The sequence below is a fragment of the Hemiscyllium ocellatum genome, chromosome 2 (genome assembly GCF_020745735.1).
Source record: "Hemiscyllium ocellatum isolate sHemOce1 chromosome 2, sHemOce1.pat.X.cur, whole genome shotgun sequence".
NCBI classification, from domain to species: domain Eukaryota; kingdom Metazoa; phylum Chordata; class Chondrichthyes; order Orectolobiformes; family Hemiscylliidae; genus Hemiscyllium; species Hemiscyllium ocellatum.
In genome coordinates, this window is record NC_083402.1 from 25,134,318 (window position 1) to 25,711,033 (window position 576,716).

Here is a 576,716-nt window from a genome sequence, read left to right on the forward strand (position 1 = left end):
CAAAGTCATACAACGGTTACAGCACAAAAATAAATTATCTGGCTTGTCATCTCTGCACCAACTGAACAATTCACCTAGTGCCAAGCTCCTTCTTTCCTTTACCAAACTTCCTTTTCCAAAGAAATTCCAATTCCCTTTCAAATGAATCAAATGACCCTGTCTTTTTTTTTCTCAATCTGTTACCATCATTGAATTAAGTACATCAGGGTGACAGAACAGAATGCAAAATATAATGTAACAGCTGCAGAGAAGGTGTTGAGTAAGACCAATTTTAACATATGAGGGGTCCATTCTTAAGTCTGATAACCAATCTTATTCTCCACCCCTTGAAATAAGGGCCAATATGTTAGCATTCCTGATTACTTAGAATCTGTTAGCATTCCTGATTACTTCCTGCAGCTGTGTACTAATTTTCTGTGTTTTGTGCAAAAGAACCCCAAGTCCCTCTATCTTAGAGCTTTCATATAGTTTTTCTCTGTTTAATAAATACTCTTCCAAAATGAACAATGTCACATTTTGTCGCATGGTATTCATTTGCCAACATTTTGCCCACTTCACCCAGCAATATCTATTTGTAAAATCTTTGTTTCCCTTTCACAACCTGCCTTTCCAACTATTTTTGTCATCTGAAAATTTGGCAACAGAACATTCACTTCCTTCCTCTAAGTCATTAATATGTTGTGAACTGTTGCAGTCCCTGCACGGATCCCTGTGGAATGCTACTGGTCGCCAACCTGATAAATAACTCCATATCCTCACTTGTTGTTTCCTGGTCTTGGTGGCTATCCATGCCAATGTGCTACCTTCAACACCGTTGATGCTTATTTCATGATGAAACGTTTTGAGATACCTTGTTGAATGCCTTCTGGAAGTCCAGATAGAAGCATCTACTGGTTCCCCTCTATCAACTCGAGTTGAGACTTCCTTGAAAAAAACTCAATAATGGAGTCAGACAAGGTTTCCCTTTCATGAAGCCAAGGTGACTCTGCTTGATTGTAAAATGATTTTCTAAACGCACTGCTATTATTTCCTTAAATTTAATACTTTTCCAGCAATTATTTTCAAAGGTTTTTTTTTGCAGAAAGCAATTTTTTGATATGCCTTTCTTTATTTGCCCAAACTCTGAAATTCACGCCTAAACACTTTGTCTATTTATCATACTCTTTTCATTGAGTCTTTCTGTAGAGAAGACTTCTTAACTGTGCCATTGGGTCGCTACCTTAATACCTTCTTATGCAGCTTACTGTCAAATTTTATTTGATATTCTATTCTAAAGCTTTGAGCTGTTTGACTACGATAAAGGAGCTATCTGAATAGAAGTTGTTGTTGGAATGGTAAGCAGACTTTCAAAGATCTTGGAGTCAGATTGTGTGCATATTTTATACCTGTATTTGTATGTGTCCCTTGCTCTATTTTAAACACAGCATCTGGATATTTTAAAATATGATATGCATAATGTATGCAAATTTAAGCAGACTGCTTAACATAAACGATGAATGTGTAACTGGAGGAGGTGAGCAAATATTTAACAAACTTCGAACAATGAAATAAATGAGTACTTCTCCATATTCTGGATATGTTGAACAGAAAAGTTGAAGTTAAGAGGAAAATGCAAGGGATGCTAGAAATTTCAACAGAACAAAAATGAAAGGATATACTTAGGAAGTCTTATGAATTTATTGCCGAGAAAACAGTTAACACTTCATGTCCTATCATTCTTTTTTCAAAATTACTGGACATTATTTTTTTTTTTAAACATGAAGGGTGTAAATGTAGGGTCTTTTGAAAAGTATAGATGTGCCTCTGAGGTGTGCTGTGACATAACAGTAACATCTCATCGTGTGGGAGGGACTCTGCGAGGAGGTTCGAACATGGGAAGTGGAATAGGCCATTCAGTTCTCAAGCCTATTTAGTTAATTCCTGGCTGGTCTGTGGCCTAACTCTACATACCTACCTTTGGCCTATTTGACATAAACTTTTGTTAAGCAAAGGTATTATCTATCAAGGATTAGAAATTAACAAATGATCCCACATCCACTAACATTTGTTGAAGAGAGTTCCAAACATCCACCATCGTTTGTGTCAAGTGCTTCCTTAAATTTCTCCTGAATGGTCTAGCCCTAATTTTCAGTCTTAGGTTCGAGATTCTAAAACTAGCGCAAAAGTCTAAGATTGAGTTTATCTTTACTGACACTTTCTTATCATTTTTGATCTTTTGAAGACTTTGATCAGATCACTCCTTAACTTCCTAAATTCTACAGAAAGACCTGACATCCAAGTAACATTCCTGTAAACCTACATTATACACCCTCCTCGGCCAAAATATCCTTCCTTCAGATGGAGTGCCCACATCTGCTCACATTGCTCCTAATGGAGTCTAGACCGGGTTTTTTTAATAACTGAAGCATAACATCTGTGCCTTTTATAGTCCACTCATCTAGATATAAAGCCAGCATTCCAATAGTTTCTTGATTATGATCTGAACCTGTCTGGGTCATTTTAAACATTCATATGCTTGAATCCCAAAGTCTCTTTGGATAACCACTGTATTTACTTTCATACATCCAGAAAGTATTGTGATCTATTCTTTGTCGGTCCAAAGTGAGTAATGTCACACTCGTTTAAATTGAACTCCATCTGCCACACATTTGCCCATTCACTTTGCATAATATTGCAAAGGGATATTGATAGACTATCACTTACAGTTTTTACAATGCCACCTAATATTGCTCCACCACTACATTTGGATGTACATTGTGGCTAAAATACACATGCTTGTGGGATACCAGTACTTGCATTCTGCTAATAAACACCCATTATCTCTAATTTCTGTCACTTGACACTAAACCAATTTCCTGGCCAAGTCATTAATTTGCCTTTAATTCCAAAGGATTCTACCCTAGTTAATCACTTTAATGAGGGAGTTTATCAAATGCTTTCTGGAAATCCATATAAGTATTATCCATGGAGAGTCACCTTTTCACTATCTTAAACACCTCTTCAAAATATTCAGTGAGGTTTCTCAGATTCATAACAGGTAGGTCATATCTATGTTGGCTCTCCCTGATTAACTGAATTTTCAAAGCTGTTCAGTTACCCCACTCGGCTTTAAGCAAAACAGAACTTATTTAAATGCCAGACTTGAAATACAAACAAAAAAGATGGAATTTAGAACAATTTGACTATTGGAAAACTTAACTGACCAATATAGCAACTCAACTAAGGAGCAGTTTCAATCCAGTAACTTCCCACAAACACACCCACTTGGCAAAAAAGGTAAATTAAAACACAGATTCTTGCAGGCAGGCAACAGTTTCCAAAGATATTTCGGAGAGAAAGTCAGTCAGGAATCATTTGCTGAAGCTTGCAACTGTTTCCTGGACTCCAACATCTTGTAACTGCTGCAAGCAACTCAAATTAGAAAAACTAACTGACCACTCTCCTGCCATTGTTAAACTAGGCTCTTTATGGACCCTCCTGCACCTCTGTCTTTGAGGTGCAGAGGGATCTATAACGAACCTAGTTTTAAAAAACACAAGGACAAAATAACCTTGTTAAAGTGACAACATTGTCACACCATTGACGAGCAGAGGTGAATGTTAAAGATGGAACAATGGAAGCTTTGGTCCAAACAGGCAAGTTTGGCACTGAGTTGAAAAGTAAGAGGTCAGAAGTCCCATGACACCAGATTATAGTCCAACCAGTTTATCTGAAATCACCCTGTCAGACAATTTTGATCACCTGCCGTTACTTGTCACCACTCCACTCGCACCATTTGTATGATCTTTTGACATCTCTTCCTGTAACTTCTGGGCCTCCTCTTCACTTCACCTGATGAAGGAGCAGTGCTTTGAAAGCTCGTGATTTCAAATAAGTCTCTTTTTAAAAATGCATTCATGGACTGTGGGCATTTTTGGCTAGGCCAGCATTTATTGCCTGCCCCTAATTGCCCAGAGGGCAGTTAAGTGTCAACCAAATTGCTGTGGGTCTGGAGTCACATGTAGGCCAGACCAGGTAAGGATGGCAGTTTTCCTTCTTAAAGGACATATTGGACCAGAACTTGGTGTCATGTGACCTCTGACCTTGGTCCCCCCCACCCAGTCCAACGCCAGCACCTCCACGTTTTGAAAAGGATGCTTCATTTTGCTGGTGCTGTCTTGATTAGATAAGCACATTTGTCTTCCTGAAAAATCTCAAGATACAGTCTCCTTCCATTGAAATAAAATGAAGTCATACTCTTAATACAGAACAATTAAATTAATCAGTTGAAGGCAACAGATTAGGACAGTTTGCCCACTTGCTTACACAGTTCTCAAATGACCATTTTAAATATGGTCAAAACACAGAAGAAACAGTTCCCAAAATCTATTTAATACCTCGCTGCTCAAACTATTGAGATTCCCTGCTTCCTCAAAGAAATGGACTGTTTTATTTTATTCAGAAGAATTTCAGTTCCTCTTTCTAATGTGAAATAATGGTCTAGACAATTTCTCAACAAAGGTCTCCTCAGATTTCATGATAATTATTATGTGTCAATTTATTGAATGTAGAAGATGGCATAACAGGAGCAGAAATTATTCATATAATAATGGAGACTCTACAATGTAATTGCTTTGTTAACAAAAAAGTAAATTGACATTACTTTAGCCCTCAGCATGTCCTCTTCAATTTTGCATTAACACATTTTTTTTGTAGCCCATTGGAAATATGTGAAGAGAAGCTCAGACTTTGTGTTCCTGGCCAGCTGTGACTGATAGCTCAGCATGTGCAATTATGTTCTCTCATTCAGTCTCCAAACAGGTAATGGGCCTAATGGGCCTTGGCAACATCTGTTTACAGACTCTGTTCTTATTGACTCTAATTCAGCACCTGTACACTGAAGTTAAACAATGGTTTTAACAGTGAGCAGAATGGGGCATTGAAAATAGAGCAACTGTTCACACATCATCTTTTTGACTTGATAAGGAATAATTGTTTCTCAAGCTCTCTTAGCCGATCTAGTGACTCAGAATTCACCTTTCTGAATTGGGTGAACTGCTGTCACTTGTGATGCCTGCTGAGATAGATCGACCAAAACTAAGGAGGATATCAAATCTGGAGCAACAGCTGGAGGTGGAGCCATTGCCAAAAACTCCCTTGTCAATATTGCCTTGCCTGAGATCAGCCCTAGACTATCAAAGTAAGTAAACCAGGCAGCTTGCCTGTGGTACGAATGGAAACTCATCATCTTCAGATTAAAAGCACCTGGAAACATAGAAGGAAAACCAGAGATCTGGTGAAAAGTAAACTTGTAGCCAAATCCGGGTCCAGTGATAGAACAATGCTATCTAATGGATAGAGCCTGGTGATTACATGAATGCTAGTTTTGACCTGGGCATACCACAGTGACTGTTGTAACATCTCCAACAGTCAACTGGAACATTGAATCATAGACTCATAGAATAATTATAGCACAAAAGGAGGCCATTTTGCCATTCATGTACTGGCTCTCTACAAGAGCAATTCACTTTGTTCCCCCACCCTCCTTTTCCCATCAAACAAGAACTTCCTTCTCTTGGATATTTGGATTGTGTAGCACAGGCAGATTCAATCAGATGCCAACTGCTCACCATGTAAAACAATTTCTTCTCATGTTGAACACATGAACAGGAACAGGAGTAGGCCATTTAGTCCTTTGGGTCTGCTTCATTACTGAAGATCATTGTAACCTCAAATATATGCATATACTGAATTTTCCAATCCTTTATTTGATAAGAGTCCACCACACACTGCTTTTAAAAACGTTCAAGGATATTTCTTCCTCCAGTATAACTTGACATAAATCATCCCGTCATTCTGCTTTATTGATACTCCTAGGATGATTGGCTTTTTTCTTCTCCTAAATCCCCTGTCAGAGTCATAGAGGCATGCATATCTATGGCACAGTAAATGCCCTTTGGCCTGTTGAGTCTGTGCCAGTCAAAAATAACCACTAAACTATTTTAATCCCATTCTCCAGCACTTTGCCCATAGCCCTGCACACCATTACATTGCAAGTGTGTATTTGAAATAATTCTGAAATGTGATGAGGATATCTATCTCTACCATTCATATAATCAGTGAGTTCCAGATTTCCATCACCCTCAGTAGGTGAAAAAAATGTTTTTTCATATTCCTTCTAAATCTCCTGTCCCATTCCCTGTTGGTCACTGATCCCTCCAATGAGGGGAAAAGTCTATCCTGTCTATCCTGTATATGTCCCAATTTTATACATCTCAACCTATTCCTCCATATAAAAAACAAGAAGCTTGTGGTTTTACTCCAAATAACATTCTGTAAACTGCCATTATATCAGATGTATTTCACACTTTAGCTCTTTGATTCATCTGCTCATTCTTTGCCTCACATATAATGCCAAATATTGAGAAATCTACACAATTTGTTGAATTACCAAAAGGTTTTTAATGTTGAATGTGTGTAGCTGCTTTCATAGAAATTCTGGTCATGGTAATAACACTTCACTTTTATATATAAAGGTGGAAGTAATTTGGTATGTTGTCACATCCTTGATACAAATCATAAGATCCATCTTTTGTAAGAGCATTATAATTCTGTGGGTCGCATGCAAAGCATTTCAATCGGTTTGTAAAAAATATTCTTGCATCTATTCATATTATCATATTGTGAATACAGAAAATTTCAGCAAACACTTAAGTAAAACATAAATGATTCACAAGATTCAGATATGTGTTTAATACATCAATTTTTTTTAAAAAATCAAAACCACTTATTGCATTGATTTTTAACTGGAAAAAAACTCAGGTGGTTGAGACAGTTACCATTATAAGGTTGTCTTTGGATTTAATCAAGAGAAATGAAAATGAAATTAGTCTGACAGTTACCAGGTTGTTAAGCAGCCAGCCTTTCTCAAGAAACTCATGCAGAATTAATATTGTGTGAAATTATGCAATAATTTTTCAAGAATGCATCATTTCCTGAACCCTTAATGTTATATGGATCCTGCCTCACTCAGGACATACACATACCCTGCCTTTTGACAGAGTTAACTTCTCAGACTCAACATACTGTATGCATACATTATTGTAACTCTGTTGAGCATCTAGTCTGTTGTCGGTCTATAAGCTGTGTCCAAACCATTTGATATTGTACTTGTAATGTGTTTTAATGTTTTCAACAAAATAACCCATTGAGTCAGTCACTGATGAGCAAATGATTCTTTGACTGTTACATTTAACTTCTTGACCATGTGCAATGTAGACCTGGGTCTGATTGGTGAGGGGAAGTGGAAGGGTGGGAGAGTGAACATCCTGCCATCTATAAATTACTGATGGCTCTATGCAACGAATCAATTTGTGCTGCCTACCTCCTACCTCCATGCCTCAGTCCACAATGAGAAAATCTCTCCATGGTAAGATAGTGGTCGGAAATTATATATCAATGTCGATTCCACACTATTTCACCTCCGTTTCCATACCCTCTCCTCAGCCAGCCCACTTGGTTCCCATCAGCTGTGGGAAGTAAAAGTTAGCCGAAAGAAAGAGAGCAGCCTGCACTACCACCGACAGAAGGTGCGTGTTTGCCTGTGCTGAAATCATAATGCAGCTGATTCCATGGGAATTATCCAGGAAAGTGAAGCTTTCCTTGAGGCAGATATCCTTTCTCTTGAATATCCCAAACAGGCCCTTTTAAAGGGGGAGACTGCATAGGTTTCTGATTCTCAAGCTTAATTGTTCCTCCAGAACATTTTGAAGATTTAAAACTCTTGGTAACTGTTAATCTGAACCCCAACTCATCACTAACTGTCTTCCCCTACACCTCTGATACACCAACTTTTAACACTTGAGACCTACAGTCCTCACACTCCAACCTTGTCCCTTATGCTCTCCCCCACCTGTCAGCCTTACCACCAACACATCCCTCTTCCACCCCCAACCTCCACAATTATCTCATACACGTACTTTCTCTCAGGACCTTTAGAAAAATGGCACAAAGACTTTTAAAATTGACAGATTTTATTTGAACTCATCCATGGGATGAGGTCATCATGAGCTCGTTCATCATTTATTTCCCATTCCTAATTGCTCAGATAACAATTCCAAGTCAACTATATTGATGTGGGTCTGGAAGGTCAGACCAAGTAATAATAGCAGATTTCCTTCCCTAAAGGACATTACTGAACCAGATAGGGTTTTCTGACAATCAGCAGTGGATTCATGGTATTCATGGTCATCAGTTAGACTTGGAATTCCAGATTCCAGATGTGGGCGGCACGGTGGCACAGTGGTTAGCACTGCTGCCTCACAGCGCCTGAGACCTGGGTTCAATTCCCGACTCAGGCGACAGACTGTGTGGAGTTTGCACGTTCTCCCCGTGTCTGCGTGGGTTTCTCCGGGTGCTCCGGTTTCCTCCCACAGTCACAAAGATGTGCGGGTCAGGTGAATTGGCTATGCTAAATTGCCCGTAGTGTTAGGTAAGGGGTAAATGTAGGGGTATGGGTGGGTTGCGCTTCGACGGGTCGGTGTGGACTTGTTGGGCCGAAGGGCCTGTTTACACACTGTAAGTAATCTAATCTAATCTAATCTAATTTTTTAAAAAAATCAAATTCCACCATGTAGAAACTTGTAATCAGAGCATTCCCTTTGACTCTGACTCTGTATTAACAGTGTGGTGATAATACCAATGGAACATTGTCTTCCCATAATTCACTTTGCTTGAAATTTGTCATGATTTCTAATCCGTTCCACTCTGTTTCTGTTCTTGTGGATTACTCTAAGACTTCTTCAGGAGTGAAGACTCCTGATTAAGAAATTCCAGAGAAGAACTCGTCAAAAGGTGAGTGTGAATATTTTGTCCCACTGAAATTAGAAAATATGATCAAAAAACCTGGGCTATTACTATGAAACTATATAAAACACTGATCAGGTGCAATAAATTGTTCAACATTGCACACGTTATGAAGGATCTTCCAGACTTGGAAAAGGTGCGGGGGAGATTTCTTAGAATTACACTCAGAATGAAGATCCAGAGAGCGTGGAGAGGCTGGTTTGGTTTCCTCAAAGCAGAGAAGGTTAAGAACAAACGTGGTTGAGGTGTTCATAATAATGATTTTTTTTTTGATGGAGCAAATTAAAAGAAACTGTTTATAACAGCAGGACAATTAATAACTGCAGGGCACAGATTTTAAATGACTTTAAATTGTAAAGTTAAACAATGATGCGAAGAAGGAGGCTAAATAAAATGAAAACTATAGGCAATGGTGTGCAAATCCAGCATATCAATGCAATAGATAGTGCTGAGGCATTTGCAACCATCTTCAGCCAGAGATGCTGGGTAATCTATACCAGTCTCATACTGAGTAGCAGAAATAGAAGCCGAAATAGACTATTCATTGTTACATGATTCACCAGGTTCAATCATGGCTGATCTTTTACCTCAATGGCACACCAACTTAGCTCCAGATTCCTTGTCTTTCATTCCAAATAAAACTCCCCAACAACTTTGGTGCTGGTCTTCAGACAATTAGTACAACATGAGGTAAATTTCTTTGCTAATTTAAACCTGACACACAGTAAAGATTCACCCTAAGTTGTAATCTGCAAAAATTTGAGAGGGCAACAAACGATTCCAAAAGTCACTACTTAAAGTAAAAATTAGCAACTTTAATTTTTAAAAATCCACTGGCGAATAATTAGAGTCATAGAGATGTACAGCATGGAAACAGTCCAGCCTGTCCATGCCGACCAGATATCCCTAACCAATCTAGTCCCACCTGCCAGAACCTGGCCCATATCCCTCCAAACCCTTCTTATTCATATACCTATCCAAATGCCTCTTAAATGTTGCAATTGTACCAGTCTCCACCATATCCTCTGGCAGCTCATTCCATACATGTACCACCCTCTGCGTGAAAAAGTTGTCTCTTAGGTCTCTTTTATATCTTTTCCCTCTCACCCTAAACCTATGCCCTCTCGTTCTGAGCTCCCCGACCTCAGGGAAAAGACTTTGCCTATTTATCCTATCCATACCCCTCATAATTTTGTAAACCTCTATAAGGTCACCCCTCAGCCTCTGAAGCTCCAGGGAAAACAGCCCCAGCCTGTTCAGCCTCTCCCTGTAGCTCAGATCCTCCAACCCTGGCAACATCCTTGTAAATCTTTTCTGAACCCTTTCAAGTTTCACAACATCTTTCCGATAGGAAGGAGACCAGAATTGCATGCAATATTCCAGCAGTGGCCTAACCAATGTCCTGTACAGGTGCAACATGACCTCCCAACTCCTGTACTCAATACTCTGATCAATAAAGGAAAGCATACCAAACGCCACCCTCACTGTCCTATCTACCTGCAACTCCAAGGTCTCTTTGTTCAGCAACACTTCCTAGGACCTGACCATGAAGTGTATAAGTCCTGCTAAGATTTGCTTTCCCAAAATGCAGCACCTCACATTTATCTGAATTAAACTCCATCTGCCACTTCTCAGCTGATAGGATCTGGACCAGATGGGCCAGTTGTAATCTGAGGCAACCCTCTTCACTGTTCACTACACCTCCAATTTTGGTGTCATCTGCAAACTCACTAACTGTACCTCTTATGCTCACATCTAAATCATTTATGTAAATGACAAAAAGTGGAGGGTCCAGCACTGATCCTTTTAACTAACAGCTGTTTGTAACTCATTTATCTCAACCTATCTTTTGCTTTCCCCTCTACAATATTGGTCCAATAAAAACCCCCGATTTATTAAGAGCTTTCAAGTCTTTTAAAAGTCCAGGACCCCTTACACCTTCATGACACAATTCAATTCACACCACTTGATATCATGAAATAACAGTAAGTACATGACACTGAGTGAAAAAACTATCGAGCCCTGTCAACATTCTGGCTGTACTACTGAAGACAAATGCTTCAGAGTGGTCTGCAGCCCCAGCCAATGTATTTCGGTACTGGGATTACATAGCCACAGTAATTGGGTGGAGGTAACACAGGAGCAGTATGTTGCAACTATATTATGTGGGACCAAGTGTATAGACCAGGACCGCATCTGTAGTAAATATTGGCTACTTGAGGACCTTCAGCTCAGAGTTGTTGAGCTGGACACTGAGCTGTGGATACTGTGACATATCAGGGAGGGGGAGTGTTACCTTAACACTATTTCAGAGAATCTTTAGAATAATTACATTAAATTTGGTCCACAGTCCAGTTCAAGTAGTGTGACTATAGGTGACACACATATTAGGATCCAATATTCAGGGGTGCCTGGGCCAGTACTCTTGTCCAATAGGTCCGAAACATGATTCTCAGATTGGACAAAAGCACAGACTGCAGGAAGGATGAGTGAAATGGCCAAAGCACCACCGTACAGAGTGTGATTCATGTGGTGGAGAGAAAAGAGAAAAATCATCGCAATAAAGGATGGCACAGCTAGGGGGATAGACGGTATTCTCTGCATCAAAAACAGGAAAATCGTGACAGGAAAAGTAAAGGATAATGAGCAGGTCAGGGTTAAATTAAAAAGCAGAACCACAAATGTAATAATCTCAGGATCAGAACCTGAGGCATGTCAACATTTGCACAGGGTTAATAATGTTGGAGATGTAAATGCATGACTCGCAGATTTGAGTGGGAGAACTGGGTTCCAATTCATGGAACACTGACACTAGTACTGGAAAGAGATTTGTTCCATTGGGATGGGCTTCATTTAAATCATGCTGGGACCATTGTCCTGTTGAATTGCGGAACTAGATTTGAAGCTACGGCTTTAAACTAGTTAGGAGATTCCAGCTGAAGGGAAGTCTTAAAAAAATCCAAAAAAAAAGCAGAGGCATAGGATAGTGAAGAGGTGAATGAAGGGTTCAGCAGAAATTAGAATGAAAATCAACAGTAATGTGAAAAAAAATCAAAGCTTGACACTTTTTTTTTAACCTGAATGCACACATGATTTACAACAAGTTAGATGAGTTAATAGCACAAAACTAATAAATGAATATGACCAATTCTGATTGCAGAGATATGGTTACACGGTGACAGGGACTCAGCTCCTATTCAATGGTATTTGAAATTCTGCAAAAAATGGGCAAACCGATAAGGAGGTGGAAAAGAATTGTTAATAAAGAAGTATTAATGCAGTGGCAAATAGTGATATAGTTATAATAGATCATGATGTGGAATGGGGTAGAGGAAAGCAATGGCAAGAGGAAGAAGTGACAGGTGGAAAAATGTCCATAGGCTACTGAAGAATAAGAATCATAGAATCACCACAGTATAGGAAGAGACTATTTGGGCATTTGAGTCTGTACCAACACTCTGAAGTGCATCCCACCCAGACCAAGGTATAAAGTAGAAAAATAAAGAAATAAGATTCTAAGGTTTATAGAAGGGTACTACAATTGTCATAGGTGATTTTAATCTGCATGTTGCCTGGACAAATCAGATGGCAAGGGTACTTCAGAAGATGATTTTTCCATCAATGCCCTCATCTAAATGAAAGAAAGTTATGATAGGAAGAGCTGCTTTTTTACACCAATAGTTATTTTCTTACTTAATGGAGATGGTCATTGCCTCGTACTTCTGTGGTGCAAATATCAGATTTCACTGCATCTGGAGATGGACTGCTTCAATATCTGAACAGTTGCAAATAGTGCTCAACGTTGTACAATCATCAGGGAGTATCTCACATTGGAGGGAAGGTGATTGATGAGGCAGATCAAGATAGTTAAGCCTAAGATACGATTTCCAACAAAAAGGTAATTCAATTTGGCAGAACTTTCCCATCACCATTTTGCCTACCTTTTTACAGTTTCATGTTCGTTCAGTTCTCTATGATTTTACCTCTAGTAAGAATGTTCCACAAGAATAGATTTTTTTTTTTCTTATTTCTTTTCATAAGATGAAAGCATCACCGGCAAGATCAGCATTTGGAACTGGGCTCTCATCACTGCCAATGCCGTCCAAGCTCACGATAAGAGACAAGTAAAGGTATAGAAAGAAAAAAAAACATGCAAAGGAAGGTTTTAAAAAAAAGTAGAAAAGAAAAGCAGTTGGAGCTGACAAGCTCCAGTTCAGAAGCGCTACACTGACGCCATCTTGTTTGAGCAGAATGGTCCACATTGCTTCAGTGTGAAATCTTTCAGAGGCTAGATGAGGTAAGGACAGCAGACTTCCTTGCTGAAAGGGCTTTAGTCAGCCAGATTAGTTTTCACAACATTCAATAATATTTTCGTCTTCACCATTACTGAAACAAATTTTGTATTTCAAACCTGATTTAGTAATTTTACTTTTGAACCAATGTCTCTGAAGCATTAACTCAGGCCTCTGAGTTATTAGTCCAGTGACATGAATGCTACTCTCTCCAACCGTCAATCTGATTAGTTTGTAGTTTGCTAGGTCAGTTTTGCTACAGAAAAGATGAAAATACTTTAAGTCTTTTTAAAGCAAGACATGTAAGAAAAATATATTAGCATTCAGGTTCCTTCACATCACCTGGTTTAAGCAGATTTTCTTGCATTAGGAAGTTACTATTTCCATACAGTTCTGAGATGTATGCTGGAAGGGATCAAAGAGGATTAGCTTTATCCTACACTGAGAGCCACTGATAATATTATTACCTGTTTTGCTTTACAAATGCAGGGTTACTGTGAATAAAATACTGAAACAGACTAAAATATTGTGGACAAAGCAACAACATGCAGAAGTAATATGTATGCACAAGATTAGATAGATAGTTACCTACGGTAAAGTCCACTCCTAAAATTGAAGACACTGATTTTGAATTATTGTCAACTTCATTGACAAGATAATTTTATCCAGAAATAATGAATGCTTCAGCATGTTTTATAATGGAAGGGGGACAAAGAGCTAACAAACGCATGAGGTAAAGCTGAGTGTTTTCATTAGCCTGGGCACCATATTTTGGCACTGCATGATCGTGGAAATTCATTACATACCCAAAATAAATAGATTGCATTTTAAGATTAATTTTAGTCACCCTAAATCTGAGTTCCGTGAAACACAATGAGTAAGCTCTCTGTTGAAATGATCACACAGAATCGTAAAATAATTCCAGAACAAAATGCCCTTTGACCCATCATGGAAAAGCTATCCACTTGCCCTTCTTGCATGGTCTCTTCTTAGAGTGCAGTATTTTATGTTGCCTTTGTGTATTTATGAATTACATTTTATAATTTATTATTACATCTGTTCTCCATGTAGGTCATTGCATTCCCCATCATGAAACAATGACGAAACTGTTTTCTCATATCATCCATTTATGTTCTTTGTGCTTTGGATGCAGGCATCAATGGAGAGGTGAGCATTTGTTGCCCTTGAGAAGGTGGTGATGAATTGCCACTTTCAGCTACTACAGTCTGTGGCAAGAGTACGTTCTCTGTGCTTATAGAATTTGATCTATTAGCAGGAATTAATGGCACTGTAGTTCCCAGGTAGAGTGCTGAGTCACTTGGGAGGGAACTTACAGGTGATGGCATTCATGCGTGTCTGCTACCACTGTACTTCTAGTTGCTAATGGTTGCAAGTTTGGAAGGTCCTGAGGAAGGACCCTAGTTTTGATGTTGCAGTGCACACATATTAGACATAATTCAGAGCTCCTTCATTTTCAAAATCCTGGCTCTCCTTCCCTAAAGAAACAATGTTTCATGCAGATAGCAAGATCAATTAGGGGCAGGAGTAAGCAGAGATAAAGAATTATAATTTTTCTTAATAATACTGTAACATTTCTGTCACGTGACAATCTATCTCACCATGTGGCATTCAGGATATAAGAAACTTCATAACTTTACAGCTTATACATACTGTATAATGTGACAGTTTACTTTGTGAAGTCGCCACACTAGCTCAAAGACTAGGTCATAGTCATAGAGTCATTGAGTTATATGGCACAGAAAAGGTCCTTCAGCTCAACAAATCTGCAGCAAGCAGTCTACACTTATCCATTTTACATCACTTGGCCCCATTGTCTTGAAAGTTCAGACATTTTCAGTGCTCATCCACATACGTTTTAATGGATTTAAGGTTTTCCTCTACTGCCCTCCAGTGCATTTCAGATTTCCACTACCCTCCGGGTGAACCTTCTTTCTGCAAATGGCATTTCTTAAGTGTGCTGAAAATGGCTTATGCTGACACATGCAGTTGCTTGTCTAACATATTTTTGTATTCTTATTTCTTCATGCTGACTAGGCCAGCATTTATGTCAATCTCTAAGTTCCTTGGAGAAGGTGTTAGTGGGCCACATTCTGCAATTCCTGCAATCCATGTATTGTAGTTACACTACAGTGATGTTCGGAACGGAGTTCCAAGATTTGACCCAATGACAGTGAAAGAATGGCAAAACAATTCTATATCAGGATAATCAGTAGCTTTGAGGGGAACTTAACTTGTCTTCACTGTTACTGTTGTCCTTCTCGGTGATAGAAGTTGCAACATGAGAATAGATGCTGACAAAGGCGCCTTGGTGAACATTTTGCAATGTATTTCATCGAGGGAAAACACTGCTGCTACTGAGAGCCAGAGATGGATGAAGTGAATGTTCAATTTGTGGGTGGGATACCAGTCAACAGGCAACTTTGTCCTGGATGGTATCAAGTTTAATGACTCTTGTTGGAGATGTACTTATCCAGTATTCCATCACCCTTCTCTGACATGTGCCTTTCAAATGTGCCTTCCAGACTTTCAGAGTCAGAAGATTGAAAATAATATTTGAATATTACAAAATAATTCTGTCAAGTTTTAACTTGTTTCCAAGCTTCCTTTCCCCTTGAAAAGCAAAATTGGAATAATTATCATAATTTCCAGGAAACTCCTGATTGTTGATGGAACCAATTTAAGAATTGGTTGTCAGTCACAGGTAATCAGAGTTCAATTCATGACATTTAACATGAATAATGCTAGATAATTTGCCAAACCATTATTGTTCATAAGAGTAACTGTTATGGGTTGCTTTTGAGGTTGTTAATCTTTTGTAATGTCACCAAACAGAAAAAGGGTAGAATCTTACAGGGGCTTGGTGAGATGCATAAGGTTTGTGGCAGAGTCAGACGAGAAGTCAAGCTTATCTCAACGTTAGGAACGTCTTGTTGCATCTGGTGTGGGGAAAGGCAAGTTTCTAGTTAGCTAATAGCAAGTTGCTAATAAAAGGGATTATAATTTGTTAAATGCCTTATTAATAGCTAATTCAATATTTAGCTGCCCATCTTACCAAATGAGCCAAACTAGTTCGACATTAAGAATACTTGACATGGTGGATAATCAGTGACATGAGCTCACTGCTTTCTGTGAAGGATCTCGAAGTTGCTTATTAGGCACTAACATCTCGGGGCATGCACCATCAGCATTAGCATCCAATATGTGACAGCCTCTAAAACTCCTAATGGCCTATCTGTGATCTACTTACAGGATAATTCTGCTCTTCAATGATATGCCACAGACTGCTAACATTCTAACACTGCTGCAAGGATGTTATGTGCTCAGGAATACACATGTGGATTGTCAGACTGCATCTCTAGGCTGTTTCTTACTGTTACAGTGCTCAGTCACTCTGAGTCTATCTGGATGCTCACCACATTCTTCCTTGTATCGTCTTACTTTGTCCTTTCGGTCAGAGATACCAAGCTCATTTCACTTTTTTGTCTTGCTGTGCCATTCAGGGCAGACACATTCAGGCCAGGAAGTTTGTCATGTTTGGCAGCAATCCTCCGTCCTCTCCAGGATGATAGCCTTCACTTTGGTGATCCTGGCTCAGTAAGTCAAGGCTACCTCTGATGTCAGCCCAGGAGCTTGGTCATAGTCGGTCAGCTGCTCAGGCTGGTCCAAGTCGGTGTGCTGTCCATATAAGGGGTCAGGAGTGGAGTATTGGGTAGTCCACGACCTGGCTTGCATCTCTCTGCCCCATTGTGGGCTGCTTTCCTCCTAGAATTGGAGAGAGGCATGTATGACAGGAGATACAAGTGCTGGCACAGCTGTTACTTTTGGTATGGTAGGTGAGCTGTCCCAAGCAAGTGAGTGGGCAGTGCAGAGGGTGTGCAATATCATAGCAGTTGTGGCTCAGGATGGGTGAGAATGAGTGAGTGAAAAAAATGTTGCAGGCAACAGTGAGTGGTGGAGCATGAGCCCTGGGTGGGAGGTGTGTCTGGCTACAAATAGACTGAGATGTATCTGAGAAGAGAGGGTTTCACTTACATTGGCAGATTCTAGAAGCTTTCTCTCTTTCACTGCTGAAGGTTGAAACAGCATTGACTCAGGTAGCACCTTCAGGATAGGTTGGCATTGCCTGATATTATGGCTTCTGCTGCTGCTTCTGGGGGAGATGACACCACCAACACCATTGCCTCTTCCTGTCTAGCAGGACCTTTGGCGCATCAAGCCTTCTGTGCCATATCCAGGACAAATATTAAGAATAGTGCATGCCTGGACTGACGGTACATGTCTGATTGCAAAATGGGTTTTTAAAAGTGGCATGGGCACCAGGAATGCCAGTCTATTGGAAGATAACCAATGAGTAGTGACTTATTTCTGAAATGACACTTGGTATGCTGTGGATGGAATCGGACAAGTGGGACACCGTATGTGTGAGATTGGGAGTAAAAAGGCAGGTTTGATCAAATACAGCAGAAAAATTCACCAAAAGTCCAAACATGTGCAGGTTAGGTGGATTGGCCATGCTAAATTGCCCAGTGTGTTCAGGGATGTGTACACTCGGTGCATTAATCAGGGGAAATGTCGAGCAAAACTGTAGGGAAATGGGTCCAGCTGGGGAACTCTCTCTTTTTGGAGGGTCGATGTGGACTTGTGGGGCCCAATGGCCAGTTTCCACATTATAGGGAATCAATGATTTTATGAAAATTCAGCATGACTTGCCAAAAAAAGGTGAGATTCAACGCAGTGATTTTAACATTAATTTTAACAGATGGATGATTCGAGGACCCACAGGTAGTTAATGCCTTAATGTTTTCTCTACAAAGCATGCTCTCATGTTTTAACACTAAATGCAATGAGATAACTGGTCAGCACACTGGGTTGCAAAAGGTTTGTTTCACCTCTGGGACAGATTGTTACATCAATTTGCATTGATTTCCAAAATACTCTCTGATGGCTGTAAACTTGTCAAACTCAATGAGTTTGTGGCTGTCTAATTACTGGTAAAAATATGTTGCAGCACAAATCTGCCTATTTACTCAAAACTACTTGGTAATTCAATAATAGCTTCACTATATTACTCAAGGATGGCAGCATAGGAAATTAAACTTGAAGTGAGGATTGTTCTTTCTTAGTTGAAATTAAGATATTTGTGACATTGTGAAAAGCAGCTCTACTCTGCATCTGAATTACACTCTACCTATGGGACCACATCCTTCCTTTCCATAATTATAGTGCAAATCTCGACATCAGTCCCAAGCAGGGTTTCCTATTTCATCCTTCCAGTGACATTTTTTATAATATTCTCAGCGGTCTTAATTTGAAGCATATTTGGGCATGCTGAGTCTTGGATAACTGGGGTTTAATAAGCAAAACTTAGTCCATGGAGAGTCATGCCATGTTTCCTCCTGCTGATGCTTACTGGAGTGAAGATCTGTCTAACCCCTGCAACCTGGCTACCCAGGGCATTCAGAAAATTCAATCCATTGAATACTGGAGAACAAATCTTTCATGATCTTGGCCTGTGCAAATTTCAAGCATAATTTTCACTTAGAGAACATAATGACAATGTAACCTTTAACAGTTTACATTGCCTGCCTCTTTTCCTCTCCAGAAAGAAAGTTGTTAAAAAGTACAAGTTTGGTTGATAGACAACGTTTTGCAACCTCAGGACATTCCACAATTCTTCACAGCCAACAAAGTCCTTTTTGAGGTGTTGTCATCGCTGGGAAACAGTGTCTCATCTTGATGGAATTGTTCAGCGTGGAAGGAAAATTACAAATTTTCGCATGTGAGAATAGACAATAAAAATTAACTGTGTTTTCGTGGATTAAGATAGCCGAAGACTGAATCCATTCTTATACCAAGTGCGCACAAAAGATGTGGTGTAGAAAGCTACTTAATTTTTTTTCTTCTTGAGTTCAAATTTTAATACTCTTGCCACCTCTGCATCGTAAATTTGACTTCCAATCATTGTGAGTTGGTGTTGCATCCCATGTTGTATTCAAAGATTGCAAAAAAAATTCTTACAAAGTTATTGCCTTTTTTTCTTCATAAATGGTTCACGAAAATAGTCGTGCTGCAATTAAATGATATGTTAATATTGCTTGAAGACTGGAGACACACTGTCAGACAGCTATTAAAATAATTACTTGGGATGAGTGGCCAGCTTCACATCAAATCCTAACCAAAGCCTGCCAAATCCCATCTGCTAAAATTGCTCTTCTCTTTCAAATTAATAATCAGGTGAAAAATTGACTCAGATTCAAATGTTAATGAAATTATTTTAAAATGACTAGCTGGAGCAGGATAGATAGTGTAAAATTGTTTCCAGGGATTGAGAAGTATAAGACTAGAAATGACATAAAGTCAAATAACACAATTGACAGCTCACCTGCCATTTCCATATAAAGTCTTCAGGTTATTGAGCTTGTCTACAATTCACGATGCACTTCATGTCAGCAAGTGGGTGAACGGGTGAGTCTGCTTCATTGAAAAAGTGGGTCATCTTTCGGGGTTGTCCTGTGTACCTCTACCCAAGGTATACCCACTTGGTCACTCCCTTTTATTGGCCTTCAGAACACACATGCATCCCAGTGTTCACAATACATTGTGACTGTGGAGAGACGGTTTTTAAAAAATTCAGCCCTGTGTTGAGCTGCCTTCCTGAATGGATTCAGTCTTTAGGATGCAGGAGCACCCACAATGCTGCTGAGAAGAACGTTCCTGGTTTTGACAGCAGTGACAGTGAAGGAATAGCGAGTGGCTAAGAGGAGAAAGTTCGGGTAGGAGTGTTCCTCTGCATCTGCTGTCTTTGTCATTCTCAGTGGGAGGGTGCAAGAATTTGGAAGTTACTGTTAAAGTATATTTGCTGAATTACAGCAGTAAATCTTGTCAATGATACACATTATTAGGAGTGAATATTGAAGATAGTGTTCAAAGTTTGTGAGAAGATTTGTAGCTCGGGTGCTCATTGTTGTGGTTCTGTACGCCGTGCTGGGAATTTGTGTTGCAGACATTTCGTCCCCTGTCTTGGTGACCTCCTTGATGCTTGGGAGCCTCCTGTGAAGTGCTTCTGTGATGTTTCCTGTGGCATTTTATAGTGGTTTGTCTCTGCTGCTTCTGCTTGTCAGTTCCAGCTGTCCGCTGCAGTGGCCGGTATATTGGGTCAACAATATACAATATAAATGCCGGAGGAAACATCACAGAAGTGTTTCATAGGAGGCTCCCAAGCACTGAGGATGTCAGCTAGACAAGGGACAAAACATCTGCAACACATAGCGCGGTGAACAGAACCATTGAAGATAGGAGATGAGGTCCCAAAAAAGTGGGCTGTTTTGTGCTAGATGGTGTCAAGCTTTTTGACTGTTATTGAAGATGTGTCCATGTAGGGAGTATTCCATCACATTCCTGGAATTGAGGTGGATATGCTTTATTGAAGAATAAAATGGATTATTCACTGAAGAATTCCTGTGTTTGGTCTCTCAAACAGGATGGAAAGGCATGCAACAAAACTCCCCACAACTAAAAATCCACCCCACACTTTCCCATTAGAGCTCAAGATTGATGCAAAGACCGGGGCTAGATTATACATTGAAAGTGGGGGACCCCAATTTAAATCTTCAAGTTCTGGATTCAGGAATCTAGATGATGGATGGTTCCTGCTTCCTCTGGGTGTCTTCAAGAAGTTGGCCAGACTCTGTACAGATTGAATTTGTAACTGGGTGTGAGAAGGCAAGGTTTACTACATGTACTCTTATTCTGCACTGCTGAGCGATATAAGCACCGGAAATGATTGTGGGAATTATGGAATCAGGGCTTGCACTCTAGCACTGTGAAAATCTGACCTTGTGATTTCAAATCTCATTACAGCTGGTTCATAAACTTGAATTCAATTTTAAAAAGTGGTTCTTCATTCCTTTGGGCTTTTGCTGAAGCAGAAGCCAGCAGCACAGTGCCACATCAGGACCAGTAGCCATAGCCAGAGTAAAAGGAGGTCTGGGAGAAAGGCAACAATGATGCCCAGAATCTCACCAGGGCCAGGGTAGCAGGACCAAATGTGGGCCATGTTGGACAGAACAGTGCAGGAGGTTGAATAGAAACAGGCAGAACTGTGGTGGGTTGTCTCTGATTGACAAGGAAGGAGGCACACCATTTGATTGAATAAAGCAAATGGGCAGGTTGGTTCTGTTACTGAATATTTGTAGCTGCATTATTTATGCGTGTATTTGTCTGTGTGATTAAATGTCTATGACTATTCTATCAGGGCTAATACACTAACAATGATGTTTTCTTTCACAGTTCATATTTGATTGTGCTTTTGTCAGTAATAATTTCACATTACCTACATTTACAAGAGATTTTAAACAACTAGCATTTTGAAATTGATCCTAAAATTTCCAGGGAGTCTTGAATGAATGTAACTGAGCTTTGTGTTCACTGTGTTTACAGTGAATGGTGATTGTGCTGATTATAAAGTACCAGCAAGCACATTATTTCATTTTAATGGAGGATACCAAAGCTTCTAAATTGCTTTTTGAAAATTGAAATGTTTATGTAGATGGGTGCAAAGCACCTAACATAATGCAAGTTGCATTTCGTAGTGAAAACATGTTTTTAATCAATAGATTTGTTAGTCATGCAGTGGTGATGAATTTAAGTATTGTTGAAAAGACACATCGGCATCACCGTCCACACACTCTTCAGCTAGATTGTCTGTCTGCCAAATTTCAAAGGGATCAACAACTCAAAAAATTGGTGTAAATGTAGATGAGTCAACTCTGATTGTTCAAAGTCTTGTCCCACTCCCACCTGTTTCATCTAAAGTTGATCAAACCAATTGCATTTTCTGTAGGTGCCAAAAGTGAGTCAGACCTCTCTCACACTGCAAATATGGGACTGGGCATCCCTGCTAAACTTCCAGGTAAATTTCAGCAAATTAGGAAGCTATTTAGTTTTTTTTTTGAGGAAATAAAAGCTGGAATTTATCTTTCTTTATGCAGCTTGAATGTGCAGAAAAACAAATTACTCACTATCTTCCAAACGCCTATCTGTTTTTTTTTTGGCATAAAATTCACTTTTTTTGTCAGCATTTTCAGATACTGGTGGAGTTCCAGTTGGGGTTAGTTGCTGCTTCAGTAGCTTGGCCTCTGGCTTTTGCTGGAGCTGATTTTTCCCTGAGTTCCTCCAATCGCCCGAGCTTTTTCATATGGGTTCAACAACCACAAACCTTCATTCATCGTGCCTTACCATAACAGCCTCACATTGCTCATTCCTTTCAGTGATGCTGAGTGCCTATTATGAGGTCTTCACCTCCCCCTCTTCTCTCCTTAGCCTGGAATCTCCTTCTGATAGTACTGGATGTGTACCTGCACCCCATGGACATGAAGGATTCAAGAGGTGACTCATCACCACCTTCTCAAGGCAATTGTGTTGGACATTAAATGCTGGCCTGGCATGCATCACCCACTCCTGGGAAGTGGGAAAGAAAATCAAAATAATGAAATGCAGTGTTCTATCAGCTCAGGTCGGAGCCGTAAAAGAAAGACGTGCATTTATACCACAAGTTTTATGATTCCAAATGCTCCCAAAGTGCTTTCCCGCAATGATTTTCATTTTTGTAGTGCGATCAGAGTAATAGAAAATGCATTAGCCAGTTTGAGCAAAAAAGCAACAATGAGGTTATGACTGGATAACTTGTTCTCTTTAAACTGCTGTTGGTTAAAGGCTAAGTATTGTCCGGGACATCATGGGTGAGAAAAAAGGCCATTGGCAAACAGCACAGAGGAGAGAGGAGGTGCAGCCTTAAAAAGCTCTACGTGACTCCAGTACTGCATGGACAAAAGAAATCATTGACAGGCAGTAAATAACTGGATCAATACAGAGCTGCTAGTTACAGCTCCCAAACAGCATTATGAATGGGCACACTCGGACTTACATTCTATCTCTTGTTTAAAATGGACATTACAGCAGTCCCTCAATGTTCAGGCATTAACTATACTTTATAGCGTCATCAGTCATTCATTTTGGGGGTGTAGGTGAACTAGGTTCACCACTTCAGGATCTTCAGGGCTGCACTAAAGCATAAGTGTCAAACAAAATATTGTCTAAAAGCTCTCAAGTGATCTTTGAATCAAAAATGAATGTTCTGTGCAGCCCAATCAATTTAAGCTAAAATAAATCCAGGGTATGTAAGTGCCATTTAAACGATCCTGCCTCAAAATAACACCTTCCAATAGAGTTAACATCTAAAACGATTTTGATTTACCATAATCTGACTTGTAGAACCTGAGAACCTGTATAGGTCAGCATACAGTATTTACTGTTGTCTGCTTCTATCTGCATATCCTTTGGGGTTCTTTAGGCGCTTAGTCCAGCGTATGTGAAGATAGCCACCCTTCTGGTATAACCAGAAGAGTAAACCATATGTAGTTTATTACTTCTCTACAAGTACTTGCAGTTTATGAACATGGGCTTGTTATGGCAGCAAAGTAGTTTATTGAAATGGCAAGCAACAATCATTGTTATCCAGAGAGCTGTCATCTAGTCAGTACTTGGTCTCTTCAGTCCTTTTTGGCATTATCAAAATAATAGTGGGGAAACCACCCAAATACTCAGATTCTAATGGAAGTCAACATTGAGAACAGGTTACCCTTGTTGCTTCAATCATTATAAAATTTTTACAAAGGATATGATTCAGACCAATGTGTCTGCAGTAGCTCTTTGAATATTTTAACTTAACGGCAATCTCCTGCCATTTCTCTGTCATCATTTTTATCAAGATAATCACTCAATGCCATGAACTGAACTTGCCGGCAACACAGTTCCAGGTCGTGCATTCCATCCCCTGAATTGTCACATGTGTAAAAGTGTTAAAACTTTAAACTAACTTTATCAGATGATTAAGGATCATCATACTATTGGTCTAATTAGTTGGAGTGCTCTGTCCTTCTGTAAGTGTGACTTTGAAGTCCTTCTATTTTCAACGAACAACACATCATTATTGCAGTTATCCTAATAGAAGCTGCTGAGTAGCCTTATGTCTGCACACAGTTTTTATCTTTAATATTTATAAATTTATACAAATACTGAAAACTTTTACAGCACAGAAACGGGCAATTTGACCCAAAATGTGCACTCAATGTTTACATTGCACGTGAGTATCTGGTCTTTCAAACAAGTGTCTGAAATGTTAAGAAAATGGATAGGGAGTAGAACTTGCTATGATAAGGAGCAGTTGAAGCAACTAAACAAAGAAGAAACTTTGTTTAGTTGCTTCAACTGCTCCTTATCATAGCAAGTTCTACTCCCTATCCATTTTCTTAACATTTCAGACATTTGTTTGAAAGACAGATATTTCTGCAGGATTCACTTTGGATTGATTTAAGGACTATCTACTATTTATGGTCTCTACTGCAGGTCCTCCAGCCAGATGAAAATCTCATCCCTGCATGTAACTTATCAATTTCATAATCCTAAAGGCCTCTGTCACTCCTCATCTTCCCTTTTCTTGGTTGTTCATGAATTTGATTGAAGAGGGAGGCATTGATATCAAGGCAGCTTATTATCGATGAGACTTATTGTCAGAAGTAGATCTATTCAACCTTGTAAACTATTCAAGCTGAGCATCAATCCACTTGATTTCCTTGTGTCTTTTGAAAATGCATTTTAGGTCGATGGCTTTAAATGTTAATTTCACAGCTGCCTCTCGAGTATTTTAAGAATGGGCTTTGGAATTATGATCAACAGATCAATAATATTAACATATTGAAATTTTATTACTGTTATGTCATTAGAACTATTTTAACTATTTTCAAAACTATTATAGTGAAAATCTTTGTTTGATGCTGCATCCAGTTTTCAGAATGATAATACCTAATAATTCAGCATTACTTTGGAGCATATATGGTTTATGACAGCTGAGCTGTTCTCCATCAGTGCTTTGTTTCTGCTAGCTCATTGCATCTCCCCTCTCAGCATTAACACAAAAGGAAACATGACTGTCACTTAAGAAGCTTTCAAAGTGCGTCTAAAATATTAAGGAATGATGTGAGATCACCTTTTACAATCCAAGCAGAAGGGCACTGTGTAATCCAAATAAATATGAATAAATGGAAGGTTGAATCAAAGCCTTCAGAATTTTTTTTCCATAAGAACATTATCTTTGACATACTATTTTGATTTTATTATTTTTCCTCTGAAATCAAACTTTATTTCAGGGTTTTTTTTTGGTTTGCACAAATAATTAATGATTAATATTAATCATTGTTAGATTAAAGATATTTTTGTTGCCATATCTGCTACTATGGGAAGTGGATGAAGATTTTTTTAACCAAAAATATGCATGAGGATAAGCAATTAAATTTGTCACTTTCCAGCATCACTGTGCCCAGAAACCTAGAGAATTAATTGTCACACAGAGATTAATGAACCCAATAAACAGTAAACTATGGGCTCACAACTTTGTTGAGTCTCAAGGTTTATTTTTCATTTATAATGCTTTTATTAGGGCCCTAAAGATAAACAGGGAAGCAAATGACATTATGTTTGCATTCTGTCAATAAGAAGTAACCTGTACAATGCTGTTGGATATGTACAAGCAGAAGTACCTGTCAAAGGAGGAGAAGCAGTCTTGAAGGTAATCCAAAGGCTGTGGTCAAATGCTTACCAAGCTTGATGGTGTCACATTAAAAGCGCTCCCAGCAGCACAAGGAATCGCCTTACCATACACTTTAGTTTTCCCAGATGTTCAAATAGTTTTTCTCTTAGAAACCTTCAGACAATGAATAATGCATCAAGCGTATGGTGGTTGCAGTTCTGGTTCTCGAGGGAGCAATTAAGACTTTTTTAAAAAGTGGAAAAAAATTTGATTCCTTCTTGGAATAGCATCATATTCGGCATGTGATTAAATCTTAGTAACAGAACGTTATTCTAACTTGACAGAGTCCCTCACCCATCTATTATTCGGACAGAAACAATAGTTTATATACAAGCTGTGTGTTATGAAATTTGAGTTATTGGTAATGATCACAATCCAAAGCTCATGCCTTCTGTAAAAACTGAGGCACAACTCAACCCAGAAATGACAAAAGAGTAATATTTAACAATCCTGGAAGGAAGACTCCAAAATATTCAGGCTTCAGCTATATCATTCTCTGAGCTGATGAAGAATTATTACTCAATATGTTTTGACCTATTTCCATAATCATAGCTGGGAGGAATTTCAAAGTTATAAAGAGATGCAATTGAAGCTCGATTTTAATTCAGATACTCATTGCAGTTCCTGCTAACAACAAAAAAAATAAATATTTGATAATATATAATCTTTTAACATTGCATGACATTTCCTTTGTAGAGAAGATAAACTGTTCAGAAAACTTATTGGTAACAATACTTATTAGGTGGTCCACAAAACGGCTGAATATTTTATTGGGCTACTTAAAAAATGGATGTCACACTAGAAATCACTCTGGCTACGACTACAGTAAGAATACACCTTAAATTAAAGTATTATAAAGACTAGCGATCTGAGAGGTCACTTCTGGAATCCTTATATTGGAAGGATGTTACTAAACTTGGTCTCCCTGATTTAAGAATGTTAAATATGTTGTTTAACTTGGAAGGGTTCAGAAAAAGACTTATAAGGATGTTGGCTGGGTAGGAGGGTTTGAACGAAAGTGGGAAGCTCAGTAGACTGGGGCTATTTTCCCTAGAGCATCGGAGGCTGAGAGGTGACCTTACAGAAGTTTAGTCATGAAGGACATTTTTAGGATGAAAGGCCAAGGTCTTTTTTCCCAGGGTAGGGGAATCCAAAGCTAGAGGGCATAGGTTGATGGTGAGAAGGGAAAGATTTAAAAGTGACCGAAGGGGCAACTTTTTCTTGCAGCAGGTGGTGCGTGTACGGAGCGAGAGGAAATGTTGGAGACTCGTAAAATGACAACATTTAAAAGATCTCAGGATGGTTACATGAAAAGAAAGGGTTTAGGGGGATATGGACCAAACGTTGGCAAATGGGACTAGATCAGTTTAGGATGTCTGGTTAGCATAAGCAAGTTAGACCGGAGGGTCTGTTTCCATGTTGTATAACTCCATGACTTGAAATAAAAACAAAGTGCAGGGGGAACCCAGCAAGTCTGGCAAGGATAGTCAAAGAAGAGTTATATAGGACTTGTAACTTGAGGGGATGCGGAGAAGAAATTTCCATTAGTAGGAAAGATTAGGACCCAAAGGCATTGCCTCAGTATGAAGGGATGGTTCTTCAGAACTGAGATAAGGAGAAATTTCTTCAGCCTGTGGAACACATTGACTTGACCTCCACAGCCCTCTGTGGCAATGAGTAGATTTAAAACAATGATACATTCTTGAAGGGAATAAAGGGTTGCTGGGACAAGGCTGGGGAATGGGGTTGAGAAACACACCAGCCATGACTGAATGATGGAGCAGACTCCAAGGTGAATAATCTAATTTTGCTCCTATGTCTCACGGTCTGATAAAATGACTAATCGGAGTCGATCTCTCAATTAATTGTCTGTTATATCATTAATATTCCTGCTTAACAGAAATTGATCAGTCTTTTCAGGCTGTCAAAGTCCTAAGAGTGCATGGTGATGTCATTGATATATATTTGTAATTTATGATTGATGTGTAATTGACAAGATATAATTGATCAAAGGTTAATTTTATAATCATGTTGAAATCTTGTAAATTTTCTCGCCAACTATTAATTCAGGTTTTTTGAATTTAAAAAAAATCCTCTGCACTTTGTCAAAATCCACAAGATGAGTTCAAATTTTAGGAATGTTTCCAATTATAGCTGCAAACGCATTTTGACATTCCATTACACCAAATCCTAAAAACGCTGTAAAATCGTAGAAGCAGCAAAAAATGGTATGTCTGAACTATGACATTGAGGTGCAAAGTTAAAGACCATTGAACCAATTTTGAAGAGTTAATAGGATTACATATTCTTCCAAAATTAATAATTGATAAAGCTTAACAATTTTTCCATTTGTTACAAATTTTCTTTTCACCTGTGCAATGTTTTAAATGTTGCTGAAAACTGATTTGTGTTGCCGTTGGTTTCTCTGCATTCAAAGAGGAATAATGATTCCTTCATTATACTAAAATTCTGAGAATGGAGATTCAAAAAGGAAGATAAAAATGGTACCTGTAAAAGTATTCTACATGACAGTAGAATCCTATTGAGTTGAATCCCAGGGGATCCTCCCACCAATTCATGTAAAGCCAAGTTTCAATGATACTTGAAGAAGCCTCAATGTGTAGCCCAAGTTGTCTACAACCAGGCTCTGTGTCAGAAAAATGCCAAATGTAAACACAGTAAAGTGAATGTTTGAAACATGCCTTTATTTAAATTATTCACACCTGGTAATGCCCAGACCTTCTAAAAAAGGCAATGAATAATGTTTGGAACTCTGGAAAAACTTAGGAAACTTTCTCGGCTGAGCCTGCTGTCTTCAGATACTGTTGCTCATGATATCAATGCAATCAAACATGTTTTTGGAGTATTTGTGCTGCAGTGTAAAATCCCAGAGCATCTCTACAGCTTTTGTCACAACGGTTGCACTCTTAGTGCTTACCACTAGGAAGATGGATGCTATGTCTAGTCTTGAATCAGTCTGGCCATCCTCCAGTGCAGATGAGTTGTATGTGGTCCAGTCTCTTTTCCTGAGTGATTCACCTTTCCTGCAGTGCTGGACTGGGCTGTCTCAAGATATCATCAGCAGAGTTTCTGCAGTCTTGGGCTATTAACCTCGAACTGGCTGGGGAAGACATCTGCTTGTCAACCTGTTCCATGGTGTTTGCCTTGAGGCTTCAGAATGGTTGACAAACTGATGGTGTCAGCATCCACTCATTCATGATGTCTGCTTTCTGCTTCACACCATGGTTTTCCATTTACTGTATCAATCTCACCTTTTCTCCAATCAACATCACTTTTAACTTCCAATTTCCTCACAGGGTTAGCCATCCCTCCAGGCTTAGTGAAAGAATGCACAGAAAGAACTCCATGTCAAATGATGGCTAACCCAGTGCCGCATGATCTTGTATTCTGATTGGTCAGCACCGTTTTATATCAAGCTTTCATAAATACAGCAAATCGGGAGTTAACAGTTTAGATTTTCAGCTTATCAGGAGCATCCTTCCAGTGGATTTGTTCGTCAGTTGGCATGAATGGGTGACAAGTTGGACACAACTGGAGCATCAGGTCATCTGAATTTGAATCATTACAATTTCAATGTATTTTATGTTTTCTGAAGTCTACTTAAAGTTTCAAATATTTAAAAGACCAATTGACTTAACTTTAGATGTTTAATCAAACTCTTCATTTGTGATTAGTCCTGTATTTAAATAATTACTGTCTCAGAATTCAGAAGACTGCAGTTGAACTACTATCAGTGCTATCAGTACTTGTTCTATGTGTTGAATGAAAGTCTACCAGTTGAGATGAAAATTCAAAGACTAGCAATGAACTGCAAGTAAGGATTAGTGAATGCATTCTCCAAGGTCTTGTCTCTATCATTAGGAGTTTATTTTCCAGCCAATCAGTCCTCTTCTCTCTTGCAGTTGTTTTATTTTTCCCTTGAATTGCCATTCTTGTGAAATGTCTTCATGAGTGCAGGATGATATGCTTAGAAGTTGTCATCTATCAGGAATACGCATATCCTTAAAATCTTAAAACACTGCCATAGGTTGTGTCAGAGCTGCTTGGGTGCTTTATCTAAGATAGCTCTATGGGGTCCAAGTAAATCAGAGAATTTGCTTTACTCATTGCTTTGATGCTCAGTCACATATTGTTTGGGTTATGAGGTTACATCAGTCATGGAAGTGATTTGATGTTTGTATGCCATGTATATCAGTAAGCTAAATTAATCTTACAGCATTGATGTGGTTTAAATTCAAAATTTCTAGCAGATGGGTATGTAAGACAGATAAGATTTTTTTTACTGAATTAAGACATTTTAAGGAGCTAGAATTACTGTAAATTCTGACATTTTAAGGTTTGCACATTTTTATTTGATCACTTCATTTAATATTCTCATTGTTTCCTGACCAGTATGTAAAGCAGCAAGCAAGTCCTAAGCATATTCAGTATTTTCTTCCAAGAATGATTCACTTGTTTGTTGCTGTAATTATGTTCACCACCCGAGTACTAATGAAAGAGGTTGAAATTTAACTACCTTACACTAGCAGTGCTGAGAAAATATATATGGATTTAGAAGAGAATTGGATTGTAGATTACAACGGATGAGTCTTCATGTGGGATTTTGGAGCTATACAGGGAAAGGAATTTCAATAATACCTCACAAAGTCCAAAAGTGCTTCAAAGATTTGTACTTTAGAACTGCAATTATTCTGCACAAATGCAGTTGCTAACTTCTATTCATTGTCTCCTTTCTTTAACCCTTCCTTCTTTGAGATATATCATCAAAACTCTCCTCTGTATCATTGACTATGTTGAGGTTGATATACTCACGATACCTGTTTTTATTGACCTGTCTTGGCTTCTGGATGACCCTTTCTATCCTTAAAATTCTTCTCTTCCTTATTTTTCTCTTCTCTTTTTAGACTGTCTCTTTAATTAGCAGTTCCGTCTTGATATCCTTCTTTGACTTATGTGTACATCTTTGGTCTGATTACACTTAGATGTACCTTGGGATGATATTTTATTTTATAATATAGGTGCTACAGTAATGCGAAATTCTTGCATTCTCTGGTTAAAGTCAAGAAAGTTGCTTGAGCATACATTGGACTTCACATGCTTTGGCTACACTAATTATATACCTCTATTCTCAGAATATTAATAAACAGCTGTGTTTCTACTGGGAAAGAATGCACTCACTATCAGGCAAGAGGAAATTTGGACATGTTTCTGGGCTGATTTTTGCTGTTTTAATTTGAAGGTCACCAAAAAGGAGGAGGTGATCCTGTACCAGTGTGTTTATAGACCCAGGGAGCCTGACTGGCCAAGAGACAGCAAGCTGTTCCAAGAACTGCTAGCCCAATCAGGTGGAACTGAGAACAATCAAGCTGACATGGAGTAAGTCCTTCTCAACAAAGGCAAACTGCCTACAGAGATGATACATAACCTTTTAATGGGCGTCTTAAATGATAGAATTGGCCAACTGGTGGGGAGCTGAGCTACCACCTTTCTCACCAATGTATCAGATTGCAGGCAATGTTTAAGATGGATGATCCATCTCAGCATCCTCCAGAGGTCCTGAACATCAAAGGTGCTAGTCTTCATCCAATTTGATTCACTTCACATGTTATCAGAAAACAGTGGAAGATGCTGAATGTTGCAAAGGTTACAGGTCCTGGTAACATCTTTGCCCCATAATTTGTTGTGCCCCTCACCAAGTTTTTCCAATACAGCTGCAACCCTGGCACCGACCCAACAATGTGGAAGATTGCCCAGGTACGTCGTGTGCACCAGAAGCAGGACCAATCCAACCTGGCCAATTGCAGTCCCATCAGTCTACTCTCGAGCATTAGTAGGTGATGGAAGATATCATCAACAATGCTGTCAAGCAGCTCTTCATTGGCAATAATCTGCTCACTGATACCCAGTTTTGGCTCTGGCAGGTTCACTCTGCTTGCAGCTGGACTATCTGGATGAGCTGACAGCAAACTGAACACCATGCCCAGATTCCTGATGGAAATGATAAAAGGCACCAAGCTGGAAAGGTCTACAGCACTCTGTAGAAAGCCTGGGCATGGTCAGATTGGAATCCTTGGGAATCAGAGAAGACTCTCCACTGGTTGGAGCCATACCTTGCAGAAAGAAAGATGGTTGTAGTTGTTGAAGGTCAGTCACTTCAGCTCTAGCAAATCTCTGCATGAATTCCTCAGGATGGTGATCTTTGGACTCAGTACATAGGAATACCACAAGCCCAATATTCCTCTCCAAGTTGTACACCATCCTGACTTTGAACTATATTGCTGTTCCTTCACTGTTGCTGGATCAAAATGCTCAAACCAACACTCATGTCATTATGGGTCTAACTGTAATAAATGGACTGCATCAACTTAAGAAAGTAGTCACCACTACCTTGTAAATGATAAATGGGCCATAAAGGCTATCCCAGCCAGTGATGACCACATCCCATTCAGTAATTCTCTCGGTCTTCCCTGTCATCGTGCCAGCCCTTCCACATTTCATCCAATCTCCAATGGTTCCAGAAAATTTAACCTGATGCTTCTCAGTTGAGAGATTCAATTGCACAATTGATTTCAACATATATCAGATATTGAACTGACATATTAAACTCTTACCTTCTGAATTTTGAATTCCTCTTTTAAAAAAAATGTAATGAGGTTTTGGGCTAATACAAATTGTAGTTGCCCTTGAGGAGATGGTGGTGGAATGACTTTTTCAAGCCCTGCAATTCATACACTCCCATTGTTAGTTGTGTGAGGCAGATCGTATGTGAGAGGGTTAACTTATTCATCAGTATGTAAGGGACTGTTCTGGGCTCTAGTGGTATAGTGTCCCGACCACTTAATCAGGTTTTATTAGAAAATATCAGAAAACAACAGCAAAACGTATCATTATTTAAATGGTGAAAAATTGCAGCATGCTGCTGTGCAGAGGGAGTTGGGTGTTCTTGTGCATGAATCACAAATGGTTGGTTTGCAGGTGCAACAGGTAATTAGGAAGACAAATTAAATATTGTCCTTCATTTTAGAGAGTTGGAGTTTAAAAATAGGGAAGTTATGCTACAGCTGCATAGGGTGCTGATGAGGCTGCACCAGGAGTACTATGAAGAGATTTATCTACCATCCCACCAGCATCCACATCCAGAAGGTGATCAGTCACTATTTCTGCCACTCTGGTGAGATGTCACCATCAGACACGTACTTGCCTCCCTTCCCTTGTCTGCCTTGTGCAGGGACTGTTGCCTCCGGACACTCTGGTCCACTCTTCCTTCACTCCAACACCACCCACCCCCTTCACCAAGAGCCCTATGGCACCTTCCCCTGCAACTGCCAAAGATGTAACACCTGCCCAATTACCTCCCCCATCCTCAATAAACAAAGGCCCAAATATATCTTCCACTTTACTTGCACTCCTCAAAATCTAATCTACCGTACTTGCTGCTCACAATGTGGTCTCCTCTACATTGGGGAAATGAAGCGTAAACTGGGTGACCACTTTGCAGAATATCTACGTTCTGCCTGCAAAAAAAGACCCTGAGCTTCCAATTGCCTGCCATTTTAATACCCCACCCTGCTCCCTGGCAACATCTCTGTCTCAGGCTTGCTGTGGTGCTCCAGCGAAGCTCAACAAGCATGAATAACACCACCTCATTTTCCACTCGGGGATCCTTCAACCCTCCAGATTCAATATCAAGTTCAATAATGTTAGAACCTGAACTCTCCCAAACCAACACACCAGGCCATTTTATCACATAGTCTGCCATTACACACTCCCTATTCTAAGCCACTAACAGTCTCCATTAACAGGTATTCACCCTCCCAGCCAGATTATTATCCACTCCGTTGTCTGTCCAACTAATTCTTCTCTCTCTTTTGGCTCTACCCCACATATCGTTTATTCCTTATACCCTCCCCCACCCTATCTTCTGCATATACATCAACATTTTCCTAGCTACCATCAATTCTGAGGAAGGGTCACTGGACCCAAAATGTTAACTCTGATTTCTCCTCACAGATGCTGCCAGATCTTCTGAGTTTTTCTTGCAACCTCTGTTTTTGCTCCTTCAAGTACATTTTTGGTCCCTTCTTTGAGAAAGAATGTACTGGCAGTGGATAGGGTCAGAGGATGGTTGCTAGGTTGACTCTGGAGTTGAGAGAGAGTAGACTTGAATTATAGTAATTGGAATTGAGAAGAATGAGGGGAACCTTAAAAACATAGATAATTATGAAGAAAATAGATAAGGTAGAAAAAGGACGGTTGTTTCCACTGAAACTTTAACAAGGGGCATATCCTCAAAATTAGGTGGAGTAAATTTAGGACTGAGTTGGGGAAGAACTTCTTCACCCAGAGGGTTGTAAATCTATGGAATTCCCTGTCCATGAAGCAGTTGAAGCTGCCTAGTTGAGTGTTTGTAAAGCAAAGATAGATTTTTGCACGCTGAAGCAACTAGGGGTAATGGTGAGCAGGTGGGTAAGTGGGGCTGAGTTTATGAAAAGATCAGCCATGATCTTATTGAATGAGAAAGCAGGCTTGAAACACCAGATGGCCTACTCCTGCTCCTATTTCTTATGGTTTTTAAAAATAATTCTTGGGAGTTGCAGCCCGTACACGTGTTGCAGTTTTGGTTTTAGTCATTAAGATCAGGTGAACTGGCCATGCTAAATTGCCCATAGTGTTAGGTAAGGGGTAAATGCAGGGGTATGGGCGGGTTGCGCTTCGGCGGGTCAGTATGGACTTGTTGGGCCGAAGGGCCTGTTTCCACACTGTAAGTAATCTAATCTAATCTAATCTTTGCAGGCAAATGATACTGTGTATTTCTTTTTAAGTCCATTCCGATAGCTTACAACAGGCTATCAAACAACTAATTGTCACAAAATGGTCCCTGCTTCTAAAATATGTTCCTTTTCTCAAGGATACTGTGTCCTTAGTTTTTTTTTAGAGGGCTCCTAAACAGGCTGGCCTCTGAAAGGGCTGGGTTTGGTACAGAAATGAAAGGCCTTTTTACATACATTAAACACATGAGTCTTTAGGCTAAAGTTCTTACATTTTTAAAAGTCAAGGGGACGTGGCCAACTCTCCAGCTGGGCAGTTCAGTCAGAACTAGTTAAGGGGTTCAGCTGTCAGCTGTGTGGAAGCAGGCTGCTAGACTTTCTCTCCTTCTGCCCTTCTAACTTCAACCTGTAAGCCTTTGTTTCATTTTTACTGTGTTTAAGGGGGTTTGCTTAATGAGACTGTTGTGTAGATTCGGAACAGCATAATTAAGTTTAGTGTGGATCGACTGAGTTCTGTCGGGGTTCTTTATTCTGACCTTTGTCTTTCTTTGTGTAATTTTGTGAATTTTTTTTTCTGTTTTAAAACCTGGTATTTAACCTAGCTAACTTACTCCAGATAATTTACTGAAACAAATTGCAAAGTTATAGTCTGGGCTGCCTACTTAAGAATGTTTTAAGTGGTCTGGCCTAGTCCATAAAAGGTTGGCACAGTGTATATTATGTTAAGTACTGTGGAATAAATGTATTGTGTTTATCCAAATGGAGCCTAACTTCTGCTGAAGGCTTTGTATAGGCACCCTTCCCCATTTGGTATCAGTAATTTGTTCTAATGCCAGTAAAAAGGATTTGTGGGATGTTTCTGGTGGATGCAATCATGATATGCTCCATGCCCCAGTGGTGTGGAATTTGTCATTATTACCAATGTTGAAGATAAGTTTCAAAATATTAATCCAGCATCACTGGATGAAAGTGATATGCAGTGGTCCCCAATTTATGAATTCTGTACTTAGCAACTGTGTACTTATGAATGTGATCCCATCCAGGGGTGCAATCTTATAATCTGACGTACAAACATTTTTCCTGCTTACAAATAGCTATTTTTGATTGCCATGAAGTGTGTTCTGACTTGCATACAAATCAACTTGCACACAGACTCAGGAACAGAACTCATTCACATACTGGGGACCAGCTGAAAGGCTGAGAGGTGGATGTGGAAATGCTGGTGTTCCTATAGACTATTTTTTCCCTTGTCTTTTGAATTAACAGAGGTAAGGGGAGAAGCTGTTCAAGGATCTTTTGGCAAGTTCCCACAGGGTACCTTGCAGACAATACAACTGCAGTCAAAGTGTCTTGGTATTGAGGTACTGGAAGATCTGCGGGTTACAATGTTCTCAATGCTATTGTGGTTCTAGAGCATTGTTGGAACGGCATCAATCCAAGTTAGCAGAAATTACTTCCTCACATCCCTGACTTGTGTGTAGATAGAGGAGAATAATTTGGGAGTCAGCAGGTGTGTCAATCAATGAAGAAATTTGAGGCTTTGGGTCTTCATGTTTTGCATGAATCTTTATCCACCAGTACAGTGTATGGTGCCAAGGTAAATGTTTGCTTTGTTGTTTGTCACAGTAACAAATGGACTTAATTGTGGCAAAACAAATCATTTAATTGTAGCACTTACTGGCATTTTGTTTTTGTTTACTGAGAAAGAACCAATGCGGCTCAAACCATTCTTTAAATTGCTCCAAATAATCTGCTCCAAGCTAATGAAGAAAATCTGAAATCAAACATTCTGCCTAAAATGAATGCTGTTCCTGATAGGGCATTAATTTTTGGTTGTGGGTGTAGTATATCTGTTTGGTCAACTGACTCTAATCCAATTTGTCAGCAAGCACTGATTATTTCTTTTAGTACTACTTTTGATTGTCAATTGTAACTTGTCATAAAACAAACTTCATAAATTGCAATAAAATCCAAAGATTTTCATCACAGCATAAAACATTTCCTCTTCTCTTAGCAGTAGGAAGATTAGCATCTAACTGCATCTCATTTCTTACCCTCATAATAGTAACTATTAGGCATTTTTGATCTGAGTGGATAGCATGGTGGCACAATGGATAGTACTGCTATCTCACCGCTTGAAGGACTGCATTCAATTCTAGCCTTCAGTGACTGTGTGGAGTTTGCATGGGGTGCTCTGATTTCTTCCCGCAATCCAGATGAGCAAGTTAGGTGGATCGGTCATGGTAAAAGCAGGTTTCTGTTGATGGAATGGGTCTGAATGTGATGCTCTTTAGAAGGTCAGTGCAGATTCAATGGGTTGAATGGCCTCTTTCCACATTGCCGGAGATCTGTGAGGGGTTAGAAACACAGAAAATTGAACTTTTTCCAATTGTTCCTTGAGGCACTAGGACCAGAAATATTTAAACAATTTAGAAAAATGAGCCTGCTGACTGTCAGTCATCATTGAGTTGGTGCATTCTCCATGGCAATAATTCAACCAATCTGAGTCCAACTGCCAACCAATTAACACTTTTCTCTTATGGAGTATAACGCATTATCTTCACCTCTCCATTTCAAGAGGAAAAAACAAAATACAGAAATACTGTGAAATGAACTTTCTGATTACACTGGCTCTCTGTTTTGAAGTACACAAGATGAATCTGACCAACACGTGCTATTCAATAGTTTTACTGATTCTTCCCTCTGGTTGGTATTCTTGCAAAATGTCCTGAAAAGCTTGAAAAGAAGGTGTCTTTTTTCATTCATTTTTTGTCCTGTTTTGTGGATTTTGGGGAAAAGGTAGAAGTGGGCTGTAGGGGGTTAGAAACCATGAGTTTGGAGGCAGTAGAGGAGGCATTTCCAGATGAGATGAAGTTGATGACAATCATGGACACAACAGCCTGATGCTCGATGGTACGGTCACGGTCCAGGGGTATATAGGAAGAAATATCCAAGACCTGATACTTAGTCTCTGGACTGTAGAGGTTAATATGTGAAGCAACATCATTTGACCACCATCGTCAGTAGGCTTGATAAAGTCATGATTGGATCTGAAAGAACGAACTGCAGTCAGTTGAGGAGGGAATATGTCTGAATGGGTAAGGGGGGGAGGGGTGCAAAGAAATGAAGACAACTAATTTGGCACCACTAATTCTCAATGCACAGGTTGATTGCAGGTAGCAGGCCAGAAGCAGGGGTCCAGGGAGAGGGAGTGTTGGAGATGGGTGAAGGAGTCAGCGAGATAGCAAAAGGACTCTTGTCCGAAGAAATGGTCACAGAGGTGACGAAAGATGAGTTCAACATCATGTGTGTCTGAAATTCACTGAGCACAGAAAGTTCAGCATCAAAGGGTGGAAGGCCAGAAGGGATTTGTAATTAACTGCAAATGATGGAAGAACTGGGAAGTTTTTTAGTGTGTTTTTTTATTCACTTATGGGACGTGGGCATTCCTGTCTGGCCAGCATTTCTTGCCTGTCTCTAGATGCCCTTGAGAAGGTGGTGGTGAGCCAAAGCACACATGCTGTAGGTTGATCTATAATGCTGTGAGGAAGAGAATTCCAGGATTTTGAGCCAACAACAGTGAAGGGATTTTGATATATTTGCAAGTCAGGAAGGTGAGTGGTGTGGATGGAAAATTGAAGGTATCGGCTTCCATTGTCCTTCTAAATAGAAGTGGTCATGGGTTTGGAAAGTGTTATCTAAAAGTCTTTGGTGAAGTACTGAGTGTCGGTGGTGGAGTGTATGGATGTTTGTGGGTGTATTGCCACTCAAGTGGGCTATTTTTTCTGGATGGTGTCAAGCACCCATCCATGTGAGTTGGGAGTATTCCATCACACTCCTGACTTGTGCCTTGGAGGTGATGGACAGACTTTGGGGAGTTAGGAGGTAAGTTACTTGCCACAGTATTCCTAATCTCCGACTTGCTCTTGTAGCCACTGATTATGTGGCTAGTCCAGTTGAGCTTCTAGTCAATGCTAACTTGTAGGATGTTCACAGTGGTGGATTCAGTAATGATAACACCATAGACTGTCAAGGGACAGCAATTATATTGTTTCTTATTGGAGATGGTCATTTCTTGGCATTTGTGTGGCACAAATGTTACTTACCAGTTGTCAGTCCAAGCCTGTACATTGTACAGATCTTGGTGCATTTGAATATGGACTGCTTCAGTATCTGAGGCATTGCAGATGATGTGAAACATTGTGCAATTTTCTGTGAATATCCTCACTTCTGACTTTATGATAGAGGGAAGGTCGTTTGATGAAGTAGCTGCAAATGAGATGTGTATGTTCAGTTAGGGTGATTGAAAGTTACAAGTTGGCCAGGAAGGACCTAAAGAAAGAGCTAAGAAGAGCCAGGAGGGGACATGAGAAGTCTTTGGCAGATAGGAAAACCCTAAAGCTTTCTGTAGGTATGTCAGAAATAAAAGAATGACCAGAGTAAGACTAAGGTCAGTCAAGGAGAGTAGTGGGAAGTTTTGAGTGGAGTCCGACGAGATGGGAGAGGTGCCAAATGAATATTTTTCATCAGTATTCACACTAGAAAAAGATAATGTTGTTGAGGAGAATACTGAGACACAGGCTATGAGACTAGATGGGAGTGAAGTTCATAAGAAGGAGGTGTTAGCAATTCTGGAAAGTGTGAAAATTGATAAGTCCCCCCAGGGCCAGATGGGATTTATCCTAGGATTCTCTGGGAAGCTAGGGAGGAGATTGCAGGACCCTTGGCTTTGATCTTTATGTCGTCATTGTCTACAGGAATGGTACCAGAAGACTGGAAGATAGCAAATGTTGTTCCCTTGTTCAAGAAGAGGAGTAGAGACAACCCTGTTAACTTTAGACAGTGAGCCTTACTTCAGTTGTTGGTAAAGTGTTGGAAAGGATCATAAGAGATAGGATTTATAATCATCCTGAAAGAAATAATTTGATTAGGGCCAGTCAACACGGTTTTGTGAAGGGTAGGTCATAGATAAAAACAATGACTGCAGATGCTGGAAACCAGGTTCTGGATTAGTGGTGCTGGAAAAGCACAGCAGTTCAGGCAGCATCGGAGGAGCAGTAAAATCGATGTTTCGGGCAAAGAGGTAGTGCCTCACAAACCTTATTGAGTTCTTTGAGATGATCAAACAGGTGGATGAGGGTAACGTGGTTGATGTGATCTATATGGATTTAAGTGAAGCATTTGATGAGGTTTTCCACACTAAGCTATTGCAGAAAATATAGAGACATGGGATTGAGGATGATTCAGTGGTTTGGAACAGTAATTGGCAATCTGAAAGAAGACAGAGGGTGGTGGTTGATGGGAAATGTTAATCATGGAGTTCAGTTACAGGTGGGCTACTGTTCTAGGGCCACTGTTCATCATTTTTGTAAATGACCTGGATGAGGGCGTAGAAGGATGGGTTAATAAATTTGCAGATGACGTTAAGGTCGGTGGAGTTGTGAACAAGTGTGGAAGGATGTTACAGGTTACAGAGGGAAATAGATAAGCTGCAGAGTGGGCTGAGAGGTGGCAAATGGAGTTTAATGTGGAAAAGCATGAGGTGATTCACTTTGGAAGGAGTAACAGGAATACGGATTACTGGACTAATGGTAAGATTCTTGGTAGTGTAGATGAGCAGAGAGATCTCGGTGTCCATGTAAATTGATCCCTGAAAGTTGCCACCCAAGTTGATAGGTTTGTTAAGAAGACATCCAATGTGTTAGGTTTCATTGGTAGAGGAATGAGTTTCGGAGACATGAGGTCATGCTGCAGATGTTTCAATCTCTGGTTTTAGATCAGATTAGATTACATACATTGTGGAAACAAGTCCTTCGGCCCAACAAGTCCACACGGACCCTCCGAAGCGCAACCCACCCATACCCCTAACCTAACGCTACAGGCAATTTAGCATGGCCAATTCACCTGCTCCGCACATCTTTGGACTGTGGGAGGAAACTGGAGCACTCAGAGGAAACCCATGCAGAACATGCAAACTCCACACAGTCAGTCGCCTGAGGCGGGAATTGAACCTGGGTCTCTGGCGCTGTGAGGTAGCAGTGCTAACCACTGTGCCACCATGCTACACTGATGTGGCTGCACTTGGAGTATTGTGTACAGTTTTGATCGCCACATTACAGGAAGGATGCAGAAGCATTGGAAGGGGTGCAGAGGAAATTTACCAGGAAGTTGCCTGGTATGAAGGAAAGGTTTTATGAGGAAAGGCTGAGGGACTTGAAGCTGTTTTCGTTCGAGAGAAGAATGTTGAGAGGTCACTTAATAGAGACATACAAGATGACCAGAGGATTAGATAGGATGGACAGTGAGAGCTTTTTCCTCAAATGGTGATGGCTAGCACGAGGGGACGTAGCTTCAAATTGAGGGGTGATTGATACAGGACAGATGTCAGAGGTAGCTGAAAATGTGTTGCTGGGAAAGTAGAGCAGGTCAGAGGTTGGCTCTTTACTCAGAGAGTAGTAGGGGCGTGGAATGCGCTGCTTGCAACAGTTGTAGACTCGCCAATTTTAAAACCATTTAAAATGGTCATTGGATAAACATATGGATAATAATGGAATTGTGTAGATTAGATGGGCTTCAGATTGGTTTCACAGGTCAGTGTAACATCGAGGGCCAAAGGCCCTGTACTGCGCTGTTATGTTCTATGCTCTAGATTGTTGGGCCTAGGACACTACCCTGAGGAAATCCTACAGAGATGTCCTGAAGCTGAGATGACTGACCTCCAACAACCACAACCATCTTCCGATCTGCCAGGTATGACTCCAACCAGCAGAGAGTTTACCCCTGATACCAGAGATTCCAGTTTTGCCTGGGCTTCTTGATACAACACTCAGTTGAATACGCCCATGATGTCAAAGGGTTGTCCCTCTCACCTCACCTGAGAAAACTGAGATTATGAAAAATTGTGATAGACTGTATAACAGATTGTCAAGTAGAAATTGTTTGGTCTATCCTCCCATTTAACACCTTTTTTCTTCACATTTTCTAAAGGACACAATTTTGTCAAAAGCACATCTACGCTACTATATCAATAAAATTATATCCCGTTCATCTCCATTATGTTCCTTCAGTTGCTGTTCAGACCAGTTGCTTTTTGAGTGCAGTTTATCCTCTTTACATTTGTCACATGGTCATAGAGCTTGGCAGCATTCAGCTTATCTTGCCTGGTATTATTAATTATGTATGCCTAATCTGAAATAGAACTTTAGATAATGGTTGCTTGGCCAATTGAAACACAAGTTTGCTTGTGCAGAACACGTGATGGCCTTCCACCTGATAGGACAATAGCTTGTGTGGTCAGGTTAACTTTGTATCACGTATCACTTGTGTGGCTCAACAGCTCAAGTACAGGTCTTTGCACATTAGCTGAAGATGAAGGGAGTGGTCTGAGAAGGTGTGGGATTCACTAACACTGTTTCGCTGGACTCTCTTCTTGCTGAGCTTTTCTCATTTCTGCACACCCTGTCCAGTCAGCCACCAAAGGTCACAGCCATCAATGAGTATTTCCCAGTTGCTAGTGTCGGTGCCCACAATGATGATATCACACTTTCAATTTACTTTGCAGTGGAGGTATGGACAGCTAAAAGGTGTAACATAATAGCTAGTCAGTAGGCAGTTGACTGTAGAGTCAAGATTAGAGTAGTGCTGGAAAAGCACAGCAGGTCAGGCAGCATCCGCGGAGCAGGAAAATCGATGTTTTGGGCAAAAGCCCTTCATTCGGCTTTTTTCCTGATGAATTATATTTCCTGCTCCTCAGATGCTGCTTGACCTACTGTGCTTTTCCAGCACTACTCTAATCTTGACTCTCATCTCCAGCATCTGCAGTACCCACTTTCGCCCAGTTGACTATAGAGTAAATTTTTGGGAGTATGACTGTCATTTGTTCAGATATCATTGGCTTAGCAATGAGTAACCTAACAGAAGTGAAATGTTTCAGACTCTGTCTTTTCCTGCCAAGAAATGCTAAATATGGGCCTGAGACAAAATTGTTCAATTCAGCTATTTTCCCTGGAGCATCAGAGGCTGTGGGATGACCTTATAGAAGTTCATAAAATCATGAGGGGCAGGGATAGGGTGAATAGCTAAGGACTATTTCCTGGAGTAACCCTGTCCAAAAGTAGAGAGCATAGGTTTAAGGCGAGAGGCCAAAGGTTTAAAAAGGACCTAAGGGGCAACTTTTTCACAGAGATGATGGAATGTGTATGGACTGGGCTGCCAGAGGAAGTGGTGAAGACTAGCACAATGACAACATTTAAGAGGCATCTGGATGGGTATGTGATAAGACAGGGTTTTTGATAAATATGGGCCAAGTGCTAGCAAATGGGACTAGATTAATTTCGGATATCTGGTCGGCATGGACGAGTATGATGGAAGGGTCAGTTTTATGACTCTGTCTTCTCATACCAACCAAGCATATGCCATTGGTAGTTGGGTGAGAAGTGGTGAACTGGTCCAAGAATGGAAGCTTGTCATGATGAATAAAAGGGAGGCTGAGAGCTTCCTCTTGGTGGCAGCAGGAACACTCCTATTTCTCTTGGTTCATGAGATATGCTATAAAATTTTTCTTGAGTCAACAGGTCCCACCTCCAGTTTCCTGAGTTGTGGAAAATCTGCACAGTAACCCATTTGAAAAATAGTATCAGCTTCACAATTCCATCGAAGCAACCTGATTTATTGCTGAAGGGCCCCTTCCCTCCTAAATAAGACTTGCATATAGCATATGATCCAATGGTTAAGAGGCTACAGGTGTACAGATTCAAATTGAGATTGCTTTTTCAAAGATTTTAACATCCCTCTAACTTTTGCAGATAGGAAGAGGATGGAGGGAGAGTGTTAAAATTAAAACTAAAATATTTCAGACAGCATTTCACCTTGTGTTCCCTGAAAATCTCAATCCCTCCTTTTCACTTCCTGGCAAAGCAGTTTTTCATCTTTACGTCTACAGTAATTTCAACTTTGGGTCTTCCAGTTTATATTCTTGAAGGATTTTTATGACATTGCCCTGACAATTGAGCTTCCTTGCTCTTCCAAAAATAAAGAAAGGAATTTTATGGCACTTGTCAAACGTTGCAATGTCCCGAAGTGCTTTGCAGATAACGAAGCCCTTTTTAATTACAGTTACAAATGCCAAGAAGGAAACATTTGTGTCAATTTTGTGCACAGCAATATCTTTGACACAAGCTATGTGGTAACAACTGCATTGTATGTTTTAATGAGTGTGTGTGTGTGTGTGTGTGTGTGTGTGTGTGTGTGTGTGTGTGTGTGTGTGTGTGTGATCTATTGACCAGGATACTGGGGAAAACTACCCTGCTCTTTGACGAAACAGTGCCACAGGATATTTTACAAGAGGATGGTTGGGCTCAAGTAGATATACAAAGTTCTGAGGGGAAAAGTCAGGTTAGATAGGAAGAAACCTTTTCCCTTACTCCTTTTCCCTTACTGAAGGGGTCAACAACTTGGAAAAGCAGTTTTAAGGTGATGAGCAAGATGTTAAGAGGGGATTTGAGTGAACACATTTTTACGTAGAGGGTTGTCGGCATCTGGCGGTGGTCTAAAATGGTAGTAGAGGAAGGAACCCTTTTAAAAAAAAAACTGCATGGCAGGATGGCTCAGTGGTTAGCACTGCTGCCTCACAGCTCCAGGGACACAAGTTCAATTCTGCCTTCAGTCAGTGCCTGTATGGAGTTTGCACATTCTCCCCACGTCTGCATGGGTTTTTTTCAGGTGCTCCAGTTTCCACCCGCAGTTCAAAGATGTGCAGGTTAGATGGATTGGTCATGCTATAGTGTCCAAGAATGAGCAGGCTAGGTGGGTTAGCCATGGCAACAGCAGGGTAGTAGGTGGGCTGGGACTGTGTGGGATGGTCTTCAGAGGGTCGCTGTGACTCAATGGGTGAAATACTCTGTTTTTCTACTGTAGGGATTCTATGACATTTTAAAAACAATTTTGATGAAAATTTGAAATGCCATTGCACAGGAAGCTCCAAGTTAAATTCTGGAAAATGGCATTATAATAGATGTATGTTTGATGACCAGCACAGACACTGCCTCACAAAACCTCTTGTCTTTATCTGTAAAGACTTGATGACTCCAACTCTGTATGACGTCTTATCCAATAGACAGTACCTCTCCTTGAACACACAATTTTCTGATCAAGACATCTGGTTCAAGGAGAGTCATGGTTGATACCCTTGATGAAAATTGCACAGATGCAGAAGATAAAATACCAGAAGCTTTGAATAAGAAAATTCCACACATTATTCCAGCCCTTCTAATATTTGAAAGATATTTTTGTTGACCATGCTTTAAGGAATAATGAAATAATATCAGGGACAAAGGAGTTAGTGACTAGCTTTTAGTAAGCTGACTAATTTTTACTCAGCTGCATTTCTACAAATGTATGGCATGTCTACATTACACAATCTCTACTACATAACAAAAAATGTTGGAATTAATCACTAGATCAGATCGTCTCTGTAGATAGAAGACAGGAGTTAACTGGAATCATGACACATTCAATGACGGAATGTCTCAAACATTGCCTGCCCAACGTCTATCCAGATCTGTAATGGGAGGAATAATTCTATTTACTGTGAAGGAAATCATAACCAAAAGAGATGAGAACTGTGATGCTGATCCTTCATTGTCATTTCACCCTGAGACAAATGGAAAATTGCCGGTAAAATAAAGCTGAGAGCTGCAGATTTTGAAAGCCTAAGGCAAAAACAGAAACTGCTGGAGAAACTCTGCAGGTCTGGCAGCATCTGTGCAGAGAAAACAGAGTCAGAAGTCACATGACCCCCGGTTATTGTCCGACAGGCTTATTTGAAATCAATAGCTTTTGGAGCGTTGCTCCTTCATCACCTGACGAAGGAGCATCATTCTGAAAGCTTGTGATTTTAAATAAACCTGCTGGACCATAAACTGGGGTCGTGTGACTTCTGGATTTGTTCACCCCAGTCCGACACCGGCAGCTCCACATCAGAGAAAACAGGGTTCATGTTTCACGTGCAGTGACCCTTCGTCTTTCGAAGACCTTTCTAAATAAGGGTCACGAGGCTTGAACATGAACTCTGCTTTCCTTCCACAGTTTCTGCCTGATGTATTGAATTTCTCCAGCAATTTCTGTTTTTATTTCAAAGCAACCCCTACTGGTTTAGAACAAATTCATAATTGCCATAAACACGCCTGTAATGTTCTGCTCACAGTAAGCAACACTTTGATTCATTATCTCCTGACACTCCTCGCTTATTTACTTATCTTTATATTCCCTGTAATTCCAATCCTCATTATCTCTCTCCTCAAATATCATCACCATTAGCATGATTGTTATCATCATCTATTTTTCTGATTTATTTTTAATATCAGTCAGTGACGGTTGTGTGAAGTGAGGCTGTGGAATGCTGGAATTATTTTGTTGACCTGACCTGTGGGAATACAATGGTTGGGATTTGTGGCCCTTTTTGAGGATAATAATAATTAACAAGTCTTGATGAAGCAAATTGCCAAAGCCACAATATTATTTCGAATGTGCACACTGCTTCACTTTGTCAGCAAACATATAATCAGGATTTAATTGGCACGATGTAAGTTAAGGTCATTGAGAACTCCTGAATTAACAGGATTGCATAATGGAGATCGAGAGGTGAATGCTGGAAATCTAATAAAATCAGGCAATGCTAAAACTGTAAAACGGTCAATGAGTCACTGAAAATATAAACGGCAATCAATTTCTCTTCTATTTTCAAATGATTAAGGGCTTATGCAGTGTTTTCAGCCATTTCTGTTTTTAAACTGGAGTAAATTAATGATGTTAAGAATTATGCATTAATCCTGTGTCATGTTTAAAAGTATCTTTTGCAAATTAATGAATTAGGCTGTCAAGATGATCTCAAGGACTGTTTTGATTAACATGAATTTTCCAGTGTTTTTTTTTCACCTTGTTGTTCTTTTGTTTGCACGAGTTTTCCTTCCAGAGATTACATGGTGAGGGGAGAATGGGGCAAGAGGCAGGAGAAAATATGATACTCGTGAGCTGAAGGGCAGGTTTGATGAACCAACATTTTTGAAGAAACTCAAATTTGTAAACTCAAGCATCAACGCATTTAGTTACTTCCCATTAAAACCGTGGGGAAAGCCAAGCATTTCTGAGTGGGGAAATTAATAAATATATCAACACAAGGGACCTTAAGTCAGTTCATCTTTCTAATTTTCTTTGTCTACACATAAAGGACTGTTCCAGTGTAACATGATTTGAAAATTATGCCTTAGCATTGCTAAAGGGACTGATTATTCTGGTTTAGTATTTAGTGAAGTGCTATTGGTGAGCAGGTGGATTATTAGAGATATACGCTTCTCATTATCTCTGCCAACTTGCAGTTCTATAAGAAGTGCAGCCAAAACTGAACAGAATTGGAATAATTATTACATTATACAGATTTACTAAATTAGAATGCTGCACACAGATCATTCATACAAACCAACTCCAACTCAAATAAATATGCTAGCAATTAACAATGAGATTATAAGAATATATCATGAGAAAAGAGTTTTTGACGGGCATTTTTTATCTTTGCTTTTCCATCTTCTTGCATTTTTCTCTAGATGGTAATCATTATTGAGGGGTTTGTTTTATAATTGCTAGATAGCATCCAGTAGCTCACCTCATTCCCCATATACATGTATCTGATTTGACACTGAATGTCAGGAGCCTGTTTGGTTATATGGGACCATTGTAGTAAACCCAAACTGTTTGCTTCTCTTATTTTTTCTCTCAGTTCCCCTCTGAACCTTTTATATCCAGTCTAGTTCTCCATTATATTATACACCTGAATTTGTCATAAAAGCAGATTTTTAAAATTTTTGCTTCATCTTAATCTCTATCTCTTCTGTCATCGAGGAACTGCTGGATTTGTTTGCTCTATTTTCTCCTTTTGTGGGAATATGCCTTGACTATAATTGAACCACCTCATTTCCAAAAACTTTGCTTAGTCACAGTTTTGCTTCCTAATCTTTAATTCCAATTAATCTGAGCCTTCTCCATTCTTGGCGCACTGAGATTAGCTTTGCCCCAGTTAATTATTCTTAAACTGGGTTGCTTAGTGTCATTTTTGTTTCTTCTCTTGCACTGAACCCATCAATAACTTTCTATTTCCTAATCTAGTACCGCAATGGTTGTCTATCACAATTTTCTTTGCACCTTGGTATCCCTCTCCAGTTTTAACTTTTTGTTCCCACACCCCTACCACATTAAATTAATCCCTTCCAATCGCACTAGCAAATTGCCCTGCAATTTCAGCTATGTTTAGGTGCACCCTCTCCAGTCTGTATATGTCCCAATATCATTGAGGTATAGATAGTATGTTTGTGGGTGACACCAAAATTGGTGGCACAGTAGACAGTGAAGAAGGTTATCTGATCTTGATCAGTTGGGTCAATGGGCTGAGCTGTGGCAGATGGAGATTTAATTTGAATAAATGCAACAAATTTCATTTTGGTAAAACACACAAAGGCACGTCTTATACAATTAATGACAGAGCCTGAGAGAGTGTTGTAGAACAGAGAGATTTGGGGATCAGGTACATAGTTGTTTGAATTTGTGTCACATACAGACAGGGTAGTTCAGAAGGAGCTGACCTCAACGTGCCTTCATTGCTCGGACCTTTAAGTATTGGAGTTACAAAATCATGTTGAGGTTGTGCAGGACATTGGTGCTTCTGGAGTACTTTGTGCAGTTCTAGGAGCAGCTGTAGGCTATTCAGCCCTTTAAGCCTGCTCCACAATTCAGTGTGATCTTGGCTAATCATAATGTGGTCTTAACTCCAGTACCTCATATCTCTTCACTGATTTCTAGGTGAAAAGTTTAATCTGTCTTGAACATATTCAATAACACAACCACCACTATACTTCGAGAAAAGCAGTTTGAGAGTCTAATGACCCTCTAGGAGAAGAAATCCCTCCAAATCTCCATCTTAGAATCATTGAGACATAGAGATGTACAGCACAGAGACAGACCCTTCAGTCCACCTCATCCACGCCGACCAGATATCCCAACCTAATCTAGTTCCATTTGCCAGCACCCAGACCATATCCCTCCAAACCCTTCCTATTCATATACCCATCCACATGCTTTTTAAATGTTGCAATTGTACCAGCCTCCACCACTTCCTCTGGCAACTCACTCCATACACGCACCACCCTCTGTGTGAAAAAGTTGCCTCTTAGGTCTCTTTAGTAAGTTTCCCCTCTCACCCTAAACCTATGCTGTCTAGTTCTGGACTCCCCCACCCCAGGGAAAACAATCTTGTCTATTTATCCTATCCATGCTCTTCATGATTTTATAAATCTCTATAAGGTCACCCCTCAGCCTCCAAAGCTCCAGGGAAAACAGCACCAGCCTGTTCAGCCTCTCCCTATAGCTCAAATCCTCTAACCCTGGCAACATACTTGTAAATCTTTTCTGAACCGTTTCAAGTTTTACAAAGGAGACCAGAATTACACACAATATTTCAAAAGTGGCCTAACCAACATCCTGTGCAGTTGCAACATGACCTCCCACTTCCTATACTCAATACTCTGACCAATAAAGAAAACATACCAAACACCACCTTCACTATCCGATCTGCATGTGACTCGACTTTCAAGGAGCTATGAGCCTGCACTCCAAGGTTTCTTTGTTCATCAACACTCCCTCTGACCTTACTCCTGCTAAGATTTGCTTTCCCAAAATGTAACACCTTGTATTTATCTAAACTGCACTAAACATTTATCCATCTGCCTCTCCTCAGCCCATTGGCTCATTTGATCAAGTTCCAATGTAATCTGTGGTAACCTTCTTTGCTGTCCATTACACCACCTATTTTGGTTGTCATCTGCAAACTTACTAACTGTACCTCCTATGTTCACATCCAAATCATTTATATAAATGACAAAGTAGTGGACCCAGCACCGATCCTTGTGGCACTCACCTGGTCACAAGCCTCCAGTCTGAAAAAATTAAACCACTTTCTATTTCTCAGCTCTACATGAGGGGAAACATTGTCTCAGGAAATATTCTGTCAAGCCAATCAGAACCTTAAATAAGGTAACATCTCATTCTTCAAAACTGGCCTAACTTGCTCAACCTTTCCTTGTTAGACAATCATTTCATCAACCTACTGAACTTTTTCCAGTCGGAATTTATATCCCTCCTTGAATAAATTGATCAAAACCCAGCACAACTTCTCTACTTTTATTTTCCATCCCCCTTACGTTCCATTTGTCTCCCAATTATTTACTGTACCTGCTTATTAATACAGTAGACAAATGCTCAGATCTCTCTGTACCAAAGCATTCTTCATGTCCTGCCTTTCAATTTTCCTACCAAAGATCAAAGCCTCACATTTTCTCACATTGTGCTTCATGTTGTCAAACGTTAATCCACTCGCCTAGCCTACCCATATCCTTTGCATTTTATTTCTGTGCTCTGCTTACAATTTGCTTTCCAGGCTCTTGTTGTTAGCAGAGTGGAAAAGTGAGGTGCTGGAAAAGCACAGCAAGAGAGGCAGTATCCAAGGAGCAGGAGAATCGACATTCCTGATGAAGGGCTTATGCCAAAAACGTAGATTCGCCTGCTCCTCGGATGCTGCCTGACCTGCTGTGCTTTTCCAGCACCACACTTTTCGACTCTGATCTCCAGCATCTGCAGTCCTCACTTTCTCCTTCTTGTTATCAACAAATTTAGCTACACTAAGTCTTCTTCAGACTTCTCTTTATATAAGCACGTTTCAGAGTGATCAGATGCTTCAAAGCACTCTACAGCCAAAGAAGCACTTTTGAAGCATTGCCACTGTCGTTGTGTAGGAAGTGCTGCAGTTAATTTGCATTGAGCAAACTCTCACAATAAAGACCAAGGAAAATCTGTTTTGTCATATTGATTGCGTTAAATATTAGCCAGAATTGGGGGTAACTTCTCTGTTGTTTCAAATGGCATCATGGGACCTTTTCATTCACCTTTAGCAGGCACTTTGCCCCTTAGTTTAATTTTACATCTGAAAAAAGTCACCTTTGACAGGGCAGCACCTCCCCAGAGCACTGGAGTGAAAGCTGAGGTTTTTGAGCACAATTTCTGAATTTATACCTAAAGCCATTTGCCCAACATGTTGAAAGTGTGAGGTGCTTTCTTAATCCTTCTGAAGATTTTGCGAACTTTGCCCGTGCATTTTAATTGTTTGCATTTCTTTGGAAGATGCTGACTGTAAAAATGTCACCCCTCTCTCGCGCGCGCGCTCCCTGTAAGCTCTGGGCTAAGAGAAGATGTTCAGTCAGGGCATTCACTGCTGATTGTTGCCGATTGACCCCCGATGGCCAGTGAAAAAGAATCCTAAGCTACCTCTATTTGAATAGCCTGCCCACGGTGAATGTCTCGGCTTACAGATCCCTCACTGTGAAGTGATAAAGAGCAGAACACCTGCTATTTGTGTACAAAATCTAGTATTTATTCTACACAAGAGGGCGATTTACACAAAGAATATAAACAGTTTGTTCTAATCAACTGGCAATCATTGACAAAAGAAACTGCTGTAATGACAGATTGTCACAGAATTATTCCGGAAGGAGGCCAGTCGGCCCATCATCTGCGCTTGCTCTCCCAATAAGCATGTGCAGGGCGGCTGGGAAAGGGTGCCAAGAGTTGCACTTATATTTAAACTAGCAGTTAATGGCTTCTTAAATGCTTCATTTTTGACCTGCCTCCTCCAGGATTCCAGGCAGTGTTTTACATTGTCTCTATGTTTCGGGAATTTGCTTCTCTGTCCCGCTATTTTCAACAGTTCTCAATATTCTGCATTCAACACGTACAAATAAAATGGGCAGGCTGTCCTCCGCGCAAAAGGTTTGACACAACGCCGCGGATTTAAACGCATACAGCAAAAAAAGAGGTTTTCTGTGTGCAGAGCAAGAACTGACAAAAAAGGGGAGAAATGTTTCTGTTGTCACCGGAGAAATTGGGGGGGATTAATTACCCCGTAACACAAAGTCCACATGGAGTTGGGAAAATATCTTTTCTGCAGTTGGGTCAAACTGGACTCAATGCAGTGCTTCTGTTAACGCTTTATAAATACACGCACCCTTTCCCTTTCCACGCGTTTACAGACAAGAATAAAGTTGAACGGAGTTGAGAAATGACTGTGGCAAAGCTAACTCTTGGTGCATTTTACAGGAGTGAGTGAGTGGGTGGGTGGGAGTGAGAGATCTGGGCGAAAGCGAACTGGCAGTAGGGCCAGCCTTCAGCACCTCCTTTGCACTGGGCAAAACGCTCGGTGGAAATATTGGCAGAGGAGAAGCGTTCTCTCTATAGGCTTCCGCGTCCTCTTCTGGGCAGAAAAATGCATTGCAACAAGCTTTCAGAGATAACCACTGAGCAAAAAGATAAAGCTTCTCTTACCCTCCATCCTCCCTCCCCAATCTCCCTTGCTGAGCAAACGCCTTGACTAAATAATGAACTCTTCTACCTGCCCTTCTGCAGAACACACAATTACAGGGAGAGTTGCAGCAGAATTTCATATATATATAAACATACAGAATGTCTGCTTCAAGGAGCTCGGGAGGCTTTTATTTTGACAGATGCCAGTGAGTCCCTGGATTTGAATCCCACCACAACAGGAGCGCCAAGTCAGGCTCGGGGCTGGGAAAGCAGGAGAAGATGTTTATTTCCTGCCCAGTTGTTGACAGCAACATCTGTCAGTGTGGCTTTTTGGGTTTTTTTAAGGTGTGCGTGAGGTAGGGGGCGGTGTCTTCATTAACTCTTACCACCTTGTTGCAGCTCCAACCACTTTGCTTAGTGTTATTTGGTGACAAGGCGAAGACACTTTTTTTTTTGGCTTTTTCTCCCCTTCCCGGCTATCGGCGTCGTGGTCTCTCTGCCTTTCACTGGCAGCTTTGCCCTCTCTAAGCTGCTCACAGCGACCGGAGATCCTCCTGCAGGCTGCTCCCGTTCTCGCAGCGTTGGTTGCGTGGAGCGTTCAACAGAGCGAGCCCCAGAGAGCTGGTGGCTGTTTCGCTGGGGGTAAGTCACACGTTTATTTTGTGTCATCTCTCCATACAACCACCTCAAGAGGTCCCACCATAAAACTGATGACAGGTCTTCCCACTGTCAGAATGGACTGAATATCGCACCTCTCTTTTCTGCCTTGTTTTTGAACGCACTTGGATTCCAATCAGCTTCCTGACAAAGTAGATTTCATCGTGTACTCCTAAAATTAAAAGGGGTACGCTCCATCACAACCACCCCCAACCATTTTCAACCATCTTCCTCGAACTAATCTCCATTAATGAACAATTTATGAGTGTACTGATTTTTATAGCAGTTTCTTTGAAGTGATACTATCTCAATACAAGTCTCAATACAATGACAGCAGATTTACTGAGGGACAAGTCTACTGTCATAGATGGTGACATGGTTTGAACGGATTGTTTAAAAATAATAATTCCAGATCCAGGTTAATAACTATTCAAAGTCTCAGGTAAAATAGTACGAGGGTTTTCATTATCCATCTGAAACCTGGCTTTTCAAAAACGTTGACAGCTCATTTTCACGACTTACTTTACATTTTAAAGACACAAGAACAGAAATTACTGGAAAAGCTCAGCAAGTCTGGCAGCATCTGTGGAGAGAAAGCAACGTTAATGTTACAGGTCCAGTGAATGTTGGTGGCAAAAAAAAGGATGGTATCTGTGCTGAAGATGTGATGGTTTCCTCTGCTTTCTCTGCTGGACCTGCTGGAATTTTCCAGTAATTTCTGTTTTTGTTTCAGATTTTCAGCATCCACCGCTGATTTTACTTTAGTATTTTAAAGGATACTTATTAAACTGACATTATTTCTGTATTGGTATGAAAGTTGTTATGTTTGTGCCATTGTGTGATATTCTGAACATTGCCTCTGAGTGACTTGACATGCATCAAAAGAAGCCTTCAGTCTCTTTTACTTGTCATATTGGAACATCTTCCAATTAACTGTGCAGGTAGAAAAAGTTTGGCTGGGATTTGACATCTTCTGGAAATATGTACCTTGTAGTGTTGTCATTTGACAGGATGTATGTTATTGAACTGTGGGGATGTATAAAGTGTATAAAATTGACCAGTCCATACCTTCAATAGGCTAAAGTTTGCGCATGATAAGTAGACTAATGAAAGGGCAGACCACTGCACACATGCAAGACTTCTTTTCCCCTGAGTGTTTTAGAAACTGGAACAGTAAAGGAGTGAAGTTCCTTGTGATTAACAGAAGCTGAATTGGAATGTACAAGTGAAGTTTGTTTCTGTTATGCTAAGTGGCTCAGTTGCATTGCTGGAGTGGCATTTTGTCTCATTGTAAGAAGCATAGGCAGAATGGAGGAATGAAATTTCTTATGATTAGAGACAAAAATTGACTGCATTCTGAGTTCATTTTTATTGTGACCGTACAAGATGACAGGAGGGAAGAATTAAATGTTAAACAAAGTATTTTTTAAAAAATGTATTGACAAATCCAACTGTTTCACCAGTCATGGTAGGACTATGAGCAGGAGGCTGTCAGCAGCTCTCAACTGTATCTCTCCAAACTGCTTTGCATCTTTTAAAAAAACAACCTAAAAGATGAGGTTGCTTAGATGTATTGTGGGAGACTGATAAACCAGAATACTGGTAACCCTTAATTGTTAAATAAATAGACAACCTTTAAAAAGCTATGATATTTGGGCCAAGGAATTTCTTGGGCATAGAGATGGGATCAGCAGGAGTGAACTCAAACAGTTTGCCAATGTAATTTCCTTTCTGAATGTGTTTTGATTTTGTTGCTTTTTTTTGTGTAGCACATAAAAATGTAAGAGATCACCTACTTTCCAATTCCTTTACACTCACTGATAAATCAAGAGAAAATATGGACTTGAACAGTTTCCATCTCCATCTGAGTATCTCATGATCTTGACAAATTTATTTACTTGGGTGATTAAGGAGAATGTTGTAGCATAAATGAAGATAAAGCATAAATTGTGTTTCTATTCGGCTATGTGGTATCTCACTGTACGTAATAAACACAAATAGTCTCCTTGTGTAATCTAAGGGATGAATCCCCACAATCCCAGAGCAACCAAAGTCTCCCCCTCTCAATTCCCATTTCAGAGTTCATCTAATTGCAGGATGGAGGCCTCCTCATGTCTTATCTGACATGTCTATTCCTTGCTGTCCTCATCCATCCCTTGGAATAATGTAATGTGACCTTTCCATCTTTTTCTCTGTCTCTCCCTTCTTCTCTGTTCTGTTCTTAGCTACAGTGCCATTTAATTTCTCTCACTGCAGTATGTAAAAGAAAACTAAGCTATGCTATGTGGCAGCTCGTGATTGAAGTGAACTGGGGCACCTTCGAATATTGTTTCTGTTCTGAAACTATCTCTGTTCCCTCAAGTGAGTGCTATTAGCTGCAAGTCTTCTTCAACTATTGCAACTACTGAACAGCATCAGAGTTTACTCGTATTACTCTTTTGGCCTGCTCCAACTTATGAATAAAGTCCATACACATTTAATAAATTACAGAATGCTGCAATACAGAAGGAGGCCATCAAGACTGGGCCAGCTCTTTGACGGAACAATGCAATTAATATATCCCAGGCAATATTATTGCTAGGGAAGTCAGATCCCAGACTGGAGCCTGGCTTGATTGATAATATTTTGCTTTGTTATGGTTTTAACAAAATTATCTCTCACTAAGACACTGCACACAATACTACAACTTTTGCTTCAGCTTTAAAAAGGAAAGATATATGAATAAAATTAATGAAATAGAATAAATCAAACCATCTATTTATCATTCAAATTTAAAGATACTCAATCACACCAAAAAGATGATTCCATTAATCTCAAAACACTCCCTTATAAATTAAAAAGGAACAAAATTTTTGCGTTGTACCCAAAACAGGCTTCTGGTACAATACTCAAAACACCACACGTACAATACAAAGAACACCAGAGTCCCTGTATGTCACACATAGATAAGTTAAAATCAACTGTGACCTCTGGAGCTGCAGATAGCTTCTTCCTGGAGATATTATATACCTGAGGTTCAACATATGCAGCTTCTACAGGGTTTATCCCTTCATTTCTGGAAGGACTGACACTAACCCCTCACTCTAAGACAATCTAGTTCACAATATACCATTATTTTGAGTGAGTATGCAGCCATCCTATTCCAAGGACCTTACACGACTACCCCACTAAAAGTCAGAAGTAAAACCTAAAAGTCTCCCTTGCTAAGTTACAGCTCTCTTGAGACAAAAAGAACATATTCCAGAAATCTCGACCAAATCTCGAGGCTCCATTATTTACCTGATTGGTTTGCAAAAACAAAGAAAATTAAAAACAAAGTGTAGAGAATGCTGGATGACTAGAGAAGTTAAGTTTTGGTTAAGAAACAGAAGGAAACATATGTCAGGTATAGACAGGAGAGATCGAGTGAATCCTTCGGGTATAAATGCAGTAGGAGTATACTGAAGAGGGAAATCAGGAGGGCAAAAAGGGGACATGAGATAGCTGTGACAAATAGACTTAAGTAGAATCCAAAGGAATTTTATAAATCCATTAAGGACAAAAGGGTAACTAGGTATAGAATAGGGCCCTTCAAATATCAGCAAGGCAGCCGATGTGTGGAGTCACAGGAGATGGGGGAGATACTCAATGAGTATTTTGCATCAGTGTTTATTGTGGAGAAGGACATGGAAGATGAAGAATGTGGGGAAATAGATGGTGACATCTTGAAAAATGTCGATATTACAGAGGAGGAGGTGCTGGATGTCTTGAAATGCATAAAAGTGGATAAATCCCTAGAATTCTGTGGGAAGCTGGGAACATGATCATGGGGCCCCTTGCTGAGATTATTGCATCACTGATAGTCACAGGTAGGTGCCGGAAGACTGGAGGTTAGCTAACATGGTGCCACCAGAAAAGAAGGGTGGTAAGGAAAAGCCAGGGAACTAAACACCAGTGAGCCTGACATCAGTGGTGAGCAAGTGGTTGGAGGGAATCCGGAGGGACAGGATTTATATGTATTTGGAAAAGCCATGACTGATTAGATATCGACAGTATAGTTCTGTGTGTGGAAAATCTCATCTCACAAGCTTGATTGAGTTTTTTTGAAGAAGTAACAAAGAGTTTGGATGAGGGCAGAGTGGTAGATGTGATCCTCATGATTATCAAGGTTAGATCTCATGGAATACAGGGAGAACTAGCCATGTGGATGCAGGACTAGCTCAAAGGTAGAATACAGAGAGAGGTAGTGGAGGGTTGCTTATCAGGCTGGAGGTCTGTGACCAGTGGTGTGCCACAAGGATCACTACCTTTTGTCATTTGTATAAGTGATTTGGATGGGAACATAGGAGGTCTAGTTAGTAAGTTTGCAGATGACACCAAAATTGGAAGTGTTGTGGACAGCAAAGAAGGAGTACAATGGGATCTTGATCAGATGGGCCAATGGCTGAGGAGTCGTAGATGGAGTTTAGATAAATGCGAGGTATTGCATTTGAAAATCAAATCAGGGCAGGACTTATACACTTAAAGTTCTGGGGAGTGTTGCTGAACAAAGAGACTTGAGTGTGCAGGTTCAGTGTTCCTTGAAAGTAGAATCACAGGTAGATAGTATAGTGAATAAGATGTTTGGTAAGCTTTCCTCTATTGTGTATTGTGTATAGGACTTGGGAGGTCATGTTGTGACTGGATAGGACATTGGTTAGGCCACTTTTGGAATATTGCATGCAATTCTGGTCTCCTTCCTATTGGAAGGATGTTGTGGAACTTGAAAGGGTTCAGAAAAACTTTACAAGGATGTTGCTTGGGTTGGAGGATTTGAGCTATTGGGAGATTGGCTGTTTTCCCTAGAGTGTCAGAGGCTGAGGGGTTTGGGGAGGGGGGGTGGTGGGGTGGTGACCTTACAGAGGTTTATAAGATCATGATGGGCATGGATAAGATAAATAGACAAGGTCTTATCCAGGGACTGGTGGAGTCCTGAATGAGGGAGCATAGGTTTAAGGTGAGAGGGGAAATATTTAAAAGGGACGTAAGGGGCATCTTTTTCACACACAGGATAATGCGTGCATGGAATGAGATGCCAGAGGAAGTGGTGGAGGCTGGTCCAATTACAACATTTAAAAGGCATCCAGTGGCTAGAGGAATAGAAAGGGTTTCGAGGGGAATGGGCCAAGTGCTGGCAAACGTGACTAGAATAGGTTAGGATATTTGGCCGACATGGATGAGTTTGACCGAAGGATCTATTTCTGTGCTTTACATCTCTATGGCTCTATGATACACAAAATCCATTCACATTAAAACCAGGTCTCAAAAACTGTTTTAAAAGAAATCACTATGCTAAACAAATGCATACAAATTAATTATTAGCTTCAGGTGCACAGAAAACACAATGGTTATGAACACGAAAACCAGAAACCCAAATACACAACAAACTATATTAAAATACATTGATTCCCCCAGTTTGCATCATTAATTTCATTTCATCCTTTGCCAATGTAAAATTTCAATATTTTTCCTTTTCAGGTAAATATCTAATTCTCCTTCTGAAAGTCATCATTGAATAAAATTCCAACACCATTTCAGGCAATGTATTCTTGCTGATCACAACATGCAAATCTTCTCATGTTTCCTCTGGTAATTTTGCTGATTCAAATTTGTGAGAAGATTTGCAGCTCGGGTGCTCATAGTTGTGGTTCTGTTCGCCGAGCTGGAAATTTGTGTTGCAGACGTTTCGTCCCCTGTCTAGGTGACATAGACAGGGGACGAAACGTCTGCAACACAAATTCCCAGCTCAGCGAACAGACCCACAACAATTTTGCTGATTATCTCAAGACTGTTTTCTCTGGTTACTCTACCTGTACCCTTAATGATATTGAACACCTCAGTAAATTCTCTTGTTAAACCTTCCTGAAGGAAATTATTGCTATTTCTTTGGTGTCTAAGTAACTGAAACTCCCTTGTTAGAAATTAGTGCTGTGACATGCTTTTCAAAATGTGTTTGGTTAGATATTGTATATTGTGCAGTGATTGTTTGTTCCCATTGGCCAGTTTGCATGATTGTGTCCCTGTCTCAACAAGGAAATATTACCATGATAGTGGTGAATGTGATGTAAGTGGCTGGTTGTGTGGAATTTCCAACAAGGGAAGCTGGGCAGAGGAAAAAGATGTGTATCATGTTTCTCCAACAGATGCTTCAGATGTGTCTGCCAACATTCCTTTACATAATGTGGTTAAATGTTCAGGCTAGCATGCAATGTAGTTCGTTTTTCCACCTCTTTGCCTGAACAGACTGCCAGGGAATGGATGCAAACTGTCTATCTGCCTGGACACCCTGCAGTGGGTGGCCAGTGATTCATTTTGTACCTCTTGTATCTAGCTGTCCAGCTGGGACAACTCTGAGATGTAATTTTGGAATTCATTCTGCTGAATACTTTTCCTCTGCTTGTTGATCAGCAAACTATAGATTATTTTTCTCAGCTCAAAATTCTCTTGACTGGTCACTGTGTTGATGAGAATGTAGCAATAACATTGAGGAGTCCTATCTACCAACTCTCAAGTCATGCAGAGCATTTTGTTTTAGCATCATTTAACCTATTTTACTCCCATTCCATTGCAAATCTGCTGAAACTCACGGGAGTGTGGAGCACATGTTTCCCCTTGTGGTGTAGTCTGGATTGAGAGGTCACAGTTGTCGGGAAACATGTGGCAGCTTTAAAACAGTTGAGGAGGAGTTATTTCTCTCAAAAGATTGTGAAATTGTTGAACTCGCTCTTCCAGAGTGTAGTGTATGCTGGGACACAATAAATTTATAGAGGAGATGGGATTTTTATGAGTAATTAGTTAAATGGTTATGGGGGCAAGAAATGGAATTGAGATCAGCCCTGACTGTCTGAAGTAGCAGAGCAGGCTCAAAGGGCTGGATTGCTTACTCCTACTCCCAGCTCTTACGTTCTTATAAGACAGTGATCAACACTGACATGGATCATAACGGTTATTTTTGTTTGATATAGTCAGAACTTTGGACTTTACTCCCCTTTTTGCACCATGTTATAATTATAGATCATGACTACAATAAGACATCCATTGTCAGAGTGCTAATAAGCTACAGAAAGGAGATTTAAACTTGTTTCAAGCAGATCTCCAGTTCAGAATTAGTGCATGAGGTGAGAAATGTATTTTCCATCTCTGAGGAGAGTGTCTGAATGAAGTAGAGACTTTTCATTTCCCAATGATCATAATCTATCAATTCTCAATATTAACAACCTGCATTTTTCCATTGAAATTCTATTGATCCAGCACATTCTATTAGATGCTTGAAAGTTGAGCATTTTTTGCTTCCTTTGCAAATGATCTGACTTGTTGAGTGTTTCCATTATTGTGGGTTTTGATTTTCTTTGTTTTAATTGCTTGTATCCTTTTGTGTAGTCAAGATTTGATGCAGATTTTTTTCTCGTCCTCCATTCATCGACATTTGAAAGTCATTGTGCTGCTCTTGAAACCTATAGTTCATCTTTCAGAAGGCACCTTGGATGTGTGAAGAGCTGCCTGAGACATGTGTTCTCAATCAGACAACGTTCTGTTGCTATGACATCTTTTCTTAACATTTTCTGGGCCAATTTGTAAAAATGTATGAACCGTACTCAGAGGCACTTACCATTTGGTAAGTGTACTTTCACTCGATCCCTTCTATAGGTCAGAAACTGGGAGGCTGAAGACTGCCATTTCTGTGAAGTGGCAACCCACTGAGCTAGCTCTTTTGAAACCTGACGCTGCATTCTAAGCAATGCAGCAAGCAAACATGAACATTTTGGTTTTATCTAAAATTTCCAAGTTCAGGCAAAATGATTAATTTCTCCACAATCTTTAGCTCTATCATGCAATTAGCAAATGGAGATAGCTGCTCAGGTGTCTTGATTTTTAAGCAACAGAATTATACTACCTCCTGGTAAGAGAGGTTATTTCTTGTTCTGAATTTTCCTCCTTTCACTCAGTTTTAGCCACTGACTGAAAGCTGAAACATGGGATAACTTACTAGATGGATTTTCAGAGAAGCATGAAATTTTTATTGCACAACAGGAGCCATTCAGTCCATTGTTTTGATGCTGGCCCTTTGAACGATGACCAATTAGTCCCACTCACGACTGCTCTCCCCATTTACAAGGAAGATAGTGACTTGTGACCAGGGTCAGCAGTGTCTCAGCCTGAGATTGCTTCCTGCCAAGTTATGAAAACAAACTCAACAAGTTCAATCTTGTTTCAACAAATCAACTTGGCCTCATGCTGCTAGAATCTTTGCAATGAAGATATACATGACATATATTTGAAAAACCCTGTTGATTTTTCAAAAAAAAAGTTGTAGTTGTTGTGACTCGAGCAGTGTATTTACAGTTAAAATTGTTAAGAACAAAATTGTTTGTTGTATTTCTGGCAAAGAGCTATACTTTATGATCTAAAAGCAAACTCCACAGACAGTTGCCCGAGGCTGGAATCGAACCTGGGTCCCTGGTGCTGTGAGGCAGCAGTGCTCACCACTGAGCCACCATGCTGCCCCATGGCACATTGAGTTAACATTACTTCATGTGTAACAATTAATATATCCTCTCTTCTTTGCAAATTCAAGGAACCCTGGTTAAATTGGCTCCATTTACAACAGAAGATACTTTGGATCTGGTGAAAGGTATCCACAAGGGAAGATCTCCTTGTTGAATTAGTCTTGCTGCAACCAACTGAGGGGATGAGTGGATTATGAAGGGGTCGCAGTCGCTCCTCCCCTGAGGAACTTGACACTTTGGGATATCCCATCTAGGACCATAATGAATTGTCCAGGGTCTGGATGCAACAGGTTGTTGGGAAATGAATTGCATAGGGTAGAGCTTTGTCAGGAATAAGGCAGGGTGGGGAGAAAAACCTGAGGAGACCAGACTTTGGTAGGTTTGCAAAATGGGCCCCATGTGGATAATTGCCTTTTCACCATCTGAAGGCTAAGTAAAGAAGCCTGCCAGACTTCATCCAATGTCCATGCTATCCAACTAACCTAACTATTGTGAGCAGTCCTTAAAAGGCCACTTACATGCCTCAATCAGAATTAGATCAGGCAACCAGCCCAAAGCCATGCCCGCATCCTGGAAAACAGCTGTCAGAGCTCTGAATCAGTTTGCATGAGTTTCCTCCAGGTGCTCCGGTTTCCTCCAAAGATGTGCAGGTCAGGTGAATTGGCCATGATAAATTGCCCATAGTGTTAGGTACATTAGTGAGAGGGAAATGGGTCTGGATGGGTTACTCTTCGGAGGGTCGGTGTGGACTTGTTGGGCCGAATGGCCTGTTTCCACATTGTAGGGAATCTAACATGCAAATGCACACATTAGTAGTCTCGACAGGGCAGCAAAGAAGCTTGGGAAAGTTCATCTGTGGATAAAGATGCTGTCTCAATTAATGGTTTTGCAAGCATGTTGCACATTTTGGTTGTGTTCTAAATCTTCACTTGTAATTTTAGGCATATAAGCAAAACAGAAAAAGAGCAGTCTAAATCCAGCATTTTGTGGTGGTTTTATAGGCAAATGTTGAACGTACAATAGAGACTTCCTACACTACTCCCAGCATGCTTGTTGGTCAAATATTATTCTGCCTATCTACTCTAACCCCTTTGCGGAAAAAGAACAAATCTATCACAGCTGGCAACAGCTTACACTGGACAGCCTGGCCTTGGAAATTAAATGGTAATCCATACTGTCCGCAATTTGAGACTTTGCATTCTGTCCATGCTCCTGCCTACCTTCCAGTCATCTCTGTCTCGTTCTCTATCCTGGTCCATATTTTGCGATATAAATGCAATATCTACAAGAGCAGGTCAGAGGTCAATTTGAGATTGAATTGTGGACTTTGCCAGCAGCACTCATATTCCAAGACTGGGTGTACAAGATGCAGAATGGTCTTGACAAGGTCGACATGGATAAGGTGAATCCAGTACTGATATATTATTTTACAGTTACAGATCACCCTTTCAGAACAGAGATTATTAGAAACCCTTTTTCTTCTCTGAAAGGGTTGTATGTCTTTAGAACTCTCTGCCTCAGAAGACAATAGAGGTGGGGGCATTGATTATTTTTAAGGTTGAGGTAAATTGTCTCTTGTCAAACAGGAGAATCAAAGGTTATTGGGGTACATGGGAAGATGGAATTCAAAACTCAAACAAATCAGCTGTGATCTACTGATGATAAAGGAGGCTTGAGGTCTCATAGTTCACATGCTTGTATGTAGTCTTCTTGTAAACTGAACTGAATAAGTGGTGAATCTTATTTCGGTATTTGAAAAGGATGTAGAGTGAGAGTTGAGTGTTCACTAGTAGCCCATTACATTTGTTATAAAGATGTGGGTATACTTTGAGAGTTAAAAGCAGCAGAATTACCTGACACAGCACCAAGTGTTCTCAATAAGGTAACAATGTAACACTTGGTCAAACAGCTCGATTAGCTTGGTTGCCTGGAGACAAAAACAAATTTGAATTCAGCCAATCAGTTTAAATTATACCCCAAAAAATACCAAACTCCAAACCAGTTTGAATTTAGTATAGTGACAATCTTTAAAGCCAATGACACAATCCGATGCTTTGGGGTATAAGACCGGGGAAAATGGAACAGTTGGGAGGAGAACTGCCAAGCCCCAGTGGGTAAAAGACTGCCTGAAAAACAGTTCTCTTAAAAGTACCTTTTCGATCAGTAATCTGTGAAGCAGAATTCCTAAGAAAAAGAAAATAGGACACAGGAAGATCCAAATAGAAGAACGAAAGCTGCCTGGTTTTGACATAATAAGTCAAATTATATAATTTTATAAATCCTAATTGGGAGTTTTATCGGACTAGTATTATAGAAGGAAGGTAAAAGATAGGTTAGAGTAAGGACTTATGTATAGTTGTTAGTTAAAGCAAAAAATTAATCACCTTATTTCTTAAAATAGTTCTTGGCAACTCAATTTTTTACAGATTACTGCACAGGATAAATCTTTTTTGTGTTACTGGTTTTAAGTTAAGCAGGAGAGTTTACCCCATTTGAATAAATTGACTGAATCTCCGTGTTTTCTTTTGTAAGCTTTCTTTACAGAATTTTTTTTCCAATTTCAATTGTGATGGAATTCCAACGTGAAGTGGAAGACATGAATCTGGATTGGAAACTGAGATCAGAAACCCCACTTGCAATCCTGATCAGATATAAAAGTTTAGATTACTTTTGTGCTGGAGCTTCCTGGTCAGGGACCTTCTGTTATGAATCTGTCCAGGAATCCTCAAATCCAGGATCACAGAAAATCATTGGAGAACCCACAGCCCCTTCTACAATACTGAATGCCATATTGACCAGACATTGAGACAACTATTGTGAAAGAGTAATAACGTAAGCTAGGGGATAATGTGGGAGGGGAAGGATTTGGAGTGTGTCAGTGATATTGGAGACTAGTGTATGAGCCAATAGAGTGCCAGGTGAGTGAGGTGCATCTGGTCAAGAGCATGGTGCTGGAAAAGCACAGCAGGCCAGGCAGCATCTGAGGAGCAGGAGATTTGACGTTTCTGGCAAGAACCCTTCATCAGGAATGAGGCATTTGGTGCCAAGTGAAATAGGGAGTTATGTTGAAAAATGGTTAAAGTGAGGACAGTACCAGGGAAATTAATGAGTGCTTAGGTGTAGATTGGGATGATTGGTGTTGGGGAAGGATGTGTAGTAAAGAATCTGGCAGAGGAGCATGGTGTTGAGTCGGCTAGGATATGTGTCAATTTTGGGGTTGTAGTATAGGCTTCTTCAGAAGGGGTTAAGATTGGATCATGGGATGTTGTGACAGTCTCGAATGTATGCCTTGAGTTCGCTTTGGGTGTTATTAGATGAGGTTGGTGGAAAATATTTTTGGATCAGGTCAGGGTGGGGGAGGTGGTGCGGTGTTAGGACAAATCAGGAGTGTTGTAAGATCAAATTATGACTGATGGCACCATGTTGGCCTGGCGAAGGTGGTGTTTCAGTTCAGGGGCAAGGAGGGGGTCAGTGAGAGGGCATTTTTGAGGTGGGTGAGGTTGAGGATGATATGGTCTCGGTCAAGTTGTGTTTTCTGATAGGCAGTGTTGTGTTGGATTGGGGATTGGAGTGTATCAGATTAGGAGTATTAGGCTGAGACATAGGGGAGAGACGTCTCAGGTCAGAGTAGAGGTTGGGTCACAGGATTGTTAGGCCCACAGGTGTTAGGGGTTTTAGTGGTGTAGTTGGGTCTTAGGTTCAGTGGTGAATTGGGGTTTCAATGCAGTTATTACGTAGCTTCATATTCTTCCAATAAATAGCTACAAAGCTTCAAGTGAGTTGGAACCCTGCAAATTCTTTGACTTTACATGACTTTTTTTTAATGGAGCAATCAAGCAACGGGGAAACTGCCAATTGAAAATTTGATTTCTTGAGCAAATTTCTTGGGAGTTTGCTGTATGCGTAAATCCCCATGAACCCAACAATCATCTCCAGTCTACACTGCTCCAATGACTATCCAGGTCTTAGAATTGGGTTTCTGAATGCTTTCTATGCCATTTTAACCAGGGTATAAAAGGAAACGAGTGGCACGAGTACTCTCCCTTGTCTATTGGTTCTTGAACACAACCAAAAACAGAGGCTCTGATGAACATATGGAGTTGCAGAAAGGCTAAGTTGTTGGAACAAAATTCCCAAGGAACGGTGCACTCCCAGGGAAATTGATATTACAACAACATATCCAGTCTAATTGATTGTGCTGTAAGTGTGTAATTGGAAGTTCTTTTTTTTAATCCTTTGTGGTATAATTGGTGTGGATTTTGTAGATATAAACTGTCAATGATATCATTGGTTCCAAATGAGGGACTTTAGTAACAAAAGGAACGACTTTTTTTTTATGTTTTTCATAGCTTTCACAACGTGATTGTTGATTTATGCATGGCAAGGTCCCATAAACAACATTGTGAAAATGATCAGCTAACCTGTTGTAATTATGGTCAATGGAGAAAGTATGACCAGGGCAGTAGAGAAAATTCCCCTTTATTCTCTGAAATAGAGAGATCTTTTATGCCAACTTGAGAGGACAAATCGAGCTTTTGATTAATGGCTCATCCAAAAAAATAGTGGATTGAAACTTCTGATTTTGTCAGGTATCAGCATTGCATGAAATGTGCTGACACATTTATGTCCACACTTAAGAGGAAGGCCCATTGGATCTTGTATCCATCAGGCACTTAATAGAATGCTTGTGGGTAGGCCTTCTTGCCAACTGATGACCCAGGATTCCCAACCAGAAGTCATAGCTACAACACTTAGTAGCAACGTAGAGGTGGCCTTGGCTGCTGCTGGTAGAGTATCTCCTCAATTTCTAGGATTCCTGTTCTTCAGAAAACTCCCACATAATTTAGAATTTATGAGGTCTCATACTCTTCTGCATCATGAACGTTAAATCGCAACTTTGTAAATTGTTTGAGATGCCCGGACTCTTGTGGCATCTGGAATATTATGATCTGGCTTGAGTTTGCTGAAATATTTTCTTGAGTATGGTAGCAATCTTGGTTTACTGCTTCCCTTTTGAGGGAAAGTTAGACCATACTTCAGACCTATTTACGATCTTGATGATTTTAATTCCTGAACGTGAAGTTAAACATTAACTTCTGAAAAGTATGCTTGATCTGGGTTGGTTCCAAAGAAGCTGATATTATAATTTGCCACATCCTCGGTCAGGCACTGAAGTGTCAGATCTGATGATGGTGTTCAGGTCCTGGAGCGGGACTTCAATCCATCATTTTCTATCTGGGTTTGAATTATTGGGAGAGCCTGGATATGCTGGGACTTTATTTCCTGTAGGGTAGGAGGTTGAGGGGAAACCTTGTAGAGATTTACAATATCAATAGGGGCATAGATAAGGTGAATTGCCAAGGTCTTTTTCCAAGAGCATGGGAGTCCAAAACTAGAGGGCATAGGTGAGATGGGAAAGATTTAAAAGGGAAGTGAAGGACTGCTTTTTCATGCAGAGGCTGGTGCTTGTATGGAATGAGCTGCCAGAGGAAGTGGTGGAGGTGGGTACAATTGTAACATTTCAAAGACATTTGGACAGATCCATGAATAGGAAAGGTTTAGAAGGATATGGACTAAATGGAGGCGAATGGAACTAGTTCGGTTTGGGATACCTGGTCTGACATGTCGGAGTTGGACTGGAGAATCTATTCCTGTGCTGTATGACTCTATAACAGTGTCTGCCGAAGTCATAGCTGACACCTAGAAGATATTAGATAGATGAATTAGTCAGTGGAAATTGGAGAATTTCCATTGCCGGAGTTTTTCTGGTATGCAGCGTACTGTGTGAAAGAATGAATAAAAACATCTGAAACTTCCAAAGGCAATTGGATATATACCTGAAGCAATAAAGTTTGCTATGGCAAAGGAGTGATGCAATGGCACTAATTGGATTGCTCTTTCAAAGAGCCACAACGAACATATTGGGCCAAATGACCTCCTCCCCTGCTGTATGCTTCTGTGTAGAAAGATTACTGAATATGTTTCCCAAACATAGCAGAATGACTTTTACCAGTGTTGGGCACACTGTCAGGTAGAGCAGATTCAGCCAACAAATTATTCAGAAGAGTAAGTGCCAACTGGTTTATTAACTGTTGCCATCATTAGATTTGTTATTGTTCACAACTTTCAAACTTGGATCTAATTCTGGAATTTTGTGACATTCAGAATTGTGCAAGATGTCAGAAATTCTAGTGTCTAATTAAGTCTTACACTCGATGGCAATTACATGAGAGCGCAAAGCCCAAGGCAATTTCATCAATACCCAGCCTTTCCTCATCTCCAACAAATCTGCAGCAATTCCCCAGCACCTTTTTATAGAACAGAGTGATTCTGATTGATAGGCATGAAGAAATTCCAAATACAGGATCATGATGAGGGCATTCAGACCGTTAAGTGGCCTTTTCTTGTCCTTGTATTTTAATGAGATTGTGAGGGTGCATATATGTCAAATTTTGACAGCCCAAGTAATCTTTTATTATCTCGGTTTTTCTTATTTTCATCAGTCTAGAATTTGTTCTACTTCCCTTAGCAAGGGCTATTCCCAAATATTTGAAAACATAAAAAGAGATAAATAACTCCATGTCAAATATGCAAGAACAGAAATCTCTGTAAAAGATTTATTTCGAAATGTTAGTACTGTTATATGAAATTGTATGCTCTGAAGTTGTCATGCATATTTAAAATAAATGATCAGTTACATATTTATTAAACTATTGGACAATAGAATATCACATGAATGTATGCCAAGAACACAACACAATTACTCTAACATTATAAATCATATCATTCACACTACCCCGCTTCATTCCTTGGATATTTTCTGCCTGGCTGAGACTATGAAAACAATCAGCTGGAAAATACTTGCCAATTTTGGCTGGTGGAAATTTGAGTCATCTGGCAGTCCTCCATCTGTCTTTTCAACTCCAGTGTTAAAACCATTTTAAATAAGCAGGTTCATGTCTTTGCTAATTTAATGGGCAGGGAAGATGAAGCATTCTAAACATTGATTCACTAGTATAAGCAATGGCAGTTTCTATCTTGTGTTCCATGGATTATAGCAATGGAGCTGCCACCACAACTGACATGGGCCGGGTAAGTGTTTGATTATGTGGGGGAGTGGCTTCAATTTCAAATGATGTGAAGCCCCTCAACGAGCAGTACCACAACATTAACACCTGAAAAATAAAGCTGGAATGCACTTGCCAGCTGCACATGCTGTGAAACTGCTGTATGAACTTACTTTGTGCACTCCAAAGTCCTGGCTCCAAGCATAATTGACCACCTCATACAACATTACGAGTCAACCACACTAATGGCTGTGTTGCACAAGCAATGTTTTGAGGCCTGGAAAGATTATCCTAATTTCAATCACCTGCCAAATCCCTGTTTGCTGTAATGTAGTACATGAACTGCCCACTTCAGCTTTTCTGGTGCTAAGGATGACAAGAATAACGAACACACATTTACAAATGTGATCATATGTTTACTGTGTGTCCCAAAGACGTACCCCCTGCCCAGTAGTTTGTGTGCAGTCCCAGGTTGTGCAGGGAGAGTATAGGTACCCTGTCCTATGGTGCTGCCTGTTGGCCTTAGAGTTTTGGTCAAGTAACCAAGGGGTTTTTGTTTCCAGAGAAGCCAGATATGCTGAGTGTACCCTATCCAGAGGTTTAACATATCACAGGACTGACAATAACATGTAGGATGGAGATGGAAGGCCTGACCACCTCTGGAGTGCCCTGGATGGAGTGTACCTGGATCCTCCTCTTGCTGAGTATCCAGTGGCACTGCCCTATCTCCTCCAAAGGAAGAAGCTCCAGGAGTGAGGTCAAGATCGCTTGATTCTGCCTGCCACAGACTCTTGGTGTTGAGCATTCCTGACTTTTGTGATGGATTGAAGGTCTATGTGACAATCAGGCAGACAAGGCTGTCCATTGGCAGCTGCCAAGCTTTTGCTAAAGGCAGCCTGGCAGTCACATGCCTGAGGCAGCCAGGTCCAAATAGCATTGCTGTCCTCTAGCCTTTATGTCAGTTTGACTGGTACCCCTGGCCAACATGTCTGCAGACCCACTGGATGCTTTGGCATGGCAGTGAAGTCACGGGTTGCTGACATCGCGGTTCTGCCCTGCCTTGGGCTGAGCAGGTACCTGGATTCTGAGAGCAAGTTACCTGGGGCAGGAAGTGCTCCTGACTCGATCTAAAGTACAGATTGAGGCTTTGATATCTGAGTGGGTGAGGGTGTGGGATGCAGCCTTGTTGGTTCATTCTCAGAAGACATCTGTGCTCTCTTCTTCAAAGGTGGACGAAGTCTTATGATACCAGTCTCTCTTGCCGAGAGACAATGTTAAAGCCATTCACCCCTGCGGGAGGCAAAATAGAGAAAGCATTGTGAATAACCGGCAGAGGTTGTGACTTGTTAAGAATGTGTTTACAATGGGGTTAAAGGGGAGTAGGGCAGAAATGAAAAATAGTGCCTATTTGGTTGCTGAGAGATGGATGTTTCTGCATATCCATGGATCAGAGCTAGTCCTGACAGGCGAAGGTCAAGATCATGTTTTCAGAAGGGGTATGGAGTTGAATGTAAGTCTCCCCATCACACATCCTGGCTTTTCCAGCCTCTTTGGAAGGAGAGAAAGGGAGTAATTAAGTGAGGTTAAAATGATTGCCGCTGCTGTTAGTACTGATGTTGATGGATGAAAAGTGGTGAAGAGTTCCGCGTGAGCGAGGAGGCTGTGCAGAAGCCATTCTGGAGAAGTAGAATGGGCCTATAAAGTGGGTGAGAGTGAGTGAGAGGGGATGTTGCATGTAATAGTGAGAGTGGTAGAGCATGTGCCTTGGTGGGAGATGGGTGCAGCAGCAGAGATAGAATGAGTGTGAGGTAGCGGAGAGAAGGTGGTAACAGTTACCCTGACAAGCAGAGAATGTTATTGACCTCCTTTCTACACGATCGAGACCTCACTGACCCAGGTGGCACCTCAAACCAGATGGGCAGAGCCTAGTATCATGGCTTCCTCTGCTGAGAATCTCAGGAGTCAAGTAAATAACACAAAGTTTGTTCTATTTCTGCAAATGTTACACAGATTACATGTTTGCCTCTCTCTCTCTCTCTCTCTCTCTCTCTCTCGCTCCCTCTGTCAACTGTCTCAGACCACACTCTGACCATACAGCAACTGGTGCTAATCGCACTCTTTGGACCCATATATAAAGTCTCCTTCTAATTCTTTGTCTCAATTAATGTTGTTTCTGTAAAGAGATCCTTTTATATTTAAATTTACGTTCTGGCCCATCTCACATGTTGTTTTTTTTAATTTAAAAACTCTTTCCAAATGTATTTATCTTTTTGACTGAGAGGAATGATAGACTTTCCCGTACTATTCAGTTCTTGACTTGAATGATCTTACTGTGGGTCAGATGTTTCCTGTTCCTGTTGGATTTCAAGTTCAACATTTGTTTCATCTCACTCTGTCTCAAGCAGATGTCTTTGACGTACTGAAGATTCCTTCCATTTCACCTTTTTGAACCTTATCCTCTGCATAGCATGTAAGATTTTCATTACTCTGAGTGATCACACCTTCTCTGTTTTGGTCATGTATCCCTAACTTTGACCTTTCCAACTGACAAATTCTTTAATGTTATATGTCTCATTAAAACTTTTGCCTTGTTGCTTCCTGTAATACTCCACTTTTTCTTGAACTCTCTCATAATCTTTAGACTATAATCTTGGAAATAATTGCTGATATAGAATAATAAGTTGAGATTTAAGGGTTTTTTTACATCAATAATTCAGCAGGTGTCAGCCTACATTATGGTGGAGCGGATCTGTAATTCAGCGGCACTGTTTGAAACTTTTTCTTTTGTTTTCAAAGATTCAACCTTTGATTCGTCTTCACCCTTGAACTTGGCAAACTGGAAATATGATCAAATTTATAACTTTCTGAAATAATACTTGAAGTATTCACTTGTAGAGTGCATGTGTTGTCAGAAGCAAGCTTATTTGGACTTCTAGGAGTTGCAGAAATCACTTTCAATGTTCTGAGCGTAATTTCTGTCATGGTTGTATCCAAATGTTTAATTTCAATCCATCTTGAAAACTGTTTTGTGATTTTTTTGATGAAGACAACTTATTACCAAATTCTTGCCATTACCATCCTTTCCCATTACCCGGTTTAGAATTAGTTGGAATGGATGGGTTTGACTGAAGGGTCTGTTTCCATGCTGTACCTCTCTATGACTCTATGACTCTAAATGGTTTGCTTTGTTCGAGTTGGTACACACTGAGGAGCTATTTCTCCAATATCCTTTGAAATCTCTATTGATGGTTGGAATGTCCAAGAAATCTTGAAGGAACTTTTCTAACATATCTTCTTTGAGTGAAGTTCGAATCACTGTGTCATGTCATAGGTTGAGGGAATGGTGAGAATGGTGGGTATTTTCTGTGTTCAGAGTTTTCATGGCAAAGACACTAAGGCATTGATTTGGTCAACCCTCTGGATAGTAAGAATGGATTTTCTTTTGCATTTCTAGCCCTATGATTGATCCAGATGAATTTGTTTGTGTCTATGCTGACTTAGTGATCATTGTGCTGTGGTGGACTGAGTGAATGGCTTGATTTCTTCAATAAAATGAATATCTAATTAGGTATTGTCACTTGCTGAAGAGAGTGCAACTGTTATAGAGTCATTGAATCTTAGAGATGTACAGCATGGAAACAAACTCTTTGGTCCAGCCCATCCATGCCGACTAGACTCAAACTAGTCCCACCTGCCAGCACCCACCCATATCCCTCCAAACCCTTCCTATTCATATACCCACCCAAATGTCTTTTAAATGTTGCAATTGTACCAGCCTCCACCACTTCCTCTGGCAGATCATTCCATACATGTACCACCCTCTCGGTGAAAACGTTGCCCCATAGGTCTCTTCTATCTGTTTCTCCTCTTGCCCTAAACCTATGCCCACAAGTTCTACACTCCCTGAAGACTTTGTCTATTTATTCTATCCATGCCCCTCATAATTTTGTAAACCTCTATAAGGTCACCCCTTAGCCTCTGACACTCCAGGGAAAACAATCCCAGACTGAAGTTCAGCCTCTCCCTATAGCTCAAATCCTCTAACCCTGGCAACATCCTTGTAAATCTTTTCTGAACCATTTCAAGTTTCACAACATCTTTCCAATAGGAAGGAGACCAGAACATGCCATATTCCAACAGTGGCCTAAACAATGTCCTGTACAGCCGCAACATGATCTCCCAACTCCTGTACTCAATACTCCGACCAATAAAAGAAGGCATACCAAACGCCTTCTTCACTATCCTATCTACCTGCAACTCTACTTTCAAGGAGCTATGAACCTGCACTCCAAAGTCTCTTTGTTCAGCTAGGACCTGAGCATTAACCGTATAAGTCCTGCTAAGATTTGCTAAGATTTGCTTTCTCAAAATGCAGCACCTCGCATTCATTTGAATTAAACTCCATCTGACACTTCTCAGCCCATTGGCCTTACAAGATCCTGTTGTAAGCTGAGGTAACCTTCTTTTGGTGTCCTCTGCAAACTTACTGACTGAACCTCTTATGCTCACATCCAAATCATTTATGTAAATTACAAAAAGTAGAGGGCCCAGCACCGATCCTTGTGGCACCCCAGAGGTCATAGGCCTCCAGTCTGAAAAACAACCCTCCACCATCACCCTCTGTCTTCTACCTTTGAGCCAGTTCTGTATCCAAATGGCTAGATCCCCCTATCTTCCATGAGATCTAACCTTGCTAATCAGACCTCCATGGGGAACCTTGTTGAACGCCTTTCTTAAGTCCATATAGATCACATCTACCACTCTGCACTCATCAATCCTCTTTGTTACATCCACAAAAAACTCAATCAAGTTTGTGAGATGTGATTTCCCAAGCACAAAGCCATGTTAACTATCCCTAATCACTCCTGACCTTTCCGACATGTACATCCTGTCCCTCAGGATTCCCTCCAACAACTTGTCCACTGCCGACATCAGGCTCATTTTCTATAGTTCCCTGGCTTGTCCTTATCACCCTTCTTTAACAGTAGCACCACATTAGCCAACCTCCAGTCATCCGGCACCTCACTTGCGACTATCGATGATGCAAATATCTTAGCAAGAGGCCCAGCAATCACTTCTCGAGCTTCCCACAGAGTTCTAGGGTACACCTGATCAGGTCCTTGGGATTTATCCAGCTTTATGTGTTTCAAGACATCCAGCACTTCCTCCTCTGCAATATGGATGTTTTGCAAGGTGTCACCGTCTATTTCTCTACTTTCTATATCTTCCATATCCTTTTCCACAGTAAATATTAATGCAAAATACTCATTTAGTATCTCCCCCATTGTCTGTGGCTCCACACAAAGGCAGTCTTGCTGTTCTTTGAGGGACCCTATTCACTCCCTAGTTACCCTTTTGTCCTTAATGTATTTGTAAAAACCCTTTGGATTCTCCTTAATTTTATTTGCCAAAGCTATCTCGTATCCCCTTTTTGTCCTCCTGATTTCCCTCTTAAGTATACTCCTACTGCCTTTCTATTCTTTTAAGGATTCACTCGGTCTGTCCTATCTATACCTTCTATCTGCTTCCTTCTTTTTCTTAACCAAATCCTCAATTTCTTTAGATATCCAGCATTCCCTATATCTACCAGCCTTTTCTTTCACCCTAACAGGGATATACTTCCTCTGGATTCTCGTTATCTCATCTCTGAAGGCTTCTCATTTTCCAGCCATCCATTTACCTGCGAACATCTGCCCCCCAATCAACTTTCGAAACGTTTTGCAGAGTACCATCAAAATTGGCCTTTCTCCAATTTAGAATGTCAACTTTTAGATCTGGTCTATCATTATTTTAAATTTAATAGAATTATGGTCGCTGGCCCCAAAGTGCTCCCCCACTGACACCTCAGTCACCTTCCCTGTGTTATTTCCCAAGAGTAGGTCAGGTTTTGCACCTTTTCTAGTAGGTACATCCACAAGCTGAATCGGAAAATTGTCTTTTACACACTTAACAAATTCCACTCCACCTAAACCCTTAACACCATGGCAGTCCCAGTCTATGTTTGGAAAGTTAAAATCACTGACCATAACTGCTTCACATTTAACATGGTCTTGGAGAGTGAAAGGAGCAGTTACCGAAGGAAGATATTTAATTGGGGAATCGGAAATTGTGACGCTATCAGACAGGAGTTGGGAAGTACAGACAGAGAGCAATCGTTCCATAGAAAGGGCACAGCAGATATGTGGAGACGAGTTAAGGAGCAGTTGTTGTGAGTGATGCACAAATTTGTTCCTCTGAGACAGGTAAGAAGTAGTAAGATTAAGGAACCTTGGATGACGAGAACAGAGGAACTTCTCATCAGAAGGAAGAAGGCAGCGTACGTAAGGTGGAGGAAGCAAGGGTCTAGCCCAGCTTTAGAGGATTACAGGCTAGCTAGAAAGGAGCTCAGAAATGGACTGAGGAGAGCCAGAAGGGGGCACGAAAAAGGCTTGGCAAGAAGGATTAGGGAGAACCCAAAGGCATTTTACTCATACGTGAGGAAGAAGAGAATGATCAGAGAGAAGGTAGGGCTGATCAGGGATAGCATAGCGTGTGCGTGGAGTCTGAGCAGACAGGGGAAGCCCTAAATGAGTTTTTTGCTTCGGTTTTCACCAAGGAAAGGGAACCTGTTGTAAATGAAAACTCAGAGGAGCTGGGATACAATCTTGACCAGATCAAGATTGATAAAGTTGATGTGCTGGAAATTTTGGAAAACATAAGTTTCCAGAGCCAGATCAGATTTATCCTAGGCTGCTCCAGGAAGTAATAAAGGAGGTTGCTAAGCCGCTGGCGAGGATGTTTGCCTCCTCACTCTCCACAGGAGTCATACCAGAGGATTGGAAGGAGACAAATGTTGTTCCTCTTTTCAAGAAGGGTAATAGGGAAATCCCTGGCAATTCTGCCTGGAGGACAGTGTTGAGTGGGGTCCCGCAGGACTCTGTTCTTGGGGCTCTGCTCTTTGTCGTTTTTATAAATGACTTGGATGAGGGTAGGTTAGTAAATTTGGGGTAGGTTAGTAAATTTGCAGATGACACAAAGGTTGGAGGTGTCATCGATAGTTTCGAGGGCTACTGCAGGCTGCAGCGCGACATAGACAGGATGCAAAGCTGGGTTGAGAAATGGAATTCAACCTTGGCAGAGTGGAGGAACCGAGGGATCTGCGTGTGCAAGTACATAGATCCCTCAAAGTTTCCACCCAAGTGGATAGGGTTGTTAAGAAAGCATATGGTGTTTTGGCTTTCATTAACAAGGGTATCGAGTTTAAGAGCTGTGAGGTTTTGCTGCAGCTCTACAAGTCCCTGGTGAGACCACACTTGGAATATTGTGTCCAGCTATGGTTGCCCTAGTATCGGAAGGATACAGAGGCTTTGGACAGGATGCAAAGAAGGTTTACCAGGTTGCTGCCTGGATTGGAGGGCTTGTCTTATGAAGAAAGGTTGAATAAGCTCGGACTTTTCTCCTTGGAGAGAAGGACGAAGAGAGGAGACCTGATCGAGGTGTACAAAATTATGAGAGAAATAGATAGAGTCAACAGCCAAAGATTTTTCCCCAGGGCAGGATTGACTGGTACCGAGAAGTCATAGTTTGAAGATATTAGGAGGAAGGTATAAAGGAGACGTCAGAGGTAGGTTATTTTCGCAGAGAGTTGTGAATGCATGGAATGCGTTGCCAGCTGTGGTGGTGGAAGCAGAGTCATTGGGGACATTTAAGCGACTGTTGGACATGCACATGGATAGCAGTGAGTTGAGGAGTGCGTAGGTTAAGTTACTATATTTTACATTAGGATTAAATCTCGTGGGTCAAAGGGCTTGTTCTGTGCTATACTTTTCTATGTTCTATTTTCATAACCACCCTATTATTCTTACAGATAGCTGAGATCTCGTTACAAGTTTGTTTCTCAGTTTTTCTCTGACTATTAGGGGGTTTATGATACAATCTCAATAAGGTGATCATCCCTTTCTTATTTCTCAGTTCCACCCAAATAACTTCCCTGGATGTATTTCCAGGATATCCTCCCTCAGCACAGCTGTAATGCTCTCCGTTATCAAAAACGCGACTCCCCCTCCTCTCGTGCCTCCCATTCTATCCTTCCTGTAGCATTAGTGTCCTGGTACATTAAACTGCCAGTCCTGCCCACCCCTGAGCCATTTTTCTGTAATTGCTATGAAAACCCAGTCCCATGTTCCTAACCATGCTCTGAGTTCCTCGGCCTTCCCAATTAGGCCCCTTGCATTGAAATAAATGCAGTTTAATTTATTAGTCCTACTTTGTCTCTGCCTGCCCTGACTGTTTAGCTTGCTTCTGTTCTCTTTCCTCACTATCTCCCTGGGTACTACCACCCCACCTGACTAGATCCTCCCGAGCATCTTGAGCAAATCTCCCTGCCAGTATATTAGTCCCCTTCCAAGTTAGGTGCAAACCGAGCTTCTTGTCCAGGTCAGTGCTACCCCAAAAGAGATGCCAATGATCCAAAATTGTGAATCCTTCTCCCATACACCAGCTCCTCAGCCATGCATTCATCTATCTATCCTCCTATTCCTGCCCTCACTAGCTCGTAGCACCAGGAGTCATTCAGATATTACTAATCTCGAGGACCTCCTTTTAAAATTCCTGCCTTAACTCTCTGTAATCTCCTTTCAGAATCTCAACCTTTCCCTTCCTATGTCATTGGTTCCAATGTGAACAATGACCACTTGCTGGCCCCTCTCTCCTGTGAGAACATTCTGCACCCTCTCTGCAACATCCTTGATCCTGGTTCCGGGGAAGCAACACACCATTCTGCTTTTTCGCTGCTGGCCACAGAAACGTCTGTCTGTATCTCAGACTAGAGAATCGCCTACCACAATTGATCTCTTGGAAGCCAACGTACCCCTCATTGCATCAGAGCCAGTCTCAATACCAGAAACTTGGCTGTTCATGCTACATTCCCCTGAGAATCCATCACCCCCTACATTTTCCAACAGAAGCCACAGAAGACTCCTGCATTGGCTGCTTACATCTCTTAACTTTCCCTGAGTTAACCCATCTATAAGACTGTATCTGAGAATTTTCCACCCTTCCTATAACTGCCATCCATTACATACTGTTGCTGTTACAAATTCCTCATAGCTTTGAACTGTCTCTCCAACAGATCCATTCGCTCTGATAAGATTCGCAACCAACAGCATTTATGGCTGTAATCCTTTAACTCTCTTTAAACTCACACATCTGACAAGAAGCACATATCAGTCTACTAAAGGCCATTTTTGCTCCTTCACAATCTACAGACCCAGAAAATAACACCATCTTATTCCTCTACAAATCACTGCCCCAGATTAACTTCATAGTTATGGCTTATATTTTAAATTATATCAAGAGACATATCTCAAAAAACATATAATCAAGAAAGAACCGCTCTACTCACTACTGCAGACTTTCTGTCGGCCACACTTAAAACAACAATTCACTTATCTGATTCTGCGCTGTGAACTTTGCCCAAACAGTTCCTCCATGATCAGTTGTGAATTTCACTGTTTGTTAATTTTCCCAGACGTACTCCGATGTCCAGCAACATATGAATTCAAACAGCAAAGGCAGTAACTGTGCAGGTTCACTGTGGTGTAAGTTTCTTTCTTTCTCTTTCTCTCTCTCTCTCTCTCTCTCTCCTGCACTGACCTCACCATGTTGTTGTTTACAATGTGGAGTCTAAGCATAGTTTGGATAATAATGGAAAATATGCAAGCTGATTGACTTATTGTCACAATTTTGCATTTAATTTATGATACATGACATTCATTCCAATGTTACTAACGTAAGGAGATAGTACTTTTTAGTCTTGATTCTGTCATGATCTTGTATAACCCCGGAAAACTATCTATTAACTTGACCTTCACTCTCATAATCTTCTGTTGATTGACTTCTTTGAAATGAGATCTTTAAAACACTGAAGTAATTTGAAGTGGTGAATAGTGGGATGCAATTTTCTCTCAGAATGAGAGGAGCTAATTTTAAATTTTGACCACGTGGGCCTAATTTTAGGTCATTTAGTGGGGAATTAAGAATGCACTTTTACACACGGTAGTGATTGTAAAGAGGTCATCCAGCTGTACCTCACAGGATATGAGTTCCCTGATTGAGGCTGTTAATCTCATTCAATCAGGGAACCCTGGCTAACATATTGAAGAGAGTTGTTATTCTGGCACTATGGTAGTTGACTCTCAAGCAGCAATGCTAAAGTCAAGGCCTGCTGTGTAAGTAAAGGGTGACTTGGTGACAGGATAGCGGCCTCTGTGGAGTTATTTTAGCACAATGTTTAATACGAACCTGGATTTTTTATCTAAAAGGCTGTGGCTGAGTGAAGAATTGAAACATTCATGACAGAGATTGCTCAATTTTTGTTGACTATTAGAAATATCGATTAGAGCTGGATAAATGATTATTTCAGATTTCCAACATCCAAAGTATTTTGCTTTTGCATTAGTGGATAAATAGAGTTGAGTTTACATCAGAATGATCTAATTGATTGGGTTAGGTTCAACCAATGAATTATCCAATTATGAACACAAAATACAGAAGGCTTTATCAGTCATGCATTGACTGTTAAGTTGCTGCACCCAAATTTGCAGCAGAATTTGCCTGAACTGGAAGTGGTTGCCTGAATATAATAAGTATTCCCTTTAGCAGTACTAAGATCCATCACCTTCAAAACAGCAATTCTGAAAAATAAATCAATACCACTTCTAATTCGCCATGATTAAAATCAGGGGAGATTTGTCAGTAAAAATAAAAACAAAAGCAAATTTTTATAGTGGTTTGCCAGTGCAGTTTTTCAATGCAGCCTTAATATTGGCAGCATGTCTGTTGTAGCTATTTACAATAGGATTTGGTGCCTTGTCAATCATCCATGTTGCCACTGTCTGGGGCTTGCACTAGAAGCAGTCCCATCATCGCTGAGACATTATGGATCTTCCAATAAATCTGTCTCCAGAAGAACTGAAAATAGAAAAATAAATTGCTTTGGTCACACTGTTATGAGTTGCTTGATCACATTTGGTGTTATAAAGTGTGAGCCGCATGATCTGCAGTGTGACTGGTCATCAGCCTGTGTGGTTTTATCAGTTGTATATGTTATGGCTTCTCTTGCCTCAGGTATTCCTCTTTTTGTTTTTCACCTCCTGATAAACTTGTACAGACACACTGGTTGCAAACTCACAGACCTGCAACACCTAATTGCCATGTATGTTATTTTAAATAATCCAAACGTTCGAATTTAAACCCTTCAGATTTTTTTACCTGTGCTGTCTGAGGGCCACTTCCCACCAGGACCATTAGCAAATACAGCAACTCGGGTTCTGACATGGTTTGCTATATTGGCTGTAATCTGGAAATTATTGCTGAAGTTTAGGTTTCTATGTCTAAATATTACAGGTCAGAATTTATAAACAGAAAACAGGTTTGCAAAGTGAATTTAAGGAGTGTTGATTATTGTAGTTCTATTCTGGAATCATATTCAAAATATAATACTTGTGTCTGCATAATAAATTTCATAGCAACATTTTTCATGAGCACTTTACACAACAAATTAGTTTTGGGACCATATACTGGAATGTCAAAAGCAACCTTGTAAGTAATTGCATGGACATACTTTAACAAGAATTGTGACAAGCAATTGTGACAATTACTTGCTATTTGTGTTTTCGACTTGAATGAATATTATCCACAAAATGTAGTAATTTTGTGGATAATATGAAAATGGTTGTTTGGTAAGTAGTAAGCGGGATGGTCTTAAATTGCAGGAGGTTATAGAAGGTCAGATAGGCTGCTCAGTGGCAAATGGAATTCAATGCAAATAAATGTGAATGGATGCACTTGGGCAGGACAAACAAGATGAACAGTGGGATCCTTTGGAACACTGGGATCAGAGGGACCATTTAATGTGAATGTCTTTCAGTCCATGACGGTAGCGGGGACAGGTGTATAAAGTGGGGTTAAGAAAGCATATGGAACACTTGCCTTTGTTAGTTGAGGAGTGGAGTTTAAGACCAGGGAGGTTGTGCTGAAGCTGTACAAACATTTCAATTAAGCCCCTTCAGAATTGTCTTTATCAGTGCAATCATCTCTTATTCTTCCAAACCCCTGCAAGTTTGTGCCAAAATTATTCAGTTTCTCATTACTGGGCAACCTCTCATCCCTCAAACCAATTTAGACAACCTACATCCGACTGTCCTTCCTAAAATCTGGAAAGCTGAACTGCACATAGTCCAAGTACGGACTCACAAAGGTGTAAATCTGGCATGGCTTCATGATCCTTGTACTCCAATTGCCATTTAACAAATATCCCACTTTCTCCTGGGCAACAAGACTCGACCACAGGCCCCAGTCCTTAAAACAGACTCGACCACCAGCCCCGGTCCATCAACAAGTCTCTACCACTGGCCCCAGTCCTTAAAACAGACTCGACCACTAGCCCCAGTCCATCAATAGGGCTCTACCTCTGGCCCCAATCCATCACAATCTCTTTTGCTCCAACTCAAGTAGAGAGTCGCTGCTTTCTCTGAGTTTTCTCATGATGTTATTTTCCTCCTGGATGAGAGAATTGCATGTGAAAATCTGTGTCTGAATTTGCCTTTTTGCCAAGGGATGTGTTTATGAGCTGCTACTAAATTGGAATAGTGAATTAGTAATGTTTCTGTTATATATTATTTGGATATTTTTTCCTATAGTCGAGTTATTCTAAATTCCTCTTCCTTTTGTTTGTATTTTTACAAAAGTGTTTGAATTGCATCTGAAACAAAGCACTTCACATCTGCCTTTAAAATAAGAAGTTAGGGTCTCGGCTACCTTCTTGAATTTTTTTTTAGTGGGGCTGGTCCATAACAGTTCTTGTGAATTGTCATTTTAACCTGAAACTATTTTGTGCTCTGGCTGAATAACTTTTTGAATATTTCCAACAGTTTTTATCATTTTGGATTTCCAGCATTTTACATTTTGTATTGGACATCAGTAGGGAAAACAAAATTTATGGAACTGACCGACATTGTACCAGAATTGCAACTGATGTCAAAATCCAACACGAATCTACCAATAAGCAAATCATTCCAGTGCAACATAACTAAATTACTTTTGCAGCGATAGAACAAAGAATTGTAAACCAAACTTATCATTGCCAAAATTCTACCCTCTAGGCTGTATTTCCTGAAGTGTTTGATTGGCTATAAATCACTTTGTGATGTTATAGAGCCATGTAGAACTCAAAATAAATGCAAGGTGCTGCTGGCTTTCTCTCTTCTGTTTGTATATCTGTATTATAGATATAGATTGCATCATTCAGGAGCATTGATTAAGTTGTATTGTTTTAACAGAATAAATCCCTGCCAAATCCTGTCACAGGGGACAGCAATATATTCAGCAAATGATCCACAGAACCCTAATTTTATGTTGTGCCCTTATTACATTTTACTCACATCTTTTATTGCAATCATCAAAGCACTCAATTGGAGTCAGAGGTTCCACAATGCCAATACCCTGTTGAGCTATTTCCCAACGTGAGCCCAGAATGTATTCGCGATAGTGTAGTTTCGGCTCGCTCCACAGTAGTCATATAATGAATAATGACTCCCTTTCCCAGAGTGTTTAATTCTTATAACTGTTTTTTGAATGGAGTGGAATCTGCTCAGTTATTAGCTCTGCAACTACAGAGGATCTGTGAAGCTTTTATATCTACTTAGGGAATATCATGTGACAGCTATTTTAAACCAACCCAGAAGAATGGGGAACAAAGACCCAGAAAGAATAATGTCAATTCTCAAGTACAATTAATCCATCTGAAAATGGAAGGGTTAATGTTTTATGGCAGATTCTCCCTTCAAATATTGTATTAAATGTACCTTAAATCAGTTTCTGAGGCTTGTAAATAAGATTCAAACAGTTTAGGCATGACCAAAATTATAGTAACAGCAAACTGTTTTTAAGCTTTTCATTTTCTTTCATCTCGATGGAAATGTATGCAATCTTTCAGCATGTTGAAAAGAATAGGGAGTGTGAGAAGATTAAAATAAAATAAGTTGTAGGTGGTATAAGTGTTTGAAAAAGGTTGGATTTACAAAATTACTGGGAGATTCAGAGCTGGCCACACTTCAGCCACATAACAAGCTGGCCAGGTAGAATTTATTTCTGATCCAGTCTAAATGGAGTCATAGTCTGAATTGAATGGCATAACCAGTTTGAGAGACTGATGTGGCTTACTCCTAGCCTTACATCCTGAAATCATTCTGTCAAAGTCAATTATCCAGTTGTTCAGAACTTTGAACCCACTGCTCCTTCAGTGCCAAGTTGAGTTGTTGCATGTATTTAAAACAATAACTTGATGTGGAATTCAATACATCAGGGAGAAAAGGGTTAAACTTGTCAGTCAATATAGGCAGCCTAGCAGTTCAGCGTATTCACTGAAGCTCTTTCTCTCTAATCCCTTCTGCCTGTGATCGCAGATATATATTATTCTGCACCTTTGATTCTGTGAGCAAGATTGATCTGTAGTGCATTGCTTTCCTGCTGTGAAAAAGGCTGTGTTAGATTTTCCCAGAGAAATTCCCATTGAATGAGAGGATGTCACTTGATCAGAGCAAACAATCTGAGACCCAACCCAACTTGAGGCATGGTCCAAACTGTTAGCAAACGGTTTATGTTTTTGAAGTGATTTGCTAACTGGTTGAGTTGGGATGTTCTAAAGTTTGACCACCAAGGTCAGTTGGTAAGGGGTGATGGCCCCAAAAAAGATCTGTCACCAGGGGTGCATTACATTTGGGGAGTTTTCCTCCAAACCTGACAATGTGTATTTATAAATATTTGTTTGCCATATTTTTTGAGCAGCCTGCAAAATGCCCTTTCGTAAGTGCTGGTTAAACCCTTTCATGCTGCATATTATTGGAGGTAGGTACCCTATCCCTAATGATTTCAGAATTGCTGGGACCCAATTTATCGTTAGAGGATTTCAGTTCGCTCAGGCGAGTGAAGGTTCCACCTGTTTCCATGGAACATTTTGTCTTCCATTCTAAGGCCTTCATAAAAATAGAAATGCAGCGATGAATTGTACTACCGATCCTTTCCCAGGCAATTGAAAATTGGCCGTGCTATGTGTTGTAAACTGTCATTGGCAAAATTGCCTTTGAAAAGGTTTAGTCTGTAAGAGACATCAAAGGTCATTCAGTAATTTAATACTGAGCAAGTAATGAAGAATGAGTTTGGAAATATGACATTTAATTGAATACCTGAAGGAATTGACATACAAGGAAACAGACTAAGTGGTATTCAAGTGTAATTACAAGTGGTAAATTAATTCAAAAGTTCAGACAACACTGAGGGCTGTGAGAATAAATCACAAGTAGTTAATGCCCTGATTATATATTTCATAAATATAGAACAATAAATTTCAAATTGCGATGAAAAGTCTTGCCACGGTTTGTGATGGGAAATCCTAGCTTGTTTTTACCTTTACCTGGAGCACAAGTTGAGCCTGCAGGTGGGTACTATATAAAAAAAGGACTGTAATAATGATCGGAACAGAATTAATCAATCAATCTCTCACTGTGCTGAGTTTATCCTTTTTTGATAATTTATTCCTTCATAAATTACAAGCACAGGATGTGTTTCCTGCTTTCATTCCTCACTGGCTGGTCTGAAAGTTTCATTATTGTGGATTTGCACAGCAAAGGAGAAATGATTCATTTATTTCTAATTTATTGAATCTCTTGCCCATTTAATTGCCTCAACTAGATGGCATTTTGGATAAGTAAGAACAAAGAAAATTTACAGCCCAGGAACCTTTACGGCCCTCCAAGCCTGAGCTGATCCAAATGTACTGTCTAAACCTGTTGGTCAATTCCTAAGCATCTGTATCCCTCTGCTCCCCACCTACTCATGCATCTGTCCAGATGCATCTTAAATTAATCTACCATGCCTGCCTCTACCACCACTGCTGGTAACGCATTCCAGATGCCCATTACCCTCTGTGTGAAGTATTTGCCATGTGTATTTTTCACCCTGGGAAAAAGCTTGTCTCTATCCACCCTGTCTCTACCCTTCATGATTTTGTACACCTCAATCAGGTCCTCCTCAAAATCATTTTTTCTAGTGAAAATAAACCTAACCTACTCAACCTCTCTTCATAGCTAGCACCTTCCATACTAGGCAACAACCTCGTAAACCTTCTCTGCACTCTCTCCAAAGCGTCCACATCCTTTTGGTAATGTGGCGACCAGAACGAATGCAAACCAACCAACCCATTGAAACTTGTCCTTGCAATTTAATCCTTTAAACCCTAGTGTAATCCTGGTGAATCTGAGCTGTTCCTCTCCTGAGCCAATGTATCTTATCTGTTGACTGACAAGTTCCCTTCTGATACACATCGTTCTCGAGTTTTAAAGCAGGAGGCTATTGATAAACTAGTGCTTATTTTGGTAGGGTGGATATGAAAATGATATTTGCTGTTGTGGTTGAGTTTAGAATGGGAGGGCATTGTTTTAAGCTTTGACCTTCCCCTTTAAGGATAGAGGTGAGGAGAATTTATTCTCCCTGAGATCTATGCAAATTTGGAAATCTTTGCCTCAGGAAGTGCTTGAGATGCAGTCATTGAATATTTTTCAAAAAAAAGGTGGATAGATTTTTGCCAGGCAAGAATTCAAAAGGGTAATTTTGCTGCATTGTAGCCTTTTTATTAAAGTGCTGCTTTCCTGATTCTTTTTATTTAAGTTAAAAGTAAAGAACAAAAAGCAAAGCCTGGTTTTCTTTTCCTTAAGTTGAGGGTCATTTAGTAAGAGGATTTATTTTAGCTTATGATTCTCTCATGGAATTTGCAACAAAACTTTTATCTTGAGAAGCCTTGAGATTGTGAAATGAACAAAATGGGTAAGAACTACTTCACCCTGGTCTTTCACAATGATGGGCTGGACTCTCTCATCATTGAGGATGGCGATATGTGCTGAACCTCCTCCTCCTGTTAGTTGTCGAATTGTCCACCATCATTCACAATTTGATGTGGAAATTAGAAATTAGATCTGATCTGTTGGCCTTTGAATCACCTCAGTGTGTCATTTGCTGCTCACCATGCAGGCACACACAAGTGTTGTAGTTTCACCCATGTGGAACCTCATTTTTAGTATGTCAGATGTTCCTGGCATGTCATCCTGCACTCTTAATTGTACAAGCATTGATCCCCTAGCTTGTTCGTAATAGTAGAATGGGTAGCATGTTAGGTGACAAAACACCTTGTGGATGCCTGGTCTTGAGTTGCTAGATTTGTTCAAAATCAATCCTATTTCCCATGATGGTAGTGCCACAAAACATGATGGAGGGTGTCCTCATTGTGAAAAAGGAATTTCAGCTCCACAAGGATTGATCTATTCCTACCAATACAGTCACAGGCAGCTGCAAACGGCAGATTGATGACAATGAGGTCAAGTATGCTGTTTTCCTCTTGCCGATTCCCCCATCACCTGTTGCAGACCCAATCTTGCTAAACTGGGGCACCACCTCTTCCAAATCATCTTGCAGGCCGCACAATATCCAGACTCGGAAATATATCACCATCACTTTCTCAATGATATTCAATGATTGTACGACAAGCATTGACCAAGAATGCTTCCCTCCTCAGAAAGAATAAGAAAGAAATGGTATTGCACGTTTCATTATATGGGACCTTATCAATTAATCATACTGGCCAACACACACGGCTTTTTAATACTTAACACCTCAAATTACTGCACTAAATACAGGCTAAAACTGATTTAGCATTAATCTTTTCAGAGGGAAGGTCTGATGGCATCATGCTTAGTATACTTTACAGTTAATTAGGGATCTGAACTTGCAAATTGCTGTTTGAAAAGCTTTATTTCTCTTTTTTTAAAGAGAACAACTTGCTTCGCTGGAAGTATTTGTCATATTATTTTAAAAGTAGCAATGATTGAAGGGTTGAAATGAAATACCATAAATATATCTGATTCCTTTAACTTAGCACAGTCTTAGCCTCCAAACAGGTCTGGCCTATTTCAAAATCAGTAACAAGAATATCATCAAAAAGAAACACAATACATTGGCTAGAATTCATTAGATCATTGAATGGTTACAGTCACAAAGTGACCATTTGGTCCATTGTGTGCTTGTTGCTTTCTACAAGAACAACTTACCCAGTGCCACTTGCCTACTTTTTCCTATAGACTGAATTTTCTTTGGCTTCAGATAATTAGTCATTGTTTTATTGAAGACCTTAATTGAATCTGCCTTGACCACACTCTCAAAATATTGTATGAGAGAACCTAACCACTTGTTGCATAAAGAAAGCTTTTCCTCATGGCACCATTGCTTTGCTTGCCACTTTCCATCAGTTTCCTAATTTTAATCCTTCTGCCAATAGGAAAGCTCTCTCCCTATCTAGTCTGTCTGGGCCATTCAAGACTTTGAATGCCTTCATCAAGTCTTCTCTTAATTTTCTCTTCTAAGGGAACAAGCACAACTTCAACAAAATATCTATGGAGCTGCTTCTAAGGATGGCCTATTTAATTCTTGCAGATTTTTTATGCATCCTCTTTAATACTTTCATATCTTTCGTACATTGTGGTGCCCATAATTGGACGCAATACTCCATTTGTGACAAAACCAGTATTTTATACAGGCTTATTATAACTTGTTTTATACCTAGTCCCCAATTCATAAAGGAGGAAGTCAGGACTGTAGATGCTTAAAATCTGATTGAAGATTTGTAGCTCGGGTATCCGTTGTTGTGGTTCTGCTCGCTGAGCTGGATGTTTTTGCTGCAAATGTTTCGTTCCCTGGCTAGGGAACATCATCAGTGCTGTTGGAGCCTCGTGTGAAGCACTGCTTTGATGTTTCTTCCGGTATTTATATTGGTTTGTTCTTGCCGCTTCCGGGTGTCAGTTTCAGCTGCAGTGATTTGTATGTGGGGTCCAGGTCGATGTGTCTGTTGATGGATGTTCTTGCCGTTTCCGAGTGTCAGTTTCAGCTGTAGTGGTTTGTATATGGTGTCCAGGTCAATGTGTCTGTTGATGGAGTTTGGGGATGAATGCCATGCTTCTAGGAATTCTCTGGCTGTTCTCTGTCTGGCTTGTCCTATGATAGTGGTGTTTTCCCAGTCAAATTCATGTTGCTGGTTGTCTGAGTGTATGGCTACTAGAGATAGCTGGTCGATACCCACGCAACTTTATCACCAGATGCCTAAGAGATAGACCGAGGAACGAGGACATGCCACAACCAAAAGGACTAGCCACTCTACCATACGTCAGGAGCGTCTCAGAACTGACAGCCAGACTACTGCGACCCTTAGGACTCATAACAGCACACAAGCCAACATCCACGCTCAGACAACAACTCACTAGAACAAAGGACCCAATACCCAGCATGAGCCAAACTAACGTAGTTTACAAAATACCATGCAAGGACTGCACAAAACACTATATAGGACAAACAGGAAGACAGCTAACAATCCGCATCCATGAACATCAGCTAGCCACAAAACGACACGACCAGCTATCTCTAGTAGCCATACACTCAGACAACCAGCAACATGAATTTGACTGGGAAAACACCACTATCATAGGACAAGCCAGACAGAGAACAGCCAGAGAATTCCTAGAAGCATGGCATTCATCCCCAAACTCCATCAACAGACACATTGACCTGGACACCATATACAAACCACTACAGCTGAAACTGACACCCGGAAACGGCAAGAACATCCATCAACAGACACATCGACCTAGACTCCACATACAAATCACTGCAGCTGAAACTGACACCCGGAAGCGGCAAGAACAAACCAATATAAATACCAGAAGAAACATCAAAGCAGCGCTTCACACGAGGCTCCAACAGCACTGATGATGTTCCCTAGCCAGGGAACGAAACGTTTGCAGCAAAAACTTCCAGCTCGGCGAGCAGAACCACAACAACTGTAGATGCTGGAGATCAGAGTCGAAGAGCTGGAAAAGCACATAGGCGGTTAGGCAGCATCCGAGGAGCAGGAGAATTGATGAAGGGCTTATGTCTGAAACTTCGATTCTCCTGACTGGCTGTGCTTTTCCAATACCACACTCTTCGAGTCCAATTCATAAAGCCCAGGATAATGTGTGCTTCCTTAACTGCTTTCTCAATCTTCCCTGCCATATTCAATAATTTACACATATACACATTCAGGAAGGTCCCTTTAGTTCCGCAGCCCTTGTATCCTTGAATTTCATATTGCCTCTCCTTGTTGTTCCCAGCAAAACAAATAATTTCATATTTCTCTGCATCAAATGTCATGAGCCATTTGTCTGCCTCATTCACCAGTCTGTCCACATCTTTTTGAACATGCTTATGTCTCAAAATACTTTGAAGTATTGTTTCCTTCTCACAGTTTTCATTTGTGACCTGTACAATCAAGTCTAGCTTTTTGGTCGTTATCAAGAAAAACTGTGGTCCTAACAGTGACTCCTGGAGAACCCCACATTTCTTCAATCTCACTAAAACAATTCACAACTACCATCTGTTTCCTGTTATCCAAACCATTTATGTCCATGTTCCTGTTGTCACTTTAATTCCATGAGCTCTAACTTTTGTGACAATACCATTGCTTTAAGAGGTGTATTTTTGTCCTGTTTTTTTTTCTGCAAAGAGGTTTTAAGGCAGAGGTGAGAGCTGTCTGTTGAAAGCCCACAGAGTAAATAACTTGTGTGGCCTTGATTTTTTTTAAAGTAAGTACAACAGAAGCAGCCTGAACAGGTGGGGCAAGCTCCCACAGAACCAGGATTTTTAGTGTTAGTTTATTATTAGCAGTTGCTGGGATCTTGAAGCTAGCTCTGGAAGCTGTTACTCCTTGCCTACTTACAGCTCAAAGCTGGGTGTGTGTGTGTGTGTGTGTGTGTGTGTGTGTGTGTGTGTGTGGTGGGGGGGTGGCTGGGGGGGAGGGGGGTGTTGTCTTCCTACTGCTTGAATTGCATGAGAGACAATCTATTTTACTGCATTTGTCATTTGTTAAGGGCGTGTTCATGGATCGGAAAATATTATAACGGTTACTGTTTAGTAGTTAAATAATCTACTGGAAAACCTAACGTAATAATAGAGTTTAGTTATTCCGATTGCTTCATTCTTTTATTGTATTTTAACTACAGTATCTGAATAAAGAGTGCTTTGCTTAATGTCGTGTAGTTTGACCAATCGAATGCATCTGGAATGCACCCTTTAAAATAAGAAAAAGGTTGCGTCCACACTATCTTCTGAATATATTTTGTGGGAGTTTGGTCTGGTCCATAACTCTTCATTCATTTAATGGATGTTGGCACTGCTGGCTGAGGCAGCATTTATTACCCAATCCTCATTGCCCTTGAGAAAGTGCCATTTTGAACCACTGCAGTCCATTTGGTGTAAGTAGACCCATAACGCTGTCAAAGAGTGAACATATTGACCCAGCAACAGTGAGGATACAGCAATATACTTGGAGGGGAACTTGCAGAAAGTGGTGTTGCCATGTTTCTGCTGCCTTTCTTTCTGGATGGTAGTGGATGTGAGTTTGGGACAGTGCCGTCTTTGTTAGGTTTTTTTCACAAGTGGCACTTTATCACTTGCCTTTTGGAAGGCTTCTTACAACAGATCAACTTCATTACCCTGGTCAATTCTCTTTGTTATCTTATCAAAAATGCAAATAACTGAGTTAAACATGATCTTCTCTTTTTAAGTTTGTGCTGATGTGGAAGAGCCAGTATTAGACTGGGATGGACAAAGTTAAAAATCACACAGCACCAGATTATATTCCAACAGGTTTATTTGGAAGCACTAGCTTTCAGGGCACTGCTCCTTCATCAGGTAACTAGTGGGTAGAATCATAACACATAGAATTTATAGCAAAAGATCACAGTATCATGCAATTAAAATAATATATTGAACAAACTTAGACTGCTGTTAAATCTTTCATCTTTTAGAATGAGTTGCAGGTTTTGGTTCATTAATATGTAAATTCCAGAACTTCTGTTAAGTCACATTTGTGCTGGCATTCCATAATTAGTCCATACTTGTCCAACCGATTGTAAAGTTTGTCCTGGGTTGTTCATCTTTTGTCTGGTCCACTTACCTGCAGGTTCAATGTTTTCTTTTGCTCTCTGTTCCCTTGTTTTCCACTCCCCAACCTATGCTTATTCCTTTCAAAGAGGTTCTCATTTGACTCGGGTACTCAGTAACCTTGGGACAAAAAACTGACCAGAGTAGGGAAAGTCCAAACCTAAGACCGTAGGCCATAAGAGCAGAAGTAGACTATTTGCATTTAGTGGGGAGGTGGTGGTGTGATGGTATTATCACTGGACTACTAATCCATACAACTTGGATAATGTCCAGGGGACATGGGTTTGACCCCCACATCACGGACAATAATGAAGTTTCAATTCAATAAAAATCTGGAATTAAAAGCTAGTCCAATGGCAACTGTGTACTTATTGTCAGTTGTCGTAAAGACCTATCTGGTTCACTAATGTCCTTCAAGAAAGCAAATCTGCCTTCCTCACTTGGTCTCTCACACATATGAGACCAGGTCCACAGCAATATGTCATAGTCATACGGCATAGGACCAGGCTGTTCAGCCCACTATATCTATGCAGACCAAGAAAAACTAAATTGCACTATTCCCATTTACCTACCCTCGGTCCCTAGCCTCTGATGTCCTCATTTTAAGTGCTCATCCAGATGTTGCTTAAATGTTGTGAGAAAACCTGCCTCCACCACCCTCTCAGGCCAAGTGTTCCATAATTCAACCACTCTCTGGCAATATAATGTTACGGACTAGACCAAACCCCCTTCAAATGTATTAAGGAAATAGCCTAGACCCTAACTTTTATCTTATTTAAAAACAAGTGTAAAGTGCTGTGTTCCAGATGTAATTTGATTGATGACACTACTCAGCTTTAAGCAAAACACACTTTATTTGTGCGCTACTGTTGAAATAGAAACAAATGAAAGAGGAACTGATCTAACTTTCACTCTATTGGAAAATTTAAGAGAACAATAAATGATTTAACTACTGGACAGTAACTCTTCCAGTATAGTAACATTGCATAAATGTACCCTTGTCAAAGGCAAAATCAGTAAAATGGATTGTGTCACATGCAATTCTAGAAACGGGAAGAGAATGCAAGCTTTTAACTGTAACAGAGAGAGAGTTGTAGTAGCTTCCACAACCTGCTTCAAAACCCCAGAAATTACCGAAGGCTAAACTAAAACCCTGGATCTGTGTGAGCCTGACCCCACCCATTCATACTGCTCTTATTGTTCAAACTTTTAATTTTAAAAAAACACCCAAGGCTTCACAAGTTGTTTACTTTATTGGCTTTGAGTAGACAGTTTGCGGTCTCTGGCACAAAACCTCACTTCATAAAAAGACAGGACAAAATGTTGTTAACATCATCGTATTGTCACAATAATCATATCAGCCTAACCAGAGAATTTTATTGTGACATTTGTGAGCAAGTCATTGAGTGACTGAAGTGAGATTCTGTCCCTCTGTGTGCATGTGGGGTTATGAACCACATGGTTAAAGAAATGATATAAAAGCTGAGACCTACACATCACTCAATTACCTTGGACAGTAAGTTAATGATTTGTCAGGTGTTGTAATGCAAATGAAAACCTGAGTTGGCTTATATTGCTAATCCCATGTTGGATTCAGAGGTGGCACAGATAGAGTTATACAGCATGGAAACAGACCCTTCGGTCCAACTCATGGCATCATGGAATCCCTACTGTGTGGAAGCAAGCTACACCGGCCCTCCAAAGAGCATCCCACCCAGACCCACCATCCTATTCCTGCAACCCTCCATTTTCCATAGCCAATCCACCTTCTCTGCACACCTTTGGACTGTGGGAGGAAACTGGAGCACCTGCAGGAAACCAATGTAAATTCCACGCAGGCAGTCACCCAAGGGTGGGATCAAACCTGGGTCCTTTTTGTTGTGAGACGATAGTGTTAACCGCTGAGCCACCATGCTATTCCCAAACTAAACAAATCCTACATGCCTGCCTTTGGCCCATATCCTCCTGCACCTTTCCTATGCAAACGTTTTTTAAATGTGTGACTGCACCTGCATCTATCGCTTCGTCTGACAGGTCATTCTCCATATGAACCACCCTCTGTGCGAAAAGAAAATTGCCCCTCAGGTGCCTTTTATTTATTCTCTTCTTACCTTAAAAATATACCCCACAATTTTGAAATCACCCACCCCCTGGCAAAGACCTTTGCTGTTTATCTTATCTATGCCCCTTGTGATTTTACAAACCTCTGTGAGGTCAACTCTCAACCTGCTATGCTCCAGTGAAAAAGTATGTGAAAATGGAGGAGCTATTGACTCATATCTACATAGTCAAGCCTTAATTTAAATGAACAGAGTCAATGGTAGCAATGTGTGTAATCTTTTTCATTTTGTCACCAACTCAAAGTGAAATGAGGAAAATGCTGGGGTAAACTCTGTTTTGATAAAACGACTGAAATCTAGTGGGGAAAACTGGTGCATTTGAACAAACTGGAGTTTACTTACAATTGGAAAGGGTGAGGGAGAGATAAGTGTAAGTCGGCCGTGTAGACTCGGAAGGCTGTAGGAGCTTCAGGGATTGAGTAGCATCACTTTGCACAGAAGCAATACTGACCTTGCACTGGCTCATCAATGTGAGCAAGCTTCAGTGTACACATGTTCACAAGTTCTTATGCACATGGGAAGCTGTTCCTGGCCACGTGGATGTGTGTCCGGAGTTCCAGGAAAAATGAACATTAATTCTGTTGCTTCTCCAACAGGAAATGTTGTCACTTGGTTGATGTGTCAGTCTTGTTCCCTCCACACAATTGTTATTCTTTGAAGCTAGCATGTGTGGTATCACAAAGTCTCTGGCATACTTGTACGATACAACCCATGCAATTTGTCAGAGTGACAGAAGCTATACAATAACTAAGTTTTGCCAAGAGTAACTGTACAGCTGCTAAAACTCTGGACTTGTTTAGAAGGCACTAAGTCACAGTTAAAAGATGTGGTGATACAGTCTCCACTGAACCATATGAGCACAATCATGGTTTGACCAGAAACAAGCGATTGGGGAATTTGAAGCCCATGAGTTATGTAAAAAACAACTTAAGTTTATGTTTTCCACAATCTTTCCCTCTGGTTCAAGACTCAATTTGCTTGGATCAGATCAACCCGTGAAACTGGCCAAATCCCAGGTCAGAGTGTGAGACTTTTTGATCGATGTTCTGATTCAGGAAGACTCATCAAATCGTGCTCATCTTCATGAACACAAATTTAGGGATATTTTAAAATTAGTTTGACAAGAAAATACATGCAAATTATTAAGAAATTTGTGTACACAAGTGAAATTATTTGATGGTTCAGTAGAGGCTGACTCTTAACAGCCCTCTGGACAATTAAGCATGAGCCATAAATGCTGACACATGCAGCAATGCCCAATCCCAAGAATGAATTAAAAAAGAGAAATCTGACACATGACCGATCATGGTCTTTTAAAATTAGAAAGCTTTGATAGAGCAGACAGAGAATACATTTTCAACTGTGGGGTAGAATTAACTTGGGACTACCAATACAAGATAATGTTCCTTCAGTGTTTCTGGGTTAAAATCCTGAATACTCTCACTAACGGCATTGTGGGTCTGCCCATACCAAATCGGCTGCAGTGATTGGATGAAAGCAGCTCACCACTGTCTCTGAAATGCAACTGGGGATGAGCAAAAAAAGCTGACTCACCCAACGAAACCCACGACAAAAAAAAGATAAAAATCAGTGGAGAAAGAAGGTTATTTTAAAAATTCCCTCAGTGAGCTGTGAAAATTTGGAATTTATTACTGCACAAAAGCATTTGCAGCAAATAGTTCAATGTCTTGAGTACTGAGATCAGCTGAGATATTAAAAGATCATCCTGAGATGTGAAAAATAAGTATAGAATTATTTAAAGAGTTACACAAGGTTTCTCACATACAATGTAAACATCAGCTTGGATTGACTGTTCTGTTTCTGTGCTATGTTTTGCTAGTGAATCTGTTCAGAAATTTTATTACACACCTCTGGAACAGGCAGGACTCGAACCCATACCTTCTGATTCAGACATAGAGACATCATGAACACATTGTAAGAACCTTTTGTTTCAGTGCTGTCTACTCTGTGCAACTTCATGTAAGATATTAGGTAGATTATTAATTTGTTATTACCTGCCATCCACAAATTCAAAATGAAGACTCCCAACCCCTCCACAACTGTGTTCAATACTTCCGGAATATGACTTCAGATAATATATGTAACATTACCTGTCTTGAACATCCATCAGCCTGGATGAAATGATCTACTTCAGAATGTCATGAAATATATGTGTGTTTCTGTGGCCTATTCTCACTCAGTACTTCTCTCAAAGCTTATAAAGTGCCTAAGAATGTGGAAATTTCCAATTGTTCTGTGGGAAAACTGCAATAAGAGTATTCACAAGGCTATTACCATTATTCGCTGAACATAATTTCAGATACATTGCTGGCACTGATTATTCTTGAAGAGTTATCTGCATTTGTCAAAAACAAGTCAAAAATGTGCATATTGCAGCAACTTAGGTGACTGATTTCCTTTGTTGGTTTGAAATGTTTTGCTTACAGTGTCAAAATGACATAGGTCATGGAATTTTAAGATGAAATATGAAACCTCCTGTCAAACCCAAAGCAAAACCGATGAAAAGAGCACAGTTCTAATTATCTATGTTGATTCTTGCATGCAGTATTTGCTTTCAACACTGTTGAAATGGAGCTGCGTAGCACTGAGCTGCAAGAAGAGTGAGTGTTTTGAATCCTCTGGAACCATACTAGTATCAAAAACATGATGTGGAGGAGTCGGTATTGGACTGGGTTGGACAAAGTTAAAAACCACACAACACCTGGTTATAGTCCAATAGGTTTAATTGGAAGCACTAGCTTTTGGAATGCCGCTGCTTCATCAGGTGGTTATGAAGCAGGACCATAAGACACAGAATTTATAGCAAAAGATTACAGTGATATGCAAGTAAAATGATATGTTGAACAAACTTAGATTATTGTTAAGTCCTTCATCATTTAGAACAGGTTACAGGTTTCAGTTTATTAACATGTGAATCCCAGAACTTCTTTTCAGTCACATTCTCAAGATAACCGAAGGATTTATAAAGTGATATCTCAACTCAGACAATGTATTGAAGGTGTGAGACCAGAGTCTGTCTGTATCCCAAAGTGAAATTTGCAAAATATTATTGGATTGACTGTGAGCATTGACTGCCTACAGGTTGTGCATTTTTTGAGCAAAATAGAGTGTATCTGCAAATATAATTCTGCAAATACAAATTCACCCCATAGACTTATATGTGTACGTGCGTGCAGGGGGAGAGAGAGAGAGCGCGCGAGAGAGTGTGAGTATGAGTGCACGTGAGAAAGTGTATCTTTGTGTGTGTGCAAGCTTGGTAAAGTGTGTGTGTGAGTGTGATGGGGTATAAACCTGTGAGAGAGAGAGTGAGTGAGTGTGTGTGTGTGTGAATGTGTGTATGTGAGAGAGAGTGTGTAGTGTAGTGAGGATGAGGATGGCCTCAACCGGGACCTTGAGTTCATGTCACACTACAGGTGACCCCACTACACTATACATTTTCTCTCTCTCTCTCTCTCTCTGTGAAAAGGAGTTTCTCCTCAGCTCTGTTTTAAATTCGCTACCCCTTATCCTAAGACGATGACCTCTCGTCCTAGAATGCCCCACAAGAGGAAGCATCTGTTCCACATATATTTTATCCACACTTTTTATCATCTAGCAACCCTCAATTTGATCTCCCCTCATTCTTCTAAATTCCAGAGAGTGTAGGCCTAAACTGCCCAATCTCCAGTTTCCAGCTGACTTTCAGGCTACTTTCAGCTGTGATGGTGGAGTCAGGTGGATTTGTAATTCCCATTTGACGTTTTGTGAGATCAGGCCATTTCAACACCTAGTTCGACATCTTTGCATACCACAGGGCATTTCCCTGTCTGAAACCAGAGAGATAAATGTCAGGACCGACAGGCAAGAGCAGAGACCGGGCTAGCTGGGTGTCTAATGACACAAGAATTCCAAGCGAGTGTTTTTCAGTATCAAATTGGCAGTCTGCAGTGTATTAGGTAGCTGACACTACATTAGGTGTGTTATTTCTCCTCGTTGCATCCCAAATGTTTTAAATTATCACACTTTTCGGCTTACTAAATTTAGAGCTCTTTGTCTTCAATCCAATTCATCAAGCTGACTAGACAGGAGATAGCTTAGACTGTTCTTAGACTGTCCTGAATCAATCTGTTCAAATTTAATTACGTGCCACTGGAGGAGTTGAACCAAGCCTGCCAGGTCAGCGGAGGGATAGTACAACTGTGATTCAAGTGGTCTTACTTGTATGTTCCACAGACCCGATTCTCCAGTGCAGCTGTAAGCATAGACTAATGGAACACCTACATATACAACTGGTTCCTGGCTAGTTAGTTCTAGCTCTTCCTTGATTGCACAATATATGAAACAAAATTACTGGAGAACGTTTCGCGTCCAGTGACTCTTCATCAGAACTGATTGCAGCTTGGAAAAGGTGGTTGACAAAGAACAATTTCTGTCTGTAAAAATGACTCCAAGCTTCCAGTCGCCTGCCATTTTAACACACCACATAAATATTTCTGTCTCAAGTTAGCTGCAGTGCTCCAATGAGCCTCAGTGCAACTTTGAAGAACACCATCTCCTCTTTCACTTTGGAACCTTATGCCTCTTGAATTCAATATTGAATTCAACAGCTATAAGCCTGATTATGTCCTTCCATGTTTTTCAAATCCTCCCACACCTGGTCCTGTCATTGACTTTTAGCACAGTCAACCAATTCTCACCCACAATTTGTCCAATTAGTGTCATAGAGATGTACAGCACGGAAACAGATCCTTCGGTCCAACTTGTCCATGCTGACCAGTTATCCTAAATAAGTTTAGTCTCATTTGTCAGCATTTGGACCACATTCCTCTGGACCCTCCCTATTCATATACCCATCCAGATGCCTTTTAAATGTTGTAATTGTATCAGCCTCCACCACTTCGTCTGGCAGGTCATATACATGCACCACCCTCTACATGAAAACGTTGCCCCTTAGGTCCCTTTTAGATCTTTCTCCTCTCACCCTAAACCTATGCCCTACAGTTTTAGACTTCCCCACCCTGGGGAAAAGACCCTGACTATTTACCCTATCCATGTCCCTCATGATTTTATTGATAAAGTCATGCCTCAGCCTCTGACACTCCACAGAAAATTGCCCTCATAGCTCAGACCCTTTAACCCTGGCAACATCCTTGTAAATCTTTTCTGAACCCTTTCAATTTTGACGACATCCTTTCGATAAGAGAAAGAGAGAGCAGAATTGCACGCAATATTCCAAGAGTGGCCAAACCAATGTCCTGCACACCTGCAACATGACCTCCAACTCCTACATTCAATGCTTTGACCAATAGAGGCAAGCATACAAATCTCCTTCTTCACTGTCCTGTCTCCCTGTGACTCAACTTTCAAGGAGCTGTGAACCTGCACTCCAAGGTTTCTTTGTTCAGCAACACTGCCCATGACCTTACCATCAAGTGTATAAGTCCTGCCCTGATTTGCCTTTCCAAAATGCAGCATCTCACATTTATCTAAACTAAACTTCAGCTGCCACTCCTTGGCCCATTAGCCCATTTTATTAAGATTCCCTGGTACTCTGAGGAAACCTTCTGGATTGTCCACTGCACCAGCAATTTTGGTGTCATCTGCAAACCTACTAACTGTACATCCTACATTCACATCCAAATCATGTATATAAATGATGAAAAGCAGTGCACCCAGCACCAATCCTCGTGGCACACAGGTGGTCACAAGTCTCCAGTCTGAAGAACAACCCTCCACCACCACCCTCTGTCTTCTACCTTCAAGCCAGTTCTGCTTCCAAATAGCTAATTCTCCCTCTACTGTGTATGATCTAACCTTGCTAGCCAGTCTACTATGAGGAACTTTGTCGAACACCTTACTGACGTCCATATAGATCACCAAGCCTATATTATCAGATGCCATAAGTTGTTTGCAATATCGCATACCCTTTCTCTGCACCTCTTCACTCACATGATCAGCTTGCATTCTGTCCTGGCCTAACTATGTATAATTGCCTATTGAATCCTTTCATATTTCTCTCTCTGTCCCTGCCTCTCTCTCTCTCTCTCTCTCTCTCCGTGGACCCCATCTTCATGTGTCCAGTTACTTCTCTATAACACCTCCCCTCATCTGGCCATCCTGTTTTCAGTATAAAGACGACATTTTCTTTGCTGTGATCAGTTCTGAAGATGAGTCATCAATCTTGAAATGTTAATTTTGTTTTCTTCCCCTCGATGCTGCCAAGTCTGCTGAATTTCTCCAAGAATTTCAGTTTTTGGATCATGTTATTCCTTTTTGTTTTGCAGATCTTTGTTTTTTTTTACCACAAGTGCACAGTTTAACCCATCTGCTGGTGAATACATTCGGTTGCCTACAGCTCTTAGAAGCTCAGTTTTTTTTCTCTTGTGTTGTTTTACCGCATCAACCATGTTATCTTTATTTGGATTAACTGCAGCCTAGTAATTTAAGTAGACTGAGTCTTTTATTTTACTCATGGGATGTAGCAATCACCGACTGGGACAGTATTTATTGCCTGTCCCTACTTGCCCTTGAGAGCTGCTTCCTTGAACCACCACAACCTATGTGCTGTAGTTTGGTCCACAGTACCATTAGGGAAGGAATTCCAGAATATTGACCAAGCGACAGTGAAGGAACGGTGATATATTTCCAAGTCAGGATGATGTGACTGAAACGCGCACTTCAAGGTGGCGGTGTTTCCATGTATTCGCTGTCCTTGTCCTTTGAGCTGGAAGTGGCCATGGATTTGGAAGGTGCTGTCTCAAGATTTTTGGTGAATTTCTGCAGTACTGCTTGTGATAATGCAGGCTGTTGCTACTGAATGTGGGTGGTGGAGGGAGTGAAGGTTTGTTGATATAGTGCCAATCAAGCAAATTACTTTGTCCTAAATGGTATCAAGCTTCTTGAGTATTGGTAGAGCTGCACTCATCCTCATGAGTAGGGGGTACTCCATCATACCCCTGACTTGTGTCTTATAGATGGTGAACAATCTTTGAGGAATCAGGAATTTAAGTTACTAATTGCAGAATACCGAGCCTCCACCCTGCCACTGTCGACACTGTTTTTATGTGGTATATCTAGCTGAGTCTCTGGTTAATAGTAAGCCTCAGGATGTTGACAGTTGGAGATTCAGTGGTGGTAACTCCATTGAATGTCAAGAGGAGGTGGTTGGGTTGTCTCTATTGGAGATCATCTTAGCCTGGCATTTGTGTGGTACGAATGTTACTTGCCACTTGTCAGCCCAGGCTTGGATATTATCCAGGTCTCCAATATTCAAGGAGCTTTGAATGGTGTTGAACATTGTGCCTGCTCATTTCTCCATGTGCTTAGATAGTGGCACCAGCCTGTGATATTACAAATTTGTTTTTTCCAGTTAGTGTTCTGTACTTCAGAATTGAAAATTCATTGACTTCTCGGCTGATCATCTGTTCCCTTGAACTTAGGTTTTCTGACTACAGCTTGTAATTTTATGACAAGGTTGTCAATAAGCTTACTTAACTCCTGTTTATATTGAAATCCTGTTAAGTCTTGAAATTCATCGAGTCGATCTAATGATTTGACATTGGTTCGAGAAAGGTGCTCAATGTTCCAAAACATTATTTTTCCCTGGGTTTCTGCTATCTTCTCCAGCAAGCACCCAGCTGTTAAATAAATTAAATCCTTGTCTCCTGTCCAAACAAGGATATAGTTGACTCTCTCTTCATTGCTCGTATCTTTTGTAAACTAGTGAATTTCAATTTAGAGTCACAGAGTCACAGAGATGTTCTGCACGGAAACAGAACCTTCAGTCCAACTTGACCATGCCGACCAGATATCCTAACCCAATCTAGTCCCACCTGACTGTGCCAGGCCCATATCCCTCCAAACTTTTCCTATTCATATACCCATCCAGATGCCTTTTACATGTTGCAATTGTACCAGCCCCCACCACTTCCTCTAGTAGCTCATTCCATTTGTGTACCACCCTCTGCATGAAAATGTTGCCACTTAGGTCTCTTTTACATCTTTCCCCTCTCACCCTAAACCTATGCCCTCCAATTTGCTGGTTAATCTTACCAAATGGTTCTGTGTGGGTATCAGATACCCAATTCCTCATCATGGTCTGTTACTGTGCATTCACTGTTATGCCATTATGCCAGTAGACATTGTATCTTCCATTTTCACATGAGACATTCTGTTTCTGTTTCTCTCTCTCTCTTCCCCTCTCTCTAGCATTAATTTGAGTTGACTTTTACTGATCAACATTAAATTATTTTAAAATGTTTTAGGTGTACATATCTGCTTCCATGTAATGTTTCTTATTGTATTACTTTTCCCAGATGTTAATTGCAATTGAGACTTTGTCTATGACCAGTTTGCCATTCTGCTTGACTAGGGGACTGCTCAGGCAGATGTGTTGCATTGTTCCTGTCTGTCCGGTGCAGCTGCGAATATTGCCCACTGAAGCACACATGCAATTGGTTTCTGGAAGATCAGTTCATATGTCTTCACAGAAAAGTAAACAATAGGTCAAAAAAGTAAGAGAGACAAGGCTAGAACTGGGGGAAGAAATTGAGCAAGACCGCTACTCACACTGCCTTACAGAAATCCTGTATCTCTTAATGTCTTGACACTCCCTGATTTTTCTGAGATAGCGACTCCAACTGCCTCCTCCCCTGTCATGGTTTTGATGGTGCACTTCAAACCTGGTGAGCCTCACAAATCCCATTGCTATGGTGACAGTTCCCAACCTTTTCAAGTGAGACACTGAAGTTTCAACACGTTGCCAATTGACTCAGTTTTGCAGTGCAGTTTGGGGCTGCACAGCCTGTTAAAATGCACTCATTTCTGAGCTGATTTTTTTTTTGCTTTGGTGGGCTGCACCAAACCTAAGCCAACATATGACAAGGGCTTATTAAAAAAGCCCCTGGCGATTCTGCTGGAAGCCAATTCTTTTCCCTTCCAGTACCACACAGTTTTCCACAAACCACTCCCACCAGGCATGGTGAGACGTTGTTGGATTATGAGGCAAATATCTCCAGGACCTCTACCTATACAGGAAGTGCCTCAGTGACTCCACAAGATTTATTATTTCACTAACCCTTTCCAGGTGACAACATCAGATGATTAATATCTATCCATGACAAATATCTTTCACCCCATCCCTTATTAGAGTCAATCAAACAGCTTGACTCCTCAAGACACCATTAGGCGACATAGTTAGAAGCTGGAAAGAGACCTTTTTTTTAACCAGTTATTTCTGCCTCATGAATATTTTGTGTTTTCCAAAGAGGATGACCAAGGCAGAGACCATTGCACCTTTCAAGGGAACTTTGCTTAAAACTTTGAAATTAAGGAAGGTAAAGGGCTTTGGTCAAACAGTGGGTTGAGGAATTAAATTTGAGTTGTTCCAGTGAAGAACTGACACAAATAAAACCACCTAATCACCACCATCTGTGTTGTAAACTTTAATGGCCTTACTCTCTTTTAACTTAGAGCATCCTCTAAGCAAAAAAAACACAATGCTTTTGAAGAAGAAATCACAAGTTGATCAGATATTGTTGTGTCAGCATGATTCAACTGGTAATACACTCACCTCTGAGTCACAGAGATTCAGTTTTAGTTCTCACACTAGTGCTTGAACACAGAATCCAAGGCTGACTCTTTCTTGAGTACAGTATTGAAGGATACTGTACAGTCAGGGCCTCTGCCTTCTGCATAGCTCATTAGGTTGAAGACGTGCCTCCTCCCTCTATTGGAGGTGGAGTTGAAAGATTCCAGGAAGAAATAGAGGGCTAAGTAGGTTTAGAGAGTTCACAGATGATGGACGTTGCAGATTGTAGCTTCCCTATGCACCTACTGCTATTGCTGTTGAGGGAGCTTTGGCAAGATGTTCTCATGCATCTACTCAATGCTACACACTGCAACCACAGGAGACCAGTGATGGATGGACTGAAAGTATTCAAGAGTTAGATGGGGTGAACAGAGTCATTGATCTGATCTCACTACCTTGTGTGAATCTGAATTTAGTCAGATTTGTGGTGCACTGATTGTTTTTCTCCCCTATTTTTCCCTCTTGTTGAATGGTTGAGTTCAATTGTTTGATCATAGGCAATTGAGATTTACATCAGGAAAGGAAGTCATTCAGCCTAATGTGTCCACAATGAAGTTTCCTAATTCTGGTTTATAGTTTGTGGTCAGTAAATTTAACACTCAAGTTTAAAAAAATGCTGTTTCTTAAATTACACAGCAACTATATAATGGTATTCTGTGGCATTTCTGTACACTTAATTCTGTACTGATAGAAGATTAAGATAAATGGTTTGTTTATTATGTGGTGCCATGGCAACAAGTAATTTGTACAGCTTAGATCTCAATAGCAAGCGACATTTCCTAATGCAGGCCTGTAATGTGATGTTTAGGTAGTGGAGTCCATCAAGCTGACATGGGATCTCTTGTGGTGCCAAGTTTGAACACGCGATAGATTGCTGTGATAAACTTGAGCACAGGTGGGTGAATTGTTAGAAATGTGCTTCATGCAGTTGCTGCCATAATAGATTGTCTATCTTTTGTAAAAGCTTCGGGTAATGCATTGTGGGTCGTATATGTTCCATATTTTACGTTCAACCATTTGGTTCTTTTATATGTCATAGAGTCATGGAACGTGGGAAATAGAACAGTCCACGATGCTGTGCACGCATTTATCTTAATCTAAGAGCAACTAACCTAAACAGCCTTCAATCTACTACCATCCATGTGCTTGTCCAGCAGACACTTAATTGTCCCTAATGTCTCTGACTCTACTGCCACTGCTGGCAGTGCATTCCATGCACCCACCACTCTGCATTAAGAGAGTCATCTTTAATGCAATGAATCTATGACTCCTCAGGCCCTAGCTATCAACATTTTCAAAAACCAAACATCTGACCCCGCTCCTTTTGAAGTACAGTTCTCAGCTATTATCATCAACATTGACTAACTTATGAAGTATTGATAAGCTGGTGAAGTAGTTTGTCTTCACAGCTTATTCTGCTCAAATAGAGCATGTATATTAGGCACTGATATTCTAAAATAGTAAATATAGGCTGTGGTGACATTTACTTCTCCTGAGACTGTTGATTTTCTGAGGACAGCTGTACGGGGAAGCAATTTCAACTGAATATTGTCATGAATTGCACTTGGCGAGGGAATTAGACTCAATTTTGTATCAAGCCACCCACCCCACGTATATCATTTATCCAGCATTATTGTCAATTTGTATGTACTAACAAATGTTTGTGGACTAATGGGCATCATTTTTCAATCTGTTCCCTTGCTCTGCTTGTAATAAGAAACATGAGATATCATGAACCTTGCCAAAAAAAAAGACAATTAGAACAGCGATGCTGTATTTGCATTACAGTAAAACAAATTTTACCACCATATTCCAATCTTCAGCAACTACAGTGTTGGAAAGAAAGGCTTTAAATGGCTTTCAATGTCATTTTTTATGACTCCTGACAGCCTATTTAGACAAAATGGCTTCACACTGAAAAAACTGAATGGAAATATATAGATTGTAGTATGGGATTCGCACTGAATTATGATTCAATACAAGCAGATTAAAGAAGGTTAATGAGTTCCAGTTGCACACAAGTTCAACACAACCACCATGTTCCCTGGCCAATATCTCTGTCTCGAGATTACTGCAATGCTCCAATGAGGCTCTGTACAAGCTTGAAGCACAGCATCTCATTTTCTACTTGGGGGACTGATCTGGCAACCTTCAGGACTCAATATTGAGTTCAATAATTTGAACCAGAGCACCCCATTCTATTTTCTTTACCCAACGCGACAACCGTGTCATCACATGAGCAGCTTTTAGCACTGCCAATCCACTTTCACCTACTTGGGATCGCCATTAACAGTTCACCATTGTTGATTCCTTTCTGCTTCTTCCTCTGGACTCCATATCCAACCGTGCACTTACTCCTCTGCCCCACCCCACCCCTTCCTTCCACTGACTCCCAAAACCTCTGTCTTCATCATTTATACCATTTTTTCTGAGCTACTGTCAGGTCTGAAGAAAGGTTCCCCAACTTGAAATGTTAACTCTGGTTGCGCTCCAGAGACTCTACCAGACCCTGCAATTTCTGTTTTATTTTAGATTAGAGAAGGATTGGGGAACTTGAAAAGGTTGAAACAAATCCCTTTCACCTCTTGGATCCCAGAATTGAATCACACCCCAATTGAAATGAGCTCTTGTTGCAAAAGAGCCAATACACATTTGTCTCAGCAGTGCAGTTCTCAATACATGGCAATTTGATGTATCATATTGACCACAACTTCATTTTGTGTTGGGACACTTGTGCTGAAAGCCCACAGAAGACTTTACTGTTGTGATTAAGGTTAAGCCTCACCTTTTGACATATTAAGAGGGAGGTTGATCATCTGGGTTCACCTTGACTTCGTGCAATAGTATAAAACTAAGAATCGCACAACATCAGGTTATAGTCCAACAAGTTTATTTGGAAGTACAAGCTTTCAGAGTGCTGTTCCTTCATCAGAGAGCTAGTGGGGCAAGATCATAGGACTCAGAAATTACAGTAAAAGATCAGAGTGTCATCCATAAAACTATTCATAGAAGGTGGACATGGAACACATTTTCACATTTTTGCTTTATTTATTTCCAAAATCAATCCAAGAGCAAAAAAGATCAGATGGTAGAGGAACAGAATTAGGCCACTGAGCCCATGGATTTGCTCTGCCATTTGATCATTGGCTGATACGTTTCTCAACCCCAGTCTCCCACCTTTTCCCCATAACCCTCGATCCCCTTATCAATCAGAACCCATCGATCTCTGTCTTAACTACACTCATTAGCTTGGCCTCCACAGCCCTCGGCAGCTTTGAGTTTCCCAGATTAAACACCTCTGCGTGAAGAAATTCCTCCTCCTGTCAGTTTTAAGGGGTTGTCCTTCCCCTCTGAGGCTCTGCCCTTGGGTCCTAGTGTCTCCTACCAGTGGAACCATCTTCTCTATTTCCACTCCATCCAGGCTTCACAGTATTCTGTAAGTTTCAATCAGATCATCCTTCACCCTTTTAAACTCCAGTGAGTATAGACCCAGAGTCCTCAACATTCCTAATATGACAAGCTCTTTATCCCCAGGATCATTATTGTAAACTTCCTCTGGTCTGCCTCCAGCACCAGCACATCCTTAATGTGATACGGGGCTTAAAACTGCTCTCAATATTCCAAACAGTCTGACCAGATTCTGACACAGAATTCATGAGTATTAGAATACATAAGTTTGTGTAAAAGTGACTGTTTTTAAATTGCAGTCAGATTTATGTGTGACTCCAGAAGGTAAATGTTAACATTGAATTTGCCTTCCTAACTACCAAATGAACCTGCATATTAACCTTCGGCGAATCCTGTACTAGGACTCCATAATGCCTTCATGCTTCAGACTGTTCAAGCTTTCCTGATTTAGAAATTAGTCTGCACCTCTTTCTTCCTATTAAAGTGCATAACCTCATGCTTTCCCATGTTGTATTTTCATCTGCCATGACTTTGCACACTGTGTTAGACTGTCCAAGTTATTCTGCAGCCTCCCATTAGTTGTGAGCCTGTTACTGACCCCAAGAAATTTCACTAGCCACCGGCTGCCATCCTGAAAAAGACTTCTTTATCCCTATGTTCTGCCTTCTGTCAACCAAACAATCCTCCACTCATGCCAGTACCTTGCCCCCAACACCATGGGCTCATACCTCATTTAGCAGTTCCCTGTGCAGCACCTTATCAAATGCCTTCTGGAAATCCAAATAGATCAAATGCACTGGCTCCCCATTGTCCAGTTTACTCGTTACCTTCTCAAACAATTCCAATAGTTTTGTTAAGCATGACCTCCCCTTGACAAAATCCATACTGGCTCAGCCCTATTTTATATCAGAGTATTTTCCAAATACTCTGCAGTCTCATCCTTCAGAATGGACTTTAAAATCTTACCAATGACTGAGGTCAGGCTAACTCACCTATAATTTTATGTCTTCTGTCTTCCTCCCTGCTTAAACAAGGATGTTACATGAGTCATTTTGCAGTACTCTTGGACCCTTCCTCACTTCAGTGATTGCTGAAAGATCACTCCCATTGCCTCTAGTCTCCTCAACTGTCTCCTGAATGAAGGCACCAATGTCATTCATACCATTAAGTACAAAGGTTGAGCATACTTAAACAAATCATCATATGGGAAGGAGAAAGTGAGGACTGCAGATACTGGAGATCAGAGCTGAGAGTGTGGTGCTAGAAAAGCACAGCAGGTCAGGCAGCATCCAAGGAGCTGGAGAATCAACATTTTGGGCATAAGCCCTTCATCAGGAGTATTCATCAGTTCCTTGGATTCTGTTGTGCTTTTCCAGCAAATCACCATACACTATGATTGTGATGGTTAAGCTAGGGAGCTTGGTTCCATTGATTTTTTTTTGTCTGAGTCAGAATATTTTTGATTAAAGCTTCAAGGCAAAGCTTGAGCTTATGGCCTTTGCCGATATTTTTGTCTATGCTTTGGATGCTTTGACCAGCTGCTGTATTAAAAACACTTCCCCTGTTGTCAGTGAGGCAGGCAAAGGGACACATAATTCGGTTTGTGGTTCAACTCAATTTTATTAACAAGATACTCCTTACTAAAACACGATGTGAACATTTCCTAAATTCCCACAATATTTACTCTGTGGCGAGCTCTATCTGTCTGAGAAAAGATATTACCCACGATAATCCACATGTTTAAGCTGGACCATTGGAATCTCCTTCCTCTCCAACAGAGAGTGGGATCTCTTCCACAATGGTGGATCTTGCCGGGATCAGGACAGATCTACTCTTACTCTCTCTCTCTCTCTCTCTCTCTCTCTCTTTCTCTTTCTCTCTCTGTCTTTCTCCAACTGACTCCACTGCTAGGTCAGACTCCACTGCTAAGTCTTTGCTGAGGGGATAATGTCCAGCTGTGTGTTCTGATCATCTCTCACTTTCCAGAATATTCTGTGTACGTTGGCCAAGGGGGTCATGAGCTGAATTCTAATCATCCAAAGAGCTTGCACTGACATTTTTTATTGTTGCCACAGAAAGTATAAAGTGTACATGCTCAGGCTGTAAAGTTGCCAGAAAGTCTGATTGATACTCCTTGGGTTGGTTGCAGCTGGTTCCCCCTGAATCTTTGTGACCTCTTGATATTGGTTTTTACTGTCTCAGGAACCATCAGATGCTTTTTATTTCAGACCTAATTTCTCTGGCTGTGGGTCAATATTGAATGCCAGTTTTGGACCGGAGCTCACTTGTCCACATGTCTATGCAATATTTAGGAAATATTGAATTGCTGGAGGTGCTGTGTTCTGGATGCTTTCCAAGGTGAGCACTACTTGGAAAAGAAGTTTGTCTTTTGACACTTGTGACTATGCTGCTCCTTTGACAAGGTTATTCCAACCTTGTTTTTTTTGTGAGGGGTCTTAAATGCATAGGTTCTAATGTATCCAGTTTGTATGGGTTTTAGGGCCAATTTGATTATAGCTAGCAGATACAGCCCCAGGAAAAGGACTTTCAAGTTTTTTATAAAATGTTGTATAATGAAAGGGGATGGTCAGTTCTCCCAGGTCAGCTTTTCTCTGGTTTGGCTTGGTTTTAGCAGTCTTGCTGTTTTAAATTAGATTCCCTACCGTGTAGAAACAGGCCCTTTGACCCAACAAGTCCACACCGACCCTCCGAAGAGCAACCCACCCAGCCCCATTCCCCTACACCTAACACTACAGGCAATTTAGCATGGCCAATTCGAATTGTGAGAGGAAACCGGAGCACCTAGATGAAACCCATGCAGACACGGGGAGAATGTGCAAACTCCACACAGGCAGGAATTGAACACAGGTTCCTGCTGCTGTGATGTAGCAGTGCTAACCACTGAGCCACTGTGCCACCCTTAAAACTAAGATTAGATTCCCTACAGTGTGGAAACAAGCTCTTCAGCCCAACAAGTCCACACCAACCGTCCGAAGAGTAACCCACCCAGACCCATTTCCCTCTGACTAATGCACCTAACACTATGTGCAATTTAGCATGGTCAATTCACCTAACCTGCACATTTTTGGACTGTGGGAGGAAACCCACACAGACACGGGGAGAACGTGCAAGCTCCACATAGACAGTCATCCAAGGTTGGAATCGAACCTGGGACTCTGGCGCTTTGAGGAAGCAGTGCTAACCACTGAGCCACCATGCCAGCCCTAAAGCCACCATGCCAGCTCTGTTTGCAGCCATGGGTCAAGCCTGAGCTAAGAACCCAGAGAAGGTGCTGGACCCAAAGAACAGCTCCATGCTGATGTCTCTCTCTCTCTCTCTCTCTGACATCTCTCATGTAAGAACCTGTATTTGCTTTTACTGATATTGCCAAGGGGTGTTTATGGGGATGTTGCAAGTATTTGGAACAGCATTATTAAGTTGCGATAGAGGCGATTGGGTTCTTAAGTAGTTACATTGTTCTAAATTCAGTTTACTTTTGTTCGTGTATAAATAAGTTGTGTTTTGTTTAAAACTGGTTGGTGTGGTTCTGTTCGCCGAGCAGGAAGTTTTTGCTGCAAACGTTTCGTTCCCTGGCTAGGGAACATCATCAGTGCTATTGGAGCCTCCAATAGAGGCTCCAATAGCACTGATGATGTTCCCTAGCCAGGGAACGAAACGTTTGCAGCAAAAACTTCCAGCTCGGCAAACAGAACCACAACAACGGACACCCGAGCTACAAATCTTCAACCAGACTTTAAAAACTGGTTGGGCCATCTGCATCACACCTGGAATATCCACTATACACCTGCATAAAACACAGAGAAAGGTCTGAGCTATCTTCTTGAAATAATATGAGAGGATCTGGCTCAGTCCATAATGCACACTTGACTGAAAGCAAAGAATTCTGATCAAGGTTCCTACATCAGCAAATAAGACATATATAAGTATTAACGAGTGAATCAACTCAATTCCTGTCTCTGGGACTGTGCAAACTTGTGTAAAAGTGACCGTTTTCAGATTGCAGTCAGTAATATGTGTGACACCATAAAGTTTTAAGGACTTGACATGATGCATAAAATAAAAGGATGTTCTATTCTGAGCAGTTATTTTAGCTCTTAAACCCAATGTTTGCACTTCTATTTTCCAACATAATCATGGACATGTGCCACGTTATCTTTATTCCATGGTTGTGGTAAAACCAATCATTGAGTACAGTCTTCTCATGTGAATTTGCATAATTTATTCAAATAAAGGGTCAGGGTTACTTTGCTCCACTCAGTCATTGAAACTGCCTCAATCCAGCTCTGAGAAAGGTATATATTAATAATCTGTCATAGGGTCAGTTTTAACTGCAATATTCATCATTCATTGGCATTCTACGGATTACAAGAATTTAATTATGTTTTTAAAACATCAGCAGGGTTAGGGAGTGAACTTTGGCTGCCCCAGTGACAATTGTTTAATGGTAAGGCTGCACACTCATGCTGTGAAAAGTGTATTCATGTTCTTATGCTATGTAAATGCCAATGAGTCGTGAAAGACAAGGTTTAAATTGATGCTTGATTGTCAAGTAGTGGCTCAAAGTGGATCCGACATATATGCCATCTCTATTTCACCAAAAACCTTAGCAGTTGCAGTCAATTGAGAGCAAGCTGCTCATTCTCAGGATTCATCCACAGTCATCTCCTGAGAAATCCTCTCCATCCATATTCTAAAATACGCTAACTACAATGTTGCTGTGTGCTCCTTCCCCCGACTACTTCAACAAATGCTAATGTTTTAGTCATTTAGAGATATACAGCACAGAAACAGACCCTTTGGTCCAACACGTCCATACCAATCATAGGAAGGGAAAGGATGAGATTATGAAGGGAAAATAGAGAAAGCTAAGGAGGAATTTAAAAATAAGGTCCTCATGGGTGGTAATATTGGAATTATTCCCTGTGCTATGAGTTAGTGAGGGTAGGAATAGAAGGATAGAGCAGATGAATGCATGGCTGAGGAGCTGCTGCTCAGGAGAACGGTTCACATTTTTGGATCATTGGAATCTCTACTGAGATAGAAGTGACCTGTACAAGAAGGATGGATTGTACATGAATTGGAAGGGGACTAATATACTGGCAGGGGGATTTGCTCGAGCGGCTCAGGAGAATTTCAACTGGTTAGGAGTGGGGGTGGGACCCAGGGAGATACGAAGGAAAGTGATCAATCAGGTACAGTTGGGAAAGGGAGCAAGTCAAACAGTCATGACAGGCAGGAAAAACAGCAGAGAACAAGGTAGGACTGATAAACTAAACTGCATTTACTTCAATGAAAGAGGCCTAACAGAGAAGACAGATGAACTCAGGGCATGGTGAACAATGTGGGACTGGGATATCATAGCAATTACGGAAACATGGTTCAGGGATGGGCAGGACTGGCAGTTTAATGTTCCAGGATACAATTGCTACAGGAAGGATAGAAAGGGGGGCAGGAGAGGAGGGTGAGTGGTGTTTTTAATACGGGATAGCATTATGGCTTTACTTAGGGAGGATATTCCTGGGAATAGATCCAAGGACATTATTTGGGTGGAACTGAGACATGAGAAAGGGGTGATCACCTTATTGGAATTGTATTATAGACCCCCTAGTAGTCAGTGGGCAATTGAGAAACAGCTATACCCTTGAACTCTGTGGGAAGCTTGAGAAGTGATTGCTGGGCCTCTTGCTGAGATATTTGTATCATCGATAGTCACAGGTGAAGTGCCAAAAGACTGGAGGTTGGCTAACGTGGTGCCACTATTTTTAAAAAATGGTAGGGAAAAGCCAGGCAATTATAGACCAGTGAGCCTGACATCAGTTGTGGGCAAGTTGTTGGAGGGAATCTTGACCAACATGATTTATATGTATTTGGAAAGGCAAGGACTGATGAGGGATAATCAACATGGCTTTGTGCTTGGGAAATCATGCCTCACAAACTTGATTGAGTTTTCTGAAGAGGTAACAAAGAGGATTAATGAGGGCAGAGTGGTAGATGTGATCTATATAGACTTCAGTAATGCATTGGACAAGGCTCCTAATGGGAGACTGGTTAGCAAGGTTGTATGACATGGCATACAGGGAGAACCAGCAATTTGGGTAAAGAACTGGCTCGATGGTAGAAGTCAGAGGTGGTGGAGGGATGTTTTTCAGACTGAAGGCCTGTGACCAGTGGAGTGCCACAAGGATCGGTACTGGGCCCTCTACTTTTTGTCATTTACATAAATGATTTGGATGCGAGCATAAGAGGTACAGTTAGTAAGTTTGCAGATGACACCAAAATTGGAGGTGCAGTGTACAGCGGAGAAGGTTACCTCAGAGTACAATGGGATCTTGACCTGATGGGCCAATGGCCTGAGAAGTGGCAGTGGCAGATGGAGTTTAATTCAGATAAATGCGAGGTGTTGCATTTTGGGAAAGCAAATCTTAGCAGGACTTATACACTTAATGGTAAGGTCCTAGGGAGTGTTGCTGAACAAAGAAACATTGGAGTGCAGGTTCATAGCTCCTTGAAAGTGGAGTCGCAGGTATTTAGGATAGTGAAGAGGACATTTGGTATACTTTCATTTATTGGTCAGAGTATTGAGTACAGGAGTTGGGAGGTCTTGTTGTGGCTGTACAGGACATTGGTTCGGCTACTGTTGGAATGTTGCGTGCAATTCTGGTCTCCTTCCTATCGGAAAGATGTGAAACTTGAAAGGGTTCAGAAAAGATTTACAAGGATGTTGCCAGGGTTGGAGGATTTGAGTCTTAGGGAGAGGCTGAACTTTGGCTGGGGCTGTTTTCCCTGGAGCATCGGAGGCTGAGGGGTGACCTTATAGAGGTTTACAAAATTATGAGGGGCATGGATAGGATAAATGGGCAAAGTCTTTTCCCTGGGATCGGGGAGTGCATAGGTTTAGGTTGAGAGGGGAAAGACATAAAACAGACCCACGGGGCAACTTTTTCACACAGAGAGTGGTATGTGTATGGAATGAGCTGCCAGCTGAAGTGGTGGAGGCTGGTACAATTACAGCTTTTAAATGGCATCCGGATGGGTTTATGAGTGGGAAGGGTTTGGAGGGATTTGAGCCGTGTTGGCAAATGGGATTAGATTAGTTTTGGATATCTGGTCGGCATGGACGAGTCGGACTGAAGGGTCTGTTTCCATCCTGTACATCTCTATGATTCTAAATCATTCTTTTCTGAGCATTTCCTTTAATTGTTGATGATACAACCCCCTCCACCTTCCCCAACATCAGTGATTGCAACTCACTGTAACTTGTTGTGTATGACGTTTTTGGGATAATTGTGGGATGTGCCAGGAAGCTGTACAAATACTTGATAAATGCAATGTGTACAATTATGAATGTCAGAGTCGAGAGCGTGGTGCTGCACAAGTACAGCAGGTCAGGCAATGTCCAAGGAGCAGGGGAATTGGCGTTTCGGACATAAGCCCTTTATCAGGAATTGAAGTAAAGGACTGCATTAAAGACACACGTCAGTCAAATAGACAATCACAATGATCAGCATGATTATGGGTTAAGAATGGCAGATGAGAGCGTGGTTAGGGAGTTGAGCAATGAGGGTGGTTGGATGGCAGGTGAGTGAGAGAGTAATGGTGTGGAAAGAACGTACCATGTGTTGCCAGGTGGGTTAGGGCATGGAATGTCTGGGAGGTGAGAGGGTTGGTGGTTGAGTCGGATAGGCAATAGGGTGCCAGGTGGGGAGGGCTTTAAAGTAGATGGTGGGTGAGGCTGGCAGGGTGTTGTGAATAAGTGTGCCAGGTGGGTTGGGGAATAGGTGAGGTACAGAAGAAGACGATTGAAGTGGGTAGGCTATCGGGTTCTAAATAGGTAGATTAACAGATGGTACATGGGTGAGCGTGACAGTTAGAATGTGGGTAACTGGTGCCAGTTGGATTGGTGGGGTAGGGTTGAAAATATGTTGCTGGTTAAAGCACAGCAGGTCAGGTGGCATCCAAGGAACAGGAAGTTCGACGTTTCGGGCCAGAGCCCTTCATCAGGAATGTATTCAGATAAATGCGAGATGTTGCATTTTGGGAAAGCAAATCTTAGCAGGACTTATACACTTAATGTATTCCCTTTGATTCCTGATGAAGGGCTTTGGCCCGAAACGTCGAACTTCCTGTTCCTTGGATGCTGCCTGACCTGCTGTGCTTTAACCAGCAACACATTTTCAGCTCTGATCTCCAGCATCTGCAGACCTCACTTTTTACTTGGTGGGGTAGGGTGACAGGTAGAATCAGGTTTTGCCAGTTTCAGTACAGACATGACAGGTAGGGTATCAGTTTTGGTGGTGGCGTGTCTGTGGGGTGGTGGAGGTGCTGGGGCAGGATGTGCTGTCAGGCTTAAGGCATGTCGCATCTGGGGAGTTGACGACTGGTTGTTGGGTCCATTGGGGATGGGTAAGTATAGTTGGAGTCAGTGGTGAATCAGGGGATTATTTTTATAGATACCCAGGGGTTGGAGCAGTTTGAAATTCTCAAACTTTTCCTGGGTAAGTATTAAGTTTTCATCAGATGAAACGATCTGAATCTAACTCAGAGTCAGGAAATTTAATGGAGGATTTCAGATGCCAGATAATTGCCCCAAAGAAATTTGTAGTTCCTGTGTACTTCTTGGAAAGTCAGTTACACTGGTATTTCCACAAGGATCTGATATCCAACTCCTGTCTAAGTTGTTGCTACAACCATCTCCCCATTGGAGCTTTGAGTCTACCTGCGTGGTGTAACTCACATCACTGTAGCTTGACTGAGCTGTGCTGGACGAAACAGGTTGGTCCATTTCTGTAAATGAATAATCCCTAAGCTATCTCCGACATTGGTAAAGGTGCAAAGGGGCATTTTAAGCTGTTTGTGTTTGGAAACAAAGAAAACAGTGTGTAATTGTTGTCCCATTTGCCAGATATCATTGGCCTGAATGTGCTCATTAAAGAGAAGGCTTTTAAAATTCATTTGCAGGTGTTACTGACTAGCTGGCATTTATTGCCTGGCCCTTGTTGCCCTTGAGAAGTTGGTGGTGAGCTGCATTCTTGAATGGCTGCAGTCCACCTGCTGTGCATTGATCCATAGCGCTATGTTCTCAAGCCTCCCTTCTCGGAATCTTCCTGAGGACCACTTTCCATCATACAGCATTTCAAAATCAACTGTTCTACCACAGTATTTGCTTCAGGGTGGCCAATGGGCACTCACTGGTCTGAACCAAATGAAGCCCAAGGTCCATTGTTGGGCATACGCTGTGCCTCTCACTGCCAATGCTTTTGTGAGGGTTTGGGGCCCCTCTGCCTTTGAGTTATGTGTTTTATGTATTTATACTCCAGAACAATTTACCATCAGCATTCTGTGTGCAGCTAACAGGGTGAATAGGACAAAAAATGAGAGCAGGAAAAAGAAAATCAATATTTAATGATTAATGTGTGATTTTATTCTGCACTGTCAACATGGCCAATGTGTCATCTATGTTTGCTACTCAGTTGGAGTTGCACCTTTTTTATATTTCAACACCTTGTTGCACAAGGTTGATGAATGTGAAAAAGAAAATGCTAAAAATGTGAGTTCAGTCCACATGAACTCTCCGTTGGAATTATCCTGTCAGATGTTTGCATGTACAATGTGTCCTGTCCACTGTATTCCCTTTGATGCATTTCAGGAGAAGCTGAATTCTATTTGTTGACCAGAACCTGCCTAGTTCCTGTTTGAAACATTTTCTATGTTTCTATGATCTAGAACCTGCCTAGTTCCTGTTTGAAATCTTTGATGGTTTAGCTTTCCCGAAGACAGCGTAATCTTGTCATTGGGACAAGGGAATTGTCCATGCGTGAGAGATTGAATCAAGAGGTTTACGTGCACTGGAGTTTAGAACACAGAGAGCTGTTCTAATTGAAACTTATAAAATACTGAAGAAGCTTGACAGGATAGATGCTGAAAGGCGACATCTCCAGCTGTAGAAATGTGAGCCATCAATTCATTTTGGACAGAAATTAATACATATTTCTTCATGCAAGGGACTGTAAATCTTTGGAATTTGTGACTCTAGAGAGCTGAAGATGCTCATCATGGAGTATATTCAAGACAGATATTGACATCTTTTTGAGTACTCAGGAATGTGTGATATTTAACAAAACATTAGATCTGTTTTTTTTTGCATTTGTTCACAATTAATTTCATCTCTCTGTTCAATTCCTGAGTGGACTCAAAACCTTCAGTAACTTTGTAATTCCTTCAGGTGATGGAGGCATCACTGGTTGGGCCATTTATTGTCCATCCCAAGTTGCCCTAAAGAAAACGGTTTTTTTAATGGTACAGTCCTTTGAGTGGGGGATTCTCACAATGCTGCCAGGAAGGAACTTCCAGATTTTGACCCAGCAACACTGAAGGAACTTAGGCTAAGGTTTGTGACCTACATATTCACTCGCTCTGCATTATCTGTAAATTTAGCCTCAGTGTCTACGTCATTTTGAACTTGGATATGGGCCAAATGCTGGCAAATGGGACTGGATTTATTTATGATATCTAGCTGGCATGGACAGGTTGGACCGAAATGTTTGTTTCCATGCTGTATATCTCTTTGGGTCTATGATTCTATGCAATTTTGGCCACGTGTGAAGGTATTAAATGAGTAATCCTGAAGCATATACCTCTGGAATGTGAGAATGAGGAAACCGAAGTAGGTCTTTCAATCCCTCAAATCTATTCCACCATTAAACAAATTCTCTAAATAAGGGGTGGCATGCTGGCTCAATGGCTGGCACTGCTGTGTCACACGGCAGCAACCTGGGTTCGATTCCAGCCTTGGGCTACTGTGTGTGTAGAGTTTGCACATTCAGCCCATGTCTGTGTGAGTTTCCTCCAGTTGCTCCGGTTTTCTCCCACAATCCAAATATGTGCAGGTTAGGTGAATTGGCCATGCTAAATTGCCCATAGTGTTCAGGAATGTGTGGGTTAGATGCCTTAGTCAGAGGTAAATGTAAGATAATGGGGTAGGGGAGCGGGTCTGGGTGGTTACTCTTCAGAGAGTTGGTGTGGACTTACTAGGCTGAAGGACCTGTTCCCACATTGCAGGGATTCTATGATTCTCTGTCGACCATTTGTGTGGAGTTTGTACATTCACCCTGTAACTGGTTTTCCTCTAGGTACTCCCAGTTTCCTCCACAGTCCAAAGATTGCAGGTTAGATGGATTGGCCATGCTATATTGCCCATTGTGTCCAGGGATGTGAAGGGTAGGTGGGTTAGCCATGGGAAATGCAGGGTTATTGGGAGAGGGTGGAGAGGTGGGTCTGTATGGTTGCTCTTTGGAGGGTAGGTGTGGACTCAATGTCTGAGTAGAGATTCTATGACTAAATAAGTTCACAACTGATCTATACCTTAACTTCATCCAATTACGTTGAATGCCTATACTATTACAAAACTTTGTCTCCCAAAAAGTCCACTGAGAATAGAATGTGCAAGAGTGTGACAAAGCACGGCTGAGTCAGCATAGCTTCATCAAGGGGAGGTCGTGCCTGATAGAATTCTTCGAGGAGCTAGTGAGCAAGGAGGACAAAGGAGAGCCAGTGAAATTGATTTGTCTGAATTTCTAGGAGGCCTTTGACAGGCTGCACAGGAGGTTCCAAAATAAGAGCCCATAATGTTAGGGTCAAGGCAGAGATAGAGGATTGGCTGACTGGCAGAAGGCAGAGGAAGAAAAAGGGGTCTTTGTCAGGATGGCAGCCTGTGACTAGTGGAGCTCTGCATGGATTTGCGTTGGGACAACAACTATTCATATGACATATTAATGATGTGGATGGAGGAACTAAGAACATTTATGCTAATTTTGCAGATGACACAAAGATAGCTGGAGGGGCTAACAATGTTGAGTCTGAGTTGCAGATTCTGTTAACGATAACATGCAGATTCAGTTGGCAAGTAGGAAGGCAAATGCAATGTTAGTATTTATTTCAAGAGGGCTAGAATACAAGAGCAGAGGTGTACTGCTGGGACTGTATAAGGTTCTGGTCAGATCGTATTTGGAATATTGTGAGCAGTCTTGGGACCTGTATCTAAGGACGAATGTGCTAGAATTGGAGGGGATACCCAGGAGGTATTCAAGAATGATCCTGGGGATGAAGGTTTTGGATGTAGGTTTACTTGCTGAGCTTGACGGTTCTTTTCAGATGTTTCAGCACCATACTAGATAACATCATCAGTGAGCCGCTGGATGAGGCGCTGATGGCATGGCCTGCTTTCTATTTATGTGTTTAGGTTTCCTTGGGTTGGTGATGTCATTTCCTGTAGCAATGTCATTTCCCATTATTTTTGTTGGTGGTGGTAAATGGGATCCAAGTCAATGTGTTTGTTGATAGAGTTCCAATTGGAATGCCATGCCTCTCGGAATTCTCATGCATGTGGCTGTTTGGCTTGTCCTAGGTTGGATGTGTTGTCCCCGTCAAAGTGATGTCCTTCCTCATCCATATGCAAGGATACTAGTGAGAGTGGGTCATGTCGTTTTGTGGCTAGTATATCATATGAAGGGTTTATCATATGAGGAGCAGTTGATGATTCTGGCTGTGTAGTCGATGGATTTTAGAAGCACGAAGGGGAATCTGATTGAACTGAAAGAGCACTGAGAGACCGAGATGGAGTGGACATGGAGAAGGTGTTTCCAATCGTAGAAGAGACGAGGATCTGAGGGCACAGCCTCCGAGTGAAAAAACTACCCTTCAGAATGGAAGTGAAGTCGAATTTCTTCAGCCAAAGGGTGGTAAATCCATGAAACTCATTGCTGCAGAAGGCTGTGGAGGCCAAGTTAAAGTTAAAAAAGTTCCTGATGAAGGGTTTATGCCTGAAATTTCAATTCTCCTGCTCCTCAGATGCTGCCTGACCTGTTGTACTTTTTCAGCACCACACATTTCAACTCTGATCTCCAGCATCTGTAGTCCTCACTGTCTTTAAGTCAAAGCTAAACTCTGGAATTCACTATTATGAATAGTTTGTGAGGCAAATTACAGGGATATATTTAAGAGGCAGCTAGAGAATCATATGAAGGAGAAAGGAGGAAAGGAAAGGGTATAGCATAGGCTTCATTTTAGAAGGGCATAAGGAAACTGTAATATGTTGAGCAGAAGCTATTTCAGTGCTGTGAATTTGAAATTCTGCTATCAGTATATATGTTAGAAAGATTTCATTGTCATCGGGAAGGCAATGGCTGACTGATATTATCGTAGACTATTAATGCAGAAACTCAGCTAATGTTCTGGGTTCACATCCTACCCTGGCAGATGGTGGAATGTAAATTCAATAAAGAATCTGGAATTAAGAGACTAATGATGACCATGAAGCCATTGTTAATTGTCAGGAACAACCCATGCGGTTCACTAATGTCCTTTAGAAAAGTTCAATTTATCTGTACCTGGTCTGGCTGACATGACTCCAGACTCACTTTGTTGACTCTGAACTGCACTCTGGTCAATTAAGGATGGGCAATAAAATACATAAGTGAACTAAAACAAATTGGGAATAGTAACATTAATGTGACATGAAAGCTGATGAGAAACAAAGGATTGAAAAAAGATGATTACTGACCTATGTATAATAACAAATACAAAAATGATTCAATAAGTGACATGTTTTATTTTATTGACCAATATCTTTTAGTATTAGTTATAAGTTTCTTAACTGCACTCTTTTTGCAAAAGTGTTTTTAGTGGATGGTGAGATTGGTTGGAATATATACACAAATATAAGTGGACCCTTCTCCTTCTCATCGTGACTCTTGCATCCAGAAGTTTCGACAAACATAGCAGGCTCTTTAATTTAATTCCTCCTCATAACTGGTTAGTTACAAAGTCTATTTTCTGAAGAGCCATGACAAACTGTTTGCTTTGTGACAGTTCCATACTTGCAGCTGTCTGTGACTGGAAACTCATTACGTTTACTGCAGGCTATAGTGTTGCCTTCTTTAGAAACCTGCCTCGAGATCAAATAAAAGTCAGGAATTTCTGGTTTGCAAGGTTTAAATTACTTTCTCTCCTAACAGTTTCATCATTGCTGCAGCCAATTTAGTAGTAACAATCATGACAAAAGAAGCAACATGACCGCAAATAATCTTTTGTCGAGTATACTTTTGGTCTGTCTTGAATGATATTTATGTGAAAAAGTTTCAACTCAAAACTTTGCATCCACTGATGTCCTGCCATGGTGGCTGGGCAACATAAGGCACACTTCACAAAAGGCATACCTCAATGCCTCCTTATCCCATTCTTGCCACTGGCATCTCATTTAACATACTGTTCTCTAGTTTGTGAGTAGCTTCTAATCAAGAAGCCTTGGCTTCACTGACTTCTCAGCACATGATTTGAGTTACCAACTTTGGAACAAGGTGTTTTGGCACTGCCAAGAATTGCACTTCATTTCCTGGACATTGCTGAAGGCAAACTGAGAATCTTCAAATAAATATTGTTTATACTTTGGAAAGTATGCTATTTGAACATTTTCATTCATTAGTTTGAAAAATATTGGCGATCGAGGTGCTTCGGAAGGTGTGTTTGTGCAACGTTGTCAACCCGAGGAATGAAGGATTCTCTGCCATTTTCAAGGCAGACAAGAGAATTCTCTTTTTTTTGAATGCCATGGCAGGAACCTGATGGCATTCTTGAGGGAATAGTGGGCGTATTGAATCAGCAATTGGTTAATCATATATCTAATCCACTACCTTCACTTAAATGACAGTTCTAAGTATTGATCTAACTTCTGTATGAAACAATACAGGCACAAATTTCAAAATGTAAGTGATTATCAATGATCAAATGTAAAAGCACTCAGCTGCAGTTTGATCAAGGTCAGCCTAGAGTGCTTATTGATCTGCATACAGTATGAATCTATACTTTTATTGTCAACTGCATGAATCCATATTCTTGTTGTTGAGGAGATTTATTCAATGCCATTCGACCTTCACACTTCTCATTATAGTTGCCTGAACTTCGTAGACTCTGACTCAGAAAGACAAACTTCCAAATGTTGTAGTTTGATTTGCTTTTCATTATCGTCGTGCACAAGCGTTTCATTATTTTCTTTGAGACAGGTATGAAAATACTTCATAAAAATAAGAAAAATAGTCACTTTCCTGATGTAATGCCATCAATATTATCCCAGCATGCTTCGCTCACTCTGTTCAGTACTGGGCTGTGAATTACCTCGTTGTGCATTTTCACTGCTTTTGGCCATGGCATCACATCCATTCCCTTACAGTGCCCCCCACTACCCCATTTGAATTCTGGTTCCTAACTTTCATATCTGTTAATGTACCATGTATTTCCACATCACAAGCCCACAGTAGTTACTTCTTTGTCTAACTGTCCTCTGTCCATTCTTTCTTCAGGTAAAGTCATCATAGTCCCAGAAGGATACAAGTTTGTTCTCTCATTAATGAGGGGAGACATTTGTGGCTTAACCTGAGGGTCACCATTCCTCAGGCAAGGTTCAGTGTTGAGAAAGTGGTACTTTCAGCCAGTACACTATTTGAACCCAAACTGTTAGCCTTATTCGGCATTGCAGACCAGCCATCTGAGCTAGCGGATCCCCAGGATCTCTTCAATAGGCCATGGACTTTATAAAGTAACAATTGAAAGTTCGTAGAAGGTGCTGAAGATCTGGCATAATGGGAGCAGAACATGAACTTTTTTTTCCACGTCCACACATAGTACTAGACCAGCTGTGCTTCTCTGGCACTCTTGGGAAAAAAAATTCAGATCTCCTGCATTCACAATTCTTTGCTTTTATACCAACATTTTCCATACGCTTTTGTTTGGTATGCCCACCAAAGCTACACATAATTTGCTATATTTTTCGCTTGGGAAAATTTGCTGATCACTGAGCCCTACAGTTATCTCAAACTCCTGGAGGACTTCTTCCTTATGCATTCTGCTTTATACAACAGCCATTTTTGGAATTTTTGAGCTGCGCTGTTAAATGTAATCCACAGTGTGTTTGTCAGATAGGGGTCAGCAAGAGCCACAAGGATTGGTGTTGGGTCCACTGCTTTTCGTCATTCTTGTAAACGATTTGGATGTGAACACAGGAGGTACAGTGAGTAGCTTTTCAGATAACCCCAAAATTGGAGGTGCAGTGGTCAGCAAAGAAGGTTACCTCAGATTGTAATGGGATCTTGATCAGATGGGCCAATGGGCTGAGAAGTGGCAGATGGAGTTTAATGTAGAGAAATGTGAGGTGCTGCATTTTGGAAAGGCAAATCAGAGCAGAATATACACTGAATGGTAAGGTCCTGGGGAGTGTTGCTGAACAAAGAGACCTTGGAGTACAGGTTCATAATTTGTTGAAAGTAGAGTAACAGGTAGATAGGATAGTGAAGAAGGCATTTGGTATGATTTCTTTTATTGGTTAGTGCATTGAGTATAAGAGTTAGGATGTCCTGCTGCAACAGTACAGGACATTGGTTAGGCCACTTTTGGAATATTTTGTACAATTCCTGTCATGTTGGACTGAGGGGGCTGCTTCCATGCTATATATGTCTATGACTTTAAGATTGGATAAAAATTTGCAGAGAGCCATAAATGAATTAAGTCAATGAGAAAACCTATCAGTTAGAATTCATTGTGGGGAATGTGAGGTCATCTGCTCCAGGCTCCAAAAAGTTAAGCTGTAGCATTTTAAATTGGTGAGAATATTGGAAATAGAAGAATGAAGAGTTTTGGAAGTCAAACTAAATAAATCATTAAAAACTTTATGAAGAAAAATGTACATTTGAAATTCTTCGGGAGATGGATAAGAACAAAGAAGGAAATTATTATTTAAACATATATAATTTTGATCAGATTGGATCTGGAGTATTCCTTTCTTTTCTGGGCACATCAGGATATATTCAAGAGTCTTCAAATAGGATTTACCAGATGATGTCAACACTTGAGGATAAAATCATGAAGATTGGTGGAGGTATTTAAGATGATTAAAGGGTTTGGGAGAGCAGATGAAGAGAGACAATTTCCTCTGTTATTCAAGAATGACAAAGCACAACAGCTAAACCTTACAGGAGCAAAAGACAGGAAGCACTTTTCGCAAAGAGAGTCATGGAATTCAAGAAGTCATTCTCCTCCTCCCATTGCCTCCTGATTATAACACCCACCTGAGAAGACTTAAATCCTGGGTAATTTGGAGTTTCCAAGAGGGAAGCAAGAATAAATTTAATTTTGTCCAGGAAGTGTACAATTGGATTTGGAACAAACTTAGGGAATAATTTAGTTACCAGTCAGTCTTTGTTCAATGGAATGATGAAGCAGAATCAAGGGGTTGAATGGACTTAATCCTGCTGCTACACTCACCACCTGACAATGCTTTTCCTCTTGCTGTCCCATCCTTATTGTCTTGTGGTACTCCACCAATGTCATAGGCTTGATTAGCAAATGCATTGAGGACTGTGTACCAACAAAGTCAATCCGAGTTTTCCCCAACCGTTAACCTTGGATGAAGCAGGAAATCCACTCCCTGCTGGAACATCAGGCATGGAGCATTCAAGTTGGATCACCAAGACCAATACAGAAAATCCAATTATGACCTTCACAAAGCCATCAGCGATGCCAACAGACTGTACCAGACCAAGTTAGAGACCCAAACTTACCAGACTGACTTCCACTGCCCACGGCAGGGCCTGGACAACATAACAGGATACAAAATGAAGCAGAAAGCAGACAAAGACACATCCCTCCCTGCCGTTCTCTGTGCTTTCTATGATCAGTTTGAGCAGACTGCCAGCGACACAAAGACTCCTGCCCCAACAGCCCTGGATACATCTGTTCCCTTGGTCCCTACTGCAGACGTCTGATTGATCTTCCCTGCCTCATTCCTGATGAAGGGATACTGTACAAAACATTGATTCTCCTGTTCCTCGGATGTTGCTTGACCAGCTGTACTGTTCCAGCACCACGCTGGTCGACTTCCCAGGAGCTAACACAAGGAAAGAGATAGGCCTGGATGGTGTACCCAACCAAGCGCTAAGATCCTGTGCAGACCAACTGGCAGAGGTATTCACTGACAGCTTCAACCTCTCCCTCCTACAAGCCAAAGTCCCACCTGTTTCAAGAGGAGCACCATCATTCCCTTACCTAAAGAAGCACATGCAGTGTGCCTTAATGACTATCACCCAGATTCTCTGACCTCCATAATCATGAAGTGCTTCAAGAGGCTGGTCATGGCCCACATCAGCTGCATTCTCTCAGCCTGCCTCAATCCCCTGCATTGTGCCTACGATGTGTCAGGTCCAGAGTGGATGCCATTTCCCTAGCCCTGTTCTCATCCCTAGAATATCTGGACACCAAGGACACATGCATCAAACTCCTGTTCACTGACTACAGCTCCATCTTCAACACCATTATCCCGTCCAGGCCGATTTCAAAGCTCCGTGACCTTGGTTTCAGCTCGACCCTCTACAACTGGATCCTCAACTTTCTGACCCACAAACTGCAATCAGTGAAGATAGGTAAATGCACCTCCTCCACGATAACCCTCAACACTGGAGCCTCCCCAATGATGTGTCCTTAGCCCCCTACTGTACTCACTGTACACCCATGACTGTGAAGCCAAATTCCAAATGAACCCCATCTGTGACATTAGTGTAATAAGATGGATATCTAACAATGATGAGTCAAAATACAGTAGGGAGATAGCAAGCTTAGAGATATGGTGCAATGAGAACAATCTCACTCAATGTTAGCAAAACTGAAGAACTGATCATTGACTTCAGAAAGAGAGGATGAAAACACACCCCCATCTACCTCAATGGAGCAGAGATTGAGAGGGTGGAGAGTGTCATATTCCTCAAAGCGACAAGAACTAACAATCTGTCCTGGACTTCCCACATAGATGCGACAGTCAAGAAGGCACAACAACACCTCTTCTTCCTCAGGTGGCTCAGGAAATTTGGCATGTCTACAAAGACCCTCACCAACCTTTACAGATGCACCATTGAAAACATACTATTCGGGTGCATAACAGCCTGGTATGGCAACTGCTCTGCACAGGACCTTAAGACACTGCAGAAGGTTGTGTGCACAGCCCAGACTGTCACAGGATTCAATCTCCCATCCATGGACTCCATTTACATGACTTGCTGCCATGGAAAGGCTACCAACATCATCAAAGACCCATGGCACCCCAGTAGTGCTTTCCTGCAGCCTCCTCCATCAAGATGAAGACACAGAAGCCTGAACACGTGCACAAGCAGCTTCTTTCTGGCCATTCTTAGACTGATGAATGGACTCTCTACCCTCAAATAATGCTGATCTTGCTTACATTGATTTATGACTTCTGCACGCCCTGTGCAATGTAACCTGTATGCCACTGTCAAAGTTTTTTTACAACCTTGGATCTGCACATCCTTGCTTTCTACGATCTTCCTGTATTAGAGTCATAGAGTCATAGAGATGTACAGCGTGGAAACAGACCCTGCGGTCCTACCCGTCCATGCCGAACAGATATCCCAACCCAATCTAGTCCCACCTGCCAGCACCCGGCCCATATCCCTCCAAACCCTTCCTATTCATACACCCATCCAAATGCGTCTTAAATGTTGCAACTGTACCAGCCTCCACCACATCCTCTGGCAGCTCATTCCATATGCATGCATGAAAAAGTTGCCCCTTAGGTCTCTTTTATATCTTTTCCTTCTCACTCTAAACCTATGCCCACTCGTTCTGGACTCCCCCACCCCAGGGAAAATACTTTGTCCATTTATCCTATCCATGGCCCTCATAATTTTGTAAACCTCTATAAGGTCACCCCTCAGCCTCCGATGCTCCAGGGAAAACAGCCCAAGCCTGTTCAGCCTCTCCCTATAGCTAAAATCCTCCAAATCTGGCAACATCCTTGTAAACCTTTTCTGAATCTTTTCAAGTTTCACGACATCTTTCCGATAGTTGCAACATTCCAACAGCGGCCTAACCAATGTCCTGTACAGCCGCAACATGACAACCCAGCTCCCAGAGTACTCAATACTCTGACCAATAAAGGAAAGCATACCAAACACCTTCTTCTCTATCCTATCTACCTGTGGCTCCACTTTCAAGGAGCTATGAACCTGCACTCCAAGGTCTCTTTGTTCAGCAACACTCCCTTGGACCTTACCATTAAGTGTATAAGTCTTGCTCAGATTTGTTTTCCCAAAATGCAGCACCTTGTATTTCTCTGAATTAAACTCCATCTGCCATTTCTCAGTCCATTGGCCCATCTGGTCCAGACCCTGTTGTAATCTGAGGTAACCCTCTTCGCTGTCCACTACACCTCCAATTTTGATGTCATTTGCAAACTTACTAACTGTACCTCTTATGCTCGCATCCAAATCATTTATGTAAATGACAAAAAGTAGAGGACCCAGCATTGATCCTTGCAGCACTCCACTGGTCACAGGCCTACTGCTCATAAACAAAGCTTTTCACTGTACTTTCATACACGTATTAATAAATCAATCAATCTATCCAGAATGTCTTTGCGTTTATTTCCAACCACCCATTTGTTACGGGCCTCTCTGCTAATTCAAGTAAATACTAATAGTCCTTTTCTGACTTCTGCTGGTGTGATCCCTCAATGGTTGGGTTCAATATGTTCTCTTACAGTTCTGCAAGTGTTAGTGTTATGACATGGGGATCCCCCTGCCCTCCGCTAATTTAAACCAACAACACAAAATTGATTTAGTCTGTGCTGTAATGTTAAAATTCAAGAGGCAAAGAGCTATCTCAAAAGTCACTATTTAAAGGAAATATTAACAACGTTAATTGTTTAAAGTTTAACAGAGAATAATTAACAAACAACTATTTACAATTCATTTATCTCAACCTATCTTTTATCTTCCCCTCTACAACACTGGTCTGATAAACCCCCCGATCACAATTTATAATTGTAATTGTAATTCCTGACTACAATTATGATGATTTTTTCCTGTGCAAATGTCTTTTCCAGACAAATGTTTCTAAGAGTTCTTACTAGCAGCCTACATCTGTTGATCTTTGGCAGTTCTCCTCCAACTATTCAATTTTTCATGGTTTTATACCCCAAATCATCAGATTATTTCATTAATTTTAAGATTGTCAAAATACCAATTTCAAACTTGATTGGAGTTTTGTATCTAGGGGCATAATTTAAACTGATTGGCTGAATTTGAATTTGTTCTTTGTCAACCCAGGTACTGTTAGCTGCTGAAGCAAATGTTACATTGTAAATTTTCCAGCACTCTGTGTTCTTGCTAAATCCTTCAATTCTCTTAAAGGTACAGTACTCTTTACACCTTCATAACATTAGACACAGCACTCCAGGTGACCAATAAAAAATAGTTAAGGAAATTAAGAGTGAAGAGACTCTAGCGCAGTATTTTGTATCTCCCCAATTGCCAAGCAACAATGCCACACATACAGAAGCATCCTCTGTGCGACCAAAGCATTAAATCACATTCATAAATATCTGCTGCTCATTTTTCATTTCCTGACCAAAGTTGCAATTTGACAACTTTTGGATTCCCAAACAGTTGCATCTGGTTTGTGGCTAATAGGTTATAGAACACTTTGAAAACAGAAAATTGACCAGGATATTGCTTTGTAAAGTTTAGCCAAGAGACACAGGTGTTGATTAAAATTTGGCATGTGCATGTTGTAAAATCTTTGGTCATGTCTGTAATCTGGATGTAAGTGGAATTAATTTCATTCTTGAAGCTGATTGCCTGAAGAAAATATCTTAAAAGATGAGGAAGGGAAAATGGTTTCAACAGCAAGCTATATCGCATTCATGGAATATCAGTGGAGACATTTGTAGTTAGAATAGACTTTGAACGTGGTGGAAACCTTTCATATTGGTTAACAAGGAATGATTTTGAGCTCAAGACTGAACAACTTTATTGGAAATTCAGTAGAAGTGTCCTGATGATAGTGATAAATCCAAGCTGCTAAAATATCCAGTAGCAGCGAAGAGCACAGCAATAATTGGCTGTGGTTGAACCTTTCTAGCTTGGATGTGTCCAATTTGGCAATCAACAGGGGAGGATTTGCTGATTCATGGAATTTACAACAGAACCGCTCACTGCTGTTTCAGTGTCTGTCGTCATCTGGGAAAGTCCCTGCTGAGAAAGTGATCCTGAAGTAATAAAGACAGTGTCCAAATAGGAAATCAATCCAAATAAAACAAACGAGAGAAAATATTATTATGTTGGCTGCCTGGGTGAGTCCTTTGAATGAAAAAATATCTAATCCTTCCTCCACATTGGTGTCATACTGGAACGAGGGTAGGTCCAATCAAGGACAGTAGTGGGAGACTGTGTATTGAGTTGGAAGAGATAGGAGAGGTTTTGAATGAATACTTTTCTTCAGTATTTACAAATGAGAGGGACCATATTGTTGAAGAGGAGAGTATGAAATGGACTGGTAAGCTAGAGGAGATACTTGTTAGGAAGGAATATGTGTGGGCATTTTGAAAAACTTGAGGATAGACAAGTCCCCCGGGCCTGACGGGATATATCCGAGGATTATGTGGGAAGCAAGAGAAGAAATTGCAGGACCGTTGGCAATGATCTTTTCATCTTCACTGTCAATGGGGGTGGTGCCAGGAGACTGGAGAGTGGCGAATGTTGTGCCCCTGTTCAAAAAAGGGAATAGGGATAACCTCGGGAATTACAGGCCAGTTAGTCTTATTTTGGTGGTAGGCAAAGTAATGGAAAGGGCACTGAGGGATAGGTTTTATGAGTATCTGGAAAGACACTGCTTGATTAGGGACAGTCAGCACGGATTTGTGAGGGGTAGATCTTGCCTTACAAGTCTTATTGAATTCTTTGAGGATGTGACCAAGCATGTGGATGAGGGTAGAGCAGTGGATGTAGTGTACATGGATTTTAGTAAGGCATTTGATAAGGTTCCCCATGGTAGGCTTATGCGGAAAGTCAGGAGGCATGGGATAGTGGGAAATTTGGCCAGTTGGATAGAGAGCAGGCTAACCAGTCGAAGTCAGAGAGTGGTGGTAGATGGTAAATATTCAGCCTGGAGCCCAGTTACAAGTGGAGTTCCGCAGGGATCAGTTCTGGGTCCTCTGCTGTTTGTAATTTTTATTAATGACTTGGAAGAGGGAGTCGAAGGGTGGGTCATTAAATTTGCAGACGATACGAAGATTGGTGGAGTTGTGGATAGTGAGGAGGGCTGTTGTCGGCTGCAAAGGGACTTAGATATGATGCAGAGCTGGGCTGAGGAGTGGCAGATGGAGTTCAACGCTGTCAAGTGTGAGGTTGTCCATTTTGGAAGGACAAATAAGAATGCGGAATACAGGGTTAACGGTAGGGTTCTTAGTAAGGTGGAGGAGCAGAGGGATCTTGGGGTCTATGTTCATAGATCTTTGAAAGTTGCCACTCAGGTGGATAGAGCTTGTAAGAAGGTCAATGGTGTATTAGCGTTCTTTAGCAGAGGGATTGAATTCAAGAGTCGTGAGGTGATGTTGCAGCTGTATAGGACCTTGGTAAGGCCACATTTGGAGTACTGTGTGCAGTTCTGGTCGCCTCATTTTAGGAAAGATGTGGAAGCTTTGGAGAGGGTGCAGAGGAGATTTACCAGAGTGTTGCCTGGAATGGAGAAGAGGTTGTAGGAGGATAGGTTGAGAGTGCTAGGCCTTTTCTCATTGGAACGGTGAAGGATGAGGGGTGACTTGATAGAGGTTTATAAGATGATCAGGGGGAATAGATAGACAGTCAGAGACTTTTTCCCCGGGTACAACAGAGTGTTACAAGGGGACATAAATTTAAGGTGAAGGATGGAAAGTATAGGGGTGATATCAGGGGTAGATTCTTTATCCAGAGAGTGGTGGGGCATGGAATGCGCTGCCTGTGGGAGTGGCAGAGTCAGAATCATTGGTGACCTTTAAGCGGCAATTGAGTAGGTACATGGATAGGTGCTTAAGCTAGGAGAAATGTTCAGCACAACATTGTGGGCCAAAGGGCCTGTTCTGTGCTGTATTGTTCTATGTTCTAAATATTTTTCTGAACTTGTATGTCCCTCTGCAAAGAAAACATTGGTATTTTACCAAAGATAAAGGAAGTTGAGCGTATGATGCTGGAAAAGCACAATGGGTCAGGCAGCATCTAAGGAATAGGAGAATCAATATTTTGGACATAAGCCATTCATCAGGAATGAAGCTTGTGGTCTGGGGGCTGGTGGGGGTGGGGACTTGCTGGGGGAAGGTAGCTGAGATTGCAATAGGTAGATGAGGGAGAAGTATTATTGCATTTCCAGCTACCTTCCCCCCAGCACCACCCCCCCCAACCATCCCCCAGCCCACAAGCCTCATTCCTGACGAAGAGCATAAGCTTGAAATGTCGAATTTCCTGCTCCTCGGATGCTGCCTGACCCGCTGTGTTTTTCCAGCATCACACTCTCGACTCTGATCTCCAGCATCTGCAGTCCTCACTTTGTCCCAGAGATGAAGGTAGAAACATTTGAAATTGTTAGAGGTTGGGAAAGAGTAGGTAGTGAGGAACTATTCCCATTGGAGGGTTGAGAACCAGACAAATAGATTTTTAAGTGGTTGGCATAAGAGTCAAAGATCATGAAATATTCTGCATAAGAGGATAGTAGAAACATACTTGTCATAAGGAATCAGGGATTTGGTGGTGGGGTCGGGGGGAGGTGAGATTGTAGGGCTATGGGGAAATGGTGGTGAACTGGAACAAGCAAAATGCAAAAAGCTTACACAGGTGCTAATGGGTTAAATGACCACATGCTGTGATGTACCGATTTTGTAGTTCTATTCTATGACAATTTTGCCAGCAGGTATTCCTGGTGAGCAGAAGGAATTATCACAACATATGATGTGTACTTATAGTTATATGCTACAAAGCATTATACTGTATGCAATGTATTTTCTGCAGCTGTTTTTATCACCACACAACTAAGCTGCAGTCATTGTATTTTTGAACTCTGAGTTGAATCACTTCAGTTTGGCTTATTGAAACATTCAAGGCTGAACATTATACTTGCACTAGCTTCTCATGAAAAGCTGTGGATGGAATATGTGAAGTAGCTACAGTCCTGATGAAGGGCTTTTGCCCAAAACATCGATTTTACTGATGCTGCCTAAACGGCTGTGCTCTTCCAGCACCACTAATCCAGAATCTGGTTTTCAGCATCTGCAGTCATTGTTTTTACACAGTTCTTGAAGGGCTAAGTGTTGAAAGAGAATAAATTAAGCAGAGCCTGCAAAGTGACCGGTGTTGGATAATGGAACAAAGGCAACAATAAGCACCCAGTCTTTTCGGGTGCAGCTTTGGAGCTGCTGTGTCATGAACAAAAGCGGAATTCTTTTTAGCATTCTCTTACCCACAAGACCTATACCCATCTCCCTCTCTCTCACTCGTGCACGTGTAGACACATACACACACACACACACACACACACACACACACACACACACACACACACACACGTGAGCAGACTGCAGGCTCGATAACTGAAAAAGTATCAAGGTGGTCACAAACGTCCAAAGGGACTGAGAAGAAATGTTAAAATTGATTCACTGACCTGAATCTCACTAACCTCTCACTCAGCTACTAACACAGTAGTAAGGGAAGACATTAACCTGGATAATTTGGAATCTGTATAGGTGGAGCTGGGGAGCATCAAAGGGAGAAAGATATTAGGAATTGTCTGCCGATCACCAAACAGTAGTTGTGAGGTTGGAGATTATATCAAATTTGAAACTAGAGATCCGTGCAGTAGGGTATAGCAGTTATTATGGGTGACTTTAATTGATGTATTGATTGGACTAATCAAACTGGTAACAAAGTGATGGAGGAGGATTTCCTGGACTGTGTGATGGATGGTTTTCCCGACCAGTATGTCACGGAACCAATGAGAGAACAAGCCACCTGAGACTGGCTATTGTGCAATGAGAGTTGAAAATGTGTTGCTGGTTAAAGCACAGCAGGTCAGGCAATGAGAGACTATTAACGATCAACTGTGTGGTGCAAAATCTTTTAGGGAAGAGTGACCATAAAATGGTAGAATTCTTTATTAGATGGAGAGTGACACAGTTTAACCTGAGAGTAGGATTCTGAACTTAAAGAACATTAACTTCTATGGTGTGAGGCATGCATTGAGTCAGATAAGCTGGCCAAGGATTCTTGAAGGTTTGACAGTGGATGAGCAGTAGCAGACAGTTAAAGAACATATGGATGAACTTCAACAATTGAACATTTCTGTCTATCGCAGTAAAACAGGGAAGGTGGGTCAACCATGTTTAATAAGTGAAATCAGAGATAGTGTTAAAGCCAAAGAGGAAGCATATCAATTGGCCAGAAAAAAACAGCAAACCTGAGGACTTGGAGAAATTTAAAATTCAGCAGAGGAGGATTAAGGGTTTAATTCAGAAGGGAAAAATAGAATTGCTTGCAGAAAACATAAAAACTGACTGCAAAGGCTTCTACAGATATCATAGAATCATAGAATTCATGCAGTGTGGAATCAGGCTATTCCACCCATCAAGTCCACACCAACTGTCTGAAGAGCATCCTACCCAAACCCATTCCCTGCCCTATCTTTGTAACCTTGCATTCCCTACGGCTAATCCACCTAACTACTGCGAAGAGAAAAAGGCTGCTGAAGACAAATGTAGGCCCCTTGCAGTTAGAATCAGGTGAATTTATAATGGACAACAAAGAGATGGCAGGCCAGTTAAACAAATCTTTTGGATCTGTCTTCATTAAGGAGGACACCAATAACCTTCGGGAAATACTAGGAAACAGAGGGTCAAGCATGAAGGAGGAATTGAAGGAAATCCTTATGAGTCGGGAAAGCTATTGGGGAAATTCATGGGATGAAAGCTAGATATAGGCCGCTTAGCCTGACATTGATGGTGGGGAAAATGCTGGAGCCAGTTATGAAGGATGTAAAAACTGAGCATTTGGAAAGCACTGTCAGAATCGGTCCAAGTCATCATGGATACTCTAAAGGGAAATCATGCTTCACAACTCCTCTGGAATTTTTGAGGATGTTACCAGTAGAGTGAACAAAGGTGAATCAGGAGATTTTGTGTATCTGCACTTTCAAAAGGCTTTTGACATAGTTCCACATAAGAGATCAGTGAGCAAAATTAAATCTCATGGTCTTGGAGGTAATGTACTGATGTGGATGGAGAACTATTTGACAGACAAGAAGCAGAGAGTTGGAAAAAACAGGTCCTCTTCAGAGTGGCAGGCAGTGCCGAGTTGGATACTGTCGGGTTCAGTGCTGAGTTCCCAGCTGTTTGCAATGCACGTAAAAATTTGGATGAAAGAATTGAAAGCAATATCTCCCAAGTTGCAGATGACACTAAGTTGGGTGGCCGTGTGTGCTGTGAGGAGGATGCTAAGAAGCTGCAGGGTGACTTCGACAGGCTGGCTCAGTGGGCAAATACTTGACAAACACAAAAAAATGTGGGGTTATTCACTTTGGTGCAAAACACAAAGGCAGATAATTATCCAAATGGTGGCAGTTTAAGAATGGAAGAGGAGCAATGAGACTTGGGTGTCATGGTGGAACAGTTGCTGAAGGTTGGCATGCAGGTGCAGCAGACAGTGAGGAAAGCTAATGGCATGCTGGCCTTTACTGCGAGAGGATTTGAGTAGAGGAGGAGGGATATCTTGCTGCAATTATACAGGGCCTTGGTGAGGCCACACCTTGAGAATTGGCCTCATGGTTTGCGGAAGCACATTCTTGCTTTTGTGGGAATCCAGCAAAACTTTACCAGACTGATTCCTAGGATGGCAGGACTGACATGTCAAGGAGGACTTGATCAACTGGGCTTCTTCTCACTGGAATTTAGAAGAATAAGGGGGGAGTTTCATAGAAACATATAAAATCCTAATTAGACTGAACAGGCTAAATGCAAGAAGAATGCTCACAAAGTTGGAGAAGTCCAGAACCAGGGGTCACAGTCTAAGAATAAGGGGTAAGCCATTCAGGACTGAGATGAGGAAAAAATTGTTAACCCTGTGAGTTATGAAGCTATGAAATTCCCTCCCACAGAAAGCTGTCATGTCCAGTTTGTTAGATATATTCAAGAGGGAGCTGGACTTGGCGCTTGCAGCTAAAGGCTTGCAGGAGTATGGAGAGAAAACTGCAATGGGATACTGTAATTGCATGATCAGCCATGATCATATTGTCTGTGGGGCAGGCTCGAAGGGCTGAATGGCCTACTACTGCACCGATTTTCTTTGTTTCATCGCACCTGAGTGGTGATACTATGCATGGCACAAAAGTGTATATTTGCAACAAAGTTCCACAGTCATATGCAGAACACTGACCCTTTCAGGACTGTCCTTGCACTGCCAAGGAATCCTTGGCATTGCAATATAACCTTACATTCAGTCATCCTTATGTTGTTCCCAGAGGTAAATACTTGTAAGACTGTCTGGTAACCTGTACGGTGAGGTCCTGAGAAATCAGAAGGTTGCTGTTTTTTTTTATCGGCCCTGGTGGGACGAGCCTGCTGTGCATTCTCGATTTGAATAATGAGTAATTCTATGAGTGTTCAAGGAAAATCAATTTGGTGAAACGAGGAAGTGTACATAAGTACCAATGGGCATTTTGGGTTGGTTGAAACTGTCAACCAGAAAGTGAAATCCATGCCAATGTAAGCATAAATTATTGAAATAGATTGCAGCTGGAATTTTTAAACTCTGATGCCTGTGACTAGAAAATCTACTTTGCATCACTTTGCAGCCTTCTGCATTCTTTGAATTCCCAGAACCATGGAGTAGTTACAGTATCCTTTTGCTTTCTCTGTGTCAACACTTCAATCATTCAGAATCAACTTGCCAAACAATCTGTGTACCCCTTTTCGCCTATTGTATAAATTGTTGTGGATGTTGGAAACTGAGCATCCTTGTATTTCTTCCTGATGAGTACATGATGCAAAGTGTCTTTTCAGTATCAGTTACATGAGTTTCTGAAAGGCCTTTAGCCTGTGTTTGTCAACAGTGATTCATTGAATGAATAATGATAGGTCAGTGGTAGGTGTGAAGTGGTAGTTAATGTGCTGAAATTAAAATTATAACAACACATCATCCTGCAAACTGACTGCAAAATATACAGCCCAAGGCAGTCTGAGTTTAAAACTTTTATTCTGATTTTATGACATACATTTTAGTGGAATCTTGTTGGAATTGTATTCTGATTCCCTCAGGCAGTTGCTGTTATTTACAAGACAGGCATGTGCACTTTATATATCAAAAGAAGTAGCTACCCTGAGCTCCTCAGTTTCAGCTGCAGATCTGAGCTCAGCGATCCGTGCATGGCACCATTTTGTTTCCACCTATGCCCCCTTCTGGGCATTTTTCAGAGTTTCCTCCATTTCAAACTCTCACCTTGCTTTCTGTGTTGTATTCTCCCATAATTGGACGTACCCCTGAGCTTATTTGTTAATCGAACAAATCCTTGATTGCTGCCAATTTCCCATGTTATATAACATTGAAGTTTTAAGTTATCTGTAGACTATGTTTTTGATCACTGATTTATTTATTTTATTTAAACTGACATTCTGTAATTAAACCAAAGATCTTGCCAACTGACCACACTGTGTGGTGGTCCTCTCTAGCAGAATCTGGTCCATAGAAACATGAAGCACAGAGATCATTCGGCCCATTATACCTGTGCTGTGCAATCAGTGTTTCTCCTCTGCTTTTGACCTGAAGCCCTGAAAAGTAATCCCTGCACCTTCGCAGCTCCACCAATTAAAGGGATCAATGCCAACATTTTTTTCTTTAATTCTCAATTAATATAATGAAGATTGAAAATGAAGTTATAAAAGTTTGCATGAAGGCATTCACACAATTCAAACATTAGCTAATCTCATTTTACACATCTTTAAGGCTAATGTTGCAACAGTAGTACACGGGAAAATGCAAACCATACAGTGCAGTTGTAAAAGGTGCCTTTTTCAAAATTATTTCATGGGATATGGGCGTCACTGACGTGGCCATCAATTCTTGCCCTCCTCTATTTACTCTTAAACTGAGTGGCATGTTGAGCTATTTCAGAAAGCAATTAAGAATTAAGCCCACTACTGTCAATGTGGACTTGCGTGTTGGTCAGATTATATGAGCACAGAAATTTCCTTCCTTAATGGACTTCAGTCAGTCAGTCATGTCATTTCACAACAAGTAGTGGTAGTTTCATGGTCACCATTATTGAGCCTAGTTCTCCATGCTAGATTATATTAATTGAATTCAAATTCTACTGGCTGCTGTGATGGAACTTGAACCCACACCCCTAGACCATCAGTTTGGGTCTCTGGAATATTACTCAAGTGACATGCTGTGCATTTTCACCATTCTTCAACAACGCTAAAGGTATAGCGAATATGCAACCTAAATCCACGGACTGACTCAACTAAATGCGGAAAGCGACTGTTCACTTCTCTTACAAATCATTTGGAACCTAACCAATGGAGTTGCACATTGCAAGAAAGAAACCTTTTTGAACTATAGGCCAAAGAGCAAGGAGATGTAAATATAAGAGTGCCAGTTCTAATTACAACAATTTGTAAATGCTGTCCAAAACGCATATGGACAATGTGAACATTTTAGATGTGGAACATCTTCATTTTAAAGATAGACAGATTTGTGTACACAAAGATAAAGGTGACAACAGAAGTGTTTGGAAAACATGATAACAGGAAGTAAGATTGTGTAGGCAGGAAGTGCTAAAAGGTGTTAGATTTTAATATAGATCTGCACAATCTCTGATCTGAAATATCTCATTTTTCTTATTGATTTAGACCTGGACATCCTTTTTATTAGGTTCTCATTTTTTGAAGCTTATTATAGCAGACATATTTTCAATGAAATATATATTGCATTTCAGTAACAGTTTATTAACATAGTGAAATCACTGTATCTTTACAGCTTCTGCAGATGAAAACATTACAGGCGTGCTGAACAGATTTAATTAAAGTTTGCACTCTCTCGAGTTAAAGTAATACCTGTCTGAACTTTAACATTTTACCTTTTTTTTAATGTGCATACGTAAGTCTCACCTGCATAAAATTTGAAGATAACAGGTCTCAAGAGGTACTTAAGATGATATTGCTTTACGCAGTTTTATTTCATTTGGAGAATTTTAATAACTGTATTAACATGAAAAGAAATTACTGTATTAACATGAAAAGAAAACTCTCCTGTGTCTCTGATTGAGTTTTTTGAAGAAGTAACAAAGAGGAATGATGAGGGCAGAGCAGTAGATGTGATCTATATGGACTTCAGTAAGGTGTTTGACAAGGATCCCCATGGGAGACTGATTAGCAAGGTTAGATCTCACGGAATACAGGGAGAACTAGCTATTGGGATACAGAACTGGCTCAAAGGTAGAAGACAGAGGGTGGTGGTGGAGGGTTGTTTTTCAGACTGGAGGCCTGTGACTAATGGAGTGCCAGAAGGGTCCACTACTTTTCATGATTTATATAAATAATTAGGATGTGAGCATAAGAGGTATAGTTAGTAAATTTGCTGATGACACCAAAATTGGAGGTGTAGTAGACAGCAAAGAAGGTTACCTCAGATTAAAACGGGATCTTGGTCAGATGGGTCAATGGGCTGAGAAGTGGCAGATGGAGTTTAATTTAGGTAAATGTGAGTTGCTGCATTTTGGAAAAGCAAATCTTAGAAACATTTATACACTGAATGGTAAGGTCCTAGAGAGTGTTGCTGAACAAAGAAAACTTGGAGTGCAGGTTCATAGCTCCTTGAAAGTGGAGCCACAGGTAGATAGGATAGTGAAGAAGACGTTTGGTATGTTCTCGTTTATTGGTCAGAGTATTGAGTACAGGAGTTGGGAGGTCATGTTGCGGCTGTACAGGACATTGGTTAGGCTACTTTTGGAATATTGCGCGCAATTCTGGTCTCCTTCCTATCTGAAAGATGTTGTGAAACTTGAAAGGGTTCAGAAAAGCTTTACAAGAATGTTGCCAGGGTTGGAGGATTTCAGCGATAGGGAGAGGTTAGATAGGTTGGGGCTGTTTTCCCTGGAGCATTGGAGGCTGAGGGGTGTCCTTATAGAGGTTTATAAAATCATGAGGGGTATGGATAGGATAAATTGACAAAGTCTTTTCCCTGGGGTGGGAGAGTCCAGAACTAAGGGCATAGGTTTAGGGTGAGAGAGGAAAGATATAAAAGAGATCCAAGGGGCAACTGTTTCACTCAGAGGGTGGTACGTGTATGGAGTGAGTTGCCAAAGGAAGTGGTGGAGGCTAGTACAATTGCAACATTTAAAAATCATCTGGATGGGTCTATGAATAGGAAGGGTTTGGAGTGATATGGGCCAGGTACTGGCAGGTGGGACTAGGTTGACTTGGAATATCTGGTTGGCATGAGTGAGTTGGACTGCTGTACACCTCTATGACTATGAATCTGATGCCCGCTGCAATTTCACCCTTAAATAGTCTAAAAGAAAGTTGAATTGACATTGCATTCGTGTGTACATCCTAACCGTACTGCTCACTTTGGAAATATTATAATTGACAAAAAATAATGGTTATTTAGTGGTTTGTTGGAAGGCACAATGCATTATTCAATGAGTAGTTAAGCCAAAAGGAATGAGTTTAATCTCTGGTCTTCACTTGTGTGAATTGACTACAACAGGGTTCTTGTTAAGACTACTTTATTAACATTCTAAGATCAAACAAGGTTCACATTGGCTGCTGTTTATTGTGTCCATATGTATCCTTTAGAGAGAAATGTGGTACAATAAGTTCAGAGAACCCTGAGTGTCTGAGACAACTCAGGACTGGATGAGAAAGAAAAGTAGGGTTTTGAGCAAGTCCAAAGGGAGCAATTCAGCTGCAGCCCGAGAGGAATATAGGAAGTGCAGGAGGGAACTTAAGAAAGTAATTCGGAACACCAAAAGGGAACATGGAAAAGGGCTTGCGAACAGGATTACAGAAAATCCTAAGATATTTTCTAAATTCTTTAAATGGAAAAAGTTAACCAGAGAAACAGTAGGAGAAATTGCTGAAAAACTCAACAGGTCTGGCAGCATTTGTGAAGGGAATTCAGAGTTAATTTTTTGGGTTGAGTGACCTTCCTCAGAACTGTTAACCTGAAACGTTAACTCTGATTTCTGTTCACAGATGCTGCCAGTCCTGCTGAGCTTTTCCTGCAATTTCTGGTTTTGTTTCTTATTTACAGCATTCGCAGTCCTTTCATTTTGTTTTAAAGAGTAGGCCCATGAGAGGCCAAGGGCGCAACCTGAGTGTGAAGTCGCAGGATATTGGAAGGGTGATAATTGAATACTTCTGTTTGGTCTTCAAGCTGGGAAAGGAGAATATAGATACAGAATTCAGGAAACGGGACTGTGTGGAACCTCCATACTTTCACATAGGAAATGGGGAGTTACCAGAGTCTTTGACGGGCTTAAAAACCGACAAATCCACTGTCCCAGATAAATTGCATCCCTGGCTGCTTTGGAAGGCAAGGCAGGAGATTGCAAAGATTCTGACACAAATCTTTAATTCCTCTCTCACCATGCGGAAACAGCCAGAGGACTGGAGGATGGCTGCTGTGGTTCTACTTTTCAAGCACTATGGGAGAGATGTACCAGGAAATTACAGACTGGAGAGACACTCTTGAGTGAGAGGGAAACTGTTGGAGAAAATTCTGAAGGAGTAAGTTCATACCCACTTGGAAAGGCAAGGTTTAGTTTGGGATAGTCAGCATGGCTTTGTCAGAGAGACAATGCTTCTGCTCAAAACGTCAACTTTCCTGCTCCTTGGATGCTGCCTGACTGGCTGCACTTTTCCAGCAACCCATTTTTGACTCTGATCTCCAGCATCTGCAGTCCTCATTTTCTCCTTTGTCAGATGGACATCATGCCTCACAAATTTGTTAGAATGTTTTGAGAATGTAATCACATGTGTGGATGATGGAAGTTCAGTTGATGTAGTTTATACAGATTTTAGCAAAGCCTTTGACAAGGTCTTACATGAGAGACTGATTGAGAAGATAAAGTACATGGAATTGAGGGAAACTTGGTGAGATGGTTCAAAAACTGGCTTAGTAATTGGACACAAAGGGTAGTGGTTAAAGGCTGCTTACGGAACTGGAGGCCAGTGCCCAATATTGTACAACAAGGATCAGTACTGGGACCTTTATTGTTTATTCTATATGTAAATGATATCGATGAAAATGTGGGGGCAGTGTTGAGCATTTTTCCAGATGTCTTTAAGACAGATAGTGGTTCATAGTGAAGAAGGTAGTTATAGGTTACAGGAAGCTATAGATGGGTTGATCAGATGGATAGCTTAGAGGAGCAGAGGGATTTTGAAATAATTATTAATGGTCCCTGAAGTCAGCAGACTACATGAATAGGATAGTTAAAAGGAACATTGGGACACTTGCTTTCATCAGTTGTGGCATAGAGTACAAGAGCAAAATAATGTTGGAGTTATACAGAGCATTGGTCAGGCCACAACCAAAGTACTGTACGCAGTTCTGGTCACCTCACTGCAGGAAGGCTGTGATAGCAGTAGAGTGCATACAGAGGAGGTTCACCGGGACATTGCCTGAGATAGAGAAATTGATCTTAGCGAGCTTTGAGAAGATTTGTAGCTCAGGTTGAGATTTTAGGATATAAGTTTGCACGCTTAGCTGGAAGGTTCATTTTCAGACACCATACTAGGTAATATCATCAGTGAGCGTCTGGTGAAGCACTGGTGCATGTTCATGTCTCCTGGTGGCTAGTTTTCTACCTGTTTGTCCAGTATAGTGTTTGTTACAATTCTTGAAAGATATTTTGTAAATGACATTAATTTTGCTTGTTGTCTGTGTAGGGTCTTTCAAGTTCATGAGCTGCTGTTTTAGTGTGTTGGTGGGTTTGTGGGCTACTTGATGCCAAGAGGTCTGAATAGTCTTGTAGTCATTTCTGAGATGTCTTTGATGTAGGGGAGAGTGGCTAGGGTTTCTGGATGCCTTTTGTTTCCTTGTTTGGGTTTGTTGCTGAGAAATTGGCTGACTATGTTCATAGGTACCCGTTCTTTTTGAATACACAGTATAGATGATTTTCCTCTGCTCTTCTTAGTTCCTCTGTGCTGCTGAGTGTGGTGGCTCTTTGAAATAATGTTCTAATGCAGCTCCATTTGTTAATGTTGGGATGATTCCTTCTATAGTTCAGTACTTGGTCCGTATGTGTTGTTTTCCTGTGGATGCTGGTTTGAAGTTGCCCATTGGCTGTTCATCCTACTGTGACATCTAGGAATGGCAGTTTGTTGTTGTTTTCCTCCTCTTTAGTGAATTTTATGCCAAAAAGGGTATTATTGATGGACTTGGAGGTTCCCTCTAATTTGTTTCATTTTGTGATGACAAAGGTGTCATCCACATACCAGATTCAATGTTTGGATTGGATGTTTGGCGTTTCGATCATAAGCCATGGATCATCTGACAAAGCCATGCTGGCTATCCCTATTTAATCCAAATTACGTGGGCATCAACTAGCCACAAAAAGACATGACCAATTCTCACTAGTATTTTTACGTACAGATGAGGAAGGACACCACTTTGACTGGGACAACACATCCATCCTAGGGCAATTCCAACAGAGACACATGCGAGAATTCCTAGAAGCATGGCATTCCAACCAGACATCTATCAATAGTCACATTTACCTGGATCCCATTTACCACCCCCGATGAAAAAGAACAGGAAATTACATCACCACAGGAAATGACATCATCAAGTCAAGGAAACCGAAACACATAAATAAAAAGTGGGCCATGCCACCAGTGCTTCACTGGAGGCTCACTGATGACGTATGGTGATGAAACGTCTGAAAACGAACATTCCAGCTCAGTGAGCAAACTTACATCCAGATCTGTTAGAAGGGACTAAATAGGCTTGGATTGTTTCATTTAGAGCAGAGAAGACTGAAAGCGGAAATGATTGAGGTGAATAAGATTATGAAGGGTGAATAGAGAGCACTTGTTCCCCTTGGTTATAGGGTCAATCCCAATGGGGAATAGATTTAGAGTCAGAAGTAGGAGATTCGGGGGTGTTTGGGGGAAAAAAAGTGTTTTTGCTCAGAGGATGGTGGGAATCTGGAATGCACTGCCTGGGAAGGTAGTGGAGGTGTAAACCTTTCAATCCTTAAAAAAAATTTAGTTGAGTACTTGAAATATAACAACATTCAAGCATATGGAACAAGTGTAAGAAATTGAGATTAGCACACCTTTAAGTGGTAGTTATTGTTGGTGCAGACTCAATGGGCTGAAGGGCCAAATCTGCACTGTCTGAAACTATATAAGAATTGGATGAGGAAAGAATTTGACTTGGCTTTTATGTTCTCCACAGTCAAAGATCTTGCTAACAGCAGCAGTGCAAGTGTGAATGAATTTTTAAGAAGAAGATTTGCCCATCCTTAATTGCCCTTGAACTGAGTGGCTTTCTCAGCTATTTCAGAGGGCATGTAAGAGTTAACCATGTTCCTGAGCATCTGTAGCTAACGGTGGCAGACTTCGACCTGCAAAAGACATTGCAACACTTCGTAAAAGTTGATGTGGTCAATGTGCGACACATTTTTAATTCTAGATTTGTTCATTGAACTTAAAACCTGTGACTGTGTAGGAAGGTTTTGATGGGTCCCAGAGTTGCTGCATTACTAGGGCAGTACTTTCTAACTGTTGCCGCCTCTCTTCAATTGTCATCTGGGATGCCACGCAAGGGGTCTACTTGATGTTCTGAATAAATATCGAGTCAACTTCAGACTCACTTATCCTGACACTCTGCCATTTTGGGGGTTTTTAGTTGTAAAACCAGTTTATTTAGAATAACAAAGTTCTAAATTCTTAATTCCAAATCATAGCACTAGAGTGCTCAGTTTGGCTTGATCTAAAAAGGGATGAAGAGGCAGAATTTAAGAATTAACTTGATTTTATTGAGCAATATTTTATAAATAATTAGCAAAAAATAGAATTGACCGTAATATTGAAAGCAACATTGGGTGTTTATTGAATAATGATGATGTACAGGGATATGGGGAGAAGGCAGAATATTGTCACTCGGTAATAGAGTGAGACTGGATAATAAAGTCAGCTTTGGCATGATGGGCCAAATGGCCCTCCTTCTGTACTGTCATAATAATTCTGTGATTCTGTGAACACAGAAGTTTTTTATCGACCAAAGCCCAAGATCTTTTCTGTTCTGAAGAGAGGTCACTGGGCTCAAAACTTCAACACTGCTTTCTGTTCACAAATACTGCTAGATCTTCTGAGTTTTTCTAGCAATTTCTGTTTTTTGTATCCTTGCATGTTTCCAGCAGAGACATTATAAGTCTTCTCCAAAGCAATGTTATATGAAACTGTCTCACACAAGAATTAGAATTCAAAAGCCATGCTTATCTTTTTAACTTTATTCTCACTTTTCTAACTTATACTATGAACAACTATATATTTTTTTCCTTTCTTTTCCACCTTTATTTCTGCATTTTGTATCTAAGATCTGTACCTAGGTACTTTGTACCTAAGATGGGGCAACATTGTGAACTTTTTTCTGTACTCCAGTCCTTCCATATTTGAGTATGCGAGACAATAAAGGTTATGCTAATTAAAACTGTGTCACAAAACACTCTTGAGTTTCTCACTGTTATTCCTAATTCTAAGTGTGAGATGATGCAAGTGAACTCTTTACATTCGTTTAAAATGAAGGTCATGATGTTCGCCCTGGTTCAACAAATATCCATCTCTCATTCCCAAGGCACCAGGATTAACATTTTATTGTGTGAACAAGTGACTCATACTTTAAAATACAAGAAAGTTATCTAAACAATGTAACATTCTCTTGTCAATAATACTAATTAGCATAAGCCATTATCCAAACAGCCGAAGGAATGGTGAAGTGTTTAAGAACAACATTTCCAGTGGAGAATCAGGATATCATTGAAACACGTGTTGATAGTTCTTCTATAACATTAGGTTTTTTTTGTAATCTTCAAAGAAATAAATAAAAGCTTTGAAACTTGCTTGAAACTGACACCTACAATCAACCAAGAATTATGGAGTATCAGCATGTTTTATTTCATTAAGTGACTTAGTCAATTAACTGGACCTGCCAAACAAAATAACGACAGGTCATTCTGCTATAATGTGCGCTTCGTTAAAACTAATTCGCTGTAATGCGATTGACAAATTGGGGATACTGTTTCGAAAGTGAGAACTTTTAAAACATGCTGCAACACAATTACATCGTCAATACTTTCAGCGCTGTTTCTAAAGCGCGATTTTTCTATAACACAGGGTTGCACAAGAGTGCAACCATCATGTTTTATTAGATTGGATTGGATTCCCTACAGTGTGGAAACAGGCCCTTCGGCCCAACCATTCCACACCGATCCTCCAAAGGGTAACCCACCCAGACCCATTTCTCTCTGACTAATGCACTTGCATTATGGGCAATTTCGCATGGCCAATTCACCTGACCTGCACATCTTTGGATTATGGGAGGAAACCGGAGCACCCAGAGGAAACCCATGCAGACATTCTCCCGTGTCTGCGAGGGTTTCCTCTGGGGTGCTCCGGTTTCCACCCACAGTCAGAGGGACATGGGTCTGAGAGGATTGCCTTTTTGGAGGGTCAGTGTGGAATGGTTGGGCCGAAGGGCCTGTTTCCACACTGTAGGGAATCTAATCTAATAAAACACGATGGTTGCATTCTTGTTCAACCCTGTGTTATAGAGAAATCACACTTTAGAAACAGCGCTGAAAGTGTTGGTGATGTAATTGTGTTGTAGCATGTTTTAAAGGTTCTTGCTTTAGAAACAGTATCCCCAATTTGTCAATCGCATTACAGCGAATTAGTGTTAACGAAACGCACTTTATAGCAGAATGACCTGTCGTTATTTTGTTCTGCAGAGACAGTTAATTGACTAAGTCAGTTAATGAAATAAAACATGCTGATAATCCATAATTCTTGGTTGAATGTAGGTGTCATTTTCAAGCATGTTTCAAAGCTTTTATTTATTTCTTTAAAGATTACAAACAAACCTTGAGTTACATTTTGGGTACTTAAGACAGCATTAAGCAATTGTTTCTGTTTTTTTCAGTTATGTTTCAGACTTTCAAAGCCAGTATGACCTGCCCGTTACAAGTAGCTGTCCTGCTCATTGTCTTACTGTTAGAGATCCAAACTAACACAATTTGATAAGGTAGCTAAGCAAAATTTATAAAGTGTTACTTCAAACCAATATAATGCCAAACAATTAGCAGTATTATCAACGTCTTACAACTCCCCCCTCTGATTTGTAAGTTGAGATGTTAAGCACCATCACAGACGTGAGGTACATAGTGTGGGGCATCTGTATAGTGGTGAGGGAATATTGCTGTCTTTCAGATGAGGATGTTAAACAAGAAGTCCTCCCTACTTGCCCAGGTGATCAGAAAAAACCCATCCATTCTCCAAGTCCAACAAACAGCAAGCAATATTTTAGCCAATGTTTGTCTTCCAAGCAACAACTGAGAAAACACAAATAAATTAATGGTCCTGAATTGAAATTGACCTGCAAATGACTGCAAACCAAAACACTTCAAAAGTAATTGGATGTGAAACACCCTGCAACAACCTGATGAAGTTATAAGAAGCCTTACTCCGCTTTCGGGTCTTTTGACCATTCTCTTCAGAAAGGTTTTGACAAAATCGCAGAGCTCCCTTTAAAATGTAATGAAGCGTATGAGTAGTTTTCTCCTGCTGGCTGACAAACAGGTGTTTGGCTGCAAATGTGTTGCTGGTCAAAGCACAGCAGGCCAGGCAGCATCTCAGGAATAGAGAATTTGACGTTTCGAGCATAAGCCCTTCATCAGGAATGAGAGAGAGTAGCCAAGCAGGCTAAGATAAAAGGTAGGGAGGAGGGACTTGGGGGAGGGGCGATGGAGGTGGGATAGGTGGAAGGAGGTCAAGGTGAGGGTGATAGGCCGGAGTGGGGTGGGGGCGGAGAGGTCAGGAAGAGGATTTCAGGTTAGGAAGGCGGTGCTGAGTTGAGGGAACCGACTGAGACAAGGTGGGGGGAGGGGAAATGAGGAAACTGGAGAAATCTGAATTCATACCTTGTGGTTGGAGGGTTCCCAGGCGGAAGATGAGGCGCTCCTCCTCCAGCCGTCGTGTTGTTATGTTCTGCCGGTGGAGGAGTCCAAGGACCTGCATGTCCTCGGTGGAGTGGGAGGGAGAGTTAAAGTGTTGAGCCACGGGGTGATTGGGTTGGTTGGTCCGGGCGGCCCGGAGGTGTTCTCTGAAGCGTTCCGCAAGTAAGCGGCCTGTCTCACCAATATAGAGGAGGCCACATCGGGTGCAGCGGATGCAATAGATGATGTGTGTGGAGGTACAGGTGAACTTGTGGCGGATATGGAAGGATCCCTTGGGGCCTTGGAGGGAAGTGAGTGTGGAGGTGTGGGCGCAAGTTTTACATTTCCTGCGGTTGCAGGGGAAGGTGCCGGGGGTGGAGGTTGGGTTGGTGGGGGGTGTGGATCTGACGAGGGAGTCACGAAAGGAGTGGTCCTTGCAGAATGCTGATAGGGGAGGGGAGGGAAATATATCCTTGGTGGTGGGGTCCGTTTGGAGGTGGCGGAAATGGCGGCGGATGATACGTTGTATGCGGAGGTTGGTGGGATGGTAGGTGAGAACCAGTGGGGTTCTGTCTTCGTGGCGGTTGGAGGAGCGGGGCTCAAGGGCGGAGGAGCGGGAAGTGGAGGAGATGCAGTGGAGGGCATCGTCGATCACGTCTGGCGGGAATCTGCGGTCCTTGAAGAAGGAGGCTATCTGGGCTGTGCGGTGTTGGAACTGGTCCTCCTGGGAGCAGATGCGGCGGAGACGAAGGAATTGGGAATATGGGATGGCGTTTTTACAGAGGGCAGGGTGGGAGGAGGTGTAGTCCAGGTAGCTGTGGGAGTCAGTCGGTTTATAATAGATGTCTGTGTTGAGTCGGTCGCCCGAGATAGAGATGGAAAGGTCTAGGAAGGGGAGGGAGGAGTCTGAGACAGTCCAGGTGAATTTCAGGTCGGGATGGAAGGTGTTAGTAAAGTTGATGAACTGTTCAACCTCCTTGTGGGAGCACGAGGCAGCGCCGATACAGTCATCGATGTAGCGGAGGAAAAGGTGGGCGGTGGTGCCAGTGTAGTTGCGGAAGATGGACTGTTCCACATATCCTACGAAGAGGCAGGCATAGCTGGGGCCCATGCGGGTGCCCATGGCAACTCCTTTAGTTTGGAGGAAGTGGGAGGATTGAAAAGAGAAGTTATTCAGGGTGAGGACCAGTTCAGTCAGTCGAAGGAGGGTGTCAGTGGAAGGGTACTGGTTGGTGCGGCGGGAAAGGAAGAAGCGGAGGGCTTTGAGTCCTTCGTGATGGGGGATGGAGGTGTACAGGGACTTGCGCCCACACCTCCACACTCACTTCCCTCCAAGGCCCCAAGGGATCCTTCCATATCCGCCACAAGTTCACCTGTACCTCCACACACATCATCTATTGCATCCGCTGCACCCGATGTGGCCTCCTCTATATTGGTGAGACAGGCCGCTTACTTGCGGAATGCTTCAGAGAACACCTCCAGGCCGCCCGGACCAACCAACCCAATCACCCCGTGGCTCAACACTTTAACTCTCCCTCCCACTCCACCGAGGACATGCAGGTCCTTGGACTCCTCCACCGGCAGAACATAACAACACGACGGCTGGAGGAGGAGCGCCTCATCTTCCGCCTGGGAACCCTCCAACCACAAGGTATGAATTCAGATTTCTCCAGTTTCCTCATTTCCCCTCCCCCCACCTTGTCTCAGTCAGTTCCCTCAACTCAGCACCGCCCTCCTAACCTGCAATCCTCTTCCTGACCTCTCCGCCCCCACCCCACTCCGGCCTATCACCCTCACCTTGACCTCCTTCCACCTATCCCACCTCCATCGCCCCTCCCCCAAGTCCCTCCTCCCTACCTTTTATCTTAGCCTGCTTGGCTACTCTCTCTCATTCCTGATGAAGGGCTTATGCTCGAAACGTCGAATTCTCTATTCCTGAGATGCTGCCTGGCCTGCTGTGCTTTGACCAGCAACACATTTGCAGCTGTGATCTCCAGCATCTGCAGACCTCATTTTTTACTAAACAGGTGTTTGGCTCAGCATGGTGCCCAAAGACAAGTCATTACAGTTTTCATGTGTGCCTGCAAATTGTTACTCCTTTTCCAGTTGGAATCTGCTTAAACATGTAATTTAGACCATGAATCAGATGGAACCATACATAGTTGCACCAGGTCTATCTGATTGCCCTGAGAGAGACCAATAAAAGCCACTTTAAAAAGGAAACTGTGGAAAATGTTTAATTTTTACTAATCTTGAGGGACGGCATGGTGGCTCTGGTTAGCACTGCTGCCTGACAGTGCTAGGGATCGATTCCAATCTCAGCCGACTATCTGTGTGGTGTTTGATCATTCTCACAATATCTGCATAGGTTTTTTCTGGATACTCTAGTTTCCTCCCACAATCCAAAGATGTGCAGATTAGATGAATTGGCCATGCTAAATTGTTTATAATGAAGGTTAGGTGCATGAGTCAGGGGAAATGTAAAGTAATAGGGTAGAAGAATGGGTTTGGATAGTATACTCTTCAGAGGGTCGGTGTGGACTTGTTGGGCTAAATGGACTGTTTCCACACTGTAGCGATTCTATGATTCAAAACCAAGAGCAGCCCCTATAGGAAGTCTTATCTTGTAAAATTCTTCTGCTTTTCTCCATCTGATGATTGGATTGAAGACCACACTAATGTCCAACTAAAGAAGACCCCAGGCATCTCCTGAAGGTTTGTTGAAGCGAGCGCAATCAGTTCTCCCCAAATCAGTACATCATTTTTTGCAATGCTTGTTTTTTTCTCAGCTAGGCAAAAGTGAGGACTGCAGATACTGGAAACCAAAGTCTAGATTAGAGTGGTGGTGGAAAAACACAGCAGGTCAGGCAGCATCCAAGGAGCAGGAAATTTGACATTTTGGGCAAAAGCCCTTCATCAGGAATGGAGGCAGGGAGCCTCAAGGGTGGACAGATAACACCAGGGCATCAATGTGGACTTCACCAGTTTCCTCATTTCCCCTCCCCCGCACCTCACCCAGTTCCAACCTTCCACCTCAGCACTATCCTCATGACCTGTCCTACCTGCCAATCTCCCTTCTCACCTATCTGCTCCAGCCTGCTCTCTGACCTATCACTTCCATCCCCACCCCCATTCACCTATTGTACACTTTGCTACCTTCTCCCCACCCTCTTCTCTGACCTATCACCTCCATCCCCACCCCCATTCACCTATTGTACTCTATGCTACCTTCTCCCCAACTCCCCCCCCCCCCCTCGCCCACACCACCACCACTACCACCACTTATCACTCCACCCTGGCAGCTCCCTGCCTCCATTCCTGATGAAGGGCTTTTGCCTGAAACATTGGTTTTCCTGCTCCTTGGATGCTGCCTGACTCGCTGTGCTCTTCCAGCACCACTCTAATCTCGACTTTGTTTTCTTTTCGTTCAGAAGGGATGAGCATTTTTGGTTCAATGTTATTACCAGGAAATTCCCGAGTGATGTAGGAAGAAGGAAGCGAAAGGTATAGTGCCAAATTTGGAACACTTAATAACCTCCAAAGAAAATCAACCCCAACATGTTTGCTCTAGCATAGCATGAATAGAATACTCCTGTGCTACAGTGTGGAAGCAGGCCATACAGCCCATCCTGACCCTCCAAAGAGCATCTGACCTAGACCCACCTCCCCCACAACCCTGCATTTCCCACAGATAATCTGTCTAACCTAAATATCTCTGGACACTATGGGTAATTGAGATTTGTCAATCCACCCAAACTGTACATCTTTGGACAGTGGGAAGAAACCAGAGCACCCGGAGGTAACCCATGCAAATATGGGAGAATGTGCAAACCCCACATAGATATTCACCTGAGGATAGAATCGAACCTGGGTCCCTGGTGCTGTGAGGCAGCAGTGCTGACCACTGAGTCATCATGTCTCACATGCCATGTTTAATCATCAAAGTTCACATGCAATCTCACAATCCCTGTCACGTGGACTTGTGCAGAAAAGCTATAAACTCTGATGCAACAGAGCTCCACGGTGCGGGCCCTTTGCCCTGCACACTGCTGGCCTTGCCACACTAATGCTGGGAGGAAGTGGTATGCTGTGTCTTGAAAAAAATTGTACATGAATTTTGTGCCTGTCTGCAAACTCCTCACCATCTGGTTTTGCAAAGGCCATTCAATATTGGCGTATGCCCTGGAAGTGGTGGAGCTCAAGCTGTTTTCTGTAGTTCCTATGAGCAAATTAAAACTATCATTGACACAGCAAGGTGAAGTTGTGTAGATATAAGAAGCAGATGCGATGTATTTCTAACCACTGTCAGGATGGTGTGTGAAGAACGGACTTACTCCCAGCAAATGGGAAGTGCTGCAAAGTTGACTTCGGAACATGTTTCTGATGTTGGGCTGCGATCTTTTGCCATCAGGTCTAAGCTACAGTTGTCTTATTTTCAAGAAAATGATCACGATTCAATACCAAGATATTTCATATGTCTCGAACTTGTGACCTTCCTGCCCTGACACACGTAAGGGTATCATTTCATGTTCACATACTATTTTCCAGTCATTTTCACAAGCAGCCAGCCCATCTTTGAGAGTCAGCTGAGTATGCAGTAGCAGACTGTTCAACTGCAGAGCGAGGATGGGAGCAAAGGATTGAAAGCTTTTTTCTGACCTTGTATCCTCACATGCACTTTACACCAGTACTCATGAGATGGACAATGGGAATTCGAACATGGTTGCTTTTCTCTTATTGCCTGGGGCTGTTGAGTCCACCTTCCTCCTGAGTCCACCTGAACTCCTCTCAGACTGTTCCAGCTTACATTATCTGACTGATCTATACTGCTCTGAATGTGGGTCTGTTTTTGTTCTGTGTTGTTCAGTTCCACACTGTTTGCTACATTTACCAATTGAATCAAACACTTATTGAAAAGGTTTACAACTGCAGGATTCTGATAGGAGAGGCAGGTCCATATTTCCCAGACATCACACCAAAATGGAAGCATTGCAAAGTCAGGTTAATCTCCTTCAGGTCTCCCTTTGTTTTGTTTTTGATCCTCAAGTTCTGGTTCCAGTTTTGGGAGCTTCTTACTCCATCTCTTTACAGTTTGGGGTAATTTGAAGATTAGGTTAAACACACCTTCAAAGATTCCTCACATTTGGCTTTGCTGACATTACTCCATGACAGTTTTACAAATTGAATTGCATACAACTTTGTCAATAGTCTATTTCAAATCTTAAAATGGTCAAATTCTTCTGGATTGGAAGGCTGAAGTGTTAGCTGGGCATGATTAAAAATCACACAACACCAGGGTTAGAGTCCAACAGGTTTATTTGGAGGCACTAGCTTTCAAAGCACTGCTTCTTCATCAGGTGGTTGTGTCATCAATTCCTGATGAAGGACTTTTGCCCGAAACATGATACCTCCTGCTGCCTGATCTGCTGTGCTTTTCCAGTACCACTCAACTCTAATCTCCAGCATTTGCAGTCCTCGCTTTCCTCTATAACCTGGTGTTGTCTGATTTTTAATTTTGTCCACCCCAGTCCAATACCAGCTCTTTCAAATCATAGTGGGCATTGACATCCTGCATCTTCAGGCCTGTATCTAGTTTCTTTGAGGTTGTTTTTAATATTATTTTCCATTTTTCCTTTTTCAAATAAATTGCTGATTTAAAATCACCTCAATTGTCAAAGCAGCTGTTTTATCCTTAACATCAACTCTTATCTCAGGAATATATATCATCCCAGTCAGCCTTCAATAGTTAGAAGCAATAGCAATACCTTTTGAACTTGTCTAAGCATCCCACCATGCTCTCTTGAACAGTCAAGATGAACAAGTCTGTATTCTGTCCTTTGTTGTTCATGCTTTGTAACAAACTGTGCCCTTTTGGCAAATTAATCCAGAGCTTTAGCTGCATCCATTTTAATTTTCCTTAAAACTGGTTTTAAAAATTCATCTTGAAGTGTTTAAAGCCCCTTCAATATTTTGCAATCTACAATGATTGAATCATATTCCTGTTGTCCTTGTCACTGTTATTGTTCCTGGATCTAATTCTGATAAGCAGAGTCCTGCTGAGCTGTGAAGAATAGCAAAGTGGCAAATCACACTGCTTTTAATTCACTTGAGAATTCGAATTCCAATCCTCTTCATTGATTTTGCATTCCGGACATTCATTTTGCAGTTGCTGAAGCCTTCTTATATTTATGAGCAAATTTTGGGTGTTTTCATACATGTACTTCTTTCCAATCGACCTAGTCAGGACAGCTTTTTGAAAATGTACAGGTATTGCATTGCTTTTGACCTGCATTCTGTCTAACATCAGCATTTCCATGTACTTCCAGGTACTTGACAAAGTTTGCTGCGGTATGCATTTTTATGAACCTGCTAAAGTTAAAATCTGGTCTGAAAGAGGCAGTTTCTTTATGAGCTGTTACCTTCCAAATGTTTTCTTAAGAGGCAGAAAGATCCCAGAACAACCAATCTTCATGATGATGTGTAGATAACGGGCAGAATGCTCAGCTTCCACCAATGGTTAGTTAATGATGGGAAATGTGGGTAAACCTGGCATAAGTGAGGAAATGAAAATCACATCATCAAGAATTTATTTTGCCACTTTTTTATTGTCATTGTTTGAAATGCAATTCCCACTAAAGATGATACGGTAGAAATGTGTACAGTTACCAGATTTAAAAGCCATTTGGATGTGTACATAAACAGTCAAGGTTGAGAGGGATATGGGCCCAATGCAGGCAAATAGGACTAGTTCAGTTTCGAAAATCTGGTTGACATGGATGACTTGGGCTAAGGGCAGGTTTCTGTGATCTATGATTCTATGGCTGTATGTAATCCTATAGCAGGGCAACTTGAACTGTCTGCAGTATTCCAATGTAGCCTTACCAATTTTGTATAGCTGTAACATGATGTCCTAACATCTGTACTTCATGCAAGGTTTATGAAGGTTTGTAGATCAGGTTGAGGATTAGGGTGTAGGTTTTCTCACTGAACTGAAGGTTTGATATCCCGACATTTCATTACCTGGCTAGGTAACATCATCAATGGTGACTTCCAAGTGAAGTGAAGCTGTTGTCTCCTACTTTCTATTCATATGTTTGAACTGGATAGGATTCCTGGGGCATGTGGTGATGTCATTTCCTGTTAGTTTTCTGAGGGGTTGATAGATGGCATCTAGATCTATGTGATTGTTTATGGCGTTGTAGTTGGAGTGCCAGGCCTATAGGAATTCTCTGGCATGCCTTTGCTCAGTTTGTCCCAGGATAGATGTGTTGTCCCAGTCGACATGGTATTTTTTTTCATCCGTGTGTAGGGCTATGAGGGAGAGAGAGTTGTGTCTTTTTGTGACTAGCTGGTGTCCGTGTATTCTGGTGGCTAACTTTCTTCCTGTTTGTCCTACATAGTGTTTGTGGCAGTTCTTGCATGGAATTTTGTAGATGACATTGGTTTTGTCCATGGATTGGACTGGGTCTTTTAAGTTTGTTAGTTTTTGTTTGAGAGTGTTGGTGAGTTTCTGTGCTACTAGGATTCCGAAGGGTCTTAGTAGTCTGGCTGTCATTCCTGAGACTTCTTTGATGTATGGTAAAGTGGTTAGGGTTTCTGGCTGTGTTTGGTCTGCTTGTCGTGATTTGTTCCTGAGGAATTTGCGGACTGTATTTCTTGAGTATCCGTTCTTCTTGAATACGTTGTAAGGTGGTTCCCCTCTGTTTTCCAAAATTCGTCTGTGCTGCAGTGTGTGGTGGCTCGTTGGAATAGTGTTCTGATACAGCTTTGTTTGTGTGTGTTGGGATGGTTGCTGGTGTAGTTAAGTATTTGGTCAGTGTTTGTTAGTTTTCTGTATTGGCAGGTTTGTAGTTCTCCATTATCCTTTCTTTCGACTGTGACGTCCAGGAATGTGAGTTTGTTGTCAGTTTCTTCCTCCTTGGTGAACTTTATGCCTGTGAGGGTGTTGTTGATGATGTTAAATGTCTCTTCTACCTTGTTTCGTTTTGTGATGACAAAGGTGTCATCTACGTAGCAGACCCAGATTTTTGGTTTGATGGTTGGTAGGGCTGTTTGTTCTAGTCTTTGCATTACCGTTTCTGCTATGAATCCTGATAGCGGAGATCCCGTGGGTGTGCTGTTGGTTTGTTTGTCGACTATGTTGTTGAAGGTGAAGTGGGTGGTGAGGCACAGGTCCACTAGCTTCATGATATTTTCGTTGGTCATGTGATTGATGGTGGTTGGTGTGTGTGTGATGGACTTCTTTCTAAACGGTGAGAAAATTCGTAAAGCCAAAGTACAAAGGGATCTGGGAGTGCTAGTCGAGGATTCTCTGAAGGTAAACATGCAGGTTGAGTCTGTGATTAAGAAAGCGAATGCAATGTTGTCATTTATCTCAAGAGGGTTGGAATATAAAAGTACTGTTATGCTACTGAGACTTTATAAAGCTCTGGTTAGACCCCATTTGGAGCACTGTGTCCAGTTTTGGTCCCCAGACCTCAGGAAGGACATACTGGCACTGGAGCGTGTCCAGTGGAGATTCACACGGATGATCCCTGGAATGGTAGGTCTAATATATGAGGAACAGCTGAGGATCCTGGGATTGTATTCATTGGAGTTTAGAAGATTAAGGGGAGATCTAATAGAAACTTACAAGATAATACATGGCTTGAAAAGGATGGACGCAAGGAAATTGTTTCCATTAGGCGAGGAGACTAGGACTTGTGGACACAGCCTTAGAATTAGAGGGGGTAAATTCAGAACAGAAATGCGGAGACATTTCTTCAGCCAGAGAGTGGTGGGCCTGTGGAATTCATTGCCGCAGGGTGCAGTGGAGGCCAGGACGCTAAATGTCTTTAAGGCAAAGATTGATAGATTCTTGTTGTCTCGAGGAATTAAGGGCTACGGGGAGAATACGGGTAAGTGGAGTTAAAATGCCCATCAGCCATGATTGAATAGCGTAGTGGATTCGATGGGCCGAATGGCCTTACTTCCACTCCTATGTCTTTTGGTCTTATGGTCTTAAAGGTTTGCAAGGTTGGTGTTGATGGAGGTGAACAGTGCTGTTAGGTTGAATGAGATCATTGTTTCATCTTGCTCTATTTTGGTGTTTTTGATGATTTTTAGGAATTCCTGGGTGGAGTTGATGGAGTGCTGTGACTCTTCTTGCCAGATATCCCTTTACCCTTGAGCATCTTCCCTCCAATCAACATTTGAAAGTTCCTAATACAATCAAAACTGGCTTTAAGAAATTTAACTTGTGGACCAGACCAATCCTCTTCCATAACTATTTTAAAAGTAATTGAATTATGGTCACTGGTCCCAAAGTGCTCTCCCACGAACACCTGTCATTTACCCTGCCTTATTTCCAAGAGCAGGTTGAGTTTTATCCTTCTCTTATCACACCACTTGTATATTTATTACATTTTCCTGAGTACATTTCACAAATTCCTCCCCCATCCAAGCCCTTAACACGATGGCAGTCCCAGTCTAATACAGACCCATTCAAACCAATCTTTCCTTTTAATTTCCTTTTGGGAAATCTACCCTTCTAGATTACTAATTAGTCAGTGAAGACAAAATTCTGCCTCAAAATCTCTTAAAAATTTTCAATTGATAATGCTCCTGTGGAACATTTTACTGTTGTATATCAACTATTTAAATTCAAGTTATTGCTAATCAAATTCCTACCTGTATCAATTACAGTCCATCACAAAATATTCAAGAGACAATTTTGGTAAGAGATCTCCCAGAGTTTAATGTTTCACTGAATGGACAGTACCACAGCTGGACTGTTAACCTAAATTTCATGCTTAAGTCTCTTTAAGCTTACAATCTTCTGTCTCAGATGAAAGTGTGCTACCACTGAGCTACTATCAGCACCTATTTGCTGCAACACAAACTAAATGGATCTGCCTGTGAATCCTTGAGTCCAGGATGTAGAACTGGTTAGGAATAATACGGCAACTTTCTGTCTTAGCAATGTTTGTTCACAAATCACAAGTCAGACTGATGATGGAATACTCTAGTTCCATGGATGGTTGCACCTCCAACAACTCTCAAGAAGCTTGACATCTTCCAGGAGAAAGCATGCCATCTGATTGGCACTAAACTCACTCCTTTCATATTGACACACTGTGGCTTCAGTGTATACCATCTCCACAGTGCACTGCAGTAATTCATCAAGTGTTACAGCACTTTCCAAACCCATGCCCTGCCACTCAAAGAAGCAAGCCCAGTAGATGAATGTGAGCACCACCTATTCAAATCAACTCTGTTTTACCAGGTACTGTTGTTTGATGCACGTAATTGCATCAGTTTGGAGCTCAACCCAGAATTCCTCCTTACTGAATTGATCCATTGGTAGGTTTTTGCTGACATTGCACTGATGAAAAGCAGTGACAGAATTCAGGAAGCAGGAACTAGCCATTTTAGATGGATGATATTATGGCCACATCATGGATTATTGAGGTAAAAGACAATAAAAATTGTTGGAAAGAGTGCAATGAGAAACAAAGACAGTTGAGCCCTGGGAATGATAAAGATACAGCAGAAAAAGATACAAATAGGAAGTGCTGAGGAACTTGAAGGACCGGGAAAGCAATATAACAGGAATGTATTTTGAGATGCAGATGCTGAATGAAAGTGATTGAATAAGGAAAGAGAGGGATAATCAAGAAATGTGGAAGTTTGTGGATTGTTATGCAAAAAGTGCCAAACTCTGTTGAACAATTGCAGACCTTTAGTTCAGCAGTCCCTTTGTCAAGGGAATAGGGAAGAACGGTTAATTTAGGAAAGGAGAGGTATAAAAGACCAACAAAAAGAAAGAAGAAAGATCCCCTTGGGGGGATTAGCAGTTTTGCAAGAGCAGAAGACCTTCGGAAAGGAGCTAGAGACAATGTAGTGTGTCCTGGTGCAAAGAAGAGCAATTAAAATTTTTTTGTGACTCATGATCTTCATATTAAGCCAAGGTGAGGTCCTGAAAGAATGGAAATAAAGGTAGTAGAATTTTTGATTCTGTTATGAACAAAAAGGGTGACTGTCACAAGAAAATGTAATATCTGACACTATGAGTGATATATGTTAAAATCTTGATTCAAGTCCAACAATTTGCATGATTATGAAACATTTGGCCTCTCCAGACAGACAGAAAAACTTTCCAATTTGCATTAATTGTGAAGTTAACAACCTTTGCGTTTTAAACCTCTCGTATCTGAAGACTCCCTACACGTCTCGGAAATTTATCTGAATATCAGTGCTTTGTATCTTGACTAAATCTGCAAGTTGATAATTTTCTTAGTTTTTTTAGGTTTTACATGTAACAGGGCCTCCAGCAGCTTGTGTCAATGATAATGGAGGACACTGAGCAGGGGAGCTCGATAATATTTGGGGACTGTGTCTGGAGAATTAGTGTCTTTGTAAGGCAGAGGCCTTGTGGGGAGGGAGAGAGACAGACAGACAGACAAGGCAAAGAATTCTTCAAATAAGATGATTACTATGAGTTTATCCTTTCTGTAATGTTTGATGGAATAAAAAATCCTTGCTTCGTGATCTTCAGTTCATCCACATTCTTAAACATCCTCTAACATAAGAATTCAATTTTGACATGGTGTTCTTGAAAACAAATTGGATAAATTAATTTTAAAATTAGTCAGTCAAAAATGGTGAAATTGGACCTTGTCTGGGTGAAGCAGTGAGATGTTAAATATTTTCTGATGTTAAATAAAAGTGTAGTGATATGCATAATATTTTGCAATTCTTAATCCTGAACTTGGCTTATCTATATCTGAGGAAATGATGTGATGTAATGGTGCAGATAAACATTGAGGGTCGTGAAGCATGTTTGCAGGTAATAGACTCACTTCTCCTTCTTCCTAATGCTGGAATTGAAATTTGCTGCAGTTGATCACAAGCAAACCCAGTCTTAAATTGCAGTGTAAATACCCAGAGTTGATTTTTACCCTTGGCCGGTTCAAATTCTGTAACCAGGTTTAGTGGGGGGAGGGGTGAGTAGTTCTCAATAATTCAAAAAATTGTTGGGGTGCTATTATGGGAAAAAAATAATTTGCATTCAGGGATCATTGTGGGATTCAGCACAGATTTTTTAGAAAAGAATATCATGCTGTCTTGACGTATTAGAGTGTGTTGGTGAAGTCAAATGAGAAGATAGTGTGATATTTGTGGGTAAAGAAATGCAACCACCTTTTTGTCTTTACTTGAGCAAGGCTAAAGGCTGAGTTAGATTATAGTGATAGATTAATCACCACAAAGAAGTTGGAACAAGAAAGGGCTCTCGTTTGAATCAAATGTCTTTATTGTATGACAGCAATTTACAAGATGTTGCCAGGGTTGGAGGATTTTAAGGAGAGGTTGAATAGGCTGGGGCTGTTTTCTCTGGAGCATAGGAGGCTGAACAGATGACCTTGCCGAGGTTTATAAAATCATGAGGGGCACGGATAGGGTAAATAGACAAGGTTTTATCCAGGGAATGACTCTAATTAGGTAGTTGTTGCAGTAGCAAGTTTGACATGGTTACTAAAACTATTGGGAGATCAAAATGGCACATGTGTTCCCTCCCAGGTACAGACCTGTTGTGCTGATTTCCCCACTCAGAGCTGTAGGACATCATCAGATTGTCTGGAATTTAACACAGTCTACAACATTAACCCTTCCACATCCATTACCTTGTTACGACACGGTGGTGAACCTTTCTGTTAATTAAACCGAATACCCAAAAAACCTCACCTCACCCCATAATCTGTTAAAGTATGAGTGATAAACAACTCCCAAATTGCATGATTTAAAGAAAAATATCAGTGTATTCTTTAACTCTAAAAATGAACATTGAACAACAACTATTTACAACTCTAAGCCTCCTCTCTCTTAAATGTTTGTTATCTACCTCCCACTCGATAACAATATACTATACTGATAGAAACCTGTATTGAATTACATCAGCTTAATTTCAAACCACACAGCGGCTGTCACGTCACTGTCTGTCTTCCTTTGGCTATGGATCTCCTTGGATCATCTTCGGTCTTTTGCTGCAAAGATGTTTCATGAGAGAAAGATACCTTTGATAGAGAGTGTATTGCTGGCAGATACTCTGGAAATGGCAATTGGTCTCTCCAGACGGCAGTTTACTCTCAAGCTGCCTGCTTCTTTATATCCCAAACGTCGGATCATCTCATTGGTTCGAGGTTGCCAAAAACAATAAATTCAAATGCGATTGGGTTTTAGTAACCTGGGGCATAATTTAAACTGATTGACTAAATTCAAATGGCTATCAAAACAGCAAACAAACCTGAGATATTTGTTTCATAGCCAAATGTTACATATTTTCAATTTTCCAGAACATTCTGAGACTTCTAGTTAGTCATATGACAAGTGCCTCCAAGCTCACAGTGTAAACCAGCTTTACTCTCTCTTAAAGTCACAGTACGTGCCTTCAACTTCATAATGACCTGATACAACAGGTGGAAGGGTTGATGTTCTGAGGAAGTGTCACTCGACCCAAAACATTGTTCTGATTTAACTTCACAGATGCTGCCCAACTTGCTGAGCCTTTTCCAGCAATTTCTGTTTTTGTTTCTGATTTACAGCATCCACAGTCCTTTAAGTTTTTGCTCAGCATGTTTGACATCATACATATGGACTCTATAAAGGCTTGTCATAAAGTTTGATATAAGAGACTTTGAAGACAAATTGAAGCTCTTGGGATTTAAGGGTATGTAACTGTGTGGATAAGAAATTTGCTCAGAAATAGAAAACAGAAAGGAGTGGTGAATAAGTCAAAAATGCTATTTTGGCAACTCAGGGCTCTGAGATGTCGAATAGTCATGAAAGTTGTGATGTTAAAGAAAGTGTTCTTTATCATTGATTTTGCAAATCATACAAATGTATATAATGCCGTTTAGTGGGGTTTGATTTTATAGATTTCTGTTTTATATACATATTAATGAGCTTGCCTAGCATATGCAGAACATAATTTTAAAGTTTTCAAATGAGAATAACCATTGAAATGTACTGATCAAATTATACTCCCAGGGGAGATAACAGAAGCAGATCACAAGGCATTTAGACAGGCATAAGAACAAGCAGGGAATAGAGGAATGCAAAACATATGCAGGCAGGTGGAAGGAGCTTAGAATGGCATCACGATCGTTGGACATGGTTGGCTGAAGGGACTGTTCCTCTGCTGTACAGCTTATACACTACGTTAAAGACAAAGGATAGTGATTGACTTTAGAAGAATGTGAGAAAACTGGGAAAATGTGAAAACATACTGGGGATGAAAGTTAACACAGGAATGTAAATGGTATATTTTGGTGTGAGGTTTGTGGTGAAGCAAGACAAACTAAAGAGTATAATCTTAAAAGTAGTGCAGTAACATAGAGATATTGGAGCATGCATACACATTAAAGTTAGGGTGTATTCTGAGACTGTTATAAAGGCAAGTGGAGAACTCGGTAGATTGAGACTCACAATATCAAATCTAGGAAGCCATGCCAAACTTTCGAAAAAAAAACCCCATTGGGTCCGAACTGAATTATTGTATTCAGTTGTGAAACTCAAATTTTAAGGAACTCAAGGCCATGGAGTGCATGTGGAAGAGATTGACGAGAATGAAAACAGAGTGGTTGCCTTCAGTTCTGTGGAGAAAACCATAGACAAGAGAAAAGTAAGAAGTGGTTTGATCAGGGTGTATAAATCATGTTCATAAATAAGGTCAAACTACTTTCAGTGGTAGAATGGTTGATAATCAGAGGACACAAAGTTGTTTTGACTGGCAGAGGATCAAGGAATGACCAGAGAAAACACAGTGAATTGTTATGATCTGAATGCATTGCCTGAAAATGTGGAAAATGTGGTCATCCTAGACACCAATTTTCAGCAAATTCGATTCACTCCACGTGATATCAAGGAACAGTTGGAGACATTGCATACTGCAAAGGTGATGTGTCCTGACAACATTCCAGCAATAGTACTGAAGGCTTGTGCTCCAGAACTTGCTGCATTTCATGCCACCCTGTTCCAGTACACCTCTAACTATCATTGACCTGCATTGTGGAAAATTGCTCAAGTATGTCCTGTACAAAATTACTGTCCCATCAGTCTACTCCTGATCATCAGTAACGTGATGGAAGATGTCATCAACAGTGTTATCAAGCAGCACTACTCAGCAATAACCTGCTGAATGACGCCCAGTTTGGATTCCACCAGTTCTACTCAGCTCCTGATTGCATAACAGCCTTAGTTCGAACATGGAAAAAAGATCTGAATTCCAGAAGCAAGTTCAGAGTGATTGGCCCTGACATCAAGGCTGAATTTGACCAAGTGTGGAATCAAGGAACCCCAGCAAAACTGCAGACATTGAGAATCAGTTGGAAAACTCTCCACTGGTTGAAGTATAATGAGTAGAAACGAAGATGGTTATGGGTTTTTGACGTCAGTCAACTCAGCTTCAGGACATCTCTGCAGGAGTTCCTCAGGGTAATGACTTAGGCCCAATAATCTTCAGATGCTTCATCAATGACCTTTCTTCCATTGTAAGGTCAAAAATGGAGATATTCACCAATGGCTACACAATGTTCAGCACCTTTCAACAGTCCTCAGATACTGAAGGAGTCCATGTTCAAATGCAACAAGATCTGGACAATGTCCAGAGTTGGGCTAGTAAGTAGCAAGTAACATTTGTGTTGCACAAATGCCAGGAAATTAGCATCTCCAACTAGAGATGATGTAACGTTGTCACTTGACATTCAATGGAATTAGTATCACTGATTCTTCCACTGTCAACATCCTGGAGATGGGAGTAAGATGCCATTGATCAGAAACTCGACTCACCAAATAAATACAGTTGCTATGAGATTTCCAGAGGCTCAGAATACTGCAGCAAGGAACACATCTGTTGACTTCCCAAAGCCTGCCCTCAACCTGCATGCACAAATCAGGAGTGAGATGAAATAGCCCTTACTTGCCTGGATGGGTACAGCTCCAACAACACTCAACAAGCTGGAGACAATCCAGGACAAAACAGCCTTCTTGACTTGCACCATATCCACAAAAATCCACTCCCTCCACCACCGACGCTCAGTAGCTGCAGTATGTACTGGTTCCATAGGTTCTGCACAAGACAACACCTTCCAAACCCACAACTTCAACCATCTGGAAGGACATAGGCAGCAAATATGTGGGATCACCATCAACTTCAACAGCTCCTCCAAGCCACTCACTATCCTGACTTGGAAATATATTGTTGTTTCTTCAATGTCATTTGGTCAAAATCCCGAATCTGCCTGCAGCACCACCTTCTCAAGGGCAGCTGGGGGAAGGTAATAAATGCATCGCCGCATCCCACAAGGGAAATTTTTTTTTAAAAGCTGCTTAGAAAAAGTTGCCACAGCTGTACTGGACCGAATGGTCTCCTTCCATATTATATCACATTGAGATTCATTTCATGAGAGGAAGAAACTTCTTTACGTGAAGAATTTGGAATATATTACTCTAAGTATGGATCTTAGCAGGAGTGTAAATGCATTAAAAGGAAAGCTAGATAATTGCAAGGATGAGAGGATGAGGACACCCTTAAAAACATAGTTTAGTCAGCATGGGGAAAGGCTTGATCGGACTACACGTGGTGACTGATTGTCTGAATGGCCTGCTCCTTTACTGCACATTCTATATAATTCTGTTCTGCTACCTTATGATATTTAATGTTGGTTTAGTTGACCCTCAACAAGTGATTCCAAAACAGCTCTTCATTCAGTGCCTCCTGGAACTAAGTTCAGTGTCAGGAAATTTGCTGACATACAAAAACTATTTCCAATTAAATCTACCATACTTGGGAAAAAGATGTTTTAAACACACACTGGAGAGCAAGTTATGTAAATTCAAACTGACACAAGAGGGAACTGAGGTTAATATTTTCTGTTAAGTGTACTATACTGTTATTACAATGTCAGAACCTTCAGGAAATGTTTAATACCTTACAACACTTAAAATATTTTGTTCCTTTGATGTTTATGTTCATGCAGTTTTGCTCATTGCCCTGTTGTATGTCAGTTGCTCGTGTGACATGATGCAGAGTTCCACTGTTGACTGTGCACTGCTTTCCAACCATATTATGCTTTCCAACAAATTGAGCAGATCCCAAATGCAGTTTAACATTTTCATATAGGGAATAAGCCAGCCATGCAGACAATTCTCTTAAATAAAAATCTCAAAATATAATTTTGAAATAAAGGGGGAATCATTGGCTCACATGTGCAGCTGCACATTAATTCCCCAGGGGCAGGCAGCACTGTTGGTCAGAGCTTGGATATCTGACACTGGTATTTTCTTTTAATGGTTGGTCCAGACATGAAAGACCCAATGTTCTCCCCCTGCACCATGACACATGTGATTTGGTGATTATCCCATGGTGTTGGCTGTCCCCAGGAAATTGACACTGTGCAAAGAAATATCTCCCCTCTACTGTTTCATGAAAAACCACTTGAGTGCATTGTACTGCCAGTATGGTGACTACGTTGCATGATCGGGGGTAGGGTGGGGGATTGGACGTGCCTAGATTGTTCTACAGAGCACATGTGTCAATGGGCTGAATGGTCTCCTTCTGTTGGTGACTGGCTTGAGAAGACTTGTTGTTTTGTCTGATATTCAGCGGAGAAGAAGCCTGTTAGGAAGAGTTGCCCAGCTATTCCCTCCTATTTCTGAAATAAACATCTTCTGATTGACTTCAGGGTGAAAACAATTCCTTCTTCTAGAAATTCTAAATATTGCTTTTCTTGAGCAAGATGTGTCTGCAACGACTCAAAAACCAAGCCAGTGTGATCACTATCTTGACTACATGTGTCAGATGGTCAGATCAACAGACTTTGCAGCATCCTATACTTAACTACTTGGACTTCAAGAATAAACAATTGAACAAGTATAATATATATTTTTCCAAAATATCTCTGCAGAAAAACATATTCTTCCTGAAGTTTGTATGTGTGTGGGTGTGTATGCGCATGTGGGTGTATATATGTATATATGTGTGTATGCATATATTTTGGAGATATTTAGGGTGAGAAGCATTTATATTTCTTTATTACCAACTGTATATGGTAACTAATTAATATATCATGATTGGATATGTTTTACTTTGATAATAAATCAATAATCACGTTTATTACAAAACCATATTTTTTTCTCTAAAACTTGATCAGGATTTCAAGGGATACATTTGAGATAGTTTCTAATGGACAACACATTCTGGAATCATGGTGAGAACAGGTTATATTAGACTTGGTATTGTGTAATTTGACAGGATTAATTAATGACCTCAAAATAAAGATACCCCTAGGTAGCAGCAACTACAATGTGAAGGAACCTGTAATTTCAATGTGAAAGGGAAAAGTGCAGATTGAAGACTAAGATTTTAAATTTAATTATAAGCAACTACGAATGCTCAGCTAACTGAGGTGAACTGAGATTCTGAGCTAGGGGATTGATAAATAGAGAAGCAGTAGCAGACATTTGAGGGGATATTTTATAACATTCATAATGAGAATATTTCTACTCCAAAGAAGCATACTCAGGAGATCGACCCATCATTGGTGGTTAAATGAAAGAGAGCATTTTTTTCATGAAAAAACAAAAATTATGCAATGGTGATTGGAAGGTCAGATAACTTGTTCAAATAGTTTTAAAACAATGGAATTTTGAACAGATTCTATCAAGCAAAATGAAAACAGCAGAATCTGGACAAAAATGTAAAAATGGATAGCAAGACGATCTCCAAGCATTTTAAAAGGTAAAGAATAAGTAATGTGTGTGTTGGTTTTCTAAAGGATGAGAATTGGAGTTAACATTAGATAGTAAGGAACTGATGAATGCAATGAGCAATTACTTTGCTTGGATTTCTTTCTAGAGTATACAAAAATCATCCCAATAATAGAGATCAGGAAGCAGAGGTGGGAGAGGAAAGTATTGAAGTTATAATCACTGAAGAAGCAATGCTGCCCAAACTGAAGGAAGTGATGAGTCCCTGAGGTCTGAATAGATGTCCTCCTCGAGACTTTGTGGTTTATGTGTCAGTCGATGTTTTGGTCTAAATTTTCCAAAAATAATTTGATTCTGGAAAGATGCTGCTGGAGGAGAGATGAGCAATTATGAAACTGAAAACTATATGTAAGTTAGCTTGATATCTGTTGTGGGTGAGGCATTGGAATGAATAAAAGTGGAATTATAGGGAATAACTCAAGGAAGAGTCAGTGTGGTTTTGTGAAAGGGAAACCATGTTGAACCAATTTATTGGAGCTCTTTCAAGGAGTAATATATACTGTGGACATAGGGGAACCAGTAAACTTATTGTAAATGGATTTCCAGAAGGCATTTGGCAAAATGCTGCTTTAAAAAATTATTTCACAAAGCAAGGGCTCCCTGTGTTGGGTTTCGTAAAAGTTTGGATAGCTTAGCTGGCTGGCAGTTAACATAGAATATGCATAAATTATTGTTTTCTCTCTAATGGACAGGTTTTATGAGTGGAGTCCCATAATTATAGGATTTCAGCTCTTTACAACTTATGTCAATGACTTGGATGAGGAGTGGTGATGTGGAGATGGACTGGAGGGACAAGGTCAAAAGTCAAATGGTACCAGGTTGTAGTCTAACAAGTTTATTTGAAATTGCAAGCTTTCGCAGCTTAGCTCCTTCCCTAGGTTGGGTATGATAGTTGCCTTTGTTGAATCCTTTAATCGGGTAGGAGGTAGACTGCTGATTAAAATGCAAAATCCAGATTCCTTTCAAGTCTTTGTCCGTAGATAACTAAAGGCTTTTTGAGTGTACAAGATGTGACATCTTAGGTTAGACAATATACTTTTGATGTGGAGAGTGAAGGCATTGTAGCCAAGTTTGCAATTGACACAAGGGTAGGTTGGAAAGTATATTGGAAGGAGGAGATTAAGAAGGTTGTAGGTTAAGTGATGGGCAAAATATGGAAAATAGCAGATAATGTGTGGAAATGTAAACTTGTTCACTTTGACAGGAAGAGTGAAAAAGCAGAATATTATTTAAATGGAGAATAATTGCGAAACTCTTAGGTGTGGGTGAAGGAGTGTTGGTTTAAATGTTCTAGTTAAAGTGTTCTAGGTACAAGAAAGTGAGTTACAAGAAGCTCGTATGGAAGTATATCAAATAATTAAAGATAATGATATGCTATCCTTCATCACAATAGGCACTGAACAGAAAAGCAAGAAGGTTACATCTCAGTTCTACAGGGCTGGGGAAGGCCACATCTTGATTACTGTGTGTAGCTTTCATCTTGTTATTTATGAAAGATGTAAGTGTATTGCCGGTGGTGCAGAGGAGCATTGTGAGATTGAAACATGGAATGAGTGAGTTTTTCTTCTGATGAAAGGGGAAATAAATTGGACTTGTTTTGACCCTGATCAGCATCTGCGGTGCTCAGAAGAGTAAGAGGCGATGTGATTGAAGTGTAAAAGATCTTGAATGGACTTGTAAAGGTGGTCATGGAAAGATCCATGTTAGACCAAGATAAAGAATGTTTATCTTGTGTGTGAGTCCAAAACTAAGGAATACTATTTTAAAGTTAGGTCACTGATGAGAGTTTTTTTTTAATCTGAAGTTTGTGGGACTGGCAGAAGGGACTGAATATTTTTTTAAGATGGAGGTGAATAACTTCTTGTTAGGCAAGGGAATCTCAGATTATTGTGAGTATATGTGAATTTAAAACACAGAAGTGTCAGCCATAATTTTACTGAATGGCAGAGCAGGCTTGAGGATCTGATGATCTACTTTCACTCTCACTTTGTACTTTTGCATGTTTGTTTCATATCGGCCAAAGCATTCACTTGGTCACGTGACTGGATTTTGTTTTGATTTCATATTGTAAAATATGGAGGACTGGGATTAGAATAAAGAGGTTATTCACAGAGTCACACAAGTGCTGAGTGCAAAAGGAGGACATTTGGCCCATCACGCCTGCATCATTTAATTAAATTGGCAATTACCAATCTCCTACTTTTGCACCATACCCTTGCACATTTTTCATTAAAATAATCATCCAATGCCCTCTTGAATCTGTCAATTGTTAAACTGTTTCCATCATTCTTCCAGGCACAGTTTCAAGGATTAAGAGTCTCTGATCTGGGATTGGAGTTAAGTCTTTGTTTTTTTTAATGGAATTAGGTACTTGAGAGGACTTAAATGTTTTGAATAGGCATTCATAATTGGGAATTTTTTACAGTGGGATGTGGATGTCGCTGGCTGGCCAATATGTTATTTCCCATCTGTTTTGCCCATGAGAAGGTGATGGTGAGCTGCCTTCTTGAACTGCTGCAGTCCACGTTCTGTAGGTGGACCCACAACACCCTTGGTGAGAGAATTCTAGGATTTTAACCTAGCAACAGTGAAGAAACGGCAACATATTTCCAAGTCAGGATGGTGAGTGGCTTGGTGGGGAACTTTCCGGTTCTTGTTCCCGTGTATCTACTGACCTTTTCCTTCGATTTGGAAGCAGACATGGGTTTGGAAAGTGTTCCAGTAAATTAAATTTAGTCCTTTATTTTACTTTATGACCACTTGGCTACTGAGGTCTGCCAATAGCAGACACTGTGTAAGTTGAAATTGACAGTGTAAAGGCAAAAATCAGTGGGCAGACTTACATGAATTTATGTTGAGTAGGTCTGAGGTTCTAAGGAGCCTTCAATGGCTGGGAGCATGGATTGGCATGGTCTAATGTTAAGTTGGCATCAGACTTTTAAGAAGTGGGAGAAGTGGCATGGGTAGGCATGATTTGGCAAGGATATTGCATGGGAAGTGGATGAGATGATATGAAGGGGCTTGTTGGGTGAGACTAGAGGTTCTAAAACTAGGTGGCGCAGTGGCTCAGTGGTTAGCACTGCTGCCTCACAGCTCCAGGAACCTGGGTTTGATTCCAGCTTCAGGTGACTGTGTGGTATTTGCACATTGCCCCTGTGTCTGTGTGGGTTTCCTCCAAGTGCTCTGGTTTCCTCCCACAATCCAAAGATGTGCAGGTTAGGTGAATTGGCCATGCTCAATTACCCGTAGTGTTCAGGGATGTGTAGATTAGGTGCCTATGTTTGGGGTAAATGTGGAGTAGTAGGGGAATGGGTCTGGGTCTAGTGGTATTATCGTTGGACTATTAATCCAGATACCCAGGTAACCTTCTGGGGCCCCAGGTTTGCATGCCACTATGGCAGATGATATTATTTGAATTTTTTTATAAAAGTCTGGAATTAGGAGTCTAATGATGACCATGAAACCATTGTCAATTGTCAGTCAAAACCCATCTGGTTCACTAATGCCCTTTAGAGAATGAAACTGCCACCCTCAACTGGTCTGCCCCGCACGTGACTCTAGACCCACAGCAACGTGGTTGACTCTTAACTGCCTTCTGGGCGATAAATACTGGCCAAGCCAGCAATGCCACGCGAATGAATTTTTAAAAAGCTGCTGCTTTAAGCAAATTCCTGGTTGATGTACCCTTCAACATTTTTGACCGAGATCTCTCTGACCCTGTAGAAGTTGGCTTCCTATTCATCCCTCAATATTAGCAACATCATTTGTATTACCTTCTTAAGCAGGAGCGTTCCTGCAAAACAGATTTTGTTTAATTCCAAATAAGTTTCATACCTTCCAGATCTGATGGTCTACTTTCACTCTCACTTTGTACTTTTGTATATTTGTTTCGTATCGGCCGAAGCATTCACTTGGTCACGTCACTGGATTTTTGGTCCAAATCTCTGAGGTCACCTGTTTACATTGGCCCTTGGGCCTTTAAACAATAACTTAGAAAATCAAATTGCTAAATAATTTAGTCTTTTCTCACTCTGTAATCATTTTTCTGAATATATCAGTGAATCAAATGAACATTTTTTAAGATCTACAACAAAGGGACATGACACTGTATGGTGATTGCTTATTCAAAGCTCTGCATAAAATATTGTCCACACTTGATCAATGTTAAAATCTCTTGATTTGTCAATTGTAAATTAAATAAATATGTAAAATCTCAGGGGCGCTGGACCCAGAGAAAACTGGCATAGATGTTTACAGGATTATATTCAGTTCTCCAAGCTGTAGCATTAATTGGGTTTTTGTTATTTTTAAGATGAAAGAACAAGAATATGTTTGGAAAGTGGAATCAATCAGTAATAATCCATCATAGAGCCCATAAAGGAGAAAAGCACCTGGCAAGCTCTGTCGAGGTCACTGATCATTGGCAACAACACTTTACATTTACATAGCATCCTCTGATGGATGAACACATGCTGCAACTCTTCACATTATGAAACAGAGCCCATTTTTGTGGAGAACTAGCTGAAGCGACAAAGCAGAAAGGAGTAGAAAGATCTGGTGAGGTCATTTAAAACAGAAAATTTGGAAGGACTGAAATACATGTATGCCATTGCTGAGACAAAGGTTCAACTACTGTGTTGTATATTCTCTATAATTCCTCTTATATCATCATGTCTACAGTTATATTTTAGCCAGGCAAATGATGTTAAAATGTAGTATTTTCATACATTTTAATTGGTTTGAACAAGACATTTTAACATGGTCAAAATGATAGTCAGCCAAATCTAGTAAGTAATGTCCTTGCCATGACAGTTTATTGGTTGCAAGGCATTATTGTCAGAGTACCACATGCACCCATACTGTGATGTACACAAGATGTTAGGCAGGTTTGCAACTGTGTTTATATACATACATAATGCTTGAATGTGAGGAAACATTGTCCCTAATTTCACTGGAAAAATAGTGAAACCTCTACAATGTACATTGTTGTACAAATGAATCTGCAACTTGTAACCAGGAAACAATAGTTTTCGAATTGCAAATCACAAAATTTACTGATTGGTTTGGGTCATTAGTCTCTCAACAAAAAAAAATCTGCAAATATCCTTAAATGAATGTAATTAATTGATGATAATAGCCAATCAACTTGTCTTGCCAAAAAGGTGATCAGCAAAAAGTGCAACCGGTTTATTTGAAATCACAAGCTTTTGGAGTATAGCCCCTTCTTCAGGTCAAATGAAAAGGCTACACTCTAAAAGCTAGTGTTTCCAAATAAACCTGTTGGACTATAACCTGGTGTCGTATGATTTTCAACTTTGTCCACCCCAGTCCAACACCGACACCTCCACAGCAAAAGTGTGACACCTCATTCATTCCTGTTGTGAATTGTTGTTAAAGATTTTAAAAATGGCATGTTTTGTTTTCTTCCTTTTTTGTCCCTGTCTTTCTTCATCATTTCTTCCCCTCTCAATATGTCCTTCACTATGTCTAATCTGATTTTGAATTCACCTACACTAATTCACCCTCCTTGTCAGTCTATTTTCTCATCAGTTAAATCACATTATTGGTTCACTTATTGACCAAAGTCCAAAATATCCTATTGTCTTTGTTGTGTCTAGCCAGCGGAGCTTAAAAGTTTCTGTGATACCAAACTGCAGATCTAACTCAACTGCCATTGTGCAAGGTGACCTAATCCAGCAAAAACAGTGAACATTTAATGGCACTGCACTGATAGGGAAATGTAGGAATATACATTGTTTCAGAGTGAGAAGTTAATGCAAAACATTACTTTCAGAAAATATGAACAGATGAACTTGTAGAGTAATTTGAATTGTTACAGCAACAAGGATTGCCACAAGGAGGAGCTATTTATATATAGTTATATACTTTATATTTATATACGTAGAGCAGACTAATGGCCTCTTGTGTAATAAATTCGAGCACTACAGACTTACAATGAATGATGAATCTTTCAGAAAGACTGAAGATTCAAATGCTTGGATGCTTTCAGGAAACTGACTCCTACCTATACATAATTAAGGTGTCTTATTAAAATAATATAAATATACTATATTGTGCACACAGTATCCTCAGCTTTATTAATAGGGGCATAGAGTATAAGAGTGAAAACGTGATGTTGAACTTGTTGAAGATACTTGTTAGACCTCACCCGTCCTGTTCTGGGTGCGACATGGTAGAAATGATGTGAACACAGTGGGGAGAGAGTAGAGATGGCATCCAAAAATGGTTCAAGGGATGAGGAACTTGAGTAATGAGGATGGATTGATGAAGTTGGGACTGTTCTCCTTGGAGAGATCAAGGATAAGAGGAGAGGTGATAGAGATTTTCAATCATGAATTGGCTGGACAGAGTAGATGGTGAGAAACTGTTCCCGCTTTTAAAGGAACATGAACAAAAGCGTATGCATGGATTTAAAGTGACCTGCAATAGAAGCAAGGATGAAATGAGAAAAACCTTTTAAACTCAGCAAATAGTGAGTATGGAATGTGATGCCTGTAAGTGTGGTGGAGACAGATTCAATTAGATGCATTTGACAGAACATTGGATGGTTATTTGGATGGAATTAATGTGCACAGATTTAGGGGAAAATCAGGACATTGGCACTAGGTTATGATATTCAGTTGAAGAGTCGGTGCACGCATGAGGGGTCACATGACCCCTTTGTGCACAGTAACAGTTCAGTGATTCTATGACTCTGCACTGGAAATGATTGAGCATGTCATGTGCTGAACAGAGATTACCTGTGATAAAGGGAATTATCTTGTTGAAAGAAAAAAGAGGTGCCTTGAGTTCTGTGGCACAAGCCTCCTGATCAGATCTTGATGGGCCTTTCACAAGTCTGCTAGGAATTGCTCCAAAGTGTGATATTTCTGGTGCACACAGGAAAGCAAAAAAAAATACACTGGAGAAGAGGCCGAGAACTTTCAGCGCCTGATGAAGCAGAAATTCACAAAGGTGAACCCGTTATCCTTGTATTTGACTTTACTGCTGTTCTGTGCTCTGCCAGTCCATTCAGAAGTCTTGGAATGGAATGTTTAATGTGGAATAGGGCAGATCATTTGTTTGGGAACTTGACCATCCCTAAATAATCAGTTGCTTTAGCTCAGCAAAACTTTAGGGGTTCTTTAGGGAATTCACTGCTTCTTTACAAAAGAAGAGGAAATGGCACAACAGTGGACAGCTCCAGGGATGAAACAGGACAAGAGACAAAGCTGGTTAACCTTCTGCCTCTGTTTATGCAAGGTCATACCCTGACATTTAACTGTTAATGGTTTACTTAATACAAATACTGGACATACCAGATTCTTTCTTTGTGGGGCAAAGCCCTCCTAAACTGCCAAGGTGACACAGTCCTGCACTTCCACCTCTTTTCATGTCATCCTGACTACATCTTACTAAGATAGCTCCCCTGTTAACATAAAAAAGGATGTCCTTCTCCTGACATGATCTTCAAGTGTCTGTCATGGATTGCACTGATGACTTCTACCCTGACAATTGCTTGGTGGTTGCTGAGGTGAAGTTGTGGAATAAAAAGAAGCTTTTTCCATTACAATAAGCACTGCATAATCCTTCGCTATGACAGATGTATGTTCAACCTCTGCACAAGATAACCTGTCTTTCCTTGACCTCCATACAAAGTAAGCCTGTGCGAGGAACATAGAAGAAATGCAATTCCAGGTCCACAAGGATCGATAAAGTGGTGCAGTGTAACGTAGCTGCCACCAGATGTCTTTATAACACTTTGCAAATCTTCTAAATGTTAATATCGATGTCTAAGATGATTCAGTCAGTCGGAATGTTTCAGGGGGTTCAGATGAACTCATGTACTGCAAGATCAAAGCACAAACAATTTATAAACATTTCCAACCCTTAGAGAACACTCTAGACAATGTTTTATGTACAGACAAAACATTGCTTTTAAGCTACTCATTAATTGCTGCTCAGATCCTTGACAAAAGTGTGCACTGAACAGAAATGTACTGTGTGATCAGAACATTCACTGATATCAGGATTTTCTTTGCCACAAAGCAACTGAGTGCCTGATAACATTTGGATTATTTCAGGACATTTAAGATTTGATTTTAATTCAATTTAAATTGAGTTAAGTATTGGTTGTTTACTTCCATTGAATTAGTTCAAATGTTACTTTTTAAATTCTCTAAATATCATACACCCTCAAAATTGATAGTAATGCTATATTCAACACTCATGAGCCATATGGTCAGTTTATTCGTGACCTCTACTTTGGTCCTCAATATCGATTCTTTCATGGTAATCAGAAAAATGAAGGAGACATTTTAGATATTTTCTGTGTCCCAAGATGTGTACCTTAATGGCCTTCCATCCAAACTGCATTAATTGACCTCAGTGACATCCATTGTCACCTCCACAATTTCTCACAGTGTTATCAATTATGCTTTAAGCTTTATTTAATTAAAATAAGTCAGATGGATTGTCAGTGTGTCAGTCACATTTAGGAGTTCACAAGCTGAAGTTTCATATTCAGGGGTTCTTTTTGCACTCAAAAAAGTATAATTCCCACCCTGAATCGCCACATCATCTGCACATCAGATGCTTAAACAAAAAAAAAGTCTTCTGGATTAAACCTTCATTTTTATATCCTTACAATTCAGGAAAGACTACACAGATTTTATGGAGCAAATTAAAAGATCAAGCTGAATCAAAAGGCAGTTTTCATATTTTGTTCATTTTAGGATTATCCGGAAGGCGAATGAAAATGACAAGGTCTGCATAAAGGGTAAAATGGATCGAGTTTAATGCATAACTGCTGTTCTAGGTTATGTTTTTCAATCGGAAGCAAGCATAAGTTTTCAGTTAGATAGCAACAGAGGCAGAGCAACTGTGTTATCTCAACTTTTGTTGATGTTTTAAATCATAAAATGATTTATTCAAATAATTTGTTAATTCTTGGTTTATAATTTGTTAGGCGCCACTTGATCTTGAGAATTAAAATATGTGTTAGCAGATGATGTATATTTTGGATGCCAATTTTGGATTTTTCTATCAGATTATGGTTATATTATAGAAAGTTTGGAGGCAGAAATCACTGTACAGTCGCAATATACTTGAGTAGAGCAATGAAGGATATCAGTTGGCCCATCATAACTCTCCTTTTGACATTCAGTTGAGGCCTCACCTTACCAATCAGGTCATCACAGATTCATAGAATCCTGAAAGTGTTTCAGCCCATTAAGTCCATACTGACCCTCCGAACAGCATCTCACTCAGACCCATTCTCCTGACCTTGCCCAGTAACCCTGCATTTCCGATGCACATCACGGGCAATTTAGCGTGACCAATCTACTGAAACTGCACATCTTTGGACTATGGGAGAAAACCAGAGTTCCTGGTGGAAACCCTCACAGAAACAAGGTGAAAGTTCAGACTCTACACAGACAGTTGCCCCAGGGTGGAATCCCAGGTAGCTGCTGCTGTGAGGCAGCAGTGCTAACCACTGAGCCTCACTGTGCCCCCATTCCAGATGGCTGTAAAACATCCCATGGCATAATTTTGAAGAACAGGAGAATTGTCTGTAGAGTCTTAGCCAACATAAATTCCAAAGTCAACATCACAAGAATAGATTATCTGCCCATTTCTGTTGTGGACACACTTTGATTTCATGAGTGTCACTGGCAACATCTATTGCTGATCCCTAATTGACCTTCAGCTGAGCGGCATACTAGATCATTAACAGCTAACCACATTGAACAAATAACATAGAACAGTACAGCAAAGGAACAGGCCTTTTAGCGTACAAAATTGTGCCAAACATGATGCCAAATAAAACAAATTCCTTCTGTCTCCCATTGGTCCATATCCCTCCATTCCTTGCAGATTCATGTGATTATCCAAAATTCTCTTAAATGTCCCTATCATATCTGCTTCCACCGCCACCTCTGGCAGCATGTCCCAGACTCCTACCACTCTTTGTATTAAAAAAACCTGCCCCTCAAATCTCTTTTGAACTTTCCTCCTCTCACCTTAAACCCCTAATATTCAACATTTCAATTCTGGGAAAAAGATTTTGACTGTCAATGCTGAAGTGGGAGATGGCACGGGGCAGGGTGACACTAGGCACACAGACACACGAGATGGCCACTGAGCCATTAGTTGGCCACCTGAGACACAAGATGGCCGCCGGCCACACTATGGAGAGAGACAGCAGAGCAAACAGAGATACTGCCTGGGGCCACCAGAATGCCAGCACAATACACTCACAACCTAGTTGATTAGTTTAAGGCAGGTGTGGGAGAGAATACACGTGAGTAGCATATCGCGCCCAATGAAGTGTCTGGGTCCAGCCAACACCTTTGACAGAAATGCTGTTTGATACGGGCTAAATGCAAAGTGCTAATAGCCAGGACTGCAGTAATTGTCCTTCTCAGGAAGGGTGATTAGTGCCCATTACTACAGCAATGGACTTCCGTGCAGACATTGAAACTAACAATGTCTGTGCTGAAACTGAAAACGACCGAGCTGAAATTTACAAAGGCTGTGCTGGAACTGACAATGACTGCAACAAAACTATCAATGATTCTGCAATGTTTACAACAAACAATGTTACAGCAACAATAACCTCATCACTGACCTATTATATCACCAAATGTATAAAAATATCTTGACACATGCTCCAGGTTGAGAGAAGGCTCACAGCTGACCACTGTGCTGTTGGTGTCTTTCTCTCCCCAGAGCTGCAGTAGTTCCTTGCACAACAAACTCTGTCATTGAACCCCGGCTCTGACTCCAAGGCTGGTGATTTTTCCCACAACAACCCCAACTATCCATTTCATAACTTTATAGACTTCTATCAAGTCACCCCTCAGCCTTCGCCACTCCAGAGAAAACAACCTGAGTTTTTCTAGCCTCTCCTTATAGCTTATGTCCTCTAATCCAGACAGCATCCTTCCTGTTCTGTAGCAACCAGAATTGAATGCAATACTCTCAGTGTGGCCTAACCAAAGTTTTGTAAAGCTGCAACATGACATCCTGACTCTTGTACTCAATTCCCTGACCAATGAAAGCAAATGTGCCATATACCTTCTTTACTACTCTGTCTACTTGCATGGCCACATTCAGGGAGCTATAGTCTTGAACTCCAAGGTCCTTCTGTACATCAATGACGTTCAGAGTCCTGCCATTAACTGTATTCTTTTCCTTAACATTTGATCTCCCAAAGTGCAGCACCTCACACTTACTCGGATTAAACTCCATCTGCCATTTCTCCACACATATCTGCAACCAATCTATGTCCTGCTGTATCCTTTGACGACCTTCTACATAGTCCACAGCTCCACTGATCTTTGTATCATCTGCAAATTTACTGTGCAACTGGAGTCATATGTAAACCGAATGTCCTTAGACAAGAGTTTGTGAGCCAGATATGTTTTTACAACAATTCTTCGTGGGTTTCATGAGTAGCCTTTAATTCCATACCTTATCAATTGAATTTGAATTTCATCAGCTGCTATGTTTGGTTATGAACTTGCATCCTCAGAGCATTAGACCTGATTATGGCTTATCTGACATTTTACTACTGTCTCCCTCAGGTACTGCTGTGTCATGTTCACAGCAGTAACTGCATGTCTGCTTTGGTTGAATGGCTCTTTGAGATTTCCATGAGGTTGTGGAATTGAAAATGACCCCTGCACAGAACCCTTCCAGTATTGTGCTTAACCAGTTTATCACCTCAGCCTCTATTTTGGAATGAACCCAAAGTCAAGTGGACAACATGACCGGGTCTCTGTGACTCAATTGAGTCTGAAGTAATAAACTTTATGCACATGGATCAGGTTAGCAAACAAGTAAGCAGAGTTCTACTGGGCAACCAAGATATATTTCATACAGTTCACTCCACATTGAGACCATCAGGACTATCAACTTGATATAAGGCAGGCACTGGGATTTCCAGAGTAAATTGAATTAAAATAAATCACCATATTATTTGTCTGTATCATAAGAAATATCTATATCCAGCAACCTCTGTGTGCCTCCTTTTAATTAGTCGAATTATTGTTATGCAAATGAGTCACCGATGGGAGGAGAAGAGTTGGTACCTGAAGTGATATTTGAAATTTAATATCTCAAACAAAGATTAAAATAATGACATGGTGCAGTCATGCATTATATAGAATGTGACATTTAATTAGATTGCACATTTGGAGCACCCACCTAATATTTTACCCTTAGGGTATTTAAGAGTGACATTTGGTGACTTGTCAATGAGAACATTTCTTCTGATCGTAAAGAATTAACTCTTCCCTAAACTGGCTATAAAAAGCCGTATTTCAAGGAATGGTAACTTCATAGAGGATGATGAAACAAATCTCATAATGCAAGTTGGCAAAGTGTGAGAAATGGCCACATAAGACTTCTTTTCATTCTTTCTCTGGATGTGAATATCATAAGCAAGAGCACTGTTTGGTACTCATCTGTAACTGCCCTTCAGTGTGTGGTTTGCCAGGAGACCATTTCAGTGGTCAGTTCACTGTTAACCACATTGCTACAGGTTTGAGCTCACAGTTGTGAGGATGGCAGATTTCCTTTTCTTATAGACTTTGGAGAATCAGTGCTTTTAATAACTCTTGATGGTGGTTTAACGACTAACTTTGAATTCTAATTTATTGATTAATTTTAAATTCCATGAACTACCGTAGTGGTGGTTGAGGCCAAGTTGACAGTGTGTTAGCCTGGAGTTTTCTGAATTACTGGTCCAGTGACAAGACTACTATAGCACCATCTCCCCACCGCGCCCCCCCGCCACCCCCAAGTAATCGCTTACTTTCCACAAATTCAACAAATGGCTTTCACAAGGTAGATCCTGCAGAGTTCGCGATGAATCTCTCATTGTCTCAAGCTGACCCTAGATGAGTCTGGCATTTGGAAGCACGCAGAATCATAAATTATAAAGGCCTTGAACGATTTCACACAGAGTGACAAGTTAGCATTAAAGACAACACTTGTGATGTAGTTAAGCCTGTATTTATTATCTCCGATTTGGTCTGAGGTGGCCTACTCCTCGAATGACTGTGCCTGTGCTATGATGAGTGTGGCCAGCATTAGTCCTTTGATGGCACTTCTATTTGTTTTCCTGTCTGCTTTTCTTTTGCTCCTTTAAAAGTTGCTGATCCTTTCTGTAATTGGCCATCCAAGCAGTTCATCCACCACCCACTCCTCTCATGTGAACTTTCATGTCGGAAAACCTATGCGTGATTTATAACAAAGTTTACTCTTGCATTTATCTGATATTTTTCCTAATAAAAATTTGAATTCTGATTTTTTTTGGTTTAAGTTTCTCTTTTTTTCCCAAAGTCAGGAGCGCAAAGGTCAATTATAGTGCTCTGAATGTTGGTGATTATTTAATTTTGTATAGGAATTAAATCTGAGACTGGACTGTTCAATGTGGTTGAGTTCAGTGGCCATTCTAACCTGAACCATCATTGACACTATTTGCTCCTTCCTGTGCATTTGTTTCCTCTCCTTTCATTTTGAAATATCAATGCAACTTGCATCCTGCAAGGTAACAAACGACAATGTTTGAGTCCGCTGTTAGTATGAGGTATCTCTGTCAGCCAACTCGTCTATAAATATGCACGCTGCTCAGGACATTTATTCAAGATTGCATCCTGTCAGAATAGTACACCAGGTGGAAAAAATGAAACCCTGTTGGCTCATTGCAACTTTGCTGACTCTTTGAAAGAGCTTTATAATTTATCCCAATCCTCTGCCCTTTCCTCACAGCTTTATAAATATTTCACTTTCCAAGCATGTATTTCATTCCCCTTTGAATGCTGCTATTGAATCAGCCATCAAGAGAAAAGAGAAATTTGTTGTGGGAATGAGGAGATGTAAGTTATTTTTCTAAAATATCAAAAAACATTATTTGTTTTTGCAGTTTCCCAAAGGGAAAGTAAAATTTGGCTCAAACGAACAAAACTACTACAATAAAAAAATCATCAATATATATTGAATCCCAGAATGTATGAATGATGTGAGCAACATGGAAGAAGGGATTTGTTTTAGAGACTTAAAACAATAAGATCAAACTATCAACATGTTCTGCTTTGTGGAGACAAGGCCATTCTTTCTTGCTTTCATTTTAAACCCATAGGAATGTGTAGCTTTAAAGCAAGGTATTCCTGATGGTAACACATTAGGAGACATGAAATTTGCAAAATGCCTGATCATGTAGCATTTAAAATGAGCTTTTAAAATTCCTCAGGTAGTTACTGAGCAAAAGAAAAACTATTTATTCATTTAACATTGTTACCTCACAGCACCAGGGACCTGGCTTTGATTCCAGCCTTGGTGACTCTCTGTATGGAGTTTGTACCTTAACCCTTTGTCTGTATGGCTTTCCTTCAGGTGCTCCGGTTTCTTCCCACAATTCAAAGATGTGCAGGTGAGGTGGATTGGCCATGCTAAATCACCCATGGTGTCTAGGATGTGCAGGTTAGGTGGATTAACCATGATAAATACACAATTGTAGGGATTGGATGGGGAATCTGTGCAGACTCAATGTTTCAAATGGCCTCTATCTCTACGTAGGGATTCTATGATAATCCAGCTGTGGAGTTTGCAGTTTTAGGAAAAAGTGTATTCCTATGAAGTTTGAAAAATTAACATTACTGACTGAGCTGCAAATAGGTCAGTCACCTGTGTTTTGAAGAAAACATAATAGACAGTTGCTGAGAACACCTCCCCTCCTTCCAAAGACTGGAACTGAAGTAGTGACATATGTCAAAAATAAATCATGTCGAGAGAATATGTGTGCAAACTATTTGAAAGATCTAGACAAAAGTTTCAGTGACTTAAAGAATATGGCACAAGTGAGGCATTCACATGACTCAAAAGTAGGCATCACACCATAAGGACAGAAAGGAAAGTTGTGGATGTGTTTAAGATTGATGCCTTGAATCGTCTGGCAGTGCATGACATGTTGAAGGGGCTGGAGCAAGTGAAGTATTAAACAAGAAAATAACTCATTTTTTTTAAGTTAATTCCATCAATGCTGGTAAAGAGAGCCCATTTCCCAATGTTTTTATTTTAGAGGGCGACCTGGCATACACCAGGAGAGAGCAGTGCAAAACAAGTGACAGCATCTATTACTGAATGTTAACTTCGATAATTACTTCGGCAATGCTTTGACGTCTCCCTTTTCAAGCCTTAGCTCTGACCTAGAATAAAATACACTGCATATGTTTTTCATTAATGACCTTAATATCAGCCTATTAAAGTGTACTACCAAAGTTGCACTGCGTACTATTCAAATCTAGTTCTAAGGCAAAATTGACAAAGACAGGAAGATTAACCCAGATAGATTTGTGATCTCCTCTCAAGTCTACACTAGTTCTTTTGTGGAGAAAGATTACGAAACAGTACCTTCCACTCTGTTCAAAACCTCCTCGTCCTTTTTTTTTCCTTTCCTTTTAAAATATACAGTAAATTTTAATTAATTCTAACATTGCAATAATAATTAATTCTAGCAGTATTACAAGGGGTCTAAGTATCTCGGGTTTTCCGGCAGGGTAGGGGCTAGAGGGGTGCAGTGACTGTTTTGCTAGACGCAGCATTACTTCAGACACACAGATCACATTCAAAGTAAAGTCTTATAACATTCAGTGAATGTCCGAGAGCCACTGGTTATAGAAGCTGTACCATTCAGCACACTGGCATATGTGGGCATAATTTAAGTGTCTGGATTTGGATTAAGACTGGGAGTATGGAAGATTTAATATTGAATATTTTAATCTCAAAACTGAATTGCACATCTCCAGGAATCAGCATTTCCTAACCTACCCCACATCCATTTTTCCTTCCTATAGGATCTTCTGGCTTTCTTGAATGAGGGAGGTATCCTGAACACACCCCAACCCTTTGGAACACATTGAACTCCCCACTTCAGAACTCTGGCAGGGTCAACAGCATAGGCCCCCTGTGAATGCTCCATGAGTAACTGCATCAGCATTAGTTCTATTCAGGAGCCAATGTTTCTGTCACATTCTTTCTTCTGTCATTCCCTTCCCTCTGTAACATCAGAACCCAGCAAGACCCCTAGGCACATTACTACATAAAAACTGAAACAACTGTGGATTTGGTAAATCAGAAACAAAAATAAAAATTGCTGGAAATGCTCAGCTGGTCTGGCAGTATCTATGGACAAGAATCAGAGTTAACGTTTCAGGTTACATTCTGAGGAAGGGTCAGTTGACCCAAAACATTAATTTGATTTCTCTCCACAGATGCTGCCAGACATTACTACATTATGTTCACTTCACCTGACCTTCACGTTTTCACATTCACGTTAAAACCTGTCGCTCCATCTACATTTTATTCTCTGGTGTTTTCACCCATTTCGACCAAGTTCCTCTAATTACTGTTGTTTTGAAGAAAGCTTAAGGATGCCCCAAATGTGTTTAGGAGACAATTTATAGACAACTGTCCCCACCCTTCACCACAATACATAATCCTGTTGAGGCAGAGACAGTCATGGTGGTTTGAACAATTGGTCCTATCTGTCACATCTGTTTCCAGCGGTGCAACTGACAAATGATGACACAATAAGACATTACTAGATTCATTAAAAAAAAGAATTTAAATTCTGAATGGAGACACAGAAGTGTAGGAAATAAGAGGAAAGGTGTGCCGACCAGACCTTCAAGTTTGCTCGGTCCATCAGTATGATCACGGCTGATGATTCAACTTGGTCCCCTGTTCCTGCTTTCTCCACCTCGATCCATTTGGCCCTAAGAACTACATCTATCTCCTCCCTGAAAACATTTGGCCTCAACTGCTGTCTGTGGCAAAGAGTTGCACAGGCTCGCCACACTCTGGGTGAAGAAATTTCTCCTCATCTCAATCCTAAATGACCCACACTGTAGCCCTAGACTGTGACAAATTTTACCTATCTCACAAAATAATTCTGAATAAGAAGCAATAAAAATATTTAAAAATATTTTGAGGCTAGAATTTTTGTTTCATGTGCCATTGCTCATTTCAGCCTACATCAAGCCTTTTTGATCTTGATTTTGTCTTCAAACACAGTTGAACATCAGCAGACCCAAAGTCTATCTGCAAGCTAGCACTATTGGGCAATCTTAAAAAAACATTACCCTTCAAATTTAAATATTTAATAGTACATCTTGAAACAGATAAAAACAGCTGTGTTTTTAAAATCTCGTACTTTTAATCACAATAAATTACTGAAATCCATACATAAAACAAAAATTATTCTCCAGTAATGCAAGGGTTTGTTCATTTGTTCCCTTGTACATTAGATCAAAATTCAATTTGAAGACGTACCTGTTAGTTTCCTGGTGCTCAAATAACCAGTTTAATTTGAAAAGATTCCCAGATAAAGCCTGGAGATGAGCACAATTAGCAGAAACTCCCAGTTGTGATGAATCCATCCTGCAGGTGTGGCCTACTTTGTAGGTGGAACAAGCTCTGAGAGCGGTTTTTAAAATGAGTACAATTGGATTTGCACTGAGTGCGAACTGCGGTGAAAGCGTGGTGACGGTTCGGCCTATTTTGGCTGAGTTGCACTAGTGCTGTTTCGGGGAAACTCCAAGCCGTACCTTAGGGAATACTGAGCAAAGTAGAGATAATTGGAGAAAAAAAGTACCGTGAAAGGAAGACATCTCATCTGATGTTTGCAAACCCATTAAATAATACAATAAAACAGCAAGAAAGCAAAATTTTAAACTGAGGCACAAATGTTCACAAAACAGTAAGCAGGAATCAGAGGAAGGACTTCTTTGGGTCAACTTACTCAAACTTGTTTTTCCAGGGATATTATACATCTGTACAAGATGATACCTAGTACCTGAAGATGAACAATGTGGGAGGGTGACCTTTCTCCAGTCAAACAAAAACAGGAAAATTTCATGACATGGAGATGTCTTACAGGGCTGATATTTCACATGTGTCTTTTGCATTGAGTTTAGGAGTTGCAGCTGTGCAGTACATTGGTTAGGCCACTGTTGGAGTACTGTGTTCAATTCTGATCTCCCAACTACAGGAAAAGGTGCTGTGAACCTGGAACGGGTTCAGGGAAGATTGGCAAGGATGTTGCTAGGGTTGGAGGGTTTATAAAATCATGAGGGGCGTGGACACAGTAAATGGACAAAGGTTTTTAGCCAGGGTGGAGGAGTCCAAAACTAGAGGGCACAGATTTAAGGTGAGAGGGGAAAGATTTAAAAGGGACTGAAGGGGCAACTTTTTCATGCAGAGGGTGGTGTGTGTCTGGAATGAGCTGCCAGAGGGCGTGTTGGAGACTGGTACAATTGCAACATTTAAAAGGCATATGGAAGGGATGAATATGAATAGGGAGGGATTAGAGGGATATGGACCAAATGCAACTAGATTTATTTAGGATATCTGGGTGGCATGCACAAGTTGGACCAAAGGGTGTGTTTCCATGCTGTATGTCTCTATGAAAGCGTTTGGTGAGCTACAGCACATTAGGCTACTTAATAAGGTAAGGTCCCATGGTATTGGATGTGATGTATCATCATGGCTAAATAGAAGGCAAAGAGTTGAGATAAGGGTTGGTTTGAGGGAGGGGTACATGTTCAGAATGTCAATCTGAATGTAGAATGTCACAGAAATCAGTGCTGGGTCACAATTACTTACAATTGGTGAGCAAAGTGAATGTATTCAAGCCAAGCTCTTAAATTGGCACAAAATCAGTTGGAAAAGCAAGCGGTGAGGATAACACAAAGAGACACTAAGTGATAATGTAAAGGGAAAGTTACCATAGTCCCAGCAGATCATTGGACTACACTCTCGAGTGAGTGAGTGAGTGTGTGTGTGTGTGTGTGTGTGTGTGTGTGAGAGAGAGAGAGAGCGCCTGTGGTTTAACCTGAGGGACTTCATGACCAGGTAAAGGGTGAGGTTGAGAAGGAGGGACTTTCATGGTAAATTCAGCCATGGTAGAAATTGAACCCATGCTGTTGACATCATTCTGATTCACAAACCTGCCTTGGAGGGATATGGGCACTTTGCATGAGTGAGATAAACCCTGGAATATGGTGTGGAAAAATGTGAAAATGTAAGATTACAAATTTGGAAAGAAAGAAATGCTGAATAATATTTGAATGGAGAAGGACAGCAGAGAGCTACACCACAGAGGAATTTAGGAGGTCTCATGCATAAATCACAAGAAGCCAGCTTACATGTTCAGCAGGTAATAAGGAAGGTAAATGGATGTTGTTCTTTGTTTCAAAGGGATTGGAATATAATTGATGTTTTGCCTAAATTACACAAGGTACTGGTCAGACCACAGCAAGAATGCTGTGAACAGTTTTGCACTGATTATCTCAGGAAAGGTCTCTTGCCATTAGAGGTAGTTTAGAGAAGGTTCAGCGTGGCTGATCCTGCGTCTGGAGGGTGTGTTCTGTCAAGAGAGGTTTAATAGGTTGCACCTCATTTGAATTGAGAAGAATGAAGTGCATCGTCATTGAAAAATACAAGATTCTTAGAACTTGACAGGGTCACTGTGGAAAGTTTTTTTTATTCTCTAGGATTAGAGGACATAACCGCAGAATAAGGTGTCACCCAATTAAGACAGACTTGAGGAGGAATTTCTTCGGTCATGGGGGAGTGAACATATGGAATTCTTTATCTCAGAGCGCTGCTGATGCTGGAACATTAAGTACATTCAAGGCTGTGATAGACAAAGGTTTAATCTATATGAAAATCAAGAAAAAGATAAGAAAGTGGAGTTGAGGATGATCAGATCAGCTGTGATCTCATTGAGTAGCAGAGCAAACTCAAAGGGCTGAATGGTCAACTTCTACTCCTGTATCTTATGATCTAAGGTATATTTAGATCAGATTAGATTCCCTACAGTGTGGAAACAGGCCATTCAGCCCAATGAGTCCACACCAACCCTCCGAAGACCAACCCACCCAGACCCTACATTTACCCCGGACTAATGCACCTAACACTACGGTCAATTTAGCATGGCCAATTCACCTAGCCTGCACATCTTTGGACTGTGGGAGGAAACCAAAGCACTCGGAAGAAACCTATGCAGACACGGGGAGAATGTGCAAACTCTACACAGACAGTCGCCTGACCCTGGTGTCGTGAGGCAGCAGTGCTAACCACTGAGCCACCGTGCCGCCCATAGTCTTATAGTCTTAATATTTATTTCATTCGTGTAAAGCTCAGTGCTCAAAACACTAGGTTGGAAAACCTGCTTCAATGTGACTGGGTTTTACGTGTAAATATTTTATGCAATACCACTGCTACTTTAAACTGTTAAAGATTAAACAAGATATATGGCTCAGATAAAAACCACCAGCTGTGCAGTGTCTATCCCCTGCTTCAACTCTTTCCCATCCTTTCTCATCTAAAGCAGCCATCATAACGTTCTATCCTCTTCACTCTCATATATTTGGCTATCATCTCTTAAACATATGAATATTAATAGCTTCAATCCTCATTGAGGTTCCTGTCACTCTTTGCATCCAGACATTTCTTTTGAATTCTTGACTCGATTTTTTAGTGACAGTCTGACATTGATTTTAGCATCAGCACATTGTCAAATGAACCTGTTGCATGGAATTTGCTGTAGAGAACTGGGCTGTTTGTCCGACTATTCAGTTATGATGTTTACAGATCATGCAAGTGTCCTCCTGTCTCTTTGCGTTTAGTCCTATCCATACCTTCTGTTAATTTATCCCTTTTCCTTCTCAACTTCTTCTTACTAACATCCATGGTTTTTGCAAAATTGTAGCAGTCAATCACTCTCCCGGTAAAGAGAGTACTGTGAGTAGACCTGGGCATCACACCTTAGGGAGGATATATTGGCCTTGGAGAGAGTACGACTTAAGATTATATGAATCATACCTGGACTTCAGGGGTTAATTCCGAGGAGATAATACACACATTAGGGCTGTTTTCTCAAGAATCAGAAAATTATGAGATGATCTGATCAAAGTCTTCAAGATGTTAACAGGAAAAGACAGGGTAGATAAAGAGAAACTATTTCCACTGGATGGAGGTTCTAGAAATAGGGTCATTCCGCAAAGACCGTTCCCTCTGTGACTACCTGGTCAGGTCCAAGACCCCCCCCCCCCCCTCCCCCCACAACCCACCCTCTCATCCTGGCACCTTCCTCTGCCACCGCAGGAAATGCAAAAGCTGCGCCCACACCTCCTCCCTCACCTCCATCCAAGGCCCTAAAGGAGCCTTCCACATCCATCAAAGTTTTACCTGCACATCCACTGATATCATTTACTGTATCCGTTGCTCCCGATACGGTCTCCTCTACATTGGGGAGACTGGACGCCTCCTAGCAGAGCGCTTTAGGGAACATCTCTGGGACACCCGCACCAATCAACCACACTGCCCTGTGGCCCAACATTTCAACTCCCCCTCCTACTCTGCCGAGGACATGGAGGTCCTGGGCCTCCTTCACCGCCGCTCCCTCACCACCAGACGCCTGGAGGAAGAACGCCTCATCTTCTGCCTTGGAACACTTCAACCCCAGGGCATCAATGTGGACATCAACAGTTTCCTCATTTCACCTTCCTCCACCTCACCCTAGTTCCAAACTTCCAGCCCAGCACTGTCCCCATGACTTGTCCTACCTGCCTATCTTCTTTTCCACCTATCCACTCCACCCACCTCCCTGACCTTCATTCCCTCCCCCACACACCTATTGTACTCTGTGCTACTTTCTTCCCAACCCCCACCCCCCTCCTCTAGCTTATCTCCCCACCCTTCAGGCTCTCTGCCTTTATTCCTGATGAAGGGCTTTTGCCCGAAACGTCGATTTTGCTGCTCCTTGGATGCTGCCTGAACTGCTGTGCTCCTCCAGCACCACTAATCCAGAATCTGGTTTCCAGCATCTGCAGTCATTGTTTTTATCTACAAATTAGGGCTAGACCATTCAGGAGTGATGTTAGGAAGCACATCATACTTCTATGGAGAGTTGTATACATTTGGGAAACATAGTAGTTGCTGATGCTAAGTTAGTTGTTAATCTTAAATCTCAGATCGATATATTTTGTTCAGCGATGGTGTTAAGGATATGGAGTTAGGCCACAGACCTTATGAACTCATTGAATGGCAGAACAAACTGAAGGGAGAGAATGGTCTAATCCTGTTCCATATTCCTATCTCCGAGCAGATCTTTTTTTTTATTGTTTTCATTAACTCGATTATGATGACATAATAGTACAATTGAGATTCATGATATTCAGTGACATGGATGGCTTGAAGTAGCCATGGTTGTTCTCAGAGAAGGAGAAGATTGAGATGATATGTTCTTGAATTGTTCAAAATCATGATGGATCCAGAAAGGGTAAACGAAGAGAAAATGGTCACACTAGCAGAGAGGCCGTGAATTAGTGGATGCATTGATTTCCAAAAAGATGAAACGAGGCAAAACAATTTGAGGTCATAAGTGGCAAGAATGTGGCGTGTTCACCTTGAGAGGCTGGTGCCTGCAGCTTGAACAATAGGTTTCAAAATGGAATTGGATAGACAGCTGACAGGAAGAATTTTCATGGCTACAAGGTAAAAGACGAAGGAGCTAAATAAGTGAAATTGCTCTTACACAGAGCCAGCATGGCCTTCACTCGCCAAATGATTCCCTTCTGTGCTGCAACTTTCAGGAATCAATGCCCACTAAACTTGGATTCTGCCACACATGGAAACATTTTCTTACCCAGAACTACCTTGCAGTTTGAGTTACCTCTCTCATGTTATTCCCTAAGACCTCATTACAGAGTGCTGAAAAATAGATTACATAAAGGGAATGGCATCGGGACATGATCACTAAGTGGGTGGAGTTTTATTGACTCCATCTCCCAGATATTCAACTCATAAAAATGCAAGCTCATGGCATTGGAAGAATTCAAACAACATAGATATCAAGGATTATAATGCACTCATTTTCAGACTTAATCGGATACTTTGCGCAGCTGCTTTCAACAAATGAGTTGTGATGATTTCAAAATTTGCTTTCATTCATAGCCTTGAAAGAAGGTGCCTTTTCATGTTCCAAACTTTGGTATTTTTTTCTGAGAAATTTGTTGTTTGAATTTTGGACCACTTTTCAACTGTTTCATCTCCTACAATGTTTATTGTTTGGTTAACCAATGGACAAAGTGAGCAATTTGGTGGATCATCTAACAGATCCATTCCAAGTCGAGTGCTTTTGCATAAATCTGGAATAAGTAACTGGATCTGGCTGTTTGTCATTGTGTATGTAATTCATTGCACACTGGTAATGGTAATTTGCTTTAAATTTTTAAATCTTTATTTGTCTAATTTGTTCAAATGAAGACAGATTTTTCTTGAATGTCAATGTTACCTTCTTGGGAAAATACTCCTGTTGAATAATGTCGTGAACTGAACTTAACTCATTGCATGACTTAAATTGGACAGTAATATGAGCACTCGATATGCAGGGTTGCAAAAGGCACCATGAGGTCGGGTTAAAATTTCCCACACTGTTGGAAACTGCACGCTTGGATTAGTCAAAGAGTGATTCTTGATGAGGGCAGTCTGTTTTGTTGGCTATATTTTCCAGAAGATGTGGTATCAAAAAGTTTGCCACCCCTTCTGCTTGTTCATTCTTTAGGATGCAATAATGGGCAGATGTTCCTTGAGGAGTTATAATTTGTAAATTTCCTTTCCCCTTGAAATGAATGGGAAGAAGTGGGGAATTTTCCTTAGCTTGTATTTTAGCAGGAGTAGCATCTGCAATGAGAGGCATTTTGAAGGGTTTAAAGGACAATTTGTTTCACCTCGGTGATTTATGTCAGCAATTCCAGACCAGCTCCGGTCACACACAACTGCTTTGAAATCTTAAAATAAATGGACATCTCCGGGAGGAACCACCTGTTGATGTGTGAATCAGCTTTATTAGTATGCGTTGACATCATAAATGCCTTTACGCAAAACGTATCTGGGATTTGCAATGTTCCATGAACTCCCCTGAGGTAGTTGTGAAAAAGGTCACAGGTACACAGTATTGTTAAACTCGAAACGAAAGAAGCAAAAGGTCATTTGATTTCAGGTATAAACTTAGCATCAGGAAGAACAAGCATCTTTTCAAAGCTAACTTGCCACCTGTAATGAGAGGTGGCAATTCTGTCAAACTTTTGCTCAGCCACCTTTCAACAATTTTCTACTGAGGTGAGAAAACTCAGCTGAAATTCAGTAGTGCAACCCAAGTGTATTTCATTTGTTAAGGAAAATCTCCTGGAAAGAGTGAGGACTGAGAATTGATAAGGACTGTGCATTCCTGACCAGATGGGGAGTGAAATTGATTTCCCTGGTTCTGAACTGAACAAAGAACCCACACCGTGGCTTTAAAATAAGTTTGTCAGGAGGGAATTTGTACAGCATTAATGGCCACTGGTGTTATTGAACAAAGCAGATAGCATTATCAAAGAAAGGGCAACAGCAGGCAGGAGAAGCTGAATACTGAACATGATTGAATTCAGGCCTCTGCTGCGTAGGGCAGTAATTCCCATCCCATTGCTCGATTGTGAAACAAACTGCAAGATTTCTGAGCTGGTAAACATGTCATTGGTAGGGAGTTTGGAGGTAATTTTAACATTCATTGTGAGGTGCAAAGTGAATGTTATTGAGTTAATTGTCAGCATGAGGGAAGAAACAGAAATCAGGTCAGATATGCAAAAACAAATACTGATTCACTGCCGCTCATTTGCTTTCATTCAAATTACCTCCACTAAGATGGATTTATTAATGAAAATAAACAATGCAACAGGAGCTGGAAGTGTGTCGATATACACAACAAATACAGAAGTAACTATAATAAGAAACATCAGGACTTAATGGTGCATACAGACTGTATCATAATATTGATTTTTAGTGGATTACCTGCAGGAATCCCACGTAGAACATCGAACATAGGACAATACAGTACAGTACAGGCCCTTCGGCCCATGATGTTATGCCAAGCACATATTTTAATCTAAGATCAGTTTACCTTACACATCCCTCAATTTACTGCCATCGATGCGCTTGTCCAGCAGTCACTAAAATGTTCTTCATGTCTCTGACTCTACTACCACTGCTAGCAGTGCATTGCACACACCCACCACTCTCTGTGTAAAGATTCTACCTCTGACATCTCCCCATACCTTCAATCATCTTAAACTTATTACCCCTCGTGATAGCCATTTCTGTCCTACAGAAACGTCTCTGGCTATCTACTCTATCTATTGCCTCGATAGTCACAGGTGAGGTGCCGGAAGACTGGAGGTTGGCAAACGTGGTGCCATATTTAAGAAGAGTGGTAAGGACAAGCCAGGGAACTATAGACCAGTGATGAAAATGTGTTGCTGAAAAAGCGCAGCAGGTCAAGCAGCATCCAAGGAGCAGGAGAATCGATGTTTCGGGCATGAGCTCTTCTTCAGGAATGAGGAAACTGTACCAAGCAGGCTAAGATAAAAGGTAGGGAGGAGGGACTTGGGGGAGGGGCGTTGGAAATGCGATAGGTGGAAGGAGGTTAAGGTGAGGTGATAAGGTAAGGGTGATAGGCCGGAGTGGGGGTGGGGGCGGAGAGGTCAGGAAGAAGATTACAGGTTAGGAAGGTGGTACTAAGTTCGAGAGTTGGGACTGAGACAAGGTGGATGGAGGGGAAATGAAGAAACTGGAGAAATCTGAGTTCATCCCTTGTGGTTGGAGGGTTCCCAGGCGGAAGATGAGGCGCTCTTCCTTCAGCCGTTGTGTTGCTATGGTCTGGCGATGGAGGAGTCCAAGAACCTGCATGTCCTTAGTGGAGTGGGAGGGGGAGTTGAAGTGTTGAGCCACAGGGTGATTGGGTTGGTTGGTCCGGGTGTCCCAGAGGTGTTCACTGAAACGTTCCGCAAGTAGGCGGCCTGTCTCCCCAATATAGAGGAGGCCACATCGGGTGCAGCAAATGCAGTAAATGATGTGTGTGGAGATGCAGGTGAATTTGTGGCAGATATGGAAGGATCCCTCGGGGCTTAAGAGGGAAGTAAGGGGGAAGGTGTGGGCGCAAGTTTTGCATTTCTTGCGGTTGCAGCGAAAGGTGCCAGGAGTGGAGGTTGGGTTGGTGGGGGGTGTGGACCTGACGAGGCAGTCAAGGAGGGAGTGGTCTTTTCGGAATGCTGATAGGGGAGGGGAGGGAAATATATCCCTGGTGGTGGGGTCCGTTTGGAGGTGGCGGAAATGACGACGGATAATATGATGTACATGGAGGTTGGTGGTGTGGTAGGTGAGGACCAGTGGGGTTCTGTCCTGGTGGCGATTGGAGGGGCAGGGCTCAAGGGCGGAGGAGCGGGAAGTTGAGGAAATGCGGTGGAGGGCATCTCTGGGGGGAAATTGCGATGTTTGAAGAAAGAGGCCATCTGGTTTTTTCGGTATTGGAACTGGTCCTCCTGGGAGTAGATGCAGTGGAGACAAAGGAATTGGAAATATGGGATGGCGTTTTTACAGGGGGCAGGGTTGGAGGAGGTGTAGTCTAAGCAGCTGTGGGAGTCGGTTGTTTATTGTAAATGTCCATGTTGACTCGGTCGCCTGAGATAGAAATGGAGAAGTCTAGGAAGGGGAGGGAGGAGTCTGAGACGGTCCAGGTAAATTTGACATCGGGGTGGAAGGTGTTGGTAAAGTGGATGAACTGTTCAACCTTCTCATGGGAGCACGAGACAGCACCGATACAGTCATCGATATAGCGGAGGAAAAGGTGGGGTGTGGTGCCAGTGTCGCTGCAGAAGATGGACTGTTCCACATATCCTACAAAGAGGCAGGCATAGCTGGGGCTCATGCGGGTGCTCATGGCTACTCCTTTGGTGCCACCCCCCAGCTTTTCCTCCGCTATATCGATGACTGTATCGGCACTGCTTAGTGCTCCCACGAGGAGGTTGAACAGTTCATCCACTTTACTAACACCCTCCACCCCGACCTCAAATTTACCTGGACCGTCTCAGACTCCTCCCTCCCCTTCCTAGACCTCTCCATTTCTATCTCGGACGACCAAATCAACATGGACATTTACTATAAACTGACCGATTCCCACAGCTGCCTAGACTACACCTCCTCCCACCCTGCCCCCTGTAATAATGCCATCCCACCGCATCTCCTCCACTTCCCGCTCCTCCGCCCTTGAGCCCCATCCCTCCAATTGCCACCAGGACAGAACCCCACTGGTCCTCACCCACCACCCCACCAACCCCCATATACATCGTATCATCCGTCGTCATTTCCGCCACCTCCAAACGGTGATAGGTTAAATAGGCAAAGTCTTTTCCCTGGGGTGGGAGAGTCCAGAACTAAAGGGCATAGGTTTAGGGTGAGAGGGGAAAGAAATAAAAGAGACCTACGGGGCAACGTTTGTACACAGAGGGTGTGGACTGAGCTGTCAGAGGAATTGGTGGAGGCTGCTACAATTGCAACATCTAAGAGGCATTTGGATGGGTAAATGGATAGAAAGGGTTTAGAGGGATATGTGCCGCGTGCTGGCAGGTGGGACTAGATTGGGTTGGAATATCTGGTCGGCATGGATGGATTGTCCGAAAGGTCTATGACTCTATGAGTGAACCCCTAGTTATTTTTCCAGGGTAAGTACAGGACCTGGCATCAAAACCAATGGCTACTACATTGCCGTAGGTGATGCCAGTGAGATAAGCCCAGCAGCAAAATATGGTGCGTGAGGATCGGACCTTTGTTGCCACAGAAAGCTGTGGTGGCCAGATCTTTGAATGTATTTAATACTGAGATAGATAGGTTCTTGATTGTCAAGGGGATCAAGGGTTACAGGGAGAAAACAGGAGAATGGGGTTGAGAAACTCATCAGCCATGATTGAATGGCAGAGCAGACTCAATGAATGGCCTAACTTCTGTTCCTATATCTTATGGTCTTATGGTCTGGAACTGGAGGTGCTGAAATGGTGGCGGAAGCATATCATAGCTTGAGGTGGGCCCAATGGCATGAGATGTGAATCTGGCATTGGTTGATTCTGTGCAGGTGGCGGTGAGGCAATGGCATAGGAGAACTGGCCTAGTGGTGAAAGATGGTGCCTGATGATTGGCATCTTCAGTGTTGGTTGGCTCTGGTGTAGATAGCGCTGTAGTGGTTGAGGAAGGATGTCATGAATGATGAGCTGGCCCTGGAATGATGGACTCCCCCTTAAGTTATAATTTTCTTTTTTCTCGTATTCTTAAAATGTTCAAATGGCTCCAGATCGTGGCTTTTCACTGTATTTTACTCTTTATCTCACTGTAAGATACAGGTGACAATAAAATCATTCATTTATTCATTCAGACCCTTTAACTATTGCTTTGAGTTTATCGAAGTGCTCAGTTATAACCTCAATTACAATGATCGATTCCAACCTTGCCACAACAGACATCAAGCACAAGCCTGTAGTTTCTCATTTTTTGCTTCTCTCCATTCTTAATTAGATGGGCTATATTTACTGCTTTTCAGTCCATTGGCATTTTTCCGAAAATAGCAAATTTTGAAAAATTAACCAAAATGTATCTATTACCTCATTAGTCACTTCATTTCAGATCTGAAGATATAGCCCATGACCACCTGGAGACTTATAAAATCATATCTCCATTGATTTGCCCAAAATTGCTTCTTTTGTGATTATAATTTCACTAATAGGGAGGTGACGGCCTACTGGTAGTATGATTGGGCTGTTATTTCAGAGACCCCTGGTAACATTCTAAATACCCAGGTTAAAATCCTGCTATGGCAGACAGTGGAATTTAAATTCAATAAAAATCTGGAATAAAGAATCTGATGATGATCATTTTCAGTTATCAGAGAAAAACCATCTGGTTCACTAATGTATTCAGGGAAGGAAACTGCCATCCTTCCCTAGTTTGGCCATGTGACTCTCGACTGACTCATAACCGAGAAATTTGGGCTATAAATGCTGGTCTAGCCAGTGATGTCCTCATCCCATGAATTAATTTAAAAAAGCTTCTTCCTTGTTCAACTTTGTTCTTCTTTGCAGGTATTAGAGGGATATTTTTGTATCCTTTACAATAAAGGCAGTAGCAAAATAATTTTTTCTCACATCTGCCATTTGTTATTAATGTACTGTTCCCGGAGGGAAAGTCATTGTCACTACTCAGGAAGTAGAGTAATAAACAAGCCCCTCTATTTGCCAAGCTGTCACACAATCTGTTACTGCCTAGGTAATTCACTAAGGTGCTGAAAATGTGTTGCTGGAAAAGAGCAGCAGGTCAGGCAGCATCCAAGGAACAGGAGATTCGACGTTTCGGGCATAAGCCCTTCTTCAGGGCTTATAGCTTGAGGTCCATTCCTGCGCTTTTCCAGCAACACATTTTCAGCTCTGATCTCCAGCATCTGCAGACCTCACTTTCTCCTCGAAGAATTCACTAAGGTGATCAATTTAAAATCAAAATATTGTAGATGCTGTAAATCTGAAATAAAGAAAATCAACATCTTCCCACAAATGCTGCCAGACCTGTTGAATTTCTGTGGTATATTTAGCTTTTTCTTAAAGTTTACCAATTTCCTTGACTGATTTCTATTCAGGGCAGAAGTAATTCACATTAGGGCTTATCATCAACAGGAAAACACTGATATTTATTGTCAGCTAACGTATTCATTAAAAATGAGCCAAAATAGATTGCAAATTTATTACTATATAACTTAAAGTGTGTTCCTTTAAAACTTCAAACACACATACATGTGTGTCAACAGATATCCAGATGTTAAGGTGATGTGAAAAAAAAGGGCCCCCAATATACCTTAATATCTGATTATTTGGATTGGGCAATGTCAATGAGTACATTAACCACTGGAAGAAGTACTCTCAAAACATCTGAACATTTTGTCAATACTGTCATTTACCTTTTTCAGAACAAAATCCAGTTATGCGTCATTCCATTTTAAACAAAGTTAAGTCATCTCTGTGACGTGACGTTGATAATCTATCTTAAACTTACAAATCAAAGATTCCCAACTCCAGCATACAGAACAACTCGCTTCATGCTTCTTTTGGAAAGTCATGAACTACTCGTTTTGCAAATGCCTGCCTAAAACTATCAATGCAGGAATTTGAAATATTCTTTCTCTCTTCCACTTGCCTCCAACCTCCCCATCCGCCCATCCCCACACCGCCATGCATTCAGCATGCTCGTTATCTCCACCTTTGTCCTTGGACCACAATAATTCCACAAAACAGGGGTGTTGGCAGTCACCTTGAAAATGGATCCCTCTCACCATTTTAAAATCTTTCCACTTTCATTCTGACTTTACTTCCATTGTAGTCCATGCAGTCAATGAATTATTCGGAATTGAGAGGGTTGGAGAGATTGATAAGACTGGGACTGTACTCATTGGAATTTAGAAGAATGAAAGGGGATCTTATAGAAACCTCTAAAATTATGAAGGTAATGGATAAAATAGAAGCACGGAGATTGTTTCCACTGGCGAATGAAATGAGAAATAGGGGCCATTGCCTCAAAGTAAAGCGGAGCAGATTTTGGACTGAGCTGAGGAGGAACTTCTTCACCTGAAGAAAAGAGTTGTGAATCTGTGGAATTCCCTGCTCAGTGAAGCAGTTGAGGCTACCTTGTTCAATGTTTAAAAGGCAAAGATAGATTTTTGAACAGTAAAGGGATGAAGGGTGATGGTGAGCAAGTGGGGAAGTGGAACTGAGTCCACAAAAAGGTCAGCCATAATCTTATTGAATGGTGGAGCTGGCTTGATGGGCCACATGGCTATTCCTGCTCTGATTTCCTCTGTTCCTATGTACTCGATGATGAAATAATGGGTGCAATGTTATGCTGTCCATGACATTGAATGGGGGGTAGTCCACTCTGCTGCACGGAGCAATCCTATATAACACAGATTTCATTCTGATTCCCAAGATTCCATCTGGAACAATGGCAAAGACCTCAATACAGGTCGAAACCCCTGATGCCAAATGAAATTAGTGAAGTGAATGAATAGCAGTATCATGTGGCTGTTTCAATTGGAATTTAAATATTTCTCCACTGTAATTTCATGTTAACATTACTGTGCTTTTGACAGCTGGTCTGAAAACAATAGGATTTCCCTCTGATAGTCACAGTGGTCCCAATCCTTCTTATTTGACATAGTAATTATGAAAAATAACAGCGTAGTACTGTGCCGGCACAATCAGCACACTGCATTCAGAGTGGAGTTATTGCAAATACCTTTTTACTGGTGGAACAGTCGGATTCACTTTCTGTTTATCTATATGTATATTTTAATGTAAAATATGTAAATACACTGCTGTCACTTTACCCAGTGGTGCCTTTTTACATTTCATCAACACTGAATAGCAATATAAAATCTTTGTACAGATTGCAAGAAAACTCAAGCTGGTGTAGAGTTTCACAGGAAGCAGGACTTGAAGGTACGACAGCACTTAGACCAAGTTGCCATTCTTCCCTTTAAGTAAATGCCGTGGAATGAGAATGCTGTTTGAGTAGGATCCACAGAAATGCAATGTGACTTTTTCACAGATTAAACACCAAGGACTGCTTTTATTCATCTGTCTCGCTCAAAGCTGGGGGTGTTTGAGGGTGAAGTGGGAGGGAGATGTAGCACCGAGAGCAGGGAAGAAGAGTCCAGATGCATGTGGACCTGGAAGTTGGAAACCTAGCTTGACACAGATGACAGGTTCTCTGACCAAATTGAGATGAATGGGAAACTTAAGCAAGCTTAAAATGGTGCAGTGTGTCAGTGGCATGGGAAGGCATTTGGCTGCTCAAAATAGTGGGGTGTGATTAGGGGCTTGGAAGACCTGGCAGACGAGTTAAAGCTGAGAAGACTGAATAAGACATGAACCTCACTGCCTCCTTATTGCACTCAACTTACTAAGTAGCTTCCTTTGAATGGATTATCTTCCCACCTTTGTCCTCAATTAAAGCTGTAGAGTCATAGTCATCATTATAGTTATACAGCACGGAAACAGACCTTGTCGTCCAACAAGTTCATGCCAAACATGATCCCTAATTAAACTAGTTCCACCTGCCTGCTCTTGGCCCATATCCCTCCAAACTCTTCCTATTCATGTACTTATCCAAATGTCTTTTAAGCTTTGTAATTGTACCTACATTCATCACTTCCTCAGGAGGTTCATTCCACACACGAACCACCCCATGTGTAAAGTATTTACCCCATGCCTTTTTTAAATCTCTCTCCTCTCGCCTTCAAAAAATGTCACGAATCTCAAATAACCCCGTCTTTGGGAAAAGGCAATGACCATTAACTCTATCGATACCCCTCATTATTTTTCGATAAGGTCACCTCTCAACCTCCTGTGCTCCAGTGAAAAAAAAGTCACAGCCTATCAAATATCTCTTTATATTTCAAACCTTCCATACCCGGCAACATACCAGTAAATCTCATCTGAACGCCCTCCAGCTTCATAATATCCTTCTGATAACTGGGCGATCAGAACTAAACACAATATTCCAGAAGAAGCCTCACCAATATCCTGTATAACTTCAACATGACTTCCCAACTACAGTACACCAAGGACTGAACAATGAAGGCAAGCATACCAAATGCCTTTTTAACCACCCTGTCTCTATGCAGTGCAAACTTTAAAGAATTATGCACCTGAACCCCTACGTCCCTCTGTTCCACAATACTACCGAAAGTCCTACCATCAGTTCCATAAGCTCTGCCTGTGTTGTTGAACCAAAATACCATACCTCAAGTTTATCTAGATTGAACTCTGTTCGCCACTTCTCAGCCCATTGACCCATTTAATCAAGTTGCCTTTGGAATCTTAAAAAACCTTCATGGTCAACTGTGCCACCAATTTTGATGTTGTCCACAAACTTACTAGCCATGTCTTCTATATTCTCATCCAAATCATTTAATGACAAAAGAGGAACCGATCCCTGTGGAACACCACTGGTCACAGGCCTCCAGTCCGGAAAAGCAACTCTCCACTACCACTATCTGGCTCCTGCAGTGAAGTCAATTTTGTATCCAATCAGCAAGCTCACCCTGAATCTCATGTGACCTAATTTTATTAATGAGTCTACAATGCTGAACCCTGTCAAAGGCTTTCCTAAAGTTCAAGTAAGCAACATCTTCTGCTTTGTCTCCATCAACCTTTTTAGTAACTTCCTCAAAAAACTCAATCAAGTTTGTGAGACATGATTTTCCTTGCAAAACAACTGTGTTGATTATCCCTGATCAATTTTTGCCCCTCTATTAAATGGATTAGAAATGGATTTACTCTGAAGAATTTAAACTCTTCTCCACCCATTCCTTCCCTGATCCAAGCCAAAGCTACCTCGGTTTTGGGGTTCGTGTTATTTCTGAGGCAAATTGTGGTGTTGCAGCTGGCTGAGCTCATTCAACAGAGGACACTGATAAATGTAAGACTTCTTTTGCAAGATTCAGCAGTTTTCAACAGAGGTATCATTGAATTGTTAGAGGAAGCCATAAATATTTTACTAGACAATATTTAGACACCCCCAATACACATTCTGCAATCATAAATCAAAGCCAGGAAAGTCCATCTTAGTGTGACTATCCAGAGACATTCTAATATTCCCCAATTACAGTTTGTATAATCTAGAAATTATTATGTATTATGTTAATTATTCTTGAGTTTCTGCTTCCAAAACAATTTCTTCCATATGTCTGCAATCCTTTATATCGAAAAGAATTTCTTGTAATTCCTGATGGGATGTATCCTATTAAGGATTTATTAAGGAAGTAGCTACAGAGATCTTGAACACACTGGCAATAATCTTCCAAGAAAACGTAGGTTCTGGAAAAGTCCCAGAGAATTAGAAAATTCCCAGTGGAATTTAGAAAGGGATGGGGTCAAAAAATAAGTAACTATAGGCTTAATGTCTGTTATCGGAAAACATTAGCCAAACCTACAAAAATGTAATAGGAGACCATAATATGATCAAGCAGAGTCAGTATGGCTTCATAAAAAAGAAATCACATCTGCTAATTTATAAGAATTCTTTATGGAGCTGTACAGAGAAAAGTTGAAGCAGTGAATGTGATACAATTAGATTTTTGAAAAAAGTTTAAGTTACTTCACATTCAGTTACTTAATAAGATAGCAGTCAATGATGTTGGAGGCAGTATAGCAGCATGGATAGAAGATTGGCTAATAAATAGAGGACAGGGAGTTGGGGTAAGTGGGTATTTTCAGGATACCAATGTGTAACTAGTGGTGTGCCACAGGGAGCAGTGTTGAGGCCACAGTTATTTACGACATAAGTTAATGCCTTGGATGAGGAAAGTGAATTTAGCCAAGTCTTCAGATGACACACAAATAGGTGGAAAGACAACCAGTGATTAGATTACTTGCAGTGTAGGCCCTTTGGCCCAACAAATCCACACTGACCCACCAAAGCGTAACCCACCCAGACCCATTCCCTACATTTACCCCTTCACCTAGCACTACCAGCAATTTAGCATGGCCAATTCACCTAACCTGCACATTTTTGGATTGTGGGAGGAAACTAGAGCACCCGGAGAAAACCCACGCCAATACGGGGAGAACGTGCAAACTCCACACAGGCAGTTGCTTGAGGTGGGAATTGAACCCTGGACTCTGGTGCTGTGAGGTGGCAGTGCTAACCACTGTGCCACCATGCTGCCCCCTGGTGCCGATAGTGAATCTGCAGATGGATATGGACAGGCTAAGCAAGTTGGAACTCGTGAAATACAATGTGGGAAAGTGAGGAAGTGTACTTCAGTAGCAAGAAGAGGAGCTGAATGTTATTTAAATGAAGAAAGACTGCAGACATTTACAGAACAGAGGGATTTGGGACTCATCATGCATGAATCACAAACAGTTATCAAAAGTGAAGAAAAAAACAAAGAGAAATTGCATTTTCTTCCGAGAACAGACAGGGACTTCTTGCCTATTGATGAACTATGATTGAATGATCACTGCAGACAGCTCACATCTGTCAGAACTGAGGCCAATCACTGCAGTCTGGCTTGTCGTGGCTCTGTCATGCTCAAAGTGATGTAATCCTGCTTAATGTCCTCGTTCTCCAGAAGACTGTCTCTGCTTTTCTAGTTTCTTCAGCATTTATCAGTATCACCCCTTTGCCTGCTGCAGCTGTGAAGGGCGCAGCATGCTCAGATGACATTCAGACTGTATGGCGAGACCATCTCCAGACTACTTGAAGCATCAGAAGCTTATCTTCAGCAGGGTGATTGTGTGCTCCACTTTGGCCCTGATTGAAGAATAATCTGCATTTTACTTATGCTGAGTCAGGGCTGTTTTGTCACGGAGTCATCAGCCACAGCCGCAGAGATTAGCCCTTGTCTCCCAGTCGCCAGGGATTTAAGAGCTCTCAGTGATAAAGGCATCATGGCAACTCCCTGTGCAGACTTCAGAGATGTGGTACCAGTGACGGGGCGACTTGCACAATGATGAAATAGAATATTTTGTCTTATTGAAGTCTGGTCACAATATGATTTCTGTGCAGCCAATGGCACCCTGTACCTAGAGGTAGCCAGCTGTGTTGGTAACTACCTAGGACATTGCTTCAACTCATTTCCATGTAATTACTGTGATCTGGCCTAAACTCCATTGGTCACAGCCTTGATACACTTGGGGGTTGTGGGTTGTGGTTTGTGAGACCCCAATATAGGTCTCCAGTGGGAAGTAGTCACTTTTGTAAACAAATTAGTGCACCTGTAACCTGGCATAGGGTAGTCTCCTACTCCTTCAGTTCATAAGTCTTGCTTCAGCAGTTGGCGTAGTTTCTTGATAGTGTCCCAGAACATCTGCAGTCTGCAGTGATGCCATACCTCAGTCCTTTGGAGGAAATAACACTGAGAAAGATAGAATTCGGGTGTGCTGTACCTCCTCCCCATCCTGAGGGGACCTTGAGCTGCAAATTCCTCATGCAGAGGTTTCTCCACAGCCGCCTGCTGGTCCTCTTGCTCCTCAATTTCTTTGGGCTTCATAACACCACAGTCACAGCAGCAATGACCCCTGCTGTGGACTAAATCCATTGGTCAAAGTTTCAATGAGTCTGTGTGCCAAATATGAGAAACAGAACATGTACAACCACATTCTCAATCTCATGCAATATTTGAGCATCATGGCTTGTGCCGCCTCTCTCAGAATAATGACACTGCTGTCAAATGTCTATGTCAAGACTTTGCATGGTTGCCTGTGTGAGAATCCTCCATATCCAGCGAGATGCTAAACTGTCATTTGGATGTGATGTGACTGCTGAGTGCCCACATCACCAAGGCACAAATGCGCATCAGAACCAAAAGCAAAGTCCAGTGGCTGCAGGCATGAAGACATTGCAACTGAAGATACCCTCAGGATCTGGTGTGTGGATGGCATTAGGCCATCATTGCTCCTGGTGTGTGCCTTGAAATGTTGGTGACTGTTGTCCAAGATGGAGGCCAAGAAGAGAAAGCAGACAGGCTACCGCTCTGAATTCCATTTGAGGATCCTCAAAACCTATCCAGGGGTGGGAGTTTGGGAAACTGCAAATGGAAGAGGTGAAATTAGGCACTAATTACATGAAAATTCATTCAGTTAGACCTGTTGCTTTTCACTAGCAAGATTCTCATGTTGTCATTGAAGATTTTGTTGCAGGAACAGACTTTTAATTGTCAGCATTGAGAGTCTCATTAAGGTCATTCTCGTCACACTTTTCCTACTAATATGCCATTGCCCAGATTATTCATTGGCTGGGAGGATTCTGGCCCATGTGTTAATTCCTGTGTCTCCTCAACCTTCTCTGTCTAGAATTTCAGAGGGAGGTTTTCCTCAGAAAGTATAGGATTATAAAGGGAAGATGTTCCCGTTGGTGGAAGAATTGAGGACTGATCAGTTGTTGGCAAAATAAGCAACATGACCTGAGGGAAGGCCTTTGTCTGCTGCAAGTTTTTGGGATCTGGAAAGCAGTGCTTGAGTGTGTGATGAAGGTAGGATCTCAAGAGGGGATTACTTATTATTTGAAAAGCATAAACAGGCAGTGAAGAAGGTCAGGAAAGGATACTTGAGGAGTTGGTCCTTCAATAAGCCATTGCAAATGCAACAAGCCAAATAGCCTCCTTCTACGTTGCCACCATTCTGTGCTTCTGTAATTCAGAGCCAACCTCAAGCCAATGTCCCAGCATTCAGCAGATAGTTTGGCCTCTGTTCTTTGCTCATTAGCATGTAGGAAAGAGATTGGACTCTCCTTGGCACTTCCTCAAACAGGGGAGCCTGGCTGCAAGGTGGCTCAGTGGTTAGCACTGCTAACCAGGGACCCAGGTTTGATTTTAGCCTTGGGTGACTGTTTGTGTGGAGGTTGTAAGTTCTCCCTGTGTCTGCATGAGTTTTCTCCAGGTGGCCTGCTTTCCTCCCACAGCCCAAAGATGTGCAGATTAGCTATATTAGCCATGCTAAGTTGTTTGTAATGCCCAGGATTGTGCAGGTAAGGTGAATTGGCTGTGGCAAATATGGGGTTCTGGGAATGGGTATGAGCTGGTTCTGCATGGGATGCTGTTTGGTGGGTCAGTGTTGAATTGTTGGGCTGAATGGCCTCTTTCCACACTGTTGGGGTTTGATGAAATGTCTGGAGCATGGTCTTCATATTTACAGAGCAAAGAAAGTTGATCCGTGCTATCTTAATACATGTTAGAGGTACATATAAACTCCATTCCCAATCATCATCTGACATTGAATATATCCTTATTTTGAAACATTCACAAATCTGTGCCTGCCTGCTAGGTCCATTTTTCACAGAATGTTGTACAGAGTCAGACCCAACAATACACACCTGACCTTGACCAATTATTGCAGAAGAGTCATACAGAGAGATTATGACGTGTCCATATCTCCAAGGAATATTGTCTCTGTTTTGCTTGATTGTAATCTGTTTATAAAGAATGCATCCACATATCCTGCAATATACATTGGCAAAGAAACAATTTCCTCACCCCTCAGTCTTTTGGACAATGAGTGTCTTTAGAGAAAAGTCTGCTTGATCAAGAACTTGTGAACAAGGTAATAAATCATTTCCACTCTCAGAGTATGTCTGCTTTAAAACATCTGAAAGCGCTACTGGAGGAAGGAATTTTGATCATTTTCGGGGGCTGACAAATCATCGCTATGTTTGAACACTGAACAAATCTTTCAGTTCCTGAAGTGGTGTTTCTATCTCTCTCACACAACTTGTCCACAAATTTCCAATGATTGATGGTTTCCAGTGAAGTCAGCAATGCACAAAATCAAAGAATATTACTCAATTTGTACTGTTTGTGGATTTAACGAGAGCAAATATTGGCCTTGTAATTACACTGTGGGAGAAGCTCATTGGAACGCTTATCCATTAATCTGAGCTTCCTTTGTCTGCTAATTTAGTAGATCTGCCACACCATTTATTTTAAGTGGGTTAATTCCTGCAGTGAATTATTAGAGAGCGAAATTAGGTATTTGTACATGATTATCCTTCAACACAGTTTCAAGCCATGGTTTCATTATCGTGTGCTATAATCTCAATTCTCCAAAAAATTGGCTTCCTAACCAGCAAATAAAAGCATGATTATAATTGGGCTGTAAATTGGATGACTATGTTTTACAGAGGTTATGGTTCCCAAGTCTTTGGACAGGATTTGGGGATGTATTTAAAAGGTGGAGGAGCCGTGGAAACACTTGCTAGGATGGCTCTCTAACCTAGTCCTGCCACTATGCCAACCTTTCATCCACTGAACAGAAGTGGGCAATGGTTGAATGAGAGGGAGGCCACAGCTTCATAAAAGCAGTTCCCCTGCAGCCTTGTTGAGGGGGCCACTGGGCCAAGAGGTCAAACAGGCAGCCGCAACCAAGGATGTTAAACTTTTCACTTGGCTCTCTGTGGCTTCCCTTCAGAGGAGTTGCCCAGAGAAGTTTTACTGCTGCCGATCCCGGGATTGGCCCTTCCTTATCTGCATCATGGTGAGACTGCAGCCAACCAAGTGGGAGATAATCTCAGAGGAGATTGCTCAGCTGGTCACACTGGCTACAAAAGTGGGCTCAGAACTCCTTTTACTGTCTGGCCCTGAGGTCAGGGTCCTGAGATAAAAACAATGACTACAAATGCTGGAAACCAGATTCTGGATTAGTGGTGCTGGAAAAGCACAGCAGTTCAGGCAGCATCCGAGGACCAGGAAAATCGACAGGAATATGATGAAGGGCATTCTGATGAAGGGCTTTTGCCCAAAACGTCAATTTTCCTGCTCCTCGGATGCTGACTGAACTGCTGTGCTTTTCCAGCATCACTAATCCAGAGTCAGGGTCCTGAGGCTTATGGTAAAATCCAGCCAATCATTTCAGAAGGACGAAGGCTCCCAAACAAAAGAAACATTTGAATTGATAGAGGAGCTTATTACATCTTCACATTATCCCAAGCTGTTTTCCATTCAATTAATATTGCTTCTGTAATTTGTAGATCAAATAGAATTTCTGCCGTTTTGCATTTTAATAGGATGAAAAAAAACGAGCCAGGTGATTGTTTGTGGCTATTTCGTATTTGAAGCTAAATGATAAACAGTGTTTTGCAAGCATGTTTAGGAATGAACCACAAATAGGCATGCAGAATGAACGTCAGCATGATCCCAGTGTTCTTCTCAATTCTGATTCAGAAGGTTGTAGTTTGACCATCTTTCCGAGACTCGAGTGAGTAATCAGAACTGCTACATTATTATGGTTCTGAGAGGATACCAGGATCAAGGCAAGAATGGAAAATTGCAAATAAGATCACAAGTGTATGACCAGGAGAAAAGAATGCTGATTGATTGATAAGTCTAGGTAAAAACAATGACTGCAGATGCGGAAACCAGAGTCTAGATTAGAGTGGTGCTGGAAAAGCACAGCAGTTCAGGCAGCATCTGAGGAGCAGTAAAATCAACGTTTCGGGCAAAAGCCCTTCATCAGGAATGCAGGAATATGGTTGATAAGTCTGTTATAATTGGTTGAAACATAGCTGTGGAAAACCCAGTGGGATCTATACCACCAACCCGAACCCCATGGAGAAAGTGAGGACTGCAGATGCTGGAGATCAGAGTCAAAGAGTGTGTTGCTGGAAAAGCATAGCTGGTCAGGCAGCATCCGAGGAGCAGACGAGTTGATGTTTCAAGCATTAGGTCTTCATCAGGAATAGGGGGGTTGCCCAGAGTGCTGAGACAAAATGGGAGGGGGTTGGGGCTAGGATAGGGGGCAAAGGTAGCTTGAAATGTGATAGGTAGATGAAGGTGAAGCTGATAGGACAGAGATGAGGGTGGAGCAGATAGGTGGGAAGGAAGATGGATAGGTAGGACAGTTTAAGAGGGCGGCACCGAGTTGGAAGGTTGGATCGAGGATAAGGACACCTTCCTCCACTGCCAAACTCTAGCCACTCTCCTTCCCTGTCAAACTCCAGCCATACTCCTCCACGGCAAAACTCCAGCCCTCCTCCTGCATGGCCAAACTCTAGCCACCCGACACCTGGACTAAGAATGCCTCATCTTTCTCCTTGGGACCCTCCGATCACATGGAATCAATGTGGATTTACCAGTTTCCCCATGTCCCCTCCCCCCACCTTATCCTAGATCCAATCCTCCAACTTGGGACTGCTCTCCTGAGCTGTCCTACCTGTCCATCTTCCTTCCCATTTATCTGCTCCACCCTCCTCTCTGACCTATCACCCTTACCACCACCTTCATCTCCCTATCTCATTCCAAGCTGCCTTACCCCCAGTCCAACCCCCTCCCATTTATTTCTCACTTCCCTTGGGCTACCTCTCCATTCCTGATGAAGAGATTATGGGTGAAACGTTGACTCTACTGCTCCTCAGATACTGCCTGACTGGCTGTGCTTTTCCAGCACTACAACCCCTACCCGCTAAGTTTTGTTTGTAGAGAATAGGACACCACATATTAATGTATGGCAGTTCTGTCAGCGCAAATGAGATATGCCATCTGCATGACTACTTATTTTAAATTTTTTGTTGTTGTAGTTATTATTGCACACGGGATTACTCAGCAAGCACTGATTTGAGTTTTGCAAAAGCAGGCTGTTTGAGTACAGTCTATACTCTGCTGAATTCTAACACGTAAAAGAACATGTTGTTTGACTCAATCAGGCAAACATTGGGACATATGGCCAAGGCGACTGGTCATAGAGTCATACAGCACAGAAACAGATCCTTCAGTCCAACTCGTCCCTTCTGACCAGTTATCCCAAACTTACCTTTGGAATGCTGTTTATGAAGTTTTGAGATGTAACCATAGAGTCATAGAGATGTACAGCACGGAAACAGACTATTTGGTCCAACTGGTCCATGCTGACTGGATAACCTAAACAGATGAAGGGCTTTTGCCTGAAACGTCGATTTCGCTGCTCGTTGGATGCTGCCTGAACTGCTGTGCTCTTCCAGCACCACTGATCCAGAATAAACTAATCTAGTCCCATTTGCCAGCTCTTGGTCCATATCCCTCTCAACCCTTCCTGTACATATACCCATCCAGATGCCTTTTAAATGTTATAATTGTACCCACTTCCACCATTTCCTCTGGCAGCTCATTCCATACATACACCTCTTCTGTATGATAAAGTTGCCACTTGGGTCCCTTTTAAATGTTTCCCTTCTCACCCTAAACCTATGCCCTCTAATTCTGGACTTGCCCACACCAGGGAAAAGACCATCGGCAGCAGAGGTCTGTTTGGTTTTCCATTGATCTTATCAACATTGAATCACCTTGAAAATGTTTGATGTAACTGAGTAACTTATTTGAACCATGTCTGAAAATCATTCTGACACAAGCACATGAACTGAAGTCATACAGAGAAAGGCAGAATTCCTTCCCTTAAGGGTGCTATTTTCAGTGCTGTTTTGAGCTAGAGCATTGCACTGAAGCCTGTTCAAAATAACAAGAGTTGCTGGTTAAGAATTAATGATTTGATTTGGAAAGAAATTTGAGCATTAAAATATTAAAATGCTATATAAATGTAATCGCTTCTTTCTTCCCCCTGAACTTTGGCTCAAAAATAGGTTAAATATGTGGTAGGATTATGATTTTTTAATATTGAATTATGTCCTGATTGTGTGGCTTAATTAATCTAGTGTATAATTTGCTTAATATTTTAATGTTGGTGTTCCAGAAGCAGTTTGATAAGATATCAAGTATCAGGTTGCTTAATAAGATAAAAGCCCATGGTGTTGGAGGGAGTACAGGATAGAGGATTGTCTGGCTAATAGAAGAAAGAGAGGTCAGATAAGGGCAGGATGTGGGCAGTGGCAGGGTAAGAGGGCAGGATTTTCAGGATAGCAATATGTAACTAGTGGACGACCACAGAGATCAGTGCTGCGGCCACAATTATTTGCAATATATATTAATTTCTTAGATGAGGGAAGTGAATGTATGACAGCCAAGTTTGTGGATGACACAAGAGTGGATTGAAAAGCCAGTGTGAAGGCTGACACAAAGAGTCTAGAGGGAGAGATAGAGAAAGTCAGTGGGCAAAATCTTGGCCATTTGAACACAGAAAATGCAAGCTTATGCCCTTTGGCAGGGGGAAGAGAGGAGCTGAATATTATTTGGACAGAAAAAAAACGACAGCACAGAGGAGTTTGAGACTCTTTGTACAAATGTCAGATAAAATCTAACACACATGTTCAGCAGGTAATGGGGAAAACAAATGAACTGTTGACCTTTATTTCAAAAGAGATGGAGTGTGAAAATAGGCCAAAATTACAAAGGATACTTGTTACACCACACCAAGAAGGTTGTCATAGAGTTATAGAGATGGAAACAGACCCTTCGGTCTGACTCGTCCATGTCGACCAGATATCCCAAATTAATCTAGTCCCACCTGCCAGTACCTGGCCCATATCTCTCCAAACCCTTCCTGTTCATATACCCACACAAATGCCTTTTAAATGTTGCAATTGTACCAGCCTCCATGACTTCCTCTGGCAGCTCATTCCATACATGCACTGCCGTCTGCATGAAAAAGTTGCTCCTTAGGTCTCTTTCATGTCTTTCCCCTCTCACCCTAAACCTATGACCTCTAGTTCTGGACTCCCCCAGTCCAGGCAAAAGACTTTGTCTATTCATCCTATCCCTGCCCTTCATGATTTTATAAACCTCTATAAGGTCGCCCCTTAGCCACCGGTGCTCCAGGGAAAACAGCCCAACCTATTCAACCTCTCCCTATAGCTCAAATCCTCCAACCCTGGCAACATCCTTATAAATATTTTCTGAACCCTTTTGAGTTTCACAACATCTTTCTGATGGGAAGGAGACCAGAATTGCACACAATATTCCAAAAGTGGCCTAACCAATGTCCTGTACAGCCGCAACATGATCTCCCAACTCCTGTACTCCATATTCTGACCAATAAAGGAAAGTTTACCAAACGCCTTCTAAGGAGCTATGAATCTGCACTCCAAGGATTCTTTGTTCAGCAGCACTCTCCAGGACCTGACCATTAAGTATTTAGGTCCTGTTGATATTTGCTTTCACAAAATGCAGCACCTTACATTTATCTAAATTAAACTCCATCTGCCACTTCTCAACCCATTAGCCCATCTGGTCAAGATCCTGTTGTAATCTGAGGTAACCTTCTTCGCTGTCCCCTACACTTGAAATTTTGGTGTCATCTGCAAACTTATTCACACATCTCTTGTGCGCACATCCAAATCATTTATCTACACACCGATCCTTGTGGCAGTCCACTGTTCACAGGCCTCAAAACCAACAAAGTGCAAACAATTTTGGTCTCCTTATTTAAAGAAAGGCAGACTAGTCTTGGGGCAGTGTGTAGAAAAATCACTTGATAAATCCTGGGTATGGAAGTATTTCCTTGGGAAGAGAGGTTGAGTAATTTGGGCCTGCACTCACTGGATTTTAGAATAAAGAGAAGTGAGCTTGTTGAAACAAAGAAAATATTTCGGGAGCTTGACAAAGTAGATGCATGGAGGTTGTTTCCCCTTGTAGTGAGTCTCGGACTTGAGGGCATAATTCTAGAGTAATAGGTTGCCCATGAAATACAGAGATGAGGAGGATTTGTTTTTCTTTCTGAGGGTAATGCATCTGTGCATTTTTTTAACTGCAGAAGCTTATGGGGGCTGTGTCATTAAGTATATTCAAGACTGAGATAAACAGAGTTTTAATCAGTGAAGGAATCAAAGATTATTGTGAAAAGGCAAGAAAGTGGACTTGAAGATTGTCAGATCATTCATGATCTCATTGAATGATAGAGTAGGCTTGTTCTGAATACTTCTGCTCCTGCATCTTATTGTTGTCTTGTCTCTCCTGAAAACAAGTTAGACAATTCCCAGTGGAATGTTATGAATGTATTTGCCCAGGTGTCCCACAATACCAAAGTGCTCAAATCACTACAAACACCAGCAGGTGCCAATGCAAAACAGTCTCAACTTTATTTGGAACAAAGTGGCAATAACCTGTAATATGAAACATACAATCTCTTATCCTATTTGTCCCCTTAAGGTTGCAATACTTCCTGAGTCTCTTTAAGATTTATGCAGTCCCTCTCTCTGTAGCTCTGTCTCTGGATCTGTGAAGCCACTTTCTTCTCTCTCTCTCTCTCTGGATGGTCAGCCAGTCTCTGCCTTTGCCAATGCTGGTCACCTTAGATGGTCCAAAAGAGGTTCCAAGAGAGATTTCTTCAAGTGAACCCCTGTTTCTATAATCTTTAGATCATTTTTTTGGAGCTTTCTATAGTTCTGGCCAATCAGGGAGACAAGTTTCATGATTTCAAACATTGTCAATCATTAGGATGGCATGCTGCTGTTAGTTTCTTTGGGTAGCAGCACCCAGTGTCTTTCTATCTGGGCCCTCCTTTGTTTAGTGGATAAGTTGTTGGGTGCATGTCTGTCCAGGATAACTGTTGTCTTTTATATTATGCTCATATCACAAGCACCTGACTGCTATGTTTGCACTGTGTCTGGTGTGTGAGTTTTATGATGTCAGGGTTTTACATGGCCAATGTACCCAGCATCCCTTGCTGCTTGGCCATGTTATTGATCTTTGTGTTTTAGGAGCCTGGAGTCTGCTACATTATGCTCTCAAAAGATCTCAAAACCTCAGTCTTCTTACTAAATCCGGTCCCTAAGTGAGGGTCCCCAATTTATGATTCCAGCTGAGAGACCCGTAAACCAGAATACTCCCACGAGAGGACCAAAGAACTGGCTCCCATTTTTAATGCAACCCTGCCCCTTACCTCAGTTGTGCACAACCAGGTTAACTTGGCACAAAGGATCCCTTCTTTCCTAGTTCCAGTTATATTTATTCTTTCAAAGGAGCCATTTTAATCAAGCTTACTTGGGTTAAAGAAAGCGTTTATTAGCTCATAAAGCACAATGAACAATAATAAAGCACATGGCACATGCACACAGACTAGAAATGAGAAATGAGGGCATACATAATGGTAAGGTACATGATATTTGAATCAGTTTTAACATTTCCTTGAGGAATAGAGGCTGGCCGCTAAGTTAGGTGGTTCTGATTGTGTTGGCCTCAGAAGTTAAAAAGTTTCTGTAGATTCTTTGTTTTGTAAGTTAACTGAAGAGAATTGTCCTGTTTCCATTTTGATGGTGACTTTGTGAGCTTTCAATTTGCTTCCAGCAATCAGTGAGAGATCTGTTCTTTTACCGACACACACTGTTGTGCTGAGTAGATGTTCTTCAGCTCTGATCTTCACACCAGCCCTGTCGAGCCACAACATGTGATTATCCATGGAGAGCCAGGATGTGGATTTTTTTAAACCGCTTGTCTTGTGTATTTTGCCCAGAACTGCTTTCTTTTAGATCATTGATGATGCTCACACTCAAGGATTTAACTCACAGGAAATAGTTTCTGCTGAGGAAGTAATTGGCTTTCATTATCTCTGCATCCTCAGGAAATCCAGTTCAGTTCGGCATTTCATCTATCTGAAGTTTCTTGACAGCCCCCAAGTCCAACATTCCACAGCCTCTCTCCTGACTGAATAGAAGCCATATCCAGGAGTTCGTCTGATCGTCTGGATTCTGATATATTGTCATGACAGTGTAAAATGCTGTGTTCCATCGAATCTAAAGCACAGTAATGGGCCATTTAACAAAGATGCTCTCAACTTATAGTCCACATGTACCATCATCTCACCTCATTACTTGTTCCCATCTTGCCCCTTTACACATCTGTTCCCTTCTGACTAAGATTTCTTTAGAACATAGAAAAGTAAAGCACAGAACAGGTCCTTTGGCCAACGATGTTGTGCTGAGGATTGATCCTAATGTAAAATAAAATAACCTAACCCCTCAATTCACTGCTGTCCATGTACATGTCCAGGAGACGCTTACAAGTCCCTAATGCCTCTGCTTCTACGACCACCACAGGCAATGCATTTTATACATTCACAACTCTCTGCATAAAGAACCTACCTCTGATGTCTTCTCTATACCTTTCTCCTAATATCTTACAACTATGACCCCTCATGCCAGTCAATCCTGTCCTGGGGAAAAAGTGTCTGGCTATTGACTCTATCCATGCCTCTCATTACCTTGTATACCTCAATCAGATCTCCTCTCTTCCTTCTTCTCGTCAGAGAGAAAAGTTCCAGGTTAGTCAACCTCTCTTCATAAGGCAAGCCGTCCAGTCCAGGCAGCATCCAGGTAAACCTTCTTTGCACCCTCTCCACAGCCTCTGTATCTTTCCTAAAGTAGGACGACCAGAACTAGATACAATATCCAAGTGTGGTCTCACCAGGCACTTGTAGAGCTGTAGCAAAACCTCACAACTTTAAACTCGATCCCCCGTTAATGAAAGCCAAAATACCATGTGCTTTCTTAAAAACCCCATCCACTTGGGTGGCAACTTGGAGTGATCTATGTACTTGAACACCAAGATCCCTCTGTTTCTCCACACTGCCAAGAATCCTGTCTTTAATCCTATGTTCAACATTTGAGTTCGACCTTCCAAAATGCATCACTTCACATTTAACCAGGTTGAACTCCATTTGCTGTTTTTCAGCCCAGCTCTGCATCCTGTCTATGTCATACTGCAGCCTGCAGTAGCCCTCTATACTATCAACGGCACCTCCAATCTTTGTGTCATCTACAAATTTACAAACCCACCCCTCAACCTCCTCCTCCAAGTCATTTATGAAAACAGCAAAAAGCAAAGGCCTAAGAACAGAGCCCTGCGGGACCCCACTCAACGCTAACCTCTAGGCAGAATACGTTCCATCTACAACCACTCTTTGTCTTCTGTCAGCCAACCAATTCTGAATCCAGATAGTCAAATCTCCCATATCTCCTGACTTTATGAATGAGCCTACCATGGGAAACCTTCTCAAATGCCTTGCTGAAGTCCATATACACCACATACACTGCTCGACTTTTATCGACTTGTCTTGTCACCTCCTCAAAGAACTCAATGAGATTAGTGAGGCATAACCTGCCCCTCACAAAGCCATGCTGATTGCCTTTAATCGTGCTATGCTTTTCCAAATAGTCTTAAATCCTATCCCTCAGAATTCTTTCCAAAACCTTGCTGACCACAGACGTAAGACTGACTGGTCTGTAATTGCCAGGGATTTCCCTAATGTCCTTCTTGAAAAGAGGAACAACATTCACCTCCTTCCAATCCTCTGGTATGACTCCCATGGAGAGTGAGGAGGCAAATATCTTCATCAGTGGCTTAGCAACCTCCTTTCTTGCTTCCCAGAACAGCCTAAGATAAATCTGGTCTGACCTAGGGGACTTATCAATCTTAATGTTTTCCAAACTTTCCAGCACATCAACTTCATCAATCTTGATCTCTTCAAGTCTGTATCCCAGCTCCTCAAAGTTCTCATTTACAACAAGGTTTCTTTCCTTAGTGAAAACTGAAGCAAAAAACTCATTTAGGGCATCCCCTATCTGCTCAGACTCCATGCACACGTTCCTTACACTACCTCTGTTGGCCCTACCTTCTCCCTGATCATTCTCCTATTCCTCACGTATGAGTAAAATGCCTTTGGATTCTCTCTAACCCTTCCTGCCAAGCCTTTCTCGTGCCACATCCTGGCTCTCCTCAGTCCATTTCTGAGCTCCTTTCTAGCTAGCCTGTAATCATCCAAAGCTATGCTAGATCCTTGCTTCCTCCACGTTACATACGCTGCCTTCTTCCTTTTGATGAGAATCTTCTGTTCTCATCATCCAAGGCTCCTTAATCTTACTCCTTCTTACCTGTCTCAGAGGAACAAATTTGTGCATCATTCGCAACAACTGCTCCTTAAACAGTTTCCACATGTCTGTTGTGCCCTTTCGATGGAACAATTACTCCCAGTCTGTGCTTCCCAACTCCTGCCTGATAGCATCATAATTTCCATTTCCCCAATTAAATATCCTCCCATGATAACTGCTCCTTTTCCCTTTCCAAGGCTAAGGTAAATGTGAGGCAGTTGTGGTCATGGTCACCAACTTGTTATCCCACTGCAAGACCTGACACCTGTCCTGGCTCATATCCTCTCCCATCGTCAGCCTGTCTACATACTGAGTAAGGAAACCCTCCTGAAAACGCCTGACAAGAATGACTCCATCCAAACCATCTGCACTAAGGAGATCCAGTCCATATTGGGAAAGTCTAAATCACCCATAAGAACAACCCTGCTACATAGAGTCATAGAGTCATAGAGATGTACAGCATGGAAACACACCACTCGATCCAACCCGTACATGCCAACCAGCTATCCCAACCCAATCTAGTCCCACCTGCCAGCACCCGGCCCATATTCCTCCAAACCATCATATTCATTGCCCATCCAAATGCCTCTTAAATGTTGCAATTGTACCAACCTCCATCATGTCTTCTGGCAGCTCATTCCATACACATACCAAACTCTGCGTAAAAAAGTTGCCCCTTAGGTCTCTTTTATATCTTTTGCCTCTCACCCTAAACCTGTGCCCTCTGGTTCCAGACTCTCCGACCCCAGGGAAAAGACTTTGCCTCCTATCCATGCCCCTCATCTACAAAGATACCCCTCAGCCTCCAAAGCTCCAGGGAAAACAGCCCCAGCCTGTTCAGCCTCTCCCTGTAGCTCAAATCCTCCAACCCTGGCAACATCCTTGTAAATCTTTTCTGAACACTTTCAAGTTTCACAACATCTTTCCAGTAAGAAGGAGACCAGAATTGCATGCAATGTTCCAACAATGGCCTAACCAACATCCTGTACAGCCACAACATGGCCTCCCAACTCCTGTACTCAATACTCTGACCAATAAAGGAAAGCATACCAAACGCCTTCTTCACTATCCTATCTAACTGCGACTCTACTTTCAAGGAGCTATGAACCTGCGCTCGAAGGTCTCTTCGTTCAGCAACACATCCGAGGATCTCACGATTAAGTATGTAAGTCCTGCTAAGATATGCTTTTCCAAAATGCTGCAACTCGCATTTATCTGAATTAAACTCCATCTGCCACTCCTCAACTCATTGGCCTATCTGGTCAAGATCCTGTTATAATCTGAGGTAACCCCCTTTTCTGTCCACTACACCTCCAATTTTGGTGCCATCTGCAATCTTACTAACTGTACCTCTTATGCTTGCATCCAAATCATTTATGTAAATGACAAAAAGTAGAGGACCCAGCACCGATCCTTGTGGCACTCCATTGGTCACAGGTCTCCAGTCTGAAAAACAACCCTCCACCACCACCCTTTGTATCCTACCTTTGAGCCAGTTCTGTATCCAAATTGCTAGTTCTCCCTGTATTCCATCAGATCTAACCTTGCTAATCAGTCTCCCATGGGGAACCTTGTCGAACGCTTTACTGAAGTCCATATAGATCACATCTACTGCTCTACCCTCATCAATCCTCTTTGTTACTTCTTCAAAAAACTCAATCAAGTTTTGTGAGACATGATTTCCCACGCACAAAGCCATGTTGGCTATTCCTAATCAGTCCTTGCCTTTCCAAATACATGTACATCCTGTCCCTCAAGATTCCCTCCAACAACTTGCCCATCACTGAGGTCAGGCTCACCGGTCTATAGTTCCCTGGCTTGTCTTTACTGCCCTTCTTAAACAATGGCACATTTGCTCACCTCCAGTCTTCCGGCACCTCACCTGTGACTATCAATGAAACAAATATCTCAGCAAGAGGCCCAGCAATCACTTCTCTAGCTTCCCACAGAGTTCTGAGATACACCTGATAAGATCCTGGAGATTTATTCACGTTTACCCATTTCAAGACATCCAGCACTTCCTCCTCTGTAATCTGAACATTTTTCAAGATGTCACCATCTATTTCCCTACAGTTGAGATCTTTCATATTCTTTTCCACAGTAAATACTGATGCAAAATACTCATTTAGTATCTCCCCCATTTCTGCAGTTCCACACAAAGGCCACCTTGCTGATCTTTGAGGGGCCCTATTCTCTCCCTAGTTACCCTTTTTTCCTTAATGTATTTGTAAAAATCCTTTGCATTCTCCTTGATTCTATTTGCCAAAATTATCTCATGTCCCCTTTTTTGCCCTCCTGGTTTCCCTCTTAAGTATACTTCTACTGCCTTTATACTCTTCAAAGGATTCACTCGATCTATCCTGTCTATACCTTATAAATGTTTCCTTCTTTTTCTTAACCAAACCCTCAATTTATTTCATCAAATAGCATTCCCTATACCTACCAGCCTTCCCATTCATCTTGACAGGAGTATACTTTCTCTGAATTCTTGTTGTCTCATTTGTGAAGGCTTCCTATTTTCCAGCCGTCTCTTTTCCTGCGAACATCTGCCTCCAATTAGCTTTCGAAAGCTCTTGCCTAATACCATCAAAATTGGCCTTTCGCCAATTTAGAACTTCAACTTTTAGATCTGGTCTATCCTTTTGCATCACTATTTTGAAACTAATCGAATTATGGTCGCTGGCCCCAAAGTGCTCCCCCACTGACACCTCAGTTATCTGCCCTGCCTTATTTTCCAAGGGTAGGTCAAGTTTTGCATCTTCTGTAGTCAGTACATCCACATTTTGAATCAGAAAATTTTCTTGTACACACTTAACAAATTCCTTTCCATCTACACCTTTAACACTGTGGCAGTCCCAGTCTATGTTTGGAAAGTTAAAATCCCCTACCATAACCACCCTATTATTCTTACAGATGACTGAGATCTCCTTACAAGTTTGTTTCTCAATTTCCTTTTGACTATTAGGGTATCTATAATACAATCCCAATAAGATGATCATTCCTTTCTTATTTCTCAGTTCCACCCAAATAACTTCCCTGGATGTATTTCTGGGAATATCCTCCCTCAGTACAGCTGTAATACTATCCCTCACCAACAATATCACTCCCTCTCCTCTGTTGCCCCCCCTTTCTATCCTTCCTGTAGCATTTGTATCCTGGAACATTAAGCTGCCAGTCCTGCCCATCCCTGAGACACGTTTCTGTAATTGCAATGATATCCCAGTCCCATGTTTCTAACCATGCCCTGAGTCCATCTACCTTCCCTGTTAGGCCCCTTGCATTGAAATAAATGCAGTTTAATTCATTAATCCTACCTTGTCCCTGCCTGCCCTGACTGTTTGACTTGCTTCTGTTCTCAAGTGTACCTGTCTCAGATTGATCTCTTTCCTCACTATCTCCCTAGGTCCCACCCCCTCCCCCCCCCGACCCCTTACCTTTCCTGGAGTTAACCCATCTATGTGACTGTATCTGAGACTTTCCCCCCTTCTTATAACTGCCATCCATCACATACTGTTGCTGTTGCAAATTTCTCATTGCTTCTAACTGTCTCTCCAACCAATCCACTCGATCTGATAAAATTCGCATCCAACAGCAATTATGGCAGATATAATCTGCAGTAACCCTTAAACTCTCTTTAAACTCTCACACCTGACAAGAAGTACATATCACTCTCCTAAAGGCCATTTTTGCTCCTTCACAATCTACAGACCCAGACAATCACAGTCTTATTCCTCTACAAAACACTGCTCCAGGTTAAATAATTGTTCTGGCTGATACTTTAAGTTTAATCAAGAGACATATCTCCAAAAACATATAATCAAGAAAGATCCCACTCTACTCATTACTGCAGCCTTTCTATTGGACACATTTAAAACAACGATTAATTTATCTGATTCTGTGTTGTGAACTTTGCCCAAACAGGTTCCTCCAAGATTAGTTGTGAAATTCACTATTTGTTAATTTTCCCAGATGCACTCCGATGTCCAGCGATATATGAATTCAAAACTGCAAAGGTAGTAACTGTGCAGGTTCATTCTCTCTCTCTCTCTCCTGCACTGTCCTCACCATTTGTCTGTTTTTCTCCCTTTTAAAACTACTGTTGTTTTGATATTTTTTTCCAAAGTTCCAAAACAATGCAACAGCATATAAGAAAGTAATTGCTGTTCCTGGAATTCAAAGAAATCACTTCCAGCACCTAAAATACCACAAATAAAAGGAGCAGCTGTTACAGCCAAACCTTTTTGCCATCCTCCATCTTGGATTACCCAGAATACCAAGCATTTTTCCAAAATCTGCCAGCCTTTGAGTTCTTCAATCTCTCTACTGATATTAGGGGTCTGTAGAAAACCCCCAAAGAGCTGGCTGCTCCCTTGCTATTCCTAACTTCCACCCATACTGACTCAGTAGACAAACCTTTGTTTCTGTAGCTGTGATGCGTTCTGTGATTAGCAATGTTACACGTCCTCCTTTTTTTCCACCCTCCCTGTTCTTTTCAAATGTTCTAAACCCTGGAACATTGCTCGATGGCCCCAACATCATCATCCCAAGTACCGAACATTGGTCGAAGTTCGTCACTCTTATTTTGGACACTCCTTGCATTAAAGCAGACTCATTTTAACCCATTCCTTTGTTTCTTCACGTGAGAAACCTTCCCGATAGATTCACTAAATCCTGTCACTGCCTCATCTCCAATTACGCCCCTCTCAGGTATGTAGCTCTGTTTCCCACCCCCTTGCCAAACTAGTTTAAACCCTCCCGGACCACACGAGCAAATCTCCCACCTAGGATATTTCAGCCCCTCCAGTTCAGGTGCAACCCGTCCTTCATATACAGGTCCCACATTCCCCAGAAGGTAATTTAGATAATTAATTTCGGTAATTATCTTCAGGTAATTATTTTCCTGAGAAACCGAAAGTTCTATCACAATGCATGATAGCAAATTTCAGCCATTCTTTCTGTCAGTGCCATCACCAAAGAGGATATGTGGCAGGCAGGTGGGACCCTTTGCTGTCTTTATTTTCTATGTGATTTAATTGGAACACAAGCATTTTGGCTGGCAAGTGCAGTCCTGATGTCAACAGGCTTTCTACTGCAATTGAACAATGATGACCAGCGTTCTGTCAGTTCTTGGATTATCCTCAATTTAAATGTCTTATTTCACTGGTTCCTCGATTTATTGTTCCACTATATCTACGCCCCAGTTTCTCAGGGCCAGCACGTACACAATGCTGATAATGGTAGTTCTGTGTTAGAGATGTAAGTGTAAGATTTATTGACCTTGGGAAAAAAAAGCCTGAACAGATTCAGCACAATTATGACAAAGTAGTGCAAAGATATGCATGTTCTGTTGATCTATTCATCATAATCAGCTATCGTTCGACATGCTGGGGGTACTTTTCACACAGGCAGTAATTCTTTATTCTTGCCTGTTATTTATGTGGGAAGTTCTCATTAGGATTCACAAAAACAAGTTTTACAAATCAGCTCCAATGGGATCATGTTTATTTAAAACATGCCTCGAATGTGCGAGGAAAGCGATGAGTAAAATGATTGAAACTAACTGGTAATACTGTGCGGTCAATTTTTTCCTTTATCCTTTCTGCTTTTATAGATAGATGGACAAGACATAAAAAAAACATAGCCAGTTCTCATGAAGATAGAAATAGAATAATTACAGCAAGCACTTAGCCAGATGGGCTAAAGAATAATAACATTTTATAAATAAAATGACCCTGGAGTCTTGAATCTGTGAACTTTAATTCAACCTAAATGGCATGTGGCTAAATTAACACTAATCATTTATACTGGTTTAATTTACTTATAATCTGTTCAGTCCATTGGTTTATGAAAAGAAAAGCTGACTGATCAGTTGGGTCACTTCTGTATCTGTGTTTTCTGAGGTGAGGGGTGTGAATTTGAGAGTGTACTACAGTTGATGAAATGTTGTCTTTGGATGAAGCATTAAACTAAAGACTCCTCTGCTCCACCATTTCATGGTCACTTGTATTTTGGCAATATTTATTACCAAACTGACATTACTACAAGCATTGATTATCTCCTCATTTTTACCTTGATAATGGTGGGATCATGCTATACGTAAATTATTTCGTGTGTATCCCACATTTGAAGCAAATAATGTGTTCCCACATGGAATCATTGCATTCCCCAAAGTGTAGAAGTAGGCTATTCGGCCCATTGAATTCACACTGACCCTCCAAAGAGTGTCACACCCAGACCCACTCCCTTACCCTATCCCTGCATTTCCCATGGCTTTCACACTTAGCCTGCAAATCCTTAAGCACTCTGGGCAATTTACCGTGGCCAACCCACCGAGCCTGCACATTTTTGGACTGTGGGAGGAAACCGAAGCACCCAAAAAACCCAAGTATATGGCGGGGGGGGGGGCAGGTGTGTAAACTCCACACAGACAGTCGCCTGAGGGGTAGAATCGAACCCATATCCCTGGCACTGAGAGGCCACTGTGCTACCCTTAAGTTCATGTCAAATGTACTTAACTGCGGAGATTAGATTAGATTTACAGTGTGGAAACAGGCCCTTCGGCCCAACAAGTCCACACCGACCCGCCGAAGCGAAACCCACCCATACCCCTACATTTACCCCTTACCTAACACTAAGGGCAATTTAGCATGGCCAATTCACCTGACCCGCACATCTTTGGACTGTGGGAGGAAACCGGAGCACCCGGAGGAAACCCACGCTGACACGGGGAGAACGTGCAAACTCCACACAGTCAGTCGCCTGAGTCGGGAATTGAACCCGGGTCTTCAGGCGCTGTGAGGCAGCAGTGCTAACCACTGTGCCACCGTGCCGCCCACGAATGTACTTAACTGCGGAGATTCTTGGTGTTTTCTGAAGTTGTGGGAGGGACGATAAAATGATTGTTCATTGACTAGAAAATCAAACACGTGTTTCCTTTATATGACAATACAAGATTTTGGTTGTGGTTGGGAATGCTGGATATCAGTGAAGAAGTGACAGCTGAGTTGGGGACTCCTGGTTATCAGTGAGGCAGTGACGGCAGCGGAGCTGGGGACTTCTACTTATGGGGCAAGCATGGGTGTGGCTTGGAGCCCAGCATTGGCAGCCCATCAGCAGGGTGGGCCCAGTGACGAAGGGATAGCACCTGAAGAATGGTGACTCCAACATCGCTATGCCTGGCACACACAGCAAAAGGGTTGCAACACAGATGTCGCTGGTCAGTGGCTCAGAGTTCAAGGCTCATGGTGAAGTAGCTGGGGTAAAGGTGTGCTCCCTTTCAGCTGTATTTGTTTGTTCTTAAACTGTTTAAAATGGCACCTGATTGTGGTGACAGTTGAAACTTTTCACTGTATTTTACTGTCTTGTTCATTGTGGATAAAGGCAAATGAATCATCATTCATTTATTGCTCAGTCCTTCATTCATTCAAGTGTTGAACACCCATACACTTTGAAGTGTAACAGTTTTAGTTTGAAGCCACAATTAGAAGCCTCAAATTGATTTGCTTTCTAACTTCATATGTTTAAGAACTAAGGGCTATTTTCTTCGAAGTATGTCACAGGCTAGTACATATAATGTTTATAGCATTTTTGGAATGAAGTTGTAGTTTATTGCAGTGATAGGGTTTGATTTCTGGTAATGTCGTGTGGTGTAATGGGAGTTAGTTCTGGAGAACAAAGAAAGTGGTTTTGTCATGGAACTGTTCCAGATAGCAGTAGCTACTGTGAAATCACATGTTGACATGTGGTTCCTTCAACTAAAATACATTGACAGGCTTCTTAACTCTCCAGAACACTTAGACAAATCAATTAGACACACGCAGACACTAAATTGTCATGTGGAGCCTCATTATCTTAGTGGAGAGCGATAAAGTTGGTAGACTGAAGTAAAAAAGCTAATATGAAATGATAGTTCCAAAAATGATTGATCAAATCAAACAGTAACAGAAAAGGACTGAACCTTTGGATGTGCATGTTGAAGTGATCACAAGCTTCGCAGTAAAAGTTAGATCTGCCCTTAAACCAATATATAACCCAAAATTCCATAAAACATAGAAATTAAACATTTTAGGATGGCTGCTGGATGTGTGGAAAGGAAGATGGGCAGGTAGGACAGGTCATGGGTACGGTGCTGAGCTGGAAGGTTGGAACTGGGGTGAGGTGGGGGAAGGGTAAATGAGGAAACTGTTGAAGTCCACATTGAAGTCCACATTGAAGCCCTGGGAAGTGTTCTGAGGCAGAAGATGAGGCATTCTTCCTCCAGGCATCGGATGGTGAGGGAGTGGTGATGGAGAAGGCCAAGGGCTTGCATATCCTCAGCAGAGTGGGAGGGGGTGTTGAAATGTTGGGCCACAGGGCGGGGGGATCAGTGCTGGGTCCACTTCTTTTTGTTACTTACATAAATGATTTGGATATGGACATAGAAGATATGGTTAGGAAATTTGCAGATGACACCAAAATTGGAGGTGTTTTGGACAGTGAAGAGTACAACAGGATCTTGATCAGATGGGCCGATGGGAAGAGGAGTGGCAGATGGAGTTTAATTTAGATAAATGTAAAGTGCTGCATTTTGGAAATCACGGCAGGACTTATGTACTTGATGGTAGTTTCCTGGGGAGTGTTGCTGAACAAAGAGACCTTGGAGTGCAGGTTCTTAGTTCCTTGAAAGTGGAGTCACAGGGAGATAAGATAGTGAAGAAGGCATTTGGGCATGCTTGCCCTTAGTGGTCAGTGTATTGAGAGGAATTATATGGTCATGTTGCAGCTGTACGTTACATTGGTTCGGACACATTTGGAATGCTGCATACAATTCTTGTCTCCCTGCGAAAGAAAGGATGTTGTGAAACTTGAAAGGATTCAGAAAGGATTTATAAGGATGTTGCCAGTGTTGAAAGTTTTGAGCTGCAATGAGAGGCTGAATAGGCTGGGGATATTTTCCTTGGAGCATTGGAGGCTGAAGGGTGACCTTATAAAGGTTTATAAAATCAGACACGGCATGGATAGGGTGAATAGACAAGGTCCTTTCCCCAGGTGGGGGAAAACTAGAGGGTAGAGATAAGGTGAGAGGGACCAAAGGACCAACTTTTTCATGCAGACGCATAGAATGAGCTGCCACAAGTGGTGGAGGGTGGTACAGTTTAAACATTTGGATTACATCTGGATGGGTACATGAATAAGAAGAGTTTAGAGAGATATGGGCCAAATGCTGGCTCTATGGCTCTAAATTCTATCAGTTTGTAAAAATTTTTTTGAACTCAAACTTTTTTTTTGTTAAATCCATGATTTTAAGTATGCAATTGTTGTTAAATTATTCTTTGAATGTGATTGTTAAAGAAAGATATATGAAGCACATTAAAAGAATTTTTTTGTTCCTGATATCACACAACAATTGAAATATTCTCTTGGAACATGACTCACTATCATATCTATAAGCTAAAAACAAAGACATGTGACACTTTATTGAATTGCATCTATTTTACATTTTTTTGTCAACCTCCTACCTGGTCACTGCATGAAAAGTCACTCTACATTTCAAAGTCTACATCAAACACGTAGTGTTCTGATGAAAAACAGAAACCTGAACTTCAAAATGTGCAATGGTCCTTTAATCATGCTACAGAAGTTTACTCTTTAATGTAAATATTACCCAGTTTCTTCGAAAATCCATTTGTCAGCCTACAAAGTGAAACTATGACACCAGTGCAGCAAAGTCAAACTTGAACAGTATATTCTCTTTATTGCTCAACAAAAGTGACATCAAAAAATTTAAAGGGATATTGATCTGTGTTTGATGCTTTTGGTTGCGCTTAGGGATTTCTAGTGTCTGTCACAGTGAGGATTGCAGGCCAGTTCTGACTGAAATCACACTATCTCACTGGAGCATTCGCCACTGTGGCATGTTTACCATCAACCAATCTATGCATGATCCCATGTGCTGGAAAATATTGCACAAGCCCTTAATTTGAAGGAATAAAGGACCCTTGAAGAACAGTAAGGAGTGGGATACAAAACACAAAATGCTGGCAATGCTCAACAAGTTTAAGGGTATTTGGAAAGACTGCTAAAGTTTTTGACAAATGACATTGCATCGGAATTGGAAAAAACATGGATCTATTAGAAATTAGAGGTGGGCAAGATTTTAGCATTTAGGTGCCCCTTTGCCATTCTTAAAGATCCAGGAAAGTTTGAGCCAAGGAGTCAGTACAACTTCACAAAGATGGAAAATTCTTGATATGATGCATAAAAGGATTTGCTTTGCTGAACTGTGTTGCAAGTTTGCAGAGAAGAAAGGTCAGTGAGAATTGTCCTTGAGAAGTTAATTCTCAATGTATTAGAGGGATGCGTTTTTCAGTTGATGAAAATGTTGTCCTCCAGTCAGCAATGGCCTTTCAGTTGAGCGAATGAGTTGGGTGATTGTGAGAGTGTCGTGTCATTAGTACATAGAACATAGAACATTACAGCACAGTACAGGCTCTTCCGCCCTTGATGTTGCGGCGCCCTGTCATACTAATCTGAAGCCCATCCCACCCACATTATTCCATGTACGTCCATATGCCTGTCCAATGACAACTTAAATGCACTTAAACTTGGTGAATCTACTAACGTACATACATTTTGTCCAAATTCATATATTTCGCAAAATAGTGTTTGTGTCACAAAATATTGTTATTCAAATTACTTTCCTTCTGTTAATATTTTATCTCAATTGCACAATATACTGAGGTTTTAACAGCCTTATTCCCCAGAGCCTTCCATATGTCACTATTCTACATCTGTTCTTAGTTTTTTTCTCCGGAAACTCCCCAGCGGCCCTCTCTTAAAAAAGAAATCTACTTTCTCTTGATATGTAAGGCTTGTCTAATAAGACAAAATAAAAGGTCTTTCCAAACTTTTTGGCAAGTTACATCAAAGATTAACACATCTCCCAGTCATTACAATTTGATTCGTATCTCTGGAGACTTGTGTTGAAATTATGAAGATGTTGTTCCAATTCTCCCTTATTTTAATTTTCTAGGATTTCAAATCTATGAAACCTCTCACCTTTCTTGGGCTTCTACACTGCAAGCTAACTGAAAATAAGTCTTATTCCTCAGATTAGCCACTGATGTATCCCAAAATGTCCCCTATCCTTTTCAACTTTTGATTTGAAGATGCCGGTGTTGGACTGGGGTGTACAAAGTTAAAAGTCACACAACACCAGGTTATAGTCCAACAGGTTTAATTGGAAGCACACTAGCTTTCGGAGTGACACTCCTTCATCAGGTGATAGTGGAGGGACCAAGTTAATGCTTTGATTAAAAAAAAATGTAAATGTGGTCCATGGTGTAGTATGATAAATAAGATGAAAAGTTAAAAATCACACAACACCAGGTTATAGTCCAACAGGTTTAATTGGAACTATCCTCTGTAACTATGGTGACCTGAGCTGATTCTTTGGTAATTCATATCAATGCACCAGGATTCAGAACAAAATGTAGCTTACTTGGAAAACGTGGCTTATATAATAAGATGCTGTTTTTGATCTATTATGATCAAATGATGAAGTAGCGTCGCTCCGAAAGCTAGAATGCTTCCAATTAAACGTTTTGGACTATAACCTGGTGTTGTGTGATTTTTAACTTTTCAGCTTATTTATCATACTACACCATGGATCTCACTTACATTTTGTTTAATCAAAGCATCAACTTGGTCCCTCCACTAATACCATCAATTGTGATTCAGAAAATTATGGATTGCAAATCCAGGAATTGAGCATTTAATTCACGTTTAGTACTTTGGTGCAGCCCTGATAGTTTTATGATATGGTTAGAGATGGATCTTGTGAGTGAGAAGTGAAACTGAGGCTTCACTTGTCTGTGTCGGCAGAGCTAGGAAGATCCAGAGAAAATGAAGGAATTTCTCCTGGTATTTTAGTCAAAATGTCTCCAACAATCAGCACCATGAATGTAAGTAAGATGCTATGCAATATGTGGCATCTTGTTGTGTAAATCCAGCTTAATTGTTCACCTACACAGCAATTGTGACTGCACTTCAACAAAACAAGCTTGCTTGTAAAAGGCACTGTGCACCTTTTGATTTTTTTTTGCAAATGCTTGGGCAATAACATTCATAGCTTTCATTTCATAAATGTAAAATGCTAATCTAATAAATTGATAAATTGTCATGTCTGATATACAGCTGCTACCCTGACCAACGGTGATCGGGCAGCTGGACGGCTGGTTTGCAATGTGGCGTGAGATCACCAATGTCAATCAGTTCCTTTATAGGCTGAGGTTATCACAAAGGTCCCACCTTCTCAACCTCTCCTGAGGTATGGTAACCCTCAGTTTAAACTCACCACCAGTCACCTCGCTCCTTAATGAGAGAGCAGCCCTAATATCCTCTGTAACTATGGTGACCTGAGCTGATTCTTTGGTAATTCATTTGAATGCACCAGGATTCTGAACAAAATGTAGCTTACTTGGAAAACCTGGCTTATATGATAAGATGTTGTTTTTGCTTTATTATGATCAGAGGTTTTGGTCTTGCTTAAGAATTTTAAAATGCAGTACTGAGTTGGAGTCAAGAAAAACTATGAGTGAAATGTTCAGGGGTTATTTTATATTAATTGGGGGTTAGGGTGGAGGTGATCAACTCATTTGGTTAGATGGCAAGCCTATGGTCCAGAATAGAGTAATAGGAGAGGGGAATAGGTCTGGGTGGGTTTCTCTTTGAAGGGTTGGTGTGGACTTATTGGGCCAAATGGTCTATTACCACACTGTAGGGATTCTATGATGCTATAACTACAGAAGATCATGTCACTTACCTCAGAATCTAGAGTTCTAGATCAATGTTTTGGGCACATGGTTTCAACATCTACTATTAGTGAAATTTGAATTCAATGAAACTTTAAAACATCTAACCTTTGTCAATTGCTTTAAATGCCCATCTGGTTCACAAACGTCCTTGAAGGAAGAAAATCTGCCATCATTACCTGGTCTGAGCCACTCCAGACACGTTGCCTTCTGCACAATCAGGAATGGGCAATAAATGCTCATCTAGCCAGAAACACCCACATTACACAAATGAACGGAAAAAAAAATACATCATCATTGACATAATTACTGTTCCAGGTCATGCCGGCTTTGGATCTATCTACTCACTCTGTCCCTGACAGTGGAACATGTGGTAAATCACCACTGTCAACAGCTGTAAGGAAAAATGTTCAGGGTAAAGCCACAGCAAGCAATGCAGAGAGATCCTACTTTCAGGCAGGGTACAGATGAGTAAGTTATGCAATTTGTATTAATGAGCAATAGTGGAGAACTGAAATAAGTTTGAGAATTAATTAGAATTCGTCCATTATAAGCAATATATGTGATTCACGCCCTTTCAATTTCCCTTCTCATTATATTGCCAGTTCTCTTGTTATCTTTTTTCTCTTTTGTAGCTTAATGTCACACTATATGTTTGAGACTGTGACAGACTGGTCATGGAAAAAGCAATGTCAATGGCAATGCCAAGCTTACACTTCAAATTAACATTAGCTATTTGACATTTCATCCGAAATGCTTTGATGCATAGATATGTCAGGGTCTGATTTTAGATTAGCTAAGATTAACTATGTTGGCGAAAGACTAATCTGCCTTCCTTGTGTGTTCATCTGTATGTGCTCTCACAACTCATAATGATTGAACTGGCTGTTTGACAAATGACCAGTGGTGACCCATGTTGAGCTCTCTCTGTGTCTTGGGGAAAATCTATGGGCTACCCTCAATCCTTACCAAATAGGCCTATCCTAGTTTGTGACTTGATTCTTATGCAGATAGCAACCGTCAAAACTCCCATTGGCAACCTTTCACCACCACCACCCACCTACCCTGACCTTCTTAGGGCTCCATAACTAAGCAAATAATTTTAAATCCACTCTCATGCCCTTCATCAATTGTATCCTTTTGTTCTGCAGGTTCTGAAACCATCATTGTGAAGCTGACATCAGCCACCCCGGAATAGTAATTGTAAAGGTAACACACATCAGTGAATTCCAACTAATAATTCCTTTTCATGTCTAATGGTGAATGATATTGTGATGTTGTGGTCATGAAAGTTATACCAAGTACTGATGGCAATCTGAGACCTGCCCTCCATGGGGTTGGTTCCTGTGATGTGAATTGTTGTGAATGTACTGACTGATCAACATGCAATGTATCTGTTTAATGCAAAACCAAAGGAGAAGATGTACTCAGAAGATCAGATCAGTCCTTCGGCTAATTTAGTTTAAATGTCCAAGAGGAAGTTAAACTTCAAAATTCATTTAACTAGATTGTATGAAAGCCTTATAACTTCAGCTAGAAAAAATTCAAATTTTTATCTTGATTATACGCATTAAGTCCTGAGTATTGTCATAAACCATTCTCAGACTGGATTATTAGATTATGTTCTAATGGCCTATAAAGTGTAGCGGTCACCTTTTCTACACTATTCTAGATATTCTCCTAACTACTCTGTTTGGCAATATTGTCACACTCCTTTGAAGCAGTTAACTTGCTTCCTGGTATCGCAACAAGGATACTACCCTCCACCACAAGAGCCCTTGTAAATTTTGTAACATGTCTGTGACTTCATAAATTCTCTATTCACGTCCCATACATGAAGGATGGAAATTGTTGTTTTCTGTCCTTGTCATTGTTGACCATTCCTCAGTTTTGAGGATAACATCAGATCAGGCATGTGTGCACCTGCCATTTGGCGACATGCGACTGAATAGACCAATATCTGACAGAGGTTTTGGGGCATCCAGGCTAGGGCACTCCACAAGAGAATAAGATCTGGAATTCAAGGTTTGTTTCTTTTGTTTTCTTTCTCTGCCATCGTTCTGCCTCATCATTAAGACTTTGCAACTTAGTGATGCAGCTTGTTGGCCAAGGCATTACCATTCTGAAAGATTGACAGCTAGCTTCTTCTAGTCATTAATGTCAATCTTCTGTCATAGAGTCATACAGCATAGAATCAAATCCTCCATGCTGACCCCATTACCCAAACTAAACCAATCCAAGATGCCTGAGTTTGGCCCATAACCCTCCAAGGAGGAAGTAGCCTTTCATACGTAATTTCCAGATGACTTTCATGAAATTGCAGTGTTTGTCCATGAATTGCTCATTAAATTCTACCACAGAATGTTAAGCCACAAAATTAACACAGCACATTCATTGTTAACGACTTCCTGATGAAGGGCTTATGCCCAAACATCGATTCTCCTGCTCTTCGGATGCTGCCTGATCTGCTCTACTTTTCCAGCGCCACACTCTTGACAATAACCCTCTAAGCCTTTCCTATTCATGTACTGTCCAAATTACATAGTCATAGAATCATACAGCATGGAAACAGACTCTTTGGTCCAACTCATCCATGCCGACTGATATGCTAAACTTGATCTAATTCCATTTGCCAGCAATTGACCCATATCCCTCCAAACCCTTCTTATTCAGACACCTTTTAAATTTTGTAATTGTATCAGCCTCTATCACTTCCTCTGGCAGCTCATTCCATACACACACCACCTTCTGTGTGATAGAGTTGCTTTCAGGCCCCTTCTATATCTTTCCCCTCTCATCTTAAACCAATATCTTCTAATTTTGGACTCCTTTGCCCCAAGAAAAAGACCTTGAGTATTCACCTTGTTCATGCCCCTCCTGACTTTATAAACCTGTATGAGGTCCAGTCCAGCAATGTTGGCCATTTGAGAACTGGAGAAAGCAGGAGTGTTTTCAGCTGTCCGGACAGTTTCCGGTCTAGCTGAGTTGGTTTTGCATGAGTTTTCTTTGAATGCTTGGATAATTGATTTCAAGAGTGTATTTGCATTTGCTGAACAGTCTTCTCATTGAATTTAGAGATTTTGCTGATGGAGTTTCTCTCGTGCTCCAATGTAGTGTTTATGCATTGTGCAGGTCTCACTCAATACAAGAGTGTATTGACAAGAACTGTTTTGGTCAACAACAACTTTTGTTAATTATGAATGGATCAGAGTTATCTTTTTCCCAGCTGTAATTGCTGCATTGTAAAGGTCAAATGTTAGTCAGCAACCTGTATTTAAGTCTCATATGCAACAGCTGTAATACTGGGTGTTTCTTTTGTGCGAGCATCATCAAAGAGTCTTGAGTTCGCATGCATCGCGATTTTGTTTTGACTCCATACTGTTCAGTTTGTGAAGCCAGCAAAGACAGCATCATCCAATAGCATAAATGAACTGAGAAGCTGGACTTGGGCCAGGATCCCACGCGATATCAGCATGCCACACAAGTAAAGATAAAAGGGATGCACAAGACAAGTTTTAAATTTGTTTTCAATAACACAGTACAAATTTCAAAGAAACAAAGAAGAGAAGACTGAATGGTAACTTGATGGAGGTCTTTAAAATCATGAAGGTGGTTTGACAAGATTGATCGAGTAAATTGTGGTGATTGGATGAGAGTCCAAAACCTCAGGGGCACCAGATTCAAAAATACGAGATTGTCACTCATAATTCAACAGAAGGAAGTCTTTCATCAGCCATAACCCTAACACTAATCTTTTTGCATATGGTCGTCTAAGGAGTGGTTGAGACTCCTAGCATGGTTGCATTTCAAGTGGAATTGGTTACATACCTACAGGAGAAAGGGAGGGAAGGATGTATGTTGATGAAAGAGGTATGAGACGCCTCACATTGACCATAACCTCCAGCAAAGGCCTGTTAGACCTGTTGTACCTAGATATAAATTTTTTGTAACTGTAACTTTTGGCTTCGTGGCATCTTGATTTCTACATTTCAGGATTAGGGCTGAGAAACCGGCATTCTCATTCCAATAGTCTGCACTTTTGACTGCCATTTTGTTAGTCTGCAACATCTATGTATCAAGAAAGAAATAGAAGCCACCCTGTCTTCCACTTAGGTTTATTCATTATGCACAGTGCAGCATAAGTACAGAATATCTCTCCCTCCTACAGACCAGCCCATTCTCCTGTGAAATCTATTTTTTGAAAAGGTTAATTTGAAGACAGCAGTAAGCTTAACCCAATTTTAAAAATGTCATGCAGGCATCTTTAGGGATAAGACAGAATTGTTGGATCTATTGGAGTGCAGACACATAGCCACAGGTCTCTTCACTGTCTCAGTGATAATATTTGTGTAACAGATGTATTTTCTGCCTAATTGTTATAATTCAATAACTTTATCTTGTTTTACACAAGAGCCTTTTGTTAATATTTATTCATATTTTCTTCTCTACCACTGTAAACTAAATAGGCTCTCAGACTTCATCAAGAAATTGTACTGGTGGCAGAATTCTACTGAAAAATACCACACATCTGATTCATAATCCTCATCTCTCCAAAATTCTCTGTAGTTCCCCGTATTGTCATGTGTAAATTTTGGATAAATTATAGAATTATGCCTCCATCATCCCACATTAACAATTTCCGGAACTATTTTCTGATTTTAAATAGCTCACTTGGTATGAAAATCCATTTTAATGGAGCCTACATTCAAACACTTGCTCTCGTTTGAAATATGTTTTATCATCTGTTGTCTTACAAATTGAATATCCTTGTCATTGTGAAAGCCATTTATTTTGACCCAGTTTCAAGTGCGTTTTGAATATTGTTTTCAAATAAAGCAAGCCTATATGAGCAGACGTTTTAAACATAAACTTGTGAAAAATAAATTTAGATAAACTATCAAAGGAACTTCTTCACGCAAAGGCAAATAACTATCCGATGGGATTTGAGGCAAAGCTGAAGAGGCATACATGTTGTTTGAAATCGAGTTAAATTCTAGGCTTAGGAGAGGTTTGATTTGAGAAATGGATTTCAGTTGTCAAGTTGCCATTGTTAGGTTTTTTGATGCTTTTGCATTTTCCTTTTCCAGTATTATTAGAAGATGAAAAGAATATGACAAGATATGTGTCTCTCATGGATCAGAAATTATATATTTTCATTTGATATGGTTTCTAATATCAGTTTGATTATGGTGTAGCTTTTAAGAAGGATCGTTCTGTGGCATATGACATGGTAACAATGGGAATTAGAGAATCCTGTTGCATAATTTCAATCTTCTATTATTTCAGTGTCTGGAAGGTAATGGTGAGTATTTAAGCATTGCAATTAGGATTGTAAGCTTGAGTGAGGAAGTCAGAATGCATTCAAATCTATTTTACTTGGATGATTATCATGATGATCATGACATCTGTTTTCTCGCTTCTGAAACAATCATTTATCTTGGCAATCAGGAAAGATGAATGGAAAATAATAAGGGGGAGGCTATTATGTAAACTATTAATAGTGAAAAAAGCCCTCACAGCCACAGGCATTTCCGTTTCACTTGCATGTAAATCATTCATGAGGAATACAAACACTGTGTTGGATCCAATCTTGTTTTCTTATATAAGCCTGCTTCTTAATAATGTTTGTCGAGGATATCATTTGTACTGTCATGTGGTTTAGTGCTGTGAGATGTATTAATGTTCAGGCATTGTGTGGTTTTCCAATGCCCAGCTCACATATCCGAGTGCTCATTACAACAATGAATTATTTCAATGTGATAGGAAACAATGTGCAAAGCAGATGTTAAAAGGACACAGCGATCAGTGATGAAATTACTTCATGCCGGTCTCCAGAAATGTATATTTTACTTTCACATCTTTCGTTCACAAAGAGCAGAAACAAAGAGGCAGAGAAAGGTTGCAAGACAAGTTTTTAACCTCAGCAAGTCCACTGTCCTTGTGAACTTTGTATATTTTACAACTAAGCAAATGGTATTTTGAAACATTCCATTGACACAGGCTTGTACTTGAACTCTTACTTTCCTAGACTATTTTAGAGAGACTTCTCACACTATTTCTTGAAGCAAATAGACACTCTCATTATTAAATCTCGTTAATGTGTACAAACAGTTATCTCACTGGGACCTACTTCATCATTTAACCAAACCAGGCCGATCTAAACCTCAACTTTATTTTCCCACCTTTGCTCTTGATGTCTTGCTTTCCTCACTAAACAAAATTGACTCAGTCTTGAAGTTCAAGTTGTTCCATCATTCACAGTTTTTTTGGTGGTGACGGTTTCCAATTTCATCTCCCCTTTGTATTCTCCCTTTTCAGTTCTGCATTGCTCAGCTTTAAATTTCAAATATGTCTCCTTTTAAAACATATTGATTGTTTGATCATCTGATTTTTATTCCTTTATTAGAAAAAATGGTTTCTCCTCACAGAAACATGGGATCACATCAGTATAAAAGAGCTTCTGTGATAAAGACTGCTCTGAATCTGCATTGGTCCCAGCTTACAGCCTTGAATGTTATGACAATTCAAGTGCTCATCCAAATAATTATTTTTAAATGTTGTGACACTGCACACTTCATCGACCTTCCAAGTCAGGGCATACCAGATTCCCCCACCTTCTAGGTGAAAAGAAATTCCTCAAATCTCCTGCGTTTCACCTTAAAAGTTAATTAATTCACTCACCATGTTCCTGACTCTCCAACTAAGGGGAACAGTCATTTGCTATCCACCCTGTCCATCCTCCTTATACTCTCATCTCTACCCTACTAAATAGATTTCAGGTTTTAAATGCAAAGGGCATTTTCCACACTCTAGGGACTACAGGCTAAGTAAATATATTATGCACTATATCCTTGTTATGTAACTCACGAAAGGTTAAAGAGGAGACACAAACCTTTTTGTGAGGCCTGTTTACTTCTTGACCTCACTTCATTTGTCATTTCCTGTCAGAAGTGTATGAATTGTGATGAGATACAAATGATTCTGTTGCATATTCTAATGTCACAAGCAATACTATCTTCCCATCAGAATCCTGTACATGGATATTTTGTTGAAGTTCTGTCAGAACAGCTCAGCTCCAGATGTCATCAAAGCCAGAGTTGAAAGCTGAGAGCGCTAAATGCTAAAAAATGACCCTCAACAACAAGGTAGCATTTAATTGAGTACAGCTTCAAAGGACCCAAATTAAACTGAAGTCAATTGGAGTCAAAGGACTAACTTCACATTTGAACAATCATCATTGATCCAAAAGAGATTGATTTGCGCACCAATGTCAAAGGCCTGGGATATCACTATGGTATTTCTTGGGGAAGATATTTTTAATCAACCTGTTCAGTGATGTCATCACATACTTAAGGAGCAGGTGGGCTGTATCCTGGACCTTCTGGCTCAGAGATAGGGTCACAACCACTGTGCCACAAGACCCAGTAATCACTTTTAAAGCAAAGGAATTAAGAGAGATGGTGAAAATGTGGGTAAGTAGAGCTGAGTCTACAAAAAGATTAGCCATGATCTTACTGAGTGGCAGAGCAGGCTCGAAAGTCCAAACGGCCTACTCCCGTTCCTAGTTCTTATGTTCTTATGTGAGGGCGAAGTACTGTATGAATCTCTCTTCAAAGCATGAGGACTTCCAGTGAGAGTAAATTGCTGCCATGTAGGTTTATTATCAATATCTAGAAATCATAGAATCTTGAATCCCTACAGTGTGGGAGCAGGCCATTTGGCCAATTGAGTCCAAACTGACCTTCTGAAGAACATCCCACCAGACTCCCCTCAATCCCTGTAACCACCTATCCTGCAAATGCTTGGATATTATGCAGCAATTTAGAATGGCCAATCCACTAAACTTGCTCATCTTTGGACTGTAGGAGGAAAATGCAGCACCCAGAGGAAACTCACGCAGACACGGGGAAAATGTGCAAACTTTACACAGACAATCACCTGAGTCTGGAATTGAACCTGGGTCCCTGGTGCTGTGAGGCAAAGTGCTAACCACTGAGCCATCCTGCTGCCCCTTGGCAAAATCTTAGCAAGCTGTTTTACATTTAATCATCACAGACTTTACAGCATTAACAGTGCATTCTGCAAGACCGTTCAAGTGAAGGCAGTTAGGAAAAAAATGACAATGTTGACCACCCCATTTTCCCTCTTGAGAGGATACACCAGAGTGAAGTGGACCATTGTCAGACACAATGTGTCAAGAAACACTGAACGTACCGAATATGGCAATCATTATGACCACAACCATTGCTTCAGTAATATCTTTGATTGGATTGATTATACCAAATACAATATGGCTGCTGTGCAGATGATGTCTGCAACAGGCCTATTCACAAGAAATGAGCATGCACGGTGTTCTGTGCTCAGCAAGGTCATGACTAGTGCATGTACTGCTGATGAGAGGTTGAAAAGATGAGCCTGTGCTCGGGCCCCAGAGTTCAAAGGGGACAAAAGTTGGCACTGGGAGTAGGAGTGAGAGTGAGTGCAAGGCCAGGAGCATGAGCTGGAGTGAAGGAGGTGGCAGTATGGATGCTGGGATTGGTTGGGGAAGCGGGCAGGAAGAAAGCGAGGAACAGACAGCTGTTACTTTGCCTCTCCATTGGCTGCTGTCTCAACATTTGCCCAAGGCAAGGGAATGTACTCAGAGCAGAGCACTCAGCCCCCAACATTCACATTTGTCTCCGTTACTCACCACTCCTTTGAGTTGCATCTGTGACATTGGATTATGTTGGAAAGCCCTTTGTGCCACCTGGTACTTATAATAAATGTTAAGCAATTTGGGTCCCGTTGACTGGACTCTCAGGCTTCTTTGAGAGCCAGATAGCCATTATTATACATACAACTGTAGCCACAGGATTCATTCAATCTTGGGAGTGAATGGTAGGTAAAGAGATATAGAAGTAAAAAGTGAGGTCTGCAGATGCTGGAGATCAGAGCTGAAAATGTGTTGCTGGTTAAAGCACAGCAAGTCAGGCAGCATCCAAGGAACAGGAAATTCGACGTTCCTGATGAAGGGCTCCGGCCCGAAACGTCGAATTTCCTGTTCCTTGGATGCTGCCTGACCTGCTGTGCTTTAACCAGCAATACATTTTCAGAAAGAGATATGGAAGTAGTATACCTGGGCATGGAAGGCATGAGGCATCATGGTTGTTCTTTGACAGGTGAATAACTTAGCATGGGAAATAAGGAGTCAGAGGGAGGCAGAAAGTAATGCATTACTTTGGATACAGAGGCAGAAGGAGCAGACATTGCACTGGTGATAATGACCAAATAAATTGTTCAATCCTTCAAGTTCAACCAGAAGGGTAACCATGAAGAAAGAAATAATTACATGGAAGCCAAGTGAATAAACCAAAAACAAGTTGCTTTAGAGGGGTTGAGAACCAAAGTTTATAAAATGAAATGGACAGCAGAGTTGGCAAGCAATGATGCAGAATAGAAATGCAAAGCATGTAAATCAGAGTTCAACTGAAAAGTACATTTCACTGACAAGAAAGAATGCACTAAATGCTGCTGAGATTCTATGTATAGTGCAGCATGGTGGCTTAGTGGTTATCACTGCTGCTTCTTAGCACCAGGGAACTGGATTCAATTCTGCCTTCGGATGACTGTCTGTGTGGAGTTTACACATTTTCCCAGTGTCTGTGTGAGTTTCTTCTGGATGCTCCAGTTTCCTCTCACAGTCCAAAGATGTGCAGCTTCGGTGGATTAAACATGTTAAATTGCTCACAGTGTGCAGGGATGAGCAGACAAGGTAGATTACTCATTGGTGATGCAGTGCTCTGTGGATATGGTAGAGGGATGACTTAGAATGGGATGCTGTTCGGAGGGCCAGTGTAAAGTCGATGGGCCAAATGGCCTGCTTTTGCACATTCTATGAATGGAGATGAAAAGGAACAGTTGAGAGTTCAGAAAGAGAACTGTCAAATGTGCACACTGCAGATCAATGCATGACAAGGGAGAATATGAAGAGGTGGGGAGAGAGGTCAAGAAACAATTAGGAAGCTAAGAAGAGCATAAAACAAAGGTCCTTTAACAGCTACATCAATAATGGTACTGACCGTAATTAGATCATTCGGGGCAGACAGGATAGGTGAATGATTTGAGCCATGGTGAAAAATGTGGAAGAAATCATGTGAGATGTCAAGCTGGGCTTTTTCACCATTGAGACTGACAAGATAGATTTTCCATCCAAGTCCTGGGTGTTGAGATGAGACTCTCACCATTAAGCAGCAAGAAGCCTCCTGATGGGGATTATTACTCTTTATCATCTTCATTATTACTCATGCTTATCTCCTTAATATGAGTTCTCCAATTCGTTCTGGAGCAGACCGTTAACTACTGTGGGAATACAGCTGCCAGGACATTTTTCATGTAGGGTCAGGCACCCAGCTCATGGACTGGACCAGACTGCATCTCAGGGCTGTTTGCTTACTCTCTTGGATCTCACTGAATTTGCACACACCAAAATTCTCACAGCATTCCTGCCTTGCCTTACCTTGTATTTCATTGCTTTGCCCCTTAAAAGCTTACAGTACCCCTGTATTGCTTTCCAGTTTAGTGGTAACACGTAACCAGACAGCTGGTCATGCTCTTCAGCATTCATTGATCTACAGGATGGACATATTACTGCAGTGCTTTGCTAATTTCCCATCTCCACCATGTGCCAACAGTGTGTGGGCTTGAGGAATACAGCCATGTGTCAAAGTCTAAGGGGAGTAGTCCGCAATCAAGTCAAGGGAGACACCTGTCAGCCAATCATTCCTTGTACAGTAAGTCAAGGGCAGTATCAATCCAAGGAGCATGGAGCTGGAGCATGGTCAGTCAGCCACTCAGAGTGTGGCCTGGTTGATGTCCCCACTTTGTAATGGGAAGAAGTTGAATATCAGGCACCCTGCTACCCCTCTTGACTTGCTTTGCCTTATTGTTCATTGTATTTACCACAGAGATGGAAAACAACATTAAAAGTTAGGGTGAAAGATAAGATAATAGTATTCAAAAATGTTCTGAGTGAACTAAACAAAACTTAAGAATGTAAAAAGATAGGACCCTATAGTGCAGAAGCAGGCCATTCAGCCCATTGAGTCCATACTGACCCTCTGAAGAATATCCCACCCAGACCCTCCACCACCTTCACACCCCCACCCCATCCCTGTCACCCAATATTTCCCATGGCTAATCCACCTAGCCTGCATATCCCTGAATGCTGTGGACAATCTAGCATAGCCAATCCATTTAATCTTTTCACCTTGGATTGTGGATGGAAACGAGAGGACTCAGAGGAAGTCCACACATATTCAGGGACAATATGCAAACTCCACACAGTCACCTGAGGCTAGATTTGAACCCAGGTCCCTAGTGCTGTGAGGCAGCAATGCTAACCACTGAACCAACATGTAAGGAAGAGGAGCAGGAGTAGGCCATCTAGCCTGTTGAGCCTGCTTCACCATTCAATAAGGTAGAAGACAGAGGGTGGTGGTGGAGGTTTGTTTTTCAGACTGGAGGCCTATGACCAGTGGAGTGCCACAAGAATCAGTGCTGGGTCCACTACTTTTCGTCATTTATATAAATGATTTGGATATGAACATAGGAGGTATAGTTAGTAAGTTTGTAGATGACACCAAAATTGGAGGTGTAGTGGACAGCGAGGAAAGTTACCTCCAATTACAACGAGATCTTGATCAGATGGGCCAATGGGCTGAGGAGTGATCGATGGAGTTTAATTGAGATAAATGCGAGGTGCTGCATTTTGGGAAAGCAAATCCTAGCAGGATTTATTCATTTAATGGTAAGGTCCCAAGGAGTGTTGCTAAACGTAGAGACCTTAGAGTGCAGGTTCATAGCTCTTTGAAATTAGAGTCGCAGATTGATAGGTTAGTAAAGAAGGTGTTTGGTATGCTTTCTTTATTGGTCAGAGCATTGAGTACAGGAGTTGGCAGGTCATGTTGCAGCTGCACAGGACATTGGTTAGGCCACTGTTGGAATATTGCATACAATTCTGGTCTACTTCCTGTTGGAAGGATGTTGTGAAACTTAAAAGGGTTCAGAAAAGATTTATATGGATGTTGCCAGGGTTGGAGGATTTGAGTTATAGAGAGAGTCTGAATAGGCTGGGGCTGTTTTCCCTGGAGCGTAGAAGGCTGAGGGGTGACCTCATATAGGTTTATAAAATCATGAGGGGCCGTAGATAGGATGACTAGACAAACTGGGGTTTGGGAGTCCAGAACTAGAGGGCATTGGTTTCAGGTGAGAGGGGAAAGATATAAAAGGGGCAACATTTTCATGTAGAGGGTGGTACTTTATATGGAATGAGTTCCCAGAGGAAATGTGATGGAAGCTGGTACAATTGCAACATTTAAAATGTAACTGGGTAGGGGTAGAATAGAAAGGGTTTAGAGGGATATGGGCCAAGTGCTGACAAATGGGAAGAGATTGGGTTAGGGTATCTGTTCGGCGTGGACAAGTTCGACCGACGGGTCTGTTTCTGTGCTGTTCATCTCTATGACTCTGTGACTCGAAAAAGATCATAGCTGACCTTTTTGTGGATTTAGCTCCACTTACCCACCTGCTCATCATAACCCTCAATTCCTTTGAGGTTCGAAAATATATCTGTCTTTGCCTTAAAAACATTTAACGAGGTAGTCTAAACTGCTTCACTGGACAGGGAATTCCACAGATTCACAACCTTTTGGGTGAAGACGTTCCTCCTCCACTCAGTCCAAAATATGTTGCTTCTTATTCTGAAGCTATGCCTCCCTTGTTCTAGTTTCACCCATCAATGGAAACAGCCTCCCTGCTTCTATCTTGCCTATCCCTTTCATAATTTTAAATGTTTCTCTAAGTTGCACCCCCCCCCCCCCCCCACCACTCTTCTAAATTCCAATGAATATAGTCCCAGTCTACTCAATCTCTTCTCGTAAGCCAACACTGTCAACTCCAGAATCAACCTGGTGAACCTTCTGTGCACCGCCTGCAGTGCCATGACATCATTTCTCATGTAAGGAGACCAAAACAGTGCACAGGTATGGCCTCAACAGCACCCTGCACAGCTGCAGGATAACCTCCCTATTGTTGACAGCAAAATTCTGTAGCAATGAAGGACAATATTCCATTTGTCTTCTTAACTAGCTGCTGCACCTGCAAACCAACGTTTTGTGATTCATGCACAAGGACACCTTGGTCCCTCTGCATAGCAGCATGCTGCAATTTTTCTCCATTTAAATAATCATCCATTTTCCTGTTATTCCTACCAAATGGATGACCTTGCATTTACCAACATTGTACTCCATTGTGAGACCATTGCTCACTGACTTAACTATCTGTTTCCCTCTGCAGACTTTCAGTGTTCTCTCCACACCTTGCTCCAGCACTTGACAATGAAGTCCTTCGTGTCACTGGATTAGACCCATATATTTCAAAATAATCTGTGTAAAATATAATAGAAACATTGATGCATATATTTAATTATTTGTTAATGATTCACATGTAATTCATTGATGCTTTAATACAGACATTTAATAATTCATTAGAAAACTGATGTTGTACAAGAGGACTAATGTGTTTCTTATATTCAGAAAGGGCCAAGGAATTACAGACGAGACAGCTCAACATCAGTGGTGAGATAAATAACGGAATCCCAACTAATTTAGGGAAGGATATTTAGAAACATATATAAAAAAAGTCATCAAGAGAAAGTCTTGCTTGAACAACCTGATTGAATTTTTTTTAGGAAAAGGGAACAACAGCAGTTCAATGGAAGTAATGTATCTAGACTTTCCAAAGATCTGGGATTAAGTGCTATATTAATGACTCATGAACAAGGTCGGAGGATTTGGAATTAGGTAACAAGTAGAAGGGATTGCCAGTTGACTTCAAGCCAGAAAGAGGAAAGCGAGAATAACAAGTAATTGGACAATGTAGCAGAAGGTGTGAAGCAGTGTTCAACAAAAATCATGCTGGCACCACTGCTGTTGACAATTTCCATCAATGATATGGACTTCAGAAGAATTAAACACACAATTTCTAAATTTTCAGATGGCACCTATTTGGGGGTATCATCAATACTGAGGAGAACTGCAACAAAGCACAAGACACCATTAATAAACTTGACAAAATGGACAAATGACAGACAAATACATTTCACCACAGGTAAACGTAGGATAGTGCATTATGGTAGAAGGAATGGAAGAGTATTTATTGCCAAGTCCAGGAAGGGTGGATGAACATATGGATCGCAGAGTACAAATACACCAATTATTGGAAGTTATTTCTTAAGTCAGTTTGGCCACTCAAAAAAGCCAAAACATAAGGCCTTCTTTGTAGAGGGATTGAAAATATCATAGAATCTCTACAGTTTGGAACCAGGCCATTTGGCCCAACAAGTCCAAACCAACCCTCCAAGGAGTAATCCCAACCAGACCCCTACCCTATCACTCTACATTTTCCCTGACTAAAGCACCAAACATACACATCCCCGAATGCTATGGGCAATTTACCTAACCTGCACACCTTTGGATTGTGGGAGAAAACCAAAGCATCCAGAGGTAATCCACACACACACACAGGGAAAATGAGCAAATGTCACATACACCGTCACCAGAATTGAACCCAGCTCTCTGGTGCTGTGATGTAGTAGTGCGAAGCACTGCGCCACCATGCTGCAGTATGAAAGTTGGAAGTTAGAGTAAATGTGCATGAAACCTGTATTAATCCATACTGCTTACAGTTCTTGTTGCCTTGTTGTGTAAAAATATAGAGGTACTGCAGAGGGTGTAGAAAAAATTGACAAAGATGACACAAAAAGTGAAGGTACATATCAGGTAGGACTTGACAGACTGGATCTCCATTCTTTTGAAGAAGGAGGGATACCTTAATACAGCAATTTCAAAATATTAGAAGTTCTGATACAGTGGAAAAGGAGAGAAGGTTTACTCTTGTGAGGAACAGCGTAGCTGGAGGCAGTTGTTATGAGATTGAAATGTAATGGAAATTCAGAACAAGCTTCTTTCTCCAGTGCATGGTGAAACATTAAAATAGGTTTATGGTTATTTTAACAGTGGGGAAGTTGCTCAGTTGTGCATGATAGAAAGCCTGGGTATAAAAAGAATAAACATCTAAAGCAGACCCAGTCGTAGCATCGTAGTGGTAACATCTCTTCCTCTGAGCCAGGAGGCCTGGGTTAGAGTTTCACCTGCTCCAGAGGCGAGTAATAACGTCTCTGAACATGTTGATTAGAAAATTCACAATGAAGCAAATCTGGTTTTCCCTCACCTTTGATGGTTTACATTGCTCATAATAGGCCTTGCATATAAATGCCTAATTGGCTATATAGGTGACTTACTGCTGGTGATTTGTAGTTAAAAACAAAAATAAGTCATGATAATGTGGTGGTGGAAAAGCCATTTGGATGTGTGTAAGAACACCTCCAGATATGTGTAAAGAAGATGAGAAAACAAATAAAGCAGACTTGATTGCATTGCTCTTAATGGACTTGCTATGTAAATATTCAATTGGCTGAACAGGTGATTTACTGCTAATAGTCAGTGGTTTAAAACAAAAAAAAGACAGTGCTTTAGTGATGGGAAGAAAAAATTTTCAGCTGTGTGTAAGAGCATTTCTGGATATAATTCTTCTTAAAAGAAATTTTTCAAAAAGCAGAACCCAGGGCTAGTTAGTTCAGTTGGCTGAATTCCGAGCTTGTAAACAGCACAGGCTCAATTCCTACACAGGCTGAGGTTACGATGAAAGACTCCTCTTTTCAACCTCTCCCCTTGCCTGAGGCGTGGTGAGCCTCAGGTTGAAACACCACCATTGTCTCTCTCAAATTAGAGAGCAGCCCTATGGTCTTGTAAGAGTATCACGGCTTTACCTAACCTGGGAGCCAATATACATTCTCAATGAATGGTCTACCACGGCCTTTGCAGGTAGAGAATTACAATGATTCACTATGCTATGACTGAAGAAATTCATCCCTATCTCAACTCAGTGGTTTGCTCTTTATTTAATAAAATGAGAAAAATAAAAATAAAACAGACTCAGCAGATCTGTCTGTCCTGGGCCGGGGATAGTCAATGACTGTCAATGACCATGAGGAATGACTGTATTTTGGTGTTCAGCAATGAATGAAGTTCTTTTCTATTCGGGCTTCCTGAGTTATTACAGGAATAAACATAGATTGAAAGAACTGGAGTGTAGAGTTAAAGGTCGTTTCTTAGATTGATTTGGAATTGAGTAGTTATTTGTAACAAAGAGATTTACATGTTCGGGTTCATAAGTCATTAAAACGACTACTTTGAGTTCATGAAGCCATTAATGAACAAATAATGGAAGACTGGGATGAGTGGCAAATACCACAGAATATAAATTTTGAGATGTTTTATTAATTATGTCTAAAACCTTAGTGGGACTACAGTTGATTATTGAGTCCCAATTTGAGGCAGAAGAATGTTGAGCTAACAGGTATGACTATTATACAGCTTTTATAGGATACTTCTTAGTATGAAGAGCATAAAAAATGGCTAAATGAAACCTTAAGAGACAGGAATAAAGAGGGATGCAATCAAGGCAAATCAGGCAAGATAGAAACAAGAGATGAAATTGGAATTCAACGTGGGGAAAAATATAAGACCTTGGAGCAAACACAAGCTATTCAGTACATCAAGTTTGCTATGGATTTCAATCAGATCATGGCTGATCAGTAATCCTTAAATCTATTTTCATGTTTTTTCCCCATAACACTCGATGCCTTTACTGGTCAATAGTTTATCTGTCTCAGCCTTGAATATGCTTAAAGCTTAACCTCAACAGCTCTCTGTGGTAAAGAATTCCACAGATCTACAACCCTCTGAAAGAACAAATGTCTCCTCATCTCTGTCTTAATCAGGCAGCCCCTTATTCTGAGATTATGCACTCTGGTTCTACCTCTCTATCCTGTCAAGTCCTCTTAGAAACTTGTATGTTTCAATCAGCTCACCCGCATTCTTCTATGTTCCAACATGTACAGGCCCAACCTACTCAATCTTTCCATATAAGACAGTCCTTCCATACCTGGGGTCAGTTGAATGAGTCTTCTCGAGACGGCTTCAATCCTAGTACATCTTTCCTCAGATGAAGGGTCCAAGTCTGTTCACAGTATTCTGTCTGCTGTCTGGCATGTATCATTTTGCAAAACATCCTTCCTTCTGTAGTTTGTGCCCTTTGAAATAAAGGACTACATTAAAATTCTAGATTTTCCACATTGCATTTTCAACTCAATTAGCCTCCAGGGTGAGGTGTGAACCCATATCCTTTGACTATAAACCCAGGCCTCTGGATTGCTAATCCAGTGGCATTATCACTATACCATCATCCCCTCAAAGACAAGGTAATGTCATTGTATGTCACAGAGTGAGGGTTAAATTCTTATTTGGTGTAGGTGGTCATTTCCTGTCACTTAAGTAGCAGAAATGTTACTTGCCACTTATCAGCTCAAACCTGGATATTATCCAAGTCTTGCTGCCTTTGGACACAGACTGTTTCATTACTTGAGAAGTGGTGCTGAATGTTGTGCAATCATCACAGAACATCACTTCTTCTGACCTTAGGATGGAGAAAAGGTCATTAATGAAGCAGTTGAAGATTGTTGGGCCTCAGTCATTATTCTGAGGAACTCCAGCAGAGATATTCTGCAGCTGAGATCAAAGGATTGATGAAATCAGGAAGTACAGAAGAGGCCTATCAATCCATCAAGTCTGTATCACCAAAAAGACTGCTATTTACACTAGCCGCACTTTCCCTTGTGAGACCCATAGCCTTGATTGCTATGACACAACACACACTCATCCAAATACTTTTTAAATATTGTGAGGTTTCTGTCTCAGCTACCCTCCCAGGCAGTGCAATCCGGACCCGCAACATTGTCTGGATAAAGACATTTTTCCACAAATCGCCTCGAAACCTTCTGCCGTTCACTTTAAAATTATTCCCCTTATCATTGATCCTTCAGCTGGGGGACACAGTGGCTTTGTATTCACCCTGTACACATCCCTTGTAATCACATATTCCTCAATCAGGTACCCTTCTGTGCTCCAAAGAAAACAACCCGAGCTGTTTTCATAGCTGAGATGCTCCATCCCAGACAATATCTTCGTGAATCTCCTCTGCACACCCTCCAATGCAGTCACATCCTTCCTGTAGCACAGTGACCAGAGCTGCACACAATACTTCAGCTGTGACCTAACCAAATTTCTGTACCGCTCCAATATGACCTCCTTGCTCTTATAATCTGTGCCATAAGTGACAAAGGTAAGTGTCCTGTATGCCTTCTTAACTGCACTATTAACCTGCCCTGCCACCTTCAGGGATTTGTGGACAAGAATCCCCAAGATCTGTCTGTGCCTTTGAACTTCCTAATGCCCTGCGATTTATCAAATTTTCCCCTGTCTTGTCCTTTCTGCTGAAGTGCATCACCTCACACTCTTGAGAGTTAACTCCAATTGCTACTGATCTGCCTATCTGACCAATCCATTATATCATCTTGTAGCGCAAAACCTTCCCCCTCACTATTAACCACCAGGTTAATTTACATATCATTGGGCTCCAGTCTCTCAATCTTCCAGCACCACCTTGTTTAAAATCACACAACACCAGGTTATAGTCCAACAGGTTTAATTGGAAGCACTAGCTTTCGGAGCGCCGATCCTTCATCAGGTGGTTGTGGAGGACACAATTGTCAGACACAGAATTTATAGCAAAAATTTACAGTGTGATGTAACTGACATTATACATTGAATAAAACTTTAATTGTTTGTTGAGGCTTTCATCTGTTAGAATACTATGATAGTTTCACTTCTTTCATGTGTAAATCACAAAACCCTTTTTTAAAAAGTTGCATTCTCAGGTTAACTGTAACAACTGGTGTTAGCTAGACAATATGTTGAAGGTGTTGGCCCCCTGTGTTCTCTGTCTGTGCCATAATGTTTAAACTGATTGTAAACTAAAAAGTGAGGTCACAGAGTATTACGTGAATTCATGCAGTTTTTGAGCAAAGTGCAATGTAACTCTGCAAGTCCAAATTCACCCCACAAACGTATATGTATATGCGTGTGCGTGTCTGTCTGTCTGGGTTGGGGAGTTGTGAGTGAGTGAGAGAGTGTATTTGTGTGTGTATGTGAGTGTAAAGTGTCTTAAGTCTGTGAGGGGGTACATGTGTGAGTGTGGGAGTGTGTGTCTGTAGGAGTGTGTGAGAGTCTACATGCGTGTCTGTGTATATGTGTGTCCATGTGTATGTGTGTGTATAGGAGTGCCTGTGTGTGTGTGTGTGCAGGAGTGTCTGTGTGTGTGTGTATAGTACAATGGCGGTCACCTCCAAATCATTCCAGCACCACCCTCTGTCTTTGTTATAAAGTCAACTTCACAACCAAGCTGCCAAGTTATCCTGGGACTGATCTCCAAGCTGTGACACCAACCAGAGAAGGCAACTAAAACACAATAGCTAGTTACTCACCACATTGCTGTTTGTAGGGTCTTGTTGTGTGTAATTGACTTATCTGCTTCCAAAATAACAGTGACTACATTCCAGAAGCATGTACATAAAAAGCTTTGGAAGATCTTGAAAATAGAACAGCACTCAGCAGATGCTCAAACTTTTTAAAGCAGGTGAAAATAAATTGAATCTTGCTTATCTGCTTGTTCTTACCTTAAATTCTTCTTGGGCTATTTTGAGTAACGATTCACACAAATGGTACATAGCTACATCCTCTCATGTTCAGAATTATTTGAAAACACTGGCCATTTCATCAATTTCACTGATGACAGCATAGAGAAATGCACTGCCGATGACATACTATTGCAAAAGGACACTGTTCTCCTAGTAGGCAGTGATTTTTCCTTTTTCATTAAATGTTATATGAGTGTGAGCTTTTGTTGAGATTGTGGCCAATTTATCAATCCAGCAGATGGCTCCTCATTCCTCATACAATGGGGTATACAGTGAGTACATTGCACAGTCCAACATCAAAAATCTTATTAAGTAAGAAGAAGTCATTCAATTGCACAATAATATTTGGATGCAGATTATTAAAAGATGCCAATAATGGACTACAGAGAATGTTTTGATGCTGGTTACACCATTCAGCCTCTACTTTGAATTCTTCTTCATTATGGTATGTGCATTGGCAGGTTTCAAGCCCACTTCATAAAGTCATTAAGTCATAAAGATGTACAGAACGGAAACAGACCCTTTGGTCCAACCCATCCATGTCGACCAGATATTACACCCCAATCTAGTCCCACCTGCCAGCACCTGTCCCCTATCCCTCGAAACCCTTCCTATTCATATTCCCTTCCAGATGCCTTTTAAATGTTGCAATTGTACTAGCCTCCAGTACTTCCACTGGCAGCTCATTCCATATATGTACCACCCTCTGCATGAAAATGTTGCCCCTTGGGTCTCTTTTATATCTTTCCCCTCTCACTCTAAACCTATGCCCTCTAGTTCTGGACTCCCCGACCCCAGGGAAACCTTCAGGTGTTCTTAGTAATGGTGAAATGAACGATCGTCAAGATTAAAAAAAGCAAGAACATGTTTAAGATATTTTAGAAAGCTGGTGTCATGGGACATTTGAGAATAATTTATTCCTGAAACAGCCAGACATATTTTACTTGGACAACGATATGTGTTTCAGATCACATGTTGTGTGCTTCACTGATTTGCTTTCCATTTCACTTTTACCATTGTTATTGCTCTGCGAACTTTCAATGGGGAATTAGGTAAATATGAGAAACTTGCAGGACTTTTTGCAAACGTTGGGCAATGGTGCATTGGCAGAAATGGTTATGTTGGAAGTGATGGCTGTTCTCTTAAGGATAGCTCTTTTAAAAAGCCAGTTCAGGCTCAATAGCCTAATTGCCTACTTTTGTATTCAAGAATCTTGAATCTGCTGTGCTAAAGTTGCTTAAACATCATCTTTTCTAACTCTGAAGTCTCAAAGCAGCATGATGTAGCTGAATGATGAAGCTGAAATTCTACCTCTCACTACAGTGCAGAAATATGTTATACTAAGGTTATTTTAACACCCTCCAACTGTCTCAGTAGAATTCTTATTTCGTTCAATAGAGAAATGCTCAATCTCATGATCAAGGAAGTCACATTGAATTCCAGCCTACTCCATGCTTTTGACTGTTCATTTATTTACTCCTTGGTTGCTACCTAAATGCAAATCCATACATTATGATTCATTCCAAGTTGAACTTTCATCCTCATATCAGTTGCATTAGTGTTTTCCTTACCCACTCTCAGATTAATACTCTCTGTCACAATTCAACCCAGTCCCAGATTCTGGTGCAGCAGTCAAACATCCCACTTTTAGAATGGACAATGAGAAACGCATGTCCAACTTTGCATAGTTTCACTTCAGGAGGTCTTGTGGCACAGTGGTAGCATCCCTAACTCTGGGCAAGAAGCTCCAGTTTAAAGCCGCATCTCAGGAATCGATGACCTTGGAAGTGTATGACCTGTCCTCAAGCAGGTTATCAATCTGTAAATTCATCCAATATGTCTATGGCAGATGGTAAGAGCAGGAGAGTTTCCTGTTCAGCTTGAACCGTGTGGTATCTACAAAGCACAGCCTCCCCATTTTACTCTCAAGCACGTTCTTGTCATGAGCAAGGATTCTCTCTCCCTCTCCACCCTTCTCCTCTGTCTCTCTCTCACACACACACACACACACACACACACACACACACACACACACACACACACACACACACACACACACACACAGTTTCCATATTCACTTTTCACAGGTGAAAATCTGAATTGTTAGATGCATATTGTGATGAACCGGATCCTTTAACAAGGTTAGATTGTCCTTTTTTTTCAGAGAGGTTGTAAATGACACAGGTTCCAATAAGTGTGAGGTTGGATGGATTTTAGAGACAATTTGTTTACAAGGAACACCCACCTCCTTCCGCTTTCCGCAAAGACTGTTCTCTCCGTGACTACCTGGTCAGGTCCACGACCCCAACAACCCACCCTCCCGTCCTGGCACCTTCACCTGCCACTGCAGGAATTGCAAAACCTGTGTCCACATCTCCTCCCTCACCTCTATCCAAGGCCCAAAGGAGCCTTCCACATCCTTCAAAGTTTTACCTGCACATCCATTAATTTCATTTATTGTATCCATTGCTCCCGATGCGGTCTCCTCTACACTGGGGAGACTGGACGCCTTCTTGCAGAGCGTTTCAGGGAACATCTCTGGGACACCCGTACCAATCAACTCCATCGCCCTGTGGCCCAATATTTCAACTCCCCTTCCCACTCTGCCAAGGACATGCAGGTCCTGGGCCTCCTCCACCGCCGCTCCCTTACCACCTGATGCCTGGAGGAAAAACGTCTCATCTTCTGCCTCGGAACACTTCAACCCCAGGGCATCAATGTGAACTTCACCAGTTTCCTCATTTCCCCTTCTCCACCTCACCCCAGCTCCAACCTTCCAGCTCAGCACAGTCCCCATGACCTGTCCTACTTGCCTCTCTTCCTTTCCATCTATCCACTCCACCCTCCTCTCTGACCTATCACCTTCATCCCTACCCCCATTCACCCTTTGTACATTTTGTTGTCTTCCCCCACCCTCCTCTCTGACCAATCAGCTCCATCCCCACCCCCATTGACCTATTGTACTCTAAGCTACTTTCTCCCCATACCCACACCCCTCTCATTTATCTCTCCACCCTGGAGGCTCCCGGCTCTATTCCTGATGAAGGGCTTTTGCCCGAAACGTCGATTTTCCTGCACCTCTGATGCTGCCTGAACTGCTGTGCTTTTCCAGCATCACTCTGATCTAAACTCTGGTTTCCAGCATCTGCAGTCCTCGTTTTTACCTACAATGAACAGATACTGTCTCAGGCAGAAGGCTTTTGGGTTTTTTTGAGGGAAAAGAAACTTGTATAATGATAAGGGACTGGCCAGTTCTGGTAGTTCAACTATTCTTTGGTTTGGTTTTAATGCAACGGTGTGTGCAGAAACGCTGCTGGACCCTCTCTCTATCTGACTTCATTCTTGTAAGAACTTATGTTTCATTGTTCCTTTTGTGCCAAGGAGTGTTTATAGGGATTGTTATAAGTATTTTGGTACAGCATCATTAAATTGGGATTTCGGATAGGATAAGTTATTTGGTATTCTGTTTTCTGTTCTTTGTGTTTCATTCAGTAATCTTATAAATCAGTTCTGTTTTGTTGAACTAGTTAGTTTGACCAGCTGATTCGCTCCTGGAATATCCACTGTACACCTGATTAAAACAAAATGCAATGTTAGAGTTCGGGCAGTTTTCTTGAAATGTTTTGAGGGGTGTGGCCTGGTCCATAACAACATGCAGACCTGGCTTGAAGCCTATTTGCTGCAAAAAACATTGGACTCAAGAAAGGACTGGATTCAAGGAGAGGGAAATGATATGCAAGAGTAGGAGACAAGATGTTATAATGATAGAGTGCAGTCAGTATGACAAATTAAAAGGAAATGGGAGGGTAGTGAGAGGAATGCATTGCAATTGGAAACTTAATTGTGAAGGGCTTGTTGATGGCAATGAAAGAAGGAAGGAGCTAAATGGAAAAACAATGGGAAATCAGTGGTATTGAAATGGAAGATAAATAGATGACAATAGAATAAAGGCAGAACAGATTATAAGCAAAGTAAAAACAATGACTGCAGATGCTGGAAACCAAAGTCTAGATTAGTGTGGTGCTGGAAAATCACAGCAGTTCAGGCTGCATCCGAGGAGCAGTAAAATCATTTTGTAGAGAGAGGACGAAAACTTCTTCAAGGCAGGCATCCTTGCAAGAGGATTCGCAGTAGGGTTAAAATCAATAGGCAAGGCAAGAGGGAAAAGGCAATCAGCTTTTGGCATTACATATGACAGCACAATACGTATAGTACTGAGGATGCCAGTAAATTGTTCTCATTATCCTTGATACAGGCATACAGAAAGAAAGTTTAATGCAGAGCACCTGAAAGGCCTCTGGTTCTCATGAAAAAAGAAACAGACAAAATCTCAGTCCATAAAAATAGCTAGAAATGCATTTTCAAAAGCTGTTTTCAGTACTCATATATTCTCATGAGCTTGTTTTTCAAATTGTTTTTATCCCTTCCAGTTGTTAACTTGTCCTGTTTTTTTAGTCAAAAACAAGTTGAACAGTTCCTCATTAATTGTAATAGAGTCTGATTCTAAAAACAAATCCTTTCCCCTTTGACAAAAAACATTTTTTTATTTTCCCACTTGAGCCTTAGGATAGTTAAAGCTCTTGTTTGTTACAATTCCATTTCTATAAAATCTGTCAATTGCTATTAAATCTCATGCAGTTTTCCTTCTGACTGTTCAATGGGAAGACCAAAGTCCTAATAGAGGATGAGAAGGAAATGGACTGGCAACACCAGATATAGAGATTGACGTATCAGTCAGAAAATGAAACATCAGCTCGGCACCATCTGAAAAATATTATGCAAGATCACACCTAAGTTAGTTTCCAGCTGGAAAAAATGTTTTCAGAGATTTTGCTGGATTGACTATCAATGAAAAGGCTCCAGGCTTGGGTGAATATAGACAAGAAAGCAATCTATGTTGCATTGAGTTTCTCCAAAAAAGTCATTAATATAAACTAGAAGTTGTGTGGTCTTGACTTTCCTGTAACAATATCCTCCAATAACCTTGATATAACCAATTAAAACTAATGATTAATACGTTTTGCCTTTCATCCTATTTGTAATCTAGTCTCAAGTTCAACCCCATAAATTTTAATCAATAGCCAATTGTCATTTAAAAAATGATATTTTGGTGCACATAGTATATACCGTTCCGTGGTCTAGTTCGAACAATGCTTCCTCAAAAATGCCAAAAACTTCACATTTTCACATTTATTACTCTATTGTTGGGTTTGCTTTGATGTGTCTTCCACAGATTACTTCTGGAGGAATATGGCACAAATGTAATTATGGATTAAAAGATCATGAATTAAATGGTGTCAAAAAAATAATCAAGCTTTAAATGTTTGGCATATGCTGCCTTGGGACCCTATGGTATCATGTGGTATTCCCTTGTAATATAGACTGGCTGATATATTTTCCGAATTTAAAATCATACTGTTGATGACTTGTAGTGTTGGAGTATGATATGACTTGCTAGTCAACAGGAACAAGTCCTGCACTCTCGCAAGTGGGCAATCGGTGTGAGTTGTTAGCAGCTGAAATTTGAAGTAACTATATTTTGCCACCTGTTGTTTATTAAACTGTTAGTTATTGATCTTGCCATTAATATTAGCTGCAATACCATAGGTTATACGAAGACTGCATGAATCTCAAATTCTCAGATGTTTCAGGGCTCTCTTGAGGCAAATAATGTAAAAGCCAATGTTAATTCTGCAATGTGAGAATTGAATTTATGCTAATTCTATTAAAAGAATGCCTTTTAGGGTGCCTTCCTCTTTTGCACAATGTATACAAATATTTAGAATACCTGACAATTTGTGGAATATTGTCAGTAAATCTATGGTTTCATTCTCAAGAATTTTTTTCTTTAGCACTAATCATTCTAAATGCTTCCTGTTCTTCGTTACTCCTTCATTGACCCCACTTACTTCTCTAGCTCTCATCCATTTTCAGTTCTGAAAGCTCTATCTTGTGACCTGCAATACAACTGGAATTAAAGATCAAATTTGGTTTCCAAAGTGCTGCCTTAAGTAGCACAGTTAACAGAAGCACTGTCTAATGTGGAGTCTCTGTCTTCAAGTAATTGTAACCTTTCAACCCCTTTTCTTAGACCCTTGAACTGTCCTGAGTGACCTATTGAAAGCCGTGAGTTGTGGCACTCAGCTATTACTGGACAAATTGAATGACCATCTCACAACTCTTTGATCTGTCCCCTACCATAAAAATCATAGCTTGCAGTTTGTTCCCACATTAAGTAGATACCAATACAGGATTCCATCATAAAAGATCGGAACCATCAAAAGGTTCAGAATGTATTTGGAGAACTTTTCCAAGAGTCCTGGGCAGTGTGGGAATTGTCCAAATTTCCCAAGCAACTCCCACAGAGGTCAATGCAGTACAATGTCCAAGGGGTCCAATTATACATCTTGGGTGGTAAACCCAGCCTCCAACAATCCAGAGGTTGCAAAATCTGTACCATAATCCATGGCTTTTTTCTTGAATAACCTGTGGAAAAGAGTTTTACAAAGTCAAAAGTGATCAGAAAAACAGATGCTAAATCAGAATGTAAAAATATTATCAGAATATCTGTAGGAAAAATTGCCATCAATCTGTTTTTATTATTTATGATGCACCTACAGCAGCTAAAAGTTGTTGTTCACTAAAATGGAAAACAGATAGTATTCTTCTTTTGCACAATTAAAAATTTATCAATGCAAAATCAAAGTATATTAGCTTGTCTTTGATGTTCTTAAATTATTTAATTCTGTTCATGGTTCTTTCAGAAGTTGTTTACTTTTATTATATAAATGAAATTAACAATATTCCAACTCATTTGATTGTACTACACATTCAAATGCAAGATGTTTAAAGATATATTGCTCTGACCAGTAATTAAGTGTCTTCAAAAATAGTGTTATGAGTATCTCTAGTTTATAGGGAGAAAGACGAAAGCAATTGGACTGAAGCAATGATAGCACGGTTCCCAGACTCTCAAATCCAATACATTTATGCTGATGTTACCAATAAACAGTCACATAGGGTGGAATTTAATCTGGGTCTGTCCCGACCACTGGAGAGTAAGTAGGAGCTCCACCTGACCTCTGAGGGAACGCTCACCATAATATGTGGTAATGAAGCAGTTTTGTGGTCAGCTTTGCATCTTCCCCATAATTTGGAAATTGGGCCAGAGTTGGGGAGGGGATGATGGGGATGAATGTTGGAAATCTTGCCCTCCATAAGCTTCTTATTGCTCTCACCACTACGCGTGCATGTAGTGCAAGCAGAAACATGTTTCAATGTGGGGTCAAATGTAGTGAAATGGTGGATCTCAGGATATTTGTGGTCAGCACTGGAGGAAATGATAAACTTTAAGGGAGGGGGTGGTTTATTGGCAGTGCCCAGCACCAAGGTGTGGTAAAGAAGGTGTGTAGAGAATCAATGCAACATCAATGTGTAATGTCAGAGATTGAGTTTGATAAGATATGACAAGAGATCAGTGTCAAGAGTGTGGTGCTGTAAAAGCATAGCCAGTCACACAGCATCTGAAGAGCGGGATAAGCCCTTCATCAGAAATTAGGCTAGTTGGGTGAGGGGCTGAGAGATAAATTGGAGGGGGGTGGGTTGGGGGGAAAGATAGCTGAGAGTGCAATAAGTAGATGGAGGTCAGGGTGAAGGTGATAGGTCAGAGAGGAGGGTGGATGTGGATAGGCAGGAAGGCAGGTGGACAGATAGGACAGGTCAAGAGGGTGGTGGTGAGATGGAAGCTTAGATCTTGGATAAGGTAGGGAGAGGGGAAATGAGGGAACTGTGAGATCCATATTGATCCCAAGTGGTTGGAGGGCCCCAAGTTTTAAGATTAGATGTTCTTCCTCCAGTAGGCAGGTCGTAAGGGTTTGGAGATGGAGGAGGCCCAGGACCTGCACATCCTTGGGGGAATGGGAAGGGAAGTTAAAGTGTTCAGCCATCGGGCAGTGGGGTTGCTGGGCTGCACAATAAAGAACCCTGAAATAAAACTCACTATAGCTAATAATCACTTAGCCAAAAAAAAAGTAAGATTCAACTCAAAATTTCTAATAATTGGACATTCCGTGGAAAATAACAGATGTGTTCTGATGTGCTGATAATGCTAAAGTGCAGCTTATGCATGTTTATCTCAATGACTCCAAAGGTCATGTCATGACATTTATGGATTCATTCTAATGTAACCAATGAAGTGCTTATTTGTAGGAATTCCTTATCATGTTGAAGCATTTGGAGAACCTCAAAGTGCCCATCATTGGCCGATGGAGCAAAATGAATAAGACATGACGAGATGATATGAAATATAAAAGGAGAAAGTGAGGACTACAGATGTTGAAGATTAGAGTCAGGATTAGAGTGGTGCTTGAAAAGTACAGCAGGTCAGGCAGCATCCAAGGAGCAGGAAAATCGACATTTCGGGCAGGAGCCCTTCATCAGGAACGTCGATTTTCTGCTCCTCGGATGCTGCCTGACCTGCTGCGCTTTTCTAGTACTACTCTAATCCTGATGTATGTATAGAAGTCACCTCAGGGACGCCCGGACCAACCAACCCAACCACCCCGTGGCTCAAAACTTTAACTCTCCCTCCCACTCCACCGAGGACATGCAGGTCCTTGGACTCCTCCACCGGCATAACATAACAACACGACGGTTGGAGGAAGAGCGCCTCATCTTCCGCCTGGGAACCCTCCAACCACAAGGGATGAACTCAGATTTCTCCAGTTTCCTCATTTCCCCTCCCCCCACCTTGTCTCAGTCGGTTCCCTCAACTCAGCACCGTCCTCCCAACCTGCAATCTTCTTCCTAACCTCTTCGCCCCCACCCCACTCCGGCCTATCACCCTCACCTTGACCTCCTTCCACCTATCACATCACCATCGCCCCTCCCCCAAGTCCCTCCTCCCTACCTTTTATCTTAGCCTGCCTGGCACTCTCTCCTCATTCCTGAAGAAGGGCTTATGCCCGAAACGTCGAATTTCCTATTCCTTGGATGCTGCCTGACCTGCTGTGCTTTAACCAGCAATACATTTTCAACTGTGATCTCCAGCATTTGCAGACCTCATTTTTTACCCGTATAGAAGTCAGTCTATTTTCAAGTATTCAACACAGACCTATCCCGTTTAAAGAATCTTCTGATTACATGTTTTTTCAATACCTTTGCAGATTATTTTTCCATGGATAATTTGGAAAGCAGGTTTGTTTGAATGTGTATTCTCATGGCTGTCCTCTGTGTTAGAAGAGTCACGGAGCACTTCCACTGTGGGTTTATCAGTGATTACCAGGCTTATGCAATTAGACATGACATATCAGTCGAAGCTCGTGGTAAGATCTTCAGGTTTTGAAGTAAGAGGCTTACAAAATGAGAATAAATGTCACCATCATGTAACCTGCAGCATGGCACTCCCAGCATTTTCCAGTTTAAAGTTAATCCTCAGCTTCTTGGTAAAGTTCAGAAAATATGTGCTTGGATATCAGAAATCTCTGGAAAAAACAATTGCTTGTGAGGTGTGAACGCAACACCCATTTCAATTTGGTTTGAAACATACAAAATTATATTCACTGTAAGCATTGTGTCTGTCTGCATTTTTTGCAGCATATAAATTGTGAAACATATTTTGTGCGCAGGCATCTTTATATTATCAAGGGTAAAACAGATGCTGTATTTCCTGATTAGAATATCTTATTCACAACACTATTTGCTGCCTCAAAGGCTGCATCCCAGCTCTTTGGAATAACGTGTATTATAAAGGTTTGTGTATGCATTTGTTTTAAACATTTCTGGATATGAGTGCTGCTGGCATGGCCAATATCTGTTGCCTCTCACTGCACCACATGAGGGACCTTTTTTTAGTTTAACTTATTTTTCTAATCAACCTGTTCAGAGATGTTATTACACATCTCTGGAGCAGGTGGGACTTGAACTCCGGGTTCTCGACTCTGGGGTCGGGACACTATCACCGCATTCTTTGTACGATAATCCCTATGGGAATGACTAATTCATCTCCTGTGGAGCTCATTGAACATGAGTTGTCTTGGTAACAGGCAATGACCAGCTCATCACAAAAGAATAAAGCAGACCCACTGCCTTCCTTCCCTCCTCACCTTTGATGGTTTGTATTGTCCCTAACGGGCTTCCCATGCAATTATTTAATTGGCTGCATGGGGAGATCTCTGGTGGTAGTTAGTGATTTATACAAGAAAAACAGTCACGGTGATGGCGGTGGGAATGTCACCCAGTTCTGCGACATAACACTTCTGGTAGAAGTGAAAAAAAGAATGCAGACCTAGTAGGCTCTTGGAACACAGTGATAGTATCCCTAGCTTTGAGCCAGATGGCCTGGGTTCAAGTCTCATCTCCTCCTGAGGTGTATAATGACATCTCTGAATAAGTTGATTAGGGGAGAAAAGAAAACACACCCAGTGTGAGAGATGATTGTGCTCTGTTTCTCCCTCTAAATCCATTTTGATTTAGCTCCCTCCCTCACTTTTGATGGTTGGCCGTGCCTGGAATGGACTTTACATGTGGATATCCAGTTGGCTGCATGAGTGACTTACTGCTGGCAGTTAATAGTAAAGAATAATGTCATGGTGCTTAGGTGGTGGGAATGTCATTCAGTTGTGTGTAAGAGCACTTCCGGATATATGAAAAAAAAACAGACCCTGGGATGTGTCTCAGAACTGTCTGACCCATGCTGTGTACACCACGGGTAGTGGCTCTATTTTGGTCTTCAACAATAAATCAAGTTGGAGTTCTTGAACTTTTATACTCTTGTATTATGGCTCAACTGTTGAATATCATCATAGCAGATATTAGAATTTAAATTTATCAAAAATCTGAATTAAGTCTAATGGTGGCCACAAATCCATTGTCAATTGTTGGAAAAATTCATCTGATTCATTCAAGTCCTTTAGGAAGGAAATTGCAATCTTTACCTGATCTGGTCTATATGTGACTCCAGACCCACTGCAATGTGGTTAACTCTTCCCTGCTCTTAGGCAATTAGGGATCGGCAACAAATGCTGGCTTAGCCAGTGATGCATTCATCCCATGTGTAGATAAAAAGAAAATTGAACCATTCATGGGTAACATCAGGAAGTATCGGTGCTCTGAAAGCTAATGCTTCCAAATAAACCTGCTGGACTATAACCTGGTGTTGTGTGATTTTTAATTTTGTCCACCCCAATCCAACACCGGCACCTCCAAGTCATCAGGAAGCATGTCATCAAAGGACAGAAGAATGATAGAATCAGCTTCCAGAAAAATGTTGATGACAGGTATAACTTTCCATGTAGGTCAGAAAGCATGGAAATCAAGGAAGACTTTGTAATGGTTGCAATATGTCAAACTCAATGAAATGTGGAATGTTTAATGCCCACCTGTTTTTCTTATCAGTTCCTTCACATCAGAAGGAAAAGCCTCTTGTACTTTGCATTACAATGTCCTAGATTTACTTCTCCAGTCCTTTACCTGCGAAGTAGTGAGATTTGAAGTAACTTGCTCATAAAACATCAGCATGGAAATAGACTTGCCCGACCCAGAGCCTTTGTTCACAATACAGCTTGATTCACATGATGATTGAGGACCTCGTTTCAACAAATTTTCAATTACACTGCCCAATATAAAGCAGATGTTACACTACTTCTGAAAAATAAAATCCATAAAATGCCCTAAAAATTCTGCCTTTCAATGCTGGCCTGCCCATAACATTTCCAATGTGATGAGCAGAAATCTCATACTAATCAATAAAGGCTAAAACATTAATAAGCAGGGCTCACTACAAGGAACAAGTGTGACAGAGCCTTATGTTTGTAAAGGAAGAGCCTCATCACTGGACTGCAAGGCTGGTTTGCTTTTAGACAGCCTGGCATTGGCTACACTCAGGAAAATCTGATGTTGGTCTGCCTGTTAGGCTGTTGAGCTGCCTTCTAGAACTGCTGCAGTCTCCTTGAGGTGTAGGTGCTGCTAAGGAAGGTGTTCCAGGATTTTGACCTTGTGAAGCTGAGAGAATTATGATATAATTCCAAGCCAGGGGTGCATGGCTTGAAAAGGAGTTTGTTGCCATTGTTATCCCATACCTACATTTCTGGGCTAGTGTCTTTTACTTGATTTGGTTCTCATTAATATTTTAAGGTGGAGCTGATGATACTATTTGTTAGATACCTTCAGTATTTATGACAGAAATTCAGCATTTATGATAGTAATTCATGATGGAATTACAGAGTCATGTGCTGTGAGAGAGTTGAATTGACATTACTAGAATTGCATTCGTTACCAATAGCACTTCAGGTTCACCTGATAATTCTGCTTCCTTTTGACATCATCAGAACTGACTTGAAGAATTATTGAGCCCGAAGATATGAGGGAGTTTAATTAGCCTGAAGCTGAAGCAATCTGTGTTAGCGATTATATCCACTGATGCTTTTTTGCACTGTTGGACTCCAAGCCAATTCCCTGGGTGACTTCAGAAAAGAGTTTAAATAAAACATTTCCTATTCCCAAGAGCAGCAGAAGTAAATGGTGAATTTTAGTTTAGTTTTTGGAAATCTATAATTTACACAACATTCTGAAATGACTCTCCAAAAGGAGTACCCCACTCCTGTTGAAATTTCTTCAGCATTTGCAAAACACTGATCCAACTTGACTCAGTGACCTGTTAGATTAATATTGCCTTATTTTGTCTGGTACAGAAGAAACACAGGCTTCAAAAGGCAAGTTTCTGGGCGACATCCTCCATTCCCTCATGCCTTCTGGCATGCATGAGACAGTAGCCAAAACTCAATCTGTGCAAAAGCCGAAGTTGCTGGTCTGGCAGCATCTGTGAAAAGAAATCAGAGTTAACATTTTGGGTCCACTGACCCTTCCCCAGAACTGATGCCAGCCCGCAAACTGTTGGTTCTTATGCAGAGTGGGAGGAGGGGGTAAGGAGTAAATGCTAGGTGGGGGCAGTGTCCAAAGTTGGACAGGTTAAGGAGTCGACAACAATCTGGCTGGAAGGATGAATAGCTGTTAGCGGCTAACAATAGGTAATATGTAATCGTGGGCTATGTGATATCAAGGCCTGGTGTGTAGGATTGGGGGGCTAAGACATGGGAGAGTTCTGGCCCTGAAGTTATTGAACTTGACATTGAGTCCAGAGGGCTGCAGAATCCCCGATAGGAAAAGGAGGTGCAGTTCTTCCAGCTTATGCTGCGTTTCACTGGAGCACTGCAGCAAGCCTGAGTCAGAGGTGTTGGCCAAGAGCAGGGTGGTGTGCTAACGTAGCAGGCAACAAGAAGCTCGGTCTTTTTTGAGGGTAGAACATAGATGTTCTGCAACATGGTCACCCAGTCTATGCGTAATTTCCCCAATGTAGAGGAGACCACATTGTGAGCACAATGCAGTCGACTAGATTGTGAGAAGTGTGTGTAAAGTGTTGTTTCACCTGGAAGCAATGTTTGAGCCCTTCGATATTAAGGAGGGAGGGAGTAAATGAGCAGATGTTACACCTTTGGCGGTTGCAGGTGAAGGTGCCATGGGGCTTTGAGGAGTTGTTGTATATGAGGGAAGAGTGGACCAGAGTGTTTCAAAGGGAACAGACAAGGGACGGGAAGGAAATATGTCTCAGCTGGTGGCATATCGCTGGAGATGGCAGAAATGGCAGCTGATGATCCTCTGGATGTGGATGCTGGTGGGATGGTAGATTTGATCAAAGGGAGCATAGTTACTATTGCGGAAGAGAACAGAGGGGGTGAGGGCGGAAATGCAGGAGATGGATCAGACCTGTTAGAGGGCCCTGTTGCCAACGGTGCTGGGGGATCCTCAGCTAAGGAAGAAGGTAGACATTTCAAAGATTCCCTTGCCTTAATGGAACACATGCGATGGAGATGGAAGAACTGGGAGAATGGAATGGAGTCTTTACAGGAAACAAGACGTGAGAATGTATAGTCCGGGTAGCTGTGGGAGTTGGTGGGTTTATAGTGGATATTAGTGGCCAATCTATCCCTAGAATTGGAAACAAAGAGGACGATGAAGGGAAAGATAGAGTCAGAGATAGACCAGATGAAAGTGAGGGCGGAGTGGATATTAGAAGCGAAATTGACAGATATTTCCAAATCCGAACAGTAGAGGGAAGCGGCACAGATGATATCATTGAGATATTGGAGAAAGAGTTGTGGGTTGGGGGCCAGATAAGACTGGAACAAGGAATGTTCCATGTACCCCACAAAGAGACAGGGATAACTGAGGCCCATGAACATATCATTGGCCACCCCTCTGACCTGAAGGAATTGAGAGGAGTTAAAAAAGAAGTTGTTGAGGGTGAGCACGAGCTCAGCCAAGTTGAGAAGAGGGGTGGTGGGTAGGGATGCTTCAGGCCTTTGCTCTAAGAAGAAGCGAAGAGCCCTGAGACCATCCTGTTGGGGGATGGACATGTAAAGGGTTTGTACCTCTGTGGTAAAGAGGAGACAGCTGGTGCCTGCAAACTGGAAATTCTGAAGCTGGTGAAAAGCGTCAGAGGAATCACGGATGTACGTGGACAGGGACTGGACCAGGGGAAAAAAGACTGAGTGAAGGTCAGAAGAGATGAGCTCTGTGGGACAGGCTCTAACCATGCCTTATCCCAGTGCCACTGGAAACTTCTCCAGTTCTCGAACTTCACCTCTAGGCAGCCAGCTATGTATTTATCCATGTCCATTTCCAGTGTGTAATTGCACAGCAAGCCATTCAGGAGGCTTGCCAAATAATATCAGGCTGGCGACTCACAGGAACTTCCAGGACATTTACCTGTACCATGTGCTGACTTCCTAAAAAGCATTAAAATTCTCCTTATAATGATAGCTTCAGACTGAAGGACACACTTAGAACTTAGAATCCCGGCAGCATGGAAACAGGCCCTTCAGCCCAGGAGGTCCACACCGATCTTCCGAAGAGTAACTCAGCCTGACCCATTCCCTTATTTCCTCCATATTTTCCCTGACTAATGTATGTAACATTACGGGCAATTTAGCATGGCCAGTCCACCAAACCTGCACATCTTTAGATCGTGAGAGGAAACTGGAGCACCCGGAGGAAACCTGCGCAGACACATGGGGAACGTGCAAACTCCACACAGACAGTCCCCTGAAGCTGGAATCAAACCTGGGTTCCTGGTGCTATGAGGCTGCAGTGCTCACCACTGTGCCACCATGCCACTGTGCCACCACACACTCACTTGCATTCACACATTCACTCACTCACACTCTCACTCACTCACATGAAGACACAATTTGGCTGACTGTGCCAGTATTCAACTCTTTGAAGGAGTTCTAATGAAAAATCACAGACAGGAAGTGTTAACTCTGTTTTCCCCTGCACAGATCCTGCCTGACCTGCTGAGTATTTCCAGCACTTACTGTTCTGACCTTTGAAAGAATTATCCAAATCCTTTCACTCTCCTTCTCTTTATGCTATGGTCCAGCAAATTTCTCCTTTTCAAGCATGCATCCAATATTTTTAAAAGTTCCCTTTAAATCTGTTTCCACTCCCTTTTTGGGAATAATAACTTGAAGCTTCTGTGGTATGGTTTTAAAAGTAAATCTGGATGATAGTTCTTATGGAAGAGAATGTGTGAGTAATAGTCCATTACAAGTGATTTTTAACCTTTTAACCTTTCCAATGTGTTCTAATATCCTCCAGTTAATATTGCATAAAAGAAAACCAAGGAATTTGGTACATAATAATCAGCAGGGACTGTGTTCACACACTAATCATCACCTGGTATTTAGGATTGCCCATTATATGCTGCTGTTTCTGGGAGTGTTGTGTTACAATAAGAAAAAAGGGAAATTTGAAACCCTGTACTGTCTGAATTTGTCCTTCTGGTCAACTCCCCGAAATATGCTAAATCATAACCTCAGCAATGTTATTGTTTCGATACAGGTCGTTGGATGTAACTTTTCAGCTTTTCAGCTCTGCTGATGCTGAAATCATCATCCATGCCTCTGTTATCTTGAGACTCACTCAATTATTCTACCACACTCCTCCTGGCTTCACACCTTCTACTGTCCATGAACATGGAGAGATCTGTCTGCTGCCGCTGTCTTAATTTGCAACAAATCACATTCCCCTGTAACTTCTGTGCTTGTTTATTTACATTAGATCCTTTCTCAAGCAACAATTCATTTTAAACTTTCTCATCCTTGATCTTGTCTCAGCCTATCTTATTGATCTCCACCAACTCAACAAACCTCTGAGATATCGCACTCATCTAACATTGGCCACTGTACATTTCCAATTGTAAATGCTTTCCCATTGCTGGATGTGCCTTCAGTTACCTGGGCTTTAAGCTCTGTGATTCCCTCATTACATCTCTTCACGTCACGCACTTCCTTGTCCTTGTAACTTAAGATCTTTTTATGTGGTTTGCTGACACGTGGTTGTTTTATAATGCTCCTGTGAAGCCCTTGGGATATTTCATTACATTAAAAGGTGTGAAATACATATAAGTTTGTTGCATAAGACCACAAGAAATAAAAGTACAAGAAAGGTATTCAGTCCTTTGATCTTGCTCTGTTTTTCAATGAGATCCTGGCTAATCATATACTTTGACGTCATGCTCATGCCTATTTCTACATTTCTTAATGTATTAGATATACAGAAATCTATCAATCTCAGTCTTGAACTTAGACTGTGACCGGGGTTTAACTGCTTTCTGGGGTTGAGAATTCAAAATAGTTTTTCCTCACTGAGTAACGAAATTCCTCTCCATCCCAGTCCTCATGGCCTTTCCCTTATGAGACTCTGTGCCATCAGTTGTCAGAAACGTCCTTTCTGTCGTTATGCCAAAATCTGTTTGTTTGAATGAGATTATCTCTTATTCATCTAAACTGCAGAGAATAAAGACTCAGTCTATTAATCTTTCTTAATAGTCATACAGCATGAAAACAGACCTGTCATTCCAACTCATCATGCCAACCAAGTTTCCCAAGCTAAGACAGTCCCACTTACCTGCATTTGGCCTATATCCTTCTAAACCTTTCCTTTTTATGTACTTTCCAAATGTCTTTCAAATCTTGGAACTGCATCTACCACTTCCACTGCCGGTTCATTCCACAGAGGAACCACCCTCTGTGTAAAAATGTTACCCCTCAGGTTTCTTTTAAGTTGTTCACCTCACACCTTAAAAGAATGCCCTCCAGTTTTGAACTCCCCTACGCTGGGGAAAAGATCTTCGCTATTCATATTTTATAAACCTTTATAAGCTCACCCCTCAACCTCCTACGCTCCATTGAAAAATGTCTCAGCCTATCCAGCCTCTCTTTATAACTCCAACCCTGCAGTCCTGGCAACATTCTGGTCAATCGTTTCTGCATCCTCTCGAATTTAATAATATCCTTTCTACAGCAGGGAAACCAGAACTATACACAATGGCCAAAAGTGGCCTCATCAATGTCCTGTACAACCTCAACATGACATCCCAACTCCTGTACTCAATGGCCTGAGCAGTGAAGGCAAACGTACTTATTTTTTTTTGTTAATCACCCTGTCTACTTGTGACATTGTTACCCTCCCGCTAGGGCAAGTGTAACTTTCCACTGATATGGACATCAGAACTGTACGCAATACTCAAGGTACTCACTTACCAGGGATATAATGTTGTATGATGTCAGTTGATGTTTCATGTGTTTATAGTCTGCATGTCAAAGGTACCATTCTATAGTTAAAGTATGTAGACAGGGGCTACAAAAAGAAAAATTGCTGGAAAAGCTCAGCAGGTCTGGCAGCAACTATGGAGAGAAAGCAGAGTCAACATTTTGGGTCCAGTGATAGTTCTTCAGAACTAATTGTAGCTTGACAAAGGTTTGTATAGATGCTGAACTTTGGGTGGGGAGAGGAGAAGGAGTAAACAACAGATGAAGATTAAGCCCAGAGAGAAAGAACAACAGTTGGATAGACAAAGGAATGGGAAAAGATCAGTAGCTGCTAATGTGGACCATATTGGCTGACAATTGGATGGTTGTGGCAACAGCTCATGTAATGACAAGGTCTAATGTGTGGAATTTGGGGTTAGGAGATGGAAGTAGGTGCTCAGGCCCTAACATTTACAAACACAATATTGAATCCTGAGGGCTGCAAGATCTCCAAGTGGAAAATGAGTTGATGTTTTTGTGCTGGGCTTAACTTAACTTCTGGGCAACTATATAACTGGCACTATCAATCTCTCACTCTAGCTTGCTCAACTCTCTCCATCACTCTTCCCAACCAGATGATTCACTCAGCCATCCAATGAAGCTGTGAACCTGGCTTACTTATCCTTCACCACCTGACTACACCCTCATCCCAACCTGACTACCCTCATCAATTAATGCCCAGTCGATCTGACAGACCCTCCAGATCCGACCCAACTTGATTAGTCATTCATTATGATGCCCATCTACTAACCCAACTACCTGCTATGGCATCCACCTATCAGCATACCTACTTACCAGTGTTAGCTCACCTAATCTACCAACTTACCTCACACACCTACTACACTACCAGTGTTACCTATTCACTCACTCACTAGCATTTACACTAGACATCCAAACTCATGTTACAGCTGCTGGTGCCACAGAGAAAGGTGGTTGGTTTCCTTACCTTGACGCTACGATGGAACTCTCCATGGGACAATAAGCCTGAATTAAAAGACCTAGCCAGAAATGAAAAGCAGTCCCAGAAAGCAGAACAGTAGGAAGAGAGGTAACATTTTGACAGTGATGCCACTTCAAATAAGATTGGAGCAATATCTCAGATTGTGTTTGTGGTCATTTGTGAAATAATTGGAGTCGAAAATTTAGATGAAAATACACTGCTGATGAACATACCTAGGAAGCCACCTAGGACTCCTATCAGGTTGAATCAAGAGTGGTAAACATGGTAGACACTCTCCTCACCTATTCCAAATACTATTTCCTGAAGGAATGTAGGTACTGCTGACAAGGCTAAACTTTATTGACCATCTCTCCTTGCCCTTGAGGAGGTGCCATTGAGTGAATATATCAGCAAGACTGTAATGGGAAATGGATAAAAAGTCATATATCCTATATATAGATTAATAGCAACAGCTGTCAGGTATTCGGGTGCATGCTGAAAAGGGGAAAATAGTGTTTTGATCTCTCCCAACTTCTCAATGGTGTTTCAGTCCATGATTCAGTAATTATCTATCCAAATAGTTTTCTTTCATGCTACGAAAATGCAAATGAATATCCAGGTGTTCTAAGAGATTCTTGACCCAATAAAAGTGGCATGACTAAACAATGAAATAAAGTGATGGTTCGGGAATACACAATTAAGACTTTCATGGAGGGAGAACTCTGTTCTGCACTGTCCTTCGCTGAACAGCCTACAATGGATGCAACTCCACAGTATGCACTATGCTTTGATAAATTTAAAAATGAGATGTTGAATGCAATATGTTTAGAGTTAAAATCAGGAAGTAAGAAGTAATAATAGAAATGTAAGAGACCTTTTCCACTCTAAAAGTTATGAAACACAAGGTATATTTCTGCAGGAGGAACAAAACTTGAGGATGTGGCGTGGAAGTAGGTCCATGACAGAAACATTTGTTGAGCTAATAGGACTTTGACTTGCTTTCTGCTACCTTCAGAGTAATTCTGAGAACTAATCGTTCAAATCAAATAATTTGTCTCAATTTTTTGTGAATCGTAAACTGAGTTTGGAATAGTGTAGTTGGTGAGATGATGTGTCCTGTATCCCAGATTCTCCAAAGTACAGAAAAAAATGTAAACTGCAGGTAATATGCAATGTTATAACTGGTCCACTTATCCATGTTCATGTCTATATTTCCACCACTGCTACCTTTTCTGAATACTGCTGCGTCCTCAAGAAATGCAGAATTGAGTTTAATGTCCTCATCTTCCCGTTCAAATCCCTTCGTGTTTTTTCTCCATCCAATTCCTATACTCTTCTCCAGCATGAAGCTTTTTTTTGCATTCTGTACCGTTGCTCCTACTTGATTCCCAGTCCCTACATTTCACCATCGATAACTGCAGCTATCACACACTCATCCAGTGGAATACCTTCCTCAGCATTTGCCTCTCTCTTTGCCTTTAAGGGCACTTCATTTGCATTGTCTTTCTTCCATGTCTTTATCCTCGTCCCCACTACTGAACTCAATGTCATCATGATGTTTTTTTTCCCCCTCTGCTGTTAACCTCCTGTTTCAAGCTCTAGCTCAGTTTGTTTACTTTTCTGTCCATCATTCGATATGAACCAATATGATCTTTATCAATGCTATGAAGAATATTCAAAACTATAAAAAAACTTCAATGTAGTGTGTTCTATTTATGCAGAAAGTTAAGAGTTCTGCAACACCTGAGTGACTATGAAACAAGCATTTATACAGAGTTGATTGGTCAACCCTCTAAATATTTATCAAATTTATCTATCTGTTATTGTTTCAGCATTTTGATTATTTGAGGATACAATTTTCATGCATACAATGACACACACACACACACAAACTCTCTCTCTCTCTCTCCTTTAGTTGCCTTCTGATATTGTACTACTCTTTAATGTTGTAATGTAGTATCCACCTCCTCTCAAGAAAGAAGTCACAAGGCAAACACAACTCCTGAAAGAGGGCAATATATTTAAGCTATGAGCAATATTTCACTGCACTGTATTGAAGTGCATTTTTTAATGCAAGGTTAGATTAACTTTTTTCTAAAAATCTTTTTATTCAATTATGCATCAGTTTCATGAATTCATAATCAATGGTCCAGTCAGATGGCTTCAATAAATTTTAAATGACCATTCCAGAAAGAATGATGAGAGTGAAGTAATTATGGAACACATAACTCTTCATTTGTCAAAGGTTTTCAAATTAATATACAAAACCACTGACAGAAAGCCTCTGGTAACTTTGACGGAGAGTAATTATTTTTTCAGATTTTGAAATGAGTCTTCTGTTTGATGTATTTGACTATGTGAGAAATGACTTTGGCATGTCAGCTTTATATTTAACATGACTTTATTATTCTTCTTGTCTTCGAACTGGACAATTGTTTACCGTCAATAGTGAATTGAGAGGGAGGATCATTTATTGGCAAGCAGACTTATTATCTAAGTTTGGCCTCTGGAGAAGATTTATAACAGCTTCATTTAGCACCTTCTGAATACTGTCAAAAGCCTTTCAAAGTAATTTGCACAGGGTGATTCTTGTCACTTATACAAAAATGGAAAGATTAAGAAAGTAGCAATCAAAATTGCAAGTTGCTGAGATGAAGTGCAGTTTGTACCTTGTCCAAAAAGAAATCATAGTGGAAATTAACAGCATGTTCAATACTGCAGAAAAGATGGACAGGTCAGGAATTAATGTCTGACAATTTTGGTGAGAATTTGAAATCAACAGTAATTATATTTCACGATCATGATATCTATCCTTAGTCTTTCCAACAATTACCAAATTGTTAATCAAATACGTATGGCACACTCAACCATTGGGAAAAGAGCCTCATAGTGGTAATATCATTAGGCTAGTAATCCTTAGTGTGAAATGGTTCCAAGCCCAATGGTGAAGTATGAAATGAGATACAATGCTTTTTCTTCACAGGTTTACAAATAAGTCTCCCTGAAAAAGTTAACCAAGTAAAAAATCTGGAATTAAAATAAATCTAGTATCTGTGATGATGGCAGTGGGACTCTTCGACTGTTATTTCTAAGAAGTGAGATTCACTAATGTCCTTCAGGGAGGGGAACTTGCCATTCTTTGTCTGCCTGTATGTGACTCCAGACACAGAAATGTGCTGAATCTGAAATGTCATTTGAAATTGTCGAGCAAACCTTAATGTTTTTCACAAGAAGTCAACAGAACAACACCTTCTCATGGGCAATTAAGGATGGACAATAAATGCTGATGACAGCCATGTCCAGCAAATGAAATTTTAAAATCCCTGCCTGAAGTCAAGAGTTTAATACATTTACAAATCCACCATTGAGCAGATTTAATGCTTTAAGTTTTATGATTTTAAATTTGAAATGCTTTAATATTTAATGCTCTTTGGCTTAAGTTCTACAAAACTATTATACCTGGTAACTGTGGACTAGCACAAGGGAAAATAAACTTAAAAGTTGGTGACAGGTGCAGCACACTGGTTTACTCTTCATAAGGCTGCAGCAATGGAGGTAAATATTGACCCCGATGTCCAGCAAGTTGAACGACATGCTACAGGGTCAATACTTGTTAGTATTACACTGTCAGTGCTGGAGAAATGCTTTACTCTTTGTGCTGCTTATAGATACTGCCAAGAGACTTGAACTTGCTTTTCCAAGTGAGTTTTAGTTACAGAAAACCATGTGTTAGAGTTAACAGGAAGCAAAGCTTCAAGTGAAAGAAACCAGATTATTTTGACTGAATGACTAGGTTCTGAATTGTTCAATGATTTGTTCATTTTATGATATTGCTATTCAGATACATTAAGTTTATTCAACACAAGGGCTTCACTTCACTGAGGTATTAACTGATGTGTGACTAAAAGCTTAGAATTATTTATGCAGATATCAAATATGTTGTAAGCATTCATGGCACTTATGATGCCAATTCAATATAGCCAATCTATGTGTGATGGTCATACTACATTTGCAGCTGCTGTTCAGTGATAAAGCCTCTGTTTTCCCACCGTGGATCATGATGCTAAGCATAAATGAAGGAGGAATTTGCATTTAGATGACTCCTTTTACATCCTCAGGACATTCCGAAGTGCTTAATTGCCAGCGAAGTACTTGTAAAACATAATCAGTGTTTGAACACAGGAAAAGACAGCTGCATATTGTGAGGTCTGACAAACAGTAAGTGAATCGTCAAGTCATAAGCACTGCCAGACTCATTCGCTCAAGCTCTTCAGCCAAATATGCCTGCACTGGCTCTTTGGTGGAACCTAAGGGGAACAGTGTAGCTCCCTGGAATCAGCTTCTCAGATGCAGAACAAACTCAGCACACCACCTGGGGCTCAAAGATACTGTGTGCCCGCCTGGCTTTAGGTGCAACTGCAGCTTGCTCTGCAAAATAATAGTTTGGGGACATTTTTCTAAGCTGAATGTTTAAAACAAAAACAACCAGAGAGCGGGTGAGAGCCAGACAATCTTAGGGTGTCAGGCTATCACTGACCGGAAAAGGCACCCTGATGTTTCCTCAGCTTGCCAGGCCTCCCCTTTGTCCCTCTAGATTTGTGAGCCCGGGGATGACCCTGTCCTCGGGTTACTGATTGACCAGTTGGGGATTGTTGTCCATCCAGTGCAGATTTCTCACCCCCGTTTGAGCCTGGTCTGGAAGACAACATGAAAAATCAAGTCCTCAGATTTTGCTTCCACGGACATGGGAATATATCCTTTGCAAGCATATACCACATCAAACAGCTTCAGAAAAATTATTTTCAGGTGATCCCATACTCTGATATTAATTGTTGCATCCTCTCTGGAGCCTTAAAAAACATTGTTATTGTGTTATGGGCTCAAGGACTGTGTGCTGTTGGTGGTCTGAAACAATGCTGTACACAGGGTAACTTTAACATTATTTCTCTGTTTTTCAATTTAATTCCTCCACCAATGAACTCAGTATTTTGTTTGCATTTTATTATCTTGTAAACTTGCATTGATACTTTTAAAAATAAAGCCAGACATTTGCATGTCAGGACTTCTATTATAATGATTCTTCTCCCTGAGGGTAAATAGTTAGATGCTGTCTTTGAAGTTGCCTCATCCAATCCCTTGGATTGTGAAAATATTAGACCTTTAATGCTCTCCTGAGAGACAGGTGAATTTTCCAACATTTCCAGATGCAGCCTGTATTCTGTTCTCAATAGAATACATACAAAGTCTACTTCTGCTGTTGTGTTAGGAGGGGTTGCAGGAATTGCTTCCCTATTTGGTGTCTCCTAACCCCTCAGCAGGTGTCTCTAGTTTTGTCCCATGTAACTCACGCTTTATGTCACTATTTAGCTGTGGGGTGACACTGCACAATGACACTGAGGATAACAAATGCCAGTCCTCTCATGTTGTCACTTCTTCCTCATTCCTGCGCCCTCACCTGCAAAAGAAACAGATGGCACACCATGAGTAATTAAGCACATATTAATACTTCAATATTGACATGGTAACACATGCTGTAACTATTTATCCACTGTCTGTAGACAGAGTTAGTCAGCAGTGAAGTATTGTCAGTATTGCATGCTGCAGGAATTGATACCAGGGTGCACCTGTATCTGCCGGTCACCCATTTATGGTAGTATCATTGGATTGATGAGTTCAATTAAATGTGGCTTTTGTAACAATAGCCATGATCCCCCCCACCTACATTGTCTTCCACCAATAGCAACTTACTCTTCAGCAACATAATTTGACTTGTCAACAAATCTGGCAGCATCTGTGGAGACAGAAACAAGTTCATGTTTCAAGTCTGATGTGATTCTTTATAGGAAGTCTTTTTCCGTCCCAATATCCATTCATTCCTGAAACAATTTCTCCCATTCGTCCCAACCTAAACGAATCAACTAACTCACCCTTCTCTCCTCCCCTTCCCATCCCCTTCCACAGTGTATCCTCACACCCTACCACTGACACTTTATTTACCTCACACACTGGCATCCTATCCAGTCAGTAGGCTGTTTACCTGGCACCTTACGGTCCAGCATCCTCACCTTACGTTCATCTTTTGTACTTAACATTTCACATTAGCTGTCAAAGTGGCAGTCTGTGATTCTGGACCTTTAGATTCTAGAATTAAATGGCTGACCGCTGTTAAAAAGGATTGCCTATCCCAAAAGGTCCACTGCATGGGAGAACTGTCAGAATGGAAGTATGGCTTGGCATTTCTGAAGAAGCCCTGATTGGAATCTCCTGTCAGAAATGTCGAGATCTCTCTTATCGAAAGAAAAAGAGACTGGGTGGCATTCTGGGTGAGATTGTTCCTGTATTTCATTTTCTGCCAAAACTATGAGCATTTATAAACATCAATTAAATCTCCTGTTAGCCTTCTTTGCTTCAGCCAAAATAATCCCATTTATTCAAGTTTCTCTTTGCAACTGTAGTTTCCCCATACTGGCATCAACTTGGTAAATCTTTTAGTGAGTCATTGAGTGAAATCACAAAAAGAATAATTTCATGTAATGAAGTCAGAAGAAAGGTCTGAGAAGTAGAATTGAATCAATCATGTAAACTGGTTGGATTTAATGTGGCAACCCATAAACGTGGGAATATTTTTCCCTCGGATTATTTGCTTCCAGTGCATTGACGTTCCTCTGGGGCTGTGAATCTTTGCTGCATTCCCTTGATTGTGTAGGCTATTACTTTATATCTCTTTTGAAAATTTGTTTGATTCATCTAACACATTTTACAGACATTCCTGAATGTGGTGTATTGCATCTGGCCCATTAACTGGTTCTGACATCACCAACAAACTATTAGCCTTTAGTATATCCTTTATTGTCACATGTATTCAATACAAAATACAATGAAGCGTTTGTACTGTCGCCATACATAGGCACCAATCACATTAACTTGAAATGAAATAATAAAAGATAACCTTTAGGGAGTCCAACCTTTCCTTCTCTGCTAACACAGCATAACATTGCCAGAGTCCCACTCCAACCTTCCTAGTCTATGCCTTGCCATTGAGAATGTCCACTCCAGGCCTCCCTGTCCATGCTATGCCACTGCCAGGGGTCCAAGTCATGTGGAAACGAGAGTCCTGCTCCAGACTTCACAGGAGGATCGACTGACAGCAGTTGACTAAATTATAGCAGTGTTTTGATAACATTGACATAGAAATATCCATTCTGCATCATTGCATGCTCCAGCTGTACTTGACTTGTCTTCTAAGAAGCAACTTCAACAAAATAGACACAGGTGAGAAGCAAAGAAAACCAACATATTTCTGATGTGTCCTATTTCTTCCACCGTGCTGCACTTACCATACATGCTGCACAAAATACTCATATTGTACTTTAAAATATCATTTCCTGAAAATGAGCCCTCTAATCTTCATCAAACCACACTTTAGAAACAAGTTTGTGTATATTGTATATGTAACAAATCTAACTCTTTGAAACAAGGCATGCATGATCTTTGGACATCATCTGAAAGAAGTATAAGAAGTAATCACTTTCAATGACTTCACCCATTTGCAAAATCTGTATTCCATATCCTTCAGAGCACAGGAACATGGAATTATTTCTACTCTTCATAATTAGGTCTTCAGACTACTCGATTGGCCACTATGTAGATACAGGTAATGGAAAGATTGCTGTACAATATATTGGCCTTTGATTCTTTTTGAACAGAACAATTTTGATCAACAAATGTGGTTCCTGATTAAAAGCGTTAATGTTCAGCCATCAAATAACCTTATTAATTTTACAAACTGCAGACTTTTTGCCATTGCCTGTTTCACAGTTTCATGATTACTCTTGGACTTAGGAAACGCATTTTGGGGATCCAATTAAGGTAATAATGTCATGCATCATGGTTATTGACAACTGAATAAAGCAATTACAAGCCTTTCATGTATGAGATGTCAATAAAATGACATGACAGCCCCACAATATGTTGTCAGAGTTGTCTGCGTGTAAAATGCATCCTGTGATATATGGTGCTGGAGTGAGTACTTCTACGAAGATGCCATGTCTAGGTATAAGGAAATAGGTTCTGCCAAATTACTGACCTGTCAACATGCCTGTCAGTCTGGAGCATCTGCATATCTCATCCCTCCAGAATAGTTAAAAATATGACAAACAATCCCAAGTAAATCAAGTCAGCTGATTTCTAATTATTGCACTGTGGAAAGCCTGGGCTAGTGGATATTTTGGCAGGATATTGCTGTATGCATTCTATGGGCCTCCGGCAATAATAGTCTACATCCATTGGGAAGAGACATTACATCCATTAAAATCTGGTCTTTCAGCAATGCTAAGCCATGGAGAATGGAAGGAAAATCAGATTATTTGTCAGCTTGAATGGCTAAATATACATTTCCTTGTGGCTGATTGCAAATTTCTAGGGCCTTTTGCTTCAGGAAAATTGTATTTTACAGACACAATCTGACACAAGGGGGCGAGTGACATGAGGTGGGAAGCAATCTATCTGAACATAATAGGTCATTCAGCTTTATTCTCTCGTGGCATTTTCTTCATTTCTTCTCTCCCACTCACCCCTGATATAGTTTAATATTCTTCAATATTGAGAGTTATCCAATTATCTTTTTAAACTATTTATGAACTGCATTTCAATAATGGTTTGTGGCAGTGAATTCCCCATTCTAGCCTTCCTCTTCAAAAAAAGATACTGACCTGAATATTGCTTTTGTGTGGCATTGTAATAGTAGCTGTGTTCCATAGAAACCATTTAATGTTGTAAGGAAAGATAAAATCATGGAATAAGTTACTTATGCCATAACTTCCACTGCTCTGTGCATGAAGGGTTAAGCATCATAGACCATTCTCTCTGAAATTCAATGGTGAGCACCTAGATACTGGATTTGTGCCCATTTCCATGTTGCTGACTTTTCCGACTTCAAAATAATGGAGTCAAGAGCCTGGCTTTATTCCCCTGGAGTCTATTGTCTGAGCAACAGTCTTTGGGCGAGGAGAGTTACAAGTGCGTGAGCCTTAACAAGTATTCAAGTTGTGAACCAGCAAATACAACCTGCTTCATTTATGCCTATCAGTGTACGTTTGAGATGTACTGCTGATTGGGCCCCTTTCTCCTTTTTCCAACCATTGAGAAAATTAGAATAGTGGCATGGGTCGCCCATGTTACCAGACTACCCATGCCTTATGGTCACTAATTCTTTCTGCTCTGGTTAAAATGATAAAATGAGACTTAATCGATAGGATTGTCAAGAAGAAGTTTATGTAATCATTGAAAGTAATTCAGAGAAGGCACAAGAGGAATCTGATGTTAAACTAATGAGTGCCTAACCTCTCAGAAGGAATATTGCAACACAAGTTGGCAGGTCAAGCCCTCGAACCTGTTCCACTATTCACTGAATCTAATTCCACATGCTGTCTTTAACCGTATTTGGACTGAGGTTGAAAAAGAACTTCTTTCGGTGGCCATTGAAGGAGGTGCAGTCTTTTCCTGTATTATTGTGCACGTTGTCCTGGTCTGATTTCCTTGTTGGAAGCATGTATCAGAGCCAGTTTTCACATTACCTTCAATGAAACACAAGTACCTCTAATGTCAGCTGTAGCTGAAAGTAAATATTCACTTTTATAAGTGGGAGGAACCCACTCCTCAGCATAGAAACCTGAGGACAAAAGGCAGACCGACACTGCAGTACTGAGTGTATACTGCTCTGTCAGAGACGCCTTCTCTCAAGTGAGATATTAAGTTGAGGAGGAATTGCATGTAATTTAGAGGAAGTTCACTCAAAAGTTCCAGAGATGAGGGGTTTGTCTTATAAAAAGAGTGAGCAGTGCAGGTCTGTACACTCCGGTGTTGAGTTGAATGAGAGTCAGTCTAATTGAGGTGTTTACGACGTTAAAAGGGATTAACAAAGAAGACAAACCAAGGATGTTTTCTCATATGGGACAATCTAAAATGGAAGATCATAGTTGAAGGATAAAGGGTAACATGTTTAAAACCAAGATGAGGAGAAATTACTTTTCTCAAAGGATCATGAATCTATAGAAATCATTACCTTAGAGTATGGTGGATGCAGGGACACCTTGTAAATCTTAGAAGGAAATAGAAAGACTTATAATTAAGAACAGGTTGAAGGGTTATGGAAAGCTGTAAGGAAAGTTGAGTTGAGGCTGAGATGAAATCAGTTATGTTTGTTTCAAATAGCGGGCAGGCTTGAGGACCTGAGTTGGCTACTCCTGCTCCTGCTCCTGCACAGCTGGGTCCCACAAACAGAAATGTGACAAGGTGGAGCAAACACAAATAAAAATAGAAATTGTTGAAAAATTCAACAAGTCTGGCAGCATCTTTGGAAAGAAATGTTTTGAGTCCAGATGCTAACAGACCTGCTGAAAATGTACGTTCATGGTCTATTTCTCTGGAAAGAACAAGGGCCTGTGTTTTGATGTTATTTAATGTCAACTACAAGCCACAAACTAAATTAGGCTAAAGTTAGGTTTGTGCAAATTAAAGCTTTATCGACTTTCTTGCCCAACCAATGCACTCACTCCATCCAAGGAGCAATTCCACATGGGAGCTAAAAAGATTTTGCCTGGCAGTTCTCCAAGGGGTGGACAAGAACAACAACCAGTCGGCCCAACAATCTCCTGGCCTGGGAGTTTTCCAATCACTTTTGTTTCTGTTATACAGCATCCAGAGTTCTCCAGGTTTTTGTTTTGTTAAGGCAAGAAAATCTCTTTTTAGTGATGTTAATTGAGAGTAAATATTTGATATGAATTATATTTGAAAGTGACCTCGCTATAGGTGAAAAGCACGAAAGTCTTGAAAGGCTTTATTTAAATGCAAGTCTTGCACATAGTTCACCTGACACAATTACATTGGCGATTGATCTGTTGCTCTTGTATAGATGCTGGGGCAAGCTTTAAATAGAATTGCTGGAACAACTGAAGCAAATTACCAATGGTGAGCTTGGCATATTAAATGGAAAGAAGTCATGTTTTCCATCACCAATCTGAGCATTTTTTTTAATCTACAATCTGTGTTTATCTTGAATTTATGCATTCACTTTTTTGTCAGCTCATGGAAAAGGTCTCACACTGTTCATCTGTTTGTATAAAGCAATTTATATGCCTTTATCAGGTCACCTCTAAACTCTACACCCCAATGAAAAGCATTAACTTGCCACTTCTAACTCGAGAACTATGAATTGTTCATTTTTAGTAATAGCTTGTTGAATTTAATTTGCATCTCTACCATGCAATATTTCAATTAGCATTGAACTAGGCAAGGTTACAAAGTCACATTGCCTTATCTTTCCTTCTGTCTTTGGATAGAAAATGATATACCAAATGGGAATCACCCATGTTGTATCATGATACTAAAACCAAATAATCTATTGTCTTATTTAATTGTGTTGTCAACTTTAATGGCCTGTATACTTACACATCAGGGTTCCTCTGTTCCTTGACTCTATTTGTAATGGCACCTTGGCAAGTGACCCCTTTCTTCTATTCTCACTGACAAATGTTTCATGTATTTTCTCACAGTGTGAAGCATCCACCATTGAATTGCATCTCTTGTTTCTGTCCTTTAACAATGTTTCATACTCCCTTTCCGATTTGTATTTTTTTCTCCAATATGCTATCATCTGCAAAGCGTTATCCCTTGGTTCATTTACCCAGACCAGATATTTTACAGTCTTCATGTTTACCTTTTATGTTCTTCCTGCACTTGTTAGGCCAAGATATTGTTGGGCCAACTGGATGTTGCTCTTCTCCACCACTTGGAGAACTGCCAGGCAAAATCTTGTCAGCACCATGTGGAATTGCCATCGGAGGGAGTGAGTGCAGTTGTTGAGCAAGAAAGTCAACAAAGATTTAATTAGCACAAACCTAACTTCAGCCGAATTTAGTTTGTGGCTTGCAGTTGACATTAAGTAACATCAAAATCCAGGCCCTTGTTGTTTCCAGAGAGATAAACCATGCATATACAACTCGTCTGTTTCAACTTCACAAGATGTGTGACAACTGTTCTCTGGTTCATCCCTCAGGGCAAGCTCAGTCAACCTGCCTGTTTCATATTTTAACAAAGCTTGATAGTTAACTCTAAGTCATCATCAAGGTGCTGCAATTCCTCTATGAATCCGAGTCCGCTTAACTACAGTCACTATTCTCTTCTGAACAGTAGTAGACTTGCCAACTTTAAGAGCATTTAAATGGTTAATGGTTAGGCACATGGACAAGAATGGAATAGTGCGGGTTAGATGGGCTTCAGATTGGTTCAACAGGTTAGCGTAACATCAAGGGCTGAAGAGCCTGTACTCCACTATAATAATGTAAAACATTGTTCCTCTTTGCACTTGTACTTCTGTTAATGTCTGATAATGGACACTTCCAGAAGTAGGGGCAGAAATAGGCCATCGAGTCTAGTCCATCATTCAATGAGATCACAGGTGATCTGATAACACTCAACTATAAATGGATGACAAAAAAACTTTGATCAAATATGTTTTTCATGAGCAATAGCCCAGCATATCTCAATGACCTTTGTTGGGCCACCCTCTGATGCTGCCTGTTTGATCTCTGAAATTAGTTCAATCTTGTTATCTGGATATGTTGCTATGCTCCATTGATACCTTTCCACAAGGACTATAGCCAAATCAGCCGGTCAATCTGCTGTAGGCCTTGAGGCCTCTCTTGTCGGACTGTTAGACCTCTTTTCCTTTTGCATTATGCCCTTCTGTTTTGGAGATTGCAAGAACGACGTTCATAGTTGTGGCAATAAAGGTACTATGTGCAGAGGGCAGACATTAATTTGAGAGCATGCAACCCATGGCTCTCAACCATTTAACTCATTAGCAGAGACTTCCTTTAATTTTTCAACAATTAAATATTTCAACAATTAAACATGACTTGTATCCATCCAAAAGAATGCTTCATGTCTGATAATAATATAAAACAAAGAACTGTGAATGCCTGAAATTTGAAACGAAAAGAGAAACTGATGGAGATATTCAGCAGGTCTAGCAGTATTTATAGAAAGAAAAACATTTGGAGTGAAGGATCTTTGGGCACAAAACATGTTTTCCCTGCACAGATGCTTCACACGATTTGATCTGCTGTCCTTATAGCTGAATGCTCAAGTTCAGAATGACACAAACAACAGTGTGTTAAAATCAAAATGTGAGCCTGTACCTTCTAACTTTCCCCATTACCATCAAACTTGTTCCCCTCCCCCTTGACTCAGACATCACAAACTTACCACCACCCTGTTACTCTTGAAATTTCATCACTTTCCATTACCCCTATTACCATTTCCCTGCATGCCTTCTTTCCCTTATGTACCTATAACTATCCCACTGCCTACTGTGACCCTCAACTCTTGCATTATCTTTCTCCATGCTCTTGTACACTCCTAGGACACACATGAGACCCCAAATACCTGACCCTGATCACACCAAGTTCAAGTTCCCTCTTTCCTCTGACTGCTCTTTCTGTTAACCAACACCATCAATTTGACCCATTAGGACTGACCAGTGATAGCATAACCCTTTCCTTTTGGGCCATAGTCCATTTTCAATGTCTGCTTGATCCACTCACCTCTTTATTTCGGTGTCTCCCTTCAACGGACCTCCTTTCAACCCAACAGCATCCTCTGACTACCTTCCCTTCTTCCCAGTTCACTATCAATCACCTGAACACCAACCTTTGTCACCCACCACCTTATGCCACTGAATTCAACATGCATACATGAATCACATTTGCAGAAGGTCACTGTGATAGTGGACTCAGTGTCATAAAATTCTCATGTACTGCTGATTTATCCCAAGAGTATTGCTTTATTGGCAACTATTTTGTATCTATGAATAGTTGTGACATGTCATTACAAGTACTATATGCTTGCACCCACAAACATTCCGTTGAAATTTTCTCTGCAAGTCAACCCACTGTTGGGAAATCAAAATTTTACATTCTGCCTGATTAAGTTGCTTGCACATCATGTTTCCTGTAAGCACTAAAAATCCATTTCCCGATACACACATTTGGACTGGGTTTCAGTTTCATAGCTATTGGTAGTCCTCCAGCATTTTATCCAAGTCACTCTTCTTCATTTGGCAACCTATCGCATGTCAGACACTTGTACATTTCTGGCTGCATTCAAATTAAAGACTTGTTACCATTCACATACCAATCTGGGTATGGTAATTCGAAACAAGCCCAACAGATTCACTAAAATATTTCATGAGTGTACATGTGTGATACTTAACAAAGGCTGTGGTCTACAGTCAGGTCAGTCGTACAGTGATTTACAGCGGTCTGATCAATAGTGATCTTGTCTCTTGCAGTTCATTGGCCATGGCCTTCTTACTTTCACTTGAGATGGGATCGAAACAAGCCCTTCCTTTACACCCTTGTTAACTTCTGTCCTTGTGACATATTAGGCGAAAGTTATTTTCAGTTCAGTTAATAGATTTATTGTTTCAATTGATTAGTTCAATTTGTGAAATTGAAGCATGAATTGCTACCAATGTTAAGTTGATCAGAGAAGGTTTGAGGAGGTTCAACTATAGAGAGAGCCTGAATAGGCTGCAGATGTTCACCCTGGAGTGTCGGAGGCTGAAGGATGTCCTCAGAGAGGTTTATAAAATCAAGAGGGACATGGATAGGATAAACAGACAAGGTTTTTTCTCTGGGGTGGGTGAGTCCAAAACTAGAGGGCATAGGTTTAAGGTGAGAGGGGAAAGATTTAAAAGGGACCTAAGGGGCAACTTTTTCATGCAGAGGGTGATGAGTATATAGAATGAGCTTCCAGAAGAAGTGATGGAAGCTGGCACAATTACAACATTTTAAAAGCATTTGGATGGGTATATGAATCGAGAAACTTCAGAGGGATATGGGCCAAATGCTGGCAAAAGGGACGAGATTAATTTAGGATACCTGGTCAGCATGGACAAGTTGAACTAAAGGATCTTTCCGTACTGTATGCCTCTATTGACTCTAATTTATCATTTATCTGTAAGGATACAGAAATTTGCCTCACAACCCTCTAAAAGGGTCTTTCTTATCCCTTGTCATTCACATGAGATTCAGAATTCACATGTTTCACTGAAACAACTATATCAGCTCTCTGGATGTAGATTTGCCAGCTCAGCGTGCCAACCTACATCCAAAACCTCAACCTGAGCTACAAATCTTCTCGAAAACTCCCTAAATCAGCTCTGCTTCTGTCATTGTTCAGTGCATAAAGGTCAGGAAAAGAAATAATAAATATATTCTCACATTATGGGCATAACCTACACTTGCAGGCATTTCATAAACTTATAAAAACATCACATAAATTCACAGACTATTTATCCATAATACATGTGGACGTTACACAGGATCTTGTTGTTACATCCTCAGTTTCTGTAGAGGCTACTGCGCAGCAGACAGAAGAAGGAACTTCCCAAGCCAATAATTAAACATAGGCTCTTCCATGTTTGTGCGACAATAGTTCATGCTGCATTTATCCACTGAGGGGGCCTGATTTTTGCAAATTCAAAACTACTCGAAACCTTTAAGAAGAGCAGGACTGATTTAGACCAAATGTCCTCCTCACATTTCAGGTATCCCGTTTCTGTCAGCAGGGGAAAGCAGCAGACATGAATTAAACAGGCAGGAAATCCAATCATACTAGGGCTACATGGAATTTATCACCAATGTTAGAAGGGTCTTAACTGGCAGTGTGGAAGTCACAAACTTATGGATTTAACTTGAATGTTCACGAGAAGAAATTAAGCTTGATTGAAGTGTAATGATCTGAAGAAAGCGAGTTAGCTCTGTGCTTTGCCTGGAGGGACCTGGAGGCTCCTAGTCAACAGGATAGTGAAGAAGTGGTACCATCCTCTTTCCTCATGACCATCAGAAGAGACCATTGCACCAACCCTGCCCGTCTGATCAGAAGTCACTGGTCAATTCAGTGTGATATCTCCATTCGAGAAGAACACCTTGCAGCGCCACAAGAAGGTCAATTACCTTTTAGTTTTGCAAAGCTATTTGCCACCATCTTCACTCTATACAGGCATAAAGGTCTACAGCAATGGAAAAGGCCCTTCAGCCCATTGAATCAGTGCCAATCAGAAACAGCCACCTAATTAATCTAATCCCATTTTCCAGCATTTGGGCCATAGCCTTGTATGCCTTGGCATCACAAGCCCACTCTAAATACTAATTCAACAGATTTCCGCTACAAACACTGTTAAAGGCAGTGAATTCCAGATTACCACTACACTCTGGATGAAAATGTTATTTTCGTTACATCTCATCTCCACCTTCTGTCCCTTAACTCTATGCTCTGGTCACTGATCCCTCCACCAAGGGGAGAAGTTTCTTTCTGTCTACCCTACTTATGCCCCTCATTATTTTATACATCTCAATAATGCCCACCTTCAGTCTCCTCTGCTCTGGGGGAAACAGCCCCAGTCTCCCTTCGTAACTGAAACTCTCCAGCCCAGACAACATCCTGGTACCTCAGTCATTGCACTTACCGCCCACCGATGTTCATAATCTGCCACTTTCAATATTGCATGTCTCTCAATGACTCTCAGCCACGCCCCTGCCCCATTCCTTCCAAACATTTAATCCTTCTGGCCCTCTGCCCTTCCTATCCATTCAAGCCACCTCCCACCTATTTTCCACTTGCATCAACACAAATAAGAATGCCAACCACTTGCATCTCAACCAGTCAATCTTTCACTTCATTCCAGGAGAAAATGGCCCACTGTAGGGCAGAGGTGGCCATGACCAGTGATGAAGTCCTGAACATTTATCTCCTTATCCCCTGCATGGAGAAAATCTTTCCCTTCTTGGGAAAGAACAGAGACTGCTCATACGGTGATGTTGGGATCAGAATGTCTAAGCAAATAAGGATCGTTGTCAAGTGCTGTGCTGCTTCCTCATTACCACCAATGTGAGTATGTTCTTAAGACTCTTAGCAAGTTCAGGCTTGTACTTTTACTTTGCAACTCATTTCCTCTCTTGCCTCCTGCAGTATCAGTTGCATTTGCACAAGTCTCTACCTTGAAGGGACATGCTCCTTCCAATCAACACCTCTGTTTCTGAAAATGAAGACACAGACCTGTCAAAGAAAACACAATCTCCTGCAATCTCCATCAGCTGAGATATTGACACCTCAGTTGGTACTTTGCATAGACTAGTGTTTGAGGCACATTCTGACAAGCATGTCACTGATATGTCTTGATAATTGGTTGGGAAAGGAAGCTCCAATTTGGTGGAACTGAGAGGACCGCTGAAGACCAGGCACCTGTACAGTATCAGCCAGCAGAGAACTCCATTGTGTTGGCTGTTACTAACTTTGTAACAATGCACAAACAGACACAAGAGCAGCAGGTAGGTTTTGTCAGAGACACTCAGGAATCTGGATCAAACATTGATGGGGGCCATTATCATTGTCTGCATCATGTTGTCTCTGACATGCATGCATTTGGCCATCACCAAAGTCCTGCACAGGTATCCGGTAGGGACTGGACTGATTGTGGCAACAGCTACTGAATGATAACGTCCATCTTGATTTGTTTGAGGACTACTCCTCTTACACTTTGAAAGATAGCCACTTGGTTAAAGCACATTCAGTGTGTTTGTCATGTAATCTGCTGGCACATGTTGTGTTTGTGACATTGACATAAATATAGAAAGACTCTGCCTAAGGTTTCAGATTGAATAATATAGAACTGTTTTGCTCATAATGCCACACTTCAGTGAGACAGATGGGTATCTGATGTGAGTTACGTTTTCAAGTGTGCTTGACTTCCAGGGTGTTCATTTTGGCATGATCATTTCGCTTGTTTCTGAAAGGTGCTTATAGTGTTTCTCAGCTGGCTTTGAGGTGGAAAAGGGTCCTTTTCAAACCCTGTTATCTTTTAACAGAATGAGATAAATCTCTGGAGATTATTATTTTGTGTTAGAAGATGATAAATTGAGACAGGGGAGAACATAAACCCATGCATTAAATGACCAACATTAGAATTTGTTACCATGGCATGTAGGCTTCCAAAAAGTATGTGAATATCTTGATTTCAAGGACACAGATCAAGACGCCACTGTCACAAAACAAGGGTACACTTGCATCATGACAATGCAATTCTTAAACACAATCTTGCTTTCTTTGATTCTCAAAAAGTAGAACTGATCTTACTCACAGAATTTGTAAAATATTCATTTAGAAAACACACAAGGTGAATGAGTCACAACCTCATGCTGATAAAATAAGACTGTAAGAATTATCTGCCTCTGCAACGCTAACATTGAAAATAATCATCCTGGTTCAAGCTATTGTTAATACATTTTATAACAAAAGTGCCCTTGAGTAATTGCAAAATTCTTCCACATTAACGTTGGGTAAGTCTATCTATGTGTCAGAAAGGTCAAAGACTCAGACGTGCAATGTAAAACTGTTATTGAATATGTGAACAAAGCAATGATTTTATGACCATCAGGATCTGATAATCAGTGCTCAGCAGACTAACCAAGGTGTTCTGTTCATCTTGCTCAAAACAGGACTGTTTAGCCCCAACAATAAGGGAGCTTGCAGCTCTGCTAATTTTCCAGTGCGTGAAATTGACTGGAAATTGAAGAGTGCCATCAAGCAGACCTTTACTCATTGGGCAGGCCTGTGCAAGTGACCAGCAACAAAAGAATCACAAAATTTAACTTGAGAATCTCCATGAAAAGTCTATAATCAAACCTGAATAAAATATCTTCAGTTGGATAACTCACAGTCTTGCAATTTAAGAGTGAGAATCAATAGATGACCCACACACAAAACTATTTCAGTGTTGTCTTAGCAGATCTCCCATTTCTCCCACCTCTGCAAGAATTGCAAGGCACCTTGTCAGTCACATCATACAATTTGATGTTTCAGATTTTAGATTAGGTTAGATTCCCTACAGTGTGGAAAGAGGCCCTTCGGCCGAACAAGTCCACACTGACCCTCCAGACCCTCCCACGCAGACACGGGAGAATGTGCAAACTCCACACAGACAGACGCCCGAGGCTGGAACCTGGGACCCAGGTGCTGTGGGGCAGCAGTGCTAACCACTGAGCCACCATGCTGCGCACACAGAAGTGTTTGGTCAAAAGAAGTCAGTTTTAAGGAGAGCCCTCTGGTTTAAGCAAAGTGTTTTTATATAGTGTATGGGCTGGCTTGCTATTGTCATGTAACCTCTGTCGCTGTTGTAGGTTGCATTCCCTTTACTTTCGTTTGTAGCAGCCATTGAATACGTTATTTGAAACTTGGCATCAGAAGTGTGAAGCTGATATTAGGTAAGTTTTCAAGGCTGTTACAGAACAAAATACCATTTACAAAGAAAAGGAAACATTAAAATTGCAGTCTGTAACTTGGGAGTATTTGGTGAGTCAGGTTGGCTATGAATTTTCCATGTCCTGCCATTGCGAAATTGAGAAAAGATGGTAGATTTTTTTTCATTCCCAGTAGCACATTTTTGAAATATTAGCTGCATTCGATAGATAAAGATAAGAAAAGAAGAATAGCATCACTCTGATCATTGGAAATGATGCACCAGAGATCTAACTGTCAGGCAGAAAATCCACATTGGAAAGATTTTGCACATTTTGAAGATATATTTTGAGCCCTAATTAATGTTATTTGTGAATGGTATGTGATCAGAGTCGGGGAAAGAAACTTATTGATTAAATGAGGTAGCATTGAAATATTGAACTAAAACCTGTTCATTTGGACCACAGAATATTATTTCAACATCAATAGGATTGTCTCTGGCATACATTTATCACACTGTGACAGCACGACAGCTGAGAGGGGAGAAATGTACCCTCAAGAAAGTTCAGAAGTCCTGACCTTGTCAATTATGACAAAGCTGCTCCTTTAACAAGATTGTGCTATACATGGCTCTTTTTTTCAGAGAGGTCATAAATGACACAGACTCTGAAAAGTCTGGAGTTGAAGGGTTTTAGGTCCAATTTTTTTATAACTAACAAATAATGCCTCGGGCAGAAGGCTTTCAACTTTTAACACTTGAACAATTAAAGGAGAGTGCCCAGTTCTTCCAGCTCAGCTTTTCTCTGTGTTGGTTTGATTTTTAGTAGTAGTATGGAAAAATCTGCTGGACCCAAAGAAGCAGGTACTCTGTCTCTGACTTCTCTCATATAAGTCCCTGTGTTTGTTTTAACTTTTTTTTTGCCAAGGGGTGTTTATGGGGATCGGTGCAAGTATTTGGAACAGCATCAATAAGTTGGGATGATCTGTTGAGGTTTGGAGAGGTTAGGTTATTCGGTTTTCTGTTTATGTTTCATTCAGTAATCATGTAAATAAATTCTGTTTTGTTTGAAACTAAGTGGTTTGACCAGTGGCATTTCTCCTGGGAATTCCACATTACACCTTCTTAAACAGCAGGCAAAGGTAGGGTCTGGGCTACCTTCCTGAACTGGTTTGAGGGGGTCTGAACTGGTCCCTAAGACAATCATCAGCCAGTGCACATTAATGAGAGAACAAATGAAGCTTTGCATCATCCGAAGGGGACATTACTGGCTGAACATGAGCATCATGTTGAAAAAACAGCAAGTTAATTTGCAGTTGGGCTAGCAGACAGATCAAGGCCTGCAAGTCGGATTTAAATATTTTGGAGGACATCACACAAAAGAAAAGAAAGTATGACCAGCATGAGGGAAGCTGTGATCTATTGGCAAGAAGTTGAATCAGTAAGCAACTGGTCAGTTCGAAAAAAGCAAAGCAAGCTTACACAGAGAGATAGTAGAGGGATGCCCGATGATGACTCTGATAAATAATTCTACATCAAACAACATATTAGGACCATCAGGTCTCAAGGTGATAAATGATTTGTGACTGTTAGAAAGGGATCTGCAAAAGAAAAGCAGCAAATGAATGTGATAAGGCTGATAGATACAGGGGCCTTGTGCAACATTATGAACTTTGTAGATAGTGCAAAGAGACTCATGTTAATGACACAAAAATGAAACTCTCTAAAGATGTGCTTGAGGCTGTGAGATGGAAAGATACTCACCCCAAGAGGCAAAACATGAAGCTGACAATGCAATGCGACAGGAAGAATAAAGATCTAGAGTTCCAGATAGCAGATGTTTAGCAAAATCCACTCAACTCAGCTGAAGCAAGTCTAATGCTTGGACTAATAACACTATATGTACATTTTAAAAAGTAACATTATGTGGACCAGAAGAGCTTTACAGCATTTTGCAGCCCACTAAGCCATTGATTGTTGATCAGGTGATAAAAAGGTTACAAATATGTTTTTTCAGCCCTTACATGTCTTCGTGGTGAATATCATATCGATAGAGATGAGAATGTAAGACAAACTCAGCATCTGTCAGAGAGAGTTTAGATTAGAGTGGTGCTGGAAAAGCCAAGCAGGTCAGGCAGCATCTGAGAAGCAGGAAAATCAACGTTTCAGGCAAAAGACCTTCATCAGGAATAGAGGCAGGAAGCCTCCAGGATGGAGAGATAAATTGGGGGGGAGTTGTCTGGGAAGGGAGATAGGCAGGTAGGACAGGTCATGAGGACAGTACTGAGCTGGAAGGTTGGAACTGAAGTAAGGTTGGGTGGGGAGGGGAAATGAGGAAACTGGTGAAGTCCACATTGATGCCCTGCGGTTGAAGTGTTCCGAGACGGAAGATGAGGTGTTCTTCCTCCAGGCATCGGGTGGTGAGAGAGTGGCGGTGGAGGAGGCCCAGGACCTGCATGTCCTCGGCAGAGTAGGAGGGGAAGTTGAAATGTTGGGCCACGGGATGGTGGGGTTTGTTGGTGCTGGTCTCCCGGAGATGTTCCCTGAAACGCTCTGCGAGGAGGCGTCCAGTCTCCCCAGTGCAGAGCAGACTGCATCGGGAGCAACGGATACAATAAATGACATTGGTGGATGTGCAGGTGAAACTGAAATGGATGTGGAAGGCTCCTTTAGGGCCTTGGTTGGAGGTGAGGGAGGAGGTGTGGACGCAGGTTTTGTAATTCCTGCGGTGACAGGGGAGGGTGCCAAGATGGGAAGGTGGGCTTGTTGGGGGGGCATGGACGTGACCAGGTCATCACGAATGGAATGGTCTTTGCAGAAAGTGTAAAGGGGTGGGGAGGGAAATATATCCCTGGTGGTGGGGTCCATTTGGCGGTGGCGGAAATGTCGGCGGATGATACGGTTAATAAGGGTGGAAAGTGAGGACCAGAGGTGGGTGGGGGGTGGGGTTCAGACCTTGTTACGGTTGGAGGGGTGGGGTTTGAGGACAGAGGTGTGGGATGTGGATGAGATGTGTTGGAGGGCATCTTTAACCACATGAGAAAGGAAATTGCAATCTCTAAAGAAGGAGGCCATCTGGTGTGTTCTGTGGTGGAACTGGTCCTCCTGGGAGCAGATACGGTGGAGGCGGAGGAATTGGGAATACGGGATGGAATTTTTGCAGGAGGTGGGGTGGGAAGAGGTGTAATCCAGGTAGCTATGGGAGTCAGAGTGTCCGAGTAGCCTCATGCTCAGCCTGAAAGATTAAATTAAATTACTTACAGTGTGGAAACAGGCCCTTCAGCCCAACAAGTCCACACTGACCCTCCGAAGAACAACCCACCCAGACCCATTCCCCTACATTTACCCCATTCACTTAACACTACAGGCAATTTAGCATGACCAATTCATCTAACCTGCAAATTTTTGGACTGAGTGAGGAAACCGGACCACCCTCAGGAAACCCACGCAGACTCCACATAGACAGTTGCCTGTGGCAGGAATTGAACCCGGGTCTTTGGCACTGTGAGGCAGCAGTGCTAACCACTGTGCCACTGTGCCATCCAATAGATAACAGAGAGGACCAAGGAAAGAAGACAGTAATCAAGGAGGGCAACTCCTACTAACTGGATTGGCAACATGGTGGCAGTGAGAAAACAATTGCAAAACTGAAATTATAGAATTACTATGAAGAAGGCCATTTGGCCCATCCAATTCTCACCAACCCACCCAAAAGCATCCCACCCAGAACTTCCCCCCTTTCCCATAACCTTGCATTTCCCATGGCTAATCTACCTGATCTGCACAGCTTTGTGACTGTGGGAGGAAACCCGTGCAGACACGGGGAGAAAATGCAAACTCCACACATGCAGTCACTCGAGGGTGGAATCGAACCTGAGTCCCTGGTACTGCGAGGCAGCAGTAATCGCCACTGAGCCACTCTAAATGATCTGGATACATACAAAGGAATGCAAGAAATCTTTGGAGAAATCTCATTACCCTGTGCCAACTTTTCCAGACATTTTGCCACAACTTGCCAAGGCAGTGATTTTTTTCTACCCTCAATGCAAAAGATTGTTACTGGCATCAAAGACTGGAACAAAGCAACAGTTTTCTATTTATATTCTGGACAAAGTCTGGGGGTTATAGATTGATGCAGACATGATTTGGTGTTTCCACTGCTTTGAAAAAGGATCAATGCAGGCAGCACAATATAGTCTGTAATATTCCCAGAGTGGAAACTACTGTGGATGACCTGCCAGTTTGTGGATATGGACACATAATGAAAAAGGCCATCACAGACTGTGATCAGAATCTAGTGCATCTTCTAGTGGGAGCCAATCAGATGAACCTGATGCTTGCTATAGTCATGTAACCACTAGCCCTGTGGTAAGCTGATTTCAGTTTTGGTGACTTGAAACATGTTACTTGAAATATCTTCTTGGGGAAAAGAGTTAGCTAACCTTGGGGTTATCATTCCTGAACAAAAGGCTCGGCACTTGAACACGTTGCTTCGCATTGTGAACGATAAAAACTGAAGATGTACAGGGAGCAGAACTGCAGGTATGTTCAGGGATGTTTGACCCCAAAGTGGCTGCAGAGACATGAAGGCTGAGCCAATGAGATGATTGGAATACAAAAATTAAAATTTGAATCTTGAGGTCACATTAAAGGGAAAGAAAGACATGCCTAGACAGACACTAAATAGCATGGAGAGTCTTTGAGGTTTTACAGCACAGCAAGAGGCCCTTCAGCCCATGGTAAGCACTGCTGCCTCACGGTACCAGAGGTCTGGGTTTGATTCCAGCCTTGGGTGTCTGTCTGTGTGTTTGCATGTTCTCCCCATGTCTGCATGGGTTTCCTCTGGGTACTCCAGCTTCCTCCCACAGTCTGAAGATGTGCAGCTGAGGTGGATTGGCCATGTTAAATTGTTCCATAGTGTCCAGTGCTGTGCAGTCTAGGTCGATTAGCCATGGGAAATGAAGGGTTACAGGGATAGGGTCAAGGGCTGGGTCTGGGTGGGATGATCTTTGGAAAGTCGGTGTGGACTGGATGGGCCAAATGTAGGAATGTGGTTCCCCCTACACTGTGGGGATTGTATGATTCTATGTCCACACCTGTTGTCAGTCATTATAATCCCATTTTCCAGCATTTAGCCTGTGGCCTTGAGTTCAATAACATTTCAAGTGCTTTTCTAAATAATTCTTATGTCTCAAAGTTCCTTTTTAGCCAATGAAGCAGCTTTGAAGTGGAGTGACAGATGAAATTTGAGAAAGGCAGCAACCAATTTACACACAGAAAGCTCCCAGATGTGATGTTATTTGAGGGATAGTTAGTAGCCAGGACACAAGGGATTCCACCACTGCTCTTCTTCAAACAATTGCTGTGCAATCTTGTTAAAATCAGTGACAGGGTAGGTGGGACATCAGTTCAATACTTCATTCCAAAATCTTGGTAATGCTGCATTCCCTCAGTACTGCTGTTGAGTAAAATTCTTAATTTTTGTGCTCAACGTCAGAACTGCAACTTAATCTTGTGAGATTGATACAACTGATTCAGAACTGGTAATTTACTGAACCAACACTCACAAATGTTCAGAGATTAGTGAACAGACCTTGACAAGAATTAGGATATAGACAATGTGGATAATAAGTAGTTTTGACATGAGTAATACAGATACATTTTTGAATTAAATATTCACTTGTTCAAAATCATTGAAGAACCAAGCATGCAGAAATTTGAAGTCCTTAGCCATAATGCAACACTGATGACTGCTCATAACTTGAAATAATAAGAAAATGTGGTGATTAAGAATTATTCTTGTCATTCCAATGGATATGAATTTGACAAGTCAATAACCAGATCAGATGTGAGTCCAAAAAAACGATCTTATCTGTTGAAAACATGATCAGCAAAAGATTATGAAATTATTCCTGAAAAGGTGACAGACATTGGGCAGATATTCATGGTGGCAGGTGACTTCTCCAAACACCCCCCCCCCCCCCCCCCCCATCTTTGAAGTGAAGTCAACAGTGTGCCAACAATTGGATTGTGTCCTGCAGCCATAATCTGGGGTCATTTTGGTCAGAGGGTTTTCCCACTTTAGGGAGGAGGTGAGAGCTTGAAGTATTGGTGGGTCAGAGTGACTGTCTTCTTGGGAAATGCATCTGATGAGCAAAGAGTATCCTCCAAAAATAGTTGCACATTTCCGACTTACCATTTATTTTCAGAAAAACGGGCTGCCAACTCCCATCCGACTGCCCACACCAATTCTATTATGGTGTGGGCAGGGTAATATTAGGATCAATTGAATTTTTAACAAGCTTAATGGATTCCCAATCATTTACTTTCATCAAGTGGGCCAATTGCTGATTTTGCCTCATCAATCACCGCATGTTTTTATCGGGTGAACTTTGAGGGTGACTGAAAGGATAGTGGGCAAGAGACCCAATCCGTTTTGCACAAAACATCCCCTGCACAAATCATAGTAAGTCAGGGCATTTAATATCCTGTCTTTTGTTTCTCTATTCGGCTTCAAGGAGGTAATTTTGACAGTGTAATTAAGCAGCATAACATGAGTGCGAAGTGCAGCAGAAGAACCCTTAAGGTTACTTTGAGTGGGACGTAATTACCAAGGGATTAGGACAGCATGTGTAGGCTTTCAAAATGTGATTCCCTGTTCAAGCACCAAACCTGTCAACCAGAAAGGAGACAGAAACATATTAGAATTCATGGTTCAAGGAACAGGTCTTGGTAAAACCGCCTAATTAAGGAAATAAAAACAGCTTTAAAAGAATGTCAAAGACTGTGTCATTTGAATACCCAGCAACAAAATGCTATCCAGGGAATTGCAAATGAGCTTGGAGCAGTGTACAAACTGAGTAAATTTAATCTGTTTTACTGCAGCTGTAATTGAAATATGGCTTAATTCTTAATGGCACATAAACAAAATTGTTGAAACTGTGATTAAATGTTTAACGGCTCAGCTCTGTCCAATACAGCAGAAAAAAGCAAATGCGAGCAGAATGATGTTCTCTTTCCCACCATCCCTAACAGAAGCTTATATCAAATCATCTGGCGGTAACATGCTTATGAGGGAAAACATGCGAGATGTTTCTCATTCTCTATGACTCCATGATTATAATTAGATTTGCAGAAAAATGTATCTGAATAATCAATCAACAGGAAGCACAGATTGAAATATTTACTTGATCAAATTCTACTCAAATATTTTGCTACATTTGTGCATACATTTTGTACATAGCATCAATGTGCATGTCTGTCATTTGCCGACCAACTGAGGCAGTTCAACGAGGAATGACTTACTCCATGCTGACAGAGTGGTGTCCCTCAAATTGTGCAGTCATGTTACCTCACATGCTATATAAAAAAATTGGACATTATTTTTCTCTGTGGGTGTCCCTTCATATTGCAACTTGTAATTTGCACTGTCCTGTTGTATATTACATGAATTTACATGTGCCTCAGTGAGTATGCTGTAGCAAAGTGTGGGCCAGCACTATGTTGAAGGGCTTACTACCATTCCCGATGAAGGGCTTCTGCCTGAAAAGTCGACTCTCCCGCTCCTCGGATGCTGCCTGACCTACTGTGCTTTTCCAGCACCACACTTTTCGACTCTGACTCTCCAGCATCTGCAGTGCTCACTTTCTCCACCATGATGACAGAACCATTTGGTGACTTTCTTGTGTCTCACTGTGTATGTTGCCACCGATGTATATATGGCTACCCAGATTCAAGGTGGCCACCAAGCACAAGAACAATCATTGATACCTATATTGAGACCCAAACCATGTAAAAGTCTTCTCTCATCAACCATTCATCAACATTAAGGTTAAAGATGGAATGCTGCTAATAATCAGTTGCAGAGGTTAGTCATGGAGTCATAGAGCTGTACAGCACAGAAACAGACCCTTCAGTTCAATTCATCCATGCTGACCCAAATTTTCTAAATCAATCCAGTCCCATTTGCCAGCACTTGGCCCATTTCCCTCTAAACCCTTCCTATTCATATACCCATCCAGATGCCTTTTAAATATTGTCATTGACCAGCCTCCACCACTTCCTCTGGCAGTTCATTCTATTCATGCACCACCCTCTGCATGAAAACATTGCTCCTTAGCTCCCTTTTAGATCTTTCGCCACTCAATTTAAACCTGTGCCCTCTAGATTTAGACTTACCACCCTACAGAAAAGACCTAGTCACCCTATCCATGCCCTTCATAGTTTTATAAACCTCTATAAGGTCACCCCTCAGCCTCTGATGCTCCAGCGAAAATAGCCCCAGCCTATTCAGCCTCTCCCTCTGCATCAAATCCTCCAACCCTGGTAAAATCCTTGTAAATGTTTTCTGAACTCTTTCAAGTTTCACATCATCCTTCCTATAGCAGGGAGAATTGCATGAAGTATTCCAAAGGTGGCCTAACCAATGACCTGTATATGCCAAAACATTTGAGTAAAAAGTGAGGTCTGCAGATGCTGGAGATCAGAACTGAAAATGTGTTGCTGGTTAAAGCACAGCAGGTCAGGCAGCATCCAAAGAACAGGAAATTCGACGTTTCGGGCTAATGCCAAAACATTACCTACCAACTGTTTTAAAGAGTTTGAAAATCAAAATGGTTGTGTCCATGCGCACATTAAATTATCCAAAACTTTGCCATGATCAAGATTTAAATGTGCAATCCAAAATTCAGAAAAATGTGAATTCAAGACACTGTACCTGTGTTACCAACTATCTCAGTCCAGTAGGAAGGAAGCCAATGATCCTTTGTCAACTATGGCTGGTTACTCAACTCATTACTTTACTGAAAGTAAAACCACATGTTCTTTTATAAATCTCAGCAATGTATAATGGTGATCTGAATAGCAAGTCAGTTACCCAAATACTTCAAGTTCTCTTGATCAAATGTAACAATTTCTTTTCTACCAGGATATCTTTTTACAAAAATTCAACCTGAATTCTTTGCTTCCCTCAAATTATTATTGAAGCATTGAACATTATTGAAAAACATAATTAGCACTTAATAGCTTTCAGAACTTGGAGTCCCTTCATTAATATTTTTGTTCTGAACAAAATTGTCACTAAAATTAGACCAAAAATCCAAATATGTGGGCAGCATGGTGGCACAGTGGTTAGCACTGCTGCCTCACAGCGCCAGAGTCCCGGGTTCAATTCCCACCTCAGGCAACTATCTGTGTGGAGTTTGCACATTTTCCCCGTGTCTGTGTGGGTTTCCTCCAGGTTCTCCGGTTTCCTCCCACAGTCCAAAAATGTGCAGGTTAGGTGAATTGGCCATGCTAAATTGCCCGTAGTGTTAGGTACATTAATCAGAGGGAGATGGGTCTGGGTGGGTTGGTCTTCGGAGGGTCGGTGTGGACTTGTTGGGCCGAAGGGCCTGTTTCCATACTGTTAGTAATCCAATGTTATCCAATTCAGTAAATATATTCATATTTCATTTCTGTGTGCTCAATGTGACAAATCCAGAGACTATTTTCCACTTAATATAATTTTGATAAGACACCCTGTCTTTATAAATTTTTTTCTCATTGTGCGTTACTTCTGGTCCTTCAGTGGATTGACATGTAATCCTGCCTCTTGACTTCCACCAGGAAACGTTTCAGTATCTCACCATCTTAACTTCTTTATTTTTTGTTTGTGTGTGTTGTAATGGGGCACCTGTAGTGTGACGTGAACCCAAGGTCCCGGTTAAGGCCATCCCCATGGGTACTGAACTTGGCGATCAGCCTCTGCTAGGCCTCTGAAGGTCCAAGGTCCAGTTAGAGACTCTTCAACGGTCTGGGACATTTGACCTCGGACAATCGGGTGTCTGTCCTCCAAGGTGGACTTCAGGACAGGCAACAACGAAAAATGGCCGAGCAGAGGCTGGTAGCCAAGTTCATTACCCATTGGGATGGCCTCAACCAGGACCTTGTGTTCATGTCGCACTATAGGTGACCCCATTGCACTATGCACACACACAGACAGATACAGACAGACACACATGCACACTCATACAGACACACACACACTCTCCTATAGACCCATATACCCACGCAAACCCTCTCTCATGCGCTCACACATACACTCCCACACTCAGACACGTACTCTCTCACAGACTTATACCTCTTTACACTCACACTCACACACATGCACGCACTCTCTCACAGAAACTCACAATCCCCGCCACTATCCCCCCAACACATGTGCGCGCGGACATACACACACACACACACACACACACACACACACACACACACACACACACACACACACACACACGTTGGTGTGGTGAATTTGTACTTGCAGAATTACATTTTACTTTGCGCAAAAACTGCATGTCTCCATGTAAGAGTCTGTAAATCCCTATTTTAGATTAGAATCAGTCTGACCATTGTGGCACAGACAGCCTCACACAGGGCACCTCATACCTAAATTTATTATCTGGGCCGACGTGACACCAATTGTTAAAGTTCACTTGAGAATGTAACTTTTGAAAAATATTTCCGATTTAAATATGAAAGAACTGAAACCAACATGGTCATTCTAAAAGATGAGAGACTTAACAAACAATCCAGGTCTTTTTCAATGTATATTTTCAGTAATATCACACTGTAAACTTTTGCTATAAATTCTGTGTCTTACAATCTTATACTCCACAACCACCTGGTGAAGGTGCAGCGCTCCGAAAGCTAGTGCTTCCAAATAAACCTGTTGGACTATAACCTGGTGTTGCGTGATTTTTAACTTTATACACCCCAGTCCAACACCGGCATCTAGAAATCAAAACTTTTGAAGTGGCATGGAATGTGAACCCGAAGAGGAAGAAAATGTGCAGGGTCATGCAGAAAAGTCACAGGAATGCGACAAATTGGGAACTCCTTCAAAGAGTCAACGTTAGCAAGTAGGCCAACCTAATGTGATTCATGAGTTTATTGTTCCTGCAGCTTCTGGGCAATAAAGACTATTGCATCCCAGATACCAGTCTGCTGCTGCTGTTCCTCCCTGTGCATGTGAGTGAAATCCCTGTTTACTGACACTGTTGGGTCTGCTTCAGCCTGGAGCTGAGAAGGTGCCAGGTCTCCAGCAGTCCTCTGAATGCAAGCAACTTGGGGTATTTCTTCCTCAGTCAGCTGCAACGATGTTGCAGTGACGTGTTTACGCTCCTAAGTTGTCATTGAGAGTTCAATACTCTTGTCCTCCAAGGTTGAGAACATGGCTTTTTGCAGAGCCAGCCATTTCACGACAGAGGCGGTGGATGACCCACTGGTACCTGCAAGACAAGAGAGAGAGAAGGTGTTGCTGCTGGCAGGTAGAAGTGATATACAATGAATGAAACTGACTGGTGGTTTAGTGTGAGAGTTGGACCAAAATGAACAGTGGTTCTTACTTAGCTGTTGGAAGATGGATCCCTCAGTATTCCCACAGCTGAAGTCCCTGTCTTTTTCTGCAAAGATCAGGATTCTTTCCTTGGAAGTCTAAGAAGTCAGTTAGCCATTCCCCTAGCTATCGAGGGCTATTGTGAGCTGTCTTCTCTTGGAATGAGAGAAAGGGAGGGATTGATTGAGCTGAAAGTGGGTGGTAAGGATATTACTGCTCGCAACTAGGGGGAAGGTGGTGCAGTGCTCCCAAGTAGGGAGTAAACAGCACTGAGGTTCTGCAGGGTAGGGATATCGGGGTGAAACGAAAACAAGCGAGGCAACTTATTGCAGTCAATCGTAAGAGTGGCACGACATGAGCCTTGGTGGGAGTGGGTGCAATAGCAGAGGCAGAGTGAGTGCTAGGTAAAGAGAGAAGTATGTGGGACTTACCTTGCTGGAGCTGAGCAGATGATTGTCCTTTTTATGACACTGTTGGCTGTGCCTCTGGACTGTTGAGACTGCAACGACCTAGATGGTGACCTCGGATCAGCATGATTGGGTGTGGTGTCATGGCCTCCTCTGCAATCCTCTGGGAAGCGGAAATTGGGAAGAGGACATTTGCACCATCCCCATTCATTGGGATCTCCAGGTTCTTGTCGGGGAATCACAGCATCATCTTCAACTTTTCAAGAATCTACTTAACACTCAGCAGACCCACTTTGGAATGCCAGTGCTCATCTTGGTGCATGGTGGCCTTTTCAACCTGACATGGGCATCAGGCATGTTGGTCTTTCAGTTCATACCAGGGAAGTGGTGAGTCAATCTGAGAACAGCATGGGGTGAGGATAGGACTGGAATTGGATGTGAGGAGTACCTTGGCACAGGATAGGTAGTTAGTGAGGCACATTTATTAACACATAGTCGAGAAATCACTCTCAGTCTCTTAGCAGGAAACCCTGAAAAATTCTTAATCCAATTTACAGTTAACTAAAGAAATGTCAGATTTAGCCCTATTAAACTTAGTGCACCTCCTGTCTTCACTTCTCTAACAAGTTTGATATCAGGCAAATTATTCTTTGAGCGTAATATGAAGGCTTAATTTGTGTTTCAATTCATGCTTGGAGAAATCAATTTTGTGGGATCATATCTCAGTGTTCTTGCGATGAGAGTTAACTATCAAGCTTGAGCTACTTCCAATGCACTTGAGTGTGTTTGTCGGCATATGTCAAGAACTTGGATGACTGGTTTTCATGGATTGGAGCTTGGTTATAGGCCATTGTTGGATTCTGAACAAAACGTATTGCTAATTAGCTTACTTACAGTGTGGAAACAGGCCCTTCGGCCCAACAAGTCCACACCGACCCGCCACCCACCCAGACCCATTCTCCTACATTTACCCCTTCACCGAACATGACAGGCAATTTAGCATGGCCAATTCACCTAACCTGCACATTTTTGGATTGTGGGAGGAAACCGGAGCACCCGGAGCAAACCCACGCAGAGAATGTGCAAACTCCACACAGTTTGTATGTTTGATGACAAGATTACTGGGCTGGAGTTAAGTGTCAGGATTGGTGTGACAATGGGGACAAGGGTGGCTGGTGGTACAGTGGATCATAGATCGAATCGATCGTGAGAGTTTTTAAAAAAATTATTAGCCAACTCTAACTACTCTCCACCACTTTCTCAAGGGAAGATAGGATGAGCAGTAAATGCTGACTGAGCCAGCAGCACCAACATTGTGTGAATTAATTTAAAAAGAACATAATTTTTGGTTCTTGCTGCTGAAGAATCATGAAGGGATCTGCCCCTGCACTGCTCACCAATATTCAGAAGATTCCTAACATCATTAAAATATGCAAAGAGTCCAACATCAAGAATACCTGAAAACAAACTGGCTTGTTGATTTTAGCAACAGTTGGAACAGACCTCCAGATTTGGCTCAGACTGTTTCACTACTGTCTTTGTTTTCATTTTGTCTGGAGCATCTCTGGTGAAGGACAGGACTTCCAACTAGTGTAATAAAATGAAGAACTGTGAATGCTGGAAATCTGAAACAAACACAGAAATTGCTGCAGAACCCCAACAGCTTTGAAAGCATCTACTGAGATATAGCAGAGTCAATGTTTTGGATCCAATGATCCTTCAGCAGAACCATACTGCTGTACTATTTTAATATTCTGCCGAGGGAAGACGGTCATGTCGTGTTCATGTGACTGAATTGGCAATCCAGAGGCCCAGGTTAATTCATCAAGGGCATGGGTTTTGATCTTGCCATAGAGTTGGTGAAATTTAAATCCAATTAAGCCAACCTTAGTAATGGCGGTCATGTGAATTGTCAGCAATTAAGATCTTGCTCACTAATGATGGAAGAAAAACTGCAACTTTGACCCGGATCTTTCCTACAGGTGACTCCAAACCTACAGCAATGAGGTGCACGCTTAGCTGCATTCTCAAATGCATGCCATTCAATTGAAGGGCAGTAAGGACGGGGCCTCAAAGTGTGTCCTTGCTAGTGATACCCCCATCGCATGAAAGAAAAGGAAAGCTGGTCTCAACTCAGGAAATTAACATGAACTTGTCTGTTTAAAAGCTCTGGTGCTTACTCCAAGCACAGTTCCTATACAAATCCAAATCTGTTAACTTTACAGTTTGATTGTGAGACCATTATAAAAGCTCTGTGACCCCAACTCGGCTTGTGTATTAAAAACTAATTTCTTTGGGTCTCCTATGGCAGCAGAGTAGGCAGCTCCACCTGGAGCTCCTCTACTCCACCTGTTCTTTTTCTTTCTTTTCTTTTTTTTCTCTGTTTTTTATCGATCCCTGAACAGCATGTGAGAAAGCAGTCTCTGAGCAGTGTGAGAAGAAACGAGTCCTGGGGCAGTGTGGAAATGGGTTCCATGGCAGCGCCTCATACCTTGCTGCCTCTGAGTGCTGGGGAGGAATGGACTGAAGGCAAAAGGGGAGCAGGACAGTTGTTGGACTGGGACCTGGCGTGAGCAGTCAGGTCACATGCTGAGCTGCTGCTATTTGAAACTCTTTTAGTGGCCTGTAATTTCTATCCTTTAACTATCTGATAACAATCTTATTTCTAACTTTTTTTTAGACACTGTAAGTAATGCTACGACTTTTCCTTTTATTCCTATTCATATTTGTACCAAGGTACTTGTATGGAAGATGGTGCCATTAGAAGCATCCATTGTAAAAACTTTTCACTGTGCTCCCATACTTCTGTACTGGGGTACATGTGTCAATAAAGGATATTCTATTCTATTATGCTAATCTTGCCATCCCAGAATTCCAGGATCAAGGCTGTCTCAGAATTCAGCCATATATTTCAGATGCAGTAGATCCTATGAGAGATAACAGAATAAAGTGGCCATGGTCTCGTCAGTTCCTATGACTGCATCAGTTCTCCTGTTAAGTTAATTGACAAAAGCTGAGTTTCTCTTTCGCAAGAAGTGATTATGATCCAAAAATACATTCTGAAAGGGGAGGTGAAACAAGATTCAATAGTAACTTTCAAAATTGCTCCTGAACAGGTGGAAATTGCACTGCAACAGAGCAAGAGATGATGGCAGAGAGGTATTATTGCTGGATTGTTAATCCAGAGGCCCAGGTAATGTTCTGGGGACCCGGGTTTTAATCCTGGCATGGTAGATGGTGGAACTTAAATTCAATAAATATCTGGAATTAAGAGTCTAATGATTGCCATAAATCAATTGCTGATTGGTGGGAAAAACCCACCTCGTTCACTGATGTCCTTTAGCAAAGGAAACTGCCATCTTACTTGGTCTGCCGTACTCGTGACTCTAGACCCACAGCAATGTGGTTGACTCTTAACCACCTCCTGGGCCATTGAGGATGGGCTATAAATGCTGATTCTGGATTAGTGGTGCTGGAAGAGCTCAGCAGTTCAGGCAGCATCCAAAGTGCAGTGAAATCGATGTTTCGGGCAAAAGCCCTTCATCAGGCTGGTCTAGCCAGCGATGTCCTCATCTCATGAATGAATTACAGAAGAACTGGAGGGCAGGTCTAATTGGACAGGTCTTCCTTTGAGCTGGCACATGAATAACCTGCTCCTGTGCTGTGTAATTCCAGTGATTCAGTACCATCTGCATGAATTGAGTGCCTCTGAACTTTATAGAGAACATTATCTAATTCAATTTTGAAAGAAAATGCATTCTAAGAATAAAAATCCAAGCATGCCAAGCAGCCTGATATATTGCACTGAGCAATTATGTGGTGAATAGGTTACATGTCAAAGATTTGAGAAAGGTTCATAACTTGCAGAGGAATTATTAGCCAGTATTTATTTTGAGTGCAGATTTTACAGGCTTGTTAATATATTCTTCCTGTATTTTTCGTTAATTGGGACCAGATCATATGTCTCTCGCTGCAGTATGATGTGACGATAATAAATGTCAACTGGAATAGCTCCACTTCTCGTTGCTCGTTTGCTGCTGGCCATCCACTTTAACAGAGCCACAAGTAACAAGGCACATTATGGATTGTTCAGTCTAACCGGATTAACACTAACCACATTTGGGTTACAAAGATGCTCCGATTATCATATTTAGTTTCTATCTACATGTTGGCTCATCAATCAATAGTCAGGTATAATGGAATAAAGGAATATTACTTTTCTGAATAAGCCCATCTTATGCAAGTACAGCTTTAAAGGTCGACAGCAAGGTTGAAACCTTCACTTACCTCAGAAAAAGAGAACAAATTAATCACAACTATGGTTGTTCTTTTCAAAACAATTGATTTCAAAGCACTTTTTGGCTTACTGAAAATTTATTACTGAAATTCCTGATCTTTTTTGATGTGGGAGGAAGAAGTTCAGCAAGTGACGTACATGAATAATGGTTTTTGGAGCTGTTTTTGTTGATTGCATTTAATGTCCTTTTTCTCTGGTCATTTTTCAAGCTGAATATACAAGTGGGAAACTTCAGTTCCCATCCCTTTGGTGTTACTGCCAACACCACTACCAAAAATACATAAAAGATTGTATTTTAGAGAGAAGAATCTTTGTCATAAGTTTATAGCACAGTAGTAATGTCACGACCTCTAGACCAGGAGATCTGGGCTCAAGTCCCATCTGTTCCAGAGGCAGTTCATAACATCTCTGACTAGTTAGGTTAGAAAAATAGCTCATCATGAGAAAATCAGACAGTTAAATGGATTTAAATTGACAGCTAACATAAATAAGTGTTAAGTAACTTTGCGCATGTTTTGTGTGTGTATTGGTCACATGACAAAAAAAAATCCATCAGAAAAGTTAGGGCTTGATGATTGTTAAGGCACTAAAGTTCTCTTTGCATTGAGAAATATTTCCAGAAGTCAGCTAAGAAATTGGGTATTAAATCATCAAGATTCGAGATAGTTTTAATCAGCCAATTCAGGCATGACACACGTCTAGAGCAGGTTGAACTTGAGCCTAGGCTTTCTAGCTCAAAGGTAGGAATACTACCAATGTCTCAGAAGAGCCCTTCAATTAATTTATATGATGGTTAGAGTAGAAGGAGTTGAATGTCTCCCACAGTTTCTCCAAAATTTAATTGATATGTCCAATGAACAGTTGATTAGATTTGTTTCTAATTAGCTTGTTCAAAAATGTTGGAGCATGTGGGACTTAAACCATGGCCTCCTGACTCAGAGATAGGGATACTAACACTGTACCTCAAGAGCCCTTGAGCACAAGATTAGATATTTTGTTACCAACCTGTTGAGACAGATTATGACAAACCTCTGGAACTGGTGGGATTTCAACCTGGGCCTCCCAGTCCAGTGATAGGGACACTACCAGTGCACCACAAGAACCCTGAGTGAAATTGTTAATGTTCTCTGAAACAAGTTTCATGTGCAAGGCAGAACTCCTGCAACTCAGACATTAGCAATTGAGCCCTTTCTGCACTCACTGAACTTTATTATTTTCTACAAACTTCCTTTGAAAACTTTTGACTTTGGTGCCAATATCTGCAGATTTTTAGCACAATACGGTTTCCCCCCCCCCCCCCCCCCCCCCCCCGCAGTCACTGGTTTGAACAAATTCATTTCACTTAAGATCTTTTACAAGGATATGGGCCATATCCTGGCAAATGAAACAACATCAAATTGGGATGTTTGGCCAGCACAGAGGAATAGGACTGAAGGGTCTGTTTCCATACTATATGACACTATAAATACCCAATACTTTTGTCTTATCTGTTTAGATTAGAAAATAACTGTGTCTCAGAGGTACAAGAAACATGTAAGTGTACTGTGTCAGCTTGCACCCATCTGTGAATATTATTGAGACCTAATAGGGTAATAGACCATTTATTACCAGTTTTACACTGTAGTTGAAAAGTCATTCAGTATTGCGATGTGAGTCGCTTCAGCTACAGTGCAATAACTAGGCAGTGATTGGTTTCAGTGAAGCTGATTTTAATTTTTTGAGTAACATTGCTTCAACAAATTCAGATATTTCTGCCAAACAACTCCTCACCATGACAAAACGAAGTGGAGAAAGCAGAAGCGTAAGCAGGAAGATTAAATCGAAGCAGCTCCCCTCAGCTTCTGCATTTATATAGCTTTTTGAGCTCAGGCTACTACAAGCTACAGCCAAGTAAATGCTTGCAATTCTCAACATGATACAGGAAACAAGACAGCCAATTTGTGCACAGCAAAGCCCCACAAAACAACAATGTGATAAACCCCATGTAATCTATACTGCAAATGTTGGTTGAGGGATCACTGGTGGTACAGAACCCAGTTAGAATGCCTCTACTCTTCTTTGAATAATGGTGAGAGATCTTTTGGACTTGAGAGGACAGATGGTACCTCAGTTTTGTATTTTATCCAAAAAATGATACTGACCATACATCACTGAACACCAATCTACATATTGTGCTGGACCAGAACTGGAACTAAGTACCTGCTGACTTAACCATGGACGCACAATGTTCTCACTCAGCCACGGTACAGTGATCATCATTTGTCTGACTTCTCAGCTAGAAATTGCATAAAGTCTGAGGTATTTATAAAGAAAATGGGAAGATAAAAGCTTTGATAAAGTTGAAAACATACTCAGGAGTCCTTCAACAATGGTGCTGAAATTATATTTACCCAAGTAGTAAACTGTTAAATCTCTTCAATTGACCTTTACTAGGGGGTAAAGATTAAATTTCTATGGAAGCCAAAAATGTTCTAATATGTGGATGCATTGCACATTGAAGCTGGCAATTGTTAATGTGAATATGCACATACATATTCTGATTCCTTGAAAGTATTGTGGGCAGTACAGTGGTTAGCACTGCTGCCTCAGCGCGTCAGAGACCTGGGTTCAATTCCTGCCTCAGGCAACTGTCTGTGTGGAGTTTGCACAATCTCCCTGTGTCTGTGTGGGTTTCCTCAGGGTGCTCTGGTTTCCTCCCACAGTCCAAAAATGTGCAGGTTAGGTGAATTGGCCATGCTAAATTGCCCATAGTGTTAGGTATAGGGGAATGGGTCTGGGTGGGTTGCTCTTCAGAGGGTCAGTATGGATTTGTTGAGCCAAAGGGCCTGTTTCTACACTGTAAGTAATCTAATCATAAAACAATAATAGCTTAATTTGAAATTGCAATAGCATATATAAGATCATTTGAAGTTTTGATCATTATATTCATCACCATTATTAGAATACTCAGGACATTTTTTCTCAATTGGAGATTTCTGTACACAGGTCTGAAAAGATTAATACTGAGGAATGTAATTTATTCCACACATTATGATTATGTCATTTGGATTTATTTGCAGAATTGCTTAGAACCTCGACTCATGGCTCCACTTGACCTGCATTTATCTGGAATGAGGATCTCATTGGCAGAAATGTTCACTTCACCTGAAAGACACAGTAGCAACATCTAACACACTATGTAATCTAGTAGTTATAGAACATAGAACACTCTATAGCACCGAAACAGGCTCTTTGGCTCAGCATGTCTGTATCAACTATAATGTCATTTTAAACTAATCCCATTTACCTGCATATGATCCTGCACGTATTGATATGTAAGAAACTAAAAAACTACAAGAGACACTTTTAGTTGACTTGGAAGTAATGTTTCTTGACCATAGTAAACCATCTGATTTGATTCATTTGATTTAGTGTCACATATTTACAAAATACAGTGAAAAGTGTTGTATAGTGTTACTACTCTCCAGCGTCATCTTAAAACTCAGAAAAATAAACCAAATGTCGGTAGGTAGATAAAGGAAGGAAGGGAAGGAGGGAGGAAGGTAGGAAGGAAGGAAGGAAGCATTTTTAATAATAGGCACTGCCAATCCAACAGAAACAGTGGGGAGGCAATGATCTGATGGCATAACTAGCTGGACTGTTAATCCAGACGCCCAGATAATGTTCTAAGGACCTGGATTCAAATCCCCCCATGGCAGATGGTTGAATTTGAATTCAATAAATATCTGGAATTAACAGTCTAATGTTGACCATGAATTTGATTGTCATGGAAAAAAAACATATGGTTCACTAATGTCCTTTCGGGAAGGAGACTGCTGTCTTTACCTGGTCTGGCTAACATGTGACTCCAGACATACAGCAATGTGGTTGTCTCTTAATAATTAGGGATGGGCAATAAATGCTGGCCTGGCCAGCAATTTCCTCATCCTGTTAATGAATAAAAAAAAGTAAGCTGCTTATTGTAAACAGGCTCCAATTATTAAAACAGGCTCCAAATATGGAAAACATTCAGATAAAAATGAAAGGTAAGTTTTGATAGTACCTTTTACAAACACCAGATATCTCAAGACACTTTTTACTTCAGTAGATGAAAGTGCAAATCCATCACCTTACCTTGGTGCAAGGAACCAATGATGATAATGGCTGTGTGAAAAATGGCTGCCATTTTGACTATACTTAAGAAAGTACTTCAATGGATGTAGTCACTGCAGGAAACTATACAGCTATCTTGCACACAGCCATTGTCATCATTGGCATCCTTCCACTTCAGTAAGGTGATGGGAGTTGCAGGAAATTAGATCTGTTAGTGATGATAGTCGCTTCATTTGCTGAAATTCTGGTGATGGCTGAAGAGGTCAAATTGTGTTATGAAGATATGGGTGTCCTGTACCTTTATGAGAAGTAAAAGCTAGCAGTGACAGCACCAAGATACTGAGGTAGCTAGGATAGCTGGTTGCCCAGAGACAAAAACAGATTCAAGTCAGGTCAACCAGCTTAAATTATACCCTCCCCCAAACAAAACAAACTCCAATCAAGTTTGAATTTAGTATATTATTAAAACCAATGACACAATCCGATGCTTTGGGGTGGTGGTGGTGGGGGGTTTAAGACCGGGGAAAATTGAACTGCTGGGAGGAGAACTGCCAAATCAACGACATCTGCAAACTGTCCAGAGAATAGCTGTCTTAAAGGTCAGTGACCTGTGAAGCAGAATCCCCAAGAAGAAGAAAAGAAGACAGGAATACAAAGAAGAACTGAAAGCTGCTTGGTTTTGAGATAAGTTTAGCTTTATGAATCTTAATCGGGAGTTTTATCAGACTGATACTATAGAATGAAAGGTAAAAGATAGATTAGAGGAAGGAGTTGTACTTTATACTTTAAGAAATAAAGCTGTTACTCTTACTTTAACTAGTTCTTGGCCTCTCGAATTTTCACAGATTACTGCATGGGATAAACCTTTTCTGTGTTGCTGCTTTAAATTAAGCAGGAGTGTTTACCCCTTGTTGTAACAATTGTGAGAAGCTATTTCTGGCAGAAATAGTTTAACAAGTGTCATTGAGTGTTATTGGTTTTGGCACTGGCTCACTATTTTCCTCTGTTAACGGTTAGGATAACTCAGGTGTGAAAGACAGGTTTTAGGCCCTCCTGATCACAATGGAAGCACCCTTCTGACTAATCTTCTGCTGTGGCTGTATCGCTCAACAGAAAATATTTTGCCATGCATCCAACTTCCAATCCACGACAGTCCCATTCCAATGCACTCACCTCTGCTTGATGACTGCTAACATACGAGATTGTCACACTCATGAGTTTGTCCTTCCATGAAATGCCCACAATGAAGAGGTGAAAGTTCTTGATCTTCTTTCTTGGTAGTTGTAAATTATCCCGTCTCACAACCTCATATTAAAGTGTGGAGAACACAGATCTCATAAAACAGTACCCTTGGTTGTAAGAGATTGATATTATTTCATTGACATTTCATCAGTTAACCACAACCCATCAACCTCATTCCTACTTCACCCCTTATTTCTGGAGGTGATGGTGTCACTGACTCTAGCTCATCTTCACCACCAACACAGACACTAACAGGTTTTTGTGTGGGATTGTAAAACCAGCAATGGCCTGCTTTTGAGTCTCACCTCAGAAATGGAAATATTGGCCAAAATATTTGTTTAACATCTTTTTCCATTTTCTCATTCCTAATGATAATTTCTCCTGTTTCTGTTTTTCAAGGCATCAGAATTTACTTTAACTACTCTCCTCCTTTTTATATACTTTTAAATGTTCTTGTAACTTGTTTTTCTATGCTTCACCAGATAACTCTTTTCTTTCTTTATCAACATTTTGATCACAGCTTCTTATTTTCGAAAGCATTCCCAATCTTCAGGATTACTGCTATTCCTGGCAATATTTAGAGTCCCCTATTTTAATCTAATACTATTATTAACAATTATCCTTTGCATGGCCAGAATGTGTTCATGCTTAGGTCCTTTACCTTGACTTCTTTATTTAGTTTGATTCCCTTCCCTCTCTTCCCATATATCTAGTTGAACAATTCGCTAAGTCACTGATAGCTCTGGCAAAACATGAATATAAAAAACTACTTCCCACACCAATCTTTGTGACTGACATGTCTCAGGTGGTAATCCAAAGATTATTCTTCTTGAGATTCTGCTGAATAATTGAGAAACCAGTTCCTCAAACGTCCTTTGTTGTTCAGTGCATGCTGTTGAATCCCATAGGCAACAGGTCAGTCTGTTTATACAATCCTTCCTTGTGAAAATGAGAGGTTGGACACAATTTATTACCAAGAAATAGACCACTTGGCAGATTTGTGGATGTGTGTGTAGAAAGTAACAGATTGGTAAAGAGCATAAACAGTCTCTACCTTATTACTGATGTTGCAATTATTCAGTTGGAACACATTGCAAATCTAAGACTACAACAAACAACTTATCTGTCAAATCCTTCAAATGCTACTGCCTGCATCTGACAGAGGCTGAAAATCAAATTTTGGATATAACTGTGATTTCAGAACCCATCAAACTAAAGTGAAAAGAAGTCTTCCCTGATCCTGAAGGACTGCCTAAGAAAGAAAAACAAGTGCCTTGTGATAATATCCTTTTCTTTTATGTCCATTTGTGTTCTTGATTTCCTTCATTCACTTTTGCTTAACTTGAAGAATAGAATGTGTCGATTCTCCTTGTAAATTTGGGTGTAACAAATTTTACTTCCATTCAAAAGTGTTTTTTTTTCTGGCACTTTGGAAATTTCCTGGATGGGGATTAAATGTAAAAGTCACTATAAGCATCTTTGAAGCAGCATTTTAATAATTGATCACAAACTCCATTTGGGATTCTAACTCGAAGACTCCATCGGAGTTTAATTTTTTTTTGGATATTAATAAATATTTATATTAGAGTCTTAGCTGTAAACACAATTAACAGAGACACATTCCTTCAGATCATCTTCAGATCAGCTGAATAGAAGGACATGGGTCTACAACATATTGTCCACACAGTGCTCCACAAGCAAACTTACGTCCGGAATGCTGAAATCTAAAATAAAGCTGAAATATATTCCAGCCATGCTCTTGACACCAAATCAATGTTTTATTATACTGGCTTATTGGAATTATGTGTACGTAAAAGGAATTTTAAAAAGGAATATATTCTAACTATGAATCAGTCAGAAGGCTAAATATTCAAACCAGCTTGCATTATTAAAACTTGAATTTTACTTTTCCACTTGAAAAATGTGTTATAACTTTAGTTCTGAATAAATGATGAAATACAGAATAATGGGTAGTTTTACAGTTGAATTTTGTTTACTTTTGTCCTCCAGCCATCTCATGCCTCTCTTCAAAATGCTGAGCCATATCCACACAGAGATGTTCTGAGTTGCATTCTGATACATTGTTGTTTTTTTCCCCATCAATTGTAGAGTGATGCTGGTGATAAAATGGGATATTTTTAATTCTTTGAGTGACTACTGCTGCTCATTACATGTCCCAGCCTCCTAAAGTTTAGTTCTGGGCCAGTCAGATTTATCTGTGGGAACTGAACTTCTATGAACATGAATAAATTGATTAGATGCCAATTTGCTACAACATGACATCCTGCAAATTAGTCCATTTACTTTGAGCTTTACTCGCCAAACACTGCCATTTGTTAGATGTAATGCCTGAAGCAGTCGAAGCACTGGTTTCCTTGAGAGGCCTGACTGAGAACAAATCATTTGCTGGAGCAAATCACTTGCCCTGTCCAGTGGGACAACTTGAGAAGTGCTTGTCATACATTTTTAATTGTTTGGTAGCATTCATTACTTTGAGCAGTGTGAAGTATTTGGAAAATCTGGAAGAAAATGTTAGAAATTATAAGATTATCGTTCATGGCCTTGGCATTATGAGTTGTATGTTTTTAATACTCGTTGAGAAATGTTCTAATTATTCGATCATAGGCGTTTCATCCTTCATTCCTTTCTCACAGTTTTTTTTGTTGGAAGATTAATTCCAAGCATTTTGATGTGCCATATCAAAAATCATTGTTTTCCCCATAGTAAATATTGTTTTCAATATATTAATGGCATAATTCAAACAAATGTGCCTAAAGGTCACCTTCATAAATGGCTACTTTTTAAAAACACATTCTGTTCACCATTTTAAGACCATAAGACCATAAGACATAGGAGTGGAAGTCAGGCCATTTGGCCCATTGAGTCCACTCCGCCATTCAATCATGGCTGATGGACATTTCAACTCCACTTACCCAGATTTTACGTTTGCTTTGACATAGTCAGCCATTTCCATAAGTTTGCCAAATCTGTGACAATCTAAAATATCTTGTTTTTATTCTATGTGCTCTTTTGATTCAGCATGGCTCATATATCTCAGTGAATCCTGGAGAATACAGAGGCTGTCCCACCTCAGATAGCAGACTCTAACATGCTTTATAGATAACAACAAACTAAGGCAATAATACAGGTATATTTTCAAACATTTCCTGATCTCCCCCATAAACATTTTAAATTCTCGTTAATCCTTTTTTTCTGCTGGAATCCAAGGAATCTAATATCTCCAAGCAGGACACCTATGTAGATATTTCCTCTTCTAGTAGGTGAAAGTGAGGACTGCAGATGCTGGAGATCAGAGTCAAGATTCGAGTGGTACTGGAAAAGCACAGCAGGTCAGGCAGCATCCAAGGAGCAGGAAAATCGACATTTCGGGCAAAAGTCCATTTCCTGATGAAGGACTTTTGCCTGAAACAGCAATTTTCCTGATCCTTGGGTGTTTCTTCTTCTAGTGTCTGAGAAATTGGTAGTCCTCAGGTGCAGTGAAGAGAGGAAGTGAGTGGACATCTCTTACAACAAGCCTATGCCCAGATGGGTTGCTGTGACCTTCCTGGGCCTTTAACTTGTCATGCAAATGGATTAGTGCCCATCGTTGCCAAGAGAATCACTTCACAACTTCCTGTTGGAGCTATGGTTTGTCTAACACTGAGACATTCCGAGTGGAGCTCCATGAAAATCTTTGTTGGACCTTTCTCAGGGAACCCAAGAAGTGGAGGATCTGTGGCTGTTCCAGGAGGAGTGTGAAGGAAGGCAGAAAGGAAACATATGTCTGACAGGGATAACATATTTTAAATCCTGACATCAACGCTACCCACAATGAATTGAAACAATCCAAGTTCAGCAACAGCCAAACAATCACAATCTTGACAGCCAAGAAAGTGGCTGCAAGTGACTATCAAGATCACATTGATATGAAGTCCAACAGAGATTGCCTGAACCATGGAAATGTCCTGGGGTGAGAAAATGAAGGCCATTCAACCTCTTACATGCAAGGTATCCTGAAGGAAAATCTCCTGTGTATTTTGATGGTTAATTGTGCAAATTAACTGCCAAAACAAGTCTGGTTTCTTACCCCATTCCTCAGTTAAAACTTCAAAAGATCTATAATCCAACATTTATCGACCTCTCCTGTCAATATTCTCAAAGACTGAGCTTCCACATCACATTCTGAGTAAAACTAGAAGTCACCTCATCTTGGACCTAAGTGGCATCCCCCCTTATTTTTAAATTGCGGCCCCTGGTTTGAGGTTCCCCAACCAAGAGAAACATTTTTCCTGCATCTGCTCTGTCTATCCCTTCAAGTATTTTGCTGGTTTTGATGAGAGCACCTGTCATTCTTCAAAACCCTTGAGAATGTAGACCCAGTTTGCCCAATCTCTGTTTACAGAACAAGTCTGGTGAACCTTTGTTGCACTCCCTCTATGGCAATAATAGCATTCCCAAGATAAGGAGACCAAAACTGTGCACATTCCTGTGTCTGCAATCTAACCAAGTTCCTATGCAATTGAAGCAAGACTTCACTACTCAGGTCCACTTTGCAGTAAAGGATAATGCTCTGCGAACACTCTAATATTTGCTGTACCAGTGTGTTCATCTTCACTGATGTATTGACAGGATTACCAAAGTTCTTTTGCACAGCTACACTTTCCAATCTTTTGTCATTAAAGAAATACTCGGCACATCAGTTCCTCCTCCAAAGTGGGTAGCCCCATATTTTTTCCACATAATATTCAATCTGCCATTTCTTTCCGAATCGTTGAGCCTACCCAATTCCTCCTCAAAATATTTACATCTTCATAACATCGCACGTTCCTGCTGAGCTTTGTATCATTTGCAAATTTGGAAGCATTACATGTGGTCCATAAATCCAACTCATTGAAATATATTGTGAACAGTTGGGGCACAAGTACTGATCCTTTGGTACCCACTAGTTACAGTCTGGTAATGTGTAGAATATAGCATCAGAACCCCTAAAATGCAGAAGCAGGCTATTAGGCCAATCAAATCCACACCAATCCTTTGAAGAGCATCCTGCCCAAACCCATCTCCATCTCCATCCACCTGCATCCACCACTGACATACTCCTGGATGCCATGAGCAGTTCAGCATGGCCAATCCACCTAACCTGAATAACTTTGGATTGTGGGAGGAAACCAGAGCACCTGGAGGAAACCCATGCAGACTTAGGGAGAATGTGCAAACTCCGCACAGACAGTCGTCTGAGGATGGAATTAGACCTGGGTCCCTGCTCCTGTGCGGCAGCAGTGCTAACCACTGAGTCATTGTGCCTTTTTTTCCCCCGTCCTACTCACCCCAAAACTCACTCTCACCCCTGTATTCCCCTCCTTTACTCCTTCCTCCTCTCACCCCTGTCGTTTCTCCCATGACTCATGAATTGCTACTTGGTGTTTCTGTAGATTGGCCATGACTCAATCCATGCCAGTTTATCATTTGTAATTTAAGTTTAATGATGGTCTTTCCTGAACGAAATTGAATGATGGATGTGCATCTGGGATGAGAAGGGGGCTGGAGTACAGCAGGTCCCTTTTAATGTCCTGTGTTAGTCACTCAGCTGGTGTAGCACCTTCACGAAGTTGATGCACACTCTGAGGCTGAAGTGGAAATGAATGATATGCCCCTCATGATCAGGGTTCAGCATGTCTCACTGGATGGAGTATGTGCTGCCCTCAGCTGCAAGGTTTGCCAACACTGACTCTTCTGGCACCTACAAACTTCTTCAAAAATCACTTCTGCCCCTTTTGCCCACAAGGACATAGCCTTGCATCCAGCACGAGTGGGATGTGGCATGTTGTGGCTGCTTACCTAAGAAGGCAAAGACAGTCACAGGGCAATGAGGGCTGATGACAAGACCAAGCCATCAACAGGAGCACCCAGGTCAGGGAAAGGTCACTAATGCGGCAGCCTCTGGATGTGGAGGTCCACTGGAAGCCCAGAGATGTTTAAGTCCAATTCCAAATTTCTGGGGTTGCTGATGAGGGGCAACACCAGATTGTTAATGCTTGCCTCGGGAGTACACTTGCCTTTCAAAGATGCATGGGCGCAAGGCATGCTGGTCTTTTAGCAGATATCCACTGAGTGGCAAGTTGGTTCGGGAATGAAAATGATGAGTGGGGCATGAGGGATGCCATAGGGGTCAGCTTGATAAAGAAATCATTGAGTTTGGAAAGATATGATGAGAAAGCACACCAGAAAAAAGATTCAAACCAATAGAGTTTTATTTTATTTGACCCACTACTATGAAAACTGAAGGTTCATGAGAGAATCTCTGAATTTGCCAGATTTGTATTGTTTCCAATGATTTCAAGCTGATGTCACTCATCAGCTTTTCTTCGATTAGTATCAAATCAACAAAAGCGACTCTCCGCCCCCATTGATGTTGATATCAATGCTGAATCTTTGATTCAAGTATCATACCGTGACAGTAAATCGTTTTGTACAATTACCATGCTTTTTCCTATGGATTTGCAAATCAATGCTTTCATTACACTTCTTGGAAAAGGAATTTATAAAACTGCAGTTGTTATGAATATTACACAATGTGATTTCATTTCTGTAATTTTCATGAGACCACATCAAGTTGAAGTTGGTGGAAGATGGGAAGATTGTCACAAAGTGTGAGTGACAGCTCTATTCCATTGTTTGTACTCTTTCCTATAAAATCTAACAGTGCAGAAAATGAATTGGCTCAAAAACAGTGACAAAAATCACAATAAATTGTCTTTGTGCTGCATTTATTGCATTGCCTGATGTTCAAGACCCTCCCTAACCGAAATGAGTCCCACACATTATGTGCAAAGAATTCTCTTTGTCTGCATGGTGGCTCAGTGGTTAGCACTGCTGCCTCACATCGCCAGGAACCTGGGTTCAATTCCACTCTCAGGCGAATGTCTATGGGGAGTTTGCACATTCTGCCGTGTCTGTGTGGGTTTCCTCTGGGTGCTTAGGTTTCCTCCCACAGTCCAGAACCGTGGAGTTGAGGTGGATTGTCCCTGAGAAATTCAGTATTACAAGGATTGGGTGGGATGCTCTTTGGAGGGTTGGTTTGAACTCGATGTTCTGAATGGTGTGCTTCCACATTGTCAGGATTTCATGGTTCTATTCTGTGGATCCTGTGACATTACCAGACTGGATTAGATTCAGATCAACAGATTTCAATTGCAAACATACAAACAAGTACAAGAGTCGGCCTCAGAGCCCTGCAAGCCTGCTCCGCCATTCATTATGACTGTGGTTGACCTGATTTTAACCTCAACTCTCCACTCTTACACACTCTCAATAATCTGGCATCCCCTCAGTAATCAAATATCTATGGACCTCTGCCTTAAAAATAGTTTAAAGATTCTGCATTCACTGCCTTTTGAGGAAGGGAATTACAAAGACTCTCAACTCTTTGAGAGAGAAAAATACTTCCTCATCTCTGCTTTAAATCGGTACTGATTGTTCTGCTATAAAGCGTGTTTCCTCAATGCAAATTCACGGTAACGCAGTTGACGAATTGGGACCATTATTTCTAAAGCACCAACTTTTAAAACCTGCGTTGGCTGTAACGCGATTACAGCGCCAACCCTTTAAGTCCTGTTCTGAAAGTGCAATTTTTCTTTTACACGGGGCTGCACAAGACTGCAACCATTCAGTTACAGAAGAAGTGTCTGTACTTGTTTTTTTGCACTCATAGAATGATGTTAATGTATTGGAAGCATCTCAGAAAAGGTTCACCAGACTAAATTTGGATTAAGCGGATTGTCTTGGGAGGAAAAGCTAGACAAGCTAGCTCTGTATCCTCTAGCATTTAGAAGCATTTATTTTTGAAATCCTCAACCCTTGTTCTGAATTCTCCCACAAGAGAAAACATCATTTCAAAATCCGCACCATCAAGTCCCCTCAGGATCTTATATATTTCAATTAAGTCACCTCTGACTGTTCTAAACACTAGAGGAAACAGACCTCGCTTCTCTTGCATTTCCTCCCAATGCAGTCCACTAATTCCAACTTTAATCTGTAAACCTTCTCTTAGCTGCTTCCAACATGGTAACATCCTTCTATGAGTGTGGTGTACACAGTACCCCAGTTGCAGTCTCACCAATACCCTGTATAACTGAAGCATAATCTCCCTACTCATGTATTCAATTTTTCTACTATAAACCAATACGTTCTATTGGCTTTCCTAATTATTTGCAGTACCTACATGCGAGCCTTCTGTGATTGATGCACTAGAACACACAGATTTCTCTACATCAAAGAGCTCTACAAACTCTCACTATTTAGAAATTATGCTTCTTCTGTATTCTTTCTGCCAAAATTGTCAATTTCACCATTTTCCATATTGTACTTCATTTGCCAAATCTTCGCTAATTCTCTCTGTATTCCACTGTCAACTCCTTATGTTCTCTTCTGAATTATTCAAATTTCTCACCTTTTTTTTAGATTACTTACAGTGTGGAAACAGGCCCTTCAGCCCAACAAATCCACACCAACCCGCCGAAGTGCAACGCACGCAGACCCATACTCCTACATTTACCCCTGCCCCTAACCCTATGGGCAATTTAGCATGGTCAATTCATTCTGTATTTAATTTCAACTAAAGCCTGTAACTGGACAGTAAGACAACATTGTCTTCATGTCTACCTCATTATCTCTGCCCACTAATCCTACGATGTCTTTTATAGATATTTCACAATTCCAATGTCTATGGTAATCCTGAGAAATACAAAATCTAGATACTGCTAATTCAATTATTATTTTAGAAAAGGAGCATGACCATTGAACATAGTTATTTCTATTTTTCAAACTAATCTTTGAATGTCCTTTGAGTAAGAGTATCAGCAACTTGTAACTTGTATTCACTGCCAATGTTTTAGTAATTTAGATATACTTTTCACTCAGTGCTGTTACAGTGGGAAAACTAATAGAACTGTCATCTCTCCAGCCAGATCTGGGTTCATTCAGAATTAATTAATAGATTCTGTCAATCTCTACTCCCCTTAAACTGGCTCTTTGCACATTTCCTTTATTTAATGTATCAAAGAATTTAAGGGGCCAAAATATTTGAAACCATGTGACTTAGAGTCCCTACATTGTGGAAGCAGACCATTCAGCCCATCAAGTCCACCCTGACACTCTGAAGAGCATCCCGCCCTGACCCAGCTCCACCTACCCTCACCCTGTAATCCTGCATTTCCTATGACGGAGTAATGTAACATCTTTCGACTGTGGGAAGAAACCCATACAGACACAGGGAGAATGTGCAAACTCCACAAGGCAGTCACCCAAAGGTGGAATTGAACCTGGGTCCTTGGCACTGAGGTAAGCATGCTAACCACAGAGCCATCATGCTGCTCTAATGTTTTGTTGTTCTGTTACTTGTACATTTTGAATGTGACCAGAGATGATGAACGTGCTTTTCCCTTCCATGCAGGGCTTGAGGTGGGAGGAGTGCAAATAATGGGGTGATTTGGCCTTCAGAAGATATTTTCCCCTTCTCACCATCTTAGCAATTAAGATGTGACATGAGAAACCTCATGTACAAACTTCTTAATTCGTGAATTAAGGGCATTAAATACTAAATTACACTTTGTACTCGGTAGGGTTTAGAAGAATGAGGGGAGGTCTAATTGATGTGTAAAAAATGCTGAAGGAGATTGACATGATGAACGTGGAGCAGATGTTTTTGCTTGTGAGGTAACCTAGAATAAGAGATATAGTTAGGCGAAGGGGTGACAGATTAAAACAGGGCTGAGGAGGAATTATTTCTCTCAAAGGGTCATGAAACTGTTAAAGTAACTCCTCCAGAGAGTAATGGATGCCAGAATTCTGAATAAGTTTAAAGAGGTGATAGGCTGATTTTTAAATAACAATGGACTGAAGGGTTAAAGGGAGCAAGGAGAAAAGTGAACTTGAGGCCACAATGAGGAATCAGGAGCTGAGTTGGCTTTTCTAGTTTTTCTGTTAATTTCTTGCCTTCCCATCTGCCAAGAGAGGTTTAGATTGACAGGGTAACCGGGAGATTGGAAGGGGTTGGGATGGGGGGAGGGGGCACAAGTTCCCCTAACTTGGGGACGAATGAGAGGAGTAACTGGGGGGAAAGCAGTGGCCACTGCAAGACACACTCAACTGCACCCCCCTACCCCCCGTCAACCACAAGATCCCCAGAGATAAATACTTATCTTGTAGGCACTTGTGCTTTCACAGCTTGAGACTCCTGCAATGATCTCCAGGACCCATCAGCTGTTGGTCTCTGATTGGTCAGGAGCTTCGAGTAGGAATGAATTAGTGACAAGGCTCCTAATTGGACAACAAGCTCACAGTCAGCACCTTAACACCAATGTCAGAAATTGGTGTTTGATCCAGAGGTTTTGCAGCAGCTCACAGTTAGTCACCATGTAGTTGCCCATCCCCGTCCAATTTTAGGGCATTAAGCCCCAGGTAATCATTCTGTACTGTCCATGAAGGGTATTAAAACACAAGTGAAACAACTGGAAAATGCTGGGATTTGTGTAAAACTCAAGAGGAGGCAATGGCTTTATATTATTGCTGCAACACTCCTCAGGGTCCTATTGTATAAATTTACAGTATAAGTCCTGCCCTACCACAGGTTTGCGTTATCACAATGCAACACCTCACATTTGTCTAAATTAAACCCCATCTGCCATTCCTTGGTCCATTGGCCCACCTGATTAAAGTCCAGTTGTACTTTGCGATAATCTTCTTCATTGTCCACTACACCAACAATTTTAGTGTCATCAGCAAAAAAAAAGCATGGAAAAAATAATGATTTCAGCTCAGCCTGACCTGTATGAATTGGCTAGGTAAAAACTCCTGGGTGACTTTTTTTTTCCATGAAAGGTGGCTGTTAAAGAAATAAATTGCCTTTATAGAATGCCTTTGCTGACCTATGATGTATCAAAACACTTTACAGCCAGTCAAGTGCTCTTCTATGAAGAAAAAATCAAATCCTACCCATTTGAATTCAACGGCCAGTCCTAAAGGGAGACACTTAAGTCTTACTGTATTACCTAGGTTTAAATCTCATGCACAAAAGAAAAATCCTGCTAGCATCCACTCTCTAAGATCACCTCATTCTTCTGAACTCCATCAAGTAGACAGAGTAACCATTAAATGAGCTGCCAGAGGAATCGGTGGAGGCTGGTACAATTGCAACATTTAAGAGCCATTTGGATGGGTATATGGATAGGAAGGCTTTGGAGGGATATGGCAGGTGGGACTAGATTGGATTGGGATATCTGGTCGGCATGGACGGGTTGGACTGAAGGGTCTGTTTACATGCTGCACATCTCTATGACTCTAAATGCAGGAAGGAAAACAACAGCTAGTATATGCACAACTATGTCTCACAAACCCTAAGAGATTAATAATTAAATAATGCTATTGCATTTTGTTGCTTGATGAATAAACATAGGAATGAAGAGTAGGATTAGACTATGTGGTCCCTCAAGCCTGCTTTGCTATCCAATTCAATTTTGGTTGATTTCTTTACCCAATACTCCTGCCTTCTCAACCTGTCCATCCACATCTGCCTTCAATATTCACTAACTTTGCTACCTCCATCAGCAAACTCACTAACTATATTCACATCCAAATCATTTATATAAATGACAAAAAGCAGAGGACCCAGCACTGATCCTTGTAGCACACCGCTAGTCATGCATCTCCAGTCTGAAAAACAACTTCCCACCACCACCCTCTGTCTCCCACCTTCGAGGCAATTTTGTATCCAATTGGCAAGCTCCCCCAGAACCCATGCGATCTAACCTTACTAACCCTACTAACCAGTCCACCATGCAGAGCCTTGCCAATATCGGCAATGTTTACTGCTCCATTTTCATCAATCACCCCTGTCGCTTCTTCAAAAAACTCACTCACGTTAGTGAGACACAATATCCCCTGCACAAAGCCATGTTGACTATCCCTAATCAGTCCTTGCCTTTCCAAATACATATAAATCCTATCCTTCAGAATCCCCCCAACAACATGCCCACCACTGATGACAGACTCACTGGTCTATAATTCTCTGGCTTCTCCTTCCTGCTTTTTTAAATTGTGGTACCACTTTATCCAACCACCAGTCTTCTGGCACCTCACCCATGGCTGTCGATAACACAAATATCTCTCAGCAAGGGGCTCAGCGGTCACTTCCTTAGCTTCCCACAGAGTTCTGGGATACATCTAATCAGGTTTTGGGGATGTATCCACCTCTATGCATTTAAAGACGTCCAGGACTTCCTCTTCTGAAGTATGGACACTTTTCAAGATGTTACTATTTATTTCCCCAAGTTGTCTCACTTCCATATTCTGTTCCACAGTAAATACTGTCACAAAATACTAATTTAATATCTCCCCCATGTCCTGTGGTTCCACACATAGACAGCCTTGTTGATCTTTAATGAGCCTAACTCTCTCCCTATTCTTTTGCCCTTAATGTAGAAGAGCAAACCTTCTTTGGATTGCAGAACCTCTTTGGATTCTCCTTAACCCTGTTTGCCAAAGATATCTCATGTCCCCTTTTTGCTCTCTTGATTACCCTTTTGTTCTTATGCTCCTTTTGGGATTCACTCAATCCCATCTGTCTATACCTGACATATATCTCCTTTTTTTCAACCAGATCCTCAATTTCTGTCATCACCCAGCATTCCCTGTAGCTACCAGCCTTGCCCTTCGCACTAGCAGAAACATACTGTCTCTGAACATGCACTTCACTTTGAAAGGTCTCCCACTTCTCAACCATCCCTTTATCTGTGAATAGCCTCTCACAATCAACATTTGAAATTTTTGGCCTAATACTGCCAGAATTGACTTCTACTCCAATTTGGAATTTTTACTTTGAGATCAGGACTACCCTTTTCCATTTTAAAATTGTTTTTAAGTTCCGGGGGAGCTAGCCAATTGGATACAAACTTGGCTTGAAGGGAGGACAGAGGGTGATGGTGAAGGGTTGCTCTTCAGTTTTAAAAAAGTTTAAAAACAGATTAAAACAGTTACCCAATGAAGGAGCAGCACTCTGATAACCCAGTGCTTCCAAACAAACCTGTTGGACAATAACCTCATGTTGTGTGATTTTTAACTATTTTAAAACTGATAGAATTGTAATCACTGGCCTCAGAGTGGTCCCCCACTGACACATCAGTTACTTGCCCTGATTCTGGAGAACTGAAAACGTGTTCCTGGAAAAGCGCAGCAGGTCAGGCAGCATCCAAGGAGCAGGAGAATCGACGTTTCGGGCGTGAGCCCTTCTTCAGATTCTGGTTCTGGAGAATGCTACCAAAGACTCAAGAAGGACACCTGCTCTATGTCCCTACTTTTGCAGTACAAATCCTTTTAGAATTTTAAATTTCTGATCAATTAATCTTGTTTGCTGTATTGCTGCTCCTGTTGTCTTTCAAAACCTGAATATCAATGTGAATGAACAACATGCCAAGTTCATAATGCGCTTGAAAGCAAGCGCTGTTGGGCAAAGCAACTCTATGCATTTTTTTTCTCTGCTGGCTTAGCTTAATAATACATTTTTTTGGAAGCAAACATCATTATCTATGCTTCCCTTCTACCTTTATTGGGAGGAGAACACTGTATTTTACTTCTGAGCATCTGCCTATCAAAACATCCTAACATTAAAGCCAGACCTGACAAAAAGGATTAATCATTAATGATCTGAAGAAGAGAGGCATGAACAGGTCAGCAATTCCCAATAGATCCTTTGATACGTTCCATAAATAGAAAAATGGGATAAACGCAGCACCAGTAAAGTGGTCTTCAGCTTTTGAAGTATCATCTTTCAGAATATGTAAAATGATATGGTGCAAAGAGTAATGGGGGAGCAGAAACATGGATTAGTAAAGTGATCATTTTAAGAGCTTATTTCCCATGCAGATCACTTCACAAAACAACATAAAACTCTTGACTAAAAGGAATATGTGCTTAAAAGCATGAAAAGCAGCAAGAGAACACTGAATACCTCTGAACTTATCTGGTTAAGCTGATAAGTGGATTATTAAAGAGCTTTGCAGTATTCTGTGGTCATTGAACTGAGGACCACAGATTTGCATGCTCCTACTTTGAATTTCGTTTGAAAGTTATCAGGAGTGAAGTCACTAGCTTCATAAACGTCCTTTCCAACTACCCTCAGTTATGGACCAGACCAAGTCCCCTCAGACTTTATTAAGAGGATTGCCGAAAGCCTAACTTTTTCTTATTTTAAAGGCAAGTGCCAGTCATTGCATTGCAGATGTAATTTGGTCAAACTACCAGTCCTGAAATAAAGCAGACTTTATTTATACACTACAGTTAAATTACAGCAAAGAAGAAATTGGAGTAACTCAACTGTATTGGAAAACTTAACAGAATAACGGATGACTTAACTACTAAACAGTAACTGTTCCAATGTTGCAAACTCCATAAACAAAGTCTTGGCAAGACATATTCAGTGAAATGGATGGTCTCACATGCAATTTTAGCAGCAGGAAGAAATCCACCTCCTCCCAACCACCACCGCCCTCTGCCCCCCAGCTTTTAGCTATAACAGAGAGAGAAATAAAAGTTTCCACATCCAGCTTCAAAACGCCTGCTACTGAAAACCAAAACTAAAAACAATTCCTGGTTCCGAGGGAGTTTGTCCCACACGTTGAGGCTGCTTCTATTATTTCAATTTTAAAAAGACCCAAGGCCTCACAAAGTTTTTAACTTTTATGGGATTTCAATAGACAACTCGTCGGCTCTGTCTTAGAACTTCTCTTCAAAAACAAAATTGGACAAAATATACCTCTTAAAGCTATGGTATCATCACACCTCCCAACCCGTCTCACTCGCTGGGGCTCTGTCAGTGGATTAATAGTCACAGCAGAGATGGGTGATTTGGAGCAGTTTTCAAAAATTAATATCAATTAATGATTCAAATAGTGAATAACAGGCAGTTAATGAACTGATGAGATACAACCAGAATTCAGGTAGTTCTTCTATAACACAGTGATTGCATTCTTGTGCAATCCCACATTATAGAAAAATTGTGCTTTAGAAACAGCGCTTAAAGTGTTGGCTATGTAATCGCATTAAAGTCAGCACATGTTTTAAGTTTTGAGAAACAATGTCTCCAAATCATCAGTCGCATTACAGTGAATTCACATGAACAAAATGCACTTTATCGGAGAATGACGTGTATGAGAAAAGTTTTCCCAAATTTAATTGAGTGCCTTGTTGCCAGTCAATAGGATCATGGCTGATCTGACATTCTTCACATCCAGTTTCCTCTCCTTTTCCCATAACTCTTGATCACTGTCATGGTCATGATCCATCATCTCTTGATTGATCAATCTATCCATCTATCTTTTGCTAAATGAACATTTCTCATCGTTTTTCACTCAGGAAAAGGAGAATGCTGTGGAGGATAAGAATGAGGTATGAGATACTGGACTAGAAATGATCGAAGTTAGATATGAACAGGTGTTATCAATTCTAGAAGGGGTGAAAGTAGACAAGTCCCCTGGGTGAGATGAGATTTATCTGAGGATTCTCTGGGAAGCTAGGGAGGAGATAGGAGAGACTTTGGCTTTGATATTTGAGTCATCATTGTCCACAGGTTTAGTACCAGAGGACTGGAGGATTGCAAATGTTGTGCCCTTGTTCAAGAAGGGCAGTAGAGATGACCCAGGTAATTATAGACCAGTGAGCTTTACTTCTGTTGTAGGAAAGGTTTTGGAAAGGATTACAAGAGGTAAGATTTATGGTCATCCAGAACGCAGCAATTTGATTTCAGATAGTCAACACGGTTTCGTCAAGGGCAGGTCATGTCTCACAAACTTCATTGAGTTTTTTGAGAAGTTGACCAAGCATGTAAATGGGGGTAAGGCAGTTGATGTGGTATACATGGAGTTCAGTAAAACCTTTGATAAGGTTCCGTATGGTAGGCTGTTGGAGAAAATGCAGAGGCATGGAATAGAGGGTGATTTAGCAGTTTGGATTAGAAACTGGCTTTCTGAAAGAAGGCAGTAAGTGGTGGTTGATGGAAAATATTCAACCTGGAGTTCGGTTACTCGTGGTGTGCCACCAGGATCTGTTTTGTGACCACTGCTATTTGACATTTTTATAAATGACTTAGATGCAGGCATAGGTGGATGGATTAGTAAATTTGCAGGCAACCCTAAAGTCAGTGGAGTAGTGGACAGTGTGGAAGAATGTTACAGGTTGCAGAGGGACTTGGATAGACTGCAGAATTGGGCTGAGAGGTGGTAAATGAAGTTCAATGCAGCTAAATGTGAGGTGATGCACTTTGGGAAGAGAAAAGGAAGGCATACTACTGGGTCAATGGAAAGAGTCTTGGTCGTGTAGATGTGCAGGGGGACCTTGGAGTCCATGTAAAAGATACCTGAAAGTTGTCACCCAGGTTGATAGTGCTGTTAAGAAGGCATATGGTGGTTTAGGTGTCACTGGAAGAGGGATTGAGTTCTGGAGCCACAATATCATGCTGCAACTACACAAAACGCTGGTGTGCCCACACTTGAAATATTGTGTACAGTTCTGGTCGCCATATTTCAGAAAGGATGTGGAAACATTGGAAAAGCTGCAGAGGAGATATACCAGGATGTTGCCTGGTCTGGAGGGAAGGTCTTATGAGGAACAGCTGAGAGACTTGGGTCTATTCTCATTGGAAAGAAGAAGGCTAAGAGGGGATTTGATAGAGACATACAAGATGTCAGCTTGTACAAAAGGACATAACTACAAATTGAGGGGTGATAGATCTAAGACAGATGTCATTGGCAGGTTCTTTATGCAGAGAATGGTATGGGCGTGGAATGCCGTTCCTGCCAATGTAGTCAATTCAGCCACATTAGAGAGATTTAAACAATCCTTAGATAAGCACATGGATGATGATGAGATAGTGTAGGGGCATGAGCTGAGAATAGTTCACAGGTCAGCACAACATTGAGGGCTGAAGGGCCTGTTCTGTGCTGTATTGTTCTATTTTCTATGTTCTATTTGTCTGTCTGTCTGTTTATCTATCTATCTATCTATCTACTTACCTACCTATCTACCTACCTATCTACATGCCTATGACTGTATCCCTACACTTCTCTATGGCAAAGATTTCTGAAGACTCTCAACCATCTGAGAGAAGGGATTCCTCCTCATCTCAGACTGAATTCGGCACCTATTTATTCTGAGATTATGTCCTCTAGTTCTAGACCCTCTCATGAGGGGAAACACCCTCTCAGCATTTACCCCTTAGCAATCCACTATGTCTCAATGAGATTGCCTTTCATTCTTCTAATCATTCTCATGTGAATGGCAGGAGCTTTGGAAAGAGGGGGACACAACAAAACCAAGTGTCCTTGAATGCCACTCACTGAAACCAAGCGTGCAGGTACAGCAGACAGTAAAGACAGTGAAGTAATTTGTTGGCTTTCATCATGAGAGGATTTGAATATAGGAGCAGGGCTGGCTTGCTGCAATTGCACAGGGCCATGGTTAGACCATGCCTGGAGTATTGTGCAGTTTTGATCTCTTTATCTGTGGAAAGATGTTTTGGCAACAAAGGTTTACCAGATTTCTTTTCTGGGATGAAAAGAGACTGATATGAAGAGAAATTGGATTGGTTAAGATTATATTCAATGGGGTTTCGAAGATTGAGAGGGATCTCATAGAAACCTGTAAAATTCTCACAGATCTAGATTAGTGAGTCCAGAGCCAGCAGTTACAGTCAAGGATATGGGATGGGAGGGCAATAGATTCATGGAATTATCACTGGACTATTAATCCAGACAGTTAGATAATGTTCTGAAGACCTTGGTTCAAATGCTGCCATGGCAGAAAGTGAACATTGAGTTGAATAAAAGTCTTGAATTAAGAGTCAAATGATGACCATAAAATCATTCCTCGTTTTCAGGAAAAACCTGACGAGTTCATAAGTGTCGTTTAAAGAAAGAAACTGCCATTGTTACCTGGTCTGGCCTACATGTGACTCCAGACCTACAGCAATGTGGTTGACTCTTAATTTCTGTCTGGGCAATTAGTGATGGGCAATAAATGCTGGCCTGCCCAACTTCACTCACCTTCCCTGAATGAATAATGAAATAAACTCCCTTTAATACTGAGTTGAGAAGAAATATCTTCACCCAGAGAGTGGTGAGCCTTTGGAAAGCTTTGCCACATAAAGCTGTTGAGGCTCAAATATTGAATGTTTTCAAGAATGAGTTTAGTATAGTTCCTGGGTTAAAAATATCAAAGAGTGGGAGGAACAAGTGAAATCAGATGGCTGAGTTGGATGATCAGCCATGATCATATTGAATGGTGGAGCAGAATCAAAGAGCCAAATGGCCTTTCCTGCTCCTATATTTCTATGTTTCTCATCCACCAGTTGTTGAAAGAAAAAGATACCTACTTGTAATTCCTGTACTGCTTGCACATGGACTACAGGACTGACCGTGTCCAAAATCCTCAAGAGGAATATGATGAGCTGCTTGGCCAATTGTGGCATCCCCTGATTGACTGCAGTCTCCCTTCATGCCACCAACTGTTCCCTTTCACTTTCACATATGGTCATTTGCTTGAAGACATGTCATGTGTTTGCCAAATAAATGCTGCTACTTTCTACAGAATTGACATAAATGCAGCACGGTTCTGAACCGCCACATGGCACTCCCCTTCTGACTGATAGATTGACTGCTCAGTGCTTTCCACTGTCACAGACTGCCTGTCTCTCCTGTTATGCTGACAAGCGATGCCACCCATGGATGGCAGCAGTCCACATCTCAGTGCTGAAATCAGTGAGTGTGTTTTAGGAGAGCTTAGTGATGTATACAGAGGCTGGCAGCCTTCAAGTATGCAGTAAAGTGACTGAGTGGCAGAAAGGAAGCTGTGAGGCATAAAATGCATCCATAACAATTGGCCAGCTCCTGCCACGAGGTGACTTACAGGTACTGCCATCAGATTTTTCAGTGAAGGAGAATTGGAAAAGGGATACAAATGAGTTGGGTCTTTAATGAGATGCAAATGCAGGAAAGTAACGTAGCTGCCACTCAAGTAGGTGGCACGATGGCACTGTGGTTAGCAGTGCAGTCTCACAGCGCCATAGATCCGGGTTCAATTCCTGCCTCAGGCAACAGTCTGTGTGGAGTTTGTACATTCTCCCCGTGCCTGCGTGGGTTTCCTCCTGGTGCTCTGGTTTCCTCCCACCGCCCAAAAATGTGCAGGTGAGGTGAATTGGCCATGCTAAATTGCCCGGAGTGTTAGGTGAATAGAGTAAATGCAGGGGAATGGACCTGGGTGAATTGCTGTTCAGAGGGTCAGTGTGGACTTGTTAAGCCGAAGGGCCTGTTTCCACACTGTAAGTAATCTAATCTAATTTAATCAATGGTCAGATTGTTAAATCACTATCTTAGACTTGAGGTGAAAATTGGGAAACGTTTCCTGGCATCGAAAATCAGATATTTTCATTTTCATTACATTTTCGGCCTTTCTTGCCATTACCTACAACTAACCAGGGAAGAGTAAATTCCTCCTTATTTCATACAAATTATTTGACACAATGTCAGGTTTTCTGACTCGTGTGCAACTTTACAGAAATGGCCCTGCAGCCACTCATAGCTCTTGTCCTTGCAAGGTCAGATCGAACGGTCTAGCCTTCCACGTCACTCCCTATCTGACCCACCCTCTGGTTCACTTTATGACAAGGAAGGCACACCTCAGTAACTCCCTCTTAAATCATCAAAAAATCCTTTTCTCCTAAAGGAAAATGAAACTCTCCAAATCATCCTGCTTGTTTGTTGACATTACCAACTTTCCCCAGCTTTTCCACTACAGTAGTACCTTAACTTTTGTGTCTCAAGCAATAGACATCTTTCTTTATTTGACTTGTGACTTATGAAAAGGGATAAAAAATATCGTTCTTTCTCTCCATAGCAATCAGATCACATGAACATATCTCTAAACTGAGATAATTCTCCAGAATTATCTGTTTTTTTATTGAGTTAAAGATGCATTTCAAGACATAACCATGTTGTAAATTCAGTGTTCAAGACAAAAGACAAAAAACAGGTGTAGATAATTAACCATTTGTATTTGCATGTCCCTGAGTCTTGTGTTAATGGTCAAGGGATGAATTTGTGGGGACAGACAGTCAAGGTAACAATAAGAGGGGCCAAAGGGCAAGTGGTCAGTGCTGTACAAAAATGTATCCATCTCAGGTGATTTTGACTTCACCTACATAATTCAGTTATTCTCACTGAAATTTCGCTTGGACGATGTCATTTGCAGTACATAGAAGAGAGCACTCACTAAGTAAATAGATCAAGGGGAATCTTAGCAAAATTCTCATGAACAAGCATGTTTTTTCTAATCGTCATTCCCATGAGGTATCCAGTAAGGTACAGTAGCTCAGTTCTGACTCTTCTAAGAAAAGCCATTGGAAAATTTGCAGGCTAAATTTTGATAGTCTGACAGTTTCTTGAAAAATATCCCAATGTACTTCAAAAGTTCTCCACAACGTTGAGCAAGTGAACAATAACGAGAGATACCGTAACGTGGTTCTCAAAATCTTCCACAGTTACATGATGACATCCATCCATTTATGAAGAGAGAAGCATGTTAGGTCTGAACTATCCATCAAACTGTTTTGCAAGTTCCTTATTGAGCAACTTAAAAGACAGTCAGCTCCTTCACAATCCTTTGGAAGGCAGCTCCAGCATGCACTTCAACTTCTTTACCAAGATGGCATCTAGTGTTAAATACAAGCTAAACTAATATTTCACGTTATAATCTTAGAGATTCCCAATTTTCACCTCAAGTCTAAGATTGTGACTTAACAACCTTACCACTGAGTGGCGACTACCTTACTTTCCTGCATTTGCATATCATTAAAGACCCAACTCATTTATATCCCTCTTCCAACCCTCCTTCACTGAAAAATCTGATGGCATTTAAAATTTTGGAGATTCTTGAGTGTCTGAAGTAAATTTGCCCATTTGAATTGAGTGGTTTCAGCAAAAAAAAAGCACACTGAATCAACATTACTTAGAACACAATTTCTGAATGAAACCGATTTGTAATTCTCTAACCGTGTGACAAAAATGCTAAACCCTGTCCCTTAATACAGAAAGAAAACAAATGGAACAGATACTCTAAAAGTGATTACTGAACAGTACTGATTTCTGTGTTAGCTGTTACTTGGGGTCAACTAGATTTCACGGAGAAAGTGAGAACTGCAGGTGTTGGAGATCAGAGCTGAAAATGTGTTGTTGGAAAAGCGCAGCAGGTCAGCCAGCACCCAAGGAGCAGGAGAATCGACGTTTCGGGCATGAAGAAGTGCTCATGCCCGAAACATTGATTCTCCTGCTCCTTGGATGCTGCCTGACCTACGGCGCTTTCACAGCAACACATTTTCAACAGTCAACTAGATTTCACCTTGTTTGCTTCAGTTTCGAACCAACTGATTTTTTTTTGGTTTGACAGTGATTTTTCAGCTATGTTTGTGTTGTACCAGGACCACTTTGGAGCAGTTATAATAATTAATTTTCTCCAACCTTTGCAAATACTATTGCTAGGGAGGTTGACATTTGACATGCTCTATTAAGGATCCTCCCAGTCAAGAAAGCATAGTTCAGCTGTTTGAAATAGACTTTAGGATTCTGAAATAATTCTTGAAAGTTGACTCAAAGTGTTAATCTTGTTTCTGAATTCACAGATGCCACCAGACCTGCCATATTGCTTTTGCTGTATTTTGTTTCAGATTTCTAACGTCTGCAGTCTTTTACTTTTATTTAGGAGTCTGACCTTGTCGTCCAATATTCTGTAGGCCCTCTTCTTTGTATACAACACCATTCAGTAAGATCAGTCGAGAAGAAATTCCAATCTTATTCATTTCCTGTATTGTTGACTGAACAGGCACTCGTGTCATAGTGAGAGGGTGAAGTTTGCCACTGTTCAGATCATAAAGACTAGTGAAATATATCTCATAGATCAATGAAAATGGTGTTTTGAATTAGGACAGTGCCTAATCTCCATCTATCTATTGATTGATGCTCTTACATCCCATTTAGTACATTAAAAGACCATTTAACTGAGTAGAATTGTCCTTTTAAATCTATGTTCCCACTGGCAAGTAAAATTAGGATATTTTTCAGAGCTGACAGTGAAGTAAAAAAGTATCAATGACTATGCATGGTACTTTTTCTTTTGCATATTTTAGCCTTTTCATTGGCAATGGTTGAGAAAATCAACAGTTTATGAATTACTTTAAATGTGTAACAGCTCTGGTTATGTGGGTGTATTCTTATTTAGAAATCTAGAAGCTTGTTTTGACTTGTTTGAGTCTGTCATTAAGCGTGCAACCAGCATTGAGCTGTTTTGAGTGTCAGGCCAAAAAATAAAGTGGACCTTCATAGCCACTCATTTGTCGTTTTGAATTTTGCAATCAAAATTAAAGCACTTCATTTCACAAAGAGAGTCAGATTTTGGTTTTTCGCCAATATTAACTCTGGGCTAGGAATTACGTTTCTGAATTAATATTGTTCACAAAGATGCATGTATCAAATTTTACTATTGGGTTGAAAAATTAGGGGGCCATAAAGTGTTACTAAATGGGCAATTTCAGTGCCTTTCTGTCCTCAGGAGGTGAAGCATGTCCATAAGGACCCTCACCAACTTTTATAAATGCACCACAGAACGCATTCTATCTGATGCATCATGGCTTGGCATGACAATTGCTCTGCCCAAGACCATAAGAAACTACAGAAAGTTGTGAACATAGCCCAGACTATCATGCAAGCCAACCTTCCACCAATTAACTCCATCTACACTTTTTGTTGCTGAAGAAAGGCAACCACCATCATCAAAGACCCCTCCCACCGCCATTATAATCTCTTCCAACCTCTTCCGATCGGCAGATGATACAAAGCTGAAACACATGCACCAATAAGTTAAAGAACAGCTTCTTCCTCATTGTTATTAGACTTCTGAATGGACCATGCAAATTTCAAATCTAATGTTGATGTTGCTTTTTGTGCACCATCTTTGCAGCTGTAACTTTGTATTTCTCACTCTTTACAGTCACCCTATGATCTCTGTATGTTATGATCTGCCTGCACAGTGCGCAAAATATAATTTTTCACTGTACTTAGGTACATGTGACAATCATCAAATCAAATCAAATCTTCACAGTAAGTGTGAGAGGATAAGGGGATAGCTGAAACCTTGGTCAACCTTGAGCTTTAGGTATGGAGAAATTACCAAAGAAAGGATTCTGAAGAAATGTAGCGAAGAATCAGACTGAATAAGGAATGCAACTCAACACTTTCAATTCTTCACTTTTTAGACTAGAAAGGTTGAGAGGCAATCAATGATAACTATTACATTGTTCAAAGTGTGCATACACTGCTAATTACTGGGCTTAATGTTCTGTGGCACATTTAATGAGCAATTAATGTGCAAATGCACAAATTGCATGAAACTCATTGAAAAGTTAAAGACAAGATGTCATTTTTGCAAAGCTTTGGTCAGAGTATTGCAAATTGTCTCACTACATATGGCAATTCATAATTCATGGAATATCTATTTCCCATCACAAATTTCTTGTCAGTTTGCACATTAATATGTCATTCATGCGCTATTTATTATTTAGAAAATTTCAGTTCACTGTAGATTACTTGTAACACTGTCATTATTATGGGGTGGAAAAGAAAGTTTTTTCCACCTGACATTCCTACCACTAGTTTAATATCAAGTTGTATTGTAAACCTGTGAACATCACAAAAGAACTTCCTGTCTGTGCTGTGCCGTAAAAAGCAACAAAAACTCACATTCATTTCTTGATCTCAGAAGTCCTAATATGCTTAAAACCACTGAATCATTTTTTGAAGTCTCATCAGTTTTATAATGTTGGCAAGGCAGTAGCCAATTTGTTGACAGAAAGCTTGTGCAAACAACAAGGCTGTAACAATCAGGTAATCTGTACTCATGATATCAATTGGGCTTTAAAATTGGCCAGGAAACCAGGAATGGCTCCCTTTATCATCTTCACAATCATGTCATGTGGTCTTCTGCATCTGTGAGTGCATTTCAATCAAAAGATGGCGCCTGTGATGATGTAGCATTCCCTTGAAACTGGAGTAACAGCAGAGATTATTGTTCCAAAGTCTCTGGAATCAAGCTTAAACCTTGTAATTAAGAAGCAAGACTTCCATCCACTGAGCATAGCCATCATTGCCTAGGCACAGATTAAAACTCAGGCAGTAATAAGGTTAACTTGAACATTATAATAAAACTTTTCAGCAAAGTGGTTGACCTAAATGATGATCTTTCCAAAGAACCAATCCCGTTGGTGTGACAAAGCAGAGTTAATCTTTAATTGGCTGCATTTTGGTGGTTTTGTTTAGCCCTTTTGTGACATCTTCAGTTTCCCATTGTTTTCGAAGGTGACCCTTTGTTGGATGTTCAGTGTTATCTGATAGGAATTATAACGCGGTTGTGCATTTTTGCATTATTTGATTTTGTTGGAACTGTCCCAACATTTTTGCTTGCCCTGTAACACATCCTGCCTGTATTTGTTTTGTTCAAAAGAAAGACACCACTCCTTTAGACCACCCCTCAAATTTACCTTTGAAATCTCTTTGGTCATTCTTCTTTGCTTATATCACGAGAAGAATCCAAGTTTAAATCAGAAACATTGTTGTGGGAATCTGCTTCACAATTCATATGTTTTCAAATTTAACGTCTAGTTTCAGGATTATAGCATTCAGGTGAGAGTCAAATGTGAAAGATGTGGATGTCGTTTATTTCAACTGAAGATTAAAATTAAATATGTTGTTCTGAGATGAAAGGAAGCTAGAAGTAGTTCTATTAATGAACCAGAGAGCATGGAAATAGTGTTGTATAATTCTCAAGCCACGTAAGTTAGTCCTTTGGGTAATAGAATCAAAGAGTCGCACTGAAGGTAAAATAATTTGTTGAATTAATGCTTCAGAACAACACAAAACATGTGACATTGTCAAAGAGACATGTGATGGAGGTGGAAGTTTCTTTGGTTTTGTTTACCTGCAAGCAGTTGGCTGAGGGACTTGAGGCTGTTTTCATTAAAGAGAAGGTTGAGAGGTAACTTAATTGAGACATATAAGATAATCAAAGGGTTAGATAGGGTGGACAGGGAGAGCCTTTTTCCCAGAATGGTGACAGCAAGCACGAGGGGGCATAGCTTTAAATTGAGGGGTGATAGATATAGGACAGATGTCAGAGGTAGTTTCTTTACTCAGAGAGTAGTAAGGGTATGGAATGCTTTGCCTGAAATGGTAGTAGATTTGCCAACTTTAAGTATATTTAAGTCGTCATTGGACAAGCATATGGACGTACATGGAGTAGTGTAGGTTAGATGGGCTCCAGATTGGTATGACAGGTCGGTGCAACATCGAGGGCCGAAGGGCCTGTATTGCGCTGTAATGTTCTATGTTCTATGTTCTAAGTTCAGTACGGGAACTGACAGATAGTTGCATCTTTACTTTAGTTTGGCTGTACCTCACTAAATCAAGAGAGCCAATAGAAGATAACAGTCACTTGGGGTTGTACTTTTTAAAAAAATTACACTCAAACATTAACCTCATTCTCCACAGGTGTTGCCAGAACTTCATAGAATCATAGAATCCTGAAATGTGGAAACAGGCCCTTTGGCCCAACAAGTCCACACTGATGTTCTGAAGAGTACCCAGCCAAACCTGTTCCTCTATCCTCTTACTCTACTTTTACCCCTGACTGATGTACCTAACACATACATCCCTGAACACTATGGGCAATTTAACATGGCCAATTCACCTAACCTAACCTGCCCATCTTTGGATTGTGGGAGGAGCACCTGGAGGAAACCCATGCAGAGACAGGGAGAATGTGCAAACTCCACACATACCATCACCTGAGGCTACAATCGAACCCAAGTCCCTGGCGCTGTGAGACCTGAAGTGAGTTTTCTTAATTTTTATATTTTAATTTGAAATTTTCAGCACCTGTCCTATTTTGCTTTCATTTCAGATTTTAATTCCCAGGCACTCTTCTTCTTGAAATACCTAGCTGATCCGTTCTTTCATCCAGTGGACTGTCAGTTTCTCCCTTTCATCTTGTTCACCTTAATTTCTCTCAATTTCCCACCCTCTGTTTGACAAGACCTTTACTCAAGCATGCTTTTACAGCCATATCTCCTTCCTCTGGTTCTAGCCTCTTCCACATGACATTTCGTCCTTGATGTATTGATTCCACCCAGGTTTTCAGGTATCTCTGGGACATACAGCATTCCTCAGACTGCTGTTCTCTCTGCATATTGTGATACATACAGATCCATATGTGTAGAATCAAATTCTCTCTGCAGCTGCTCTAGCTCAATCCTATCTCAAAGCTGTGGCAGTTTAATTGCATTTCATGATTCATCTCATCCAGCATCTTAAAAACCTTTTCTCTTTCAGCTTCAGCAAAACAAAAGCAGCACTGAAGGATGTCATATTGGCCTTGCAATGTGAACTCCGTTTCTGTCTGGGTGGATGCTTGCAGGACTACTCAACCTTTTGAGCACATTCTGTTTTAACTCTGATTTTCAGCATCTGCAGTGATTTACTTTTAGGTTAGGATAGAATGAAAAGATGTAGAATCACAGAATAGAAAGGCTTGGCAGAACGGATTAGGGAGAACACAAAGGCATTTTACACTTATGTGAGGAACAAGAGAATGGCCTAAGAAAGAGTAGGGCTGATCAGGGATAGTATAGGGAACGTGTGTGTGGAGTCTGAGGAGGTAGGGGAAGCCCTAAATGAGTTTTTTGCTTCTGTCTTTACGAAAGAAACAAACTTTGTAGTGAATGAAACCTTTGAAGAGCAGGTCTGCATGCTGGAATGGATAGAGATAGAGGAAGCTGATGTGCTGAAAATTTTGTCAAACATTAAGATTGATAAGTCGCCAAGCCCGAACCAGATTTGTCCTCGGCTGCTTTGGGAAATGAGAAATGCAATTGCTTTGCCACTTGCGAAGATCTTTGCATCCTCGCTCTCCACTGGAGTCGTGCCTGAGGACTGGAGAGAGGCAAATGTAATTCCCTGGCAATTACAGACCAGTAAGTCTCACATCTGTCATCTGAAAGGTGTGAGAAAGAATTCTGTGGGACAGGATTTATAATCATCTGGAAGAGCATGGCTTGACTAAATGCAGTCAACATGGCTTTGTGAGGGGCAGGTCATGCCTCACAAACCTTACCAAGTTCTTTGAGGATGTGACTAGAAAAGTTGATGAGTCGAGTGGTGGATGTGGTGTGTATGGTCTTCTGCAAGGCATTTGATAAGGTTCCCCATGGTAGGCTCATTCAGAAGGTCAGAAGGAATGGGATGCAGGGGATCTTAGCTGTCTGGATACAGAATTGGCTGGCCAACAGGAGACAGCGAGTGGTAGTAGAAAGAAAATATTCTGCCTGGAAGTCAGTGGTGAGTGATTTTCCACAGGGCTCTGTCCTTGTGCCTCTACTGTTTGTAATTTTTATGAATGACTTGGATGAGGGGATTGAAGGAGGGGTCAGCAGGTTTGCAGATGACACAAAGGTTGGAGGTGTTGTTGACAGTATAGAGGGCTGTTGTAGGCTGCAGCGGGACATTGACAGGATGCAGAGGTGGCAGATGGAGTTCAACCTGGATAAATGTGAGATGATGCATTTTGGAAGGTCAAATCTGAAAGCTGAGTACAGGATTAAGGATAGGATTCTTGGCAATGTGGAGGAACAGAGGGATCTTGGTGTGCAGGTACATGGATCCCTTAAAATGGCCACCCAAGTGGGCAGGGTTGTTAAGAAAGCATATGGTATTTTGGCTTTCATTAACAGGGGGATTGAGTTTAAGAGTCGTGAGATCTTATTGCAGCTGTATAAAACTTTGGTTAGACCGCACTTGGAATACTGCGTCCAGTTCTGGTCTCCCTATTATATGAAAGATGTGGATGCTTTGGAAAGGGTTCAGAGCAGGTTTACCAGGATGCTGCCTGGACTGGAGGGCTTATCTTATGAGGAGAGGTTGACTGAGCTCAGACTTTTTTCATTGGAGAAAAGGAGGAGGAGAGGGGACCTAATTGAGGTACAAAAGATAATGAGAGGCATAGATAGAGTCCATAGCCAGAAACTATTTCCCAGGGCAGAAATGACTAACACGAGGGGTCATAGTTTTAAGCTGGTTGGAGGAAAGTGTAGAGGGGATGTCAGAGGTGGGTTCTTTACACAGAGAGTTGAGAGAGCATGGAATGCGTCGCCAGCAGCAGTTGTGGAAGCAAGGTCATTGGGGTCATTTAAGAAACTGCATATAGTCAAAGAAATTTGAGGGTGCATACATGAGGATCAATGGTTGGCACAACATCGTGGGCTGAAGGGCCTGTTCTGTGCTGTACTGTTCTATGTTCTATGTCGAAGCATAGAATTCCTGCAGTGTGGAAACAGGACATTTGGCCCATTGACTCCACACCAATCCTCCAAAGAGCAGCCCACTTAGACACACACCCAAATCTATCCCTATAATCCTGCATATCCTGCGGCCACTCCATCTAACCTGCACATCTTTGGACTGTGGAAGAAAACCAGAGTACTCCAAGCAGACAAGTGGAGAGTGTGCAAACTCCTCACAGACATTTGCCTAGAGTTGGAATCAAACCTGGGTCCCTTGGGCTGTGAGCCAGCAGTGTTCATGTGGTCAGCTTTTGGCTACACTTACAAATTGAAAGATGATACCATGAACTACTTGTTTAGATGTTTTAATAGGTATCTGCATTTTACAATTATTAGTTCAAATGTGGCACTTGAAATGCCAACTGAAAAAAATGGTCAGAAGTATTGTGGCATTTTAACAATGCCATGTTGTAAACTAGATTCCCTACAGTGTGGAAACAGGCCTTTCAGGTCAACAAGTCCACACCAACCCTCCGAAGAACAACACACCCAGACCCATTCCCCTGACTAATGCACATTACACTGTGGGCAATTTAGCATGGCCAATTCACCTAACCTGTAGATCTTTGGACTGTGGGAGGAAACCAGAGCACCCGGAGGAAACCCGGGCAGACACAGGGAGAATGTGTAAACTCCACACAGACAGTCACCAAGGCAGGAATTGAACCCGGGTCCCTGGCACTGTGAGGCAACAGTGCTAACACTGAGCCACCGTGCTGCCTTACACGATATGAATATCAAATATGGAGTGTTTTTGTGAAATTATAAATGCAACAGTCTACTGGAAATTGGAGAAGAATATGTGCTACGTTAGTCATATTGTTAACAGGGGCTGATAGAAAAATTGCAAAATATATTGAAACAAACAAGAACCGCAAATGCTTCTGGGTCAGTTATTTCAGAGAATGAAAATTAAGCTGTTCAAAAGGGAATCACATCAGTTAGAAAAACAATGAAGGTTTTAAGAGCTTACATACCATGCACTTATGTGGGAAATTGCATGGGTAGCCTTGTTCAGAAGCTTAATCGTTATAACTTTCTGACATCCTTCAGGTTCTACTCACCTTGTACAATTGGATTTCTATTCATTATTTTGTCATCATGTTATTGACACCTCAGCCGCGTGTGAAAACTTTAAGCGTAATTAAAGCTTGCATTCAAGCAAGATAGACAAGGTGCAGATTCATAAACCTTTAAAAATGATAATTAACATTCTGACTTTATAGAATTAAAGAACACTGAGTGAATTATTTTCTTCTTTTGCCAATAATAACACATTGGCATTGTTTGCGTTGGAAGGACATCATTCTTGTTTAAAAAGTAACAGGATCATGTTAACTAAATATCGGGCACATGGAGCTCCTGAAAAAACAATAAACCCACTTTAAAAAAAAAGTAATATTAAGTTTTTAAAAATGGTGTAGTGTTTTTAATGCAAAAATTCAATTTTTAAAATTCACTTTTGGGATGTGGCTGGTCATGAAATATTGCCCGTCCATAGTTGCCCTTGAGAAGGTGGTGGTGAGCTGCTTTTCTGAACCATGACAGTCCACCTGCTCTGGGTTGACCCACAATACCATTGGGGAGGAATTCAAGGATTTTGACCCAGTGACAGTGAAGAAATGGCGAAATATTTCCAAGACAGGATGGTGAGTGACTTGGAGGGGTACTTGAAGGGTGTGGTGTTCCCATAGATCTGCTGCCCTTGTTCTTCTAGATGGAAGTGGTCCAGGGTTTGGAAAGTGCTGTCTGAGGATTTTTGGTGAATTTCTACAGTGAATTTTGTAGCTAGTCCACACTGTTGCTGCTGATTGTTGGTGAAGAAGGGAGTAGATGCTTGTGGATGAAGTGCCTATCAAGCAGGCTGCTTTGTTCTGGCTGGTGTCAAGCTTGTTGATTGTTGTTGGGGCTGCACTCATCGAAGCAAGTAAGGAGTATGCTATCTCACTCGTGACTTATGCCTTGTAGATAGTGGACATGCCTTTGGGTGTTTGGAGGTGAGTTACTCACTGCAATATGTAATGGCTGATTACTAACTTCCAACAACCATGACCATCTTCCTCCAACCACCGTAGAGTTTGACTCCTGATACCCATTAATTCAAGTTTTGCTCCGGCTCCTTGATGCACACTCAGTCAAATGTAGCCTTGATGTCAAGAGCTTTCACTCACACCTCACCATTGGAATTAAGCTCTTTTGTCCATGTTTAACCATGGCTGTACTGAGGTCAGGAGCAGAGTGGCTCTGGTGGAATCACTGGGCATCACTGAGCAGATTATTGCTAAGCAGGAGCTGCTTGATAGCACCATTGATGACAACTTCCATCACTTTACTGATGATGGACTGTAAACTGTTTGAGTGCTAATTGGCTGGATTGGATTTGTTCTGCTTCTTATGCACAGGACATACTGGGGCAATTTTCCACATTGTCAAGTAGATGCCAGTGTTGCAACTGTACTGGAACTGCTTGGCTCAGTGAGCGGAAAGTTCTGGAGCAAAAGTCTTCACTACTATTGCTGGAATGTTGTCAGGGCCAATAGCCTGTTGCAGTATCCAGTGATTCCAACCATTTATTGATACCAAGTAGAATGAATTGGATTGACTGAAGACTGGTATCTGTAATACTGGGGACCACTGGAGGAGGCTGAGATGGATCTGACAATACACTGGTGGTGCTTTTTTGGACAACCTTTTTAAACTTGTTAAAACTAAGGTATTTTAATTATGTGTAACACAATATATTCTATTTTGGACGCAAGGAAGGCAGGTGAAAAAATGATTCAATGAAGAGTTTATCTCTCTTCATGCTGCCATTCCAGTATACCTCACCTTCATCCTTCAGAAAGAAGCCTCTATTCCATCAATGAACAATTTTTCCACTTCCCATATCAACCAACCTCTGACTTCTGAATTTAATATCAAATTTGTGCTGATCTCAGATCCATTTTGTGTTGTGAGCTCATGTTGATTGTGTTTAGGTGGTGAGACTCATGCTCGAGAGATCTTTCTCCCACTGATAAAAGTTGAATTCAAACTTGACTTAGGGATGAAAGAACAAAGTCCAACCACATTCTATGACTTAATCCCCATGTTCCAAGCTCTTTCTCCATACAGTCTGACTCGGTACTAATGTGTTCATTTTCTCATTGGATGAATCTTGGCAAGGGTGCGGAATGTTTAATTTTCATAACTCATAGATAGATGTCAAACAAATGATAGGTATTGTACAAGCTGAAAGGGACTCTCTCTTTGAGTTGAGTAAATGGTCTCCAGATGTTCTGCTCATAGCCTTCATAACCACCTACTGTAGTTTGTTGAAATTTCAATCAGTGTTATGTATAATGAGTTGCTTGAATTAAAATCTTTAAAAAGAAGCCTTCAATGTGGGATATTTAATTCAAAATTAATAGGCTGTTAGTTTTTCAAGGGTTTTGTTTGTTTTGTGTTAATTCATTTTGATGGTGTAATTGAAACCACAGTTTTTTTTTGTCTTTGATACAAGCATTTTTTTTCTTCTAAAATGACTATGAAAGAAAAACACGGGCTCAAATGTCAGAATTTGCTTGCATTTCCCATTTATTCAGGTACAAAGCTTAGTCTATAGATCGAATGTTTGGAATATTTATTTGCTGACCACAAATGAGAGAAATTAGTGATTAAGTGTGCTGCAAATGAGAGAGAGGCTAGAACATTATAAAACCAGATGTTGCAAACTCAAAGCAGCCCGGTGTAGTACAGTTTCAACAATTTTCTTACATTTATTTCCACAGAAGCACAGGAACAGGAGTTGACCAGTCAAGCCTTTGAATCCTTTCAGCCTTTTAATGAGATCTTAGCTGAACTGCACCATCATATCATCTTCCTGAAAACTGTTGATTCTGACCATGTGACTGTCTGTTTTCTAAAGCATTGTCACTGAAACTTTTTGCTTGAATATTTGATTCTGAAAGATTAAAACCAAAGTTTTGTTTTCAAATGTGCAAACATGCATGCAAGATTATTGAATGATAAATATTGATCAGGATGCCGATATTACAATGGGCTGTCAGAAATATTGGTTACCAAAAATTGCCAAAGTTACTTAATAGAGTGAAACTAATCAAAGAACCCTAAAAATCAACAATTGGACTTAAGTTAAACACAAGTGGAATTCAGCTTCCCTAGAAAATTCTAGGCAGACCAGCTCAATTTCAAATATGATCCATGATGTATGATGTTACAATAATATACAAAAGACTCCTCATTTAGCAGAGTATGTGGCCAAAAATGTGCTAATTGCAGGCAGATTCCAAAATCTTATGGTTAGAAACTCCTAGTTTTCTGTATAATTGACTAATTTTCCAAAACTTTACTTGCTGGGAAAGTTTCAAATTCTCTCCCTTGTCTTTTTCATGTTCTCCTTGGAAAACAGGAAGCGGGGAAATAAAAATCCCCAATTACTTAGCTGCTGTAAAACTTGGACCCTGCTGTTTCAGGTTACAAAGCCAGTTTCCCAAATCCAATCTGCTTCTTTTACAAATGTTCTAATCTTGGTCTGGCAATATCATGCATCCCCGAAGTGGGCCAGACAGCATTTTAGGGAAGTAGAGTTTGCGGGTAAACTGATATAAATGCAGGAAAACTGACTCCCAACAAAAGTTGAAGAGGACAGTGCTTCTACTGAATGAGAAATGTGGTGCTGTTTTTAACTCAGTGAATTTCGACTAAGTGGGATGAACCTTCCTGTTTAACTGAGGTAAGCCAACAGAAGCAGCTGCCATTTCAACAGAAATGCAACCCCCAATATTCCAGCAGCAGAAGAAATTGTTGGCAGCAGTGCTTTGCAGCGGGTATTTTACACATAATTAGATACTATTTATTTAATTTGTGAGGCAATGCAACAACTTTGTAGTTATGTGTTTTTGAAGTCGGATTTAAAGAAAACAGTGACTCCTCTGGTTTGGCACTGAAAACATGTTCATAAAAGCCAGGCAGATTTATGGACATATCATTATTTTAAAACTGCCACCTAATCTCACGTTCATTATCATGTGGTTTGTGGATTCAATTGATTGACTGGGATGGAATATGACAGCCATGAGAATGTATAGCAATTATTTTCTCAATTTATCTCCCTTTTCGATTGTACTAGCTTAAGCAGTGTTGTTATCAGATGTACAGCTTGACCAGTGATAGATATCAACATGCCAATTAGTTTAGACATAAGCATTTAGTAGGAAATAATGTGAATATTGTCAATAATTGACAAATAATATTGAAATTTTTCATTGTGCACTCATAGGATATTCTCAATAATGCCAGCACAGAAGGAACCACTATGATTGGTTGACAAGTAGACTGTAATCAGTGGGGGCATTGTGATGTGGAATGAATTAGTGAATGGTTGAAACACAATGTGAGCACATGTTCTTTCAATCTGCAAATTCTCTGTCCTAATCAATGCAGCTTCCAGAAACCACCACTGTGAACCTGACTCCCAATATTAAGTTGGTTGTCAACATAACACTTAACAAAGTCAGGGCTATGTAGCAACATTGCATTGCTAAATAATTGGATTGGACAACAAATGACTCCAATGCTATCCTCATGAATGTCCTGATCAATACAACTAAAAAGCTCTGAGGATTTTTTTTCACCAGTGCTCTATCTTAGAACTGATATTCATGACATTTTCATAAGATAGCCCTGCCTCTGCAGGCCAACGGACAGGTTTATTCTTCAAGCTATCTTGCAAGCAATTTAAGAAGGAGGTCAGAGAGTCATAGAGATGTACGGCACAGAAACAGACCCTTCAGTCCAACTCATCCATACCGACCATATATCCTAACCTAATCTAGTCCCATTTGCTAGCACTTGGCCTAGATCTTTCTAAACTCTTCCTATTCATATAACCATCCAGATGCCTTTTAAATGTTATAACTGCACCAACCTCCACCACTTCCTCTGGCAGTTCATTCCATTCACACACCACCATCTGTGTGAAAAAATTGCCAATTAGGTCCCTTTTAAATCTTTCCCCTCTCTCCCTAAACATATGCCCTCCAGTTCTGGTCTCCCCCACCTCAGGGAAAAGACCTTATCCATTTACTGTGTCCATGCCCCTCATGATTTTATAAATACCTCCAACGCTCCAGGATAAACGTGGGTGGCATGGTGGCACAGTGGTTAGCACTGCTGCCTCACAGCGCCAGAGACCTGGGTTCAATTCCCACCTCAGGCAACTGTCTGTGTGGAGTTTGCATATTCTCCCTGTGTCTGTGTGGGTTTTCTCCGGGTGCTCCAGTTTCCTCCCACAGTCCAAAAAATGTGCAGGTTAGGCATGCTAAACTGCCCGTAGTGTTAGGTAAAGGGGTAAATGTAAACTGCCGTAGTGTTGGGTAAATGTAGGGGAATGGGTCTGGGTGAGTTGCTCTTCGGAGGGTCGGTGTGGACTTGTTGGGCCTGTTTCCGCACTGTGAGTAATCTAATCTAAACAGCCCCAGTCTGTTGAGCCTCTTCCATTTTCTCAAATCCTCCAACCTGTTCTGAATCCATTCAAGTTTCACAGCATCCTTCCGAAAGGAGGTAAATTGATTGGATCTTCTCAGTTGAATTTCCTTGAATATTTTGAAAAAAATATCCAATTTATGGAAAAAGTGAAAATAAAATGTATCAGCTATTGTGCTTGTAAGAAAAATAAAATACTAGTCTTGCTCGTGTCAATATGATCGCAGTAAAGACAAAGGTTGCATTGGATAGCATGGTGCTCAGTAGTTAGCGCTGCTGCCTCCCAGTGCCAGGGACCGGGTTCAATTCCAGCCTTGGGTGACTGTCTGTGTGGAGTTTGCACATTCTCCCTGTGTCTGCGTGGGTTTCCTCCCACATCCAAAAACATGCAGGTTTGGTGAATTGGCCATGCTAAAGTGTTCAGAGATGTGTAGGTTGGGTGCACAGGTAAATAGATGATAAGAGAGATGTGGAATGGGTCTGGGTGGGTTAGTCTTTGGAAGGTTGGTGTGGACTTGTTGGCTAAAATGCCTCTTTCCACACTGTAGGAGTTCAATGTCTCCTTTCATAATATCTGGACATCTATTGTACACAGTTATTATTTTGAAAATACAGCAGTCAGTTTGCACACCAGATTAGTGAATGATAATTATTGATAAGGACAGATATATTACATTTGGCTGGTGGTAATACTTGTTATTGAAATTTGGCAATGTGGCAACTTTTGGCGTGCTCCTCTCCATGAAGCAAAGCAGATTTTCCCACAATATCATCTCAAGCTCACCTCTTTAATTATGTACCATGTCCCTCAGAGTCCTTCTATGCTTTTCTCAAACTGATTCAGCACATGCAAAGGTAAAGTCAACGTGGTCACCCTGGACCCACAGGGCTGCTCCCTCATTACAGAGAGATGGCTGATTGTAGTTTAACCTGAGGGTCACCGTGCCTGAGGTGAGAGGCAGGGCCTTTAATGGTAACATCAATTGGAGTTGAACCCACACTGTTGGTGGCATTGTGCATGACAAACTAGCAGTCCAGCCAGCTGAGCTAACCAACCACTTTCACTATATATCGTACTTTTAAATAGAATAATTGTCATATACCATTATATTGTAGCCCTTAAGTGTACTCAGAAATGATGTTTTTATTTATGTGTTAATAGGGTATGGATATTTGACTAGGCCTGCATTTCTTAACCAACCCTAATTAGCAACTACAGATTAGTTGCATTTCTTTAGTCTGAAGTCCCATGTACATCAGACCAGGTAAAACTGCCATATTTCCTTCTTTAAAGGATGTAGTAAACCAAAGTTTTTAAAATAATGATTGACAATGAATACATGGTCATCATTAGGTAAACATTTATTCCGAAAGTTTTATTGAAATTGAGTTTCACGGGTACCCAAGTGAGCCTTTCACTCATGGGCTCTGGGGTTTTGGATTACTAATGTTGCAACATTGTCTCTACCCCACCACCACCTCCTCCTCTGCAGACTTGTTAAGACTTACTGAGTTTCGATCACTTTGACCTACTTGTGCTTTCTCATAATTTTCTTCTGAAACGACCCTTACGTTTAATGTGCTTTTATCGGCATTGGGTTAGCAGACCAACAAGTTCAGTTCCCTCTCTTGAAACATGAGTCAGTGTCACTTCTGAAATTTTATGTAAGATACACAGTCATGATTTTACAGAAAGAGTTCACAAAGATTGGGTTTTGATAAATTATAGATTTACGGTTGTCATGGTAAAAAAAAAAATCCAGAAGCTCAGTCAAAGTAGATGTAATAGAAAAGATTAATAAAAGCAGGATAGCAGACAATGAGACTTGTCATCACGAAGTACTGAGGTGGCCTCATAATACTGGGATAGGCAGCAGATACACAGCAGTCTCTTGCTTGTGATTATTGCATCGGAAAGTACTGTACTGTACCTTGCTAAAAAGTGAACATGTGAAATGTCAGTGTTAAGATCAGCTGTGATATGACTACTTAACTCATCTAGCATCTACAGCACAGAGGCAAGTCTTCAGGGCCAACATGCCTGGGAAAAGCCAGACCTAAAAATAAATTCAAATCAGTCAATCTACTTCTTTAATAGCATTGCCACTTTAAAAAGACACAAATAGTCAGCAGAAGAAATGCAATTACCAAAGAGACAGACAGCAGCTTTCCAAAGACAAACTTCATTCAGAAAATGATAAGAAGTTCCATGATAGATGTAAAGAATATAGAACAGTACAGCAGAAAAACAGGGCCTTCGGCCTACTCTGTCTGTACCAACCATAATGCCACTCAAAACTCATCCCATCTGCCTGCACATGGTACCCTTCTATCCCGTGCTTGTCGACATGTCACTGTGATATATATATATAAATATAAATATATAATATAAATGAAAATGCCGTATGTGCTAAGGAAGGAGAAAAAAAAGCCAGCCACACTTAAAAAATACAAAGGCCTCCATGAAGGAATCCCTGCAAGGAACAGCTGAATACCCTAGAAATAAATTAGAATTTTCCAAGGGAAAAGGGAATTACTTTAGGAAACAAATAACACAAAGATCAGAAAGGCAAGTCAAGGGAGTGTATTAGAGAAACCTCACCACTCATAGACACCATCAATGTTTGACATGAAACACAGTTGCAAGAAACAGTGAAAAGGCCAGAAAAGAAGTTAAGACCAGGCCTGTAGAATCACAATTGCATCTGAATTTATTTCAGCTAGAAATGAGTAAGTTTAATTAATCTAGTATAAGAGTTCAGCAGAAGAAGTCAGGAAGCATTAAAGATTTAAAAGGAACAGAATTCAATAATTAAGCCAAAATTACAACAAGTAGAGTAATAAAAACCTCGGCCATCAAACATGATTGAAAACTACTCGTGAAAGAAAGTTGAAATAACTGCACAGAGACTGCTATCCTGTCTCCAAGTCAGCCTTTATTTAAAAGTGCATGGTATTCAGGCTCAAAGCCATTTGCAGGACTGAGGAAACTCTCTGAATCTCCTATTTATTATTTTTTTTTCATTTTTAAGGCACACTGAGCGTGTGGTCCAGGCAGTTCAGAGATTTGTCTCCTCCTATCCCTAACACACAAGAATGGAGAATTCTTCACACACTGATCCAGCTTCCTAAGAGGCAGCTCTCAGAGTGAACAGGACCTCAGACATTCCTGTTTAGTGTTTCCATTTCTTAAGATTGTTTTCTTCTTTATTTCACACACTACCGCTCAACAGCAGTAGTGCTTATTTTTGCCCAGCACCCATGCTGTGGGTGTGCAGATGTCAGACAGAGTGAGGAACAAGTGTGTAAATCTTTATTGGTATTCCACCACCAGGAAGAAAGAAAACATCCGAATGGTCGGTGACAAGCAGTGCCAGTTTCAAAGGGCAATGCTGCGTGATCAAACAGTGAAGGGGAGGGCAGGGACTAAATCAAAATAGAGTTGGATGGAGAAAATCTCCTGTTTATTTTTGTCAGCTAGGACTCTTTGACTGGCTAAGGATAATAACCCCAATCAGAACTCTTATAGTCTGGATGTAGGTTTTCTCGCTAATGAGCAAACCTACATCCAGAAGCTCAATCTGAACTACAAATCTTCTCAAAGTCTCATAGTCAATGAAATCCACCTGGCCATAGTTCCAATCACTGCAAAAGTGTTTGCTGTGAAAGGCAGGAAAAGATCAATTTTTCACACAAGGAAGCAGGAAAAGATTTATCTTGTTTTAAAAGATGGGAGACCCTGAAAGATGTGGATAGCCATAGTCCTGTTCATTACAAAAGATGGGTTCAACCCTGAAAAAGGTGGGATGCCCAGGAAACAGTACAGTGATATAATACTACAATCAAAATCTTGAAAGCAGCAAATGATGACATAATAGTTGGGAATAGACTTTAAAGCTTAATTGAAGAATTCAATTCAATATTAGAGAAATGGTATTGAAAATGTTGTCAGATAAGGAAATCCTGAAGCATATTTTTATTACAGAGTCTCGCGAGTTCTACAGTAATTCAATTTAAAACAGCATAGGTGAATACAAGAATACAAGAACATATATAAAGCAATATAAATGATATGGATTCAAATACCTTTATCGCAAAAGATTAATACACACATTGAGAAGAAATGGAAAAGTTATATTTCCTAGCAGATTCAAGGTCAGAGAAGGACCATATGGAAGACAAGTTTGAATAACATGCAATTTAAGATTCTTCAGATGCAACATTACCTCAGATTTAAGCACTAAGACTGACACTGAGCAAGTTAATCAATGTTATATTCCACAAGTCTTGTTGCAGATTTTGTTATTAACAGATAAACATTAGAAAGAGTGCATACAACATTGAAGATGCACTAAAAGCTTTTGATAATTATTCCAATTTAAGAACAAATATAACTCATAAACAAGGAGGCTTTCAGAGACAGATTTTCTTCCAGAATAATATGTAAACAATTTTATGAATTGTGTCACAATTTATTGAAAACTCTGAAATCAAAAATCACAAGAGACAAAATTGTTATTGTCACTGGAAGTTTTGGTGAAACTTTGTCAGATTTCGTACAGTCAAAGAAAGGTTTCTCATTGAAGAAAGCTATCCAAATCAACCTAGAATGCCAATGAAAAATCTGATTGTTCAAACCACAGAGGTTTCATCTTAATCTCCCTCACAAGTAATGTCTTGGCCTGAATATTTTCAAATAGAATTGTTCTGACATTTGCTAAAAAAAAACAAACCTCTTTTAAGATCATTGTAGGTTCAGGCCCAATAAGCAAATAACAGACCTGATTTTCATGCTGAGACAAATCCAGAAATGTAAAGAATACATGAACCATCTCGAGAAATATAGTATTTCTATGTATCATATCAAGCTGTTTGATAGTTAGCCATTTGAACCTTGAATGATGCTATCACAAATGAGGTCCCCTCTGAAATTCTTCACTGTTCTCTGTCAATGAAACAAAGGTCAGAATGAGCAGGTCAAGCAATATGGAACCTGTCCCCAACAGCTTCCCTTTCTCCGGGAGCACAAAACAAGCCATCTATATGTAACATATATTCAGGTCTTTTTAATTTCCCTTTTGATTCAATATTTATCTTCCACAGTGTCTTCCATGTTCATAATGGAATACATAAATGTGGATTAAAATATTGAAAGTACGGTTTTGCTGGTGTGTTAAACTAATTGAAGCAGTTTTATGTTGAACCGGCAACATGACCTATCCACACTGCAAATTATCTAGCACAGTTTGCTTCAGGAGAGCAGTGTGCTGCCAAATCAAACCACTTACAGGAAAGCTGTATCTTTGTCTGACACAGAATCCACTTGAGGTGAATTGAAAATGCATACAATTAGCAAGACATTTAAAGTGTTTCAATGATGAAATGAAGACAGGTAAATTGAGATCATATCACGCTAACTGGATAACAAACATTTGACTTTTTCCTAATATATTTGAGGATGTGCAGCAATGAAAATAGCCATCTTTTATGCACATCAGTGTCGGATTTGTCACACTGTCAAACATCATTCCGAGTGGACATCTTGATGTTTTACGGTTTGGTTTCAGAACACAATGTTATCAAAATCGATAAAGGTAGTTTATTGAGATGTAACTCAGGATTAGGCAAAAGTGGAAATGAAGATAATACTTGATTGCTGAACAAAGTTACTTATTTGTGGCTGCTGTTTTATATATTATCTTAAAATGAAGTTTTTAAAAAAATTGACTTATTGGGTTTGGCATCGCTGGCTGGGCCAGCATTAATTGGTAATCCCTCTATTTTGTATTCACTTGTGGGATTTGTGTATCACTGGCTGGCTAGCATTTATTGTCCATCTCTAGTTGCCTTTGAGGAGGTGGTGGTGAGCTGGTTTCTTGAACCGGTACAGTCTACATGCTGTAGCTTGACTCACAATATCCTCAGGGAGGGAATTCTGGGATTTTGACTCAGTGACAGTGAAGAAACAGCAATATATTTCCAAGTCAGGAGGGTGAGTGGCTTAGAGGGGAACTTCAAGGTTTCCATGTATCCATGTTTCTGCTGCCTTTATTCTTCTGGATGGATATTGCATGGGTTTGGAAGGTGCTGTCATAGGATCACTGGTGAATTTCTGCAGTGCATTTTGTAAATAGCACATACTGCTGCTACTGGGTGTCGGTGGTGGAGGGCATGGATGCTTGTGGATGTGGTGCTGATCAACTGGGCCACTTTGTATGAGATGGTGTCAAGCTTTTTGAGTGTTGTTGGAGCTGCAGCCATCCCTGCAAGTACAGAGTATTCCATTGCATTTCTGAGTTGTGCCTTGCAGATAGAGGACAGGCTTAGTAAATTTGGGAGGTTCGTTACTTGCCACAGTATTCTGAACTTCTGACCGGCTCTTGTAGCCACTGTGTTTATGCGGTGAGTCCAGTTGAGTTTCCCCAAGGATGTTGATAGTGGGGGATTCAGTGATGTTAAGATTATTGAATATCAATGGATGGTGGTTAGATTGTCTCTATGGAGATGGACATTGCCTGGCTTTGTGCAGTGTAAACATTGTTAGCTATTTGTCAGCCTAAGCCTGGATGTTGTCCAAATCTTATTACATTTGAACATGGACTGCTTCAGTATACTCAGTGATATTGGAATGCATTTCCAATAAGAAACTGGTGTTTGAAAGCATTGGTAATGTATTGAAATGTATGTGAACAGAAGTTAATCTCTATTTGTGATGGAATTTGTTATCTCTGAGTATTTGTCACGTTATTTTCTCACAACAGTTACAGATCTCCACGAATACTCACATGGTGAGAACAATCTGAAAATATCTCCAAACATCTCTGACCAGATATTCTTTAACTGAGAGGTAGTCTGCTTATTGTTAGTAGCAAACTCTGCATATGATGCTGGATGAATCTGGCAAAGCACATTCTTTTAATGATAGCTTAAATAATTTGAATTGTTTGAGCTGAATGACTATCTATTTGAGAGGCAGAGATTCAGCACCCTGTGCCAGAAATCAACTGAGTATTCAATACAAATTGATTTTTTTTGTATCATTTCAATCAGCTGTCAAGATTCTTCTCCAGGGGAGTGCTGCTTTATAATGGTAACAGCCATTACATGATTAAATATTAAATATACTAATCAAAAACTCCTTGTGTAATCATAGCTGCTCCTTGATCCGCATGAAACTGAAAATTATGAGAAAACCATACTTTTTTTAAATTCAGGGATCAATGTAATTTTTAAAGTGACCAAAAGATGTAGCTGTTAATAAAAAGAAGTATGTCTTTTTTTTAAAAAAGCGAATTAGGAAGCTATGATGAGAAGCAGAAATAATAAACTCAAAATGCCTGATAATGGTGTGTCTACATCTAAATTAGACAGGAACGTAGGTTTTCAAAAAGATGTGACGTTCGCTCAATCTAAAATCATTGTTGGGCCTGGTAGCAATTAAGATTGGCAAAAAGTAACATTACAAGCACATTTGGAAGCTGATTTCCTCAGCAGAAATCTTTCCCACTGACAGAAACAAGAGTAAGAATCATAAGTAACTGGAAATAAATATGTCATTAAAGATGTTAATTGATAGATTCTGATGAAGTCGAAGAATGTGGTGCTGGAAAAACACAGCCGGTCGAGCAGCGTCCGAGGGGCAGGAGAATCGATGGTTCAAGCATAAGGTCTTCATCAGCATTCCTCGGAACATCGATTCTCCAGCTCCTCGGATACTGCCTGACCTGCTGTGCTTTTCCAACACTACACTCTTCAACTCTGAGCTCCAGCTTCTGCAGTCCTCACTTTCTCCTAGGTTCTGATGAAGAGTCACCAGACTCAATAAGAAACCTGTGCTTTCCCCCCACAGGTGATGATGTTGAATTTCTCCAGCAATTTCTGTTTTTGTAATTGATGGGTACGCCTGCCTAACTCAATAACTAAATCTCAGGGGAGTGCAAAAACCTATGAGCTGGCCTGTCAACAAAGAACTCCCACCCACAGCTTCCAACCTCATAGTCCGGGAACCCCGCACTGCCCGGTTCTACCTCCTTCCCAAGATCCACAAGCCTGACCACACTGGCCTACACATTGTCTCAGCATGCTCCTGCCCTACTGAACTCATTTCTACCTACCTCAACACTGTCCTATCCCCCCTAGTCCAGGAACTCCCCACATACGTTCGAGACACCACCCATGCCCTCCACCCACGCCCTCCACCTCCTCCAAAACTTCCGTTTCCCCGGCCCCCAATGCCTCATTTTCACCATGGATATCCAATCCCTCTACACCTCCATCCGCCATGACCAGGGCCTCCAAGCCCTCCGTTTTTTCCTCTCCAGACGTCCCCAACGGTACCCTTCCACTGACACTCTCATTTGTTTGGCCAAACTGGTCCTCACCCTTAACAATTTCTCCTTTGAATCCTCCCACTTCCTCCAGACCAAAGGGGTAGCCATGAGCACACGTATGGGCCCCAGCTATGCCTGTCTCTTTGTTGGCTACGTAGAACAGTTGATCTTCCGTAATTACACCAGCACCACTCCCCACCTCTTCCTCCGCTACATTGATGACTGCATTGGCGCCACCTCGTGCTCCCGCGAGGAGGTTGAGCAATTCATCAACTTCACCAACACATTCCACCCTGACCTTAAATTTACCTGGACCATCTCCCTCCCCTTCCTGGACCTTTCCATCTCCATTAATGATGACCGACTTGACACTGACATTTTTTACAAACCCACCGACTCCCACAGTTACCTGGATTACACCTCTTCCCACCCTATCTCTTGCAAAAATGCCATCCCGTATTCCCAATTCCTCCGCCTCCACCGTATCTGCTCCCAGGAGGACTACCATAGAACACACCAGATGGCCTCCTTCTTTAGAAACCACAATTTCCCTTCCCACGTGGTTAAAGATGCCCTCCAATGCATCTTGTCCACATCCCGCACCTCCGCCCCTCAGACCACACCCCTCCAACCGTGACAAGGACATAACGCCCCTGGTGCTCACCTTCCACCCTACAAACCTTCGCATAAACCAAATCATCCGCCGACATTTCTGCCACCTCCAAAAAGACCCCACTACCAGGGATATATTTCCCTCCCACCCCTTTCCACCTTCCGCAAAGACTGTTCCCTCCGTGACTACCTGGTCAGGTCCACGCCCTCCAACGACCCACCCTCCCATCCTGGCACTTTCCCCTGCCACCGCAGGAACTGTAAAACATGTGCCCACACCTCCTCCCTCACCTCTATCCGAGGCCCTAAACGAGCCTTCCACATCCATCAAAGTTTTACCTGCACATCCACTAATATCATTTATTGTATCCATTGCTCCCGATGCGGTCTTCTCTACATTGGGGAGACTGGGCGCCTCCTAGCAGAGTGCTTTAGGGAACATCTCCGAGACACCCGCACCAATCAACCACACCGCCCCTGGCCCAACATTTCAACTCCCCCTCCCACTCTGCCGAGGACATGGAGGTCCTGGGCCTCCTTCACCACCGCTCCCTCACCACCTGGAGGAAGAACGCCTCATCTTCCGCCTCGGAACACTTCAACCCCAGGGCATCAATGTGGACTTCAACAGCTTACTCATTTCCCCTTACCCCACCTCACCCCAGTTCCAAACTTACAGCTCAGCACTGTCCCCATGACTTGTCTGGACTTGTCCGACCTGCCTAGCTCCTTTTCCACCTATCCACTCCACCCTCTCCTCCCTGACCTATCACCTTCATCTCCTCCCCCACTCACCCATTGTACTCTATGCTACTCTCTCCCCACCCCCACCTTCCCCTAGCTTATCTCTCCATGCTTCCAGCTCACTGCCTTTATTCCTGATGAAGGGATTTTGCCCGAAACGTCAATTTCGCTGCTCCTCAGATGCTGCCTGAACTGCTGTGCTCTTCCAGCGCTACTGATCCAGAACAAAGAACAAAAGCATTGTTCTGGCTATTGTCAATGGAGAAACGCAATGATAAATTTAGTAACATTGTTGTGAATCAGTTTTTCACATGATCATGTGATTGTCAAACAATTTCTCATCATCTTTTGACTTAGCAATTTAGGTACTCTTCCTGTACTTGTTAATTGGTGATTCATAACAGTCATCCAGCTCTTCAGTAGATTAAAGTCTTGATTAGTTATTATTTCTTAATGAATAGAAGTTCACATTTTTAGTCTTTAATTTGGATTTTTTTAGGCGAAGGAATGATAGAAGTTTTGAAAACAAATGAAAAGCATGCCAAAGTGCATATATGTAGAGATTCTACTTTTAACCTAATCATGTTCTTGCTGAAATTCATTATCATACAAAAGCCAGATGGATAAACCAGTACTGAACTGGTGGAAAAACTGTTGAATTAGAATAGTAAACCTATTAATGGTACCGATATGACTCATTTTGCATCCCTTAAAATAGAGGTCCAGTATGACCAGAACGTCCATTTCTAAGTATTACTGGTGCTTCATGACTTTTCTTTCTGGGCAGGTAATGTCATTTGATTTGATGTATTGTTGTCACATGTACAGAGATATGGTGAAAAATGCTATTTTGTGTGCCACACCATACAAAGTGCATCAGAGTAGCAGAACAATGAGCAGAACATAGAACATAGAACATAGAACAATACAGCACAGAACAGGCCCTTCAGCCCACGATGTTGCACCGAACATCTATCCTAGATTAAGCACCCATCCATGTACCTATCCAATTGCCGCTTAAAGGTCGCCAATGATTCTGACTCTACCACTCCCACAGGCAGCGCATTCCATGCCCCCGCCACTCTCTGGGTAAAGAACCCACCCCTGACATCTCCCCTATACCTTCCACCCTTCACCTTAAATTTATGCCCCCTTGTAACACTCTGTTGTACCCGGGGAAAAAGTTTCTGACTGTCTACTCTATCTATTCCTCTAATCATCTTATAAACCTCTATCAAGTCACCCCTCATCCTTCGCCGTTCCAACGAGAAAAGGCCGAGAACTCTCAACCTATCCTCGTTCGACCTATTCTCCATTCCAGGCAACATCCTGGTAAATCTTCTCTGCACCCTCTCCAAAGCTTCCACATCTTTCCTAAAGTGAGGCGACCAGAACTGCACACAGTACTCCAAATGTGGCCTAACCAAAGTCCTGTACAGCTGCAACATCACTTCACGACTCTTGAATTCAATCCCTCTGCTAATGAACGCTAATACACCATAGGCCTTCTTACAAGCTCTATCCACCTGAGTGGCAACTTTCAAAGATCTATGTACATAGACCCCAAGATCCCTCTGTTCCTCCACCTGACTAAGAACCCTACCGTTAACCCTGTATTCCGCATTCTTATTTGTCCTTCCAAAATGGACAACCTCACACTTGGCAGGGTTGAACTCCATCTGCCACTCCTCAGCCCAGCTCTGCATCATATCTAAGTCCCTTTGCAGCCGACAACAGCCCTCCTCACTGTCCACAACTCCACCAATCTTCGTAGCATCTGCAAATTTACTGACCCACCCTTCGACTCCCTCATCCAAGTCATTAATAAAAATTACAAACAGCAGAGGACCCAGAACTGATCCCTGCGGAACTCCACTTGTAACTGGGCTCCAGGCTGAATATTTACCATCTACCACCACTCTCTGACTTCGACCGGTTAGCCAGTTTTCTATCCAATTGGCCAAATTTCCCTCTATCCCATGCCCCCTGACTTTCCGCATCAGCCTACCATGGGGAACCTTATCAAATGCCTTACTAAAATCCATGTACACTACATCCACTGTCTACCCTCATCCACATGCTTGGTCACTTCCTCAAAGAATTCAATAAGACTTGTAAGGCAAGACCTACCCTTCACAAATCCGTGCTGGCTGTCCCTAATCAAGCAGTGTCTTTCCAGATATTCATAAATCCTATCCCTCAGTACCCTTTCCATTACTTTGCCTACCACAGAAGTAAGACTAACTGGCCTGTAATTCCCGGGGTTATCCCTATTCCCTTTTTTGAACAGGGGCACAACATTCACTCCTCTCCAGTCCCCTGGTACCACCCCCGTTGACAGTGAAGACGAAAAGATCATTGCCAACGGTACTGGATTTTCCTCTCTTGCTTCCCACATAATCCTAGGATATATCCCATCAGGCCCGAGGGGCTTGTCTATCCTCAAGTTGCTCAAAATGTCCAACACATCTTCCTTCCTAACAAGTATCTCTTCTAGCTTACCAGTCCGTTTCACACTCTCCTCTTCAACAGTACGGTCCCTCTCGTTCGTAAATACTGAAGAAAAGTACTCATTCAAGACCTCTCCTATCTCTTCCGACTCAATACACAATCTCCCACTACTGTCCTTGATCGGACCTACATTCGTTACAGCTGCAGAGAACATGGAGAGAGAAAGCTCAGAATAAACATTCGAGACGTCCGTTCAAAAGTCTGATAACAGCAAGGAAGAAGCTGTTCTTGAATGTGTTTGTATGTGTATTCTAACTTCTGTATCTTCTGCCCGATATAAGAGGATGGAAGGGAGTAAATCAGGAATGGGAGGGGTCTTTGATTTTGTTGGTTTCTTTCCCAAAGCAGCGGGAAGTATAGGTGGAGTCAATGGATAGAAGGCTGGTTTGAGTGATGGACTGGACCATGTTCCAAGACTCTCTGTAGTTTCTTGCAGTTTTAGGAAGAACAATTGTCATCCTGTGCTTTGATGCACCCAGATAGAATGCTTTCTACAGTGCATCGATAAAAATTGAGAAGAGGCTTTGTGGACATGCCGAATTTACTTAGCCTCCTGGGCTTTGTTGTGCTTTCTTGACCTATGTGTTGACATGGGTGGACCAGAACAGGTTGTTTATGATCATCATACTTTGGAATTTGATGGTCTCGACTATCTCCACCTCAGCACCATTAATGGAGACAGGTGCATGCCCTTCATTTTGCTTTCTGAAATTTATGGCCATTTCCTTTGTGTTGCTGACATTGATAGAATTATTATTGTCTTTACAACGGTAGTTAGGTAAAAACAATGACTGCAGATGCTGGAAACCAGATTCTGGATAAGTGATGCTGGAAGAGCACAGCAGTTGAGTCAGAATCCTGCAAATCACTTGTTGGGTGATCTGAGTAAATACATATTGAATCTTGCACATGTTGCACACAGTGCAATCAGACATTGTAAGAGAACATAATTGTTCCCTTTGTTCTTTTAAAGTTTATTTGATGTGTTGAAGTGTGACAATCTAGTGCAGTTTTATCAGAATAAATGGGTTTTATCCCTAGAAATAAGCTTTTTACATGAGTTACTGAAAATGGCTTAACACGTTGCACCAAATTATTTTTACAGTTCTATTGACGCCACTTGAGAATTTATGAGAAAATTACATTCCTTTTATATAAAAGAGGTCATAAAATTCACTTTCTCACAACCTGCTCAATGTCTTTACATTTGTGTGAGATGTGATCCTAGGTTGCCATATATTTTCCATCCTCATGATCCTTTTGAAGGCGGTTTGCCTTCTTAAACCTCTCGAATCCATTGGAGATTATGTACACCTTCAATGATGACAGGAAATTACTTCCAGAATCCTGACTTTGTGGTAATGAAATAACAGGGATGTCTATCATGTGAAAAACAGTTACTTTGATTCATGTCCTAGGATGCATGTCCAGGGGACTTAAAGGTCTTCAGCCCTCAGCCCCATTAGTTTCCCTCGTACATTTTCTCTTGTGACAGTTATTGTATTTACTTCCTGTACTTTTGCCCATTGAATATTCAATGGCTTTGGAATGCCATTAATGTGACTTCTCACCCAATTCCAAAGTCCAAAGTTTTGCAAGTTAGGTGGATTGGCCATTTTAAATTGTCCATAGTGTCTCGGGATGTGCAGGTCAGGTGGATTAGCCATGGAAAATGCAGGGTTACAGGGATAGGGTAGGGGGCTAGGTCTAATTGGGCTCTTCAGAGGGCTGGTATGGACTCAATGGGCCAAATGGTCTGCTTCTGCACTGGTGTGATTCAATAATTCTGTGTTTCTAATTCTTCTAGATTTCTTGTGATTACCCACACCATTGAAAGCCTTATTAGATCTCACAAAACTACATTTTTTTTCTCTCCTCAATTGACTGCTGCTCCTGCGAGTGTATCTGTAAATGCTTTCACTTCACCTAGGACAGAAACTATGGCTTTGTTGCATTTTATCAGCCTGAAAGGTTTTTTTTTGGATACAAGTGGACTTGTGCAATATCAATAATGTTGCCAAAGGTTTGCAGTGCAACTTGACCTGAAGTTTGAATCCCATGAAGTAATCCTTGAAATGTTTACATCAGCACTAATATTTCTTCTCTGGAGTTGAATAACTCTGTTAAGTTTTCATCAATGTTCCTGATATCAAATAGGCCAGATTACATGTTCTGTCAGTTTGCACTTGAATAAGGACTACTCCAAGTCATGTTGATGATGCATTGATGGCTACTACCATGAATGAGTCTGGATTATAATGTGTTGAAACATCTGAAATGTGACTTGTGTTTTATCCTTTCAAAAGCTGCAGTCTGCTCCTTATTCCAAATAATATTGCTAATGTTTTTTTCAAAAGCTCTCTGATGGGTTAAGTAGAGCTGATTACATGAGGGATTAAGTTTCCCATTTGATTTACTGTGTCTACAAAGTGATGTACACAATTTGCATACATCAATTCCTTGAAGGCTCTTGTTTACCTTAGATCTACCTTAATAACTTGTTCTTGGACCATATGTTCTAAAATGTAATCATCTTTCGGGAAAATTGATATTCCTCATTTTGTGTAAGATTCTGTAGGGCATTTGGCACCTCTCTGGTCATTTTCCTTCTTCATTTGTACCATGCACTAAGATGCAAGCCAGATGGGAAATGGCTCATTGTTTCTGTTTCAGGATTCATAAGTCACCTTTCGGAAAATACCTGGTGCAGAACAAATTCCACAATACAAACAGTTGAAGCAAACTTGCCCAAATAGTGTGATAAATTCAGTCAACAATTTTGACTCATTATTTAAGTGTCTTATCCAGGATCCAACATTGATATTCAGCTTTGTGAAAATTTGCTTGTTCCCAATTTTGACAAATTATTATAAACAATTGAAAGGAAATGGATTTCCATCCTACCTCTCTTGCTTAACTGAGTAAGATCCACATGCAATCTTCATTGTCCATTTGTTTTGGGAACACTTACTACCCTGAAGCATGTGTGCTGGCTTTATCATTGGTTCCTGTTGTAATCATGTGTTCCAACTGACATTTTACTTTTGAACCTCCAAAGAATGAGGAAATTTCCTGGACATTTGCAGGCAGATAGCTTCATCATTTTCTTGCAGAGTAATACACGTGCATCAATTTGCTGAAACGTTTCACCATCTGTGAAAAGTTAAGTGCCAGTGGTGTAGTTTTATGGAACAGTTGATTTCAGTCTATTTAAATCAGCAAATTGATGAGTAAGCCATTGAACTTTAAGAAAAGCAAGAGCACTGAATTGAAACTGAATCGCAAAATGTAGATAAATTAATGTAATAACAAATAAAATAATGGTAAAATTTGAGTTTTCTCAGTGAATCAGTTAAAGAGTTAAAAAAAACACATATTGCTCTGATGGTGTTCCAATACCAAAGAAGTAAATTGAGAATATCCACAAATGACATGGTTTTAAGATGTTTTGCCTAGAGAGAAGTACCAGAGATTGCTTTAAATAACAATGTAAGACTTGAATGGCTGATATGGAAGAACATGTAATGTTACAGAAATGTGTTCAGGCTACTGTCAGTTTAAAGTATAACCATTTGTAGTCGACATAAAATAGTGCTTGTAGCGTGAATCAAGTTAAGAACAGTTTTAAAGAATATTAATGAACCTGACTAGAAAGGATCAGAAAAATTGTCATTAGCAACTGAAGCTGAGTGAATGAATCTTATGTGAGAAAATAAAGATGCGAGATGGATTCTTACAGGAACCTGAATTAAATGGATTCTTGCAAGAAATGTTAGAGATGCGAGAAGTTGACCAAGGCCTTTTTGACATCATTCTATTTTCAAATAGAATTCTTAGCATTGAGATGAGATTCTTTCTGAGCAGGGGTGAGATGTCTGTTAGCAGGGATTGTTGCTTGTTGTCATCGTTGTTAGCTGAAATCTCACCTCCTTAATTTGCAGCTTCCGTTCCTACCATTTGCTGCATGACAGCTAGATGTTCACAACTCCTGACATGAAAGTCAGAGCAAGTAGCTGGCGATGTCAGCTAGCTGCGTGCTTGTCTGGGCCACCTACGTGAACACCCTGTCACACCTTTGCAGGGCACACACCAAGGCCCCTTGCATCTCTGAGCGCGACTATCTAAAACCTCCCAGGCAAAAGTGAGGACTACGAATGCTGGAAGCCAGAGTTTAGATCAGAGTGGTGCTGGAAAAGCACAGCTGGTAAGGCAGCATCCGAGGAGCAGGAAAATCAATGTTTCAGGCAAAAACCCTTCATCAGGAATAGAGGCAGAGAGCCTCCACGGTGGAGAGATATATTGGGGTGGGGTTGCTGGGAAGAAGGTGGCAAGGAGTACAATAGGTGAATGGGGGTGAGGACGGAGGTGATAGGTCAGAGGGGAGGCTGGAGCAGATAGGTGGGAAGGGAAATTGGCAGGTAGACAGGTCATGGGGACAGTGCTGAGCTGAAAGGTTGGAACTGAGGTAAGATGAGGGGAGGGGAAATGAGGAAACTGGTGAAGTCCACATTGTTGCCCTGGAGTTGAAGTGTTCTGAGGCGGAAGATGAGGCGTTCTTCCTCTTGACATCATGTGGCGGTGAAGGAGACCCAGGACCTGCATGTACTCGACAGAGTGAGAGGGGAAGTTGAAATGTTGGGCCACGGGGCAGTGGAGTTGATTGGTGCGGGTGTCCCGGAGATATTCCCTAAAGCGCTCTGCAAGGAGGCATCCAGTCTCTATTCCTGATGAAGGGCTTTTGCCTGAAACGCGATTTTCCTGCTCCTTGGATGCTGCCTGACTTGCTGTGCTTTTTCAGCACCACTCTGATCTAAAACCTCCCAGCCTGTCCAGATCCTCGTGGTGCCTTTCTCATCTGCTTACAAGAAACTTGTGCACAGCAAGCCGACAGATTGGACCAGGTTCCATCTCAGCGTTGTTCACTTGCTCGCTTAGCACTCACTCGCCTTGAGTCTACCCAGATGCTCACAGCAACCCTGCCTTGTTTTGCTTTTTTTGCACTTAACATTCCCCAGCCAGAGTTACCAGGCTTCCATTACTTTGACTTGCAATTTATCTTGACTTGCCATTCAGTGTAACACAAAGCCAGGAAACCTGACACAGTTGCCAGCAGTCCTCAATCAAGTCAGTGGAGACAGCATTTAGTCAGGAGGTCCTGGTACAGGAAGTCAATGGAAGCCTGCGATATTCCTGATGAAGGGCTTTTGCCCGAAAAGTCGATTTTCCTGCTCCTCGAATGCTGCCTGACCTGCTGTGCTTTTCCAGCACCACTCTAATCTTGAGCCTGCGATATCAGTCCAGAGACTTGGGCACAGTCATTTGGCCATTTGGATACTAAACAAGTATTTTGCATCAGTGTTTACTGTAGAAAAGGACATGGAAGATACAGAATGTAGGGAAATGTTGGATGTCTTGAAACACATAAAAGTGGATAAAACCCTGGGCCTGATCAGGTGTACCTGAGAGCTCTGTGGGAAGCAAGGGAAGTGATTGCTGGGCCTCTTGCTGAGATATTTGTATCAGCGATTGTCACAGGTGAGTGCAGGAAGACTGGAGGTTGGTTAACGTGGTACCGCTGTTTAAGAAGGATGGTAAGGACAACCAGGAAACTATATACCAGTGAGCCTGATGTTAGTGGTGGGCAAGTTAGATTAGATTAGATTGCTTACAGTGTGGAAACAGGCCCTTCGGCCCAACAAGTCCACACCAACCCACTGAAGCGCAACCCACCCAGACCCATTCCCCTACATTTACCACTTCACCTAACACTACGGTTAATTTAACCTGGCCAATTCACCTAACCTGCACATTTTTTTTGGATTGTGGGAGGAAACCGGACCACCGGAGGAAACCCATGCAGGCACGGGGAGAATGTGCAAACTCCTCACATAGTTGCCTGAGGCGGGAATTGAACCCGGGTCTCTGGCACTGTGAGGCAGCAGTACTAACCACTGTGCCACCGTGCAGCCCAATCCTGAGGGACAGGATGTGCATGCATTTGGAAAAGATAGGATTGATTAGGAATAGTCAACATGGCTTTGTCTGTGGGAAATCATGTCTCACACGCTTGATTGAGTTTTTTGAAGAAGTAACAAAGAGGACTGATTAGGGCAATGCATGGACGTGACCTATATGGACTGCAGTAGGGTGTATGTCAAGGTTCCCCATGGGAGACTGATTAGCAAGGTTGAGTCTCATGGAATACAGGGAGAACTAGCCATTTCGATACAGAACCGGCTCAAAGATAGAAGACAGAGGGTGGTGGTGGAGGGTTGTTTTTTAGACTGGAGGCCTATGACCAGTGGAGTACCACAAGGATTGGTGCTGGGTCCACTACTTTTTGTCATTTATATAAATGATGTGGATGTGAGTGTTAGAGGTACAGTTCGTAAGTTTGCAGATGACACCAAAATTGGAGGTGTAGTGGACAATGAAGAGGGTTACCTCAGATTACAACAGGATCTGGACCAGATGGGCCAATGGGCTGAGAAGTGGCAGATGGAGTTTAATTCAGATAAATGCGAGGTGCTGCATTTTGGGAAAGCAAATGTTAGTTGGACTTATACACTTAATAGTAAGGTCCTAGGGAGTGTTGCTGAACAAAGAGACCTTGGAGTGCAGGTTCATAGACCTTTGAAAGTGGAGTCACAAGTAGATCGGAGAGTGAAGAAGGTGTTTGGTATGCATTCCTTTATTGGTAAGAGTGTTGAATACAGGAGTTGAGAGATCATGTTGTGGCTGTACAAGACATTGGTTAGGCCACTGTTGGAATATTGCGTGCAATTCTGGTCTCCTTTCTATTGGAACGATGTTGTGAAACTTGAAAAGGTTCAGAAAAGATTTACAAGGATGTTGCCAAGGTTGGAGGATTTGAGCTATAGGGAGAGATTGTTTTCCCTGGAGTGTCAGAGGCTGAGGGGTGACTTCATACAGGTTTATAAAATCAGGAGGGACATGGATAGAATAAATAGACAAAGTATTTTCCCTGGAGTCGCAGAGTCCAGAATTAGAGGCATACGTTTAGGGTCAGAAGGGAAAGATATAAAAGAGACCTAAGGAACAAGTTTTTCACTCAGAGGGTGGTACGTGAATGGAATGATCTGTCAGGGGATGTGGTTGAGGCTGGTACAATTGCAACATTTAAGAGGCATTTGGATGGGTATATGAATAGAGATATGGAGGGTGCTGGAAGGATATGGGCCGGGTGCTGGCAGGTGGGACTAGATTGGCTTGTGATATCTGGTCAGCATGGACAAGTTGGACCGAAGGGACTCTTTCCATGTTGTACATCTCTGACTTTCTGACTATAATTGGTCAGGGACAGGATCACCACCTCAAAGTGGGTGAGGATGTTGGGCAGCCCACCAACCACATTGGCTCTTTCTGCTCCATTGTAGGTTGTTTTCTCCTTGAATAAAGGAAAGGAAAGGATTGGGTGGCACAGTTGATTGGGCTGGTGCGATTGAATGAAAAGTTGTCCTGAGTGCACAGGTAAGCAGAGGAAATGCTCTGTGTTGCTCAGAAGAAGTAGGGTTGAGGTGGGTGAGAGTGAGCATGGGAAGATGGTGCATTCAATAGTGAGAGGATTAATACATGAGCCTTGGTTCAGTGGCAGAGATGGAGGGAAGGTAAAGTCAGATGGACAGAAGATAGTGGAGAAAATTTTATTAATTGTCTTTTTCTTTACTGTTACAACAAAATCTGCAGATTATGCTTCGGCGAGAGACTACTTTTGTGAAACCAAAATAAATCAAAATGTGATTTGTCAAATCAGGTTCCTGTCTGGGATTGGACTTTATCTGTTAATAGCTGGGATCATAACACATGGTATTTTGCTGTGCATCAAAATTTCAAACAGGTAGATTCACAACAGTAATTCTGATATTTCTAACAGTTTCCTGTTTCTGATGTAATTCTAGGTCTATTGAAAGAATACTCACACTTGTAATCCATTCCTAAAAATAATACACAACCTTCTTTACGCATTCTGAACAAATGTGTTTTGCTGGTTATATGTAAAAACAAAATCCCTAACGGGAAGTGCAGATCAGAGGATTAATGTTGGGATATTTGTTCCCATGAACTGTATTCCAGTTCAGTTTGGTGTAAAATAAGATATTTCACCACCATGGCCAGCTAATTTCATCATGATGCCTTGGGAATACAACTTCTTTGAATCCCTAAACAGATGTTTTAAGGCATAATTTCTGTTCCCAGACCATATGTTAAAATCTTCTTAATAAAACAATATTTGGTAACTTGTCGACAACTGAGCATTGGGAGAAAATGTGCAGAAAATTATTTTGCTTCTCCATTGTTTCGGGCTACCAGATGGATTCCACTGTTTGCATCAGTCAAAAACAAATGACAAATGGACAGGGGCATTTTGATCTCAGCACTGCAAGTGAGAAAAAGAGAATAGAAGAGATACTTTTGTAATTTACCATGTCCCTCGTACAATAAACAAACGTAAAATACAAAAGAATTTATGTCCAGATTTTGCTATATGTCATCTGATAAATTACAATCATGGACAGATGAGATTTATGTAAGTTGTAGGTGTAACACCAATTTGCTTGCTGAAGAAAATTCAGCTGTGGGAAAATTTAAATAATCAAAATGATACAGGATTTGTATTACTGGTTAAAACTTTGAATTTCTCTGTAACATGTGTGGAGGCAGATGCAAAATGGATGATTCATCTCAGCCTACACTTCAGGTCACCAGCTCTACAAATGCCAATCTAATATCAATGTGGTTCACTCTGTGTAATATTAGGAAACAGCTGGAGGCACTGGAAAGTGTAAATATTATAGATTCTGACTTTATTTCAGCAATTGTGAAGAATTGTGCTCCAGATCTAATTGCTGTAATGAACCAAGCTGTTCCAGTACAGCCACAGCACTGTTATCGACCCATAATGTGGAAGAATGCCTCGGTATATCCTGGACACAAAAAACAGAACATATCCATCCCATTAGTGTACTCTCTCAATCATCAGTAAATTGAGGAAAAGGTCATCGACAGTGCAGCATTTCAAGAGGTGTACCTTCCTCACTGGCATCTAGTTTAGGTTCTGTGAGATCCATTCAGCTTCTGACCTCATTACAGCCTCCCTCTGAATATCGACAAAATAACTGGACTCTTGAGTGAGGTGAATGTCAAGGCAATATTTGACTGAGTGTGACATCAAGGAACCCCAGCAAAGCTGAAATCAATGTGAATTGAGGGAAACCTCTCCACTGGTTGGAGTCACATATTATACAAAGGAAAATGACTATGAGTTGTTGGAGTCAAGATTGGAGTGATGCTGGAAAAGCCCACCATGCTAGACAGCATGTGAGGAGCAGGAAAATTGACGTTTTGGGCAAGAGCCCTTCACCAATGGCTTTTGCCCGAAACGTCAACTTTCCTGCTCCTTGGATGCTGCCTGGCCTGCTGTGCTTTTCCAGCATCACTCTAATCTTGACTCTGATCTCCAGCATCTGCAGTCCTCACTTTCACCCTGTGAGTTGTTACAGGCCATTTATCTCATGTTATGCTGGAAAAAAACAACAGGCCAGGAAGCATCTGAGGAGCAGGAGAATCGACACTTCGGGCATAAGCCCTTCTTCAGGAATGAGGCTGGTGTGCCAAGCGGGCTGAGATAAAAGGTAAGGGGGAGGGAATTTGGGGGAGGGGTGCTGGGAGTACGACAGGTGGAAGGAGGTGAGGGTGAGGGTGATAGACCAGAGAGGGGGTGGGGGCGAAGAGGTCAGGAAGAAGATTGCAGGTCAAGAGGGTGGTGCTGAATCCAGGGGTTGGGACTGAGATAAGATGGCGGGGAGGGGAAATGAGGAAGTGTGGTTGGAGAGTTCCTAGGTGGAAGATGAGGCGCTGTTCCTCCAGGTGTCGTGTGATCAGGGTCTGGCGATGGAGGAGGCCCAGGACCTGCATGTCCTTGGTGGAGTGGGAGGGGGAGTTAAAGTGTTCAGCCACAGGATGGTTGGGTTGGTTGATGCGGGTGTCCCAGAGGTGTTTCCTGAAACGTTCCACAAGTAGGCGAGCTGTCTCCCCAATGTAGAGGAGACCACATCGGGTGCAGCGGATGCAGTCAATGATGTGTGTGGAGGTGCAGGTGAATTTGCGACAGATATGGAAGGATCCATTGGGGCCTTGAAGGGAGGTGAGGGGGGAGGAGTGGGCGCAAATTTTGCACTTCTTGCAGTTGCAGGGGAAGGTGCCGGGAGTGGAGGTTGGGTTGGTGAGGGGTGTGGACCTGACGAGGGAGTCGCGGAGGGAGTGGTCTCTCCGGAATGCTGATTGGGGAGGGGAGGGAAATATATCCCTGGTGGTGGGGTCTGTTTGGAGGTGGCGGAATTGATGATGATACGAGGTATCTGGAGGTTGGTGGGGTGGAAGGTGAGGACCAGTGGGGTTCTGTCCTGGTGGTGATTGGAGGGGTGGGGTTCAATGGCGGAGGTGCAGGAAGTGGAGGAGATGCAGTGGAGAGCATCGTCGACCATGTCTGAGGGGAAATTGCGGTCTTTGAAGAAGGAGGCCATTTGGGTAGTTCGGTAATGGAATTGGTCCTCCTGGGAGCAGATGCAGTGGAGGCGAAGGAATTGGGAAAATGGGATGGCATTTTTACAGGGGCAGGGTGGGAGGAGATGTAATCTAGGTAGCTGTGGGAGTTGGTCGGTTTGTAGAAATGTCCGTGTTGAGTCGGTCGCCCGAGATAGAAATGGAGAGGTCTAGGAAGGGGAGGGAGAAGTCTGAAATGGTCCAGGTAAATTTGAGGTCAGGGTGGAAGGTGTTAGTAAAGTGTTTTGTGTTGAGTCAGTTGCCCGAGATAGAAATGGAGAGGTCTAGGAAGGGAGGGAGGAATTTCTGTGTTGAGCCGGTCGCCCGAGATAGAAATGGAGAGATCTAGGAAGGAGAGGGAGGAGTTGCGCCCACACCTCTTCACTTCCCTCCAAGGCCCCAATGGATCCTTCCATATCCGTCGCAAATTCACCTGCACCTCCACACACATCATTTACTGTATCCGCTGCACCCGATGTGGTCTCCTCTACTTTGGGGAGACAGATCGCCTACTTGCAGAATGTTTCAGGGAACACCTCTGGGACACCCGCACCAACCAACCCAACCGTCCTGTGGCTGAACACTTTAACTCCCCCTCCCACTCTGCCAAGGACATGCAGGTCCTTGGCCTCCTCCATCGCCAGACCCTGACCACACGACGCCTGGAGGAAGAGCGCCTCATCTTCCGCCTAGGAACCCTCCAATCACACGGGATGAATATAGATTTCTCCAGCTTTCTCATTTCCCCTCCCCCCACATTATCTCAGTCCCAACCCCCGGATTCAGCACTGCCCTCTTGACCTACAATCTTCTTCAGTCCTCTCTGTCCCCACCCCCTCTCCGGCCTATCACCCTCACCCTCACCTCCTTCCACCTATCGTATTCCCAGCGCCCCTCCTCCAAATTCCCTCCACCCTACCTTTTATCTCATCCCGCTTGGCACACCAGCCTCATTCCTGAAGAAGGGATTATGCCCGAAGCGTTGATTCTCCTGCTCCTCGGATGCTGCTTGGCCTGCTGTGTTTTTCCAGCATCACATTTTTCAACTCTAATCTCCAGCATCTGCAGTCCTCACTTTCTCCTCAGCCATTGATCTCCGCCCTATGACATCAATGTTGGAGTTTTACAGGAAGTATCAAATTCCAACTGGCTTGAGCTGCATATCAATGGCCTTCCTTCCAACACAAGTCAAAAGTGGGCATGTCTGTAGATAATTGTCCAGTGTTCAGCACTGTTTAGATTCAGATCCTTTGGCAAGAAGAGAAGTGGTGGGGGTTGGATGGAGGGTGGGAAGACATGGAAGTAATGATGTGTCCATGGTTCACAATTAATATGTAAATGGGTAACATTAAAGAACATGAGTGGAGAGGTCAGTGGTGTAGAATGAAGAAATTATACCTTTGTTCGAAGGGTACCCCTGAACATGTGTGATCACATGAAACTCAGGTTTGCATCAATGGCGGTCCAGATAAAATGCCCTCGTTTACTGTCCTCCGATAGAGTTATCTTAAATGAAGGCAAAGGTCAGGACTGCAGTTGCTGGAGATCAGAGTTCTCGATTAGAGTGGTGCTAGAAAAGCACAGCAGGACAGGCAGCATCCGAGGAGCAAGAAAATCAACGTTTCAGGCAAAAGCCCTTCATCAGGAAAAGGGTTCATCAGAAAACGAGGACATCTTACTCTGGACCCCGACTGGTGCAAACTTGAGTTTTATGTGATCACACATGTTCAGGGGTACCCTTCGAACAAAGGTATAACTCCTTCACACTACACCACTGACCTCTCCCGCTTTGTTCTTTAATGATACCCATTTACATGTTAATGGTGAACCATGAACACATCATTGCTTCCATGTCTTTTCACCCTCCATCCAAACCCCACCACTTCTCTTCTTGCCAAGATTTCAACCTCCACTCATGTTCTTTGCCCGAAACATCGATTCTCCTGCTCCTCGGATGCTGCCTGACCTGCTGTTCATTTCCAGCACCACTCTAATCTCGACTTACATTAAATGAAGCTTGTTGTTGTTCATTCATAAGCATGTTGACCTCACATTACTACATTACTGAATTTCTTCCTGAAAGTTACAATTGATCAGGTTCCATTATTGTTTCAGGCAGTGCCTTTCAAATCAAAGCAGCTCATGGTGTTAAAAAATATGCCCTTCACCTCCCAATCTAATTCTTTTGTCAAAAAGTATTTCCAAGCCACGTAACATCAAAAGTTAAGCCCGGGCAGTAAACAGCTTTGAGTGATGAAACGTTGAAAAGTGTTAATCAACAACAAATAAGTTTACTGGGGCAGCATGAGAGATTTTTAGCCACAGTCGTCAGAATACCAGAATTCCAGGGAGAAAAAAGCAGAGATATGGACACCTGCCTCAGATGAGAACTTTGAGACAAAGTTGTGTGAACAACTTTAAGAGAAAAGCTTCAGAAATGAATAAACTTCAGTAAGAAACAAGAGACAAAGGTATGGCATATGCTACTGGAGAGTAGGTCCGAAGCGATAAAGCAGATTATTTGGCAGGCTGAGCTTTTCCTTTCATAATTTGCAGTCATTTGGGGGTCTTTACCTTTCACTGGCATAATATTCACAGTATCATTGTAAAGAAGAGAAAGGGGAAATAAAGACGCTGTCATTGCTGCCACTTGAAAGGATGAATCAAAAAAGTTCAAGCAAAATTCTCTGAGTTATTTTCTCGACCTTGTCAAAACTGCATCAGCTCACTTCTGACGTTTCTGTTTCCACATATAAAAGCGAACACAGATTCAAAAGCAATCATGTACTGACACACAAATGCAAAGCTCCATTCAGTAAGTCCAAGGGAAAAGCAGTGGCTGTTGATGATATCTGTGGAGAGTGATGCATTAACAACTGCAATGATACACACTTGATCGAATTGTAATCCTTCTGTTGAAAGTAGATAACCCAGGAAAGCATAGATAACTCTTGTCTAAAATGGCATTTGCCAATACGAGACTTCTGTTTGGTATCATTATTACAAAGTAGCACAGCATTCAAACTTTATTTTAGCTGTTCATCTTGTATAAAGCTACAAGTAATTCTTTCAGGTCACTGACTGATATTGGACCCCTGATCAATGTACTGGCCTTGAAGCTTGACTTCCAAGACTGGCATTAATTCTCTCTGATTGAATTTGCTCCAGATTTCTCCATCTGTTCCTGACGTAAAGGACTTTTGAGTCACATTTAGTTTTATTTTTCCACCTTAACCAGTACATCCGCTCTTGCTGATGGATTATTCACTACTTTACATCCTAGCACCTTTTATTCTCTCAAATACCTTCCAGCCTGCCTGTTTCCTTCTTGAACATTTAAGATTTTGTATGCACATTTTTCACTTGCCCACCTTGTTCACTGAACCATCCTTTCAGATCTCATCTCTGTTTGCCTTCAAGGGTTAAAGTACTCCATGACAAGATCACAGCTTCCCTCTATTCTGCTGTCAGCATCCCTTACAATTCCATATGAATTGTGGAATGTTGGTAGATCACCTGCTATTTCCCTTCTATCTGCTTTATTCTCTCATTCAGCATGCCATATTCAATTCATTTAACTGAAATTAGTTACTTTGGGGTTAAGTAGAGGTTTACTGCATGGAAACAGGCACATCAACCTACCTCATCAGTATACATTAGCTTAGTGGTAATATTATTGGCCTAGCAATCCAGCAAAAAGTAATGCTCTGGAGTCATGAGTTCAAATCCCAACACGGAGGTAATTTAAAAATGATGTGTTCAGGGCATCCAAGATGGTGATGATCCAGAAAGATTGTGTTGCAGAACTTCGCACTACATCGCAAGCAGGACAAAGTTCAAAACACCCTACCCGGATCACTGTAACATCCTGGGACTCTGGAAAGGACATGGCGTCCCATGAAACTGTAAAAGAACAACTTACCTCGGTTTACGCCGTCCAGGGATGCCGAAGAAGGGAGCGGGTACATCCGAGACCAGGCCCGCAGCCCAGCCTGCAGGATCCTCAGGCTCAATTTCCTACCAGGTCCTGGTAATGGAACTTGCAACATCTCATGAGATGTTGGGTAAACAGCTAGAGGAGAAGCTGGCCTCAATCTCTATCATGCTGCAGAAGTATGAAAGGCAGCTGGGAGACCTTGAGAAAAGGATGGATGAAGTAGAATGCAGAGTCACAGTGGTGCAAGCTGATACTGATTCCTCCAAGGATAGGATCCAGGCCCTAAGACTCAGGTCCATAATTTGCTTGACCAGGTTGATGACCTTGGGTACAGAGGCAGAAGAAAAAGATATTCGGATCATCAATCTGTCAGAGGGTAAGGAAGGTGAGCGACCAATGGAATTTATTGGTGGGCCTGTTGCTGAAATTCCTTAACTTGGAGACTGGAATGTGAAGCTTGAAGATTGAGAGGGCTCACCGGGTCACAGCGCAGAGATCTGGTCTGGACCAATGTCCTCATCCTATCTTGGTGCGTTTTCATCACCATAGCGATAACAAGAGAATCGTGGAAGCTTCCAGAGTCCAGGGGAAGGATCTGAAGGCCCTAGTTTATGAGGGCTCTAAGTTCATGTTCTTCCAGGATTTCTCAGTGGCAGTGATCTGGAAAAGAAAATCCTTTGATGGCATCAAGAGAAGACTGAGGGAGGTCAGGTTCCAGTACTCTCTGAGGTATCCGGCAGTGCTTCAGATCACTTTAGATGGATCTGTACATCTCTTTGACACGTTGGAGAAGGCAATTGACTTTGTGCACAAATTCACTTCACCTGAACAATTTAGTATGTACAAATAGTAGTGTTGTTTGGGTATGTCTCTACTTTTTTTAAAAAAAGAGGAAGTCTGGTCGGGGCTTTCTTTTCCTATTTTTTATTGGTAATAATCTGGGCTAAACTGTGCTCGGGGGCAGCTGGGATGTTTACTTTCAATTCCTAAGTTAAGTTATAAGGATGGGGTACTTCCTTTTTATTTCAAAATGTCTTGTTCACTTTGTTATTCCATGGTGTATTTTATTTCTTTGCTGCTTGTGTTTGTGGTGCGGCTCTAGCTAGGAGGAGAGAAAATGGTTGGGATATTTAAATGCCCGGGCTGTAGTATTGGCAGTGGGATGGGAAGTTGGGTTTTGAGATGTGTAGATGATCCCTTTGAGCAGGGTGTGAACTCCCCTATTCAATGTCATTGGCGCTTTACATGTTGGGTTATTTTGGTTTTTGGTGTATATTGTCTTTGGTAGCTTTATAGGTTTGTTAACTAGTGATTTTAGTTTGGGTGGTTTTTCTGTTCAACAGATCTTACGACTTTAAGGCTCAGCAGATTGTAATTCAAGTCCCTCCTCTCTGGAATCTAAATGTTACTGCAGAAGGTTATGGTTAATAAGTTGAGTAAATGATGTACCTGGAACATCAAGGGGAGTCACTCACCAATTATAAGGAAAGAGGTACTCTCGAGTCTTAGAAATGAAAAGGTGGATATTGCTTTATTACAGGAGACACACTTGGATGAAAGGGAGCATTTGAAATGACAACAGAATGGCTTTGATCGGGTTCACTTTTCATCTTTTAATACCAGAAATAGGGGAGCGGCTATATTAGTTCGGAGGAATTTCCCATTTAACTTACTTGACTGTGTTAAAGACACACACACGGGAGGTTTGTAATCCTTAAAGCCCTGATAAATGGTGAAGAATATAGTGTTTTAAATGTTTACTGCCCTCCGGCCCGTCCTCTCAAGTTTCTGGTAGATGCATTTTCTCAATTGATCATTCTCAAGTCCGAGCATACCATCATATGGGGAGATTTTAATTGTCTTATGGATCCCATAGTAGACAGGTTGCCCAAAGACCCCCTGATACCCTCTGTACAAACTAAACAATTCAAGGAGCTGTGTGTGGAGTTAGAATTGCTGGACGTCTGGAGGCACCTCCACCCTACAGGTAGGGATTTTACCTTGTTTTTCAATCCACACAGATGTCACACTAAGATTGACTTTTTTCTGACCCCCATGCCAACCCTGGATTTGGTGGGATCTTGTATGATTGGTAATATTACCATCTCCGATCACTCTCCAGTGTACCTGTTGGTTAAGATTAAGGATGCTATAGTGGTCCTGTGGCACTGGCGCATGTATCCCTTTATCCTTAATGATAATAAATTTGTGGATCACTTCTCTAAGGAATTTAGGGCATTCCTTGACATTAATTCAGGCTCGGCTAGTAGTCCATCCGTCCTTTGGGAAACTGCCAAAGCCTTTGCTAGGGGGTTAGTTATCTCCTACTCTGCTGGGAGGAAGTAGCAGAAGGGCAAGGAGCAACGTCTCCTTGAAGCACGATTGAAGGCAGCCAAGAAGGCTTACTTTGACAGGCCCTTATTGGCCAAGCTACAGAGGATTACAGCACTGCAGTCTGCATTGAATTCCATGCTCATGCAGACAGCAAAGAAGGAGTTTACTTTCGCAAAACAAAGGTTATATGATCATGGTGACAAACTGGGCAAGTACCTTGCATATCTCGCCAGGAAGAAGAGTACCACTCAAGCCATTGTATCAATTAGGGAAGGTGCTGGGAACCTAACGTGATTCTAAAAAGATTAATGCAGCATTCCAGAGATTTTACTCTGAATTCTACCAATCTGAGGATTGAGAAGAGGGGCAGGCCAAGATGGAATCCTTTCTCAAGGATCTCAAGCTTCTGGGTGTAACTCCTGAACAACAATCTTTTGTCAATGCCCCCTTAATCAGAGCAAGAGATGCAGGAGGCTGTGAAGAAGCCTCAAAGTGGAAAGGCACCCGATCCTGATGGACTTCCCAGAAAATTTTATAAGGAATTTATAAACATATTTTCAGACCTGATGCTCAACATGTTCAGTGACTCATGCAGTCATGATCGTCTCCCACCATCTCTAAGAGAGGCCAATATTTTGCTTATTCTTTAAAAAAAGGGAAGGTCCCGGAGGACTGTGCTTCGTACAGGCCCATTTCACTCTTGAATGGTGACTTTGAAATCGTCTCTAAGACTCTCGCGTTAAGGCTGGAGACTTGTTACCTTCTATTGTTAAAGAGGACCAGAGGGCTTCATAAAGGGCCGCAGGTCCTCCAATAATGTTAGGAGGCTGTTTAACATAATTCAAGCATGTCAACAACAGTCAATACAGGGATTGGTGAGTTCTCTAGTTGCAGAGAAGGCATTTGACCAAGTTGAGTGGCTGTACCTTTTTTATACTCCAGAGCAGTTTGGCTTGAGCAAAGCTTTTATAAGGTGGCTAAAGGTTCTTTACAGTGACCCTCTCACTGCGGTCATCACCAATGGGGTACGAACAAGCAATTTTAGTATTTTTAGGGGCAGCCAGCAAGGCTGTCCCCTTTCGCCGCTGCTTTTTACATTGGTGATTGAACCATTGGCCAAACCCATACATCGGGACCCCAATATATCCGCTCCAGAAGTGGGGTCAAAATTGCATAAGATTTCGTTGTATGTGGTTGATATTCTCTATTTTTTTGTCAAACCCAGCAGTCTCTGTGCCTCACCTGATACAATGCGTCACCTCGTTTGTCACCTTTTCGGGGGACAAGATTAATTTTGCAAAATCAGAGGCTATGCCTATGGGTTGTCTTTCGAAGGTGCTAGGTCGAAAGGCATATTCATCACTGCAGTTTTTGATCGGTTGTTCAAAGTTAATTTTGTACAATTATTCAACAAAATCATACAAGACCTTCAAAGATGGGAGGCGATTCTGTCTCATGGTTAGATCAGATAGCTCTTATTAAGATGAATATTCTCCCCCGTTTGTTGTACTCTATACAAATGCTCCCCCTGATTTTCAATAAGCAAATGTTAAGAAGACTAAATGGCTGGTTCAGCTCTTTTATTTGGCATTGTAAGCAGCCCCTTGTTAAATTAAGTAAACTGCAATTGCCTCACAGACCTGGGGGTAGAGTGGATCTCCTGGACATTAAAAACCATCATCTAAACTCGCTTTTATCTTACGTGAGTGATTGGGCTTGTGGGACCCTCTTTCAATATGGTTAGATATCAAAACCTCTCAGGCAAAGTATCCCCTTACTAGCTTGCTGTGTTTGGACAGAATGAGGGCAGTAAGGGAATATTGCCATAACCCAATAGTTATCAACACTGTTAAAGCATGGAGAGCAATTCAGCAGAGGGAAGGCAATATTGGCAAAACATCTTTTCTTACAGCTGTAGTGGATATGCCGGGTTTTCTACCAGGGATGATGGATTAAGGGTTCAAACTTTGGGCAGCTAGGGGTGTGTCTTGCATGGACATTTTATGTGAGGGAGATACAATGATGTCTTTTGATTGGTTAACGCGGAAATATGAGCTATCTAACAGGGACCTATTTCATTTTTCTCAAATTAGGGATTTCATTCAAAGAAAGACTACACTTTTGACTGATCCCTACAAATCCAGAATAGAGAAGAGGGTACTAAGTACTAAGAATACACTTTCTATCAGCACTCTATATCACCAAATGGGGGGCAGCCCCTCAGATGAGCTTGATCAACTCTGCAGGATATGGGAGAGAGAGCTAGGCATTGAGGTCTCCTCAGGGGCATGGGCAGATATTTGGGAAAATGCAATAAAAATATCAATTTGCAATAGAACCCATGCTTCACAGTTGAAGATTCTCCACAGGGTCCACTTTGCTCTTGACTGTTTGTCAAAATTCAAACCAGGAATATCTTCAATATGCCCCAAGACTAAAGTTAGTACGGGCACTCCTACCCATTGTCTGTGGTCCTGTTGGAGACTTCAAACAGAGTGGAGTGCTGTGACAGGTGCAATGGAGAGGATTTTGGGTGTCAGGGTGGAGAAGGACCCAATCTCTTTCCTTGGCCTGCCCAGTGTGTTCCCTGCAGATGCGCATAAGAAAACTTTTCTACATCCTCACTGTCTGCACAAGAAAGAATATCTTGTGAGATTGAGTGTCTGAAAATCCCCAGAGCCTGTCAGGTTGGTGGAAGATTGTTAGGGAGAATATCTCCTTAAATTTTCTTACAAGTATGGTACACCACAAAACTGAGAATTTCTATAAGACATGGTGGCCCTTTTTGGACAACCTGGACATAGATTTGTCTGCCACACTAATAAGGGCTTTTATATAACCATAACAATTATGCTTTGTGGGTTCAATATCCAGAGGGGGGAGCTGCAAACATATGAATATATGAAAACAAATGCTCTTGATATTCGAGAGTTGGTGTTTTGTTTTGCTGAGCTGTATTATTATTGTTTATTGGTTTGTTATTAGTTACAATTGATTTAGTTCAGTAGTTAGTTTTTTAAAAATATTTTAATATATATTTGTACATTTATACATGAGGGCAGTTTGGGTTTTTAAAATTTTTGTATTCTTTCTTTGTATTGTTTTATATTTGTAATATTAAAAGATGTATTTTTCAAGAAACATATAGATATAAAAAATGATGTGTTCAAATCTCACAAGAAACAAAATCAAGCAAAAGTTAGACAGGTCTGGCAGCTTTATATACATAGAAACAGAGAAGATACGAGCAGGAGGAAGCAATTCAGCCCTTTGAGCTTGATCCATCATTCATCACAACCATGGCTGATCATTCAACTCAATAGCCTAATCCTGCTTTCTCCCCATGACCTTTGATCCCATTTGCCCCAAATGCTATATCTAGCTACCTCTTGAATACATTCAATGTATTGGCATCAGCTGCTTCCTGTGGTAATGAATTCCACAGGCTCACCATTCTTTGGATAAAGAAATGTCTCCTCATCTCCATCTTAAATTGTTTACACTGATTCTTCAGACTGTGACCCCTTTTGTGGATGTACCCACCATTGGGAATCCTCCCTGCATCTACAATGTCTCGTCCTGTTAGAATTTTATAAGTGTCTATGAGATCCCCTCATTTGTCTGAACTCCAGTGAAAACAATCCTAACTTCATCAGTCTCTCCTCATATATGTCAATCCCGCCATCCCCGGAATCAGCCTGGTAAACTTTCGCTGCACTCACTCGAGAGCAAAAGCCTCCTTCCTCAGAAAATGAGACCAAAACTGCACACAATATTCTAGGTGTGATCTCACCAAGGCCCTGTGTAACTGCAACAACACATCTCTGCTCCTGTACTTGAAATCTCTCACAATAAAGGTCAACCTACCATTTACCTTCTTTACTGCTGCTGCACCTACATGCTTACCTTCAGCAACTGGTGTACAAGGATACCCAAGTCCCGCTACACACTTCCCTCTCCCAATTTACAGTCATTCAGGTAGTAATCTGCCTTCTTGTTTTTGCTTCAAAAGTGAATAACATCACATTCATCCAAATTAATACTGCATCTTTCATTGATTTGTCCACTCACTTATTGATTTGTCCAGATCATGCAGAAGGATGTTTGCATCCTCGTCACAGTTCACCCTCCCACCCAACTTGGTATCATCTGCAAACCTTGTTCCCTCATCCAAATCATTAATATATATTGTGAATAGAAAATTAACATTGGCCAAATCTCTGCAGATACCATCAAAAGGGAGATCAGAATGGTAAATTCATGATGCGCACGGTTCGATGACTATAACAAGTGAGCCATCCTGAGTGAGTTATAAAACCTCTGAATTTACATAAAGCTTCTAAAGTAATAACCAACTGGTAATAACTGACCACAGCAAATTTATCAAGTTTAATGTAACAATGTTGGTTTATTCTCATTGTCATCATTGTCATTGTCAATTAATCAGTTGCTTTTGCAGTTCTTTGGAAACTGCATCTTTCCAGTGATTCAATGCTGGGATAAAGGACTTTAGCTAGGAAGAGAGGCTGGATAAGCTGATTTCTTGTTTCTTTGGAACAGAGAAGTCTGAGCTGTAGGTGATACCTAACTCAGGGGCAAAGACAGGGTGAATAATCAAAAGGCTGTTCACCTTATTTGAAGGATCAAGAACAAGAAGAACCACTTTTGAAGTGAAATGGAATAGGTTTTGAGCAGAGTTAAGGAAAATGATTTTCACTCAGAGGCTGGTGGGTTTTTGGAATGCACTGCCTGGAGGGTAATGAGATGGATAACTGCACAACTTTTAAAAAGTACTTGATGAGCACTTGAAATGTCATACCATTCAATGTTGTGGGCCATAAGACTATGATATACAGGAGCAGAACTAAGTCCTTCAAGTCTGCTTCACCATTTAATCCTGACTCCCTGCTTTCTGCAGGATAAGAAATCCTTAACCAATGACAACTCATTCACCCAACACAATGAGCTCATATTTTCTGCAATAATATTTTATGTGGTACCTTAATGAATACTTTCTGGAATCCAAATTGACTACATCTACCAATTCCCCATTTTCAACTCTGCTTGTCCTATCCTCAAAAAGTTCTAAATAGCCACATTGACTCTGTTTGGTTGTAGTAAGCATTTCTAAATATCCTGCTATTTCTTCTGTAACAGTCTATCATTTTCCCAATAACTGGTTGTAGTGTGACGATTAGTTTCCTGCTTGGCATCACATCAATGGTCTTCCAGTTTACTGGAACTCTTTTGGAATCCAGAATGTTTTGGAATATTTTGATCAATGCTTCCACTATCTCTGCACCACCTTGAATGCAGGTGATCAGATTCTGACAACTTGTTTGCCTTCACTCCTATTAGTTTGCTAAATATATTGCTGCTTGAGATGGAGACTATTAATAGATTTTTCTTCCCAGGGGCATCTTGCTTATTTGATATCTTTGAACTGTTTATAATGTCCTCTTTCATGAAGACTGATACAATTTCCTTGTTTCCCATTTTCAATTCACTAGTCACCCCCTCCAATGGTCCCACACTCATTGTAGAAACCCTCTTCCTTTTTATAGACCTCTTCCTTTTTAAAGACCTATAAAAGCTCTTGCTTTTTTAAAATATTTCTGACAATTTACTTTTATAAGAGTAAAAAATGAGATCTGCAGATGCTGGAGATCACAGCTGCAAATGTGTTGCTGGTCAAAGCACAGCAGGCCAGGCAGCATCTCAGGAATAGAGAATTCGACGTTTCGAGCATAAGCCCTTCATCAGGAATTAGAGATTCCTGATGAAGGGCTTATGCTCGAAACGTCGAATTCTCTATTCCTGAGATGCTGCCTGGCCTGCTGTGCTTTGGCCAGCAACACATTTGCAGCAATTTACTTTTATAATCAATTTCCCTCTGTGTTAGTTTTGTTTTTAAGTCATCCATTGCTGATTCCTAAAGAACCCTAGCCTGTCACTGGTTATCGCTGTTTTGTCTGCATTAGTTTTTAATTGGATACGCTCCTTGACTTTATTAATCATGGTGGTTCACCCATTTTATCAAGTCCTTTTTCTGTCAAGTATGGTCAAGTATGTTTTCCCCTCTTGTTGATTCCTTCACAATCAGCCACAGACACAGCTTAACAGTTATGTCCTGTAGATCCTGGTGGTGCTGCTAAACCATTCTTGATGATGGACACATGAATTAATGGCACAAATAGAAAGAAACAAATATAGTTTCATAGCTTTTATATAGATGTGTTTGCAGGATAACCAGGACTTGGAATTCAAAAAGGAAGACTTCTCAAAATTACAATACATTACTTGACCTTAACCTTCATGCTAATGTGCATTTCTCCAAGACAGTACTTGCAGGAATGACTCACAATCTTTGTGAAGAAGAAAAGCTGCATTCACTTTGAGGATACCTTCCATTGTATCATGTGGAACTAGGACGGTGATGATTATAATACAATTCATTCCAGCAACTCTAGGCTGGGTATCAATGAGCTACTGTCGGCTGTCAGTAGCAATTGTCCTCCAACAAAATCTGAAACCTTATGGCCCAATGTATCCCTCACTCCAATGTTACCATCAAACCAGAGGAACAAATCTGATTTAATGAAGAGAGCAAGAAGGCATGCCAGGAATAAAACCAGACACAGCTCAAAATGAGATGTCAGGCAGTTCCTTGTCCAAGAATGTCTTGTGGATCAGAAACAAAATAAACCCAATTCTGCCAATGACTGCCCCATCAGTCTATTCTTGATCATCAGTAATCTGATAGAAGGATCAAAAATGTTATCAAATGCATTTACTCAGTAATAACCTACTCGCTTACACTCAATTTAGGTACTGACAGGCCCACTCAGCTCCTGATCCCATTACAGCTTTCTTTCAAACATGGACATAAGAGTTGAATTTCAGCGATGAGGTGAGAGTAACAGCGCTTGACAGAAAGGCTGTATTTGGTTCAGTGCACATCAAGCACCCTGTGAAAATTAGAGTCAATGGGAACCATTCCTAGCACAAAGGAAGATGATTAAGGTTATTGAAGATCAGTCATCTCAGCTCCAGCAGATTTCTGTAGGAGTTCCTCAGGGTAGTGTCCTAGGTTCAACCACAACCTGCTATGTCTTTGATGGCCTTCCCCTCTTCAACTTTTGTTTCAGAGGTGTGGATATTTATTGATGAATGCACAATGTTCAATACCATTCATCATTCCTCACATAGTGGAGCAGTCCATGTCCAAATGCATCAAGACCTGGTCAACATCCAGGCTTGGGATAATAAGTAGAAGGTAATATTTAGACCAAACCAGACAATGGCCATCTCCAACAAGTGACAGTTTAACAATTGTCCCTTGACCTTCAATGACATTATCATGACTGGATCCCCACAATCAACATTCTGAGAGTAACCATTGGCCAGAAACTGAACTGGACTAGCCATATAAACTCCATGACTAGAAGAGTAAGTCAGAGGTGAGGAACCCTGTAGCGAACAAATAATGTACAGACTTAACAAAACCTGCCCACCTCTGGCAAGGCACGAGTCAAGCATATGAGGGAATACGTCCCACTTACCTGCATGACTGCAGCTCCAACAATACTCAAGAAGCTTGATACCATTCAGGACAAAGCAAACCTCTCAGTTAGCACTGCATCCCCAAAGATTCATATGCTCCACATTTGACACAGCTAGTGAAGCACACATTCCCTGAAGGCATTTTTCAAAATTATCACAAGAAAGACTTATGTCTTTCATGTTTATTTTGATAAGATTTTTCAAACTTGTGGGAGATGTATCTCTTTTCTTTAGTTTTGTGTAATAAACTTATTTTTTTGAAAGTACGCTGAAAGTGAGTATGTTCTGTGACTGACTACTATAGTAACCAAATTGCAAAAGGAAGACTCAAGGTCTATCAAGCCAAGTTTGCTTTATCCAGTATTCTCAGCAATTGGGATGAGCTGATTGATTCAGTAACATGACAGGAACCCTCCAGCTTTCTACGCAGTTGCCCTAAATTTATTTTCATTGTATTAATTATCTGAGATGTTACCTGTCAGCTGTTGCATTGACATCTGAAGATAAAATTGTCATGACATGCAACACAAATGCATGTCCTTTCTTTAATAGTGAACCAGATTTGCAATATAAGTATAGGTGAAGCTACAGTGGTAAATTCACAGTTAAGCACTTGCTGGCTGAGATTTTGTGCTCCAAGCTTTTTTCTGTATCATCTCACTGAGAGATTTGAAATTCACCTGTTTAGAATCGTGAGAATTTTTTATATCAACATTAAGAATACTGACAAAACTCACCTGAACAAACATGGGGCTTGGTTGTTTCCATGCATGCACATCTTAACCTGATCAGTTTAATGTAAATGTTGTCTCTTACGATACAGATTATCCTTTGACTGTTTTGGAATCTCAATTATTCAGATACTTCTTATTTGTGAAGATTAGAAAAGTATTTTATTTTAATTTTCCTGCCTTCTTTATCTTTTTCTCTCTTGTTATCCATCTTCATTTTCCTTGGTTTATCTTCCTTTCTGCACCTGATTTAGTATTAAGTGTATCATTCTAGCTGACACTTTCTGGTTTAGACTCTGCATTGCTCATTAATAATTCTTCATTTTGATTGATTAAAGAGACATTGTTGTTTTCAGTGTTCACATTGGTCATCGATCCCTTGAAAAGTGAGCTGCATTTCTCAGCTCTTGTATTGCAGTAAGTTTCAGTCCTAAATATTTCACAAAGTGTGTAAAATGCTGTTAGCAATTGGTACTATACATTCACCACTCACCCCAAGTGACTAATATTGGTGAAAGGTGTGCACTGTTTGCTTTTAGCGATCTGCGTCATCTTTTGTTCTGAGATTAGCTTCACTTAAATAAAGACGTTGGCTCCATTGTTTACCTGTATCATAATTAGCCACTAGGCTGTCATAAGTCTGAGCTCTCAATTTTCATTTGATCATCACTTTGCTGCAGACGATGTGTCACATCTTAGTGGGATGGGTAGAGTCACTCTGTCTGGCCTCCTTCTACATGAATTTGAGTGTTTTTCTTCATTGGTTTTTCAAGATTGTATTTTGACAGAAACCTTTATTAACAATTGTGAGATCTTACTTTACTGTGTAATAAAATTAGTCCACCTCCATGCTATTCAAGAGGCAAATTATTCCTTATCGACTTTTCCATCGTGCCTTTATCCTCAGTTCAGGGAAAAGAAATATTAGAATCAGAAGGAAAATAAATTACTTGGAAACTGCCTTCACATAATTGATTCAGCACTTAAGTCTTCACTCCCAGTTTCTGGCACCTTTCACTTCTTCTTCTTTCATCTGTAGAATATTGGGGAAAATGTGTTTATAATATTGATGTAGTGAATGACCACTGTTTAATCCATTGCAAATGAGTGTTAAAAGAAGAAATTACTCTTGAAAACTGTACACTGCTTCATGAATTTGAAATGCACAATCCAGTGCATATTAAAAACTGTAATGAGACTGTATGGCTTTACAGCTAATAGCAAATTAATATTTATGCAAGAAAAATCTATGTGTCACTGTCAGTACAATAAAATTACAGACTTAAATCTTAATTCACATTTGACTTACACTGCACATGTTCATCTCCTTATTTAAAAAATAACTAGGGGCGGGTGCTGCTTGTTCAATTGATTACGTGTTTAAAAGCGACTCAATAATTGTCTTGCCAAGTGCTTCTATGCAGCTGAACTTTTATGTTACATGGGCTGTGCAAATTCATGATTAATATGCTTAGTATTGGATTACTGCCAATAGTATAATCGATAAACAGTGGTAAATGTTCAGGTCAATCTAGTACTTACAGAAGTCGGAAAGACAAAATGCAAATTTAAATTCTGAGAAAGGGAAGTCATAAACAAGCAGCTTACCTGCAGTCTGAGGTCCCGATCATATCTGGCACAGGTGACTGAAAGTGATGAGGCCAACTCGACCAATCAGTTTATTTAGATTGGAGCCCTATTCTGTTTATAGAATCCTGGTGTTAGTTTAATTGGCTTCTGATTTGGGAAAGCCATCACACTTCTCAGCTGACCAAAGCAGGTCAACTGTTATACAGCAGGTACAATTCTTTCGGGTGCATCGAACATTTTCCTCTCTGCGATCTCTTGGAGTCAGTCACTCCAGACCTCTCAAGCAAGATCTGTGGCAGCTATGCCCCAGAGCTTCTCCCTTCCTCCACTACTACCAGATCCTGGAGGAGCCACATGCGTGGAGACAGGCAGACAATTGTGTCATGGACCTGGCCAGACTCCCTCAAAACATTTCAAGAAAGTAACCTGGACCCTAACTTTGCTCGTTGTTTTAAGCAGTTATATAGTGGACATTCCAGGAGAGATACAGCCGGCCCAAACACTTAGTTTACAACAAAATAGAATTTATTTGCAAGATTATTAAAGAAACACAAACAAAAGAGAACAGAATATAGAATAACGTAACCTATCCGAAAATCTAACAGATTATCCCAATTTAATAATGCTGTTCCAAATACTTGCAACAATCCCCATAAGCATCCCTTTGCACAAAAGGTAAGATCAAACACAGGGTCTTACAGGAGGGATGTCAGAGAGATTATGGGCATGGATCTGCTTCTTTGGATCCAGCAACTTCACAACTGACTGCCTGATAAAACCAAATCAAACCCAAACCAGAGAAAAGCTGTGCTTGGAGAACTGGCCACTCCCCTTTCATTGTACAAGTTTTTTTTTAAACTCAAAAGCCTTTTTCTGAGACAGTACCTGTTAGCCATAATCAAATTGGCCCTCAAACCGTTCAAACCTCGACCTCGCGGAGTCCCTCTGTTTATGACCCTTCTGAAAAAATACAAGGACAACACAGCATTGTTAAAGGAGCAGCATTGTCACAACTGGATAAAGGAAGCTCATCCTTTCCCTGCCACCATCCAGTGTCCATCCATTTCATTTCTGTCTTATGTGGCTTATTTGATTTGGCAGATTATGACAAAATAACCCATCATTGGTTTTGGAGGAAATACTATTTTATGTAGGAATTTGTCATGGTCATGAGTGTGTTGCCTGGAGGGGCGGAAGCAGAATCATGAGGAAATATCTAACAAGAGTTGCATGTGCACATGGTAAAGAAGAAATCTGCAGGCTGGTGGGAACGAACAGGGATTGGCACTTGGACAGGTTTTTCAGAGAATAAAGTGAGAACTGCAGATTCTGGAGATCAGAATCAAGAGTGTGGTGCTGGAAAAGCACAGCAGGTCAGGCAGCATCCAAGAATCAGGAGAATCAAAGTTCCGGACAAAAGCCCTTTATCAGGTTTTTCATAATTCTGATCAGCCACATAGACTTTTTCTGTCCCTATGAATGTGTGCAAGAAGCTCGGAGATAAATTTAGCCTCACCTGTGAGGCAAGAAAACTAATGGATTTGGGTCACAGACCCATTTTGCAACTCACCAAACTCCACAGAAGGAGGCCATTGACTCTGTGTGTTTGCATTTTGGCTTAGTGCCAATTTCCTGCCATTTTCTGTTACCATGAAAATCGTTTTGATTTAAATGGCCATCCAATGCTGCATTGAATGTCTTAATTGAACTTGTCACCATTCTACTTTCAGTCAGTGCATTTCAAACCTTACTCATTGTGAGAAAAGATATTTTTTAAATCTCATATTAGCTTCTTTTGCAAAACACTTAACATTTGTGTCTTCTGGCTCTCAACCCCCTCATGAATGGGCCAGTTTCTCTTTATTCTGTCCAGGCCCATCATGATTTTAAAAACTTCTATTGGAGCTCCTCTCAGCTTTCATCTCCAATCTATCTACATAACTGAAATTTCCCATTCCTGAAACAGTTCTTACTCTCTTCATTTCCTTCCTGAAATATTGTATGATACTGCAGGCCTGCAGAGTTTTTCCAGCAATTTCTATTTTTGACATGATACTCCATCTGAGGTCTAACTATTAATCTATTTAAGTCCATGATAACCTCTTTGCACTTATGCTTCATGTCCCTATTAATGAAGCTGGAATATTCTATCATTTGTTAACAACTCTCAACATTTCTTGTCACTTTTAACAACTTACCTACATGTACAATGAAATCTCTCAGCTCCTGCATACCATTTAGAATGGTATCATTTAGTTTATATTGCCTTCAATGGTCTTTGTACCAAAACGTATTATCTCACACTTCATATTGAACTTCATCTGCCCCAGATTGCCCACTCCACCAATTTGTCAATGTTGTTTTGAAGTTCTGTACTGTCCTCCTTACAGTTTATAATGCTACCAAGTTTGACATTGTCTACAAACTTTGAAATTGTCTGCACACCAAGATCTAGGTCATAAGTACATTTCATAAAGAAGCAAGTGTTCCAATATCAACCCGTGGGGAACTCCACAACAACCCTTCCTACAGTCCAAATAAATTCCATCAACCATTATTCTGTTTCCTATCTCTCAGCCAATTTTGTATCTATTTTGCTACTGCCCCTTTTATTCCTATTTATTTGAGCCAAAACCTTTCACACAAGCCTGGTGTATAGCGCTCTTTGAAACATCTTTCAGAGGTTCATGTACACCACATCAAAAGCCTTTCTCTCATCTGTCACCTCTTCAAAAAACTCCAGCAAATTAATTAATCCAAGTGGGCTGTTCCAAATTAATGAACATTTTTGCATGTGACTGTTAATCCTATTCCAAATAATTGTTTCGAGATATTTCCTCTCACTGAAGTTAAATTGACTTTTATGTAATTGCAGGGGTTATCTTTACAACAATGTTAAGTAAGAGTATAATATTTGTAATTTGAATTCCATCAGCTGCCGTGGTGAAATTTGAATCTGTGCCCCCAGTTGCATTAGTCTGGACCTCTGGATTGTGACAGTGACATTGCTGTCACTGAATGGATCCATCTCTGAATAGAAAATGATGTTGAGACAACAAGAAATGCCATGGGATGTGAAAACAAGAAACTGAATTGTATTGGCCAGATTCTGTCTGGGTGGGTTATGTTACAGTTATCCCCAAAATGCTTGAATGGCAAGGGAAGAAATATGAAATATTTTGATTTGACATGCTTTACCATGGTATTAAACTACTCAAAGGCTGACACAAAATGCTTTACTCTTTCTTGTCGGCTGTGGAGTTCATTGTTCTGCTGGGGAACTTGGCATTTATTCAGTCTCAGCGACGTTTCATAAATGTGAAAGAGGCACAATACCAGTTAATCTTTTCGCATTGATGTTACTGCTTTGGAGGGAGGAACAATGGTCCAGAATACATGAAAATCATCCTGATTTTTCTTTGAATGATATCATGTGATCTCTGTTAACTGTTTGAAATAGACATCAAGCAGTCATTTAGATGAAATATTAAAAAAAGACTCCATCTGTCCCCTGTTGTAAAGATGAATGATCACGTGGCAAGAATCTGAAAAAAAAGCTGGAAAGTTCTCTTGGCCATATTTATCCCTCAATTGATGTGACTAAAGCAGACAATCTGGTCGTTATCATCTTGCTGTTTGTGACAACTTCCTGTGTGTAAATTGGCTGCTATGTTTCCAATGTTACATCAATGTGCTTTGTAGGCTGTCATGACATGCGTCACAGCCCAAGTTGTGAAAGGTGGTATAGAAATGGTGCTGAAAAGAGAGACAGAAACACAGAAGCAGAAATAGACCATTCAGCCATTTGAGCCTGCTCACTCATTCAATTTGATCAGAGTTGATTATCAAACTCAATACCCTGTTCCTGTTTCCTCCCCAGACCTTTTGATCCCTTTAGGACTTGGAACGGTATCTAAACCTTTTATATATGAACCTTTCTTGAAAACATTTGGTGCTGGGTCTTTGGAGGAGAAACAGACTCTTCTCAAATGGTCAGGCATTGAAGATTGTACTGACTTATTGAAATGTTTCTGATCAGTCAGGTATAGGCAATGAACTTATCCATTTCACTCAGTCTCTAAACCCATGAAAGCTCGCATCATGGTCATGTAAATGATCATCTCCAGATGTTCAGCATCCCTTCAAACAATAAATTTTACAATATAGGCATCAACAAGTTGTGACAGCCTTTGATCTGGAAATATTTGTGATTTATTTTTAAAGGTCTGTGCAAAGTGTCATTCTTCTTCAAAGAATGCTTGAAAAAGACTTCACAGAAACAGTAAAAGGATTAGTTTTTTTTAAGGTCAGAAATACTGTTCCATGTGACCTGGTATCCCTTGACCTGAAAGCAGTATCAACAGCAAAGAGGTTAAGATATGGAAACTGCATGTAGCTAAACATGAAGGAGATTTGCAGACACATGGGAAAATGATATTTGGATATTGACCTCTGGCTACTTACCCTCTCCCATTGACCCTGGCACCAGGGAAGGAACACACTCTTCAGGAGTAATATTTACTGCTGTGGAAATGCCTGGCTGATCCCCTGCCTATGAGAACCTTCATCAGTATTGATCTTCCACCCTCCTTTCTTTTCTCCCATACAATTGAGTTGCTCCTGGATGCCACAAACTTGAATCTTAGGAACCACTAACTTCACTTGTGTACGAAAGAGAAAACTGATTAGCAAGCAATGCTGGAGAATTAATAATGGAAACTGAAGAGATGACAGATAAAGGGAACAGGTATTTTGCTTTCGACTTCATGACAGAAGATAGAAATAATATCTCAGAGCAGCAAAATCAGAAACGGAATAGAAGGAGGGGCGCAGGAAAATTATAATTACCAGAGAAGTGGTACTGAGTAACATGTTAGAATTGTGGGCTGACAAGTACTTGGGTACTGATGGATTCCATATTCAGATCTTAAAGGAAGTAGCCAGTTGGTGCATCTGTTTCAATTTTTCAAAAGGCCTTTTAATCAGGAAAGGTCTCATTAGATAAGAAAATGATTAGATTAGATTCCCTGCAGTGCGGAAACAGGCCCTTCAGCCCAACAAGTCCCCAACGACCCTCCAAAGAGTAACCCATCACCTACTAATGCACCAATCACTACAGGCAATTTAGCATGGCCAATTCACCTGACCTGCACATCTTTGGACTGTGGGAGGAAACGAGAGCACCCAGTGGAAACCCACGCAGACATGGGGAGAATGTGCAAACACCACACAGACAGTCACCCAAGGCTGGATTCGAACCCAGGTCCCTGGTGCTACGAAGCAGCACTGCCAACCACTGAGCCACCGTGCCACCCTAATATTGAATGCAACTCTTTTATTCAAAAAGGGAGGGAAACAGAAAGCAGGAAACTACAGGCCAGTTACTTTAACATCTGTCATAGGCAAAATGTTTGAAGCTATTATTAAAGGAGTTGTTAGGAGAGCACATGAATAAGTCTACAGCAATCAGCCAGAGTTAGCATGGTTTTGTAAAAGGGTAATCATATTGCACCACATCATTTCTGTGGAGGTAATACGTTTTGTACATAAGGGAAAACCAGTAGAAGTACTGCACTTAGAGATCCAGAAGATATTTGGTAAAGTGCCACATCAAAGTTAGTTTTTAATTTTGGGCATGACTACCTTTCATTTATTGATCATTCCTAATTGCCCCAGAACTGAGTGGCATGCTAAGTCATAGTGTGGAAAATCAAAGCTCATTGTGTAGGGGGCACTGTACTTGCAAGGATTGGAGATTGGCCTCCCCCCACCTTGTCTCAGTCGGTTCCCTCAACTCAGCACCGCCCTCCTAACCTGCAATCCTCTTCCTGACCTCTCCGCCCCCACCCCACTCCGGCCTATCACCCTCACCTTGACCTCCTTCCACCTATCCCACCGCCATCGCCCCTCCCCCTAGTCCCTCCTCCCTACCTTTTATCTCAGCCTGCTTGGCTCTCTCTCTTATTCCTGATGAAGGGCTTATGCTCGAAACGTCGAATTCTCTATTCCTGAGATGCTGCCTAACCTGCTGTGCTTTGACCAGCAACACATTTGCAGCTGTGATCTCCAGCATCTGCAGACCTCATTTTTTACTTCCTTATCCATCCAAACAGGAATCAAGAAGTTAGCAATATCCTGTTCCCAATTTGCATTCCCTAATCGTCTCCCATTCAGTCTTCAGTTACTAACACCTTTCACTAGGGCAGTATAAATTATTGTTCCCAATTCAGTATTCTTGCAATTCTGTCCTGATGAGGACAGATGAAACGTTTTGACAAAATGTCTCTTTTTTTCTCACGAAACTCAAACTTTGTACTACCGATGGTTAAAAACATATTTACGAAATTTGACTGTACATCCTCATCAGCATTACCAAAGTTAATTTATTGTATATATTAACAAAGCTGTAGAGATAAAGACTAGCTGATTTTATTCAGTTGTCAATTTATACAGCAGCTTGCTTACACATGATAGACTATTTGCTAATAATCAAAAGGCAATGCGTTCAAGCTTTTGGTACATTTGTCATTTGGGCTGACTTCCAAAGTTGCTAAGTTCCATCATCTATCAATCAGGCTACTCAATGGCAATGAAATGGCGTATGCGTTCTTGGGAAGATGGTGTGAGGAATGTCACTTCCTTTGCCATAAAGCAGCATAGATCAGAGCTGCAATCCATATTTCTCCCACTATCCAAGCTGAAGAGAATAATTGAGTGACCTAGAATGAGGGATAAACAAAGTGAAAAATGCAAATTTAGAAACTGCATATTTATTAATACTGGCATCATCCGTTCAGCAATTTTAGAAATAAATAGCCTTGTAATCATCAGCAGGGTAGTCATGCCGTTTTACAATTTAGAAAGGTGTAAGAGTATTACAACTGCTACTTTTCTTTGGTCTAATTAAAACACATATGGTTGCAAGGTTTTGAGACCATACTTCCCATTTTATTCAGGTAATTAACTATTTGCTATCTTATACAGCAATTAGGTTGATTAGAATCATGTGGATAATTACGAGGCATGACAGTGATTCATTGTGTTACACTGTGAAGTAAGAAATGGATTCTGCAGAACATTTTCCAGCAGCTGAAACACAGTCTTCATTTTTCTTTTGATAGGAAATTCAAAATGAACTGCTCAAGCCTGCCTCCGCACTAAAATGATGTGAACTTTTGTGCCATTATTCTTAATTGGGCATCTTAGCCATCTCCTCTGGCTAATTTCTGTCTGTTGCTACATTGCAACATGGTTGGCTTAAATCACTCAAATACTTTAAACAATAAGTTTGTTGTCAAGAACATGCTGAATTCTGGGAGAGTTTTCAAACTCTGGTGAGGAAATCATGCCAATGATTGACAGCCTGCCTGATTCACAAATGGAATGTAGAGGTCTTGCTTTATCAATGGATACTTTTACTCACCTAGTTGCAGATGATCCAGCATGCTATTTGTCCAATCCTTGCTGGACAAGTAGCAGGAAGCTGCCAGTGCTCCACACTTGTAAACTTTGCAGGTTTAACTACATTCATCAGGTTTCGTCTGTGTTTGGAATGTATCTCAGCTCTGCCTTAAGCACAGAAGACAGCACCTATGGGAAGTTAGCACGCATTCTCCTCTGGGCAAATAGCAATCCGATAGAAGAGATTCGCTTTTGGAATTCTAATTTTGATAACATGTTCCTGATTATTTCAGGTATTCAACCGACCAGAGAATGTGGCCTTTGTTGGCTGGGCCAGCATCTATTGCCCATTCCTAGTTACCTTTGAGAAGATGGTGGAAGCCTCCTGACTGAACTGATGGAGTCCATTTGGTGTTGGTCAACCCACAATTCTTTTAAAGAGACAATTCTAGGATTTTGACCCACTGAAGGAACAGTGATGTATTTCCAAGTCGAGACAGTGAGTAGCTTGGAGAGGTGCTTGCAGGTAGTGGTACTGACATGTATCTCCTAACCTTGTTCTTCGTGTTGGGTGAGATAACTGATTGAAAGATGCTGACTTAAGAGCCTTGGTAAATTACTGTAGTGAGTCTTGTGGTTAACACACACTGCTACCAATGTGTGCCATTGGTAAGAGGGAATGATGTTGAAGATATTAGACAGGTGTCAAGTGGACTGCTTTCTCCTAGATGGTATCAAGATTCTTGAGTGCTGATAAAATTGTGCACACCCCAGGCAAATGAAGAGTATTGCGTCATGCTCCTGACTTGTGCCTTGCAGTTGGTAAACATTCTTTAAGGCTGCAGGATTTGAGTTACTCACTGTGGAATGTCCAACCATTGTTATAGCCAAAGTACATATATGACGATCGCAGTTCAGTTTCTGGCCAATGATTTTTTTTCAGCAGAATGTTGATTGGGGAATATTCAGTGATGATTCAGGAGCAAGGGTTGATTTTTGGATTCCTTCTTGCCAGAGATGGTCATTGCTTGGCAATATTGCAGCATTTGTGTTAATACAATTTGTGAGCCCTAACCCGAAAGTTTTTCAGGTCTTGCTGCTTTGCTGCATGGGCTCCTTCAGTATCTGAGGCATCGTGAATAGTGCTCAGCAATATGCAGACATCATCACCGAGCATCCCAACTTCTGAATGTATGATGGAGGGAAGTTCAGATGGTTAGGCTTAGGATACTAGCCTGAGGAATCCTTGCAGTGTTGTCCTGGAGTTGAGATGATTGACCTCCAACAACCACACCCACCTTCTTTTGTGCTAGTTATGACTTTGACAATCAGAGAGTTATCCTTCTGATTCCCATTGCCTCCAATTTTCTAAGAGCTCCTTTGATTTGATCAAATGCTGCCTAGATGTGAAGGGCTGACACATTCACTTCCTGTCCTGAGTTCAGCTCTTCGATTCATATTTGGAAGAAGGCTGCAATGAGAAGTTGAGTGAGCCTAGCCTAACCTAAACTAACTTGCAATGATCAAGCTACTCCTTTCCAAGAGCTGCCTGACAACACTGTTGATGCAGAATCCAGTGTTATTTGTTGCTTCTTGATGTGACTTGGAATGAAATCTAATTGCCTAAAGTGCTGGGAACCTCAGGAGGAAGCCAAGTTATTTAACATGTCACTTCTGGCTGAAAATCTTGTCAATATTTCTGACTTTTCTTTTGCACTGATGTGCTGGACACTCTCATCATTGAGGATGGAGATATTCACGGAGCCTCCTACTCCAGTGAGGACTTCAGAGCTAGGTTCTGATCAATTAGTTATTGGATTGCTTATCTCTGCAAGCTGCAACTACTGCTTATCACCTAAGTTGTTGTGTGTTGCAGCTTCACTCTGTTGATACCTCATTTTTAAGTCTACCAGTACTACTTCTGACATGCCATCATGTACTTTTCATTGAACTGGGAGAACTGAGACTTTAGCTGAGGAGTGGCCAGAAGTAGGTACTCAGCAGGAAGGCTTCTTGTTCATATTTGATCTACTGCCATGAGATTTCATGGTGTACTGAGTCAGTATTGGCGGCAACTTTCATCTGACTGTACACCAAAGTGCCACCATTTTTAATATGTCCGCCCTTTTAATAGGGCAGAGCACTCCAAAAGATGGTCCTAGTAGTGTCTGAGGCATGATTCTGTGAGAATGGCTGTGTCAGAGCATTGGTTCACTGTCTCCCATATGTTACTAAGGACAATTGTTCAGGCCCAAGCAGGCTTCACCACGATCATTTCTCATGTCATTTTGATGCCAGGTATTCCTCCTAATTTCATTTTTTTTGATCAGACTGAGTGGCTTGCTCAGTCTTTTCATTGATGTGGGTCTGGATCACATGTAGGCCAGACAAGCTGAGAATAGCTTACTTAAATCGCAATAGTTAATCATATGAGGTATAATAATTTTGTGGTCACCATTAAACTAGTTTTTTTTAAATTCTAGATTTATGAGTTGAATTCCAATTTCACCATTTGTCACAATGGGACTTGAACCTATGTTCCTAATGTCTTAATCTATATCTCTGAATCACCAAACCAGTGGGGCTACAATTTCCCCTCAGAATGCATATTTCCCTTGTGCCCCAAAGTATTTTGCTTTCAATGAAGTACATTTGTATTGTAGACATTGTTACAAAATAATGAAAAACAGCAGTCAAAGTGTAAACAATGAGCTCCTCAAACAGGAAGGAAACATGTAAGCAGCTAATCTGTTTCTTGGCCCTGATGAATGAAGCTTTATTGCTGGCCAGGACATCAAGGAGAACTCCCCTACTTTACATCAAAATAGTGCCAAGCTTCTGTTATGTCAACCAGATTCAGCAGACAGGTTTTTGGCGAAATGGGTCATGTAGCAGTTGCAAGCACTCTCTGAATGCTCAAATCTGCAATCCCCTTAACTCGTAAACAAGAATGGTACCCTTGACTCAAAGCTGACATATCAATAACCAAACCACTAATTAGCATTTCCTCCCACTGTTTTGCATCTTGTTTGTGGAAGAGGAATCTTGGCTGTAACTTCAGGTTTTTGGCAAAATTTGAGAAAAACAAGTAATTCATTTCAGAACAGAAGGAAGCCAAGGGCAGTCTGTGATCTAGCTCACTGAACTACCGACGGCAAGGGCTCTGCTCACACTCTGAGTTTCCACACCAGAGGATTCTGAAGCCATGGTGAAGGGCTTGATATGTTTTGCCAAGCTAAGGGAAAGTGGATGGGGAAATTGGCCCATATTGCAAAACAACAAACCAAGAAATGTTAACGTTATGAAACCAAACCTGTCATCTGACCAGGTTAAACCACTTTACCTTGGTTGAAATAATGTGGAACTGATCAGCTTGATAATTTACAGAAATGTTTAAAGAAAGATGTGATATGAGGGGGTGTGGAGGGCAAACTGAAAAAGTATACTAGTAAAGTTACTATTTCTCATCTTGCTTTTGGTAATTATTGTCATAATATTTGTGTTCAGTTCCAAAAGATTTATGAGATGATCATGAACAGAATGTTGAAAGACATATTTTTATTCACAATCAAAAATGAAAGAAAGTAACTGCACAGAGGTTGTTTTATTCAGACTACAAGGTTAAAGAAGCAAGGAAACAGCATAAATGAATATTATTAATGATGAGAATCATGAACTGTGTCCATAAAATTTATCCCAGATGGATTTCAGGATCTGAGCCTGGCTCCCATTACATTTTCATTACATATCAATGATGGGTTAAAGGGTGGATTCGTACTTCAATTGGATAACATAGGGAGCTTTGTGCTGTCTTTATGCAATTACACTGGGAACATTTAGTAGACTGCTAACAAGGAAGTTTTAATGATGATGATCATACACTGACTGGGTCACAGAACATTAGTTTACAGAAATGTAACTTTAGCAACAGGAAAAAGGCTTTTTTTTTGTGCCAAATAGACAAAATGTTATAATGATGGAAATTAATTATTTATCCAATCATTTGAATTTAGCATCTGAATTCTGAGCAATGTAGGATTAGTTAAGAGAATCCAACTTTCTTTTCACTGAAAATAAGGCTTTTGAGAAGAGATCCTGCATTAACCTAGATCTGTCATGGAAATTGTTACATCTGTAGAATGAATGCAACATGAGCTTTCTTTATATCAATACTACTGTGGGAAGTGTGTCTGAAATAAAGATAAAAATCATTTATCTATAGGTAAAACATTTATTTTTGTGTTGTATATTGGTTACATCCCTGCAGAGCACCACTGTTCACAGATCTCCAATCTGAAAAACATCCTTCCAGGTGTTACCCTCTGTCTGTTATGACTAAGCCAGTTCTAGACCAGCTCACCATGGATGCAATGTGACTTCACCTTTTATATCAGCCTGCCATGTCAAAAGTCTTGCTTAAGTCCATATAGACAACATCTACTGCCTGGATGTCATCAATGATCTTTGTCAGTTCTTCAGTAAAATCAATCACGTTTGTGGGGCATCATATTTCCCTCACTATCTAATGCTGCCAGTAAATAGTGAGTCCATATTTTTCCAAATGTGAGTAAATCCTATCCCTAAGAATCCAGTAATTTCCCAACCCCTGATGTAATTTCCCGGATTATCCCTGTTGGCCTCCCCCAACCCTACCACACCCCCAATTCCCACTCATCCAATCCTCTAGCACGAAGGAAATCCCAGTCAAATGAGAAGTTAAAATCACCCTCCTCAATGACCCTATCATTTTTACATTTTTTCTGTAATCTGTCTATATTTCTATTCCTCTCTCACTCATTGCCTGTGAGAAGGTTGATCGTACCATTCCATCAAAGTGACTGCACACATGCATTTCCTAAGCTCTACCATATGGCCTCAGTGGATGAGCCCTCCATAGTGTCCTCCCATTGTACAGCTGTAAATGGTCTTGATGGTTTATCAGGATGTTGCCTGGCTCGGAGGGTATTAGCTGTGAGGTGTGATTGGACAAACTTAGTTTGTTTTCACTTGAACATTGAGGGAAGAGGAGCGATCCGATAAAAGTCTACAGAATTATGAGAGGCATGGGTAGAATAAATAGTCAGAGTCTTTATGCCAGGGTAGAAATGTCAAATATGAGGGAATGTGCTTTGAACCTACAAGGGGTAAATTTAAAGGAGCTTGTGAGAGACAGTTTTTTTTTACACAGAGAGTGGTAAGTGCCTGGAAAACGCTGCCAGAGGAGGCAGTGGAGACCAATGCAACAGCAATATTCAAGAGGCATCTTGACGGATATCTGAATAGGCATGAAATAGTTATGGACTGTGTCAAGGTAAAAGAGTTTTAGTTTAGAAAGGCATCATATGCCTGCACAGTCTTGGTGGGTCAAAGGGCCTCTTCCTGTGCTATACTGTTCTTCGTTCTTCATCATCATTAAAGTATGGTGTATGATTGGTTTCCTTTCTTTTTGTTTTGCGTTTTAAGTGCCATAATTTCTACACGTTGCTGAAAGAGTAGAAAAAGTAAGATTCAATGGCATATTAGCTATTGAGAGTCAATGAAGTGTAAGCATTACATTACCTTTGGCATGTCTGCAGGATAATCTCCAATTTCTATGCGCCAGTACCTATTGCAATTCTGACAGATCTGTAAGTAAATGGAAGTGAATAGAAGAGGGCAAGGGAGAGAATGTGTGTAGGAAGGAACAGGAATGTCCTATCTTCCATGGAGGGATTCCAATCTAGATCCCCAGAACAATTCCTTAATCTCTGGATGAATAGCACAGAGATAATGCCACTAGACCATCACTGTCCAATGAACATTTGGTCAAGAAAACAGTAAGCAACAGTGTGCTGATTATTCTATATTCAGTGGTGATGATGCCATTGAATTTCAAGGCATGATAGTTGGATTCTCTCTTACTGGAGATGACCATTGCCTTGTTCTTATGTTGTGTGAAGGTTACACGCTACTTTGTCAGCCAATTCTGGATATTGTCCAAGTTTTAATGTATTTGTACATTTGGACTACTTCAGTTTCTGAGGATTTGTGAATGTGCTGAACATTATGCACTCATTCAGACAAGTCCCCCCTTCTGAACTAATGATGAAAGAAATTGATGAAGTAGCTGAAGATTGTGGAACCAATTACACTACCCCAAGGAACTCCTTCAATTTTGTTCTGGAGCTGAGATGACTGACTTCCAACTGCCACAACCATCTTCCCTTGTGCTAGATTTGACTGCAACCAGCAAAGAGCTTCTCCTCTCATTCCCATTTACAGCTAATTCTTCCAATTCAATTCAAAAATTGCCATTACAAATACACCTTGTGTTGGCAATTTAATCGCATTAAAAGTTCGCGCTTTAGAAACAGTGCTCGTATTCACCCAATTGCATTACAGCCGATTCACATTAACAAAGTACACGTTTTAGCAGAACTGATTGTATTTTTGCTTGAGCTCCTTAATGCAACACCAGTCATTTGTGACCGAGATGTCAAGCATAGTTCCTGTCACTTCACATGTAAAATTCAGCCCTTTCGTCCAAATCTATGATGAGGTCAGGAGCTAAATGACACTGGTGGAAAACAAACAGAACATTATTGATCTGGTTATTACCAAGCAAGTATTGCTTGAAAGCACTTTTAATGCTCCCTTCCAGCCCATTATCATTGATTGAGAGGGAATGAATGGATCAGCAATTGGTTAGGGTGAATTTGTCCTGCTTTATGTGTGTAGGATATACATAGGCAAATTTCCATAATGCTGGATAAGTGCCCTGATGTAGCTGTATGAGAAGATATTGGCTAGGGACACAAGTTCTGGAGCATACATCTTCAGTATTACTGCAGGGATATTGTCAGGGCTCAGAGCTTTTGCAGGAATATTTATGCAGCTTAAGTAACAGACAATGAGAATCTCCAACAGCAACAAATCTATCCGTTGTCTCTTAGTGATTAATGGAATTACCGTGACTGACACATCAGTTCAAGAAATAAGTGGAACAGCTGTATAAATATTAAGTCGGTTTCAGGAATAGACATGAGTGTGGGCATTTGACAGCAAGTAACTCATCACTTGACTCTCCAAAGTCTTTCCACCAACTAGACAATGTAGTTTCTTGACTGAGTGCGACTCATACAAGACTCAAGAAGCTTGACACCATTCAGGACATAGCAATTGTTTAAACAATATCCTATCCACCACCTTAAACACCTATTCACTCTCCCATTAATAGAGAGTGACAGCATTGTTTATCTTTTCAAGATGCCCTGTAGCAATTTTGCAAGGTTCCTTCGAAATCCACGTTGTCCTCCCTTTAGAAGGACAAGAGTAGCAAATATGTGATAATACCTTTACTTGGTTAAAAATCACACAACACCAGGTTATAGTCCAACAGATTTAATTGGAAGCACACTAGTTTCAGAGCTTCCAATTAAACCTGTTGGACTATAACCTGGTGTTGTGTGATTTTTAACTTTGTACACCCCAGTCCAACACTGGCATCTCCAAATCATACCTTTACTAGCACATTCCATGGGACAATCCCTATGTATTGAAGGTCTTCCTTCTGTTGTGTACTATTCTTAATTCTATCATTCTCTTTCTGCCCAATTTAAGGTCAGTCAGCACTGCAGAATGCAGAATCACCTCAGTCTGTATGGCTGAAAAACAGAGATGTTTATCCACAAGTCAGTAATTCAAAGAGCATTTTTACAAATCAAACATCTTCAGCACTTTTTCTTTACAGTAGTTTTAGGTGATTATGAGCTCCCTCTCCACCTTCACAAAACAGCAATAATCATAATTTTATGGATGATAGTTTCTTGAGAAAAATACTAACAGCAATAATTAAAGCAGCAGAACCACCCAGAATAAGCCAGCCCAACAGTAATTATGGTCCAGCCTGACTTTCTGCCTAATCAATCTCTATTTAATCTAATGACCGAGCACCACATTTCGAACATCTGCAATCATTATCATCTATGCTGTGTCACTCCTGAAGTCAAATGTTCTCCCCTTGGTTAAAAAAAAACTTCCATTATATTGAGTAGCTTTCCTATTCACCAGTTAGAAAAATGTCTCTTGCTAACAGCAAAGACGGAATGTGAAATCCGTCATGATAATATTTTGCTTGCCTTGATGAATGCAGACACTTAAAGCTGCAATACTTATGTTTTGACTCCAAATATTTCTCCAAACACATCATTGAGAGCTGTGATTATTTTGCCACAATGCATCATTGTGCCGAAGGATTTGGCTGGCTGTATATTCACGAGACTAATGTGGTTAATACCCAGAGAACCTTGATTTGTGCCCTTGACAGTTTGGTCACTTTTAATGTCTAACTTTTCAACCCTTTCCAGAGAATGAGGTGAATTCTGTTATTCTGCTTTTAAGATCAACTAGATCAATTGTCCCTAGGTTCAGAGCAATCCCCTCTTGCACTGCAATTCATGCTGAAGTCTCTGTAATCACTTCTGTCAAATTCCTCAGAATGTAAATTGCTCAGAAACTGTACAACACGCAAGCAATCAAACCCTCATATTCTCAAGTGTTACTCTTTGCCTTCAGGCACTCCGGTTGAAGTGCAGACTCCCCCTCTGTCAGAGCTCTTGGAAGTCAACCCCTTTTCACTCCCTTCCAAAAATTTCATATACCTCGCGGTTTCCAATGAACATATATCTTTGGCGCAAAGTTGCCTGAAGTTTGACACTTACTTTTGTCACTGGGTCCCCAGTAAGTGGCAATATGTGGGATGAAAAATGTCATATGGGTATAGTGGAAGGCATTAGTATATTCATGTGAAATCTGAAGAGGAGTGAAACATGTGGTAAATTTTCATCAAGTTCTGAAGAGGCACAACATGGCGAATGGTTTCTGGATTTTTGAGCTGGTTGTAAATGATGCTATTCCCCACAACACAAAAAAGATGTGAATTGATTTTATGTCAAAAATATGTCCAATCCTTGCTCTTTTAAATATTAGTTATAGGTATCAAGATATAAATACAAAATATTATGCTAGATTATTTTGGTTTACCTCTGTTCCTTGGACAACAAAACTTTGTAAAATTAAGTAGTCGATTTAACATTTGCTATGCAGTGGCAAGGGCGGCATGGTAGCTCAGTGGTTAGCATCACTGCTTCACAGCATTTGGGACCTGGGTTCACCAGCCTCCCTGTGTCCACGTAGGGTTCCTCTAGGGTGCTATGGTTTCCTTCCACAGTACAAAAATATGTGGATTGGCCATGTAAATGCAGGGATAGGGTAGAGGGTGTGTCTGGGTGGGATGCTCTTCAGAGGGTCAGTGTGGAATCAATGGGCCAAATGGCCTGCTTCCACACTGTAAGGATTGTATTGCGCTGAAGGGATTTGATTGTGTAGGCATAGAACTTATTTTCCCTCCTGGGAAACTTAGAATATGGGAGCACATCCTCAAGATTGGGATTCGGTCACTTAGGACTGAGATGATGAGTTATTCCCTCACGCCAGAGATTGTCACAATTTGGAATTCTGTACCTGAGAGTCTTGTGAACGCTCAATTGTTGAACACATCCCAGGCTGAGAGAGACAGAATTTTGATCTCTTAAGGACTCAAGGGATGTAGGGAATGGACAAGAAAGGGCAATTGATGTGACAATCGGCAGTGGTTCCATGGAATAGTGGAGAAGGTGTGAGGAGCTGTGTGATCTACACCTGTTCCTAATTCTTGCCTTCTGGTGTTTTGCAAATTGCAGAAAACTTCGTCACAATAATTTATTCAGTTACTTACTAATTCAAAGATGCTTAACAATGTTGGAACAGTCACATGTACAGCTTGTTTATGTTGTGTGACAGTCAGGAAAATTCTTATGTATGTCAATAGCATTAGAGCTGTCATGGAAGCCAAGTATTTGTCTCAGTTGTAATTCTAATCTGTGTCTCGCCCAGCTGGGTGGATTAGTGCAGTTTGGTATGAATAGAATTGAACAATTGAGGGGAAATCCTGCACTGCTGAACACATTGAATATCTGGGCAATGTAGTGGCATGCAGTACATTGTTTGACACATCAATATGCAGCAAGTGTTAAGGAGAATGAGTATTAGCCAAGATCTCCATTATAACTCAACTTCAATTTCGATACCTGGCTCATAAGATAGCTGGGATATTTGAGTGGTGTTATATCCACACATGACCCATTTGAAACAAGCAGTGTAGAGCAGTCATTTTCAGTGTAACATATGTATATGTATATCATAATAGTCGAATTACTGCCTCTCATGTTGTTGCACCCAGTGGCTGATGTCTTTACTCATATCTCCTCTGCAATGCAAAAGTACCACTTACATGACTGATCATCAGGCATTTTTCACTGGCTGCTTCTTTATGACAATTTAGAAGTCTTAACACATTGTGAGAGTCATGATTTGGACGTGCTGGTATTGGACTGGGGTTGTACAAAGTTAAAAATCACACAACACCAGGTTATTGTCCAACAGGTTTAATTGGAAGCACTAGCTTTCAGAGCGCTGCTCCTTCATCAGATGGTTGTGGAATATAAGATTGTATGACACAGAATTTGTAGCAAAAGTTTACAGTGTAATGTAACTGGAATTATACATTGAGAAAGACCTGGATTGTTTCTTAAGTCTCTCATCTTTTAGAATGACCAAGGCAGCACACAGGGTTGCTCACACCTTCAATATCTTATCTGGGCCAACATGACACCAATTGTTAAAGTTCACTTGAGAGTGCAACTTTTAAAAATGTTTTGCGATTTACACATGAAAGTACTGAAACCAACGTGGTCATTCTAAAATATGAGAGACTTAACAAACAATCCAGGTCTTTTTCAATGTATAATTCCAGTTACATCACACTGTAAACTTTTGCTATAAATTCTGTGTCTTACAATCTTATACTCCACAACCACCTGATGAAGAAGCAGCGCTCTGAAAGCTAGTGCTTCCAAATAAACCTGTTGGACAAAAGCCTGGTGTTGTGTGATTTTAAACATTGTGAGAGACATGTCCTGTGTGTCAGTAAATGGGGTAAATGTGCTCAGTTAGCTTTACCCAACCCATTTGTGCACAGGCCTGCATGATAACAATTCAATCACTTAGCATAGTTGACCCAGCCAGGATTGGGCAATCACAGAGTCATTGAGTCATAGAGGTGTACAGCATGGAAACAGACCCTTCGGTCCACCCATCCATGCCGACCAGATATCCCAACCCAATCTAGTCCCACCTGCCAGCACCCGGTCCATATCCCTCCAAACCCTTCCTATTCATATACCCATCCAAATGCCTCTTAAATGTGGCAATTGTACCAACCTCCACCACATCCTCTGGCAGCCCATTCCATACATGTACCACCCTCTGTGTGAAAAAGTTGCACCTTAGGTCTCTTTTACATCTTTCCCCTCTCACCCTAAACCTATGCCCTCTAGTTCTGGACTCCCCGACCCCAGGGAAAAGACTTTGCCTATTTATCCTATCTATGCCCCTTTTAATTTTGTAAACCTCTATAAGGTCACCCCTCGGCCTCCGACACTCCAGGGAAAACAGTCCCAGCCTGTTCAGCCTCTCCCTGTAGCTCAGATCCTCCAACCCTGGCAACATTCTTGTAAATCTTTTCTGAACCCTTTCAAGTTTCACAACATCTTTCCGATAGGAAGGAAACCAGCATTGCACGCAATATTCCAACCATATTAGACCCAGGGTGTTTCAGTTTACAATGAGTAAACTGTTGATCAAGAAGGCAGCATTGTGCTTTTGTGAACTAGTAGTAATATTAACTAGAATCTTAGAGTGTCAAAAGGCTTACCATGAGTGTTTACAAAGATGAGTGCATTAATCACATTGGAGTGTGCTGGAGGAACCATCATTTTATCATGAAAAGTATAAAGTAGATGACTCTACAACACTGATTCTTTTGCCTGAGCTACTAAAGTTCCAATTCATTGAGCAACACATACATTTGAAAAAAATATTCATTCATTTGCAGTGTATTACAGACAACAGCAGCAACTGGTGCCCACCCTTGCTTTCTAAACCATTTCAGCAGGCAGTTAAAAGCTTGCCATCATGTTGTGGGTCTGGAGTGTAATGAACACTAGATAAAAATAGCAAATTTCCTTCCCTCAAGGATAGTATTCCAATTGCACTACTTTGTCATAAATATAGTGCAGTAGTGAAAGTTGGTGCATTCATAGGAGTCTTCAAGGTTCACTCGAGTCTAGGCTATTGTTTGCAATTCCACAATGCTGTAATTACTGAACCTGCATTGTGGTGAAAATTGGAACTGAATTTATGGACAGTCCACCCAGTTACTTCCATTTGAATTGTCAGACTGTTAACAGGGCTTAAAACGTTAAGTTATGAGCATTTGAGTTTCTATGTGATACTGTTCCTTTGGCAGATGCCCACGAGACTAATTCCTTGATCCCGAGTTCCCAATAGGCAACAGCGCTCATGGGGAAAGCATTTTGAGAAATCCCAGTGTGCAGACAGTAATTTGAAAAATGACAGCCTCGCGTTCCTGTCATTCCCTAAGGTGACTACCCTTAGCTCTTCACTCCCACTGTGGTGTACTGACTTGCAGTATATTTGAGCGAAGCAATATTTGTATTTCCAGAATTACAATGTGACGCTTGCTTTACCATTTTTTCAATTAAAATGTTGGATGCCAAGCCTGAAATATCTTACCCAGTTAGGTTTTGATGAGCAGCATTCTGTGCTCCTCTTGAGTGCATCCAATCTCATGAGACGATGTGTTAAAGAACAGCTTGTGAGACTCAGAATGCTAACCCTGGCATGATATGCTCTTTCCAACACGTGCTTTCAGTGTAAACTGCACTGGGCTGAGAAGGCCCATGGCTCACTGTTCTCGGGATTCTTTAAGGAGAAAGTGAGGACTGCAGATGCTGGAGATCAGAGCTGAAAATGTGTTGCTGAAGAAAGGCTCATGCCCGAAACGTCGATTCTCCTTCTCCTTGGATGCTGCCTGACCTGCTGCGCTTTTCCAGCAACACATTTTCAGCTCTGGATTCATTAAGCCCATTTCTCTCTTCATTGAACCAACCAAGCTCTCCTTTTCATTCCTGACAGTCCTTTGAACAGTCAGTCACATCAGATAATGACTATCAGCAAATACTGCTTAGTTGTTTAGTCACTCTACTGTTTTCATAGGCACAGACCTTTGAGGCTGTTCTACACTTCATATTGATCATCCAACTCAGTACCGTGTTCCCACTTTCTCCCTTTGCTCTTTGATCCCTGAAGTCCTCAGAACGATATCTGACTCTTTCTTGAAAATGTTCAATGTTTTGGCCTAAAACACTTCACATGGGATTGTCTTGCTATAAACCTCAAATGTTTAATAACAGCTCAGGGACTGAAAGAATCAGCAATAACTGTCTGGAATAAACTGTTTCCTAAGATGCAAGGGATAAGGAGAATCTGTTATAAAGGAATTAAATTAACATGCTGGTTCACCATCTCTGGGAAGAAGGAGTCAAAGCAATGTAAACAAGCTGTTTCCTGGGAGAGAGAAGGAAACAGCAGCAGAGAATTCCATTGGCTCACCAAGCCCTGGTGAAGAAATTTCTCCTCATCTGATTCCTAAATGGCTTACAGCATTTCTTTAAAATGTGACCCTTGATTATGAACTCCCTGATCGTCCCTTCTCTGTGTATCCTGTCTAGATCTGTTCAAATTTTGTAGGTGTTGATGAGATCCACCATTCTAATTGTGGCATGGTGGCTCAGTGGTTAGCACTGCTGCCTCACAGCACCAGGGTCCCAGGTTTGATTCCAGCCTTGGGTGACTGTGTGGAGTTTGCACATTCTCCCCATGTCTGCGTGGGTTTCCTCCCATAGTCCAAAGATGTGCAGGTCAGGTGAATTGGCCATGCTAAATTGCCCATAGTGATAAGTGCATTAGTCAGGGGGAAGTGGGTCTGGGTGGGTTACTCTTCAGAGGGTTGGTGTGGACTGGTTGGGCTGAAGGGCCTGTTTCCACACTGTAGGGAATCTGATGTAATCTAAATTTCAGCAAGTTAATTGTTTGGACATCAGTCCTTCCATCCCAAGAATTATTCTGGTAAACCTTCACTGCACTTCCTCCACAGCCAGAATGTCCTTCTGCAGATATGGAGATCACAATACTGCAGGTGTGGTCTCACCATGGCCCTGATAATTGGAGCAAGATATTGCTCCTCCTGTTCTCGCTGTGAAGGCCATCAGACAACTTGTCTTCTTCACTGCCTACTGTACTTGCATGCTTACTTTCAGTGACTGATGTATAAGACCAGCTTGGTCTTGGTTCTCATGTTAACTCACCCTATCCCAATCTATTGCCCTTTAGATAATCTGCAGTTTCTAACAAAGTAGGTAATTCTATATTTATCCACAATTTTCTTCATCTGCCAATCTTTTGCCCACTCACTCAAATTGTCCAAAACATGCTGAATATCTCTGTTTCCTTCTTAAGTTCACCCTCCTACCATGTCTCATCTAGAGGTCACCTTATTTGGTGATGCCTGGGAATTCATGTCCCAGTGATTTGTCTGCACAAGATCTTTGGATATTTAACCATCACCCATCTTATAAACATGTCCTGGTCAGCGCAGATGTCATCAACTTTTTTTTAATACTTATTCCCGGATATTGGTGTCCATCCCCAATTGCCCAGATATGGGCAGTCAAGAGTCAACCACATTGTTGTGGGTCTGGCGTCATACATAGGCGAAAGTGAGGATTGGATTAGAGTGGTACTGGAAAAGCATAGCAAGTCAGGCAGCATCCGTGGAGCAGGAAAATTGATGTTTCAGGCAAAAGCCCTTCATCAGGAATGGGGGTCACTGGAGTCACACATAGGCCAGACCAAGTAATCATGGAAAATTGCCTTTCCTAAGGGACGTTAGCAAGTAGGACTGGGTCTTATGACAATTAGCAGTACTTAGGTGATCACAATTCCAGATTTTACTGAATTTGAATGTTGCTATCTGGCATGGTCAGAGTTGAACATGTGTCCCCAGAACATTAGCCTGAGATTCTGGATTTTGAACTAGTGACATTACCAATAGGCCAATACCTCCCAGCAATCAAGGTATGCTGATATATTTAATATACCTCAGGCCCCTGAACTAGTGACCTTTCTCTTAGCATCTCAAGACATGCATGAGACAGTGAAGATGGAAACAGTTCAGTCTTCTTTTCTTGCCTAACGTATGGCGCCCATGTCTCATCATCCAAGAATAGTGGGCGGAGGGCAATTATGGATCTCAGATGAACTCGAACAAGCTAATGGGTAGCTAGTAATAATCCTCTACTATTTGTCAAGATTATACCTTCTTCCAACAAAAAACATTAGCTAGGTATCCTTCACTGATTACCTGACCAGCTCCTCCCAGGAATAGTAATTTATATCCTTTGACATTGCAGCAAGGGAAGAGGCAGCGTGAGGATACGTTGTTGCTCAAGATCGAGGGACAGCAGTGAGAGTGGAGACATGAGGAGGACAGATTAATGCACAGGATTTTGGAGGACAACAATGAGAGAGGAGGCAGCAACAGGATCTTTAAATGCTCCAGATCAGGGGCACAGCATGAGAAAAGAGGCAGCAAGAGGATTGATGTGGACGATTGGATGAACAGGAGTGGGGGAGTACAGTTGATTGGCTGGGGTTTCAGGGAAATGCTGACTGGGAAACAAACTAATTAAATTTGATATCACAGAGAAATAGTGAGTTGATTCTCCCTAAATTTAAAATCTATTTTTTGGAGGAAGGGATGAACTGAGAAATAGCGGGAACGAGAGAAAGTCAGTGTAACATAACAAAAGTAATATGGAGACATAGAAATGTGCAGTACGGAAACACACCCTTTGGTCCAACTCATCCTTGCTGACCAGATATCCTACATTAATCTAGTACCATTTGCCAGCACTTGGCCCATATCCCTCTAAACCCTTCCGATTCATGCAACCATCCAGATGCGCTTTTAAATGCTACAATTGTACCAGCCTCCACCACTTCCTCTGGCAGCTCATTCCATACACACACTACCCTCTGTGTGAAAAGGTTACCCCTTAGATTCCTTTTATATCTTTCCCCTCTCAACCTAAATCTATGCCCTCTGGTCCTGGACTCCCCCACCTCAGGGAAAAGACCTTGTCTATTTATCCTATCCATGCCCCTCATGATTTTATAAACCTCTATAAGATCATCCCTCAGCTTCCAATGCTCCAGCCCCAGCCTGTTGAGCCTCTCTGAATAGCTCAAATCCTCTAAACTTGGCAACAATCTTGTAAATCCTTTCAGAACTCTTCCAAGTTTCACAATATCATTCCGGCAGGAGGGAGGCCGGAATTGCACACAATGTTCCAATATTGGCCGAACTAACATCCTGTACAGCTGCAACATCACCTCCCAAGTCCTGTACTCAATACTCTGACCACTAAAGGAAAGCATACCAAACACTTTCTTCACTATCTCATCTACCTGCGACTCTACTTTCAAGGAGCTATGAATCTGCACTCCAAGGTCTCTTTGGCAACACTCCCTAGGACCTTATCATGATGTGTATAAGTCCTATTAAGACTTGCTTTCCCAAAATGCAGCATGTCACATTTATCTAAATTAAACTCCATCTGCCACTCCTCAGCCCATTTGCCCACCTGATGAAGATCCTGTTATAACCTCCTGTAACCTTCTTCGCTCTCCACTGCACCTCCAATTTTGGTGTCATCTGCAAACTTACTAGCTACACCTCCTATGTTCACATTCAAACCATTATATAAATGATGAAAAGTAGTGAACCCATCATTGATCCTTGTGGCACACAGGTGGTCACAGGTCTCCAGTCTGAAAAGCAACCCTCCACCACCACTCTCAGTCTTTTACCTTTGAGCCAGTTCTGTATTCAAATGGCTAGTTCTCCCTGTATTCTATGAGATCTAACCTTGCTAATTAATGTCCCCTGCGGAACCTTGTTGAACGTCTTATTGAAGTCCATGCAGATCACATCTACTGCTCTGCCCTTATCAATCCTCTTTGTCACTACTTCAAAAAACTTCTCCACAGTAAACACTGATGTAAGATAGTCATTTAGTAAATCCCCCAAACCCCTTAGTTCCACATATAGGTTGCCTTGCTGATCTTTGAGGGGTCCTATTCTCTCCCTCGTTACCCTCTTGTCCTTCATGTATTTATAAATTCCCTTTGGATTATCCTTTACCCTGTTTGCCAAGACCATCTCATGTTCCCTTTTTGCCTTCCTGAGTTCCCTCTTAAGTCCCTCTACTGTCTTTATACTCTTCTAAGGGTTCACTCTATCTATCCTGTCTATACCTGACATATGCTTCCTTCTTTTTCTTAACCAAAACCTGTTTCTCTAGTCATCCAGCATTCCATATACCTACCAGGCTTTTCTTTCACCCTAACAGGAATATACTGTCACTGGATTCTTGTTATCTCATTTTTGAAGACTTCCCATTTTCCAGCCATTCTTTTACCTGCAAACTTCTGCCCCCAATCAACATTTGAAAGTTCTTTCCTAAAACTGTCAAAATTAGCCTTCCTCCAATTTAGTACTTCAGCTGTTAGATCTGGTCCATCTTTTTCCATCACTATTTTAAATCTAATAGAATTATGGTCACTGGCCCCAAAAGTGCTCCCCCACTGACTCCTCAGTCATCTGCCCTGCCTTACTTCCCAAGAGTAGGTCAAGTTTTGCACCTTCTGTAGTAGGTACCTCCACATACTGAAAATTTTGTTGTCCACACTTAACAAATTCCCCTCCATCTAAACTCTTAACATTATGGTCGTCCCAGTTGATGCTTGGAAAGTTAAAATCCCCTGCCATAACCACCCTCTTAGTCTTACAGATAATTGAGATCTCCTAACAATTTTGTTTCTTGATTTCCCGCTGACTGTTAAGGGGTCTATTATACAATCCCAATAAGGTGATCATCCCTTTCTTATTTCTCTGTTCCACCCAAATAACTTACCTGGATATATTCCAAGGTCTAAATTAGAGTGGTGCTAGAAAAGCATAGCAGCTCAGGTAGCATCTGAGGAGCATATAAAATCGACGTTTCAGGCAAAAGCCCTTTATCAGTTGCCCAAAACGTTGATTTGACTGCTCCTCAGATGCTGCCTGAACTGCTGTGCTTTTCTAGCACCACTCTAATCTAGTCTCTGGTTTCCAACATCTGCAGTCATTGTTTTTACCTGGATATATTTCAAGGCATATCACCCCCCCCGAGTAAAGCAGTAATTTTATCCATTATCAAAAATGTCATTCTCCCTCCTTTCTTGCCCCCCTTTCTATCCTTCCTGTAGCATTTGTATCCTAGAACATTAAGCTGCCAGTCCTGCCCATTCCTGAGCTATGTTTCTGTAATTGCTATGATATCCAGTTAGTAAGTTTGCAGATGACACCAAAATTGGAGGTGTAGTGGACAGCGAAGAGGGTTACCTCAGATTACAACAGGATCTGGACCAGATGGACCAATGAGCTGAGAAGTGGCAGATGGAGTTTAATTCAAATAAATGCTTGGTGCTGCATTTTGGGAAAGCAAATCTTAGCAGTACTTATACACTTAATGGTAAGGTCCTAGGGAGTGTTGCTGAACAAAGAGACCTTGGAGTGCAGGTTCATAGCTCCTTGAAAGTGGAGTCTCAGGTAGGTAGGATAGTGAAGAAGACGTTTGGTATGCTTTCCTTCATTGGTCAGAGTATTGAGTACAGGAGTTGGGAGGTCATGTTGCGGCTGTACAGGACATTGGTTAGGCCACACTTGGAATATTGCATGCAATTATGGTCTCCTTCCTCATGGAAAGATGTTGTGAAACTTGAAAGGGTTCAGAAAAGATTTACAAAGATGTTGCCAGAATTAGAGGATTTGAGCTTTTGGGAGAGGTTGAATAGGCTGGGGCTGTTTTCCATGGAGTGTCAGAGGCTGACAGATGACTTTATAGAGATTTATAAAATCATGAGGGGCACGGATAGGATAAACAGACAAAGTATTTTCCCTGGGGTGGGTGAGTCTAGAACTAGTGGGCCTAGGTTTAGGGTGAGAGGGGAAAGATATAAAAGAGACCTAAGGGGCAACTTTTTCACTCAGAGGGTCTTACGTGGAGTTCAACCTGGATAAATGCGAGGTGATGCATTTTGGAAGGTCGAATTTGAAAGCTGAGTACAGGATTAAGGATAGGATTCTTGGCAGTGTGGAGGAACAGAGGGATCTTGGGATGCAGGTACATAGATCCCTTAAAATGGCCACCCAAGTGGACAGGGTTGTTAAGAAAGCATATGGTGTTTTGGCTTTCATTAACCGAGGGATTGAGTTTAAGAGTCGTGAGATCTTGTTGCAGCTCTATAAAACTTTGGTTAGACCGCATTTGGAATACTGCGTCCAGTTCTGGTCACCCTATTTTAAGAAAGATGTGGAGGCTTTGGAGAGGGTTCAGAGGAGGTTTACCAGGATGCTGCTTGGACTGGAGGGCTTATCTTATGAGGAGAGGTTGACTGAGCTCAGACCTTTTTCATTGGAGAAAAGGAGAAGAAGAGGGGACCTAATTGAGGTATACAAGATAATGAGAGGCATAGATAGAGTCGATAGCCAGAGACTATTTCCCAGGGCAGAAATGACTAACACAAGGGGTCATAGTATTAAACTGGTTGGAGGAAAGTGTAGAGGGAATGTCAGAGGTGGGTTCTTTACACAGAGAGTTGTGAGAGCATGGAATGTGTTGCCAGCAGCAGTTGTGGAGGCATGGTCATTGGGGACATTTAAGAGACTCCTGGACATGCATATGGTCACAGAAATTTGAGGGTGTATACATGAGGATCAGTGAATGGCACAACATCGTGGGCTGAAGGGCCTGTTCTGTGCTGTACTGTTCTATGTTCTATGTGTATGGAATGAGCTGCCAGAGGAAGTGGTGGAAGCTGGTACAATTGCAACATTTAAAAGGCATCTGGATGGGTTTATGAATAGGAAGGGTTGGAAGGATATGGGCCAGGTGCTGGCAAGTGGGACTAGATTGAGTTGGGATATCTGGTCGGCATGGATGGGTTAGACCAAAGATTCTGTTTCCGTGCTGTACATCTCTATGATTCTATGGCATTAACAAGTTGGTGAAGTGGACAGGTGGGTGGCACATGAGACTCAATGCAGAAAAGTATAACATGATGACAGGAAGAACATGGAAAGACAATATAAAATAGAGGGTACAGTTCTAAAGAGGGTGCAGGAGCAGAGGGCTTGGATCACTGCACAGATCACTGAAAGTAACAGGTTTGGTGGAGAGAGCAATCAATAAAGCAGACAGTATCCTCAGTTTTATTAACGGGCATAAAGTATGGGAACAAGCTGATGATATTGAACTTATAGAAGATACTTGTTGACCTGAGCAGGATATTTGTGTACAGCCCTAAACGCAATTTCACAGGAAGGATATAAATGCATTGGAAAGAGTGGGAAAGCAGTTTACAAGAATGGTTCCAGGGATGAGCAACTTCAGACATGCGGATAGATTGATGACATTGGTGCTGTTCTCTTTGGAGAGAAGGTGAAGAGGGGAATCTGATGGAAGTTTCAAAATCATGAGTGGGCTGGGTAGAGTAGATAAGGAGAAACTGTCCTTGTAAGAGGGATAAGAACAAGAGTGTATAGACTTGAAGTAATTTGCAAAAAATGCAATAGCAAAATGTGAGGAAAATCTCTTCCATTCACCAAGTAGTTAGGGGATAGAATACACTGCCTATAACTCTGTGGAGGCAGGCTCAATTGAGATATTCAAAAGTACACTGGCTGATCATTTGGATGGAAATAATATGTGAGCATAATGGGGAAAAAGCAGGACATTGGCAACAAGGTAATGTTCAATTAAAGAGCTTGTGCAGGTAAGATGGGCTGAATGACCTCTTTCTGCACTGTAAGACTCTCGTGATTCTATGGTATAACTGATGTCAGCAGTTTTGACAAATGTAATGCAATGGATCGGTGACAGTGAATGTACTGTCTGATGGTTCCAGAGAACACAACTGCTCCATATGGTAAGATGGTGACTAAAATGACTCCACAGGGGCCAGTATCCTGTCACTAAATCACCCATTATTTCCATGATACTTGCCACTGGTCTGGCTTCCTTTGAGTCATCTCTCAGAGTGAACAGAACCTCTCACACTCTTGTTCTTACCTATCAGCCAGACCTCTCTGATTGGACCAGATTAACAGCCCCAGTCAGAGAACTCATATTCTATGAGGGTCATCTGACTGACCTCATTACATTGACTACAGTGACAGTAGTCAGGGTTTTGTCAAATGTGCAAGTGTTCCTTTCTGCCATATGCTCTGTACCAAGCTCCTCTGACAGTGCCTCTGCAAAAAATTTTGAAGTCCTTTACTAATTTCAAGAAATTCAATAAAAGCAACTTGTATTTTGTTTGTAATTCCTTTTCTTCACCTCTTGCCCTTGAACAGTATTGTAGCTGTCTATAAATAAAACTGACAAAGTGGTTTAATCAGTGTAATGGCAAGTGGTGATATGCAACTCTAATAATGTCTTGGTGCTTAAAGAAAAATGTTTTGTCATTTAATGAGAAAGTGCAGGAAGATATTTTGCAAGAAATATTATTTTACTAAAAGTCCAATGATTGAAGCAATGAGCAAGACTGGTGGTTGAATGGAGTGAATTGAAAATTAATCTGTCGATACGATGTTAACACTGACAGTTGTTCAATCTAAGGAACAGGCTCCCTGGGAGTCATTGGAAACAAGTCAAATTTGACTCAGCCAAGTAAAAATTAGGCAAATTTCTTGCAGAACATAACACTTTGAGTTACCGTATGAGTAATTTTAGAGGTGACAAGTTGAAGTGTCAGCCACGGTTCAGTAGTAACACTCTTGCTTCTGAGTCAGATATTGTGTGATTAAGTCATCCTCCAGAGATTTGAGCTCCAACTTAAGGCTTACTTCAGCAGAGTTGCAGTGATACAGAACTGACATTATGTCGTACTGACTTGCAGATGAGATCTTCCCACTCAAATGCACTGAAAAGATCCCATGGCACTACTTTGGAGGAGACCAGGGGAGTTATGTTAACTGTCTTAGCCACTATTTAACCACAACCACAGTTAAAATTCATTATCATACTGCGTTTAGTTTTGTGGAAGTTTATACTTTCATGGGATATTGGCATCACTGGCAAGGCCAGCATTTACTTTTAACTCATGCAGTTAGGAAAGGAAATATGCTATTCTTGCCTTGTTGGGCCTACATATCACAAAAAGACATACCCACTCTCATTGATATACTTCCATATGGATGAAGAAGGACACCACTTTGACTGGGACAGCACATCCATCCTAGGACAAGCCAAACAGAGACATGCATGAGAATTCCTAGATTCATGAGATTCCAACCAGAACTCAATTAACAAACACATTGACTTGGATCCCATTTACCATCCCCTGAGAAAAAGAACAAGAAATTACATCACCACATAAATAACATCACCACAGGAAATGACATCACCAACCTAAGGAAACCCAAACATATAAATAGAAAGCAGGCTACACCATCATTGCTTCAACTGGAGGCTCACTGAAGATGTTACCTAGTACGGTGATGAAACGTCTGAAAACTAACCTTCCAGCTCAGCGAACAAACCTACATCCAGGGCCTACTTATCACTCCAGAGCCACTGCAACATGGTTAACTTTGAATTATCCTTTGAAGTGATTGAGCAAGACACTAAGTCCAAGAGAAATGGAAGATAGATAGCAAGTACTAACCTTGCCAGCAACCCCTACATCCCATCAATAAATGTTAAAAACTTAATGGCAGCAGTCTGTAATCAGTGAGACCATTGGATGTGCTGTCAGCACAGCTGTCCATGCTCACCCCTGCCCTTCCATGGAAAATATTGGAGTAGCCGTTGCTGAGGGTATCGAAAATGTTACACTCTTGCCAAAGGGACCTCCTCAAATTTCATTTCACCCTCATCCTGTAATCAGTGTCTAAACTGCAAATGGTGCAATTATGAATTCTTACTTTCAAGCCTCTTCCCACATGCTTCCCATCTCTCTCATGCTTTCAAAAATCCAGCAGCTTTAACTTAGCCAGTCAGTGGTGGATGTGGCTGAAGGCCGAGAGGAGGAACCAATAGACTTTGAGATTCAAATAGACCTTAAAGCAGATCCTTTGCAAAATTGAAATTGTGGCTAACTCCATGAGAAAACTTGTGGATCAAACTCATGATGCAGCATCTGATGATCACAGTCTCCCAATCCCCCCCCACCCCAGGGTAGGCACTGAGGGCATGCATAAGTATTTTACAAATACTATTTTATGGAGGTTTGACATGTTGGATAGAGTTGGCATGGAACGATTGCTTTGTGGAGACTTTTATTTCAAAAATGTAGCCAAGAGGACATTGCAAAGCAGTAGCAGAGAGATGTACAGGCAGGGATACATTGAAATTGGGAATGTAGGGGTTTCTCTGCAGCTATCTATATGGTAATGGACAGCCCATTTCAAATATGGATGTGTCAGCTGCCTCCACTCATCCTGTTCCTCTGCCCTCCCCTCAGAGATGTTTTCCAAAACTGTGCTGGCAAGTTGTCCTCATGATAGTCACATTGTCAAAGTTGAAAAATACCAGATTGCGGGGTGGCACAGTGGCTCAGTGGTTCAGTGGTTAGCACTGCAGACTCACATCATCAGGCACCCAGGTTCCATTCCTGCCTTGGGCGACTGTCTGTGTGAAGTTTGCACATTTATCCCGTGTTTATGTGGGTTTCCTCTGTGTGCTCACATTTCCTTCTACAGTATAAAGGAGCACAGGTTAGGTGGATTGGCCATGTTAAATTGTCCATGGTGTCCAAGGATGTGCAGGTTAGGTACATTGGCCATGGGAAATGCAGGGTTTCAGTGGTAGGGTAGTGAGATGGATGTGGGTGGGATGCTGTTCAGAGGGCTCTTGTGAACTCAATGGGCCAAATGGCCTGCTCGCACTCTGTAGAGATGCTACAATTCTACGAGTTGGCGCACCTGCTAACGAGTGACTGGCTTGTTCCTTCTGAGCAGTTGATGTAATGGAATAGAGTACCCCAATGGCCTGCTCGATGACATTGCTTGTGGCACCATGGCCATCCTAGTAAAAGCCTGCTCCCGTGTTCCTGGGTTGCAGAGGGAAGCATTAAACCTTGTGGGGACAAGACTTTGCCTTTCTGTCGTCACACCTTCATTTGACATTGTGGCAAAAAGATTGGCAGAACAGCAAACTGGCATTAAAATAAACCATCATGACTCCTGCTAGGTTAAAGGACATTCACCAGATTAACGTACAAGCTTGGTGTAGTTGCACATCAACTGCACATTGAATGGTTCATTAAGATGGCACTCTGGCAAGTTTTGACTGTATCCTGCACCAGAGGGAAGCTCAGTCTCTTCGCAAAGCCACAAGTATGCTCTTTATTTGTCTGATGCCACTTGATAAAGAAGTTGGGATAAAACCCACCATCCTGACAGAGCCTTTGCCAGTTCCTGACTGCAGTGAAATGTGGCTGAATCTTGAGATATTTGTCACTTCACTGTGGAAGGATCTGCTCATGAAAATATTCAGAGCTGCAGACACTTCGGGGCAACTCAACACGGTGTCCTCATTCTGCCGCAATTAACCAGTCTGATTCCAAGAAGTGACACAGTTCTACAACCACCACCCAGTGAAATACAGCTGACAAGCACACTGCTCCCTACGTTGATGCAGAGAAATAAAGTGATCCCTGAAGACCCAAAGTGGATGAACTTACATCCCATCCCACTCCTCCCCAATCCATGAGTCATTTGTCTTGATTTCTGCCTCTCTCTCCAAATGATACTACAGCCAATGAGTAACAGCAGTGAGCCCCTTGGCTGGGAACAAGTGACATGCTCTGAGGCCTCTTGACAGCAACCAATATCTTTCCAATGTCCAGAAGCACTTCCTGCAGACTTTACCAACTTTTATAATCTCCATCAAACAAAAGGGTGGCAGTGACTCAGTGGTTAGTACTGCTGCCTCACAGCACCAGGGTCCCAGGTTCAATTCCAGCCTTGGGCAACTGTCTGTGTGGAGTTTAAACATTCTCCCTGTGTCTGCGTGAGTTTCCTCCAGGTGCTCTGGTTTCCTCCCACAGTCCAAAGATGTGCAGGTCAGGTGAATTGGCCATGCTAAATTGCCCATAGTGTTAGTCAGAGGGAAGTGGGTCTGGTTCGGGTTACTTTTTGGAGGGTCAGTGTGGACTGGTTGGGTCGAAGGGCCTGTTTCCACACTGTAGGGAATCTAATCTCTGTCCAAATTGTGGATGCGCTGAGTCAGCAGAAAGTAACACGCAACTCACCTGCTGATTGGATGATGAATCTTTAAATAACTTTGGGAGGGCTTGCGCGATGTGGCAGGCTGATGGCATCTCCTGCACTGTTGAGCACCAGCTGTACATCTTTATGAGAAGTGGTCAACTAGAGCGATGAGATCAAAGCTGGCAACTTGGGAGTCATTAAGCATTGGATGTTGACTGATGCCACAACACACCTCCCCTGTATAACTCAGAGCATCCACATAATGTCTCGTTGATGGGATCAACAACATGGCATTCAGTGTAGGCCATGCCAGTGTTGGGAAGCAACAAATATAGTTGAAACTTTTCTCCTGTTCTGCTGAAACCACTAGTGATACAATTTTTTACATATGTGATTATAGTTCCCGGTCACTGGTTAATTGATAGTGATTAATTGTGCTCCAAACTTGTGAATTAGGCTGGGGGGGGAGGACCACCGTGAGCCTGTTCTGCCATTCAATAAGATCATGGCTGACCTGATTATTGCCCTCGACTCCATATTCCTGTTGACACCCACTAACTTATGACTTAACCCTATCTCTATTTTCATTAAGTTACGCAACAACAAGCATGGGAGAAGAAACACTGAATGGACTCCTTTTTAAATATCAAATTCTGTGCACCATGAGTGCTCAGTGATGGAATTTTTTCTTTAAGTAAAAATAAGGCATCCTATGCAAAAAGCACAGATTTTTTTTGACTGAACACAATTGGTCAGAACTTAATCATGGAAATAAAAACTATATTCCGTAAAATATCCATTATTTATGGAACTGGAGACAAACTGAATTAATAATTGCCACTTGATATTTTTCACCTCTCTTCTAAACTATTCCATTGTGGCTCTTCCAGACAAATACTTCAAGCAAAAGATCTGATCATGTAGTCCTGCTTTGAAGCAATGCCATGTGGAGTGCATTCTTTTCCTGAGGGCAAACTCTGATGCCAACTACTACCTGTGCTCCCCAGGCTTTGACGAAATGCTGCATGAGTGAATTTTCAGTCTGAGGTATTTGCCAACTTGATTAATCTAATGAAGAGTAACAAATGGAATTCACTTCAGACGTTACTGACCATGAACATACTGCAGCAAGTCTGTGATTATCACGGTATCTCTCCGAAATACTCTGCAGTCCTCTCTTAAACAGTCTAAATTATTAGACATCTGATATAAATTAAAATTGGGAAAATCCATGATGGGGGTTAATTATCATTAATACCATTGACTTTAATGCACTTCGTTAATGTATTTTAATGAACTAGCCCTGAAAGTTTATCAGAATACTATTTTATGCAGAGAGGAACAAAAGACCTGGTGTTAAATGGTTATAGCTTTTGTCAATCCATTGATGTGTAAAATGTTATTTTCTCATCATGCATGTGAGTTTCAGCTGATATGTGTTTGAATCACAAAAATCATAACAACATTTGAAAAATATTATGCATAAAAGTCAAAAGATTGGCACGAAGTCAAAACACTCAGCGAGCTAGTGCAGACATGATAGGCCAAATGACCTCCTTCTGCCCTGTACCAATTCTGTGATATAAAATAGGTACTAATGGCTGCTAAATGTGCATAAAAGATGCTCATATATCTTCAATGGACATGTTACCATTTTGAAAAAAATAGAATTCAAAAGTTGGTTAGAAGAGATGACCCAGGTAATTATCGACCAGTGAGCCTTACTTCTGTTGTAGGAGAGGTTTTGGAAATGATTATAAGAGATAAGGTTTAGAATCATCTAGGAAGCAACAATTTAATTTCAAATAGTCAACATGGTTTCGTCAATGGCAGGTCGTGTCTCACAAACCTCATTGAGTTTTTTGAGAAGGTGACCAAGCATGTGGATGAGGGTAGGGCAGCTGACGTGGTATACATGGACTTCAGTAAAGAATTTGATTAGGTTCCACATGGTAGGCTGATGGAGAAAATGCAGAGGCATGGAATTGAGGGTGATTTAGCAGTTTGGATTAGAAACTGGCTTTCCGAAAGAAGCCGGTGAGTGGTGGTTGATGGAAAATATTCGGTCTGGAGTCCAGTTACTAGTGGTGTGCCACCAGGATCTGTTTTGGGACCACTGCTGTTTGTCATTTTTATAAATGTCTTAGACGCAGGCACACATGGATGGATTAGTATGTTTGCAGATGACACTAAAGTCGGTGGAGCAGTGGACTGTTTGGAAGAATGTTGCAGGTTGCAGGGGGACTTGGATAAACTGCAGAATTGGGCTGAGAGGTGGCAAATGGAGTTCAATGCAGCTAAATGTGAGGTGATGCACTTTGGGAAGAATAGCAAGAAGGCAGAGTACTGGGTCGATGGAAAGATTCTTGGTAGTGTGGATGTGCAGAGGGATCTTGGTGTCCATGTGCATAGCTCTCTGAAAGTTGCCACCCAGGTTGATAGAAGGCATACGGTGTGTGAGGTTTCATTGGTAGAGTGATTGAGTTCCGGAACCGCAATATCATGCTGCAACTATACAAAACACTAGTGCGGCCACACTTGGAATATTGTGTACAGTTCTGGTTGCCCCATTATAGGAAGGATGTGGAAGCATTGGAAAAGCTGCAGAGGAGATTTACCAGGATGTTGCCTTGTCTGGAGGGAAGGTCTTTTGAGGAAAGGCTGAGAGACTTGGGTCTGGAAAGAAGAAGGCTAAGGGGGGATTTGATAGAGACATACAAGATGATCAGAGGATGAGATAGGGTAGACAGTGAAAGACTTTTTCCGAGAATGATGATGTCAGCTTGTACGAGAGAGCATAACTACAAATTGAGGGGTGATAGATTTAAGACTGATGTCAGAGGCAGGTTCTTTATGCAGAGAGTGGTAGGGCGTGGAATGCCCTACCTGCTAATGTAGTCAACTCAGCCACATTAGGGAGATTTAAACAATCCTTAGATAAGCATATGGATGATTTTGGGATAGTGTAGGGGGACGAGCTGAGAATAGTTCACAGATCGGCGCAACATCGAGGACCGAAGGGCCTGTTCTGCTTGTTCTATGTTCTATATCTACGGTTAAAGCATCTCGTGATCAAAACTTTAATGAAAAATATGCTCAACTCAAAGTCTAGAGATGATATGAAGCAAAACAAGGTTACTTGAGCACAAAAATAACAGCTAAAACCCAATGCAGTACTAGACATGTGATGCACTGTCAAAAGTGCTATCTTTCAAATGATACATTGGACTCCTTGTGCCATTTGTTTTTAAACATACTTCGACACAATGTCAAAGAAGTACATGAGAGTTACCCCTCATTTACTGCTCATTATTTCTCCTCATCAATATTGTTTCCTCAGTCAACAGAGGAGAAAAAATTATCTGATGGTTATAAGGCACTGATTCCAGGAGTTTGCTGGACACAGATTGGGATTCACTTCCGACATTAAAATTATTCCTGAAAAACTAGTTCATTAGCAGTGAAGTACTTTAATTGTGGAAAGGTGATTATAAATGCAAGCCTCATTTTTACAATGATAGTACTATTAAGTATAATGAAACTAATTTGTGACAGCAGAAAAGGAATACCAAGAAATTAAAAAAAGGTGTTTGTATGTCCACCACAAGCACTAGACAGTCTAAGTGATTGAAATAATGCACCAAAGTCTAAAATGAATTCTCTGAATGCCTTTGCAATATTTCCCACATTCATAGCAGTATCTCTGATCAAGGAAATCAGCAGACACAGAACTCCAACTCTGCACACTGCCAGTCAGTCTGCCATTATCTGTGAACAGTCACGTTCCTCAGAGACCAGGTGCACAAACATGCTCAGAAATGACAGTGACAGTGTAAATTGTATCAACATAGCATCACAGGGGGAAATAATTCACCACAGATGGGAGAACATTGTGATCTGGGACTATATCATCCTTGATATCCCATCCTTCTTTTATACCCATGACAAGCTGAGGGCATTGAAAACAAGAGTTGGCTGCAGATTGAAAGTAGCTCTGTGGTGTTAGAGGGACAACAGCTTTTAGCTGTATCTTGCTGCACAGTCCATAAATGACGCATTTCCAAGTCTGAAAATACATCTTGTGAATTGTAATTATTTGCATCCTGGAAATGTGCCAGCAAAAATATTTGGGAAAGCAGCATAAATTCTGTATATCTTTTGTTTTTGAAAAAATTATGACTGGACCAGATATTTTATATTTGATCAAAACAAAAGCAAGGTTAAAATGATGCAAACTGTGTAATGTAATTGGACTGAGAAATCTTTATTGCAATTCCAAAACATTCCCCCAACGGCTTTATCCACACCTTTATCATCTTGAGGATGGATTTTCTACTGTTGTCATGACAAGTTTCTGTGTTTCCATCTGGTGGGACTGCAAGTTAATTTAGAATGACACAATTCACACTCCCATCCATGACAAAGGGCACTTTCACATCACATTTCTGGTCCAGTACCTCCCCAGTAAACTGACAGTTCAAATTTTTATCATCACTGTCGTATCTTCAAATGTCCTCTCGTCCCCATTCTCCCTTTGATGACACCTTGTTATTTTCAATTCTGATGTGTTGGTGTGATATGTTGTGGATGTACTTACACCAAATGAACTGCAATCATCTCAAGGGTTGCTAAGGATGGGTAATCAGTGTTGACCCAAGCAGAGATGCCCATTTCCCATGAATCACTATTGCAAAAAATATATATCCTGCTTTTGTTCCCAATATATTCCTTCAGTCACTCTGCGTTTTTCATCCTCTCCTGGCCATGGTATTATGATAAGCCATTTCTTTGAATGATCTCAGCCTGGTACCAAACTATTTCTCCATCCAACTGCTTATTCTCCTCCACCTGGTGAAGCTCCTTGTCATTATTTGAGGAGCACGATAGAGCTGCTGTGCTAATTATGTATTTGAATAGAGATGTCCTTCACAAATTAGAAATTGGTCCACTGTTTTCAAAGCCTGCTCAAGAATCATTCTTACCCCAGACATCAACAAGCGTTGGCAATCTTCTGTCAGTGCCATCTGTTTTAAGTGAATGTAACACATGGATCCTACTCTGTGCACAAAAACATGTGTGGAGCAGTGTGATTGGCTCATGTCTTTGGTGGAATATAATCAAAGTTGTGCTTTGTAATTGCAATGCTGGCCACTGGGGAAATGAGAGGTATTGTAAATACATGTCCAGTGCACTTTGTGTAAGGGTTAATTAAAACAAGAGTAAAGAAATGCATAACCGAATTGTCAATCTAGAAACTTAAATTGAGTTTTCAAAACCAAAGTTTGAAACAAATCTTTTCAATGGTTCTGTGTCTGTTCACTTACTTTCACTTTTAATAAGAAAAAAAAGAGGTGAAGAGAAGCCCTTTTTACAAATAGATAATTTAATTAGGAAATTGAGTTTCTTGTATCTCATTAAGAAACCTGGGATAGAATAATCAACTATCTCTGAAACTCCTACGCAATTTGAAAAGGGAAGAAACAGGTAATAGATTTATTTAATTCAGTAGTTTCAGGTAGTATTTGACCTAATTGTCCATGTCTTCTGATGGGTGTCGAATATTAACAGAATCTTTACATCTCATACAATATACTCAAAGGGAAGAAAGAACTAATAGTTCCTTGCATTGCTTAAGGTATTTTAGTTGGGTAAATTCATTGGAGACAAGGTAATAATGAGTAATGTTCAGTCTGATTTCAAACAATCAAGCTGTTAGCTGTGTGTAATTCAAAACATACTTCTCAAGCTTAACAGTGCCCTTGTTTGCTCTTTGTTAATGAAAAGCACAGATTTCTTTTTCCTTCTCTGTTCCTATCGCTTTGCAACTGACTTGACAGCATTATTAGAATTGATCACTCACGGTCTGCTTAATCAATCACAATAGAATGTGTGAGTGTTCGGACTGCACCTTCCGAAAGTATAAAATTGAATTTAGAATCCAAGTTAGACTTGTCAGCTTGTACTGAAATAAGTGCGCAAAAGGAGAAAAATTATGGAGCCGCATTCTCGCTCAATTTACTCCAATGATTATGCACACAGGGAAGGGACCTTCAAACGGACCCCAACACCAGAGATATATTTCCCTCTGCACCCTATCTGTGTTCCGTAAAGACCATTCCCTCCGCAACTCCATTGCCAGGTCCACGCCACCCACCAGCCCAACCTCTCCTCCTGGCACCTTCCTCTGCCACCACAGGAATTGAAAAACCTGTGGCCAGACTTGCCCTTTCACCTCAGTCCAAGGCCCCAAAATGGCCTTCCATATCCATTAGAGTTTCACCTGCACTTTCACACATGTCATTTACAGTATCTGTTGCTTCCAATGTGGTCTCCTCTATGTTGGGGAGACAGGGAGCCTATTTGCAGGATACTTCAGAGAACACCTCCGGGACACTGGCACCAGCCAACCCCACTGTCCTGTGGCTGAACACTTCAACTTCTCCTCCCACTCCACCAAGGACATGCAGGTCCTGGATTTCCTCCCGAACCACCCAATGCCTGGAGAAAGAATGCCTCATCTCACCTTGGGACCCTCCAACCACATGACTCAATGTGGATTTCGCCAGTTTCCTCCTTTCTCCTCCCCCTGCCTTACCCCAGATCCGACCTTCCAACTAGGCACCACCTCATGACCCATCCTACCTGTCAATCTTCCTTCCTATCTATCCACTCCACCCTCCTCTCCGACCTATCACCTTCACCCCCACTTTCATCTCCCGATCGCGCTCTCAGATACCTTCTCCTCAGCCACACCCTTTCCCCTTGATCTTGCCACCTTCTTGGCTCACCAGCCTCATTCCTGATGAAGGGCTTTTGCCTGAAATATCGATTCTCCTGCTCCTCAGATGCTGCCTAACCTGCTGTGCTTTTCCAGCATCACACTCTTAACACAGGGAAGGGAACAGAGTGTGGTGTAGAAACAGGAAGTCAAGTCTCTAAAAATGTCTTACAGCCTTATCCTCATGAGCAACATTTGCCAGTCTACTTCTTGAAGGGCTACTCCTGTGGGAGTAAGACTTCTGACTGAGTATGTCATTGGGTTTATTTAATATGAAAATGTTGAAAAGTGAAAGAAGTTATCATCGTCTCAGAAGGCCATAACCTTCTCTCTTAAATCACTGGTGCTGAGTTTAATCTCAGGGTTGTCACACCTCAGACAAGGGCTGATGTTAAGAAGACAGGGCCCCATCATGGTGACCACAGCCAGTATAGGAATTGATCTGGCAATGTTGACTCCACTCTGCATCACAGACCAGCCATCCAGACAACTCATCTGAACCTTCCATTGTGATGAGAACAAAGGACTGAAGAAGAAGGACCAAATTGGTCTCTTTCTGCATCATAACAATTATCATGACACAATAATCCTGTTAGCCAGACTGTTATATACAAAGTTAAACCACATAATCCTGCCATACAGATGAGAAGAAGCAAGAGATGGATGCAGCAAAACAAAAATGCAACCCCATTAATAAGGCAGATATTATTAAAGGGATTTTCCTGAACCATTCCCACCCTTCCTGGAGTAAAAGCTGTTCTAACATTTGATCTCATCTTGATGCCTGCTATAGCACAGCCTTCAAACTTGTATGTTCCTCTCACGTTATGTAAGATTCTGAAGACCAGATTTACCCCTAACCAACTCTAAGTTTGATTTGACAAATTATTGCAAAAGCTACATACCTACAAGGCACCCTTATGCAAAATCCTCACATCTCATATCTTTGTTTGCTATTCTCATGCTGTCTGATAAGTAACTCTGCTGATCTTTTAATAAGAGCCATAGTTTGAGAATCTGTGGCAACCAGGGTCTGCCTGTAGACTGTTGGTACTCAAGTTGATACATCTAGGTGGTTATATACGTCATCAATATTTTATCTGCTGTCAGGTCACCCCCTCAGAGCACAGCACCCACATTGCATGCAAAAATGCAGTCAAAACATTTTCCCCTGAAAATATTTGTCGGAGAGCTGCAGAGTACAGAATTTAATTTGTTTCTGAGAGAAATTTTGATAGTTGAGAAACTTTATCATCCTTTAACACAATATTACCTTCATTTATTAGAAGCCACAGCAGGCCCATTTATGCAACGTAACTCCACTATATTCGATGCAGTAATGACAGGAATAAGTTAAACAGAGTTCCGTACAACAGATTGAATTTCTTCCTGTGGATTATTTTAGTCAACAAAGAAGCTTCCTTGATTATAAAGTTCTAGTTTATACTCACGTTGATTATGTTTACTAAAGTTATCACGAAGGGGAAAATTTTCTCCCATTCCGACAAATCCTACACCAACCATCAGTGTGATTGCAGCACGGTGTATAAAATGCACAGGAAAAGCAGTCTGGCATTTCAAAAAATTATAAGTCTGGTTGCCAGTATGTTCAAAACAGAAAATTATGCAGGTAGTCAGATTATTAAAAAAACAAGGATGGAGAGTGTGGTGCTGGAAAAGCACAGCAGGTCAGGTAGCATCCGAGGAGCAGGAAGATTGACGTTTTGGGCAGGAGCGATTCATCAGGAATGAGGCTGGGAGCCTCAGGGTGGAGAGATAAATGGAAAGGGGGTGGGGGCGGGGGAAAGGTACCTGAATGTGCAATAGGTGGATGGGCATGGGGATAATGGTGATAGGTCAGAGAGGAGGGTGTAGCGGATGGTTAGGAAGGAAGATGGACAGATAGGACTGGTCATGAGGACAGTGCCGAATTGGAAAGTTGGAACTAGGAAAAGCTGGGGGTGAGGGGAAATGAGGAAACTGGTGAAATCCACATTGATGCTGTGGGGATGGAGGCAGAAGATGAGGCTTTCTTCCTGCGGGCGACGGGTGGTAAGGGAATGGCATAGCTGGAGCCCATGCATGTGCCCCAGCCATCACTTTCATCTGCAGGAAGTGGGAGCATTCAAAGAAGAAATTCTTGAGGATGAGAACCAATTCAACCAAATGAACGAGAGTGTCAGTGGAAGGGTACTGGTGGGGATATTGGGAGAGGAAGAAACAGAGGGCTTAAAGTCATGGCGGATAGAGGTGTAGAGGGACTGGGCGTCCATGGTGAAGACATGGTGTAGGGGGCCAGGGAAATGAAAGTCGAGGAGGAGGAGGAGGGTGTCCCAAATGTATATGAGATGTTCCTGGACCGGGGAGACAGAACAATATCGAGGTATGTGGAGAGGAGATCAGTGAGACATGAGTAGGCCAAGATGGTGGGTTGGCCAGGGTAATCAGGCTTGTGGATCTTGGAAACCTATATTCTGAAAGCTTTTCTATAGTTATGAAGAGTTTCTGATATTAGATGCATGTCCACAGACAGATGAACAAAATTGTGCGCTTAAACCAATGCTTTTGATGTTGTACTGCTTTGAAAACAAAGTAATGGGTCATTTCATTTTAACAGCTTTGACATTTGAAAATAACTTGGAAATTCATGAAGGGATCTGAAAGGTAATAGCTTCCTATATTGTAAGTAGATTTCTAGAGAGTAATGAATGTAAAAAAAAAGCACAATACTGCCCTCCAATATTTTATACTGATATCGCTTTTGATAGCTGCAAAATGTGTTGCTGGAAAAATGCAGCAGGTCAGGCAGCATCAAAGGAGCAGGAGAATCGATGTTTCGGGCATAAGCCCTTCTTCAGGAATCGTTAAGTAGGGTTTATGCCCGAAACGTCGATTCTCCTGTTCCTTTGATGCTGCCTGACCTGCTGTGCTTTTCCAGCAACACATTTTTCAGCTCTGATCTCCAGCATCTGCAGTCCTCACTTTCTCCTAATCGCTTTTGATAGACCAAGTAATTTGAATCAGAGAGTGGTTTGGAATGATCTGTACCTTTGAAACATGGTCTGAATGAAGTCTGTCTTCAGTTTTAGCTTTGTTATCGTTTCCATGTGAAGACAGAAAATTAGTAAATCAATAATTAATCAGCAAAGTTTCTTTTTTGTAGGTCTTATTCTGATGCAAATCAGAAACTAAAGCAAAACATGAATGAACAGGCATGTGGTAAATCAAAATAAGAAGATACATTTTAATTCAGTTAATTAAATCTCAGTTAAACGCACAAGGGAGGCTAGAATGAATAGAGAACAGCTGAAACAGAGAACAAGCTTCAGGTTTTGGTGAGTGAGGAAGTTTGATGAGGATGGGAAGGAAGTACTTCTTTCTTTTTCTAACTTTGTTAACCTCCAGGAGAGCAGCATTTAGAAAGTTGCACAAGAGGGGATAGTGAGCCAACAGCAGCTTAGCTCTGTGCATGGATAGCTGGGAAGAAGCATGTTACTGAATAATTCTATTTATTTTGATCGTAATAAACAAAACTTAAATCCGACAGATCATCTCGGCCAAGTGAAATGTTTATCTTGCAGTAAGTAGGAAGGCAGAGAGAGTCTAAGGCAGTCTAAGGGAACTAGTCAGGCAGGATAGGGACATATGAATTATGAGCAGGAGTAGGCCATTCAGCCTTTCCTGATTGATCTAATCGTAACCTCACATCTGTATTTTTATTTACACCACTGACATTCATCCCTGAATCTATCCATGTGTGTCTTACAAATACACAACAGCTGCATCCGAACCTTTTTGGGAAACTCATGACGCCCCGAAGTAGAAGTGGTGACTTAATTTCTGTTTTAAATGGGCAACCTGAATTTTTAAACAGTAACCCTAGTTCTTACTCTCCCATCAGATATTGACATCCACATTGTTAGGATCACTCAGGGCAATAGATGGTTCAAACAAGTCACCTCTTACTCCTCTCATTCCAGCAAATACAGACTCGCCTGACAATCTCTCCCTCTGTAAGTAGCTGCAAATGTGTTGCTGGTCAAAGCACAGCAGGTTAGGCAGCATCTCAGGAATAGAGAATTCAACGTTTCGAGCATAAGCCCTTCATCAGGAATCGAGAAACTGTCCCCTGCAGCCCTCCCCCACTCTATTCTAGGTGTTAGTCGACTAAACCTTCTTTGAACTGTCTCCAATGCATTTACATCCTTTCTTAAATGAGGTGCTAATGCAGTGTACAGTACTGATGTGGTCTCACCAGTGCCATAAGAACATAGGAACTGGGGTATAATCTCCCTCTCTTTGTATCCAAGTCCCTTTGTGATGAATAAGAACATTTTCTTTGCTTTCCTTCATCATCAAGTTTAGTAAGCATGATATCCATCCCCTTATCGAAGTTATTTATATAAATATAAACAGTAGAGATGCCAGCACTTATTTGACTTATTTTAATTTGATTTGATTTATTATTTTCCCATGGACTGAGATACACTGAAAAATATTATTTTTCATGCTATCCAGACAATCGTATCCAGACATAAGTATATCAAGGTATTAGAACAGAATTCAGAATATGCCATGTCACAGCGACAGAGAAGATGCAGAGAAAGATCTAATATGGCACACCCCCTCATTACATCCTGACAATCTGAAGAAGACTATTTTATGTGTATTCTTTGTTTCCTGCTGGCCAGCCAATCTCCAATCCTTGCAAGTACAGTGCCCCCTACACAATGAGCTTTGATTTTCCACACTATGACTTAGCATGCCACTCAGTTCTGGGGCAATTAGGAATGATCAATAAATGAAAGGTAGTCATGCCCAAAATTAAAAACTAACTTTGATGTGGCACTTTACCAAATATCTTCTGGATCTCTAAGTGCAGTACTTCTACTGGTTTTCCCTTATGTACAAAACGTATTACCTCCACAGAAATGATGTGGTGCAATATGATTACCCTTTTACAAAACCATGCTAACTCTGGCTGATTGCTGTAGACTTATTCATGTGCTCTCCTAACAACTCCTTTAATAATAGCTTCAAACATTTTGCCTATGACAGATGTTAAAGTAACTGGCCTGTAGTTTCCTGCTTTCTGTTTCCCTCCCTTTTTGAATAAAAGAGTTGCATTCAATATTAGGGTGGCACGGTGGCTCAGTGGTTGGCAGTGCTGCTTCGTAGCACCAGGGACCTGGGTTCGAATCCAGCCTTGGGTGACTGTCTGTGTGGTGTTTGCACATTCTCCCCATGTCTGCGTGGGTTTCCACTGGGTGCTCTCGTTTCCTCCCACAGTCCAAAGATGTGCAGGTCAGGTGAATTGGCCATGCTAAATTGCCTGTAGTGATTGGTGCATTAGTAGGTGATGGGTTACTCTTTGGAGGGTCGTTGGGGACTTGTTGGGCTGAAGGGCCTGTTTCCGCACTGCAGGGAATCTAATCTAATCATTTTCTTATCTAATGAGACCTTTCCTGATTAAAAGGCCTTTTGAAAAATTGAAACAGATGCACCAACTGGCTACTTCCTTTAAGATCTGAATATGGAATCCATCAGTACCCAAGTACTTGTCAGCCCACAATTCTAACATGTTACTCAGTACCACTTCTCTGGTAATTATAATTTTCCTGCACCCCTCCTTCTATTCCGTTTCTGATTTTGCTGCTCTGAGATATTATTTCTATCTTCTGTCATGAAGTCGAAAGCAAAATACCTGTTCCCTTTATCTGTCATCTCTTCAGTTTCCATTATTAATTCTCCAGCATTGCTTGCTAATCAGTTTTCTCTTTCGTACACAAGTGAAGTTAGTGGTTCCTAAGATTCAAGTTTGTGGCATCCAGGAGCAACTCAATTGTATGGGAGAAAAGAAAGGAGGGTGGAAGATCAATACTGATGAAGGTTCTCATAGGCAGGGGATCAGCCAGGCATTTCCACAGCAGTAAATATTACTCCTGAAGAGTGTGTTCCTTCCCTGGTGCCAGGGTCAATGGGAGAGGGTAAGTAGCCAGAGGTCAATATCCAAATATCATTTTCCCATGTGTCTGCAAATCTCCTTCATGTTTAGCTACATGCAGTTTCCATATCTTAACCTCTTTGCTGTTGATACTGCTTTCAGGTCAAGGGATACCAGGTCACATGGAACAGTATTTCTGACCTTAAAAAAAACTAATCCTTTTACTGTTTCTGTGAAGTCTTTTTCAAGCATTCTTTGAAGAAGAATGACACTTTGCACAGACCTTTAAAAATAAATCACAAATATTTCCAGATCAAAGGCTGTCACAACTTGTTGATGCCTATATTGTAAAATTTATTGTTTGAAGGGATGCTGAACATCTGGAGATGATCATTTACATGACCATGATGCGAGCTTTCATGGGTTTAGAGACTGAGTGAAATGGATAAGTTCATTGCCTATACCTGACTGATCAGAAACATTTCAATAAGTCAGTACAATCTTCAATGCCTGACCATTTGAGAAGAGTCTGTTTCTCCTCCAACTTAGTCTGCTTTGACTTGAGAGAGCATGAATATAATCGAGTTTCAAGCATTGTAGTCTTTAATTCCCTGTACATAAATTTGCCTGTTGGCTTCAACTGAACATCGTGGTCCAACAGTTTAATATTCAAGTTATTTTGTAGTAGAATGAAAGAAATTGTCGGGCAGTCATGCAGTCTGTGGTGTGTAATAACACAATAAAGAGAGGTTGTTAGTCTTGTAGCATGTTGTCTAATTAGTAACATGCATAAGGACACAAAATATACAAGCAGTAGCTCAGAAGGTAATGGAAACTGATTGTTGTTGTGAACATCAGATGAGATTACTTACAGTGTGGAGACAGGCCCTTCGGCCCAACAAGTCCACACCGACCCATTCCCCTACATTTACCCCTTCACACAACACTATGGGCAACTTTGCACATTTTTAGACTGTAGGAGGAAACTGGACACCCAGAGGAAACCCACGCAGACACGGGGAGAAACGTGCAAACTCCACACAGACAGTTGCCTGAGGCAGGAATTGAACCCGGGTCTCTGGCACTGTGAGACAGCAATGCTAGCCATCGTGCCACCATGCCACCCAATACAATGGTTAGAAAAGGAAAATAATGCCAAACGTTGAACTGGAATTAAACCAACAGGATTAAAATAATCAAAGCATCAGCGGGGATGTTACTGTTATTCTGTACATTACAGAATAATGATTAGTCTGTACATTAGTATTGCAAACCTATTCTTTTTAATTGTATTCATGGTGGAACTACAAACTGTAACACATAAATGTTATTTTCTTTCATCATGTTTATTTTGATTGCCAGAAGATATTATTTTTGCATTTCAGAACCTTCGTCTTCTTGAAAACAAACAGAGCATTGATTCTACTACTCTGACACAATGCTGCAGTGAAGATAACAACTTGTTTCCTACTATTGTGATGTGCTCAGGAAGTGGACTATTGTCAGTGAGCATTAATGTTCACAGTGGAATACTGCATCATTTCATAACATGGAAACTAAGTATAGTTCAGCACAGCAGTGACAGACCATGAAAATACATGCGTTCTGTGTGAAACAGCATGTGAACTACCCATTACACTTCCCAGCTGTTTTCATTTCTTTCTGTTGTCTGTACAGATTTTATTCCTGATGGGTTTTACCCACTTTGAAAAGCTTTTTTTCAGTGATGTAGTGGCCCCTTCTTCTACCTTATACAGCTTGAAGCAATTCTGTCATTGTGTAATATCCTCACTATTCAAATCTTTATTCTGGAGAAGGAAGTGTGCCCCTCCATTTTCTCTCAAACTATTCTTGCTTCCTTTCACGCTGATGCATGAAGCCTCGCGAGTATTTTCATGTGGTTCTGCCTTTGCCCCTGACTAAACCAAGTTATTATCTTTTGAAGAAGATGTCAACTGAAGCCACTCAAACTGGTTTGGAGAAGGCTTCATTTTGATTCTGGCTCTTTGACTTTTCAACAATCAGATGAAGCATCGCCAGCCCAGTGTTGTTTGGCCACATTCTCTTCACGTTGAAGTTGAGACAAATATTGCACTTCTTTGTACTACAAAATAGTGGTATCCTTTGGAGCAAGTCATTAGTATTTGCATGCAGACATTATAATTTGCATACAAAAATGATATTGTGCAAAAATAAATATTCCTAATAATACTTCTGAGAAATCGGAATTGATGAGGCAATGACTGACAAATTTCAGTGTGTTAAAAACAGGAAATGCCAGAAATAGCAGATGTTGCCTGGGCTGGATAGTTTTCATTATGAATCGAGATTAGATACAATGGGTTGTTTGCTTTGTAGAAATTCAGAGGATTGGGTGTAATGACAGCAGTAATGACGACAAAACCAGCATTACTCTTCGAAAACTGCCAACAAGTTCTGGAGTCCACACACCCACAGTTACGCAATGAAATTGCTGCCAGTGATTTGACCTTTCTCTGCATGAGGCCTCTGTTGAAGTCTTCAGTATTAATTGGAAAATGCTGAACCGACTGGAACTCGCTCTCTTATGCGATTAAACTCCCTGGGTGAAATTTGATAGAGGCCTGGATGGTACGGGCGACAGCGAGATTTGCAGCAGAATTGTGTGAGAGGTGCAACGTATGTATCTCAGTGTCAGGACCAGTGTCTTGCACCTTTAATGCATTTACTAAGCAGAAATGTGGTGCAATGCCAGTTACGGGGCGATTGCATCAAGGTGCTGGAGCAGTACTGTCAAAACTGCCTGAGTAAGATCCTGCGAACACACTGGGAAGAAAGACACACCAACACCAACATCCTCACCAGGCTAACATCACCAGCATCAAGACACGGACCACCTACGATTGATTGCAGTGGGCTGGGCCCGTCGTCCGCGTGAGTGACATGAGATTCCCCAAACAGGTGCTCTGCTCCCAGCTCCGAAACAGCAGGCAAGCCCCAGGAGGAGAAAGGAAGGGCTTCAGTGATACCCTGAAGCCCTCGCTGACAAAGTACAGCATTCCCACAGACACCAGGGAATCACTGGCCCAACACTGGTCCAAAGTGGAGGAGGAGCATCAGGAAGACATTGAGCTCCTTGAGATTTGCCAATGGGGAAAAAACACTAATGCCAGGTGAAAACAGCAGAAGGAGTGCCCTGCCACACAGATGCCCCATCCACCCTTTCCCATGACCACCTTCAGCCCCAAGTGTAACAGAGCTTGCAGTAGCTGTATATGAACTCACCCTGAGAGTCATCCTCGTCTGCGAGGGACCACAAGTGATGATGATAACTTGTGAAATGCCTAATATTGCTTCATATTGCTCAGCACTGAACATTGTCGTTGGGCACAGTCCATGGGTATTAGTCACACATACTCCTCGTCTAGAGAGATTGGCCTCAAACATTTGCCAACCACTCACAATCTTCATGCCACCTTTCCAACCCAGAAAAAAAGAGTCAAGTAGTGAGGATGTTACACAATGACTTGCATTGCAGGATGCATAAGCCACAAACATTGAAAATCTGCTCCAAGGACTCATTGAGTACAGGAACAGGAACCCATCTCATGGATTGAACCTAAAATCTGGCGAGGTAGTCAGTAACACTCAGTTATTCACATGTTCCCAATTTAGTAGATCTAGAGGTGCCAGTGTTAGACTGGGGTGGACAAAGTTAAAAATCACACAACACCAGGCTATAGTCCAACAGGCTTATTTGGAAGCACTAGCTTTTGAAGAGCTGCCAAACTTACTGGTTCAAGGCCGTTCGCATTTCTAAAGATGTCATAACTGATACCTGGTAGCTATCACCTCTGTCAGCACACTGGCACTTCAGCCAGAATGAAAGGCTCTCAGTCCTGACCTATGATGTTCTTTATTGCATACCATGCAGACAGGCCATTTGACCAGTAGGAGTGTGCATGATACTAAATTGGTGGGAGATAAAGAGTGAATAGAGTAGATTACAGGAGGATACGGATGGCTGCACAGGTGGGCTGAGCAGTGGCAAATGGAATTCAATCTGGTACAATTAGGCAGGAACAACAAGACAAGTAAATTCATAATGAAGGGCATTACCCTGGGAATCACCAAGGATTAGATGGACCTTTGTGCACATTCACCACTCCCTTAGGTAGCAGAACAGATAAATATAATAATTAAAAAAGCATAAGGTGTGCTTGTCTTCATTACATTGTCCTGGCACATGAAGTTTAAGAGCAGGGGTTCTATGCTGGAACTTCATAAAATATAGGTTAGGCTACAGTGAGAAGTACTATGTGCAGTGCTCGATTCCAATTACAGAAGGGATGAGACAGCACTGGAGAGGGAGCAGAGGAGATGTTGCCTGGGTGGGAGAGTTTAGTTATGAAAAGAGATGAGATAGTGAGTTGTTTTCCTTTGAGCAGAGGAAATCGAGGAGTTCATGAAAGAGATTTAAGAAGTTATGACGGGCATAGGCAAAGCAGGTATTAAGGAACCTATCTCCTTGGTGGAGAGATCAATGACGAAGGGACATATGCTTAAGGTACTGCACAGGACATTTAGAGGCAGTATGAGGAATAATGCTTGCACCCAGAGACTGGTGGGATTCTGGAACTCCTTGTCTTTATGGGTGAAAGAGGCAGGAAGCTTCACAATGGTTAAGTCATAGTTCAATGTGTTCACTTGTGATGCCAAGGCAGCAAGGTTGTGGGCCAAGTACTGGAAAATTGACTTAGAAAAATGGCATTGTTGTTTTTGACCAGCGCAGACTCAAGGTGCTGACTGGCATTTTGCTGTGGACCTCTATCACTCTCTGCTGTAACCTTTTCCAACCTGCTCAGTTAGCTGAGAGCCAATCAGCTTCAGTTGTAAATATATCCTCAATTCCTGATCACCTGCACATTGCAGGGACCAATGGTCACAAAACGCAGAGGTCATTATCAGTATCCATGACTTGGAGGTGCCAGTGTTGGACTGGAGTGGACAAGGTTAAAAATCACACAACAACAGGTTATATCCAACAGGTTTATTTGGAAGCACGAGCTTTCAAATTATTTCTTTCCCTGAGAATAAAGAGACACCTTCTGTTGCAGTGCATTGGAGTGCAAGGTTTTGATAGGTTGCTACTTGATTCCATAGCAAGGAATTCAATCGTGATAATGTTACACAACACCAGGTTATAGTCCAACAGGTTTATTTGGAAGCACTAGCTTTTGGAGCGCTGCTCCTTCATCAGGTGATAGTGGAGGTTGAGATCATGCTCACAGAATTTACAGCGAAAGGAGTCGAGTGTCATGGAAATGTGATACAATAAACAATCTTAGATTAAAACTTTGGATTATAAATCCCATTCTAAAAGATGAAATTTTAATCTAAGATTATTCACTGTCTCACATCTCCATGGCACTGGACTCCTTTGGCTATAAATTTTGTGAGCATGATCTTAACCTCCACAACCACCAGATGAAGGAGCAGTGCTCCAAAAGCCAGTGCTTCCAAATAAACCTGTTGGACTATAACCTGGTGTTGTGTAACAGTATCCCTATTGAATCCTTTGCTATGGAATCATGTAGCAATCTATCAAAACCTTGCACTCCAATGCACTGCAACAGAAGGTATCTTTTTACTCAAAGAGAAAACAACAATTTTAAATGGTTGGGGATTTAAAACATTTAAAATAGGACACATAAAGAGACCTTAAATCCAGTCTTCGTAAGTATTCATACCTCCTTCATAAATCATGGGGTTCCCACACTGCAGATCAAGCCCACAGAACAACAAATCTAGGGTCTGTTTGAATTCAAGACTAAGCTTAATAGTCCAGTGTGTTTGTGTGTCCTTTTTGTGCGATTCTTACTTAACCTCTTCTCGTTCCGCCTGTTATTCTCAAAAGTCTGCTGACTCATCCCACTTATTGGAAATCCAGGCCAGTGATTTTTAACACATTCACCTTATACGTAGTTATTTCAAGGATTTAGTTTACATCTTTGTTATGTAGCCAGGGGTTTGTTGGGGAGAAAGAAGAAGAGGTGCGTGAGCCTATTTCATGAACCTCAAATCTGGCAGGGGACTCAGTAACACTCAGTTATTTACATGTTCCTAATTTAGTGGTTCAAGGTCTTTCATATTTATAAAGTTGTCATATTGAATATCTGATAACTATCACTGTTGTTCAAGTGGTCTTTTGCCTCCTAGAATAACTGCCCATCAACACTTCACTCCACAATCTCCTTCAGGCTTACATTTTGCCCAGCCCAACAAGTGATCCTGTATTAACATATAGGTTTTTAAGAAAGCCATCAAATTTGTTTCTTCTTGTAGCAAAAGCTTGTTATAAACTATTGTTTTGATTTATAATATCCTACCAGGGCAGGCTAAATATAATGAGAAGTCACCATTTCAATCCTATGAGACTCATTTAAAATGTGTCTGATGCCATAAAAAAAAGTTGAGGTTTCTTTTCGTCATAGCCATGGTTGAATGCTTTTGAAGTCCAAGAAAAAAATAATTCCGTTCATGAATTCAGAGAGATGTACAGCACAGAAACAGACCCTTCGGTCTGACATTAAAGTAAACAATCAGCTATCATTTCTGTAAAACAAAATTGAGCATAGTTTAAAGGTTGCAAATCTCACAAAACCTTTCAATGAATATTTGTATTATAATCATAAATAAATCTAGCAGTTTGAGAAAACTTTATTCAGCACACGCCAGCTACTAACAAACATGTCCTGCACAGACCGATGCTTTTCACCCTCAAGGGCTTTGAGTTGCATTTGGTTTTGTTGCAGAAAGTTGAAAGAAACCAAAGCTAACTCATGTTTGTCAAAATAGGATGGACCTGTGCAACTAATTGCTCATCTGTGCCTTGGGCTCTGATAGCTTTCAGACCCCATGTGCAGGATGATCTCAGTGCTGACCTACCCATAGGTAATTTAACTCGCATGATGTTAATTTTACTTTCGCAATATTTTCACTCTGCTACACATGCTGATGAAATGCTAAGGACTTGGTTTGAGTGATTCTCTGATTTGAGTTTCAATCTCAGTTTTTCCTGCCAGTAATTAGCCAGTTATTTCTCTGAGCTTGAACACCTGTGTAGTTAGCAGCACTAGTCCACCAGAAATATTTGCAATTATCCAGCATATACAAGACGGAGATTGAGTACGATTTTAGACACTAAGTGAATTCATTTTGAGAGACAGTGCAAGAAAATAGATTGAAATGGATGATCAACCATTATTCAATGGCGGAGCAAGCTGGAAGTGTCAAGTGGCCTAACCTCCAACTCCTATTGCTTTTTCTTTTCTCATGTTGCATTTTATTGCTTAATTGCTGGTCCCAGTCTCCTAAAAGAAACAGAAGAGAGCAGCAACAGAGCAAACTTTTGTAGAAAATATCAGAAATTGTCACAGATATAAACAACACAATGACAGATTCGTATGAGTCAAATATTGACAAAGAAAATGGCGACTAACAAACGGGCATGAACAGAAATAGAAAATTTTGAAACAACAAGTAACTCAGAATGCCAGAACCGCTTATGGCCAAAGTCTCCAACTCTTAAATCCAACGTTTAAAATTTAAATTAACATTAATTCTTGACCATATTGAGGTTATTCACTCAAATTACATTTTTCTTTAAATCCGTAAGTATATGTGGTCATCAATGGTAAAGATAACATTTAGTTATTTTCCATTGTAATTGATCTAAAGGAAGTAATAGTTAACTGCATCCTGAACCATTGCAATCCATGGAGTGTCAGTAGAGCCACACTGCTGTTGGGAGAAGTTCCAGGATATTGAACCAGCGACAGTGGAATTGTAGTGAGACAGTTCTGAGTCAGGATGGTATGCAACTTAAAAGGAGGCTTACAGGTGGTTTTGCTTCCATAGAACTGTTGACTTGTTCTTCCAGGTGATAGAGGTTGACAGGTTTGGAAGTTACTGTCAATCAAGCTTTGGTGAGTTGCTGCAGGGCATCCTGTAGCCAGCACTATTGCCACTGTACAATAGTTGTGGAAGAAGTGAATGTTTAATCTTAGAATTTATAGAACTGGTGCAGTTCTGAATGTAGGTTTGCTTGCTGAGCTGGGAGATTCATGTTCAGATGTTTTGTCACTATACTTGGTACCATCTTCAGTGAGCCTCCGGCTGAAGCATTGCTGATGATTCCTGCTTTCTATTTATATGTTTGGGTTTCTTTGGGTGATGATATCATTTCCTGTTCTATTTCTCAAGGGGTTGTAAATCGGGTCCAAGTCAATGTGTTGGTTGATAGAGTTCCGGTTGGAATATCATGCTTCTATGAATTCTCTAGCGTGTCTCTGTTTGGCTTGTCCTAGGATGGATGTGTTGTCCCAATCAAAATGGTGACCTTCCTCATCTGCATGTAAGGATATTAGTGAGAGAGGTTCATGTCATTTTGTGGCTAGTTTTCTGCCTGTTTGTTCAATGTAGTGTTCGTTACAGTCCTAGCACGGTATTTTGTAAATGACATTAGTTTTGACATTATGGGATCTCTGATATCAGGGTTCTTAGCAGAGATAGTAATGCAGAGACTCGAACAAAAAGCTCTGCCAACCATCCAACCCAAACTTTAAGTCCGTTATGTGGATGACACCTTTGTCATCACTAAACGAAACAAATTAGAGGAAACCTTCAAGACCATCAATAAAAATAATAGTGAATATGAGGAGGAAAACACCAACAAACTGCCATTACTAGATGTCACAGTAGAGTGAACAGCCAATGGGGAACTTCAAACCAGCATCTACAGAAAAACAACACATACGGACCAAATATTGAACTACAGAAGCAATCACCCCAACATCCACAAACAAAGATGCATCAAAACACAATTCCAATGAGCCACCACATATTGCAGCACAGAGGAACTACGCAGAGCAGAGGAAAATCACCTACCCCATGTATTCAAAATGAACGGGTACCCAATGAACACAGTCCACAGATTTCTCAGCAACAAACCCAAACAAGAGACAAAACATGTCCAAAAACCTTAGCCACTTTCCCCTACATGAAGGCCATCTCAGAAATGACTGCCAGACTACTCAGACCCTTTGGCATCATTGTAGCCCACAAACCCACCAACACATTAAGATAGTAGCTAATGAAAGACTCTATACAGACAACAAGCAAAACTTATGTAATTTACAAAATACTATGCAAGGACTCTAACAAACACTTCATTGGACAAGCACACAATAAACTAGCCACTAGGATACAGAAACATCAACTAGCCACAAAAAGACATGACCCACTCTCACTAGCATCTATACATACAGATGAGGAAGGACACCACTTTGACTGGGACAACACATCCATCCTAGGACAAGCCAAACAGAGACATGCACGAGAATTCCTAGAAGCACGGCATTCCAACTGGAACTCTATCAACCAACACGTTGACTTGGACCGAATTTACCGCCCCCTGAGAAATAGAACAGGAAATGACATCACCAACCCAAAGAACCTCAAACATATAAATAGAAAGCAAGAATCATCAACAAAGCTTTGCCCAGAGGCTCACTGATGATGTTATCGTGTATGGTGACGAAACATCTGAACATGAACTTTCCAGCTCAGTGAGCAAACCTACATCCAGAACCTGAACCTGAGCTACAAATCTTCTCAAAATTCACTAACTGATACGATGCAGAAAGAGGCCGTTTGGTCCATTGTCTCAGCAATGACACTCTGAATGAGCATTATGAATCTCGATCATGCTCTTGTCTTGTCCACAAACCTGATTTTTGTTTCTAATTCAGTAGTCTACTTAAATAATTATCTAATGTTCCCTTGAATTTTTCACTTGAACTTACCTACACCATACTTCCACGCAATGTATTCCAGGCTCTATATTACAGTAAAAACTGTTTTTTGCTTTCATACTTTTCACATTTGCTTCATTGCAAATTACCTTGTACCAAACCTCCTGGTCGTACATTCCAGAACCTAATTAGAATCCATAGAGTCCATACAGTGCAGAAGCAGGCCATTCGGCCAATCAAATCTGCACCAACCCTGTAAAGAGCATCTCACCCAGATCCATCCTCCTACACTATCCCTGTAACCCTGCATTTCCCATGGCTAATCCACCTAGCCTGCACATTCCTAGACACTATGGGCAATTTAGCATTGCTCATCCACCTAATCTGCACATGTGGGACGAAACAAGAGCATCCAGAGAAAACTCACACAGACACACGGGAAGAACGTGTAAACTCCACAGTCGCCCGAAGCTAGAATCAAACCAAGGTCCCTGTCTTTGTCAGGCAGTAGTGCTAATGAATAAGCCAGCATGCCATCTTCAGTTTTTTTTCTCTCTGTCACACTTTTTTTTTCTTTTGCAAGTTACTTTTTTTTTATCTGTGCCCTCTCATTGTGTTTTCTTTTCTGAGGAAGGACATTTGTTTTCCTGATCTACTCTTGCCCAGCCCCCTCATGGTGAATGGGTTACTGATCTAGTGGGGTGCTTTGCCCTGACTAGTGTGACAATTCTTGAGTGAGCCAGAGCTACTTTTAGGAGAAAGTGAGGACTGCAGATGCTGGAGGTCAGAGCTGAAAATGTGTTGCTGGAAAAGCGCAGCAGATCAGACAGCATCCAAGGAACAGGAGAATTGACGTTTCGGGCATAAGCCCTTCTTCAGGAATGAGGAAAGTGTGTCCAGCAGGCTAAGATAAAAGGTAGGGAGAAGGTCTTGGGGGAGGGGCGTTGGAGATGCGATAGGTGGAAGAAGGTCAAGGTGAGGGTGATAGGCCGGAGTGGGGTGGGGGCGGAGAGGTCAGGAAGAAGATTGCAGGTTAGGAGGGCGGTGCTGAGTTTGAGGGATTTGACTGAGACAAGGTGGGGGGAGGGGAAATGAGGAAACTGGAGAAATCTGAGTTCATCCCTTGTGGTTGGAGGGTTCCAAGGCGGAAGATGAAGCGCTCTTCCTCCAACTGTCGTGTTGTTATGGTCTGTGCCCCCACCTCCTCCCTTACTTCTCTCCAAGGCCCCAAGGGATCCTTCCATATCCGCCACAAATTCACCTGTACCTCCACACACATCATTTATTGCATCCGCTGCACCCGATGTGGCCTCCTCTATATTGGGGAGACAGGCCGCCTACTTGCGGAACGTTTCAGTGAACACCTCTGGGACACCCGGACCAACCAACCCAACCACCCCGTGGCTCAACACTTCAACTCCCCCTCACACTCACCAAGGACATGCAGGTGCTTGGACTCCTCCATCGCCAGACCATAGCAACACGACGGTTGGAGGAAGAGCACCTCATCTTCCGCCTAGGAAGCCTCCAACCACAAGGAATGAACTCAGATTTCTCCAGTTTCCTAATTTCCCCTCCCCCCACCTTGTCTCAGTCAAATCCCTTGAACTTGGCACCGCCTTCCTAACCTGCAATCTTCTTCCTGACCTCTCCGCCCCCACCCCACTCCGGCCTATCACCCTCACCTTGACCTCCTTCCACCTATCGCATCTCCAACGCCCCTCCCCCAAGTTCCTCCTCCCTACCTTTTATCTTATCCTGCTGGACACACTTTCCTCATTCCTGAAGAAGGGCTTATGCCCAAAATGTCGATTCTCCTGTTCCTTGGATGCTGCCTGACCTGCTGCGCTTTTCCAGCAACACATTTTCAGAGCTACTTTTATCTAGATTAACTGACAGTATTCTGCCAAAATCTTGACTCTGGTTTATAAATGATAAGTCATCTTTGGGATGGCAAGCAGTGCATTTGGGACAGTAGATCCTCATCTTTATTCAGATGATTGACTCCCTGTTAGAAATAGATTAGAAATAGAAGAAAGTTAGGAAAATTTGCTCTAAAACAGTACTTCTTGTAATCGCAGGATGTTTCACAATACTTTACAGTCGATGAACTCCTTTTTTAAAACACAGCCACAATTGTAACTGAGGAAGCATGATATCCAATTTCTGTGCAAACTCCAACAAACATTAATAAAATAAATACTGTAATGCTACTGTGGTTTTAAGAGGTGTATTTTGCTCTGGGCTTTTTTTGAAGAGAGATTTTAAGGCAGAGGTACCGAGCTGTCGACCAGATCCAGTAGAGTAAATATGTTGTAAGGCTTTGGGCTTTTTGTAAAAGTTGGAATAATAGAAGTAGCCGGGTTGGGTTTGGTGAAACTCCCAGAGACCCAGGATCTTTAGTTTGAGATTTCAGCAGTTGCTGTTAGAGTCTTGAAGAAGTGGAAGCTATTTTTTTCCCTCTCTCAGTTATTGACAAAATCTGGGGGTTCTTTTCATGATACTGGAGTTGCACATGAGACAATCTGTTTTCTGAATTTGCCTTTGCCAAAGGTGTGGTTATGGGATTTTACTATATTTGAACAGTTACCAGTAATAGTTACTGTATCCATTCTTCTGACAAGTTATCCAATTGAGTTAAATTATTCCAATTCCTTCTTTCCTTTCTTGTATTTTAACAATAGTGGATGAATAAAGTGTGCTTTACTGTACACCTGTCAGCTCACCCAATTGAATTGCAGCTGGAACACAATGCCTTACATTTACCTTGAAAATAAGAAAAAGGTAGGCCTAAACCACTGTTGAATATTTTGAGGGAATGTAGTCTGGTCCATAACAATAAGAGAAAGAAAAGATTATAGTAAATGATGTTTTTCACAAACACTAGTCATTTCAAAGCGAATCAAGTACTTTGCTTGAACGTTGGTAACTCAAGTAATTTGTTTTTCAAAGTGTTGGTTATGAGATAACAATTGGCCATGACACAAGTTCATCCTTATCTAGTGCCATGGGATCTTTGATGTCCACTTGAGGAGGCAGACTGATTTAATGTATGAAATGAATATATCCTCTGGGACTACATTGAAGTTAGTGATCAAGTCTCTGAAGGCAGGCTTGAGACCCACAACTTTCTGATGCAGTGATGCAAATTTTAGCCCTGAACACATGATGTTTGGTAATCCACGCTTGAACATTGATGAACAGAGAGAACAGAGTTTCTCATTTAGAACTCACTAAGTCAGTCTCAAAAATGATAAACTTCCAAGGGGTCACAATTAACTTTGTGAGCCCTGAGTTTCCTGTTGCTTTGTTGGGAACACATATACTTATGTTTTATAATAATTGGAATATCCATATGTTTCGGCTGCAAAGTATTTGTAATGTAATTGCTTGGAACTGGAAAGTTAAAGCTTCAATGAAGACTTTTGGTCTATTTGTTGTTTATAAAATGACAGTGACTTTCAAAAACTGCCCAGGAAAGATTTTAGTCAGCGAGAATGGTGGGGTTTCATTGATTAAATTGTTAAACTAGTTGACTTGGAAACAACTATTAGAACAATGTTGCCATCATCTAGCATCACCTCCCAGCCTCAAATAATGTGTGTTTAATCAGTACACACTGCGGAGAGTTGCTGTTGAAATTTTGTAAGGACAAGCAGTATTCCATCTACTTCAGTCAGCAAGAGTTCCGAGCTTGAAGCTGAAAAGCAGAGCTCACTTTTTCTCTGCCAGTGAAGTTGTTTGTCAAAAAAACCCTGATAAAGTTTCAAATATCAAAAATCCTGACAGTCTGTCAGCTAAAGATCTTCCATTATTCTGTGACAGATCCTCCTTGACAAGAATTCAAAGTAACTGTGAGAAGTCAACTCATTTTTATCAACTGAATTTTCTCCTTAACATGTGAGCAATGCTCCCCCTAAATTGTGCAGCTGCACACATGCGTAGCTGCTAGAATGTTCCATGCATGGTGATTGGCTTGGCAATTTCCAAGTTGCTGCTGTGCTTGCAAATCAGAGGCCTACACATTTGGTCAGAAAATTCAATGGAATGTTGCCCATACGGATTTTGTGGTGGCACAGTAACAACAGCAGAGATCCAGGTTTGATTCCACCCTCAGGTGACTGTATGGCTTTTGCACATTCTCCCTATCTTAGTGTGGGTTTCCTCCAGGTACTCCATTTTCCTCTCACAGTCCACAGATGTGCAGGTTAGGTGGATTGACCATGCTAAATTGTCCATATAGTCCAGGGATGTGTAGAATAGGTGGATTACAAATTGGAAATCAAGGGTTACAGGGATAGGGTAAGGGGTGGATCAGGGAGTGGGCAGTTTTCAGAGGGTCATTGTGGACTCGCTGACCCAAATGGCCTGCTTCCACACTGTTGGGATTCGATGATTCACCAAATGGACAATCTTGGTCAAATTCAGAGCCATTCCAGTTCTCTGTGCGGCATCCATGACTATAAACATAAATGGAATTATAATTTATACAGCTTACCCCATCTAAATATTGTGCTCCTCTGTGCTGATGATATCTTCAATATTATCTATGCGATTCTTGCACTTTTTGAAGATCAATCTTCAAAAGGAAGAATCAAGAGCCCCTTAAGTTCTGAAGAGAAATATGGAGGGTGGAATTTAAAAAGAAGTATTCCAAGTCCCAAGCAATTGTAAATTCAGTTGCATCAGTTAAGCCTGTGTTAATTATTCCACATAAGCCTGTGCTGAGGTGCTGCCTCATGCTGTGCATTCAGCTCTTGGATTTTTCCCTTTGAAGGTTAATCTTCAAAGAGAAATTCAATTCCTACTAATAGTGCTTTATAACTGAGATAGCAACAGTGGAAAGTAAACAAACCGATTGGTGGAAGACCTTGTGGTACAGTTTATTGGACTGTCCCTGAATTGCATTTTATTTTCTGACCGGACAGTGGCATTACGTCGCACTGTTTTCATATTTTTGTTCTCTCTGTTTCCATCTTTCCTGCATTTTTATTAAAACATTGTGTTTGAGAAGCTCTTTGATGAAGTGTAATATGGGACTGACCTCTTTGTTTAGTGTAAGAGTCTAGTTTGTTCCCTGAGGGCTGTTTAAAGATACTACATTACTAATTAAAAGTGTTTAATAGTTTGAAGAACTGTTGGTCATGGTAAGGTCAAGACTTAATCCCTGTTTATATAATGTAGCCTTCTTAAATGATTGTTTTTCAGAAAATTTTAGACAAGTGAACAAAAGCATTCTCAAGGATCAGGAAATGTCCTTTGGCCTGGACAGTTGGTATTTTACAATCAAAAATCTGGTACCCAAGTGTTTAATCAAGGCAACAGCATGGTATGCTTATCCCACTCTGGAAGTGTGCCATATTGGTTGGTACAGCTGAGTATTTGTCTTGGGGATTGCATGAAAAGGCACCAAATCTATTGCAGTAGGAGGCCTAATACCATTTGGCCAGTTCGCATTACCAGTCATAATTGTATGCATATGCATGCTGCATCTTCAAGTGCTTAGCTAACAAGTCGAAAAGTGTGGTGCTGGAAAAGCACAGCAGGTCAGGCAGCATATGATGAGCAGGAGAGTTGACGTTTCAGGCATAATTCCTTCACCTGGAATGGCTTATGCCCGAAATGTCGACTCTGCTGTTCCTCAGTTGCTGCCCCATCCTCTGTGCCTTTTCCAGCACCATACTTTTCAACTCTGACTCTTCAGCATCAGCAGTCCTCACTTTCTCCCACCTGCCTATCTAACAGGCCAGATCTTAAAGATAGAATGATGCCAGCCATCTAACAAGTATGTTCTTACAAGTAAATCTTACTCCCATCAACGTAGTTCTCCGAGACGTTCTTTTTACTTTTTATAATCATGACTATTTCTCCTCATCCTTTCCACTTAAGAGATAAGATCATCAGGCTGTAAGAAATAGGAACAGGAGTAGACTATTCGGCCCACGTGTCTGCTCCACCATTCAACGGGATCATGGCTGATCCGACATTCCTCACATTCACTTTCATGCTCTTTCCTCAAAATTCTTCATTCCCTGATCAACAATCACTTGGTTCTGCTTTTTTCTGTTTGTTTTACCAGAGGCCCTCAGGCAACATCTGATCAATTGGCCAGTCGGTTGCTTATGGGACTGAAATTGGCCCATAATTTGCTGGTACTATCACAAGGAGGCAACAAGCCAATATTTTGACTGAATTATTCACCCATTGAACATGTACATCATTATCTGGGCCAGCATTTATTGCCCATCCCCAGTTGCCCTTGACAAGTTAGTGATGAGCTGAGCTGCCTTCTTGAATGGCTGCAATCCAGGTGCTGTAGATGGCTGGCACTAGCAGCATCGGAGGAGCAAGAGAGTCAATTGATGCTGCTTGAGCTGCTGTGCTTTTTCCAACTCCACATTTTATCAACTCTGCCTTTCCAGCATTTGTAGTCCTCACTATCTCCAAGCTGAAGATAGATAGATTCACGGTGCTGTTAAGGAGGGAAATCCAGGGTTTAGACATTGAAGATACATCAATGTATTTCCAGTTCAGGGTGGAGTGTGGGTTGAAGGGGAACTTGTAGGTGGTGAAGTTCCCCTGTCCTTCCAGATGGAAGTGGTTGTGGTTTTGGAAGGTATTGCTTCAGAATCTTTGGCAAATTTCTCCAGTACATCTTGTAGAAAGTACACACTGTTGCTACTAAGTGTCAATGGTGAGGTGACTGAATGTTTGTGGGCGTGGCTTTCCTTGCTCCTGTCATTGGTTCCAACGCTGTAGGTATATGCAACATGTGTGTTGTCTATTTCCCTCTCTGGATCAATGCCAGTGAACACATTGATCACAGCCTGCACTGTTACTGCAAATTTACATTTTTATTTATCACTCTGTTTGTTTAACACTAGAGCATAAAATTGGATCAGGTTACAAAACAAATCTGCCTCAGACTCACGACTGAGTCTTGGGTCTGATCCGCACTGACGACGGAGAGCTAGCCAGGCTTCAGTCTCTCAGTTGGGTCTGTCCTCCTTCTTTGAACTCTGAGCCCAGGATCTTGCTTCTGCAATGATTGTTCCTGGGTAATGCTGCTGATGCCTTCAAAATGCTTATTTTTATGTATTTTCTTCAGAAGTCCTCAGAAGTTCAAATCCTGTCCAGAGCCTTTGTGACTCTAAGATCATCCATCCAACAGTTGGATAGACAAGATACAACTGTTTCATTGTACTCCCTTCTATCTTAATTTAGTAGCCTGCATAACTATGAAGGTTAAGCAGCCTTTCATCAACCTTTATCACCAGATCCCTGCTTCATGAGTAGTGCCTGTTTCTCGCTTGCACAGTAAGCCTCACAGTCGCTGTGAAGTTGGCCTCTGTTTCCCATCACCCCCCAGAGACTGAATTGTTAAGTATTTTCCTATAGTGTAGGAATTAAGATTCAACCATACAGTTACAGAGGTCACCCAGGATTGAGCAAATTTGGATGCTATTGTCTTTAGTTCCTGCCCTGACAAGTTGGCGGGGTTGATTTGGCTGGAAAGAACAGTAAAGGAGTTTTGGCAAGGCTGTATTAATGTGCAAGTATACTTCATGCATACAATTGCACTTGAAAGAGAAAGCATTTTCCTTCACATGTGATTTCATGTTGTGGAATATTTTATATATGAGTGTCTTAACTGCCAACATTTCAGTGTTGCTCTGAAATTCTCAATTTCTCTGTTACTATTTAATTCATTAAATGGAGCTGAGGTCATATATTTTTGTGTTTGATCTGACAGTGATTAATGGTATTGCTTTTTGTTGAAGACCAGTATTGTGTTCATGTTCAAAATCTGAAGTATTTTCTACATTAATAAGGCACATTATAATTTAACAGGATATTCTAGGCAATAGTGCAGATTGAGGTTGGAGAGAGAGAAAGACTTCATTTGTCTGTAAACATCTTCCTCCCCATCAACTTTGTCCAAATATTCAGCTTTGACTTGGTCGATATTAAAATTTCTAACAGCCTTATGTCATTCCTGGCAAGTTTCAAAACTGCACATTTGGAATTAACTGACTCTGCAACAAAATTGCCAGCAATTATGTATATTGTGGGTCAAGTGTCCTGGGCACACTTCCTGCCACTTATTCCACAATTTATTTACTTATGTATTTATTTAGTGGAATGCTAATCCCTACACGTCAGTGATAATCTCATTATTTGCATAGTTTAAGGTGATTAGTTCTCTATTTAGTCTGGAGGGGGGTGCTTCTCAGTAACATGCAGTGTTGTTGTGTCCCTTCACAAATACATAAGAGGTTTGTACTGAGAACCCAGTGGTGGAGGTTGGCTGCACTTGGAATCTGGCTTATTCTGAACCTGTTTGGCAAAGACTACTCTCACGGCACATTTGAAAGACGGGGTTTTGTCACAAGGAATTTGTCAGTGACTTCCCATGTTTTCCCATTCCTTAACTCGAGGGTGCTAGCAGATACTGCACAGGAAGGTTACTTTGGTTCCACCAATATGGAAGACAGGCAATTGGCAGGGTGAACATGTCACTGTGGAGTAACAAGTGAGGTGCAGTACAAACAGGTTCAAACAACTTATGGATTTTCATTGGTTGGTGAAAGTGTGGGCAAGTAATATGTGTGAGGACAGGAAGCCAGGGGAAGATGCTGAGCAGAGATTTCTGGTTCTGCAATTGATTGCCTCCACAGTTTATGTTCTCAGAAAGCCATCTCCACGCATCACGTTAATAATTAATTTCTGCAACATAACTGCTGCTGCTTTAAGGTGGCTTTACGATACACCCAGATGCTATATCTGCCATTCAGGGGAGGTAGAGAGAAATTCTTTCTGCTGATGGAGGACTGTAAGACAAGGGGAGACATCATCTTAAGATCAGAGCCTGGTTGTTCAGTTTAGAAGTTAGGAGACACTTCTTCACATAAAAGATGGCAGAAGTGTGCTACTCTCTTTCACAATAAATAGCTTATCCAAGCTCAAAGAATAATTAAAATTGAGGACCTTTTTGTTTGTGAGCCATGTTTATGAAAGAATATGCAGATGGATGGAGTTAGATCACAGATCAGCCATTGATGTACAAGTTCAAATGACTGAATGACTTACTCTCGTTTCGATTTGCCTGTTGGTCTGCCCTGCTATTCTTCAGGGAGACTATGCTGGAAGAATATGGTTCTCATGCTTTACCACAGTATTGCTGATCCCTGAGGACAGGTGGAATTTTCACATTGCTGCGAACAAATCAACTGAAGAAATCTATCATTTTTCTCACATGTGGTTAAAAATATAAAAAACCTTATAGGTAATGGTCTTGTGCATATAATCAGACCTATTTTTGTGCCCTCCCTTTGTCATGTATTGGTCACAGATATCCGAATCCACACTGTGTGGCTAGGTTACAACTTGTACTTTCAACATAGATCTCTCAGATTGCAGGAATCATTGCAACATTCTCTTGACTCAATTAAAGCAGAGGCAGAAGAATTTATAATAGTAATTTCAGAAATGGCAGAGATACTAAACACAACTGTCTCCATGAAGGAAGAGAGACGAAACCTTGACCTCCAAAATGCTAGAGAAGTAAGGAGCAATCGTGAAAATGAGAAACGTGCAAGACATTATATTATTAACAAATGGATACCAGTAAATTAGTGGGAAAGTTTATAACTCCCTTGCAACTGATGATCTAAACCACAGAGTGAAAGAGTTGGCTGTAGATTTAATGGATGCATTGATGGTCATCTTCCACCAATGTTCAGATGCAGTAGTACAAAAAGCAGGCTGAAATTCATCAAAACTCTTTAGTCAACACCTTCCAAACCCACAACCTCTTCACTCTAGTAGGATATAGACAGCAGATACATGGAAACACTACCACCAGCAAAGCCCCCCACCAAGCCACTCACCATCCTGACTTGGAAATACTTTGCGGTTCATTATAAAGATTAGATTTCCTACAGTCTGGAAACAGGCCATTTGGTCCAACAAGTCCATACTGACCCTTCAAAGAGTAACCCACCATGATCCATTTCCCTACTTTATATTTACCCCTAACTAATACCCCTAGCACAATGGGCAATATAGCATGGGCAATTCTTTAATCTGTCCACCTTCCTGAGTTGTGGGAAGAAACCAGAGCACTCGGAAGAAACCCATGCAGACACGAGGAGAATGTACAAACACTACACAGACAGTCGCCCGAGGCAGAATCAAACCCGGGTCCGTTGTTCTATGAGGCAGCAGTGCTAACCACTGAGCCTCTGTGCTGCCTCTTCATTGTTGCTGGGTCAAAATCCTGGAATTCCCTCCATAACTGCACTGTGTGTGTAACTACAGTGCATGGATTACAGCAATGCAGAAGGGCAACTGAACACCACCCTCTCAAAGGGGCTATTAGGGATGGGGAATAAACCCTGACCTAGCCAGTGGAGCCCACATCCCACAAATGAATAAAAAGAAAAGATTGATAGTGGCCGGTCTCTGACTGGCAGGCAGAATTTCAGCATTCAGTATCAAATCACAGGTGACCCAAGACTGGCCAGCTGAGGGCCGGCATGAAGCAAAAAGCCAGTAAATACAGATAGTAACACTTATTAATGAGCGTAAGCTTCAGTTTGAGATATAGAAGATGGGTCAGATCAGTATTTATCATTTGCAAGTTTAACTGATTTTCCCTGTTGAACAGTGGGCACTTAGTTCTGTCAGGCTATCCCCACTGGAGACAACACAGGGTCCCTGCGCATTCTCCAACAGGAAGATGAAATTCCCATTGCTGACATTAAATTCTTACCCAAAGTGCAGTACAGTCTTAAAGTAAAGTTTGTGTGTTGACAGCGAGAAAATTTAACCAGGTTGCCTTTTGTTTCCTGGTGCAGAGAAAAAAACTCCAGATTTAAAACCATTATTCATAACTATAAGCAATCTTTTTTCCGTTATTTTAATGAACTTTTGCTGTTCCCTTTCATTGCTCTAACTTCCCTCCGATAATGGGATGAGTAGAATTAAATGCAAAAGACCAATTATGACCTAGCCAAAGAGTTGTTGTTTATATTTAATTAGCTTAAATTTAAAACCTATAATCCCATGAGTCTTTTAAAGGCTTTTTCTACATTCTTTTTTTCCCACGTTTACTTCTAATCATCTGAGAAAGTACAATATTTGATCCCTTTGATCCTCCGCTCTGTTAAGAATTTGACTGTTTAGAATAAGCTTCCTCATTATTCTCTACACTGATGTGTATCAACCACCTCCCCACCCACTCCACTCACTGACTCACCCTCTTGAAATCTCCATTTTTCATGCCTGTTCCCGACTTCTCCTCAGTTGGTTTCATGAGGAATAACGTTCCTCCTGAACGTTTGTCCAATTCATTTACGTAACTGTTTTCTAAGGCTCTGCACAGATTTCTGAGCACAGCCTGCCAAACTGCAAACTAGCCTTAATAGTCCGCTGTCTGTGTCCTGTTTTCTTCCGCCCTCCTCACCTTTCCATCCACATAGCTATATTCTTGATACTATTACTTGCCTTAATGTTTACATTAAACCTCTCAAGTGACACCTTATAAAATTTTAATGCACATGAAAGTTGGTAAAAAATGTTTTAATTGTTTAATTTCAATATGCCCTATACAAATCCAGGATGATTCCTTCCAATTGCCCTATTACTTTAAAAATATTCATGAAATGCATTCCCAATTTGTGGGATCCAATAACAACTATCAAGAATACAACTGGTCAATAATTCAACGGATAGGCTGCTCTCCTTTGTTTATGTCATGACCACTATTACCATTTCTGCCATATTCTCATCAAATACTCAGACAATCTTCATATTCCTTTTCCATTACTGAAAGGCTGGGCATATCTTCAAAGCTTGTGGCCTTGCACTCATCAGGACACATGCGAGAATTTCAAATTTCAAACAATCAACATTAATACCACAGGAGAGAGTATGCTGTTTCACTGGTAAGGCAATTCCAGCTGAGCTGTTACCATGGAGTAAGCATTGAGGAACTACAGGGTCTGCATATTCCTAGGCAATTCAAAAAAGGCACAATGCTTGAACATTTTGATTGCAGACAAAGGATTCTCATGTGTGAGTCTGTGCAGCCAAGAATAAACAATGTTGTGAACTCAACAGGTGATTTTGAATTAGTTGTTGGTGTCCACATTCTGGAGATAGGTGTTCCTGCTGGCCTTGCTAATAGCATAGTAATTGGTATGTCCTTCCGAATAGTCTTTGTTGTCGCACCAAGACCTCAAAGACCACAGCCAGCACTATCTCTGTGTGAAATGCATGCGCAGATAATTTACATGCAATGTCAGAACGTTAGCATAACTTTATTGAAGGGACCCTTGATCCCTCATATTCATCACAATGAAGCCCCAGGTTATGCCCTTACACAGTGTAGCATGGAGGCTTCCCAAGGAGGTCATGGTCATGCCTCCAAAAGGAGTTCTGGTGTATGTGACCTTATCCAACTGTAAATCACACAATCACGCTTTTCATGCTACTCTGGGAGTAGAATTCTGCAATAAGCCACTATTATTGTCCCCCTTACCACACAAGATTTCCTTCCAAATCACAAACCATGTCCTTGCAAATGTTTAGTTCAATGTGTGAATGTAGCAGCTATGAAGCATTGTCTTTGCTCGCTGTGCAATGCATTTCTGAAATGGGGGCTTTAGCTGCTGCTTTCAGGTGCCTTGTTCTCATTACAGTTGCTCAGCTGACATGACAAGGGGGCAATTAGTACACACACTAATGCTCATTAATGTTTGAAGCCATAATTTTAGGTGCGAATTCTTGTACAATGAAATAACCTGTGGGTGCAGGTTCAAATTGAAGCCAGATGGATGACATTACTGAGTGATTGCAGGCAGAATTCCTTCAGCTACCCTTGTCAGGGCCACCACTTTCAAAATTTTTGCTCAATCCCAAAAGAAAAATTGCATCTATTTAAATGTGGTGTCAGCTATTTTAGGCAGTAAATTCTGCATCTGCATTTCAAGTTGCTATAGCAATATTCCAACATTGTTTCAGACTTCGCCCCATCAAAATTACCACTAATTCTTCACGTTGTCTTTTTTTTCAGTTCCCCTTAAGCCTTCCCTCTTTTTTGTAGTCTTTTTTATAGAACTTCCTACTTTACCCCTGATTCGATAATTGGAAATTCTCATGCCTTTCTGCCCCTCAACCTTCCCCATGGAGAGGCTGGAGTTACAGTGACCTGATCAAACTTACCCTCCCAATGCTCTAGGTCCTTCCTACTGTTTCCACTTGCGCCCCTATCACTGTCACAGTTCTGGAGTTTCTGAGTATAATAATGTCCACCTCCAGGCTTGAGTTGCCAACTTTCCCCAGGAAACGATGGACAGACCCCATGATCCTTTACCTTAACCATTAATGAGCAAACCCTCAAGATTTACTGTGGCTCACCCACAAATTGACAGTCTCCACAGCTCCTTGACTGACTTACCTTTAAGCACTAACTGGTTGCAGTCCTCATGACACAACTTTGGATTGCAAGGACACGGATTCCCCGATCCTGGAAAGACCAAATGCCTGATTCACCATGGCCAATCAATGGAAAGACATTGCACAAGCCCCATGACTGACTGTAGTGGCATTTCCATGGCCCCTTCACCCCACTGCTCCCATTGAATCTCATTCATGGCTACCAGCTTGAAGCACAGGCAGCATTTATTTCTCTATGTACACTGCTGGCCAGGTTGCCGGTGTGATGTTGACGTGACATGGTTGCCATGCAGTGACATCGCCTACACTGTGAGTGTTCAGCACTTCCCACTGTGACACGCTGCCTTCCTCTAAAAAGCAGTGGTGGCCTTGGAGCATGCAGGAACATTGTTGCAAAGACTCAGTTGGTTGATGTCTGGGGAAACAAGCAGTGTGCAGCCCAATGTACCCTTCGAGAACTTGCACCATCTTGTTTCTCAGTGAAGGGAAAAATTAAAAAGTGGCGCATAAGTACAGTGGGGAATTAATAAAATGCAAATGTCTGGAATTAGGGTAGTCACCACTTAATGATGAGGTTCTGAAGTTGTTACTCATGGGAAAAATTGGACAAAACATTCACCATGTCAAGTTGGATTTTTTTCATTCTCACTATGTGTGGCCACCATTCTCCCCATTGCTTGTACTGCTGCAGGGAGGGGAAAGTTCCGCCCTTCAGCCAACCTGATGCCATTCAATAGCTTCCTGTCCAAACATCATCCCTGATAAAGGGCTTTTGCCCGAAACATTGATTTTCCTGCTCCTCGGATGCTGCCTGACCCGCAGTGCTCTTCCAGCACCACTCTAATCTAAACTCCTGTGCAAACTCCTATCATGCTCCAATTCTCCACCAGATGTTTTTTTTAACAAGTTCCTTGTTGAACAAGATTTTATTATGTGAATTCTTTCTTTCTTTTCATCTTAGTTGTTTACTTTGTTGCAAAGGAGCATGACGTAACTCAAGAGCAGTGCTTATACTCAACAGTTGTGCAATTTCTAAGTGGCTTGCTTCTGTGCACTTTACCTTCCTCATTTTGTTGCCTTAAAATATATTTTCTTTCCTTCCATTTTATCACCGGCAATCTAATTGATCTGGTGTAGCACTTGAACAATTGAAAGGCTTTGAGTGAAAATTGGAAATAAATTTCATTCTTTCCTCCCTGTGGCAGAGCAATGTTTGAAATTATTATTTCAGGAGTTAAACATCTGTAAAGCTTGAGTTACATAAGTTACAGGCACATGAAAAAGAAAATGTTTTATGGGGAGCCCTGTTGTGCCAAAGTCAGCAGTATACTTGTTATATTTCTTTTGAGGACCGCAATTTGGGCTTTGATTTGCTTCGGCTCTGATTCCCTGCTCTCGGTTGGTTCCAGTTGCTGTGAGTCCTTTTTGGTTTCCTCCTTGGCGATACTTTCAGTCTTTACAAGGCACCTCCTTTGCCATGACCCCATGCAGTGCAAATGTTAGATCCTCAGTATTGCTGTTAGTGAGAAACACAGACACCATAGCCATCGGCTTTGCTCACGACAGCTCCCAAATCCTCGTACACATCAGGGCGAGCATACATTGCATTAATGTTGATGCCCCATGCTGGAACTGTCACTCTGCATATGCTGGAATCTACAAAGGCAGCTACAAAGCTTCTCTCAGTTTGACAGAGTGCAGTCTACACCAGTTAATAGGCACCCTGTTGATGGGCATCCTGTTAATGGGAGCATTTGTTTGAAGGCAAAACTTGCTCAAAAGTTTAATTCCCTGTGCAAACTAACAGAGAAAATAATTTATATGAGCAGTTAAGCAGAGGTTGTTATGTGTGAGGCAGAGTTTTCAAAGGGTGTGAAAGATGCTTGAACTGATTGAATTAAACTCCATTCCTGTCAATATGGCGAGCCTAATTGTATTGTCGACACGAGGCCTTTGCACATAGTGAGGGCTCTTGTCTGTAAAAAATAACTTGTCAGATTTCAAATCCAAAGAAATGAATAAATCTATCTTTACAGTGAGGCATACATTCAGATTGTTCCTTCTGCCCACCCACCATCCCACTGAAAAAGTTTGCAACTAGAATATAAAATTTGCTAACTATGACTCACTCAAAAGTACTGCAAGACCTGTGTTGAGTCTTCTCTGAAAATAGACCATTGCAGTATCTCTGTTATAACTTTGTATTTGAGGTTAAAAATCTGAGGCTTACTTAAGAAATATATGTGATAAAAATCAAGATATAAAAATAATAATGGAAATATTTCAAATAAGTGTGGTAATCTTCAGAATTTGGTTTTCACTGGACCTTCAGTTTGACATGACAACATTGACTGAGAGTTTAAAAATTTTTTTACACAAATAATCTGTTAAGAAAAATCACTGCGGTCTCCCATAAGACATAAGAGAAGATGTTGGTCATTCAGCCCGAGTCTGCTTGTCGAAATGAAACTCATAACAATCCACACCTCCCATATATTTTGAAGCAGGTACTGTGTGATATGTTGAGCATTTCCCATAAATTGGAAACTACTGCTCTTGAAATATAATCATTGGTGAAGAGCCCAACACTGGATGGGCTCCACCAGCTCTGTCTTCTACCAATTATGGCAGTGACAGTTTGACAGATTAGATGCCTGCAAGTCAACATAAGTTCTCGTGTATAGAGCTGTTGGTGCCACCACATTCTTGGACTGCAGTGCAATCTGGACCATAGACCAGCAGCAGATAAGAGCATAGAGTCATAGAGTCAGAGAGATGTACAACATGGAAACAGACCCTTCGGTCCAACCCGTCCATGCCGACTCGATATTCCAACTCAATCTAGTCCCACCTGCCAGTACCCGGCCTATATCCCTCCAAACCCTTCCTATTCATATATCCATCCCAAATGCCTCTTAAATGTTGCAATCGTACCAGCCTCCACCACATCCTCTGGCAGCTCATTCCATACACATACCACCCTCTGCGTGAACAAGTTGCCCGTTAGGTCTCTTGTATATCTTTCCCCTCTCACCCTAAACCTATGCCCTGTAGTTCTGGACTCCCCAACCCCAGAGAAAAGACTTTGTCTATTTATCCTATCCATGCCTGATTTTATAAACCTCTATAAGGTCACCCCTCACTCTCTGACCCTCCAGGGAAAACAGTCCCAGCCTGTTCAGCCTCTCCCTGTAGTTCAGATCCTCCAACCCTGGCAACATCCTTGTAAATCTTTTCTGAACCCTTTCGAGTTTCACAACATCATTCCGATAGGAAGGAGACCAGAATTGCATGCAGTATTTCAACAGTGGCCTAACCAATGTCCTGTACAGCTACAACATGACCTCCCAACTCCTGTATTCAATACACTGTCAGTAAAGGAAAGCATACCAAACGCCTTCTTCACTCTCCTATCTACCTGCGACTCCACTTTCAGGGAGCTATGAACCTGCACTCCAAGGTGTCTTTGTTCAACAACACTCCCTAGGACCTTACCATTAAGCACTTGAAGATTCCATTAACAATGCATCCAGATTATCCTCCAAATTCAATTGTTAGTGTCCTTCTTGAAGCAGTTAGGCAAAGCTCCAGCAAAATCATTGTGCCCAAATGGCTAAAAAGTGGCAGGCATGGGGTGATCTTTGCAAAAAGTGGTAGAGAAGTCAAACCTAGAGATGGAGAAAAGCAGAGTCACTTGCAGAGGTGGACACATGATGATGATGGGAACAAACTCAGACATATTGGGGATAAGCAGAAAAACATTGGAAGATAGTAACATTAAGCAGCACAGTGGCTCAGTGGTTAGCACTGCTGCCTCACAGCGCCAGGACCTCGGTTCGATTCCAGCCTCGGGCGACTGTTTATGTGAAGTTTGCACATTCTTCCCGTGTGTGCCTGGGTTTCCTCCCACAATCCAAAGATGTTAAAATCAGGTGAACTGGCCATGCTAAATTGCCCGAAGTACTCAGGGATGTGTAGGTTAGTTGCATTAGTCAGGGGAAATGTAAAATAATAGGGTAGGGGAATGGTCCACATAGGTTACTCTGAAGAGTAACCATGTTGGGCCAAAGGCCTGTTTCCATGCTGTAGGGATTCTAAGATATAGCATGATACAAGAGGATGGTTACTTGCACCAATCACAACCATGGCCTCCACAGGGTGAGCTCAGAGAAGTAGTGAGTTTTGATAAGGTGTAAAAACTGAAAGTGCTGAGGATACTGTAAATCAGATACAATTACAGAAACTGCTGGAAAAGCTCAGCAGAACTGAGGAAGAGTCCCTTGACCCAACACATTAACTCTGATTTCTCTCCTCGATAAGGCAAATGCTGAGGTACAGAGAGAGAGAGGACAATCAAGACACAGCAAATGCTGGAAATTTGAAACAAGCACACAGAATACTGGAGGAATATTGTCAATCTGGTATGAATCTTCCTGAGGATTCAATTCTTCTGAGGAAGAGTCATACTGGACTTAACATGTTAACTCCTTTCTCTCTCCACAAATACTGTCTGACCTGTTGAGTTTCTCCAGCATTTCCAGTTTGCCTCTTTTGTAGATGAAATTCAGTGTGGTTGTTTTCCACAGGGAGGAATGGACATTAATAGACTGTTGGGATCGTGGGAGCTGAAAGAAATCATGGACACTCTGGGGAGGTACCTAAAGCCTAGGCAGGGGTCTACTGGGAGCTATATTCTCTGCCATCACTTTCCATTCCCTAGATGCGAGGTGTTTCTCGTAAATGGCTGGAACATTGCCAAGGGTGGATGGACTCAGTGCCACTTGGATTGGTGAAAGTGCGGGAGCCACATTTGCTGGACCCTAAGACACTGGAGGAACAAATGAATGAAGCAGCCACATGCAAATCCCAGCTGCATTTGATTTGCAAACATGTTGCCTATTTGCTAAGCACACAGAGCGAAGGTGCTTAGGGGTCAGATACTGGTTGAAATCAAATTGCACCACACCATTGGCAATTACGTAATGAACATGGGCATCTCAGTGGTGCTGAAGCCAGCAACAATGCATTAAGAAAAGGGCAATACTGGCCAAAGAAGAACCATTATTTGTGCATCTTCCAAACGTGAGCCATACACCATCGCTTCAACATCTTCCATGTCAGTGAAACAACACTGAATGGAATGGCTGGTTCAACGTCCTGTACTGTCCATAATGAGAGCAGATAACAAGGCAGGTGTTACGGAGTGGGAAGGCAGGAGCAGTCTCCTGAGGACGATAAGGATACTGTGGGAAGGAAATTGTCCTTGTCTGTGACAGAGCTCAGTTGAGTAAGATGCCTCAAATCAGACAGGATGTTGTTGTCAACCATTTCCAGTAGATCAGAGCAGATGCAGGAGACCATCATGGACTGTAAAATCATTGTTGGTCATGATGCCAAAATCTGCCTTGCATTGTGGAGGCAAACTTCTGCCTCTTTTAGTTTTATTTACATTTGCTTTTGCTGTCTGCAGGTAAAAACTCATGTTTGGATTTGTTTGACTACTTGCCTGTACAAAATGTCCCCTGCTGGACAATGGCAAGCTGTAGGTTTGCCATGGGCAATGGGGACAGGGTAGCATTAACTGCAGTTACACGGGGCCTTGATGAGGCCACACCTTGAGTACTGGGCACAGTTTCGGTCTCCTAGTCTGAGGGAGGACATTCTTGCTAATGACAGAGTCCAGCAAAGGTTCACCAGACTGATCCCTGGGATGGCAGGACTGATATATGAAGAAATTGGATCGACAGGGCTTGTCCTTCCATGAATTTAGAAGAATGAGGGGATCTCCTAGAAACATATAAAATCCTGATGGGACTGGACAGGCTGGATGCAGGAAGAATGTTCCCGATGTTGGAAAATCCAGAACTAGGGGTCACAGTCTCAGAATAAGGGGTAAGCTATGCAGAACTGAGATGAGGAAAGATTTCATCACTCAGAGTGGTGAACCTGTGGAATTGTCTCCCACAGAAAGCTGTCAGGGCCAGTTCACGAGATTTATTCAAGAGGAAGCTAGACGTCGGGCCCTTGTGGCTGAAGGGATCAAGGGATGTGCAGAGAAACAGGAAAAGAGATACTGAGATTGCATGATCAACCATGATCATATTGAAAGGTGGGACAAGGTTGGAGGGCCGAATGGCCTACTCCCGCACCTATTTTCTATGTTTCTAGAGGGTGTTCAGATGGGATGTTACGACAAATAGGTTAATTATATGGTGTGGTGCTTAAACATTGACAAGGGTGAGAGAATGGAGTGTGTCAGCCATTCTCTAACTTTGGACTCCCCTACCTGGGGAAAAGACCTCATCTGATTTACACTGTCCATGCCCCTCATGATTTTATAAGTCTCTATCAGGTCACCCCTCAGTCTCCAATGCTCCAGGGAAAATAGCCCAAGCCTATTCAGTCTTTCCATGTTGCTCAAACCCACCAAATCTGGCAATAACTGTCCGATAGCAGGGAGACCAGAATTTCAAACAGTATTTCAAAGGTGCCTAACCAATGTTAGGCTGCAGCTGCAGCATGACCTTCCAACTCCTATACTCAATGCACTGACTGAAAAAGGCAAATATACCAAACATCTTCTTCACTATCCTATCTACTTGTGATTCCACTTTCAACAACCTATGAACCTGCGCTACAAGGTTCCACTGTTTGTTCAGCATTAAGTCCTGCCCCGATTTGCCTTTCCAAAATGCAGCACCTCACATTTATCTAAATTTAACTCTATCTGCCACTCCTTGGCCCATTAGCCCATCTGATCAAGGTACTCTTAGGTAATCTTTTTCGCTGTCCACCACGCCTCCAATTTTGGTGGCATCTGCAAACTTATTAACTGTACCTCCGATGTTCATATTCAAATCATTTATGTAAATGATGAAAAGCAATGGGCTGAGCACCAATCTTTGAGGCACACCACTGGTCACAGGCCTCCAGTCTGAAAAACAATCTTCCACCACCACCCTCTGTCTTCTACATTTGAGCCAGTTCAGTATCCAAATGGTTAGTTCTCCCTGTACTCCATGTGATCTAACCTTGCTAACAAGTCTCCCCTGTGGAACCTTGTTGAACGCCACCACTCTGCCTCTTCAATCCTCTTTGTTACTCCTTCAAAAAACTCAATCAAGTTTGTGAGACATGATTTCCCATGAACAAAGCCATATTGACTATCCCTAATCAGTCCTTGCCTTTCCAAATGCATGAAAATCCTGCCCCTCAAGATTCCCTCCAACAACTTGCCCACTACTGTTGTCAGGTCAGTATTTTTCTGACTATTCCTTATCACCTCTCTTAAATAGTGGCATCTCACAGCAGCCAACCTCCAGTCTTCTGGCACCTCATCCAACGAATGTCACTGAGCACTGGGTTGTTTTGAGAATGTTGCAAGGTAAGATTGAGGACAGAGTCAGACACAGAAGAGTACAGCACGGGAATAGGCACTTTTGCCCACCATCACAGATGCAGTCGTTGCAGGAGAGGTCATTAGTAAGGCGCATTTGGCAACGTATAGTGACAAAAACTGCTTGCCCTTGCAGTAAAAATGGCACCAGGAAACTCAACACAATTCGGACTTGGCCAAAGTAAAATTAATTCTGTTTGCTGTATTGTTTTTTTTCAGCTTTTTTTAAAATACATAATTCATTGCAGGATTTATTGTGATTTTTTTTATCGTGGATAATAGGTAAATGCAATCGATGCTGAGCATGTGGATCAAGAGGCAATAGAGAGTTTGGGTGGCAGGATGTATCCTGGCATGAATGGCATGTGAGGCAATGGCTTGTGTGTGAGAGCATGAGGTGACATGGATGGGCATGAGGAATGTAGAAGCAATAAGGGAATGTGAAACAAGAGGGTTCAAGGATCTTACTTTGCTCATTATAACTTGGATGAAGGCCAACAGATCCTGGGAAGGCCTGTTCAACAGCTTGTCTCAGCACCTGGAAGTCCCAAGGAAATTAGATGCAAAACCTATTATTCTTATTACTTTAGAGCTGTTACAGGAGGAAGGAGTTTTTAAAATGTATACTTTTGTGGGATGTAGCCAGCATCGCTGCAAGGTCAACATTTGCTCCCAACCGTCGTTACTTTCAATTGGAATGGCTGGCTAATGCCGTATGGATTTGTGCAACTGCCTTGAGATCATGAAAACTTTTCGTGTTTGTCTGTATCTTTTTGGGTAATACATTCCATTCTTTTTGCCATGGTTTGCTCTTTGTTTTGTTCTCTTATTTTACAATCGGTGTTCAGGGGATTGGAAGGGAGGAAAGCAATCGTTGTTTCTACCATATCTTTTCTTCTGTATAAAATCAATGGTGAGTTTGCATAATTTGAAAAACAAGAGTGATAAGGATTGTTTTAGCATTGATTTTGATGTGTCCTGCTTTTACTCTTTCCTGTTTTTACTGATCTAAAATTTTGACTGTTAAGATTATAAAACTTGGGATTTTGTTCTTGATCAAGCTGTTAATGTAAGACAGACCGAGGCTTCAGTGTTTTCTTTCACTCCCTAATTTCTTTGTGGTCTCAAAGCATCTCTATAATTTGATTTTACATAGGGTTAGGATAGTACTAATCATTGCTCACAAATTATTCAGGAAATGTCTCTCCTATCACCATCCTCTTGGTTTAAATGCCAAAGCAATAAATGCATCTGGACAGCAAGCCATGAAAACACCAGATGCAAATAAAGAAGCCCTATAAATAGTGAGACAGGACATACCACCAGCGCTTCAGCAGCAACTCTCACTAATGATGTTACCGAGTAATAGTGATGAAACGTCTGAAAACAAATCTCCCAGCTCAGTGAGCTAACTTGCATACATAGAAGAACATTTGCAGTATAATGAAGCAACTTCAGAGAATTAGAGGATATATTCATGATGAATTAACATGTAATGTAGTACTGTGAGAGATTTTGCAACATTTGACTCCATCTGACAAAAAGGACAAACTCTCTTTAGAAAGAGATGAGAACAGAAAAAAACAAATTTGGCATAAATGTTCGCAGAAGTGGTGCTTCACAGCCTTTATGGTCAGACTGTCTTTGTTCAGATGTTGTTTCCAATATTAAAAAGTGATCTTGATAATGAACAATCCCTATTCCCAAATCATTTGTTTGCCTTGGTCTTCATGGCAATCCTTTGATGTGCTCCTGCTTGAAGGACTTTATGAAATAACCAGCAGAAGTTATTTAAGCTCTTTGTAAGAACTTGGTGAAAAGGTTGGTGTTGATAGGTTTTTACATTGTCGACTTTATAGGCTAAGTTCGATTTCTGTGCCAACAAGTTTGCTGATTCATACATCAAAATCACTTATCGTGTAGTCAACATGCATTCAGATGATATATTCATTAAAATCAAAACAAAATACCACACGTTTGAGATCTGAAATGAAAATGGAAAGTGCTGGGGAAACTTAGCAGGACTGACAGCATCTGTAGACAGAGAAAAACAGAGTTAACATTTTGAGTCCAATATGATTTTCTTCAGAAGTGAATTTTTGATTCCAAAGAAGAGTCATATCAGTTCTGAAACAATAACTTTGTTGCTGTCTCTGCAGATGCTGCCAGGCCTACTGATTTTCTCCAGTACTTTCTGCTTTGGTCTGTTAATTGTTCTCTGCTTCCAACAACCTCAACAATAACTGCTGCAGAGCAGAACAATCTGCCAAGTGACACTACTGGAACTGAAGGTTTAAAATGCATCATTTAATTATTATTAGTTTTATAAGTTGTTATAGTTAAAAGTGCATTTATTAAACTATATTTTTCAGCATTGTGTGAAAATAAATAACATGACAACAGCTTTAACTCACATCTATATAATCTTGCATCACTTCTAATCATTCACTTGCAATATCATGGTGACTACAGTTCAGATGTACTTAATTGGCATTAAAGTGATTTGAAACATCCAGTGGTCCTGAGAATTGCAATATAAATGCAACTCTTTCTTTTAATAAAATGATCAGAGGTGTTTGTAGCTCATTTTTCTAACCCAAATACAATGCTGTACACATCAATGTGAACTGTCATCCACTGGGACTAAAATCATTGGCTCAATTCAAATTGTAAAATGTCATTAATGTACCACAAAGGCATGCAACGTGATTAGAATTACCAGTTTGGGAGAGAGGAATATGGGACAATAATTCATCTCAAAATACCAGGAGGCCCATAAGGCAACCACTGCCAATTTGCCCTCTGGCCTTACAGAATTACAGCTCATCATAATCCTTATTGTGAAATACTCTACTCTATATAAAGCTGTTCCTTGTCAGCAATTCTGTACCTGTACAATCTCAAGATCAACTTGTCCATTTTGACTGGAGTTTCAGCTCCATTGCTTCAAAACAGCTGCACGCACCCAATAGTTTGAATGGAAGAGCTAGGTGGCTACAGTTCAAGCAGAGCTACTGTAATAAATATTGATGAAATAGCTTGCAGTTTTGAAAACTTACCTTTTAATTGATTTTGAATGTTAACCTGCTTTTGTAGTTATCATATTGGGCTCCACGCTTGACAGTAAAATGAATTGTTTCTCTAATTAATGGAGCTCCCCACACCCCTGATTCACTGGGAAATAAATCTGTTAAGTGTATGAAAGGCACAGCACTCATACTTTATTTATATCATATCTCAGAAACAAACAGCTGTAAATGTCAGAAACATTCAATTCTCAGAGGTATTAATTTAACAAACTCTTCAGTTCTCTCGGCTGGTGAACTGACTTTTATGGAAAAATATTTGCCTTACTTAGATACATTTTTATGTTACGTGGTGCTTGAAACATAATCGTGTATTTTATTCTGGGGAGAAGAAAGAGACAAGGGGCAAATATGTTACCACTTCTTTAAAATGAACTTGACAGTTCTTCAGAAAATAATGAAGTTTATGCTGACTGTTTCATATTCATGAATGGTAAAGCCAGTTGTTAATGATCACCTATGGGATTGTCTTCAGGTGGTCTTTATAGACAGGTGGTCCCCTAAACCAAGTTGAAAATGCAGTTTGATAACATTCAGAATAACAGGAAATTATCATTATCAATGGGTGGTCCTGCAATACAGGTGGTCTTCAAGTTATGGTGTCAAGATGATAAAGTGTCTTCAAATAGGTTTTAGCTAATACTACATAATTTGAGTATTTTGGATGCTTGAGGACAAATTGAGCTGGAAAATAGACCGCCATCAAGCACTGATCATGAAAACAAAGCCCTGAAGTAATGTCTTCTACTACAAGTTATTCACATTCGAAACATAGTTGAATCTTTATCTGAATAGCAGGTAGTTTTCATTTTCACTGTCATTCCACTAACAGCATTGAGTCCACTGTCGTTCCATTTAATGCAATGCAAGTGAGATCTCCAGGAACCTTTGCTACTCCTGGAGTAAGTTGGGTACTTACAAATCTGCTCCCAGGTTGATACAAAGGAACTGTATTAGTGATTCCCTATTAGTATTCCTAAATGTATACATATTAGTGATGTAACAAAGCAAGCAACTGGAAAGAAATGTTGGTCTGGAATTTGATCCTGAACTGATTAGAACAAATGTTTAGAGTAATTTCCTTGAACAATATCAGAAACACATCCAAGGTTACCTGACCTCAGGCATTGCATTCTTACTACCAGAGTGAGACGGGCAGAAAGCTGCTTGAATATGTCACCTACATGCTCAAGCCTAATTTAATAACAAAAGCAAGAGTTAGTTGACAAATAGTCCTTTGTCATACAGAACATGAGAATTGCTAAGGCAAGACCCATTTTGTTCAGGTTTTTCATTTGGCACTCTTCAGGACATTTGCAAGAAATGCTACTGTAAAGTGGAAACATATTTTGCACTCTTTCAAAAATATTACTGGGTGATTGACAAGTAGAGTCTATCTGCAGTCCTCACTTTCGCCTGATGGACAAGTGGACTCTAATTAGTAAGGAGTCTGCAGTGGACAACCTGTTTGAGTTCACTGATGACTGATAGTTAAATGTCAAGTTTTAACTTAAACCAGGCGTATTGACTCTGGTCAAGGCATTAGCAGATGGATTGAACCATAGAATGGCTGTCACCTATTTTGTTCCATTTGTTCTTTCTGTCTGTCCCCCTGTTTCAATACATTTAGTTTCCAATATGCATAAGTGCACCACACTGCAAGCCCAACTGACAATCTTAAATTGGTTGGCTGCGCAAAAACTACCATTGTTGTGTCACATGGGAAACATAACAACCAGGTTACAAAAACCAAGATCCCGTGAACTGTGAAGTGTTAATGAGTGGGTGACTTGTATTTAGGAATGAGAGTTAAGGGATAGATATTGGCCAGCACACCAGATAGAACACTTCAATTGTTCGAAACAGTAACATGAAATCTTTGACGGACACCTGATGGGCAGATGGACTTTTGTTCTTTTGCCATAACCCAATGTTATTACTGAGTAAATGTACTTGCAAAGGGTAGAAAAAAATCTGTATTGCAGATATTGCTCACATGTTTAATTTTGTGTTTTGTATGCTTTGGCAACAAGGTCAATTATTTTAAAACGTGAGGCATATTAGCACAAACATGTGCTTGAGAAAGTAAATGAATGAATTATATCTGAACAGACATCAGAAAACATCAAGTCCAGTTTCTTTTTCTCCATTTCACAAATTATACCTCTTCACTCCCTCAACATCAAAAAGAATAACTGAAAATGATAAATCCATTTTAGTTTTAAAATGAATCCTTTTTTTTGGTTTGCAGATGCCCACTGACATCGATAGTTGTCAGTGTGATATCTGATCAATATCATTGCCTTTTGCTCTTGTGATAGAGCTAATACGTAAGTAAGGTGTATATTGAAAACCAAGGCAGAACTTAGTTGGGTAGGCTATTTTCATGTGAGTATCAATTTTTTTAATAGAGTCCATAAACAGTCAAAACAGATGATCATTAATAAAAGGTAAACAATGTTTTCCCATTGTGGAATAATCTGTAATAAAGCTGCACACAAAACCAATGTTACTGTGGTTCGAAGAGCATTCCTTCCTCAAATTATTGTCAGACATTTGTGTCCTGTGACAAATAGAACGATAAAGGTCACTCTTGCCTGTAATTACCTAACAGCTTGTGTTTCTGTGTAGGATTTATTTGATGCATGCATGAAATGGATGCAAGCCATTTTGATATGAGACATGATTCACCTACATAGAAAACCTGTCAACCAGGCAGGCACCACGGGAAGAATTCAGAAGATAACCATGACTCGATCATAGAGTGCCTGTTCTTACACGCTATTTTGATTCTTGTAAAGTTAGATTTGGTTTGTTACATGAATATTCTGCTCCCTTTTTTTGGCTGAGCAAATGAACATATTTGAAAACATGTTACAGAGTGAACTGTGTCATATATTTCAGTTTGCATGCATCCTCTGACAATGTTTTAATGAGATGCCATTCATCGTTTGGAAGTGATAGCATTTTATCATGCCTGCATGTCTAATTTGGGACTGACACCTCTTTTTGATAACACCTCACATAGCGATTATCCCAATCTCTCAAAACACCAAGATTATTGAGAAACCCGTCTGCAATCCTTTTCTCTCCTCATAATTGCTTATTCTTGTCATTAGCAGACATTACGTTGGCAGCAGTCTGATTCTGAAAAGTGTTCTTTTAAAATTTTGGTCCTGATATGACAATTTTCCTCCTGTAATTAGGTAGCTTGATCATTATTAATGAATAGCAATGAGATCTTTTTTAGTAGCAGGCATAATGATTTCCCTGTTAAAATGTCTCTCCTGAGCTTAGGTTGTGAAAGTGGCCCGACATCTAGGCCACATGAGACCAATTGATTTTTTTAGTGATTTGTCACACCAGCAGCATGTGTTTATGTGTATGTGTGTGTACATTTGTATGTGTGTGTGTGTCTGCATTTTCTATGTGGCTATATCCTTGGCAGCTTCAGATGAAACTACAGCTCATGGAAAAGAATACTAAAATACTATTTCCTAAAAGTATTTTTATCTGTAAAATACCCTGATTAATTGTACCTTGATGCTTCTCCATAGCTAAGCATGTATTTTGACTTGCAACAATTATGCCACGATCAAAATATTTTTGCGATAGAAGTATTGTCTTTGAGGAGTATCCACATTTCATGTGATTTGCAAAATAAAACATTACAGCTGACAGAAAGCTTCAGCAATACAATCTGTTCAAAACTGACACCCAGCCCAATGAGACCAACAATGTATCAATCAATCACAATCAACACTTTGGATGCAATCAAGGCGCTTGACTATTTCTATTGTGAACTCTCCTAGTTTTGTTCAACTCAGCTTTTCCCATCTCTGCAATTTCCCCCAGCCTTCTCAGAACCGTATATCCCTCCAACTCAGACCAATGTGCATCCTTATGCCTTTCACTCCATTTTAGGGACTGTATCTTCAACTGCTTTTAGTTCTGAGCACAGTAAATCCACCCCTAAACCTTTTCCACGCCTCTCTTCTCCTTTTGGCCAAATGCTTAAGAACCTACCTTTTCCATCAAGCATTTCACCATCTGCCAGAATGTTTTCCATCTTCAGTATTGTGCATTGATTTTTTTTGTCAGAATTCATTCCTCTGAATTCCCAGAAGACTATAAGTTGTGGGAACAGAATTTGGTCATTTGGCCCATTGAGTTGACCCCACCATTCAATGAGTTAATGGCTGATCTGGTAATCCTCAACTTCACTTTCCTGTCTTACCCCATAATTTCTGACTAGGTAAAAACAATGACTGCAGAAGCTGGAAGCCAGATTTTGGATTAGTGGTGCTCTTCCAGCACCACTAACCCAAAACCATAATTTCTGACTCCTTTCTGATTAAAAATCTCTACTAGGGATATAGAGTCTTAGTTAACGCACTTTAGCAAACATAAGTTAACGTAAAACATGCAGTTTTAAAATCTCAAGCAATTTGTTTGCTGTTGGTCCCTGTAAGATTAAATTAGGTTGCAGAAGATGTGAGCCTGTTGATTGATGATGTTGTGTCTTCCAGCATGTTGACCCTTCTGTTAATATACTTTCACTGGTATTAGGAATGCAGTTGAGCTTTGACATCCCAAACTTCCAGGAAAGGACAAAATGTTATTAGCTTTGAAAAATGCTCCATGGCACAGATTTAAACTGATTGGTAGAAGGATTAGCAGAAATAGGAGGAAAAACATTTTTCACCCAAATATCTAGAATTCACCGCCTCGTTTAATGGGTTAAGGCAGAAACCCTCAACGCATTTACAAGGAACCTGAATCTGCACCAACCTGCAGAATTTCAGACCAGATACGGGGAAGTAGGATTAGAACAGTTGTTTAGTTTGTTCAACTGTTGCAAATGTGATGCCTGAATAGCCCCCATTCTCTCGCACTTCCATTGTTTTCTCTGGATGCTTTGCTGAGTATTTGTTATAACTGAGATCAAGACGAGTACAGTGACAAATGAGTAACCTCATACCATGTGCTGTGAGCTGTATTGGGGTGTTATAACACATGTAGGAATGCGAAAGTAAAAGCACGTTGCACAGCCATTTTATTCATTGTTAAAAATCACACACCACCAGGTTATAGTCCAACAAGTTTAATTGGAAGCACACTAGCTTTCGGAGCGACGCTCCTTCATCAGGTGATTGTGGAGGGCTCAATCCTAACACACAGAATTTATAGCAAAAATTTACAGTGTGATGTAACTGAAATTATACATTGAAAAATTGATTGTTAAGCCTTTCATCTGTTAGAATACAGTGATAGTTTCACTTCTTTCATGTGTAAATCACAAAACCTTTTTTAAAAAGTTGCATTCTCAGGTTAGCTGTTAACAATGGTGATCGCTAGACAATATGTTGAAGGTGTTAGCCCCCTGTGTTCTCTGTTTATGCCATGATGTTTAGATTGATTCTAATCTAAAAAGTGAGATAACAGTGTTTTACATAAATTCATGCAGTTTTTGAGCTCAGAGTTCTACATAAATGCATGCAGTTTTTGAGTAAAATACAATGTAACTGCTGTACACTCCAGTCCAACACCGGCATCTCCAAATCATTTTATTCATTGTAAGAGTACTGGTCTTCCCTTGAAGAACAGTTGGGTAGGAGGAAAATCCCAAAACACTTGTACTAAGATGTTGAAGAATCAACAATTGAAATATGGCATTTTTATTGCTCTCTTCAACCCTGCAACCCTGCAGGGTTACATTGTACTTTGCTCAAAAACTGCATGCATTCATGTAGAACTCTGAGCTCAAAAACTACATGAATTTATGTAAAACTCTGTTATCTCACATTTTAGATTAGAATCAATCGAAATATCATGGCATAGACAGAGAACACAGGGGGCCAACACCTTCAACATATTGTCTAGCAATCACCATTGTTAACAGCTAACCTGAGAATGCAACTTTTTAAAAAAAGTTTTGTGATTTCCACATGAAAGAAGTGAAACTATCACTGTATTCTAACAGATGAAAGGCTTAACAGACAATCAATTTTTCAATGTATAATTTCAGTTACATCACACTGTAAATTATTGCTATAAATTCTATGTTAGGATTGAGCCCTCCACTACCACCTGATGAAGGAGCATCACTCCGAAAGCTAGTGTGCTTCCAATTAAACCTGTTGGACTATAAACAGGCGTTGTGTGATTTTTAACTTTGTACACCCCAGTCCAACACCAGCATCTCCAAATCATTTTATTCATTGTAAGAGTACTGGTCTTCCCTTGAAGAACAGTTGGGTAGGAGGAAAATCCCAAAACACTTGTACTAAGATGTTGAAGAATCGACAATTGAAATATGGTATTTTTATTGCTCTCTTCAAGACTTTGGTACAACTCAAGGCACTATTGCCACCAAAAACAATTCTGAAGTGCATTCACTCCAGTATGCAGGCAGTGCAACTGCCTGACAAGAAGATCCCATGAACTACAGTATAATGGTTATCCAGACCATCCAATTTAGCAATGTTGGTTGAGAAATAGACATTGATATGGACACCAGGGAGAATTCTCATGCTTTCTGAGCAGGACATAAATCCACAATCGTCCTCCTCAGAATGCTACTACTGAGCTATGGCTGACACTGCTGATGCAGGAGATGTATGAGTTTGGGTAGGCTCATTTCTGCTGCAGGTTGTCCCTTTTTCTTTAGTCATTCATCTTAAACTAGCTAACAGCTTAAATCTCATTTGTTCTTTGGCTTTTCTATGTGATGCTACCTATGTAGTTAACACCCCTATTTAGGAAGGGTGGGAGGAAGAAAAGGGGAAGCTATAGGCCAGTTAGCCTGACCTTCATCATTAGTAAGGTTTTTAGAGTCTATTAATAAGGATGGGATTGAAAAGTACTTGCTTGATAAAATAAGCTTTATTAGCACATCTTCATCAAGAGCTAAACATGCCTGATAAATCTATTAGAATTCTTTGAGGAGGTAACGGCTGAGTTAGACGAAGGAGAGACAGTGCACGTGACCCTTTTGGATTTCCAGAAGGCCTTTGACAAGTTGTCACATCGGAGGCTGCAGTGTAAGATAAGAACTCATGCCATTAGGGGCAAGGTACTAGCATGGATGCAGGATTGGCTGACTGGCAGAGGCAGAGAGGTCTTTTTCAGGAAAGTACTGGTGTTCTGCAGGGACCACAATTATTCACATGATACATTGATGATCTGGACAAAGGAACTGAGGGCATTGTTGATAATTTTGCAGACAACACAAAGAAAGGTGAAGGATAGGTCGTGTTGAGGAAGCAGGAAGGCTGCCGAAGGACTTGAACAGGCGAGGAGAGTGGACAAAGAAGTGGTACAGGAGTGAGTCTGCACTCAGTGGAAGACAGAAGGATGAGAGGGATCTCATTGAAATATACTGAATACAGAGAGGCCTGGATGGAGTGCATGTGGTGAAGATGTTTCCACTAGCAGGACAGGCTCAAACCCAATGGCACAGTCTCACATTGAAGGGATGAACCTTTAGAACTGAGATGAGGACGAATTTCTTCAACCAGAGGGTGATGAATCTTTGGAAGTCATTGTCATAGAGAATTGGGAAGGCCAAATCAATGAGTGTATTTAAGACAGGTTCTTGATTCATCAGGCAATCAAACATTCTGGGGAGAAGGCAGGAGAATGGATTTGAGAAATTTGCCCGTCGTGATTGAATGGCCGATCAAGCTCAATGGGCCAAATACCCCATTTCTTCTCCTGTATCTTATGGCCTTATTAACACGAGAGAGTTGGGCCATTTAATCTGTCATGCCTGTGCTTGGATTAATACATTATGTTTTCAACTGTAAACACAAGTTCATTTCTTTTCTGACTTTGTTTTGAGAAAATTATTTTAAGTATGTATCAAGTTCATTCTTAATGGATAATGAAATCTGTACTTCAATGGCTATTCATAGTGATGTATTCTATTTGTTGTTGTGTGTGTCAGTGATGGGTGCTAACTTGTCCCCTCGTTCTCATCATAATCTTGGGTTCACGTTCTCAGTCATTAATTTGTCAACTAATGGAGAGAATCTTTCACAATTTATTCTTCAAAACCTTTCAAAATTCTGAAAGCTTCCACTGAATTTCATGCAATCCCCTCCGTTTCATGGAGAAAGCATTAATTTTTCAATTATTTTCCTTCATAACTGTAACGTACCATTCCCATATCATTCTCGTGAATCTTGTAGCTCTTTTACATCGCTTTAATAAGGTGCTGTAATAGACTGCACAGAATTGCATTGAATATGCCAATTGTCACCAAACTAGAGTCATGCAAATTCAACAATACCTCTTTGAGCTTATGTTTAAAGGGCCAGTATATAAAATTGAGAATCTCAGCTGTAATATATGTTCTCCTATCTCTCCTTTAAAATCTATTTCCTTGTGCCTTTATCGTTCTGTTCCTCCACTGTTTTCAGTATCTTAGCATTTAGGATAGACTTCTATTCACTGCATTTTCCCCAAAATGTACTGTTTCCCATTTCTGATACATTAAATCCAAGCATCAACACAGCGATCATCTGCTACGTGGACTATGACAAGCTCTTGGTGTTTGTGGCTAATCAAAAGATTTACTGGGATTTCAGATTTGCGCAGACTATCCTAGGGGAATGATGGCATCCATTGTGAAATCCAGAGTTTTGGGTACCATTTTAACATACATGCTAAGAGGTTTAATTATCTGAAAAACATCTTTGTCTTTCTCTTATGCATTCATGCTTTTGGACATCTCAAAATTAAAAATATCTTTTTTCTCAACCATATAATCTTGGGGCATAGGTGCTGTAAATTTCAATTTGGCACCAGATTAAGTTTGAGGTTACCCATGCTGGAAGATGATGTATTCCGTGAAATCCATGTTGTAGCAGTTATACTAATTGAAAGATACAACACAGAATGGATGAAAAGAATATCAGTTGTATCTTTAGGATCTGGATTTAAAGCTGATCAGCCAATGGAACCAACATTTCCTCTTTGGCAGCTGGCTATAAAGTCTAATTGAATATCCAACTCAGTTCCCAGAGGGCCATAAATCACAACATGAAACGATCAAAGATCTCGTATTAATTGCCACTAAATTAAGAAGCATTGGTATGGTTGATATAAAGCTTGTATTATCAGGTTTCTGGCATAGTGATGATAATCTTACCTCAGATCTAGTTTCAAACCTCTCCTGTCATGAAGGTGCATGTGTCTCTTCAGTAGTTCAGGGGATGTGTGTATTGCTTGTGAGGCCAGCATTTGTTTCCCATTCCTATCTGTTCTAGAGAAAGCAGTGGTGAGCTTCATTTTTGGATTCATGCAGCCTCGAGGGTGTGTAGGGAGACCCACAGCATTGTCATGGAGGTTCTTCCAGGATTTTAACCCAGCAACAGTGAAGCAATGACAATGTCATTCCTGAAAAATCTGCACAGATACCACGATCCTGTGCACAGGATTGTAGTCAGCCAGTCCCTGAACTGAGGAGATTCAGAATCCTATTTCTTTTCAATTATATTTTTTTCTTACCCCGCACTACTGCCTAACAGTGATTAGATTAGACTCCCTACAGTGCGGAAACAGGCTCTTTGGCCCAACAAGTCCACACCGACCCTCCGAAGAATAACCCACCCAGACCAATGCACCTATCACTATAGACAATTTAGCATGGCCAATGACCTGCCCATCTTTGGACTGTGGGAGGAGACTAGAACACCGGGGGAAACCCACAGGGAGAATGTGCAAACTCCATGCAATCACCCAAGGCTAGATCCGAACCCGGATCCCTGGCACTGCAAGGTAGCAGTGCTAACCACTGAGCCACTGTGCCATCCCATTGTAGTGCTTATTTTTCCCCAGTACCCATGTTTTGTGTGTGCAGGTGTGAGCGACAGTGAAAACAACAGGTGGGCATCCTTTTTTTAATAACCCTCCCCCCCTCACACTACCACCGAACTGTGATAGTGCTTATATTTTCCCCAGCACCCATTTTGTGTGTGTGCAGTGTGAGACACAGTGAAGGACAACAGATATGTAAATCTTTATTTAATTCCCACCACCAGGAAGAAAGGAAACACCCAAGTGGCCAGTGACAATCAGTGCCCTTCTCATCAAAAGGCAATGCTATCCCATGTTTATATTTTATTTAAGTCAGAAACTAATGGTGGCAGGAACACGCTGACTGTAGCACCAGCCAGCACAGTCAGTGCCCTACACTGAAGAGATACTAAATCTCCTGGTTATATTTTTTAAAATCTTTTTTTTCTTTTATCCCCACATTACCGCCTAACTGCGGTAGTGCTTATATTTTACCCAACACCTATGTTGTGTGCAGATGCAAGACATAGTGAAAGACAACAACTGTACAAATTTTCAGTTTCCACCACCAGGAAGAAAAGAAATACTTGAGTGACCAGTGACAAGCAGTGACATCAAAGGGTAATGATATCTGATGTTTATATTGATCAGCCAGGGCTTCTGATTGGCCCAAGTTAACAGCCCGAAACAAGGATCTCACAGTTAGTGAAATCCACTTGGTTCTAATTACTACAGTTCCAAATCCAAAACTCTCTGTATTCTGGAATAGTCTCTACACATTGGACAAATGTAACCCAACTATTTGAAAAGGAAAGGGAAAAAGAAATAAACAGACAATTACAGATCTATTACCCTCACATTAGTGGTGGGGAAAATGTTCAAGTCCGTTATAAAAGACGTGGGAAGAGAACATTTCGAAAGCATTAACAGGATTACACAAAGTCATTATGGGTCTTTGAAAAGCAAATTATGCTTAACAAATCTATTGGAGTTTTTGTTTGAAGATTTAGATTACAGAATTGATAAGGGGGAACCAGTAAGTGTGGTGAATTTGGATTTTCAAAAGGCTTTTAACAAGGTCCATCAGAAAAGGTTAGTGGGTAAAATGAAAGCACATGTGACCAAAATAATATATTGGCATGGATTGAGAATTAGTTGACTGATGAGAAACAGGTATTAGGAGTAAATTGGTCTTTTTTTCTGAGTGAGTTCCTCGTGAGTACTGCAAAACTGAGTGCTTGAACCCCAATTATTAATGATATATATAAATGAGCTAGATGAAGGAACCTTATGCAACATTTCATAGTTTACTGATGACACAAAACTGAGCAGGATTGTGAGGAGGATATGAAGAGGTTTGAAGATGATTTAGACAACTGGATGAGTGGACAGGTGCAGTACAACATGGCTAAGTATGAAATTATACACTTTGGTGCGCAAGAACAGAAATGAAGATTATTATTTAAATGTTAAAATATTGAAGTGTAGATGATCTGGGTATCCTCGTACACCAGTCAATGAAAGTTGACAGGTAAGTGCAGCAGGTAATGATGAAGACAATGGAATATTAGCCTTCACCGTAAGGATGTGAGTTCAGAGGAGGAATGCCTTACCTGCAGTTAGACAGGAACTCACTGAGACCAAAACTGGAGTATTGCATGCAGTTTTGGTGTCTCTCCTTTAGAAAGAGGAAGTGTAGAGGCGGTTCATTCAGTTGATACCACAGATGGCAGGACTGTCTTATGAGGATGAGAGGAAGTCTGGTTGAAACTTATGAAATTGTAACAGCATTGGACAGAGAGGATATTTTCCCTGTTTGGGGAGTCTGGAGCCAGGCAACACAGTCTCAGGATGTGCGGTAGACCATTTAGGACTGAGATGATGAAACATTTCTTCACTCAAAGGGGAGTGAACCTATGAAATTCTCGACCACAGAAGGCTGTGGAGGATAATCACTAAATATAATCCAGAAAGAAAGAGAGAATTCTTTTAGAATCCAAAGCCAATCAGCAGTAAGGGGAAAATGGAAGCATGACGTTAAGATAGAGGATCAGTTGCAATCACATTGAATGATGGAGCTAACCTGAAGGATTGAATGACATGATGCTACTTCTTACTTCTAAGGCTGTGTGTTTCTGTATCATGATGTGATGTGACTTGGAGGTATTGTTCCCAGTGCATTTGCTGCACCTGTAGTTTGGGGTGGTCAAGCTCACGGATTGGGAAGGTCCTGTTGAAGGAGCCTTGGGGAGTAAGAACTTTGCACCTTGTAGCTAACCCTAACCTTATGGCATCAGTGGTGAAAGGATGAAGTTTGAAGGTAATGGATCAAGTGAGCTTCGTTGTCCGGGATAGCATCAAACTTCTTGAGTGTTGTGCGAGCTGAACCTATCTAGCTAGTGGTATTCCACCACATTACTGATTTATGCCTTGTAGATGATGGAGAAGCTTCAGAGAGTTAGGAAGTGAGTTGTTTGCTGCAGAATTCCTGTTCTCTGACTCTGATTAAATCCATGGCAGAAAGGTCCATGGATGGCTTTGCTGTCCTGCCACCAACTGGGACTTTTAATTTGTCAATTAATACCCCATCGATCCACCACTATAACCCAGCAGCCTGTTGGAGGCTCACCATGTTGGGGGGTGAGACAAGGAAACCCTATCCGGACTGCTTGCGAGAGCCCAGAGGAGGGGGAAGTGGAGTGAATTGCTCATTCCAAAGCATTCATTATCTGTTTGAGACACCCATCATTATAAAGGGGGGGCTTGCAGAGAGCCACCCTTCAGACTTTTTCTCTGAAATCCCATAGAACCTCCTCCAATGATCACAACCCTGTGGTCTGGGATCCAGTAACATCCCCAGGCCTCGTATTGGTGTCCTGATGAGCAGGGGCCATCATCTTCTCTGAGGCACTGTGCTTCAATTGAGCCTCTGCCCTTTAATTAGCCAGCAATCAGGTCTTCACCCACAGGATCCTGCATAAAAGCTTGTTGCTGGTTTGACAAGTGCCTCTGTGCAGCAGGATGGGGCTGATGTTTCTAAAACAATGCAGAGCTCTTACTCATTCTTTTGCTGTTCACCAAGAACCCTGACTCCTCTGATGTTTCGATAAGGTTCCCCACAGTAGGCTATTGTACAAAATGGGGAAGAATGGGATTGTGGGAGATATAACAGTTTGGATCAGTAATTGGCTTGCTGAAAGAAGACAGAGGGTGGTGGTTGATGGGAAATGTTCATCCTGGAGTCCAGTTACTAGTGGTGTACCGCAAGGGTCGGTGTTCATCATTTTTATAAATGACCTGGATGAGGGCGTAGAAGGGTGGATTAGTAAATTTGCAGACGACACTAAGGTCGGTGGAGTTGTGGATAGTGACGAAGGATGTCGTAGGTTACAGAGCAACATAGATAAGCTGCAGTTAGGCTGAGAGGTGGCAAATGGAGTTTAATGCAGACAAGTGTGTGGTGATACACTTTGGTCGGAGTAACCGGAATGCATAGTATTGGGCTAATGGTAACATTCTTGGTAGTGTAGATGAGCAGAGAGACCTTGGTGTCCAGGTACACAGATCCTTGAGAGTTGCCACCCAGGTAGACAGGGTTGTTAAGAAGGCATACAGTGTTTTAGCTTTTATTAATAGAGGGATCGAGTTCCGGAACCATGAGGTTATGCTACAGCTGTACAAAACTCTGGTGCAGCCACACTTGGAGTATTGTGTACAGTTCTGGTCACCACATTACAAGAGGAATGTGGAAGCTTTGGAAAGGCTGCAGAGGAGATTTACTAGGATGTTGCCTGGTATGGGGGAAAGGTCTTATGAGGAAAGGCTGAGGGACTTGAGGCTGTTTTCGTTGGAGAGGAGAAGTTTGAGAGGAGATTTAATAGAGACATTTAAGATAATCAGAAGGTTAGATAGGGTGAACAGGGAGATCCTTTGTCCAAGTATGGTGATGGCGAGCATGAGGGGGCGTAGCTTTAAATTGAGGGGTGATAGATATCGGACAGATGTCAGGGTAGTTTCTTTACTCAGAGTAGTAAGGGTATGGAATGCTTTGCCTGCAACGGTAGTAGATTCGCCAACTTAAAGTGCAAATAAGTTGTCATTGGACAAACATATGGATGTACATGGAGTAGTGTAGGTTAGATGGACTTCAGATTAGTATGACTGGTCGGCGCAACATCGAGGGCCGAAGCACCTGTACTGCACTGTAATGTTCTATGTTCTATGTTTCTGTCCATTGTGTGGCAAGCTTTGAGATGTTTAAGGTGGTAAGGTACCATATATCTGCAATGACTTGTAGGTGGAGACCTGGTGGGGTTAGTGGCATGGGGAATCGGATGGGTAAGAGTGAGTAAGGGAAGAAGTTTTGTGCAACAGTGAGAGTGGGAGAGCATGAACGCTGGTGGGAGGTGAGTGTGGTAGCAGATGGTAGTACTTAGCATGGTAGAATAGAACAGATTTATTGACTTGCTTCCTAAACTGGTGGGCATTCTCCCATGGAACTGATTTGCTCAATCTCATGTTTTGTTTGCATTTTAATTGGGCAAGTAATCCATGCATTAGCTATCTCAGAAGTACCTGCTATCAGTGCAAAACAAAATATTATTTGATGTCAAATGCACAGCAAACACCAACTGCAAAAGAAACCATGAGCCTGTTGTCAGGTTTGTTTTGTTTACTTGATTTTTCTGAAAGTTTGAATTCACACAATAATATACAATGAAATCATTTATGTCAACAAATATAAAAACATCCAACTGTTCAAGTGAACAATGATAAAATTTTAAAGGAAACGCCATAATCAAGCAACTTTTCTAGTTAGAGGTTAAGAGGAACACGAGTCTGAACACCGACAGCAGAGTATTACATAGCATTGAAAAATTATGAAATTTAGTGACAAATGTATTATTAAAAGTAAAGAAACATTCCATGAAGCAAATGCTGCACTGAATGAATACAGATTTGGGAGTGGTCACTTGAACCTGATGTTCCATTCAATAAGGTCCTGATTGCACTTCCACCACCACATTATCAGCCCAATTTCTTTTGAGTTCATGTCCTGCTCCAGGTTATGAGCAAAATATGAAGGTTGACTCCCGAGTGTGGTAGTGAAGAGCATCGACCTTTGGATGCACTTTTAGGTTGATGTAAAAGAGTGTATGATTTTGAAGAGTTGGATATTCATCCACAGTGCAGTGTGATACCATATATGATGTCAACAGGGTTGTTAAGAAGCATACAGAGTTTTAGCTTTTATTAATAGAGGGATCGAGTTCCAGAACCATGAGATTATGCTACAGCTGTACAAAAATCTGATGCTGCCGCACTTGGAGTATTGTGTACAGTTCTGGTCACCACATTATAAGAAGGATGTGGAAGCTTTGGAAAGGCTGCAGAGGAGATTTACTAGGATGTTGCCTGGTATGGGGAAGAGGTTCAGTTCCAATTCTGCTGAGGTCACCATGAAAGTCCCACCTTCTCCACCTCAGCCATCACGTGAGGGGTAGTGACCGTCAGCTTAAATGAGAGAGCAAGCTTATGGACTTGTGGGACAGTGGTGACTTTAACATGACCCGGGTAATATTCAAGGAGAAAGTGAGGACTGCAGATGCTGGAGATCAGAGCTGAAAATGTGTTGCTGGAAAAGCGCAGCAGGTCAGGCAGCATCCAAAGAGCAGAATAGTCGACGTTTCGGGCATGAGCCCTTCTTCAGATTCCTGAAGAAGGGTTCAGGCCCGAAAAGTCGATTCTCCTGCCCTTTGGATGCTGCCTGACCTGCTGCACTTTTCCAGAAACACATTTTCAGGCCGTGTAATATTCAGCCCGCTATCAAGATCCCAAAAACAGATTAAAGAAAAACAGCGAAGAATGGTGATGCTGAAAATCAGAAATTGCTGGAAAAACTCAGCTGGACACACAGAATCTATTGTGAGGAAGGGTCACTGGAAACATTAACTCAGCTCTCCATTAACTGGTCAGCCAACTGTGGAAGGAAAGCAGAGTTAATGTTTCAGGTCCAGTGACCCTCCTGCAAAATAGATGCTGCCTGTCCAGCTCAGTTTTTCCAACAGTTTCTGATTCTGTTCACAGAAACATATTATCTGGTCATTACCCCATTGCTAATTGAGGGGGCTTACTGAGTGAAAATTGGCAGATGTGTTGGCAACATTAAAACAGTGCAACTTCAAATATAATGAATTGCCTTTGAAATGCTTTGGGGAAACCTGAGGTGTCGGTTAAAAAGTGGTAAGGTGTTCGGGTATTGGGCTTGCAAGCTTAGAGACCTGGTGGGGTTAGTGGCATGGAGAATTGGATGGGTAAAAGTGAGTAAGGGAAGAAGTAACATGCAACAATGAGAGTTGGTGGGAGGTGAGTGCAGCAGCAGATGGTAGTACTTAGCATGGTGGAGTAGAGCAGATTTATTGACTTGCTTCCTAAACTGGTTGGCATTCTCCCAGAGAGCTGTCAGGTTCTGGCATTGTGTCTTACTCTGATGGAAGAGAACATCCCTCCTGCACACCAGCCCATCTACCAACACTTCCAGGTCTACATTCACAAAGCAATACACCTGTTTTGACTTCTCTGTCATGCCCGGGGCAAATGTCATGAACCGTACAGAGTCGTTCCAGACTGATAGTGCTTGACTGAGTATACACTGGGTTTTTAAAAGATAGCCAGGAATCCTGGGATATCCCACTGTGGCAAGTAATTTCAATTATGGTATGTGGGATAAAATCCAGTAAGCATTGGGTAGGAGGGGTACTGGAAGGGCAGGGTATGCAGTTAGTGAAGGAAGTTTGAGACTCGTGAGAATGGTGCCAAGCCTGTTTGGCCTGGCAGAGACAAACTCTCAATTAAACTCTATGAAATTGACAAATATGGTAGTAGCCATTCCCATGTGTCTTGAATTATTTAGGATCCATCCTTTTCATAATGCATTTGCTTCTTTCTCAACAAGGTGTGTAAACAACTGGCTCTTTGCAGGACTTTCCTTTGGCCAAATTGGTTGCCAAGTTTGCTTGTCTGATGACTGAGCCTTGAAAGCATTCCTGAGATTATAAAAGATGCTATGTAACAAAAGTTTTTTTGTTGTGTTATTCTGGGCTTTCTTGAATACTGAAGACCAAAAGGTTGTAGAAAAATGATTTACCATCTGTTGCCGTCCAAGACAATACAAGCTGTTTATTGTGACACTTTACACCATTATTGTGAATCCCAATGCATGGGTCCTGCCAGACAGTACAAATCACAGAGACACTGTGATTATTGAACATCCTACACATAAGGGTATTGTACATGAAGATAAAGGACATACATTGTATAATAATACTTTAACGTTATCATTTCCAAGATCTCAAAATAAAGAGCTCAAAGGAATATTCACTCTGCAGGTTTTGAAATATATAGCCTCCGATATATTGCAACGGTAAAACAAATGCACAGTGATCTTTTTCTTTCTTCATTGCTTTTCCTCTCTATAATAATTATACTTAACTTTTCAGGGTAGAAAGGTGTCACTAAGTCCAGTAAGGCCACCCCTTTTTGTGCATCAATTGTAAACATCTGCTTGGAACCTCTTGCTTCTTCCTTTTGTTTTTAATTTCTTCAGTTGAACCAATCATCTTGGCTGCAACTGATAATCTAAATGCAGATTGCACTGTTCTGGTTTTGAGAAGCTTTTCTTCCCCTGAGTTTGCACTTAACCAAACACAAAATCTGTTATGAATCACTGCCATGGGGCAGCATCCAAAAAGATACTTCCACAAGAAGGAAAAATGCTCTGGAACATGCTACAGATGTGTCAAGTGGGTATACGGGAAATCCATAGCATTGCCTTTCCTCTCTACAGACTCTGCCAGCACCATAAGCTTCTGAGATGTCAGTTGTTCTCTAACTCTGGCCTTGACTGCACTTCAAATCATATCTACTGCACTAACAGCTGTTGTTCCTTCAGTCCCAACCATTCCTGCTTTAATTCACTTCCTCAAATCTACCTCTTTGACCCAAGCATTTGGCCATCCGACTTAATGTCTCTTTGAGAGGCTTAAAGTCTTGCTATGTTCCACAATGGTCCCGAGAAGTGCTTCAGGATCTTTCATTCCATTAAAGACACTGCAGTGCAATGCCAATGAGTCAAATTCAGAAATTCCAGTTGTGTTGAAGAAAAGAAATCCTACAGAGGTGTGTCTGTGATTAGTTGAAATGTGGGACTCTGCCCCAGAAGGCTGTAGAGATAGCTGCCATTGTATATTTTTAAGATAGAGGCAGGTAGGTTGTTAGAGAATGGATTATTGAGGGAGGGTAGATGAGAATGGGGAGTTTAAAACACAAACACACCAGCCATTAGCTTATTGAATGGAGAAACAGGCTTGAGATACTGAATGGCCTACTGCTACTCCTAATTCACCTGTTTGTATGTTCTGGACTGATACCTTCAAAATAGCAGAACTCTGGCACACGTCTAACATAACCAAGGCAATGCATTGAAGCAGCATTAGACCAGTTTAGAACGCAAAATCACAGGACTGCAGTGGACACTGTAAAATGGTCACACCCACATTGTGAACGAGTATGTATAAACCAAGGGGCAGTACTACTATCTCACAGTGCCAAGGACCTCGGTTCAATTCCGGCTTTAGGTGACTGTCCACAGAGTTTGCACATTCTCCCCGTGTCTGTATGGGTTTCCTCTGGGCACTCCGATTTCCTCCCACACCCCAAAGATGTGCAGGATAGGTGGATTGGCCAAGATAAATTTGGGGTTACGGGGATTGAGAGGAGGCTGGTCTGGGTGGAATGTTCTTTGGAGGGTTGGTGTAGACTCATAGAGTCATAGAGATGTACAGCATGGTAACAGACCCTTCGGTCCAACTCATCCATGCCTTCCAGATATCCTAAATTAATTTAGATGTGGAGCTGCCAGTGTTGGATTGGGGTAAACAAAGTCAAAAATTACACACCACCAGATTATAGTCCTGCAGGTTAATTTGAATGCTTTTGGTGCACCGCTCCTTCTTCAGCTCGCAAGTGAGAGAGAATACATCGGACACAGAATTTACAAGCAAAAGATCAAAGGGTCTTACAAATGATGCAAATGTATTGAATAAACCTAAACTCATCTGACGACAGCATGTAAAGCGAAAAAAAGATCAGTTTTTCCAGAGCTAGCTCTCAATGTTCTTCATTGCCTTTTACTATCCAGGTTTAGGCCATTGTAAGGTGTTGACATGTTATAGAGCAAAGGCATTTCTCACACATTGGCTCCATCACTGTGTTTCAACTGTTTTGACATAGAACACATTTGTAGGCAATTCAGGTAACATTGGTCTTCCTCAATTATCTTGGAAATCTGCTTAACATGCTTTGTGGCAGAGCTGTCTGCAATTTGACTTTCCAGGCTTTTAATATGCATAAATATGAGTTGTAGTGAACATTTATAATGCACAACATTTATATTGTATTATGAACTGGAATGATTGCATCACTTATCCCTACTTGATGCAATATTACAAGTAGTTTATCAATATTGTCGACATAATTTGAAAGGACTTCTGGTTCATTAAAATTCTTGAGCCATTCCATATAGAGTTTGTGACACTGTAAGGAGGAAAATATCCAACTCATTTGCGGATGCCAGCTATGAATTATTTGTTCTACTCACTTGTGAGGTAAGTTATTCCTGACTGAAGATTTGAAACCAGCCTGCTTTCCATTTGGATCTCTCGATCAGAATTAGTTACGATACAGAAAAAGAGTTTTTTTTAACAAAATACACACGCATCAAGTTTATAGAGAGTATTATTGGAGGGATGAGGGTGAAGATTCTAATTCAGTTTTTGTCCAAATGCCTCATTTAGGCTATTCAGAAGTGGAGTTGTTCGCTTAACTATTTCCAGTTGAAGAAACACATAGAAGCACATCTAACAGCCAGACTAAAAATTACTATAATAATGGGCCCCAGTTAGTAGTTCCTTATCCCCAGAGGATTCAACTCAATTGTCTCCAATTTGAAGAGCACATGGAGATGTATGTGACACTACCCATGGGAAGCCCAAGAAAAGCGGTTTTATTTTAATATTGAAGGTGGTGTCAACTACCAAGGCAGTTGTCTTTATCATCAGTTGTAACATATTATATTTAACATAAATGTCACTTGGGTCATTTTGTTTCTGTTTATTTTTAAATACTTGTGACTGAATGGTTCAATACTGATATCATTGAGGAACATTACTGGAAGCACTTACTGAGTAAAAAGTGAGGTCTGCAGATGCTGGAGATCAGAGCTGAAAATATGTTGCTGGTTAAAGCACAGCAGGTCAGGCAGCATCGAAGGAACAGGAAATTCAACGTTTCGGGCCAGGGCTCTGGCCCGAAATATCGAATTTCCTGTTCCTTGGATGCTGGAAGCACTTACTGAGACAATCAAGGTTGGAGAGATGAATTAACTTTAGTGAGAAAAATTATCATTAACCTTGATGTGCATCAGTAATCATACTGTTCCAATTTTGAGTTCAATATGACTCACTCCTTTCACAAAGTCTAGTTATCTCCTCAGTGTTTCAGAGTTAATTCAAAATAGATTGAAATCAAAAAAGAGGAAAACACAAACAAGTATAATCCATATCGAATATTGTTCGCGATATGAGGAATAGTTCTTTGAGTAAAGCAAAAGATAGCAGACCACTGGACATCCTAAAGTAGCTTTAAGTAACAGAATAAATACTGTACATTTAAAATCCAGTCAACAGTAAGGAAGGAAACAGTAGCTGATTCCATTAAACATTGGTCTTTAAAACAACCTTGTGACAATATTGAGTTAATTTTTGTTAACAATGTTGGCTGAGGATAACTACTGAAAGTAAATCTTAGCAGGACTTACACACTTAATGGTAAGGTCCAAGGGAGTGTTGCTGAACAAAGAGACTTTGGAGTGCAGGTTCACAGCTCCTTGAAAGTGGAGTTGCAGGTAGATCGGATAGTGAAGAAGGTGTTTGGTATGCTTTCCTTTATTGGTCAGAGTATTGAGTACTGGGGTTGGGAGGTCATATTGCGGCTGTACAGGACATTGGTTAGGCCACTGTTGGAATGTGGCATGTGACCCTGGTCTCCTTCCTATCGGAAAGACGTTGTGGAAGTTGAAAGGGTTAAGAAAAGATTTACAAGGATGTTGTCAGGATTGGAGGATTTGAGCTATCAGGAGAGGTTGAATAGGCTGGATATATTTTCTCTGGAGTGTTGGAAGCTGAGGGGTGACCTTATAGAGATTTATAAAATCATGAGGGGCATAGATTGATTAAATAGACAAAGTCTTTTCCCTGGAGTCGGTGAGTCCAGAACTAGGGAGTCTAGGGTGAGAAGAGAAAGATATAAAAGAGACCTAAGGGGCGACGTTTTCACGCAGAGGGTGGTACATGTATGGAATGAGCTGCCAGAGGAAGTGGTGGAGGCTGGTACAATTGCAATATTTAAAGGGCATTCGGATGGGCATATGAATAGGAAGGGTTTGGAGGGATAAGGGAGGCTGCTGGCAGCTGGGACTAGATTGGGATGGGATATCTGATCGGCATGGACAAGTTGGACTGAAGAGTCTGTTTCCATGCTGTACATCTCTATGACTCTATGACCAAGACAACAGAGCAATGTTTCCCACTCCTCTTTGAGTAGAGCAGTGGAAATCTTTGCAGCTTTCTGTGCAGATGGACAGACAGGGCCTTGGTTTAACCCCACTTCTTAAAATCCAGCAGACCTCCAGAACAGAACTGGGTAAATGTTTTTGAGCCAGTGTCTGATTTGACACTGGTATAAGGACCATCAGAAATACTATTTCCCAACTGATATGAGTTCACACTGGGCTAGTTGACTTTCTGAATTACTTGTGATGCAGATACATTCTGGAGAGAATATATTTAATAGAATAGAATAGAAATTTATTGACACATAATTTACATGAAAAATACAGTGAAAAATGTTATAAGTGTCTTCAATACAGCACCTACATCAATGACAGAAGTCATACATAATAAAAAGAAAAACGTAAAATTAAGACAATGTTCATCACAGTTCAGTTGACGGGTCCTGGGCTGGGGAAAGCCGATTAAGGAATGATTGAATACCCCGAAGATGCAGCCAGGACGAAACCACCACTCTGGGACGCGAACATCATTCCAGGATAAGACCAACATGCCGGTCCACTGGAATACTGGGCCTGAAACTTCTGCTGATGAAGACGGACATGCCAGGCCAAGGCTGCCTTTTCTGGGCAAGACTGCTCCTTCACTTTGCCCTGTGCAAATTGACTACAACCTTTACCACAGTACCAGAGTGATTACACTGTAAAAAGCAATTTAAAGGTGGCTATGTAAATTAAATCTTTACTTATTAGCATCTCCTCTTTGCAGATACCTCTTTGTGTTCTTTCTCTCTAATTTTAATCAGCAGATTTCAAACAAGATTAAATAAATTTACAACAGTAACATATTTAACTGATCCACCATGAAGGTCATATACATTGATGCAAATTTTGTTGTTTGTTTTGTCAACCTTTCTAATGGTGCAGAGAAATTGGTGTATAATAATTCTGCACCTTCTTCCCCTTGTCCCTCATACTGATGAGTGCAGTAAATATGTAGGTAGTGTTCAGTTCTGATCTGGAGTCTCTTCCCTCAGATGGAGATAAGAAAAGAAATGCTGGTCTGGTGTACATCAGCAATTGTTTGCACATGGACTCTCGTCCCTACTCCCAATTCACATCAAAGAATGCTTCTTAATTTAATTCTTGAGGCAAACTGCAAAATTGCAGTATTGTTGTATTTTTATTTTGCTGTAGCAGTTCTCAAAGGATTAATTAAACTAATTCAAGGTAAAGTCCATTACAGTCACAAATTAATACAGCATACACCTTGGGTTTATTGCTGCTATTGTATGACGTCCCAGGGCATCTAATGTTAGCTTATTAAGTTGACATTTTACATATTAAATATTAAAGGCTCTGACAATCCAAAATTAAGATTCCTCATGATAAATATCTATTGGAACTCAGTTTGTAATATGAATTTTAAAAAAAGGTTTCTCAGGCTGTAATGCATTGTGCTCTCAGCAGGTATTGGAATCTCAGGTAATTATTAAGCAAGGCTACTCTGGCTATTTTAACTTGAAATCATCAGCAAACATATTTGTTTGTTTCCAGTGGGTGAGGTTCTCTGAATACAAAATTAGAAAATTACTGCTGTGGAATGCAGTTTATTTCATTGGTGTCACTTCTGTGTATTTGAAATATTCCATTTGAAATTGAACAGCATGTGCACAGCCAAAAACCTCCTTTCTATTCTTCGATGATACTTATCTGGTTACATGTAAAATATGTTTCTGTCTTACATTTCTATATTTATCCATTTAACTTAAAACTCCAAAGTTATGAAGATCAGATACTCTAAAACGTAGAATGCTTATGCTAAATATTAGTGTTAATCTTTCCAGTCTGTCTGCCTTAATAATTGTTGCAGTGAAAATGTTCAATGAGAAGTTTTTAAAAAGCAGATCTTGGCCATTTCCTTTAAAAAATGAACAATTTCTGAATCGAAAGTGTCTTTTATTGCCTGAGTTCTATGCTAATAAAAAAGAGTCAAAGCTGTCATAACATGTACTTTCAATTGTAAGCGCTTTCAGTTGTAGGAAAAGTAGGATGAGGAAGGTTTCGGGCAAATGACGTGATTGTTGATCTTACCTTTTGTGACGTTTTATGCTGTTTCTTGTGGTGAAAACTTTTTTTATCACAGGAGGTAAAAACAATGGATATCCAAACTTGCTCCTTGTTACACTTAGAAAAGAAAGACAAGAAAAGGCCAGTTTTGCTGGGTTATGTGTCTAACCCAAAGAAAATATTTCTCCTCCCGATACAATATTCAGACATTCCCAGACTTAAATTGCCTTGATTGCCCATTGCATGTACTAATGAGGATCCAAACTGTTTAAGGGTCTCTTAAGCATCTCCCTTGCTAATGTGCACAAAAATTAACCAAGAAGATAATGAGGTAAAAACATCAACAAGATGCAAATAGTAATGCAATGGCATTTATATACATTGTGTACTCTGCTGCATGAGACGCATTTTATAGTGACAATGCTGTCACTTGGAACTAACTCAATTTGTGTATATGCCACTTCATTCCAGACATCAGTGTAGTGAATGACTTCAATGAAAGTCGCATTTCGCGAAGCTGGAATCAAAGGAATCAAATTCAAAATGAATTAAAGGACTGAATGTTTGACAAAGAATGATTATTTCAGGATAAGGGATGAGATTTTGTTCAGGTGTTGGTGTCTTACCTGTCAGAGAGATGGCGAGAGACCTGTGCAGCCTCTACCATGGAAGACTAACCTAACTACATGTCCATCAGGTAGTGGTGAGGGAACCTATGGGCCTTCCATTGGAATCGAGAGGCCTGGCCACAAGCTGCCAATCATTCATAGACCTTGCATTCTGCAACAACAAAGGAAAGCCTGTTAATACTAGCTAGTAGATCATTCCTGGGGTCCTAGAATCATGAAGGGACCTAGAACAAAGATAAGTGAACTGAAGTGAAGGAGGGAGTCTCATTGAGTTGAAGGATGGAAGGTATGTGGTAGGTATAACAAGATGGCCTCCAGAAGGCACACCCCACCCAACATCCAGACCCTCAATCAGGCAATGATTGCTTTGATTGAGATGTGAACCATCCCCCATCACTGAGTTGAAACTGCTCATTGGGTAGCAGCTATTATGAACACTGCGTGGTCAGTAGCCTTCTTGTTGATGAGATTTCTTCTTTCTTGATTCACAGGATGATGGCATGCCGCCTCACAGCATTTCCCTTCCCTAATTGCCCAGAGGAAAGTTAAGATCAACTACATTGCTGTAGGACTGGAGTCACATGTAGACCAGGCCACGTAAGGATGACAGTTTCCTTCCCTAAAGAGCATTGGTAAATCAGAAGGGTTTTTCTAACAACCAGCAATTATTGCTATTACATCCTTAATTTCAAATATTTATTGAATTTAAATTCCATCATCTACTGTGGCAGGATTCAAACTCAGGTCCCCAGTTCGAGGACATTGTCTAGATCTCTGGGTTAATGGTCTAGCGATAATTTCAGTAAGCCATTGAGATTGAGTTAATCTCAATAGCAGTGTGTCAAGGCCTTAAGAGGTCTTCCTCACCACAGGGGTAGAAGATGCCACTCAAAGTTTCAGTTATTCATCTGATAAGAGAGATTATCAGTGATTTTGAGATTGGGCAAAAATGTAAAAGTGTTGCATACCTATTTTATGCAATTGTCTCGTCCAATGTACTCACAAAATGTTCGCTCGTAGTTTTGGAAATTGCATGCCATACTTCTGAATTATCCTCCCTTTTTTTTGTAAATACAGTATATCTCTAATCTTAACTCCAAAGACAAAATATTCTCATCGAATAAACTTTGCAAATCTCAATCCTCCATCTTCAGTGTGAATTACCCCATAAAGGAGATATAGCAGACAGTGACAGATTGCGAAACATGCTCTACCTGATGAAATCCAATCTCAGGCAACCAGTAAATGGAGCCTGAAATTTATATCAAAGAGGTTGGTAACTAACGCTTGTTGTTTCTCACCTTCATTTCGAGAGATGTGTTTGAAATATATGTGCATTTTTATCTGTATAGTTTCTTGGGGCACATAAAGAAAATCTAATTCAACACATCTCAAATGTTAATTTCTTTTTCCTGTGCAAGGCTGTTCCTTCCTTAAAAGAGACTACCAGAATGGAGCATTCGTCTGAAAATATACACATTCAGTTTAGCTGTTGCAAGCAGCAGCTTGAATTTTTACAGTGTTATTGAGTTCACTAACCTCAAGTGTAGACTGTCTGAGTGAATTTAACTGTCTTCATAGCAGGCAGGGGGCAGAGTAATACTCTTGGAGGTCAGGTAGTTGTAAATTCTGCAACTGCAGCACAAAGTGTGAGTCACATCCTCAGACGAGAATAAATGGAAGCACTGGGGAATGCGCATTGAGTCACACGTCAAATTATACTGTTACACATGACTCACGTCTCCGGAAATCAAAATGATGGAAGTTGTATCACACCTCGGGTTGAATTTTGCACCAGAGTCTCTAAGAACTGTGCTGCAGCCCATATAGTAGCCTGCACTTATGTAATCTGTACTTTGCTGCAGACTGGTCCAGTTATAAACACAAATCAAGTTAAAGGAGCAATATGACCACAACTATATTCAAAGAACTTTTCTGATTTAGCCACACTAGAGATTGGGTTGAATGGGATTTTTGCGACAATACGACTGTAATCGTACCCACTGTATTTCATTGCATCCAGTACTTGTCATTTCAGTTGTAATAAACCTATAATACTGTTATAATGTAAAATTTATACTGCACCAAATGTAGCTTGTAGTCAAGGCTTGCCTCATCAGCTTACTGCAAAGCAACAGGAATCTGTTCAGGTAGGTAAGCTAGTTGTGCCTCAACTGTTGCTTTGTTTGGTCAAACAGATGTATACTGCAAGTAACCCAATGGACAATCAAACTCAGGAATCAGACCAAGGGAATATGAGAGTTTTAATAACCTCTGGAGCAGGAATAGGCCATTCAGCCCTTCAAGTCTGCTTCCCTCATTCAATATGATCATGACTAAGTCGGTAAAGCTCTCATCTCTGATAAAGGCAGAAAGCTGTGGTTCCATGGCCCATTCCAAATAGTCCATTGCCAAATTTCAGTGTAATTCTGAGGGAGTGCTGCATTGGTGGAGATACTGCCTTTTCGCTATGACATTAAATCAAGGTTTTGTCTGTACATTTCACATGGTGGTGTTTTGTGGTAGAGCAGGAGTAGCATTCCTGATGCCCTGGCCAACATTTATCAGTCACTACTGAAACAGGTATCCAATTATTTTCATATTGTTTGTGGCACATTGTGAGACTCACATCTGTGACTGTGTTCTCCACATAACAATATTGACTATGGTTCTAAAATTATCAATGAATATTGAAGTGCTATGGGATGTCTTGAGGCTGTGACAGACATTATATAAAAGCAAGTTCTTTCTTTATTTCACCTCACTTCCCATATTGCAAACTTCTTCGAATTTTGAGACCATCTGGTTGCTCCTCTGTTGTTCCAGCTACCAACCCCAAAGTCAACACAAGCCACTCCAGCAGACAAGAATGGATCAGATTTGCTCATAGATCTTACAGATAGCTTAGGCTAAGAATACATAGGCACACTATCCTCATAGTGCTCCTTTTAGATGATGGATAAGCATAGGCCAGGACACCAGTGAGAAATTTCTGGCTCTTCTTTATCATCCTGCTATGGGATCCATTATATCCACCAGAAAGGGCAGACAAGGCCTTTATGAGACACAAACTCCCCACAGGCTTTTTAGTGCCATGCCACACTCTAGCCTTCATCAGAACTGTACGACCAAGTGATTATTTTATGCGTTCAGGGATAAATGCTGCACTTCATGAGGCATCCCTACTTGCCTTGGAGGCCGTGGTGAATGAACCCCTGCATTTTCCTGCAGTGTCTGAACACCCACAGTGTTATTCAGAATGGAGTTCCAGGATTTTGACTAAGTGAAAGGATTGAGACATTGCTACAAGTCAGGATTGCTTTCAGGGGATCCTGCAGGTTGTGGTGTTCTCGTACATTGCTGTCCTTGTCCTTCTGGGTGGTAGAGGTCACACATTTGGGCAGTACTGATGAAGGAGTCTTGGTGAGTTAATACTGACCATTTTAGGGATAGTGTACACAGCAGCTGCTGTTCATCAGGAGTGAACAGAGTGAATGCTGAAGCACTGAATGGGCTGCCAGTCCAGTGGGCTACTTTGCTCTGGATGTGCTCAAGCTTCCTAAGTGGTGTTGGAGCTGCAGTCACCCAGGCAAATGGAAAATATTTCATCAATCCAACTTGTGCCTAGTCGATGGTACACAGCCTTTGAGGAGTCAGGAGACAAGTTTAATGCTGCAGGATTCCTAATCTCTGATGTGGTCTTGTAACCACAGTATTTACTTGGTGAGTCCAGTTCATATTATGAATGATAACCCCATGTTGTTGATAGTAGGTGATTGTACTGAATGTCAAGGGTTGATGTTTCGATTCCCTCTTGTTGGGACCATAGCATCTCTTTGACTCTCAGACATTTCCAGCACAGGTGGAGGCAATGTGGGCCATCATGCCTACGCCAGTCAACAAAGACCTGACTGTACTATTGCCACTTTTTTCCCTTTGATCCATAGCCCTGAAGGCAGTGTAAGTGAATATCTCATTCCAACATTCGGGCAGCACAGTGGCACAGTGGTTAGCACTGCTGCCTCACAGCACCTGGGACCTGGGTTCAATTCCTGACTCAGGCGACAGACTGTGTGGAGTTTGCACGTTCTCCCCGTGTCTGCGTGGGTTTCCTCCGGGTGCTCCGGTTTCCTCCCACAGTCCAAAGATGTGCGGGTCAGGTGAATTGGTATGCTAAATTGCCCGTAGTGTTAGGTAAGGGGTAAATGTAGGGGTATGGGTGGGTTGCGCTTCGGCGGGTCGGTGTGGACTTGTTGGGCCGAAGGGCCTGTTTCCACTACTGTAAGTAATCTAAACTTAAATGCTACGGGAGTTGCTGACACAAACTCCATTCAAACAATGAACTGCCAACTTCCATCATCTTCTGTGAGACTCCCACACACTTCTTATCTAAAAGAAGACCATAAGACAGAGAGACAGTAGTAGGCCATTCAGTCCGTTGAGTCTGCTCTGTCAATGACAGCATAGTTGATCTGATAATTCTCAGCTCCATCTTCCTGCTTTTACCCCATAACCCCCTTGCCCTTATTGATTAAAAATCTGACCACCTCAATTTTAAATATATTAAGGCCATAAGACATGGGAGTAGAATTTGGATATTCCCCTAGTTATTGACTCCCAATACCAATGGAAAAGTGCTTTCCTGTCCACTCAATCTATGCTGCTCAATTTGAAATGCTTTATCAGGTCCCCTAGGTAAAAACAAGGACTACAGATGCTGGAAACCAGATTCTAGATTAGAGTGGTGCTGGAAAAGCACAGCAGTTCAGGCAGCATCCGAGAAGCAGGAAAATCCTGCTCCTCTTTATCAGGTGCCCTCTCAACCTTCACTACTCCAAGGAAAATACCCAATCTTTCCTCTTAGCTCACAGTCTCCAGCACGGGAACTGTCCGGGTCAATCTCCTCTGCACACTTTCTTGTGCAATCACATCCCTCAGACCAGAACTACATGCTCTTTTCCAGCTGTAGCCGAACCAGCATTTTATATAGCTCCAGCAGAGTCCCATTGCTCTTGTATCCTGTGCATTGGCTAACAAAGACAAGTCTCCTCTAAATCTTTTCTAACCAGCTTATCTTCATGCCCTGCTACTTCAGGGATCTGTGGCTCGTAGCCCCAGTTGCTCCAAATACAGCAGAGGGGGAGCACACCATTGGTGGCAAAATGAAGGCGAACTCATCAAAATGCCTCCACAGATCAAGCCACTCATCCGATTTGAAAATCCACCCTGGGAAAGTCCTCCACCAGTAAAAATGTTGAGGAATTGACCTGATGTGACTCACCCTTACTTTTCCAGCTCCCCACCTCTGAGGCCACCATCGTGGAGGCAGGAAATCTCAGCACACGGTGACTGGGAACAGATAGTCATCATTGCTCTGTGAACCATGAAATTTTAATTGTTCCCTTGAACATACTTGTGAATTTCTCTTCCATTAGAATGTTTGATGACAAGCTGCTCTTGAAGTGAACTTCACTAAGTTGCCGTACTAATCTTAACTGCTGTCTTTTTGACTAACGGTGCTCATAAATCACCAAGTTTGCAACAATTGAAGTAAGTGTGAGAGGTAAGATCTTAGAGAGACAGTGATAGAAGTAATATATTACAGGAGAATGACTGGAATCAGAAGAATGGAATATAATAGAGAGTGTGTTCAATCTCAGATAAGTGCTCTGTGGAGTTTGACTATTTTGAGCTGTTTAGACTGAAAAACCATGTTCCATGAACCAGGTCGTTACAATAACTGGTTTGAGCATTAAATTGCAGATTAAAAGGATTCTTGTTCATTGAAGGAATCAATTGATAATGACAGACAAATTGCTGTCCTGCAGTGGGAAACATATTGAATTTATACTTGGAGACAATTCATTTGCAATAACCAAATCCTGCATTTATATAGCACCTTTAATACAATACAATTCCCCAAGGAATGATGAGCAAATAAAATTCGACACAGAGCCACGAAAAGGAATATTAGGGCACACGAACTAGGTTTGATCAGAGAGACAGAAAGAGAGAGAGGGACAGCTTTTTCAGAGCACCTTAAAGAAAGAAAGATATCCAAGTTAGATAGATTAGCCATGTTAAAAAAAAATGTCCATCATGTTCAGGAATGTTTTGGCTAGGTGGATGACCCATGGTAAATGTAGGGTTGTGGGAAATTGGCGAGGTGGGTGCTATGACTGGGTGAGATTCTCTTCGGAGGCATTGTGCAGACTCGATGGGTCAAATGGCCTCCTTTCATATGACACGGGATTTATCTCTCTCCCTACCTATCTCCCTATCAATGAAAGAGAGGTAGACATGGGGCGAAAGGCCTAAGAAGGAAATTCCACTGTTTAGAGTCTATTCAGATGAGTGCATAACCATCAGTGGTGGTTCAAAGAGATTCTGAGGTAAACAGGAATGTGAAGTGTACATTCAGAGTCATACAGTGATACAGCATCAAAACAGACTCGTTGGCCCAACTTGTCCAAACCAACCAGGTTTTCCAAACTAAAACTATTCCCATTTGACTCCATTTAGCTCATATCTCTCTTAAACCCTTCCTATTCATGGACCTGACCAAATGCCTTTTATATTTTGTAACTGCATCTACCACTTCCTCTGGAAACTCATTCCACATGCGAACTATCCTTCATGTGAAAAAGTTGCCCCGCAAGTCCCATTTACATCTATCTCCTCTCAAGTTATACCTATACCTTCCAGTTTTGTACTCCCCTAACCTTGGTTATTCACCTTATCCACACCCTCATAGTTTTATAAACCTCTGAAAGCTTAACCCCCTATGCTGCAGTGAAAGAAGCCCCAGCCTAAGCAGCCTCTCCTTATAACTCAAATCCTGCAGTTTGGTAACTTGATTGTAAACCTTTTCTGCACTCTTTCCAATTTAGTAATATCCTTCCAAAGTAGGGTGATGAGAATTGTATACATTTCTCAACAAACATTGAGAAAGTTGATTTTCTGATTCAGTCTTTATCAAAACTATCAAGTTTACCCAGAACAATAGTGTTATAATATTGGAAATAAAACATAAGGAGATTGAAAAATCAAATGAGAAAAGTAGTTGAAGGAGACAGGTCACCAGTTCAATATTATGCCACTATAGGTTGTTAAACAGGATCTTTTAATCACTAAGTTACAGACTTCCATTTGCATGGCAATGTTCTTGCAACCTTATACTAAACTTTGTTTGGCCAATATAATCGACATGATTAATAACATTGTGTTGTCTAACCCTAATGCACATTTCAACTCCTTAACTTTGCCACCAGAACCAAAAATGAGTGAGTAATTGTTAGTTTGCAGGGCAAGGTATAATTAATTGCTGCATGAATTTTATTGTGAGTGTGATCTTTATAAACATACAAACTAAATTGAGGCATTCAGCCTCTCATTCTGTTCTGCCATTCTATAAGATCATGGCTGATCTGTTAGTGTCAAATCATAGAGTCATAGAAGTCCACAGCTTGGAAACAGGCCCTTCAGCCCAACTTGCCCATGCCAAACAATTTTCACAATTAAACTAGTCCCATTTGCCTGTGTTTGGTCCATATCTTTCCATACCTGTCCCATCCTTGTACCTGTATAAATGTTTATTTAAATAATGTGTATCACATTCCATATTCTCATTGTCCACTCATAATCCACAATATTTTGTGAGCGCGATTAACAATAACCTCTCAAATATAGAGTTAAAAATAAGAATATAGACCACAACACAAGGTATAGTCCAACAGGTTTATTTGGAAGTACAAGCTTTCGGAGCGCTGCTCCTTCATCATGTCTTTAATAGATGCCTGGAGAGATTTTAACTATCGAGCCGTTTTGTCATATACAGGCCTCAGCATCTGTTGGAGCCCAGCAGAAATCACTGAGTAATGACAAGCATAAATGTGAGAGGGAGAAGCCCTTGTCTGAATATTCAGGGGAATGGTTCTCAACACTCAGCTAAGTTATAAGGAGGAAGGTGGTGGCATTCATGATCCAGCAAGCAGTGGATTGGGGTTAGTGAATAGCTTGTTATGGCTAATTGTCACAGGTCAACCAGGGAACAAATGTTGGAGACAGCCTTTGAGGGCCTCCTCTCCTACCTGGCTGCAGCAGTGACTGCTCATCACCCTGCAGAACAGTCCCCTCCACTGTGACAGTCTGGTTGCTGTAGTCATTCTTCAGTTAGAGGGTACCTCTCACTCTCTCTCTCTCTTTCTGTCTTGCCTGGAACATCAGAGTGCTTCTCCTTACTAGCTCGAGGACCTTTATCCCTTCAGTTTCACCCAGACTTCTTAATTGGATGGTGAGCTTGTTCTGTCTCCATTTATTGGCCAACTTGGCTAAACCATTGCCTGGTGACTGTCCCCCACACAGTACAAGGGGCTGTGACCCTTAGCTGGTGGCTAACATCTGGATTCTGACCAAAAGTCTGGCTCATTTATTCTTCGTGTCAATGTTTCATCATTTTTGGAGCTCCATTTTGCTTCAACACAAAAAAAGAAAATGTATGAGAGTATATGATGGTCACAGAAAGTAGAAATTTATCTGGGTGGCATTCCCTCTGCAGCATACCATGGATTCACTACCTCGCAAGTTAGGTTAAAGATGATGCAAGTATTCCTGTTTGAATCACTGATGTGAGCATGGCTATCTCAAAATAATTTCAGTGCCTCATAACATTGTCCTTATTGTTATATTCTTACTTCAGCGAGCAACCTCTTTTGCCTCTTGAACAAAATGTATTTTCGCTGAAAAAATACACATTTTGCAAAAGTTTCTTGCCTGGCACTCATCAGGACAATTTGCAGGAATATCAATAAAGGGGAAAACTAACATTTATGTTGAATGAGAGGAGAGTCCTGACTCGTAGATGGACACGAATCAGTGGTTAACTGCCAAGCTTGTTTACATTTTAAACTGCAGGCTGACTCTGATTGGTGAGGGTGATGCCCTGAGAAACGAGCCAGCGATTGACTGTCACTGATTTTGTCCAGTTGAATTCCAGGCTTTCTCTAAGCTCCGCAGTACCTGTTTCTGTTGGGTGTCTTCCACTGTCAAAATTGTGGCAAAATATTGATTTAGTGTCTCTGCAATTTCTTTGTTCCCCCATTATTAACCCTCCAGTCTCATCTTCCAATGGCCCAAAATTCACTTGAGCTACTCTCTTTCCTTTTATATACTGACAGATGCTTGAGCTGTCTGTTCTTAATATCTCGCGCAATCTTTCATAATTTACCTTGACGCTTTTTATTACAGTTTTAGTAATCTTTTACTAATATTTAAAAGTTTCCTCCCCTATCTACCTGCTACTGACCTTCACAATAAGGTATCCTTTCACTTTTGTCTTTATGTTCCCTTCGACTTGCATGCTTTGCCATAGATTTTATTTTTATCCCCCTCTTACAATCTTCCTTCCTGTCTGGAATATATTTTCTGAGGCGGAATATCTCCTTAAACATCTGACATTGTTTTTCAACTGTTTTACTTTTTAATCTTGCCACCTGGTTCACTCGGGCCAAATCTGTCCTCATGTGAATGTAACTATCTTTGTTTAATTCCAGAACCACAAGTGTGAGACTCCAGTTTCGTGCCCACAAACTGCACTTAAAATTCTAGCGTGATAATATCTGGAAGCAAGCTAGTAAGCCTATTGAGCCCACACTGACCCTCTGAACAGCAACACACCCAGACACTTGCCCCTTCCCTATCTCTGTATCCCTGTATTTCCCATGCCTAACCCACCTAGCCAATACATCCTTAGGTATGATGGGCAATTTAGCCTGGCCAATCCACCTAACCTGAACACCTTTGGACTGTGGGAGAAAACCAGAGCACTCAGACACTGGAAGAACGTGCAAACTCCACACAAACACCCAAGCCTGAAATCGCTGATGCACTGAGGCAGCAGTGCCACCATGCTACCCCAATAGATATCTGGATTGAATTTCTCTTTCCAAATTTTATTTTGTTTCAACTGAAAGTAATCAAAGAATATGATGTTTGAAAATGCATTATGGAAGCTGTACATGCTCAGTAGTTTCCAACATCATGATATGAAATAAACTCTGACCTCACAGATTTAAAAAAAGAACCTATTACTCATTGCAAATGATTAATTGTAACTTATTTTCTGATTTGCTGTCTGTGAGCTTTCCTATTCAAACTTCACTAATTCAAAAAAAGCGACTGCATACATTTTAACCCCAAATTTCGCTTATACCATCATGCAACCAACAGCACACAATAAAGCGTAATAAAAACCGAAATTCAGTTTCGAGAATGTTTGCACAAAAAGGTTTCAAAAGCATCTACTGACAGAGGAGAATTAGTTTTCATTCTTAGCAACATCTCTAGTTTGCTCTTCACTCAGTCACAGAATGTTTACTGAAAGGAAGTCAGGCAATTGTGTTTGTGCTGGCTCTTTGAAGGAGCAATTTCCCAATTGTCATTCCCTCCCCGCCCTCTTCCATCGACCTTCACATTCTTCCCTTTTTCTGATAACCCAAATTCCTCTTCAATTCATTGATTGAACCTGCCTCGATCGCACTCTGTCTATACGGTGTATTTGAGATCCCGATCACACATTGTGTAGGTTTGTTTTCTATACTGTATGTTGCCAGTTCCTCTTTTGACAATTATCTGACACCTGTGACCCTTTGTCCTTGATCCTTTCTCCAATGCTATGACCTGTTCGGTATCTACTCTGCTCAGACCCCTTAGGATTTTGCATACTTTAATCAAATCTCCTCTATTCTCTTCATGAAAACAGTCATTCAGTCTCTCTTCGTAACTTCAGAAGTTAAGTCTTGATTTGAGCAATTTCTGTGTGAAGAACTTCAGCACTCTTGAGTCCCATTTTAACAATCATGCACTGTAAAGATCAGAATGTCCACAGCAAACATCATAGCATTGCTATATTTCAGACGTTTCTTTTCGATCCCGCTGAGTCGGCATAAGAAATTTGTAAAGTTGCATCCTGTGCTGCACTTGTTTAAAATTCCAATTCTTTCATGTAAATGGAGTAAACTTCACTAATTATCCACTACACTGGCAGAGAGACACTTAGTATCTCATTTGTGTGCATTTTGAAAGTTCATAAAAATGAGGCCTGAGCTTCCCAGCGCAAGCAGGAACTGCGGATACTGCGGAGATAAATTTAATTCCACATGTTCAGAGAGATTTTTTAGTGTGACGTGCACTGCAGGAGGTCTTTGAATGCTTGGCACTGCATAGACACTTTGAGCTTTGAAAGTCTTTCCCTGCAGCAGAAATTGTATCAAAAGCCAAGGATTATATTCCCTGCAAGGTAAAAATACCCCATTGAAGATTCGTGGCACTGTTTATTTATTCATCAAGTTTCACTTTCAGAACCTACATATCAGCACAGATGATAATGTGCAAAAGAGATAAAAATTACTGAAAGCCTTCTTTAATGTTTTTTGCTCTTTCTTCTGAGCTCTGCTCTTCTTTGCTTTTGTTGCTCTTGTCCTTTCCACTAATTGTTTATTCAGCTAAATTCAACACTGTCAATTTAGTGTGGCACTGTCTAAGATCTCAGGAGAAGTGGGGGAAATGAAAGCCTTATGGTAACAATCACTTCTACCCATCATAAATGAGCACCCTCTGAGTCAGAACGTTATGAGTTGAGGACAAATGTGTTTCAGAGGTGCAAGGGAATTGGGGGTTGGAGACTATCATTTTTATTGCATTGTTCTTGACTATTACTAAAGAAAATCTGAGAGGCAGTAGTTGTAGAGGTTTAACACAGGATTGGTAACCTCTTCTCATTGCTGCTCCATGTACTTTAGGCTGACAAAGATGGCTGCTAACCAGCATGGAAACAGGCCCTTTGGTCTAACTTGTCCATGACACCAGTTCTCACAATTAAACTAGTTCCATTTGGTCCATATCGCTTCATACCTATCTCATCCAGGTTTCTGTCCAAATATTTCGTAAATGAAATTGTACTCACTTTCATCACTACCTCTGGCAGCCCATTCCAGACACTCACCACCCTCTGTGCCCTTCTGGACCCTTTTGTATCTCTCCCTTTTTACCTTAAACCTGTGCCCTCTATTTTTAGACTCCCCTACCATGAGGAAAGACTGTTGGCTATCCAGCTTATCTATACCTGTTGTGCTTTTATAGACCTCGATAAGGTCACCCCTCAGTCTCCTGTGCTTCAGGCAAAAATGTCCCAGTCTATCCAGCCTCTCCTTACTTCCTTTGGTAATGCAACCACATACACAAAGATACAGTCAAGTGGTTGTACTGATTTTATGCACCTCTTGAGGGAGATGTTGATTAGCTAGGTGGGTACATTGTGGTGCAGAATAAAGCTAACAGCGTAGGCTCAATTCTCATACTCTGCATGGTAATTCATGATGATATGCCACTTCAACTTAGCCCCAAGTTAGTGGACTAATTACCCTCAATCCAGACCTAACCAGTTGTCTTGCTTTGGTACCAAGAGATGCCAGTGGTCCTTTGTGTGCTATGATTTGTTACCATTCACTCAACAAACAAACCAATACACAAGCTCAACAATTCAGCTTTACCCAACCAGTGTAAACAGTGCAGGAAGGTAGACTACACCATTTTGTAAATCAGAAATAAGCCATTCACCTCATAATGTCTGCACCAGCACTCCAAGTGAGCATCGACGTGTTATGTGCCATTTTTCCATCCATCCCCACAATCCTGGCTAATGGTTGCCATTTATATAATCATCTAACACCCACATAAGCACCTGGGTTGCTTAAATCGCCTCATACTACCCCGTTCCTGACACCTGATATTTAGAGACATGTAGATGGATGAACAGCTAAACAGGATCCAACTGTTTAGCAAAACATCAGTGGAGTTCAGATTGTAAAATCAACTGAATTTTAAACTCTTTGAACCAGGACAAAGACTGGCATTTCAGACTCTGAGAAGAAAAAAAGTGAGGTGAGGTGAGTATGAGCTAGTATGGTAGGAGCAAAGAATTGGCTTTATTAACAAGAAGGTTTGAGTACAGAAACAAGGACGCCTTGTGGCAATTTTGCAGAGTGTTGGTGAGGCCACATCTGGAATGTTGTGAGCATTTTTGGTCTCTTTATCTGAGGAAGGATATTCTTTCAATACGAGGAATGCAACAAAGGTTGATCAAATTGATTCCTGGAATGACTGGACTGGCATCTGAATAGAGATTGAGTCAATTAGGGTTATATTCAATAGAGTTCAAAAGAATGAGAAGAGATCGTTCCATCAGGATCAGACAGGTCAGATGCAGAAGGGCATTTTGGATGGCGGTGGCGTCCAGACCAAGAGTCATAGTTTAACAATAAAGGATTTCAGGGTTGAGATGAGGAAATGTTTATTTGCCCAGAGAGTGGTGAGCCTGTTGAATTCACCAGGAAAAAAAGTGAATGAGACTCTGCTCCATGTTTTCAAGAAAGTAGACAGAGCACTTGTGGCTAAAGGTATCAAGGGATATGGGATTGTGGGATTAGGCTATGATCATATTGAATGACAGAACAGGCTTGAGAGGTCAAATGGCCTATTCCTGCCTATGTTTTCCATGACTCAATGTTACACATACTTAATGAGAAGGTTAGCATAGCTAGAACCACGCCATTTCCTACTGCTGCTTCTTTGATGTACATTAGAATAGTGAGAGAGGTTGTTCAATTTGAGAACAAATTTAAGTAGGTGGAAGAAAGCAATAATGACTCAAGAAGGTACAGATCTCTGCTAAAAAGGGCATCAGCGAGCCTTTTTGTGGTCCTGGTTAGGGTTGAATGTGTGGAGCATTTGGAGATCCTTTAACAAGCTATCTCAATACAAATACAACACTGGCACTCAGCTGTGAATGTGGAAAATGGCCTAGATGAGTATTATCCACAAAAATGAGAAGTAATCAAACCAATCCAATGAATGTTCCATGGGCCTAGTTCCAAATATCAGAAAAGTGATGGGTGCTATGATTAACAATGCTACTCAGTGGCACTTTGTCACCAATAATATAATCACTTGTGATCATAATCATTTCAGCCAGAAGCATTCAAATCTTAGTAGAGCCTTGAAACGATCATGGATGTTGAACTAAATTCCAAAGGTGAAGTGAAAACTAATTGCCTTCATCTGAAGACATCATTTGGAAAAGATAAAGAAAAACAAAAAACTGCAGATGCTGGAAATCAGAAACAAAACAGAGAGTGCTGGCGAAACACAACTGAAGAATGTGGTTGATAGGGCCCTCAGCATATATACCAACCTTTTCCTAATCACAATCAGTTCTAAAGAAGGGTCACTGGACCCAAAATGTTAACTCTACTTTCTTTCCATCATTAGGAAAATTATGGGGACACAGAATCCAAGTTGAAGTGAATGCTTTCCTGAGGATCTCTCAGGAAAGTGGGTGGACTTGTCTTGACTCAAGATGCAAGTAGTCTGTAGTTGTTGAAAGCCAGTAATCTTGGCCCCAGAACATCACTAAAGAAGTTTCCCTAGCTTTTCTCCTGGAGCCTGACAGTTTCATTCTCTTTGGAAAATTATTGAACTTTCTTTCAGATGTTACAATTAAATCTGTCTCTGCAACACAATCATGCAAGAGATTTCTCCACCACAACATGTACCAATTACACAAAACACAGCAGCTACTCAACAAAGCTCCTTCAGCAGCACCTCCCAAACCTGTAGCTTCTACTAATTATAAGGTCAAGAGCAGCAGGAGCACCATCCCCTGCATGTTCTCCACCAAGTCACATCATCATCCCAAGTTGTAACTAGTTTTCCATTCCTTTGCTGTGTAAAAAAGTCCTGGAAGTGTCTCCCTTACAGGGCTGTTGGTATACCTGCACCACATGAACTGTTGCATTTCCAGAAACCACCACCTCAATGACAATCAGAGATGAGCAGTGAATACTGGCCTTGCCAGTTGTGCAAGCTTTCCCATGAATGAATTTCATAAAATTCCATGCCCTAGCAATTTACAATGCAAAGACATTTTTTTTGTCATGCTACTTTTGATTCACATCTCATTCACCTTAAGATAATGTTGTTTGGTTCTCAACCTTTCTGACAATGGGAACCATTTCTCCCTATCTACTGCTTTATATTGTTGAACACTGCTATCAAATCTCCTCCCTTCCTTGTCTCCTCAAATATACCTGTAAATGAAGTCCTTCAAGTCCTGCAACAACTCTTGTAAATCTTTTATGGATCCTCTCCCCAGCACATGCTTCACTGAGTCAACATCCTGGGGTTCGCTGTGTTATAATGAGATTCGCGCAGACCATGATTATCACTGATTATATAATTCTGACATCAGTCAGACAGAAGAAAGCAGTCTAGAATGTGTACTAAATCAAAAATACACAACACCACGTTATAATCCACCAGGTTTATTTGAAAGCACCAACTTTCAAACCACTACTCCTTCATCAGGTATGGTGCAAGAGTAGGCATCAGACGCAGAATTTATAAGTAAAAGATCAAAGGGTCATGCAACTGATGTGAATATATTGAACAAACGTAAAATGGGTGATTTTCCAATGAAATCTTGAGTCAGGTTTCAATGGTTTCATTTGGTTAAAATGCAAATCTTAGAATGTCTTGGACTATAACCTGGTGTTGTGTGATTTTTGACCTTGGAGAAAGTGAGGACTGCAGATGCTGGAGATCAAAGTTGAAAAATGTGTTGCTGGAAAAGCGTAGCAGGTCAGGCAACATCCAAGGAGCAGGAGAATCGAGGTTTCGGGCATAAGCCCTTCTTCAGGAATGAGGAAGGTGTGCCAAGCAGGCTAAGATAAAAGGTAGGGAGGAGGGACTTGGGGGAGGAGCGTTGGGAATGCAATAGGTAGAAGGAGGTTAAGGTGAGGGTGATAGGCCGGAGTGGGGGTGGAGGCAGAGAGGTCGGGAAGAAAATTGCAGCTCAAGATGGTGGTGCTGAGTCCGAGCATTGGGACTGAGATAAGGTGGGGGGAGGGGAAATGAGAAAGCTGGAGAAATCTGCATTCATCCCTTGTGGTTGGAGGGTTCTGAGGCGGAAGATGAGGCGCTCTTCCTCCAGGCGTCATGTTGCCATGGTCAGGCGATGGAGGAGGCCAAGGACCTGCATGTCCTTGGTGGAGTGGGAGGGGTAGTTAAAATGTTCAGCCACAGGGCGGTTGGGTTGGTTGGTGCAGGTTCCCAGAGTTGTTCTCTGAAACATTCCGCAAGTAGGCGGCCTGTCTCCCCAATATAGAGGAGGCCACATCGGATGCAGCGGATGCAGTAAATGATGTGTGTGGAGGTGCAGATGAATTTGTGACGGATATGGAAGGATCCCTTGGGGCCTTGGAGGGAAGTGAGGGGGGAGGTGTGGGCGCAAGTTTTGCATTTCTTGCGGTTGCAGGGGAAGGTGCTGGGAGTGGAGGTTGGGTTGGCAGGCTAAGATAAAAGGTAAGGAGGAGGGACTTGGGGGAGGGGCGTTGGGAACCCAACCTCCATTCCCAGCACCTTCCCCTGCAACCGCAATAAATACAAAACTTGTGCCCACACCTCCCCTCTCACTTCCCTGCAAGGCCCCAAGGGATCCTTCCATATCCATCACAAATTCATCTGCACCTCCACACACATCATTTACTGCATCCGCTGCACCCGATGTGGCCTCCTATACGTTGGGGAGACAGGCCGCCTACTTGCGGAACGTTTCAGAGAACACCTCTGGGACACACGCACCAACGAACCCAATCGTCCCGTGGCTGAACACTTTAACTCCCCCACCCACTCTGCCAAGGACATGCAGGTCTTTGGCTTCATCCATCACCAGACCATGGCAACACGATGCCTGGAGGAAGACCGCCTCATCTTCTGCCTAGGAACCCTCCAACCACACGGAATAAATGCAGATTTCTCCAGCTTCTTCATTTCTCCTCCCCATACCTTATCTCAGTCTCAACCCTCGGACTTAGCACCACCTTCTTGACCTGCAACCTTCTTCCTAACCTCTCCGCCCCCACCCCCTCTCCAGCCTATCACCCTCACCTTAACCTCCTTCCACCTTTCGCGTTCCCAACGCCCCTCCCCCAAGTCCCTCCTCCCTACCTTTTATCTTAGCCTGCTTGGCACACCTTCCTCATTCCTGAAGAAGGGCTTATGCCCGAAACCTCGATTCTCCTGCTCCTTCAATTTTTGACATTGTCTAACCCAGTCCAGCACTGGCCCCTCCACATCATAGAATATGTATGGGATGATAGAGGTCTTAGATACTGCACTGGAGAGCTGTATTTGATAATATATTACTTAAAGGAAGTAAATGAAGGACTGTTAGAGTGCATAAATATTTGAAAAGACTTACATGGATGTGAGGAACAAGTAGCACAAGACCAGTTTATATGTAGATACCACCAGCCAGGGATAATCCAGACGAGTATCTCAATTTGCAGTGAGCAGTATTGGCTTTCAGTGCTAGATAAAGCACTTCCTATCTGAGTGCCTTCTCAGTGCAACAAGCGATGAGCATTAAATGCTAGCCTTTCTAATGATGCCACATCCTGAGAATGAATTTTTAACAATCTCTTCAAAGCAATTCACTGCATGTGAAGTGCTCTGAGACATCCTTGTGAAACCTGATAAGGTGCTATATAATGCAAGACTTTCTTTCCATTAGTTTTTTTACACTTCAAGAATATTGCCCTGAATTTACATTCTGCAAATTCTAACTGTGAATATATTTCCTGGAAGGGAAGGATGATGAGTGCACTTACTGTGTAGGGAAAAGAGACACGACTGAATGAGTTGAACTGAAAAACTTTTTTCTTTTAATTTTAATTTTGTTACTATTACTTCCAAGATGCACTTAAAGGGGAAACTTAATTCTCTGTAGTGATACATTGCAATATTGCTAGTGGATAAAAATGCATGCAGTTTGTCTGTATTGTGTAGATGTGACTGGATTACCATTGGGTGTCACTTCAAGACTATGTAGAGCAGATGGAGCATATCCCTTTAAACCTAATCATTTCAGTTCACATTTGTTCTTGTATCAGCAGTTCACAGTTACCTCTTTACTATTGCTGGAGCTTTTGCTTCTTCTGATGTTATCCTCAAGATGCTGAAGTGGGCTGATCATCTTTCCCTGGAATAGTGCTGTTAACGGTCAGTGGTCTATAACAAGAGGTTTGATTGACAGCTACTGTCTATAGCATAGTGGCTCAGTTGATAGAACTGCTGACTCATAGCCTGAAAGACTTGGGTTCAATTCCACCTGAAAGACTGTGTGAAGTTTGCATGTTCTCCTCATGTCTATGTGGGTTTCCGCTAGGTGCTCCAATTTCCTTCCACAGTTCAAAGATGTGCATGTTAGGTGGGTTGGGCAGGCTAAATTAGGCGAGGTGTGTTAGTCATGTAAGTGCAGGCCACAGGAATAGGGTGAGGGTCTGGATGTGACAGGGATGCTGTTCAGAGGATTGGAGCAAACCCGATGGGCTGAATGATCTCTTTTTGCACTGTGGGGATTCTGTGATTCAAGTGACCAGAAGCTCTACCAGATTTGGATTTTAGGAATGTCTTAGAGAAGAGAAGACAGAGAGAATGGTAGAGGACTTACAACTGGGGATGAGAAAGTGGTCTGACTTGGAGCAGCAGAGCTATTTCAGAGGTTGAATGAAAGCATTGTGTCACACTTGCTGAAGATCAGAAATAAAAATGGAAAGTGCTGGAGAAACTCACCAGTCTGCCATCATCGGTACAGAAATAAATAGTTTGTTGGTCTGGAGGAGATTTCAAATCAGGTAGTGATTTGAAAGCATGGTTGAGAACAAGTCAATACCAACTCCACATGATCCAAGAGGCAGCTGGCTATCACTTTAGTCAGGCAGTTAGGAATGGACAATAAATGCTGAGTTTGCCTGTGACACACGTATCCCATGAATTATTAATATAAAGGAAGAATCAGTCAATCGGATTTGATTCACTGAAAGTATTTGATTTCATTTTCATTCATGATGCAAAACATGATTTCTTTTCATGTTGTAGCAAACTCTGGGAAGTTGCTATGGAGACCACATGCTTCAGTTTGATGACTGAATTATCTGGTCCGTCTGAAACATTTCCAACTCATCTCCTTCTGAGCTCCATCAGTTAGGGTCAGTCCAGGCTTTAGCAATGACTTTCACTGACTATTTCAGCAAAAGCAGTGAAAATGGTGCACTCAGGTAATCAGTCTATCAGGATGACTGCATCAGGAGTATCTAAGTATCAATACGCTTGCATAGATTGTGTGTCAAATCAACTTCATTGATTTTCCCAAACACAAAGAGGTCTATAGTAATCCATGAAAATTGCAATCTATCTTAATGTTGTCCGTTCGAAAATATTTCATTTTTCTTTTCTGCCATCATTGCCCTGATCATTTCAAAATATACTTCTGTCAAGAGTTATGGTGCATTGATGACCTGTTTACTCATGGCCCAAGACATGATATGAAGAGCTTTATTTAGCAAGAAGAATCATAGATAAAACCAGGAAGAGATTATTAAGCCATTATCAACTCTTTAAAATATTATTCAATTTCTACCAAATGTAAGCCAATCTCCATTTTTTCCATTGTCTTATAGAATGCTTCCTCTTCAATTATTATTCATTTCTTTTGAGTATTTATTGTTGAATCGATCTGCATCCCTCTCTGAGGCAGCAATGGAAACCACATTTCAACTCCATTATTGCAACTTGCTGTATAAGAAGCTAAGCAATTGGAGGGGTTTCTATTCCAGAGTTGGAAGCTCAGAGATGGGAGAAAGTGTCCTAGGAGTATTCAAACTTTTATCTTGTAGAAAGGAGGTGGGGTTGTGGAGGACTTTTAATCAATAATGGAATGTGGGTGTTGCTGATTGGGCCAGTTTTTATTGTCTGTCTCTAGTTGTCCTTGAGAAGGTGATGTGTTGCTGTGGAATCCTGGCTCTTGCGCTTGGAGCTGAAAATGTGTTGCTGGAAAAGCGCAGCAGGTCAGGCAGCATCCAAGGAGCTTATCCCCGAAACGTCAAACTTCCTGTTCCTTGGATGCTGCCTGACCTGCTGCGCTTTTCCAGCAACATATTTTCAGCTCTGATCTCCAGCATCTGCAGACCTCACTTGTTCCTTGAGAAGGTGATGGTGAGCTGTTTTCTTGAATTGCTATAGTCCACAATGTTTTTTGGAAGGATTTTCCAAGATTTTGACCCAACAGCACTGAAGGATCAGCAAATTGAGGACAGAATGGTGGCTTGGAGGGGAACATGATGGTGTACATTCCCATTTACCTTCTGCCTGTGTCTTTCTAGATGACAGCACATGCTCCTTCCTCGCTCTTCTTGGCTTCTTACATCCTCCATGCTAACCAATGCCCCTATAGCCACTTCTTTTTGAGTCTTTAATCTTTTTGAGGCCTTTTGAGTCTTTAGTTTTTTTGAAGCCTCCCAAGTCAGTCAATTAAGTAAACGTCAGGCAGAGCTCTGGCTCTTTACTGAAATTAAATAAAGTTCTTAATGTCTTTATTTTAAAAATCTCTTATTTCAAAAAACTTTTATTTCAAACAAGTTAACTATGTTTAACATCTGTCAATTCCTTATAAACGAAATACTTGCATTCATGGCTCTATATTAAAAGTTTTATTTACTTGGAGCCAATCAGATTATCCAAGAGCTTCCCAACTGTTAAAAAAAATCTCAGGCTTATGTCAACAGTCAGAGTGAAATGGAAGCCCTGATACTGTTAAGACTGAAGTCAGTTTTCTCAAATATTCAACGGATAGTTGACTGGACAATTCCTGAAGAAGGGCTTATGCCCGAAACGTCGATGCTCCTGCTCCTTGGATGCTGCCTGACCTGCTGCGCTTTTCCAGCAATGCATTTTTCAGCTCTGATCTCCAGCATCTGCAGTCCTCACTTTCTCCTCCTGGGCAATTCCTTGACAACTATGGGCAGCTTTCTTAATAGACAATTTGATCACCCCTTGTCAATTTTCTTGCTCAGTACCTCAGCAGTTCTACTCCAGTTCCAATAGCTTCAGGCAATTTTTACTCACATTCATTTCTCCTTGTAACAATATCAAAGGAAACCTCACCCCTCTCAAAGAGTATCTGACATCCCCTGAAGGTGCCCTGGGACCCTATTCAAAAGGCCAGCTTAGTTCTTGTAGCAAGGCTTTACTACTCCTGAGAAAAGAGGAAAGAGCTTAGCAGTTTGACTCAAAGATTTTGAAACAAAAATTAAACTCTGAAACTGTCTTCACCTTCATAGTTGTGCCAGACATTTGTTCCCCTCAATCTTCTTTGTAATTTTATTACCTATGTGTATGTTGTCATTGTTTTTAATGGTACCAGTAAGTTTCTGAAGAAAATTGTGAAATTGGCCAACCTTCAATTTTGATCTGGTGGTGGAGTCATGGAGCCATAAAGATATTTCAGACAGAAATAGACCATTCGATCCAACTCATCCATGCCGACCAGATATCTGAAATTAATCTTGTCAAATTTGCCAGCTTCCACCATGTCCATTGGCAGCTCATTCCATACACACACCACCCATTGCATGAAAACGTTGCCCCTCAGGTCTCTTTTAAATCTTTTTCCTCTCACCTGTGTCATCTCATTTTGGACTCTCCCACCCCAGGGAAAAGACCTTGGCTATTTACTCTATGTATGCCCCGATCATTTAACAAACCTCTATAAGGTCACCCCTCAACCTCCAACATTCCATTGAAAATAGTCCCAGCCTGTTCAGCCTCTCCAACTGGCTCATTGCTTCCAATCCTAGTATATATTTTCTGAACCCTTCCAAGTTTTACAACATCCCTCCTATAGCAAGCAGACCAGAATTGTACACAGTATTCCAAAAAGGCCTAACCAATGACCTGTACAGCCACAACATGACCTCCCAGCTCCTGTACTCAATGCACTGACCAATAAAGACAAGCATAGCAAACATCTTCACCACCATGTCTACCTACAGCTCCACTTTCAAGGAAGTATGTACCTGCACTCCAAGGTCTCATTGTTCAACAATGATCCCCAAGATCTTACCATTAAAGTATAAGTCTTGTCCTAATTTGCTTTTCTAAAATGCAGCACCTCACATTTATCCAAATCAAACGCCATCTGCCATACCTCAGCCCATTGGCCTATCGGATCAAGATCCCATTGTATCCTGAGGTAATCTTCTTCGCTGTCCACTACACCTCCAATTTTGGTGTCATCTGCAAATGTACTAACCAGACCTCCAAGGTCACATCCAAATTATTCATATAAATGACAAAAGCAATGGACCCAGCACTGTTCCTTGTGACACACCACTGGTCGAAGGCCTCCAATCTGAAAGTGTTGCTTAATTAAATTTAATTTAAGTGTGATAGCTACATGACAAAACTCATTGCAATGAACTGGCAACAGCTTAAAAAAAATTATGACGCTTCCTTATGTGGTCATCACAATAAGATGTCACGTTGGTGTTCCTGCTTTGTTAGTGACCTTACATTTTGAATAAATACATTGTTGAGACATACGACACACATAAAGAGTCAAGATTAGAGTAGTGCTGGAAAAGCATCCGAGGAGCAGGAAAATCAACATTTTGGGCAAAAGCCCGTCATCAAGTATTTCCAGCATCTGCAGTACCCACTTTCGCCCAGTTGACACACACATAAAGTCAACCATTCTCGCAGATACATAAAGAATTTCCAAGAATTGTGATAAGAATTTTCTGTCTTTCTCTCATTCAGTTAAAAAGGCATTATTCATTTAAATAAAGGAAAAGCCTAATTTGCAGGTTAACTGCATTGGAAGCAGTTCAGAGAAGGTTCATGAGGCTAATTTGTGAGATGAATGTTATTTGTCACTTGTCAGCCCAAGGCTGAATGTTGTTGCAGATGGACACGGTTGTTCCAGTGTCTGAAGAGTTACAAATGATACGAAACATTATGCAATCATCGGCAAACTTGTCCACTTCTGATTTTATGATGAAGCTGCTCAAGATGGTTGGAACTAGGAGCACTATCCTGAGGGATTATCCTGCAGCAATATATTTAGTGTGGATTTGATGAGAATGGTTTTCATATAGATGATGTTAGGATGTTAGCAATGCTCAGGTTATGAGCCAAGTGTTGTAAAATGGGATTAGAATAGTTAGATGGTTGTTTTTGACCAGTGCAAATATGATGGACCAAAGGGCCTTTTTCTCTGTACTGTAGATCTCAATGACTCGAGACAATTAGAGCAATAATTAGGGGTAAAAAATGAGGTCTGCAGATGCTGGAGATCAGAGCTGAAAATGTGTTGTTGGTTAAAGCACAGCAGGTCAGGCAGCATCCAAGGAACAGGAAATTCGACATTTCGGGCATAAGCCCTTCACCAGGAATTAGCAATAATTAGTCAGGTTAGGTTTGTCCTGTTTTTTGTGAACATGACATAGCTGGGCAATTTTCCACATCCAGCTGGAGATCACTGTTATCTTTGCACTGGAACAACTTGGCTAGGAGTATAGGTAGATCTCGATCTGGATCTAAGCCTTCAACCTCTTCTTGATATCACATGCGAGTGAATCAAATTGGCTGAAAATTAGCAACTATGAGGCTTAATGAGTTTACAAGAATGGTCCTGGGGATGAAGGGCTTGTCATGTGAAGAGAAAAGTTGAAAAATGACGTTGGTGAATCCAGAGTAAGAAAGGTCAACCAGTGGAAAACCATCTTCAATGCAGCAAGAACAGAGCTGGCCTGACTGACTGGGATCAAATGTTAGTGGGAAAAATAGTGTTTGAATAACGGGACACCTTCAAAGAGGAGATTTAGTAACAATAATGGTATATTTCCTCAAAAGGGGCAGGGAGGATAGACAAATCCAGAGCTCCCTGGGTAACAAAAGAAATAGAAATTAAGTTAGAGAAGAAAAAGTGACAGATATCAGGTAGTAAGTATGATTGAGAACCAAGCTAAATAAAGAAGATTCGGAAGAGAGGTGAAAAAATTCAGAGAAGCAATTCAGAGAAACAAAGAGAGATAACAATAAAGACTGGTATGTAACATAAAGGGAAATTCTTAAGACTTTAAGAATATCAATAGTAAATGCGATAAAAGGTGGAGTAACTCTGCTCAGAGACTGAAGTAAGTATTTAACACATTGAGATACTTCATTGCTGAAGTGCTGAATGAATACTTTGCATCCTTCTTTCCTACTGAGATAGCTGTTGCCCAAGTCATGATAACTATAGAAGTACTATCACAGAAAGCATTCAAGATTGATAAAGTAAAGAATAGTGGAGAAATGGTCAGTTCTCCAAGTGGATAAGATACCGGGACTGCATACAGTGCATCTGAGCACATTGAAGGAAGTGAGAGTAGAGATTGCAATAATCTTTCAATTTCCAGTTCCAAAGGAAAGTCGTTGGACTTAAAATGTTAACTCTGTTTCTCTCTCAATTCCTGCCAGGCCTGCTGTGTTTCTCATCTTTGTTCAAAAAACAGTTTATGAAGAAAACCCCAGCAATTACAGAAGTCGGTTTAACTTCAATGGTGGGGAAGCTCTTAAAAAAATAATTTGGGAGAGAATTAGTACGCTCATGGGAAAATTTGGGCTGGTTTGGAAGAGCCAGCATTAATTTCTAAAGAATAAATTATATTCACATAAATTGCTGAAATGTTTTGACAATGTTGCAGAAAGGTCGAGGCATGTCATGTTGTTGAGAGAGTGTGCATGGATTCTGAAAGGTATTCGCTACATTGCAACACAGCAAAAAAAGTTAGAGCTCAGGGAGTAAAAGGGACAGTGAAACATGGACATAAAATTGTCACTGCGATAGAAAACAGAGGGTAATGGGTATTTGATGAGTATTTAATGGGTATTTTCCAGTTTCGAAGAAGATTTATCAGGAATTTCCCAGGGGTCAGTATTAGGGCCCTTGTTTTTTATGATTTAAGTTAATGATTTAGATCTTGGTCTGCAGGGGGTCAATTTCAAAGTTTTCTGAAGACACAGAAGTTGGCAGAATTGTAAGTTGAGGACATTGACAAGCTGGTCGAGTTGTCAGTCAATCAAGTATGAAGTGGAGAGGGTGAGGTGATACATTTTGGTACAAAGAGCATGGATGGACAGTATAAAACAAAGAATGCTATTCCAAAGGATATTTGGGAATGCATAGACCTCAAATAATTAAAGGTGACAAAATACATAAAGAGAGCTATTAATAAAGCAACAGTATTCTAGGCTTCATTAAGAAGGGTATTGAGTATAAGATCAGGGAGGTTGTGCTGAATTTGTATAGAACCCTGGATAGACCTTGGCTGGTGCATTATGTGTAGTTTAAGGCACCACAGTTTCGGAAAGTTTTTGGAGGAACTGTAGAAAAGATTTAAAAGGATGATTCCAGGGATACGAAATTTCAGCCATGAAGGCTGACTAAGTGAGGAATGTTCTCATCTGATAAAAGATAACTGAGAAGTAAGTCAACAAAGTATTCAAAGTCATAAGGGATATGGATAAAATAAATAAGAGAGGCTACTCACGCTTGTTAAAGGACCAAGAGCTTAAAGGATGCAGTTTTGAAGTTTTTTGCAGAAGAAGTAAATGTGAGTTAAGAAACAACTTTTTCACTCAGCAAGCGATTAGGTCTGGAATGCACTTCCAGGATATGTGATGGAGGCAGCTTCATTTGAGGCATTCAAGGTGGCAATGTACGTGCATTTGAGTAGAAATCCTTTTGGCAATAGGAGATTTGAACTAAGTCAAAATGCTCAGAGCTGGTGCTGTCATGATGGGCCAAATGGACTCCTTCTGCATTGTAACAATCCTGCAATAGCTCGTTTTCACTTTGTTCATAATGTTCATGTATACTCATGCATAAGATGGGTTTTAATATACTGAGGCAGTGCTCTATGCTCTCTGGTCTTTAAATGCGCAGTGACATTTATATATTTTCATTTTTACTTCAATTATCACATGGAATCCCTGTGATCTTGAAAGCTGATTTGTCAATGTTCTGGCATTTTTCTTCTCTTCACTCATTTGTATAGACAGGAGATAAAGCGTGTTTTATCTCCTTTCTTGGCATAGTGCTGAGATTTTATTCACAAAACTAAATGTGTTGTTATCTATAACAATAAAACATATGGTGTTAATAGTTGCAAACATATGCTTTGACTTTTCACATTTTGCTTCATCCCTATGAGACTCCATGTGAGAATACATTTTACTAAGGATGTAGTCTCATCTTAAAGTTGCTCATCCTGTCATGAAATATCTTCTTTCTTTGAATGTTAAGCTTCAATCATTAGAATATGTTCAGTTTCAATCACATTGTGCAAGGTATTCTCAGATTGTTTTTACTGCTTGGGGTTATAAAGGAAGAAATAAAAACAGTTCATCAAATCCTTCTTCACTGAATAATAAATAGCAATAGAATCAATAAATTATTAGTTCTCTCTTGCTACTTGTGAGACCATCTTAGATTTTATTTACGGCTGAGACTTGCAAAAGTCAGGGGAAAATAAACAAAACAGGCTGAATGATATCGGTTCCCTCCCTCGCCTCCTTGAAATCTGCAGGAGTGGCTGTTACATTTTATCTGGTGGGAGGCTGCTGGGTGTGAAATCCCCACTTTCCACATCCCCAATTAGTTCTGTGGCATGAAGGTTCCTGGGCAGCTTTCCTGCCAGGATGCCGATTGAAACCCATAAGTGTCCAATTAATGCACATGTAAGGGCCTCCTCCTTTTATAGGGCAATACTCATGATTTTAATCATGAGTCACTCTGCACATAGAGTGGATGGATCAGATCACGAGGGAGTCCTGGAAGATGAGTTTACTTTGTGTAAGGCAGTTGATAATCTTGAAAGGTTTAACTGAAAGTATAAGCTTGCTCACCTCTTAAGAGTTAGCCCTTAAGAGGAGCTAACCAGAGTTTGGTGTACATCAAATGAACTCTGCAGGTGGTTACTAGGTATTATGCAATGCTTCAGTGATTGTTCTTAATGTTAACAGTATGTAGCTCATGTAGAATTATGCCCTTATTCTCAAATTGAGCCTGCTCATTTCACAACAGACTTATGTATCTTAGTTGTAATGTAACTAGCTGCTAAGTAAAATGTAATGAACCTATTTACTGATTGTCAAGATTGAGTTTATCCTGCTCCAAAATGTGGCTGGGAGCATCCTTCCCCAATGGTATTGTCAGGATTGGAGGGTTTGAGCCATACAGAGAGGTTGACTAGGCTGGCGCTGTTTTCCTTGGAGCATCAGAGGCTGAGGGAGGATCTTATAGAGATTTCTAAAATCATGAGGGGCATGGATAGGGTGAATAGTCAACATCTTTTCCACGGGGTCGGAGAGTCCAGAGCTAGACGGCATAGGTTTAATGTGAGAGAAGGAAGATTTAAAAAGGGCCTAAGGGGCAACATTTTCATATGGAGGGTGATACGTGTGTGGAATGAGGTGCCAGAGGAAGTGGTGGAGACTGGTACAGCTGCAACATTTAAAAGGCATCTGGATGGGTATATGAATAGGAAGGTTTTGGAAGGATATGGGCCAAATGCTGGCAAATGGGACTAGGTTGGGTTAGGATATTTGGTTGGCATAGATGACTTGGATCAAAGGGTCATTTTGTGTCTGTCCATCTCTCTGACTCTATGACTCTCACTTCAAGGTTTTTCTACATGTTCATTCAATTCTGTCTCGATATCAGCCTTGAACAAATTGACCTACCATTCTATCCTTGACTACGTTAATTTAGTCTTCATCTCACAATATAAGTAATTCATTCTTTGAGATCCCTCTCTAGTTATCCCCCTTTCTTGTTCCTCATGAAATATTGGTTTGCACCCTTCATTTTCCTATCTCAAGGGTATTGTGAATTGCTTCACCAGTGCACACACAAGCCCCCTCTTTTCAAGACCAAAACACCCATGCCTTTGACCACAACTTTTGTAACTTGTTGTCAGTCTTTTTCCTGTTCCTGCTTAGCATCTGTTTCTGTTCTCTGAAGTGATGAAGCAAATTCACACAGGGAAGGTGCTGAATACTCTATATATATTTTTAAGGTTAAACTTATGTGGTCAACTATTACATGGATACTGTTTTTGAGGGGCCAAAACTCATGCTACAGTCCAAAGTACCATATTGCTAGCAGAAGCCCAATTGATCTCTGAATGAATAAAGAAAAAAAACACAGTGAATTATGTTATTATGACTATATTGCACAAGTGCTACAGTGGAACTAGGCTCAGCTGAGTTGCACACAAAAGGAGGTTGTCACCTGCTGTGTCGTAAAAGTTCACAACCAAATTGGTGTGAATTGGACATCAAAACACGTAATAGCACAAAAAAAATTTCCTCATTGTAACATTCATGTATAGGATAATATCTTGACTCACAAACGTTGATCTGTTATCTGTGAAGAACTTTTACATAACCTATATGGAAAATTCATTCTTTGGCCAAAAATAGGAGGTCGATTTTTACATGAGATTGTGTTTACTCTATTTATGACAAATAAGAACTGTTGTTAATATTTTCCCGTGATCGGTTCACACATAGAGATGTTTCCCTGCTCCCATTATCAGTGAACTAACAATAGGATGGTGAGTGAATGAAAACTCTAAAGTTTGCTTGTTTTTAGAAGTGGTCTTTCTCTAATTTGGAATCTCTGATTAACCAGGTATATTTTGGGCAAGAAACTAATTGGAAGAGGTGAGGTCAACAGCTGCAGGAGGGAAATACCATGGCGGTGTTGCAGATATTACTGAACTGGAGTGGAAAGTCCTGTGACACATGCTAGAAATTAACTACAATGATTAAATATAAATCACATGATTCCATTAACCTCCCTGGGTCCACTGCAAGTTACCTTAATAAAAGAAGACAAAAGACAAAAGTCTGTTTCCTTTCCCCAAAATTATTTTGTGACATGTTCTTAAATTTCAAATAATGGGCTGTGTAATTTTAACATGTGTTCACTCTTCAATTTGTTGAGATTTTCAAGGCTTTATTTTCATTAACGATGACCCCAGAATGGTTGGGTCACATCTTTTATCTTGCTGCCAGTCACCTAGTTTGTTTTATTTATTCATTTGTGGGATGTGGGTGTTGCTGGCCGGCCAGCATTTATTGCTCATCCCTAGTTGCCCTTTTGAAGGTGGCACTGAGCTTCCTTCCTGAACTGCTGCAGTCCTCCTGCTGTGGGTTCAACCACAATGCCATTAGGGAAGGGATTCTAAGATTTTGTCCCAGCAACAGTGAAGGAATGATTCCAAGTCAGGCTGGCGAGTGGCTTGGAGGGGAACTTGAATGTGGTAGTGCTCCCATATATCTGCTACCCTTGTCCATCAAGGTGGAAGTGATTGTGGATTTGGAAGGTGTTGTCTGAGCATCTTTGGTCAATTTCTGCAGTGCATCTTATAGATGTACACACTGCTGCGACTGAGCGTTGGTAGTGGAGGAAGTGGATGGCTGTGGATGCAGTGAAAATCAAGCAGGCTGCTTTGTCCTGGGTGGTGTCAAGCTTCTTCAGTGTTGTTGGGGCTGTGCTCTTCCAGGCAATTGGAGAGTATTCCATCACACTCCTGACTTGTGCCTTACAGATGACTCAGCACCCTCAGACTCAGCACTGCCTTCTTGACCTACAATCTGCTTCCGGACCTCTCCACCCCCATCCCCTCTCCGGCCTATCACTCTCATCTTAACCTCCTTCCACCTATCGCATTCCCAAAGCTCCTCCCCCAAGTCCCTCCCCTCCTCATCTTAGCCTGCTTGGCACACCTTCCTCATTCCTGAAGAAGGGCTTATGCCCGAAACGTTGATTCTCCTGCTTCTTGGATGCTGCCTGACCTGCTGTGCTTTTCCAGCAACACATTTTTCAGCCCTTGTAGATGATGGACAGGCTTTGGGGAGGTGTGTTACACGCCTCAGTACTCCTAGCCTCTGACTTGCTCTTGTAATCACTTTGCTTACGTGGTGAGTCCAGTTGAGTTTTTGGTCAATGATGGCCCCAAGATGTTGACAGAGGGGGATTCAGTGATGGTAACACCATTGAATGTCAAGGGCACGGTGGTTAGATTGTCTCTTATTGATGATGGACATAGTCTGGCATTTATGTGGCAGAAATATTACTTACCACTTGTCAGCCCAAGCTCGGATATTACCATATATTACCCTATACTACCAGTCTAGTATTATTACTCAGTGTCCAATATATGTCATATATGGAATATTGGAGATGCTGCATTTCCTCAGGGATTCAAGTCAAAGGACATGAAGAATGTCTTGTTGATGATGCAACACTGAGCCAGAGTTTGCCAGAGCAGAGCAACATACAGCACTCAACTTTAGATTAGATTCCTGAAAGTTTGGAAACAGGCCCTTTGGCCTAACAGGTCCACACCGGCCCTCCAAAGAGTAATCCACCCAGACCCTCTGACTCTATGGGCACCTAACTCTATGGACAATTTAGCATGGCTAGTTCACCTGGCCTGCACATCTTTGGACTCTGGGAGGAAATTGGAGAACCTGGAGGAAACCCATGCAGACATGGGGAGAATGTGCAAACTCCAAAACGTCAGTCACCCGAGGCTGGAATCAAACTTGAGACTCTGGCGCTGTGAGACAGCAGTGCCAACTGCTGAGCCACCATGCCACCCCATTTTTTAATGCATTGCAACTCGCTGGAAGTACAAGTTGTAAACAGAGCAAATGGTGTATTTCGTTGACCAGTGAGAGTTAAGAAATAGAAGGCCAGAAGCAGGAAGTAGAGTCAAACCAAGTAACGAGAAAGAAACAGAAGGAATGAGAAGTCGTATTCATAGAGTTAAAAATGCAAATGAAAAGAGAAGTTTCAGGGACAAAAATACTTAATTTAGAATTTACCATTATAAATCTCCAACAATTCATTTCTCAAATGAGTAAGACTCCATGTTGAAATGTGTTTATATTTTGGGCAATGAAAACTGATTGTCATTCATTCATAATCATTGCATCATTGAAAGAGTCCTTCCATTCTTCATTTATAGGCTTAACTTTTTCTGGTCAGTGTATGGACAATGGATGTGCAAATGTTACAAATTCATTTAAAAAAATTACAGGGACTTTAAGAAGCCAATATGACAAAGCTAAATATGGGCCATCACAAATCAACCAATAACTTGTGTTGATTAACAAGTCATAACATATGTCTTCCTTATTACAAATTGTCAGCTGATTTACACAGTGATAATGGAATGTCATGTTCACCAAATGTTGGTATATTCTATTTAGTTACCTGAATATTGTCCATGTTTTGTTTCTTGCAGTTTTCCCTCTTAGAGACAGGGTTCACATAAAAACATTCACAAAATGAAACCAGGTTTAATTTCCTTTGGCCATACACAGATTAATGTGTTTGCGCAAAATGAGTTAATGACCTTCTTTAAATAACACAATAAGGGTTTTCATTCAAACCAGCACAGTACCAGAGGAAATGAATGCCTTTAGGCATGGTTTCTCTACTGTAAAATATCACTTTCCATATGTCTCTGCAGTGAATTATCATTTCTTGGGAGGTGAAATTAATATCCAGTGAATACAAACCTGCATCATTGTATGGAAACTTGACAATTTCACGGAATGCTCATGGTAATAGTGTCACAGAGTGATAAAGCACTGAAACAGATCTTTCAGTCCAACTGGTCCACACTGACCATGTTCCCAAATGAAACTGGTTCCACATGTCCATATTAAGCCCATATCCCTCCGAACCTTTCCTGTTCATGAGCGTATCCAAATGTCTTTTAACTGTTGTAACTGTACCCGCATCCACCTCTTCCCCAGCAGTTTATTCCACACACAAACCACTCTATGTGTAAAAAAAGTTGCCCCTCATGTCTTTTTTAAAACTTTCTCTTCTCGCCTTAAAGGTATGACCCCTAGTTTTTATCTCCCCCACTCTAGGGAAAAAAGCCCTTTCTATTCACCTTATCAAGGCCCCTCATGGTTTTATAAACCCTTCCATACTGTCATCCTTCAACTTCCTGCATTCAGTGATAAAATCCCAGCCTGCTTTTATAACTCAAACCCTCCATTCCTAGCAACATTCTGATAAATTTTTACTGAACAATCTCCAATTTAATAATATATTTCTGATAGCAGGGTGACAGAACTGTGCACAGTATTCCAGAAGAGTCTGATACAACTTCAATATATCATCCCAACTCCTATACTCAAAGGTCCAAACGATTAAGGCATTGCCTTCTTGACCACCCATCTACCTGTGGAACAAATTTCAAAGAATTATGTCACTGACCCCCATGGTCTATCTGCTCAGTAACACTACCCAGACCCCTACCATTAATTGTAGAAATCCTGACCTTGTTTGTATTACCAGAATGCAATGCCTCGCATTTATCCAAATTAAACTTGGGCAACTGATCAAGATCTTTTTGTAATCTTCGATAACCTTCTTCACTATCCATTATACAACCAATTTTGGCACCATCTGCAAACTTATTAACTATGCTTCCTATATATTCTTAGCCAAATAATTTATGTAAATAATGAACAAAAGTAGACTCAGGGTAGCATGGTGACTCAGTGGTTAGCACTGCTGCCTCACAGTACCAGAGACCTGGGTTCAATTCCACCCATGGGCCACAGTCCATGTGGAGTTTGCATGTTCTCCCCATGCCTGTGTGGGTTTCTTCTGAGTGCTCTAGTTTCCTCCCATTGTTTAAAAACATGCAGATTAGGTGGATTGGCCATGGGAAATTCAGGGTTACAGGGATAAGATCGGGGTTTGGATCCGGGTGGGATGCTGTTTGGAGGGCTGCTGTGGACCTGATGGGCTGAATGGCCTACTTCCGCACTTGAGGGATTCTATGATTCCACACCAATCCCTGTGGAACACCTCTGGTTATAGACTTCCAATCTAAAACCCAACCCTCCACATAACAGTGAAACAATGATGCACTCACACATGTATGGAGCATCAGTGATGCTTCTGAATTCTGTTAATTCTTCAGTGGACAGAATCCTCAGAATAAATTTAATTGAGCTGTAAGAATAGTTGTCTATTTACAATCATTTCAAGCATATCTCATCAATTTTCACTGGTATCTCTAATGAACCAAATACAGACTCAACAATGATCAGTGAAGAATCCCCAGTTTGTCCAGGGACAGTCTGGTCTGTTTGTACATCAGCTCTGTTTCAATGGGATTTTGGGACTTGTATCAAATCAGTGAGATGAAAATCAATCCTCTCAAGACCCAGAAGTCTCGTGAAAGGAAGTGAGGTTGGTTGGCCTCAGGCAACTTGCTTGTGGGAAATGGTCCACTCTGACAACCGGCCAATTATCTCGCACTAATTTACACTAAATTAGCATTCTCTGTGGGAGCGTGCTGTGGGAAGTGGTAAGATTCATACTGGAGTAATAAGTGTACTCCCCTGAGGTAACACAGATCATCAATGCACAGTGGTGGGAGTATCTATGCCCTCTTCAAGCAAAAGCACAAGTGCTCAGTGCTGCAGGAAGGTAGAAACTTTTATTAGCTGACAAAAAATAAAGAAATTTAGCCCAAAAGTGAAATGGAAAAATGAATAGAAATGGAAAAAAATAACAATTGTTCATTTAGCTGAAAGCAGCTACCCTGCATGATTAGTAGCAGAGGGACACAACAATCATATTTTATAGAAGCTGTTTAATCAATTTTATAGCATGTAATGAAATGAGGGGTGGATTTTTAATAGGATATTTTATTGTAGAAAAATCTACTCATTATAGTGAAATAAACATCTCCTTAGTGGTTGTTAGGTATATGATTTCAAACTGGTCTGTTAAGGAGGTCAATTGTGATTTAAGTAGCAACTTTTCAAATCTGACCTTTAATTTGTGGAAATAAATCACTTTGGAGACCCATTATTTCTCAATTAACAAACTAGACTTCATTTATCATGGAAAAAAAGTCACTGAATTAATCACTGCTCGCCTCCTTGGACTAATTTGTAATGTTTTTAAAAGTTATTTAATGTGCTGTACGAAAGAAGCATAAAACACACTGTAGGATGGCTTCACTATTTACTGCAGGAATTATATTGCATTTAGAATTGATTATACCATATCGTGGCACGCCTTGAACTTTCCAGGTGATCAAAAGTGATCACTGGGTCATTGGCAGGTTATCAAAGCACTCCCAGTGAGTTGTTGGGTAACCCTTGACAAATGAAGCTGTTTTGATGATTAGGTTAACAGCCCACGATGTCTGGGAAATGTCTGCCACACACTGGTGATGTCACCATGCCGCTGATGTATTGAAACACATATCTAAAATAAACACTGGGATGATTTTTTAAAAATGCTTTGCACCATTATTCTGAGCAGTCACTTTTACTCCATCAATGGTTTTGGTACTGCATTTGTTAACTTTATTGAAGAAACAGCAAATTTGTCTTATTTGTGGGACAACACATGGTTTATTTCAGTTTTCCCTTGGCCAAAATCTCGACAGGAAGACAAGGATATCATTTATATTGAAGGGTGGCAGATGCTGAATGAAGTGCTACTTCACAGCCGCAAATGTAAGCTCAGTAACAACAAAGAAGAAACTTTTATATGATCTAAAAAGGATAACGTTGAAATGTAACAATTGAAAGTGAGTAAAAGTATTTCCATTACTGATTCATGGCTATGAGGCAAAATTAGTAAAGCCGGGAACTGAAAAAAAGGTCAGGTTCTCATAAATTGTCTGTGACATTTCAAAAGTGATGTGTGTATATTATAAATTTTTTGCAGAAAACAGGTAATACTTATCATTTCTGATGAAGTACAAAGGGATTATTTTGCAACCATTTGGGACTAAGAGCTTTTCATGTGAAAAGTTACAAATAGATGGTCAATTTTTCCACACAATAAGACTTTGTATATTTTGGTAAACCTGCTTCAAATCAATTTTAAACACACAATCTGAAGTTACAAAATAAATTCATGGAATCCAGACCAGATCATCAGTGATGGGGTTAAATGGAGTCGAGTGCTTTTCCACAGGGAGAAATGGCAAATCAAAAAAACATAATTCAACCCAGACTGCACTTATACAACTCCATGGCAATGACTGCAAAGCAATATTGACACAGGACATTGAATCAGTTCACCCATATGCTTTCATAGATGGTGACAGGACATGGCAATAGGGATTTATTTTCCCCATCATCTAGTTACATCCATAATAATTCTAAACAAAATGATTTTTTTTAATGAAAGTAATTTATATGAGCTCATTGAGTGAAGTGCAGTGGCTGTGTACTCCCACTAACTAACCATGCTCTCAGTTAATTGTGGTCAGTGCAACATGGAGCAATGGTGATCTATACTCACCTCTTTAGAGGATTGTGAAAACCAACCTTTATTGAATTGGTGCACTCCAAAACCCCTTCCATCCCCAAAACCATGGTCCTATTGAATGGCGGACCAGGCTAGATGGGCCAAATGGCCTACTCCTGCTCCTATTTCTTATATGTTAAGAAGCTTTATGTCAAAGTTAGCAATTCTTGCCGAAATTCTTGATTGACTTCATTAAAGTCATCAGCTATCTGCTGAATGATCAGCCCAGTTTTGCATTTTTCTTTGGCAGGTGACTCCATATCATCGTGGGAATAAAAGTTTATAAACTTTTCCCTATTTTCTCTTCATTAAATTGAAGTCTGGTCAACTTTATTTTTCACTTCTCTTCAAAGTGCCATGACCTACAACTTGAAGTAATGTTTTACTGTTTCTTTTTTTAAGTAAACAACAAACAGTAGAGGACATAATTCCCAATGTATGATCTACTTAAACCCTTACCAATTAGAAGTACTGACTTAAATTTGAACTCTACAGCTGAATCAAAACGGTTTTTTTTGGCTTAGTCTGAGTAGCAAGGGATTTTGAAGGGTTTGTTATCATGTAGCAAGGGATTTTGAAGGGTTTGTTATCATGTGGCCTAGCGAGTTCCAGCTCTTTATTTTTCCTCATTAATTATTTACCACATCCTTCACCACGCCGCAAGCATAAGTTCTACTCCGATCTCCAATATCTCACATTTGCTCTATCTCTACTACTATATCCACCTTTCACCAAATCTTATGCTGTACCACTCTCATTAATGCCTGCAGCATCTTCCAACTCACCATCTCACACTTCAACAGCCAACACCACTAACTTTGCAAGCCTTCTGTGCTGCATACACACTCAGTGGGGACACCACTCCATCTGCATCATCTACTAACAGTGATGCTACCAACATTCATGTGCAGTAACTCATAGCTGTCTTTCAGTCCATGAGGACTGTCTTTCAGTCCATGCTTCTTTCGTACAGTACAAAAGGGCAGAAAGGATCAAGATAAGTGGTGTACTGACTAGAATTTAGCTACTCAACACTGATGAGGAGAGGATCCTGGCTCTGAGCAATCTCTGTACTGGTATTGAAGGCCACCCTTGACGAATATGCCAGGAATCCCTGGTCAAAGGCTTTGTGTCCCTATCAAACAGAATGGCAACACAGCAATACTATAAACCTGGTACCTCAGACTGAGGGGACAAAGTTCAAAATGCGAAGCAAGGCAGAGACGCTGTCAATACCCAGACAGACTTAGAGTGGCTCAACACTGTGAGAGCAAGCAAAGAGATACAATCCATGAGCTAGATACACACTCTTGTGTGAATAGTGTTTTCCAATGAATTCCAGGATATCTGCTGAGTTTCAAGTTGTTCCCAGAAATTTGGAACAACAAATCTGGAAATCAAACATGAAGAATGCCACAAGATTTGATTTAATCAGGCAAGTTCAGTAAGATCGAATGAGAAAATATACTCAGCCTCATGGGAAGAAATCCTCCAAAAGTATGCCACACAACTTGCAATGAGCCAAACATAAGGCAAGATTAAGAGCTATATTTTGTTTGTTTTCTCTGACTTACACTGCATAGCTTGATTACAATTTGCAAACTTCCACTTTTACCTCAAAAATATATTTTTATAATAAATTCTTTGTTACCAAGATAATGTTACAACGCAACGGTGAACCCTTCTGCTAATTAAATCAACACCCAGAAAAGTTCATCTTGCCTCATCATCTGTTAAAGTATAAGTGACAGAGAACTTCCAAATTCGACTTTTTAAAGAAAAAATATCAATTTATTCTTCAACTCTAAAAATGAACATTAAACAACAACTATTTATAACTTTAAGCTTCCTCTCTCTTAAATGTTTGTTATCTACCTCCCACTCTATAACAATATACTGATAAAACCCATACTAAATTACATCAACTTAATTTCAAAACCACACAGCATCTGTTGTCATCAGTATCTGTCTTCCTCTGGCTGTTGATCTCCCTGGGTCATCTTCAATCTTTTGCTACAAAGATGTTTCATATGAAAAATGTACCTTTGATAGAGAGCGTGTTGCTGGCAGTTAGTCTGGCAATGGCAGTTGATCTCACTGTCCAACTGTCAAAATGTCTGCTTCTTTACACCCCAGCATTAGTTCGTCTCAATAGTTCAATGTTGGCAAAACAATAAATTCAAAATTGATTGGTTTTTAGTATCCTGGGGGATAATTTAAACTGATTTGTTCAATTCAAATTGTTGTGGAAATAGCAACCAAAACTCAGGAATTTGTTTCACAGCCAAATGTTGCATGTTTTTAATTTTCCAGCACACCCTGAGACTGCTAGTCAGTCACATGACAGGTGCCTGCAAGCTCTCAGTGCAAAATGGCCTTCACTCTCTCTTAAACTTACAGTACATGCTTTCAGCTTCATAACAATAAATGTCACCATAAGTGATCAACAAGGGAAGGGATAGTGCTGGATAGTATGGGCGGCACGGTGGTTTGTGGGCAGCACGGTGGTAGTGGAAGGCACGGTGGTTGTGGGTGGCACAGTGGTAGTGGACGGTACGGTGGTAGTGGGCGGCATGATGATTTGTGGGCAGCACGGTAGTACAGTGGTTAGCACTGCTGCCTCACAGCACCAGAGACCCGGGTTCAATTCCTGCCTCAGGCGACTGACTGTGTGGAGTTTGCACATTCTTCCCGTGTCTGTGTGGGTTTCCTCCGGATGCTCCGGTTTCCTCCCACAGTCCAAAAATGTGCAGATTAGGTGAATTGGCCATGCTAAATTGCCCGTAGTGTTAGGGGCAGGAGTAAATGTAGGGGAATGGGTCTGGGTGGGTTGTGCTTCAGCGGGTCGGTGTGGACATGTTGGGCCGAAGGGCCTGTTTCCACACTGTAAGTAATGTAATCTAATCTAAAAAATAACCATGACATCTCATCTTATGCATGCCAGGTTTACGAATCATCTTGAGACCTAAATTCTAATTTACCAGAAGATAAATAGCTGAGATTGGAGATAGAATCTCTGTTGTGATTGTGAGTTTTAGAGTAGGGTTGTGTCTTGCATCTTTTCTCTGAATATTCTGCTTTGTTATATAACGTAGCATCTTGAACAATCCTGAATTTTCTCCATGTATGTCTCAATGAGGTCATTTCCAATATGTTTAACATTGAGGCCCCAGAACTAATCCCTGGAGTACACGGCAAGTTACTGTTATCACTGCCACTATTGATCGTGTCCCATTTATTTACTACTTTGTAACTGTTTTAGTACCATTTTACTGCGACTTTACTTATCTCAAGAGATTTTACATTCGCACTGTTTTCTTGTGAATGATTTTATCAACTGTTTTTAAGGTTAAGGAATATAACATTTATCATTGTAAGTAGGCACCAAGTTGCTTTCTCAAATTATTCCTGTACATTTGTTTGGCGTGAGCCTATGTTGGGTTAAACTCATTACCATTACTCTTCCTGAATCTGTGAGGATTGCTTTTTGTATTAAGAGATTTTCAATATTTTCGCAATAAGTTTCTTCAGATGAGCTGTTGGAGATGTTTTTTATTGATTTATGGGAGATGGGCATTATTAGCTCATCCCTAATTGCCCAGAGGGTAATTAAGAAGCAACCAGTTCCTCTGGGCCTGGATTCTGACCAGGTAAGACAGTTTCCTTCCCTGAAGGACATCAGTGAACCTGATGGGTTTTCCCATAATTGGCAATTGTTTCATGGCCATCTTTCAATTCTCAATTCAAGATTTGTTATTAAATTGAAATTCCACTGTCTGTTATGGCAGAATTTGAACAATGGTCTCTCAAATATTACTTGGGTTTCTGGATTAAATGTCCAGTAGTGACATCACTAAACTATTGTGTCCCCTTCCAGGATTATGCCTTTGAACTTTCTTGAAAAGAACAAAAATCTGATCTTCTCTATTTAATGAATGATAATATTTTTGCTCACATTCCACCCTCACCATTATGTTCATGTCCTTTGATCTTTTGGGGCAGAATATTCTATGTTCCTAGAATATTCCCAGAGGTACTAGAGGCAAGAAGGACATTGGATTCTGTGGAGAGTTGGCACATCGAATCTGCAATACCTCTGGTGTACACTCGAATTAAGTTTATGGTGGGAAGGTCCATGGCAGACATCCCCATCTGGTTCACTCATAGTATGGTATCCTATTCACCCCATGTGTCCATGTGTGACTCAGTCACAGCAATGTGGTTGATTCTGAAATGCTCTCTGAAATGGCCAAGCAAGCCATTCATTTGTACCAAACTGAGACATTTCTTTTCCATACCAACCTTTTCTGAGATGTTGTGACACACCTCTGGAATAGGTGGGACTTGAACCTAGACCTCCTGGCTAAGAATTATGGGTCAGACGACTGTATCACAAGATCCCTGAATGTATACATATTCTAAATCAACTTTTTTGGACATGCTGTGATGCATGTCCAACGCAGGTGGGACTTGAGGTCAAATGCGTTGGATTAAAGGCAGTGGTTATAAGGGCCATGTGGTGGCTGACATTCTTATTCCACTGCTACTTGAGGCCCTTATGTGGCCAATAATGATGCACACAAGGGCCTCAGCCTGTTATAGAAGGGACTAACCCAGCTTCAAGTATGCCTGCAGGCAAACAACCCTCTGGAAGGCTCAAAGTGCATGTTGATTGTCAGACTTGAAGTACTTTACAAAGCGAAGTGCTTTTCGAAGTGCAGTGACCATTGCAATATAGCAAAGGTGGGAACTACTTTGCTGTTTGTCAGAATTCTCTAAGCACAATAAGCAGATAATCTGTTTCTTTCGTGATATTTATTGAGGAATACATGTTGGCCAGGGCTCCAGTAATAACTCAACTGATTTTTTTAAGTAGTGACATGGGAGATAAATTTACAACACAACAAGCAAGTAGGAGCAAATTACGGCAGAGGATCTGTACTGAAAACAAAAAAATGTCAGAAATCACAGCAGGTCAGGTAGTATCCATGGAGAGACAGCAAGCAATCATTTTGAGTCCAGATAGATAAACCTAAATTGTTTCATTTTTGTGCTGAAGACATAAATTGGAACTTGAACCCAGAGGCTTCTGATTCAGAAGCCTTCCTTTTTTCGTGTGAGATCAAGGGTAGCTTGTGTTTATTTTGGTCCAGTGGGTTCTGAGAAGTTCAATGTACAACCTCCAGCCTTATCATAGAATCCCTCCAGCATAGAGAAAAAATCAGTTGGCCTATGAGGTCTACACTGACCTTTCAAAGACATCCCACCCTATCTCCATCCCTCAATACTATGGGGGCATTTAGCATGGCTAATTTAGCTAACTGGACTCTGGGATGAAACCAGACACAGGGAGAATGTGTGACTTCCACACAGACAGTCACCCAAGGCTGGAATTGAACCCAGGTCCTCAGCATTGTAAGGCAGTAGTGCTAACCACTCTGCCACCATGCCACCCATGTGCAACATAGTGAGTGCGCAGAAGGTTCAGACAGATGAGCTGTTTGAGGATTTTTCTGCTCCCCTTGATGTCTCAAACTCACATACCAACTGCGGCACAGCTGATACACTTAATTACTTGCAAGTTTTCTTGATAAAGCAAATATTTAGAAAAACTGCAAAATATGTAGTGCATAATTAATGAAAAACAGAATTTTAATTAATGAAATAATTAACAGCCAGAACTTGATGTTCTACTGTGATTACTTAGGATGGCAAAGCAGTTAAAGTTGGATTGTTACAATGGGTCTATTCTAAATTATTGCATAGCCTCAAGCAAATGGCATGTCTCCATTACATTTAGAAGATTTCATTTCATATTTACTTCACTGGACATTGGAGACAGCATGATGCAAATGTAGCCATTGCTAGTTATTAATAGTTTTCCCATGTTATTACAATGCAGAATCTTGTGGGACTTCATGAGGCACTGACTACAATACCCGACATGCGAGGTTGGACACATGCCAGTTCCTGCTAAGTGAAGGTTTGGAAACTTATCCACAGTCACTGTACAGGTATGATTCAAGGATTATTGTCTTTTCTATGATGATAAATGTTTCAAAGCAACAAATAATTTGAACTTAAACCTTCACCTAATTAATTGACTGTAAATTCAATATGGTAGCAATCTGGCTGGATTCTATTTTGCAATGAAAAATTCACAGGCATTCCAGAGTAATATTCTGTGTACATTCTTTTTCAGAATGAAAAAATGTAATATTGCAAAAAGATACCATTCAAAATTGCCTTGGGCAGCTGTAAACATCAACATCCAACATGTGAAGAGCTTTCATATGCATTTGCTGTTTATTGGTCATTTTTTCTCAACTTTATTGAGAAACCATGGTTTCAGTGATAACAGTGGTTCCTAAAGGACTGCTTAAGGAAAATATGATCATACAACTGCCTCATTTTTTACTTCAAGCACAAGTGTACACCTCTCACATGCTGTCTGTAATCTGGTATTTTCAAATCACAGCAAAATGTCAGTAATTGCCTGTTTTCTTGCAAGTAGGACCTCTTTATGCCTTTAACATAATTTCTGAGGAATTCAAAGAAAGGTTGGTGTTATTGTGAATTCACATCCAATGAAGCCTATGCCCCAGTGTTTGTAATAGTTTTCCCTCTGTATTGTCAATTAATAGTTGCAGCAAAAGATCCATGGGAGGGAGTTATGTAGTTGCTTTGGAATCTGAAGGGTTTAACAAATACCATAACATTATCAGACTTCAATTTTGAACCAAGTTATCTGCATGACTTATCTTGGAATTTTCTTTCATTGTAAAAATCTAATTTGTGCCTTCCATCTTCGCTTATTGAGTTTATCCATAATGATTTTCACTGTATAGGCCAATGAGTCCTTAGCCAATACTGAGGTGGTGAATCTCAATTGGGACAGTAGTTATGACCTTACGTTTTGGGTAAGGGAAGCAACATTACACTATGCCTGTTTGTGATGGCTATCCAGCATCATTTGCTCAAATTGCATTTCTTTTAATATCTGGTGGATCGGAGCACAAAGATGATGCTCTTCTCTTGTGATTGATTTAGCCTGCTATCAGGAGCCAAAGATGAAAAATGGGCGTCTTGCTGTGGTACTGGTGGGATATAATCACCTACAGAACCAAATCCCGAAAGTAGTCAGCTGACGTCCATGTGAAGTTAAATCTTCTCAATGAGCTGGAGTCACACTGTTTGCTGCAAGCATTGCAACCATTGAGTGTCGACCTATGGTAATAACTCAAATTCAAGCTCAGTGATGAATAACACTTTGAGGAAAAGATAGAATTGGAAGATATTGATGGAGAAAAGTTGTTGAGAGAGAGGATAACTTATTTTTGATCATTTTGTACATTGCTCATCAACAATGGAACTTGTAAAATATTGAGTCCCTGTGCTTATGCTATATCTAGCATTGATCAGTTGCTTTATTTACTGGGTTTAATTGATAGATTAAATGCCTGCCTCTGCACTAAAGACCAAAATTTTCAAAATATTTCCATTATTGTACGTGAAGAATATGTAAAATTCTAGTCCAACTGAAATAGCTCAATGATTGCTTATTGTTATCATGAAATATAAAATATGTGTTCAATATTATCCATCATGTGTTATGTAACTGGATCATTAAGTATCTTCAAGGCTTAGGGAGACAGATTTTTAATCATGAAGAGAATCGAAGGTTATGGAGAAAAGGCAGGAAGGAGTTGAGAGTTATCAGATCAGCCATGATCTCATTGAATGGTGGAGCAGACTCGCTGGGCTAAATGGCCTACGTTTGCTCCTACAGCTTATATGTGTGAGGAACTCATAACTCCAGGTGGCTGAAACGTCGGGTTAAAGTTAGAATGTTGCCCTTTCACCCCCAAGAGCTTCAAATGAACTCAAAAGTCTGTTATCACTCAATGCCAAAAATTAATCATTAGCGAACCATTTTTACACATCCTGCCTAATTTCCCACATTTTTACCAAACATGTATAACCAATAAAAACCCTTAAATTTGACTATCAGGACTTCAAAGCACAATACAATGCATTCCACATTGGGCAAAACTTAGGGCTAAATCTTTGCACCTCACATGGGTCTAGGTAATAAGAATGACTGATGCACTGTTTAAGGTTATGACTGTGGAGCACTGTTGATGAAAGATAATTGATGAAAGATTTCAAACACTGATAATAATCTCTGATGTATTTGATGGCAGTGTTCATCAGAGCAACAATTCAGTTTTGCAGGAAATGAATACTTCACTGATTTATTTTGGATCAGGACTGAACAGATTCTATATTTAAGCACTATTAAAAATGGTTATCAGCAAGTGATAGAAAATAGAATCACTTTATAGGAAGTGGGATTAAATTTCCTACTGTACATTTTTTGCAAGATGGCCATGACATTTTCAGATCAAAAGGAATATGCTGTCTACTGGCTGGTGAGGTTTATGACACTGTGAAATGGAACCTTTCAATATGCCTGGTGAAAATATGTATGTCATGGGAATGCCACGAACATTAATGTATTTCAAGCTATTGTATATTTACTAAATTTGACATTGCAGCCATACTCAGACATATTAAAATGAAATCATATGCCACTTAAGTGTTGCTCAAATTACCTGACAATCCTCCCGTTGCTGTCAATTTAACCCTTCGAGTGCACCATTTCCTCCTCAGAGATAATAAAGTGGATGTAATCAATATCCACTTGATAGCTCTCAAGTTCACCTTTGGAAGACAAACTACATTGTTATCTTCTGTAACTGTGTCATTTAAAGACAGAGGTTATAAAAACTGCAGTGCAGAGGAAGATTTTCCAAGAAATTACCCTCGGGAATGGGAATTAAGTTCCTGCTGTATACCAGAACTGCCTTGCCCAGTAGCAAAGTACCCATATGCTCACTTCATGTTTCCCATCAGTCTTAAAGATGTTTCATCATGACAGACATAGAGAATTACTAAAACACAGCAGGTTGTGAGTGTCACTAACCACAGCCATAACTCACTTCTTGCTCATCAGACATACGACATGAAAAATTCTGATGTGCCCAAATGTGAATAGCAACAGCACCGATGTCTGCAAATTCTTCCAAGGGTATATTGGGCAGATGTCATCAGATTGACAACCCATCTGTCTTCCACAAGCAGCCTGGTTACCAGCTCCAGCTAATGAATGTCTTGTGTTAGATTTTTGTGATCTGTCAATCCTTGCCATTGGATTGCTGGCGACCTTGTAGACTCACACCCTTAAGATTAAGCTTCAATGCTAAGCAGGCTATGAGTTTATGGAATTACACATTTGGAGCCCTGTTCAACACTACTGTTTGTTTCAGTGCCAGCCAGGCATTTGTCCAAAAGATTAAAAAGCATTTAACCTTTTTGTTTTGAAAAAAAAACATGTTTTATGCTCAACAGACAATTTGGCTAACACCCTTTCCACTTTCTCACACAATGTTTTCTGATGAGGGTGTTATATTGTGCTTGTTGAATGAGGTATTTTTTTTCTCTGTCTCTGAGGACGTCAGTGTCATCCTAATGGCAAGGCTTCCTAATCCCTAACTGCCCTTGAGTGACAGTAATCCACCTTCTTGAACCACTACAAAGATACACATACAGTTGTGTTAGGAAGGGTGATGTGGAAGTGCCAGTGTTGGACTGGGATGGACAGAGTCAGAAATCGTACAACACCAGGTTATAGTCCAACAGGTTTATTTGAAATCACAAGCTTTTGGAGCACCGCCCCTTTGTCAGGTGAAATGAGAGAGAAGCACATCGACACAGAATTTAACAGCAGAGAGATCGAGGACAGAGAGATCAAAAGATCATATAAATGGTGTGAGTGGAGTATCGAATAATAAGTCTCTGCAGGTGATCAAAAGTGAGAGACGGTGTGCATAAAGTGTCAACAGCTGAATAACAAGTGAAGGGATGACCTATAATCCAATTAAATGTGGCAGCGAGATAATTACAAAAAATGTTGAAAAAGGTGGTGCTGGAGTCAAACCAAACAGCTAGAATACCATGATAGATATAACAGTCGCATGCCAAGGATCTAATCAAAGTAACAAATAATCCAAAACTGTATAAACTAATTAAAGTAGAGAGATCATAACAAGTTATCAAGGTTATGATGTCAAAACAGGACAGTGAGGAAGATATTACAGATACGGAACAGTGTGTTAGGGTCACATGTAGTGCAACATGAATCTAAGATCACAGTTGAGGCCATCTTCATGGCTATAGAACTTGGCCATCAGTTTCAGCTTGGTGATTCTGCATTGTTGTGTATCTCAAAGGCTGCCTCGGAGGATGCTCACCTGCAGATTGAATGTTTTTGACTGCTGAAGTGTTCCCCAACTGGGAGGGAACATCCCTGCCTGGCAGTTGTGGCATGGAGTCCATTCATCCATTGTTGTAGTGACTGCATGATCTTGCCAATATACCATGCCTTGAGGCAGACAATATTGGCCGAGCCAACTGAGTATCAGCCATGCATGTGGTGAGTGGCATTCCCACGTGTGATGGGAGTAACAATGTCAATGATCTGACAGTCTGTAGTAGTGACAATGAAGGGATGACAATATCATTCCAAGTCAATGTGGTTTGAATGAGGACTTCCAAGTGGTGGTGTTCCCACAAGCCTGCTGCCCTTCTCAGTCACTGGAGTTGTGCATCTGCAAGATGTTACAAAAAGAGGACGAGCAAATTGCAGATTGCAGCTTGCAAACGCAGCCACAGTATTGACGAGACTGATTATTTAAAGTGATGGATGGGGTGTCGATCAAGCAGGTAAAATTTGCAATTGTTGCAGGAGGATTCAGCTCTATTTGAAAAAAAAACATGCTGCCTCTTTTCAGCCATCAGAGCAGCAGTGATATTTCATTATGGAAGTATTATTATTTTGAAGTACAGTGGAGACATTTTCAATTATGTATGATCACATCACGATATACATGCAGTGAGACATGATACCGAGCTAACAGAATAATTATTGATGACCACCACAGCCATAATTTCAGAGATGCCTGGCTGTTCCAAATACAGGCATCTGTACCCTTGGCAATTACAAATAAGACAGATCCATGTACTGCCACGTTCAAAATAAGTTCAATTTTTTTTTATTCAAACAGAATTCAGACATCACACACTTCTGTTACAACCAGGAGGGAAGGGGTGCACTGGTTCCCCTTTGGTCAGCCGTCCTGGTTTGTCAGAACAAAGGCTATCAATGATTAATGAAAAAAAAATCAAAAATGGTGTCAAATTTAAATAAAAGCAGTGAATATTTAGTGAATATTGTTGGCAGGTCAGAAGACAAGGTCAGAAATAAAGAAAAAGCAAGGAATGGCTAAAAGATTAATAAGGGAGAACATTCGAATATGAGAGAAATCTAGCTAGAAATATGAAAACAGATAGTAAGAGATTTCTGTAGATCTTGCAAAAAAAGTTAACAAAGTGAGTCTTGTAGGACATGAATCTGGAAGATAATAAAAGGTAAGGATGTGGTGAATGAATTGAACGAGCATTTTCTCTCAGTCTTCGCTACAAAAAAATTAAATAGGATTCCAGGAAATGGAAGGAAGGGAAGGGAAAAAACATAGACCAAACTTTTGGAGCTGTCAGATGATATGTCTTTCAATCCGAAAGGATTTCACCCTCGGGTCTGAAAAAGAAGAGTTCATCAATGTCAGGCAGGAAATATGAGAGTTTGCAAAACCACAAAGGAGCTTGTGTTTTTGGAACTCTTCTCTTCAAAAGACCATGAAAGTCGAGTCTTTAATTTTTTTCAAAACATAGGTATTTAAATTCTTGAGAAGCAAAGGGTTGGAAGTTTATCGGGATAGGTATGTATGTAATGGAACAAGATCAGTCTTTATCTTAATGAAGGGTGAAGCAGGCACAAGGGATTATGTGACTTATTCCTTCTCCGACATTGTATGTTTATATGTAATGTATTTTGACAGTTGACTCTGTTGTTCAAAACTTCCAGATCTAAGGACAATCATTAACCAAGAAAAAAATGCTTTTGGCAAGCTTATGATTCATAGAGCAGAATTTAACTGAATGTGAAACCTTTTCAAAGTAATGTTTTAGATTCTTACAGATTTCATGGATATGCATTTTGTGCAATTCTAAGAAATATTTTTTCTGTCTGAGGTAAAGGTTAAATGGCTCCTGGTGAAAAGGGATGGATGAAGAATATAATCCCTGAATTTCACATGTTCCTTCAAGTATTTGAAAATGTGGACGTGTAAAATTACTTGTAATTTGGGCAACTCAAACTATAGCATATTAAAGGAAATTTATTTTCTTTGAAGATGCAAGTCAAAACTGTGCTTCATCTTCCTTAAGTCACTACGAGGCCTTTGTGCTCACTAACCTATATTAATTCTTTCTTATTTTGTTGTTCATTCTCTTCATGTCTTCAGCTGTCTCCTTTCCACCTCTAAAATTCAATGGAAAATCTGAATTCCTCCAACTCCGCCCTATTCTGAATCCTCCACTCACTTTACTCCATCATTTGCAGTCACGTCTTCAGAACTTGATTCCTGACCTATGAAATTTCCTTGTTCTGCCCTACTATTCAGGGAGGTTGTGATATACTGTACTCGTCATCCAGATCCCTGGTTAATGTTCTGGGGTCATGGGCTTGAATCCCTTGTGGCAGAGTATAAGGTTTGAATCCACTGAACATCTGGAATTGAAAGCTAGCCTAATGGCTAATGCCATCATTGTAAAACCCATTGAGGTCACTAATGTCTTTTAGGGAAGGAAATTTGACATCCTTACCTTGTCTGGGCTCCAGGTGACTTCAGACTCACAGCAATGTGGTTAACTCTTGACTGTCCTCTGAGCAATTTGAATGGATAATAAATGTTGGCTTAGTTAATGATGTCCACATTGAATGAATGACTGAAACAAACTCCTTTCAGAAATGATTTGACAGTATTTGCTGGACATTATGAATGTGCTCAGAATTAGGTGAACATTTAATCAATCCATTTAAGATTATCAGATGGGTTTGCTTTGTGGCTTGCCCATGTTTGCTAGATGTTTTATAAACAGGGAACTTATCTTTACAGGAAAAAGAAACATGTCCAGTCACGGAGCCTATTTAGCATTAAATGAAGGTTGGGGAACAGTAGATGTCTGATGCTTTATCCATTGCAACGTCTTGATCAGTCAAAGTGAATTTGGCAACGAATAATAGCTCTCTTTTAATCATATCGCATAAATCATTATTCTTTTTTAATTTTGGTTTTTTGCCTCTCTCTTGATGAGTGTATGATTAAAATAATTGACATGTCTCTTTTTTTCAACAACTCTTAAAATCCCCCTTGAAACTCATATCGCTGGCCAAGCTTTTAGTCATCCCATGTTCAAAAACATATTTTGAGTAGAATGGCACAGTCAAAGAAGTGGAAAAAAAATGTTTGTTAATGTGGTGTTGATTTCATCTGATTGCATTAGGGATTTTTTTTTAATATTGCCAGACCCAGTAAAGCATGACATAGGGGGAGGCAATGCCCTTGTGGTATCATCACTAAACTATTCCTCCAGAAACTCAGCTGCATTCTGGGTACCTAGATTGAAATCCCATTGTGGCAGATGGTGGAATTTGAATTCAATTTCAAAAAGTCTGGAATTTAGACTCTAATGATGACCACATTTGGAAAAACCCATCTGGCTCACCAATTTCTTCTAGGGAAGGACATGTGCCATCCTCACCTGGTCTAGCCTCCATGTGACTCCAGAGCCACAGCCATGTGGTTTACTCTCAACTGTCCTCTGAACTGGCCTAGCAAGCCAATCAAGCCAAAGGCAAGAAAGGATGGACAGTAAGTGTTGGCCAGCTAGCAACTCCCATGAGTGAATGTAAAGAAATTCAGAACTTTTAAAATATGAATTGTGACTTGTATGTCATCTTCTAAAAGTAAGTTTTTCATTTTCATTTGAAAAATGGTAATAAATTGCTGCAAAAAAATGATTGATGAATTCAAACTTTTACACTGTCTGAAAAGGACACCAGAATATATTCCAGGCTAAGGAACGGTAATTTTTTTATCTCCTGAGACCACCCTGACTTGAATGAATATTTTTGAAACTAAGACAATGATGGCCTCAAGGCCTCAGGGTGAGTGGTACAAACAACAGTCCAGAATATGGCTACTCTACTGATGTCCAGAGTCATACTTGTAAAGGGGAACTTTGATAAGCCACGTGAAGAGATAGCTATGTTTTAAGATCCAAGAGACACAAACAAAACAGCAGGCAGGGCAATAGCAGTAACACCTGACGTCTGCAACATCATTAGATTTCCAAGTCTGTTCCTGTACAAATTCTTCAACATAGTAAACTGACCTCCTTGTAACAACTGACCTGCAAAAATTCTTGAAGACAATCTTGCAGCAATTCTGATATCTTTCCCTGTCGAGTGAATTGAACACCCAGAGTGAAAAGTTGTATCATCACCAGCCTTACACCATGTGTTTCTTTTTCCAAGACACGCCAATTGTATGATTGACAGATTCTTCTTCTTTTGTAACATTTAAAAGTACACTACAATAATCCTGGGTTTGAAGGGCTTGTCATATGAACAGTGGTTGAGTCTAAACTCAGTGAAATTTAGAAGGAAAAAAGGAGATCTGATTGAAACTTACAGAATACTGAGAGACCTGGAGAAGATGATTTCACTGTTGGGAGAGATCAGGATCCAAAGACAACTCATAGTGAAGAGACAACTCATTAGAATTCAGATAAGGAGGAATTTCTTCAGGCAGAGGATGGTGAATCGATGGAACGCACTGCCATAGAAGGCTATAGAGGCCAAATCATTCAGTGTATTTAAGACAGAGATAGATGTGTTCTTGATTAGTAAGGGATTCAAGGGTGACAGAAGGAATGCAAGAGAACGGGGTTGAGAAACATTTCAGCCATAATTGAATGGTGTAGAAGACACTGTCAGTGGGTCAAAATCCTGGAATTCCCTCCCTCATGGCATTGTGGGTCAACCCACTGCAGTTGGAGTGCAGAAGTTCAAAAAGGCAGCTCACCATACACACACACACACACACACACTTAACTTATGTCTCAGATTTAAATGAATGTCCCCCTATTCTGTAACTACATCCCAGAGTTCAAGTCTCCCCCAGTCGTGAAAACATCTTCTCACCATTTATCCTGTCAAACCTCCACGAGAGGGGGCATTCAATTTTGCCATGCTAAGACAGTAAACAGAACATTATTTATAAAATCCTCATATTTGTCCCATTCAAGGAACGTTTCAGCAAATTTATCAACAAGTTGTAAACATGTTGTTCATACACACATTTAAAATATCACAAATTAAGGTGCAGTGTGATTTGCTTTGTCCCATAATTTGTAAAAGCATTAAACATGGAAGAATTATTTTCATGTAGGTTTTGTGTTGACTGATATAATGGCTCTGAAAGAGTTCATTTTAAAGCCACGTTTTGAAACACCTCCCAATCTGATTATGTTACAGCCTTTGAGTGGGGAAGAAGCAGTCCAGCAAGATGTTCCGGTAAAGACAGGCCTGTCATTTTTGTCTTTGTAATTATGCGTGACCAGTCAATGTAAATTCTACCTATTGCTATCAAGTAATAAACTACATCTTGTTCTCTGAGCCAAGTGCCACTTCTCATCAAGACTCAATCGTGGTTTATCCACTACTACTGCTAATTAGACACAACATTAGACTCAGCTCACTTAGGAGGCTGTTTACACTGATTTTGTTTAATTTAGTTTATATTAAAATCGTAGAAAAGAGCAGTGCTGGCAGCATTCCAGCTATGAGCCACGAGCCACAATAACTCTTTCTGTGATTTAGTAAACCATGTATATTCAGAAGGTGTGTAACCTGTGTTATAAATTCAACATAATGTGTCATACGTTTAGATAAGAGTGGTGCTGGAAAAGCACAGCAGGTCAGGCAGCATCCAAGGAGCAGGAAAATCGACGTTTTGGGCAAAAGCCCTTCATCAGGATTGAAGGGCTTTTGCCTGAAACGTTGATTTTCCTGCTCCTCGGATGCTGCCTGACCTGCTGTGCTTTTCCAGCACCACTCTAATCTAAACTCTGGTTTCCAGCATCTGCAGTCCTCACTTTTTCCTATAATGTGTCATTAGCAGAGGGAACTTTAGACACAAATTTTAACTAAAGCCTGAATTTAATCCAAATGAACTTCAGTGTAGAATCCAATGAGATAAATTATGAAATAAATTCTTGATCCAAAGGCAGAAAGTGGGCAACTTGGTTTAAAATTCGAGCTGTTGTATCATTGGTTTAGCTGATAACACTCCAAGCCCTAATAAAGAATGTTTTGAGTGTTAAACTGCTACTGAGAGCACAAATTCCAGCCTGACACTTTGGTGCTGAACTGAGGAAGCATTGGACTCCTTTAGGCACCATGTTTAAGGAGAGACATCAATGTGAAGTCCTTCCTACACAGACCTGAAAAATCCCAGGACAGTATTTCACAAAAAAAAAGACAGCGGACGTTGTCTTCAGTGTCCTGGACAATAAATATCCCTCACCCAAATGTAGGCCTCGCCAGATTTCCTTCTCTGAATGCTGTAAATGAGCCAGATGTTTTTTTTCCCTATCGTAAGTGACTTGATTAGATTCTTCATTCCAGATTTGAAGAAATGTCTGAACATAGGAGAGGAAGGGAGAGGATTAAAGAAGTTTAGCGATGGAGTTTCAGAGTTTAAGGCCTAAGAAGCTGAAGGCATGCCTTCCAAAGTGATGAAATTCAGAAATGTACAAAAAGGCAAAATTGGAGGGATGCAGAAGTCTCAGGCAACTGTAGGACTGGGAGAAGTTACAGTGATACAGAATGTTGAAGCCATTAAGGAATTAGAAATCCAGGTTGCGAATTTTAAAACTGATATTTTACCAGACTGAGACACCACTCATTGTTAGCCAGCAAATTAATATTCTCTCCCTATTGAGTCATACAAATACAGTTTTGTAGTTTGTATAATTTGGTGATGACAACTTTTCTGAGCAGCTGATGCAAATGTTCTTCAGGTGAAGTAGAAATGGTTCACTTCATTAATAGTATATGGAATAAAATGTATCAGTGTATTATTTTCTGCCATTATGTAAGTACGAGAAGTTTATTTGTGAGTGGAAACATTGTCCGTAAAAAGTACATGTCAAGTAGCTTTTATGTTGTCAAGACAAATTTGACTGGTACATACTGACACGATGAATGCCTGTCTACATTCACAGCATGAAAATCTTGACACCAGTGGTACTTTGTATGAATGAAATTTGACTATATCAATTCAGTCATTTCAGCCTAAGCACGCTTATGTTCTCTCTCAGTGAACTTTGTTCCAAAATGTACAACCAACTAAGCAAAAATAATTCTGCAATTGTTTCAATGTAAGAGGAGAAGTTCCTGTTAGGAGGCAACAGATTACACCTGATTATACAGAAGCAATGTTGCTGTCACGAATTCTATTGCCACAAGTGGCCAAACGTTACACTCACCAGGACAGAAAAGTCAGATCAGTGGACTTCTAAATTTCCTGTGTATCACAAGTGCTTTGTGTCAAAAAATGAAGACCGACATTTTACATTTGGTCAGAAAAGCTTGCAATACTTCAAAAAAGAATTACATTAGGAAAATGCCTGACCAAATTCAAGTGTAACTACTGATGGTGACAGAGACATGATGTAAATGATTAATGGTGCTTCCAGTTGATTTTATTAACCTGTTCTTTGAGGCTTGTGTTATTTATCACTTGAATTTGGGACAAGGTAAAAGATCGACATGCTGCAAAGCAGTAAGAGATGTGCTCACCATTTTCAGGATATTCTGAATTCACTCATTCCAGTGTTGATTCATTGTCAAGTCTCCTGTTGCAAAGCTCCTTTTTTTTAAAAAAAAAGAGGGCATTGGTTCCCTTAGATGTTGGCATTTGGGAATTGGATTCACTTTGGGTTACAATTACATGAGATGGTTGATCGCTTCAATTGAGCTTTGAATTAAAGGAGAGATCTTAAGCCTTTTCAAATACTAATCTGTAAAAAGAATGAAATGAAGAAAGCCTCGTAGATCATTCTAAGATGTTGAAAATGTCAGACTGAATTTAACTTCTTTTTTGTGTTCTGTCCTTTTGGATCGAGTACACGTTTATTGAGTTTTAAATTATACCTACAACAAAAATATTCTTGTGGAAATGGTGGTATAGATGAGAAAGCCATCAGAAAATTCACTTAAAAGAAATATGAATAATAAACAGCATAAAACAGAACTCTTGAAAGTGTTTGGCAGTAAAAGTTGACTGCAGAACATGCAAATTTATAGTTAATTTTGTATTGTTAATTGAACCAGCGTGTTCAGTAAATAAATATTTGAAAACTACTGTATCTGTTGCTGTATGAGCCAATAGTTAACTTTTGTAACATTAGACACCCATGTTTCCCTACTGATAGCGTTAGCATGAGTTTGGATAATTAGCATGTTAATCAACAGTTAATGGGAATATGAATTGCAATATGCTCCAAGAAAAATTTCCAGAAATCAATTCCTGAGCATTTTGTTGCATAAATGCCTGGTCCAGAGCCAACTCCTGTTTGGAACAGTGAAGAAACAACAGACCTGAGCGTCAGTGCTGGATTTGGAGTTGCTGTGTACTGAACTAGAGTAGTGCTCTTTGTACGGATTTGCCTGTACAGTCCTCACTACCCCCCCCCCACCCCAAATCCACCTGACCCTATCACCATCCCCCCCCCCCACCACATAGAAAGCATTGTTCTGTGATATCTGACTACTGGTTAATTGTCCACAGTTGAAGAACCCTGGCTGAGGGATCCTTTTAATGTAAAACCAATTGAAATGACGAGCAGGATCTTGGCAAGCTTGGTGGTGGAAGAGAATCCTGCTGTCTTTCCACATCCACCACCATCATTTTCACATGGGGAATCACCCATCAATGGGTATTCCATCTCCTCTTTCAACTGAAGCCCATGAGTAGTAATTCAAGTCCACTTAAGGAAGTCATTCTAACATTTGCTTGTACTGACCCATGGAGGGAATATAAACCACGCCATGTTTACTTGGACATTCCTGGGATGGAGGTCCCTCATTCAAAGTCATCAGGAACTGACTAAAGGACCCAGCATCAATGATCTGTCAAGTGCCTGATTGATCTTTCAAAAAGAGGTGATGCAAAGGTCATTCTGGCTTCCAGGCAAAGTCTGAGAATTCTGTCACTTCCACTAGATTCAACCATCAGTTTCAAAGCTGTGGGTTAAGCTTTTTATGCCTTGCTTTGTAAAATGTTGGTTGTAACTTTAGTGATGTACAAAGGGAACAACATCTCTGGTGGGACAGCAATGCACAGGCAGAGTGACTGAAAAGCAACCTATACAGTTAAACTGGCCGTTTGAAGATACTTTTGAGAATGGTCAAACTGGAGGAACAATTTTAAATCTCATGAAGGGCCAATAGAACTGTTACCATATATTACAAGGTTTCACTGCATTATTTGGCTAATATAGGGGGATCTTTCTGTCTGTCAGCTATGTCGACTGACAGAAGTGCAGAAAGGCCAGGCCAAACTTAGAACACAGAATATTACAGCGCAATACAGGCCCTTCAGTCCTCTATGTTGCGCCGACGTGTGGAACCAATCTGAAACCTCCTCTAACCTAAATTAAAAGTCCGCAGACTTGCCCCAAAAAGAGGGTCCAAGGAATTTCCTGTGGAGTGAAGAGTGAGACTTTAGCTCAGGAGTCTTTGACAAGGAAGTTGAGTGAAGTGATTATGCCACAGTTGAAGAGGGTGAAACAATGACTGCCAAGCTGGTTCAGTGTGCTACATGCTTGATGTGGGAGGTCAACGACTCTGGTATGTCTGGCTCGTATAAGTGTGGAAAGTGTGTGCATGTTCAGCTACTGACAGACTATATCGCAGCACTGATAAAAGACCCGAAGACCTGAGGCTCATCCGAGAGAACGAGATCTTTCTGGACAAGACCTTCAGCGAGGTTATTACACCGACCATACCAGAAGAGAGCAGAAGAGAACAGACGATGAGGAAGGCAGAGAGGAGGCAGGTGCAAGAGACCCCTGGGGAAGTACCTGTCAGGAACAAGTTGAATTTTTTGGAAACAGTAGAGACAGATGACACTGCCAGTCCGCGAGGCTGCCAGGTCTGTCAATCAAACGTTGACATGGAGGCAGAGTGGAAGAGTCGGACATCGCACAGAGCCGTGGTAATAGGGACTCCATAGTAAGAGGAACTGACCGGGGGTTTTGTGGCAGCAGGTGGGACTTAAAGATGGTGTGTTGCCTTCCTGGTGCCAGGGTTAAAGACATCACAGACAGAGTGCAGGAAATCCTCAAGGACGAAGGTGAAGAGCCAGAGGTGGTGGTACATGTCGGCACAAATGATGACGGGAAGAAGGGGAGGAACATTCTACAGCGGGACTTCGGAGAACTAGGAAGAAGGCTGAAAAGCAGGATGTCCAGGGTGGTTATCTCCGGTTTGCTTCCAGTTCCACGGGCTGGTGAGGCCAGAAACAGGGAGCTAATGGACTTGGACCTGTGGCTGGGGAACTGGTGCAGGAAGCAAGGATTTAAATTAGATTAGATTACTTACAGTGTGGAAACAGGCCCTTCAGCCCAACAAGTCCACACCGACCCGTCGAAGCACAACCCACCCATACCCCTTACCTAACACTACGGGCAATTTAGCATGGCCAATTCACCTGACCCGCACATCTTTGGACTGTGGGAGGAAACCGGAGCACCCGGAGGAAACCCACGCAGGCACAGGGAGAATGTGCAAACTCCACACAGTCAGTCGCCTGAGTCGGGAATTGAACCCGGGTCTCAGGCGCTGTGAGACAGCAGTGCTAACCACTGTGCCACTGTGCTGCCCACAGCATTCTTGGATCACTGGGGTATGTTTTGTGATAAGCATAAATTTTACAAGAGAGACAGTTTGCACCTTAATAGGTTAGGGACCAGCATTCTGGCAGGCAGGTTTGCTATTGCAACACAGCTGCGTTTAAACTAAGTAGCAAGGGGGGAGGGACAAACTGGATGTTTAAGAAGGAAATTGAAGGGAAAGTTAGAACAAGGGAAGTCAAGAAAGACAACTGTATCAATGAAGCAGAAACTCAAAAAGGGATCATGCTGTAAGGTTGAGTGAAATAGGAGTTGATAGGAAGGGTGAGGACAGTAACAAATTAAAAATACTATATATGAATGCACGAAGCATTAGAAATCAGATGGATGTGCTTGAGGCTCTTTTGGAAATTTGCAGCTACGATATTGTGGGGATAACTGAGACGTGTCTTCAAGTGGACAGGGCCTGGGAAATGAATATTCAGGGCTACACATGCTATCGTAAGGACAGATTGATGGGCAGAGGGACTGGAAAGCTTTTGAAGAGCAGCAGAGGATGACTAAGAAGGAAATATGCAGAGGAAAAATGAGGTACGAAGATAAACTGGCCAAAAATATAAAGGAGGATAGTAAAAGCTTTTTTAGGTATGTGAAAGGCAAAAAACTGGTTAAAACTAAAATTGGGCCCTTGAAGACAGAAACAGTGGAATATATTACGGGGAACAAAGAAATGGCAGAAGAATTGAATTGGTACTTCAGATCTGTGTTCACTGGGGAAGACACAAGCAATCTCCCTGAGGTAACAGTGGCTAAAGGACCTGAACAGAAGGGAATTTATATTTGTCTGGAATTTGTGTTGGAGAGACTGTTAGGTCTGAAGGTTGACAAGTCCCCGGGGCCGGATGGTCTACATCCCAGGGTACTGAAGGAGGTGGCTCGAGAAATCGCGGATGCGTTGGTGATTATTTTCCAGAGTTCAATAGATTTAGGATCAGTTCCTATGGATTGGAAGGTGGCTAATGTTGTACCACTTTTTAAGAAAGATGGGGGAGAGAAAACAGGAAATTATAGACCAGTTAGTCTGACATCAGTGGTGGGAAAGATGCTGGATTCTATTATAAAGGATGAAATTACGACACATCTGGATAGTAGTAACAGGATAGGTCAGAGTCAGCATGGATTTATGAAGGGGAAATCATGCTTGACTAATCTTCAGGAATTTTTTGAGGATGTAACTCTGAAGATGGACAAGGGAGATCCAGTAGACATAGTGTACCTTGACTTAGAGAAAGCTTTTGATAAAGTCCCATATAGGCGGCTATTGAGCAAAATTAGGGTGCATGGTACTGGGGGCAAAATACTAACTTGGATTGAAAGTTGGTTAGCTAACAGGAAACAAAGAGTAGTGATAAACGGCTGCATTTTGGAATGGCAGGCAGTGACCAGTGGGGTACCGCAGGGATCAGTGCTGGGACCGCAGCTTTTTACAATATATATTAATGATATAGATGCTGGTATTAGTAATAACATTAGCAAACTTGCTGATGATACTAAGCTGGGTGGCAGGGTGAAATGTGTGGAGGATGTTAGGAGATTACAAGGTGACCTGGACAGGTTAGGTGAGTGGTCAGATGCATGGCAGATGCAGTTTAATGTGGATAAATGTATGGTTGTCCACTTTGGTGGCAAGAACAGGAAGGCAGATTACTACCTAAATGGAATCAATTTAGGTAAAGGGGCAGTGCAAAGAGAGCTGGTGTTCTTGTACACTAGTCAATGAAGGTAAGCATGCAGGTACAGCAGGTAGTGAAGAAGGCTAATAGCATGCTGGCCTTCATAACAAGAGGGATTGAGTATAGAAGCAAAGAGGTTCCTCTGCAGCTGTACAGGGCCCTGGTGAGACCACACCTGGAGTATTGTGTGCAGTTCTGGTCTCCAAATTTGAGGAAAGACATTCTGGCTATTGAGGGAGTGCAGTGTAGGTTCCATCCTGGAATGGCGGGATCACCTTACACTGAAAGACTGAAGCGACTGGGCTTGTATACCCTTGAGTTTAGAAGACTGAGAGGGGATCTGATTGAGACATATAAGATTATTAAAGGTTTGGACACTCTGGAGCACGAAACATGTTTCCACTGATGGGAGAGTGCCAAACCAGAGGACACAGCTTAAAAATACGGGGTAGACCATTTAGGACAGAGATGAGGAGAAACTTCTTCATCCGGAGAGTGGTGGCTGTGTGGAATGCTCTGCCCCAGAGGGCAGTGGAGGCCCAGTCTCTGGATTCATTTAAGAAAATGTTGGATAGAACTCTCAAGAATAGTGGAATCAAGGGTTATGGAGATAAGGCAGGAAACGGATACTGATTAAGGATGATCAGCCATGATCAGATTGAATGGTGGTGCAGGCACGAAGGGCAGAATGACCTACTCCTGCACCAATTGTCTATTGTCTGTTGTCTATCGTCCTCTGTTTCATTTTCATCCATATGTCTATCTAATGACCATTTAAATGCCTCTAAGGTTGGCAAATCTACTGCTGTTGCTGGCAGACCATTCCACACCCCTACTACTCTTTGAATAAAGAAACTACCTCTGACATCTGTCCTATATCTATCACCACTCAATTTAAAGCTATGTCCTCTCATGCTAGCTATCACCATCTGCGGAAAAAGGCTCTCACCGTCCACCCTACCTAACCCTCTGATTTTTTAAAATGTCTCAATTAAGTCACCTCTCAACCTTCTTCTCTCTAAAGAAAACAGCCTCAAGTCCCTCAGCCTTTCCTCATAAGATCTTCCCTCCATACCAGGCAACATCCTAGTAAATCTCCTCTGAACCGTCTCCAAAACTTTCACATCTTTCCTGCAATGCGGTGACCAGAACTGAACGCAATATTCTAAGTGAAGTTGCAGCAGATTTTTGTACAGTTGCAGCATCACCTCGTGGCTCTGGAACTCAATTCTCTCTACCAATAAAAGCTAACACACCGTACACCTCCTTCACAACCCTATCAATCTGGGTAGCAACTTTCAGGGATTTATGTACATGTACACCGAGATCTCTGTTCATCTACACTACCAAAAATCTTACCATTTGCCCAGTACTCTGCATTCCTGTTACTCCTTCCAAAGTGAATCCCCTCACACTTTTCTGCATTAAACTCCATTTGCCATTTCTCAGCCCAGTTCTGCAGCTTATTTATGTCCCTTTGGAATCTGCTACATCCTTCAGCACTATCCACAACTCCACTGACCTTGGTGTCATGAACAAATTTACAAACCTATCCTTCTAGGTCCTCATCTCGGTCATTTGTAAAAATGTCAAACAGCAGTGGCCCCAAAACAGATCCTTGCTGTACACCATTAGTAACTGACCTCCAGGATGAACATTTCTCATCAACCACCACCCTCTATCTTCTTTCAGCAAGCCAACCTCTGATCCAAAACGCTAAATCACCCTCAATCCCATGCCCCCATATCTTGTGCAATAGCCTGCCATGGGGAACTTTATCAAACGCTTTACTGAAATCCATATACACCACAGCAACAGTTTTTCCCTCATCCACCTGAATGGTCACCATCTCAAAAACTCACTAAGGTTTGTGAGGCACAACCTACCCTTCTCAAAGCTGTGTCAACTATCCCTAATCAACTTAATGCTCTCTAGATGATTATAAATCCTATCTCTTATGACTTTTCCTGACACTTCACCCACAACCGAAGTAAGGTTGACTGGTCTATCATTACCAGGGTTGTCTCTACTCTCCTTCTTGACCAAGGGGACAACATTTCCTTTCCTCCTGTCTTCTGGCACTATTACTGGAGACAATGACGACATAAAGATCAAAGTCAAAGGCTGTGCAATCTCCTTTCTGGCTTCCCAGAGAATCCGAGGAGAAATCCCATCTGGCCCAGGGGACTTAACTATTTTAACACTTTCCAGAATTGCTAATACCTCCTCCTTGTGAACCTTAATTTCATCTAGTCTAGTAGCCTGTATCTCAGTATTCTCCTTAACCACATTGTCTTTTTCCAGTGTGAATACTGAGGAAAAATATTTATTTAGCACTTTCCCTATCTCCTTGGACTCAACACACCTTCCCACTATTCTTGATTGGCCCTAATATTTCTCTTGTCATTCTTTTATTCTTAATATACCTATAGAAAGCTTTAGGGTTTTCCTTGATCCTACCTGCCAATGACTTTTCATATGCCCTCCAGGCTCTTCTTAGCTCTCTCTTTAGGTCTTTCCTGGCTAACTTGTAACTCTCACACTCCCTAATTGAGCCTTCACATCTCATCCTAACATAAGCCTCCTTCTTCCTCTTGACAAGAGATTCAACTTCCTTAGTGAACCACGGCTCCCTCGTTCGACCACTTCCTCCCTGCCTGACAGGTACATACTCATCAAGGACACGCAGTAACTGTTCCTTGAATAAGCTCCACATTTTAATTGTGCCCATCCCCTGCAGTTTCCTTCCCCATCCTGTGCATCCTAAGTCTTGCCTAATCACATCATCATTGCCTTTCCCCCAGCTATAACTCTTGCCTACTGGTATATCTTTCCCTTTCCATCACTGAAGTAAATATAAACAAATTGTGGTCCCTGTCACCAAAGTGCTCACTTCCCTCCAAATCTAACTCCTGGCCTGGTTCATTATCCGGTACCAAATCCAATGTGGCCTCGTCCCTTGTTGACTTGTTTACATACTGTGTCTGGAAACTATCCTGGACACATTGGACAAAAACTGACCCATCTCAAGTACTTGAACTATTGTATTTCCAGTCAATATTTGGGAAATTGAAGTCCCCCCATAACAACTACCCAGTTACTCTTGCTCCTATCCAGAATTATCTTTGCTATCCTTGCCTCTACATCTCTGGAACTATTCCAAGGCCTATAGAAAACTCCCAGCAGGGTGACCTCTCAATTTCCTGTTTCTAATCTCAGCCACACTATCTCAGTAGACTAGTCCTCAAACATTCTTTCTGCTACCATAATTCTGCCCTTGACTATCAATGCCACACCTCCCCTTCTTTTACTATCTTCTCTGTTTGAACTGAAACATCTAAATACTGGAATCTGCAACAACCATTCCTGTCCCTGTCTACCATGTCTCCGAAATGGCCACAACATTGAAGTCACAGGTACCAACCCATGCTGCAAGTTCACCAACCTTATTCTGGATGCTCCTGGCATTGAAGGGGACTCACTTCAAGCCACCTTCCTGCTTGCCAGTGAACTCTTGCGACCTTGAACCCATATTTCTGGTCTCACTACTCTCATCCACTGGAGCTACCATTTTGGTTCCTATCTCGTTGCTGCATTAGTTTAAACCCTCCAGAAGAGCAGTATTCCCCCCAGGATATTGGTACCCCTCTAGTTCAGGTGTAGATCATCCTGTTTGTAGAGTTCTACCTGCCCCAGAATGAGCCCCGATTATCCAGGTGTCCAAAGCCCTTCCTCCTGCACATCCCTGTCACCACATATTCAAATCCTCTCTCTCCCAATTCCTCGCCTCACTAGCACATGGCATGGGCAACAAACCAGAGATAACAATTCTGTTTGTTCTATCACTAAGCTCCCACCCTAGCTCCCTGAATTTCTGCCTTAAATCCCTATCACTTTTCCTAACTATGTCATTGGTGCCTCTGTCGACCATAACTTGGGGTTGCTCCCCTCCCCCTCAAAGATCCCAAAAACACAATCCGAGACATCACGAACACTGGCACCTGGGAGGCAACACACCAACTGTGAATCTCACTCATTCCCACAGAACCTCATATCTGTCCCCCTAACTATGGAGTCCCCAATGATTAATGCTCTGCTCATCTCCCCCATTCTCTTCTGAGCAACAGGGTCTATGCCAGAGACCAGTGCCGCAATTTCCTACTCCTATAAGTCATCCTCCCCAACTGTATCCAAAATGGTATACCTGATTTTAAGGGGAACAGCAATAGGGATCCCTGCACTGCCTTCCGGTTCCCTTTCCATCCCCTGGCAATAACCCATCTGTCTTTCTGTTGTACCTGAGGTGTGCCTACCTCGATGTAACTCTTCCCAATAACCCTCTACACCTCCCGAATGATCCAAGGTTCATCCAACTCCAGCTCCAGTTCCCAAACATGGTTTGTGAGGAGCTGGAGTTGGGTGTACTTCCTGCAGGTAAAGTCAGCAGGGACACGAGTGGTGACCCTTACATCCCATATTCTGCAGAAGGAACATTCAATTGCCCTAACCACCATCCTCACTATTCTAAATGCCTAAAGAGACTGTAGAAAAACAAATAATAAAAAAAAACTAGGATCAGCTTTCTCATCTGGCACGCAGAACCTTTTTGGTTAGAGTAGGAGGATGGGTGGGAGACATTACTAAAGCAGTGTTTCAGGTAACGCAACCACCCAAATAAAGAACAAAGAACAAAGAAATTTTACAGCCCAGGAACAGGCCCTTTGGCCCTCCAGGCCTGATCCGATCCAAATGTACTGTCTAAACCTGTCACCCAATTCCTAATCATCTGTATCCCTCTGCTCCCCACCTACTCATGCATCTGTCCAGGCGCATCTTAAATGAATTTCCCAGGCCTGCCTCTACCACCTCTGCTGGCAACGCGTTCCAGGCACCCACCACCCTCTGTGTGAAGTACTTGCCCCGTGTATCCCCCTTGAACTTTCTATCTCTCATCTTGAAAGCATGACCTCTGGTTATTGAATCCTTCACCCTGGGAAAAAGCTTATCTCTATCCACCCTGTCTACATCCTTCATGATTTTGTAAACCTCAATCAGGTCCCCCTCAATCTCCTTTTTTCTAGTGAAAATAAACCTAACCTACTCAACCTCTCTTCATAGCTAGCACCTTCCATAACAGACAACATCCTTGTAAACCTTCACTGCATCTTCTCCAAAGCGTTCACGTCCTTTTGGTAATGTGGTGACCAGAACTGTACACAATATTCTAAATGTAGCCGAACCAATGTCTTGTACAATTTTTAACATGACTTGCCAGCTCTTATACTCAATACCTCGTCCAATGAAGGCGAGCATACTATATGCCTTCTTGAACACTCTATCCACATGTGCAGCAATATTCAGGTTACAATAGACCTGCACTCCCAGATCTCTCTGCCCATCAACTTTTCCCAAGGATCTTCCATTCATTGCATAATTCGCTCTCGAATTAGACTTCCCTAAATGCATCACCTCACTTCATTATATTACTTCATCTTCTCAGCAGTCCTGTGTCCTCTCCTGCTCCACCGAGTCAGAAGTTAAGTTTATATAGTTTTAAATTTACCTCCCCAGCAGGCCCCTGGTCCTCACTTGGCTCCTCCCACTGCTGCTGCTACTGGCAAAATGAAGTAAAACCAGTAATGAACTGGATATGAACTGCTTTGAGTCAATGATGAAGGGTTGCACAAACACACATCAGTTTTAAGCAGGATCTTATGTCTGCAAATTAGATGGGCCACTTGTCCTGCACCCCTGCACTCACCCTTTCCCAATCCCATCTTGCCACACACCACCCTCAAAAAAAGTACGTGATCTGACATTATCATGTCAGTCTCTGATGCTATGGAAGGTGAGCAGGAATGAGAATTAAGAATGAAAAGCAAATAACAATAAGCTATTCTGCTTGTTTAAGAACCAACTGAATGCCATTTATCATTGCCCGCTCAAATTATGGCTCATTGGATGGGAACTGAGTTACACACGTGTGAAGACACTATGGTTTTAAGAGGTGTATTTTGTCCTGTTTTGTTTTAAGATGTTTGGAGCCATAGGTGGAGAGCTGTCTCCTCCAAGCCAATAAAACAAACAGCTTGAAAAGCCTTGGGTTTGTTTTTCGAGTTGGAACCATAGAAGCAGCATGAAAGGGTGGAGTGAGGCTCCTTCAGATCCAGGGTTGTAGTTTAGCTTTCAGCAGTTGCTGGGGTTTTGAAGCTGGAAGTGAAAGCTCTTATTCCTTTCTGTTACAGCAAAAAGCAGGCGTTATCTTCCTGCCACTCGAATAGCTTGTCAGATAATCTACTTTCCTGAATTTGCCTTTCCCAAAGGTGTGTTTATGGGATATTACTATATTGGAACAGTTGCTGTTCAGTCATTAAATGAACCATTATTCTGTTAAGTTTTACGATAGAATTAAGTTATTCCAATATTTCTTTATTTTGTTTTTTTTGTAGCCATAAGGTCAGAATAATGTAGCTGAGTAGTGTAACCAATCAAAATGCATTTGGAACACAGAACCTTATATTTGCCTTCAAATAAGATAAAAGTTAGGGTCTAGGAGAAGGTACAAGGGCAGATGAAAAGGCTACAAATGAAACCTTCCCTCTTTGTAGCAGCAAAGCCTTCGGCTGAAAGTGACAGTATATGGATGTGAGTGAGTATTTTCATTTTATATTTTGAGGCTGCCACAACACAAAAGGAGAGAGTGAGAGGGCAGGGGGTCTTCAAATTGGTGCATGCTCATCAGAGTACATCTTTCTTGCCTGACCCAATAGGGCGCAAAATCCCCTTTGCGATGCAAATTGCCTCCTGTCCTTCACCAACAAGGCTGAGAGGGCAGAGATGAGTTAATCGGCCTTACAACTTCCCCTTCCACCTCCCTGATGCGACCGGAAACCTCAAAATCCAGCTACACATCTTTATAAATTGACATTTAATGGGCAAAGCATCTTGCCTTATGTTTTAAACTCTTTGTCAAAATGCTAAGTTGCAAAGCATACTCTCTTAAACACATCTTCAAAACATTGTATGTCAATGTCAAAGATGACCAACAATAACTTAGATTTATATCGTGCCAATAGCATAATGCAACATCCCAAGTCTCTTTTCAGGCATAAGATATCAAACAGAATCAGCACTCAACCTGAACAGCTCATGAGGATTTCTGCATGCCTCCATAGCATTGCATCACATCTTAGTTCTCCACTTCTACTTTGATTATCCAACTATAATTACATTTTTTTAATCTGTATTATGGATTTTAGAGACCTTAAGATCTCTTCCCCTTGGAGTGGGGAGGAGAGGAGGTCATAAGGGAAAGTATTAAAAAACATCCCTCTTGCACTGACTGTCAGAATCCACAAATTATGCATTTACTGGAGACCTAATGAACCAAATTATTTTATCTGAGGAGGTATCATCCTGAACTACCTAAGGAAAAGAAAACAAGATATCAAAAAATTAATGACTCCACAGTGATGCCTTTTTTCTGCATTTCATCTATTTTTTTTAACTCAATTAATCAAAAGTTGAGTGGGAATAAGAATTGAAGATTTTATAAAGAGTTGTCAATATGTACAAAGAGAAGTGCAAGTAAATTTTTGAGCTTTGCCAGAAACCAATATTTTGTCATATTTAGTTCTAATGATATTTATTTTGGGAAGTATTTCCAATCGCTATATTAAAAGGTTGAAAGTGTGGCGCTGGAAAAGCATAGCAGTCAGGTAGCATCTGAGGAACAGGAGAATGGATGTTTTGGGCATAACCTTATGCCTGAAATGTCAATTCTTCTGCTCCTCGGATGCTGCCTGACCTGCTGTGCTTGTCCAGCACCACACTTTCAACTCTGATTGCCAGCATCTGCAGCCCTCACTTTCTCCCAGTTAAATATTGAAGGGTCAATGCATTGATGTTGTTGCAGTAATGTTAAGTAATAGATCATTCATTTAATTTCCCTCTTACTCCTTACCCCAATAGCACACAGCTTTCATTCACTTTGAGAGCCTTGGCTCGTTATATCCATCATTTGACCTCAAATGCTTCTTTGACAGTTCCAAAATTATTTCAAGATCTCACTTAGAACAGAAACACAGGTCAGTTTCACATTTCAGCTCACATTTATCCACATTAACCTGCATCTGTCGCACATTTGCCCACTCACTCAGCCCAAACAAATCACACTGCAATATTCCTGCGTCCTCCTCACAGCTCGCTCTTCTACCCAGCTTTGTATCATCTGCAAAGTCTGCAGGTTTTGAGGTATTACATTCAATTCCCTAATTTAAATCATTGACAAATATTGTGAATAACTGGGGTCCTCATACTGATCTCTGCATTACCCAGTAGCCTCTGCAAGCCATTCAGAAAAACCCTAATTTATTCCTACTCTTTGTTTCTTACCTGCTCAACTATTTTCTACCCAGCTCAACATATTGCCCCAAATGTTTGCATTGTAATTTTACACGTTAATCGCTTATGTGGAACTTTATTGGAAGCCTTCTGAAAATGCATTAAACTATATTTGGATACAGAACTGGCTCAAAGGTGGAAGACAAAGGGTGGTGTTGCTGGGTTGTTTTTCAGAGTGGAGGCCTGTAACCAGTGGAGTGCCACAAGGATCGGTGCTGGCTCCTATATTTTTTTGTCATTTACATAAATGATTTGGATGCAAGCATAAGAGGTACAGTTCGTAAGTTTTCAGATGACACCAAAATTGGAGGTGTAGTGGACAATGAAGAGGGTTACCTCAGATTACAACAGGATCTGGACCAGATGGGCCAGTGGGCAGAGAAGTGGCAGATGGAGTTTAATTCACATAAATGTGAGGCTCTGCATTTTGGGAAAGCAACTCTTAGCAGGACTTATACACTTAATGGTAAGGTCCTAGGGAGTGTCGCTGAACAAAGAGATCTTGAAGTGCAGGTTCATAGCTGCTTGAAAGTGGAGTCACAGGTAGATAGGATAGTGAAGACGGCCTTTGGTATGCTTTCTTTTATTGGTCGGAGTATTGAGTACAGGAGTTGGAATATAAAAGAGACCTAAGGGACAACTTTTTCACACAGAGGGTGGTACAAGTGTGGAATGGGCTGCCAGAGGAAGTGGTGGAGGCTGGTACAATTGCAACATTTAAGAGGCATTTGGATGGGTATATGAATAGGAAGGGTTTGGAGGGATATGGGCCGGTTGCTGGCAGGTGGGCTGAGATTGGGTTAGGATATCAGGTCGGCTTGGACGGGTTGGACTGAAGGGTCTTTTTCCACGCTGTACATCTCTATGACTCTATGACTCTATGCACATGGATGACTTTGGGATTATGTAGGGGTTTGGGCTGAGAATAATTCACGGATCGGCGCAACATCGAGGGCCGAAGGGCCTGTTTTGCTCTGTATTGTTCTATGTTCTATATGCATCCACTGGCTCCCCGATCAACTGTATTAGTTACCACCTTGAAGTATTCTCATAGATTTCTCAAGCATAATTTCCCTTTTGTAAACAGTAAGGGTCCCTCTTAATTATCTCCTCGATTGAATTTAGCTTCTGTTTTTTAAGTTTTATTCAATCCTACTTTCATTTGGGACAATTCCTGTTGCTGTTCTGTACATTCTGTTCAGTACTTGTGTGAACTTTTTAAGATATAATCACACTTTCTCAGAACACTCTAAGTCTGTTCTGATCATTACAGAGCAAAACCTCAGTATAAACCCTGGAGAATTACATTCAATGCCTTAGCAATGCATTCCAATATTATATTTTATTCAAAAAATCTTTACCCACATTCTATTAATTCTTGCATTCAACAACCCGTTGTCACTTAGAGCACAGAAGAAGGCTATTTGGCCGACTTTTTCAATGTTGGCCAACAAAGATTTGACTACACTGGCCCATTTTTCAGCTATGGTATATACATTTATCTGCCCAGTGCACTACTTCACATCTCTCCAGACTGAAGTCCATTTACTCTAGACAGTATTGAGGCTCAGTAGTTGGCAATGCTGCCTCAAGGCACCAAGGAACTGGGTTCGATTCCAGCCTCTGGTGACTGTCTGTGTGGAGTTTGCACATTTTCCCTGTGTCCCTGTGGGTTTCTGCTGGGTGTGTCTGGTTTCCTTCCATAGTCCAAAGGTGTACAGATTAAGTGGATTAACCATGGTAAATACCAGGATAGGGTTGGGGTTGGATGTGTGAAAGATGCTGTTTGGAGGATCAATGCAAACTTGATGCGCTGAATAGCCACTGTCTGCATTCTATGATTCGATTTGTCTGTCAATATCCTCCTGCAGTTTATAGCTATCCTCCTCACCATTTATAATCCTACCAACCATTATGTCATCCATGTATGTCTTGATCAAGCCCCCTTCAATGAAGTCCAGGTCATTTATGCAAACAATAAACTGCAAGGACCTCAACACCAAGTCCATTGGAATCCACTGGAAATGGATTTCCAGCTGCAGGAACATGTCTGTATCATCAATATTCTCTCAAAGCTGTGAGGCTGTTGGGATCAGCGTGCCAATGCATGACTTCAGTTTTCGGAAGTCATTACCTCACTCAGACCTTGGAGGTCCACATAGCAGGAAGAGAAATTAGAGAGGTCGACCATCACTCTCTGCTTCCTGCCCCTCAACTGATCTTAGATTCAACAATCACTTTGCCTTGGCTTCTTGGTCTCTTACTATCTGGACAAATCAAAAGCGTGGCTAAAGTTAGTGTAGACTGCATTAAATGTGTTGTCATCATCAGCAAACCTAGTTCCCTTCTGAAAAAAATCAAATAAATTTGCCAAATGTGACTTGCCTTTAGCAAATCCATGCTGACTATCCCTAAGTGCACTTAGGGATAAGTGCACCTCTCTAAGTGCACATATATTCTGTCCCTCGGAATTCTTTCTAATAATTTCCCCATTACCAAGATTAGAATTACTGTTCTTAACTTCCTGGTACACTACTTCCTCTTTTTTAAATAGTGGGACAATTGTAGCAGTCCTCCAGTGATCTAGAAAGGACCTGAAAATTTTAAAGTTTCACATGAAGGGCACTATTAAATCTTTCAAAGCTTCCTTTTGCTGGATCTGGAGGCTCGAGTCCTAGTCAATGACTTGAGCTCAAATCTCTAAGCTGACACTCCGATGCAGTATTGAGGGAGTGCAACATGGTTGGAGGAGACAATGAGATATTAAACCAAGGCCCCCTGTGCTCTCTCAATGGCTTGGATCTCCATCAATGAGTTAGGTAATGGGAGTCAGGAAAACTCAGGCAAACATTGACTGCCAAACCCAAAATAGAGATGGGTTGAAACCATGGGCTGGATGCCGAAACTGTTTCAAAGGCACAACTTGGTGATGTTGGACTTTATCCCATTTATAATAAAAACAATAAAGCCCTCACCTTCATTGACAGCTCTCTAACTGTGGCTTTTAATTGCACAATGTTCCCTCATTGAATATTGAAGACTGGATAAGTGGCTTCAAGTGCTTGTGGTTCACACTATTCATACTTCAAAATGGAAAATTTTAAAAAGTGGAGCAATTATTCTCAGTATCTCACCCAATATTGATCTCATAGTTGGTGTCACAAAAACAAAACAGATGGTGCTGTTTGTGTGACCTTTCTGAGTGCAAAATGGCTGTTGTGATGTCTGCATTACCACAGTGATATTTCAAAAGCACTTAATCACTGGTCGAACAATTTGGTCTGTTCTGTGTCCATGGAAAGCAATATATGAATGATAATAAGCACTTTTTAAAAAATTCATTTATGGGATTTGGGCATCGCTATCTGGTCAGCATTTATTGCCCTTGAGAAGGTGGTGGTGAGCTGCCCACTTGAACTGCTGCAGTCCATCTGCTGTGCTTGCTCCACAATGCCATTCAAGAGGGAATTTCAGATTTTGACCCAGTTAACAGTGAAGGAATGGCACATATTTCCAAGTCAGGATGGTGAGTGACTTGAAGAGGAAATTGTGGCTCATGGTGTTCTCATATATCTGCTACCCTTGTCCTTTTAGATGGAAATAGTTGTGTGTTTGGAAGCTCCTGTCTGAGGATCTTGGTTGGATTTTTACAGTGCATCTTATAGCGAGTGCATACTGCTGATGCTGAGTGTCAGGGTTGGAGGGAGTGGATGCTTGTGGATCTCGTATCAATCAATCAGGCTTTCCTTTTCCTGGCCGGTGTCAAGCTCCTTGAGTGTTGGTAGGGCTGCATGCATGCAGGCAAGTGCCAAGTATTCTTCACTTGAAAACTAGTAGGGGAGATTCTTGAGAGGAATATAGAAAACATGGAAAAGTAGCAAACAGTAGCAGAAGACATAGAGTTCCTCAAGTTTTCTCCACCATTTTATATGATCGTGGCTGATCAGTACCCTCAGTACCATGTTCTCACTTTCTCCCCATACCCTCTGAGCTCTTTAATCCTGAGAACTACACCTCATTCATTCTTGAAACACAAAAAGTCATTAGAACAATTTCATTATATCAATAAGTCATTGTAGAAAATGGCAGGCACTGCATCTTCCTGGATTTGGAGCTGAGACTAAGCAAACCAAACATGGAATTATCATCGAAAGGCCAACAGCAGGGATACATCATTCATCATTCATGTACAGCATCACAAAGAACCAATCAAAGGAGAGAAATACCCTTAATATCACAAAACACCCAAGATATACTCAGAATGAGAAGGGAATCAATACAAGATAATGAATGATTACTTCTGAAAGATTTCACTCAAACATTCATATAATCTTTTCATTATTTCAGTATCACTGAAATCAAACACTGAACTGTGATGTGTTTGCAAAATAAAAGTTACACCTTAGCTGAATGTGCTTTTCATCAATATATAATTATATATATATTATATATAATATAATATATAATATGACACCTCACCTGTTGTGGATCTAAATCACTTACTTTATATTTGGAATCAATGACAATTATATGATTATTGTCATTTGGACAGGATATTCAGACTGCTGAGAAGTATCATTGAAACACATTTGGGAAATAATGATGATGAGAAGAAGACTGGATTGTCTTTTACCTTATTCATTAGTTTTTTTGAAACTTAATTTATGAGATGCAAATCTTGCCAGGCCAGCACTGTTGCCCGGAAATCACTGACTAGTCAAAGGTGTGTATATGTAGAAATGTTTTAATTACGTTCTCTGATATAAGTCAAAAATACTTTCGGTATACTCACGAAATAAATCAAAATATTTCGCATATATATTTATTTGGTATTTACTACCAACATTTCATAACCATGGACAATAAATCACTCAGCTAGTAAAGAACAGCAACCAGATTCTGCCTATCAATTTATCAATATGTACAAAGCAGTCAGTATCAGAACTGAAAATAGATGCCAAACAGTTTCCATTACTCAATTTAATTAGAAAGACGATTGAGTATGTCTAGATTCCAGATATGAATAATGGTAATCTATGAAGTCACACCATCCTCAGTTCTAATGCAGAGCCTACTGAAGGAAGATGGAGCTGAGCAAAGAAAACCATGTCAAGTTGTTAATATACAATTTACCATAAAGCACATATAATTACTAATGCCAAAAGGAAAATTTGGCTGCATATTAAAAATCCCTACTTGCAGAAGAATCTGGATCATCCTCTACCATCAGTACAGAATATCAACTAAATGAAACAATACAGTTTAACATTGTTGATAATCTTAGCAATACTGATAAGCATCAATTATTTATTTTCTGGGAAGTTGTTTCTAATCCTAATTATGGGATTATGAATATTGCTGGAAAGAGGGACTTTGAGTCATAGAGTCATGCAGTCAGGAAACAGACTCATCAGTCCCACTCATCCAATACTGACCAAGTTTCCCAAACTTGCCTCCATCTGGCCTATATCCCTTTAAACCTTTCCTATTAATGTATCAATCCAAATATCTTTTAAATGTTGTAATTGTACCTGCATCTACCACTTCCTCGTACAGTTCAATGCACATATGAATCACCCTCTGTGTGAAAAGGTTGCTCCTCAAGTCCCCATTAAATCTTTTGCCTCTCACCTTAAAAATATGACCCCTAGTTTTGAATTCACCCACTTTATCTGTGCCACTCATGATTTTATAAACCTCTCTAAGGTCACCCCTCAACACTCTATGGTCCAGTTGAAGAAGTCCCAGCCTCTCCAGCTTCTCCCTATAACTCAAACTTCCAGTCCTTGCAACATCTTGACAAATCTTTTGTGACTCCTCTCCAAATTAATAATATCCTTTCTGTAGCAAGGGGACCACAGAACTGTATATAATACTCCAGAAAAGGCCTCAACAAAGCCGTGTACAACTTCAGCATGATGTCCCAATTATACTCAATGGTCTGAATAGTGGAAGCAAGAAGATTTCATGATTTCTTAACCAGGCTGTCTGCCTGTGACACAGCTTTCACAGAACTATGTACCTGAACATCTCTGTTATACAACACTGCCCAGGGCCCTACCATTAACTGTATAAGTACTGCCCTTGTCCACTTTACCAAAATGCAATACCTCACATTTACCCAAATTAAACTCCATCTGCTATTCCTCAGCTCATTGGTCCAGTTGATCAAGATCCCTTTGTAAACTTAAATTACCTTCTTCCTGTGGAATGCTGCTGGTCACAGGCCTCCAGTCAAAAAACAACCCTTCGCCCTACCACTCTCTGTCTCCAACCATCAAGCCAATTTTGTATCCAATTGACAAACTCTCCCTGAATGTGTGATATAACTTTACTAAACTTTCTCCCATGACGAGCCTTGTCAAAGGCTTCACAAACGTCCGTGTAGATAATGTCTACTGTTCTCCACTCATCAATCTTTAGTTTGTGAGACACGATTTCACACGCACATCTTTCACTCTTTGATATGCTCAAGATTGTGAAATTATAAGTTTGGGAGCCTATCATTTCACCACTGATTGCCCCATGGTAATACTTAAGCCAGTTTCAACTGACTTCCCAACTAATCAACATCCCTTTTCTCCTGTAGTCTCCAAGCAATTAGATTAAGGAAATGTAAATGAACCACATGGTCTATACCAGCAACTGTTACCTGATACTTTATTCAGCATGAAAATCATGAATAGATGTTGAGTTAATAGAAAGAAGTAGTAAGATGTAGTCATGAAATTAAGATTATTAAAGTATTTTAAAATACAACAGAATTAATGAGGCAGCACATTTGTAAAAGTTAATTTTTATTTGCAAGGTAGTTGTTTTTGTTAACATGTGAAGCTATTAAATAAAAAAAAGTATGGATATTAGAAATCAGAAACAAAAATAGAAATTGCTGGAGAAACCCAGTGGGTTTGACAGCATCTGTGGAGACAAAACAGAATGACCTTTTCAAATCTAGCGACTCATCCTCAAAGAGGGGTCCCTTTGAAGAAAGGTCACTGGACCCAAAGCATTAACTCTGCTTTCTCTCCACAGATGCTGCCAGACTTACTGAGCTTTTCCTGCAGTTTCTGCTTTTGTTTCTGATGCCATTGAATGTTCAGTTGCATTTGAATGCTGAAGCCATAGTTTTTTTTTGCTTTTTTTGATCATGGATTTCCAGTGGACACCTAATGTATCATCATGCTTTTCATGTGTTTTAATGCTGAGCCTCTCAGTGAGGTATTGGTGTAGCACAGTTTTAAGAGGAGCAGGCAACACAGACTGCACCTTCTGGAATTCTGCATTTATATCTGCATGTGTTAACACAGGTAGGTGCTGTCTGATCTTCTCCACAATAATGAAGAATGCTAATGCACAATTATGCCCACTTAGGGTGAACATATCTTAGCATCCAGCATAAATTTTGGAGGAATGCATCAAGATATCAGTGTATTTATTGGCATGCATTGAGTCAGATTTCACTGTAGTGAGTAACACTGCCATCACCTCGATAATTATCTGCACCTTACAACTCAAAACATTTTACCTCAGCTGAAAGTGCAAGCTGCCGAACTCATCATGAGAGGTAAAAACAAGGACAACCGATGCTGGAAACCAGAGTCCAAATTAGAGTGGTGCTGGAAAAGCACAGCAGGTCAGGCAGCATCCAAGGAGCAGGAAAACCGACGTTTTGGGCAAAAGCCCTTCATCAGGTATGGAGTCAGGGCCCTGAGTGAACAGGGCAACCATCAGAATACCTCTATGACCTGAAAGAATGGAGCAGAAGGAAGGTGAAGGAAATGCAAATCAAAGTGAGTGAATTAATTGACAAATCAAGTTCTGAAATAAACATGTAAAATGGAAAGAAAACTTTTCACACTGAGAGAAAAGAGATAGGAAAAGTTGAGAATGAAATTTTAAGCCGGCTGTGTTCATACATTAATTATTCCTTGAATAACATAAACAGCATACTTGTAGTTTATATTTAGTGTCAGAGATATGTTTATTAGCAGTAATTAATAATTATCACATTGTCCAAAATTTACCAGTGTGCCATATGACAAAACTATACTTCATACAACAACCTGCTTTGAATCTATCATTCAATTATGGTAACTTTGACACAGTGAGGAAGTCAGTTGGATATTGTTTTGTGAAGCCAGTAATTGAATAGGGCATCTTAAAGAGCAATTTATTGTTATTGACATTTCATCACACATTAATCCTTTTCCTAAAGTTGCTGTGTCATTTACCCTTCAGTAGCAGTGTTGCAACCGTTGGCTTTTCAATACTTGTCCGAACCTGGACCTGAACCTTTCAGAGTTTAGGTCATCTGTTGTATTAACTGGGTAATAGGCTACTTCCAACACAATTGAAAGGGTGGCACAGAGGTTGAATAAGCCCTGTAACGGGAAACAAGAGCTGACACGAGAGCTTCTGATGGTGCAAGATCAACCGCAGTACACTGGGCTAACTCTCACCAGAAATTAGCTATGAGTCAGTTTAGCAAATTTCAAAGAGGCCCAATAAACTTCCTCATGCTATCTTCCCAAACTCACTATATTTCCTATTTACCACGGTGGCACTCGCATTAACCATGGACAGAAGTTATCACCCACTGTCAGGATATCCTGGCATTCCCGGTACCGTTGCCATTTGGAAGCTTCACCACGGACATTGTGGGGAAGCAACTACAAACCAATACCCTCAGGACATAGAGGTGGCACAGCTGGCATTTCATTGCACATAGAGGTGCACAGTCTTAGATCTGCCACTGTTTAAGAGGCCAGTGTTCGGGGTGACCCTGTATCGTCTCATAAATTTAAGCGGGGACATCACATACTGAAAAGTCTTTGTCGTTTCAAAACATTCACTTGTACTGAGCAATAGTAATTTTTTTAAAAATGCTGCATTTGTCTCTCAGAATAGAAACAGACTGCTCTCATTGGGAATTAAACACACATCATTTTCTGCCCATCGATGCGTTCATTCAGATATTGAAATGAAGGAATCCCTTTTCTGCTCCACTTGGTGCTTTTGTGGAGGATAGGCTATGAGGTTAGGTTTGCAGGTCAGAGCTAAATGCCTTCAAGCAATCAACAAATAACGTTGCCCCTTTGTCAAAATATTGTTTCCTTTCGTGTTGACAAAATAGCCATTTCAGAGGAACTGTTTAATACTGAATTATGTTTGTGCAAGTAATGAATCAGAGAGCAGATGTTGCGGAATAATGGAAATGGAAGTTGCATTTTGGTGTTAATGAATGAACTTAGACTCATGCACATTCATTAAACCCCTGAGTCTCTTGAATTTTTGTTTCCCTCTAAAAATACAGGTTTTACAGATGTGTCATAGTAAGCAATAAGGAAACTTTCTCAAGTGGAATTTTACAAAGCACATCACTAGGAATGAGATCAGCAAATATATGAGAAGCTGAACTGTCACAATTGAACTTACCAATAAAACATTATTGCCACCCAATTGATGTGTTCCCCAAAGCCTAATATTTACTTGTTTTATTTTTGCCACTGTTTTATATTTGTTAAAGAAGAGGTATCAAATTACAATCTTGTCACATAGTAAAGGACTTTAATGAAATAACATGTCAAAAGACATATGTCAAAATGAGAATAATGACCAAAGGTTTGGTTAAAGATTTAGTTCTTAAAGAAGAAGGCTGAAACAGGGAGGTTTCGGGAGGGAATGTTAGAAATGGCGAGGCCTGTCTGCCTCAACAGTTTCTTAACATTATGGGTTATTGTGTATGGTGCAATTCAACCTCCTTGGTCTAACTTCTTGAGAGTTGAGTATGTTAAACAATGAGAAGTTTATTGCATTGCTGTAAATACTGTGCCAAGTTGTAGGAAGGATAAGCTGGAGAAGATTCAGAAGTGATTTACCAGGATGTTGTTGGGTGTGGAAGGTTTGAGTTATAAAGAAAGACTGGATAAGCTGTGATTTTTTTCACTGGAGCGTAAGAGTTTGAGAGGCAACCTTGTTGAAGTTTATAAAATAATGAGGAGGGTAAATAGAGTTAATGGTAGTTTTCTTTTCCCTATGATGGGGAATTTCAAGACGAGGAGGCACATTTTTAAGGTGAGAGGAGAGAGATTTGAAAAAGACATGAGAGGCAAATTTTTCACGCAGAGAGTGGTTTGCATGTAGAATAACTTCCTGAGGAAGTGGTTGATATGGATGCAATTACAATGTTTAAAAAACCTTTTGGATATGGCCTAGGAGAAGGCAGGTGGCGCTAATTTAGTTTGGGAGTATGTTCAGCATGGATTGGTTGGACCAAAGGGTCTGTTTCCATGCTCTATGACTTTATAACTATGTTTTGTACTGATGATGCAGTGGGGGGAGGTGTTAGATATTCAATCTTTTTCCTCAACTGAAGAATCCCTACCATTGTGGTTGACAAAGCCCTCACTTCTGGTTGAGCACTATTATAGCACAAAGCAATCTTTAACCTTTTTGACCCATTCATTCATTTGTCCTTACAACCATGACTAAAGGTATTTTCAGTGCAGATTTGAACTTCAAGTTGTACATGGAGTCAAGGTCATTGCATCTCAGAAGTATCTAAATGAACCTAAACTTAGATACTAAAATTGACTCAAGCATTCCAACAATGGAAACTCCTCTCCAGAACTATTTGATTGTAAAGTGATTTGGGATGGCTTAAAAATTTAGAAATGCTAAATAAATATGTCTTCTTTTACTCTTTGAAAAATAATGCAAAGTATATCTGTCCCACCTGTGGATGATGTCTCATCCTGGAGTTCATCTCTGAGTCTTTAGTGATATCTAAGAGTTTAAATTGACTTGTGGCTATTCCTCTCAGTTCACTGTTTACTTTCCTCAAGTTCTTCTGTTATCTGTTGGTTCTCGAGGATGAGCTTGCTTTGCAGTATAGTCATGGGATGTTGCAAATCCAGGCAAATGAAAGGAACAATGAAAAGAACTGAAAGCAAGTTGTGTGTTTTTTTGGTAATTGTTTAGAGAGCTGATATTTTTGCCTGTTTTGCTAATTGTGGAGCATGGTGCAGGTGGGAGTGGGCCTCTCCTGTCTTTTTCAAATCTTTCTCCTCTCACCTTAAAATCAACTCAAGCCTCTCTAATGCCATTGTGTCTTTTCCTTTCTGATTGTAAACCCCAGCCAATCTGTGTATTGATTGGAACCAGCTAGAACCTTTTGATGATAAGATCCTTGATTGGGTTTGTAACCTGTGCCAATCAGGAAGCCCTGGCTGAAAGAGGTAAACAGGGGATTCAGATTGTCTCCTGACGTTAGGGACTAGATTAATTTAGAATATCTGATCAGCATGGATATGTTGGACCGAAGGGTCTGTTTCCATCCGGTACATCTCTCTGACTCTATGATTCTACGACTGACCCCAGCTGGCTGGCCACAGAGTACTATGCAAGGGTGACTTGGTGATGAGATACCAGCCTCTGTGCAGCTATTTAAGTCTCATTGCTACCTAATGTGCTAACTCACAAAACATTTTCTACAGAGATTGGGCCCAATTTGAGACAGGCATCTTGATGTTCACTAAAGTCGCTATCTGTTATAGTATTGTAGACTTATACATTGTTTGGATTCAGTGCTTTGTGATGTTTCTATATTTTACATGCACATAACTGACTGTCTGAAACACTACACTGACTCCACTGCAATAAGACCATAACTGAAGATGAGGCAGATAGCTATATGTCAGGATGTTGTGTTACTATCTAAAAGGTACACTGTCTGTCTGTCTGGTCTCGAATACATACAACAACAAAGTAGCCACCACCTCACTGAACTCTCAGTGTATGCTGTTTTTAGGTCCATTCAGTTTCTTGCTCTCACTCAAATGCCAGGTAAAGGACTATTTGAAGTTTCAGTTAAATTGGTGTGTGATCAAACTGCTCCATGAGGCTGCTCAGAATTGATCCTTATTGAGTTTATCTCTTTAAAAATTCAAAATATTTTCAGTCATTGACTTTGACACTCTTATGTAAAATGTACTGCCATGTTGTAATGGCAGCATTGTTTGTTTTTAACATGGGAAATAAATGAAGTAATTTGTGTTTCCCGGAGCTGAGGTTCAACAGATGGAATGGGACGGAAGTCAAGAAGGAAAAGGTTGGATTGGTTAAATAACTGATCCTGGTGTGAATTTTCTCCAACATTATTACCTTTGCCACTTTTTCATGGAAAGACATTTTGCTGTAAATGTCGCCTTTTCAAAACAATGTTTATCCATTCTAGTAATGTGACAAGTCTGTGAAAAACCTAATGATTTCCTGAAAACTGCAAGCAAGTCAGGTACAAGACTGCATATTCTGTGCTTTAGACTAATATTGCTATAAGCAGAGTTAGATAATTCTTGGTATCTCTGGGCTGTGGGTATCTACACATAAACTGTGAATGGCTGCTGGCCTCTTATCATCTTTTGAGGACTGTAATACTTCAGTTTCATAACTGTAGGTTGTTGAATACAATTCTTTAGTATATAGGATCTCTCATATTAAATGCATCTTTATAACTCAATGAGTTCACTTTCTGCTGATGTCAGTGTAGCATCATTAGTGATATTATCATCACTTGCATATTCCAGTAACTTACAAAGATAGCAACCAAATGGCCACAGTTGAAAAAAAAAGGGAGATAGGGAAAGGGGTCCAAATTCATCCATTTCACACACACTTCCTGGGTATAAAATTGAGGGGAACACTTCCAGAACAATCCCATAAACTATGTCATCTGCAAACTTACTAATCAGGCCAACTACATTCTCCTCCATCGATATTACAAACAACAGGGGTCCGAGCATTGATTCCTGTGGAACACCACTGGTCAGAGATCTCCAATCTGAAAAACACTCCTCCGTTGCAGATTGACACCCTGGTCGGGGAGAGATACTGCTGAAGTACCACTTCAAGAGTAACCTCAAGTTGACAACTTAGCACGATGTGATGTTAAAAGATTGTGCATCATAGTGGTGATGGATTGGGTAGGATAAGGCCATTCCTTTACAATGTGCTATCTCTTTATAGCTTTCCAACCTTCTTTGGGGAACATCCAGATAGCCACATCTTGCCAATCTCATTTTACAGGATATTCTTTGCAACATGCCCTCCTGTAGTATTGCTGTCCACACCCTCATTTCTTCTACCTGCACCTTTATTGCTTCCCTCAAAAACAGCATTTGGGTGCCACACAATTCCATTAAACCTGGTCAGAGCCTCTACTCCTGCCTTCGTACATAATTTATCTTCCATTTGTTTTTTAACAGATACTTCATCCAAACATAATCTCCCCCATCATATTCAATATTATAATTGACAAGTATTCTGGAACTATTGATGAAAAGTTGAAATAAATATTGTACTTAAGCAACCACTTGACCCAATGTGACTGCATGTTTTTAAGTGATCCTTGTTGAGCTATGTGTTCTCATAAAGTCCTGTCTGACAACAACCCAACTTCGGTAAATACCCAGCTATTGTTATTAACGAGGTAAACAACTTAATTACTCCCAACATAAAAAACAATTAAAACTATGTCAAATGGTGCAGTTACAGTGGTGCCACTGGATAAAATTAATAGTTACATTTTTAATTAAAGAGGAGAAATATTTGGATTGGGTCAGCAATTTGCAACAGGAAAACTTGCAATCCACTTGATCTTTTTTACCTCTTGTTTTATTCCAAGGTGTAGACATGTGTGTACCAAACAGCCTAAGGTGCACACATCTACTGCACTTGGAATAGCGTTGGCCCAGAGATCAGTCAATATTGAAATGTTCTATTAAATTCAAGAGTAAGCAAACATTGCTGATACATTTACTTCAAACCCTTACTGCATCAATACATTTTCCACTTCCTGCACATTCCATTCCTTTCCCAAACACTGAATGAACTAGATGCATTTTTGTGACTTTGTTTTTCTTCTTATTCATTCATGGCATATAGGCCTCACTGGCTGCGCCAGCATTTATTGGCCTTCCATTATTGCCTTTGAGAAGGTGATGGTCAGCTGCTATCCTGAACTGCTGCAATTTATTTGGTGTAGATACTTGCACAGTATTTTTAGGGAGGAAGTTCCAGGATTTTCATAGACATGCAGATTCCCTACAGTGTGAAAACAAGCCCTTCGGCCCAACAAGTCCACACTGATCTTCCGAAGAGTAACCCACCCAGACCCATTCCTCTATTCTATTATTCTATATTTACTCCTGACTAATGCACCTCACTGCACACCCCTGAATGCAATGGGCAATTTGCAATGCAAGGCCAATTCACCTACCCTGCACATCTTTGAACTGTGAGAGGAAATCAGAGCATCCAGAGGAAACCCACGCGGACACGGGGAAAATGAGCAAATTTCACACAGTCACCCGAGGCTGGACTTGAACCCAGGTCCCTAGAGCTGTGAGGCAGCAGTGCTAACCACTGAGCCATTGTGCCTCCCCAAACAAGACTAAAGGAATGATGATACACGCTCAGTAAGTGGCTTGGAGGGGAACTTGCAGATAGTGTTATCCAATGTATCTGCTGCCCTTGTCCTTCCAGACTGAAGTAGTCATGGGTTTGCCAGCTGAACCTAAGGCCTCTTTTGTGCTTTGATTCTGCGATTCTTTGAAATCCAGTAGAATTTAATGAATTTTAACATGCATTGAACCCCTACAGCATTGAAACCTATGAAGCAAAGCTGTCAGCAAATCTCTCTATGTTAAATTACAATAAGATTCCTCGTGAGATCTGGATGAACATTCATTCACATTTAAGATACAAAGCCTGTAGTTTCCCTATCAACAATTAAGTAAGAACATTACAAGTGCCCACCTCCACAACTTACTTCTAGATGGATCTTGCTACTGCTTGACATCCACTTGGTAACCAACTGCTGGTTGTTAGGCCGCCTGACCATTTACAGTATCCACTTTCTGCCCAAAGTTTGCTGATTTCAGGATTCCTGAGTAAAAATCTTGCAGATTTCGGCATCACAGGCAGTAATGTCTGTCTTGGAGACCACTTCAGACCTGCATGTAGTCAAGTGCTGAAACTTGGTTCAGACATGTCATGTGCCCTGAGGAAGGCACAACTGCAGAAGCAAACTCTGAAATCAATAGTGTGAACTGCCAGTTCTGCGGACAACCACTCTCAACTCTTCAGAACCTGAAGTGATTTACAGTTTGGACATAATCAAACATAAAGGAGAGTTATGTGTGAATCTGAGGAATGCCATAAGGACTATCCTCTATGATGATGACATGTAGACTTATGGACAGAATAGCTTCTGATCTTAAAGGTGTAAGACCAATCATGGTCATCCTCTAAGTCTCTATTACAATGTCTATCATATCAATACAACCTATAACTAGTTGCTCACATCCAATGAACTATATTTTGTTAACTATAATAGACTCTTCTAGATTCATGAGGCAGTGGCTTTCTTTGACCACGTTAGACCCGATAGTTTGCAACATTTAAAGAGGACGGTGACAATAACCTCCTCACATAGCGTACAGAGCTTGTCTGCCCCAGAACTTCAACCAGTGGTAGAGCAGCTGGCTGTGAAGTGGGGATGAAGATTGAGAGGTTTGACTGAAATAAGTCATCACAGAGAGGTGAGTCCACAAGCAGTGAGTGAGGTTCTTGTGGCTGCAGAATTGGTGGCACACAATCCAGTAGAGGCTGAGGCTTCACTACTGGGGTCTTAAATATATACTCTTATTCTTCCTGGATGTATTTCAGAAAATTTCTTGCCTGGTTATCTGACACCATTGCATGGTGAAGTGACCATGGCAAGTGTTCTATATAGAAATGGGTTAAACTGCATTTGGAGTCCCCATACATGAAGTGGGAGGGTTTCATCTGCCCCCAAAAGCAATGGTATGAAAATAGGATTAGACATGAACAGAGAGTTAAAATGTACCCTTCCATCGTGGGAATAATGCAAAGTCATGCATCATATCTCTATGGTTTATTTCACATCCATGTCCTTAAATGAAAGGGCAGAATTGTAAAATGTATTGCATAATCTACAAGAAACCTGATTCAAAATCGATAGTAATGAATGGCGAGGAATCCGTCAGCTTCACTTGATGTAACTGGCTGTCAAAGTGGATCAATCTCTGCCATTGAATCAAGTGTTGACTCAATGAATATTCTACCTTTGTTGTATCCTCAACTCATGAAATGGAATTGAATTGCACATTTTTTGAAGAAGTAATTTTTAGGGATTTAAGGTGATAGATTAACATTGTCTTTCCATTTGTTTTATGATAAACCTGTTTTTAATTGTAATAATCAAACTACATGAATCTGACATCCTAAATATATTAAGGAAAATTCTTAAAGGCAAACCATGGAAAGTATTAAGTTTAAGCAGACAGCCCAATGTATAGCAGAGTTCACATCCAAACTGTATTTGAATGGAAACTTCGCAGGGTGGGAGACTCTGGTTTCCAGCATCTGCAGTCCTTGTTTTTACCTAGTTGATTTTAACCCTACTGCGAATCCTCTTGCAAGGATGCCTGCCTTGAAGAAGTTTTCCTCCTCTCTCTGCAAGAATCTCAGGGAGTCTCTATCTCTCCACCCTGCAGTCACTCTGCCTCTATTCTTGATGAAGGGCTTTTGCCCAAAACGTCGATTTTCTTACTCCTCGGATGCTGCCTGACCTGCTGTATTTTTCCAGCGCCACTCTAATCTAGACTCTGGTTTCCAGCATCTGCAGTCCTTGTTTTTACCTAGGGTGGGTGAGATCACTTTTCACATTGGTACAATTTGGAGTGCAGTTTGCAGCAAAATCACTGATTTCAGGGAAGGTTGGAACCCTAGCTCAAAACATAAAGGGGTGATTTATTGGATATCAGTGTGGAATTTGAGAACAGAACAGCTGCAAGTTTATTTTTCTTTAATGTGTGAATGCTATGATAGCAGAACAACAAATATGAACAATCTGTTTTATATTGCACTGTGTAATATGTTTTACTTATAAATATATTACATAGGCATTGTAACTTCTTTAAAATGGAGTGAAAACAATGACTGCAGATGCTGGAAACCAGATTCTGGATCAGTGGTGCTGGAAGAGCACAGCAGTTCAGGCAGCATCCAAGGAGCAATGAAATCGACGTTTCGGGCAAAAGCCCTTCATCAGGAATACCCATTTCTTTAAAATGGGTTCTGTGACTGCATTTCTGGTGCATCTGTAGCTCAGTATTGCGGCAAGTTGAAGATTCTGGTTCCTGAGATCCATAAAGCTATACCCTGACAAGTGAGACAAATAAAACTGAACTAACCAGCGTTGATGCAGCACAGGTTACTTGTAGGTATAAGGGGAATTACTGATGGGGTCATTGCTGTTCACAATGTATCTTTCCCTATATTGCAAAAGTAACTGCATGTCAACAGTTTTTTATTGGATAGAAAACAGGTTGCGACATCCCAAAGGTTACAAAAAGCCCCATATGAATATAAATTTTATATTCTTAGCGAAGTGAATTGGAGCTGCAGATAGAAAGCAGTGGAGAGTTTCAAATAAAATGTCATCAGTGGAGGTGAGAATGTGCACTGCTCTGTGGGCACATTAGAAGTGGACAAAGATAATGTGAATAAAGAATATACACCAACAATATGAACTAAATGGCTCCAGTTCTGAAGATGAGCCATACCAGACCTGAAACATTAACATCATTTTGTAGAAGACGCAAAAATTGGTGGGATGGTAAATAGTGAGGAGGATGGTCTTAGACTACAAGAGGACATAGACAACCTGGTCAGTAGCAAGTGTAATTCAATTTAGATAAATATGAGTCGATGCATTTGGGCGGAACAAACAAGGTAAGCAGATGCACAATGACTGGTTGGATCCTGGAAACACTCAGGTTCAGAGGGGCCTTGACGTGCACATACAACAGGTAAATAAAGAGGTTAAGAAGGCATTTGGGGTACTTGCCTTTATTAGCTGAGGCATAGTATTTATGAGTAGGGAGTGATGCTGCAACTGTGTGAAATGCTGCTTAGGCAGGGAATATTGTGTGTACAAAAACGGAAATGGCTGGAAAGCCTCAGCATGTCTGGCAGCATCTGTGGAGAGAAATCAGAGTTAGCATGTCAGGTCCAGTGACCCTCCTTCAGAGCTGATGACAGCTAGGAAAAGGATGGTTTTTATACAGAAGTTGGGAAGGGGGAAGAGGAACCATTAGGTGGAGATAGAGCCCAAAGAGAAACAAAACCAGTTGGACAGACAAACAATTGATAAATGTTAGTCTGATAGCTGCTAATGGAGTCTATAAGTAACTTACGACAGGTTGTGTTTGGTGAGAATCCCATGTGATGATAAGGCCTGGTGTGTGGGGGATGTGGGAGAACATGGGGAAAAGTGTTTAAGCCCTACAGTTGTTGAACTCATATTAATTCCAGAAGCTGCAGGATTCCCAAATGAAAAGTGAAGATCTGTTCTTCCAGCTTGTGCTGAGCTTCACTGGAGCACTGCAGCAAGCCTGAGACAGAGTTGTTGGCCAGGGAACACGGTGCTATGTTGAAGTGGCAGGCAACTCGGAGCTCAGAGTCATTTTTGTGAATACAAAACCATCAGTTTCGAAGAATGGGCATTGGATCCAAAACGTTAATTCTGATTTCTTTTCACAGATGCTGCCAGACCTGCTGAGATTTTCTGGCAATTTCTGTTTTGGTTTCAGATTTCCAGCATCTGCAATTCTTCTGGTTTTTGCCAAGTATAGTGTGCAGTTCAGGAATTCTTATTTTACAAGGGATGTGCTTGCAGTGCAGGGAGTGCAGAGGAGATTAACAGGGATATTGCCATTCCTGATGAAGGGCTTATGCACGAAATGTTGACTCTCCAACTCCTCGGATGCTGCCTGACCTGCTGTGCTTTTCCAGCACTACACTCTTGACTCCTCACTTTTCCATATTGCCTCATCTGGAGAGTATCAATTCTGAAGGGAATTTAGATAGACTGGGGTTGATTTCCTTTGAGCAGAAAAGACTGAGCGTGAACATGGTTGAGATGTGTAAAATTAAAACAGGCATAGATAGTGCAGACAGGAAGAAACCTTTCCCCTTGATGGAGGGATCAATGACCGGAGGATAGATTTAAGGAAAGGGGCAAAAGGTTTAGAGGAGATGTGAAGAAAATTTTTTTTCACCCAGAGAGTGGTAGTATTCTGAAACTCATCACCTGGAAGGATGTGAGAGACAGAAACCCTCATTACATTTAAAAAGTATTTAAACGTGCACTTGTGATGTCAAGGCATATATGGTTAAAGGCCACGTGCTGAATTTTTTTTTTTTGATTTTCACCAGCATAGACTCAAAGGGCTGAAGGGTATTTTTCCTTGCTATGAATCTCTATGACTCTGTAAACTAATTTTTTTTTCCATTGTGTTATGGACAAGGCCAGATCCCACCACCCCCCCCCCCCAAATATTTAGGAAGGTAGCCTAGACCCTAACCTTCTCTTATTTTAAAGGCAGATGTGAAGTAGGTGTTCCAGTTATGATGCAACTGGTCAAACCACTCGGTTTTAAGCAAAGCGGAATTTATTTAAACACTCCAGTTGAAACATGAACAGAAAAAGAGCAACATTTAGAATAACAAAACTATTGGAAAACTTAACTGACACAATACAGTAACTATTACGAATTAACTATTTCAATACAGTGACATCTCATAAACACACCCCCTTCAAATTCAAACATAGATTCTTACTGGCCGGAGGGAATAACTTCCAGAGAGAGATTTCAGAAGACAGTCAGAGGAATTCTTTACTGAAGCTTGCAACTCATCTGTACTTACACATCTTGTAACTGCTACAGCTAAAAAGAAACTGAACTGGGAGAACTGGTGACTCCCCATTGTTCAAGGAAACTCTTCGGCACTTCTGCCATTACGACCCCTCTTTAAAAATACTAAGGACAAAATAACCTTTTTGAAGTGACAGCATCAACAGAAATGTTGCTTCCAGAAAGGCAGAGTTTTCCAGCATGCTTAGTGTTTGCCCAATAGTTACCTGATGTAAGCATGTCCAAGAGAGAAATCATTAGTTTTCTGAAGACTAATGGCATTAAGGGATAAAGAGTGAATGGAAAATGGTAGATGATTAGCCATGAACTAATTGAATGGCAGCAAAGGTTCAATGGGCTGAATAAACTACTTGGTTTGTATGTTCCCTCAGAAGGAATTCTGATCAGATCTTGGAATGTTTAACAAGACCAAATTTCTGCCCTTAAGCCTGATTCATTTCTCATCTGCCTTCTTACCCTTGGTGACACCATCCAAAAATACATCAGTTTCTATGGGCACATTGATAGCACCTTGACCTAAATTATCAGACTGCTTATCCAACATCCAGGATGAGATGAGTAGAAATTTCCTCCAATAAATATTGGGGATGTCAGTTTTGTTCTTCCAGTTTCTTTATCTGTGTCATATCTGTTCTGATGAAGCAACATCTCACAACCAGAGTTACTGACATTTCTTTCTTTTTACTCAACTGAGAATTCCTCCCAGTGATGTGGACAGGACCCCGAACTCAAACTTCTGCTCTCTGCCTTCCTTCCAGTACCACAATAGGGTTTCCCTCATTCTCACATTTTATCCCAATAGGCTCTGTATTCAACAGATTAACTCCCACCATTTCTGCCACCCCTCAGCATAATGACACTACAACAACAGTCAGATCCTAAGGAGTGAGGAATTAAAATGGGATGCTGGAATGGTCTTGAGGATGTGGGGGGTTGGGGTGAGCTCATGATAGGATGCCTACTTCCTTCCTGCTTTTTGCCAACGTTGTTCAAATATCTTCCCACTCACATCTGCCTGCCACCATCCTGCAGCAAAAGTAGATTGATGTCCTTAAGTGGTCATGAATAGGTCTGAAAGGAGGGTAACCTTGTGTGCACCCACTGACCATAATGTATGGGGGAGGGTGGGGGGATGCAGGAGAACTGTTGGGAAACCACCCATCATGATTTACATGCCCCCTCTCTGAACTCACTGCCAAAAACCCACCTCGTAATGGGGGGTATAAATTGAGCTTAACACCTTTTAGAAAGAGGGGCAATCCCGGTAATATTCCAATCAAACGTGCAGCATCTTCAAAGTCTATGTGTTTCTAACTCAGTTATTATAAGCTTTTGATTTGCTTCAAGGCTGAATGCACAGAAATCCATTTTGGTATACAATTTACCATAGATTACATCGCTACTTGTTAGTGATCAGCTTGCCCATAAGCTTGCCAGTTCAAGCTTGAAATACATGTTTAAAAGATCACTATGTCTAATCACTTAAGTCCTAAATTAAATTATTTTGTCTGAATGCATACATCAGTTTGAGATTGCCTGTGTGGATTATTACTGGTGTGTCCTGAAGCTGAAAAGCATGTGCTGGTATTAACAGGAAGTATTTTAGCACAAACAAAATTGCTGTCTGACATGTTATGAGTTTAGTTTTGTTTTAAATTCCTGCCTTGAATGTGCAAGGCACCTGAACTGACTTGTTAAAACAGCACTAGTTTCTTCACTGTAAATTTGCACATCAATGGGAGATAAATATAATTCATGAATGGAGGAGTGGAGTGAGATGTGCTTCACAATCTTCAAATACATTTCTGTCATAGACATTCAGTAATAGTATTTATACTGAAGCTTTGGTGTTACCAATTTATTTGTTTGCAAGTGAGATGATAGGTAACAATTATAATTTTTAATCTGAACAATATTGCTACATGTCAGCATCTTCCTGTTGGATTCTGTATGAAGGTGATGGCCCAGTGATATTGTTGCTGGAATGTTAATCCAGAGACCCAAGTCATTTTCTGGGGGCCAGGGTTTGAATATCACCCTGGCAGATGGTGGAATTTAAATCTGAAATTAAGAGTCTAATGATGACCATGAATCCATTGTTGGAAAAACCCACCTGGTTCACTAATGTCCTTCAGGGAAGGAAACTGCCATCCTTACCTGGTCTGGCCTACATGTGATTCCAGATCCACAGCAATGTGGTTGACTCGAAACTGGCCTCTGAGCAATTAGGGATGGGCAACAAATGCTGGCCCAGCCAGTGACGTCCTCATCCCATGAATGAACAAAAAAGAACTGTGCATATTGACAGGTTCATGTAGGTGATATTTTTCGATAGTGCCTCTACTGGAATCACTTGGACTCCTCCAAGTGACTCTACTGGAATCACTTGGACTCCTCCAAGCTACTCCTGATGTTGCAAGGATTGCCAGCAGCTACAGTAGTTTGCTATTATTTGATTACAGGAGTTGCTCGAGAACCGAGACCAGGAGCACAGACGGGGCATGGAAGAGCTGGTTTGCATGAAGTAAACATTGGTTGCAGAATTTGACCTCTGGTCTCAAATGTTTGTCCCTTTTCATTCAGTCACAGAATCATGAATGAATTAGTAATAGGCATAGTAAGGGGTTGGTTTGCTCAATTGGCTAGTCATGATGGAGAGTGATGCCAACAACAGGGCTTCAGGCCTATCCCGGCTGAGGTCACAATGAAACTTCTGCCTTCTCATCTCACCTCTCACCTGAGAGATGGTGACCCTTAGGCTAAGCTCACCAGCACTTATGTCTCTCTCTAATGAGAGAACTGCCCTAAGGTCCTCTGGGGTTTTCGTGACTTTTAGCTCATACCCTAAACACATTTCAATGTAAGTAGAAACCATGAGCAGGATACATTAGGTTTTGCATTTGTACGTTGGCAACCTGTAGCGAAAACAAATCTTGCAATACCTGCTTCTGGTCCAAAGAAGCAATTTCTGCAGAACTGATAGACTGAACTATAATACAACAGATACCAGAGGAAGGAAGCCTCAATTCAGTTATATTTGTGTTTCAGTTTTGTTGAGAATAGTTGTTGAAGAGCCAAAATATCAGTTTCCATGGGATAAATTAGACTCAGTGTAATTTGGAACTAAATAGTTCCCACATCTGCATTATACTTTGGTGTACACGATTTGTAACATGTTTGCCAACCTGGTTACTCTTGGTGAGATGCATGTTCGATATAGTGCAGAGAGAAATGCCACACAATCACAGAAATATATTCATTCCATATATTATCGAAAGAAACAACCATTCACCCCATCATGTCTATATTTCCAGAAATATTCAAATGATGTATTATCAAGGGACTAATAAAAGCATTTTAATGGGTTTGCGTAATTTTAAGCATACCTTCTCCTTTGTAAGAAATATAGATAAGTTTTTTTTTAAACAGGCATTCAGAGCTCTGAAGTTTAATTTTGATTCAGTTTTACTGAAGCCCGTATATGTAAATATGCTTAAATATCAGACTAACATTTGATCTTGGGCTGCATTGTAAGTAACTTGAATTAGTATCTTCAGTCATGTTGTGATGTATTTGAACCATCAGTAGAACCTCAACTTATTCCTTTTGGTACAGAGGCAGGGGCAGCCATCCTATATTTGCGCTTGACTTAATTCCTGAATTACTTCCAGTTGAGGTCACATTGTGTTCAGAACTTTATGCCCTTCCAGATTTAAAATTTAGTGTGCACATAATCCCCAAGCCATCGTAAACTATTATCAAATGCTGGTGGAAATATTCAAGAAGTTGAATGTGAATTTACTTCACACAGTGTGCACCAGCCCTTTCTAATGCACCCAGTTTGGTCTGTGTTTGTCAAGCTGAAAGACCAACATGAGAAAAAAACTGAATGGACTCTGTTTATGCACAACAGTCAGACGAGAAGGATTTTTTTTCAAATCAGTTTTGTTGATAGCCAGTCTTTAAAAGAACTATTGTTGTCATTTAAACATTTATTTTAAAGACCCCATCCAAACAAGCTGGTACAATTGCAACATTTCAAAAGGCATTTGGATGGGTATATGAACAGGAAGGGTTTGGAGGGATATGGGCCGGGTGCTGGCAGGTGGGACTAGTTTGGGTTGGGATATCTGGTCGGCTTGGATGGGTTGAACCGAAGGGTCTGTTTCCATGCTGTAAATCTCTAAGACTCTGTGACTCTATGACCTGCCCTTGACGAAACCATGTTGACTATCTGAAATCAATTTGTTACTTACGAGATGATTATAAATCTTATCTCTTACAATCCTTTTCAAAATCTTCCCTACAACAGAAGTAAGGCTCATTGGCCTATAATTACCTGGGTCATCTCTCCTGCCCTTCTTGAACAGGGGCACAACATTTGCAATCCTCCAGTCCTTAGGTACTAAACCTGTAAACAATAATGACTCAAATATCATCGCCAAAGTCTCTGCTATCTCCTTCATAGCTTCCCAGGGAATCATCAGATAAATCCCATCCGGCCCCAGGGACTTGTCTGCTTTCACTCCTTCTGAAATTGATAATACCTCTTCATAAATAACCTCGATCCTTTCCAGTCTAATATCTCGTATCTCATTTTTCTCCTCTACAATATTCTCCTTTTCCTGAGTGAAAACCCATGAGAAATGTTCGTTTCGCACCTCTGTGATCTCCACAAGGCCCACACTCAACTTCGCCACTTCTGTCTTTTACTGGCCCTATTCCTACTCCAGTCATCCTTTTATTCCTCACATATCGAGAGAAAGCTTTAGGGTTCTCCTTTATTCTATTTAATAAAGACTGCTTGCACCCACTCTTTGCTCTTCTTAACTCTCTCTTTGAATCCTTCCTGGTTGATCTGTAAATCTTCATCACCTCATCTGAACCATCTTGTCTCATCAACATTAGCAAACACATCATCAACACAGACTACTGCCTGAAACAATCTCCTCTGGAAATCTTCTGTGGAAAATATTTCCTTCAATGCTTCTATCACTCTCTCAGCTGTTGTAGTATGAAGTAATTCTTCTCCACCTGGAATAGTATTGTACTCTGATCACACACGTTTTCCTTGAAAGTTATTGTTCCTACCTTTGCCATTGTGAAAATAATCGGATTCCATCTAGTTATTGATTCCAAAGTTTAGCAGGGCAAAGTGAAATTTTCAATTTCTATTGAAATTCCTCGCCACTAAACAGATTGTTGTAAATCAGATTTTAAAAAGCAATTACTGGAAAAGCTCAACAGGTCTGGCAGCATCTATGGAGAGAAATCAGAGTTAACATTTTGGGTTGAATGACCCTTCCTCATTTTTGTGTATGAGATCTGCATTTGGCTATTCCCAAATAACTGACATGAATTCTATGAAAAATGCTGTCCATCATAGCCTTTGGTTTGATAATCCATGATTGAAAAATTCATCATTTAATATGGTGAAAAATTTCCACAATTGTCTTTGTGCTTCTCTGATTTCTTGTAACTTCTTCTCTGGAGCTAGTAAAGAATTGCTTATAATCAAGGAAAGTATTTCTATTTCTGAAATTATGCTTAAGCTTGATCCAATGTTTGCTCAGATAAAGCAAGAACTATGATCTGTGTTTACACTATTATGAAGAAATAATATATCAGCCTGAGCCTGTATTTAGACTAAATCTTTGGAATCCAATAATGTAACCAAAGGTAAATCTTAACTGGAACTTTGATGTCTGAGAATAATTTACACTCAGTTTAACTATCAATCCATATTTTTGATTACATACATTGTTCTGTTTCACGTATTGCTCTGTAAGTGAAGTCAACTGACTTTCATTTGTCATTATTTTGAACATAAATGTGTATTGCTCTTAAGTCTGTTGAAGATGCATCCATCATCACCATGTTGGACAAGCTATGGTTAGAATGCCCCAGCAAGTCTGGAGAAGTTAATTTGTCTTTTCTCTTATACAAAGGTTTTCCCAATACACCAAAGGCACTGTTGACTCACAAGATTCCTTCTATGATTGTAGCTAAGTTTTGGATTAACTTTCTTCCCTGTTTGACTATCTGTAAAAACCTCTGGAAATAAATGACAATTTTTGATTGTCAAAAGTTGCTTATGGTCTTGGCTTTTCCAGAAGCTATTATTTCTCTCTCTGTAATAGATTATATGATGCAATAATCTAGTTAGGCAAAAGTGAGGACTGCAGATGCTGGAAACCAGAGTCTAAATTAGAGTGGTGCTGGAAAAGCACAGTAGGTCAGGCAGCGTCTGAGGAGCAGGAAAATCGACGTTTCTCATTCTTGCAAATTCATGCTTCTTGTTCAATGTGAGACCTGCATTGTAGAACGTTGTCAAAATCTTAACAGTAATTTACTTCAAAAATGTCAGAATATATCCATGGCAGCGTGGTGGTTCAGTGGTTAGCACTGCTGCCTCACAGCACCAGGGTCCCAGGTTCGATTCAAGCCTAAAGCGACTGTCTGTGTGGAGTTTGCACATTCTCCTGTCTCTGTGTGGGTTTCCTCTGTGTGCTCCAGTTTCCTCCCACAGTCCAAAGGTATGCAGGTCAGATGAATTGGCCATGATAAATTGCCCATAGTGTTAGGTACGTTAGTCAGAGAGAAATGGGTCTGGGTGGGATACTCTTCAGAGGGTCAGTGTGGACTAGTTGGGCCGAAGGGCCTGTTTCCACACTATAAGCAGTCTAATCTAATCTGAAATACTAGTGTAGAATTTAATTTAATATCAACTGAAGATTACAATTAATCAAAGTCAACAAGAAAATTATCTTCATGGAACTTTGGTAGCTCTACCCTCATCACAACAGGCATTGTCATGAGTTCAAACCCAATATTTTCTCTCATGATTTATTATATGCCTTGGGATACATAAATAATTTCTTCATATCAGAGTGATGTCTTACTTATAATTAGGTTCAGTTGTTTTATTCTCCAAATATGCATATGATCATCATTAATTTCTAAGTACACCCAACAATACAACTTTCCAAGAAAGTTTATGATTGTTACATTTACATGACTAACACGAGGGGTCATAGTTTTAAGCTGGTTGGAGGAAAGTATAGCCGGGATGTCAGAGGCGGGTTCTTTACACAGAGAGTTGTGAGAGCATGGAATACGTTGCCAGCAGCTGTTGTGGAAGTCAAGGTCATTGGGGACATTTAAGAGACTCCTGGACATGCATATGGTCACAGAAATTTGAGGGTGCATACATGAGGATCAGTGGTCGGCACAACATCGTGGGCTGAAGGGCCTGTTCTGTGCTGTACTGTTCTATGTTCTATGTTCTACATTTCATGTAGGACCTGGACCTTATTGATTTTAGGGAAGCCATGCTTGCCAGAACTCATGAAGATCAAGCTTTTCATTAGTTGTGTGCCCATGTTTTAAGGTTATAGTGTAACTCACTGTTGTAAAATTTTTAGTTAATTTATCAAGTCGTGCCCTTGACTGGTTTTCCTGATGGATTGCAACAAAAGTATTTTCAATGTGCCTCAGTCTTATCAAGGCTTTTCTAAGTGGTGGAGACATATAGAAGTCTCTGCATGTAGAGTGCTGAGGTCAGGAACTGTGAACTGGATTTACCCTTTTAACACATTAAATATTTCTAAAGTTTAAAGTTCTTGTTTATAGGAACACAACTCTTAACATTCTAACCCCCTCATTATGGTCAGATTTCTGTTCATGGATTCCATCACACCATTGCTGGTTAAATATGTGACAGCATTCAGGGCCTCACTTGACTTCTGGGCAGGAATGTCACCCTCTACCCTTCCTGTGGGGAAATTAATCAGGACAGAATTCAGATCTTGAAAGAGGGTCTCCATCCATACTCTCCTGCCTGGTCAAACAGCATTTCATTCTTTATTTCCATCCTCCATAACCCTGCCATCCAAATCCATCCCCAGTGAGTTGGGGGGGAGGGGCGGGCATGCATTAAATTCCACTGATTGTTTCCCAGACACCAATTAGAGTCAAAGAGTCATAGAGATGTACAGCACGGAAACAGACCCTTCGGTCCAACTCATCCATGCCAACCAGACATTCTATCCTAATCTAATCCCTCTTGCCAGCACTTGGCCCATATCCATCTGAACCCTTCCTAATCATTTACCCATCCAGATGCATTTTAAATGCTGCAATTGTACCTGCCTCTACCACTTCCTCTGGCAGCTCATTCCATACACACACCACCCTCTGTGTGAAAAAGTTGCCCCTTAGGTCTCTTTTATATCTTTCCCCTGTCACCCTAAACCTATGCCCACTGGTTCTGGACTCCCCCACCCCAGGGAAAAGACTTTGTCTGGATGAAAGTTTGCTCACTGAACTGGAAGGTCCGTTTTCAGATGTTTCGTCACCATCCTAGGTAACATCATCAGTGAGCCTCCAGTGAAGCTTCACCAGAGGCTCATTGATGACGTTACCGAGGATGGTGATGAAACATCTGAAAAGGCACCTTCCAGCTCAGCGAGCAAACTTACACACCCAGAACCTCAACCTGAGCTACAAATCTCAAAACTCACTAAGACTTTGTCTGTTTATCTATCCGGCCCCTCATGATATTATAAACCTGTATAAGGTCATCCCTCAGCCTCTGACGCTGCAGGGAAAACGGCCCCAGCCTATTCAGCTTCTCCCGAGAGCTCAAATCCTCCAACCCTGGCAACATCCTTGTAAATTTTTTCTGAACCTTTCAAGTTTCAAAACATCCTTCTGAATTCTCATACTTTAAAGTTTTATTTCTTGGCTTTCAACATTTCATCATCAAGTAATGCTTTTATTTGTTTGTTGATGATGTGCATGCAATAATCATTTTATATATTAATAAGTGATGCCAGGTCAAAGGGTTATGGCGAACCATAGAAGTCTACAGCATAGAAAAAAGACCATTTGAGTTATATTTTTGATTTCTTTTTTTTATTGTAGATTAAAGGTAGGACTCCAACCGACAATCATAGAATCCTTTTAATGAGGATAGAGGCCATTCAGCCCATTGAGTCTGCAACGATCCTCTAAACAGCATTCAACACAGACCCATCCTGTCCCCATAACCTTGAATTTAGCACGGCTAATCCACCGAAGCTGCATATCTC